General features: G+C 35.1%; 1 long non-coding RNA gene across 1 annotated transcript; it reads left to right on the top strand.

The window, feature by feature from the left end:
- Positions 1-258513: 258513 nt before the first annotated feature.
- On the top strand, positions 258514-573377 carry LOC138700308 (uncharacterized). Its single transcript, XR_011332325.1, has 3 exons — positions 258514-259817; positions 334748-335858; positions 572781-573377. It is a non-coding gene; the product is annotated as an uncharacterized lncRNA (long non-coding RNA).
- Positions 573378-576716: the final 3339 nt, after the last annotated feature.

Genomic DNA, 576716 nt, shown 5'->3' with positions numbered 1-576716 from the left:
TACCCGTGCGCTCCGCTGCACCTATTAGAAATAAATATAAAGTAATTACATAATTAAAATAGGACGTTTGAACCAGGGAACATCCGTGTTTGAATGAAGGATAAATCGTTTAATATGTTACTTAATTTTAATTGTATTTAAATAATTAAAATGCGGTCATTTTGGTCCAGAGAGCACTCATTTGGTGCAATGACAATTCCTTTAACATGTTTCTTAATTGTTACTACATGCAATCATAGTTTAATGAAGATTGACATATCACTTAGTTTTAATGTGTATACTTTATATTACTTGCTAATGTTTCAGAAGTTACTTTAATAACATTGTGGAATTATGTCTGTCTAGAGAAACTACACTTTCCAATGGTGAAATAATAATTAAACAATTAATTAGCTTCCGATATTACTTCATACAAACACAGAAACTTTCTCTTAGGCTATGTTTCATAGCTTTCGATTGTTGCTGTCCAAGGCCCTTTATAGACGAAGTCATTTGTTTTTATTTCAGTACAGCGCCTTAGATGGCGTTGTTATTGTAATTTTAAAACTAATTTATCTCATTAATTATCAGTCCTAACAAAATGTTGTGTAGAATACAACTTGTGGAAAAACAGTTTTAAAGAAACTTTTGTTATGTAATATTTTTCATGAAAATCAATAATAAGCGAGATATTTCGATTTATTTAATTCAGGCCCCCTTATAACCCCCCTTTTAAATAATGTATTTTGAATGCCATATAGCCTAAAATCTAAGTTAAAAGGAACTTAATTCACATTCCAATTTTCATATAAATCGATTGAGTCATTATCGCGTGAAAAGGTAACAAACATCCAGACAGACAGACAGACATGCAAACAAAAACTTCAAAAAAGCGATTTTCGGTTTCAGGATGGTTAATTATACATGTTAACACCAATTATTTTTGGAAAATCGAAAATTACCAGAAAAATTTTGGCTACAGATTTATTATTAGTGTAGATATTATATTATATTATATTATATTATATTATATTATATTATATTATATTATATTATATTATATTATATTATATTATATTATATTATATTATATCATGTCATATTATATTACTTACTTACAAATGGCTTTTAAAGAACCCGGAGGTTCATTGCCACCCTCACATAAGCCCGCCATCGGTCCCTATCCTGAGCAAGATTAATCCAGTCTCTATTATCATATCTCACCTCCCTTAAATCCATTTTAATATTATCTTCCCATCTACGTCTAGGCCTCCCCAAAGGTCTTTTTCCCTCCGTCCTTTCAACTATCACTCTATATGCACTCTGGATTCGCCCATACGTGCTACATGTCCTGCCCATATCAAACGTCTGGGTTTAATGTTCCTAATTATGTCAGGTGCGGTTCTTCGTTGTGTAACTTTCTCCATTCTCCTTTAACTTCATCCCTCTTAGCCTCAAATATTTTCTTAAGCACCTTATTCTCAAATACTCTTAACCTATGTTCCTCTCTCAAAGTGAGAGTCCAAGTTTCACAACCATACAGAACAACCGGTAATATAACTGTTTTATAAATTCTAACTTTCAGATTTTTTGACAGCAGACTGGATGATAAAAGCTTCTCAACCGAATAACAGGCATTTCCCATATTTATTCTGCGTTTAATTTCCTCCCGAGTATAATTTATATTTGTTACTGTTGCTCCAAGATGTTTGAAGTTTTCCACCTCCTCGAAGAATAAATCTCCAATTATATAATATTATTATTATTATTATTATTATTATTATTATTATTATCATCATCATCATCATCATCATCATTATTAAACATTATCTTGTTGGTTGTGTTGACTGTTTCTTGTTTCGATCATCTTTCTCTTTTGTTTTCTTTGCTAACAAAATGTAATCACTCTACCTGTGAGTTACCTCTCACCTCGATTCCCCTTTACCTGCAAGGGACAGAACGTGCTCGGGAGCATCTCATCGTAACATTAGGATCCTGGAAATGTTTAATTTTGCAGTAGTGTAGAAGAAACTCTTCCTTTGTTGTAAAAGGAAAGACGTACGAGCTTGGAGCAATCTATCTTCTTGTAGACAGGTAAAATGGTATCGATTATCAGGAATCGATAACTCAACTTGCAGTATCGATAGTCGATACACCCCTATACCCGATTGATCACTTCCAGAATTCAGCCAATAACAACAAACCTTATCACCTACACACAACCTTAACTGAATTGTTCTCTACTTTGTACGACAGAACGAGTTTCCCTTACATGTATCATGCGTCAGCCACCGAGCAAGTCGTTATCGCTTAATTTAATAAAGTTACGCATCGCCTGGTGTGGCGGGATGAGCTCAGTGCCTGATCACAAGTCTCCGGTTCAAACCTGACCTTTCCTCTGACATGAAAAAAGACTTGGGTTTATCCATTTTGAATCTTGCGTACACTACTTTTAACACTTGAATATAATTAATTGCTTAACTAGTGGAATTACTAGTGTTATTTATGTAAGATTTGTCCGGCTTACAGCTGTTTCAGTGCTTCACGCACCATCCTCAGGGCCTACTAGATCTCGGCGTCATCTCGAACTTCTCTGCCTGTTATGTGGGTGTGTTTGATTGTTTAAAGGTGTTGAAGAGTGGAGTCAAATAGTGTGTGTGTACTGAAATTGATCTGTGTGTTGAGAATTTGATCGGGGTGTGTTCTAGTGTGTTTCTGTATTTCGTATTGTTCTAGTGTGTTGAGTTTTTGGTTCTTGGGTTGTATGTGTAGGATTTCCATGTCCGTATTTATGTTATTGTGTGTATGGTTAGCATTGGTTATGTGATCGGCGTAAGTAGATGTATTGTGTCCTCTGGTCATTGCTTTAATGTGTTCTTTGTAGCGTGTTTGGAATGATCTGACTGTCTGTCCTATGTAGAACTTATCGCAACTATTACATGTGAGTTTGTATACACCTGTGTGGTCGTATTTATTTGTTTGTGTTTTTTTATGAGTTGAGATGTCTTTGTAGTGTGTTTTCTGTTCTGTATGTTATGTTGTATTTCTGTTTTCTGAATGAGGATGCGATCTTGTGTGTGCATTTGTTTTCATATGTTAGTGTGATGTATTTCTTGTGTTCTTGTGTTTGTGTTGTGTTTTGCGTGTTTTTGTGTTAAATTTTTGTTTTGTCTTTCTTATGATGTTGTCTATTATGTTTGGATTGTATCCGTTTTCTTGTGCTATGTATTTGATTGTGTTCACTTCTTCATTGTAGTGTTGTTGGCTCATGGTTATGTTGAGTAATCTGTGTACCATTGTCCTGAATGCAGCATGTTTGTGTTGTATGGGGTGGTTAGATGTGTTGTGTCTGTGTGTGATGGTGGTGGTTGGTTTTCTGTATATTTTGTAGGTGTGTTTGTTGTAGATATCACCATAACAAAAATCGACAACAAACACGTTTCATTCAAATTTAGACAGAATTTAAGATCATAAAGCTTTTGATTCAAATTTAGACGGAATTTAAGATTGTGACGCGTTTAATTCAAATTTAGTCGGAATTTAAGATTATAACACTTTTAATTCAAATGTGGACGGAATTTAAGATCATAACACTTTTAATTCAAATTTAGATGGAATTTAAGATCATAACATCACTTTTAATTGAAATTTAGATGGAATTAGATCATAATACTTTTAATTCAAATGGAGACGGAATTTAGGATCATAATACTTTTAATTCAAATGTAGACGGAATTTAAGATCATAATACTTTTAATTCAAATTAGACGGAATTTAAGATCATAATACTTTTAATTCAAATGTAGACGGAATTTAAGATCATAACATTCTTAATCTAGTTCCGAGACAATCGGAAGCTTTGTAACGTATTTTAAGATTGTGACACGTATAATTCAAATGTAGACGGAATTTAAGATCATAACACTTTTAATTCAAATTTAGACGCAATTTAAGATTGTGACACGTATAATTCAAATTTAGACGGAATGTAAGATCATAACAATTTTAATTCAAATTTAGACGGAATTTAAGATCATAACACTTTTAATTCAAATTTAGATGGAATTTAAGATCATAACATCACTTTTAATTGAAATTTCGACGGAATTAGATCATAATACTTTTAATTCAAAAGTAGACGGAATTTAGGATCATAATACTTTTAATTCAAATGTAGATGGAATTTAAGATCATAATACTTTTAATTCAAATTAGACGGAATTTAATAGCATAACCCTTTTAATTCAAATGTGGATGGATTTTAAGATCATAACACTTTTAATTCAAATTTAGATGGAATTTAAGATGTAGACGGAATTTAAGATCATAATACTTTTAATTCAAATGTAGACGGAATTTAAGATCATAATACTTTTAATTCAAATGTAGATGGAATTTAAGATCATAATACTTTTAATTCAAATGTAGACGGAATTTAAGATCATAATACTTTTAATTCAAATGCAGACGGAATTTAAGATCATAATACGTTTAATTCAAATGTAGACGGAATTTAAGATCATAACTTTCTTAATCTAGTTCCGAGACAATTGGAACCTTTTAACAGTCTTGTAGAAGTTTCCAGAGTCTTCACAATAATGCTATAATTCTATTTGTATTATCCTGTTTCCGACATAAATCTTCAGACGCAGATGCCATCTTTTTGTCGAAACAAGAAACTAGGAAGAGATGACCTGCGTTAATTTGGTCTGGAACACTCTCTAACCTCTGGTACGTTAGGTTGAGGATAAAATCTAAATATAGAGTTAGATCGATGTCTATTTCTGGCTAAAGGAATGAAAAAGGAAGAAAGAAATAAATACGGAAAGAAATAAATAAAGAAGAAAGAAACTGCTCGAAACAATCAGTTTCTTAACGATGCAAAGGAAGGTAATTAGTTAGGTACGTAAGATATTTATAGTCCTTCGGAAACTTTAGTCTTCAATCCCCATTCTCCACGACACAGAGAGAGACAGAGGAAACTTAGAAAACTTTTCACAGAAGTCCTTGTTACATGTTCCCTTTCATTTCACGTTCTAGGACATGCACACATCCGAAAGTTCGTGATTGTGAGCGGGATAGGCAAGGACTTCCAATACCTCATTTACTTTTGCGTCTAAACAGACAGTATCGACTTTGTTCTGGATTAACCATAGGAAAAATTTCAAACGTAAACCAAAACACAATTTGGACGCCTCCGTTTGTCAGACTAACTAATTAAATAATTTATAGATACTTAGCAGGTGTGATTTAGGTTCGTGTCCCGAATTGCAGTGGAGGCATGTCTGTTTCTATATCGATAAATATTTTCTTTTACATAAATTAGTGTAGGTACATTGAATGCATTTCGGAAGTTTATATAATTAAAACGTACAAACGACGAAGTAAATAGCATCCATAGCAAATGGAAATAATAAAAAAAATCATGCGTTTTTGGCGGGAAAACGGCTCAGACTTTATCGAAAGCGGCGGATAAAAATAATTCACGTAACTTTCGTCGGAAGAGAAATATTCTTTCCCCAAACGAGATAGCTTTCTATTTGTCGCCTACGTCAGAATAGATTTCTGCTAATTCCCATCTATATTTCTACCACAGTTATAATGAATTCCGTTTTATAAACAGTTCAATCTAAAAAAAAAATAATTCTTCATATTGACAGGCCATGTTAACAAACCTGTTATTGAACCGAGTAATCTTACTTACTTAGGGGAGAGATGGGTAGTATCGGACATCGGGTAATATCGGACAGTGAATTTCTTTCATCTACCACTAGATAATAATACCTGAATGACATGGTTACGATTCTGAGATGTCGCATGCAGAAACGTAACCATGTCATTCAGGTACTATCATCTGATGGTATATGAAAGAAACGCACTGTCCGATATTACCCGATGTCCGATACTACCCAACTCTCCCCTACTTACTTACAAATGACTTTTAAGGAACCCGAAAGTTCATTGCCGCCCTCACATAAGCCCGCAGTCGGTCTCTATCCTGTGCAAGATTAATCCACTCTCTATCGTCATATCCCATCTCCCTCAAATCCATTTTAATATTATCCTCCCATCTACGTCTCGGCCTCTCAAAGGTCTTTTTCCCTCCGGCTTCCCAACTAACACTTTATATGCATTTCTGGATTCGCCCATACGTGCTACATGCCCTGCCCATCTCAAACGTCTGGATTTAATGTTCCTAATTATTAATTACTCGACCGAGTAATCTACTGCCAATAAACAAACGCATATTTAAATGGATAATAGATTCTAAAATTTGTCGATTTTATGACGCTTGATAAGTTTCACAGTAGTACAAAGTAGGTTAACTGTTTCGAAAACAAGGAGACTTCTTTTCGTATGAAAGCAAGTGTTACTGTAGGTTCGAAGGGCACCACGAACTCTATCAGCTGTAACGAGACTTTTCTATTTTTAGTTTTTATGCCGGTTATTTAATGATAAAATAAATCAATTAATTGCTAGTGAGCATAAATGAGGCTAGCAATTAAGCGAACTTCTTAGGCACCGTGAATTTAAAACCTGGTGCGCATAGCTTCAGAAAGGAAAAAGAGTTGTATTGTTTGAAGAAGTACCTGCAGCCAACTCGTGAATCGTCAAGCATGAAGTATTATCAAGTTCTGAGTGAAGAGAAATGCTAAAATGATTGCAATGGTGGCACCAGTACGTTCTGTCCCTGGTCGCTCTACAGGCACAACCCACTGTAGGCACTGCAGTGAGTATGAAACTTTATCACATGTGCTTGGGAGTTGCCCACAGGGAGAAGTACTCAGAATGAAACGTCACAACACCATACGTTCTATGATTGCAGATGCAAAAATCTAGACGTTCACGAAGAAGTTCATTGTATTGCTGATGGTGGGAGCAATCATAGGATCGATATCATAGTTATAAATAGGAATAAACAGACAGCCGAAATAATTGATCCTACGATCAGATTTGATATATCGTCACTCAACCGTCTGAAGTAAACGAAGAGAAAAATAAAATCTACGATCCCACGATTCAGTACCTATCAGCGAAATACAACATTGAAAAAATCACAGTTAGCGGTCTCTTCTTCGGAGCGAGAGGCACCATTCCGAAAACCTTTATAAAGTGAAAGGAAAAATATAAGCTAAAGAGAGATCTTCACGATGCTATTGTCACCACCTTAATAGAATTTTCTTTAGCGATATTTCGTCAGCATCTATATGGTGTACACTCAATTTAAATTGTACTAGGTTCTATTTTTGTCTTATGTCTTAATCTCTTTAATATAAAAATTGGAAATTTATCTTTTGAAGAGGTGGAGAAGTTCAAATATCTTGGAGCAACAGTAACAAATATAAATGACACTCGGGAGGAAGTTAAACACAGAATAAATACGGGAAATGCCTGTTATTATTCGGTTGAGAAGCTTTTATCATCTAGTCTGCTGTCAAAAAATCTGAAAGTTAGAATTTATAAAACAGTTATATTACCGGTTGTTCTGTATGGTTGTGAAACTTTGACTCTCACTTTGAGAGAGGAATACAGGTTAAAGCTGTTTCAGAATAAGGTGCTTAGGAAAATATTTGGGGCTAAGAGGGATGAAGTTACAGGAGAATGGAGAAAATTACACAACACAGAACTGCGCGCATTGTATTCTTCACCTGACATAATTACGAACATTAAATCCAGACGTTTGAGATGGGCAGGGCATGTAGCACGTATGGGTGAATCCAGAAATGCATATAGAGTGTTAGTTGGGAGGCCGGAAGGAAAAAGACCTTTAGGGAGGCCGAGATGTAGATGGGAGGATAATATTAAAATGGATTTGAGGGAGGTGGAATATGATGATAGAGAATGGATTAATCTTGCTCAGGATAGGAACCAATGGCGGGCTTATGTGAGGGCGGCAATGAACCTCCGGGTTCCTTAAAAGCCAGTGAGTAAGTAAGTACGTATGTAAGTAAGTCTTAACCTCTTTTGTTTGAAACATGCTTATAAAATTTTTCATTTAAATTTTATTGTGAGCTATTTTGTGTCGCAAGGCAAACCCAAACTATTGTGTCAGTCTAATAAGTTAAACAACTTATTTTCCTGGACATAAGAAAAGCATTTGATACAGTGAAACATGACATCTTAATTGAGAAATTAGACTTATTAGGAATGAAAGGTAATGCTTTAAACTTATAAAAATCGTATCTTAACGACAGATTTCAGATAACGAAAATTGACAATTATTCAAGTAAACCTTTAATTATTAATATAGGTGTTCCCCAAGGCACAGTTCTAGGCCCTATTCTATTTTTAATATATATTAATGACTTATTAAAAATTGACTTACAACAATACAATGGTGTTCACTATTCTTATGCAGATGACACAGTTTTACTTTTTGGTGGAAAAAGCTGGTATGACGCATATAATAATTCAAATAATGGACTTAAATTAATAAAAAAATGGTTTGACATAAATTATCTTTCTATCAACGAAAATAAAATCATAATTAATCCATTCTCATTATCTGAAAAATGTAACAAACCTCCTACATCTATATTAAGTATTAAATTGCATACTTCTGATTGTTGTCTTATACAGTGTAAATGTCCGATTATTAAAGAGTCCTCTGAAGTTAAGTATTTAGGCATAATTTTCGATAATCATTTAAAATGGGAGCAACACATTAATTACCTTTGTAATAAATTACGTAAAATAGTATATTATTTTGTTTTATTGAGGAATTACTTGTCAATAAGTTTATTACGCACAATATATTTAAGTTTATTTCAATCGGTAATTATGTATGGAATTACAGGATGGGGTAGCTCATTTAAATCCAATTTTAATCCACTTTATTTATTACAAAAGAAAATAATTAAAATATGTCTTCATAAACCTATTGATTTTCCATCTCAAAATTTGTTTCTAGACTTTAATGTACTTAACGTAAGACAAATTTATTATATTGTATTAATAAAATTCATACATAAAAATCGAAATAATTTTGAATTGTATTCGCATAGTTATGGAACAAAAGGTATGAATTCTTTAAGATTGTTTGAACCAAAACGCAACACTGTTACAGTATTTAATCATAGTAGTAATTTAGGCCCAAAATATGTAACAAATTTATATTTAAATATCCTAATCTTGTCAATTCCAATAGTTCTAGTATTAAATTTAAAAAGTTACGTATGGATTTTATAAAAATTAAAAATTTGTAAATTTAAATTTATACACTATAATTGCAAATTGTATTGTATAATTATTAATTATAATTGTATTTTATAATTATTAATTTCAATTCTGGAATCCGCCCCTGAGCACGAGTTCTGCTCTTTCAGGAGCGAGCTAAAGTTTCTCTGTATATTTTATATTTTATGTTACAATTATTAGCAAAGTAATAAATAAATAAATAAATAGATAAATAAATAAATAAATAAATAAAATAAGTAAATAAATAAGTAAATAAAAATGAAGATGAACGAATGAATGATTGAATAAATCAATAAGTAAATTTCCGATTGAATAAATTACTAAATAAGTAAATTTCCGTATCTTAATGTATCTAAGCTCTTGAAGCTAGCGACCGCAAGGAGGCAAGTGTCTCCAGCTTAACAATAGTTGAAAGTGATAGCCTCGTTTCAGGCGTGTGTCTTGGATGTTAACTATTTTGCTTCAATGATGTTAGAGTTCTGAATTTCTCAAGTAGAATATTATATACTGTGCCTTAATAAATTTACTTTTACGAAAAAAGTTTTTTTTTTTAATTATTTATCACGTTTAAATAACTAAACACGCCATGTTTACAATTTCATTAACGTATTAAGTAACGAGCCGCCACTGAATAACCAGTCTGAGCGAAAATGTTAATGAGTACATCTCCTTTCGACTGAAGTTAGCAACTCAAACTTGGAACAAGAGATATTTCTCTTTCTTGTGCTGGCCCAGTGCCACCTGTATCAAAAATATTTTACTTCTCCGCCTTCTTTTTTTTATTATTATTTCTGTGATCACGGAGCATAACAGATTCTGATCTTACACGTCGAAAATTTACGATCTTGGAACTGACGAAGTTAGAGGAGAGGGAGAGAAGATGAAACTAATTTTAACAGAAAGTCACTGCATAACCCAAGCGACTAATAAAACAAAATAGAAATACGTGAAACGAACGGCCAATTAGATACAATATCCACGATTAGAAATATGAAATGTGGCAGCGCTGCCATCTCTCCTAGCCGAAGTAGAATGTCTTTGAACTGCTAGACAAAACAGTTTATTGCAATAAAATTAACTTCATAGCCTTTTCCAAAGCGTGTCTTAAAACTCGATTTGACATTTTGTTAAAATAAAACTGTAAGACGCATAGTCTGACAGATTTAAAATTTCGCGTGACATTTTTACAACGCAATGTTTCAACAGCACTTCAAGATGAGAGTTGAAGTTTCCATGGATAAGTTATTAAGTTTTCTTGGAATCCGTATCGTGTTATGGGAAATGTTCCCCACGTTTTTGAACTCCTTACAGATTCAGTCCCAACTGTCTAAAAGTAATTTCTTTAGTAGTGTAACTAAAAATCCTTGTAAGATATGAATCAATGAATTAAACACCTAACATGGCTGCGTTAAGGAGTGGGACTCAGATAAAAAGATAAGATGTACTACTCAAACAGCCTGTAGCTTTTGAGAAATGAAAGAATTATTAACACCACAGATCTAGACTGAGTTCTTGTTGAATTTTATGCATCACGATATTACTGTGTGGCATAGAATCTTAGACTCTTATGGTGTTTAACAGAAAAGAATAAGAGGTTAGAATGTGGTCATACGACAGCTGATTTAAAAATCGTTGGGCCGAAAGAATCACACATTTACTTATCTATTTATTTATATATTTACTTATTTACTTTATTTATTTATTTACTTATTTATTGTTTATTTATTTACTTATTTATTTATTTACTTATTTATTTATTTACTTATTTATTTATTTACTTATTTATTTACTTACATATTTATTTATTTATTTATTTATTTACTTAGTTACTTATTTATTTACTTTTTTATTTATTTACTTAGTTATTTACTTATTTATTTATTTAATTATTTATTTATTTACTTACTTAATTACTTATTTATTTACTTACTAATTAGTTACTTATTTATTTACTTATTAATGTACTTATTTATTTACTTACTTATATACTTACTTCTTTACTTATTTATTTACTTATTTATTTATTTATTCATTTATTTATTCATTTATTCATTTATTTATTCATTTATTTATTTATTCATTCATTTTTTCATTTATTTATTCATTCATTTATTTATTATTTATTTATTTATTTATTTATTCATTCATTTATTCATTCATCCATTTATTCATTTATTTATTTATTTATTTATTTATTCATTCAGTCACTCCATTCATTCATCCACGACATGGTGCAGCATAGATCCGTTCCGGTGACACAAGATTATCCCAGTCCCATGTTATTCTTATCCAAGTACAGATTCACAATTTATATTCAGTCTTCTTGTAATAATTTTCGCATAAATTTTATATGATACTGGTTGGATGTGCAGTATTTCCATGTCTGTGTTGATGTCTCTGTGGGTGTGGTTAGCATTTGTGATGTGTTCTGCATATGTAAAGGTGTTTTTTAATTTTGTTATGGCTGTGATGTGTTCTTTGTAACGTGTTTGAAAAGATCTGCCTGTCCGTCCTAAGTAGAAGTTGTTGCCGGTGTTACTTGACAGAAACTAAACACACTAGAACAATATGAAATATACAGACACACGAAAACACACCCCAACGAAATTCTCAACACACAACTCAATTTCAGAACACACACACTCTTTGACTCTACATTATACCACACGAACACACCCTCACAGGAAACAAAACAAGAGGCGCCAAGACCAAAACGACAAGTTCTGAGGATGACCCATAAATGGTCGAGACATGTAAACAAGGTACGTTAGAATTTATCATACATATTCCGAAGTGATACAGTGTTAAAAGTTGTGTAATCAAGATGTATAAGAATTATAGCATGAAACTAAGCTTACATGCAATCGCAAGGTATTTCTTTATCCGTAACTCAGCACCACTAAAATAAAATCTGGTACTAGTGGATTTAGTATGTTCTATTCCTCCCACACAACTAGTTGAGGTCGAAGAATACTCTAAATCAATTGGAAAGAACTAATAAAATCTATCTTGAATGTACTCCTAGACACATGGCGTCGCAGATAACGAAACGTCTGTTATTTCATCTAAAAAGAGGGCTTCACCTACCACCAGAGTCCTTTATCTGCCTTCTCAGAAGTGCTGGATTCCGGGTTCTGTAAAGAAGCGGTCTTAAGAGTTTAAGAAGGGCTTGAATTAAGGGCGAAACTATGAGAGGTTAAACTACTCACAGAGGACTGGCTGTCTGATTCTAGTAACTTCTTCTGTTATTAAATAGAAGGGTTTTTAAATGTGACGAATAGATGTTGACAGTTTACTGTCACATGAAGTGACACATACAAGTGGTGGCTGTAATACGAACTGACTTATAAATGATGTGGGATAGAAGAAGAAACTTCCTTACATATCATAACTTATTCTCCTGACTTGAATTCTGTCACTTGTAAAAACTCTCAGAATTCTTGTTTGGCGCTTGGGGATTTAAAGGCGTCACACCAATCAATGTATCAAAGTAAGTAGATCTAAATAGTTCAGACCATTTTAATTTCAATACTTTTTTATACATCTTGATTACATAACTTTTAACACTGTATCACTTCGGAATATGTATGATAAGAACTTTCTTCTGTTAAATTTTAACGTACCTTGTTAACATGTGTCGACCTATTTTCGGTCATCTTCGGAACTGGTCGTTGTTGGTCTTGGCGCCGCTTGTTTCCTGTGTGGGTGCGTTCGTGTGGTATAGTGTAGAGTCAAAGAGTGTGTGTGTTCTGAAATTGACTTGTGTGTTGAGAATTTCGTTGGGGTGTGTTTTCGTGTGTCTGTATATTTCATATTGTTCTAGTGTGTTGAGTTTCTGGCTTTTTGGTTGGTTGTGCAGTATTTCCATGTCTGTGTTGATGTCTCTGTAGGTGTGGTTGGCATTTGTGATGTGTTCTGCATATGTGGAGGTGTTTTGTAATTTTGTTATGGTTGTGATGTGTTCTTTGTAACGTGTTTGAAATGATCTGCCTGACTGTCCTATGTGGATGTTGTTGCAGGTGTTACATTTGAGTTTGTATACGCCTGTGTGATTGTATTTGTTTGTTTGTGTTGTTTGTGTGTTCAGATGTTTTTGTAGAGTGTTATTTGTTCTGTATGCGGTATTGTAGTTTAATTTCTTGAATGAGGTTGCAATTTTATGTGTTTTTTTGTTTTCGTATATTAGTGTGATGTATTTTTTGTGTTCTTGTGTTTGTGTTGTATTCTTCTGTTTTTTTTTGTGGTTTTGTTTTGTCTTACGTGTTATGTTGTCTATTACGTTAGGGTTGTATCCGTTTTCTTGTGCTATGTATTTGATTGTGTTTAGTTCTTCGTTTTTATATTTAATAAATTATATTTGAATTTCTATTGGATTCGTTGGTAGCATTTGTACGAATAAATAATATAGGATTTTGATTATTAGACCTACCTCCCTCATTTTCAGGTTATGCCGAATCGCTCGGAAAACTTTTCAGCGTAAATGAAAATGTATTTAGATGATTTGTTACGTAAACCAAAGACTTAATACTAACAATACGGATATTTTGCGGTATCTCGCACGATATAACAGGGAGACATCTTGCATGTGGCGCTGCTAGCGGCTTGACCTTTCAAATGAGGCCGGAATTCAAACTCTTCATTAAATATACGGGACTGGATGAGGAAATTAAAGAGATTGCAAGATGCATATTTTGTACAGATGTACAGGTGAGAGATGTAAATACAGATATTATAATCTTTCTTTGTATATGTGTCCACACCTGTGGAGTAACGGTCAGCGCGTCTGGCCGCGAAACCAGGTGGCCCGGGTTCGAATCCCGGTCGGGGCAAGTTACCTGGTTGAGGTTTTTTCCGGGGTTTTCCCTCAACCCAATACGAGCAAATGCTGGGTAACTTTTGGTGCTGGACCCCGGACTCATTTCACCGGCATTATCACCTTCATATCATTCAGACGCTAAATAACCTAGATGTTGAATAATTTCGAGAAAAAATTGTTCCGGGGCCAGGCGTCGAACTCGGGACCTTTGGTTTCACGTACCAACGCTCTACCAACTGAGCTACCCGGGAACTCTACCAGACACCGATCTAATTTTCCCTCTATATCCACAGACCTCAAAGTGGGCTGACAACTGTCAAGCAACCAACGTTGAGTGCACACTAACTCTGTGTGACTTAAATTGTGGCCCACTTTGAGGTCTGTGAATATAGAGGGAAAATTGGATCGGTGTCTGGTAGAGTTCCCGGGTAGCTCAGTTGGTAGAGCGTTGGTACTTTAAACCAAAGGTCCCGGGTCCGATGCCTGGCCCCGGAACAATTTTTCCTCGAAATTATTCAAATCAACTTTACAGGGAGTTATACCTGAAAGTTTGATTTGCAACCTAGATGTTGATACAGCGTCGTAAAATAACCCAATAAAAAAATTGTAGCCTATGTGTGAGCAGGTTTTTCATTTTATTGCATTTTCCAACTTTTAAATAAGCGGGAAAATAACAGTAGGCTATATTGAACTTTTTGTTCATTTTTTATTACAGGGAAGATCTAAATTAGCAGAAAATGTAAAATAAATGGGGAAGTTACTAATAATGGTTTAGTTTAACTGGCAGAGTTAAGGCCATTCGGCCTTCTCTTCCACTCAACCAGTATGATAGAAAATTACTACATTGCTATGAATATAACATAATTAATACAATACAATACAAAGCAATACATTACTACAATACAATATAATACGTAATTAATATAATACAATGACAGATTACAGAGTTACAGGGAAACTAAGGGGCTAAATATAAATGTTATGAAAATAGTAACTGAGAAATTTTGTTCTTTATTAAGAAATATAATGTTTAAAAAGTTGTGGCAATTTATACTTTCAAAATGATTCAAGTAGCCCCATTCTATTGTACTTTGAAGTCAGAAGTCATACTTAATTATCTCAATAACTGTGCAATGCTTAAAGCAACTGTAGATTGAAATAATCTCACACATATTTAATCCTTGCACTGTAGGGAGTAGCATTTGACAGTGTAAGTGATTTGTGAATTAGAGTTTTCTACTTTTCCGTGTAATTTTCTTTGAAGAATAACATTCATCCGATTAGAAAGCCTTCCAAGACTTAAGTGCATTATATATTAATGTCATGTCCAGCAATAAATGCGACTCTTTTTTTTTCTTTTTTAATATTTTGGACCTGATACAACGCAAATAAAAAAACATTAAGTATTTCTATTTCTGCCTTGGCATATTGCACGATATAAACACCTTATCTCTGACAGGCAACATGCCCAAGTGACCACTATATCTTATCAATTAAAAACGTTGAAAATCTACCTAATTAAATGGATTGATGAGAAACGTCTCTGATGTTTAGTGCCTTAGCAACCGTCCACCAGACATGAGTAATGATTTGCTTTAGGGAATAAGCGGAATAAGGTGCTTAAAGAAGTTTTTTTTTTCTTTTTTAGCTTTAATGAGAATATTATTTAAGAAAAGTGGTCATAATAATAATAATAATAATAATAATAATAATAATAATAATAATAATTTATTTAACCTGGTAGAGTTAAGGCCATACGGCCTTCTCTAACACTCAACCAGGAGTAAAATTGCGTTACAAAACACACCACAAATTTACAAAGTACACTACAATTTTACACACAAAACTGAATAAGATAATAATAATAAAATGTAAACAACAAGTAAGTAGAAATCAGACATTATAACATACAGAAAGAAAGAAAAAAGCATAATAAAATGTGAACAGCAGGTCAAAATAAATGAGACATACGGAGTATAAAAATAAGACAATTATTGATAATAATAATAATAATAATAATAATAATAATAATAAATAAGAATAGTAATAATAATATAATAATAATAATAATAATAATAATAGTAATAAAATAGTGCAGTACAAAGCATACAATGAATACAATATTTTTAACTACACACAGTAAGGAAAATTATGATTATATATAGCTAGCTCAACTTATCACATTATAGATATACCATTATCGGAAAATATGAAAATAAAAATACGAAATAAGTTAAATATCACTAGAACATAAAAAATGTGAATACGTGGAAACATGGAATACAACACTTGTCATAATAGTAAGTTAGTTTGGCAACTCGTCATAAGATAATTTTATAACTTGGATTTGAAAGATTTCAATGTTCGGCAGCCCTTGACTTCAGGCGGCAGAGAGTTCCAGTGTCGAGAGGTAGCAACAGTGAAAGATGAGTAATACGGAGATGATGTGTGGAGTGGAATTTCTAGCGTGTTATCGCGTTGTGATCGAGCATTAATATTATGATAGTGAGAGAGAGTATGAAAACGAGCGAATAAATAATAGAGGGATGAAGTGTGCATAATTCGATATAAGAGAGAAAGTGAGTGCAGATTTCTCCTCTCATGTAACCTAAGCCATGATAACTTCTCGAAAGAAGGTGAGATATGATCATAGTATCGAACATTACAAATGAAGCGGACGCACGCGTTTTGAACACGCTGTAGTTTCTGAGCGGAATCAATCCTGAGATCACTGAACAAAACGTCGGAATAATCGAAGTGAGGTAGAATGAGTGTCTGTACCAGCGTCTGTTTTAATTTAAATGGATAATGATACAATCTTTTTAGTGTATGGAGAATAAAGAATGCCTTCTTACATGTTTATTTAATGTCTCAGTGGTGAAGTTATAGCCTCGAATACCTTGATATACAACAGATTCAAACACTAGCAAGCGCAAATGGTTTCTGAACGAAGTAAAGTCACGAGCATGGCTTCTTTCGGTAAAGAAATAAGGCCCGTGTCGTCGAGTTACGCCACGAAAGATTTAGCAGTCCACTATTTTGTAATAACGACTAGTATGGTTAACCGTGAAACTAGCGGGCTTGAGTTCAAATTGTGGTTGGGAAAAATTTACTTGCTTGGGGTTTTTTCCAAAGTTTTCATTAAATCTCGGTGATTGACCCTGGACTCATTTCGCTGGCATTATCACCTTCATCTCATTCAGGCGCAAATCACAGAAACCTGCAGAATAGTATATTCTATTATCCATGTGCTAAAAAGGATAAATGTTCATCTCCCCTCTTGCTTAAAAAAGTCCCTTGTGCAGACACTTGCATTTCCCTATTTCGACTATGCGGACATTTTACTGACTGACCTCTCCAGCGACAACAAAATGAAACTTCAACGTGCTCATAATTTGTGTGTACGTTTTCTAAGCAATGTTCGTAAATATGATCATATTACCCCATCCCTGGAAGCAATAGGTTGGCTTAAACTAGATAAGAAAAGAAATTTACATTCACTTCTCTTTCTCTTCGAAATCTTGAACTCTTCTATTCCTTCGTACCTGTCGTCTCGCTTCACTTACCTTTCTTCCCACCATAATCTGAACACACGCTCTCGTCATGAAACAATACTAACAATACCATCCCATCGCACCTCCTCATACTCATCTTCTTTCACAATAGCCCTGCCAAGACTCTGGAATTCGCTACCTGCTAGCATCAGGGACTGTCGAAATAAAATTGAATTCAAACGAAAACTTACTAGGCACTTGGTCAGCAATTGATTACTTGTAAATAGTTTCTTTAATCTATCACAAAATATTTCAATATTCAGTAATTTCATCACTATAAAATTTTGTTATTCTAGATTTAATTTGTAATTCAGTAAATATAAAATATTCGTTGTTTCTCTATGATAAATTATCTAGCTTTAATTATTCAGGTAATCTTTTCGTACTTTGATTTTAGTCTAATTGTAAATTTAATACTAATTGTAATGTTATTTGTAATTGTAATTGTAAATCTAATACTAATTGTAATTTTATTGTTGATATTGTAGTTGGAATCTCCTGGTAGAGGGGCAAAGAAGGCCTGACGGCCTTATCTCTACCAGGTTAAATAAATAAATAAATACTACTAAAATACTACTAAATAACCATTGCTGTTGATGAAGCGTCGTAAAATAACTCAATTAAAAAAAACAATATTTCATATTGTTTGTGGATTATTTCTATAGCTAACTTCTGTTTATTTTTGTTTTGTTACTTTGTATTTTTATTCACGTAATAATAACATGAAGTCGTGGACACTTCAACCATAGTTAACATCATTACTATTTAATACGAGAAAAATTCGTACCGGCACCGGGACTCGAACCCAGGACCTCTCAGCTCTGCGCGCTGAGCGCTCTTTCCAACTGAGCTATGCCGGGACACGATCCACGGCGCTGGCCGAACCCCTCTCGTAATGCTTTTACGGCCTTACTACCTGCATTTGAGACGATACAAGTCATATATGCAGGAACACATATTTTAAATGACTTTGTGGCCATATTCAACATCAGTTTGTGACAACTGCTAATAGTTAATACATCACATATTCGGCCGGCGCCGTGGATCGTGTCCCGGCATAGCTCAGTTGGAAAGAGCGCTCAGCGCGCAGAGCTGAGAGGTCCTGGGTTCGATTTCCGGTGCCGGTACGAATTTTTCTCGTATTAAATAGTAATAATACATATTGGCTACTTCATAGTAGCCGTGTAGTATTCAATGAGGTGGGCGAGATCTCATACAAAATGAATATGTGATGTATAGTTAACATCCATTACGAAATCAGACACTGTACAAAATGTATGGCGACTTCAGTACAGATGTTGATATCCTGTGCTGACATCTGTAATTTTCTAGATAGTGCTCGTAGTTACTAAAATAGACACCACTGCTCATGTCACTGACGTCAAACTTCATTTGTTTCATTGTGTACTTAGCAGTGGTTTATTAACGTTTCTGGTTACGGATTATGACACCATGATTATGATTGCCTGGATATTCTTGCCGAAAGATTTTGCACACGTTCCCAGAAATGCCGAAGACAGTAAACACTAGGCTCTTAGTATGTGGTGAGATTGTGCTTGTAACATGAATGGTACCAAATTCAAGGTCAGATAAACTTTATTTCAATCTCTGCAGGAATATTTCAGAATTAAGCCTCAAAATAAACCCAATATTTTTTCTGTAATCTCTTTCAAAACAAGAAATTCGGAATATATATATAATGTCATCTTCTAAGCGTATCATAACAGATTGTTGACAACTGCCAATTGATACAGCTACATAGGGTGCAAACTTGACTATACCTTACATATTTCCTCTGTTCAGTTTTCCACGAGTTTTATGTATGTATGTGTGTATGTATTTTTAGTTATTTAACGACACTTTATCAACTACTAGGTTATTTAGCGTCGATGAGATTGATGATAGCGATATGATATTTGGCGAGATGAGGCCGAGGATTCGCCATAGATTACCTTGTATTCACATTACGGTTAGGGAAAACCTCGGAAAAAATCCAACCAGGTAATCAGCCCAAGCGGGAATCGAACCCGCGCCCAAACGCAACTTCAGACCGGCAGGCAAGCGCCTTAACTGACTGAGCCACGCCGTATGTATGTATGTATGTATGTATTTTTTATAATTACAGCATGCCCCATTACGTAAGTAATACTACATGCTTTCACTTTCTATGTAGTACAAATATATATATATATCTATACTAATAATAAATCTGTAGCCGAAATTTTTCTGGTAATTTTAGATTTTCCAAAAATAATTGGTCCTAACATATATAATTAATCACCCTGAAACCGAAAATCGCTTTTTTGAAATTTTCGTATGTCTGTCTGTCTGTCTGTCTGTATGTTTGTTACTTTTTCACGCGATAATGGCTGAACGGATTTCGATGAAAATTGGAATATAAATTAAGTTCGCTGTAACTTAGATTTTAGGCTATATGGCATTCAAAATACATTATTTAAAATGGGGGTTATAAGGGGACCTGAATTAAATAAATCGAAATATCTCGCTTATTATTGATTTTTGTGAAAAATATTACATAACAAAAGTTTCTTTAAAAATAATTTCAGATGAGTTTTATTCCTTGAAAAATTTTATAGGACTGATATTTAATTATATAAATGAGTTTTAAAATTAAAATAACTGCCATCTAAGGCCGTGTAATGAATTAAAAAACAAATGACTTCGTCTATAAGGGGACTTGGACAGCAACAATCGAAAGCTATGAAAGATAGCCTACAGATAATGTTTCTGTGTTTGTAAGAAGTAATATCGGAAGCTAAATTAACCGATTTGTATAATTAATTATTAATTCACCATTGGAAAGTGTAGTTTCTCTAGATGGACATAATGCTATAATGTTATTACAGTACCTTCTGAGTGAATTGAGAACAGGTAAGATTAAAATAGCTTCTTATGCACAGAAAACTTGATAGGCTATTCTGTACATTCGTTTCCTGTATTTCCTAAAATAATTTTTATGACCAAATGAATGGTCTCTGGATTAAAATGATCGCATTTTAATTATGCATATACAATTTAAAATAAGTAACATAATAAACGATTTTTCCTTATATCACACACGAATGTTCCCTGGATCAAATATCCTATTTTAATTATGTAATTACTTTATATTTATTTCTAACGGGTGCAGCGGAGCGCACGGGTACGGCTAGTATACAATATGTACAATGTTTTGGTAGTCTTAATTTACTTAAAATATCTATGTATGTATGGTCCTTATGTTGTAACACACATTTTTAACACTGTAGTAGTGCCTGTTTGTCACAAAATTTCTGAACTCACTTTTAGTTGCTGTTTTATCACACATTTTTGTTTTACACTATATTAGTTGCAAAACAAAAATGTGTGATAAAACAGTAACTAAAAGTGAGTTTAGAAATTTTGTGATGCATGTATGTATGTATGCATGCATGCATGTATGCATCCATTGCCTATCCACTTCACTTTATGTGATTCGGGTTCCACATATTCCGGATAGATGGCAGAACTGTGACCCATTTTTCTAGTTGCACACCACTTCGGCGGGCCACGCTATAATGATGGTATTTGTGGAGAGTTATGTCGTGTAGTAGGGTAGGTGTATGTGTAAATGTAGTGTATCGAATGAATGATGATGAGGAAGGGAGAAGAGGAAACCCGGTGCCGCCACGTAGCCTACTCCTGTCGAATAGCACCAAGGGGGCCGCCAGGCTTAACGTCCCCTTTCGACGGACGAATCGCTATCAACAGTGACATATGCCTTCTCTTCGTATGCACTGCGGAGAGATTTGGGATTTAACCAGGCATATTGGTGCACAATCTAGTGATTAGAAGTTGTGCACCGCCATCTCTGCTACATGAAAATTTCTGACCCCGTCGGCGATCGAACCCGGGGCGACAAATCTGGAGGCAGATATGCTACCACAGAGCTAACTCGACGGACGAATTTTATTTATTTATTAATTTATTCGTGTATTTATTTACTTATTCATTTATTCATTCTTCCATGCATTTTTTATTTATTCATTTATTCGTGTATTTATTCAATCAATCATTCATTCATTCATTCATTCATTCATGTATTAGTCTATTTATTCATTTATTCGTATATTTATTTATTCATTCATTCACGTATTTGTTTATTTATTCATTTATTCATGTATTTATTTATTCCTTCATTCATGTATTTGTTTATTTATTCATTTATTCGTGTATTTATTTATTCATTCATTCACGTATTTGTATATTTATTCATTTATTCATGTATTTATTTATTTATTCCTTCATTCATGTATTAGTCTATTTATTCATTTATTCGTATATTTATTTATTCATTCATTCATTCACGTATTTGTTTATTTATTCATTTATTCATGTATTTATTTATTTATTCCTTCATTCATGTATTTGTTTATTTATTCATTTATTCGTGTATTTATTTACTTATTCATTTATCCATTCATTCATACATTTTTTATTTCTTCCTTTATTCGTGTATTTATTTATATATTTATTCATTCATGTATTAGTTTATTTATTCATTTATTCGTATATGTATTCATTCATTCACGTATTTGTTTATTTATTCATTTATTCGTGTATTTATTTATTATTCATTTATTCATTCATTTTTTGTTTATTTATTCAATTATTCGTGTATTTATTTATTTATTCATTCATTCATGTATTTTTTTATTTATTCTTTTATTCGTGTATTTATTTATTATACATTTATTCATTCATTTATTCATGTATTTATTTATTATTCATTTATTCACTCATTTATTCGTGTATTTATTTATGTATTCATTCATTCATGTATTTTTTTATTTATTCATTTATTCGTGTATTTATTTATTATACATTTATTCATTCATTTATTCATGTATTTATTTATTATTCATTTATTCACTCATTTATTCGTGTATTTATTTATTTATTCATTCATCATGTATTTTTTATTTATTCATTTATTCGTGTATTTATTTATTATACATTTATTCATTCATTTATTCATGTATTTATTTATTATACATTTATTCATTCATTTATTCATGTATTTATTATTCATTTATTCACTCATTTATTCGTGTATTTATTTATTTATTTATTGAATCATTGATGTATTTTTTTATTTATTCATTTATTCGTGTATTTATTTATTATTCATTTATTCATTCATTTATTCGTGTATTTATTTATTATTAATTTATTCATTCATTTATTCGTGTATTTATTTATTATTAATTTATTCATTCATTTATTCGTGTATTTATTTATTCTTCATATATTCATTCATTTATTCGTGTATTTATTTATTTACTTATTTATTTAATAGTCTCTCTTTCCGGCCTTTATTTAAAAGGGTTAATTTATTATATCTAGGAAGTTTATTTTTTGGAATCTTTGCAACTTCGACTCTGGATCATTTATGTTCAGGTATGAACCGAGGTAGTTAAGCATGTGCAGTTGTTCTAAGATTTTGTCTTCAATTAATACTAGCTTAGCTGTAAGATCTTGTTTGCCTTTGGTTTTATTTATGGGTATTTTTAGATTGCAATCTGTAGCTATTTGATACAGTGACCTTACTGTCTTTTGTAAATTAACTTCTGTGTTCGAAATAACTACTTGGTCATTTGCAAAGAGGAGTGTATTTGGAGATGTATGCTTAAGTCTGCATATATTTGTGTGTCAGTTGTTCTTCTTATATATGATTTAATTATAATAAATACTGGAGGTTATAATGGGCATCTTTATCGCACTCCTTGTGAAATTATTCCATGGACTTCACTAGCTACGTCACCATTTCTGATCTTTATTTTATTATTTTTATTAAAATGACAATAGTCCACACCTGTGGAGTAACGGTCAGCGCGTCTGGCCGCGAAACCAGGTGGCCCGGGTTCAAATCCCGGTCGGGGCAAGTTATCTGGTTGAGGTTTTTTCCGGGGTTTTCCCTCAACCCAATACGAACAAATGCTGGGTAACTTTCGGTGCTGGACCCCGGACTCATTTCACCGGCATTTTCACCTTCATTTCATTTAGATGCTAAATAAGCTAGATGTTGATACAGCGTCGTGAAATAACCAAATAAAATAAAAAATAAATAAAAATGACAATAATAGTTCCGGCATATGGTTCGAGTACCTAAATCTGCATCATAAAGCAGATTGGTTACAAAACTATGAAGTGTTTTTATTTGTACCGACATTAGAAAAGTATCCTTTGTTGTTTTTCACAATCTCTAAATACTGTAAATAGCTTCTGTAATGTAAATGAACGCTTTATCAAGAGTTGAAACTAATTAAAGTTACAATTCCCATTCATTGTTTAGGCATTATAATATTCAATCAGTCGTTTGTGCCAATATTGAACAAGTCTTTGTTTCAAATTTACGCTTTGTTGTCCACGTCGAAAAGGACACAAGGAAGAATCACAACAACGCCTTCACTAGTGTCATATTATATAGCACATCTGCGCCAAGAGCATAACTCTGTAAAGCAATATAAGATCTTCGAAAATAAAAGAAGATTCCTTAGGCCAGACTTCCAACACTGAATACCTTACGTCTTTTGTAGTGTCTTGTCTTTGTCAAACTTTTCGCTTCTGTTTGAAGAGAGAACATTGTGTGGAGTTGGAGACTCAATCGGACTGCTCAAAGCACACATATCTCTGTATCTCAAGTTAACACTCTGTGAAAGACAGAAGAAACCTTGTAAGAGGGTACCATGCTATTGAAGGCTGTATCTGTTAGAGCCATGGATTCAAAGCTTTCTATTTGTTAATCTGTCCGTCCCTTTTGCTGTCAAAGTGGTCACTGATCCGTATACTAATCAGAAGCTTCCTGATACGGAAGCATCATCATCACACCAATGTTAGTCGTCGTTGTCGCTGATAGAAGCTCTAATGTCAACTTAATTTGTTTCTGAATTCCTATAGAAAGAATATTGCTCATTATACAGGGCCCTCTATATATGACACACAGGTACCGCGAAATCGGCCTCTGTTTTTTTGTTACTTACTCACAAATGCCTTTAAGGAACCCGGAAGTTCATTGGCGCCCTCACATAACCCACCATCGGTTCCTATCCTGAGCAAGATTAATCGAGTCTCTGCCATCATATCCCACCTCCCTGAAATCATTTTAATATTATCCTCCCAAATACGTCTTCGCCTCCCCAAAGATGTTTTTCCCTCAGGTCTTCCAACTATGAATGAATGAATGAATGAATGACGTGCATTTATTGATACACAATTAGGCCTATACACACTCATGTACGGTCATTCGTGCTATAAGTGTGCACAGTTTGAATTTTCAAAGGAAAGAAAAATAATACTACTACTAATAAAATAATAAAACAACAGTTATTATTATTACCATCGTTATCATTAAGGTAAATGTACACCCACAAAACGCAAAAAATTATGAAAAATTAGAATTTAAAAAATATAACTATTTTAACAGAGAATTTTCTCCTCTTCAATTTGATATAAGAATTTTCGATTTATGCCTAATGGTTTTTCAGGTAAGTCCCATTTTCCAAAATGCTGGGTCATCAGCCACGGTCACTTACTTTTGGAGTACATTACTTTTGGAGTGATCTTCGTAGCAGTCAATCCCCTCGTCCAGCATTGCTTGTAAAATTAACTTCTTTCTAGTCCCAAAATAGATGCATAGATATCTGGGCATGATCATTACATTGAAAAAACGCTTTTACATAATGAAGTAATTTATAATCTTTTACTGTTAGCCATAAAACTGTAAATTTGAGTGTCAGTGATGTTGTACGTCATTTTAATAAGAGTCCAAAAGTAGAGATTACAATTCTGAAGAGGATGGGCATAAACCCTGGGACAAACACCATCGCAGGATTTCTTGCATCAATGGAAATAGGGACAAAAATGCCAAAAAAAACATTCAACACCTTGAGTTAAAACAAGGCAGAAAGAAGCTGAAACTGTACCGACATGAAGCTGCTTAAGGGGTGACATATGATGATGGAGTCTTCTAGGCTCTGAAAGTTTGTGGCTCATTTCCTGTAAATAGTAATTTTAGAATATTTAATTTTTTCAAACCTCATATCTCAGTCAAATATCTTGATACCAAGAGGATATTTGTGTCATTTTGAAGCTTGAAATGTCCCCCCGTGCGTGACAATGAGTAAAATAAAATTAATATAATTAATAATTATCTATGGATTTTTTACATGATTTATGCAACATAAAATAAGGTACAAGAGCCATATTCCGACACTCTAAGCTTTGAAAATTTATATTTATTTGTTCATTCAACTTGAAAACTTTATAATTTGTATACGTTTAGTATATCTACACAAATACTGAGAAAAAAATATTTCAGGTGTATACGTACAGTGAAATTCAAACAGTAGAACGAATTTGAAAAGTTTACAAAGTGTCGGAATTGCGACCCTGTGGTCCTAATTCCGACACATGATGTACCTTAATTCCGACACATAAACAAATTTAACAATAACCTTATGAAACATTAAGGCAGCCTTACATAAGTGAAATTAATTACTTCTAAACCATTTTCATTATATTTATTACTATAATTAGCAAGTTAAATAAAGCTAAACACATTCAATATGGTGACACAATACAAGCAGGATGATTTGAGAGAAAAAAAAAAACAAGGTAGAAAATTTCAACACATATTCTTGATTGAAACTTTGGTACATAGAAAATGGATAGAAAAATCCTTTGACTGGAGAAATACATTATCAGTCTTCTTCACAATCAGGACAAACGAAGGATCCTCGAAAATCAGCACTCATGTCAGCACATTCTTCATGCACATACTTCTTACACTTGCAGCACAATCGCATATCGGCGACTCTGTCCACCATACATATTGTGCAAAACCAGCTTCCTTTTCTCTTTGAAGGCATTCCACTTGGTCCTGATTGTTGATAATCCTAAGTTTGGGTGAAGTCAAAATTTCTGTGAAGCTTGTTGACAGCCTTTCGTCATTCACAGCAGCTCCACTATCATTAGCACATTCAGTGACTGATGAGTTGCAAAGCTCACTGTTACCGTCACTCTCCTCGTCGGATTCTAACCCCTCTCTATCTTTTTTGGATGGTTGCAAAAAATATAAATCAGAGGGAGCGAATGCACTATCTGGTATTACCTCAAGGTTAAATGAACAGATCCCAGTGGCCCTAAACCCAGACATGATATTGTTAGGTGTCATGGACTTCAACCAAACGTCGGAAAAATTCTCCCAAATCTTGCTTTCGTAATGGTTCTTTCGCCATGATTGCTCCAGTACCGCAAAACTGCCGGATCCCAGTATTGTTCGAAGGGTCCGAAAACTGTCTTGTCTAGAGGCTGCAACTCGTGTGTGCAATCACTCGGCAAGCAAAACAATATTATGCCATGCTCATCTGCTACATCAACGATATTGGCATCAAGATGAGATTTTGCACCATCGAAAATGAGCAAAGATTTGCCGACAGATTTAAATTTAGCAAAATGAGCTAGCCATTTAATAAAGACCTGACACGTCATTGAGCCCTTTTCTGTCATTTCAATAGCTGTGCCTGGGGGGCATGTCATCATCCCATTCCGGTCGTCTCCTTTTTCCTTTGAAGAGAATCATGGGAGGAATTGCTTGACCTACTGCGTTGCAACAAGCTACAATTGTTATATTTTCTCCATTTTCTGGTGCAATCAAATGTAAGGGTTTAGTGCCTTTAGTAGCAAAAACTTCCTGTGTGTGATGAAGAGTCAATCGACACCCCTTCTCATCGATATTGTAAATATTCTCAGGTTTTCCCATAAATCCATGTTCGACCATTATGGCTTCCAGTTTATCAAAATAGTCTTTCACAATTACACGATTTAGTTTCATTACCCTGCCCTGGTTCAAAGTTTGCGCTTTCCTTTTTGACACATCTTGATGCCGCTTTAGAAATAATTTCATCCACTTCCTACCAGCTAACCCTAAGTTTTTATTAAAATTATTCTTTATGCCGTTTATTTCACAAAATGTGAAAACAGTTCTTTTCACAAGTTTACTAGTCAACGGCATCCCTACATCTGCAAGTCGGAAAAGTCGCTACACAAATTCTCTTTCTTGCGCGAAGCTTAAAAGTGCAGGACGACCAATATCTTTCTTTTCAGCCCCGGCATTGACATGATACCTAAGGATGTTCCTAGCTATACCGTAGCGTGTAGCAGCTGTGTTAAGAGCATACCATTCTTCACAGCTGCAACAGCCCGTACCATTACATCCTCAGAAATTTTCGCTATGGCTTACCCATGATCTAAAATAAAGGAGAAGTATTAAAGATAACTATTTTTGCACCTAATGTCTGAGCTAAGCATGCAGTGATTTTGGTAAAATGCATTAATACTGCTAAGTATGCCGTTCCAACGCTAAAGAGCATTAAATAACTCGAATTTATATTGGGATGCTTTATCATAAATCTTGTAGTAGGCATAACTGAAGTCAGTGCAACAGGGTTCATAATTCCGACATGTGTCGGATTTAAGAGCACCTCGTTTGCTGTTACTAATCGCGCTATTACGCAATCCATATCGATAGATTCTGAAATTAATGAACGTCATATTAAACTACAATACTTTACACTGTGAATGATGTCCAATGTGAATTACATACCTTTGTCAAAAGCAGAATACTCAGAAAAATATGCTTCCTTCAGACAATACTTCTATCACACAAAATGTCTACTCACGCTCTGACCGGCAGACAAACGCTTCTGCAAACTTGTTTATCACGGAACTGATATTGCTCTAAGACTTCTTCAAGAAATTGCAGTCTTCTGTCGGTTTAGACCACAAGTTTTTTCAGCAGAGCCCACTGTCGTAATTAAGACCATGTCGGAAAATAGCTCACCTACCTTATTATTGTAAGTTACATATATGGTAATATTTAATTAATGTAAATAAAAATAAAAAATAGCTCTATGTCAGGCACTAAAGAATAGTTTTAGCTATAAAACAGTGAAAAAACTGTGGCTCTATCTTAAAAACTGCATGAGCTATCATTTTTCAAGTTGCACGTCAAAATTATAAACAAAATTTTTAAAAACAATTTAGACATAATTTCAAGGGATCTGTTCACTTCATTCTCTTTCTGGTACCATTCTCAATTGTATAAAAATTTTATAGAGCAAAATTATACAAAACAATTTTTTTTTGTATGTAATCGTGTACATATACCTTAATTATCACAATTACAACTATCTAACTTCATACCAAATTTCACAAAAAAAAAAATAATAAAAATAAAATAAATGTAAGATATGAAAGAAGACAAAACACAGTGAAACATATATGTATATAAACACATCAATTTAATTCCTTATTGAAACTGCAATAAATAATCCAAGTAATAAATATAAAGATAGTACATAAAAAACATATACACACGCAGTTAAAAAAACACACAATAAATACAAAAAGAACATTATCCCCTAATTACCTCATACGTCAAGTGTTGATACTACTCATTACAACACTAATAAATAACTCTTCCCCTTATTTCCTCGGCCCCCTCCCCTTCAGCCAGTTCCACCCTCAGCTGTCGAACTTTTGACATAAATTTTCCCACACTTTCACAGAATTTAGCGTTATTTAATATATCGTATGTTGTCCCCTGTTAGATGTAATGAAGGACTCTGGCAGGAATCGTTTCCTCAGAGCTTCTGTGGCTTCACACTCCGATAAAATATGGCGTGATATCTCGCCTCTACCGCAAAGAGGACATATTCTCGCCCCCTCTTCGTTGACGATTTTAAGTGCCCTCCTAGCTCCTAGACGAAAACAGGTTAAGCCCAGTCTGCCTTCTCTGCTTCCTCCATACAGGTATAACTCGGTTCCCCAATTTGTTTTGATCATCGATTGGATCTCCAGAGCAACTTTATCCCCTTCTGTTACACTCTATATACATTTCTGGATTCACTCATACGTGCTACATTCCCTGCCCAACTGTAGTCTGCGTAAGTTGTAAGTTCTGGTATGTAGTTGCAACCACCTAGAACTGTTCGTGCACACAACCGATAGTCAATCGGTGCAAACACATCTTGTTTATATGACAGAACTGTTTCTACTGTAGATCTTCATTACTGAAGGACTGTAATAAAATTGAAATGAATTAGATGAGAGAAGTGGTAGACGTCGCTCGGAGTCATACTTCATAAAGAAGTGTCTGTGTAAAGTGCGTTTGTACGAAGGAAATCTAATCTGTGTGATGGCTGTGTCGTCTGTCACTGAGATGATCCAGGATTCGACATCCGATTAGGCATGGGATTTTTCATTTTAAAATATCATGGTGACACTTTTGGCGAACAAAGTCGCACTTGGGAGTTATTCTCCAGTTTCCCAGTTGTAAGTGTTTTAATAATAATCCAGCCGATATCCATTCCATTATGGATTACTGGCTGGTAAAATGCGAAAGGCGCGGTCTGGGAAAACGTGGGGATTCCTGATAAGCAGCGGACCTTGTCACATCTACTGGTTCTGACGAGAATGCGCCTAGCCACGGGTTAGCGTAGCAGTAGCAGCACTATGGGTCACACTCCTGCTACAGGTTAATAATGAACCAGATCTACACTGCAGATTATGCAAAAGAGAACTGGAAACAGGCCAACATATTACATGTGAATGTGATATAATTCATGGCAGACGTTACAAATGCTGACGTAGAACTGAAACGGATTAGCAGCTTGCCAATCAAACCGTCTTGTACGAAGATACATGGATTTTTAATGGCTTATCTGAAATAAAGTAGTTGAGAGGAAATGGATCTTTTAAATGTGAGTACAGTGTGTTCCAGATTGAAGTTCTATGTTTAACATTAGAACACTAACCTTTTTTCAGACAATTTTAAAACATAAACTTTCGTAATGTTTACGACTACTTTCTAAATGTTATGAATTATGTTCGCTTTGAAAATTCAGTTTAATACTTACTAGAAAGTTCAAATGAAGCATTACCATCATACACTGTAATAATTTATAACTATTGAGGAGTTTGCCGGAAAAAGGGCGTATACGTCAATATGGTGAATTGAGATACAAGCAATCTAAGATTTTAAAACGCACCTGAATAAAATGTTATACAGAGTGTGAACAAAATTATACATAAAATAAAAAATCTTAGCGAGTATAAATGTTTTGTAGCATTTAGACAATTTATATTATTAAATTTCCTTATATTTGTACCATATAAAACTTCGGTCTATACGCCCTTTATCCATATAATGATTTGCTTAGGGGATTTAATGTAGATTTCAGATTTAAATTTCACACGCACTTGAAACAAAGATACTTTTTATGACATTTATTATCTACTTCTAAAGGAATTTACATTATTTCAGTTATACTAAGTAGACATAAAGTACGCAAAGCAAAATCTCTGAATATAACAGAAAAAGAGAATCTCCATTTTGTGTGAACATAAATAAGCTTAAATAAAATTTATATTTTGTATAATCCTGATAACAATAAGTCCAAAAAATCTGAATATTGTAACAAGCAGAATATAAAATATTTCCGTCTGAATCTATGAGTTTCATAAGTTTGTTTACTCTTAAAGCAAGGACAATAATGAACATAAAAAGCAGTCAAAGGAGACAAATCGACTGACTAAATTGAACTATGAATGACTCTCTTCAATTTGACATTCAAACCATTCTCGACTTTCTTGGTCCAAAAAACGGGAACAAATCTCTCACGTGACTTTCCTTTCGAGGATTCAAGGGCAGACGCTGAACAGACTTCGGTGTTATAGAAATATTGAAAAATCTCCCTCTGCCGAGACGTACTTACTCTTTCGAAGCACTTCTGACTGCAACAACTTTCAATTACGTCATTTTTCTTACCGGTACAAATTTTCCACTTCAAGAAACGTGCGGTTCTCCCTTAATCTTACGCCTTTTTGATGTGTCTTTCTTTCTGTTCGTCTTGTCCATCCTCAGCCGCTTCCGTCCCGTCATATAGCTTAGTCTCTACCAAGAGAAAACACACACAGTACAGTATGCGTAACGCGTAGCTCTACTGGGTGTTCATTTCAAAGTGTGTCATGACGTCACTGTTGTTGGGTCACCGATTTGAAGCGAGTTTCAGCTGATATGTTAGAGAAGTTGCCTATTATTTAAGGCGTTCTTCAATCTGAACTTGAGAACGTGTACGGTATAACTTGAACGTCGTAGCAACAGATAGCGGTCTGTACGGTCTGTGTGCTACCATAACCTCTTTCGAACTGTGTTTTGCGCCGGCAAGTCGTTCGCAGGGTATTTGTTATCATCCTTTGCGTACGGTAACATTCCACAACACAAATCAAATGCTCCGTGTCCATGTTGACCGTCGAAGTTAATGTAAACAAATACGTAAATAATCGTCTTACCCTCTCCCCATATCCCGACAGTACGTATTTCCAAACAGTTCACATTCCTGCCACTACTGGCGTTACCGTACGTATCGGCACGTACTCTTCAGAATGAACGCCGTACTTGCTAGCCAACTTGTCTGCCTCTTAGATTATACACCTGAGCTGCGGAAGTGTAGGAAGATTGAATTCTCTAGGCTCATCAGCTAGCCACATGAAGGCATACAGCGAGCCAAGACACATTTTGAACTGAACACCCAGTAGTTGTAGACTGACTAAATCGCACGCAGCCCTGTCCTGCAGGTATGTACAGTACAATCAAAACAAAATTTCGCTACTTCACTACATTTTAAACCGTTTTCCCGAAGAAGGGCGTATAGGTCTATCGGGCTTTCTTCCGGCAAACCCCTCAATTATTGCCCAATTTTGCACTGTGTTCTTAGCAGAAAGCCTTGCTGTAAATAGTACCGTCATAAGCACAGCTGTCATATGCTAAGTTCCCTTCTGAAGATTTCGGTTGATTCTGTAAGACCTTTGGTCAGTGATGTCAAAGCAAGCGCATTTTTCTGACCTTGACGTCGTGCGCGGGCATCAAGCGCTAAGTATGGAAAGAGGAAGGGTTGTATGTATGAATAAGCAACCTGTTGGATTAAGAAAACAGTGGTGCACAAACTTCAAACGGAACGTGAAATTTTATGTCGTTATTTTTATATGGCTACCTTCTGTTTGATATTATTTATATTGTCTGTAAAACAAAAGTACTAACACTGATTTCTTAATATTGCACTTGTGTTTTAAATGTTAATAACATGATAAAGAGTTTAAGAAGGAATATTCACATAAATTCCATAGTAGTACAACTATACTGTACTAACTGAATGAAACACATCATTCATAAAGAAAGTGATATCCCAAAGAAAGAAATTGATAATGACATGATAAGTTGGAATTGATATTGATGGTATCTTTAGCCTTATAAAAGTAATCAATAAACTAATCAAAACAACATTACAGTACATAGCAAAGTTATTTAGGTACCGTATCTGTTTTAAGTGTAACTAATATTACATAACAAAACTCTTATCGCATTATGCTTTTAAGGTGAAATTGGTGAGCAACTTCCTATCATCAGAATATTAAATTATTTTCTCGAAATGTGCTGAAGCTATAGAGCTGACATTTTTACAACACATGGGCACGTATCTTTTGCTTATGATGTAACAGTAGTTGCTTTGTTAATTCATTTCATTACAAACAATTCCATGCGAATATTTTCAGAATTCCCATACACTATCTTCAGTAATACTTATATACGGTATATTAGATTTACGAAAACATTCTGTAAGGCTACTAAATAAATAGGACTATATCTGAAAATTTCACTCTTCTATAAAAGAAAGTTGAGAAAATATTTCTTTTGAATAAAAAGTTCAAACTTGTGAAAAATGAGCATTAAAATTAAAACTTACATTCTTATAATGCACTTATACTTCTCAGGCAAATCTAAAAATTAACATGGATACAATTTTAATAAGTTCTCTTCCCTTTATCTATTGAATCAGTGCTGGCCATCCCTGTATATAGCTCGACCAAGCGGCATCTTACTACCTCTTTCGTCTGTCTCTTTCCTTTCCGCTGTAAAGCGCTCAGGCTCCCCTGAGCTCTAAAGCGCGCGCTTGCTCCTCTGGGCATCAAGTGACATGACTGCCTTAGGTTTACACATGAAGAGATGTATTATACATGACTCCGCACTATTTTTCCTTTGTTTTGTTTGTTGATTTTTATGTCTGTTTATAGGTTAAGTGTTATGTATAAGGAAGATATATTCAAATAATAAATTAGGTACAAAATAAACATCCTTTCCCTAGTCGTATGAACCAGACACTGCCCGCTGCCACAGGTTATTATTATTATTATTATTATTATTATTATTATTATTATATTGAAATAAATAAACTTAAACATAAACTTCTGTAGAACAACAGAGAAAAGGGGTAATTTTTCATGTAATGCCAATTAAAGAATATGATTTCTGAGAAAACCTGATGTGATAGAAATTTTCTGAGTTCGGATCTGAGTTCATGCGAGTAATTTCTTCTTACAATTGTTACAACATTCCATGAAATGAAATCAATGTTGCCCAGTGTTAGGTTCCTTATTCTTCTGCTGGAAATCAAATTCCGGCCGGCGAAATTTATAGTCGAATTGGATGTAATTTAAGAGGAGAAAATACGTTGATTTGATAATTATAACATAACCTGTTCACGTATTTAAAATGTTTCTGAAAGCTCTGGTCTATAGCAACAAAGTTGGTAGCAGTGTTCTATATTAGAGCGACAGAATCCAATCAGCTTTTGCAGAGAGCCGTGGTAATATTTGGAAACTTGTCCAATCACGACTCCACATTGGAAACACGCCGAGCGGTAGGCTGCTATCCCCACCACTACGTACTCCACCCCCTGTGTACCACCCACCTTGTGAGATGTCTGACGATTCACAACCAGCTCTGAGTTTCACAGATTCTTCTAACACACCTTCAACTGTCGACGTAGAAGAAATTTCTCTCTCGCCTCTTCTTCTCCTCTCTTCTCTCTCTCTCTCTCTCTCCCTTGCTCTCTCTCTCTCTCTCTCCTGCACTACTTCTTACACACATACATACACAAGAAAGAGAGAGTGAAGAAATGTAATGGTGTCTCACTTCTGATAGCAATTAAGTTATGCGCGTTTCTTACTGCACACGAGTTAAGTTTTACTTTACCTACAGAGGTGTGAAAATTATTAGAATAATCTTAATTTTAAAGGCTTTTTAAGAGTTCCTTCACAAATATTAATTGAATTGATGAATATTGGTATATATTACTACACTGATGTAGGATATATTTACTACTAACAATGCCGGAAAGCATTGTTGTACATTGGTATTTTTCTTATTTTACAATTGTTATGGGAATTCAGAAATTATTATATTATGTTGGCGGAATTGGAAACATAAAAAATTAAATGCACAAAACAGATGTATAGGTTCATTTGAACCTTCACAATAATGTAAACGCAAAGAACAATTTGTTTAAAGCATTTCTTAATTAATTTTTTATGTTTCCAATTCCGCCAACATAATATAATAATTTCTGAATTCCCATAACAATTGTAAAATAAGAAAAATACCAATGTACAACAATGCTTTCCGGCATTGTTAGTAGTAAATATATCCTACATCAGTATAGTAACATTATATACCAATATTCATCAATTCAATGAATATTTGTGAAGGAACTATTAAAAAACCTTTAAAATTAAGATTATTCTAATAATTTTCACACCTCTGTACTTATGAACACCATTTTTATGTTGTGCGATAACTTACGTCGAATGACTTGCAGAACAGTTGGCTGCTGTGTTCGACTCCCAACAATGACCATACTCAAACTTATCAGTATTTCTAACACCACCATTATAATGTCCTATAATGGAAAAAGGCTGATTTGATTTCGTTTCCACGTATCTTAAATTTTACGTGTTTAACAAATTTCACGTATTATACTTAATTTAGCTAATATCACTTGTTTTATTTATTATGTTAGTTTTAATCAAGATATATAGGAAATCTGCTTGGTTTCTTAATTCATATTAAAGATTAAATTAATTACAAACAAAACAATAGGCCTGCTTGATTTTTATTAAATTTACCAATGCCTTTTGCTGTGGAGTCCACATGGTTACTGACGCTAATTGGCTATTTCCGCGAACGACGTAGTTTGCGCATGCGATGTACAATCCCGCCATGCAAAACACAGGGAACATTTTGAGTTACCCTACCCGTAGAAGCAAACCGAGTGTATATATCAACAATACCTTTCAAGTAATAAAATAATGAAATGTTATACGTTTAAGCCGGACCTTGTGTATATAAAATACTGGGATACCGTTACCAACCACAGCAATTGTAAAGAAAATGAGAATCTTTCTGCTAAGACGAATCCTCCGGACAAGGCTGTGGACTAAACTTTTGCTATAAGGAATAACTTCTGTGAAGGTATTGTTGTCACATTTTAAAGTAAGCCTTAATGTTTATTTGCGTTAATGTTACGTATATTTTTGTGGTGAAGTAAACATAATCATTTTCATAAATGAAGCCCACTTTTGTGTAAAAGTGATTCACACCGGCATGAAATAAATCTTAAACAAAATGGACAACAATCATTAACCAGACATTACTCATAACTAGACTTCGTTGAATTGCCACACGCAGCATGCAATCAGGTTGCCGATGTACGGTAGTATAGAGGAGGTGGGCGACCGCCCGGTCTGGTAGTATAAGCAGTTCATGTTAAGAGTTGTGATCGGTTCAAATAGATAGAGCAGCTACAGCTAATGTATACCTATGTAAGCACTTGTTTTTGCATTACTGTGGTTGGAATAGCCAAAGCTTAACATTTGTTCAGTGCAGACAAGAATTCAATCAAACATACTACAATGAGAGTGTTGCTAAACAATTGCCCCTGGAATACCCTTACCCCCGCAGCCAGTCTTGACCCGTTGGAAACGTGGTTGGATGCAGTTAATTATTATACAAAATATTACGGCAAAATAGTGGAGGTAATTGATGCATTGGCTATCACAGACAGTTCCGCTGTTGCAACTGTAAAATTATTGCCTTCTGAACAGCTATTGAAAAATATTCTGTTCATTGGTTCTAATTTTAAAATCGTGTCCAAAAGCATCACCCTGTTAGAATCGTCTAAACTACAACTCTCAGAAGCCCTTAACCCTTTCTAACCCAAATTAAATTTACAAGCAATCCATGTTGAAACAAATAGCTGTATTAGGACCAAGTTACGGGAGTGGCAACATTTGAAACAAAACTATATTGATGAAAATGTATTGAAATAGAAGTTATCCAGCAAAATTTACCTTCATATGTAACACACAAGTATATAAATGCTATAAAGTTAATTATTGCCATATGGTATCTATAGGTAAGAAAGGGCTAATTGAGTGGATAAAGTATCACAAACCGTTATCCAAAATAACAATTAGCTGATTTCAGAAAACGTGAAGTGGGTAAGTTGAGGAACATTATTGCTAAAAATTCTGCCTATTCACAACTTCGTATTATAAATGATGTACTATCAGGTCACGACAAGACGTCTGAAGTTGGTGTACTAAAAAGTAGTGACTTTCCGTTCTTCAGATATGCACCTATTACATCGTTTGATGTTGAACGTACATTTTCCCAATATAAAAACTGTTTAAGTGACCATCGGAGGAGGTTACTTTGCAGTCGCTCAAAATGTACGTAATTCTTCACTGCAATGCACATATTCAAGGATGATGAGAGTATATTACATTACATTTTAAGAGTTCATATATCTCACTACTAAATAATTGTGTATTTACATGTTCAGACGTTTCCTACTTCAATGATCATTCATTATATTTCTTGAATGCAAGATACAGGTTTTATTGTAACCGCAGTATACTGCTCAGTGTTTACATCAGAGGCATACTCCATCCGTTGCACGTCCGCTTCTCATACAGTCTATACCGCGTGCGTAGTAAACCTTGCGATTCTCGTGGCAATCCCACGAAGTCTACTCATTACCATAAGATTTCATAATAATCGACCCAGGCGAAGAGGATATAAAGGCATTACTTATCCAGCTAAATTAAAGCGGACGCTTGTACAGACTCTTATTATGCCTCATTTCGATTATTGTGACGCATTATTCAGTGATCTCAGGGTGGATTTATCCCAGAAACTGCAACGTGTTCATAATGCGTGTGTTCGTTTCATTTGTAATGTCCGCTACTACGATCACATTTCGCCTTCTTTCGATAAATTATTGTGGCTCAGGTTAAATGAGAGGAGAAAGTTACATTCCCTTTCTCTCTTATACCGAATTTTGCACACCTCTACTCCCTCTTACTTATCTGTCCGATTCCACAGTCTTTCTCGCTATCATAACTTAAATACTCGGTCACAATATGATAACACGCTAGAAATACCACTCCACACATCATCTCTTATTCTTCATCTTTCACTGTTGCTACTTCTCGTCACTGGAATTCTCTGCCGCCTGAAATCAAAGGCTGCCGAACTTTAATTTCCTTTAAATGTAAATTAGAAAAATGTCTTATGATGAGTTGCCAGACCTAACGCGTTGCAAATATTTAATGGAATGTGTTCCACTGTATTTATTTTTATTTATTTTTTTTTTCTTATTGTTATTGTGTAATCATTAGAGCGGTGCAGACAGAATGGCATCATAGCAAGGGTTCCGACGTTACTCGGCGTGTTCCCTGTGTACAAGCGACGGTCCTGTACACGATGTGTTGACGTACAGACGACACAATAGAAATGACACAGTTCCCTAACGTTTCTGCAATTAATTTTCTACAGATACTTTAGTAGGATTTCAAAATTACAAAACTAATTAACCATTTCATCCTAAACAAATAATATACTGTATACATGTATGATTTCATACAGAACGCAAACAAAATCACTGTTTATTTGTAACGGGTTCATGTTATTCTATTCGCAAAAGCACTTGAAAAATTGTTTTTTGTTTTTCCTTTTCTTTACAATGAGTGTGATTTATTAATGCACATGTGATACGTTATCAGATTTCTTGCAAATATTGTTACAATGCATAACAAGTGACATTTGTACGTTATTAACAGAAAACGATTATCGTCTATCTGATGACATGTCTTTATATGTGGAGAAGCTTCTTTCTACGTCTGTTGAGACAACTGGGGCATACGTAAAATCCTATAAAACATTTTTTTCAACTTCTGTTAGTTCTTCAAAGGAATCCTTATCTCCAGAAATACTGTCACTAATCTTTCAGAGTTTATAATATCCACCATTTTTTTCAACTTATTTGTTATTTTCGCAGATATTATTTTACCAATTTTATCGTCTACTTGAGTCACTTTCTTCCAGATATTTCGCAGTAGGGAAATCTGATCAACCAGTTTTGTGCCAGACTTTTCTAAAGCTGTTATACAATCAGGAATAAACCCATAATTCGATTCAATGCATTCCAATTGTTTTATGCTTGAATCAATTAACAAAAATATCACCATATTCGGAATTAAGTCTCTTAAACTTTGCCGAACGAATTTGCTCCGTCTTAGGCATCGTAACACTAGAACCGAACTGTTCTTATGTTTCTTCAGTATTCACGTTTGCTTTACTACGCTGTACCTACTGCTTGCAGCTATCCTGTGTACTGCAGAGTCAGTCCTCTGCAGGTAAACAAGGTGAATTTACAACCCTTGCCCTGTTACCGGTGTGTCGAACAACTGCTCCCTTTACACTGCTCTAGTAATCATGTAAATCGTGTTTATTTATCACTTAACGCCAATATGTATCCCACTGTGTTGTTTTTTAATTATTAATCTATTGTTTGTGTACATTTTATTCAATTGTCGGTTTCTTGTTTAATTATGTAAATCCTACTTCATTGTAATCTAATACTAATATGTATACTAATGTGTTTATTTTTATTTTTACTGTCTACATCTTTTTTTATTGAATTATCGGCTTCTGTTTTTATGTGATTCGTATTTGATTTTATATGTATTCCACTATGTTTATTTTTATTTTATGAGATAAATTTTTATGTAATTACCTCTTTTGAATTCATTATGTACCTAAATTGTATCAGTATGTAATTACTTAATTGCGATGCAGTTTCATGTTCAACTATGTAAGCAAGTTTTAATCCTGGCTGAGTGTAAGAGAAGGCCTTACGGCCTTAACTCTGCCAGATTAAATAAAGCCATTATTATTATTATTATTATTATTATTATTATTATTATTATTATTATTATTATTAGCTACTTGTGAGACAACATTGTGGTTCATAGTCTGTTGGAAATTTGGATTTCAAAATCTAGCTAATAAAACTGAATGTTACAACAAAGTACTCGAACACCCACCCACCTTCAGTAATATAGTTCCGTACACGTGCATACTAGTAACACAGGCCTGCCAACTTGTGACGTCTAAATAGACTTAGTCAGAGTTTCTTATTAAAGATAGAAAGACTCCTTTGAGAACCTGAGCAGGCCCCACGCGGTATAGTCGGTCTGCACCCATGATTTACGAGCCACTATTTTAGAACCTCCAGAATGTGGCCTCAGATAGCTCACCTGTCACTGTGATTTAGAGCGCTGACCCGTACTCTTGGTTTGGTAGTTTGACAGACTTAAACCGCTAGCATTGCATTTATTATTAAAACTCAAGGTGCGTTAAACGTTTTCACTTTATTTTATGTGCATATAAATATCTAAATTTTATTGACTCAAATTCAAGACCATTATTCCTTAATTCAAGATTATTATTATTATTATTATTATTATTATTATTATTATTATTATTATTATTATTATTACTTACTTACTTACTTACTTACTTACAAATGGCTTTTAAGGAACCCGAAGGTTCATTGCCGCCCTCACATAAGCCCGCCAGCGGTCCCTATCCTGTGCAAGATTAATCCAGTCTCTATCATCATACCCCACCTCCCTCAAATCCATTTTAATATTATCCTCCCATCTACGTCTCGGCCTCCCTAGAGGTCTTTTTCCCTCCGGTCTCCCAACTAACACTCTGTATGCATTTCTGGATTCGCCCATACGTGCTACATGCCCTGCCCATCTCAAACGTCTGGATTTTAAGTTCCTAATTATGTTAGGTGAAGAATACAATGCGTGCAGTTCTGTGTTGTGTAACTTTCTCCATTCTCCTGTAACTTCATCCCGCTTAACCCCAAATATTTTCCTAAGCACTATATTCTCAAACACCCTTAACCTATGTTCCTCTCTCAGAGTGAGAGTCCAAGTTTCACAGCCATACAGAAGAACCGGTAATATAACTGTTTTATAAATTCTAACTTTCAGATTTTTGGACAGCAGACTGGATGATAAGAGCTTCTCAACCGAATAATAACACGCATTTCCCATATTTATTCCTCCCGAGTGTCATTTATATTTGTTACTGTTGCTCCAAGATATTTGAATTTTTCCACCTCTTCGAAGGATAAATCTCCAATTTTTATATTTCTATTTCGTACAATATTCTGGTCACGAGACATAATGATATACTTCGTCTTTTCGGGATTTACTTCCAAACCGATCGCTTTACTTGCTTCAAGTAAAATTTCCGTGTTTTCCCTAATCATTTGTGTATTTTCTCCTAACATATTCACGTCATGTGCATAGACAAGAAGCTGATGTAACCCGTTCAATTCCAAACCCTCTCTGTTATCCTGAACTTTCCTAATGGCATATTCTACAGCGAAGTTAAAAAGTAAAGGTGATAGTGCATCTCTCTGCTTTAGCCCGCAGTGAATTGGAAAAGCATCAGATAGAAACTGACCTATACGGACTCTGCTGTATGTTTCACTGAGACACATTTTAATTAATCGAACTAGTTTCTTGGGAATACCAAATTCAATAAGAATATCATATATACTTCCCTCTTAACCGAGTCATATTATTATTATTATTATTATTATTATTATTATTATTATTATTATTATTATTATCATTATTATTATTATTACTTACTCACTTACTCACTCACTTACTTACTTACTTGCTTGCTTATTTAGTATTTATTTATTTAACCTGGTAGAGATAAGGCCGTCAGGCCTTCTCTGCCCCTCTACCAGGGGATTACGACTATAACATGAGCAATAAAATTACAATTAATATTAAATTTACAATTAAAATTACAATAAAAATTAAAGTACGACAAGAATACCTGATTAATGAAAGCTAGACATACTCACTTACTTACTTATGGCTTTTAGAGAACACAGAGGTTCATTGCACGTAAGCCCGCCATCTGTCACTATTCTGAGAAAGATTAATCCAGTCTCTTCATCATATCCTTCCTCCCTCAAATCCATTTTAACATTATCCTCCTATCTACGTCTTGACCTCTCCAAAGGTGTTTTTCCCTTCGGCCTCCCAACTAACACTCTATATGCATTTCTGAATTCACCCATATGCGCTACATGCCCTGCCCATCTCAAACGTCTGGATTTAATGTTCCTAATTATGTCAGGTGAAGAATACAATGCGTTCAGTTCTGCGTTGTGTAACTTTCTCCATTCTTCTGTAATTTTCATCCCTATTAGACCCAAATATTTTTCTAAGCGTCTTATTCTCAAACACTCTTAACCTCTGTTCCTCTCTCAAAGTGAAAATCCAAGTTTTGCAACCATACAGAACAACCGGTAGACCTGATATAAGTGTTTTATAAATTTTTAACTTTCAACTTTTTTTTTAGAGCAGAGTGGTTGACATATGACCGAATCATATGCCTTTTTCAAATCTGTGAATAACTTGTGTACTGTATTATTATTATTATTATTATTATTATTATTATTATTATTATTATTATTATCATCATGATCATAGAACGCGATGCGATAATGGTTATCATTCCGAACCTTGTATTCGGAAAGTCCGTGGCTCCTTGAGTTCTTAATAATTTTTCAAGTCCCTCTAGACAAATACTGGATTTCTACCAATTTGAAAGGCTATGACACCACTTCTTCCCAATCTTAGCTTATTAACCTTTCACCTTCTCTCATCATCTATCATCTCCTTCGATAGGCCTGCCACCTATCCGTCGAAATATCATTCTCGTCATATGTGCTCTCTACTTATTATTATTATTATTATTATTATTATTATTATTACTATTATTATTATTATTATCATTATTATTATTGCCTTTGATTGCAAAAAATATGTCTTGAGGCTTCTAAAACTAATAGGCCTACAGAAGTAACATAAAATAATATTGGACCATATGATTAGCATAGTGTAATACCATAGTTTAAAATAACTTAAAACAAACAACAAAAACACTCTCAGCCTCTCTGGATAATCCCATTATTTACCTTATAAATTAGTTCATATGCATTTATGTCAAAAGTTCATTGAATACCAGAAAACTATGGGGACTACTGAATACATGGACAGTCAAACATTTTAGACCAATAATCGGTTAATGACATTGTCAGTATTTGATTATATAAAATTATTTAAATATAATTAGCCTATTTATAGCATCTAAACACATATCCTTTTGCACGAAATGATGAAATTCCCGACGTTAAATTCTTGTTCTCCCGGTTAGAGAGTAGTTCGTGCGCGATGTATATCTGATCACCTTTTCGCGTGGTAAGCTATATCATAAAGTGCATTTCACTTTTCTCTTAGGAAGCCACGTAGTCAGAAAGCAATATCTTTCAGACACAGTGCAAAAAAAAAAAAAAACACCGGGCTCTTATAAAGCCCGAGATTTATCCGTTTAAGGACATGATCGGTTGAAGATTTTATTGGCGACTCAGTCGTAGCTTTGTCAGTTGACGGATCTTCTCTCAGGGGTACAGTATTCGTATCCAGGGAAATTATAATGAAGAAACTTATGAGATTTGTATTGATAAGATTTTCTTCTGGTACTGAGTTTTCCTTGCCGATCTGATTTCATCGTAGCTCCAACATCATCATGTTATCCCTTGTGGTTGAAAGATGATGTTAACTAACAGTTATGGTCCCGAGTTCGAATACTGCTTCCGCTGAAGATTCATTATTTAAACCACAAAAATTAAAACTTCTGTAAATGTGCTTCGGTCAATTTACACGGATCTAATCGTCACCGTTTGGACACAATCCAAATTGGTGTAGATAACGACAGATTGTGGTCTTAGAAATACAAATATCTTGCTGACAATAATTGAAGGGTTCAGAGCCATAGTGGGCCATGCACCATTTATTAAAAACGGAGAAAGCAAGGGTTAAAGCTAAGTGAATACCATAGTTTAATGAAGATTGACATATCATTTAGTTTTAATATGTATACTTTATATTACTTGCTATATGTTTCAATTGAATTATGGTAACTATTTCGTTTACATGACGTCATTCCATTTTCGACCAATGAAGTGTAATGAAATTTTGAATTCCAACCAATCACAGTCAGACTTTGCGATAATTTCTGCAGCTAGATTTATCGCTATCAATTTATCGCATGGTCGTTCTTTTGTTTAGTCGTTGTCGCCAACTGTTTCCCCGTAAATTGGTGATCATGAATACATTAAGATGCAACTACACGGTTAAACTTTTCTTTCAACTTTAAAGCAATGAATGCAAGATTGATATTTAATATTAATTAATATATTTACGCAGTGAAGACCACGTTCAAAACGGCGCAGCATGTAGATACAAAATCTTTATGAATCCTAATTGAACGTACCTTTTAAACTTGATTCTATTCTTCCCAGATTGCACGCATACGCGATTGGAATATTGAACTGTGTAGATGCAGCTTTAGTTCCGTTACACACTACAGCGAGAATGCGTTTGTCGAGCTATAAAAAATGCATTCGTGTAGCACTCATTGTAAGTAACGGTCGAAACAAGGCACAGCTGACATTGGTCCTGCTTCCACAGGTAACGTAACCTATAAAATTGTAGCCTATAACATTTGTATTGAAATTAAACAATTAATAGACATTCACATTTATGTAACATAATCGCATATCAAACTCAAAGACCTTGCATAGTAATAATGTCTTTGATCAAACTGCCTTTCGTATGGCGTAATAGAATTCGTGTTTTAATTAGGCCTATCTATACAGAGATGGCTTCACTGTATAGCAACATGTCTCGCTGTGAATACATAAGCATTGGTATATAGCTGTCCCCACTGTTACTGTTAAATTAAATTATGATTTCAGCAGATAATAAAAATGTATTTGTTATAATAATAAGAGAAAAATGCAGTACATGTAATTAACATTGTTAAATTAGTATTTCACTTTTCGCAATTGGCATTACTGAATAATAACATCGAATTTCTTTATTTCAGTAATCGATATTCATCTACGAGTATTTCAACTTCACAATGTCTGAATGTCGTAAATATACAATTATTAACATTTTGTGATCGAATTTTAGGGCTATATTATTTACATTTTTATTTTATTCACGAAATAGTCCTAACAAATGTCACTCGAGGTCTGAGATTTCCCAGATAAATTCACTCGTGAACCTCTCGTGACATTACTACAGATAACTTCATTGTAACCCTTGTTTTCTACGGTTTTAGTAAATGGCGCTTGGCCCACTCTGGTTCTGAAGCCTTCAATTAACAGGTACCGTCGAGTATCTATTATTCCCGTTTGATGGATATAGCCTCATTCTCTAGAATAGACGGTCTCTCCTGCGTGCAGGGAATTATTCCCATTCGCTGATCTACCTCAGGGAAGTTTGTCTTCAAGGCTTAGGTTTCTTCATCGAATAGCCTAAAGCACTTTGACGCCGTCCTATTACGGACCACTCCTTCACCTTCTACTGTACTTCACATAAGTTATTTCTTCAGCTGCTTATGCCCATGCCTTCCCCTAAAACAGGCCTGCACAAGGTTTGCGCTCTCCGAGCCGGCTCACAGCTCATGAGCGGAATCCAGATATTAGCACGCTCTGTATAAGGGTGGACTGGAAGAAGGGTGATCTCGTACAAAATAAACACAAAAGGAAGTACTATTACGAGTGCTTATGAAATGAATTCCCGTTCAGTGTTTGCAAAACTATCTTGGACTGTTATTAATAAATAAATAAATATTTATTTTACAGAAGTAATATAAATTCTATAGCTACTTAAATGTACAATATAATTTTGTTATATTTTTATTTATCAGTACATCAAAACAAAGTTTTATGCTGTTGACAGCTGAAAGGAACAGTAGCTTACTGATCGTAATGAAACATCAGTTACAGATGTTCGATGTCTGCTTTTATTAAAGTTGATTATAGAAAACAGTTGCTCACAAATATAAATGTTGAGCAAAACAGCAATCATTTTCACAGCCAGCCTGTGTAGTCGTGGATATTATTGCTAATGTTTAGTCTTGTAAAACTCAACCAGGCTAGTAGTATTATTCAAACGATCTTTAGCTCTTAGGTCACATTGAAGATCAATAAGGTCGAGCTGTAAATCGTTAAATGTTAAATGTTATGTTCCGTCTTTTAGATTCCTCCATACTGTACTGTAGCAGTAGGTAAGCAACGTGAAACAGTTACTGAGAATAGGCCTGCACACTGCACTCCACTAGATAGCTGAGTGGTCGTTTCCCTCTCCTCTACCTAAAGCAAGTCGATGTCATTCTGATGTATCTGACGTAGCGTTAATTGTAAATAATATTCAAATAAATTCAATTTGTCATCTCGTTTTTCAATGTCGAATTCAATAATCAAGGTTATAATAGTATAATATTATCAAGTTTAACGGGACTACGTCAAGGTCAATGACATTATTGTTCCTCGGAAAAAAAAATAAATACTTTCGCGTCTGCGCACATCTCACAATTCACGACCTAGAACAAGGTCACTTCCGATCTTGTCAGTTACAAATAAAATGTATACATCTGAATACCGGTAATTTCAAGTTAGAAATATGGTCGAGCATAAAAAGTCGTATGATACTCGCCTATAATAGTAATTAAGAAGCTCGTATGAAAATTATGAAACTAGCTTGCGCTCGTTTCATAAATATCCATACTCGATTCTTAATTACTATCATTATAGGCTCGTTGCATAATGTACTATTATACAAGATGGTGCACCTTGCCACACTGCTAGGACAGGCAAAATGTTTCTGGCTTCCAAAAACATTCCACTTTTGCCATGGCCAGGAAACTCACCGGACTTGAATCCCATTGAGAACGTCTGGGACTTCGTAAAAAGGGAGATGGCAAAACATTTTATTACTACCAGAGTTCGACTTATTGAAAGGCTGATACATGTTTGGAATCACAATGAGAGGATCCAGGAAATAATACAGAAGTGTATTGTAAGCATGCCAAAGAGAATTGAAGCTGTAATTAAGCTGTAATTAAAGCAAAAGGAGGTTGTACGAAATACTGAAATTTGTGTAAAAATTGAGGTGTGGTTGGTTATTCAATGTTTCTTGAATTAACATTGTTATACAGTAGCGTGCAAATTAATCCAAACAACGTAATTACTGATACAAAAACACTCAAACGGGAGAAAAAAAAAGGATCTAAGACATACCTCAGTAATCTATGTGCCCTCCCTTGTTCCTAATAACAGCTCTGAGACGATTTGGCATGGATTGCAGTAATTTCCCACAAATATTCTTCATTTCTTCATCGCGAAACCATACACCAATGAGGGCAGAAATCATCTTCTCCTTTGTAGAACAATCCATTTTTTACATTCTTCTTTTGCAAATTGACCACAAGTTCTCAATGGGGTTGATGTCGGGTGAGTTGCCTGGCCAAGGGAGTACCTGAATATTCTTCTCGTTGAAGAATTCTGTAGTTTTTCGAGACGTATGGCATGGTGCCAGGTCTTGTTGGAACACACCTCTGCCATCCGGAAATGATTTTTGCAACTAGGGTACGATTCTGGTTTCCAATAAGTGAATATATTCGTCAGAATTCATCATTCCCTTGATAGGTATTAATGCTCCAGGCCCTTCATGTGTAAAACAACCCCAAAAAATTACTTTAGGGGGGTATTTGGGTGCTTGTTGGAGATGAGCTGCTGTTACTTTTTCGGATCCTTTCCGTACGTAAGAAACACGGTGGCCGTGGACCTCGAAATGAGACTTATCGGAAAAAAGTACATTCTTCCAGTCATTCACTGTCCAGTGTTGATGTAATTTTGCCCACATTAAGCGTTTTTTGCGCATAACAGGGGTTAGCAGTTGCTTCTTAATAGGCTTACGAGCCCTTCATCCAGCTTCCAAAAGCCTACGCCGCACTGTTGTGACGTGAATATTCGCCCCAGTGGTAGCCATTAACTCGCGGGTTAAGTCGAGAGTAGTTAGTCTAGGATTTAATTTGCTTTTCCTGACAATTAAACGATCATCTGCAGGTGAAGTCTTCCTTTTCCGGCCACAGTTTCCTTTTTTTCTGGGGTGTGATGGATCCAGTCTCCCTGTATCGTTTTATGATCGAATTAACAGTAGCCAAACCGATGTGACATTCTGCAGCAATTTGCCTCTGTGTCATAGAAGAATGCTCTGCTAATGTTATAATTTTAGACCGTTTTCGTGGAGTTGTATCCATTTGTGAAGACGACAGAATGTACACAGGATTGCAGTATTAAGTCTTCAACAAAACTGAAATGCTTATAAGTACAAAGCGACAGGCAAAATGCCACATATTATAAAAAATAATAACGACAGACCTTCAACAATGGAATTACACGTACTACAGATGTCAATTAAAGCGGTATGAGCAGCTGTGAGGCCAACAATGACAGAAAATGTAAAAATATGTCGTGTTCGTATTAATTTGCACGCTACTGTAATTGTAATTTTACTTAATATTGTTTAAAGATTAAATATGTAATGTGAATTCTGCTTAGGAAAGGAAACCAGAATTCAAATGAGGAAGTAATATGTAAAGTATAGTAAAAATGTGAGTGATTATAATAATGTGGGCAGGTACTGTACTCTCTCTGCCTTTGATATTCTGGACCTTCGGCACGATCTAGAATGCTTCGCAGTGTGTTTTGGACGTGATGTTGTCGTCACCGCGTGATATCCGTAGCTTCAGAAGCAGCAGCAGCGTACAGAAATAGTTATTTGTTTATTTCCACACGTCAGGCGTGTTGGGATGTGTAAAAAAGCTTTCTGGCTGGAGATGCAAAGAAGCTTCCGTCCCAACCCTGCGATCGGCAGCTCATGTCACTTCTGACACTAAACCACAGAGCAGGAAGTTCCATTACTCCGCCGGAAGTTCCATAACGACGTTAACATGTCTGTCTGTCTAGCGCCTGGAAATAAGTCACATATCTGCTTTCCACTAACAAACCCTCAATTTGAATTACGCTCAATGTCGTAGCTTAGTCACATGGGTTTCCACTCAAAGGGACCTTGCTTCGATTCTTGATAGATTATGTGATACATGTAAAGGATAGAACGACTGTGAAGAATGTATTGTTCCGAATACCTCGGCATATCATTTTTCTTCCATTGCTTCATTATTGCCGCGGGACTAATGTGATTAAAATACTTTCACATTTTACTTCTGTAAACGTAAGAGGACTAAAAGGTAAATTATTACAAAATTAAAAAAAAATACATATTAGCTATGGATGCAATGCACAAATTTCGACATAGTAGATAGAGAAAAGATAAGGAGATTGAGTGTATGTATATTTAAGAAGTGGTAATAAAGAAGAAGAAGGTAGTGACATCTAGTAACTAATATATTAACTTCTTGAGTAATAGTTGAATGGAAAAGTATACGTGTGTGCCCGGGTACTAGGAAAATACTAATGAACTGTGAGATAAAGTTCAGACTGTGAGGTAAAGTCTTTATCTCACTAGTGGAATAAAGTAATGTTGAATAAAAGCCTACTTTACAAACGCAAAAGTATTTAGTAAAGGCATGTTTTTCGTTGTGGTCATGGATAAACGCATATTATTCCTCTTAAAAGAATATATAGGCCATATAATTAATATTTCTGACATTGAGGAATAACAATGTATATTCAAGAAAAGAACGTGCCACCAAAATTTTCACTTTCCTCGAAAACACAATAATGATAAACGTTTCAACAATCATATCATATCATATCATATCATATCATATCATATCATATCATATCATATCATATCATATCATATCATATCATATCATATCATATCATATCATATCATATCATATATAATATCATATCATATATCATTATCATATCATATATCATATCATATATCACATCATATCATAATATCATATCATATCATATATAATATCATATCATATATAATATCATATCATATATCATATCATGTAATATATCATATCATATATCATATCATATATTATATCATATCATATATCATATCATATCATATCATATCATATCATATCATATCATATCATATCATATCATATCATATCATATCATATCATAAAGTATTTCTCTTTCTCCTCTAGCAAAGTAATTCTGTCTGATATAGTGAACACCCTGTGCATGTAGCATGTAGAGTATGTTATAAAATACGAAGTCTTACCTCTATAATGTCCTCAATGTATTTTCTTTCTTTCTCCTACGACAGCAACTTACCGAATATACTGAAAGATCTTCAGAACGGTGTTCGTATCTAATAACACAGCTTACTGCCGTAGCGTTCTCCACACGTGTCCGTGCACAAAATAAGAGCAGTGCAATTCGTTGGCCCACGCTGGCACTGAGGTAATGACAATGGAACTGCAAACTATTGAGATCACTGCTGTATGCAAATGCTTAGGAAACCTATTGTTATAAATGACACGTAGCCATAGTGATGACTGTGGTAATCGGAAATATATGTATTACTGCCGTGCATCAGTAGAGGGGATATTACGTCATTGTGATGTAAATTGAGGATTTCTAGAAGAATATGTACACAACGTTCAAGAAATCATATTCTGTTGTCTCTGAAATGATTAATATAATTTCAATTTATTTTTGGTTGTTTATGTGAGTATTCCATGCGTATTTTAAAGTATTATACATAGGGAATTAACATTATCATATGAAATTATGCATAAAAAATTGAAAATGGAATTTCATGTAGCTGGCCACGTGTAATAAATTAGTAGGCCTTGTACTGGGTGTTCATTTCAAAGTGTATCATGACGTCACTGTTGGTGAGTCAGCGATTTGAAGCGAGTTTCAGCTTTTATGTCAGAGAAGTTGCCTATTAATCAAGGCGTTCAATCTGAACTTATGAACGTGTACGGTATAACTTGAACGTCGTAGCAACAGATGGCAGTCTGTACGGTCTGTGTGCTACCGTAACCTCTTTCGAACTGTGTTTTGCGCGGGCAAGTCGTACGCAGGGTATTTGTTATCATCGGTTGCGTACGGCAACATTCCACAATACAAATCAAATGCTCCGTGTCCATGTTGACCGTCGAAGTTAATGTCAACAAATACGTAAGTAATCGTCTTAACCCTCTCCCCATATCCCGACAGTAAGAAAAAAACTCACCTCAGTACGTGTTTCCAAACAGTTCACATTCCTGCCCCTGCAGGCGTTACCGTACGTATCGGTAAGTACTCTTCAGAATGAACGCCGTACTTGGTAGGCAACTTCTCTTGCATATAGGTATTACACCTTTGCGGAGATGTAGGAAGATCGAATTCTCTAGGCCCATCGGCTAGCCACATGACGACATACAGCGAGCCATGACACACTTTGAACTGAACACACAGTAGAACAGAAGACTATCTACTGATTATTGCCAACAAAAATTTCTTTAATCTTGAAACAATGAATTATTAGAATACAGAAAAAAAAGATTGTGTTTATTAAACAGTAAGAAAACAGTTATTTGAGAAAGGTAAGAAACCTATCTTATGTAATCACTTTACGATACAGCCACCCTAATGACAAAAAATTAAATACATAACTGAAATTAAAATAGTAATAACACAGTCTAGTATATACAGTCACGAAGCTTGAGTTGTTGAGAGTACTAGGAACAGTAGACTGTGCCGGTACTATTTCGCGTTGTCTGTCATGACGCGATAGTAGTGATCCTAGTGGTTAGCAACTATCTATGGATGCATATTTACTACGTATTGTGTTTCGTGACTGTATAATCTAGACCAGGCCTGGACAAGGTTTGCGCTCTCCGAGCCGGCTCACAGCTCATGAGCGGAATGCAGATATTAGCTGCGCTCTGTATAAGGGTGGACTGGAAGAAGGGGTGATTTCGTACAAAATATACACAAAAGGAAGTACTATTACGAGTGCTTATGAAATGAATTCCCTTTCAGTGTTTGCAAAACTATCTTGGACTATTATTAAATAATAAAGAAATGTTTATTTTACAGAAGTAATAGAAATTCTATAGCTACTTAAATGTACAATATCATTTTGTTATATTTTTATTTATCAGTACATCAAAACAAGGTTTTATGCTGTTGGCAGCTGAAAGGAACAGTAGCCTGCTAATCGTAATGAAACATCAGTTACAGATGTTCGATGTCTGCCTTTATTAAAGTTGATTATAGAAAATAGTTGCTCACAAATATAAATGTTGAGCCAAACATAGCAATCATTTTCACAGCCAGCCTGTGTAGTCGTGGATATTATTGCTAATGTTTAGTCTTGTAAAACTCAACCAGGCTAGTAGTATTATTCAAACGATCTTTAGCCCTTAGGTCACATTGAAGATCAATAAGTTCGAGCTGTAAATCGTTAAATGTTAAATGTTATGTTCCGTCTTTTAGATTCCTCCATACTGTACTGTAGCAGTAGGTAAGCAACGTGAAACAGTTACTGAGAATAGGCCTACACACTGCACTCCACTAGATAACTGAGTGGTCGTTTCCCTCTCCTCTACCTAAAGCAAGTCTATGTCATTCTGACGTATCTTCCTCTCCGTTTCGAAGGAGCGCGCGCGCTCGTTGAGCGCTGTGTGTGCAGGCCTGATCTAGACTGTGGTAAGACCATGATATAATTTTATTATTTTGAATCACCTAACCTAAAACTGATAATATGTTATCAAAGAATCATGTATGATAAGTTGGCAATAATCAGTAGATAGTCTTCTTTTCTACAAGACCTACTAATTTATTACACATGGCCAGCTACATGAAACTCCACTTTCAGTTTTTTATACATGGATTTATTATGGAAATATTAATTCCCCGTGTACTATAGTTTTAAATGTACACGGATATAGATCATTTTAATGTTAAAAAGAGGCAGATCAATAATACTGAAAGCTTCACATTTTACCAATTGAAAATTAAAAGAAAAAGAAAACAAAAGAGAGCGAAAGAGAAATGGAAGAAGTAGAAGAATGTAGGAAATAGTTGTAAAAGGAAGGAACAGAAGAAAGAAACAAACAAATGAAGATGACTAAGAAAATGAGAAGTAAATAATAATAATAATAATAATAATAATAATAATAATAATAATTTATTTTAGCTGGCAGAGTTAAGGCCGTAAGGCCTTCTCTTCCACTCACCCGGCAAAAAATATACATACATATGTATGAACTTACAAAGAATTCAACAATTTGTTTTAGATATGAGCTACATGTATATGTAGCAGAATTAATTTAAAATACATAGAATGTTAATATATTTCAAATAATGTTAGGTAATAGAAAGAGATTATTATGAGACAGTTTTGAAAATACAGCACTATCAGGATGCATGTCTAAAGGAAGGAGTAACAATGTAGACAGTGATAGTTTAAGTCAGTATGATTGGAGTGAATTACTAAGAAGGTTATCTTTTAAGCTGTTTTTAAAAGTGTTTATTGTCTTGCAGCCCTTAATACTTTGTGACAGGGAATTCCATTGTCGCGAGATGGATACTGTAAAAGATGATGAATAACGATATGTTCTATGAAGAGGTATACTTAGCGTGCCATAGATAAGTGATCTGGTATTTACGTCGTGGTTAGAGTATAGATAAGAGAAAGGAGACGAAAGGTAAATTGTGTTGAGGTGTGCAGAATTCGAAAGAGTAAAGACAAAGAGTGTAAAGTTCTGCGTTCTTTAAGTCGGAGCCACGAAAGACTTGCGAAGGACGGTGATATGTGATCATATCGTCGGAAGAAGAAAAATAATTAAAATAGAAAAGAATAAGGAAATTGGATCAAGATGAAAGAGAGAAAGACAAGTAGAAAAGAGGAGAATTGAGAAAGGATGAAGTAGAAGAAGAAGGCGACGAAGAATAAGAAAAAGAAAGGTGAAAAAAACAGTAGATAAGAAAGAGAAACGTAACCCACAGAGGAAAACGGAGAGAAGAGAGAAAAAAAAAGAATAAAAGCACGGCCAAAAGGAGAAGACAAAATAGGGAAAAGGCGATGTCGAGAAAGAACTTGAAGTGGAGAAGATTTTTTATAGGTGTTCAGTTACAATAAAATTATTAATCAACTCCTGACTTCAAGTAAAGTGTTTCTTCGGGTCGTATTCATAGACGAGACTTTGGATCAAAGTTGACCTTGGAAAGTGCAAAGTCACCATTTTCCTATTCACAGTCGACACTTTGAGGAAAGTAAACTTCAATCGTGACTTTACTTCGAATTCGCCGAAAATCTAGACTTTGACTTTGACTTTCGTTCGTGGACAAAAGGAAAATGGCTGATATTTGGGAAATTGTTTAATTTGCCTAGAATATTGAAGATATCTAGGAGATTATTAAAGCTGCTCATGCCCCTTAGCGTATTATTGTTATTATAGATTATACATTCAAATCAAGGTACAGATTTGATAGACAGTATTAAATATCCTCGTCTTGTTTCAACTTTCAGTGATGAATAATTAATCAAAGAGGATTATCTGTTCCACCAATAAATAATACAACTTATTTCATCGCGATTTTAAGCTATACGTAAGGATTAGTAGCTTAATATTGATTCTTACTATTTAATTCTATAGGTTATACAGCTGGAAATGCAGTTAATTTATAATCCTTGCGGTCGTCATAATAATGTTTTCTGCATATTGATTCCAGATAATTTTTAAGTAGTTTCTGCAGACATGTACGGTCTTACTAATAAAAACTCTATATACAGACGTTTAACTGTGTTATACTTATACAATGAGTAGCTCGTTTATAAGTCGTGTGTAAATTCCTTACTAATAATCACTACATACGTCGTGTATAACAGTACAACTGTTACACAGCTACGTCATAGTTTCGTCATTACTTCGTTACGAAAGGTAATAGAATATCTGAGGTTTTCTGTTGCATCCGGTAGAGCGCTCTAGTGTAGCGTGTTAAATATCGATAGTACAACTGGCTCTAATCGATTACCACACCACATTTTGGTCAAAGAATACAAGCTACAGCAATATTATTCTAATAATTCTATGATCTTTGGTTTGTTCTTCTGTGGTTACAAGGTAAGCATCATCATAAAATGACAGTCGATACGAACAGCTGTTAGAGGGGCGGCCATTTTTTCTCTATATACAACGATTAAACAAGGGGTTTCGTGTATATAACTACTGCAAAGCAATTCCCATTGTATAGTTACAGCCTGTTTATACGTCCATAGCTTATTCACGGTTTATTAGTAACGTTTCCTGTCTCAACTCTGCATAAGTCTCGTATAAAAACTATACACGGTTTATTAGTAAGACTGGTAGGGAATAACTCTGCCAACTGTCAGCAGGGTAATATGTCTCTTACATAGTCTATCATTGGTGGATTCTTATGTTCCATATCTTCACAACAAAATTATTTTACAATGGAATAATTTCAGGGCTTAATCTGAAACTAACGTAACTACTATTCACAACAAAATTCTTAACGGGCAATACTATTTCAGATAAACTATACCATTATGTTTTGTAGTTATGAACTGTGTTATATACAAGACTGTTCGAACTGAGTTACGATTTTTTCTGCCCAGGTAGAGGAACAAATTATTATCGATTGGTGTAAAGACCTAAAAATGTCAATTTTTGTACTTACGTTAGTTTCACAATAAGCCTCAAATAATATTATTCTTGTAAAGCTGCAAGAACGGTTAACAATTGCTTAACATGTACCGATGTTCAATTGTTTCATTGATTTGTGACTCAAAAGATGGCTTTGATTGTGGCAACGCCTACTCTAAATGAACTATCTATTAATTTAATTCATTTAGAAGGCAGTGATTGTGATTGCCAACATTAGAACAAGATCGTCAAATCTCGACTTACCAAAGTCAAAGTCAAAGTCTCAGAAGTATTGTCTATGAATAGGACTTTAACAAAGTTAAACTTTACTACGAAAGTCGACTTTGGGAAGTCCTCATCCAAAGTCTCGTTTATAAATACGGCCCTTAGTTGTTAAGTTGCGCTTGTCATCTTGTTAAAATGTGCGAGCACCACAAGTTCTCATGAGACTGTCTTCCCCGATATAACCTTCGGTATATCTGCCTGCATTGATTTCGAGACATGCCGACATAGTAATAAGAATTTTACACAAAAGAATGCATGAGAAAATTCAATATTACTCCAATGTAATAAAAACGTCACAAAATATTTAATATAGAATAGCGATAACCTTCCTCCTATCTGTGACTCCAGGCGCCTCTGGGATATTCTGCTCTCTGTGCTGCACATGTCCTACCCTACCCTCTCTAAATTCTGCAGGAATGTCGCTCTTTTGTCTTATACTTGTCTGCAGTCTATGTAGGTACTGTACTGCAGCGAATTTTACAGTAGATGAGGGCTTATTTCAAGCCATTAAAAATTATATATCTGAATAAACGTTCCTCATAAGTTATCACTGGTAACACATAAACAGTTTTTTGCTTTGAAATAAAATTAGGCCATTCTTAATCGTTTTTGTGCTAAAAATTCCAAATTTTAATCGAAACTACCACACCACTTATAATTTTTCAGAAAAATCAGATTCTGAAATAAGACTTTTTCTTCTCAAATTCACGACACCAAAATGAAATATTAAAATGAAAAGCATGTTCAGAACACGCATATGATATCACAAAAGAATTCTGTTAAGACATTTTTACTTCGTCGGGCTTAGTTGCCTGACCTAAGAAAAAATTCAAATAAATCCGTTTTCTTTGCTGAATGTTGTTAGAATATGAATTCTGAACATACAATAATTTTTTTCAAAAATTTTTTATTCTTTTTATATTACTTATTTATTTTTTTTATTTTAAAAAAGGTCGTATTTCTAAGTACAGTACTGTCAGTATCCTTGATGGATTTTATTTATCAGGTTGGACGTAATTTCTGGCGGTTTGTTATTCTTCCAGGTCTTCCAATAAGCAAAATAAATTACGGTACTTTCAAGTACCATCAGGCAACTAAGGGTTATAGCATTATTATAGTTATCTGCTCTAAAATTTGCAAAGAAGTGACGGCCTGGGTAGCGTAATTGGTATAGCGTTGGCTTTTTGTGCTCGAGGTTGCGTGTTCGATCCCGGCCCAGGTCGATGGCATTTAAGTGTGCTTAAATGCGACAGGCTCATGTCAGTAGATTTACTGGCATGTAAAACAACTTCTACGAGATAAAATTCCGGCACACCGGCGACGCTGATATAACCTCGGCAGTTGCGAGCGTCGTTAAATAAATCATAATTTAATTTCAAATTTTTTGCAAAGAAGTTTGAGCACACATTTTTTAGTGTAAGTCACGCCACTGTTTTGGTAATATTATTCTCGAAAAAGCGATTTTATTTGACTGCGCGGAATTGAATATTAATGAAAATGCCCTGTTAACACTAGAAAGACAATTTTGACACCTTTTCCATATTTGTGAGCACATTATTCCTATGCTGCATGTCATATCCAATTGTGGCTCAATGACGTTTCTTAATTTTACTTACTTACTTACTTACTTACTTATTTACTTGCTTACTTATTTACTTGCTTACTTATTTACTTACTTACTTATTTACTTACTTATTTACTTACTTACTTATTTACTTACTTACTTATTTACTTACTTACTTACTTACTTACTTACTGGCTTTTAAGGTTCATTGCCGTCCTCACATAAGTTCGCCATTGGTCCCTATCCTGAGCAACATTAATCCAGTCTCTATCATCATATCCCACCTCCCTCAAATCCATTTTAATATTATCTTCCCATCTACGTCTCGACCTCCCCAAAGGTCTTTTTCCCTCCGGCCTCCTATCTAACACTCTATATGCATTTCTGGATTCGCCCATACGTGCTACATGCCCTGCCCATCTCAAACGTCTGGATTTAATGTTTCTAATTATGTCAGGTGAAGAATACAATGCGTGCAGTTCTGTGTTGTGTAACTTTCTCCATTCTCCTGTAACTTCATCCCTCTTAGCCCTAAATATTTTGCTAAGCACCTTATTCTCAAACACCCTTAACCTACGTTCCTCTCTCAGAGTGAGAGCCCAAGTTTCACAACCATACAGAACAACCGGTAATATAACTGTATTATAAATTCTAACTTTCAGATATTTTGATAGCAGACTGGATCATAAAAGCTTCTCAACCGAATAATAACACGCATTTCCCATATTTATTCTGTGTTTAATTTCCTCCCGAGTATCATTTATATTTGTTACTGTTGCTCCAAGATATTTGAACTTCTCCACCTCTTCAAAAGATAAATTTCCAGTTTTTATATTTCCATTTCGTACAATATCCTAGTCACGAGACATAATCATATACTTTGTCTTTTCGGGATTTACTTCCAAACCTATCTCTTTACTTGCTTCAAGTAAAATTCCCGTCTTTTCCCTAAACGTTTGTGGATTTTCTCCTAACATATTCACGTCATCCACATAGACAAGCAGCTGATGTAAATCGTTAATTTTAATTTTACCAAGATATTGTTCACCTGAAATCTGGACGTTGAAATTTTTGTACAAGTGGAGATATTAAAAGGAATACCTAAAAAAGACTGAGGGGGCAAATTGATACCCGTCGATATTATCAGTATGTATGGTGAAGGTTGGTAATAGTGTGGTAGTTCTTTTTGAGAATTTATTAAGCTACACTTTTACTGAGTGAGAACAGGACCGGTTTTGTGCAGAAACTTGTCCACGAGCATTCCCTTAATAGGTTGATGCAAAAAACTGATCTTCCTCTCGCTCATTAAAAGTATAGCTTAATAAATTCTCAAAAAGAACTATCACAATATTACTTTATCACAGTATTGCAAACCTTTATCCTATGTAAAATCGGCAGCCCGAAGACAGGTCTGAACCTCACAAGTGACACCAATAAGGCATCACCCATGAGGCAACTAAGCCAGGAGATAATGGGGTAGGTTAGCCAGCTCTTTTCTCCCTTCTTTGCATAGCCTACATGGCTGACTAGATATATATATATATAATACACTAATCAGACTTGTGGTATAATTATCAGTAATGAAGTATAATATTATTATTCAATTAGTGACAGTTTTGGACTCAATTTTATGCTTTTAAAACAAAACATCCCGTCAGTGGAAGTGATAAGAAGTGACTTGTATAGTGTGATAAGTGTATAAATATATAAGTTGATAAAAGAATGTTCCAAAGCAAATTAAAATTCCTAAATACTGTTATTTTTTTAGTGATTATACCGGTACTTCAGTGGTTGAGAATATTTCTTACAACTGTTGGAAAAAAATATGATTAACGAAAATATTACTTACTAAAAAAACACAATAACTTCAATTCATAACACTATAGAATCTTCCTGTTTTGTGCTATCTATTGCATTTTTATACTGACTGTACTTCTCTTGTGAAGAGCCATCATTATGACGCTTACAAATATATTGCTACCGCATTACAATACATATTACACAACCAAATCATCTTTCCGTCCATATTAAGACAATATAAAATAAGGGGTCAAAATGATTCCCTCAGTCTTTCTAGATATGTCACGATATCCAGTCTTCCTAGTGTTAAATATTGAAATTCACTCCAATTTTTATACTTCAACAACATTTTTCCTTTTTTAGCCTCACTTGAATGGTGATAGGTGAATTTTGTGAGGATCTAGAAAATAATGAACTGTGGATGATATTTTATGGAGTTTTAACAGTAACAATGCATTATTATTATTATTATTATTATTATTATTATTATTATTATTATTATTATTATTATTATTATTATTTTACAAAACTCAGTTTTTCGAAGAATTGTATTCAGTTGGGCAGACATGAAATATGTTTAATTAAGGCGGATCCCTTTTACCTATATAAGATATATAATATTTTTTTTCTAACAGTTGTAAGGTAGATGGTAACCTCTGCACCGAAATGAAACTGGTAATAGATCATGAAGAGAGATTTTAAAAATCCAATTGAGTTTTTTCTTTTACATTCACCGTTATAGAGGAAATCGTTATGTTTCTATGAAGCATTTGGCAACATCACTTTGCTGCAATAACTCTAATCAAGCGCGACCAGTACTCCTTACCTTCCGCTTCCCCTCTGCTGTACTCATTCGGTAACACGCTGGTGGGGTTTTCCCTCAACCCAATACGAGCAAATACTTGATAACTTACGGTGTTGGACCCCGGACTCATTTCACCGGCATTATCACCATCTCATTCAGAAGCTAAATAACCAAAGCTGTTGATAAAGCGTCGTAAAATAACCTACAAAAAAACACGCTGCTGTGCTGCGTTGCAAGATTTATTTCAACGATTTTCGCTATTATTAAATTTAAATTCATGGTTTAACGGTTTACGTTGGAAAAAAATTCAAGATATTAACTATTCAGATTATTTTCATCTATCTGCTTTTATAGCAACCAGTCATTTCCCTAGGACCATTACCGCAATAGAGTGCTACAAACATTGGGTAAATACTATTATTTTTCTGCTTAACGGTGCTTCATGGAAGGAAAAATGTAATAAAAGTTTTGTTATATTTAACAAGTAGAATCACCTCTTACATTTTGGTGCAGAGATTGCCATCCACTCTGTATATACAGCACATATATTTCAAAGAATAAATTAAAAAAATGAATAAATACGCAGTAATCCCATAATTCGCAAATATCCTATACTTTCATTCCATTAACAAAAGAGAAATAATCCCTTTCCTTGGAAAAGTTGTTACCATGGAAACGTGGTTAGCTGACTGTTTATTTCTGAGAACCATCTCAACTGTTTTGTCCCAGGAAGGTTTAGCCCGAAGAAGTAAAACAAGATGATGTCGCGTGGTTGGATTTTACGTTCCTGGACAGAAGAAAATAGCATAGCAACAAGAAGTCTTATGGAAAAGAAGTGAATAGGAACAAGGAAAGGAGTAAAAATAGGTCGATTTTCCCATCACCACCCTGGCAAGAGTTAACGAGGGGAAGAAGTTTAAAGGGGATGAGGGTAAAGGGTTTGCTGAGGTCCCTGTGGGTCACCCTCACCCTTCTAAACCCCCAGTAAGAAGAGAGATTCTTTTTTTTTTCTCACCCTCAACATTGACTGCGTCTTTTTATTATTGGTGGAAAATTGGAAAGTTTTTTATATTTTCTCTTTCTTTTTTTCTCATGTTGGAGTCAGGCACATCTCGAGATAGCACTACACAAGAGTAAAATGAAACGAAATGAGGAGGAGGGTAAGATTGGTAGGGGGAGGCTAGGTAAGGGTGGCGAAACAGGAAAATAAAATAGAAATCACATTTTCAGCAAAGAAATCATCATCCGATGCTTGGAGACGAACACTGGGACCTAGTATAGGGTGTCTCATAACCGACTTATTTTCTGCGATGTATGGAAGGTAGAAGAGAATGCTGCCATAAGAATGTTCGTCTTTTTATGTGAAATAAATGTGAAATTTGAGCAGAAGAAAGGGGCGTACAGTGAAGATATCTAAAACTTCATCTTCGAATATCAACGGAATATCGTATCTGCTGTGACATGAGAGCAAAAGTGCACTACAGTGCAGATCTTGAAGTAAATATAGATAAACATACTTGTAATTTCATATGTGAGGTATACGAAATACAAGATCCATTTTGAATCTTGCGTACACTACTTTTAACACTTGAATATAATTAATTCATTAACTAGCAGACTTATTCGTGTTAATTATGTAAGTTTGTGCGGCTTACAGCTGTTTCGGTACTTTCTCACACCATCCTCAGAGCCTACTAGATCTCGGCGTAATCTCGAACTTCTCTGCCTGTTATGTGGGTGCGTTTAATTTTTGAAAGGTGTTGAAAAGTGGAGTCAATTAGTGTGTGGTCTGAAATTCATCTGTGTGTTGAGAATTTGATCGGGGTGTGTTTTAGTGTGTTTGTATATTTCGTATTGTTCTAGTGTGTTGAGTTTTTGGTTCTTGGGTTGTATGTGTAGGATTTCCATGTCCGCATTTATGTTATTGTATGTATGGTTAGCATTGGTTATGTGATCGGAGTATGTTTTATTTTTAGTAGATTATTTTACGACGCTTTATCAACATCTTTGGTTATTTAGCGTCTGAATGAGATGAAGGTGATAATGCCGGTGAAATGAATCCGGGGTCCAGCACCGAAAGTTACTCAGCATTTGCTCATATTGGGTTGAGGGAAAACCCCGGAAAAAACCTCAACCAGATAACTTGCCCCGACCGGGAATCGAACCCGGGCCACCTGGTTTCGCGGTCAGACATGCTGACCGTTACTCCACAGGTGTGGACGATCGGAGTATGTAGATGTATTGTGTCGTCTGGTTATAATAGACAACATCATAAGGAAGACAAAACAAAATATTAACAAACATAAAAACACGCAAAACACAACACAAACACAAGAAATACATCACACTAACATATGAAAACAAAAGCACACATAAGATCGCATCTTCATTCAGAAAGCAGAAATACAACATAACATACAGAACAGAAAACACACTACAAAGACATCTCAACACACAAAAAACACAAACAAATAAATACGACCACACAGGTGTATACAAACTCACATGTAATAGTTGCGACAAGTTCTACATAGGACAGACAGGCAGATCATTCCAAACACGCTACAAAGAACACATTAAAGCAATAACCAGAGGACACAATACATCTACATACGCCGATCACATAACCAATGCTAACCATACATACAATAACATAAATACAGGCATGGAAATCCTACACATACAACCCAAGAACCAAAAACTCAACACACTAGAAGAATATGAAATATACAGACACGCTAAAACACATCCTGATCAAATTCTCAACACACAGATCAATTTCAGTACACACACTATTTGACTCTACTTTTCAACACCTTTTAACAATCAAACACACCCACATAACAGGCAGAGAAGTCGAGATGACGCCGAGATCTAGTAGGCTCTGAGGATGGTTTGATGAAGCACCGAAACAGCTGTAAGCCGCACAAACTTACATAATTAACACAAGTAAGTCCGCTAGTTAATAAATTAATGAAATACAAGACAAATGGAATAACAGGCAAGAGTGAGAAAGGAGAAAATTAGCAACGAAAAAGCATGGTAAAGGCGAGAGATGAGAATTAAAATAAATAAAACAATAAAGAAAAGTCAAATCAATAAACGGAATGTTGATGAAAGAAAAGGAAGGATTGAGTTAAGATATCGTGATGAAACAAAAAATACATAAATCGAAGAGGAGAAACAAAGAAACAAAACAACAAATATAACGAATGAGGACGAGAGAGAAGGAAATATCCAGAGTAAGAATAAAATTAAAACAGAAGAGGAAAGAACAATAAAATTGACGAGACAGAAAGAACAAAAGGCGATGAAAGACAAAATAAATAGACGAAGAAACGGCTGAAAAATATACTACATAAATAAGGTGGGTGCTCCTGTTATGGCCATGTTCCCGATATGGCCACCCCCCCCCCTCTATTGTGAGTTAACCAAAAAATCCGCTGAATTCCAGCAGGATCCAGTGAAAGGGCATCCTGGTATGACACTTGACCGTTTTCCATCCAGTCAGGTTGAGCAATATGGCGCCAGTTGCCTGTTTTGCGGTTTTCATGTGACCTCTTCTTATTTTTCTCTGGTAAGTCTCCTTTGTTTTATGCATGTTTTTCAAAGACTTGTTTCATGAAAACCATCGTACTCCATTCAGTTTTTAATGTTCTGTTGATTGGTGTTGTCGTTGATGGCGTATCTTTTACGAGTTGTTCATAATCAAAGGATTTTCGTGAAAGCTTACCTGCTCCTGATACGGCCATATCAAATGCACCATGGCCATATCAAGTTCATTTCACTTTTATTTTTTTTCCTGACAAATTTACATGCCTTATAGCTGGAATTACGCAAAAAGTTTGTATTTTAAGAAAAACAACTTAATTTTTTATGGAAAAACCTGTTTTGACTACACTTTTGAATTATATAAAAGATTATTAAGTGTCATTTTTATTCATTTTACACGAAAATTATTTAATTTTAACACAAATGCGCTATCAAACTGAAAACAATCACGATTTCTAGAACATGGAATAAGGGTGGCCATGTCATGTACACATGTTCCTGATATGGCCAGTAGGTAGACTTTTGGAATTTGGGACTTTTTGAACAATTAAAGCTATTTTCATGGGGAAAGGAAATTGTTTTAAGAAAGTACATTAGATTGAGAACGAGTAAGAAAAAAGTGGTTTACATTTTTTTTCCAAAATGGCGGCTAGAAAAATTCTCAAACCTTAGCATGGCCATATCAGGGACACCTACCTCAAATGAATAGCTTAGGGGAAACTCGGCTAATTCCGCAGTACGGGTAATTCCGCAGTAGTGCATATATGATTTTACTGCGGCTTTACAATACCGTGAACGTAAGTTTTGAGAGGCTGTCAACAGGAGGCGTGTCCTCTGCAGTGCTATAGAAAAAAAATCAAGGATATTGGTCGACACCTCTGTCGGCAATACAGTGAAACATCGAAAGTTGGCTGTTTTTCGTGTTTTGCTACACAGCTGTGAAGAAAGTGAGCATTGTTACATATAAATTGTTCCTTTTATATTACTTTCATAATGTATTTCATAATTATTTACTACTGCGGAATTAGTCAAGTACTATTGCGGATTTATCCTCACTGTTGCGGAATTACCCGAGTTGTTTTTAAACTGTAATGTATGTACAGCTAAATATATTTGCATTTTAATAGGTCTCTTTATCTCATTTGGTAATGAAAGGTTTCGTCCATGTCTATATGATATGTCCATGTCTCCTGGTGTTGTGGAAGAGAAGGCCTGATGGCCTTAACTACACCAGAATAAATAAATAAATAAATAAATAAATAAATAAATAAATAAATAAATAAATAAATACCTTGATAATATTTTTCAATAAACATTTTGAAAACATATTATAGATTTACTTCTTGCTCTTATCATCCAGTCTGCTATCCAAAAATCTGAAAGTTAGAATTTATAAAACAGTTATATTACCGGTTCTTCTGTATGGTTGTGAAACTTGGACTCTCACTCTGAGAGAGGAAAATAGGTTAAGGGTGTTTGAGAATAAGGTGCTTAGGAAAATATTTGGGGCTAAGCGGGATGAAGTTACAGGAGAATGGAGAAAGTTACACAACACAGAACTCCACGCATTGTATTCTTCACCTGACATAATTAGGAACTTAAAATCCAGACGTTTGAGATGGGCAAGGCATGTAGCACGTATGGGCGAATCCAGAAATGCATATAGAGTGTTAGTTGGGAGACCGCAGGGAAAAAGACCTTTAGGGAGGCCGAGACGTAGATGGGAGGATAATATTAAAATGGATTTGAGGGAGGTGGGGTATGATGATAGAGACTGGATTAATCTTGCACAGGATAGGGACCGATGGCGGGCTTATGTGAGGGCGGCAATGAACCTTCGGGTTCCTTAAAAGCCATTTGTAAGTAAGAAAGTAAGATTTACTTCTTAATATTGCGGAATTAGCCGAGTCTCTCCTATAATAAATGTGATATATGTAAATAAAGAAGTAAACATATTGATTGGTTCATTGATTAGTAATGTAATATATTTTATACCGTGTGATTTTGTGACTTTTTTGTAGTCTTTAAGATGTGAATAATGTGAATAATTTTCACATGTCTGGAAACGTTCCGTTATATGCCTTATTGTGTGTAATTGGTATAGCCAATTAGCATCGAACTAGAGGCCATATTTGTGAATTTTGGTTAAACACTCTCTGTCCCTGAAAATATAGATGAATTATTATAAACATGTTATGGTCTAGTTGGCACGTAAATTATATTTTTACTGATAAAGCCTTGCAGCTTTACTTCCATTTCCATTTTTCCTTCCATAAATAAGGAGCAAACACTGAAAACCTCAGATATTCATTTTCAGAAAATAAACTTCACATGTCAAAACTTATAAATCTGCAATGAACAAAATATTTTACATGGTGAAATGTAATATATTCTTATCAAATTTCATCATAGAAAAAAAGTCGTTTATTACATATATTTACACATATTTGTAGCATTTTCTAAAACTGGAGCTGTCGGGTTTTGAAAGTTTGCATATCAGCAACTTTTCTGAATTTGAATCGTCCAATGAGAACAAGGAACTAAAGAAATCAAAATTATTGAGTGTACGTAATGGGGAACGGAATTGGATTTTGAACGAACATTTTTATTCATTTTATATTTTTCCAATTTATTACCTGTACCTATTTGGTTTTCCCTCTAAATTGGTATGTCACATATCACTATACCAAAATTGTGTCCATTTTAATTTTTCGATTTTCTGAGGAAGAATGTAGAAGCTTTAATTTTAAACCTCATTTTCCAAAAATTTGCGGGTTTCGAGCGGAAAATGAAATTGTTTATTTTTCCAGTTTATTGTTTGAATTTTCCTCTTTAAAATGGTATGTCACATATGATAATACTAAAATTATATACCTGTTAATCTTTCGTTTTTTCGAGGTGTGCTTGTAATATATCTAGGTATATAAGACCTATGTATTATTTTAACTCTCATTTTCCGTAAGTTTAGTTTTTTAAAGCGAGGAACCTTTTCTCAGTTACTATTTAATGTATAAAACTGAAATTTTCAGGAATTGTTTGTTTGGGTATTTATTATACATGTACTGAAACAATGTGTTTGAAATTTGTTAAATTTTGGAGATGTTACAGGGAGCAATATACTGAAAATTGTTGAAAATGTATACGAATGGGGTAAAATAATTTCTCAGTAAGAAAATGTAATGGAAAATTATCCAAAAAAGACGAGAATTTAATCTTCCAACGTATATGCTTTTCATCGACTACGAGAAAGCTTCTGATAAAGTGTCACTAAAGAAATTATGGGAAATAATGTTTAAAAGAGAATTTCCAGACCACCTAATAAAATTAATCACATTCATAGTCTATACTTCGGAACACAGATAAAAATAAGAAGAGACTACACCAGTAATAAACAAATAAAAACTAACCAAGGAATTAAATAGGGCTGTCCACTGTCCCCTGCGCTGTTTAGAATATATATTGACAATGTCATTGAAGAAGAAGAAGAAAAAGAAGAACTACTGTTTCAGCATAAAGTCAAGTTATGTGTTCATAAGGTGTAAAAGATCATCTATATAGCTTCAACAGTTTCTGAGAAAAAGTTCCCTACGTAAGACATAATTTAATATGTCAAGATAGGCAATTCCGTATCCCTTTAACCAAAATAAGACCAATGCCATACAAGAAGGACAAATACACATACAATAGAGTGAGGTTTCAGCGCTTTGGCAATGATGCCAGATGGCTATTTTAATGTACGCTGTAAACAAGACTCTATGCCTACTCACCTGAACTTTCTAGTATTTTTTATTGGGTTATTTTACGACGCTGTATCAACATCTAGGTTATTTAGCGTCTGAATGAAATGAAGGTGATAATGCCGGTGAAATGAGTCCGGGGTCCAGCACCGAAAGTTATCCAGCATTTGCTCGTATTGGGTTGAGGGAAAACCCCGGAAAAAGCCTCAACCAGGTAACTTGCCCCGACCGGGATTCGAACCCGGGCCACCTGGTTTCGCGGCCAGACGCGCTGACCGTTACTCCACAGGTGTGGACACTTTCTAATACTATGTACAAAAATCGCCAGAGCAACATCGTGGTGTACACTGAAGAAAACAAAAGATTTATTTCATTTCTTCTCATATTATGTCTAAAATGTATGGCAAATCCTGAAATGTTTCTTGAGGATCGTAAAGCTCATATTAAATGCACATTTTCTTCCATTTCTGTCACCAAGTTTCTACCTTGCTATTGAGTGCGAATTTGATTGTTGTGTTATACTATATTGATTCAAGTCGTATTTGACAGACAGCATTTGAATGGATGACGATTCGGTAATTAAAATCCCGTCCCGTGGCCTCTACGCTCGCCAGACTTTAATCGCTTCGGGACGTGTTAAGAGCCTCGTGTAGGCCACACCTGTCGATAGAGCTAATGACCTTTCACGAATTGTTGAAGCCCATAACACCATTGGTAATACACCTGTCATTTCTGAAAGAGTGCAGCTGTCAATGCGGTGACACTATTATATAGGACAGGGATGGAGTCAATATGAACATCTTTAATGCAGAGCACTGGAAATGGGCTAGTGACAACCTACACCTAGCAGCAGACATTATTTACGACTGTTGTGTCGTAACGAGACGGAAGTGGACACATATTTTTTAATAAAAGTGATTCTTTTAGATCCCTCTATATATCATATTCTTTTGTAACATATGAATCACCCTGTATATATTATCATTTTTGACTGATCCTGTAGTGTGCACAATATTAATATCTTTCAGCTATACAGGGTTAGTTAAAAGTCCCGCACCACCTAAATAACTTTTGAAGCATGTGGTTCAGTGACATGAAACTTGGTATGTTGGGATAACCATATACTAAGAACTCAATAATGTTATTACCGAGTTCTTTCTACTTCCGGTTTATCCGGAAGTAACTCCAACTCTCTTATTTTAAATGGAACACCCAATATATATTTGTATTTTTGAATAAAGCTCATTAAGAGCTTTCCAAAAAGTACCCACACTTGATACTTCTGTACAAACTCAGTGTTGCTAAATAAAATGGAAGTGGTGCAAGATATTCCTAAAGCCTGGTTAAATCATTCCTTAAATGGTTTCTATGATCGAGTGACACATTGTAAAGCAGCTGAGGGCTACCAATTTGAACACATAATTTAGAAGGTGAGCTAGCTTTGTTTTGTTTTTGTTAACGAAGGACCATTTTATTATTTTAATATTCGATACACTTTTCTGTTTTCTTGACTTAGCAACACCGAATTTGTACAGAAGTATTGAGCGTGAGTACTTTTTGGAAAGCTCTTAATGAGCACTATTCAAACATAAAAAAAATATATTGAGTGTTCCATTTGAAATAAGAGAAGTAGGAAAAACTCGGTAATACCATTATTGAGTTCTTAGCATATGGTTATCCTCAATACCAAGTTTCATGTCACTGAACCGTATGCTTCAAAAGTTATTTAGGTGGTGCGGGACTTTTAACTAACCCTGTATAACAATTTGTCTGCATATTAAAAGTTGTGTCGCTATGTACCTAGTATTGTAATCTTTGGCAGCTCTTGCTTTGGAAATATTGAATAGTATCTTGCAAACAGGACTCCATTTCTCTTCATAAATAAGGACGCGGCACAAGATTTGGCCTCCAGGGGAATGGCGTCTCGTTCCTCAGACACGTATCAGCGGTCTGGATGCGAGTTAAAAGATTGGATTCTGAGCGTGTGTCAAAATGTAGAACATCCTGCATTGAAAGAGAGTATAGATGCATTGGCTGTCTTGTCTCTACTCACAATGTACGAAGTAAAAGTCTTCTTCTTCTTTTCTTCTTCTTCTTCTTCTTCTTCTTCTTCTTCTTCATGGTAGGCCATCAGCCCGTTCCGATCTCAGAATTCGTCTTCCCATCGTCTTCTAGGACGTCCCACATCTCTGTCACCTTGTTGCTGGTACCGTATAATAATGCTTGTTTATTAGGTTAGAAGAATCCATTCTTAAAATATGTTCGTCATTTTTGTTTGTAACTTTGTATTTTATCATTTAAATTGAAAATTTTGAGTTCTTGTCTTATTGTTTCACTAGGAATATAGAGTACACCCTGCAACGTATCTGACGGACTTCATCTCTGATGTTTCTAATAATCTTCTATCTACGTGGTACATTCATTAAGTTCTGAGACTGAGGGCGTAGTGGCGGTGTGGTGCACTATAGCGCATAGGTGGCGCCATGGTATGATACCTTGTCAGTTAGTCTCTCGACCCGACAAGAGACAGTTGAGTGCATGCACTGTAAGCAGAACTACGGTCTTTGTTGTGACGGTGATTTGAATGCGCGCGTCGGAACTCGAGTATGTTGCAGTTTGAGCAACGGGCAAACGTCACGTTCTGTCAGAAAATAGGCGAAACTGCTATAACCGATCATAACTGGAGACGAAACATGGTGTTTCCTTTACGATCCGCAACTGAAGCGACAATCCGCCACCTGGAAAACGCCATTATTTCCACGACAGAAAAATCCGCAACAAGACAGGTCAAAAGGCAAGGTGATGCTTTAACAGTTTTTTTTTTTATTCAAATGGAATTGTTCACATAGAATTCATCCCACAAGGTGCAACTGTAGACAAGATCCTCTACAAAGAGATTCTTGGCCGTTTAAGCAATTCAATTCGTCGTAAGCGTCCTGAGCTTTGGCATAGGAAGAATTGGCTGTTGCTACACGACAACGCCCCTGCACATCGCTCCATCCTTGTCCAAGAGGAACTTGCAAGGCAACAGGTCGCTGTTTTGCCACACCCTCCGTACTCACCTGATCTCGCACCATGCGATTTTTTTTGTGGGCGTAATTTTTATGCGGCCTAAAAGGTCATGACTGCCACAAGAGAAGCCGTACGGCATCTTCCTGCCAACATCTTTCAGCAGTGCTTCCAGCAGCTACACCAACGTTGGCAGACGTGCATAGCGGCCAACGGCGACTATATTGAGGGAGGATCGATCTGTTTAAGTGTACGCCGTATCACGCGGCATCTTCTGAGACATCCAGATTCTTGTGGGTGCGTACCCTTCAGGCGTCAGTGTCAGAATTTAATGACTGTACCACGTATAACAGAATATAACGGAATATAAATGATAACTTGAATATCATTCATGTCGCTAAAGAACGATAACAGAATATAATTGGTAACTTTAATATTATTTACATCGCTAAAGAACGATAGCAGATTAAAAATGATCACTTGAATATTATTTATATCGATGAAGAACGATAGCAGAGTACAAAATAATAATTCAATAATCAAAAGTAGCTACTGTTACATATGGTGCTGAAATATTTAAATTTAATAAAAAGTTAGCATCAAAACTCATGACAGTGGAAATGGTTTTTTTAAGAAGATCAGCGAGACTTTCGAAATTATAAAAAATTAGAAATAGGCTACAGTTTTACGAGATGGAATGAACATTCAACATTCTGTTTTGCATTATGTGAGATAGAAGCAGTTGACCTGGTATGGGCATGTGAGAAGAATGCCAGAAGAAAGGTTACCTAAAATTGTGCTTGAAAGTGTCCGCCTGGGAGAAGAAGGAAAGGGAGACCTCGAAATTCATGGTTACAAGAAATCAAAACAAGGATGCTGACTGAACGACATGGATTGGATGGACAGAAGAGCGTAGATCAAGAACAAGACTTTACACTTTAGACACAGAAAGATGTGTAAACATTATAAATCTGTATATAAATAAATTATTATTATTATTATTATTATTATTATTATTATTATTATTATTACTATTATTATTATTATTATTTACTTACTTGCTTACTTACTGGCTTTTAACCCTTTCTAACCCAAATTAAAATCACAATTAATCCATGTTGAAACAAATAGCTGTATTAGGACCAATTCAATCACCAAGTTACGGGAGTGGCAACATTTCAAACAAAACTATATTGATGAAAATGTATTGAAATAGCAAAATTTACCTTCATACGTAACACAAAAGTATATAAATGCTATAAAGTTAATTATTTCCATATGGTATCTATAGGTAACAAAGGGTTAAGGAACCTGGAGGTTCATTGCCGCCCTCACATAAGCCCGCCATTGGTCCCTATCCTGAGCAAGATTAATCCAGTCTCTGTCATCATATCCCACCTCCCTCAAATCCATTTCAATATTACCTTCCCATATACGTCTCGGCCTCTCCAAAGGTCTTTTTCCCTCCGGCCACCCAACTAACACTCTATTACTATTATTATTATTATTATTATTATTATTATTATTACTTACTTACTTACTTACTTACTTACTTACTTACTTACTTACTTACTGGCTTTTAAGGAACCCGGAGGTTCATTGCCGCCCTCACATAAGACCGCCATTGGTCCCTATCCTGAGAAAGATTAATCCAGTCTCCATCATCATATCCCACCTCCCTCAAATCCATTTTAATATTATCTTCCCAGCTACGTCTCGGCCTCCCCAAAGGTCTTTTTCCCTCCGGCCACCAACTAATACACTATTACTATTATTAATATGATGATTATTATTATTAATACTTACTTACTTACTTACTTACTGGCTTTTAAGGAACCCGGAGGTTCATTGCCGCCCTCACATAAGACCGCCATTGGTCCCTATCCAGCAAGATTAATCCATTATCTATCATATCCCACCTCCCTCAAATCCATTTCAATATTACCTTCCCATATACGTCTCGGCCTCTCCAAAGGTCTTTTTCCCTCCGGCCACCCAACTAACACTCTATTACTATTACTATTATTATTATTATTATTATTATTATTATTATTATTATTATTATTATTATTATTATTATTTATTTCACAGTCATCTAACGAGTATGCTTGCACTGTGCACCTTGTAGATTTTGAAAACTTGTCATCTGTATTGTCTATGTAATTTTTTGCACCACTTTTGTTACTAGATATTTATTATTAGCTTCTTATAGTTACATGTACAGCAGAAGTGAAAGTAAAAATGTCAATATACATCCAAGCACACAGCAAAGGGAAAAGCCTGTAGAGGTGACGGTATGCTGTTATGTACCAATCCATAGCCATTGTCATAGAATCTTTTCAAGAAGGAACTTGCAACCTCATTACCTTAAGCACAAATTAAGACCTTGGAAGGCTGAGACAGCTTTCCGCTTGTGTAATTATAAATTGACATTTGAAGCGCTCGGCATATCAGGAGGTGGAGGTCTGTAAGAGTTTAGTAGAATTTGCAAAGAAAGAACGAGCGCTGGCAGAGGCAATGAAAAGAGTCGTCAAATAAAAAAGACAACGTCCTCCCTCTACACCAAAGAAAATCCCTTTTAGCATCACTAGGTGTCAGGGGTTGGCCTTGATAACACCAATTTTCAATTATGTAGTATCCATTTACCCCCTTCGTTTGCAATGCCGTCTCTCTGTCTACAATCTTTTAATTCCATTGTCTTCATCTCGCTTTCTCTTCTTTCCTCCTGTTTCCTTTTTCGAACTTAGCGAAAGTAGAGTTCGTTCCTTGTTTTCTCTCTCTCGCGCGCAACCCCTTCCCTCTTTATTCACCACTGACGCCGCCACCCTCTTTTTCTTCATTACTTCGAATGAAAATACTGTGAAAATGGAAAATGCTCTAGGCTTTTCAATAACATCTTCACTTTACGTCCTCCCCTTCCAATCCTCCACCCTACTTCAAACAACTTAGCTTCTACAGTACAGACCTAATCAAACTAATAGCTGAATCCTGCTCCCCGACGCCTCGAACCCAATGACCACACGGGTGGAGTAGTATGGGATTATATGGAAGTTCTCCAGACCCTCATCCCCCTCCCCACGCAAATGTGTCTGTTGCAACTGAAGCTGTACGTCCATCTTACCTCCGTCTGCTCCTATGACGAGTTCAGTCCCCCCCTGCCTCACTCACTCAATGAGTTTTGATGACAACTTGTAATGGTAAGCGCAACTTTGGAACAGACTTGTCAAAGCTACCAAATACGTACTTGAACTTGATTTCAATTAATGAAGCCGTTTGTTAAGAAAGAACTAATTACATTAATGCATTTATTTCTGTTGCCATTTTAGTCTGGCTTCCTCATTTTCCACCTCGTCCTCATTCTACTTTAACGCTATTTACGTTCTCCGTCACCAGTCCACTTCCATTTCCTACTTCACTTCGTTCACCACAATTTTCTTCTTTTTACACATCTCCAAGTCAAAGTTATTATATTATGCTTTTTCACCTCCTTATGCCCCTCTTCCTACTTCATACATTCCATTCCCACGTCCTCCATTTCCCCCTATACTCCACCAACTCACTATTCTCCCCAACTTCCCACTTATAATCCCCCACCTCCTTGTAATACTTTTCCATCAGTTGTTTTTATTTCCGCCCACTTTTTTATTTACAGTCATCTCTTTCTGATGCTCTTCCAGCCCACACCTGTGGAGTAACGGCTATCGCGTCTGGCCGCGAAACCAGGTGACCCGGTTTCGATTTCCGGTAGGGGCAAGTTACTAGGTTCAGGTTTTTTCCGGGGTTTTCCCTCAAGCCAACATGATCAAATGCTGGGTAACTTTCGGTGCTGGACCCCGTACTCATTTCACCGGCATTATCACCTTCATCTCATTCATACGCTAAATAACCTAGATGTTGATAAAGCGTCGTAAAATAACCTACTAAAAAAAAGATACTTTTCCATCACTTCCCAATCCTTCATATTCTTCTTACTATTTAACTTATAGGAAGGCGGCCGGGTAGCTCAGTTGGTAGAGCAGCTGGCTACGGACTGGAAGGTCCGGGGTTCGATCCCAGGTGGTGACAGGATTTTTTCTCGTTGCCAAACTTTCAGAACGGCCCCGAGGTTCACTCAGCCTCCTATAAAATTGAGTACCGGGTCTTTCCCGGGGGTAAAAGGCGGTCAGAGCGTGGTGCCGACCACACCACCTCATTCTAGTGCCGAGGTCATGGAAAGCATGGGGCTCTACCTCCATGCCCCCCAAGTGCCTTCATGGCATGTTACGGGGATACCTTTACCTTTACCTTTACCTTTATTTAACTTATAGGATGAATTTTGGCCAATAACGTTTCAGAACCGCCTTAAAATCAACCAATCACACTTGTGTTTATTGTTAAGATCACAGTCTAGTATATACAGTCACGAAGCTTGAGTTGATGAGGGTGCTAGGAACAATAGACTGTTTCACATTGTATGTGATGAGGCGATAGCAGCGATCCTAATGGTTAGCAACTATCTGTGGATGCATATTCCCTACGTATTGAGCTTCGTGGAACGTGTGTTCGATTTCTGGTTCCTCCTGTGAGATTCATACTGAATAATGTTGTTGCGACCAATTGATCTTGGTTCCTTCGTAAAGAAGGATCTTCGTGAAAGTGTCCAGTATGGAAATAAGGTAGGTGTCCCTGATATGGCCATGCTAAGTTTTGGTAATTTTTCTAGCCGCCATTTTGAAAAAAAATGTAAACCACTTTTCTCTTACTTGTTCTCAGTCTAATGGACTTTCTTAAAACAATTTCCTTTCCCCATAAAAATAGCTTTAATTGTCCAAAAAGCCCCAAATTCCAAATGTCTACCTAGTGGCCATATCAGGAACATGGTCATAACAGGAGCACCCACCTTAGTAATCATTTGCACTCATAGCTGCGTTAAATGAAAAGCAGTAATCACCCAATTATCGCAGAAACCTGTCATGAATCTTGCTGAATATTTGCCCGGGTAGCCGTTGGCTTATGCAGTTACTTAATTAAAAGGTTGTTGTGGTCTCGCCGCGTATCTTTGATGTGGGTGGGACAGTTCTGGTGCTGCCAGCTGGCCGCCCGTCAAATTAGTAGAGAACCGACAGTTGCTCTTCTGTCCGCAAATTCTAATGAAAACCATCTCATTAGTTCATGCAAGCTAGATTATTACTTCTGGTTTTGCAATAATGCAGAAAATGTACCGTTACTACCTCAGGCTTGCACCTTAGATAAAAATTGTGACTAAAAATAATAGGTCTACCCTGAAACCACAGAATAATGACATGGTCATTGTAACAAGTAGGGACTGTATTTTGTGCCAGGAGGATGCAAGGTTAAGTCACAGTCTACTATATACAGTCACGAAGCTTGAGTTTTGAGGGTGCTAGAAACAATAGACTGTGACGGTACTATTTTGCATTGCCTGTAATGAGGCGATATTAGCGATCCTAGTCGTGAGCAACTATCTAATGTTTGCATATTTACTACGTATTGAGCTTCGCGATTGTATATACTAGACTGTGGTTAAGTATTACTTACTTACTTGCTTTTAAGGAACCCGGAGGTTCATTGCCGCCCTCACATAAGCCCGCCATCGGTCCCTATCCTGAGCAAGATTAATCCAGTTCCTACCATCATGTCCCACCTCCCTCAAATCTATTTTAATACTATCTCCCCATCTACGTCTCGGCCTCCCCAAAGGTCTTTTTCCCTCCGACGTCCCAAATAACACTCTATATGCATTTCTGGATTCGCCCATACCTGCTACATGCCCTGCCCATCTCAAACGTCTGGAATTAATGTTCCTAATTATGTCAGGTGAAGAATACAATGGAGTAGGAATCAAGAGAAAGAAAAATCCGAAAACGGAAATATTGAAATAATACACCTGAGGGAAATTGTCCATAAGCAATTTGACTATTATATTTAAAAATGATTGTGTAACGTAAATAATGAGAAAATAAATTCAATAATATACATTTTGTATAACTAAAATGTAAACATTTCTTTAAATCTTGTAGCAATACATTTGTAGTACTTTTAATATTATTTTCTTGGCTTGAATTTCCATTATAACTGCTTCAAAATGTATAATATCAACGCAACTTGAAGTAATGTGAAATTAATTTACATTACGGAAGTTTATAGCTACTGCTGTGTGTTCAGACGTTTATATCAAGTACAGAAGACATTTGAATGGTCTGTCATTAGTACTAGTAAATAGTAGTTGTCTGGGATATAGAATATTATCTCTTACCACCATCAAAGAAATAAACATATATTAATACTTGAATTTAGTAATTTTGAACAGTAAAACGCGGTACTTCTCTGCATTAAAATACCAGCTATTCTGTCTGTTGGAACATGCGCGCATCCAAGTGGAAGAATCCCGTTAATTCGAAGTCAGAGAATTCCATTGCTGTTATGTTCTTGTCTCACAAACACGGAATGCAGCCATACATTGTAATAAATTATTCGTTTCATCTAAAGAATTCCTTGTGGCCGTCCCTAAAATTGAGTTGGAATAAATTAATTTTTTCCAACCCCATTTTGTAAGTTGACCTCATGTTAAGCTATATTGTCGCTAACTGGGCATGTATACAGGCACAGAGTTTTTGCTCCGTGAATTCCTTATTACATTCAAAATCCTTTGAAGTGAGTTTTCTCTGAAAGACTTTAGGAGACAAGGGAATAGCTAAATGTAATTATATACTTTTAGACCTATGCAGTATTTAACGTTGTTTGGTTTACTTGATTAAAAATTTAAAATGTATTCAAGAAAAGTACAAAACGAAATTAGAAATAAAAGAGAGCGTTTGTTTTTTGTTATTTTTATTGTAGACTCTTCGCTTTTCTACGTAAATAAATAATTGTAGCTAGACATTGTCGCTTCAGAATTTAGACGAAAATAAAACATAACTCAGGGGATTCAAAGAAAACCAGACACAAAACAACATCATAAAAATAGTCTTGTATCAGCGGGAAGAAGTACGAATTAATGACCCTACATGCAGCAGACAGTCCCCCACTCTTTCTGTCTTCCCTCGTATTCGATATTCGTTCTTCTCTCAGAAGCTTCTTATTTCCGTTCCTTCTTAGTTGTTTACTCTTTACCATAACCCTTTCTACAAATTGTACTTCTTTTGAGTTCTTTCTTAAGTCCAGCTTTCTATTTCTCTATCCTTTGTACATTTCAAGTTATTTTTTTCTCATCTTCATTTTTCAATCTAAATTTCTCCCCTACTATTTTCTCCTCTTCTCTTCTTTCCTCAATTCGGCTCACTCTCTTCTCTATTGTCTGGATTTTCATTTATCACTTAATTTAGAAATTCTCTCTCCTCTCCTCTCCTCTCCTCTCCTCTCCTCTCCTCTCCTCTCCTCTCCTCTCCTCTCCTCTCCTCTCCTCTCCTCTCCTCTCCTCTCCTCTCCTCTCCTCTCCTCTCCTCTCCTCTCTCCTTCCCCTTTTCTCTTTTCCCTTGTTCCTTTTCCTTACTTCCTTATCCATTGTCTCATATATTTTCCATTTTTTCATCCCTTTTTTCCTTTTATCTATTCCCTTTTCCTTTCTCTCTTTTCTCACTCTTCTCTCTGCTCTGCTCGCTCTTTTCTCTGCTCTTCTTTCTTTTTTCTCTACTATTCTCTCTTTTTCTCTGCTCTTATCTCATTTTTCTCTGCTCTTCTCTCTTTTTTCTCTGCTAGTCTCTCTTTTCTCTCTCCTAGTCTCTCTTTTTTCTCTGCTTTTCTCTCTTTTTTCTCTCCTCTTATCTCGTTTTTCTCTGCTCTTCTCTATTTTCTGTCTGCCAGGATCTCTTTTTTCTCTGCTCTTATCTCGTTTTTCTCTGCTCTTTTCTATTTTCTCTCTGCTAGTCTCTCTTTTTTCTCTGCTTTTCTCTCTTTTTTCCTCTGCTCTTCTCTATTTTCTCTCTGCTAGTCTCTCTTTTTTCTCTACTAGTCTCTCTTTTCTCTCTGCTAGTCTATCTTTTTTCTCTGCTTTTCTCTCTTCTTTCGTCTGCTCTTTTCTCTTTTTTCTCTACTCCTCTCTTTTTCTCTACTCTTCTCTCTTTTTTCTCTGCTCTTATCTCGTTTTTCTCTGCTCTTCTCTCTTTTCTCTCTGCTAGTCTCTCTTTTTTCTCTGCTCTTATCTCGTTTTTCTCTGCTCTTCTCTCTTTTCTCTCTGCCAGTCTCTCTTTTTTCTCTGCTCTTATCTCGTTTTTCTCTGCTCTTCTCTCCTTTTTCTCTGCTAGTCTCTCTTTTTTCTCTACTCTTCTCTCTTTTTTTCTCTCTGCTCTTATCTCGTTTTTCTCTGCTCTTCTCTCCTTTTTCTCTGCTAGTCTCTCTTTTTTCTCTACTCTTCTCTCTTTTTTCTTTACTCTTCTCTCGTTTTTCTCTGCTCTTATCTCTTTTTTCTCTGCTCTTCTCTCCTTTTCTTCTGCTCTTATCTCTTTTTCCTCTACTCTTCTGTCTTTTCTCTCTGCTAGTCTCTCTTTTTTCTCTGCTCTTCTCTCCTCTCCTTCTGCTCTTATCTCTTTTTTCTCTGCCCTTATCTCTTTTTACTCTGCTCTTATCTCTTTTTTCTCTGCCCTTATCTCTTTTTACTCTGCTCTTATCTCTTTTTTCTCTGCTCTTATGTCATTTTCTCTGCTCTTCTCGCCTTTTTCTGCTCTTCTCTCCTTTCCTTCTGCTCGTATTTCTTTTTTCTCTGCTCTTCTCTCTTTTTTCTCTACTCCTCTCTTTTTCTCTGCTCTTCTGTTTTCACTGCTCTTTTCTCTCTTTTTTCTCTGCTTTTACCCCTTTCTCTCCGCTCTTCTCCCTTTTCTCTGTTCTCTGTGCTCTTCTCTCTTTTCTTTCTGTCCTTCTCCCTTTTCTCTCTTCTCTCTTTTGTATCTGGTCTTCTCTCTTCTCTTCTTTGTTTTCTCTTCTCTTTTCTCTCTGTTCTTCTTTCTCTTTTCAGACTTCTCTCTTTCCTCTCTTCTGTTTTCCTCTCTATCCTTTTTTCTGTGCTCTTCTCCTCCCCCTCTCCCGGGATTTTTCATCTCTTTAGCCTATCTATTATTGACATTCTCTCCTGTCACTGCAATGAGATATTCACAGAATTTAAGCCCATAATGTAATAAGAAAGCTCACTAGCAACTGAACTGGCAACAATGAGTTGCTAACGGGGCTGATGCTTCGTGACTATCCAACACAAGATTTAATTTTCAGATAGTGGCTCCGAACGTCATTCCTTGACATGAAATAATTACACTTGTCAGTGTTTGAAGCCCTGATCCATAAGGTATGACTGGGTTAAGTATGGGACATTACCTTCACATAATCCCAGGTTAATGGAAGGCCATTGATTGCCACGTTAATACGCGGGATTACGTTGCCTGATGCATAACAAACGTGCTACCTGCTGCGCGTGTACCGATTCACCGCAGGCACGTACTGGCAGGCGAGGCGCACGAGGGCATTCCTAAACGTTCAGATTCACGGCCCGTGTCGGACTGGATTACATATTTAAGCAGCTGCTGTAGCCACCGTCTTATCACATGTAGTTTATGAAGTGGTGCACCCTCTGGTAAACCGCTCTGTAGTTTTCATCAGAAATGCGAAGGCTAGCGTCCACACCTATGGAGTAACGGTCAGCGCTTCTGGCCGCGAAACCAGGTGGCCAGGGTTCGAATCCCGATCGGGGCAAGTTACGTGGTTGAGGTTTTTCCGGGGTTTTCCCTCAACCCAATACGAGCAAATGCTGGGTAACTTTCGGTGCTGGACCCCGGACTCATTTCACTGGCATTATCACCTTCATTTCATTCAGACGCTAAATAACCTAGATGTTGATACAGCGTCGTAAAATAACCCAATAAAATAAAATAAAATAAACGAAGGCTAGCGCCGTACTAGACGCAAATTACGCTGCGTAAATTACGCGACGTTTTTACAACTTTTACGTTTACATCAGAGGTCTGCATCGGACGTTTTCGCTCGAGCGCCAAGTAGTTCATAGCATAATCCGATAGGTAGCGCACATGCATGATGGGTAAAATTGTCACGAGCGATAAATCCTCGAACGGTATAAGCGAAGCGTTAGACATTCGTTCTTGTTACAGTGATGAACTGTGTAGTAACATCATAGATGTTTATCATTTCAAAACTTTGCAGTGTTTAACTAACCTCTCCATAGTACAACTACAAAACTTCCTTTAAAATGTAATATACATGTTGTAGATAAATGCTTTATTTATTTATTTATTTATTTTATTTTTTTTCCACACAGGAGTGATTTTGTTTTTGCCACATCTGATAGATGTTATTGGATGTAAATGTAATTATTATGAACGGAGAACACAATCACGATAATGCAAGAACTGTATCAAGTTTTCTAGTAATAATAATAATAATAATAATAATAATAATAATCTATAATAATTAGTGTATCAATCTTTGGGTCTGTAACAGTTGTGCTGCATGATTATTCGTTTTATTACATTTTCTGCGACGTTATCTCTGTCCCATTCCGAGGCTTATTTGAAGGATTCGTAACAAGCTGTTTTTTACGGTGATGGGTTGTTAGCCCTTCGCCCAACCCCCCCGCTGGAGGACCACCCCTTATCGGCTGTCCACGACTGCTTATTCAATATACTCGCAGCTACCCTCCATATCTGAATTTATAAAACAGTTATATTACCGGTTGTTATGTATGGTTGTGAAACTTGGACTCTCACTTTGAGAGAGGAACAGAGCTTAAGGGTGTTTGAGAATAAGGTTCTTAGGAAAATATTTGGAGCTAAGAGGGATGAAGTTACAGGAGAATGGAGAAAGTTACACAACACAGAACTGCACGCATTGTATTTTTCACCTGACCTAATTAGGAACATTAAATCCAGACGTTTGAGATGGGCAGGGCATGTAGCACGTATGGGCGAATCCAGAAATGCATATAGAGTGTTAGTTTGGAGGCCGGAGGGAAAACGACCTTTGGGGAGACCGAGACGTAGATGGGAGGATAATATTAAAATGGATTTGAGGGAGGTGGGATATGATGTTAGAGACTGAATTAATCTTGTTCAGGATAGGGACCAATGGCGGGCTTATGTGAGGGCGGTAATGAACCTCCGGGTTCCCTAAAAGCCAGTAAGTAAGTAAGTAGTAAGTTATATCTGTACTAATATTGTTATTAATCTACTGCTATATCAATAGTATTTTGTAAAACGTTTCTACATTGTCGCGGTATATAGGCGGAACACTATGTATGGACCTATCATATTATATATGTGGTAAATCAAATATTGAATAATTATTAATTAGCAATAATAACTGTATATCGAAGTTTTTCATACTATTTTATTTATAACTTCATGTTCCTGTTTTGGTACATTCCACTGATCGTTCCATTAAACGTTTGTCATAAACGCAGAAAATAAAGCCTTATTTTTACCGTGTGAGCAAAACATATGTGTATCTTATCTGTCGCCTTCCATACAAGATAAGACATGTCGGTGAAATGACCTTGTACTGTGCTTCTATTTATTACGAGCGTATCACGACCGATCTTATCTCACTCGAGGGTGCGACACTCGACCGAGTTCAAGCGAGCGATTTAACTCCAATGCAGAACTCCGGTTTACACACAATAAAATACCTTGGCGCCACACTTGAGCTGAAGTTACATTAGTGCGCCGGGATGCTGCTTCTAGCGTAAATGTAAGCGCAAGCGTGCGGCGATTTACGAGTCGATGTCGATTGGTAGCAACGTTATCACGTGTTCTAAATTGAAAAGATGCCAGACTGCAGCTGAATTTCTGCTTGCGGGTTTGTACAAGCAGACTCTCTGAAAAATGACGTTGTTTGATATCGCAATAGTAATATGCGTTACAAGAGCGGTATGTTGAAGTTTTCATGTTCGAGGAAAAGTTTGAAAAAGCGAAACGTAGTTGAGCTTTTTTAATTTCCGAGAACATGAAAACAAACATACCGCTCGTGTATTGTACATTATTTTGTGCGAAGATCGTTTATTACATACCTGAAAGAGGAATTTCTAATTAGTTGCAATGAAATCTCCATCTTGGTTTCTGTTCAATGACGGAAAATTTGCAAAACAAAAATATCTATCTTCAACATTGTTGCTTTAAAATGTTTTCTGTGTTTACTATACTCCAGCAGGCCGTGATATACGTCTGTCTTTTTTCCCCCCAGTCTGTGATGAGTCTGGAATCTTGTTGATTTTTTCACGGTTTCCTTAATGTTACTTGCATCACGAATGCAGTAACTTTAGTGGAGTTGTAGAGTTTACTTAATTTTTGCACATATTTAAAAACAATAATTAACAGTGCAATTTAGGTGAAATTGCAGTGGTAAGTTTCCAATTTATAATTATTACTATATTGAAGGTCTCTAAAAAATAATATGTTAAAAGCCTAAAGCAGTAAAATCAATATGTTACTTAAGCGGTAAGAAGAGGGAAATTGTTATATGTGTTAGGTTGGGAATACTGAATGTGGAATTTCAGACTTTCCGCGGATTGGTTTTGTGCGGAAAGCAAGCAAATACGCACGATCTCGCATAAAATTAATTATCGAGGTTCAAAATCGAGTTTGTTTGTGGAGTACAATCAGTTCATTCATTCATTCATTCATTCATAGTGTTCTGCCCATGGGCAAACCTTTCTTTGCAAACCCAGCATTCTCTAGTATTTCCTATTTTCTGCCTTCCTCTTTGTTTCCGTATATAATCCATATAGTATCTTAATTGTCGTCTGTCATCTGATATCTTCTTCTGGCCCGAACTCTCCTCACGTTCACCATTCCTTTCAGTGCATCCTTCACAAGGCAGTTTCTTCTCAGCCAGTGACCCAGCCAATTCCTTTTTCTCTTCCTGATCAGTTTCAGCATCATTCTTTCTTCACCCACTCTTTCCAACACAGCTTCGTTTCTTATTCTGTCTGTCCCATTTCACACTCTCCATCCTTCTCCATATCCACATTTCAAATGCTTCTAGTCGCTTCTTTTCACTTCATCGTAATGTCCATGTTTCTGCTCCATACAATGCCACATTCCACACAAAGCACTTCACTAGTCTCTTCCTCAGTTATTTTTCGAGTGGTCCGCAGAAGATGCTCCTTTTTCTATTAAAAGTTTCTTTTGCCATTGCTATTCTCCTTTTGACTTCTTGGCAGCAGCTCATGTTACTGCTTACAGTACACACCAAGTACTGCCCGTGTCTCACTTCTGGAGCTGTTTCTTTGCGGGGCGAGACGCAGAGAGAGAGAGTGGGAGGTCCTGGGTACCGCATGTATCTAATATCGTACGTTCAATACATCGGCCTTTTCAGGATTGCCTTCGTCAGCTATGGAGCAAGATCAGCCATGGACGAGCGAATGTATAGGCTATTCTCTCACAAAACAAATTGTCCTACTTATCAATTCCTGTAACTAAAGACTAATACCAGTGATAAACTACAGTTTCTACTCGAGATTATCGACCTAATAGCGATTAGGTTGTCATGACCACAGTCTACTATATACAGTCGCGAAGCTTGAGGTGATTTTTTGTAAATCTCGTGATAAAGCGCTCCAAGCGGTTAGCAACTAGAAACAATAGACTGTCCACGGTCTACTTTGGACTGTGTCGTATTTCCATCGAGTGCTAGCTCGTTGCGTATTTCACATTGATGCTTGTGAAATGTTCGTTATTGGTTGTAATGAAAATGTTAATGGCTAAAATACAATAATTGGAATAATAATATTTTACTAGAGACGTAGAAAAATTAAGTTTGTTTTAATGAAATTTATTGATCACGTTTTATTTTCAATTCTGGTGGGATTATTATTGCTTAGGCCTACTTTTTTATGTTTTTAATTATAGCTGTTAATTTTGTTGTTATATTTATTTGTTACTTTATTAGAGACGTAGTCTGTTACAATAAAATTTATTGATCACGTGTTATTTCCAATTCTGGTGTTATTATTATTGCTTAACCTCATCCCACTTTGTTAACTACGTAAGCCTACACTACAAGTACCGGTACACGTAAGTTACTCCATTAATTCATATTTCCATTATTATTGTTGTAAAGGGAAATGCAAATTAATATTTATTGGTTTCATAGTTAATTATCGCTATAATCTTGAATGAGTGAAGCGATTATAGTAAATTTCAGTTTAATATTTCAATAAGGGAAGGAAGGTGTTAATTTTTCCAAAAGAACACAACGAAAGTGTAACATATTTTGTCGTCTACTAGGAGAGATCTGCGATGATGAGGCGATAGTAGCGATCCTAGTGGTGGGCAACTACCCATGTTTGCATTTTTACTACATATTGAGCTTCGCGACTGTATATAGTAGACTGTGGTCATGACTGTGTACACATCCGTAAACTCTTTCCTCTATGGCAATGTTTCTCAAACTTTTTCCACCGCGAAAACCCTTTTAATCTAGAGTGTAACTGCCGAATCCTTGTAATATTTTATGAGTATTTAATAATTAACAGACAAGTGAAAGCTAGTATCTCAATAATTGAGGCGCTGACATGGGAAAGGTAGTAACTGCCAGAAACAAAATTTTTCAGGGGAAGCAAAAAACAAATTTATGAACACTTTCTCACTTACATTATTGCAGAAGCTGCTTTAAATGAAAGGCATACACTCATGTTTGTGTTACATATGAAATTTGAAAAGTCTGGCACAGATTTATCTGTGAAATCCTATTTTATGAAAATACAACATTGAAATCACTCCTTAGCCAAACTGAGAATTAACGTTATTTATACATTATGCACAAATTTTGGGGTAAAATGCATGATACTTTTCATCGAGGAAGTCTAACATAGATAACAAGTCTCTCTTTTTGGCATCAGGGACGACTGGTCTTCTTTCAAGGCGTTGCAAGCACTGCAAGTTAGTGATTGACGTTAATGACTGGCCTTTCTTAAAAATCCTGTGCTCTGTCCACATTTCAAGGTCGTTAAATGACTGTCTTGTTTTTATCAGAGGAAAATCAGCTCTTGAGAGTCTAATCCAGTTGAGGGTGCTGATTTTAATAGGGGTTGTATTCAAAAACTTGTCACATTCTGCAGAAAAATCGAAGAAATCCTCATCCTTCATCATTATTACATTATTAGGCCTTACCTCTTCTGGAACCATGGTCATGCATCTTTTCTTTTCTTTTCTCTATGATGCCAAATTCCCTATCACATGGCATGCAGGAATGTTCTGAAACCAGGAATTTCAAGTCCACTGAATCAAAATGTTTCTTGGCAATAATGTAAATCAGGACCATTAGAATCACTCGATTCTTATTCTGCCCTGCACAGTTATCAGCCCATATTTGTCTAGACACACTCTGATGTTGTAAAAGAGTTACTACCTTCTCCGCGCCAACAGCTGTGCACATACAACTTACAACATCTAGGGACTACGTTTCCAACTTCGTTTCATTACATACGGACATACTACCTTCTCTGTGCCATTGGCATGGCCATTTACTACCTTCTCAATGAAAAACCTAAAAATTCGAATTTTTGGTAGTTACGACCTATCCCATGTCAATGCCTCAATTCTGCTCAGTGAGACGAATGTATTTGATTTTTAAGCCTGCAATCTGGTTTTATGGCGGAAAGTTGTGGTCTCATTTCTACTGTACTGTACTTCTACTGTACTGTACTTGTCTTTTCGGTATTTTTTTTAGTGGACACGTACGCAGAGAATCCAGTGATGAAAGTGATAAGTATTATGGGTATTTTCCGTTTTAGATGTTCATTAAACATATTATTATTATTATTATTATTATTATTATTATTATTATTACGGTATTAGATTAATATTAAAATAATATTATGTTAATGCATTAAAAGGTAATAAAGTAAAAAAAAAAGTAATTGAAATAAACAATTAAAAAAATGAAGATGGAGGGGATAAAAAAAATTTCTGAAAACCACAATGACAAGATGAAAATGGAAACAACAACACCGACGATCATATTGTTAATAATGAAGAAAATTAAGATTATAATGAAGATACGACAACGAAAAAACATTTATGCTCGACCATGCCGAAATGTAGTAATTATACACCTGTTAGCAGACCTTTAATGTATGTCATTAAAGTACACCTACTCATTAAAGGTCAGGTCTTTCAGCCAATGACGACTCAGGTTACAACTGTTCAGCAAATGACAGGTCAGCTTTCTACCGTTATAAAACCGCAAGTATCGATTATTCTCGGATATGCAATCGAAAGAGAATTAGCGAAAAGTCACGGAGGCTGGAAATCCAATACTGTCGCAGAAGGTTATGTTCTGTTACTATAATAATTAGCGTTAATTGTAAATAATATTCAAATAAATTCAATTTGTCATCTCGTTTTTCAATGTCTAATTTAATTTTAATGTTATCTCTGTAGGTTCTTATGGCCTAGCAAGGTCAATGTGAACATCTGTTCCTCGGAAAAAATCAATACTTTCGCGTCTGCGCACATCTCACAACATACGGGACATTGGTCAAGGTCAGATACAAAGAAAATTAATAACATCAAGTTAGAAATATGGTCGAGCATAAAAAGTCGCATGAAACTCGCCTGTAATGGTAATTAAGATGCTCGTATGAAAATTATGAAACTCGCTTGCGCTCGTTTCATAAATATCCAAACTCGCTTCTTAATTACCTTCATTATAGGCTCGTTGCATAATGTACTATTATATTTCACAAATCTAACATTAAAGAAAGTAATTCCTTTGGTTAAAATAGAGAATTAAGCCGACAGAAACATCGATCAGATAATGCGAATAGGCTTAATGTGCACTGTTTTGAGAGTTAGCACACAGCATCCAGTGTCGCCATAGTGACCTGGTGATGAATTGTTACATTTTCTTGGTACTGGTAGCGGCAGAGAGATTGGAACCTGGTCGTGCACGCATGGGCGACATCTCGGTGTCACGACGAGGTCAGGCGTTTTAATTTCCGCCCGTCCACGTGATGTAGCGCACAGAGAAATGAAACCTCCCCCAACCCCACCCTTTTCCCTTATCTCCGTTGTGAGTCTGCATATGTGGAATATACAAGGTAACTTTTATTCCGCACTTACTTTTCTTCTTCCTTTGTTATGCTTTCGCTGACTTTTATATTATATTATAATAGGCGTGGGAATAAAAAGAACTTTCGGTTGTCAGGCATCAAGATAAATTGCGTCTAAATGTTGGTTTGTGTCGTAATGTCTGTCACTGAAAGAATAAAAACTTTATTCCATTAAAATCTGTTCTTATTTTAACTCCAGAATAGTAGTGGCTATACGAGTATTGTTCGGTTTTACATCAGGATTGTCTCCGCTCACAGGCAACTGAATTTAATTTCTTCAGATAGGTAACAGGTTGTGTGTAGGGGAGAAATGGGTACAGTCAGACAGGGAGAACAGTAAGACATTTTTTATTAGATGGTAAATTTTCATATTGAGATGCTGATAATAGTAGAGTTGTATGTTGCATGAGTAAAGTAAGAGTATTTTCATACTCGATTTGATTCTAGTTATAAAGGTGAGTGATGAATAAATAATTCTTAATTTTTCACTCTAGAAGTAAAATTTTGGCTTGTGTTTAATGAAGGTTATATTTGATATGCAAATGAGATATAAATATGAATGTTTTGTTACCTAATACTATGGTATTTGAGATTATGCTTGGCAAAGTTTCGTCTTTCTTGTTTTAATTTTGAAGTGATGCTGTCAAAAAATCTGAAAGTTAGAATTTATAAAACAGTTATATTACCGGTTGTTCTGTATGGTTCTGAAACTTGGACTCACTTTGAGAGAGGAACAGAGATTAAGGGTGTTTGAGAATAAGGTTCTTAGGAAAATATTTGGGACTAAGACGAATGAAGTTACAGGAGAATGGAGAAAGTTACACAACGCAGAGCTGCACGCATTGTATTCTTCACCTGGCATAATTAGGAAGATAAAATCCAGACGTTTGAGACGGGCAAGACATGTAGCACGTATGGGCGAATCCAGAAATGCATATAGATTGTTAGTTGGGAGGCCGGAGGGAAAAAGACCTTTGGGAAGGCCGAGACGTAGGTGGGAAGATAATATTAAAATGGATTTGAGGGAGGTGGGATATGATGGTAGAGACTGGATTAATTTTGCTCAGGATAGGGACCAATGGCGGGCTTATGTGAGGCGGCAATGAACCTCCGGGTTCCTTAAAAGCCAGTAAGTAAGTAAGTAAGTTTCATTGTATTACTTAAATTTTACTGTTTCTTTTGTTAGTGTTTTTTTAAATGTATTTATAGCCTATATTTTTTCAATATATTCTGACGAAGCCTAAAACTGTATGTCTAATGGCCAAATAAATTGAATTGAAATGAATAAAATATTTGTATAAGTTACATATATGGTAATATTTAATTAATGTAAATGAAAATAAAAAATAGCTATATGTCAGGCACTAAAGAACAATTTTAGCTATGGGACAGTGAAGAAACTGTGGCTCTATCTTAAAAACTGCATGAGCTATCATGTTTCAAGTTGCATGTCAAAATTGTGAACAAAATAATTTTTATAAACAATTTAGACATAATATCTGTTCACTTCATTCTCTTTCTGGTACCATTCTCAATTGAGGCATTGACATGGGAAAGATCGTAACTGCCAAAAATTCGAAATTTTAGGTTTTTCATTGAGAAGGTAGTAAATGACCATGCCAATGGCACAGAAAAGGTAGTATGTCCGTATGTAATGAAACGAAGTTGGAAACGTAGTCACTAGATGTTGTAAGTTGTATGTGCACAGCTGTTGGCACGGAGAAGGTAGTACCTCCTTTTACAACATCAGAGTGTGTCTAGACAAATATGGGCTGATAACTGTGCAGGGCAGAATAAGAATCGAGTGATTCTAATGGTCCTGATTTACATTATTGCCAAGAAACACTTTGATTCAGTGGACTTGAAATTCCTGGTTTCAGAACATTCCTACATGCCATGTAATAAGGAATTTGGCATCATAGAGAAAAGAAAAGAAAAGATGCAAGACCATGGTTCCAGAAGAGGTAAGGCCTAATAATGTAATAATGATGAAAGATGAGGATTTCTTCGACTTTTCTGCAGAATGTTACAAGTTTTTGAATACAACTCCTATCAAAATCAGCACCCTCAACTGGATTAGACTCTCAAGAGCTGATTTTCCTCTAATAAAAACAAGACAGTCATTTAATGACCTTGAAATGTGGACAGAACACAGCATTTTTAAGAAAGGACAGTCATTAACGTCAATCACTAACTTGCAGTGCTTGCAACGCCTTGAAAGAAGACCAGTCGTCCCTGATGCCAAAAAGAGAGACTTGTTATCTATGTTAGACTTCCTCGATGAAAAGTATCATGCATTTTACCGAAAAATTTGTACATAATGTATAAATAACGTTAATTCTTAGTTTGGCTAAGGAGTGATTTCAATGTTGAATTTTCATAAAATATGATTCCACAGATAAATCTGTGCCAGACTTTTCAAATTTCATATGTAACACAAACATGAGTGTATACCTTTCATTTAAAGCAGTTTCTGTAATAATGTAAGTGAGAAAGTAATCATAAATTTGTTTTTTGCTTCCCCTGAAAAATTTTGTTTCTGGCAGTTACTACCTTTCACATGTCAGCGCCTCAATTATATAAAAATTTTACAGAGCAAAATTATGCAAAACAAATTTTTTTGTATGTAGAGATGTACATATACCTTAAGAACCTGTTTCTTATGCTTTCTTTCCAAAAATGTTTGTAAGTATATTATTTTCAATAGATACATGGTAATGAAGCCTACACAGCATATTTTCGGTGCTTTATGTTACGATGCACATCTCACGCCTGGCTGAAATATGTACCGTGTTAATTTGGATCTCCACTACGGAAAGACAAGTACTGTACGCTGGTCCAGGCTGATTGCCTGGTAGGTCTAATAACCGGAGACCGCAGGTGTACGATGCCCTGCTGCGATATTATAATCTCTCATCATACTGGGACTAATCAGAGAGCTGCAGACAGACGAGATCTGCCATGATTATCATCATCTTTGCAAGGGACCTCATCATATCGGTTATGTTTTGGACACGCATTTCCCCCTATCTTCCGTACCGTTGTTTTCATTTTCGTGCTACTTGTAGTGTAAAGTTTCAATACAGTGAAACAGCACGTTCAACTGTTTCTCTGCACTCTACAGGATAACAGCATAGTCTGTGCCGTATTAAAATGAAACGCTTTTTGTCTGGTTTATGGCTTTGCTTACCATCATTCGACTGAACCGTGACTCATTGAGCCAACTGACGCCTTTTCACCAGCCGGGGCTGAAGTTCGATCCCGCTCATTACTATGACTAAAAGACAGACATTTTCCCTACCATTCTAATGCCACAATTGCAACTTTATCACTGGAGCCCGGAATTTTATGCTTTTAAATATATTTTTCGCTTCATTGAACATAGCTGAAATTTCGTATGACGGTGTTACGCACCTCCAAGGCCCAATTGGCGAAGATTTATTTCACATAAAAATTCATATTTTGTATGTTAGTGCATAAAACGAAATATTTTGAAATAAATACATAAATCTCACATATTTCCTGGATTTCTTTGTCTTTACGTCACGTATTGTCAATGAAAATTCATAAAAACAAAATATTTTGAGATAAACACATAAAACTAACATATTTTCGGGATATATTTTTCTTTAAGTCACATAGGATTGTTAATGAAATTTAATAAAAAAAAAACAAATATTTCAAATAAATACATAAAACTCACATATTTTCGTGATTCCATTGTCTTTAAATCACATAGCTTATTGTTAATGAAATTTCATAAAAAACCAAATATTTAGAAGTAAATACATATAAATATACTTAATATATTAAAATCACCACACAAAGTGTAATATAACAAACAGAACAAATTGCTAGGTCAGAATTTACATCCGAACCTCTCTCTTTACTTGCTTCAAGTAAAATTCCCGTGTTTTCCCTAATCGTTTGTGGATTTTGTCCTAACATATTCACGTCATCCGGATAGACAAGTAGCTGATGTAACCCGTTCAATTCCAAACCCTCTCTGTTTTCCTGGACTTTTCTAATGGCACACTCTAGAGCAAAGTTAAAAAGTAAAGGTGATAGTGCATCTCTTTGCTTTATCCCACTGAGACACATTTTAATTAATCGAACTAGTTTCTTGGGAATACCAAATTCAATAAGAATATCATACAAAACTTCTCTCTTAACCGAGTCATATGCCTTTTTGAAGTCTATGAATAACTGATGCACTGTACCCTAATACTCCCATTTTTTCTCCATTATCTGTCGCATACAAAATATGTGGTCAATAGTTGATCTATTACGCCTAAAACCACACTGATGATCCCTAATAATTTCATCTACATATGAAATTAATCTTCTCGAAAGAATATTGGACAAAATTTTGTACGACGTCAACAAAAGTGTTATTCCTCGTCTATAATTACAACATTGAGATTTTCTTCAGTTAGAATAGATTTATGCGCGTTATTGTTTTATTTATAACGACCCAGTTTCTGTCACTTTTTCACAAAATTTTGGGTTGTTAACTCTGAAGGTTGTTGAACGCAAATAGTCTGTATTTCCGTACAAATACAGCACAACACATTTTGTTCGATTTCTTCGTAATATACATATCATAAATGAAGATTCTTACTTCATTACCACGAACTAAAATGAAAAGTACTGAATGGAAGTCAGCTGTATTCTACGCAACACAAAACCTTCCCACGATAGATCCAGTGAAAATGTACACACTATTTCCTCGACATTTGCGTTGGATTTATAGTACTAATGGTACGGTGGCATTTATCTGGGCAAAGTCTGTTTCCTGATTATCTTTCTGTACCGTTTTGTGATAAAATTGATTATAGACCTAAGTGGTTTCTATTTGTTTATAATATTTGTTATACATCTTGATTACACAACGTTTAACATTGTATCACTTCGGAATATGTATGGTAATACTTTCCTGTGTTGTCCACACCTGTGGAGTAACGGTCAGCGCGTCTGGCTGCGAAACCAGGTGGCCCGGGTTCGAATCCCGGTCGGGGCAAGTTACCTGGTTGAGGTTTTTTCCGGGGATTTCCCTCAACCCAATACGAGAAAATGCTGGGTAACTTTCGGTGCTGGACCCCGGACTCATTTCACCGGCATTATCACCTTCATTTCACTCAGACGCTAAATAACCTAGATGTTGATACAGCGTCGTAAAATAACCCAATAAAAAAAAGACTTTCCAGTGTTAAATTTCAACGTACCTCGTTAACATGTTTAGACCTATTTATGGGTCATCTTCAGAACTGGTCGTTGTTGGTCTTGGCGCTACTTATAAAGAATTAAATTAAATTACAACATCGCATACAGAAAAAATAACACTCTACAAAAACATCTCAACACACAAACAACACAAACAAACAAATACAACCACACAGGCGTATAAAAACTCAAATGTAACTTTTTTTTTATTTTATTGGGTTATTTTACGACGCTGTATCAACATCTAGGTTATTTAGCGTCTGAGTGAAATGAAGGTGACAATGCCGGTGAAATGAGTCCGGGGTCCAGCACCGAAAGTTACCCAGCATTTGCTCGTACTGGGTTGAGGGAAAACCCCGGAAAAAACCTCAACCAGGTAACTTGCCCCGACCGGGATTCGAACCCGGGCCACCTGGTTTCGCAGCCAGACGCGCTGACCGTTACTCCACAGGTGTGTACTGAAATGTAACACCTGCAACAGCTTCTAAATAGGACAGACAGGCAGATCATTTCAAACACGTTACAAAGAACACATCACAGCCATAACAAAATTACAAAACACCTCCACATATGCAGAACACATCACAAATGCTAACCACACCCACAGAGACATCAACACAGACATGGAAATACTACACATCCAACCAAAAAGCCAGAAACTCAACACACTAGAACAATATGAAATATACAGACACACGAAAACACACCCCAACGATATTCTCAACACACAACTCAACTTCAAAACACACACACTCTTTGACTCTACACTATACCACAGGAACACACCCTCACAGGAAACAGAACAAGTGGCCCCAAGACCAACAACGACCAGTTCTGAAGATGACGCATAAATAGGTCGAAACATGTAAACGAGGTACGTTGAAATTTAACACAGGAAAGTCTTACCATACATATTCCGAAACATTTTGTTTGTGAACGCAATCTTCGTACTTCTGATAATGGAGTAAGATGAATAGAAATAGATTTAGAAAGGAAGAAAAAGATATAAAACACAGAGATGCGTGAAAGAAGTCGGGTGGGCAGTATTAGGGAGACTAAAGTGCCAATCAAGCAGCTAGATCCCATCACATCTTCTGGCTCTCATTAACACTGCTGAAATGTGTGCACCAAGCGGGTTCGTAATTTAGTGAATCTCATCTCGTGTAATCCCTTGAACTTAATCGTCTCTAAGAGCCGGAGGGGCGGTGGAAGGGGGTATGTGTGTGTTAAAGTTTGACTTAATTGGGTTAATTACTAGAAACAGAAAGCGATGGAAAAGGGAAGACAATCTTGAAGAAAGAAATTTACAATTCATTTTATATATCAATATGCCTGGTAAATTATTAAATAAGTATATAATAAATTTCAATCTTAAGACATATCAACTTGCAAATGTTTATTTGCTATTTAATAACAACATATGAACGTTTTCGCCGTTTAGGGCATCTTCAGATATAACAAAAAACATGTAATCTGGACCTATAATAGTAAATTATGCAAATGACAAGGAGTAGAGAACAATAGTTCTCTTAAAACCACCAACACACCAACACCAGCACACACAAATAACATCTTCATTTACATATTTCAATAAACCTGATGACACGTAATAGGATGTCATCAAATTAGAGTAGTCACTGTCGTCAAATAACATCCATTTCAAAAGCCAACGACCTCTTTAATGAATGACTAAAATTCATTACGAAATCTTCGTACATTCCACTACATTCATACTCAACGAGCAAATATCTCAACAAATCTAATTACACCTAATAGCAATTCTTTAACATAAATAACATTAGTTCATTAATGAACGTTTTTTAATGAAACAATTACAAAACACACGAACATCAGCTACGCAAACTATCTTGTAACTTACGACAATTCTCAGCTATGATTACTCTAAAACATTTTATTACCAACATTATAAATTTTAAATTTTAACATCATTGACAAATTTTAATCATTGTATATTTAATTGTAACATGACCTATATGTAAAAATGTTCGTCCAGTTTAATTTTAAAATCCAAAGACCATCTCAATATTCATCCTGTATTATGTCATAATTTACATAAAGCTCATGAATCTCATGTATTACATATATTGTTCTCTACTCCTTGTCATTTGCATAATTTACTATTATAGGTCCAGATTACATGCTTTTTGTTATATCTGAAGATGCCCTAAACGGCGAAAACGTTCATTTGTTGTTATTAAATAGCAAATAAACATTCGCAAGTTGATATGTCTTAAGATTGAAATTTATTATATACTTATTTAATTGAAGAAAGAAGTTGTCATGCATTTTTAGCAGAATTACTGATTGACTCCACATTATTATCCAATGATCAGATTGTATTCAATAGTTTTTCTAACGTAACTATTCATCAGAAGTGTATTTTTAACTACCCAAAAGTATTGAGAAAATGCTACGGCAATTATGCGCCGATAGTGCAAATGTAATGACAAAGGAAATTGGAATGCTTGAAGACAAGGCATATAAACAACGGACGTGGCAAAATTTTCCTTTGTTAACCGCACAATAGTAGACTGGAACAGCTTACCTGCTGTAATCTTTCAGGGTGGTCCTATCAAAATCAATACATTTAAGGAAAGGTTGAGAAGATTAGACTGAAAATGTAATTGTATGTGCAGTGTAAATATCTAAGTTGTGTCATGTAATTAATTGAGTTAATATATAATTAATTAAGATGATATGTAATTAAGTTGATATGTAAATAAATTAAGGTGATATGTAATTACGAGGCGTGTTCTTAAAGTAAGTTCCAAAAGGGTGTGGAAAGTAAACGGGAAAATATTTACAAACCATTTTTGTAGCATTGTATTCCCCACACTTCAATTACGTCTCACCATAATCTCCACCATTATTGAGGCATTTATCGAGTCGTGGCACAAGTCTTTCTATCCCCTCATTGTAGAATTCACCCACCTGCGAACCACTCCGCAACATTTGTGGAAAATTCAAGGAAAGCGAAGAAATTGTGAACCTCCTGTCCTCATGAATTTTTTCATCGACAGCACGCACCAAATCGTCATTGATCAAAGATGGCCGACCGGTATGCTGCTCGTCATGCTCAGAGATGCGGCCCTCGTTGAACTTTCTAACCCATCTCCTGACCATTCCATCACTAATGGTATCATCACCATACACCTCACAAAGTTGACGATGAATGTCAGCTGGTTTGATGTTTCTCGCATTCAAAAAACGGATAACAGACCGCATCTCACAGTCGGCGGGGTGCCTGATCACTTTAAACATTTCAACTGATCACAACTAACCACACACACGGACTGAAGCTCTGAAACTGCATGCACAGCTTGCCTGAGGACTGAAGAAGAAAACACGCATGCGCAAAATAACGATTGCAGCGATGCGACGACTATAATTGAAAATGGAACTTACTTTAAGAACACGCCTCGTAATTAATATGATGTGTAATTTAGTTGATATGTAAATAAATTAAAGTGATATGTAATTAATTAAGATGATATGTACATAAGTTGATATGTAATTAATTAAGATGATATGTAATTAAGTTGGTTTGTAATTAATTAAGATGATGTGTAATTTAGTTGATATGTAAATAAATTAAAGTGATATGTAATTAATTAAGATGATATGTATATAATTTGATATGTAATTAATTAAGATGATGTGTAATTTAGTTGATATGTAATTAATTAAAGTGATATGTAATTAATTAAGGTGATATGTAATTAAGTTGATATGTAATTAATTAAGATGATATGTATTTACTTAAATTCGTAATAGTTGGGTGAAATAGAAGTACTTACAAGTTAGGTTTACTTTTGCTCATTGTATGCGTTATTATAGCATAGTTTTTATTTATAGTCGTAGGTGTTTTGCATCTATTTATTTATAGTTGGAAGTAAATTTACGTTTATTTTATTTTTTTTTTATTTCTGTAATTATTGTAATGGTATTATTGTCATTGCTACCGAGTGTATACCCAATTGTATTATTAATAGGTACATATAACATACATTACATACATACATACATACATACATACATACATACATACATACATACATACATACATACATACATACATACATACATACATACATACATACATACATACATACATACATACATACATACAGCCACCGGCGTGGCTCAGTCGGTTAAGGCGCTTGCCTGCCGGTCTGAAGTTGCGTTCGGGCGCGGGTTCGATCCCCGCTTGGGCTGATTACCTGGTTGGGTTTTTTTCCGAGGTTTTCCCCAACCGTAATGTGAATGCAAGGTAATCTATGGCGAATCTTCGGCCTCATCTCGCCAAATATCATCTCGCTATCACCAATCTCATCGACGCTAAATAACCTAGCAGTTGATACAGCGTCGTTAAATAACCAACTAAAATAAAAAAATACATACATACATACATGCATGCATGCATGCATGCATACACCAGGTTTTTATAAGAAACAGATGAAACCTATGATAAGCGAAAATGTATGCGAGTATTGTATTACGTAACAACTCATAGTAGGACATTAAATTTCTTTTTGGGATGAAATTAGTAACAGAATTTCAAGCCATGAAAGAAGAAAAACAACATTGATTTTCTGCGAGTTGGTGACGGTCTCCTTTACCTCACGTTAGCGTTATCCTCTGTAGTCTTGCTTGCAGTTAGAGTCGAGGTCGCGAGTTTAAATCCCGCCGAGGGCTATATATTTTTAAGGCTTTAAAAGCATTATAAAGGATGGGAAGTGAAATTGGGGGAACTGTGGCGACAGATTTACGGCACGTAAAAGGGCACTGCTCCTAAATTAGAGTGTTCCAGGCAGAATTTAGAGGCCATTTCTCGCCCATGTAAAACTTCAACTTCTCCAACTAGCAGAGTCTGGGAGGTTCTGAAGTGACCGTAGTGAAACTTGGGTTGTCAACAAAACCTTTTATAGGTCTCTCAGTTTGATTGTTTCCAGTACCTACTGAAATATAATTTTCACAATATAAATTACAGGTTGCACTTATTAATTGGTCTGGAACATGATCTTCTTTCTGAATTTCAAATAACTTTTTTCTATTAACTTTATCAAAAGCCTTTTTAAAATCGATAAAAGCCAAATGTGTCTCTTTATTAAACTCCCATTGTTTTTCTATTATCGTTTTTATAATAAAGTACCATCAGTACGTGATCTATCTTTCCGAAATCCATTTTGTTCTTCTATTAATTTGGTTTCATAAAATGTATATAATGTTTGTTTTAAAGTTATGTGTAAATTTTACATCCTGAATTTAGAAGACTAATACCTCGTAATTTTCACAGTCATACCTATCTCCCTTTTAAAAATTGGTATTACTAGAGCCTTATGCCAAATATCCGGGAGCTTTCTCCATCTAAAATTCTGTTATACAATGTTAATAGTCGTGCTTTGAATTCACTGCTGACGTACTAGTAAAGTTCCATATTAATATTGTCACATCCTGGTATAATAATAATAATAATAATAATAATAATAATAATAATAATAATAATACTTACTTACTTACTGGCTTTTAAGGAACCCGGAGGTTCATTGCCGCCCTCACATAAGCCCACCATTGGTCCCTATCCATTCTCTATCATCATATCCCACCTCCCTCAAATACATTTTAATATTATCTTCCCATCTACGTCTCGGCCTCCCTAAAGGTCATTTTCCCTCCGGCCTCCCAACTAACACTCTACATGCATTTCTGGATTCGCCCATACGTGCTACATGCCCTGCCCATCTCAAACGTCTGGATTTAATGTTCCTAATTATGTCAGGTGAAGAATACAATGCGTACAGTTCTGTGTTGTGTAACTTTCTCCATTCTCCTGTAACTTCATCCCTCTTAGCCCCAAATATTTTCCTAAGCATCTTATTCTCAAACACCCTTAACCTATGTTCCTCTCTCAACTTGAGAGTCCAAGTTTCACAACCATAAAGAACAACCGGTAATATAACTGTTTTATAAATTCTAACATTCAGATTTTTTGAAAGCAGACTGGATGATAAAAGCTTCTCAACCGAATAATAACACGCATTCCCCATATTTATTCTGTGTTTAATTTCCTCCCGAATATCATTTATATTTGTTACTGTTGCTCCAAGATATTTGAACTTCTCCACCTCTTCAAAGGATAAATTTCCAATTTTTACATTTCCATTTCGTACAATATTCTCGTCACGAGACATAGTCTAATCATAAACTTTGTATTTTCGGGATTTACTTCCAAACCTATCTCTTTACTTGCTTCCAGTAAAATTCCCATGTTTTCCCTAATCGTTTGTGGATTTTCTCCTAACATATTCACGTCATCCGCATAGACAAGCAGCTGATGTAACCCGTTCAATTCCAAACCCTCTCTGTTATCCTGAACTTTCCTAATGGCATACTTTAGTGCAAAGTTAAAAAGTAAAGGCGATAGTGCATCTCCTTGCATTAGCCCACAGTGAATTGGAAACGCATCTGGCAAGAAATGATTTATACGGACTCTGCTGTACGTTTCACTGAGACACATTTTAATTAATCGAACTAGTTTCTTGGGAATACCAAATTCAATAAGTATATTATATAAAACGTTTCTCTTAACCGAAACATATGCCTTTTTGAAATCTATGAATAACAGATGCACTGTACCCCTATACTCCCATTTTTTCTCCATTATCTGTCGAATACAAAATATCTGGTCAATAGATGATCTATTACGCCTAAAACCACACTGATGATCCCCAATAATTTCATCTACATATGGAGTTAATCTTCTCAAAAGAATATTGGACAAAATTTTGTACGACGTCAACAAAAGTGATATTCCTCGAAAGTTACTACAGTTAGTCTTGTCCCCTTTCTTAAAGATAGGTACGATTATGGACTCCTTCCATTCTTCTGGTACAATTTCCTTTTCCCAAATAGCAAGTACAAGCTTATAAATTTCGTTAGATAATGCACTTCCACCCTCTTGTATTAATTCTGCTTGAATTTGATCGAAACCTGGAGACTTATAATTTTTCAGATTTTCTATCGGAATTTCGACTTCAGAAAGTGTGGATTCGGGTATAAATGGCTCAGCAGTTTGTATTTGAATTTCGTCCCGATCATTTATATTTGGCCTATTTATATTTAGGAGTTGTCCAAAATAGTTGTTCCATCTGTTCAGGATTGAATGAGCGTCTGCAAGCAAGTCACCATTCTCATCCTTGATCACGTTTACCCTTGCCTGATATCCATTCTTGAATTCCTTTATGCCCTTATATAAATCTCTAATGTTTTTAATTTTACTATTTGTTTCTACCTCATTCAGTTCTTCCTTCAAGTAATCTCTCTTTTATTCCTAGGCGTACGATTTGCTTCCCGTCTTCTATTAAAATCATTATCTCTATTCGCCTCAACTGGATCCTGTAAGAATTTCAATTTTGCCTGTTTCCTTCTTTCTACTACCATGCAACAATCTTCATCAAACCATGGTTTGTTTTTCTTAGTTTCATAATAACCTATGCTCTGTTCAGCTGCAATTTTGATATTATCTCGGTTATTTTCCCACATGATATTAACATCTAACTCTTCCTCAACTTCGTCGGAACTTGCTAATACAAAATACGTACACTAGATAATAATGATGATAATAATAATAATAATAATAATAATAATAATAATAATAATAATAATAATAATAATAATAAAATGAAAGAGATAAAGCAAAATTTAAGGTTGATAATAAAGAAAATAATGTAATAAATAAATATGTATATAATTATTATAACAAAATTAACCACAAAATTAATTATCATTATCATTATTGTTGTAGGCCTACGCATACGCTCGTTGTAGGCTATCCTTGTGACCGGCCCGTCATCGCGTGCATTATGCAGAAGCATTTAAAAGCAATTTTCCGTGAGGGACCCATACAATAATGGGACTGATGTTTGATCGGGCGATGTTAACCCGCTTGAAATGTGTCCCAGCAGACGATGAGAGGTCGTATGGTCAGACGAGACGGCATTGCCATACCTGTGTCCACATGCATGTATAGGAACTGTGATCAGTCCTTGGGGACGGCGCATTTGTGAGCTTACATGTAGCTTTAATTGGAGCACCATGTTCTTGCTTAATACACCATTGGGTTCACAATTTCCAATTCTGTTTTTTATTATTATTATTTCACACTTCTCTCTCTCAGACCGTCCCAAAATAGAAACTGCATTTGTTTTATATAGTTTGGATGGGAGGGCCGATGCGTTTTATTTTACAGGCGTGTATAGCGGCAGACAGCCGTGTAGAATGTTACATGATAATGAATAGAGAGACAGAGAGAGAGAGAGAGAGAGCGGAATGATAGGCTTCTACTCTTTCGCAAATGTGAGACGGAGAAGGAGCGAACACACGGAGTAAAGGGCAGCTTTCCAGTGTCACGTCTCTCGCCTTAATAGTTAGACTGTAACGCATAACAAAACGAGAGTTCCCTGTACTAACAGAATTAGCAAATATGTTCGCATGAACAGACCCTTCCAGATTAGACACTTTACAGAGATTTGGCAGTTCTGGAATCCTGTTATCTTTTACGAGAAATTAATAAAGCTGGTGGCTCGAGGCTATATTATCATCTGTAATAATTGAACGACTACCTTCAATGTATTATTTAGTAGCTTATTTTACGACGCTTTATCAACATCTTATGTTATTTAGCGTCTGAATGAGATGAAGGTGATAATGCCGGTGAAATGAGTCCGGGATCCAACACCGAAAGTTACCCAGCATTTGCTCATATTGGGTTGAGGGAAAACCCCGGAAAAAACCTCAACCAGGTAACTTGCCCCGACCGGGAATCGAACCCGGGCCACCTGGTTTCGCGGCCAGACGCGCTGACCGTTACTCAACAGGTGTGGACTATTATTATTATTATTATTATTATTATTATTATTATTATTATTACTATTACTTCCCTTCATAGTTTTCTGCCCAAGGGCAGGTCTTTCACTGCAAACATAGAATTCTCAAATATTCCTTATTTCATGCCTTCCTCTTAGTCTCCTCGTGTGATCCATATATCTTAATATCGTCTATCATCTGATATATTCTTCTACAGAGAACTTTTCTCTCGTTTACCATTCCTTCGAGTGCATCCTTCAGTAGGCAATTTCTTCTCAGTGACCCAACCAAATCCTTTTTCTCTATTATTATTATTATTATTATTATTATTATTATTATTATTATTAGTTTTTGGCCCAAGAGCAGGTCTTTCACTGCAAACCCAGCATTCTCCTATCTTTCCTATATTCTGCCTTCCACTTAGTTTTCCCGTGTCATCTATTAACTGATACCTTCTTCTCACCATTTCTTCCAGCGTATCCTTCAGTAGGCAGTTTCTTCTCAGCCATTGACCTGATCGGTTTCAGCATTACTCTTTCTTCACTCACTCTTTCCAACACAGCTCCATTTCTTATTCTAGCTGTGCAGTTCACACTCCATTCTTCTCCATATCCACATTTCAAATGCTTCTAGTCGCTTCTCTTTACTTCGTCATAATATTCATGTTTCTGCGCCGTAAACTCCACACAAAGCACTTCACTAGTCTCTTTCTTAGTTCATTTTCCAGATATCCGCTGAAGATGCTCCATTAAATCTTCCTTTGCCATTGCTATTCTCCTTTTGACTTCTTGACAGCAGCTCATGTTACTGCTTATAGTACACCCCAAATATTTGAAGCTGTCCACTTGCTCTACTGCCTCATTTAGAATTCGCAAGTTTACCTTATTTATTTTTCTTCCGGTAACCAATGGTTTTCGTCTTGTTTGCATTAAATTTATCTTCATCCCATACTGCTCACAGCTGTCATTTAGCTCCAGTAGCATATCCCTTAGTACCGTCTCATCTTCTACTAACAACGTCATATCATCAGCAAATCTTATACATTTTATTCTTCTTCCTCCTACTATTACACCTTTCATCTTCTGTAAACAATTCATCTTTACTCAGTTGGGAATGTTGAGTTACTAATGTTTTTAAACTTGTTATTTTAACGACGCTATATCAAATGCTATATTATCTAGCGTGGAAGGAATTTAGCGAGTTGATATTTTGACGGTATGAGTCCGAGGATTCACAATGGATTACCTCACATTCGTTTTACGGTTGGGATAAATCTGAATAAATCCCCATATAAGCTGAATTTGAACCCAAGTCCAAGCGCAATTTGAGTCAGAAGATCAGCTCCTTACCCTTAAGCTACATGGATGGTTTTTATTAAATGTTTTCAAAGCAAGCTAACGCTTCTTAAATTGTTGCATTTTAATGAAGAAATATTAACTCAGCGGTTTATGTTAAAACTCTTCATGTGGTATCCAACAGGAAACTTTTATTTCAATAAATATTGACTTCATATACAGTATAATCACTGTTTGAGTCGCTTGAGAAACTTCTTGCCCCAGCAATTAAAACTTACCCTAGTACAAACCTTAGTAATGCCGCACTTCGATTATTGTGACGTTTTGTTAAGTGACCTAAGTTCTGAACTCTCAGTCAAGTTACAGCGAGCTCAGAATATGTGCGTCAGATACGTGTGCAACATCCGACGATATGATCACATATCACCTTGATTTTTATTAAATATTTTCAAAGCAAGCTAACGCTTCTTAAATTGTTGCATTTTAATGAAGAAATATTAACTCAGCGGTTTATGTTAAAACTCTTCATGTGGTATCCAATAGGAAACTTTTATTTCAATAAATATTGACTTCATATACAGTATAATCACTGTTTGAGTCGCTTGAGAAACTTCTTGCCCCAGCAATTAAAACTTACCCTAGTACAAACCTTAGTAATGCCACACTTCGATTATTGTCACGTTTTGTTAAGTGACCTAAGTTCTGAACTCTCAGTCAAGTTACAGCGAGCTCAGAATATGTGCGTCAGATACGTGTGCAACATCCGACGATATGATCACATATCACCTTCCTTCGCAAGTCTTAAAGAACGTAGAACTTTACACTCTTTGTCTTTACTCTTTCGAATTCTGCACACCTCAACACCAAATTACCTTTCGTCTCGTTTCTCTTATCTATACTCTAACCACGACATAAATACCAGATCACTTATCTGTGGCACGCTAAGTATACCTCTTCATAGAACATCTTGTTATTCATCATCTTTTACAGTATCCACCTCGCGTCAATGGAATTCCTTGTCACAAAGTATTAGGGGCTGCAAGACCATAAACACCTTTAAGAACAGCTTAAAAGATAACCTTATTAGCATTTCACTCCAATCATACTGATTTAAACGATCACTGACTACATTGTTACTTCTTTCTTTTAGACATCATCCTGATTGTGCTGTAATTTCAAAATTGTCTCATAATAATCTCTTTCTATTATCTAATATTATTTGAAATATATTAACAACATTCTATGTATTTTAGCTTAATTCTGCTACACAGTTTATTTCAGTGTTTAATTAATAGTTCATAGTATTTTGTTGTTTAATTCGTAAATAACTCTTGTACACATGTAACTCTAATCTAAATCAAATTGTTGAATTCTTTGTAAGTTCATGCATATGTATATACTATTTTTTCTGGTTGAGTGGAAGAGAAGGCCTTACGGCCTTAACTATGCCAGCTAAAATAAATTATTATTATTATTATTATTATTATTATTATTATTATTATTATTATTATTATTATTATTATTATTATTATCATGGAATTAGAATGCTGACTCTAGTGCGGTCCTCAAATTATTTTCTTCTATTATTTATTCGTGTTTAATACTTCACTTTGGACCAGTCAGATCGACAATGAAGTTGTACTGTACCTGTAGTTTGATATGTCATTGCAACGAATAACTCTGCACAAATAGAAAGTATAAATCTTAAATTAATGTCAATATATTCGTGGTTAGTTCTAAGCAATGACTTCAGTCATGGTTGTCAAGTAACACAGCCTTTACATTTACGGCAATATTCAGTGATCTCCTTCTTTTTAAAGTTTTAGAGATAGATATTAACGTACCCAATTAAAGGCATGAGAGGTAATTTATGTACGCCAATTTTAGAAACTTATTTTCTCAGTAGGCTATCTCAATATTTATACATGTGTATAAATATATAATTTATTTGTTAAGGCTGCAGAATATTTAATCAGTAATTTAACGACACCGTGTAAGTTGCGCTGTTATCCAGCGTCGATGAAATTTGCCCTTCTGGTTGGGAGAACCGAAAAAAAGCACTCAGCCCCAGCGAGGTTTGAACCCACAGCCTGAAGAGTGATCTACATTTCCCGCTCGCTACTTATAGATCATGAAAGTGACCCCAAAAGTAATTTTAAATACAGAAAATAAATAAATTCTTTAGTCATGAAAGACATTTCTGTTGTATGTACTATAACCCAGAAATAAATTATACTAGTGGCTTGTGCAGAAAATGCTGCAAATTAAGTTCATTAGACGTTCAAATAAAAAGTTTTCAGGTTTATTTTCAATGAAAAATACCAGACATTTTGAAACTTATTTGCTTCCATAATAATGAAACATACTCCCTCTGAATGGTTTTTATGCCAAATACTTTATCTTGAACCTATGTATCCTATGTATCTTGAGTTTCAACGCGAAAACGCAAGTAACAATGTCAGGACGATCAGTGGGTTTTTCATGTGGGTGTAAAGCAATAGCTATTTCAGGTCATTGTGGATTGTAAAAGTCAGCTTTGCTATGCTTTCGAAGAATAGACGTAGCATTTTGCTATAGCTGCTGCATGTAGAGCTTGAAATGTAGAGAGTAAAATCATTTTATCCTGCTAAGAGATCTTGCTGAAATGATCGAAAGACTACAAAATTTTGTAGGCCTCTTATTTTATCAGTAAGTAATACCGTCTTTCCTCAGGAACTGTAATTTTTGGGCTCTCTCGAGCCAATACTGAAGAGAATGACGCATATAAATATCTACATCACACCGTCATTAAGTATATGAAAAAGACCAAACCCCACTTGACTAATAACTATAAAAGTATTTGAATTTTAATAACAATATTATTATCTTACGTAAGTTTTGTAGTTTTATATATATAATAGCTGCCACTCAGTAAATTATAGAAATGAAGATCTAATATAACACATTCTCTCTATCTACTTATATAACCCCAAAAGTTTCATTTTCATATCATCAGTATGGCATTAATATGTATAATTAATGCAAAATAGTCACATCATGGCATTAACTGTAATGAAATTTCATTTCTAGTGGTAATAATGTCAACAAATCGTATATCAAGTTTTGTAGATTTCAATATCCAATTCACAGCCATACTCAGAAAAATGGCACACCGCAGATTCTGAACTGTAAATTATTTTCAGCAAGTCTTGAAGATTTTAATATCCAATTGAATTTGAACTGTAAATATGTCAGCAATCCTGCAGGTCATGGCCTTCGTGTAATAGCTGTTGTTTATTGTAGTGTGTGTTTTGTTTTATTCTGAAATCACGGCCGTGCTGAAATGCAATTAGTTCTCAAAACTGAAGGAAGATGGATTTTGGAAAATAGGAAAATAATGTAGGAAAATTGATATTTTACTGAAAACTACTATTTTTCTGAAAAACCTTGGGTTCCAAGCTTCCTAATGAGGGGTTATTTATTGAAATCCGTTCAGCCGTTTTCCCGTAATTTCCATTACCAGTTTAAATTCTATATATATATACTAGTGGCTTGTGCAGGAAATGCTGCAAACTAAGTTCATTAGACGTTCAAATAAACATTTTTCAGATTTATTTTCAATGAAGAATACCAGACATTCGGAAAGTTATTTGCTTCCATAACAATGAAAGATACTCTCTCTCGAGCCAATACTGAAGAGAACCACGCAAATAAATATCTACACAACACCGCCATTAAATATATGAAAAAGACCCAACCCCACTTGATTAATAAGGTCAATGTTACTTATGTCCCGCCCACTATAGAGACATAGGCCAATTTTACACATAACTTGTTGCTTCTTTGGCAGGTTAGGTTTGGTTAGTTTAGGTTTTTGTTATAGCCTACCTTGCATATACGATTATAGCGCAACATTGGCAGTGATAAAAGTGAAATATTCGTTCAGTGGGCTTTGGATACTCTACATTCACCATTAATAATTATAAAAATATTTGATTTTTAATAATATTATTATCTTACGTAAGTTTTATAGCTTTCAGTAACATATACTCTATATATACTATATAGCCGCCACTCAGTAAAATATAGAAATCAAAATCTAATTTAAGTTGTTCTCTACATCTACTTATATAACCCCAAAACGTTTCACTTTCATATCATCAATACATCATTAATACGTATAACTAATGAAAAATAGTCACATCATGGCATTAACTACAATAATATTTCATTTCTAATGGTAATAATGTTATCAAACCACCTCAAGTTTTGTAGTTTTTAATATCCAATACAGAGCTGTACCCAGAAAATTACACACCACAGAATCGAACCTGTAAATTATTTTTAGTAAGTTAAGTTTTTAATAACCAATTGAATTTGAGCTCTAAATATATCAGCATTCTTGCCTTCGTTTAATAATGTTTACTGTAGTATGAGTTTTGTTTTATTCTGAAATGCAACACGGCCGACTTGATGCTCGCTTCGCTTCTCCTTTGCAAAAAAGCGAAGGGAATATCAAGTCGGCCGTGAATGCTATTAGCTAGTTCTCAAAACTGACGACAGATGGATTTTTGAAAATAGGAAAATTATGTTTAAAAATTGACATTTCACTGAAAACTACTATTTTTCCGAAAAACTTTGGGTCCCAAGCTTCAAAATGAGGGAACATTTATTAAAATCCGTTCGGCCGTTTTCCCGTAATTTCCATTACCAGTTCAAATTATATATATATATATATATATATATATATATATATATATATATATATATATATATATAAAGAGTGAGTAACTTAAAATTGGCCCAGTACACCCAGCCACATACGGAAGATAAGTGAAAATCATTGAAGTGTATTAAAACACGAAGTGTTCGATTGCCAGCCGAGAATAGAAACAACAAGTAGCACTGTAATGCTACAGCGTTTGACTGCCAACCGATAATACAATAATCGATAGCAGCGCAGCATAGGCTGGCTAGGTGGCCAGTATTCACACAGCTAGCCGAGGCGGGCCATCTTTTGGCTTTTCCTCTTTAATATTTTACTGTTTCTTCATTGGAACGATAACATACGGAGTGATCTATAGCGAATCCTCGATCTCACTTCATCTTGCCAAGAGCTTGTAGGCCTATATATAACTCATGACGTTTACACATCTTAAGTGTTATAGAATACATTAAATTAAATGAAATAAAAAAAATACGAAGGAACAATATCTATTTGTAAAATTAGTCATCAAGCAACAGTGCTGCTCTCATAAGCCAATGGACTGTATACTCATCATTAAGCTGCGGATTTTTAGGTACTAAAACAGTTGAATTAGCAGGCAAAATAGGCATTCAAAATTCTAAAATAGGCATTTAAAAAGGCACTAACAAATTTCTAATTCTTAATGGCTAATACGACCATAGCGTAGCATTATACACGAGTTTCTATAGTGATGTCATTATGGCAATGAATAACTGAATATTCGTTCAAATGTTGTAATGAGAACTGATGCCTGTTGTCTGTAAGAATGTTTTTAAATTGGGAGAAACTTCTCTCCACTTCACATGAAGTGATGGGGCAATACTTCAGGGATCCAATCTCAGCTGGGGACCAAACCAGTGGGAACGCAGTAATGTCCATGTCATTTCCAATCAGCAATAACACTTGATCCCAACCAGGATTTCTTTTCACAATTTTCAAATACGGTACCTATTTCTCATTGTTTCTCTCACACTGCTTGGTATTTCTTTAAGAATAGTTTCTGCTTTCTTCATAACTTGCACAGCAATGTGGAGTGGAATACTCCTCGTTTCCAGTTTCGTTATGTAAGTAGGCAGCTTTTCAAAGTTTGCTTTGATGAAAGCAAGATCAGATGTTAGCTTCGGGTTTGCCAGGATAATATTTGCTGCTGGATAAAAAAACAAACAAATTACAGATTAAAAATAATATCGATAGAATAGTCAATAAATTCAAATATAATATATAATACGGATATTTAGGCAGCTTTTAGGCATTTATAAGCAAATAGGCATTTACCAGTGAAATAGGCAATTATAGGCACTATAGAATTCGCATATAATGCTCACAGTGTCTTAAAATGGATATGTAACCTAAAAGCTTGCGTCTTCAGGTTAAGGATTAAAATAGGCATATACGCATAAATCCACAGCTTACTCATCATACACAAAACGAAGCTTCAACATTTTTGTCCTCATAGGTCGTTGCTTAGAGTACAGTAGACAAGAGGACGGACACTGGAAAGTTTTCTTTTCTCAATCGTACTATCAGGGACTGGAATGCTTTACCTGCAGACTTACTAAAGGCTTTACCAACAACCAAAATTGTATTTAAAATAGGCTTAAGGACTTTACTAATAGACGATAATTATACACAGTATTTAAAGGGTGTAATTGATATTATGTTATTGAAGTGTTCTATCAGTGAAGACATATTGTTTCAGTGAAGAGTGTTGAGTAAGTGAAACGTGTTCCTGTCAGTGAAGCTTTATAGTTTATAGTGGCAGTGCAAAGTATTTGAACAGTGAAATGTTTTTGAAGTGTTAGTGAAATCAGGATAGAATCAGTGAAATGTGTCGTAGTTCCAGTGCAGTGAGTGAGTTGACAGCGAAATGAGTGTGGTGTTGAAAGGTACTTGTGCAGATATGAACATATCATACTCGTGGGTTTTAGTTCGAACATAGGTTTAAGGTACAAATTAGATTTACTTTAAATGTTATTTTAACCGATCGTACTTCATTTAATTTAGGATGTTCCCTGTTGTTGTTATTATTATTATTATTTATTATTATTAGTATTATTATTAATTGTGTTTATTATTGTCTTATTGAGTGTAATTAGTTACCACTGCCACCGGGTATATACCCATTGCAGTGTAAATAAATACATACACACATGAGGTTTCTACTTTCACCAGAATGATAGTGATTATTATTATTATTATTATTATTATTATTATTATTATTATTATTATTATTAATGTAAAAATGATGGAATACCGGCAGGGGAAACATATTTATCTGTATTAATGTCACGAGAGGTCTGAGATTTATCTGGGAAATCTCAGACCTCGAGTGACATTTATTAGGACTTTTTCGTGAATAAATTAAAAATGAAAAAAATATATATCCCTAAAATTCGATCACAAAATCTTAATAATTGTATATTAACGAATACTTAACCTATGCAGACATTGTGAAGTTGAAATACTCGTAGATGAATATCGATTACTGCAATAAAGAAATTCGATGTTATTATTCAGTAATGCCAATTGCGAAAAGCGAAATACAGGTTTAACAATGTTAATTACATGTACCGCACTTTTCTCTTATTATTATAACATAAATACATTTTCATTATCTGCTGAAATCATAATTTATTTTAACAGTAGACTAAAGTGGGGACAACTATATAGCAATGCTTATGTATTCACAGCGAGACATGTTGCTACACAGTGAAGCCATCTCTGTATAGATAGGCATATTTAAAACACGAATTTTATTACGCCATACGGAAGGCAGTTTGATCAAAGACCTTGTATATATTACTACGCATGTTCTTTGGTTTGATATGCGATGATGTTACATATATTTTAACATCTGACTTTCTATTAATTGTTTAATCTCATTCACAAAATACAAATTTTATAGACTATAATTATTATCGGTAAAGTTACCTGTGGAAGCAGGACCAATGTCAGCTGTGCCTTATTTCGACCGTTACAATCAGTGCTACACGAAAGCATTTTTTATAGCTCGACAAACGCATTCTCGCTGTAGTGTGTAACGGAACTAAAGCTGCATCTACACAGTTCAATATTCCAATCGCGAATGCGTGCAATCTGGGAAGAATATTGAAAGAATCAAATTTAAAAGGTACGTTCACTTAAGATGCATGAAGATTTTGTGTCTACATGGTGCTCCGTTTTGAACGTCGTCTTCACTGCGTAAATATATTAATTAAATATCAATCTTGCATTCATTGCTTTAAAGTTGAAAAAAAATTTCACCGTGTAGTTGCATCTTAATGTATTCATAATGATCAATTTATGGGGCAACAGTTGGCGACAACGACTAAACAAAAGAAGGACCATGTGATAAATTGATAGCGATGAATCCAGCTGCAAAAATTATCGCAAAGTGTTACTGTGATTGGTTGGAATTCAAAATTTCATTACACTTCATTGGTCGAAAATGGAATGACATCATATAAACGAAATAGTTTCCTAAAATCCACTCTAAACATAGTGTTTGTGCACTACAAATTATCCTTAGACCTTAGGTATTTGCACCAGTGGTGTTTCGATCAAAGCAGACCGAAGCTGCAGCTGTTCAGTTAACTGTATTTTTAAAGGTATGTTTAATAAAGATTTATAAATGCTTGAGTTGGTTAGTTAGAATATTAGATGTGAGCTGAGCACAATAGCAGGTCCAGCCTGTTGACCCCAACAAGCCGTAATCCTAGACTGCACAATTCCATCGTTTTGACTAATTGGCTACAGTAATCCGTGCGACGCTGTTATTATTCACTCTGATTCACTGTACTACTCGCTTCTCCGCCATGATTTTAAAGGGACCACAGAAGTGAAAATTACTCGACCGTGATGTATGCCATAGCAGTGGAATCCACAGTCCTAGGTTCTAGTCCCGCAAATTCTTAAAGATTCCCTGCAGATTATACAATTTCATTAATTTTAAGTAAAATCTTTTATTTATCAACAGTAATCTCCACTAGAGGCTTTGATTTATCTAGAGAAAATCAAAACTCGAGTGGGATTTAATTGACTATTACACGATTATAAGTAAGTATATAAAGTTTAGAAGTAACAAAGTACTCCAATACAATAAAATATTGATTGGCTTACGAAAATACAACTGTCTTCAAATGTATCATTGTACCATTCAACATTACGCTAGATGGCAGTAGTGTTTTATGATTATGTTTTCTTGTTATTAGTCCCTGTTATTTGTCTATGTTATCAGTTGTGCCAACTATGGAATCTTCATTGAACTCTGTGGACGGTTACTAGTCAATAAGACTTTGTTGACTCAGTTTCATTTTTACTAAAACATTTGCATTCCACTTCAGTCATCCGGATCCCAGTAATCAACGTCACTTGACAGATGATTTTCAATAAATCTTAGTATTAAACAATCTCTGATACGTGACTATCCATAATATCATATAGCAGAAGCTATAACAAACATAATCGAAATAATATAAACAAGTGTTAGAAAAGTTTTAATCAGGGATGACGAAATAAACAAGAAACGTTTTAATTAACGATGAAATAAAAATAAACATGAATAATTTTAAAAGAAACAATTATTGAAAGTACAATTTTCAAATTTGAATGTTTTAGTGGTTGGTTGTTCAGTTGATGTTATATTGGATGTCTGCGTAACAGAAGTGAACTCGTTGATGTACATGGTGTATCCCTCAACTTATTCAGGATTTCCGAATGGTGCTCTTCATATATGACCAGTGATCTTTATTAATTCTTGTTCTTGAATGCCAATGCGAGTCATATTTGAAAGTGCTGTGCATCGACTGGAGTGGTTTGTAATTTTCTGTTTTTTGACGTCCAGACCAGTGCAGTTTGAAATGTTGGCAAACAAAGAAACAAATACTAGGGTAGTGATAAAAATAAACAAATGCTAGGGACGCGATAAAATTAAACAAATGCTAGGGACGCGATAAAATTGTGCGCTAAGGAGCCATGATTGGTTGAAAGACGTCCTTCCGTCCCGTTTTATTGGTCAAAAGTAGTGTGACGTAGTAAAAGTGTAATAGTCAGTATAATATTAAAGTCAACTTCTTACGTTTTATTTTATAATTCATAATCAGTGGTGTATGTATGTATTTATTCACACTGCAATGGGTATATACCCGGTGGCAGTGGTAACTATTTACACTCAATAAAGACAATAATAAACACAATTAATAAAAATACAATTAATAATAATGCTAATAAATAATACTAACAATAATTAATAATAATAATAATAACAACAACAACAACAACAACAACAACAACAACAGGGAAGATCCTAAATTAAATGAAGCACGATCGGGTAAAATAACATTTAAAGCAAATCTAAATTGTACCTTAAACCTATGTTCGAACTAAAACCCACGAGTATGATATGTTCATATCTGCACAAGTACCTTTCAACACTACACTCATTTCGCTGTCAACTCACTCACTGCACTGGAACTACGACACATTTCACTGATTCTATCCTGATTTCACTAACACTTCAAAAACATTTCACTGTTCAAATACTTTGCACTGCCACTATAAACTATAAAGCTTCACTGACAGGAACACGTTTCACTTACACAACACACTTCACTGACACAACACACTTCACTGACACAACCTAATTCTTCACTGATAGAACACTTCAATAAAAAAAAAATATCAATTACACCCTTTAAATACTGTGTATAATTATCGTCTATTAGTAAAGTCCTTAAGCCTATTTTTAAATACATTTTTGGTTGTTGGCAAAGCCTTTAGTAAGTCTGTAGGTAAAGCATTCCAGTCCCTGATAGTACGATTGAGAAAAGAAAACTTTCCAGTATCCGTCCTCTGTCTTCTTTCCCTCAATTTATATGAGTGGTCGTTCCTTGAAGAGTAATTTGGCGGCTGCAACCTATTTTTTATTTCTGTCCAGGCAGGCTCACCTTTGTATGTTTTGAACAGTGCGCATAATCGAATTCGCGTTCTCCTGTCCGTGAGTGTGTCCCATTTTAATTGTGAATTTTTCCGAAAATACTTGAGAGCCCGTTTTTGAATCTTTTCTAGTGTCTTAATATGTTCTAATCTGTAGGGATCCCAACATGCAGCACCATATTCCATTTCTGGACGTACTAGTGATTTATATGCAATCTCTTTGGATTTATCAGAGCCTTAATTATTCCGTTTTATTTTTATAACAATACTCATATTTAATTAATTATATTTTTATTTTCTGTTAATTTCCGGATCCTCGTGGTCATCCTTAATTAAGTCCGGACGATGTATTTCTCTCTCTCTCTTTTTATATTTCTTTATTTTTTTTCTTTTCCTTATTTTTTTCATGAATCGTGACGTTTTGATCATGTGATGAATATGGAGGACGTAAAACATGGAGTTTGAGATACATGCACAGTAACTATTTCCAACTTTAATTAAATACTTAAAAGGTCAAAATACAACAGTGTTCATAAGTGAAGATTGACAATAATGGAGATAATTACTACAGTTGTCTGAACACTATTTATTGATAAAATAAATAAAATAATAAAAGTGGTTAGAAACCATACATGTTTCGGGGGCTATGCTCCCCCATCTTCAGTGGTTGTACCACGACTACGGTGTAGATGTTCTACCGCGTTTCGTATCTTAAAGAGGACTGTGATGTTCACATATTTGGGTTTTAAATCCTCTTTAAGACATGTTTTGTTAAACCAAATTTTCTTGTTTAACAATTCTATCTGAAGGCGCATATCGTGGTACTGGTTGACCAGGTTTTCTTCTTCACTAGTAACCATGATTAAATACTTAAAAGGTCAAAATACAACAGTGTTCATAAGTGAAGATTGACAATAATGGAGATAATTACTACAGTTGTCTGAACACTATTTATTGATAAAATAAATAAAATAATAAAAGTGGTTAGAAACCATACATGTTTCGGGGGCTATGCTCCCCCATCTTCAGTGGTTGTACTGAGGACTGAGTCCTCTTTAAGATACGAAACGCGGTAGAACATCTACACCGTAGTCGTGGTACAACCACTGAAGATGGGGGAGAACAGCCCCCGAAACATGTATGGTTTCTAACCACTTTTATTATTTTATTTATTTTATCAATAAATAGTGTTCAGACAACTGTAGTAATTATCTCCATTATTGTCAATATTTCCAACCTCTTGAAAACTGTGCTAGATTTTGACATTATATAGCCATAAAAGCACTGAATATTCCTTCAGTCATTACTGGCTAGAATTGTTTCAGCTCTCTAGTTATGGGTGACGTTTCGGAGTCTCTGAGGAAAACTTCGCGCGAGGTTGTGTCGCAGATTTAATTAAGTTACGGTGCAGTCCGTCACACGTCAGGGTGGTGGGGGAGGGGAGGACTGGTCTTGCTTAACAAATTCGGTGCTTGATCCCCCCGACGCGACCCCGTGTTCTGTCTGCGATCCCCAGGGACAGACCTGCCGCCGGTAAACTCCCCGTGGAAGGCAGGGAATGACCGATAACAAGACCGATGATGGGGGAGAAACTGTAAGAGCGGGGAGGGAGAAGGGAGAGGAAAGGAAACAAATAGGAACTACGGATCAGTTCCGAGTCCCATACAAGAGAAGAAGTCAACTGCACCGAAGTTCAGTGCGAGACGCAAAGAAACGTAATGTAACACCAGAATCTTTGCGTTTTTCAGACTAAGTAATCATGAAAATACGAAATAATATTCTGCAGCAACATATTTATATATACTGGGTGTTCAGTTCAAACTGTGTCATGGCTCACTGTATGCCGTCATGTGGCTAGTCGATGAGCCTAGAGAATTCAATCTTCCTACACTTCCGCAGAGGCGTATTAACTATGTGCCAGACAAGTTGCCTAGAAAGTACGGCGTTCATTCTGAAGAGTACTTACCGATACGTACGGTAACGCCAGTAGTGGCAGGAATATAAACTGTCTGGAAACACGTACTGAGGTGCTCTCTCTAAGTGAGAGAAATGTAGTACAAATTACGTTCAGACATCGGAACTGCGGTGATCCAGAAATAATTTTAAATTGTTGTTGTTTTCTAATGCCAGGCGTTTGGCAATAAAGTCATTTGACCTCTTGCACTCCAATATTTTTCAAAGATATTATCATGGTCAGCCACTGAAGCACAGATTTTGAGATTTTCCGAATCCATTTCTTGGTTTGAGTTGCACAATGGGCAGTTAGGGGATTGATATATTTCAATTCTATGCAGGTGTTGGGCCAAACAGTCATGGCCTGTTGCCAATCTAAATGCAGCTACAGACGATTTTCGTGGTAAATCGGGAATTAACTGTGGATTATGATGCAGAGAGTTCCATTTTTTCCCTTGAGATTGTGCTATCAAATTTTGTTTGTTGAAGTCTAAGTATGTAGATTTAATAAATCTTTTCACAGAGTAATACGTAGATTTAGTAACAGGTCTGTAAGTAGCAGTGCTGCCCTTCTTTGCTAAAGCATCCGCATTCTCGTTTCCCAGGATTCCAAAATGGGATGGTATCCATTGGAATACAATTCTTTTATTGGGTGATATTAATTGCGAGAGCATTTTAGTTATTTCTGCTGTTTGAGATGAAGGTGTGTGTTTAGAGACTATTGATAGAATAGCTGCTTTGGAGTCTGACAATATAACTACATTCTTAAATTTATTGATGTGGCATAGAAGATTCCTGACACTTTCACTTATTGCAATGTTTTCTCCATCAAAACTTGTTGTGCCATATCCAAGAGATCTATAAAGTGAGAAGAGACAGCACGTAACACCTGCACCGGCACCTTGTTCTCTGGAGATCAAGGATCCGTCGGTGTATAAAGGCTATACCAACAACCAAAAACGTATTTAAAAATAGGCTTAAGGACTTTACTAATAGGCGATAATTATACACAGTATGTAAAGGATGTAAATGATATTTTGTTATTGAAGTGTTGTATCAGTGAAGAATTATGTTGTGTCAGTGAAGTGTGTTGTGTCAGTGAAGTGTGTTGTGTAAGTGAAACGTGTTCCTGTCAGGGAAGCTTTATAGTTTATAGTGACAGTGCAAAGTATTTGAACAGTGAAATGTTTTTGAAGTGTTAGTGAAATCAGGATAGAATCAGTGAAGTGTGTCGTAGTTCCAGTGCAGTGACTGAGTTGACAGCGAAATGAGTGTAATGTGGAAAGGTACTTGTGCAGATATGAACATATCATACTCGTGGGTTTTAGTTCGATCTTAGATTTAAAATACAAATTAGATTTATTTTAAATGTTATTTTAAGTGATCGTGCTTCATTTAATTTAGGATATTCCCTATTATTATTATTATTATTATTATTATTATTATTATTATTGTTATTATTATTATTAATTAATTGTGTTAATTATTAGTATTATTATTATTAAGTGTATTTTAATTAAAAAGTTTATTATTGTCATTATTGATTGTAATTAGTTACCACTGCCACCGGGTATATACCCATTGCAGTGTGAATAAATACATACACACATACATACATAAATGAAGCCAGTTTTGTGGAAGGTATCTAATATTAATCGTCTCTAAAGACAATTGTTTCATTATTTCAGTGCTTAGTTCTGATTTCAGTATTTCTTCTGTTAAATTTAGATTATATTCTATATTTAATAGAGTTAAAGGGTTTGGTCCAATGGACCCGTTGACCAACAGCAGGTGTGGTCCTCCAGACATTCTGGGGGTTGTGTGTGAATGAAGTAGCCACCAAAACGTTAAAATATGGTGTTCACTTAAATCGGCTACAGATTGCCATTTTCACTCCAATATGAAATGAGTACCATTAAGGTAAAATTATCCGGAGGTAAAATAGTCCCCCAATCGGATCTCCGGGCGGGGACTACTTTAATGGTACAGAATCAACTAAATAGTAATATACGTTACAAGAGCGGTATGTTGATGTTTTCATGGTCGAGGAAAAGACTGAAAAAGCGAAACGTAGTTGAGCTTTTTTAATTTCCGAGAACATGAAAACAAACATACCGCTAGTGTATCGTGCATTATTTTGTACGAAGATCGTTTATTACATACCTGAAAGACGAATTTCTAATTAGTTGCACTGAAATCTCCATGTTGGTTTCTGTTTAATGATGCCAACTTCGGAACACCAAGATATCTTTCTTCAACATTGTTGCTGTAAAATGTTTTCTGTGTTTACTATACTCCAGCAGGCCGTGATATACGTCTGTCTTTTTTTTCCCCCAGTCTATAAATGCGAACTTAAAACAAACGGTAAGGTTATGTAATGATTTATTTTTCATTTTAATATTTTAACAATATTATTTATATAACATATTGCAGTAATAACATCGGCATCTGGAATCTCGTTGATTTTTTTTCACGGCTTCCTTAATGTTACTTGTATGCAATAAGTTTCGTGGAGTAGTAGACTTTACTTAATTTTTGCAAATATTTAAAAACAATAATTAACATTGCAATTTAGGTGAAATTGCAGTGGTAAGTTTCCAATTTATAATTATTACTATGTTAAACGTCTCTAAAAATAATATTTTAAAAGCCTAAAGCAGTAAAATGAATGTCGCGCTTAAGCGGTAAGAAGAGGGAAATTGTTATGTGTGTTACGTTGGGAATACTGAACGTGGTATTTCACACTTACCGCGTATTGCTTCTGTGCGGAAAACAAGCAAATACGCACGATCTCGCACAAATTGATTTTAAATTATGGTATGGTAAAACAAAAGGAAAATGTGAAAATATAGGACGATCTCTTGAGGACGGAATAGACTATGCCTGGAAGTCGAAGGAAAACAAAAGTTGCAGTTACATGAATTTCGTTCAGAGGTCTAGTGGACTGGCTGGTCGGTTACACTATTTCTCCGCTTGGACACGAGCCGAGCCCACGCTACTGCTGCGTAGGAACGCACAGCTTCGTACACGCACTCACGCACTTCCTGCGAGGGGAAGATAAGGCTGTTTTATGAGGCGCATTCACACCAGGGCCCCATCTAAAACAATAGAAAAAAACATGTGCGAATCGCAGACGATGGTATCAGCGACCCCTGTGTTTACATTTGAGTGCAGGCAGAGTGATGAAGAGATAGTGGCGAACCCCAGATTGAGAAACTTCTTGCAGAACTGAGCTGGGAGGGAGATTTATACGGAATGGAAGGGGAATAGTTGTCCATAGCTGGAGAGGTCATTCCATATGGTAGAAAAATATTCTAGTAACTTATATTTTTAAAGCTAATTTCTTCACAATAAAATATTTTATGCCGAAATTTAGTAATTATACATCCTTGAGCAGACCTTTAATGCATGTCATTAAAGTACACCTACTCATTAAAGGTCAGGTCTTTCAGCCAATGACGACTCAGGTTACAACTGTTCAGCCAATGACAGGTCAGCTTTCTACCGTTATAAAACCGCAAGTATCGATTATTCTCGGATATGCAATCGAAAGAGAATTAGCGAAAAGTCACGGAGGCTGGAAATCCAATACTGTCGCAGAAGGTTATGTTCTGTTACTATAATAATTAGCGTTAATTATAATAATATTCAAATAAATTCAATTTGTCATCTCGTTTTTCAATGTCTAATTTTATTTCAATGTTATCTCTGTAGGTTCTTATGGCCTAGCAAGGTCAATGTACACAACTGTTCCTCGGAAAAAAATCAATACTTTCGCGTCTGCGCACATCTCTCAACATACGGGACATTGCTCCAGGTCAGATACAATAAAATTAATAATATCAAGTTAGAAATATGGTCGAGCATAAAAAGCCGTAAGAAACTCGCCTATAATGGTAATTAAGAAGCTCGTATGAAAATTATGAAACTCGCTTGCGCTCGTTTCATAAATATCCATACTCACTTCATTATAGGCTCGTTGCATAATGTACTATTGTAACTTATACATTGAGGCGCTGTTACTTTAATAGTATATTATGCAACGAGCCAATAATGGTAGTAATGAAGACGCAAGTATGATTGTTTATGAAAACTCGCTTGCGCTCGTTTCATAATTTTCTTACGAGCGTCTTATTTACCATTATAGGCCAGTTTCATACGATTTTTTATGCTCGACCATATTTCTAACTTGAAAGTATTCAAAATTATGGTTATGTGCGAACTGACCTGAATTGTGAGATGTGCGCAGACGCGAAAGTATTGATTTTTTCGGAGGCCGAATTTCATTGACCTTGGCACAGAATAGGATGAACGTTACTCTGGTATAACCTGGAAATTGATTTAGAATTGAAAAACGAGATGACAAATTCAATTTATTTGAATATTATTTACATTTAACTCTAATAATTATAGTAACAGAACATAACCTTCTGCGACAGTATTGGATTTCCAGCCTCCGTGACTTTTCGCTAATTCTCTTTCGATTGCATATCCGAGAATAATCGATACGTGCGGTTTTATAACGGTACAAAGCTGACTTGTCATTGGCTGAACACCTGTACTTTAATGAGTAGGTGTACTTTAATGACATGCATTAAAGGACTGCTACCAGGTGTATAATTACTACATTTCGGCATGGTCGAGCATAAAGCAACAAAACGGATTTTACGGCTATTAATAATTTAGAATAAACTGATTACATTTTACTTAACAGCTTTTCTTTAAAGCTAATGCTATCGTTAGGCTTCGAAGTTTAAATTGGTAAGATATCTAACATCATTAATGGTTTGATTCTCCCTAAGCCTTTTGATTTTGTTCAAATTTATGATAACGTCCTGAGATATTTGTTGTTTTATTCTTGAAGTTCAATATAATTCTGCACTTCAAAAAAAGTCACTGACATGAGAAAAATGTTAAAAAAATTCTGCAGGTTACAGTTAGGGCACAAATGCAGGTATATTATACTGTACTTCGGTTCTCTGCACATACATCATACATCAAAATCATGCATGAAGTATAGTATACTATACTCTCAGGGCTCAGGAGGACAGCCGCTCATTGCTGCTTGGATTCTCCCTGTACCGTTTTTTCCCAACACTTTGTGTTAAGCTTTGTAGCAGCTCATTAGTATACTGAGCCTCTCTATGTTTTTATTAAAAATGTCAAGCTCTGAAACATCTCATTGTTACTTTGACCCTCTATGTACACTATATGTTTGTCAAAATTTTATGTTCAGTTTTGTAACGGATCATTAATACTTCGCGCTTCTTCGTATGTTTTGTTAAATAGTTATGTTGAACTCTATAGCAACTCATTGCTATTTTGAGTCTCTATGAATGTTTTCGTTAAAAACTTATGTTAAGCTCTATAGCAACTCATTGCTATTTTGAATCTCTATGTATGTTTTCATTAAAAAGTTATGTTAAGCTCTATAGCAACTCATTACTATTTTGGGTATCTATGTATGCTTTCGTTAAAAAGTTATGTTAAGCTCTATAGCAACTCATTACTATTTTGAGTCTCTATGTATGTTTTCGTTAAAAAGTTATGTTAAACTCTATAGCAACTCATTGCTACTTTAAGCCTCTATGTATGTTTCTTGTTAAAAAGTTATGTTAAACTGTATAGCAACTCATTGCTACTTTGAGCCTCTATGTATGTTTTTCGTTAAAAGGTTTTGTTAAGTTCTATAGCACCTCATTACAATTTTGAGTCTCTATGTACTTTTGTTGTTAAAAGTTTATGTTAAGCTCTGTAGCAGCTTATTGCTATTTTTAGTCTGTATGTATGTTTTTTTTTTTTTAAGAAAACTATGTTAAGCTCTATAGTAACTCATTCCTATTTTGAGTCTGTATGTATGTTTTTTGTTAAAAAGTTATGTTAAGCTCTATAGAAACTCATTGCTATTTTGAGTCTCTATATATGTTTTTTGTTAAAAAGTTATGTTAAGCTCTATAGCAACTCATTGCTATTTTGAGTCTCTATAGTCTATATGTTTTTTTTGTTAAAAAGTTATGTTAAGCTCTATAGCAACTCATTGCTATTTTGAGTCTCTATATATGTTTTTTTTTGTTAAAAAGTTATGTTAAGCTCTATAGTAACTCATTGTTATTTTGAGTCTCTATATATGTTTCTTTGTTAAAAAGTTATGTTAAGCTCCATAGCAACTCATTGCTATTTTGAGTCTCTATATATGTTTTTTTTGTTAAAAAGTTATGTTAACCTCTGTAGTAACTCATTGCTATTTTGAGTCTCTATATATGTTTTTTTGTTAAAAAGTTATGTTAAGCTCTATAGTAACTCATTGCTATTTTGAGTCTCTATATATGTTTTTTTTGTTAAAAAGTTATGTTAACCTCTGTAGTAACTCATTGCTATTTTGAGTCTCTATATATGTTTTTTTGTTAAAAAGTTATGTTAAGCTCTATAGTAACTCATTGCTATTTTGAGTCTCTATATATGTTTTTTTGTTAAAAAGTTATGTTAAGCTCTATAGTAACTCATTGCTATTTTGAGTCTCTATATATGTTTTTTTGTTAAAAAGTTATGTTAAGCTCTATAGTAACTCATTGCTATTTTGAGTCTCTATATATGTTTTTTTGTTAAAAAGTTATGTTAAGCTCTATAGTAACTCATTGCTATTTTGAGTCTCTATATATGTTTTTTTGTTAAAAAGTTGTGTTAAGCCCTATAGCAACTTATTGCTATTTTGAGCCTCTATGTATGTTTTTCGTTAAAAAGTTATGTTAAGCTCTATAGCAACTCATTGCTATTTTGAGCCTCTATGTATGTTTTTCGTTAAAAAGTTATGTTAAGCTCTATAGCAAGTCATTGCTATTTTGAGCCTCTATGTATGTTTTTCGTTAAAAAGTTATGTTAAGCTCTATAGCAACTCATTGCTACTTTGAGTCTCTGTGTGTATAATTTCGTTAAAGGTAATGCTGTTAAATAACACATCATTGGTAAGTGGCACGTCCAGAAAGTAAGTTTCCCTTGGGCCGTTTGGAGAAAAAAAACACAGTTTCATGGAAAGATTTATTGGAACAGATACAGCACTTGTTGAGCTATTTTTTACTATATTCTCCACCAAAACTGAGATATTTGTCATACCATAGGATCAACTTCTGTATCCTTGTGTCGTAGAAGTCTGCCGTCTGATATCAGAACCAGTTTGTGACAGCCGTCTGCACTTCTCTGTCCCTGTAAAAATGCTGACCAGACAGAAATTTCTTGAGGTATAAGAAAGGATAGACCCTGGACTCATTTCACCTGCATTAGCCTATCAACTTCATCTCACTCAGATGCTAAATAACCATAGGAGTGGATAAAGCGTCGTAAAATTAAATAACTTCTATCTTATCTCATTTTTTATATTTCGTTTTCTCTATTCATTTTTATTTTATTCGTCGTACTCCTGCGGTGGTTGAGTGACCAGTCCGTCAGTCTCTCACTCAGGCGGTCCGGGATCGAATCCCGATAAAGTCTGGGATTTTTCATTGAAAAATACATAGTGACACTTGTGGAGGAGAAGATCGCAGTTAGAATTTTTCTCGGGGTTCTCCTATTTCCCCATTCTCCCCTATACGTCATTCTATCAACATTTGTTCATTTAGTCATCATTCCATAGCATTCCCCGAGCTTCGGTTGACGACGCACAGAGGGGGCTGACTTATGGACACCTGAGTAAGCAGCGAACCTTGGTGTAGTCAGGTTTTGGGAATGCGTCTAGCTTGAGGGTTAGCGCAATAGATCTTCAAAAGTCGTAGTGGTGGTCGTAGTACCCTCCTCCCGTAATTCCATTTCATCCATTCATCTTTCTTCGACATTCTTGTCAAATTGTCGTCTCCTTCCTAATATTATTGTTATTATAGGCCATCATTATCTCGTGGAACCTATCTGCACGTCAGAGGAAGAAAAAAGTCGACTGAGACGCTTCCCTCTCGTCCACGCTTCTACTTGTAGCTAGCGAGCTCACTTACCTCCCCCACCATAAGGTTCTTACTATATACTGCAGCGCATATAAGGATATTTCTTTCCAGGAGAGAACGACTGACCTATACTTATAATAAAATTTTAAAGATCCTGGTTTCATTTCCAAGAAGTGTTCTTATGTGAATTTCCACTACAGATAGCAGGGAAAATTTGTTTCATGACGGTTAAGGAGAGAGGATGGTATTTTTGGTGACAAATGAGTAATTTTTATATAAAAAAAATTCTTTAAAATACTCTGTGATATGTGTGGAATGCATAGCATAACATTTTGAAGGTATTTGTGCCCTTATCGAATGTTGAGTCGCCATTTTTAAACTCCTTGCGTTATGGATTTTTAAATCACTCGCCCACTTTTATTGCTGTTTCCGGTCAATTAAATTGTCAAAAAACATTTTTTTTCTTTAAAATACTCTTGATATGTGTGGAATCCATTGCATAACATTTTGTGGGTATTTGCGCCCTTATCGGATGTTGAGACGTCATTTTTAAACTTCCTGCGTTATGGATTTTTAAATCGCTCGCCCACTTTTATTATTGTTTCCGGTAAATTAAATTGTCAGAAAACAATTTTTTTCCTTTAAAATACTCTTCGATATGTGTGGAATGCATTGCATAACATTTTGTGGGTATTTGTGCCCTTATCGGATGTTGACACGTCATTTTTAAACTTCCTGCGCTATGGATTTTTAAATCACACGCCCGCTTTTATCGGTTTCCAGTAACTTCATTTTTTTTGCTACATTGCCGGACAAAAATTGATATAATTTCTGAACTATTAAAGATACATGCATGAAATTTAGAACACACATTCTTTAGACTATTAGGAAACTTTTCTCTGTAACAGAATGTTGTTGATTGATTTAATTTTTAAAATACGTCCGTTTGTTTCCAAGAAAGGAAATCAGAAAATTGTTATTAAATTTTAATTGTTTATTTTACAAACGTAGGGACTAATATCAAAATTCCGATACAGACAGTTTGTAGAACATGCTTTTGCAAATACATTGCAAAAAACTGTTTGAATCTATCTTTAAAAACGGTTTAGATATATCGGTTTTAGTACAATCCTGCATTGGGTATTTTTTTTTTCAAATTTGGACCCCAATTTTTTTTTTTCAAAAATGTTTATTTGGTTGAGTTGCCACAGCTATAAGCTCTCTACATACAAAAAATTAATATTTTACACCAAATAAGGAAAAAAGTTTAAAAATACCATCCTCTCCCCTTAATATACGAATCTATCGACACGTAAGTTCATCTCAGACTAAAACCTATCTTCCTTCTCTATAACCATTGGTGATATAGCCACGGTACATGATGAGTTCACAGAACAGATCTTGTCTCCTCTACTGTACATGTCTAGGAAAATGACACAAACGGAATTATTTGAACCTATAGTCGCGACGCTGTTATTCCTGGCGTGACTCCTCCTCTTTGCTTACGTCTTAGAAAGTAAAGGCACTATAAAGTCTAGGTAGGTAGTATCGTTCGCCATTTTTGTTCTTTTGTTGCCGAGCTACCGGACGAGGGATCTATTTGCCACACCGTTAAACATTATCATGTCGTAGCTTCTATGATATCAAACGCACTGTAATTCAGCAAATAATTGAGCGGCAAATAACGTCCTTGTGTGCTTTCTGCGAACGCCAACGAAAGAGCCAAAATGGCGGGCGATTATATTAAGTATCTATCGAGCTTTCTTTATCTTCATCAGCGAATCACAAGACGCACATGTTTAAATGTAGCCGACCTGCAACGTGATTGGCTGCCGGAAATAAGAGCGACGGAACAATAGTACACTGCTGCGTCTGCGCAGTATACAGGGTGTTTAAAAAAATACGGGGCATAATTTCAGGTATGTATTTCCCACATGCAGACAATCAAAATAGTTCATTACAACATGTGTCCGGAAATGCTTCATTTCCGAGTTATGGCCTTCACAACATTGAAATTCACCGGAACGTTTTTCTTTCCGCAGGTCGTTGCCGTTAAAGGAGACATTAAGAGGGCACTCTGACAGTTCATTCCGAGGCGAAGGTTACATTCAGTGTTGTGTAGGCGTTAGACTGTGCGACATGCATTCAAATCTAGAGCTGGCAGAGATACACTTCATGTACGGTAAAGCGGAGGGCAATGCTGCGCTGGCTCGTCGTTTGTACCAGGAGAGGTACCCACAGCGACAGTGTCCAGATCGCAAGACATTTTTACGTCTCCATTACCGTCTGTGCGAGTATGGAAAATTTAACTCTCCTGGTTTGGGAAGGGGACGACCAAGATCTACAACTCCAGAAGTACAGGAGGAGATTCTGAGGCTGTGAACATGACTCCTTCTATCAGCACACGAAGGGTAGCGTTGCAAGTCAATGTTCCTCATACGACTGTCTGGAGACAGTTGTATCCTTATCATTTGCAACGTGTACAGGCCCTGTCACCAGCAGATTACCCTGCACGAGTTAGGTTCTGTCAGTGGTTCTTGCAGCAGTGTGGTGTAAATCCGAACTTTCCTGCCTTAGTATTATTTACAGATGAAGCACAGTTCACACGAGATGGCATAACAAATTTCCACAATCAGCATGTATGGGCGTATGAAAACCCACGTGCAACTGTTCCATCTCATCACCAGGTGCGGTTCTCCCTCAACATGTGGGCCGGTATCATTGGTGATCGATTAGTTGGAGCCCATGTACTTGTAAACAGACTTACGGGGCAGGCGTACACAAACTTCCTGGAAAACACCATACCTCATGTTTTAGAAGACACTCCACTGATCGATCAATCGTCAACACATTCACTTCTTGCATGATGGCGCTCCTGCACACTTCAGTCGTACGGCTCGCCGGTACTTGGATCGAAGGTTTCCTGATCGATGGATAGGTAGAGGTAGCCCAATTGCTTGGCCTCTACGCTCACCTGATCTGAACCCTCTCGATTTCTACTTGTGGGGCCATTTAAAATCATTGGTTTATTCGTCTCCGGTGCCTGATTTGGAATCCCTTCGGAATCGAATTGTGGCATGTTCTGAGGACATACGCAATACTCCTGGAGTTTGGGATCGTGTTCGCAGGTCAATGAGACATCGATGTGAGATCTGTATTCAAGCAGGAGGTGGACATTTTGAACATCTTCTGTAATGACAACGACCTGCGGAAAGAAAAACGTTCCGGTGAATTTCAATGTTGTGAAGGCCATAACTCGGAAATGAAGCATTTCCGGACACATGTTGTAATGAACTATTTTGATTGTCTACATGTGGAAAATACATACCTGAAATTATGCCCCGTATTTTTTAAACACCCTGTATTGTAGACCCATATGAAGCAAGCACAGGAATTCAGTGCCCTTTCCGACTTTATATTTACACTACTTCTATTAATCTTAAATATCTTTCGTAGTTCTGAACCAGTATTTTGTTTGGACTTTTTATTTAGAATTCGTATGCATGAACTATCAGTCAGGTCAGGAACGACTCCAATACTCAGACTAACCGTGCCTCCCGACTGCTTCATCCCTTGTTTTTCAACCCCGCCGTAATATAAACAGAATAATCCCTTGTATCTCATCGGTACCACGGGCTTAATTAACTTGGTTGCATGGAAGACTCATTAAACAATACATAAAATTCGCTGGTACTGCGGATGGCCGACTGTGTATTGGAGCAGAGTGTATACACAAGAGTGGACAATATTGAGCTGAAAAGCCGAGGGAGAAGCTGATCGGTTGCATCTAGCAGTATATTGAGTTGGGAGGAGGGAGGGGTGCGTAGGAAATTGAAACACTAGGAATTGATCGCCGAGAGAAGAGGAATGGCTGGCCGCTGGGATGGCGACATTGCCAGACCTACACAACCCGCGTGTTTATACTGGTGGCAAAAAACAAAAGACGGCCGCATTTTAACAAAATATGGCATTGTTGCAGTGTTGTTTCTTTACTCTGTGACTTGACGTAAACGTTAACGCTACATATAATCTACACTCCCTCAAAGGTTCATGGTAATCCCCATATCTAAATTAGAAGCTAAAGATATTGTAGTGCAACAGATGATAATTTTGATTTGTTTGGTATCAGAAATATTTTCTGAGTGAATTTTTCTGAAAGAAGTAAAGCACCATCTAAATACTTCAGTCCATCTCTTCTGAGAGTAATGCGATTCATAAATAATCCGCAAGAGCTACCTGTGTTGTCCCAGGTGGAGACTTGGCGTCCTGCTGATCATATGTCAGGTGATCCGCCATCTAATAACCGATAAAAACTACAAAAATTAGATTAAGAGATTATGACGACTAGGTTTATAAAAAAAATCCCACAGACTGCATTGTTGTGAGCAAGTACAAATAAAAATAGTGAATTTCTGCGAACACAGAGGAATGAAATGTTGCAAATACTCGAGGAAACCTGTAAATTGTAAAAATTTAGACGATAAGAAATATACATGATATTGTTAACAAATTAGGCGTTAAGAAATGTACTAGATGTCGTTATTAAATTAGGCGATAAGAAATGTACGAGATATTGTTAACAAATTAGGCGTTAAGAAATGTACAAAATATCGTTATTAAATTAGGCGATAAAAATGTATGAGATATTATTAACAAATTAGGCGTTAAGAAATGTACAATATATCGTTAACAAATTAGGCGATAAGAAATGTACGAGATATTGTTAACAAATTAGGCGTTAAGAAATGTACAATATATCGTTATTAAATTCGGTGATAAGAAATGTACGAGACATTGTTAACAAATTAGGCGGTAAGAAATGTACAAGATATCGTTATTAAATTAGGCGATGAGAAATGTACGAGATATTGTTAACAAATTAGGCGTTAAGAAATGTACAAGATATCGTTATTAAATTAGGCGATAAGAAATGTACTAGATATTGTTAACAAATTAGGCGTTAAGAAATGTACAAGATATCGTTATTAAATTAGGCGATAAGAAATGTACGAGACATTGTTAACAAATTAGGCGTTAAGAAATGTACAATATATCGTTTACAAATTAGGCGATAAGAAATGTACGAGATATTGTTAACAAATTAGGCGTTAAGAAATGTACAAGATATCGTTATTAAATTAGGCGATAAGAAATGTACGAGATATTGTTAACAAATTAGGCGATAAGAAATGTACAATATATCGTTATTAAATTCGGTGATAAGAAATGTACGAGACATTGTTAACAAATTAGGCGGTAAGAAATGTACAAGATATCGTTATTAAATTAGGTGATAAGAAATGTACAAGATATTGTTATTAAATTAGGCGATAAGAAATGTACGAGGTATTGTTAACAAATTAGGCGTTAAGAAATGTACAAGATATCACTATTAAATTACGTGATAAGAAATGTATGAGATATTGTTAACAAATTAGGCGTTAAGAAATGTACAAGATATCGTTATTAAATTAGGTGATAAGAAATATACAAGATATTGTTACAAAATTAGGCGATGGGAAATATACAAGATATCGTTATTAAATTCGGTGATAAGAAATGTACGAGACATTGTTAACAAATTAGGCGGTAAGAAATGTACAAGATATCGTTATTAAATTAGGTGATAAGAAATGTACAATATATTGTTATTAAATTAGCGATAAGAAATGTACGAGGTATTGTTAACAAATTAGGCGATGGGAAATATACAAGATATCGTTAACAAATTAGACGATATGAAATTTATATACAAGATATTGTTAAAAAATTAGGCGATGGGAAATATACAATATATCGTTAACAAATTAGACGATATGAAATTTATTTACAAGATATCGTTAAAAAATTAGGCGATGGGAAATATACAAGATATCGTTAACAAATTAGACGATATGAAATTTATATACAAGATATCGCTAAAAAATTACGCGATATGAAATTTATATACAAGATATTGTTAAAAAATTAGGCGATGGGAAATATACAAGATATCGTTAACAAATTAGACGATATGAAATTTATTTACAAGATATCGTTAAAAAATTAGGCGATGGGAAATATACAAGATATCGTTAACAAATTAGACGATATGAAATTTATATACAAGATATCGCTAAAAAATTACGCGATATGAAATTTATATACAAGATATTGTTAAAAAATTAGGCGATGGGAAATATACAAGATATCGTTAACAAATTAGACGATATGAAATTTATATACAAGATATCGTTAAAAAATTAGACGATATGAAATTTATATACAAGATATTGTTAAAAAATTAGACGATGGGAAATATACAATATATTGTCAACAGATTAGACGATAACAATATACAAGATATCGTTAAGAAATGAGGCAATAAAAATATACAAGATAGCGTTAACAAGTTAGGTTATATGAAATTAACATAGAAGATAGTCTATCGTTAATAAATGAGGCGATAAGAAATATACAATATATTGTTAACAAATTAGACGATAAAATTAGCCTATACAAGATATCATTAAAAATTAGGGGATAAGAATCTCACAATGTATCATTAAAAGTATAACGAAGATGTTGCTCGTATGGGCTGTGCCGAGCAACAGGCTGGTTAAGGTTGTGAAGAAAAATTGTCCTGCTAACCACACGTTGCCACCAAATTGCTTGAATGATCGTTTACGTCTACTGAAAGTGAAGCCAACAATCGGTTAGTCGGCCTTAGCTCTCCATGGGCTGCCGTGCCACTGATTCCCTTTTTAAATTTTGAAACCTCTTAATAATAATAATAATAATAATAATAATAATAATAATAAAGCAAATATACAATATATATTGACAAATTAGACGATAAAAATATACAAGATACCGTTAAGAAGTTACTTGAAGCAAGTAAAGCGATCGGTTTGGAAGTAAATCCCGAAAAGACAAAGTATATGATTATGTCTCGTGACCAGAATATTGTACGAAATTGAAATATAAAAATTGGAGATTTATCCTTCGAAGAGGTGGAAAAATTAAAATATCTTGGAGCAACAGTAACAAATATAAATGACACTCGGGAGGAAATTAAACGCAGAATAAATATGGGAAATGCGTGTTATTATTCGGTTGAGAAGCTCTTATCATCCAGTCTGCTGTCCAAAAATCTGAAAGTTAGAATTTATAAAAAAGTTATATTACCGGTTGTTCTGTATGGTTCTGAAACTTGGACTCTCACTCTGAGAGAGGAACATAGGTTAAGGGTGTTTGAGAATAAGGTGCTTAGGAAAATATTTGGGGCTAAGCGGGATGAAGTTACAGGAGAATGGAGAAAGTCACACAACACAGAACTGCACGCATTGTATTCTTCACCTGACATAATTAGGAACTTAAAATCTAGACGTTTGAGATGGGCAGGGCATGTAGCACGTATGGGCGAATCCAGAAATGCATATAGTGTTAGTTGGGAGACCGGTGGGAAAAAGACCTTTAGTGACGCCGAGACGTAGATGGGAGGATAATATTAAAATGGATTTGAGGGAGGTGGGGTATGATGATAGAGACTGGATTAATCTTGCACAGGATAGGGACCGATGGCGGGCTTATGTGAGGGCGGCAATGAACCTTCGGGTTCCTTAAAGGCCATTTGTAAGTAAGTAATAATAATAATAATAATAATAATAATAATAATAATAATAATAATAATAGAAAGGTATTAGAGTATTTCATAATTTCAAAGAATTATAAGATGCCTCCTGCCCAACTGGAAATTATTTATTAATATTATTATTATTATTATTATTATTATTATTATTATTATTATTATTATTATTATTGTTCAGCAGTATGCGATGAAGATAAATGCAAACTAGACGAAGACCATGGTTATCGGAACAAAAATAAAGAAAGTAAACGTGCGAATTCGAGATGTCGCAGTAGAAAAAACGGATAGTTTCAAATACTTGGGGATGTACTTTTAATAGTAACATGCGCTGCTGCCGGGAAGTCAAAAGGTGGATAGGAATGGCAAGGAAGAGACTAGTGAAGTGCTTCGTGTGGAGTGTGGGACAGAAACATGGACATTATGACGATGTGACGAGAAACGACTGAAAACACTTGAAATGTATACAGCATATGAACCTTGGCTTTGCTCCGTCATGGTCAAAATTTGAACTCGCGTCCGCGGTCATTCCAAGTCAGCGCTACGTCAAATGAGCCACCAACACGACTTTTTCGGTGGGCGTCATTCCTGTAACATGTACTGTATGTATTTGCTTCAGTGGAAAACGGAGAATTCTGAATTGATAATACAGTTAAAAGCTTTCAGATGTGCCGAAAACTTTGAAAGTCAATATTGTACTTCTCATCTTAGTCCAGTATTCTGTAATGATTATTACCTTCATATTAGAGAACTAATATAAGTTAATCCTCTTTTACGTTCCGAGCACATAATCCGCCTTCCTATTTTGTGAGCTCCTACATGTTACAAGAGTCGTTACGTACTCAAAACTATGGCTGCCTTTTTATTTTAATTTGCTAGTTCACTCTGCAGTCCGTATGTACGCAAGAGTTATGCAATACAATATGCTTTATTTTGTGTACTTGTTGAAAACTTTGCTCACTATGAACATCTATGATAAAATAATTTTGTTCTGACATTTCGTTTTCTATTCTTTTTTCAGGTAAGAGGACTACATAATTTCCATCTACCTGGTTTCGTAAGTACACAAACGTCACAATTTTATATTCGTTCCAACTCCGTTGATAATACAGTAGAATCCCTAGGGATATTACCTACTTTCTTTATTGTAATATAATTATCTGATACATTGGACTATTTGAAGCTACCATATTCAGTTCCACATTTACTTCCCTCCACAAGCGGTTCGATATGAAGTTGCTCGATTCAGGAGTTCATTTATCAAAAAAGTAGAAGTAAATGGGTAGGGTAGGGCTATCCATTTATGTAGAAAATCATGTACAATTTCAACGTAATTTAGGAAAGTCAAACTCCAAGCTGTAATAAAATTGTTGAGGTAGCCATAATTTTCTCACAAAACTTTCTAAACTGTAGGCTAATTCATAATTATGAAAATAGTAAAACATAGAATAGAAGACGGTGAATAATTTTATCTTATTTTCGTATAAACTGGTTACAATTTATAGTGTAAAAATGTTGGTAATGAGCGTCTCCAAGTAACGGTTTCCAACTACAGTTTGTAATTTCTGATAGTCACAGAATAGGAAGGTACATTCACACAGAAAATTATGCTCACTTTCGTATTTATTTAGGGTTTACTGGCTTAAAATTATTCTAATGACAGAGACATGTGTTTCTTAGAGACGATACCGTGTGAAGATCCTCTAACACAGTTTTTAGCACTTACACAATGCAAGTGAAGATGATATAATGATCTAAGCATAATCATGAAACAAAGAACTTCGCTTTCACCCGTTAGAAATAAATATAAAGTAATTACATAATTAAAATAGGACATTTGATCCAGGGAACATTCGTGTTTGATAGAAGGATAAATTGTTTATTATGTTACTTAATTTAAATTGTATTGAAAAAATTAAAATGCGATCATTTTGATCCAGGGACCACTCATTTGGTCATAAAAATTATTTTAGGAAATACAGGAAACGAATTCCTATCAAGTTTTCTGTGCATAAGAAGCTATTTTAATCTTACCTGTCCTCGATTAACTCAGAAGTTACTGTAATAACATTATAGCATTATGTCCATCTAGAGAAACTACACTTTCCAATGGTGAATTAATAATTAATTATACAAATCGGTTAATTTAGCTTCCGATATTACTTCATACAAACACAGAAACATTCTCTGTAGGCTATGTTTCATAGCTTTCGATTGTTGTTGTCCAAGGCCCCTTATAGACGAAGTCATTTGTTTTTTATTTCATTGCACCGCCATGGCGTTGTTATTGTAATTTTGAAACTCATTTATCTCATTAAATATCAGTCCTATCAAAATTTTGCATGGAATAAAACTTATCGGAAATTATTTTTAAAGAAACGTTTGTTATGTAATATTTTTCATGAAAATTAATAATAAGGGAATTATTTCGATTTATTTAATTCAAGCCCCCTTATAACCTCTCTTTTAAATAAAATATTTTAAATCCCATATAGCCTAAATTCTAAGTTACAACGAACTTAATTTATATTCCAATTTTCATCGAAATCCGTTCAGCCATTATCGCGTGAAAAGGTAACAAACATCCAGACAGACAGACAGACAGACATACAAACAAAAATTTCAAAAAAGCGATTTACGGTTTCAGGGTGGTTAATTATATATGTTAGGACGAATTATTTTTGGAAAATCAAAATTACCAGAAAAATTTCGGCTACAGATTTATTATTAGTATAGATAGATAATGAAATACTACGGTTTGCATAGTCTGCTGTCGCTAAGGAGAAAAGAAGTGTTGCGGGTTGCACCGGCTCTCTCGCGCTAAAGAGCAAGATGCCTGTAGGACTGTAGAGTTTTACAGAATAATGGTAACGGACCATTTTTCTCGAATAGATGCCCACTTAGACGTCCCACATTAGGAGAAAATCCATTATTGTGTACGTTCAGATAATGAAATAAACTTTTCCTTTTTTGTATTTAATACAAAGGAATATTTTTATAATCCCTAGAAGCTATATCCGACCTCCCCTACAGATTAAATTAATGTATTAATACTTTTGCAAAGCTCCACACAAAAAAAAGTTTATTATATTCGCTAAAAATAAAATTTTAATATTTTGAAATCCGTCATTTATTCTCGGAAATACGAAGTGGAATTAGACTTTTATTATTTTTTACACTTTTCAAATAAAAATCCATTAATTTTAATGAAGGGGGCATGTTTCTGCCTTGAATTGATTGATAGGGTCGGCCTGGGTAGCGTAGTCGGTATAGCGCTGGCCTTCTGTGCTCGAGGTTGTGGGTTCCATTCCCGCCTGATCTGATTACCAGGTTGGTTTTTTCCGAACTGGTAGGCGAATGTCAGGTAATCTATGACAAATCCCTGGCCTTATCTTGCTACTAGCAATTCCATCGACGCTAAATAACACAGTAGTTGATACAGCTTCGTTAAATAATTAACCAAAAATGGAGTAATGATAGCGTAAAGAAGAGTAGACATAAAGGAAACAAAGATAAAGGGGATGAATGGACAGTAACAAAGAAAAAAGACTCAAAGATGAAGAGAAGAAAGAGGGATAAAAATGGTAATGAATTAAAAAAAATAAATAAAACGAAGGTTGAAAGAAATATAGGAAAATCGAATTAATTGTTACAAAAAATAAAACAGAAACGATAAAACTAGATGATATGGAAAAAAGAAAAGGATATTTTTAAGAAAAGTAGATGCAAAGAAAGGGACATAATTTATTAAAACTATAGAAAGAAAGCTTGAAAGAAGAAGTGACAGAAAGAAATAAGACCAATCATTTTAAAAAGAGATCAGAAATAAAGATGTACAGAAAGTTAAATAGAAGATCGCGAGAAAAGGAAATAAAGACAAAAGAAAATGTGAATTAAAAAATAATTCAAATGCAAACAATTTCAGTAAACGCCAAAATAGTAACAATATCCAAATTCGTTAGAAGTTAACCAGCCGTGCTTTTCAAAACGTAAAAGGACGTGTGCTTGCTTACATAATATGAAATCCTGTTTTTCATCTGGAAATGGTTTCAAGTTTTTTATATTAAACGGCGAACGTAAAAATATAATTTATCGTTATGAAATAACCTTTCTGTGGAGAGCACAATGCATGCGGCAAAGAATTGGTCGTTTGTACTCCACGTTTTTTTTTAAGTTGGTTGCTGGGCCATATTCATACTTAGTTATTTTCGTATAGGCCAGTTTATTAAAACATGCCGTGGTTATATGCTAACTTTTATTATACCTGTGTGACGCAGGTAGCCCATATATGTACCCGTTGCGTAGCAACCATTAACATTTCTCACTTGATGGTGGAATGAACTTTTAACTTCACGATGGTCTCACTATATGCTCCGATAAATCTACAAAATTTGTAGTTTTATACTGAATTAACTCCTAGTATTTTATGCTTACTGTATTCTTCCATAATTTTATTCTAAGTATGTTGAATAATGTATACAATTTTAATGCGAAATAGTACATTATGCAATGAGCCTATAATGGTAGTAATTAAGACGCGAGTATGTTTATGAAACGAGCGCAAGCGAGTTTCATAATTTTCATACGAGCGTCTTAATTACCATTATAGGCAAGTTTCATACGACTTTTTATGCTCGACCATATTTCTAACTTGAAATTATTCATAAGTATTCATATTATTCTTATCTGACTGGGGAGCGGAACTGACCTTGTGCAATATCTCGTAAATTGTGAGATGTGCGCAGACGCGAAAGTATTGATTTTTTCCGAGAAACAAATGTCATTGACCTTGATATAATCTAGAGCAGGCCTGCACAAGATTTGCGCTCTCCGAGCCGGCTCACAGATCATGAGCGGAATGCAGGTATTAGCTGCGCTCTGTATAAGAGTGGACTGGAAGAAGGGGTGATCTAGTACAAAGTGTTCATGAAATGAATTCCCGTTCAGTATTTACAAAACTATCTTGGACTATTATTAATTAAGAAAGAAATATTTATTTTACAGAAATAATAGTAATTCTATAACTACTTAAATGTACAATATCATTTTGTTATATTTTTATTTATTAGTACATCAAAACGAGGTTTTATGCTGTTTGCAGCTGAAAGGAACAGTAGCCTACTGATCGTAATGAAACATCAGTTACAGATGTTCGATGCCTGCCTTTATTAAAGTTGATTATAGAAAACAGTTGCTCACAAATATAAATGTTGAGCCAAACATAGCAATCATTTTCACAGCCAGCCTATGTAGTCGTGGATATTATTGCTAATGTTTAGTCTTGTAAAACTCAACCAGGCTAGCAGTATTATTCAAACGATCTTTAGCCCTTAGGTCACATTGAAGATCAATAAGTTCGAGCTGTAAATCGTTAAATGTTATGTTCGTGTTTTAGATTCCTCCATACTGTACTGTAGCAGTAGGTAAGCAACGTGAAACAGTTACTGAGAATAGGCCTACACACTGCACTCCACTAGATAAATGAGTGGTCGTTTCCCTCCCCTCTACCTAAGGCAAGTCTATGTCATTCTGACGTATCTTCCTCTCCGAAGGAGCGCGCGCGCTCGTTGAGCGCTGTTTGTGCAGGCCTGATCTAGAGAGTTTAATAAACATTAATCTTGATATAACCTTGAAATTGACTTAGACATTGAAAAACGAGATGACAATTTGAATATTATTTACAATTAACGCTAAATATTATAGTAACAGAACTTAACCTTTTGCGACAGTATTGGATTTCCGACCTCCGTGACGTTTCGCTAGTTGTCTTTCGATTGCATATCCGAGAATAATCGATACTTGCGCTTTCATATTGCTACAATGGTGTTTACTGATTGGTGGAACACCTGAACTTTAATGAATAGGTGTACTTTAATGAGGTCCATTAAAGGGCTGCTACCAGGTGTATAATTACTACATTTCGGCATGGCCCAGCATAAAAAAGTTATAGAATTTCTATGAAGCCCTACTTCTTCTGCCATTGTAGGTTAGATTTAATAACTTAAAGCCTTCTTAACGTATCTATAAGTTTTGCTTATTTCTTTAGTCTTTCTTATTCCCTTTTTTTTCTTTATAATTTATAAAGTTCTTTTGTTTTTTATTTTCTCGCTTTTTAATATTCTTCCCTTTTTTCTAAAATTCTGCCTGACTTTCTGTTTGTTACTTAGCTTTGTAAGGTGTATCGTTCTAATAAATCCATTTTAATTCTATGTTACTTTCACTTTATGTACTTCACTTTTTTTTCTGCCTGTCCTATCTTGAATGAACGAATTGAAATTGGTCGGGTCCTTTCGGTCCCTTGCACGTTGGCCACTTGAGAGTCTTTTTAGTTATTTAACGACGTTCTGTCAACTACTAGATTATTTAGCGTCGGCGAGATTGGTGATAGCGAGATGGTATTTGGCGAGATGAGGCCGAGGATTCGCCTTACGGTTGGGGAAAAGCCTTAGAAAAAAGCCAACCAGTTAATCAGCCAAGACGGAAATCGAACCAACGCCCGAGCGAAACTCCTGATCCGCAGGCAAGTGCCTCTGCCGACTGAACTACGCCGTTGGCCACATAAGTGGTCCCATTGTGCCCCATATAACTGGAAAGTTTACCCATGTCCCAAAGGCCAGGATTGCTCTGGGATTTGCATTCATTTTATCCTATCCTACCCTATCCTACTTCTGTCAGTTAGAAACAATAGGAATCTTCACCCCATTGCTTTGGATATAAGGTCTGAATTTAAAAATCACAATAATCACATATGCCTATCCTGGGTTAGAGGACACACAGGTATTGTAGGCAATGAACGACCAGACGAACTTGCGAAAGAAGCTGCTTCCGCAGACATACCCTATTCATACATAAAGTGCCCAATCTCATATATCAAATGTAAAATGAAAGAACATATAACTTCTAATTGGAATTCACACTGGTCTGCAAGTGATAAAGGTTCAGTCACCAAAAACCTATTTTTTCCTCAGGTATATGATCGACTGAAATGCAAAATTTACTCTCCAAACTTTATTAGTACACAATTTATATCAGGTCATGGTAAATTTGGAGCTTATTTTGAACGATTCAAAATTAAGACTGGAGAAGAATCGATGTGCTCGTGTGGAGATATTCAGTCGGTTGAACATCAACTGTTTGAATGTCCTATATTTTACATGCAAGGACAATACCTTACTGTCCATGCTCTAAACTGTAAAATAACCTATGAGCAACCAATATGCACTGTTTTTCAAAAGCACTGTTGCTACAAACGTTTCGTCAAATTCATGCATCTTATATATTCAAGGTTATAATTTCATCTTTATCATCATGATAATCCAAAACATGTATTAGACTAGATGGTCTGTTAAGGTCTCACGTCAGTCCAACTCTTAGCAGGGCGACCAACAAATTTTCTTTCACGAGGAGCGTACTGCAGGATTTGTTTCGGTATCAGTGTTCTATCCAGCCTTTTGAAATGATTAACATATTGTAATATTGATTCGACTTTGAGTTATTTCAGGATATCATTATTTCTTTCGTGGTTCCATTTTGTGTCTCATGAAGTCCATCTCGGCAGCGATTAAAACTGTCGGGCAAGAGTTCTTTTTTAACTGCGATTCGTGTATAACTCTAAATAAATGATGGTTTTAAAATTGTATTTATTATGCATTATGTTTTTATAAATTTGGTAAATTTATTTTGTATATCAAAGTCATGTGTAAGTGATAATGAATGTCCAAGGTATTTAATATTGTTCATCCTTTCCAGTTATCTGTTACTGACGTATATCTTGCTGTGTATATATATATATATATATATATATATATATATATATATAATATATATATATATATGTATCTGTGTGTGAGTGTATGTATGTATGTATGTATGTATGCATGTGTATATTTATAAATATATGTCTACATGTTGTTATATTATGTCTACAAATGTACATATTTTAGCGAAATGTCTTAATATGATCTACAAGTTCAACATGTCTATTCATGTTAAATTCTCTAGGTATTTCGATTATAATTTCAAGCCTTCAATCAAATTAATGTTTATTCACCGTATGTATATATATGTTATGTCTCTACATACGTAAGTATGCATGTATGTATGTATGTATGTATGTATGTACGTGTGTATGTGTGTATATTAGCTAAGTGTCATAATATTATCTATAAGTGCAACATGCTATTCATGTTAAATTCTCTATGTTTTTCGACTGTAATTTCAAGACATTAATCTAATTAATTTATATATGTTACACTCTTACAAGTGTATATTTATTGTATGGTAGTCTGTAAGTTTCAATTTGTTATGATTAGTTTAAAATATAACCCTAATATACTATATGTAAAATAGGGTTTATAAATATGGAATAAATACTACTACTACTACCCTATCCTACCCTATCCTATGTCACTCTGGCCTATCCTATCCGTAGCCTCATCTATCCAATCTTAACCTATGCTGTCATATCTTACCGTATCTTATCTTTTCTTATGTTAATCTAATATAACGTGCCTACTTACCCACCTACCGGTATATTGTGCATCCGCATTTCTACCTGCCTTCTGTTTGTCTACCTGCCTCTGTTTCCATCCATCCATCCATCCATCCATCCATCCATCCATCCATCCATCCATCCATCCATTTCATCCAATATTACTTTATTATGTTTCTTTTTTCTGTCTTAGATCGAATAAACATATTTATATTTATTCATTTGTGAATCGTGTTTTAATTTCCTTCCTTTCTTTTTTTCTGTTCCTGTTTATTTATTATTCATTCGTTCATTCTGCATTACGTTTTCTCTCCTCTTTCTTACAAACTTCTTATTTGTACTCTTCCTTGTTCTTCCTATTATATATCGACTTTCTTTTTTTTTTTTTACTTAGTTACTCACCCATTTTCTTTCTTTAATGTATACATCGACTCTAGAAATGTCAGATTTCTTAAAAAATTTTGGTAAATAATGTTTTTGCCTCATCTGGTAGCTCATTTCTTCTAGTTTTAAAAAATATGTAACTACTACACATTATCTCAATAATTTCATAATTATTTGGGCATTGATAATACACTCACACTATACTTTCTATACCTTACACCATCTTCATTCAGTGCATGTTTTCTATTTTTTCACATTTTCCCACATTTATTATCCTTCCGACGGGCAAAAAGTGAACTTCAAATTGGACAAAAGACTTCATTGCTTAATGCTTAAAATGTGGTTATGTTGTATACTGAAATTATTGCTTTCAATCGATAATAATTTTTTATTCCAAAAATACACATATTTTTTTCAAAGTGCTTATATAATGTGGAATATGTTTTTAATGGTTCAAGATAAATAAATAATTTTGGTTTGTAACATTCTCCGTATATAAGGAATCATTTTGGCGAAAGAAGTTTTACCCTAGGTCAATTTGTAATGGAGTTAGGTGGGTCCAAAATTTTATTAATTTCTTTCCCAAAAAAAAATGTTTCTTTGGGCCCCCAATTTCGATTTTCACGTTTGAATTGTACAAATTTAGTTCACTCCCAAGAATCACGTCACCAAAGTTTCAAAGAAATTAAGGAAAGAATGTGGATTGTTATCCTAAGAGTCGATGTCTTTCTGCCTTCGTTTTTGTTTCTTATTCACTCTTGCGTTCCTTTTCTCTGATGGTTTTTTTATATTCCACATATTTTATATTTCTCTCTTCTTCTTCCTACGTTTCTTTCCTGCTTTCTAGCAATCCAATCTCTCTGTTCTTTTGTCACACTTTATTCTCTAGTAAACAAACCCCAATACGCATTTTTTGGGACGCCTTTCAGTCTGTACTGGAAGTTGTTATGGAAGGAGAGTCCTTTATTCCTATCTGCTTACAAAGCCTCTATTTCAAACTCACTCTACCGACTGAGCTATGTCAAATTGTTACTTTAATTTATGTTAAAATTCTGTCTCTCCTTTTATTTTGAGCGATGGCCTTTAAAACATGCATTTCTGAATTTCACATTTTTAAACTCACGAGTGCTCGTCTGAACGTAATTTCTTTTAAACAACGGTCGCTCACGAATAATGCCTGGCTGCACTAGATGCGTCTTTGTTTCGCAGAATAATTTCCACATCTACGTCCGGAGTTCCTTTTGCTTGATGGAATTACCAAATCTCCAATTTAATACTAAAATGTTAGCAGTGTAGGGCTCTCCCGCATTCCGCTCTCCGATGCTCCGAATCGTAGTACGCAAGAGGGAATCCGATTAAAGTCCTTGCTGGTGGACAAAGCCACAGAGATGCTAAGCGAATTGTAATATTACGGCTGTATCGAGATATAGACCGCATGGAATTTCAGCAAGGCTGGATGAACCACAAAAAGACGACGGCCACTGTTTGAGGTCTCGGCAGATACAGTGACATCGCTCGTCTGTCCATATGTATTAATAACCAATTGCACCAATTCCAGTTAAGGTCTGTGATAATTGAATTCCTGGTGTGTATTTGTATTCGTGGTGTTGTGGAAGAGAAGGCCTGATGGCCTTAACTACACCAGAATAAATAGATAGATAGATAGATAGATAGATAGATAGATAGATAGATAGATAGATAGATAGATAGATAGGTAGGTAGGTAGGTAGGTAGGTAGGTAGGTAGGTAGGTAGGTAGGTAGGTAGGTAGGTAGGTAGGTAGGTAGGTAGGTAGGTAGGTAGGTAGGTAGGTAGGTAGATAGATAGATAGATAGATAGATAGATAGATAGATAGATAGATAGATAGATAGATAGATAGATAGATAGATAGATAGATAGATAGATAGATAGATAGATAGATAGATAGATAGATAGATAGATAGATAGATAGATAGATAGATAGATAGATAGATAGATAGATAGATAGATAGATTAGATAATTCAATGCTTTCGTCAATTTGTGACCTTGCCACATTATTATGCTGTATAGAAGAAAGTAAAAAAAAAACACTACACGCCGAAACTGTACACCACACTGTTGTGGCTCGCCAGAAATTTTAATTTGCATTACAATAGGATTATTGTGGTGGTGATCATGATGATGATGATGATTAATGGAGAAATAGTGAAATGTCGGTAGGATATACAGCAAGGGTAAACGAAAAACCTCTAGAAACACGATCTTTTTCCATCACGAATCTTATTTGGACTCTCTAGGATTCGAATGTGTATTTCTAGCGTGGAAAGTAGACTCTATAGGGCGCTGGTATTGTTGAATTCGGTTTTGTCTTAGTAATATTATATCTAGTCATTACACACGAAACATAAAGGGAAAATAACGTAATGCGAAAAATCGATTTTTCAGTATTTCTGATACTCAAATGGACGCTTAGTATTACCACAGTCTAGTATATACAGTCACGAACCTCAATACGTAGGGAAAATGCATCCATAGATAGTTGCTAACCACTAGGATCGCTACTATCGCCTCATCACAGACAATGCGAAATAGTACCGGCATAGTCTATTGTTCCTAGCACCATCAACAACTCAAGCTTCATCAGAAGGTGTTTTCCCAACAGTAATACTGAATCCAGATCAATCGTCTCTCACGTCTTTTCTCGAACTTATTTTATGGCTTCTTGCATCCCCTTTTCATTCTACTGCTTTCTAAGTTTGTTGGAAGGTGAGGTTTTCCCTCCACCTACAGGTGCCAACACTAGTAATGAAACAGAGATATGAAGATGGAATAGTAATAATAGGCCTACTAGTATTTATTATTTGTGAGACACTATTGTTTTTGTTTTAATTATGCTTTCTCTCTCTTTCTTTGACAAGTCCTATGGTTTTAACTCTTTTATGGACAAATAAAAATGAAATGAAATGAAAAAATAAAATGAAATGAAGTGAAATGATGTAAGTCATAACCTCAAAATATATTATCATAATTTAAAAACGAAATCAATTAAAAATACATTGCTATAAACGTAGATTATTTATATCATTAATATTTCTAACATTGAGGAATAACAATATATATTCAAGAAAAGAACTTAGCGACAAAATTTTCACTTTCCTCTAAAAAGCAATAATGATAAACGTTTCAACAGTTCAGTTTCTAACTTCAAACTAACACATTCCCGCGAAAAAGAGTGTCAGTGCGTAATGATTTGGAAGGCTTCCGCTACAATACAACACGTCTCAGGTCGTATATCACACTATTTTATATTTGTAACGCTTCCTGTAATAGTTAATATTCTCGGAATCTATGCACATTAATTGTAATAAAGGGGAAAAAGAGATGTGGATAGACCGATGGAAAGGTAGACGGAACATCTTATCTGAAGGCGGAACAAACCAATTTTAACTAATGATTGTATTGTAGCCTATTGTATTGTATTATATTTATTAACATTCCATTGTATTCATACATTGCTTCACAGCTAGAATATGGAACAAGTAAAAAATCTTAATACTATTATAAAGTCTTAATTTATAGCCACAGTATAGATGAAATATATACAGAAGAGGTTTACAATATAGTCTACTAGTACAACACAGAGTTTTACTATCAATTTCATGAAGCGTTGTTGAATGTCATGAATTCACCTACAGAATAGAAGGCGTGAGAAATTAGGTACTTCTTTAATTTGGCCCTAAATAATCTTATGTTTTCAGTTTCATTTTATATATCGATGGGAGGCTATTAAAAATTTTTACTGCCATATAACGCACTCCTTTTTGATAGCATGATAGACTTGCCGATGGAGTATGAAAGTCATTTTTTGACGTGTATTTATGCTATGAACTGTTGAATTAGTTACAAAGTTTTCACGATTACATACGAGGAAGATTATTAATGAAAAGATATACTGACAAGCCATGGGCATTATTTGCAGTTTTTTGAAAATAGTGCTACAAGATTCCCTAGATTTGGCACCTACTATTATTCTAATTACTCTTTTTTGTAATAGAAATATACTGTTACTATCTGTGGAATTTCCCTAGAATATTATTCCAAAACTCATTACCGAGTGGAGGTATGCAATAGTAATATACGTTACAAGAGCGGTATGTTGACGTTTTCATGTTCGAGGAAAAGATTGAAAAATCGAAACGTAGTTGAGCTTTTTTAATTTCCGAGATCATGAAAACAAAAATACCGCTCGTGTATCGTACATTATTTTGTGCGAAGATAATTTATTACATACCTGAAAGACGAATTTCTAATTAGTTGCAATGAAATCTCTATCTTGGTTTCTGTTTAATGACGGCAACTTTGGAAAACAAATATATCTATCTTCAACATTGTTCCTATAAAATGTTTTCTGTGTTTACTATACTCCAGCAGGCCGTGATATACGTTTTTCTCCCCCCTCCCAGTCTATAAATGCGAACTTAAAACAAACGGCTTCCTTAATGTTACATGCATCACGAAATGCAGTAATTTTAGTGGAGTTGTATAGTTTACTTAATTTTTGCAAATATTTAAAAACAATAATTAACAGTGCAATTTAGGTGAAATTGCAGTGGTAAGTTTCCAATTTATAATTATTACTATATTGAACGTCTTTAAAAATAATATGTTAAAAGCCTAAAGCAGTAAAATGAATATGACGCTTAAGCGGTAAGAATAGGGAAATTGTTATGTGTGTTACGTTGGGAATACTGAATGTGGTATTTCACACTTACCGCGTATTGGTTCTGTGCGGAAAACAAGCAAATACGCACGATCTCGCACAAAGTATATTGTTTTTAAGGTATTGATATTTACTGTCTTCTGCATAGCCTAGATCTAATAGTAAAACATGCTGAATTAGTTTGGGGGTAATTTCTTTAATATGATTTTTCCAATTTAACTCATTATCGATTTTTAAGCCAAGAAATTTGGTGATGATGATGGTGACGGTGATGATAATTATGATGACTACTACATTGTCGAACAGACGAACCTGTGACATTCCGAAAACTAGAAAAACATATGTATTTTAGTTAAAATCTTGAAATGAATATTTCATCGTGATATTAATAATTTTTCTATAATTCGTATACAATAATCACAAAATAAGTGCAAGGTCAAAATCTATATCGAAAGGCACGCATTTCCACATATTACATTTGAGCACTCTAGAATTCCATGTCATGAATTCTGTGTTGTAATGCAGCCATTCTCAAGGAGTGGAATTACAGTTTTGATTGCGGGTGGACGGGACGCATCGACGTGACTTATCCATTAGCGATTTCCATAATTCACCAAGTCAGCATGGATAGTGATCTGGGATTGTGTCCATTGAGTAGACGCAGTGAATGCATGTCGATATTTCTCTTGTTACACCGACGATCTGGTTCTCCTATGCCATTGTCGTTGGTCATATATGTGGTCACTGATAATACTGGATCTGTATTCAAATGCTGTTAATGTTAGGCCAGCATTATTCACGTTTAGCATAGGAAACAAGTGAAACAATTTAATTTATTACTGCGTGGAATCATGCAAGTGCTCTGGACTTGAAACATCGGGATGTAATTGATCGGACAATAGGCTTCCAATTTTTGTAGTGGGCTGCATACAAATTCAAATTCGAATACATACACTTAAAGGGTTCACATCTTTCATATTTAATTAATGATAAGAACAACATTTTTCTCAGGCTTTTCTTTTTCGACAGCTTTTCTAATTTTATATTCTTGTATAGCTCCTAAAGAGGAGCAAAAGTACGTCTTGTTACTTGTCTTCATACTTTTCTCCCATACTTGTCGTCCTCATCAATTTTTTATTTCTCTTTTCAGCATCTTCCTCCCTTTCCTTATAATACGACCTCTTCCTCTCTCTCTTACTGGCTTTTAAGGAACCCGGAGGTTCATTGCCGCCCTCACATAAGCCCGCCATCGGTCCCTATCCTGAGCAAGATTAATTCAGTCTCTATCATCATATCCCACCTCCCTCAAATCCATTTTAATATTATCCTCCCATCTACGTCTCGGCCTCACCAAAGGTCTTTGTCCCTCAGGCCTCCCAACTAACACTCTATATGCATTTCTGGATTCGCCCATACATGCTACATGCCCTGCCCATCTCAAACGTCTGGATTTAATGCTCCTAATTATGTCAGGTGAAGAATACAATGCGTGCAGTTCTGTGTTGTGTAACTTTCTCCATTCTCCTGTAACTTCATCCCTCTTAGCCCCAAATATTTTTCTAAGAACTTTATTCTCAAACACCCTTAACCTATGTTCCTCTCTCAAAGTGAGAGTCCAAGATTCACAACCATAAAAAACAACCGGTAATATAACTGTTTTATAAATTCCAACTTTCAGATTTTTTGACAGCAGACTGGATGATAAAAGCTTCTCAACCGAATAATAACAGGCATTTCCCATATTTATTCTGCGTTTAATTTCCTCCCGAGTGTCATTTATATTTGTTACTGTTGCTCAGTAATAATAATAATAATAATAATAATAATAATAATAATAATAATAATAATAATGACAATAATACAATAATGACAAAAACAATAACAATACAAGCGAAGAAAAAACATAAAAAATGTTAGCTCTCCTTTGTGTATTTTTCTGTACTGAAGCCAGAAATAACATAAAAAATGGCACATGGCACACTATTTTTACAAAAAACTATATTTTATGTTTTATATTATTAATATACTAGTATTTTTGCTGCATCCATAACCCATTATTCTAAAGTAAAATTTTATACTAATGAGTTGATGGGGATCAGAATCATAATCTAGAAGGCTCTTGTTACTGCTTAGAGTACACCCCAAGTGTTTGAAACTGTCCACTTGTTCATTTAGAATTCGCAGTTTATCTTCTTTATTTTTCTTGTCTCGGCTAGCTCCCGTCTCACAGTCAGCTGGTTAGTTCACGCGCGTACTATTTATTTTCTTTATTTGATATTTTCAATACTTTCTTATCAACATACCATAGTAAAAATATGTGTTTATTTTTACTTTCAATGCGGAATCTAACTATATACTCTTCAAGGAACGACCATACTTTTCAAGGAATGACCACTCATATAAATTGAGGGAAAGAAGGCAGAGGACGGACACTGGAAAGTTTTCTTTTCTCAATCGTACTATCAGGGACTGGAATGCTTTACCTGCAGACTTACTAAAGGCTTTACCAGCAACCAGAAATGTATTTAAAAATAGGCTTAAAAACTTTACTAATAGACGGTAATTATACACAGTATTTATAGGGTGTAAATGATATGTTGTTATTGAAGTGTTGTATCAGTGAAGAATTATGTTGTCAGTGAAGTGTGTTGTGTCAGTGAAGTGTGTTCTGTAAGTGAAACGTGTTCCTGTCAGTGAAGCTTTATAGTTTATAGTGGCAGTGCAAAATATTTGAACAGTGAAATGTTTTTGAAGTGTTAGTGAAATCAGGATAGAATCAGTGAAATGTGTCGTAGTTCCAGTGCAGTGAGTGAGTTGACAGCGAAATGAGTGTAATGTTGAAAGGTACTTGTGCAGATATGAACATATTATACTCGTGGGTTTTAGTTCGAACTTAGGTTTAAGATACAAATTAGATTTATTTCAAATGTTATTTTAAGTGATCGTGCTTCATTTAATTTAAGATATTCCCTGCTGTTATTATTATTATTATTATTATTATTAGTATTATTATTATGATTATTATTATTATAAATTATTGTTAGAATTAATTATTAGTATTATTATTAATTATATTTTTAATTTTAAGTGTAGTAATGTCATTATTGGGTGTAATTAGTTACCACTGCCACCGGGTATATACCCATTGCAGTGTGAATAAATACATACATACATATATTTTTAAAATATTTTTTCTTAGGCAATGAGGAAAAATCTAAATTTCTCCATTTCCATAGAAAGTAAGAAAATCTGTTTATATGTCAATATAAACTTTAGTTTCTCAGCATCAAAATAAACCATGATTTTGAGCATTGAGTGAAAGGGTTTCGGAGCTACGACAGTTTAAAATTGCTAATTTTATGAAAATACGATGAATTTCAATATTTTTAATTTAAACACTATGAAGTTCTGATGCCTCAAACTTTGCACAAAGCATTGTATCACAGTTCTCTAAGTACAAAAAAAGGTTCATTGTATTTATAAATTGTAAGGTCAATTTTCTCTATATTTCGGTCGATTTGAGATGGAATAGCTCGTATGTATGTATGTAATGTATGTATGTATGTATTATTATTATTATTAGTATTATTATTATTATTATCATTATTATTTGTTGTTTGTATTTTTTTTTGCTTTTTTTTGTTTTATTTCTATGATGTCGCACCATCTACCCTTAAGTACTAAATATGATAACCTGTCACTGATAAATTCGACCTTTTTTTACTGCTGATTTTATTCTTTTATGAACAAAGAATCCTGTTCCTAATTGGTGATTATTGTTTCCTTCCCCATAATACAAGTAATCTCCTATTTGTGATATGCCATTCCCATCTAACCTAACCTCTTGTACTCCCACAAAGTCTATTCTATATCTAGCTAGTTCTTTTGCTACTAATGTTACCCCTCCTGTTCTATAAAGACTAGTTACGTTCCAAGTGCCAAATCTCAAAACCTTATTCCTTTGCTGTGGTCGTGCCAGAGAATCAGTCCTATTCCGAGACTTATTGTAGGGATTCGTAACACGCTGTTTTTTTACGGTGATGAGTTGTTAGCCCTTCGCCCAACCCCCAAGCTGGAGGACCACCCCTCATCGGCTGTCCGCGACTGCTTATTCAATATATTCGCAGCTACCCTCCATATCTGGAGGCCGTCTCCTCTATCCGCAACCTGAGGACGCGCCATAGATGGGAAGATAATATTAAAATGGATTTGAGGGAGGTGGGATATGATGATAGAGACTGGATTGGTCTTGCACAGGATAGGGACCGATGACGGGCTTATGTGAGGGCGACAATGAACTTTCTGGTTCCTTAAAAGCCATTTGTAAGTAAGTAAGTATTATTATTATTATTATTATTATTATTATTATTATTATTATTATTATTATTATTATTATTATTATATGTTGTGGTGATGATAACACCAGTAGTAGTAGGTAGTTCCCAATCAAATTTGTCACTTTCGGAGTCGACAATCGCGCACGAAACATAAATAATTAATGACACAGATGGCATATTGTCCTCGCTGGAGGGGAAGCACAGGTGTCCAGGATCCTAGACGTTAACACCGGGCTGTGCTGCACTCGGCTGTCGCGCTGTGCATTGTGGGCATTCGTCCGTTTGAAAGATTGCGTCCCGACTTTAATCTACTTAAACTGCAAGTGCTCTTCTCCTGTGCATTATAATGATATATGTGCATGTCTCCCCACATCCCTTGTCCCGTGTTCCCTTGCCGCAAATTGGATTACTGTTTATGATGAATGTTTGCGGGAAACCCTCCCCCCTCCAACTACCCCAGTGTACTACCTTCAGCATTATTGACGCATGATGATGGATTGTGAACGATGAAAGCGAGTCACTTGGTAAAAAGAGAGCGTGTCTTTGTTTACTGAAGAATACAATTATGCAGAATTTCGATAGAAAGAATGTATTGTGAATATACTCGTGTTTGAATTGCAGTTTTTCTTATGATAAGATATTTTAGGAATTTCTTTTGTCTTCCTTTCTGATTTTGTCAACAGTACTCTCACTAGAGGTTTTGATTTATATACAGAAAATCAAAACTCGAGTGGGATTTAATTGACTATTACACGCTTAGAAGAAAGTACTGGATGTTCAGTTCGAAGTGTGTCATGGCTCGCTGTATGTCGTCATGTGGCTAGCTGATGAGCCTAGAGAATTCAATCTTCCTACACTTCCGCAGAGGTGTATAACCTATGAGGTAGAGAAGTTGCCTAGCAAGTACGGCGTTCATTCTGAAGAGTACGTACCGATACGTACGGTAACGCCTGTAGTGGCAGGAATGTGAACTGTTTGGAAATACGTACTGTCGGGATATGGGGAGAGGGTTAAGACGATTACTTACGTATTTGTTGACATTAACTTCGACGGTCAACATGGACACGGAGCATTTGATTTGTGTTGTGGAATGTTACCGTACGCAACCGATGATAACAAATACTCTGCGTAACGACTTGCCGGCGCAAAACACAGTTCGAAAGAGGTTATGGTAGCACACAGACCGTACAGACCGCCATCTGTTGCTACGACGTTCAAGTTATACCGTACACGTTCTCAAGTTCAGAATGAAGAACGCCTTAAATAATTGGCAACTTCTCTAACATATAAGCTGAAACTCGCTTCAAATCGGTGACCCAACAACAGTGACGTCATGACACACTTTGAAATGAACACCCAGTATATCGATAGTCCAGTTCAAAATTGCGACAACTCAAAAATTGCCATATTTTAGTTATTTATACTACTGAAAGCCCTTTTCGGAGCTCTTTCCGATTCAGTATTGAGATAAGTCATATTTACAACCATAAAAAAACTAAATAAACTGCTTTAGAAGTAATTATAACTATGGACTTTACTGATTCATTATTAGTACATTTCGAAATGTATTAATAATGAACTGGAAGATTGTGATATGCTCGTCCTGAATACTGACTCATTTATAATTGTCGTAGTTATGAACCAGAACTCTGTTCCTTTCTAAGTAATTTATTTGAAGCTTTCATCTGAAGATATCTCAAAACTTGTTTTTTTGAGTTGTCGCACTTTTGAACTAGACGATCGATATGAAGATTGGAAGTAACGAAGTACTCCAATACAATAAAATATTAATTGACTTACGAAAATACAACTGTTTTCAAATGTATTATTTTACCATCTCAACATTACAAATATTAACTTACGCTAGATGGCAGTAGTGTGTTATGATTAGCTGTTTTCTTGTTATCAGTTGTGCCAACTATGGAATCTTCATTGAACTTTGTGGACGTTTACTAGTCAAGAAGGCTTTGTTGATTCTGTTGCATTTTTATTAAAACAGTTGCATTCCACTTCAATTACCCCGATCCCAGTAATCAACGTCACTTGACAGATGATTTTCAGTAAATCTTAGTATTAAACAATCTCTGATACGTGACTATCCATAATATCATATAGCAGAATAACATAACTTAAATAATATAAATAAGGGTTAGAAAAGTTTGAATTAGGGATGGTGAAATAAACAAGAAAAGTTTTAATTAACGATGATGAAATAAAAAATAAAGATGAATAATTTTAAAAGGAACAATTATTGAAAGTACAATTTTCAAATTTGAATGTTTTAGTGGTTGGTGGTTCAGTTGATGTTATATTGGACGTGTGCGTAAAGGAAGTGAACTCGTTGATGTACATGGTGTATTCCTAAACTTATTCAGGATTTTCGAATGGTGCTCTTCATATATGACCAGTGATCTTTATTAATTCTTGTTCTTGAATGCCAATGCGAGTCATATTTGAAAGTGCTGTGCATCGACTGGAGTGGTTTGTAATTTTCTGTTTTTTGACGTCCAGACCAGTGCAGTTTGAAATGTTGACAAACAAAGAAACAAATGCTAGGGTAGTGATAAAAATAAACAAATGCTAGGGACGCGATAAAATTAAACAAATGCTAGGGACGCGATAAAATTGTGCGATAAGCAGCCATGATTGGTTGAAAACGTCCTTTCGTACCTTTTTATTGGTCAAAATATTGAAATTTGAAAATTCTACTTTCAATAATTGTTTCTTTTAAAATTATTCCTGTTTATTTTTTATTTCATCATCGTTAATTGAAACGTTTCTTGTTTATTTCATCATCCCTAATTAAAAGTTTTCTAACACTCGTTTATATTATTTAGGTTATGTTATAGCTTCTGCTATATGTTATTATGGATAGTCACTTATCAGAGATTGTTTAATACTAAGATTTATTGAAAATCATGTGTCAAGTGACGTTGATTACTGGGATCCGGATGATTGAAGTGGAATGCAAATGTTTTAATAAAAATGAAACTTGACTAGTAACCGTCCACAGAGTTCAATCAAGATTCCATCGTTGGCACAACTGATAACAAGAAAACAGCTAATCATCACACACTACTGCTATCTAGCGTAATGTTGAGATGGTACAATAATACAATTATTGTCAATTAATATTTTATTGTATTGGAGTACTTCGTTACTTCTAATCTTTATATACTTTCTTTTAATCGTGTAATAGTCAATTAAATCCCACTCGAGTTTTGATTTTCTCTAGATAAATCAAAACCTTTATTGAGATTACTGTTGATAATAATTAATAATAGTGTCTTTTTTACCTTTTTATGGAAACTGCCGTAATGTTAAGCGAGAAACAAATAAATGAGCTGCTCGTCATGGAAGAAGGACGTTGGCTAAATAGAAAAGTTAGTTGCTGGCCATTCAGTGTAACTGCGTTAAGTTGTCTAATGCCAACATTTCATTGTTCTCACCTTCATGAAAAGGCGCCCACGTATGCAGAGCAGACGAAGTTAATCCAATTTCATCCTTTGTTGACCATTATCAGGCTGTCCTCCGGCTGGACACAAGTTCGCTTTAATTATATAAAGCCTTATGAAACTCAATTTGTCTTCAATGGATGTAGAAAAAGGAAAGTTTTCCCCTATATTAAAAAACTTTGTGTACTGTCACCTATCTTCAGTCACACGTCCCGTTCTAAAGCAAAGTGTTATGCAGTTATGTTTGGGTCAGTCCCAATGAAAACATTAGCGATGAATCTCTTAACAAATTCGGAGCTGAGAGACGAATTGCCTACAAGTAAACTGAGGAAAAAATGGTACAACTTAAACTATTACGTAACTATTCATAAACTCAAAGCAGCTAACCGCAATCAGTAATCATAATGTGTACAAATATACAGAGTGTAACTAAGATATAGAATAACTCTTCTCGGGTTCTCAGCCACGTGAGTTGGAGATTAGCTTCCAAGCTTTCGACGGCTAGCTCTGCCATCTTCTTCAGGGACGAAGTGATGTGGGACCACGTCTAGCCGGTATATATGCAAAAGTAGGGCTTCCCTTCTGAGGGCCAAGCCGATTTCCCTGTTGCCGAAGTTGTTCTGTAGGAACGTCTTACGTAGGTGACAGATCTCAGAAGGGAGACTCTCTTTGTCCGAAGTCCCTTCGGCAACAGGGAAATCGGCTTGGCCCTCAGAAGGGCCTTTTCGGACAAACCACCTGCCGAGGAACAAGAAGAGACAAAGGGCATGGCATATATCCCGTTCTACGGCCCCATCTCGGGCAAAATTAGCAGAATGCTAAGAAAACACGGGATTAAAACCATCCATAAGCCGCCCACAAAGATCCAGAACTTGCTGAGACCAGTTAAGGACGACCTTGGTCTCAGGACACCTGGTGTCTACAGAATACCTTGTGTGTGTGGGAAATGCTACATCGGGCAGACGGGACGAACTATTATGGAACGCTGCAAGGAACATCAACGCAGCATAAGACTATATTATCCTGATAAGTCTGCAGTAGCCCAACACAGCCTAGAGACTGGCCACAAGATAGATTTCAGCGCCACCACCATCTTGGACAAGACATCAGGTTATTGGGACTTAGTTATCAAGGAAGCCATCGAAATCCAGCTAGATGGCAATAATCTCAACAGAGACGGGGGTCTACAGCTGAGTACGGCATGGAAACCTGCCATCAATACGCTTAGACCACCAGCACACGGCAGACAGTCGGGACCAGCAAGTGGCTCCTGATTGGCTGACGTGTCCACCAACCAGAATGCGCCTGGCGATCGGGACTAGGAACTAGCTCCTGATTGGCCCGCAGCGGGAAGCCCTACTTTTGCATATATACCGGCTAGACGTGGTCCCACATCACTTCGTCCCTGAAGAAGATGGCAGAGCTAGCCGTCGAAAGCTTGGAAGCTAATCTCCAACTCACCTGGCTGAGAACCCGAGAAGAGTTATTCTACATCAAACGCCGGGAAAGCCTCAAGTCATACATTGTAACTAAGATGTATATCAAAACTTTAGGGGCATATTCCTCTGATATAGAGGAGAAGTGGGTACAGTAACACAGGGGGAACAGTGAGACATTTTTTATTATATGGTAAATTTTGATTTTGAGATGTTGGTAGCAAAGCAATTATATGTTGTATGAGTAAAGTAACAGTATTTTCATACTCGATTTGATTTTACTTATAAAGGTGAGTGATGAAAAAATAATTCGTAACTTTTCACTCTAGAAGTAAAATTTTGGCTTGTGTTTAATAAAGGTTATATTGGATATGCAAATGAAATAGAAATATGAGTGTTTTGTTACCTAATACTATTTGAGGTTATGTTTAGCAAAGTTTCGTCTTTCTTGTTTTACATCACATATTCATTGTATATGAGGTCTCGCCTGCCTCACTGAATATTACACGACTACTATGAAGTAGCCAATGTGTATTATCACCATTTAATTCGAGAAAATTCGTTCCGGCACCGAGAATCGAACCCGGGACCTCTCAGCTCTACGCGCTGAGTGCTCTTTCCGGCTGAGCTATGCCGGGACAAGATCCACGGTACCGGCTGAACTCCTCTCGTAATGTTTTACGGCCTCTACCTGCACTTTAGACAATGTAAGTCATATATGCAGGAGCGCATATTTAAATGACTTTATGGCCATATTCAACATCAGTTTGTGAAACTGCTAACAGTTAATACATCACATATTCATTGTATATGAGGTCTCGTCTACCTCTTGTTTTAATTTTCAAGCGATAGCGTCATTTTTAAACGAACTATGCGTAAAGGGAACAGTGAGACATGCCATTGAAGGGTACACTGAGACGTCTCACTGTTCCCATGTACCAATGATTTGCAACAAAAAAAAAACTGTAATTATATTACATTTACCAATAACTGACATTAAAAATGAACATAATAGTAACCAATTTAGGAACTGTAGCTTAAAATAATGGATACATTACATTTTAATGGTTTCACAAATGACAAATTATTCACAAAATTTGAGAAAATGTTAAAAAATAATGAAGAATTAAATTAAATTCTTATAATTATAAGCTTTGTAGTCACCAAAAATTCATTTCATTTTTTTCGCAAAAGTTTTAAATGTCATGGAAAATTCACTTTTCCAAATGTTCCAGATGTTTCAATGGTTTCGAAGTCAGACATCAAAATGATTCTAAATAAGCCTACAGAACATGTCAAGATAAAGAGACAGCAAGTTTTTATTTTCTTTTGAAATAAATGTAAATAATTTCAATGTCCGTTAATAGACACTGTAGTGTCTCACTGTACCCTCCTGAATGGGAACATTGAGACATTTGCATTTTTTTGACAAACACGTATTGTATATTATGTCTTTTATCTATTAAAATTTTTGTTTATGTATTATTGTACTCCATGTTTTAAAGTCTATTTCTATTGCACTTGATTTTAAAAATACTTGAATTATCACTTGCATACATATGTCTTAATATTTTGTGTCTCACTGTACCCACTACTCCCCTAAAGGATGTACAACTATTATATGAACATTAGTCCAGAAACACTTTATTTCCTTGTTACAGCCCTTTTCTTACAACCCTAGTTACATTGTATGATGCGGTACAGTATGTAATGTAATAAAAATAGCATACCACATGGAAATCCGTCTTACAGGAAGTGTTCAAGATGGTCCCCGTTAGCTTGAATACATGCATCAACCATCGTCGCATTGAATCTCGTATATGCTGATGTATCACTGTCTAGTGAGTTTAAGTCTGGAGAGCGCAGGGGTCAAGGTATTGGTCCGTCTCTACCAATCCTTCTGCCACAAAACCTTTGATTTAGAACTCGACGAACATTGACACCGAAGTGAACAGAAGCTCCATCGTACATGAAGTACGTGTTTCTTCGTATTGCCAACGGCACATGGTGTAACTGAACAGGTAAGTGTACTCTACGAACTGTTTATATTTTATAGTTTAAATAATCAAATAAAGGCAAAAAAACATTTATTTTATGAATTAGGCATTTATATTAAAAAGGGCAGAAAATAGCAATATAAAACTGTGACGTTTCAATCACAAAGGTATAATTCGTACAGATTTACTTTCAAAATGAAGATAGATTTAACGGATTTAAAAAGACATTCTGCCAAAGTTCCGGTCTCTGGTTATAAACAAGTATTGATAACCAGAGTCCGTTTACCATCGAACAAACATTAGTGACAGCGGTTTGCCTTCATGTAAGGCGTCATACCGGCGAGAAACCAGGTGGCCCGGGTTCGATTCCCGGTCGGGGCAAGTTACCTGGTTGAGGTTTTTTCCGGGGTTTTCCCTGAACCCAATATGAGCAAATGCTGGGTAACTTTCGGTGCTGGACCCCGGACTCAATTCACCGGCATTATCACCTTCATTTCATTCAGACGCTAAATAACCTAAGCTGTTGATAAAGCGTCGTAAAATAACCTATTGAAATAAAAAAAAGTCATACCGGCGACACTGTGGAAACAGTGAATATTAAATTCGTGAACTTTTTGATGTGCGCCGAATCTGAATACGACCTTTCCTAACCGGTGGATTGGAAGAGGATCTGCAGATGATCAAGCTCCTTTTGCCTGGCCTTCACGAAGTCCCAATCTCACAACACTTGATAATACATCTTGATTACACAACTTTTAACACTATGTCACTTCGGAATACGTATTATATGTCTTTCTCGTGTTAAATATTACTGTACCTGGTTAACATGTTTCGGTCTGTTATTGACCTTCTTCAGAACTGGTTGTTGCTCGTCTTGGCTCCTTTTGTTTTGTTTCCTGTGGGGGTGTGTTTCTGTAGTGTAATGTGGAGTCAAAGAGAAGAGTGTGTGTGTTCTGAAATTGAGTTGTGTTGAGAATTTCATTTGTATGTGTTTTTGTGTGTCTGTATATTTCGTATTGTTCTAGTGTGTTTAGTTTCTGGCTTTTTAGTTGGATGTGTAGCATTTCCATGTCTGTTATGATGTCTCTGTGGGTGTGGTTAGCATTTGTGATGTGTTCTGCATATGTGGAAGTGTTTTGTAATTTTGTAATGGCTGTGATGTGTTTTATGTAACGTGTTTGAAATGATCTGCCTGTCTGGCCTATGTAGAAGTTATAATACTCTACAAAAACATCTCAACACACAAACAACACAAACAAACAAATACAACCACACAGGCGTATACAAACTCAAATGTAACACCTGCAATAACCTCTACACAGGACAGACAGGCAGATCATTTCAAACACGTTACAAAGAACACATCACAGCCATAACAAGATTACAAAACACTTCCACATATGCTAACCACACCTACAGAGACATCAACACAGACATGGAAATTCCACACATCCAACCAAAAAGCCAGAAACTAAACACACTAGAACAATACGAAATATACAGATATACAAAAACACATCCAAATGAAATTCTCAACACACAACTCTATTTCAGAATACACACACTCTTTGACTCCACATTACACTACACAAACACACCCCCATAGGAAACAAAACAAAAGGCGCCAAGAGCAGCAACAACCAGTTCTGAAGATGGTCAATAACAGACCGAAACGTGTTATCCAGGTACAGTAATATTAATACGAGAAAGACATGTAATACAAATTCCGACTTGATAATGCTCTCTGGGAGTTCATCAAGGAGAAAGTACGAAATCACCGCTATAATACAACGGCACAAATACGAACAACTGTGCAATATGTCTTCAACGAAGTGATTCTTGATTATTTCCGCAAAACATCTGCCAGGGCATGGCGCAGAATTCAGCTGTGCTATGAAAATGAAGGTCTTCAAACCGATGTCTTGGACCGTTAAACTATCAGGTACATGTCCATATCAATCGATCAACCATATCCATTGTAAACTATACACACTAGAACAATACGAAATATACAGATATACAAAAACACATCCTCTCTGTAGGTCTATATTTCGGAAAAAAGAATGTGTGCGGTGTATTCGACAAAATACGGTATGTACAGGGATATCATTTTATTTTTACTTCAATTTTTATTGTACCTGAGTTTTTTAATGTACTTCACTCCCGCCCCTTCTACTAATGAAGTTCAACCGTCCTCCACACAGATCCAAGACCGCATATACAGTCATAGTAGCCTTACGGTCATAGTAAACAGTACGTTCCAAAAATATGTGCGCGTTTTCCAGTGACGAAAGAGCTTTCAATATTGCATCATGTTCCATTTGCCTACGTCCCATCCCGGTTTCTTCCACCTGTTTCTATTCGCCTCTCTGTAAATGCTTGTGGCTGGGCTGTCTTAGCTCTTTTCTGAGAACATTAATTTCTGTTAGGAATTGGACGTCTACGTAATAGTATACCCATACAATTGTTTAAAACAACTGCCACTAAAAGGGCCTCGTTAAGTAATTAACTGTCACGTGATTTCCTCCCTTTCTACGACGCTGCGACGTAACCACTTGGACGGACAGTAGATAGCATGTCTGAGTAATTTTATCTTTTCGGATTGGGCAGAAGTGAAAATTAAATTTACAGTACGTAAGGTCTCTTTTATAAAGTAGGTACAGAATTATTTCAACATAAGTTACTGATACGAAGTACGAACCTGGTAATTGGAATTAGGTACAGTAGTCTATAGTGCGATAATATGCACATTAGAACTGAAGTCTGTATCGAAATGAACGGCCACCATTTTCAAAAATGTGTTTAAATATCCATATTATGGTTATTTCTCAATTTAACTTCATTCTCTATAGTGTACGCTCATGTGCTGTAGAGAGTATAATAATACGTCCGCATGGATAGCTCAGTTTGTGAGTCACTCATTGTTAATACTGTACTGTATTTAGATTGAACAAAAACCTAATGAAAATTATCAAACTCAAAATCGCGATATTTCCTAGATTACGTAAATGGATGAACTACTTTTCTTCCCGCCTATACATAGTAAAATGATTTGCTTGTACAGGGACATCACTTTATTTTTACCAACATTTTTAACATTAACCTGGCTATACTCGGAAACACTGTTATCCCCCTTGCATTACAGGAGTTTGGAGTTGCTAGTGCAATATGTAAACAAATCATTTTACTAGCTATAGGAGGAGAGAAACGTAGTGTATCCATTTATGTTGCAGGGAAATACAGTATTACGATTTTCAGTTTGGTCATTACTTTTACTCTATTTTATAAAAAAACAGTAGAATAGTAACAATTTTTTTTTCACAAACTCAACTCTTCAGGTGGTTATATTCATTATGTAATGTCTACTTTATTCAGCATATTACTGACCTAATTTATTCCTGAGAATTTTCTGAGCACTTCCGTAAGAAACCCCAATTTCTACAGCTAATTTTTTGACCGACTTATTAGGACTTCGCTGCAACCTTACTCTAGCATCTTCTACAGCATCTTCTGTCACCTTTGTTGGCCATCTTGCACTTTTCTTCCTTTCTATACACTCTGTTGCTCTAAATTTATCTACCAGATTAATGACAGTTCTACGAAAATATTCCGTAATGATATAATCAGGAAATTGTGAAAAAAAAGAAAAACTGTTGTTCACATTCGGTTATATTGTAATTCCAGTTTCCATCATCGTCCTTCATACAAACAGTAAAACAATGCTCTTGTTTAAATAATGCTGTTAAGTACCGTACCATATTATAGGGTGCCGTACTTTCGGTAACTCTAATCTTCACTTGTGCTCAGTCCACACAGATAAATTCAATTATGCTACACACCATACCTGTGTGAAAATAAACTTCAATAATATAAGCTCTTTCTTCTATAGAAAATGCAACATATTTCTGAAACACACTGTACTCTGTACTGTTTACTGCTAGCAACAGCGGCCGTAAGTTTGTGTGACTGACGTTAGCAAGGACAATAGTGAAAGGGATGGGAGTCAAGTACATTTAGAAAGGCAGGTGCAATAAAAATTGAAGTAAAAATAAAATGATGTCTCTGTATATTACGCCAGTATCATCGAACTCTAGTTGTGGAAGGGGATAGCAAACAGTTTTTCCGGTTCTTAATCGTTCATCCAAAGGTACGGCCAGGTTAATATTTGAAATGTTAGTAAAAATAAAATGATATCCCTGTATAAGGGGAAGGAAAAGGAGAAAAAGCAATGGAGACAGAAGAAGGAGGAGAAAGGGAAAGTGATGCAAGGAGAAATAAAAGAATGACTGAAGGAGAAGAGTAAATAAGATGTATGAGATAAAGAAAACAGGGAAAGGATGAAAGAATAAACACGAGAAGATAAACAAAATAATAAAATATGATCAGCAAGAACGTGGTTGTATTTCGTTGTCTTGTTCTTCAGTATAAAAACTTTGCTGTATCGGAGAGGGGCAGGTTGTTGCGGAAAGAAGCACACAGTGGTATGACTTGATGACCAGACGGACAGACGGACGGACAGACAAGAGGGACCCATTCGATATCATACACGGGAGGGGAAGGAAACGCAGTGATGGATTGGTTGCTACACGTTGTGGGGTCTGATGGACATTTTGTCTGTCCCCTTATCGTACGTCCATGCATAGAAATGAACCTAGCGAGTGTGCCCGAAGATACAACAACAATCATTAACACGTCATCACAGCGTGCATCCAGATGTTTGCTGGGTGCCCTCTCGTCTTCTAAGTGACGTTTCTAGAGAGGATCGAAAAATATATTCGAAGAAGGCGTTCAGTGAAGTTAATACGAGAGTTAAAAACTTTAATTCGTTTTTTTGTAGTAATGTCACTAGAGGTCTGAGTGACATTTATTAGGATTATTTCGTGAATAAAACAAAAATGTAAATAATACATCCCTAAACGTCGATCACAAAATGTTAATAATTGTATATTAACGAGTACTTAACCCATTCAGACATTGTGAAGTTGAAATACTCGTAGATGAATATCGATAACTGCAATAAAGAAATTCGATGTTATTCAGTAATGCCAATTGCGAAAAGCGAAATACAGGTTTAACAATGTTAATTACATGCACTGCACTTTTCTCTTATTATTATAACATAAATACATTTTCATTATCTGCTGAAATCATAATTTAATTTAACAGTAACAGTGGGGACAGCTATATACCAATGCTTATGTATTCACAGCGAGACATGTTGCTACACAGTGAAGCCATCTCTGTATGGATAGGCCTAATTAAAACACGAATTTTATTACGCCATACGAAAGGCAGTTTGGTCAAGGACCTTTTTATTACTATGCAAGGTCTTTGGGTTTGATATGCGATGATGTTACATAAATTTGAACATGTTACTTTCTATTAATTGTTTAATTCCATTCAAAAATATAAATTTTATAGGCTACAATTATAGGTTAAGTTACCAGTGGGAGCAGAACCAATGTCAGCTGTGCCTTATTTCGACCGTTACTTACAATCAGTGCTACACAAAAGCATTTTTTATAGCTCGACAAACGCATTCTCGCTGTAGTGTGTAACGGAACTAAAACTGCATCCACACAGTTCATTATTCCAATCGCGTATGCGTGCAATCTGGGAAGAATATTGAAAGAATCAAGTTTAAAAGGTACGTTCAATTAAGATGCATTAAGATTTTGTGTCTACATGGTGCGCCATTTTGAACGTCGTCTTCACTGCGTAAATATATTAATTAATATTAAATATCAATCTTGCATTCATTGCTTTAAAGTTGAAAGAAAAGTTTAACCGTGTAGTTGCATCTTAATGTATTCATGATCATCAATTTACGGGGGAACAGTTGGCGACAACGACTAAACAAAAGAACGACCATGCGATAAATTGATAGCGATAAATCTAGCTGCAAAAATTATCGCAAAGTGTGACTGTGATTGGTTGGAATTCAAAATTTCATTACACTTCATTGGTCGAAAATGGAATGACGTCAAATGAACGAAATAGTCATCATAATTTTCCACCAATAACAGTCACCAGAATGATATGAAAATTGTATTTTAATTCTTCTGCTATATGCCATCCAGGAATATGAGTTTGAGAAAGAGAGGGTTCTCATCATTTTTTAATCTCGACACCGGAAGGGAGTGAAGGAGTAGTAATAAGTTGTCAGGTGACACATACTGTCTCTTTGTTTATTCCGAACAGTTTAGTCTCTCATGTTACTAATTATACTCCTGCCTACATTACATAACCACATTCTTACAGCTTCTACCAGAAGTTGAATGACACTCCTTCCAAAGATATGTTTCACTCCTGCCCTTATACTTATGGGAAATCCCCTGATGTTTATACAGGGACCAAATTCTTTGAAAAATGAAGTTTTTTTCTGCAAACCTAATCTCTTTATTTTTCAAAGTGTGGATTATATAATAATTTTTTGTTATGAAAACTTACTGAAAAATTACTTTTTTGAAGTAAAAAATTCGGAATATGTATGATAAGACTTTCCTGTGTTAAATTTCAACGTACCTCGTTTACATGTTTCGACCTATTTATGGGTCATCTTCAGAACTGGTCGTTATTGGTCTTGGCGCCACTTGTTCTGTTTCCTGTGAGGGTGCGTTCGTGTGGTGTAGTGTAGAGTCAAAGAGTGTGTGTTTTGAAATTGAGTTGTGTGTTGAGAATATCGTTGGGGTGTGTTTTCGTGTGTCTATATATTTCGTATTGTTCTAGTGTGTTTAGTTTCTGGCTTTTTGGTTGGAAGTGTAGTATTTCCATGTCTGTGTTGATGTCTCTGTGGGTGTGGTTAGCATTTTTGATGTGTTCTGCATATGTGGAGGTGTTTTGTAATTTTGTTATGGCTGTGATGTGTTCTTTGTAACGTGTTTGAAATCATCTGCCTGTCTATCCTATGTAGAAGTTGTTGCAGGTGTTACATTTGAGTTTGTATACTCCTATGTGGTTGTTTTTGTTTGTGGGTGTTGTTTGTGTGTTGAGATGTTTTTGTAGAGTGTTATTTTTTTCTGTATGCGATGTTGTAATTTAATTTCTTGAATGAGGTTGCTGGTAAAATTCATGTTCTGGGAATAATAAGTTAATTAAGTAGTAGAATTTCGCTGCAATCGAAAAGTATTGGGAATAAATTTGAATAAGGAACAAAAATACGTTTCCTTCACAGGCAGGATTCGAACCACGAAAGTCTTAGTTACCAGTCTATCGTGCTCCGAGTGAACAAGGCTCTGAAATCAGCTACAAGGTTCGGTCCGGTTTTTTTTTTTGCCACTACTGTACACAGAACAGCAGCTCGCCTAGGTTAGAATGGAAAACGACCCAACTTATACTTTAGGTCAGCCGTGGCGAAAAGGCCATGGTGCGCCGAGCCACTGTGTAAGCTGCAACGTGCATAGCACCTATGGAGGCAGGCGGACAACCGAAGGGGAAGTTAATGTTTAGGACGTGTAACGAAGAAAGAAATGAATAAGAAAACATAGGACCCATTATCACAACCTAAATTTAACTGTCTTCAGAATGTCTCTGCGACAAAGTTTCAAAATCAGGAATTATGTCACTTACTGCCAGTCGTAGTTGATCACGAAGGTATTTGTCTGTCAGTCGTGATCTAAATTTGATTTTTACTATTTTCATTGTTGAAAATAATTTTTCACAAACGTAAGTTACAGCGAACATTGTTTCAACAGAGCAAGCGAAAGAACGAAGCTTCAAATATTTATTTTTTTTCCAAAGATTTCAAAAGTTCAATATCTGTCAAGTCCTTACATCTAGCTTTCATTTAACGTCACATTGTAAATCTGTGAGTTTAAATTGAAAATCTAACCGCATTATTCGTACATCTGCTGTAAAAGAATCGACGTACAGAGATGATAATGATAATAATAATAATAATAATAATAATAATAATAATAATAATAATAATAATAATAATAACACTTAACCTTTTAATGTTTCATCAGTAACATGTAGTAACTTATAATGCCGTTTTATGTTATACAACCGTTTTCCTAGTAATATTTGTGAACAAATCATACACTTAATATTTTCATCATATTGTAAGCAAAAGAATTCGTCCTCCCATCCCACTTGAAACTTTCGTTTTTTATAGAGGTACATGGTTTCGAGAGAGACATTGCGACGATACGCAGGTCAGAGACAAATACAAATAGAACGGAGTTTGACTCCAGTTAGTGAGAGGGTGGGGGTTGTAGGTAGGAAGCGAGAGAAAAGCACTGCGAGCCACAATGTGCTCGTGAGTCGCATTTTCGCCGCGGCTGCTTTAGGGGCAAGTAACCGTTGTCGTCACATCAATTTCATGTCCTCAACAGTAATTAAATAATTTTATTTCTGACATAATGTTTGTATTTCTTGAAAATTATTATTATTTTCATCAGAGAGAAATTTTGAAATTATACGATAAATCTAGAAAAACAAGGAAAGATATTATTAGTCAATATGCACTTAAATATGCAAAATAAAAATATACTTTTATGCATTTAAAATGTAAAAAAAAAAACCCCTCGAAAAATGCATTTGTGCAAAATAAAGTTGGCTTCATTCGTATGTATAAACCATGATCGGCTAAGATCCACTTTTAGTTTTTCAATGTGCCAAATCAATAAAGACATGTAATTTCATTATTATTATTATTATTATTATTATTATTATTATTATTATTATTATCATCGTCATCCTACACGAATTAGCCCTCTGTAGACCTGTTTCGGCCCCATCTAGCAGTCTTCTAAAAGGTCTTCCTGGTCGACGATGTCCTCTAGGTTTATACTACAGCATAATTTTTATGATTCTTGAATTTTCCGTTCTTCTTACATGATCTAGCCAATTGAATTTGTATCTGCTGATTTTTCCTTCTACTGATTCTACTTCTAATTGTTCTAAAATTTCTTCATTCCTTTTTCGGTCTAAAAGAGTATATCCTGCTGTCCTCCTCAAAAATTTCATTTCCGTTGCTTTGATTCTGTTCATGTCTTTTTTCTTTAATGTCCAAATCTCGCTTCTGTATAAAAGGGAGGGTAATGCTAGTGTGTTATATATGTTTATTGTTGTAGATTTTTGTACTAATTTAGCTTTTAATGTATTGTTTATTATTCCTAGAATTTGTATAAATTTCTTGTTCACATCTTTTTCATTTTGATAAGATATTTGACAACCCAGATAATTGAAATTTTGCACTTGTTCGAGGCATTGGTTATTGTGTATTATCTTACTTCTGACTGAGTCTTGTCCTAAAAATGCCATTACTTTTATTATTATTATTATTATTATTATTATTATTATTATTATTATTATTATTAACTTTTATCATCCAGTCTGCTGTCGAAAAATCTGAAAGTTAGAATTTATAAAACAGTTATATTACCGGTTGTTCTGTAGGGTTGTGAAACGTGGACTCTCACTTTGAGAGAGGAACATAGGTTAAGGGTGTTTGAGAATAAGGTGCTTAGGAAAATATTTGGGGCTAAGAGGGATGAAGTTACAGGAGAATGGAGAAAGTTACACAACACAGTCCTGCACGCATTGTATTCTTCACCTGACATAATTACGGACATTAAATCCAGACTTTTGATATGGGCAGGGCATGTAGCAGTATGGGCGAATCCAGAAATTCATGTAGAGTGTTAGTTGGGAAGCCGGAGGGAAAAAGACCTTTAGGGAGGCCGAGACGTAGATGGGAAGATAATATTAAAATGGATTTGAGGGCTGTGGGATATGATGGTAAGAGACTGGATTGGTCTTGCTCAGGATAGGGGCCTATGGCAGGCTTGTGTGAGGGCGGCAATGAACCTCCGGGTTCCTTAAAAGCCAGTAAGTAAATATTATTATTATTATTATTATTATTATTATTATTATTATTATTATTATTATTATTATTATTATTATTATTATTTGTTGTTGTTATTGTTGACTTTAAATTCAAGCAATAGTTAGGAAGGTCTATTAAAAGAAGGAATGAGAGAGAAACTAGAACTTAATAGCTAGCCTAGATACCAGAAAGAAAAAAGTGTAATTTAATGTTTACCCTCCATTTCGTTTTATTGCAAAGTTAATCTGTGGTTCGCAATGTTGTAGTGAATGCAGTCTTGTACTGCAAGTGAAGGACTATTTCCTTGGCCGGGCGTACAATTGATCGCCCGTTAAATTTTCCTCGCAGATTATTACAAATTCTGCGGTACGAGGCCACTCTGGCCGTGTAACATAGCGAGTAAGCCGAAAGTCATGTCCGCATAGTTGTTAGGGTATGTTTGAACCGTGACGGCGCTCAAACTTTCATCAAATCATCGCCCCCGTCCGCACACATCTCTGTGAAATTATAGTGCCCATTCGAACAATGGATTAGCTCCTAGTTGGCGCTAGTGTCGGCTGAAACCGCACTACTACCGAGTAGCACTGAAGGGTACATTCCCGTCAAAATTTCGAGCAGTGTACAGTACAGTTGGAATGCTTGATTCTGCTCTCCTCTTTAATTTTAGCTATATTCGGCTATGGTGACGTCATATACAACAATGAGACAATTGTATAACGGAATTGACGTAAGAAACCTAAATCCACCTAATATCCTCTTTATAAACCTAATCTCTAAGACACAAACTTCTGTATTGTACATTTTACGCATCAATTTAAATCATACCTACAAGAAATAAAGGATTTTAAAATTGTTAACGGTCACATTTTATGGATTCCTTCTTCTTGCAAAGTCAAAAGATAGCAGTGTCATATTGTTACTTAGAATGTCTATATAATTGACTTACTTACTTACTTACTTACTTACTTACAAATGACTTTTAAGGAACCCGAAGGTTCATCGCCGCCCTCACATAAGCCCGCCATCGGTCCCTATCCTGAGCAAGATTAATCCAGTCTCTATCATCATATCCCACCTCCCTCAAATCCATTTTAATATTATCCTCCCATCTACGTCTCGGCCTCCCTAAAGGTCTTTTTCCTTAAATGTATTGATTTTGAGATGACCACCGTGAAAGATTTCCGCAGGTAAGCTGTTCCAGTCTACTATTGTGCGGTTAACAAAGGAAAATTTTGCCACGTCCGTTCTTTGTTTTCGGCTTTTATACTTCCTAATATGATCAGCCTAACATTAATGTTAAGTGAGAGAAAAGAGGAATTATTGGATGCAGAAAGTGAATAAAAATAAACAGGAGAAATTAGAGGAAAATTACTGAAATACAAAAATAGTTTAAGGGAGTACAGGATACGATCTCGTGATCTCTAGAAAAACAGATAAAGAATTAACGTCCACAATGGTATCTACTCTCTCGTACACAAATTGAGAGACATATAACAGATCTTAATAAATAATAATTAAACAGCAATTAGTAAGACATTAGTAACCTTGGATTGATAGCATTGTGATGGTTATCTGCACAACTCAATTATAAGACAATTAGTTCTGTATAACAGCCTGGCGGAGTGTATGAATACGACATCACAAAACAATTACCCTTATGTATGTGTAATTAGTGCAAATTGCACTTCCAAATATTGCATCGGGTGTCTCTGTCCTGCTCTCTCTCTCTCCCTCGGGTCTTCATGCATGTTTTGGACCACATCCTAACACTAGATAACAAACGGTGGGATTCTTGTATCGTCGGTCAGACAATTCAGGTCACTGCATTTACACAAGAAATGTTTCCATAACCTAGGCTGGGTTCGAACCAATAACCATGACATTCAGATGACGTCATAACACCACCTTATTCGTCGCATACACCAATGAGCATCGACTTTGTATAACTGGAAATAGTGTATTAAGCAACGAGTCTGTAATGGTAATAATTAACACGCGAGTATGTTTATGAAACCAGATTAAGCGAATTTCATAATTTTCATACGATCATCTTAGTTACCATTATAGGCAAGATGCATACGACTGTTTTTGTTTCACCATAATTAAATGTCTAAGTTTTGAGATTTTACAAATATTTATTTTTATTTTTATTTTTATTTATTTAATACTTTACACTTGAGCTACATGCGTGCAGTTCTGTGTTGTGTAACTTTCTCCATTCTCCTGTAACTTCATCCCTCTTAGCCCCAAATATTTTCCTAAGCACCTTATTCTCAAACACCCTTAACCTATGTTCCTATCTCGAAGTGACAGTCCAAGTTTCACAACCATACAGAACAACCGGTAATATACATAACTGTTTTATAAATTCTAACTTTCAGATTTTTTGACAGCAGACTAGATGATAAAAGCTTCTCAACCGAATAATAACTCGCATTTCCCATATTTATTCTGCGTTTAATTTCCTCCCGAGTGTCATTTATATTTGAAAGAAAATTGTAAAGTACATAAATATTAGAGTATCAATTTTTAACTCAATTAGCTTAAACAATTAAATAATTAATCTGATTTGTTTCTTAAATCTATGTGTGTTAAGTATACTTAGCTCAGGGTAAGCTGTAATTAATTCATTATACAATTTGGATCCAAAATTTCTGCTGTGTTAATTACCTTGTTACTTTAGTAATAATGAAATGGTGAACATGCGTGTATTGTCAGTGCGTTCTCGACTATTGCAACAGATGGCACGAGTATGAGTGTCTTTTCACCGTGTTCCCGAATAGTACAACAGATGGCGGGCATGTACGCTGTATTTATTGATTTTTTGCAGGGCTTGGTTTGGATATTTTAACCTCAAAGCAACACACATTGAAACACATTAAATTACGTAAATGTATTAGAATATTAAAATTAACATGAACAGAATTTTTTTAAATACATGTTGATTGTGCAGTTTGTGAAATTTATCTGGGGAATGTTTGAATTTAGGTTAATATTTATTTGAATGATTCGATCAATGTTACTTTCAAAACTCGCGCCTGCCATTTTGGATTGGTGGTCTCAAGGATTGCGGGATGTTGCATGTACCCTAGATCATATATATCCAGATTGCTCTGCGTTATAGGCTTTCACGGTAACAACTTTTGTCAGGTTTACTATGCTGCCATCTGTCATAACTCCCATTTGAATTGCATTAGCGACTGTACTGCCATCTCGTGTTCGTTTACGGTGGACGAGTGGCGATCCTGGCGGTTGTTCTCTTCAAAGTGCAACCGATTTTAACATAGGAATAAGCAATCTATATGTGATCTGGGCGTGTACTATATTATTCAATATCGCATATACTTAATTGAAAATCGATATTTGCAATAACATAACGAATAATGGTCGAGCTAAAAAATATTTTTAAAGGCATAGACGTGATCCTAATTTAGATACATCATGACTTTTTTTTTTTTTTTTTTTTTTTTTAGAAATATTACTGAAGTTCAAACCCGGCTCCTCTTACGAGATTTGTAGTGGGGCAGATTTTCTTCGAGCAGCTGAGTCTCCTCTGCTATTTTTATTCCACCATTTTTCTGTTATGCCGAAGGGGAGAAGTGGGTACAGTAAGACAGGGGGAACAGTGAGACATTTTTTATTAGATAGTAAATTTTTATGTTGAGATGTTGGTAACAGTGCAATTATATGTTTTATGAGTAAAGTAACAGTATTTTCATACTCGATTTGATTTTAGTTATAAAGGTGAGTGATGAAAAAATAATTCGTAACTTTTCACTCTTGAAGTAAAATTTTGGCTTGTGTTTAATAAAGGTTATATTGGATATATAAATGAAATAGAAATATGAGTGTTTTGTTACCTAATACTATGGTATTTGAGGTTATGTTTGGCAAAGTTTCGTCTTTCGTGTTTTAATTTTGAAGTGATGGCGTCATTTTTAAACGAACTATGCGTAAAAGGAACAGTGAGACATGCCATTGAAGGGTAGACTGAGACGTCTCACTGTTCCCATGTACCAATGATTTGCAAAAGAAACTGTAATTATATTACATTTACCAGTAACTAACATTAAAAATGAAGATACTAGTAACCAATTTAGGAACTATAGCTTAAAATAATGGATGCATTACATTTTAATGGTTTCATGAATAAATTATTCACAAAATTTGAGAAAATGTTAAAAAATAATAAAGAATTAAATTAAATTCTTATAATTATAAGCTTTGTTGTCATCAGAAATTCATTTCATTTTTTCGCAAAAATGTAAATGTCATGGAAAATTCACTTTTCCAAATGTTCCAGATGTTTCAATGGTTTCGAAGTCAGACATCAAAATGATTCTAAATAAGTCTACAGAACATGTCAAGATAAAGAGACAGCAAGCTTTTCCTTCTTTTTAAATAAATGTAAATCATTTCGATTTCCGTTAATAGACACTGTGGTGTCTCACTGTACCCTCCTGAATGGGAACAGTGAGACATTTGCATTTTTTTGACAAACACGTGTTGTATATTATGTCCTTTATCTATTAACATTTTTCTTTATGTATTATTGTACTCCATGTTTTAATGTCTATTTCTATTGCACTTGATTTTAAAAACACTTGAATTATCACTTGCATACATACCGTAGAAGTGGATAAAGGCAATTAGTGGGTGTAAAATCGATCATTTGCGATTTTTATTGAAAATTATATATTTTCTGAGTTACTTGTTAAAATTTTGTTATGCTGACGTCATTGCCTGACATTGCAAATGTAAGCGAGAGGGACAACAAAAAGCCTGCTCATGCAAACAATGGGAACACTGTGTAATTACCGTTGAAGTGAAAATTGTTATTCTCAACTTTTTATCTTAAATGAAAACAAAGTCTTACAAAGTCTAAATTATTGTCAGCAGTGAAAGGAGACAGGAAGTATACGTAAGTACTTTTCGTTGAGATTGTATTCTGGAATAATAGTTTTGCAGTTCGTAAAAGTTAGTATTGAAACTTATTATTTTAAGTAAACTTGTACCTTTGTAGTGTTAATTCGATCATGCCATTGACCTACTCTAAACAGATAGGAACAGCAGGAAGAATAAATTGTTCACCGAAATACATCCAACTGACACTTACTGTATAAACAGAAAAGTGTCATAGTATAGCTTATATTGATGGGATAGTGGGGAAAGAGGAAGACGAAATTATGGTGAATTTCTTGCGTAAGAGAAGAACTGCCAATGGAAAGTATTTTATACACCCCTCTGTACCTGACTATGGGAACAACGTAGTTTCTAAACTGACATGAGGAGGGGAAGATTTCAAATAACATCTGATATAAACCTAAGCAATGTTGAATTGCATTTAGATTATAATTGAAGGGTGGTATTTCAATGTAAATTTTGAATTCTTAAATCTTTCTTTGTTGGTATGTTTTATAAGTTGGCAATCATAGTCACGATTGTACAGGGGAGACTTGTAGGCCTAATTGTATCCAATAGTATGATCACAGTAACAAAATATACACTATATAATGCTATAGGCATATATTGAAGATTATTATTGTTTTTACACCCCTTATAACAAATAAAATATATGTAATACACAGTGATCTACTTTACTCCGCAATATTTTAAAATCTATCTTAAACTAAAAATTCAATGCTGATCGACTTTACCCTTTTAAGCAGGTAACTTCGATCACAAGTCAAATAAAAAAAACAGTTTTTTTATAGATTGTAATTCAATTCTTGTAACATGTCTTCATAAGTGAAGGATATGACGACAAAATGCTATTTTCTGAGGAACTTCGCTCCATTGCATAACCTTAATATCATTAAAAAATTGCAAAATTTTGATCGACTTTACCCTCTTCTATGGTATGTCTTAATATTTAATGTCTCACTGTATCCACTACTCCCCTACCATCATCTCGTCATCCTCTTTATATTGTCAGACATCACATTGACAAAACACAAACATTCATGTCCGAGACGGGATTGGAACCCACACGACTTCAAAGATATACGTTAACATACGAGTGTATGTATAAACAGAAGTTTCTTGCAGGCTCACGTTTGTTCTTGCCTCGCATTTCTGTCTATGCCTTCGATACATCCGAACTGTCTTGTTTCATACTGTATTTCAGTACCTGTCATTCTTTCTGCAAGGAATTCGCAGCTGTCTCTGTAATAATTTTATTTTCTGTGAGTGGATTTACTCCAAGTTTTGTCGAATTTCTTTATTTTTTAATCTGTCTAGTCCCTTGAGGCACTTTATTTATCGTAAAAGCGGATCTCTGCTGCTTCTATTCTATTTTCATCTCTACTCGTCATATCCTAAATGTTCTGTAAATAGTGAACGAATACATTGACATCATTTAATTTTTACTAACATTATTAATATTAACCTGTCTATATCTTTGGATTAAAGGTCTAGAACCGGAAACACCGCTTACTCCCCCTTCCAAGACTGGAGTTCGATGATACTGGCGTAAAATACAAATCACTTTACTAGGTATAGGAGGGAAGAAAAGTAGTCCATTTATGTAAACTAGGAAATATCGCAATTTTGAGTTTGATAATTTTCATTAGCTTTTTGTTTAATCAAAATACAGGGACATCATTTTATTTTTACTTCAATTTTTATTGTACCTGAGTTTTTGAATGTACTTCATTCCCACCCCTTCTACTAATGAAGTTCAACCGTCCTCCACAGAGATCCAAGACCGCATATACAGTCATAGTAGCTTTACGTTCAGAGTAAACAGTACGTTCCAAAAATATGTTCGCGTTTTCCAGTAACGAAAGAGCTTTCAATATTGATCCATTTTCGCACAGGTACGTCGTCAATTTCCCTACGTCGCATCCCGGTTTTCCCCACCTGCTTCTATTCGCCTTTCTGTAAAGGCTGGGCTGTCTTAGCTCTTTTCTGAGATAATTAATTTATTTTAGGAATTGGACGTCTACGTAATGTTATACCCATACAATTGTTGAAAATAACTTAAATAAAAGGGCCTCGTTAAGTAATTAATTGTCACGTAATTTCCTCCCTTTCTACAACCCTGCGACAAAACCACTTGGACGGACAGTAGATAGCATATCTGAGTAATTTTATCTTTTCGGATCGGGCAGAAGTGAAGATTGAATTTACAGTACGTAAGATACTCTTTTATAGAGTAGGTACAGAATTATTTCAACATGAGTTACTAGTTACGAAGGACGAAACTGGTAATTGGGATTAGGTACAATATTCTATAGTGCGATAATATGCACATTAGGACTGAAGTCTGTATCGAAATGACGACCACCATTTTAAAAAATGTGTTTAAATATCCATATTATGATTATTTTTCAATTTAACTTCATTCTCTATAGTGTACGCTAATGTGCTGTAGACAGTATAACATACACTGCATAATGAATACGTCCACATGGACAGCTCAGTTCGTGAGTAAAAACACTCATTGTTTATACTGTACTGTAATTTGATTGAACAAAAACCTAATGAAAATTATCAAACTCAAAATCCCGATAGGTATTTTCTAGTTTACGTAAATGGATGAACTACTTTTCTTCCCTCCTATACCTAGTAGGCTAAAGTGATTTGTTTGTATATTACGCCAGTATCATCGAACTCCATTCGCGGAAGGGGGTAGCAAACGCCGTTGATACAGAGGTATAGGCAAGTTAATATTAAAAATGTTAGTAAAAATAAAATGATGTCCCTGTACAATACTGTATTAACAATAAGTGTTTTTACTCACGAACTGAGCTATCCATTCGGACGTATTCATTATGCAGTGTATATTATACTGTCTACAGCACATTAGAGTACAATATAGAGAATGAAGTTAAACCGAAAAAATATCATAATATAGATATTTAAACACATTTTTGAAAATGGTGGCCGTTCATTTCGATACAGGCTTCAGTTCTTTTGTCCATATTATCGCACTATAGACTATTGTACCTAATTCCAATTACCAGTTTCGTACGAGTAACTCATGTTGAAATAATTCTGTACCTACTCTATAAAAGAGTACTTTACGTACTGTAAATTCAATCTTCACTTCTGCCCGATCCGAAAAGATAAAATTACTCAGACATGCTATCTACTGTCCGTTCAAATGGTTTTGTCGTAGGGTCGTAGAAAGGGGGGGGAATCACGTGACAGTTAATTACTTAACGAGGCCCTTTTATTTAAGTTATTTTAAACAGATGTATAATATTACGTAGACGTCCAATTCCTAACAGAAATTAATGTTCTCAGAAAAGAGCTAAGACAGCCCAGCTGCTAGACTTTACAGAGGGGCGAACAGAAGCAGGTGGGGGAAACCGGGATGCGACGTAGGCAAACGGACGACAGTACCTGTGCGAAAATATGATTCAATATTGAAAGCTCTTTCGTCACTGGAAAACGCGAACATATTTCTGGACCGTACTATACTCACTAACTCAGTACTGCATACGCGGCCTCGGTTCTGTGTGGAGAACGGTTGTAAGTTTACTAGTAGAGGGGGTGGGAGTGAAGTACATTAAAAAACTCAGGTACAATAAAGATTGAAGTAAAAATAAAATGATGTCCTTGTATAAACACAGCTGGGTGTCTTGCTTTAACTTTTTTTTTCACTGGTCTGCTAATTCTGTTTAGGATATGTTTAATTTTTATAATCCGTTATTTACATCACTAGCTTTGTCACAAGCTGCATCTCATCAGAACTATTGGAACTGTATATTTGAATGATTTTGTTGTTGGTTACAATTTTTAATTTGATTACATACTTTCCATAGAACAATATTTTATTTTACTTGTATTGACATCATGGAGATGTGTACAGTGGAAGTCCACAAATAGACACAGCAATGGTCCGTGTGCGAGACGAGGTACGAACTCTGTCTTTCTACGGAGTACTGCGGACATTGGTAAACATAAGGGCTGTACAATGTTTTATGGCGTGCGGACCGAAACATAAATAATTAAGGTACATACCTTTAAATAATATATTGTAGTATATGCAAAATATATAACAAAAGAAATCCGTGATTAAGTAGGCCTATAATATACACGTGATACATCTGAAACATAAAACAAACTTATAGAGGAAAAACTCTCTAAATATATCTACCTACAGAGCTTTCATTTCAAAACTTCCCATTCTAAATAACTAGTTAATTAATTGAATTCAATTTAAACAAAAAACACGTAAATTTAGATATCAAGGGGGAAGTCTTAAACAAGGCTTAATTGCATTTTAGTTTTCACCTCCCACCCCCAGCCACTCCCATTTTGAAATTTCAAATGGCACCCCTAAATTTTTATACTTGAATATGAAAGAGCATTTAATTGTTTATTCACTACGTTCATTTGTTTTCGCATCTTTTCTTTTCTATCGTCGCCTGGTAACCTGCATTTTTGTTGTTGTTGATTAGAGCCGAAGAGAATAAAGCTACAAAATCTTATTGAGCATTTCTTGTAATAGTTGTGTTTGATTATTAAATTATTTTAAAATGGTGTATATCCTTCAAGAGAGAACATAAATCATCCCTAATGATTAAATTTAGGAAATACACAAAATAAGCTGTGTTTTCATCCTACAATCAACTGATAATATAAGAGCTTCTTATAATCACTACAGAATGCCTCGTATTTAGATGAATTTTGTTTTATCCTATGCACTGTTCTGATCGAAATGTCAAATTCTTGAGGGATGGCTCTGATTGATTCACCTTTTTTAACCGTCCAATATTTGTAACTTCTGCTTCAACATAAGTACACATTTTTGTTCCCTGCCTTGCTGCCAACGTGTACAGTATCTGCACACTACTGCACTGGTTCAACCGGTTAGCCCTGTGCAGCACGGGACAGGATGCGTTGACTTACCTTGTATCGTGAAGTATACGAGAGCGAGCGTCTATTTGTGGAGTTGCACTGTATTCCTTATTTAGCCTTTTGTCGTCACCAGAGGTTACAATTATGTCTTCCAGCAAAGATACAAATACTTTTAATAAATATCGTCCGATGTTAACTACTGTACGAACTGTCTTTTCTCATTTTCTGACTACATCTCACAAGCACAAATACAGGGACATCACTTTATTTTTACTTGCATTTTTATTGTACCTGGGTTTCTGAATGTACTTGACTCCCACCCCTTTCACTAACGTCCTTGCTAACGTCAGTCACACAAACTTACGGCCGCTGTTGCTAGCAGTGAAGTAAACACTACAGAGTACAGTGTGTTTCAGAAATATGTTGCATTTTCTATAGAAGAAAGTGCTTATATTATTGAAGTTTATTTTCACACAGGTATGGTGTGTAGCATAACTGAATTTATCTGTGTGGACTGAGCACAAGTGAAGATTAGAGTTACCGAAAGTACGGCACCCTATAATATGGTACGGTACTTAACAGCATTATTTAAACAAGAGTTTTGTTTTACTGTTTGTAGCTATGAAGGACGATGATGGAAACTGGAATTGTGATATAACCCAATGTGAACAATAGTTTTTTTTCCTGATTATATCATTACGGAATATTTTCGTAGAAATGTTATTAATCTGGTAGATAAATTTAGAGCAACAGTGTGTACAGAAAGGTGTAAAATGGCCAACAAAGATGACAGAAGATGCTAGAGAAAGTATGCAGCGAAGTCCTATTAAGTGGGTCAAGAAGTTAGCTGTAGAAATTGGGGTTTCTTACGGAAGTGCTCACAAAATTCTCAGGAATAAATTAGGTCAGTAATATGCTAAATAAAGTAGACATTATATAATGAATATAACCGCCTGAAGAGTTGAGTCTGTGAAAAAAAAATTGTTACTACTCCACTGTTTTTTGATAAAATACCGTAAAAGTAATGATTAAACTGAAAATCGTTACAGGCTACTGTATTTCCCTGTAACATAAATGGATACACTACTTTTCTCTTCTCCTGTAGCTAGTAAAATGATTGGTGTTACTAGTGCAATATGTAAACAAAACTCCTGTAATGGAAGGGGGTAACAGTGTTTTCGAGTATAGCCAGGTTAATGTTAAAAATGTTGGTAAAAATAAAGTGATGTCCCTGTATATTGAAGTCTGTGAAACATTACAGCCCGGCTTTTGCTTCAATCTGTGTTCTTTTTTTTGTCAAGGTATGAAGTCAGAAACGTAACAATCCTCCATGGAAAACAGAATGCCTGACAGTGATTAAATACTGAGTAGGCTGATAAATTTTGCTTCCCTTATTTCTTTCTATATTGCAGATGTTTGTCGCCTTTTCATCATCATTTTTTTTTTTGTGACAAGTAAATGATGACCACTCATTTTCACTCCCAAACAGAATAAAGGTAAAAAGATATAACTTATTTGTATCAGAGCATCTTGTTAGCCAGGGATATTACATAAGTCATTTAGTGTTCTGCCCAAGGGCAGGTCTTTCACTGCAAACCCAGCTTTCTCCAGTTTTTCCTATTTTCTGCCTTCCTCTTCGTTTCCTCATATGATTCATGCATCTTAATATCGTCCATCATCTGATACCTTCTTCTACCCCGAACTCTTCTTCCGTTCACCATTCCTTCCAGTACATCTTTCAGTACTCAGTTTCTCCTCAGCCAGTGACCCAACCAATTCCTTTTCCTCTTCCTGATCAGTTTCAGCATCATTCTTTCTTCACCCACTCTTTCCAAGACAGCTTCATTTCTGATTCTGTCTGTTCATTTCTCACGTTGCATTCTTCTCCATATCCACATTTCAAATGTTTCTATTCGTTTCTCTTCACTTCGTCGTAATGTCCATATTTCTGTCCCATACAATGCTACACTCCACACAAAGCACTTCACTAGTCTCTTTCTTAGTTCTTTCTCCAGAGGTCCGCAGAATATGCTCCTTTTTCTATTAAAAGCTTCCTTTGCCATTGCTATCCTCCTTTTGACTTCCTGGCAGCAGCTCATGTTACTGCTTATAGTACACCCCAAGTATTTGAAGCTGTCCACTTGCTCTACTGCCTCATTTAGGATTCGCAAGTTTATCTTCTGTATTTTTCTTCCTATGACCATGGTCTTCGTCTTATTTGAATTTATCTTGATCTCATACTGATCACAGCTGTCATTTAGCTCCAGTAGCATATCCTTTAGTATCATTTCCTCTTCTGCTAACGACGGATATTTCTTATACCATGAAAATTGAAAATTTCTATTTTGTCTTCTTCCATCTGCTATTTTAATCTGTAAATGTGCTGTCGATTTCCTATCTTTGTAAGCACATTTTGTTTCATACGTCCAACTTGAAAACTGCTTCTTTTTTAAATCTACAAATAATGACCTCAGTGTTCTCTCAATATGAGCCAATTTACACGAAATTAATAGCCTATATAAAACACATGCATGCAGTTTTGATTAAAACTAAACTCAACAACGCAGCGCTTTCAGAGAACACGAGTCCGTGTGTTATTTTGGAGTAACCCAGGTCTTTGCTATAAATTGTGAAGTAACTGTACCCAAGAAAAAAATGAAAGGTAAAGAACTCCGACTTTCCTTCCGTCCTTCAGTACTTCGGGCAGTGTTTATATCAAGGGCGGTTCTTATTTTGGACAGAATATAGTTGCAAATTATCGTTGAAGAGTAATAATTACATCTAATTTCGGAGGATTGTCGTACTTGTAGCTGAAAGTTTCACTCGTGTGTAAGGAAATATTTTGTGTACCGGTAGGTAATTAAATTGGAAATATAAAAATTGGAGATTTATCCTTCGGAGGGGTGGAAAAATTCAAATATCTTGGAGGAAATTAAACGCAGAATAAATATGGGAAATGCATGTTATTATTCGGTTGAGAAGCTTTTATCATCTAGTCTGCTGTCAAAAAATCTGAAAGTTAGAATTTATAAAACAGTTATATTACCGGTTGTTCTGTATGGTTGTGAAACTTGGACTCTCACTCTGAGAGAGGAACATAAGTTAAGGGTGTTTGAGAATAAGGTGCTTAGGAAAATATTTGGGGCTAAGAGGGATGAAGTTACAGGAGAATGGAGAAAGTTACACAACGCAGAACTGCACGCATTGTATTCTTCACCTGACATAATTAGGAACATAAAATCCAGACGTTTGAGATGGGCAGGGCATGTAGCACTTATGGGCGAATCCAGGAATGTATATAGAGTGTTAGTTGGGAGACAGGAGGGAAAGAGACCTTTGGGGAGGCCGAGACGTAGATGGGAGGATAATATTAAAATGGATTTGAGGGAGGTGGGATATGATGATAGGGGCTGGATTAATCTAGCACAGGATAGGGACCGATGGCGGGCTTATGTGAGGGCGGCGATGAACCTTCGGGTTCCTTAAAAGCCATTTGTAAGTTTGTAAGTAAGTAAGGTAATTAAATTAGTGTCGCTCTTCTCTTTGTGGAGCGTAGTGTACACCTGCACAACTGTCACTGTGAATCCGGTGTGTCGTTAACAATTGAAGATAAGCGAGCTCTATCTCGTGGGCTTTCGTTTGAATTCCCGGGAGTGTGACGTGGTTGTTACCAATCACAAAATGTGGGTTTGTATTTACCGGGAGGAGGACGGGGTGGTGGGGGGGGATGTGTGAAGATGAGCAGAGTCAGCGAGACTCCCGCGTACAGTCCGCGAAACAATCAGTGTTGCAAACTCAGCACAAAAATAAACTGGGCGAATATAATTTATAAATGTGGAGTTCAGAGTGAATATCAGTTATTCGTATCCTGGCCAAGCGTTGGCATTGGCGGTCTAGTGTTTACCGTAGTTTCTTTTATTTATTTATTTTATTGGGTTATTTTACGACGCTGTATCAACATCTAGGTTATTTAGCGTCTGAATGATATGAAGGTGATAATGTATGTATGTATTTATTTACACTGCAAGTGGGCAAGCACCCGGTGGCAGTGGTATACACAATATAAACAATACAAAATAAAATTACAATACAATACACAATAAAATTTACAATACACAATACAATTTTACAACACATATACAATTTTATACACAATACAATAAGAATACACAATACAATTTAACACAATAATAATAAAACATAAATAAAATACCTACTTTTACAATACAACCTACATAATTATGTATAGGTCCTACATAAGTTTCAATAGTCTTTCATTTTACTCTCATCTCATTCCCTGTAGTGGCACTATGACGCATTTCACTGACACTTTAGCACACATTTCACTGACACCCTGTAACACATTTCACTGACACTATAGAACACATTTTATTGACGCTATAAATTATCACTGATCGGAACTATTCACTGCACTGTAAAACCATAACTTCACTGACTCACCTCGCTTCACTGATACAACAGTTCAAATAAGTCAAATAATTACATCCTTATGCATACTTATAAACAGAACTACATTTAAACTAAACATTTCTAGTCTAAGGCCCTCTTACACTCTATTTTTAAATAATTTACAATTCAAACCAAGGAAGTAAACTCGTCAGGCTAGATAAATACACGTCACCTTAAAAAATTAAATGTTGAATGTCACCTTAATTTTAATTTACACTTTATACACAGCTTTTTAAGTTATTCTTGAATCTCCTTAAGGAAGGACAGCCCTCAAAGACCGCTGCAGGTAGGTCATTCCAATCATGTATAGTTCTATTTAAAAATGAGAATTTACCTACATCCGTTTTCTGTTTCCTACATTTGATTTTAAAATCATGATCGTTCCTACCATAGTACGTTGGCTTTTCTAACCGAGCCGTTATGTCTACCCATGCTTTCTGACCTAGATGTGCTCTATACAATGATGTTATTCTAGTTTTCCTACGTCTGTTTTCCAACGTTTCCCATTTAAGTTCTTTTATCGTATCGTTTCCATCTTCTCTTTTACCTTTAACAAATTTGGCTGCCCTATACTGGATTCTTTCTAAGGAATTTATCTGATATATTCTATAGGGATCCCAACATGTAGTTCCGTATTCCATTAACGGTCGCACTAACGTTAGATATGCTATTTCCCTCGATTTGGGGCTAGCCTTTCTCAAGATTCTCATAATAAAGTGAAGTGGCTTCCATGCTTTACCCGTAACATTATCAACATGCTCTCCCCAAGAAAGTTTGGAGCTTAAATACACTGCCGGTCAAATGAGTTACCCGGCATTTGCTCGTATTGGGTTGAGGGAAAACCCCGGAAAAAACCTCAACCAGGTAACTTGCCCCGACCGGGATTTGAACCCGGGCCACCTGGTTTCGCGGCCAGACGCGCTGACCGTTACTCCACAGGTGTGGACCCGTAGGGTCTTGTGCGCCTAACTTCGCACATAGTCCCGTTCAAAGTTGATGAATTTTTAGGCATAAGAATTAAAAGTAGAACAGATTATTATTATTAGTGACCGTACTATGTCCCAGGACGCTACAAGATAAAGTATTGCTGGAGTTTTTAAGTGAACGATGTGCTTCCATCTAGCAAGAGAAGTACTTAACTGACGACTTACGCTACTCTTTTTTCGTCAAATGGGGCAGAATAAAACATGGACCACTTTAGCAATTGCACTAATATTTAAAATTTAAATTGTTTAAACTATGTAGTACACTAGAATACGCTATTTTTACTATAATAATGAATGTAGGTCTGCATTGATCGAGCATTATTTGCAATATTCAGTTTACGCAAAGTATTGTGAACTGTAATGCACGGTACTTTATTTCATAATACTGTAACTTTTATACTTTTTGGTTGGATGTGTAGTATTTCCATGTCTGTGTTGATGTCTCTGTAGGTATATGCAGAACACATGAACACATCACAAATGCTAACCACACCCACAGAGACATCAACACAGACATGGAAATACTACACATCCAACCAAAAAGCCAGAAACTAAACACACTAGAACAATATGAAATATACAGACACACGAAAACACACCCCAACGAAATTCTCAACACACAACTCAATTTCAGAACACACACAATCTTTGACTCTAAATTACACCACACGAACACACCCTCACAGGAAACAAAACAAGAGGCGCCAAGACCAACAACGAACAGTTCTGAGGATGACCCATAAATAGGCCGAAACATGTAAACAAGGTACGTTAGAACTTAACACAAGAAAGTCTTACCATACATATTCCGAACTGTTAATCAAATGCGTATATCACTTTTATTATCATATTAAGAATAATTTAAAAGAAATGCAAAAATTGTGTATGGATGAGTTACGTACATGAAATAGTACATTATGCAACCAGCCTATAATGATAGTAATTAAGAAGCGAGTATTTTCATACGAGCTTCTTAATTACCATTATAGGCGAGTTTCATACGACTTTTTATGCTCGACCATATTTCTAACTTGAAATTATTCAAGTGTATACATTTTATTTATAACTGACAAGATCGGAAGTGACCTTGTTCTAGGTCGTGAATTGTGAGATGTGCTCAGACGCGAAAGTATTGATTTTTTCCGAGGAACAATAATGTAATTGACCTTGATGTAATCCCGTTAAACTGGATATAACCTTGATTATTAAATTCGACATTGAAAAACGAGATGACAAATTGAATTTATTTGAATATTATTTACAATTAACGCTAATTATTATAGTAACAGAACATAACCTTCTGCGACAGTATTGGATTTCCGGCCTCCTTGACTTTTCGCTAATTCTCTTTCGATTGCAAATCCGAGAATAATCGATACTTGCGGTTTTATAACGGTACAAAGCTGACTTGTCATTGGCTGAACACCTGTAAGCTGAGTTGTCATTGGCTGAAAACACCTGTACTTTAATGAGTAGGTGTACTTTAATGACATGCATTAAAGGACTGCTACCAGGTGTATAATTACTACATTTCGGCATGATCGAGCATAAAAATAGTTACCGACTACTATTTAAATGTGTTAGAATTATTAAAAATGCATATTTTTACATTAATGAAGTAAGACTAAATTACAACAATTACAAAGTCATTTAATTGAACTACGATATGTAGACGAGAAGTTGTTCAAGTGTGTTCATTATGTTATTATATATTACGAATCATTTAATAAATCATAAATTTTGTATTTAAATATATTATATAATTCAAAAGATGTAGTTATCAGTTGTGTTTTGTTGTATTATACTAAAGGCAAGGTTTCAAATTAAACCTAATAAATTTTTATACATAGGTTACTTTTTTTTAAATGTAATGTTATGTTGGCAGGACATGTAGCACGTATGGACAAATCCAGAAATGCATATAGAGGGTCAGTTGGGAAGCCGGAGGGAATAAGATCTTTGGGGAGGCAGAGACGTAGATGGGAGGATAATATTAAAATGGATTTGAGGAAAGTGGAATATGATGATAGAGACTGGGTTAATCTTGCTGAGGATAATAGATAACTTGTTCAGTATTATATTAAAAAGCAATCAGTTTACGTTTATGGTTTAAAAATACTGTAGGAATGTCAGGCAATCGTCAATGAGATATTTTGAGGAAGCCCAACATCTCTCCAGTCCGCATACCTGGCCACAAGAATGCAGTCCACAGTCAAGAGGTCAATCGAATATTAACAGAGTACTCAAGCAGCAAACTGTTTCAATTTGCGGTCAAATCGAGTTACCCACAAGAGTCTAGAGGGAGACAAGCTCTGATCCCTCTTCCTTTTACCTGGTCGTTATGGAGACTGCGGCTCATACAGAAACATGCTGCGAACTTGAGCAAAACTTTTAATTCACTTAACATGCTTTTAATTCCTCCGCTCCTACTCGAGCGGTAGTGTTCAGGATGACACACCAGCTGACTCGGGTTCTTTTCCCGACAAGAAAGTAGAGATTTTTCTCTCTACTTTAGGAAATGAATGTACGTTTCTTGTCTTATGTTTGCCTGTATAGTCTTGCGTGATTTTAATACGATTATGACGGATTCCCGCTATTTGTGAATGCCAGACCTTCAATACAATTCGAATCTAATATTTTCGTTAGCAAAAAAAGTTTTAATGATTATGTCTCGTGACCAGAATATTGTACGAAGAGGTGGAAAAATTCAAATATCTTGGAGCAACAGTAACAAATATAAATGACACTCGGCAGGAAATTAAACGCAGAATAAATATGGGAAATGCCTGTTATTATTCGGTTGAGAAACTTTTGTCATCTACTTTGCTGTCAAAAATTTGAAAGTTAGAATTTATAAAACAGTTATATTACCGTTTCTTCTATATGGTTGTGAAACTTGGACTCTCACTTTGAGAGAGGAACAGAGATTGAGGGTTTTTGAGAATATGGTTCTTGGGAAAATATTTCGGGCTAAGAGGGATGAAGTTACAGAAGAATGGAGAAAGTTACACAACACAGAACTGCACGCATTGTATTATTCACCTGACATAATTATGAACATTAAATCCAGACGTTTGAGATAGGCAGGGCATGTAGCACGTATAGGCGAATCCAGAAATGCATATAGAATGTTAGTTGGGAGGCCGGAGGGAAAAGACCTTTGGGGAGTCCGAAACGTAGATGTGAGGATAATATTAAGATGGATTTGAGGGAGATGGGATATGATGATAGGAACTGGATTAATGTTACTCAGGATAGGGACCAATGTCGGGCTTATGTGAGGGCGGCAATGAACCTCCGGGTTCCTTAAAAGCCAGTAAGTAAGTATAGTTTTAATGGCTTGTAAATAATAATAATAATAATAATAATAATAATAATAATAATAATAATAATAATAATAATTACAGAAAGGAAGTTCATACATTTGTATATATTTCTCCATAGAATGTAAATAATTGTTGATTAATTATCTTCACGAATCATCAAAACAAATTTAAGTTGCATATAGGGTAAATGTTGGTAACACTGTAATATGAATAATATTGTAATGATTCTTTAAGAGAATTTATTACAGTCTTGCTGAGCGAGAGGAAGATCGGTTTTTGCGTCAACGAATTAAGGGAATGTTCGTGGACAAGTTTCTGCACAAAAGCGGTCCTTTTCTCTCTCAGTAAAATTGTAGTAAATTCTCTTAAAGAATTATCACAATATTATCCATATACAGTATTACCAACCTTTACTCTATTTGCAGTCCACACCTGTGAAGTAACGGTTAGCACGTCTGGCCGCGAAACCAGGTGGCCCGGGTTCGATTCCCGGTCGGGGTAAGTTACCTGGTTGAGGTTTTTTCCGGGGTTTTCCCTCAACCCAATATGAGCAAATGCTGGGTAACTTTCGGTGCTGGACCCCGGACTCATTTCACCGGCATTATCACCTTCATCTCATTCAGACGCTAAATAACCTAAGCTGTTGATAAAGCGTCGTAAAATAACCTACTGAAATAAATACTCTATTTGCATATTTTCGCAATATTTCATGATATTCATATTATTGTGGCATATTTTCGCATTTAATCTCATTAAACCAGATTTTATGAGCCATGAAAATGCAGTTTTGATTTATAAAATAGAAGCATCGTATTCTAAAATCCCAAACCAGAGTCCAGTTATTCAGATCTTTGTCACCTGATGTTCCACTTCCCTCCAACATGACATGTTAACACGATGGGGAACATGGCTTCAATCGGTTCTTTACAGTGCATGATAGCTACAGTCAATCAATGAGGTGATTAAATTCTTGGACCCCAGTTATGCTGTCTCTATTGAAACTGCTCAGAACATACCGTCTAATTATGGATTAAAAGCTAATCTTGTTTTTATGTCAGCTCACTTTTGCGAGTTACCCAAAGGAATAACGTCCTTGGAAAAGGTAGGCATATCTTTAAATGTGGTGTTGCAAGTGTTTGAAGAAACAGTGTCCAGCCTAAATGCCATCCCTAGTAGTGTAGGGGAAAAGCTTAAGGATATACAGTAAAACCCCGATTATCCGTCACCCTATTAACCGATTGGTGGATTATCAGACTGTCTTTCTCGCTCGCAGAAAAAAATATGAAGTACTGTACATTACAGACGTGGACAAATTATTAGAGTAAATTAATTATATGTGCAACGAAGCTCTATTTATCGGTAGAAATAATGAACAAAAATGTATTTTGCACAGAAATAATGAACAGAAAATTGAGTCTGAAGGTTACTAATATTTTGTGAACATTCCTTTATCCTTTATTAACACGTTGATTTTGTCAGGGATGCTGGAAACCAAAGTTTGACACTTTCTTTGATGTCAGCATCATTTAGCCAGATATCAGACAGTGCTTAAATGAGTCCATGTTTTGTTGTAAGCCTCTTTTTGTTCACTTTCTTCTTCAGTATAGATCACAGATTTTCAATTTCGTTCATGTCCGGTCTTCTTGCAGGCCATGGGAGAATATCTTCTGCAGTATGTAATTAAAACACCAGTAGTACCAACGTAGCCAGAGAAAAATATACTTAACCGTTGGAAAAATATGCCAGAAGGTGTAAACAGTCGTATTTACAACAATAGAGACTCTGTGAATTATACTGATACTTGATATGACGAATTATATTACGTTTCCAAGAAAAACGTCTTAGTCTAATCATTTGTCCACGTTTGTATGTTAGTACGAATTTTTTCTACTGAGTGTTTTTATAAACCTTTACCCTTACGCATTATGGCCTACTCTTCGAGTGGCCGTACTGTTTAACTTCTAGGCAAAATGTCTTCTACAAGTGTCAAAAGAAAACATGTTGTACTACGGAAAAAAAGCGCAAGTAATTGAGTGGTTTGGGAAAAGAGAAAATGTGGTTCATCTCACATCACAATACGAGTTATGAATTACAACTTTAAGCGATTTAGGCTAATGAAAAACAAAATATAAACGGTATAAAATTTGTAAATCTATAACATGAGACCTCTACTATTTCTTTCTTTCCACAGACAGTCGTCATAAGGAGTTTTCTTGGCCATTAAAACCCGTCGTTGAAAACTAGACATGAGTACAATAAATAATGTTTTAATAACTGACTTATCGGGAAATCAAATATGAATTGTAAATAAAAAACAGACTTAAATTATTACACTTCTGATCCACTGCCTAGCGTATTAAAAGAAAAGATCGTGGAGTAAAATTACGAAAACACTATTTATTTAGTTTATGGAAATTTTTTATGGTGCGGATTATTCTATTTTTTCGATTAACCGTTCACTACACCCTCTTCATTACCACGGATAATAGAGGTTCTACTGTAATAAGTTACATGGTATCAAAAAAAAAAAATCCTGGATACGAACAAATGTGCAAAATTAGAGATATTTTAAACAGAAATCCTCCATTAATCCCAGTGAATTATTTTTTACTTTGGAATAGTTGGCAGCATTTAAGTATGCCCCAGTAACTTCTTGCGACGTTGAGAGAAGCTTATCAAGACACAAATCTATCTTCAGAGATAATAGACACTCTATCTCTAGTGAAAACCTACGCCATATAATTATCGTGAACAGTAACCCATCGCTTTTTTTTTTTGTACAGCGTTTCACATGCTACAACTTCTCAGCAATAAATGTAAGTTTAATCTATCTAGTTTGACCTGTAATATTATTACATTTATTGTACATTATTATTAGTATTATTATTATTATTATTATTATTATTATTATTATTTATTAATGGTGTATCAAAAATACAGAATTTTATTAATGCACATATATAGGCATATTTTAATAGTACATTATGCAACGAGCCTATAATGAAGGTAATTAAGAAGCGAGTAGGGATATTTATGAAACGAGCGCAAGCGAGTTTCATATTTTTCATACGAGCTTCTTAATTACCATTATAGGTGAGTTTCATACGACTTTTTATGCTCGAGCATATTTCTAACTTGATATTATTAATTTTCTTTGTATCTGACCTTGACCAATGTCCCGTATGTTGTGAGATGTGCGCAGACGCGAAAGTATTGATTTTTTCCGAGAAACAGATGTTCACATTGACCTTGCTAGGCCATAAGAACCTACAGAGATAACATTGAAATTAAATTAGACATTGAAAAACGAGATGACAAATTGAATTTATTTCAATATTATTTACAATTAACGCTAATTATTATAGTAACAGAACATAACCTTCTGCGACAGTATTGGATTTCCAGCCTCCGTGACTTTTCGCTAATTCTCTTTCGATTGCATATCCGAGAATAATCGATACTTGCGGTTTTATAACGGTAGAAAGCTGACCTATCATTGGCTGAACAGTTGTAACCTGAGTCGTCATTGGCTGAAAGACCTGACCTTTAATGAGTTGGTGTACTTTAATGACATGCATTAAAGGTCTGCTACCAGGTGTATAATTACTACATTTCGGCGTGGTCGAGCATTAAAAGTTTTTAAAGGCAGAAGTTTTAACACAACCCGTTGTCGCTATCCCGGCTGCAACGAGACGGAAACTCTTGGTCACGTGTTGGGGTTCTGTCGAAAAACGGAGCTGCTGTGCAACAATCGACACCATAAGGCCAGGACCGGTATTGCTGATGTCCTCTAGCGTCGTGGATGGGAAGTACACGAGGAGATCCACTGCGTTTGATCCTTAGATTCGAACAGAAGAGCAGATATTGTAGCCATCCACAGGACTCAATCTAAGGGAATAGTCCTTGATCCTACAATCCGGTTTGAGAGGGATGCCTTGCAGGCACAACACGTTGATGAGGAGAAGAAATCCATTTATGAGTCGTGCATCCCGTACCTAAGTGAGAAATATAACATTCCCACTAGTCAGTGGAGTGTTTCTGGTCTTTTGTTTGGTGCACGTGGCACACTTCCTAAATTCACATGTGGTATTTTAAAAGCACTCGGTCTCCGATTTTTTGAAATTCAAAAAAATTGTTGAATATTCTTAAGGATTCAATCCAAATATTACATTACCATTTATATTTTGGCCATTGATGAGTCTGTTGGGTTTGCATTTCTCTGAATTTTTTACTAAACAATTTCTGTCTTTCTAAATTATTCTGTAGTGCTTTTATTCTGGATCTTTATGGTCACCCTCATTGAGGGCAGATTATTTTCTTTAAATATTTATATATAATAGTAGGTTTTTAAGGCATGAACTTCCTGACCCAAATAATAATAATAATAATAATAATAATAATAATAATAATAATAATAATACTAACACGGAGCACAGAAGTATTTATAAAAGAAATGTAAAATTCTGGGATTCATTTCGTCAAAATACTGCCTGGCTATCACAAAGGTCAGATAGCCATGCAATTGGTACAGTGTCGTTGAATAACCGATAAAATATTACTATTTGAAAAAGACAGCGAGAAATAATTACCAATTGAGGTCATTTCGGAACTAAGAACTTTTAATTACAAAATCTTGAATTTCAAATACAGAGCATCAAACATTTTAGATCTAGTATAACAGCATTACGCAGAACGAAACTCAATTGCTTCTAGAAGGTGTGTGTTTGTTGGAGGCAAATAATATGTCAAGAGGGATATGCGTTATTAAGAATTCTATATATGCTGGAAACGGAAAAACGATGTAAAATACGTTAAGTTGTTATTCCAAGGCACTCCTCAATTACAGTTCATTGAAATTTAAAACCTGACGTGAAAAGTCTTTGTACTCGACATTTTACAAATGAAATTTCGTGAAGTTTCTTTGTGGTGAATGCGTTTACAGTAAGTGTAATATTTTCTAAAAATCGTTTTTAAAGTTTTATAACTTTCTTTTTACCAAAATAATGTAACGGTTTTAGATGTTACATTATATTTTTTGTTCTTAACTTCTTTGATAAAATATCTAGCTTTCATTAATCAGGTAATCTTATCGTACTTTAATTTTTACTGTAATTGTAATTGTAAATTTAATATTAATTGTAACTTTATTGTTCATATTTTAGTTGTAATTTCCTGGTAGAGGGGCAGGGAAGGCCTGACGGCCTTATCTCTACCAGGTTAAATAAATACTAATAGGCTACTAAATACTAATGTAAGTATCTATGATTCAAATATCTGCGTTTTATGTCTTAAGGGTGTAATGTAATACAGTTACAAGTGAATTCAACCCTAAGGAACTAAAGAATAACTAGGCGGTATTGAAATAAAATCGTATCCTGTTGAAAGGAGAATAACGCAACTGTCCACACACAAGATGAAGTCTAAACCATATCCGTACCGATAGGTATAAAAAGACCCCAGGATGATTTTGATACGTCTCTTTATATTTTTTGCTGTAACCCCCAATCTCACCACCCACCCCTCTTACCACCTCTTGTAGGCTAGCGATTCTCTTCCCCTCGATACCTAAAAGGCATAGGAACCAAGTTTCGCTGACCTATGAAGATTCTTCTCCCCTTTCCTCTTTTCCACTCTCTTTTTTTTCGCGTTCTTTTGTTCTATATGTGTGTCTAGATCTTCAAAAATCCTTTCCCCACTTTCTATTGCTGTCGCGAGGTAAAGTCTTTGGAGAAATATCCTTTCTATCGTCCGATGATATCAACTATTCCTTTTTGCCAAGGCGGAAAAGGAAACTTGTTTTTCTCTCGTGTATAGACTGCCTTGTACAGGCAAACATCAGGAGGTATATATTCAAGGACCCTATCATGAGAATTTAGAATTGTAAATGGGTGTATTCCATACACTAAAAACCATTAAGCTTCATCCATCGCATAAAAATAATAGGGAACGTATATTATTCTCTTCGAAATAAAATTCTGCTATCTAGCAGGATACTCCCTTCTTTTCTCAAGGGATACAAAGTCGCTTCGCCTGACAGCTATGCAATCCTGCATCGCAGCTGCGTCAAATAAGTTGCCTTTAAATGGATGAGAGCCAAAGGAGGTCTAAAATGGAAGAATCGCCTGTTATACTAGGTAGGGAGGGCTACGTGCTTTGTACCAAGGTTTCTTAAATAGAATCTTACTGGACTTAACAGGTTGTTTACAAAGTAGATGTTTCTTGTGCGTTTTCTAATACCTAATTAGGGGACTTTGCAAAACAAGTTGTATTTTTTAATTTCTCAAAAATATTCTGTTACTTATTATTCTTAATTTTCTTATATATCCATTTGAATCTGTTATAATAATAATAATAATAATAATAATAATAATAATAATAATAATAATAATAATAATAATAATAATAATAATAATAATGGCTTTATTTAACCTGGCAGATTTAAGGCCGTAAGGCCTTCTCTTACACTCAACCAGGATTAGAACTTGCTTACATAGTTGAACATACAACTGGATCGGAATTAATTAATTACATATTGATAAATTTAGGTACATAATGAGATCAAAAGATGTAGTTATATAAAATTTACCTCATAAAATAAAAATAAACATAATGGAATGGCTACATATTAATGTTGTTAGAATCAAATACGAATCACATAAAAACAGAAGCCGATAATTCAATTAAAAATGTATACAGCAAAAATAAATATAAATACATTGATATACATATTAGTATTAGATTACAATTAAGTATGATTCACACAATTAAACCAGAAACCGACAATTGAATAAAATGTACACAAAAATAGATTAATAATAAAAAAACAACACAGTGGGATACATATCGGCGTTAAGTGATAAATAAACACGATTTACATGATTACACAATGAAAATAAAAAAAAAATAAATACAGTGGAACACATTGCATTAAATATTTGCAACGCGCTAGGTCTGGCAACTCATCATAAGATATTTTTAAATTTACATTTAAAGGAAATTAAAGTTCGGCAGCCCTTGACTTCAGCCGGCAGAGAATTCCAGTGACGAGAAGTAGCAACAGTGAAAGATGAAGAATAAAGAGATGATGTGTGCAGTGGTATTTCTAGCGTGTTATCATATTGTGACCGAGTATTTAAGTTATGATACCGAGAAAGACTGTGGAATCGGACAGATATATCCGTTTGAATCTGTTAATAATAATAATAATAATAATAATAATAATAATAATAATAATAATCCGTGGCGCTACAGCCCATGAAGGGCCCAGACCGACCAGCCGGCTGCTGGCTTCACGCCCACATGCCGAAGCAGAGGTGAACGATCATCCAACCAGAATGGAGGTATCGTGTGGTTGACACGATGATCCCCCCAGCCGGTTTGAATCTGTTACGATTCTAAAATTATACTTGTATTAATTTAATATGATTTGTAAATCATTACAAAATAATTTAAGGATTCCAAGTTAAATTAGTTATTTTTAAATGTGCTAATTTACAAGAAAATTATTATAATGAAGTCCTATGTGAAACAAATTAAATCTGGTGTTCTTTAACTTTGGGCTTATATGTACAGATAGGCTATTGATTTTAGGACACTAGAACTAAATTTTTGTCCAAAATAGTAGAAATAAATATTTTTGTTCCCTCTATGTAAATATGAGTAGCTTACCTTACACACTTTTTTAACATTTGTCCTATATACTGTGTATCATTCGCCCGCCATTTTGAGAATTCTGGCGGAAATTTTTAAAATGCTACGCGCAGCTCTCTTAAACCTGGCACAGTCACTACAAATTGCGTTTTCTCAAAACTACGTTTTTGATCAATAAAAAGGTCCCCAACGGCTTGTATTTGCTCCGATTTGAATGAAACTTTGCAAGATTACTCGGCGTAGACTACTCCAATACATACACCTGTGCATGGAATAAGATCTTCGCTGAAAACGTTTCATGATATGAATTTTTATCTTTAAAAAATGAAGTAAAATAATCTAGCGAAAGTTAGAATTTCTAGAAAAAATTTATCTCATTAACCAATGCTTGAATTTAGAAAGCTATGTGTAGTTTTCTTAATCATGAAATTTTAGTCCTTCACAGAAAATGTTAATCCGAAATAACAATTCTGAAGCCTGTATGACTTGAGGCTTTCCCGGAGTTTGATATAAAATAAGTCTTCTCGGGTTCTCAGCCAGGTGAGTTTTAGATTAGTTTCCAAACTTTCGACGGCTAGCTCTGCCATCTTCTTCAGGGATGAAGTGATGTTGGACCACGTCTAGCCGGTATATATGCAAACGTAGCCCTACTTTTGCATATATACCGGCTAGATGTGGTCCCACATCACTTCATCCCTGAAGAAGATGGCAGAGCTAGCCGTCGAAAGCTTGGAAACTAATCTCCAACTCACGTGGCTGAGAACCCGAGAAGAGTTATTCTAATTCTGAAACCGTCAGGGATATTTTAAGTGCATGCATAATTTAATATCATTAAAGTGAGTGAAAATTAATATTTAATGAAATGTGAAATTTGATTAAATTTGGTACTATTATTTAAATGTACAAATGCAACAAACCCACCGAATTTGAAAGTAATTGATCGAAAAATTTAGAAGCTTAGAACTCAGTCCCAGTGACCTTTAAAATTTGGAGAGAGTCTTGATGGTAGTCCACCTGTATGTAGGCAACATTTCGCATGACTGACTGTAAGTAGCATATATACAGGGGTTCTTGTTTACTGCGCATGCGCAGTGTGTTGCAAGCGAAACTTATACAACAAGGGAGTTCCAAATATTTTTCCCATATCTGTACTTCCTTTTTTTACTGTATGTTTTGTTAATTTCTGTGACTTTCTCCAACTTTTAGTTTAAGTAATGTACAAGATGTCTCCTAAAATATTATGCCGATTTTTTTATGTATTTCAACATAAAAAGGGGAAGGGTAATCATACAAACATTTATAAAAAAAATCGTAAATGAATGTAGGTTATAACTGAATGCTGGTAAAGTTCCTTGACTGTGAATTCAACTTGATTTCTTATATTCTTGAGAACAATATTTTCTTGTCAGTACAATACTTCGCACTTTTCCTGCATGTATTGCTGCATATAAAGTCTTACTTGTTTTTCTATTCATAAGTACAAAAAATTACACAAACACAAAAGTTACTAACAGATTTACCTTCCATGCTGTGATGATCTCAGTCATAAATATAATACTCAAGATTGGAATGTCATTGGACTTATGTTTGGTGTGCGAGGAACAATTCCCAAATTTACATTGGAGATTCTCAGAAAATTAAAGGTTCCTGAGAAGACTTTTCAGACAATTGCATCAACCATTTTAAAATCTTCATGTAATCTTCATAATATTCAGTGTAGGCCTATATTATTTATTTTCAATAATTTTTTATCGTTTTAATAGTTACCACATCTTGTAGCAGAATTTTATTTTTTTTTTAAATCATTATGTATTTTTTAACATTAATTTACATTTTCTTTTTTGTTCATTTGAATTGATTAGGATTTCGATATTTTAAATCCAAGATTTGGACGGCTATCATTTCGATATTGTAATTTGAATACAAAACAATTATGTAATTTTATTCTCACAACAATAATTACTTTCTACAATTTAATTTAAACACTCCCGTCAACAGTGGGATTTTCACTCCACACAGCAACACAGTATTCGTTATTGCACTCCACAGACGACAATGACAATTCACTTGGATTATTGCGAACAACAATGTAATCCTAATCTCAACTAATGTTCACAAAGCACTATTTACAACACACAACTGTCAGTTCTCAGTTCACAGTTTTTTTGCCTTGGCTAGTTCTTCTAGCTCAGTCACTCAAGTTCACAGTATCTCGAACCCAAGACCTTCAGAAACGGTCCACTGAACTTCGAACTCAGATCCCCCAACTGCGGTCCACCACTCGAACTCAGGACTTCCGGCGCCAGTCCACTGGCCAGGACGCTCCCACAGCTGCGGACACACTAAAGTCGAACTCCGGTCTCGAAGCTGGCTTCACTGCTACACAAGACTGACTGGCTTGCTGTCCAAAAACAAGCAACGACTGCTTGCAGCTCACTTGCGTCTCCTATTTGTAACTAAACCATAGTTTCGACAGAGTACGATGCTCGAAATTTCTCTGATGCCGAGAAGATGGCGCCTATCTAGACTTCTCTGGATTTCTCCTCTCAGTCATAACTGCTTTACTTCCCCCTCTCCCTTCGACACGTCCGCGCCGCCTCGCGCCTCCTCTCTTCTGCCGGACGCGCACGAAGTTCCCCGAAGCGTCGAGAATATTCGGCCTGCTGTCACAATATACTTTCTAATATAACTGGATTTATCAGCGTCTCAGAGAGGATAGCTTTGAATCTATTATGTGGTCTTCACCCTGACAAGATCTTAATCTATCTCTGGTCTTTTTGGAAGGAATATTTGAAGTGTTTAGTTTAGATTAATCTATATTACTGCACTTTTGACGTAAACTTATGATAGGATAGTGTATGTTCAACATTTTGGAATGCCCTGCTGTCGAAGACATTTCATAATGTCTATCTTTTCAAATGATCCACATTGTACGCAGATTCACTCAACGCCGTGTCACTGCCGATTGAGTAGCCCCAAGTGAGAGTGTTTGAACATGCATAAGCAGTAAAGTCCCCTTTGACTGGTTACAAAGTTATATCAAGGTTTTTGGATGAGTTCTTAGGATACTCAAAATGACTACGTATTTATCTGATGCATGTAACCTATAAGATAAAACATTGTAATAAATATAAATAGATCATTTTCTTAATTAATAACAGTGTATATCTCCAATAAATGATTTCTTAGCATCGCCACAGATACACTTGATTGTACTTGTCACTATCTCTTGTCACTAGAGAGTTCTTGAAATTTATATTTTCCCCGCCATTCATAAAATATTTTGATATGATACCTCTTGCACAAAAGGGGAGATCTATAACTGAAACTCGATTAATATATTTCAGTATTATTTGTATTTATCCTGGTAATAATGAACAGTTTGACTCGTAGACATTTTGTTTTTGCAGCATTAACTTCTCATGATTGTACGAGAAGATTCGAAGAGAACGGCAGTTACGTAGACTTTCGGCTCCCGCCTACTACCAATAATGCATAACACAATGTCAATACGGCGGTTGCTGTCGTCTGCGATACAACGAACTTTTCTGTTGATTTTCGAGTTCGTCATTTTTTTCCGGTTATTTATATGCTTATTTAAGTTGTGTCAACTCTCGCTAGTGGTTTTATATTTTATTTTATCCGTCTTAGTATTTATTTTATTATTGTAAATATTTTTGTTTTATCACATTATTATTATTATTATTATTATTATTATTATTATTATTATTGTTATTATTATTATAAATGAATTATTTTGTATTACTATCTTTGTATCATCTCCGTCACGATTATTCTATTATTATTATTATTATTATTATTATTATTATTATTATTATTATTATTATTATTATTGTTACTATTATTTCTATCATCTGCATTATTATTTGAACCCTGTAAAATTTATGTAGACTACTGTACTGTACCCGAGCACGAGCATATGCTCATTTCGGGTATCTATTCATATGTATTCATTTCAAATGTAAATTGTAAATAAATTTGAATTTGCATTTGAAAAAAATTTAGACAGCCTTCTTAAGGGGAGACTCCACTGAAAATCATGAAAATTTTCCAAAACATTTTTTGTTGGCTCTTTCACTTCTTTAGACTATATATTTTCATACCCCAAATGGATTTAGATCAATTCAGATTACAAGTATGTTTAAAATGTTTTTTAATTAAGACTATAATGGGGCGTGGCATTTAAAGAGCTGTGAAAATTATTTTTTGATCAAAGAATTCCTTTTTACAAAGTTTTGATTACAGATGTAGCAACGTTTTGTCCTAAAGTTGGTTCCCTGAAGTTACTAGATGAATGTAGCAAAAGAGAATTTTAATAGGTATGCGTTACATAAATATTCTTTTTATTTTCAAATCCATTTTTTCGTAAGCTTATTTTTCTTGATTCAGCACCAACTTTTATATGGCAAATATTAATCAGTCTGGATGAAATTTTTACTGCAAGTATTTATGAGGTAGCTGCATGTTTCTGTGCATTTATTTTGGGAGAAATGCTTCTATAGTAATTTATTTTATTAATATTTTCTAAATAAATAATAGAAAAAATAACATATTCAAATCTTCAAAAAATGTTTGGAAGTGAATAAATGAGATATTTCATAAAATGAATGCATAGAAATGTTTCTCTATGTCTTGTGAATGTAACAAAAAAAACTTAAAAATTGAGATTTCCTACTAAAAACTTGATTTTGAAAATTTTTCTAAAAAATAGAAAAATAAAAAATGAAACTCCAAAAACATATGGGAGTTTAAAATTTGGATTTTGTTAGTCCTTTACATAGTAAACATGCTCTCAAAATTTGGTTGAAAAACAATGATTAGGAAAAGTTGTCATTTTTTGTGTGAAGAGCCTCCTTAAGTTTCTGAAGACGAAAGTAATACGTAAGTCCTTAAAATTGCACACTTTTCATTTCATAACACATAACTTAGTGAATTTACTGTACATTACATTCCAACAGCCGAAGGCAAAGAATAGCTGTTAAAATAATAGTTTTTAATCTCAAAATGTGAAATAATTCACACGTAAGCAAGGAAATTAAATTCTTACAAAACTATGGAAAAGATCTGTGTAGTACATCCTGAGCTGAGATGCCAGGCATGCGCTGAAGAAAAAGAGAAACTGATGTAATTCTATAATGTTATAAAATTCCTTGACATTATAAAACGGAGAAAAGGAAAACAGATAAGGTGCTGAACTTTGAAAAGAATTCTCCTTCTCGACGTTACAGCGTAGTTTTATATTCAGTCCAGATAAACAGCGCCAAGCTGCCATGAAAACATAAACCTTTATCTGCAATACAAAATAAAGCAACAATTCAACTAAGCAATAAAACCACTGAGCATGCTACATCCGGGGTAGGACCCTCCATCTTATTGCCTTCTCGAATATTCAACTGAATGGTTTAGCGGGAAGCGAAAGAAGGATATTAATTCTAGTGCATTCCACATTCTAATTCCTTCCTGGTGCTTTCAGTTTCTACAGTCAAATTCAAAACATAAGTTCATAAATGTACTTATTATCGTTACAATTTATTGCATTATATGTATCGTTAAATTTAATCATGAATTATATCAAAATAATAAATAATTATATCTGGACAAACAGAGTAACGTTATTGCATGTAATACTTGAGAATAAAACAAACCTTAATAGCAAGATAATGGAAACTAGACTCTGTTAAAAGTGATCTGTTATTGCGTCAGATAATAATAATAATAATAATAATAATAATAATAATAATAATAATAATAATAATAATACTTACTTACTGGCTTTTAAGTCAGGTTCATTGCCGCCCCCACATAAGCCCGCCATCGGTCCCCATCCTGAGAAAGATTAATCCAGTTTCTATCATCATATCCCACGTCCCTCAAATCCATTTTAATATTATCTTCCCATCTACGTCTCGGCCTCCACAAAGGTCTTTTTCCCTCCGGCCTTCCAACTAACACTCTATATAAATTTCTGGATTCGCCCATACGTGCTACATGCCCTGCCCATCTCAAACGTCTGGGTTTAATGTTCCTAATTATGTCAGGTGAAGAATACAATGCGTGCAGTTCTGCGTTGTGTAACTTTCTCCATTCTCCTGTAACTTCATCCCTCTTAGACCCAAATATTTTCCTAAGCACCTTATTCTCAAACACCCTTGACCTATGTTCCTCTCTCAAAGTGAGAGTCCAAGTTTCACGACCATAAAGTATAACCGGTAATATAACTGTTTTATAAATTCTAACTTTCAGATTTTTTGACAGCAAACTAGATGACAAAATCTTCTCAACCAAATAATAACAGGCATTTCCCATATTTATTCTCGTTTAATTTCCTCCCGAGTGTCAATTATATTTGTTACTGTTGATCCAATATATTTTAATTTTTCCACCTTATGTGAGGGCGGCAATGAACCTCCGGGTTCCTTAAAAGCCAGCAAGTAAGTAAGCAGCTAAATAAGTAAGTAAGTACATCTGAACAAATTTGATCTGAACAAATGTAACTTTTTGTTCTGCAAAAGGTTGCGTGACTCTCTGGTCACCTTGTAATATGTAGTGTATTTTATTAATGTTTTACTGGCATGATTCAAAATGTTCAGTTTGAATAGCAGTTTGCTACTAGTATTCAAATATATATTATATTATATTATATTATATTATATTATATTATATTATATTATATTATATTATATTATATTATATTATATTATATTCCAATCTCTTTTGGAACCACCAGGTATTAGTCGCGCAGATGGTAAACGACCCGATGGTCTTACCTTAATTCCATGGTCTAGAGGAAAATCTTTAATTTGGGACTCCACTTGCGTTGACACTCTAGCTCCATCTCACTTGCCGAATACCTCCAGACGCGTAGCATCTGCTGCTGAATTAGCCGTGAAGAAGAAGGTCAATAAATATGCTCATCTTTTAGACAATTATATCTTTGTCCTCTTTACTGTGGAGACCTTCGGTCCTTGGAGTCATGACGCTAAAGTTTTGGTATCTCAAATCGGCCAAATTTTGATCTCCATTACTGGTGATCGCCGTTGCACTACTTATTTGCGTCAACGCTTAAGTATTGCTGTTCAACGCGGAAATGCAATGAGCGTTTTAAGTATTCTTCCCGAATGCAGCCCTTTGGATGAACTCTTTCTCTTGTAAAATACTTTGAGACTGCCTCCGTGGTCAGTTGGTCAGCATGCTGGCTTCCAGATCTGGAGGCCCCGGTTTTGATTCCCGGGCTCGGCTATCGGTGAATTTTTCTTGAAGGAGAAGAATTCCCTGGGTGTCTAGAGTCTGGAAATTTGTATGAATGTGAGTGTGCCGGGTTAATATTGTACATTTTTATACTGAACAACAATGTAATTTTATTATCTCAACAATAACTCTTCACTTTCTACAATTTAATTTCACTCCCGTCAACAATGGGATTTACTCTCCGCGCAGCAACACAGCGTTCGTTATTGCACTCCACAGACGACAATGACAATTTACTTGGACTATTACGAACAACAATGAACTGTTAATCTTAACTAATATTCACAAAGCACTATTTACAACACAGAACACTGCACTCGAACTCCGGGCCTCAGGCTCCACAATTACGGACACAACTCAAGTCGCGCTCTGGTCTTGAAGCTGGCTTCACTGCTACACTAGACTAACTCGTTTACTGTCCAAATCTGCCTGTAACAACACTGGCTTACTGACTGACTGACCGACTGACTGACTGACTGACTGACTGACTGAATCGCGTTCTCTTGCGCGTTGTATTTATAGCTAAGCCATAGTTTCTGGAGAGTTCGCGGTCGGTCGACAGATACCTAGAAGATAACGGATGTCAGGATGGCATTCTCGAATAATCTCGCACGCTGCTGCTCCCCTCCTTCACTGCGCGTAGCACACGCCCGAGGAAGTAGATGCGCGCGCAACCTGCCCGTCAGGATGGCCGACTTAGCCCTACCGTGTCACGTGGCTGTCACAATATTAATTAACCAATCATAACAAATATAAAAATACATCAGGACTGTCGCTGGGCAGTAACCTGAACACACGTTTCAGCGTCACATTGTTGACAAGTAACTCCATCTGTTAGCACAACCTAAAGCATCTAATAGATGCTATAGTTACCAACAACGAAAAAAAAAATATTTGGTATTCCGTATGTAAATATTTTTATTTAGTTTTATATACTGTATGAAATTATTTAAATAATTTTTCTTTTTAATTTTATAACTACATATTATTTAATATTTTTTAGACAGTCACAAATCTCTCAGAATTTTTATTGTCTGCCAATGTTATTGGTGTGATGTTTTTTCTAATAAATAAATAAATTATCAGTCTTAGCAATGCGTATTACATTGTACTGATTTCAAGCTATCACGTCACCTCACCTTGTCTCATACATAGAAGCTTGTTAATGCATTCTTGTTATAACATGTCGACATGTTCTGCCGAATAAGCTACCCTTCCTAGGTATCGAGTAACCTGTGACGTGCTAAGTCCAATTGTCAGACTATCACAACCAAGAGGGAAGACTACTCTTTCCTAAGTGACTATCGATTTCTACATACGCGTCATGGTTCTGTTACTTACGTCGAGTTTCCAGGACTATTACGGCGTGACGTAATCAACAGAGAGGACTGTCCTTCCCACGTGACTGCTGACGTTTGCAACATATGCAATATTTCTCTATTACTATCTCCAACTGTCAGGGCTATCTAAATCTAACGGAAGACCGTTTTCAAGTGACTAATTATGGCCCAGAATATATGACGTGATTCTCTTACACGTGTAATTTATCTAAAGCAAATAACCAGTTAGTGGTTCCAAAACATTAGCAACTTTAAATTTCTTTACGCTATTAAAATAGCCATGACCTTTAACATTTGTGACGTTCTTGTTATATTATATCTGACTTGAAAGAACTTCAGAACCCCAGCTCCAATATTTTGGAAACAATTCTCAGGTAGAACTTAAAAGGTAACATTCCAGACTCCCTTGTTTGCCAGGAATAACGGATCCTTTAGGTAGTACCATTCTGCTCTACAGGCGTAATCCGTCTGCAGATCCAAAATGTCGGTATAATACACAAAAGTTTACTTCTGAACATAGTCATAGCGAAAGCCTAAAATCTGGGCGTTTATGTCTTGTGGGGACACTCCATTAAAAATGACAACTTTTTTCCTAATCATTTTTTAAACCAAATTTTGAGAGCTTGTTTACTATGTAAAGTATTAAAAAAAAATAAAAATTTTGAACTCCCGAATGTTTTTGGCTTCAGATTTTTTCTTTCCAAATCCAATTTTTTTTGTGGAAGATTTCAATTTTTAATCTTTCTTTTTTGTTACATTCACAAGACATGGAGACACATTTCTAAGCATTCATTTTATGGAATATCTCATGGTAGGAACGATCATGATTTTAAAATCAAATGTAGGAAACATAAAAAAACCTTTGTAGGTAAATTCTCCTTTTTAAGCAGAACTATAAAAGATTGGAATGACCTACCTGCAGCGGTCTTTGAGGGCTGTCCTCCCTTAAGGAGATTCAAGAGTAACTTAAAACGTTGTGTATAAAGTGTAAATTAAAATTAAGGTGACATTTATTTTTTAAGGTGACATGTATTTATTTAGCCTGACGTGTTACTCCCTTGGTTTGAATTGTAACTTATTTAAAATAGCTGGTAAGAAGGTCTTAGACTAGAAATGTTTAGTTTAAATATAGTTCTGTTTATAAGTATGATGAATAAGGGTGTAATTTGTTTATCTTATTTGAGCTGTTATATCAGTGAAGCGAGGTGAGTCAGTGAAGTTATGGTTTTACAGTGCAGTGAATAGTTCCGATCAGTGATAATTTATAGTGGCAATGAAATGTGTTCTATAGTGTCAACGAAATGTGTCCTAAAGTGTCAGTGATATGTGTTATATAGTGTCAGTGAAATGTGTCCTAAAGTGTCAGTGAAATGCGTCATAGTGCCACTACAGTGAGTGAGATGAGAGTAAAGTGAAATACTATTGAAACTTATGTAGGGCCTATACATATGTAGGTTGTATTGTAAAATTAGGTTCTCTTATAAATTAGGTTATCTTATGTATCATTATTAATTGTAATTATATACAATTATTGTATTGTGTATATTTACTTATTGTGTATCTAATTGTATTGTGTATGATATAATTCTATTGTGAATTATAATTTTTGTGTAATGTTTATATTGTGTATACCACTGCCACCGGGTGCTTGCCCACTTGCAGTGTAAATAAATACATATAATCTGTATTTATTTACTTTGAAAAATATTATTTGACATTTTTAAAGTGTTATTTTTTCTATGATTCTTAAAAAAATATTAATAAAACAAACTAACAGCATTTCTTATAAAAAATGCATGGATACATGCAGCTACCTCATAAATACTTGCAGAAAAATTTTCATGCAGATTTATTAATATTTGGCATAAAAAAAGTTGGTGTGGAATCAAGAAAAATAAACTTACGGAAAAATGGATTTGAAAGTAAAATGAATATTTATGTAACACACACCTTTTAAAATTCTCCTCCTCTACATTGATCTGGTAACTTCAGGGGGCCAACTTAAAAACAAAAAGTTACTAGATTTGTAATCAGATATTTGTAAAAAGGAATTCTTTCATGGAAAAAATTTTTGATAGTTGTTTAAATGCCACGTTTCCTTCTAGGCTTAATTAAACAAAAATTAAACATATTTGTAATCAGATTTGAACTAAATCCATTTGGGTTATGAAAATATACGTTTTAAAGAAGTGAAATAACCAATAACAGTTTTTGGAAAATGTTAATGATTTTCAGTAGAGTCTCCCCTTAAAGGAAAACAATATTGTATTACGTGTGAAACTTTGTTAAAATTGATATCTCCTTTATGAATATCTGATTTATTACGAAATTAGCCATTTGAATATCTCGCTATGATTTGGTGATTCCGTGCAATAAATATGACAGGAAAACCTTGCAGTGTAAAGTACGTGCAGATTTTTTGGGCTACTAGATAATATCCCTGTAACAGGCAAGAATCAAGTCGTGTCAGAGCATTTCCCTAGGGCTGGAAGGAAATAGATTGCTTAAAAGCTACTCCTTACATCAGCACATGTATGAAATTTTAACTAAGTTTCGTCCCAATATGGCCTTTGGACAGGAAGACGGGAAATTGTTTTAATTCCAATCTCAGTGCCGGTTGGCTCCACAAAGTTTTAATACGTTGCCCTTGTGTGTCTAAAGTTTTAATTCGTTTTCGCTATTTTACCGGATAAAACCTCTTCCTACGATGGTTACAGGGAATGCGATTTAGTCAGGAAACAGCTCGGCGAAAAAAAGTTGGAAAATTCAAAACACAAGCAACGAAAAGTCAATTCTATAAAACACTGACTGAAACGTGAGACTTGCTCGTCGAACTTTAGTCTGCGAGAAGGTGTGACGAGTTCAACAGTGATAGGGTGTTGATTTAGACTGCACATTAGGGCTGGGGACAGAGCGGTTCGGTTCGGCGCAGTTACTGTGACGTCATTACTCGGTTGAACCGAGTACAAATTTGTGGCGGCAGATTTAAAATTTAGATAGATTGAGTCGAATTTAGAACGTACTTTGGAAGTAAAACCAGGCGTGTTTTAAAAGCGTTGTAATAAAGCGCTTTCGCTTTGCCAATTGACGAGAAAAAAGTGCTTCTCTTCATTGCAAAATGGCGGTTGCAAATTTCATTTGCGTGATTAGAACTATTTGCGGAGTTATTTTGTATGAAAGGCCTATTTAACTTTCAGTGTTGTTATAATATATTATATGACAAACCAAATAAAATTGATAAAATAATTTATAATACTAACAGCTAATAAATTGAGGTAAACGTTAAACGCTGCAGCTAATTAAAAAAGAAGATAGAAAGAAACGGGCTCCATGAAGCGCTGCCTAAAACACTTAAAAATAACACAGAGAATTATTTACTATTACGGAAAGTGGATAAAATAATCAATAAAACGTGGAATCTTAAACTGAAGAACATAATGTTTATTTATTTTATAACATTACTAGCCTTCAATACAACCATATTCTCTTTGGTGAAGAGTAATATTATTGATAAATTAAAGTAATTAGGTAACATAATTCGTAGAAATAAATACAAATAAAATGATGACTGATGAGGTAACACAAATCCAATAAACACAAATAGAAGAAAAATATAATGCACTTCTTTTTTAACATATTTTAATATTAATCAAACACTCTAATATGATGATGGTAATAATAATAATAGTAATAATATTATTATATTATAATATATTATTATTATTACTATTATTATTACTATTATTATTACTATTATTATTATTATTATTATTATTATTATTATTATTATTATTATTAGTATGTATAGTAATATGTTCAGACTGCCAATGTTCATTAGGCCCACTTGACAGGTCATATATGCGACGGGTTTTACCCGGTGGCACGTGTTGGTTGCGCCAATTTCGACGGTTGCCCTCTTCTTGTTCTGCCGCGTCGCCGGCAGAGGAGGAGTCGATGGACGGATGCTGGAAGATCTTGTCCCCCGGTAGAGGAAATCTCTTCTCAGGGACCTTGTGGTTTTGTGGGCGTAGGATATAATGTGATGTTCGTCGTTCTCACGAAAATAAACCAAGGAGTATAGTTCCACTAAGTGTATTTATTCGGCTCACGTCCCTTGCTTGAGTCCAAGCGACGGAATACTGGCTGTTGTCTTCCGTGTGATTTCGGCTTCTCGTCTAACGCCAGTTTAAAATCGCTGCTGTCACTTTTTGAGTAAATCACAAAGCTAAAAAGTGCGAAGTCTACACTTTATCACTTCGATCTGCTGGAAAACTGAGAATGATAAGCAGGGAAAGGATTTATATGTAAATACATATTTACTTATAAAGCTAATATAATTTATATTTTGCATTATCTTTATGTTTCACAATGTGTAGGGTTGAAAAATCCTACTTTTATTTTCCATATTTTTCCATATTTTAGAGTTTAGTACATATTTTCGTTAATTTCCATATATTTTCCATATTTCATATAAAACAGTCCATATTATATTAGGTTTAACAATAAAACAAAACAAAATTCCATTAACTTTTAAAAATACATTTCAACAATAGAGATTTAAACACATGTTCAGTAATCCCTTTAACATCAGAGTTATTTGAAAATTAGCAGTCCTATCAACAATGGGAAAGTAAGTTACAAAACTGTATTAATTTAATTTAAAATTTTTAACTGACTTCAGTTGTGCAGCTCAACAGTTAAATGCCAGTCAGAGTACACATAGGTTCAGTTTTGTAAATCATACTATAAAGACGGTAAATATGCCAAAAGTACGTCATTCAGTCAATTTAAAATCAAAACTAACAAGTTACATTTCAGAATTTAAAGAAGATGGTTTATCAACTGACAATAAAATATTATTTTGTAATTTGTGTCAGTGTGCAGTATCATCTACACAAAAGTTCCTGGTGCAACAACACATTACAACTAGTAAACATCAGGCCAACAAACAACTAAATTCCAAGCAGAGACAATTGTTTTTAACACAACCAACAACATCGAATGTAAGATCTGAGTTTAACATCGACCTGTGCCGTTCTCTCATCTCTGCTGATATTCCTCTCTACAAACTAAAGAATAAGGTCTTCAGGGAATTCCTTGAAAAATATACTCAACATACAATCCCGGATGAGTCAACACTTAGGAAGACGTATGCTCCATCCATCTACGATGAGACAATACAGAAGATAAGAGATGAAATTAAAGATAGTTCAATTTGGGTTTCCATTGATGAGACTCCCGACAAAGAAGGTAGACTTGTTGGTAATGTAGTTATCGGTTTGTTAAGTGAACAATATTCTGAACGAATTCTTTTACATTGTGATGTTCTAGAAAAGTGCAATAACAAAACTATAGTTAAACTGTTCAACGAAGCTATGGGTATCCTGTGGCCAAAGGGTATTATGTACGATAATGTGTTATTCTTTATTAGCGATGCTGCCCCTTATATGGTCAAAGCTGGACAAGCATTATCTGTTATATATCCTAAATTGACTCATTTTACTTGTGTGGCGCATGCATTTCATCGTGTGGCAGAAGTGGTCAGAGACAATTTCCCTAAAGTAGATTTGTTGATTTCATCAGTGAAAAAAGTATTTCTCAAAGCTCCCAGTAGAGTTAACGTGTTGAAAGAAATGTACCCTGAAATTCCATTGCCACCAAAGCCAATTTTAACTAGATGGGGTACATGGCTAGAAGCAGTTGAATATTATGCCGAACATATAGACTCTATTAACAATGTTCTCCTTGCATTGGACTCTGAAGATGCAGTCTCAATTGATACTGCGAAAACAGTTACCTGTGACATAAGTGTGAAGAATGACTTAGCTCACATTCAGCATACATTTTCATGCATCATAAAAACGCTCAAAAGTCTCCAAAATAGGCACCTTTCACTATCTGAAAGTTTTGAAATTATAAATAGTACTGTGGAACAACTGAATCGTGGTAGAGGTAAAGTTGCAGATGCAGTAAGAGCTAAGGTGGACACTGTACTTTCAAAAAACCCTGGATATGAAGAACTACAAAAGGTTGTTGCTGTGATGAGTGGTGAATCAACAGTGAAGATTAACTTGGACTTATCCCCAGCAGACATTGTGAAATTGAATTATGTACCAGTTACTTCTTGTGACGTCGAACGCTCTTTTAGTCAGTATAAATCTATCCTCAGAGACAATAGAAGAAGATTCACTTTTCAGCACTTGAAAGAAATGTTTGTAACCTATTGTTATGGTAACAGACAATAAAAATTGTGTTTTGTTGAAACTACATTGGAAGATAAGGTACGTCCATTATATTTTTTGTTTAGTTTGATTAAAATGTACCAATATTTAACGTACATAGTCATTTTTTTATAATTTTAAGTCCATATTTAATTCCATATTTTGGTAAAAATCCATATTTAATTCCATATTTTGGTAAAAATAACTACATATATATTTACATATTTCATATATTTTTAGTCCATATAAATCCGTTCCCTGATGATAAGATATGCACGATCGGAACAAGTGCCGGAAATATTATTAATACTCACGCGATCGGCTCACAGGCCGTAGACTATATTAGTGAGTAAACACGCCACTGGCCGGCAGTCTTCTGACCAAACACACGATCGGCTCACTGGCCGGTAATATTCTGAGAAAATACACGCTCGGCTCACAGGCCGGTAATCGTCTGGGGGGCACACGCTCGGCTCACGTCCTTTTAAATACTCACTAAGGTGACGCGCTCACCAGACGCTACTATTGTTTGCCAGATTCAAACAACGCTACCAGCGCGTTCCTAGACAGGAAAAACCCCTTTATGCTATACTAAAGTTCAGTAACCTACCTCGCGTCTACTGGTTTTCAATGCGTTAGGCGCCTGTCAGACTGAGTGAATAAAGAGCCTATTACGCGCTTCGCTGATCCCCGTGGCGTAGGTTAAACAAACATCTCAAAGAAATATAGAAATATCTAAAATGAAACTATACTATAACTTATATAGGAGAAAAAATATCTTACTATCGCTGGACCACCCGACTACAGCTTCATATAATAGGATGAAGTCCTCTTCAATACTAGAGGCGTTTCAGCCCGCTTTGGGAATAAGGAAATAATTTGTCCTGCAGCAGAAAATATTTAAATACATCAGTGCCTACGTTGTTGTCCGCTAGAATTAAGTAAAACACGAGAACTCTGTTTGAACTGGCCGGTAACGGCTACGGTTAACCGAGGAACTTCGGTGCTCCGCTGCCAAGCACATAAACCGATAGAACCGAGCAACTCAACAGTTCTACTCGCTCCGTCCCCAGCTCTGCTGCACATACATTCCCAAGGCGAAAGAGTTCGAAAAGCATCTTCTTTACAATAATACTGCTAGGAGTGCTGCATGGTCATTGCCTCGAGTCCCAGCAGGTGTTATCATTCGGCTTTGCTTTGAGTGGAATTCGCCATCATTTAGGCTCACTGATTTTCCGATAACGGGGCTGGGTGGACCCCGAGCCAGTCTCTGGAGCATTGAAAACTTTTTGGGTATAGTTTATTTTATTGGGTTATTTTACGACGCTGTATCAACATCAAGGTTATTTAGCATCTGAATGAAATGAAGGTAATAATGCCGGTGAAATGAGCCCGGGGTCCAGCACCGAAAGTTACCCAGCATTTGCTCGTATTGGGTTGAGGGAAAACCCCGGAAAAAACCTCAACCAGGTAACTTGCCCCGACCGGGATTCGAACCCGGGCCACCTGGTTTCGCGGCCAGACGCGCTGACCGTTACTCCACAGGTGTGGACTTTTGGATATAGTCGGGATTCGAATCAGGGAACTTATGATTCGCAGTAAGGAAAGTTACTTACTTACTGGCTTTTAAGGAACCCGGAGGTTCATTGCCGCCCTCACATAAGCCCGTCATTGGTCCCTATCCTGAGCAAGATTAATCCATTCTCTACCATCATATCCCATCTCCCTCAAATCCATTTTAATATTATCCTCCCATCTACGTCTCGGCCTCCCAAAAGGTCTTTTCCCCTCTGGCCTCCCAACTAACACTCTATATGCATTTCTGGATTCGCCCATACGTGCTACATGCCCTGCCCATCTCAAACGTCTGGATTTAATGTTCCTAATTATGTCAGGTGAAGAATACAATGCGTGCAGTTCTGTGTTGTGTAACTTTCTCCATTCTCTTGTAACTTCATCCCTCTTAGCCCCAAATATTTTCCTAAGAACCTTATTCTCAAAACCCTCAATCTCTGTTCCTCTCTCAAAGTGAGAGTCCAAGTTTCACAGCCATACAGTACAACCGGTAATATAACTGTTTTATAAATTCTAACTTTCAGATTTTTTGACAGCAGACTAGATGACAAAAGCTTCTCAACCGAATAATAACAGGCATTTCCCATATTTATTCTGCGTTTAATTTCCTCCCGAATGTCATTTATATTTGTTACTGTTGCTCCAAGATGCTTCAATTTTTTCACCTCTTCGAAGAATAAATCTCCAACTCTTATAGTTCCATTTCGTACAATATTCTGATCACGAGACATAATCATATACATAGTTTTTTCGGGATTTACTTCCAACTCTATCTCTTTACTTGCTTCAAGTAGAATTTCCGTGTTTTCCCTAATCGTTTGTGGATTTTCTCCTAAAGTAAGGCAAGTTAACTTCTATAATTCTGTACATTGATATTATCCTTAATCCTCCTCTGGACACGCTGGGAAAGTTATTTAGATGACACGTGGGGTCTTTAAGAACCACTCCATTTTTACAGGAAATTGTGCAGTTACTTACTTACTCACTTATGCCTTTTAGAGAACCCGGAGGTTCATTGCCGCCCTCACATAAGCCCGCCATCGGTCCATATTAGCTTTTATTACAGCGTTTGATCAATACTGCTGCTAATGTTACTGGCCCCTAGTAACTAGTTACTACTATCTTAAAAGTATTTATTTCAGTCACTGACTTCACAGCATATTTTTAAGGTGCTACACCTTTACATTACATATTTAAAAGACGTATGAACGTTTTCGTTGGTCTACGCCAACATCATCAGATACGAAGTACATTTAAGCAATATCAGTGCTCTCTACATAATATCTACAAATACAAAACATATTTAGTGGCATGCAAAATGAGACATATTAAAAACCAACATTGCTGTGATACACATTGACATTCTATATGACTGCCTTGATTGTCACTTACTTAAAATACACGTATAGATTACAAAAAATATTGATTTACATATATATACTTACTTACTTACTTACAAATGGCTTTTAAGGAACCCGAAGGTTCATTGCCGCCCTCACATAAGCCCGCCAGCGGTCCCTATCCTGTGCAAGATTAATCCAGTCTCTATCATCATACCCCACCTCCCTCAAATCCATTTTAATATTATCCTCCCATCTACGTCTCGGCCTCCCTAAAGGTCTTTTTCCCTCCGGTCTCCCAACTAACACTCTATATGCATTCCTGGATTCGCCCATACGTGCTACATGCCCTGCCCATCTCAAACGTCTGGATTTAATGTTCCTAATTATGTCAGGTGAAGAATACAATGCGTGCAGTTCTGTGTTGTGTAACTTTCTCCATTCTCCTGTAACTTCATCCCGCTTAGCCCCAAATATTTTCCTTAGCACCTTATTCTCAAACACCCTGAACCTATGTTCCTCTCTCAGAGTGAGAGTTCAAGTTTCACAGCCATACAGAACAACCGGTAATATAACTGTTTTATAAATTCTAACTTTCAGATTTTTGGACAGCAGACTGGATGATAAGAGCTTCTCAACCGAATAATAACACGCATTTCCCATATTTATTCTGCGTTTAATTTCCTCCCGAGTGTCATTTATATTTGTTACTGTTGCTCCAAGATATTTGAATTTTTCCACCTCTTCGAAGGATAAATCTCCAATTTTTATATTTCCATTTCGTACAATATTCTGGTCACGAGACATAATCATATACTTTGTCTTTTCGGGATTTACTTCCAAACCGATCGCTGTACTTGCTTCAAGTAAAATTTCCGTGTTTTCCCTAATCGTTTGTGTATTTTCTCCTTATATATATATATATATATATAAATGCAAGTCTTTACGTATGAGATAATAAAATGACATGATTTAAAAGTGATAAAAATAATAAAATATAAAACTAAGATGAAAAGTATTATGAATGTGAAGAGTTGCAAAATTACAGTAATTACATTTATTATATTCTTATTTCTGTTTCACAATATATATATATATATATATATATATATTTCCACCATTCAGGAACATATGTATCATGGTTTGTGTCACGTAATTATTTGAATAGTTTTCAATTTCATATGGTTTTATTATAAATGCCAATGTATTATACGTTGGATTGTTTGATGTTGATTAATGATGTAATGTAAAGGTGTAGCACCTTAAACATACGCTGTGAAGTCAGTGACTGAAATAAATACTTTTAAGATACAATATAGACTTCTCTGGAAATTAAAAATGAATTGCAAGATAGTTACTGCTAGTTAATGAGTGTCACTGAACTCGAAGTTTGCGGGTTCAAATCCTGTCGACGACGATAGATTTTGTCATGTAAATGTGTCTTTATATTCTTTACGGTAGATCGCCAACTGTCCTGTAACGATGTCTAAAATAAGTGTTACATTAGAATTGTTTGTAACTTTCTGACAAATAAACATAGCGAAATGAAAATTGTACCACCGTGTAGATGAAGGTATTACGTAATCTCAAACGTCCGCATGTAACCGGTCGCACCTTCATAGCCAGAGACGGGTAGGGCAAAACATGCCTCGAAAACTGCGTTCCAACGGCAATTTTACGCGCATAGCACCGTGAGATCTTAAGCGATCCGGATTTTTGAGGTGTCGATCGATCGAGCGCGACGACATCGACTAAATAAACGCAAAACAAATGACCCGGAATAAATTGGATTTAAGTCAGATGTGATACCCATTAAGTCAGTCAATAAAAGTACACTAAATCAATCACAGAGTTATGTCTATCAGTTAGCACCCTATTCAGAGTTTGGCTAGAAGGAACTCTCTCACTTCCATTCTGCTTGTTCACAGTAAGGAAGATGAAAGTTTGGAAATTTGGAAAGTCCATTTCACTCTTCATTTCCCCTACGTAAACGGGAAGACGTGTCTAGCACAAAACGGAACTACCGGGTAGTGGTGGTAAATATATTACTTTCCTATCGGTATCCGCCACTGAAGAATGGCAGTAGCGTGGCAACACACAATTTTCTGCTGTCAGTCTGGTGTGGAGTTTGTAAAGAACCCGAGGAAGCAGGAGGAAAGTAAAAAGGCAATGATTTGAAACTTGCAACTCCCTGACTTCTATACATAAAAAGAAAAACCCACAACGCAGTAGTGTCTGATAAGTTGCCTAGAGACGCAGGGGTTGTGGATTCTTCTTCTTTCTCGTTACCAGTGGCGCAGCTGCATTTTCCCCGTCTCGTAACATAGTCACGTGGTACAGTCCCTTTGCATGAAACATGGATCGTTCTGTCTTCATTGTTTTGAATTTCGTTTTCGTGAAATTAAATGCTTTGAAAATCTCGTCACTGTGTATAGTTCCGATTTATTTTATTTTATAATTACATTTTCGACATTACATGAGGTAAAATGGAATTAAATACAGTTGTTAGCTGTATTTGTTAATGTGGACAATAAAGAGCTATTCAGAAGTTACGGAAGAGTTTAAAGTTCTCTAACTTCGTTAAAAGTAAGTTCATAGAGAAATATAATAACAGGCCTACAGTTGTCTTTTTTTCATAGAAGAATCGGGTTTATTCAGGTTTAAACTAGTGCTGTTGATCGATCAAAATATTTGATCGGTTAACTATTTGAATTTATCGATTAATATTTTAATATACTTTAATGCACAATTATTGTTAAATTTAACCCTCAACTAGTATCGCTTTTTAAGTGTACATTACGATATCAAGCAGTATAGGTCTATATTGACCCATAGATACCAGTTGAGGGTTAAGTTGTGTTCCGTGATAAGCATAAGTATTAAATTAATGTAGTAAATCTGTGTATATTGTATCGTTATATTTCAAAGTAAATGTTTGAATTCGGTTTTTACTTTTTTATTGTATATTATCTTTAGTTGTTGATTTAGGTCCGATTTTTGTTTCGTGATCTTACTAACATATTTATTATGGGGCTTATAATTTATTGTGTCAATTTCTCCGGGAATTTTTAACACAAACATAAATAACAAAAAGTATGAAGACTCACCTAGTTAATACTGCTTCATCCATGATTTTAAACATGTGAGTGCATTCACATGCTCCGAATTAAGTGCCGCTCTACGTTTAGTAATAATGTTTCCTGCATCACTAAACACGAAAAAAAAACTTTTTTTTTCTGTCAAGCACTTCATCACGATCGTTCAATTTAAATCCAAACGTTTCACCTAGTTTACCTCTCAAATTCTTATATGACATAATGGAGTATGCACTTTTCACAAACACAGAAAACAGACTTCTTTTTCTTTATCAAACTAAACACACAACCTTCATATACAAACTCAGTACAGAAACTGCAACTGCAAAACTACAGCCGTCGAAACAGAAGACTGGTCCCTATTGTAATCGAATTACCAGATTTCAGAAAGAGAAGAAGGTAGTTACGCTCTCACTTGCACACAGTGTAGACATGGCTATTTTATAAGGAATGGGGGGAACGAATCCCAGAAAACTATGTATTTCATATGCTAAGAACATGAGCTGACAACAAGGTGGAAGTTTTCTTGAAAAATCATAAAACTTAATAAGGGTTTCGCATTGTCTTTCAACTTTCAATAGAGGTAGGCTAGGTCACTGTTATGATATTTCCATTTCTTTCTGAAGTGTTTGTGCAAAGATTTTCCCTACTCTACCTGGTTTACAGTTAGAAAGTAACAGTACTCTTGTACTTTTAAGTAAGCAATTTCCAAGAGAGAATTATTGTCGGAATTTTTAGTGTGAGTTTGTATTAACAAAATAATAATTAATATCAACTACAACCGATTAATTTTAATCGGCTCGATTATTTGTTTAAATATTTTTCATCGATTAATCTTACAACAGAAATTGATCGATTAATCGATTAAATTCCACAACATTAGTTTAAACCAATTTCAAAACAAGACCATCGCAACATTCACATCGTTTTCCACGAATGTTGACCTACCACAACGCTTTTTATCTGCCACGGAACTGGTATATTATTATTTTTTATTTTTACAAATTTAAACAGTGACAAATTGCAGTCCCATTTAGACTTCAGAATCTTCTCAGCGCGCCGGAAAAATCATCTATTGGGTCATTTGCAGAATTTGTATAAAAAATGACGTCCATCAATTCATAGCATTCCCGTTATTTCATTTATAACGATAGAGTTATACATTCCTAACAGTGAGTAGTTCAATACTAATGTAGTAAACGTCACAAGAATTATTTCCTTCATGTGAAATGTTTCACGAGAATAGTAACAGCTAAAATGCCGTGCCCATACTAGTTAAGCATTTAAAATGTAGTATGCTTATGTCCAGATAAAGGTTTGTTTAATAATGTAATTGAGAAAAATATTAAAGAAACATTTGCTATTATCAAAACATCTTCATTTATGTCTGACTTTATATTATATGATTTCATTTATTACTCTAGTCCAGTAATTCAGTCAGGTCTGTTACCCCATTCTGTTACTATGGATACACAGTTGAAAAAGAAATCTCACAGATGTCAGCACAAGCCAGGATGATGCACAAAGAGTCATTTTGATTGTACTGCTATGTTCACCCATCTTGATTTGGCGAGTTTGTGTGTCAAAGTCTTGCATTATGTTTAGTCTAAGCGTGCATTTTTACTCTGTCAGATCTGTTTGTGTTGTGTTTTCCACAAATAACAACATATAAAGTCAAGATCAAGAGGACATTATAGTACACGTGTCCAGTAGTTAAGTTGCTATTTTGAAGATTTTTAAGCAAAAAATTTTAGGTTAGCTTATGTTTACTTTGTCATGTCTGTTACCTCTCAGATCTGTTACTCCATGTCATGTCTGTTACATCATAAAAACAGTGTCCTAATTTTTTTTAATTCATGAATTCGTGATATTGAGAAATTAGTATTATTGTTACTGCTACAGCTCTTTACATCCATACTAATAATAAATCTGTAACCGAAATTTTTCTGGTAATTTTCGCTTTTCCAAAAATAATTGGTGTTAACATGTGTAATTAATCATACTGAAACCGAAAATCGCTTTTTTGACATTTTTATTTGTATGTCTGTCTCTCTGTCTCTCTGTCTGTCTGTCTGTCTGTCTGTCTGTCTGGACGTTTGTTACCTTTTAACGCGATAATGGCTGAACGGATTTCGATGAAAATTGGAATATAAATTAAGTTCGTTGTAACTTAGATTTTAGGTTATATTAAATCTAAAATATTTTTTACAGGGGGAGTTATAAGGGGGCCTGAATTAAATAAATCGAAATATCTCGCTTATTATTGATTCTTGTGAAAAATATTACATAACAAAACTTTCTTTAAAACTGATTTCCGATCAATTTTATTCCAAGAAAGATTTTGATAGGACTGATATTTAAGGATATACAAGAGTTTTAAAATAACAATACAATACATTTTCACCGCCGCCTCAGATTATAGCGTCGTTGTTCCGTAACTCCTATGTGCAAAATATAAAATTTTTCAGTAGGAAGAAAAAAGAGGTTTATTCATTCTATGGCAGTGGTACGTAGGAGATCGTGAAATCTTACATTTTCGAAAGAAAGGACAATAATTACATATAGGAGATTGTATTATTTGCTGTATACTATTTAAGTTATTTAATCGAGCAAAAATCTGAAAATCCATATGTCACATAGGAGTTATTGCAGGAACGACGTCGATGGCTATAATGAGATAAAAACAAATGACTCCGTCTATTTAAGGCGGCCTTGACGTTTATCAATATTAATATACAGAGAATATTAAATTTGTCTGTTTAGATGAAGTAACCTCAGAAGCTAATTTGGATAATCCTTTCACTATTTGAAATTTGTAGTTTCTCTAGATGGATGTAATACTACATATAAGGAATGAGGTACGATGAAAATAGATCTTTACGCACAGAAAAATTATCTTCGTACACAATCCACTCTATTAATTTGGAGTGATTTATTAAAGATGCATTCAAGACTAATTTAGAAAAATGTTAAACGGATTATCATTGACCAAAAACGGATGTTCTCTGAACCAAATGATCATGTTTTAATTATTTGCATGTAATAACAAATAAAAAACATGTTAAAGGAATTGTCATTGCACCAAATGATTGCTCTCTGGACCAAAATGATCGCATTTTAATTATTTAAATACAATTTAAATTAAGTAACATATTAAACTATTTATCCTTCTATCAAACACGAATGTTCCCTGAGGCAGATGTCGTATTTTAATTATATAATTACTTTATATTTATTTCTAACAAGTGCAGCGGAGCGCACGGGTACGGCTAGTTAATAATAATACTGCTATTGCTTTCTGCTCACCGTTAGACGAATGTTACTGCTAATATTGCTGCTATTTATTACTACTAACTCTGCTGCTACTGCTACTATTATTAATACCGCTTATAATGGGTGTTTAAATCTTAAAAAGTTTTGATTCGAGACAGTTTAAAGAATCTTCTTCTCCTGGCACAAAAAATACTGTGAGACCCAACAAAACGCCAATCGCCCAACAACTTTAAACCAGAATGTCATATTTGGAGCAAACATCTATCCCCTAAGCGAGATTCGAAATCAAAACTTTGCTTCCAGACAGCGTGAAAGCTGCACCTTCGTGTCCAGAAACGTTTTCGTTAAAGCGATAGAATCGGAGTGCTCTGCGAATTCTGTCCAGTCCATTTTTTGTTTGCGATGCTTGTCAAATGAACCGGCGTGTTTTGGCGTAGTGTCTGTTACATGCGGTTCCACCATTGTCTTCTGTATGACAATAATACATATGAAAGTTCCATATTTTTGCTTTCAGAACAGAGAGATCCAATTGCACGATGCCATTTGCAGGCCAGGACAGTGTTCTGTCGTCCGTAGGTATGGAAATTGACATGTTAACTCCACGTATTTCAAGTACAGGATTAATTTTTTTGTGGAGAGAGAAAAACATCCTGCTACTATTTTCAGAGATGTCTTAACCAGCTTCCACACTAACGTCTGTTTTTATCCACTATTGTAAATGTGTGGAAACGTGTAATTGCTTCAGATATCTGTTCTTCTCTTTTTGGATAAAAGTCTCACCTATTACTGATTTATATTTTATATGAGTATAACTTTTTTATGTGTTTATATCAGGTTATAAATTGAAATTCATACCCTTTCGCGTTAATTTTAAAAACATCCTGGTATAATAGTTATTTATGGTACTTGTGAGGTAAGTGCAATAAAGATCACGCTCACAAGTACCATACGTAATTTTATCCATGACCATAACGAAAAATTATGTTTTATAAAAGAAAATATGTTGAAAATAAGTCCTCATGTAATCACATACCATGGCATGGATTTTAGAATCAATACGTGTACTAGGTAGGTCATGATGTAGGAGGCCATGATTAGTAAAGAATGGTATCTAAGGCGTTTGATAAATAACAAATTATAATTAATTATATAATTTTAATACATATTTTTTCATTCTAAACGTGCATTTTCGTCTTTTTGAAGTTTCAGGGATTATTTAGAAGTTTTCACGGGACTAATGTGATTAAAATAATTTCACATTTTACTTCTGTCAACTTAAGAGGAATATTAAAACTTAATTAATGGTCGTTTCTGTTTAGCTCAGTTGGCTAACGCGTGTTGTTTTAAAATCCTACAAACCCAACTTCGCAGGTTCAAGTCTCCTCGCATCCCAAAAGGTAAATTATTACAAAATTTTAAAAAGATGCATATTAGATATGGATGTAATGTACAAATTACGACGTAGCAGATAGAGAAAAGAGAAGGAGATTGAGTGTATGTATATTTAAGAAATGGTAATAAAGAAGTAGAGGTAGTGACATCTAGTAACTAATATATTAACTTCTTGAGTAATAGTTGAATGGAAAAGTATACGTGTGTACCCGGGTACTAGGAAAATACTAATGAACTGTGAGATAAAGTTCAAACTGTGAGGTAAAGTCTTTATCTCACTAGTGGAATAAAGTAATGTTGAATAAAAGCCTACTTTACACACGCAAAAGTACTTAGTAAAGGCATGTTTTTCGTTATGGTCATGGATAAATTTAATTATAGAGAGCTAATCTGTGCACTCAAAGATAGGGGTAGTATCGGACATCGGGTAATATCGGACAGTGAGTTTCTTTCATCTACCACCATATGGTAGTACCTGAATGACATGGTTACGTTTCTCTATGCGACATCACAGAAACGTAACCATGTCAATCAGGTACTATCATCGTGTGGTAGATGAAAGAAACTCACTGTCCGATATTACCCGATATCCGATACTACCCGACTCTCCCCTAATATGAATAACTAAAGTTACAATCTTTTCAGTATTGTGTGTAATATAGGTTATAATAACACATACATCCATTGTATGTGTGGATATGTATTATGTATTTATGTATGTAGGCCCTATATATGTATAGACGTATGTATGTGTAGGTCCATCGCTGAGAAGTAACTGTTAACACGTCGATGCCCAATAGGAATCTACGGGCTATCTTATCTTATATGAGAAAAAATACGCGTGAGGGACGCTACGAATCGATAATGACGCAGTCTACACCGTCCATGTTGGCATATCTGATGCGTATGTTCCCGATTGGGAGGGAGCTGCTTGCCCTGTAGTGTGTGGTGGTGCTGATAGCAGTAGCAGTGGTACTACCAGTTGTTTAGTCAACTGTCCGAACACAGGTCTGAACTTCACAAGTGATACCAAGAAGGCACCACTTATGAGGCAACTAGATCAGGAGATAATAGGGTAGGATGGCCGGTTCCTCTCCCCCTTCATTGCATACATCGCCCACTAGCTACATATTACACTAATCAGACTTCAGATGCATACAAACAATTGTTCTTCCTCTGACACATCGTCAAGTGAGATGTACTGCCTGATAATAGATGTACATATCAGCCAGAACCTCAATCAGAGCGTAGTAGTAGTAGTAACAGTAGTAGTAGTAGTAGTAGTAGTTACAGTTTTAATTGTGTTCTTGTAGTTGTTGTAGTAGTGGTAGCAGCAATAGTTGTAGTAGTTTAACTTTTTTAGGACTTGTAGTTATTATAGCAGTTGTAGTTGCTACAGTAGTTTTAGTTGTTATTGTAACTGTTGTTATTGTTGTAGTTGTTATTGCAGTATTTGTAGTTATTGCAGTACTTGTAGCAGTTGTAGTAATAGTAGTAGTAAGTTTCAGTTGTAGTAGTAGTAGTAGTAATTTGTCGTTGTTATTGTAGTAGTTATAGTAGATATTGTAGTAGTTACAGTTTATTGTAAATGATTTCCTACGTTTTCTTATCTTAATGTTTTTTTTTTCCTTTCCAAATGTCACAAAATTGTTTTGTTTATTTATTATTCTTTATGAATTGATTAGTAGGCCGATCTATCGAACCCTTATTTAGGGCGGCTTTTGTTTATAAATTATTTATTTTTAGTAGTTGTAGTTGTAGTAATAGTAATATTAAGTTATAGTAGTAGTTGTAGTTGTTATTGTAGTATTTGTAGTTATAGTAATAGTAGTAAGTTGTAGTTTTCATTGTAGTAATTGTAGTTGATATTGTAGTAGTTATTGTAGTGGTTGTAGTTGCTATTGTAGTTATAGTAATAGTAGTGAGTTTTAGTTTTCATTGTAGTAGTTTTAGTTGATATTGTTGTAGTTGTTATTGTAGTGGTTGTAGTTGATATTGTTGTAGTTATTGTAGTAGTTGTAGTTGCTATTGTAGTTATAAGTAATAGTAGTGAGTTTTAGTTTTCATTGTAGTAGTTGTAGTTGATATTGTTGTAGCTATTGTAGTAGTTGTAGTTGCTATTGTAGTTATAGTAATAGTATTGAGTTGTAGTTTTCATTGTAGTATTTGTAGTTGATATTGTTGTAGTTATTGTAGTAGTTGTAGCTGCTATTGTAGTTATAGTAATAGTAGTGAGTTGTAATTTTCATTGTAGTAGTTGTAGTTGATATTGTTGTAGTTGGTATTGTATTAGTTGTAGTTGCTATTGTAGTTATAGTAATAGTAGTAAGTTGTAGTTTTCATTGTAGTAGTTGTAGTTGATATTGTTATAGTTGTTATTGTAGTGGTTGTAGTTGATATTGTTGTAGTTGTTATTGTAGTAGTTGTAGTTGCTATTGTAGTTATAGTAATAGTAGTGAGTTGTAGTTTTCATTGTAGTAGTTGTAGTTGATATTGTTGTAGTTGTTATTGTAGTGGTTGTAGTTGATATTGTTGTAGTTGTTATTGTAGTAGTTGTAGTTGCTATTGTAGTTATAGTAATAGTAGTGAGTTGTAGTTTTCATTGTAGTAGTTGTAGTTGATATTGTTGTAGTTGGTATTGTAGTAGTTGTAGTTGCTATTGTAGTTATAGTAATAGTATTGAGTTGTAGTTTTCATTGTAGTATTTGTAGTTGATATTGTTGTAGTTGTTATTGTAGTAGTTGTAGTTGCTATTGTAGTTATAGTAATAGTAGTGAGTTGTAGTTTTCATTGTAGTATTTGTAGTTGATATTGTTGTAGTTGTTATTGTAGTAGTTGTAGTTGCTATTGTAGTTATAGTAATAGTAGTGAGTTGTAGTTTTCTTTGTAGTAGTTGTAGTTGCTGTTGTAATGGTTGTAGTTGTAATAAGTTGTAGTAGTAGTAGTAGTAATTATAGTTAGTGTAGTAGTAGTTGTAGTGGTAATTGTAGCAGTTATTGTTGTAGTGCTAGTTGTAGTTGCAGTAGTGGTGGTGGTAGTGGTGATGGTGATGGTGGCGGTAGGTGTAGATGTAGATGTAGGTGTAGGTGTTGATGTTCTTTCTGGATAATACTGATGAAAGTTGTACAATATGAAAGCAATTATCTAGAGCAGGCGTATGTGTTATGGAACAGATATTGTAATATGTCTTAAAATAAACTTGGCTATACACAGACAGGTGCAGAATTAGCCTGGAGGATGAGAAATAATTAGACATCGTTACAGTTTCCTTGTTGAACAGGTAGCATTCTCCAGTTCTTTATCTTACACATTTTGTGTCCTGAGTCCCCTCAAGGCCTAAATAAAGGCTTCTTTACGCTCTTTTTGCTGATGAAGGGAAAAGCTTTTGTACAACGTAAATCCAGCTCTGAAATATGAGTATCGCATTCTTGTCGAAAAGAACGCACAGGTGGGGGTGGAGGGGGGGAGCCGAGCTGGAACCTGATATTCCTCGTGCGCGTCCCGACGCTAATGGAGGAGACAAGGCGCTAAATGATCCAAGCTAGTCCGCAGGTGGCAACACTGACTTGCCGCCAGGTGGTGCCTGTATCACTGCTGAAGTCTGGTAAATTATATTAAGCGGTTGAAGTGAATAATAGTACATTATGCAACGAGCCTATAATGATAGTAATTAAGAAGCGAGTATGGATGTTTATGAAACTCGCTTGCGCTCGTTTCATAATTTTCATACGAGCTTCTTAATTACCATTATAGGCTAGTTTCATACGACTTTTTATGCTCGACCATATTTCTAACTTGAAATTACCGGTATTAAGATGTATACATTTTATTTGTATCTGACAAGATCGGAAGTGACCTTGTTCTAGGTCGTGAATTGTGAGATGTGCGCAGACGCGAAAGTATTGATTTTTTCCGAGGAACAATAATGTCATTGACCTTGATGTAATCCCGTTAAACTTGATAATATTATAAAATTATAACCTTGATTATTGAATTCGACATTGAGAAACGAGATGACAAATTTAATTTATTTGAATATTATTTACAATTAACGCTAATTATTATAGTAACAGAACATAACCTTCTGCGACAGTATTGGATTTCCAGCCTCCGTGACTTTCCGCTAATTCTCTTTCGATTGCATATCCGAGAATAATCGATACTTGCGGTTTTATAACGGTACAAAGCTGACTTGTCATTGGCTGAACACATGTAAGCTCAGTTATCATTGGCTGAAGACCTGTACTTTAATGAGTTGGTGTACTTTAATGACATGCATTAAAGGACTGCTACCAGGTGTATAATTACTACATTTCGGCATGGTCGAGCGTAAATAAATATAATAAACAGCAAAATCATCATCACATTCTGTTCTTATATCGATGTCGTAAAAATAACGCATCCTGCTACATTTATAAATTTATGCTCGACCATGCCGAAATGTAGTAATTATACACCTGGTAGCAGTCCTTTAATGCATGTCATTAAAGTACACCTACTCATTAAAGTACAGGTCTTCAGCCAATGACAAGTCAGCTTTGTACCGTTATAAAACCGCAAGTATCGATTATTCTCGGATATGCAATCGAAAGACAATTAGCGAAAAGTCACGGAGGCCGGAAATCCAATACTGCCGCAGAAGTTTATGTTCTGTTACTATAATAATTAGCGTTAATTGTAAATAATATTCAAATAAATTCAATTTGTCATCTCGTTTTTCAATTCTAAATCAATTTCCAGATTATATCAAGACTAATGTTCATTTTATTCTCTAGATTATATCAAGGTCAATGACATTCGTTCCTCGAAAAAAACATCAATACTTTCGCGTCTGCGCACATCTCACAATTCAGGTCAGTTCCGCTCTTCACTTACATAACCATAACATGAACACTTATGAATAATTTCAATTTAGAAATGTGGTCGAGCATAAAAAATCGTATGAAACTTGCCTATAACTTAATGGTAATTAGGACGCTCGTATGAAAATTATGACACTCGCTTGCGCTCGTTTCATAAACAAACATACTCGCCTCTTAATTACTATCATTATAGGCTCGTTGCATAATGTACTATTAAGGACCCACTGAAATGAGGCTATTATTGTGAACAGAACTGTTGTCCTAAATAAGAAATCAAGATGTGTCTCTCTTAAACCTTCCAAAGAGAAAAGCTTAAAATGCATGCAAAAAATGTAAGGAAATATGTGTTCGAAACTTGCTTCTAACATTACCCGGGTCCTTGGTTCTACGTACCAAGTGCTCTAATCACTGAGCTACGCCCAAGTTCAATCCACAGCACCGGATCGAATCATCCTCCTCTAGAACCGGCGCCGGAGCGAATTTTTATCGTCTAATAACGATTGTTATCATAACAGATATATTTTGTAGGATCAAAAAATTAATCTTTCTTTAGACTCAAATTATCGTCAATACAAAAGATGGAATTTGGATGAGTTACGTGGCTCAGGAGTCAGTAGTGAATGGAGTTGTGTTAAATATTGGTGATGCAATTCTACAGAAGAGAGTGAACTTGACACAGAAAAACTTTGGCACATATCTTCGGTTCATACCCATTTGGCGAAACTCTTCGTAACAACAGACATCTGTAATCGCAACATCAGGTATGTAATTGCAACATGCCTTAAGTCCAATGGCTACACTACCTATGAAGAAGTCCATGGAATAGCGGATACTGGAAGTCATCGGCGTATTGATATTATAACATTTAAACCTGGAGAGACAAAAGGTTATATTCTGGATCCGACCATCAGATTTGAGACGTATCAGAATCAACTTTAGGAGGTTAATCTAGAGAAAAGGACAATTTATGAACCAACTATCCCTTATTAGAAAACATCATAGTTATAAACTCAGGGATAATAGAAGTCATCGGATTAATGGTGGGCGCTAGAGGGACCAAAACAAAACAATTTTTGTCATCCTGTCATAAATTTGGAGTCCCAACAACAACAATTAAGGAAATTTCTATTATAGCTTTGAAGGGCTCTGTGCAGATTTTACGGAGAAATTTGTATTTCAATTCAAATTACAGTTGAATTTTCTCAATCTATTTTTTATCTGTATTTTTTATACATTTTCATTATGTGAAATATTATCTGCTGCAAATTTTAGTTACTTGTAAACAAATTTCTTGTAAGACATTTTAATGTCATTTCAAAAGTTACTGTTTAACATTCTTTGTCTTTGGCAACCTCACCAAGTTGAGGAAGATTGAATTATTAAATATTATAATAGATGTCCGATCATTATCTGATACCGATTGCTAATGTAAGTAATGTTAACCTCATGGCTGTAGAATTATTAGTTATAATAATCGTAATTTTACAGTGACTATAGTTTATTTTGTCTGTGGACCGTTTTAATGATGCAGTACTTGTACCTTGCTACATGACATTCCAGAGTACCGACGTCCTGCATTTTTGTTTCAATCACAGCCGTCGCTTGCGGAGGTATATATTTTTTTGACATCAGCATTAAAAATACAATGAACAGACTTCAGTGGTCTATATAAATTAACTCTATATGTTATATGTATGTATTTATTCACACTGCAATGGGTATATACCCGGTGGCAGTGGTAAATAATTACACTCAGTAATGACTATAATAAACACAATTAATAAAAAATACAATCAATAATACTAATAATTAATAGTAACAATAATTTATAATAATAATAATAATAATAATAATAATAATAATAATAATAATAATAATAATAATAATAATGGAACATCCTAAATTAAATGAAGCACGATCACTTAAAATAACATTTAAAGTAAATCTAATTCGTATCTTAAACCTAAGTTCGAACTAAAACCCACGACTATGATATGTTCATATCTGCACAAGTACCTTTCAACATTACACTCATTTCGCTGTCAACTCACTCACTGCACTGGAACTACGACACATTTCACTGATTCTATCCTGATTTCACTAACACTTCAAAAACATTTCACTGTTCAAATACTTTGCACTGTCACTATAAACTATAAAGCTTCACTGACAGGAACACGTTTTACTTACACAACACACTTCACTGACACCACATAATTCTTCACTGATACAACACTTCAATAACAAAATATCATTTACACCCTTTAAATACTTTGTATAATTACCGTCTGTTAGTAAAGTTCTTAAGCCTATTTTAAATACATTTTTGGTTGTTGGTAAAGCCTTTAGTAAGTCTGCAGGTAAAGCATTCCAGTCCCTGATAGTACGATTGAGAAAAGAAAACTTTCCAGTGTCCGTCCTCTGTCTTCTTTCCCTCCATTTATATGAGTGGTCGTTCCTAGAAGAGTAATTTCCTTGAAGAGAATATAATAAAAAATCAACAACATTGTCTCTAGAATTCAATTTGAGTAAGCCGAAGCCGGTATGAGTGCTTGAAATATTCTCATTTTTCTATTGAGGTAGGCTACTAGTAGCTTGTGCAGCAAATGCTGCAAACCAAGTCCATTAGACGTTCAAATAAAAATTTTTCATATTTATTTTCAATGAAGAATACCAGACATTTTGAAAGTTATTTGCTTCCATAATAATGCAACATACTCCCTCTGAATGTTTTTTATGCCAAATACTTTTTCTTGAACCTATCCACCTTCAGTTTTTGACTTTCAATACGAAAACGCAAGTAACAATGTCAGGACGATCAGTGGGATTTTCATGTGGAAGTAAAGCAATAGCTATTTCAGGTCATTGTGGATTGTTGGTGAAAGTTAAAAAAGTCAGGTTTGCTATGATTTCGAACAATGGACATAGCATCTTGGTATAGCTGCTGCATATAGAGCTTGAAATGTAGAGGGTAAAATTATTTTATCCTACTAAGAGATCTTGTTGAAATGATCGGGAGACTACAAAATTCTGTAGGCCTCTTATTTTATCAGTAAGTAATACCTTTTGGTCTTTCCTTAGGAACTGTAATTTTTGTGCTCTCTGGAACGCATATAAATATCTACACCACACTGCCATTAAGTATATGAAAAAGACCCAACCCCACTTGGTTAATAACTATAGGTAAAAATATTTGATTTTTAATAACAGTATTATTATCTTACGTAAGTTTTGTAGTTATATATCTGCAGTGCTTGGGAAAAGTGACTTAAGTCAGTTTCCACAAACCTTTTTTTGATAATTTATTGACAACTTACACTGGTTTATGTCGATTTGATTTTTTTCTGTATGAATAATTGTAATGAGAGAAAAACTTATGTATTTTTTTTCAAGCGAGCAGATGTTCCGTAAGTTGTCAGTAAATTATCAAAAAAGGTTTGTGGAAACTGACTTATGTCACTTTTCCCGAAGCATTGCAGATATAATAGCCGCCACTCAGTAAATTATATAAATTAAGATCTAATGTAAGATATTCTCTACAGCTATTTATATAATCCCCTAATGTTTCACTTTCATATCATCAATATAACATTAATTATAGGCCCTAATAATATTTCATTTTTCTAATGGTAATAATGTCATCAAACCATCTCAAGTTTTGTAGATTTCAATATCCAATACACAGCTGTACTCAAAAAATTACACACCGCAGAATCAGACCTGTAATTTATTTTTAGTAAGTCTCGAAGTTTTTAATCATCATCATCATCATCATCATCATTGGCATTACGGCCATTATAGTTCAGCCTTAGCCTCCCTCAGAACATCCGACCAATCACTCCTGTCTAATGCTCGTGTTCTCCATCTTCTAATTCCAACTTTTGTTAGGTCAGCCTGAACGTCATCCAGCCATCTCAATTTAGGTCGTCCGACTTTCCTTCTTCCTACTGGCAATGCATCTAGTAGAGCTTTGGGTGTGCGATTATTCTCCATTCTGGCTACGTGTCCCAGCCACTCTAACCCTCTGAGTTTTATGTCAACAACAATGTTGTTATCTTTATATAATTCATATAACTCAGTATTTGTTTTAATTCGCCAAAACCCTTGCTCATAAGTAGGCCCAAAGATTTTCCGTAATACTTTCCGTTCCCAGGCATTTAAGATCTTAATTGCCCTTTCAGACAGAGTCCAGGTTTCACTTCCATATACTACTATTGGTTTAATAATAGTTTTATATATTCTTATTTTAGCTTTTCTTGAGATACACCTAGACTTCATAGTTTTATTCAATGCCCAAAGACCTCGATTCCCAGCTGCAATCTTCTCTTTTATATCAGTCATAACATCATTATTGTCTTTCACCATGGAACCCAGATACTTAAAACAGGAACCTCTATCAAAATCAGTATCATTTAAGTTAATCTTATTAGAATTGTCATTATTCATATTATACATGTATTTAGTTTTATCATTGTTAATTTCCAGACCGGCTTTGATTGCTTCAGCTTCTATTTGTTTGAGTATTTCATCCATTGTACTTACATTACGTGATAAGATAACAATATCGTCTGCATATGCCATATATTGTGCCGTTCTATTGATGATTGTACCTCCTGGGTTTATGGTTATCTTTTGAACAATTCTATGCAATCCATCATTAAACAACATAGTTGATAAGGCATCACCTTGCCTAATGCCATTAAAAGTTATAAAGCTTTCAGAGAGTTTATTCTGAATTTTAACTTTATTTTGAGTTTGTGTTAAAGTTATTTTAGTTAAATTGATCAGTTTATTGGGAACTCCAATTTCGCCTAAAGTTTCTAGAATATAATCTCTGCTAATGCAGTCAAAAGCTTTTTTAAAATCAATATATAATTGGTGCAAAGGTAAATTAAATTCACAAAACTTCTCTAAAATTAGGCGTAAAGAAAATATTTGATCTGTTGTTGATCGACCCTTACGGAAACCGCACTGGTATTCTCCAAGAGCTGCTTCTATGTACGAAGTTTTTAATAATCAATTGAATTTGAACTCTAAATATGTCAGCAATCCTACAGGTCATGGCCTTCGTGTAATAGCCTATTGTTTATTGTAGTATGTTTTGTTTTATTCTGAAATGCAATTAGTTCTCAAAACTGACGATTTTGGAAAATTTGAAAGTTATGCAGGAAAACTAACGCTTCACTGAAAGTTTTCTGAAAATCCTTGGATACCAAGCTTCAAAATGACGGGTCGTTCATTAAAATTCGTTCAGTCGTTTTCCCGTAATTTCCATTACCAGTTCAAATATATATATAGATGAGTGTAATTAAATAAAAATGTAGGTTACGCCTTCTCTGTGACCTACCGATGTTGCACTGTATGTGATGTGCATATGTCAGCCGTGTCCTTGATAGTGGAATCAGTAAGGAATTACCAAAAGTTGGAAACTTTCCAACCCTCCAAACGGTTTCAACTCTGTAAAAGGAATACGACTTTTAAATGTTCATATAACCAAGATGTTGAAGTTCCACACGTCGCACAATATGCAAGATTTAAGTTGTGTAGACTGCTAACAATTCACTATTATTATAGTGCAGAACGTTTGGATAGAAAGCTTGACTTCTCGAAGATCGTGATTGTTTTGTTTCTCATAGAGATAATAACGAGAATAACCATCTCGAAGCTGCATCTGTTGCTTCAAACTGTATTTCAGAATGCTGTATTGAATAATTTTGGCTGTGTTCCCAACTCGGCCTGGCGTTGGCTTTGGTACCCCGTTAATATCCCGAAGAAATAATTTACAGAGTTGGCGAGATGCATACAAAGTGCAGTGACTGTGTTAAGTGCAGTTTTGTACCCTAATTTTATTAACTCACGTGAATGTGCAAATAGCTGCGTTATACATTGTATATAGCAACATATTCATGTGTGTGTGTGTGTGTGTGTATCTAATGCTCTGGATTTAACAATGAAGTCATCATCCTTCTTGCTTTCCAATATTTTGATGGAAGGTCCACAAATGTCCTAAGAGTTTCACAATTAGCCCTTTTAACCTATGAAAAATTAAGAAGGCTTCCAAATTGGGATAAATGGAGTAAATACAAAGATTCTAAATTTACATTAAGGACTAAAAATGGATACATACAAGAGATAGAAAAGCTTAAGCAAATTCTAGAAATACCAAGTGAAAAGGAAAACTTGATGTCTCGATATAATCCACTTAATAACTTCAAAGTAGACTGCTGCCTTGATCTTGATGAAGTCTTCAACAAAAAAGATATAAATCCAGAAATAGCAAAAGCCATTGCCCTACAAACAATTAATACAAAATATCCACAAAAGGACTGGTTGTACATTTACACTGATGGATCAAAATGAAGGAGCTGGAGCAGGAGCTACTTGCCAATACTTTTCTCTTTATAAAAATGTTGGCAAGTACACAACAAATTTTGATGGCGAAGTTGAGGCCATTTATACATCACTTCAAAATGTATTTGTTTGGCTAAACCAGTGCAAAAACATAGTCATCCTGTCTGACTCCAAAGCTGCAATCCAGTCCATCAGCTCAACTACATCCCCTAAAATGGAAAAAGTAAAAGAAATTCATTGCATGGTAAAACAAATTCAAATGCTAAATAAAAAAGTGGTCTTCCAATGGATCCCGGCCCACTGCGGACTGAACTGTAACGAGAAAGCAGATGTGTTAGCAAAGAAAGGAACTTATATCAACTTAAAAACAAATTTCAAGTTCCCATATGAATCAATAAAAAGAATAAGTTACAGCGAACAGGCAAAACATCAAAATTCAAAATGGAAAGACTCATTCAAAGATCCAAAACTAATTCCTGATCTACCTCGAAAATCTGCCGTGGCCATGTTTAGATTGATTACTGGTCATGATTGTCTCAGTAAACACCTCCATCGTATTGGAGTACTAAATTCACCTAAATGCTTACTGTGTACCAGAGAAGAGGACATGGAGACGGAGCAACATATTCATAGATAAGATTATTTTAGTAGTCTGAATCAGTTTTATAATTCAAGTCATCCCGACAAAAATCGGATACATACATAAGTGTTCTGTCCTTGGGTCTTTAACTGCAATCCCATCATTCTTCAATCTTTCGTATATTCTGTCTTCCTCTTAGTCTTCGCATATGATCCACATCATGACTCAGCTGTGCGAAAATAACATTATTTCCACGAATATATGCTTTTACGCCCTGACACAGATCTCCTGTGACCAACAGTTCATGGCTAACTAAATGGCAATAATAGTTGTTTTGTTTCGGCAAAACAATTGATTGGAGAATCCATTATTAACCGTATGATTATCAATAACATAAAATGTACTATTTCCCGGGGCCCACCTTGAATAAATAAATAAAATTATGTATATATTATACCATTTGAACGAGTCTGCATGTGAACATTTATAAATATTTTTCGCCTTTTTCGAATAGTACACTGGTGGCCATAATTCTGGAAACTTTTTGTTTTTGTACTGAATTATTATAACGTCTGTATTTATTCACAGATTTATACAATTTAAAATATTTCTAATGACTGATTCGTCAATTATGGAGTTATAATAAAGGTATTATATTATATATTATATTAAATTCTTAATATTTTAACAATAAATAGTCATTATGTGGGAAATTATATTCTTATCGTTTGAGATCTAAATATTAATTTCAGATTTCATTCTAATTTCCCATTATTTACTGCAATAAAAAATGGTCCACTGTTCTTTTTAAGGTTATTTTTTATCATTAGGAGCATTGTTGAGCATTGTTAGCATAAAATATGGGCATTATTAGTGTTTTTCTATCATTAGTCTGACAAGATTTCGTTCGATTAACACGTGTTTGCTTTACCACAAACTTTATTCGTAATTTTATCACAATGGCTCCATGAAAGAATTGGACACTTTCTAAACGAAGTAGGGCAGTCACAATTCGAGAAGAAGGCTATACATTCAAGGAAATTGCAAGGAAGCTTGGTAATGGTGCTACAGTGTCTGGCGTCCAGAAGAAATGGCAGAGGTTCAAATCCACAAAATCTTGTAAAACAGCACCTGGGGTGGTAGAAAACCTAAAGTAAGTCCGTGAGATGTGAGGCAGATTTGTCGATTAGCATTGAAAGATCGAAGAAAATATTCTAAAGAGATACAGGAAGTTCTACTCAGCAGTGGACATAATATTTCTGCGAGAACTCTTCGAAGGAAGTTATTTCACAATGAACTGAAAGCAAGAGCACTCAGAAAAAATCCATTTCTCAACAGAAGACAATCAGAAAATCGTGTAAATTGGTGCAAAAATCATCAATAATGGACCAGTGGTGACTGCACGGAAGTGATATGAAAGGATGAAACAAGAATTTTTATATTTGGAAGTGTCGGAATCAAATATGTACGTGGAAGAAATGGAGAAGCTTTGAATCCTGAGTGCCTCATCGCAACCATGAAACATCCTGTTGCTTTCATGATCTGGGGATGCATGTCCAGGAATGGAGTAGGAAGACTTCAGATTTTTTAAGGGAACTTGAACGCGGAAAAATACAAAAAAAATATTCTGGAAGTGAAATTGATACTATCCATTGCCAACTTACACCCAAATTGTGATGACTTTATATTTCAACAGGATGCTGCTCCATGCCACACTGCCAAGAGTGTTTTGCAATGGTTTCAACAGAAAACCATCACGGTGTTAAAGTGGCCTGGAAATAGTCCTGACCTTAATCCATTTGAAAACTTGCGGTCAAGGTTAAAACATTTGGTGTCTAAAAAAGAAATTCCAGCAGCAAAACTCAATTAATTAATGCCATTATCCACGGCTGGTTTCGGATCACCAGCAAGGAAGAACTGCAATGTCTAGTGGACTCAATGCCCCGCAGAATTGATGCTGTCATTAAAAATAAATGTTATCCCACAAAGTATTAACTGTTTACAGAGTGAACGAGAAAATAACACGAGAGTGTTTCTTAGTGTTAATGTATAAATAAATGTTTCTCATACACAGTATGATAATGTATTTTCTATAAAAATAGAATAGACAATGTTTGTTTGATGCTTTTAGTCACGAGTAACATTTTAAATTGTATTAATGTGTGAATAAAAACAGATGTTATGACAATTCAATACAAACACAAAAAGTTTCCAAAATTATGCCCACCAGTGTATATTTGTAAACGTTTAATTAGTTTCAACCAATAGACCTAATATAATTTTACACTTAAATCGTTAAATCAATAACTCCAATATAGGCCTACCTACATATGAAATAGGGCGTTATATTTGTTTATTTAATAAAAATGAATAACCATAGAACTGATGGCAAAGGAAGCTTTCAACAGAAAAAGGAGCATCTTCCTCAGATCTCTGGCAAAAGAACTGAGGAAGAGAGTAGTGAAGTGCTTTGTGTTGAGTGTGGCATTGTATGAGGGCGGAAACATAGACATTACGACGAAATGAAGAGAAACGAATATTTATTTATTTATTTATTTAATCTGACAGGATTAAGGCCATAAGACCTTCTCTTCCATCCTACGAGATAGCACATATAAATACAAAAAAGAAATACAAACACTGATGAAAATAAAGACCTATAGAGGGTCAAAAGGGTCAAAAGAACACTATAGAGCTCTCATCGAGCTAATACAAGAAAAAAAGAAAGAAAACAGAGATAGCAATGATGATAGTGATAACTGATAATAGTAATAATAATAATAACAATAATAAATTATTAATTAGAGCTTACCCTGAGCTAAGTACACTGAACACACATAGATTTAAGAAACAAATCAGATTAATTACTTAATTGTTTAAGCTGATTGAGTTAAAAATTGATACTCTAATATTCATGTACTTCTGTATTTTCTATTTGTATATAGACCTTATTATTACATGCTGTATTATTTTACCATTTATTAATGTTATTGTGCTCAATGAACTCTCTTAATTTTGTGATTTTTTATAACTGATCTGAACTGCGCCCGAGCACGAGCTTCTGCTCTTTCGGGCTGCAATGCCTAATGTAGCTCAAGTGTATAGTATTAAATAAATGAAATGAATGAAAAATACATTACATACAAATTGTCAATTTTACAACAGCATAATTACAATATTTACTATATGTCATGGGTTAAGCAGAAGTTGCGCAACCTGACAGGTATTCAACAAGCAATTCCATGAACTAGAATGTGATTTTTTAATTTAAATTTGAATTTTGATATTGTCCGACAGTCTCTGACATGGTCAGGGAGAGAGTTCCAGAGGCGTGGAATAGATATGCTGAAAGATGATAAGAAGAAGGATGTTCTGTGCAGAGAAATAGAATAGAAACAGACAGGATAAGAAATGAAGTTGTGTTGGAAAGAGTGGGTGAAGAAAGAATGATGCTGAAACTGATCAGAAAGAGAAAAAGAAATTAGTTGGGTCACTGGGTGAGAAGAAACTGCCTACTGAAGGATGCACTGGAAGGAATGGTGAACGGGGGAAGAGTTCGGGGCAGAAGAAGATATCAGATCATAGACGACATTAAGATAAGTGGATCATATGAGGAGACAAAGAGGAAGGCAAAAAAAGGATAGATTGGAGAATGCTGGGTTTGCAGTGAAAGACCTGCCCTTGGGTAGAACACTATGAATGATTGAGCCTTAACTTAACCTATTGGTCTACTGCATTCGATTGTAAATTATTTCGTTTTTTGCCGATTCTGTGAATTTTCTATGAACACACTGTCTGCAAGATTGATTTTGAGTACTTAGAATTTCCCTTCCCTTCTCACAGCGTCGTTACTCATCACTGCCTACCCTCACCCCGTCGTCTCTGAATAGTCTCTGTAGAGATGTTGCATGAATAATTATAATAGCCGTTCCATGTTCAGGTAACTTCCAGAGGTAAGTGATCGTTTAAATCTTGTAAAGCTAAATGGACTATAGAGTAAACTTCTCTAATTTTGATGTTACGAGTGCCCTCTCCACCTGTCGAAATTTATTCTTCCTGCTGGATGATATGATTATATATGGAAATTCTGAATGATCCATTCATTGTATGTGGCCCTTCTAGCGGCGTAGTAATTAACTAATTCCTGTTTCTCTTCCCGAATCCTAGGCCACCCGCGTAGCGAGTTCGATTCATGATCTGAAAATGCGGTCGGACTTACGATCCAACCCTCATTTGTTTCCTGAGATTCTACACAGCTGCAAGGCGAATAATAATAATAATAATAATAATAATAATAATAATAATAATAATAATAATAATAATAATAATAATAATAATTAGGAAAGTCCAGGATAACAGAGAGGGTTTGAAATTGAACGGGTTACATCAGCTGCTTGTCTATGCGGATGACGTGAATATGTTAGGAGAAAATCCACAAACGATTAGGGAAAACACGGGAATTTTACTTGAAGCAAGTAAATAGATAAGTTTGGAAGTAAATCCCGAAAAGACTAAGTATATGATTATGTCTCGTGACCGGAATATTGTACGAAATGGAAATGTAAAAATTGGAAATTTATATTTTGAAGAGGTGGAGAAGTTCAAATATCTGGGAGCAGCAGTAACAAATATAAATGACACTCGGAAGGAAATTAAACACAGAATAAATATGGGAAATGCCTGTTATTATTCGGTTGAGAAGCTTCTAACATCCAGTCTGCTGTCAAAAAATCTGAAAGTTAGAATTTATAAAACAGTTATATTACCGGTTGTTCTTTATGGTTGTGAAACTTGAACTCTCACTTTGAGAGAGGAACATAGGTTAAGGGTGTTTCAGAATAAGGTGCTTAGGAAAATATTTGGGGTTAAGAGGGATGAAGTTACAGGAGAATGGAGAAAGTTACACAACACAGAACTGCACGGATTGTATTCTTCACCTGACATAATTAAGAACATTAAATCCAGACGTTTGAGATGGGCAGGGCATGTAGCACGTATGGGCGAATCCAGAAATGTATATAGAGTGTTAGTTGGGAGGCCGGAGGGAAAAAGACCTTTAGGGAGGCTGAGACGTAGATGGGAAGATAATATTAAAATGGATATGATGATAGAGAATGGATTAATCTTGCTCAGGATAGGGACCAATGGCGGACTTATGTGAGGGTGGCAATGAACCTCCGGGTTCCTTAAAAGCCAGTAAGTATATTTAGTTTCCATTATTGCATTTTTGTGTCCCCTACCGGCTTCGAGTACAAAATACTGTGACATCAGGTCTTGTGAATCAGTGAATGTATCTTTGTCGTAAAAGCAATCCAACATTACCTTTTGAAATGAATAGAGTCCGGGTCATTTATGACCGAGGAATCTACCAAAATCCCCATCAGATTGGCCGACCTTGGGATTTGAACCTGGGAACTCCCGGATGTGAATATAGTGTTTACTATAGAGCCACTTCGCTGGGTTGTTTCTTTTGTTACATTAACACATTTATTCTGTCTGCATTCTACCTTTAACCTTTTCCTTTGGAATCCATACTTCACTGCTGAGCAAATATCCAATGAATTTCATAGTTTTAATTTTAATTTAAATATTTAATTATGTACGCATATGTAGCTATGGCGCAATGAAGCGATATGCTTTGCTTAACAATTCGGTGGTATTTATCATTTTAAATATCACATTCCGAAACTGGTCGATAATTTAGATAAAAGAATAAAGTAAATATATATTTATGTACGTATATATAACGAAATATGGGAACAGACTGGCAAACAGACAGACGGACATGTATATGACAATGAATGATCATGCTTGTTGGGGAAATTCGCGTTCTAAACAATTGATACAAAATTAATTGTATTTTACCTGGGCCGGTTTTTGACGTGTTTGTTTGGTTGCCAGGGAGACGCGGAGTTTAGAGCACATTCATTGTCATCAATCACACATTCCCCGCACACAGAGCAAACAAATGTTCCCACCGGAGAGCGAGCGAGAGAGAATGACTGATTGGTTGGTTCAACGTCACAGTCTTGTGTTATGAATTGCAGATTTTTAGGACGAGGCTTCGTTTTTAATTAGTTTTAGTGTATTATCTCCCTATACAGTAGGAATATTCCTTTGCACAATGCAGACGAATAGCCAAACGGTTAGACTTGATTTTTTACGCTGGAAGCCAAAGTCAAAATATTAGCAAATCCAACATAACGTTTTAGTAGAGAAAGTGATAGCCAGTTTACCCGGGGGGCTTCCCTTACCTCTGCTATCACTTCGGTCTCTCTAGGGATGGGCAAAAATAACCGGTTATTTTGATAACCGGTTATTTTCATATGGTTAACCGATTAATTACCGGTTACTTTTGCTTGCCGGTTTAACCTAACATCCGGTTATTTTCCTCAATAACCGGACAACCGGTTACTTTCTAAAATATCAATCGAATCAATAGTAATATGCGTTACAAGAGCGGTATGTTAAGTTTTTATGTTCGAGGAAAAGTTTGAAAAAGCGAAACGTAGTTGAACTTTTTTAATTTCCGAGAATTGAAAGAAAACATACCGCTCGTGTATCGTACATTATTTTGTGCGAAGATAGTTTATTACATACCTGAAAGAGGAATTTCTAATTAGTTGCAATGAAATCTCCATCTTGGTTTCTGTTCAATGACTGCAATTTTGGAAAACAAAAATATCTATCTTCAACATTGTTGCTTTAAAATGTTTTCTGTGTTTACTATACTCCAGCAGGCCGTGATATACGTCTGTCTTTTTTCCCCCAGTCTATAAATGCGAACTTAAAACAAACAGCTTCCTTAATGTTGCATGCATCACGAAATGCAGTAACTTTAGTGGAGTTGTAGAGTTTACTTAATTTTTGCAAATATTTAAAAACAATAATTAACAGTGCAATTTAGGTGAAATTGTAGTGGTAAGTTTCCAATTTATAATTATTACTATATTGAAGGTCTCTAAAAATAATATGTTAAAAGCCTAAAGCAGTAAAATCAATATGTCACTTAAAGCAGTAAGAAGAGGGAAATTGTTATGTGTGTTAGGTTGGGAATACTGAATGTGGAATTTTAGACTTTCCGCGGATTGGTTTTGTGCGGAAACCAAGCAAATACGCACGATCTCGCACAAATGTATTTTAAGTCTATCTCAAATTTAATATCAGTCTAACGTTTACTTTTATTATTTTGTACTCTATGCAATTAATTCTGTACACAAATTGTATCGTAGGCCATTCCTAGACCGGTATGGGTTACTACTTTACTTACTTCATCTGTCCATAAATGGAAAAATGAAATGAGATTTCGATGTAATATCAATAATCTACACCTATCTTAATCGCCGACTTTCTTTGATTGACTTATAATATATCTGCAGGTATTGAAGCATTTCAAACAGCGAGAAATTTTGACGTCAATATTTATTGGTTATAGGAGAATAAATTGCCAGTCAAAATGCTTCTTAATCGAGATTATTGTAAAAATTATGCAGTTTTGTTATTTATCTTACTATGACTCTAATGTGAGTAAAGTAATTAACTAAATTCAATTTCATAACCTCTTATTATTTGTACTCGTATTTAGATCAGGGACGTCATTGATGATCTTCAGCATGTAATGATGTTCTTTCACCTATCTTCTTTGCAGTTGATTCGTAATTGTTATTTGATTTCTATTGTAAATAATGTCTGAATTTGTTTTCCTGATTAATTTGCTAACTTTAAACCTTCAAAGAATAATAATTGGAAAATAACCGGTTATTTTTTATCGGCTAACCTTCTTCAGGTTAAATTAATTTTAAAATAACCTGTTAACCGACAACCGGTTATTTTCGAATAACCTCCCACCTCTGGTTCTCTCTCCATAATAAATTATCCATTCTACTCACTTGAAGCAATAACACGGAAAGGCTCCATTTTGTACCATTCTTAGGAGACAAAATTCATTTGAATTTCTAAGTCCAATGTCCAAATGTTGGGATCATTATTTTCATTTAGTTCTAATGCCTGATTTTTTTAGGTTCGGTACAATTGAATCACAATATTGAAAAACCCCACATGTTCATTTTTTTACGAAATTGATTTATGTATGATTTCGTATTCTAAACATGTAGACTCATGATTAGAGCCTGGATGTTTAGGTATTGATAACAGTTAAAGTAGGCAGGCAAAAACAGGCAATAAGAACGTAAAAAGAGGCACAATAAATTTTGAGAAAGGCATTATAAAATTTAAAAAGACATAATACATTTCAGCAATAAAATTAAATTATATCAACATAACACATTTTTACTTCGTAGTTGACATCTGATGACTTATAAAATACTTTCTTTTTTTCGTGGTTAACCGTCTTTTCACAAATCTTACACAACAAAACTGTTCCAACGGTTGAAAACACATGGGCACCAAATTCACTAACGTAAGCATGAAGTTTACTTTTCAATGGTTTACTGAATTTAGGCATTCTAGCTAAGCGATCTTATACCTTCTGTCACCCGACAATAACTGACTGTTCCTCACTCAAATTTCTCTCTCCTACAATAATAAACACGTGTAGCACAAAATTGTAACAGTAAGATTTGAAAATATGAAACCGAACAATTGAAAATGTTACATGACAACTTCTATGAGAACGAGCTTCATATTGTGACAGCGACGTGAGATTCGAACTCACGACCAGCGTCCCGCAAGAAAGCAGATCGCACAGGCTCCACGGAACATTGAGTGACGTCGCGCGGTGGAGAGAAGAGAGAGGGTGTATTACGTCAACGCGACGAGGCTGCGCGCGCAGCTGCTACTTAACGCAGTGAATGTGGAACGACCTTCCCGACTATTCCAGAAGTCCGTCGAAGTGGAAGACTCGCGAATTTTCGAGGCTACGTCGCTGTAGTTATAAATTACGGTCGCGAAGGAACGACAGCAGTTTCTGAGTTTTCAGTTATTCAGTCAGTGAGAAAGCCAGAGCAAGGAAGCCAGTCTTGTGTACCGGAGTTCAACTCGAGTGTGCGTCCGCAACTGCGTCAGCATCCGAAGGCCTGAGTTCGAGTGCAGTGGACCGCAGTTGGAGGGACCTGAGTTCGAGTGCAGTGGACCGCAGTTGGAGGGACCCGAGTTCGAGTACAGTGAACTGTCTCTGAAGGTCTGTGGTTCGAGATACCGTGAACTCGAGTGACTGAGATAGAAGAACTGTGAACTGAGAACTGGTAGTTCTGATTTGTAAATAGTGCTTTGTAAATATTAGTTAAGATTAACAGTTCATTGTTGTGCGTAATAGTCCAAGTAAATTGTCATTGTCGTCGGTGGAGTGCAATAACGAATACTGTGTGAGTGAAGGTCCAATTGTTGACGAGAGCGTTTAGGGCGAATTGTAGAAAGGAATTATTGTTGTGGCGAATAAATTACATTGTTGTTACTAATAAAAGTCACAATATTTAAAATTATAAAACTGATTGTTGGTATCGTGAAGACATGGCATATTAGTAACTGTGAATTGTCGATCATTATTCATATTACACCAATAGTATTAAAGCACGATTATTAGCAATTTAAGCACTGAAATAAATTACTTTTATCTACTATTTTTAGTAAGGTGAGTCATTGTCTCATATATTTAAATTTCATAGATATTATATTATATAGGCCAGCTTCTGTCTGATGTTTTTCCAATTTACTGTGGGCTAAAGCATGGAGATGCACTATCACCTTTACTTTTTTAACTTCGCTCTAGAATATGCCATTAGGAAACTTCAGGATAACACAGAGGGTTTGGAATTGAACGGGTTACATCAGCTTCTTGTCTATGCGGATGACGTGAATATGTTAGGAGAAAATCCACAAACGATTAGAGAAAACATGGAAATTTTACTTGAAGCAAGTGAAGCCATAGGTTTGGAAGTAAACCCTGAAAAGACGAAGTATATGATTATGTCTCGTGACCAGAATATTGTACGAAATGGAAATACAGCAATTGGAGATTTATCTTTCGAAGAGGTGGAAAAATTCAAATATTTTGGAGCAACAGTAACAAATATAAATGACACTCGGGAGGAAATTAAACACAGAATAAATATGGGACATGTCTGTTATTATTCGGTTGAGAAGCTTTTATCATCCAGTCAGCTGTCAAAAAATCTGAAAGTTAGAATTTATGAAACAGTTATATTACCGGTTGTTCTGTATGGTTGTGAAACTTGGACCCTTACTTTGAGAGAGGAACCGAGATTAAGAGTGTTTGAGAATAAGGTTCTTAGGAAAATATTTAGGGCTAAGAGGGATGAATTTACAGGAGAATGGAGAAAGTTACAGAACGCAGAACTGCATGCATTTTATTCTTCACCTGACATAATTATGAACATTAAATCGAGACGTTTGAGATGGGCAGGGCATGTAGCACGTGTGGGTGAATCCAGGAATGCATATAGATTGTTAGTTGGGAGGCCGGAGGGAAAAAGACCTTTAGGGAGGCCGAGACGTAGGTGGGAAGATAATATTGAAATGGATTTGAGGGAGGTGGGATATGATGATAGAGACTGGATTAATTTTGCACAGGATTGGGACCGATAGCAGGCTTATGTGAGGGCGGCAATGAACCTCCGGGTTCCTTAAAAGCCATTTGTAAGTAAGTACACATTATATTATAATTAATTAGGAAATTGCAAATAAACAAAAAATATTGCTTTAAAATGACAAAAAGGCATTTATTATTGGATTAGTAAGAAACACCTTAAAAGACCAAATAAAAATTGATCCTATCACTTTGATTTATCCGAAATGATATTTATATCTATGAAAATAATGATTTATTTCCACCCAGTAAAAAGAAGGCATTTTGCCAAACATCCGGGTACTCATGATATTATGAAGAGAAACTCCACATATTCCCATCAACATTCATTTTTACTAAAGTGTTAAGAAAAGAATAGTTTGGGCACAAATGTAAGGCCAGAGATGTTTTTTGTATCTCCTGACAAGTTTAGTTTTCTATACATTTGGGGTTTCTCAATATTCCGTTTCATTTACACACTTCCAACTTAATTTGCGTACAGTATACTTTACAGAGGGTAGCTGCGAATATATTGAATAAGCAGTCGTGGACAGCCGATAAGGGGTGGTCCTCCAGCTTCGGGGTTGAGCGAAGGGCTAACAACCCATCACCGTAAAAAACAGCTTGTTACGAAACCTAACAATAAGCCTCGGAATGGGACTGATTCTCCGGCGAAATGGAACTATAAAAGTTGGAGATTTATCCTTCGAAAAGGTGAAAAAATTCAAATATCTTGGAGCAACAGTAACAAATATAAATGACACTCGGGAGGAAATGAAACGCAGAATAAATATGGGAAATGCGTGTTATTATTCGGTTGAGAAGCTTTTGTCATCTAGTCTGCTGTCAAAAAATCTGAAAGTTAGAATTTATAAAACAGTCATATTACCGGTTGTTCTGTATGGCTGTGAAACTTGGACTCTCACTTTGAGAGAGGAACAGAGATTGAGGGTTTTTGAGAATAAGGTTCTTAGGACAATATTTGGGGCTAAGAGGGATGAAGTTACAGGAGAATGGAGAAAGTTACACAACGCAGAGCTGCAGGCATTGTATCCTTCACCTGACATAATTAGGAACATTAAATCCAGACGTTTGAGATGGGCAGGGCATGTAGCACATATGGGCGAATCCAGAAATGCATATAGAGTGTTAGTTGGGAGGCCAGAGGGGAAAAGACCTTTGGGGAGGCCGAGACGTAGATGGGAAGATAATATTAAGATGGATTTGAGGGAGGTCGGATATGATGGTAGGGACTGGGTTGATCTTGCTCAGGATAGGGACCAATGGCAGGCTTATGTGAGGGCGGCAGTGAACCTCCGGGTTCTTTAAAAGCCAGTAAGTAAGTACAGTATACTTTATAGAACATTCTTGATAATATTTTGTTAATGTTTTATACTTTTACGTGTTATCAGATCGTGAAATGTTCCAAAATTTTGGTCACAAATTTTTTTTTGTTCTGTGTAGAAGCGATGTAAATATTTCCCGAAGAAAGTAAAATTCTCCTCAACTAACATGTTTCGTTGGCAGCAGCGGACAGGTAAGTATATCAGTGTTGCCAAGTCAGCGGTTTTGTAGCTAAATCTGGTGTTTTCAGGACTGTTGTCAGCTACAGAAATTTATCATCAGCGGCTAGCTATTTATTTGGCTTTTTTGATGATCCCGGCAGAGGGAGACGATATTTTCAATGTTTTATCTGTAAAGATGTTATAATTGTTTTTATATGTACTTGTCGACAACAATATTACTTAATCAAAGACCAGAGATTAATATGGTATTATCACAATTTTTCATTGTGCGAATATAAAATATCCATGTTTTATGTTAACTCGATTTGGTACAACCATGTCCATTTCCTGCCTCATCCATTGTTGTTGTGCAAATAAGGTATGCCACATTCGTTAAACTGTAGGCATTGTTTTTGTAAATAAATTGATCTGTTTAATCATGAAGAGTAGATAATGAACTGAATTATTATTTTAATTTGTGATAACTTATATTATGATTCATTCATTCATAGTGTTCTGCTCATGGGCAGGTTTTTCACTGCAAACCCAGCATTCTCCAGTCTTTAATACTTTCTGCCTTCCTCTTTGTCTACTCATAATTATAATCCATATATATTAATGTCGTCTTATATTATATATTATTATATAATTTATCATTCCGGATTATAGTTTATGTAACACAGACATACTTAAAACTTAAAACCAGACTCATTGTTAGCAGTCACGTCTCCAGCTCAGTGTGAAATCAGATTTCGAACGGACTGGTGTGATTGTGAATGTGATTATTTCCGAAGTGTCCAGTGTATTATTCTTGATCTACTTCATTCAATTTTGAAGAAATATTCCGCATAAAGCTCCATACGTACAAAAGTTTAGAAATGTGTGAAAAAAAACATAATGTGTTGAAAGATTGGGTGGAAGAAGTTGCTGATGATAGTTGGGAAGCTCGGCCTAAATGGTGTAAGGTGATATATTGAATGCATAATATTCAGATTTAATTGTCCATACGATTTTGCATAGACCATAGACTCTGCGAAGTGATACACACTTTGCATAATTTAGTCTACATTTTTATAACATTCTCCAGTTCCTAAAACTATATAGTTTGTATTTCAAATTTAGAAGTGCTGTATTAAGAAAAATCTGGAGTTTTTCAACTATAGTTTAGCGGCTTTTTAAGCTTGTGCAGCGGTAAATGGGATTTTGAGTTGGCCACACTGATAAGTATATATAGCATGACTGTTTGCAGACGTGAGCGGAATCATAGTTGGTTATGACGTCATTAGAATGACGCTAGGAATATTGAGGAAGGTTACAACAGTTCTCATTGTGACACAGCGATGTCTTCATCTCATGTGAAGGTCGCATTTTAGCAACTACTACTGCAAGCATAGTCCATGTCTATCATGTCGCTTACTATTGTGTGTTAAAACTGAATGGAAATGTTACGTCCAAACTACTAATTGACATTCCGAAAAGTAAGTTCTAAATTATTTAACTGAAGGAAGCTCTGGATTACGTCAGAGATTGGGTGAATGAAGGGATATTATTCTTGCACTCATTGCTATTTCAGCGCTGAGATGTTTTTTTCACTTTATATGTGCATTAAGTTAATCACATTGCATTTTTGATATCGTATTATTCCTGCTTTGAGTTTTTAATAAATAAAGCGCTTTCGGGTAGAAAAGGACCTTGAGAAAAGATATACCGAGATGAAAGAAATACGAATAGAATTGCAGTCTATAGTTTTTGTACGAGACTTATGCAAAGTTGAGACAGAAAACCTTACTAATAAGCCATGCATAAGCGGTGGATGTATAAACAGCCTGTAACTATACAATGGGAATTGCTTTGCAGTAGTTATATACACGAAACTACTTGTTTAAGAAATGTATAGAGAGAAAAAAATGGCCGCCCCTCTAACAGCTGTTCGTATCGACTGTCATTTTATAATGATGGTTGCCTTATAGCCACAGAAGAACAAACCAAAGAGCACAGAATAATTAGAATAATATTGCTGTAGCTGTACTCTTTGACCAAAATATGGCGTGCTAATCGATCAGGCCCAGTTGTACTATCGATACTTAGCGCGGCACACTAGTGCGCACTATCGGATGCAATAGAGAACGTCAGTTATTCTATTACCTTTCGTAATAAAGTAATGACGAAACTATGACGTAGCTATGTAACAGTTATACTGTTGTACATGATGTATGTAGGTATGTAAGGAATTTACACACGACTTATAAACGAGCTATTCATTGTGTATGTATAAGACAGTTAATCGTCTGTACAAGAGTTTTTATTAGTAAGACAGTGAATTTATAAATTGATTCCGTTTTGAGTACATCATTATCATTACAGATATTAATTTCTTACTAATTCTTCCTGACATCTTTCTTTTGTTTTGTTTCGTTTGTTGCCAACAAGTTTATGTCTGTGTGTACGTATGTATGTATTTATGTACAATATGTATGTATGCACAGTATATATGTATGTATGTAGGGCTATGTACAATATGTATGTAATGTATGTATGTATGTATGTATTTTTAAGTAGGTTATTTTACGAGGCTTTATCAACAACTTGGTTATTTAGCGTCTGAATGAGGTGAAGGTGATAATGCCGGTGAAATGAGTCCAGGGACCAGCACCGAAAGTTACCCAGCATTTGCACATATTGGGTTGAGGGAAAACCCTGGAAAAAACCTCAACCAGGTACCTTGCCCTGACCGGGAATCGAACCCGGGCCACCTGGCTTCGCGGCCAGACGCGCTAGCCGTTACTCCACAGGTGTGGACTGTATGTATGTATGTATGTATGTATGTATGTATGTATGTATGTATGTATGTATGTATGTATGTGTGTGTATGTATGTAAGTATGTGTGTATGTAATGTATGTATTTATGTATGTAATGCATATATCTTTGTTTTATTTGAAATTTGACATTTTTGTACTTGTAAAATATTACGATTTGTATTCCCTTGGTACTTACATATCGTCAGTCGACCTGGTTGGCGAGTTGATATAGCGCTGGCCTCCTATGCCCAAGGTTGCGGGTTCGATCCCGGGCCAGGTCGATGGCATTTAAGTGTGCTTAAATGCGACAGGCTCATGTCAGTAGATTTACCGGCATGTAAAAGAACTCCTGCGGGACAAAATTCCGGCACATCCGGCGACGCTGATATAACCTCTGCAGTTGCGAGCGTCGTTAAATAAAACATAACATTTAACATTTACATATCGTCGTTGTTCCTGCAATAACTCCTTGACATATTTATCGATTTTCAGATTTTTGCTCTATTAAATAACTTAAATAGTGATACAGCAAATAATAAAATCTCCTAGCCTATATGTAATTATATTTCTTCGTTTCGAAAATGTAAGAATTCACAGTCTCCTCGTACGGCTGTCATAGAATGAAAGATTTTTTATTTTGCACTTATTGCAGGAACAACGACGATGTTTTAGTGTATTTAATGCGACTTTTCTTACCCGAAGTATTAGGCAATATTTTTTGTAAAATTTATCGAAAATCAAGTCTTGTCAATATGAAGCCAGTATGAGCCAATTTTGTCATGTTAACAGACAGACAGACAAACCGACTATAATACGCTTTTTTTTTTGTATATGCACGAATGCACCTTAATATACCGTTGGGGTTGTGGGGGTGAGTAAAGACAATAATATGGAAATTTGAATTGGGGCCGCTGATGTGTGTTAATTAATCCCTTTTCCTTTGAGGCCGTTTTATTTCCGGGTTGAAATTCATGGAAATATCGACTCATCGCACACGCCATCACAGCGTCACGCTTCATTCCTTGCTTCTCTTTTTTATTTTTAATCCATCGTATTGCCCATATCATACCGATCACCGCCTCATAATCCTGTCAAACTTCCGTGACTTAAAGTTATTCATACGATTGTCGGCTATACAGCATCACATTTCAAGCTGCATGCGATCCCGTGTTCGATTACGCATAATGTCTGACTGCTGACCCATTTTTATGCCGAAGCATTGATGTGTGAGTTCTACAGAAAACTGAAATATTGACTTTCAATTAAAGCTCCTTAAATAATAAAATGTGCCAATTGTTTGGTGCTAACTTATTGGGCTTCACATCGCTGCAGCAGATGCAACAAAATTTGATAATCTCCATAAGGAATGCTAGTCTCCCTTATAGTTGTGTACTCGTACCCAAAATTACTGGAAATGTTCTTTTTCACGAGCTCGGGCCAAGCCAGTCTCGGATCTAAATTCGCTTATGCTCGGGCCTTAAAAACCTTAAATTATTTTTTCCGCGAATTATACAGAGTGTGCCGTCGTTTTCACAGTATTCGGGAACGTTCTGCAGGCTCAAAAAATATTCATACAACATAGAGTCAAAACTTTATAGTTTTTCCAGAAAGAAAAATATTTTTTTCCTTATTTTGTTTGCGTTATGCTCAGGCTTCGAGACTTTGGACCCGATACAATAAGTTTACAGTTCATGCACTATAGGTTGTTGACTCGCTGCAGGTAGATAGAGATGTGTTGAGGTAACAACGTTGCTATTTAGAGTAGAGTACGGTAGTATGGTGAAACACACATAATTATGTACATTCTGAAAGTAAATATACATTACACAATGACAATGTCAAAAGAATGTGAAAAATCATTTATTCTCCTGTATTTTATAAGTATTTATATTTAATTATAGCCTACACAGTGTTTATAGTGGAAATAAGCATGTAGCAATTTTAATTTTTTCATTTATCCTATTGGTCGTCTTTAGGAAGTGCAGTTACAGTACCGAATTGCAATGTACCTACTACAAGATACATTCTCAGTGTCTCAAACGTAAATCTTTTTCGGTTATCTGCCAAAGTTTGTACTGTAGAAAGCTGCGCTCTACGTTGCATGACGTCATAGGAGCAAAACGAAAAAACCTAACGTCATTGCAGTCTCTAAGAGAAGTATTTCATTCTCGAGTGACTCTATGTCCACTAATTTGCTGTTTATGTTACACAATGTTCCATATCCGTTATTTTTACATAAAATTGATTTCCACTTCTGTTTCTCACGTTCAGTAACCGGTGTACTTGATGTCTCATTAATTCTCTGCATCATTTTCTAAATTAATTTGAGGTCTTCCAGCATCTCTTGTGTTGGTAAATCAATTAGGGCATTATTGGCAATTTTAAATGAAGGGTGTCTAGTTCGTATGGGTTTATTAATTAATTTATTTGTCGTAGTGGTCCTTAATATTAAGATTATTAATTACAACCCAAATTGAATTATTAATTTTAGAATCAGCAGTAGCCATTATTCAGTCTGGCTTTTCTAACCGCGTAATAGTTTCAGACACAGTTTGTATGAAAACCAAATTATTCGTCAGAACCTTCAAATCCAGAGCATTTTCCTTTGCGTATTTGTTGGCATTCATTCTATAGTACCCCCACCCACTGTACGCTTTACCACTTTACTCAGTACGCCGTTATGCGGATTTCCCACTGAACTGCTCTATTGGGTCCGAAGTCTCGAAGCCTGGTTATGCTGCTTATATCGTTAATAAAATTACGAACTGGCTACGGACTGGAAGATTCTTTCGTTGCTACATTTTCAGAACTGCCACAGGGTCTATTCCACCTCCTGTCAAATTGAATATCGGGACTTGACTGGTGGTGAAAACGAGGTTAGACAACAATTCTCATGTCCTGAAAACATGGAATGTCTCCCACACCCCTGGGAAGAAGAGCCGGCAATGACTATCTTTCTGCGAATTCGAACGGGTCTGAAGTTGTTATTGATAGCATTTTAATGCCGGCCTCTGTGCTCTACGAGAGTCGAATTGCGGACTGGGAGTTCCCAGAAAATGAGCGGATGTTGGCGTCGTGTTGCACGTCCCATTGTGTGTCACAGCCGGGGCTCTGGCCTGATTATCGACAACAAGTAAACAGAAACCCGCTATGAATCGTTGTTATCGCCATGTCTCGTCGGTGATTAGTCGTGTCGCTCGCGTTACGTAACAGTCTCAAGATATCGCCAGAGGCAAGTCATGGTCAAGGCGGTCACTGAGAAATGACGCGGGAACTGCACCAGAACAGGGGCACAGTCCTAAATTGTTCAACGCCTCTTTCATCTGTGGGTGGCGACGAGATAACAAGACAAAGCTGCAATTTACTTTTTTATTTGATGATCTAGTGCAGCGGTGACGAAAATGTAATCGTGCGCCGAGCCACTGTGTAACCTGCAACGTGCATAGCACCTATGGAGGGAGGCGGGAAGTGAAGTAACTGTCTGACCTATTAACGGATTTTCATTTTCCTTAGTCAAGCACTTAAATATAATTTTATACAGTACAAGGCTACAAACTAATGTTTAGTACGTGTAACGAAGAAAGAAATGAACAATAAATGAACAGTATCACAACCTAAAATTAACTGTCTTCAGAATGACTCTACGACAAAGTTTCAAAATCAGGAATTATGTCACTTACTGCCAGTCGTAGTTGATCACGAAGGTATTTGTCTGTCAGTCGTGATTTAAATTTAGTTTTTACTGTTTTCATTGTTGAAAATAATTTTTCACAAACGTAAGCTGTAGCGAACATGGCTTCAACAGAGCAAGCGAAAGAACGAAGCTTCGGATATTTATTTTTTGGCAAGGATTTCAAAGTTCAACATTTGTCAGATCCTTACATCTAGCGTTCATTTGACATCACATAGTAAATCAGTGAGTTCAAATTGAAGAGCTAACCGCATTTTTCGTACATCTGCTGAAAAAGGGTCGACGTACAAAGATGATGATGATGATGATGATGATGATGATGATGATATGATGATGATAACAACAATAACACTTAATCTTTTAGGGCCATATTCATAGAAATTCTTAGCGCGGGCTTCCGGTGGATGATCAGCGAACTAACGTGTTTTGTATTCATAAACCAGTGTTAGCGATATGATATGATATGATATGAATCCTGTACAAATAATCAGTCGATAGCCGGGGCTAGTTTAGCACGCTCGTAGCGCGGGCTAGCGAAATGTCTGTGAATAGCACTCCAAATGTTTCATCAGTAGCATGTAGTATAATGCCGTTTTATGTTACACAACCGTTTTCCTCGTAATACTTGTGAACAAATCATACATTTAATATTCTCATCATATTGACAGCAAAAAAATCCGTCCTCCCATCCTACTTGGAACTTTCATACATGGTTTCGAGAGAGACATATGCCACTCGCAGGTCAGAGACAAATACAAATGGAACGGAGTTTGACTCCAGTGAGTGAGAGGGTGGGGGTTGGCTGAGGTTAGAACCAAGTGAAATGCACAGCTATCACTGTGAGCCACAATGTCTCGCGAGTCACGTTCTCGCCACGGCTGATCTAGTGCGTTCAAAACTTTGATAGACTAATAGACAAACTTGTTCTACTTCAAGAAACATTCCTACTAAGTAGAGATGGTTAAAAATAGCTGGAACAGTTTTTTTGAAACTGTTTCACAATTGAAACTGTCTCAGTACGAAACAGTTTCGTGAAATAACCTGTTCCAACTGTTCCAAAGAGTGTTACAATGCTCCAGTTGTCATTTCAACATTCCACGTGGTTCCAAGAGATAAACAGTTCAATTTCTGAACAGTTTCCTTCCTCTTTGCTGTCTACAAAGGCCACTGTATAGCGCTATCTTCAGCTTCCAATTGGAAGTAGATATAATCCAGATTTTCCACACGTCCTTCGTGCAAAAGTAAGATCTCTCCACCTCCATGAAACTGTCGCGAGTCTTTCGTGTATGTAGTACAGCGCAATTTGTTTCTACGAATCAAATTCCCTAATAAATCTGATATTAATAATTATTAGCTGCCCATCGATAGAGAATATGTTTATGGTGCCCTGACATGGTGTTAATTAATATACCGTATCGCAAAAAGTATTATCGTCTAATGTCTTATAGTTATTAAAATCTCCTAGGGTTATATGCGTTGTTTTTACTAAAATCGATCATATTGTGGTTATTTACTGTACTCTTTAACAGTAACCTACGAAAAAGGACCTTCGTCCTTTGACACTGAACAGCTGATCTAAGACGATTCAAGGGCTTTGAAACATTTTCCTGAAGAAAATGATAATTTGAAACAGTTGTCTCTTGAATCTTTTTATACAAATTAAACCGTTTAGCCATGAATTTAAATTCAATAATTACGAAAATTAACATAAATCTTGCAACACAGCGCACTTCCGCACGTCTCCGACTGAGTACAGCAGAGGGGGAGGGGAAGGTAAGAGATGAGTGCTCGTGCTGGCTAGAGTTATTGCAGTAGCTGTGATGTTGCCAAATGTTTAATAGAAACATAACGATTTCCTCTAAAACGGCGAATGTTACAAGAAAACTTATTTAGATTTTTCGAACCTCTTGTCATATTGATGCAGTGGTTACCTTCCACCCTGTATTATTTTAAGGTACAAGTTTTATACTTTTTTTTTAAACATAATGAAAACTATGATTTTTGACCCCTAATCACTACCCAGTCCCCTTAAAACGGGATTTTGGTTAGGGGAAGTAAAAAGTCGATGATACAGGCACCGTCCGCATAGGCCTATCATAATGGCATGAATGTGGGTCACGTGGTTAGTCGGTAGAGATAAGAAAGCACAAATGAATAAGGAAACATGCACTAACTTAATATACTGTATGTTATAGCCTAGATCATATATGTAACAGATAACTCCTCGCTACGGTACGTTAAAATCCACTCAGAATATGTGCGTCAGATACGTGTGCAACATCCGACGGTATGATCACATATCACCGTCCTTCGCAAGTCTCTCGTGGCTCCGACTTAAAGAACGTAGAACTTTACACTCTTTGTCTTTACTCTTTCGAATTCTGCACACTTCAACACCAAATTACCTTTCGTCTCGTTTCTCTTATCTATACTCTAACCACGACGTAAATACCAGATCACTTATCTGTGGCACGCTAAGTATACCTCTTCATAGAACATCTTGTTATTCATCATCTTTTACAATATCCACCTCGCGTCAATGGAATTCCTTGTCACAAAGTATTAGGGGCTGCAAGACAATAAACACCTTTAAGAACAGCTTAAAAGATAACCTTATTAGCATTTCACTCCAATCATACTGATTTAAACTATCACTGACTACATTGTTACTTTTTTCTTTAGACATCATCCTGATTGTGCTGTATTTTAATTGTCTCGTAATAATCTCTTTCTATTACCTAATATTATTTGAAATATATTAACATTCTATGTATTTTAGTTTAATTCTGCTACACAGTTTATTTCAGTGTTTAATTAATAGTTCATAGTATTTTGTTGTTTAATTTGTAAATAACTTTTGTATACATGTAACTCTCATCTAAATCAAATTGTTGGATTCTTTGTAAGTTCATGCATATGTATATACACTTTTTGCTGGTTGAGTGGAAGAGAAGGCCTTACGGCCTTAACTCTGCCAGCTAAAATAAATCATTATTATTATTATTATTATTATTATTATTATTATTATTATTATTATTATTATTAAAATCGGCAGCACTTTGAAGAAAACAACCGCCAGGATCGCCACCCGTCCGCCGTAAACGAACACGAGATAGCAGCACAGTCGTTAATGCAATTCAAATGGGAATTATGACGTGACTCCTTATGTAATAACTAGATGGCAGCGTAGTAAACCTGACAAAAGTTGTTAACCTCAAAGCCTATAAGCCCGATATCTGTTACATATATGATCTAGGGTTGTAGTAGCGTCTGCAATGCATGGTGCAATGAGTCAACGACTTTAATCAATACATTATAGGTAAATCTCAAGAGAAAGAGGCCGCTAGCTATTTGGTTTCTACCCCTTACTCACCCCACCGACCGTACCTCATCTTGTAGGAACACAACTGGGACGCGAGCATTGCGGCAGTGTTGCCAACCCGATTCTTAAAAACGCGCCATAAAACAAAGCAGAAGTCGCTAAATTGTTGTATTGTTAATGTAAAATAAGATTACTTTGTAGTCGTGAGTGTTTAAAAAAATTCACTAAATCTCTGCATCAGTAACACAACATTTCATAAATTTTATCCGCTAGACCAGCGGTGGCGAAAATGTAATCGTGCGCCGAGCCACTGTGTAACCTGCAACGTGCATAGCACCTATGGAGGGAGGCGGACACCCGAAGGGGAAGTGAAGCAACTCTCTGACTTATTAACGGATTTTCATTTTCCTTACATCAAGCACTTAAATATAATTTTATACAATACAAGGCTACAAAGTAATGTTTAGTACGTGTAAGGAACAAAGAAATGAACAATAAATGAACAATATCACAACCTAAAACTAACTGTCTTCAGAATGTCTCTGCGACAAAGTTTCAAAATCAGGAATTATGTCACTTACTGCCAGTCGTAGTTGATCACGAAGATATTTGTCTGTCAGTCGTGATCTAAATTTTGTTTTTACTATTTTAATTGTTGAAAGTAATTTTTCACAAACGTAAGTTGTAGCGAACATGGCTTCAACAGAGTAAGCCAAAGATCGAAGCTTCGGATATTTATTTTTTGGCAAAGATTTGAAAGTTCAACATTTGTCAAGTCCTTACATCTAGCTTTCATTTGACATCACATTGTAAATCTGTGAGTCAAAATTGAAGAGCTAACCGCATTATTCGTACATCTGCTGAAAAAGGGTCGACGTACAGAGATGATGATGATGATGATGATGATGATGATGATGATGATGATGATGATGATGATGATGAAGATGATGAAGATGATGATTATGATGATGATGCTGATGATGGTGATGGTGTTGACGATAATAACAATAACAATAACACTTAACCTTTTAATGTTTCATCAGTAACATGTAGTATAATGCCGTTTTATGTTATACAACCGTTTTCCTCGTAATACTTGTGAACAAATCATACATTTAATATTCTCATCATATTGACAGCAAAAAAATGCGTCCTCCCATCCTACTTGGAACTTTCGTACATGGTTCCGAGAGAGACATATGCCACTCGCAGGTCAGAGACAAATACAAATGGAACGGAGTTTGACTCCAGTGAGTGAGAGGGTGGGGGTTGGCGGAGGTTAGAAGCAAAAGAAATGCACAGCTATCACTGCGAGCCACAATGTCTCGCGAGTCAAGTTCTCGCCACGGCTGCGCTAGACGAACACAGTAAAACACCAGATCTAGCGAGAAAACCCTTGAATCGGCTACAGTGGATGTGGAAATACAACTCGGCACACTTGAGTTCATCCCTCAACTATCTGGATCTTAGCCAATATATCATTATTATCACACAAGATGGGAATTATATTCTTGTACGCAGTTTGAGGGGAGATTTCAACGTGAGCTCATTGCACATCTCTTGTTATATTATTCGTTGCACGGGCTTCCTATGTAATTCATTCTAACTTAACGTGCTTTATCTCTAGCATTACATGTTTAAATTTCAATATTTCTCTTATTGCAATGCTTCAACGTTTTTTAGTACTGTGATAGGTTGAGACGTACCAGAAGTACCTTTAGGCATCCGAGAAGGAAAACTCAGTGCGCAGAAACCAGCGGGCGTGACTGTCTCGCGCAGATGACGTATGCTCCCGTTCCCAGCATGCTCTCAAGCCTACTGCCGGAGGGTAAGAGAGGTATAGCATGCGCGCCGCCAGGAGTCCGAGCTGAGTTTTGCTTGTAGAATACCTATACTTCGGTAGTTCCTATCCCTATTTATTTCCTGGTAAAAATGTTTTTCGCATGAACTGGACCTACCGTACTGCCTTTATCTGGAGAAAATCAAAAGTCGAGTAGGATTTAATTGACTGTTACACGATTAGAAAAAACTATATAAAGATTAGAAGAAATAAAGTATTCTAATACAATAAAATATGGTCCACACCTGTGGAGTAACGGTCAGCGCGTCTGGCCGCGAAACCAGGTGGCCCGGGTTCGAATCCCGGTCGGGGCAAGTTACCTGGTTGAGGTTTTTTCCGGGATTTTCCCTCAACCCAATACGAGCAAATGCTGGGTAACTTTCGATGTTGGACTCCGGACTCATTTTCACCGGCATTATCACCCTCATCTCATTCAGACGCTAAATAACCTAGATGTTGATACAGCGTCGTAAAAAAATAACCCAATAAAATATTAATTGACTTACTGAAATTCTATTTCACTAATGTTAGCTTCACCAAAACGTTTGAACGGAGCCGCCATTTTCAGTCGACTGTCTATGCTGTAAACAAATGACGATCGCAAAGCATGTTTTATAATACCGTAAAGAATTTGTAGTTTGAGATGTTGGCAAACGTGGATAGAGGGTGGCTAGATATATTAAGAGAAGGGCACATTATGTTATTTAACTATACTTTCAGTTACATAAACTATTTAAATTGATTGAGATGGTTGAAGACTCTACATTTAGGTTTAGAAACGGCTGTAAAATTTGTCCAGAATAATTTCTTTCAACTATTTAAGTTGATTGAGATGGTTGAAGACTCTACATTTAGGTTGAGAAACGGCTGTAAAATTTGTCCAGAATAATTTCTTTCAACTATTTAAGTTGATTGAGATGGTTGAAGACTCTACATTTAGGTTGAGAAACGGCTGTAAAATTTGTCCAGAATAATTTCTTTCAACTATTTAAGTTGATTGAGATGGTTGAAGACTCTACATTTAGGTTGAGAAAGGCTGTAAAATTTGTCCAGCATAATTTCTTTCAGAGATTGTACTGCTTTACGCACCACAAATGTAGGACACTGGATCCGAAACTTTATGTCCTTACCAAACGAATGTATGCTAAGGAGTTCTATAATCCTTAAAAATCCATTGCCCTCATTCGGGTTTGAAACAGGGAATCTAGGATCTAATGAAAGCATGACACTCACTGCACTAATGACAACGACATATGTTTTCATGGGGTTTACAGTAAGTTTTTCTTAATGTCCAATTTTTTCTTAGAACGCCCGCAAAGAGAGAAAAAAAAATGTACTTTGCCGTAGACGACGACGGGGAAGCTGATGTGTGTGTGTGGTAGGGTGGAGATGAGAGAGGAGAGATAAAAAGAGAGAGCGTATAACGGTGTAGACAAGGAGAACTAGATACCTACGAAAAAATTATTGGAATACATTGCTGGTGCAATTATGAAGCAGCTTGCTAGAGTTAGTCTCCTATCTACATTTGCCATGTACACTGGCGAATAACAGCAGGGACTGCAACAATGTTAAGTGGTAGCTGTGATATGTTGAACATGTGATTTTGTGCAAGCTGCAGCGAGACAAGTGGAAAGCAAGTGTTTGCAAGCAGTGGTTTATGGGTACGCCATGTCGAGAGTGCACCACAGTGACCACAACTTTACTCTGACCATAACCAACATACACGCCATCTCAAATGTTTGCCATGCATCAGCATGTTTATCCGTTTTGAGAAAGTACGAGTATTTAGTGATCCAAATCAGTGCCTTTTACAGATAGAGTGAAGTAGTAGTGGTAGATATATGTTGAGATATGGATCTTTGCATCGTTTTGAGAAAGTATTTAGTGATCCAAATCAGCGCCTTTTACAGATAAAGTGAAGTAGTAGCGGTAGATATATGTTGAGATGGATCTTTGCATCGTTTTGAGAAAGTATTTAGTGATCCAAATCAGCGCCTTTTACAGATAAAGTGAAGTAGTAGCGGTAGATATATGTTGAGATATGGATCTTTGCATCGTTTTGAGAAAGTAGTTAGTGATCCAAATCAGCGCTTTTACAGATAAAGTCATTTCCCATATTTATTCTGCGTTTAATTTCTTCTCGAGTGTCATTTTTATTTGTTACTGTTGCTCCAAGATATTTGAATTTTTCCACCTCCTCAAAGGATAAATTTCCAATTTTCATATTTCCTTTTCATAGGCTAACAATATTCTGGTCACGAGACATTTAATTTAATTTAATTTAATTCATTTATTTAATACTTTACACTTGAGCTACATTAGGCATTGCAGCCCGAAAGAGCAGAAGCTCGTGCTCGAGCACAGTTCAGATCAGTTATACAAAATATATCACAAAATTAAGAGAGTTCATTGAGCACAATAACATTAATAAATGGTAAAATACATACAGCATGTAGTATATACAAATAGAAAGTACAAAAGAATATAAATATTAGAGTATCAATTTTTAACTCAATTAGCTTAAACAATTAAATAATTAATCTGATTTGTTTCTGAAATCTGTGTGTGTTAAGTGTACTTAGATCAGGGTAAGCTCTAATTAATGCATTATATATTTTGGGTTCAAAATTTCTGCTGTGTTTTAATGCAGCAGTTGTGTGGCATTTGGGAGTATTTAGAAAGAAACTGTAGTTTTGTCTCGTATGGTATTCGTGAGGATCAAATTTTAATTTATTGTGGTTTAATCATATACTTTGTCTTTTCAGAGTTTACTTCCAAACCTATCGCTTTACTTGCTTCCAGTAAAATTCCCGTGTTTTCACTAATAGTTTATGGATTTTCTCCTAACATATTCACGCCATCCGCATAGACAAGCAGCTGATGCAATCTATTTAATTCCAAACCGTGTCTGTTATCTGTACTTTCGTAATGGCATACTCTAGAGCGAAGTTAAAAAGTAAAGGTGATAGTGCACATTCTTGCTTTAGCCCGCAGTGAATTGGAAAAGCATTCAGGTAGAAACTGTTCTATAAAGACCCTGCTGTACGTTTCACTGAGACACATTTTAATTAATATAAATAGCTTCCGTGCAAGGAATAAATAGGAAAATAGAAGAAGGAGGAGGAGCATTTCGTCCTGAAGAGTAACTCGGTATATCGTGGGGAGCGACAGTACTTGAGGAAAATTTCTCCGCAATCTAAACTGTCACACTTTTCCAAATAAACATATCTGGTTGGTTGTGTGACGCTGCCAACGATCAATTCTGAGGCTGTCATGACCAGGATTTCCCTTTGGACAAAAATTATTTCAACCCCTCCAAAGAAAGGAAAGTATTGTGTGTTATACCCCATATATCTCCAAGATTTATATTAGTCTAAGTGTTGGTCATTTCCGCTCTTGTATTCAGATTTACCCTCCGGAGATACATGTCTGAATTCAATAGTAAGGGGAGAGCGCAGTTTTCATTTTTCCACAAGTTAACTCAGAAGGTTAGGAAAGAAGGATTTATGTTCAGTTTCATATTTGCAAATATGATAGATATTTATGTAATTTACATAATTATTTATTTTTTGTTAATTGCATTGCCTCAAGCGGTTATTTTATGCAATGCCAACAATATAAAGAGTCATGTCATTTCTTGTAATATGGGTACAGATTGTCCAGGGTATCATAAGGCCCAGTACTTATAAGATATTATGGTACTATTTGACTTAACTTTCTTTGGGGGTTATTTTACGACGCTGTATCAACATCTGGGTTATTTAGCGTCTGAATGATATGAAAGTGATAATGCCGGTGAAATGAGTCCGGGGTCCAGCACCGAAAGTTACCCAGCATTTGCTCGTATTGACTTAACTACCCTGTTTTAAAATATATTATGATACTCTTTGATGATAGTGATGATGAATATGATATATTGGGGGGGCTGTCACAACAAAATGTGATGGTAGTGATGATTATGATATCAAGAGGGGCTGTCGCAACAAAATGTGATGATAGTGATGATGATTATGATATTAAGAGGGGCTGTCACAACAAAATGTGATGATAGTGATGATTATGATATTAAGAGGGGCTGTCACAACAAAATGTGATGATAGTGATGATTATGATATTAAGAGGGGCTATCACAACAAAATGTGATGATAGTGATGATTATGATATTAAGGGGGGCTGTCACAACAAAATGTGATGATAGTGATAATGATTATGATATTAAGAGGGGCTGTCACAACAAAATGTGATGATAGTGATGATGATTATGATATTAAGAGAGGCTGTCACAACGAAATGTGATGATAGTGATGATGATTATGATATTAAGAGAGGCTGTCACAACGAAATGTGATGATAGTGATGATGATTATGATATTAAGAGAGGCTGTCACAACAAAATGTGATGATAGTGATGATGATTATGATATTAAGAGAGGCTGTCACAACGAAATGTGATGATAGTGATGATGATTATGATATTAAGAGAGGCTGTCACAACGAAATGTGATGATAGTGATGATGATTATGATATTAAGGGGGGCTGTCACAACAAAATGTGATGATAGTGATGATGATTATGATATTAAGGGGTAATGTCACAACAAAATGTGATGATAGTGATGATGATTGTGATATTAAGGTGGGCTGTCACAAAATGTGATGATAGTGATGATGATTATGATATTAAGTGGTAATGTCACAACAAAATGTGATGATAGTGATGATGATTATGATATTAAGGGGGGCTGTCACAACAAAATGTGATGATAGTGATGATTATTATGATATTAAGGGGTAATGTCACAACAAAATGTGATTATAGTATGATGATTGTGATATTAAGGGGGCCTGACACAACGAAATGTGATGATTATGATATTAAGGGGTGCTGTCAGAACGAAATGTGATGATAGTGATGATGAATATGATATTTAGGGGGGCTGTCACAACAGAATGTGATGATAGTGATGATTATGATATTAAGGGGGCTGTCACAACTAAATGTGATGATTATGATATTAAGGGAGACTGTCACAACGAAATGTGATGATAGTGATGATGAATATGATATTTAGGGGGGCTGTCACAACAAAATGTGATGATAGTGATAATGATTATGATATTAAGGGGGGTTGTCACAACAAAATGTGATGATAGTGATGATGATTATGATATTAAGGTGGGCTGCCAAAATGTGATGATAGTGATGATGATTATGATATTAAGGGGGCTGTCACAACAAAATGTGATGATAGTGATGATGAATATGATATTTAGGGAGACTGTCACAACGAAATGTGATGATAGTGATGATGATTATGATATTAAGAGGGTTGTCACAACAAAATGTGATGATAGTGATGATTATATATTAAGGGGGCTGACACAACAAAAAGTGATGATAGTGATGATGATTATGATATTAAGAGGGTTGTCACAACAAAATATGATGATGATGATGCTGATATTGATGATGATATATGTCTTTAATCACACTGCAAATTGGTGATGATGACATGACAGACGAAGGGGTACTACTTACAGAAAACATGCCTAGCACACTATTTGCCAACATACATTTCGTTTCCGCTAACCGGGATATGAACCCGGAACGCTCTCGTGGAAATCCGACGCTTAACGTTCATTGTTGATATGCAGGAGGTCATAGCAAGACTCTCACGTAGGGAAAGAATCAGGCTTCAACAAATCTGCCCCTCGTCTGCTGCTACCACCCCCTTGCGGCGGGGTGGTTGGTGGTACGAACCAGACCGAACAGTTCCGAGGTGCGCGAGGAGAGGGGTTGAATTTTACCGGGGAAATGTGTGCGACGCCGTCCGTCGTTGCGTCGATTCGTAGCGTCGCTCTGTTTGGTACCTCAGCCAAGCAGTTCGCTAGTCGCTCTCCCGCGGTGAGAACTCAGGCCAGTCGGGTGTTGGGTCGCGAGCGAAGAGGTCGTACCGTGCCCGAGAGCTTCCGGTTACCAACTCTGGTCCGTCAGCCCTTGGAATTGTGTCGAGTGGCGTCAAGATCCGTTGCGAATCAGGAAGTGATCATCTCTTCGTGTCCGTGTGTGTCAGAAGAAGGATCTACCGTGTTTCGTCACAGTATTACATCCAGTATTCCGATCGTATGGTTCTCTTACACTTCAAAAAAATCAAGAAAAACTTTATGTCAACTATCATACAGCTGACGTGACGCTTTCTCGCTACTAAAAGCGTTCCAAAAAATGACTGAATATTTGGATCGACAGTACTATAGCCACAGTAACCAAGATGTTGTTTACATCTCCAATGGTTTAGTATATTCTCATACTGTAGACTTATAAGTGCAGAAAGGAGGAAAAAAACTGTCTGTGATTCTTGTTTGTTTTCTCTTGTAAACTGTCAGTTTGTGTTTTGTCATATTTAGGAAGAGGAAGTACTACCTTCACCGCTAGTTTTAAATGTGGCAATTTCTTAAAAACGTGCTTCTTACATAACAAAACAGAGATTTTTTCTAAAAGAAAAGTCTTTTTTCTGAACTTGTTTGTGTGTGTGTGTCTTTGAAACCAATTAGGGACCTGTTTGTTGCGATATTACGTTTGTGGCAGTTTTTTGTGTCTGTGTGTGTTGGCTGAAACAACTGCTTTTGTCTGATATTTTGTATTTTTTTAACTTTTTGCGCTGGTAAGAAGAATTTTTTCTTTACTCTCTCTCTCCTCTTGTGTCCTCGTCTGGTACACGTGACTATTAATCGGCACCTTTTATTTGTGACTGTCAAAGACTCTCACCTTCTCTGTTTGACTAATACATTTCGTCGTCTTTTGTAAATAGGCTTGCCGCCTGCAGGTCATATTCTTCCAGCCTTGTAGTAAAGTTACGAGTTGATACTTGTTTTATAGCTACATACGTGCAAACAAACAAGAAGTGGAAGCCACAGAAGAAAAAACCTTTATGGACACTGGATGAACTGTAGCTAACCTTACAAAAATCACGCAGATCAAATCGTGTGGGAAATAGAAGTTTCAAAGCGATATAGTGGTTCAGAATATCAACTGTTAACGGTTTTTATTCAAGAAGGAAGTCCGGAGTAGTGAGTGTATTACAAGCAGTGTCTTCTACTTCAAGCAACCCTCAAGCTGTAGAAGATCTGCTCCTCCACCTCTTAAATATCTACTCAGCGAGCATCGAAACCAATTCCTCGGGGTAATTAATTTAAAAAGTTTGTAATATAGAAAGTTGTACAGTGTACGCGCATACAAAAACGTTTGAGAGGGGGTAAGGGGGGTGTCCATATACTGGAATCACCCTAGTCAGTCAGTCCGTAGAGAGGCGGCAAAGTGCCAGCATCGAGGCCTGGCTGTGAAGTTGTTTAGGGGTGCCGGCTAGTTTCTGTCTCGTGGGGATGCATAGCTACAAGTGTAACCTTCAAATTACAAAGTTAAGGGTCAGCTAGTCCTATGCAACTTTGCGTCAAAATAGCACAAAGTAATTCTAAACTTATTGTTGTGATAGGAAAGTTTGCTTTATATTTGAATACATGCTGAATGCTAATGAACAGTTTGCGAAAAAAACTAATATTGAAATGCGCATACATACGCCATAAACTAAAATGCACTAAAATCATCACATTTTTTTAACGCTTTATGACAAATTATTTTCTCTATTTCGACATTCTATCTTTAACGTAATATCTCATTTCTTACACGAAGTTCAAATGTTTTTTTTTTATTTGTCTCCGAAATTACTACTTTCAACCAAGATTATCTATCTAGAAGAACCTACGATTCTCACTTTTTGATAATATGAAATTAAATTCTACTTTCTCTATGCCGTAGTTTTTATTCGTTACATTATTGTCATGTTTTTAATTCTCGGCTGACTTCGGGAAGTTCAGTTGTATGTCCCTTTTTTACTTTCTCAAACTTCCAACACAAGTACATAGAGGTTTAAATTCCTTACAATTTAGTATTTACAATATTTGCACTAGTGAACAATATACCAGAAAAGATACAGTTTACTAAAATTTGCAAAACCATGAAAATACTAGCACTTCCAAATTTACTCAGCATCAAGTAATAATAAATTGTGGAAATTGTCGCCAAGAGTCTATTATCATATAAAAGTGTCATATTATAATATAAATGTTAGCTTCAAGAGGCCACATACAAGACTGATTTCTTGTTTCCGTGTTAGAAATGGGAAAATATTCATACAAACATTTTTCAAGCAATATATCATACTGTAGGTATTTTTTTGCACGATTATGCTTTTTTCCCTACTTATCACTGTTGTTTACATGCTTCATAAGTTGAAATACTGCACGTTCTGGTTGCTATGCAAACAAAAGAAATCACAATGCGGTAAGCAAAAACAAATGCCTACATACTGCCTTAGCAACGATTTTCTTAACTTTCTTATAAGAAAGATTTTTATTTATTAAACAAATTTATGCAGTATTCAAAATTAAAGACATATTTATTTAAATTGATCGTCCAAAAAATAATGTGCGATACACATTTTGCTTCCCATCGTTTTTTTAAACTGTTTCCTCGATTCTGTTATAATGAACTTGCCAACTTCTATCGCAATGTTCTAAATTGTAAAGAGTTACATGTAAAATCATCGACCAGTACATCATTTTCGAACGATATTTATTTTGTATAACTCAGTGTTGTGACTTATGCAAGCATAAATCCGAGTCGTTCGTACGAACAGGAATTAGCTATTTATTGTGTGTTTTGTACATATTTGAAGAGTTTTCCTTTGCAATATTTTGCCTGTACGCAATGGCAGCTCCCTTTAAAATGAACGTTCATTAAATGAATAACGAAACACCGAAATCTCGCGACATAATGTTTAATTTTAAAATTTTCACCCAGGTGTCATACCCGTAAAGCTCTTGCTTCAGACTGATTTTATATTTTTAGCCGTGACATATTTGAGTCTAATTAAAATGTGATAAATTTTGAAAACTAGTATCTCAGTTCTGAATTTGTATTTTATAATATGAGTGTCTTTTCAGATTTCTAACTGATTAAAATTTTATTGAGGTGAAAGGGAAAGAGTTATGTTCTGAGTATAAAAACAGTCAGGAGTAGAAAAAAGTAAATTTCATGTTAAATATGTGCGCTGAAAGAGACTAATTCCTGATATTTTTTAAGGATATATTGAATACCATTCGGTTGTGAAGTTTTGGTAGGAAAAATAATGAACCTTGGTCTACATATATTTATCGTGATGTTCGTAAATAATATGTAGTTAGTATAGGCTAAATTAGTTACAGTACATATGTATGAATATTGTTTTGATATATTTTTACAGTATACGTATATGAACAGATTTATTTATGTAAGAACACATCTCACCTCGTTCATTTAATAATTTTGGTGCTTTTACTATGTGAGTGATGACGGACTATACTTTGATACGATAAATATTGTTTACTTGTCAAAATACTGCACTTTTCCAGTCAATTTCACATAATTATTACTATATTCTTGCGTGAGTAATCCATAGTTAGTCCTTTTTTGTGAATGAACGTTAGAGATGCAGATTTTTGCATTACTTCATCTTCAAAATTATTTCAAATATATAAGCATAGGCCCTATACGGAGACTTTTACATTGTCGAATTGTAGTTGTGAAATTATAATAAAATTGTAACCCTTAAAGCAACAAAGAACTTGATGGTTACAAAAATACACTTCAGCGTGATAAAATTACCTTAAGGTGCGTAACTAAGTTACTTCTTTGCCAGTACAAACAGTTGAACTCGTCGAACTATGTTGTATCTTTGTCGGTGAGAAAAAGGATACCTTTTTGAAGTGTTACATGAAGTTCTGCTTTAATTTCAATTAACAGAGGAAAGTGCTGAGACTGCAAGTTCTAAATTCGTACTAAGTTCTAGATTAACGTAGTACATACGTTTATAATTAATTTTAGACGGTGTGAGCAACTAAATATATAAAATGACACGTTTCCAATATTTTATCTTCGTATCAGATGTGCAAACCATATTGTACTAGCCTAATAATTTAATAATAATTTATTTATTTAATCTGGCAGAGCTAAGGCCAGTAGGCCTTCTCTTCCGCCCAGCCAGACTCTAATTCTAATTGAATACAATTGCTTACATAGTTATTACATTAATATCTAGACCATAAAACAACATGAAAGTAAATAATGAAAGTTGGATAAGTAATGTTAGTGTGACAATAACAAACATTGGTAAGAAATAATAATAATAATAATAATAGTAATAATTAGATAATTTAAATATTTAATATTTATTAACAAGAATTGTTAGAAAAATATTTCCTCAGTCTACATAGTTGTTTGATTTTCATCGTGCGTATTTGACAGATTTACTTCTAGCTCAAAATATGTCGCCTTATTTGAATTAAGTGTTAAGACGTTATAGTTGTTCCTTCAGATTGGAAGTTTTTTATTATATTAACTTGAATTTGAACCAGAGTTTAAGCTAGAGAATACAGTAATTGTCGCAATAAATGCACAAATGAAAAATTATATTTGTGCAAATTGCGAAAAGCTTGTGCAATATTATTAATAATTGTACAGAAAGATAACATTAATAAGGTTTGCAGAAACAAAAAGCTATGTAATTTGTTTCTTGGAGTTTTATTACTTTCAATCCATCTTATCACAGTCTAGATATACTTATGTAAGTAAATCATTAGACGTAGGTATGTTTAGAATTAATTACTGCTGAATTTACAACACATTAAAATAAGTTATTTTATGGACACTCTAAACATTGAAATTCTTTACTAGTAGGTCCTTCAAGATTTATTGTTAACAGAGTGCTAATTCTTCTTAATGAAAGGAGGTTTCTAATTCCAGTTTTTACAAGATTCATGCATCTAAATCCTCGCTCACAATTTGCAGTATGCGATGGAATTATATAAATCAATTAGAAGAAATTGTTCACTTAACTTACATGAAGTGCACCAACTCTCTGAAATCCATTCGTGAACATCTATTGCTCAATACCTTTTTGAACATTGCCCATGCCATAGCATTTCATTTAAATTCAGATTAATTCAAACACATCTCTGATTTCATTTTTCTCCGTTAACATCTTCGTTTCTGAAGTATAATATTTCGATATATTACTTTGAGCAATTTCTACTTAGCTACCTTCATAAGAATGAGATGTAGGACCAGTATTTAGTGCAGGTACCACGTTATGCTGACTCCCCTTCATAGTAGTCCCACAATGTGCATTTAACGAATGTTGAAGAACATAAATGGTTAAGGTTATGGATCAGTGAAAATAACGAAAAAATAAACATTAAAAATGGAAATTTTGTTTTTAACTCAAAAAAATAAAATAATGTTTCAGTTTTCTAAATCTGTGCTTATTTTGGCCCTATGACAATGTAAAGCCCTCAGGACGAATTTAAAGGGACCAGTGCGTGCGTGGAGCTGTAGCCCTTTAAACTGACACTCAGCTGCCATTCTGGCAGACTTTGTTCTTCAGTCCAACTAATTTTACTTTTTATTCAACTCATTTTTAAGTAGGTTATTTTACGTCGCTTTATCAACATCTCAGGTTATTTAGCGTCTGAATGAAATGAAGGTGATAATGCCGGTGAAATGAGTCCGGGGTCCAGCACCGAAAGTTACCCAGCATTTGCTCATATTGGGTTGAGGAAAAACCACGGGAAAAACCTCAACGAGGTTACTTGCCCCGACCGGGATTGGAACCCGAACCACCTGGTTTCGCGGCCAGACGCGCTAACTGTTACTTCACAGGTGTGGACTTCATTCAATTCATATTTCGCGCTGTTATGTAGGACAAAAATGTGTGTGGTAGACCTGCATAGGAAGGAAGAATATCCATAGTGTATCTTATACACGCTGTACTTCGATCATCGTTTTCTTGATTTTTCCAATTTTCAAAATTTTGTAAGACTCAGAATGCTCTAATGAATGCAATTTTTCTCTAATCTCAGTAAAATTCTGCACAGAAGTTCACAAAAGCTTGTGAAGTAAACTGACATACGTGTTTTCTTCTGCTATTGAAAGTATTCAAATTACCATGTGTTGAAGAGTGGCCAGTTTAAAAAAATAAAAAATAAAAATTAACAACTAAAAGGTTAAATATTTTTTTTCTCAAAACGTAATTGGAAGAATATGAAAAGCATGTGTCATAATTTACATATATCTATCAGAAATAAATTAAATATAAATTTAAAGAAAATTATGTAAATTTTGAAAATTGGGACAATTATAATTCAGTATTTGAAAAAAAGAAAATATGTGGTAAAAGTTTCAGATTAATTAGTGTAAAAATGTAGACGTTAGAAATTTCACAGTTCCATAGTCTTAACATAAACTATGGTAGCAGAAACGTAACCATGTCATTCAGGTACTATCATCTGGTGGTAGATGAAAGAAACTCACTGTTGGATATTACCCGATGTCCGATACTACCCAACTCTCCCCTAGCCTATATATTAAACAATCTCTGATGCGTGACTATCCATATCATACTACAGAAGTTATAACATAACCTAAATAATATAAACAAGATAAATGATAGAAAATTTTAATTAAGGATGATGAAATAAACATGAATCATTTTGAAAGATACAATTATTGAAAATACAATGTTCGCAAACAAAGAAACAAATGCTGGGAGGTGATAAAATCAAACAAGTGTTAGGAAGGTGATAAAACAAATGCTAGTGAGGTAATAAAAATTGTAGGATAGGCAGCTATGACTGGTTGAAATATGTCATTCCGTACCGTTTTGTTGGTCAAAAGTAGTATGACGTAGTAAACGTGTAATAGTCAATGTAAACAAGTGAAGTGTAACGTGGCATTAAATAATTTGTTCTTATTTTTTTTTACATCTAAGCTTACAGTACTAATATACAGGGACATCATTTTATTTTTACTTCAATTTTTATTGTACCTGCGTTTCTAAATGTACTTGACTCCCACCCCCTTCACTAATGTCCTTGCTAACGTCAGTCACACAAACTTACGGCCGCTGTTGCTAGCAGTGAAATAAACAGTACAGAGTACAGTGTGTTTCAGAAATATGTTGCATTTCTATAGAAGAAAAAGCTTATATTATTGAAGTTTATTTTCACACAGGTATGGTGTGTAGCATAACTGAATTTATCTGTGTGGACTGAGCACAAGTGAAGATTAGAGTTACCGAAAGTACGGGACCCTATAAAATGGTACGGTACTTAACAGCATTATTTAAACAAGAGTTTTATTTTACTGTTTGTAGGTATCAAAGACGATGATGGAAACTGGAATTACAATATAACCGAATGTGAACAACAGTTTTTCTTTTTCTTTTTCTTTTTTTTTTTTTTTTACAATTCCTGATTATATCATTACGGAATATTTTCGTAGAAATGTAATTAATCTGGTAGATAAATTTAGAGCAACAGAGTGTACAGAAAGGAAGAAAAGTGTAAGATGGCCAACAAAGGTGACAGAAGATGCTAGAGAAAGGATGCAGCGAGGCCCTAATAAGTCGGTCAAGAAGTTAGCTGTAAAAATTGGGGTTTCTTACGGAAGTGCTCACAAAATTCTCAGGAATAAATTAGGTTAGTAATATGCTGAATAAAGTAGACATTACGTAATATATATATATATATATATATATATATATATATATAACCACCTGAAGACTTGAGTTTGTGAAAAAAAATTGTTACTATTCTACTGTTTTTTAATAAAATACTGTAAAGTAATGACCAGGTTTAGAGACTTAGACCCGATAGATGAAAACAGTGTGATTTCAAGTTGGATAGCTGGACTGTAGTGGGTGGGGGCAGTGATGGTAGCGACCTACCTGTCGTCCCATGTGCTTTATTTACTCAGTCATACTCATAAGGCAGGGAGAGGAGGTACTGTTCTGACAATAAAAACAGTCCCGTGCACCTAGTTCACTTTAACAGAGGGAATGACAGGAGATAGCTAGTAGTCTAGTTTTGATCTGTACATGTGGTTATCTATGTGATTAGTCTAAGAATATATGCGATATTCTGTGACATAAAAGACATGCTAGCAGGGAAGAAGTCTACGGACACTGCTGGGGTAGCGAAGATAGATTTCAATGACTTATTGTTTTTTCGTTTTGCATTCGTTACGTCATTCACACCTGTGGAATAACGGTTACCGCGTCTGGCCGCGAAACCAGGTGGCCCGGGTTCGATTCCCGGTCGGGGCAAGTTACCTGGTTGAGTTTTTTTCCGGACTTTTCCCCCTCAATCCAATATGAACAAATGCAGGATAGCTTTCGGTGCTGGACCCCGGACTCATTTCACTGGCATTTCATCTTCATCTCATTCACACGCTCAATGACGTAAGATGTTGATAAAGCGTCGTAAAATAATCTACTAAAATAAATCCATTACATCATGTAGAGCGGAGCTTCTCCCAATATAAACTTTGTCTTGCCGACTACCGAAGAAAGTTTAGTTTTGAGACCTTCAGAATGTGTGTTGTAGTAGGCTACATTGTAACAGTACATCATAAGTTGTGTATGCTGTGCAGAATTATTATGTATGTTGAGTAAGTATTGCACTTGTGCTTATGACAGAAGCCGAAAGGAAATGCATATTAATTAATTTTGAAAATTTCGCATGATAGGTTTTTTATTTTAATCGATGTAAAGATTAATTTTTTTGTCCTATAGAATTTTTCTCCTCTAACAATCATTTTATTTTGATGTTTGATAAATTAGTTGCCTTTTTTTGGAACGTCACTGTACAGTACCAGCAGACTGGACTGAACTTGGTTTCATGTACACATGTCTCTTCTTCTGCCGACTCCAACACAATGAAAATGCTGCCTATAGTACGGACGTAGTAAACTTATTCTATCGGGTCCAAAATCTCGATGTCTGGTAATGACCAAACTGAAAATGGTAATACTATATTTCCCTGTAACATAAATGGATACACTACTTTTCTCTCCTCCTATAGCTAGTAAAAGATTTGTTTTCATATTGCACTAGCAACTCCAAACTCCTGCAATGAAGGGGGTAACAGTGTTTCCGAGTATAGCCAGGTTAATGTTAAAAATGTTGGTAAAAATAAAGTGATGTCCCTTTATTAATCTTTGTAAGTGTATCGGTATATTAACTTTTCAGATTATTTTGTAAAAACATATTTAGTTGGAAAACATTTTTTTCGGAGAACGTGTTGTGTATTATTATTTATTACATTATTAGATACGTAATCTTGGTATGACAATAAAGTGTTACACTAGGCCTACTTTTTACAAGGTCAGTGACTTTCCTATGATCATTTTTGTGCATCCATTAGCTAAACAGCAACCTAATGTAATAAACCGAAGGCGTAGGGTTGCGAAGTGTTTTTTCTTATTTTTCACGCAGGAAAGCTGTTACGAGGCGCTAGAAGTTTTTTGCATGTGTGTACGTTAGTGGCATGTGCTTAGGAACGACCTTTAAAACACTTTATACGCAAAACATCGTAAGTTTGTACTTTGAAGGTTACATAGCATGCTTGTAATATTATCTTAGTATTAAGTATTGAATTGCTTTCAAGAATGCCAATCGATATATTGTATGAAAGTTATGTGCGATGGTATGTAAAGGAAGTATGCTTATCTAAATATAGGTTTACTTGAGCTGTAGTTTATCGAAGCAAAAGGCCTTGTATGCCCTGTAAGCCAAGATTGCAATTCTGTGAGTCGAGAATTGTGTATAATGTCATACTTAGAGAATCGGTGTTATAAATTCGAGTGCACTTCATTTGCGTTTAGTAGAATAAGCATTAAGTATAAGGGTACAATGCATCAGTTATTCATAGATTTCAAAAAGGCATATGACTCGATTAAGAGAGAAGTTTTATATGATATTCTTATTGAATTTGGTATTCCTAAGGAAAGTAGTTCGATTAAGTAAAATGTGTCTCAGTGAAACATACAGCAGAGTTCGTATAGGTCAGTTTCTGTCAGATGAGTTTCCAATTCACTGTGGGCTAAACCAAGGAGATGCACTATCATCTTTACTTTTTAACTTTGCTCTAGAGTATGCCATTAGGAAAGTTCAGGATAACAGAGAGGGTTTGGAATTGAACGGGTTACATCAGCTGCTTGTATATGCGGGTGATGTGAATATGTTAGGAGAAAATCCACAAACGGTTAGGGAAAACACGGGAATTTTACTGGAAGCAAGTAAAGAGATAGGTTTGGAAGTATATCCCGAAAATACAAAGTATGTGATTATGTCTCGTGACGAGAATATTGTACGAAATGGAAATATAAAAATTGGAAATTTATCTTTTGAAGAGGTGGAGAAGTTCAAATATCTTGGAGCAACAGTAAGAAATATAAATGATACTCGGGAGGAAATTAAACACAATAAATATGGGAAATGCCTGTTATTATTCGGTTGAGAAGCTTTTATCGTCCAGTCTGCTGTCAAAAAATCTGAAAGTTATAATTTATAAAACAGTTATATTACCGGTAGTTCTTTATGGTTGTGAAACTTGGACTCTCACTTTGAGAGAGGAACATAGGTTAAGAGTGTTTGAGAATAAGGTGCTTAGGAAAATATTTGGGAATAAGAGGGATGAAGTTACAGGAGAATGGAGAAAGTTACATTACAAAGAACTGCACGCATTGTATTCTTCACCTGACATAATCAGGAACATTAAATCCAGACGTTTGAGATGGGCAGGGCATGTAGCACGTATGGGCGAATCCAGAAATGCATATAGAGTGTTAGTTGGGAGGCCGGAGGGAAAAAGACCTTGAGGGAGGCCGAGACGTAGATGGGAAGATAATATTAAAATGGATTTGAGGGAGGTGGGATATGATGGTAGGGTCTGGTTTAATCTTGCTCAGGATAGGGACCGATGGCGGGCTTATGTGAGGGCGGCAATGAACCTGCGGGTTCCTTAAAAGCCAGTAAGTAAGTACGTATTTGATAATGTGATATAATGATATTAGGTCCGTAACTTAGAAACAACAAATTGAAGTCATAACTAATGTACAGATAGGCTACTGCTATTGCACAATGAGTTTAAAATTCACTGCTAATTTCTATTAAATTGTGTTGTATTCTATCGAGATGTTCTCTCTAATGTCTGCGATAAATTTCCCTTTCTTCTGCACTTATATACATACTGTATATTTATGAATATTGAAATAAGTAATTTATTATAGTGAACGTTTTCAAATAAGCACTTTTATTTATGCAAACTTCATTTTCAACTATCGGCGAAAGTATAATGGGAAAGTTTCTGTTTTTTCCTATTTCAATTCGAGAATTGTGTAACTTGGTGTTTAAATTCAATGATGATGATGATAATTTGATGATTATAATATTATGCTGTTGTTTAGTAAACTGTCCGAAGATAGGTCTGAACGTCACAAGTGATAGCAATAAGACACCACTTATGAGGCAACTAGGCTAGAAGATAATGTGGTAGGAATGCCAGTCCTTTCCCTCTCCATTGTATACATTGCCGACTACTGTACTCCAACTCCAACCAGAAGAAAGTCTCAGGGGAATGAGACGCAGCGGGGTAATGCTATGAATGAATGTTGATGTCATAAGGTTACACAGTGGGTAGACGCATCTCCATTGGCTAAGTCTCAAAGCACAAACGATAACACTGATACTCACATGTTTATACTATCCTAGTTACAAAATTAGATCACGGTTAATTTCCTGGCATTTTAATCTCTCCATACAGGAAATAACATACGCAGGAGAGCGCATGTTTTTTAAACTGACGTTATAACGGTAATATTATCTATCTGCTTCGCTCCAATAGATGACGCAATAGTAAGTACATTTATTTCACGGTTAATCTCCTGGTTGGAGAACAGTAGCTACATATTACACTAATCAGACTTCAGATGCATACAAACAATTGTTCTTCCTCTGCCACATATCGTCAAGTGAGATGTACTGCCTGATAATAGATGTACATATCAGCCAGAACCTCAATCATAGGCAATAAATTGATAATACTAATAATAATAATAATAATAATAATAATAATAATAATAATAATAATAATGTTCGAAATATAATTGAATTTTTATTGATACGAGGCGTGTTCTTAAAGTAAGTTCCAAAAGGTTGTAGAAAGTAAACGGGAAAATATTTACAAACCATTTTTGTAGCATTGTATTCCCCACACTTCAATTACTTCTCACCATAATCTCCACCATTATTGAGGCATTTATCGAGTCGTGGCACAAGTCTTTCTATCCCCTCATTGTAGAATTCACCCGCCTGCGAACCACTCCGCAACATTTGTGGAAAATTCAAGGAAAGCGAAGAAATTGTGAACCTCCTGTCCTCATGAATTTTTTCATCGACAGCACGCACCAAATCGTCATTGATCAAAGATGGCCGACCGGTATGCTGCTCGTCATACACAGAGATGCGGCCCTCGTTGAACTTTCTAACCCATCTCCTGGCCATTCCATCACTAATGGCATCATCACCATACACCTCACAAAGTTGATTATGAATGTCAGCTGGTTTGATGTTTCTCACATTCAAGAAACGAATAACAGACCGCATCTCACAGTCGGCGGGGTGCTCGATCACTTTAATCATTTCAACTGATCACAACTAACCACACACACACGGACTGAAGCTCTGAAACTGCATGCACAGCTTGCCTGAGGACTGAAGAAGAAAACACGCATGCGCAAAATAACGATTGCAGCGATGCGACGGCTATAATTGAAAATGGAACTTACTTTAAGAACACGCCTCGTATTTCTACAAATCAACAGAGTTTTGTTCTGTTCCCGGATAGAATAGTCGAAATGTATCATATCATTCCAACTGGAGTGTGTATTTTCTTCCTGGTTGTCTATTCTGTCTTAAACGGTGATATTTCTCCACAATTTCCCCTTTCATTATCTCCGTGGTCCACATCTGTGGAGTAACGGCTAGCGCGTCTGGCCGCGAAACCAGGTGGTCCGGGTTCGATTCCTGGTTGGGGAAAGTTACCTGGTTGAGGTTTTTTCCGGGGTTTTCCCTCAACCCAATATGAGCAAATGCTGGGTAACTTTCGGTGCTGGACCGCGGACTCATTCCCCCGGCATTATCACTTTCATCTCATTCAGACGCTAATTAACCTAGATGTTGATAAAGCGTCGTAAAATAACCTACTACTCATCTCCGTCTCGAAAAATAGGTTACCACTTGTGTTTTCGTGACGCTGAATCGATCGACTGTCATGGTGGATGTTTCTCACGTTTTGTCCAAAGATCGGTAGATGGCAGAGATAGTGGGTTCTAGACGACTCATAGCACTGGCGTTCTTTCTCTCTCTCCTTCTCTCTCTCAGGTTTTTGCTTTCCTGACCGGAACATGACGACTCTTGTAGATCTATGAGATACGGCAGACGGTATGGTATAAGGATTTGAAGACTGGAGAGGAATGCGTAGTGGAGCGGTTTGTGGAACCGGCTTGGTCGGGCAGCACAATCGGCACGCAACTCATTCCATTACGGGTGCACAAAAAAAAACCGTATTTCGGTTGAAGTGCTTAGAGATGCTTCATGTCCCATCCGATAAGCATTATCTCTAGGCTATACGACCTGTAAACGGTGATATTGCGCTGTGCTCACCACATGGCAAAGGAGTCCTATTATTAATTAATTATTTGCTTAGTTTAGCTAAATGTGCATAACAGAATGAAACGGCCCAGAGATTCCAGTCCTTAAAATACAATGACATTGTTTGGCGTTTGTGATGATGGTTGTGGACGGTGGGTTGCGAAAATACGATGTACTGAGAGCAGGGTTACGTGACGCTAGAAACTTTGCAAACTGGGCTACTGTTGCAGTAAAAGTGTGTTTACATGTAGGGTATGAAACGCAAACTAATTGTGTGTATATGGTTGTGTTAAATTTAGTTTCAGTTTTCATCAAATCTAAATTCGCCGCAAATGAAGTCCGAAATCAGTGACTGGGTTAGTCAGTGTGAATTGGATTGTGTTTAAATGATTTCTATTACATCTCGCACTGTGTAAACGAACGAGATTGAGGTAATACATGAAGTGGGGCAATGTGAACGCACTGTGTAGTTTGATTATATTCGTCGTCATAATAATCGCCATCATGACCAATAAATAATATACTAGCCCAGTCTACCACTATCACAATGCATGGAATTGTTGAATTACTACTGTAAAATTAACGCAAGCCTTACTTTTTGCTTCATTCTGTACAGATCGGGTATAAAAATTTATTTTTCTTGTGGTTTTTGAAGTTAAAGACAGCCTTTCTAACATTCAGCCATGAGTAAAGAAAATTTAAATAGCTTGTCGATCCCTCCCTAACAATATCTACTTTTGTTGATCGATGAAACTATCATAGAGCCAATGGGCTAGTTTATATCCATCGATTCATAGAGTCATTCAACCTAAGAGCCAACTGGCTAGTCTCTGATATTGATACAACTCATCCTGCCTAAGATTTTTCCGTGGTTTTCCTAAGGCGCTAAGAAAAAATGTCGGGATGAGCCCTAAAATAAATGGGCCACGGACCTGCACTCATATCCCCATGAATCTCCCTAATTACTCTAAATTAATTAATAATTACATCTCTCCCCTCTCTTCGTAATTGAGCCACCATATAGCCAAATGGCTGGTCTCTAAATTGAGACGATTCAACAAGGCTCATGACAACAATCACCTCCTACATAATAGCCAAATTGCCTAGTCTCTTATATATGAGACAACTCATCCTGCCTAAGGTATTCCGTGGCTTTCCTAAGGCGTAAGACAAATGTCGGGATGAGCCCTATAAGAAATGGGCCACGGACCTATATGCCCTTCCCCATATATATTCCCCCTTTCTTGTAAACGACGTATGCCCTAGTTCAGAACCTCTAAATTGTCTATTAAATGTACGATGTCACTCAATTAGTCGCAATTTGAAAGGACAGGGACCTCTCAAATTGCACATTTAGATTTCACGGCGCTTCTTCCGACGGCCTTCGCATGCCTTGTCATCGAACAACAGATGACAGCGTCTTGCCATCCTAACGACAAACACCAGCCATCTCCTCCCCGCCCCGTTCCGTGATCACTCGATCAAATCTCAGTCCCCCTCGCGTATGTGGTACCTAAGAGGTTACGTCCAATTTCGGCTTCCCCTTCAAAATTTTCTAGAGCTCCTTCAGTGGAGCAGCGTAACCCGGAGTGAGACTAGTGGCCAACAGGCTTGGAGCTCATATATTTAGTTGTGTACAGCCCCCAACCCCTTGCAAGGACGCGTTTTGCGTACCTTTTAAATTTGTCCTCCCAATTTTCTTTCGATTTTTCGATTTTCGATAGTGAATTGTAAGTATGGACACTTCGCATCGGTACCTTTGATGTAGCAGGACTGATTTCAATTGTCTTCAAACCAGCTTGAGCGTGAGATTCTCCTTTTTCCCTAGAGTTGGCGCTGACATCACACCAGCTAGCAGTCGACATAGCGGAAATAAAACAATACAATTTTATTAATACATCTAGGTACATTATGTACTGAAATGAAATAAAATAAATTGGACTGATTAAATAATAAATCCGTCATCTGTAATGTCTAGACTCTACGGTAGAGTTACTTTATAATGAAAGTTGACCCCATCAACATTTAAAATTATGTAATGATTTGATACCATTGACAATGGAAAAAACAAAACTCCTATAAGAAGTAATACCATACGCCTATATATTGTAAACAAATATTAAACGAATTTTATACATAATTTTGTAATGTATTATATTATTTTGTAATAATAATAATAATAATAATAATAATAATAATAATAATAATTCTTTATTTATACTGGCAGAGTTAAGGCCATAGGGCCTTCTCTTACACTCTACCAGGTCACAAAGTATACAAACAGTTAAAATTTAACAAAAAGTTAAAGAACAGAATATTAACATATTACAAAAAAAATAATAGTATAACAAAATCGACACTAAACAACATGAAAATAATACCATAACAGGAAAAAAAAAGAAAGTAAAATGCAATGGAATATATTGAAAGCAAATCATTTAGTAAAAATGGTTAATATGGAAAACATAAGGAAGAATATATCAAAATGGAATGTAATAAAATAATAATAAAAAAGAAAATAAATACGAATATTAAATAAAATTCACGATAAAAAGGCTATGATAATAAATTCATCGGCTGATGAAGAGAACAAAAAGGGGAAAGGAAGGAAAAAGAAATATATAGTCTATATTTTTACAAAACTATGGCAGAGAAAAGGGCTTATAACTGAAAGGAATCTAATTCAAAAAGTGCAATTTTAATTTATTTTTGAAACTAGACAATGTCCGACATCTCTGACATGTTGTGGTAGAGAGTTCCAGAGATGAGCTGCAGAGACCGTGAAAGATGAAGAGTAGAAGGAATATAATTCATTATATATAAAACATAATTATTATTAGTTAGTTTATCACTGAGAAATAAGGAAAAGCTGTTAACTTGAATTTATTTGAAGCAAAGCGTTACTGGATTATGCAACAATGTAGGCGATGTTTGGATCCTGTGTCTCAACCACTGCCTGCTGGATCACACCCTATGACTGTTTACACTGCCTGCCCAATCAACGGTTATGCGCGAGTAGCTACTAGGTGGCAGGTAGTGACTTTGCATATATTGATAATGTTAATAGCTGTGGGTACTGCCTGCCACCTAGCGGCAAAATAACTTTGATTGAACAGGCAGTTTACGCAGCTTTAGGAAGCGATCTAGCAGGCAGTGAACTCAACTTTTGTATTCAATTATTAGGTTTGTTCGTACAGAAAGTTTGTGATGGTTTGCGAACTGTTTGTAAACTGTTGCCTCGGAATTATATGGTTTCTTCTAGAAGACCTGCCATGAATTTCAGCACTATTCAAGAATTCCGTACTGTCTGTATTGTCTTGTTACATGTTGTTGCGATGTCAGCAGCTAAAGAGGAGCACTTTTTGTAGGTTTCTTTTGGACTAAACGTATGATGGCTCTTTTCTCTCGATATAAGAGTTTTCATGGGCGACTAGATCTTTGCTTGTTTCGTATGGATCCTTGTTCTCGAGTTTATGCATTATAGATCTTACAGTAGAGAAGCTTATTGAATTCTATTGAGTACTTGAAGCAAGTAAAGAGATAGGTTTGGAAGTAAATCCCGAAAAGACAAAGTATATGATTATTTCTCGTGACCAGAATATTGTACGAAATGGAAATATAAAAATTGGAAATTTATCCTTTGAAGAGGTGGAAAAATTCAAATACCTGGGAGCAACATCAACAAATATAAATGACACTCCGGAGGAAATTAAACACAGAATAAATATGGCAAATGCCTGTTATTATTCGGTTGATAAGCTTTTATCATCCAGTCTGTTGTAAAAAAAATCTGAAAGTTAGAATTTATAAAACAGTTATATTACCAGTTGTTTTTTATGGTTTTGAAACTTTGACTCTCACTTTGAGAGAGGAACATACATAGGTTAAGGGTGTTTGAAAATAAGGTGCTTAGAAAAATATTTGGGGTCAAGAGGAATGAAGTTACAGGAGAATGGAGAAAGTTACATAACACAGAACTGCACGCATTGTATTCTTCACCTGACATAATTAGGAACATTAAATCCAGACGTTTGAGATGGGCAGGGCATGTAGCACGTATGGGCGAATCCAGAAATGCACATAGAGTGTTAGTTGGGAGGACTGAGGGAAAAATACTTTTGGGGAGGCCGAGACGTAGATGGGAAGATAATATTAAAATGGATTTGAGGGACGTGGGATATGATGATAGAGAATGGATTAATCTTGCTCAGGATAGGGACCAATGGCGGGCTTATGCGAGGGCGGCAATGAACCTCCGGGTTCCTTAAAAGCCAGTAAGTAAGTATTTGTGGAAATATCTTGGAAGGGAAAGTGCCAAACGCAGCCCATCTAATAAGGAAGAGTTTAAGATGATTCTTGATGTGTGATCTGAAATTTCACCTGAAGCGACGAGAAATTTTGTTCATTCAATGCCGATACGTCTGTAAGCTCTCATCCATGCTAATGGCTTGCATTCAGGATACCGAAAATACATTACAGAGACCTATTATATGCATTAGTATAATGTGCCAATACTTTTTTTGAAATCAGAAAATATATTTTCTTTTGTAAATAATTATTTTGTGTTATTGTTTTGTTTTCTGTGAAAGATTTTTACTTTTACATTATATTAAAGAATAAACATTTTATTTTCTTAAACTTTCTCTTTATACAGATCTTAAAGGGAAAATATTGATGTGCCAATACTTTTTGGTGCCAGTGCAATCCCACTGCTACTCCCTCTACCTCCAGCTTAGTCCACTTCACTTCATTGTCAGAGAAAATCAAGAAATGCCAACAAAATTTAACTTCGAATATTGCGTTTTCAATAATTATAACTTCAGGTAATAAGTAAATGTCTGTAAAAATCTTTCGTGTTTTTATTTTCTTAATGTAACATTTCAGCGTATCTTACTTTTGAGGTTAAGTATTGTTCTTTCGTATTTCCGCTCTGGGTAGTTGGCAATAGTATCAAGTATGCCGTGATAGATAGCAGTTTGTTTTTGAACTTCATTAAAAAGAAACATAATAATGTCTTATTGCTGTGTTTTATATTATTGTTATAATTTACGTAAGTAATTCGGTTTTGCAAGGTATTTAATTTTATTCGTTAAGTAATTTTATTAAATTGCACTCGTGGTTTCATCTCATTGGCATAATTTCACTCGTTCTTCGGGTTCGTCAAATTATCAATAAGATGAAACAGCGCTCGTGCAGTTACTACCAGTGTTGCCACCTCAGAATTCCATTTACCGCTGCACAAGCTTAAAAACCCCGCTAAAATGTAGTTCAAAAACTCCAGATTTTTCTTAACACATTTCCAAATTTGAAATACAAACTATATAGTTTTAGGAACTGGAGAATTTTAGGTTTCAAATTTAAAAAAATTCTAATATTTATAATACTCTGGAAATTGAAATAACACTCATCTCTATCCAGAAGCTTGTTGTGAATGGCAATATTATGTTGTCGAACAACAGAAAAACACTCGATACTCTTTCTGTGTGTATAATTATCAGCATGGGTAATTAAATCTGAATATTTTGCTTTTAATATCACCTTACACCATTTACACCGAGCTTTCGAACTATCACCGGTAACTTTTTCCACTCAATCTTTCAACACATTTCTTTTTTTCACTCATCTCTAAACTTTTGTACGTATGGAGTTTTACGCGGCATATTTCTTCAAAATTGAATGAAGTAGATCAAGAATATACTGGACACTTTGGAAATAATCACATTCACAATCACACCAGTCGGTTCGAAATCTGATTTCATACTGAGCTGGAGACGTGCCTGATAACAATGAGTCTGGTTTTAAGTTTTTAAGTTTTAAATATATCTATGTATGTTACATAAACTATAATGGGGAATGATAAATTAAATAATATATCATATATCATAAAATTGAAAATAATAATACTGAGTTCATTATCTATTCTTTATGATTAAATACATCAATTCGTTTACAAAAACAATGCATACATTAGATTAAGAGGTTAACGAATAACCTTATTTGTACAACAATGGTTGAAGCAGGAAATGGACGTGGTTGCACCAAATCGAGTTTACATAAAACGTTGATATTGTACACTCGCACAATGAAAAAGTGTGTTAATACCATAATGAATTCTGGTTTATGATTGACTAACATTGTCCTCAAGTATATATAAAAAATTATAACATCTTTACAGAAAAAAAAACTTAAAATATCATCTCTCTGCCTGGAATCATAAAAAGCCAAATAAATAGCTAGCCGCTGACTGTAAAATTCTGTAGCTGACCATAGCCCTGAAAACACCAGATTTAGCTACAAAACCGCTGACTTGGCAACACTGGTTACTACAGAGAATTATTAGTCATTCGTTCAGGAGATAAGTTGATTACTCCGTTACTTAGTCTGTTAGTCAGCCAGTCAATTCAGATCGACCAATCACATTGGGAGTTAGTCTGCCGTTGGGTCGATAAGTTACCCACTTGACCATTCTGTTAATCTGTACGTAGATTTTGTGGAAATATTGCGTTCTGTACGGCGTTGTTATTTTTAACCGTAATGCACACACGTGAATGTATCGCTCCTTCAATTACTCTCCATTTGTTTCTTCACACCTGCACGGTGTATGAATTAATTGTGCCATAAAGGTAGCGAATTAATTTTTACTGCACTCTTGTTTTTACACAAACGACAACTACCAATCGGCCCCCCTTGTAATCGGCATCGTTTGGGAGCCATCGATCTAGGCGCGGGTTACACTTCTCATTGTCAATACTGCTGTAGGTTTAACTGATTTCGTGGAGTACAGTCGCCGTTAAAATAAAATGTACAGCTGTAAATAAAACATTATTACTAGAGAGTAAGTGCAAAAGTTCATGCCATCACGTCTCATTAGTCGAACCTAGAAACTCCAAGTGCAAATTGTAATGGCAAATGGTCGCGACAGGCTTGGTGTGGGCAATAAGCATTTCTGTCGCTAGAATTTCACGTGTTTTCGTTCACAACAGTGTTGCCAACACAGAATTCCATTTGCCGCTGCACAAGCTTAAAAAAAACCACTAAAGTCTAGTTTAAAAACTCCATATTTTTCTTAACACATCATTTCCAAATTTGAAATACAAACTATATAGTTTTAGGAACTGGAGAATTTTAGGTTTCAAATTAAAAAAAAAATTCTAATATTTATAATACTTTGGAAATTGAAATAACACTCACCTATGCCCAGAAGCTTCTTGTGAATGGCAATATTATGTTGTCGAACAACAGAAAAACACTTGCTACTCTTTTTGTGTGTATAATTATCAGCATGGGTAATTAAATCCGAATATTTTGCATTTAATATCACCTTACACCATTTACACCGAGCTTTCGAACTATTACCGGTAACTTCTTCCACCCAATCTTTCAACACATTGTTTTTTTTAACACATCTCTAAACTTTTGTACGTATGTAGTTTTATGCGGCATATTTCTTCAAAATTGAATGAAGTAGATCAAGAATATACTGGACATTTCGGAAATAATCAGATCCACAATCACACCAGTCGGTCCGAAATCTGATTTCACACCGAGCTGGAGACGTGTCTGCTAACAATGAGTCTGGTTTTAAGTTATATGTATATCTGTGTTACATAAACTATAATGCAGAATGATAAATTAAATAATAACCTATATCATAAATGAAAAATAATAATAAATCAGTTCATTATCTATTCTTTATGATTTAATACATCAATTCGTGTACAAAAATAATGCATACATGAGATCAAGAGGTTAACGAATGCGGAATACCTATTTGTACAACAATTGATGAGGAATGAAATGGACGTGGTTGCACCAAATCGAGTTAACATAAAACGTTGATATTGTATACTCGCAAAATGAAAAAGTGTGATAATACCATACTAAACTCTGGTTTATGGTTAACTAACATTGTCTGCAAGTACATATAAAAAATTATAACATCTTTACAGAAAAAAAAACTTAAAAATATCATCTCTCTCTGCATCAAAAAAACGCCAAATAAATAGCTAGCCGCTGACGGTAAAATTCTGTAGCTGACCATAGTCCTTAAAACACCAGATTTAACTACAAAACCGCTGACTTGGCAACACTGGTTCACAATACATAACATGTAATGACAATGTGATGTGCCCACGGTTGTGACGATTGATGGTAGACGCAACAATTACCCTGGCCAACAATGTTTTTGTTGCATTTATATCTACAGATGCTATTTATTAATTTGTGGGCGCTGATTTCAGATCTGAGGTCAGTTTTTTCTGAAAGCTCTGGTTTTTTTGCAATCGACATATGTATGTATGTATGTATTTATTAACACTACAATTGGGTATACACCCGGTGGCAGTGATATATAATATACAATAATACCATTATAGTTATACAATAATTACAGCAATAAAAGAAAAAAAATGAAATACAATAAACCTAAATTTATTTCTAACTATAAATAAATAGATGCAATAAACCTAGGACTATAAATAAAAAAGTATTCTATAATAACGCCTAACAATAAGCAAAAGTAAACCTAACTTATAAGTACTTCTATTTCACCAAACTATTACCAATTTAAGTTGATTTGTAATTACATATCTTAATTAATTACAAATCAACTTAATTACGTATCATCTTAATTAATTACATGTCACCTTAATTTATTTACATATCAACTAAATTACATTTCATCTTAATTACAAATCAACTTAATTACATATCATCTTAATTAATTACATATCACCTTAATTTATTTACATATCAACTAAATTACATTTCATCTTAATTACAAATCAACTTAATTACATATCATCTTAATTAATTACATATCACCTTAATTTATTTACATATCAACTAAATTACATTTCATCTTAATTACAAATCAACTTAATTACATATCATCATCTAAATTAATTACATATCGCCTTAATTTATTTACATATCATCTAAATTACATATAATCTTAATTAATTACATTTCACCTTAATTTATTTACATATCTTAATTAATTACATATCAACTTAATTAATTACATGACACAACTTAGATATTTACACTGCACCTACAATTACATTTTCAGTCTAATCTTCTCAACCTTTCCTTAAATGTATTGATTTTAAGAGGACCACCCTGAAAGATTGCCGCAGGTAAGCTGTTCCAGTCTACTGTTGTGCGGTTAACAAAGGAAAATTTTGCCACGTCCGTTCTTTGTTTTCTACATTTAAACTTCCTAATATGATCTGCCCTGCCTAAGTATGATGGTGTTGCTAATCTAGCATTGATATCGGTCCATGCTTTGTGTCCCATTTGTGCCTTAAACAATCCGGTGAGTCTGGTTTTTCGTCGCCTTGATTTGAGAGATTCCCACCCTAAGTCTTTTACTATCTCTTCACCATGTCACTTCCCCATTTTGACATATTTTGCTGCCTTGCGTTGGACCTTTTCTATTCAATCGATTTGGTTTTGTATGTAAGGATCCCAAAATACTGCTCCATATTCCATAACTAGGCGAACAAGGGTCAAAATTTTCGTTTTTTCTCATTTGCCTCATAGAGTATGTGGAGAGATATTTGATTAAACTGTCTTAAAATTAGCTGGGAAATAAACAAATGAGTTATTTGTGTCAATATTTAGTAAAATAGAAAACAATACAGGGATTCGTGCTGTTTAAACCTTTGAATTAAATATAATCTACCTGATCTATAATCTTGTAGATAGACTGCAGAGAGGAAGCAAATAATTCTGAAAACCTTCTGCTGGTCAAGTTCAGCCTTGAGCCTTGGTAGTAAAAATGGAGGGGATGCACTTGTAGCATGACTCACATGTCCGTCACGATATCTCTTCCGCAGACACAAAGGTCGAGGCGGCAAACACTCTTCGCATGAGAACGCAATTTTGTAACTCTGCCACCTAACAAATTGTAAATTGCTAATTATGATATTTTATCATGTACATACGTACGTGATATTAAGTAGGTTATGTGTACGAGCTATTCCATCTCAAATCTTCCGAAATATAGAGAAAATTGACCTTACAATTCCTAAATACAATGAAACTTTTTTTGTACGTAGAGAACTGTGATACAATGCTTTGTGCAAAGTTTGAGGCATCAGAACTTCATAGCGTTTAAATTAAAAATATTTAAATTTATCGTATTTTCATAAAATTAGCAACTTTAAACTGTTGTAGCTCCGAAACCCTTTCACCCAGTGATCAAAATCATGGTTTATTTTGATGCTGAGAAATTAAAGTTTATATTGACATATAAACAGATTTTCTTACTTTTTATGGAAAAGGAGAAATTTAGATTTTTCCTCATTAAGACGCCTTTGGCTAGGAAAAGATATTTTAAAAATATATAGTCAGATTCCGCATTGAAAATACAAATAAACACATATTTTTTACTGATGGTATGTTGATAAGAAAGTATTGAAAATATCAAATAAAGAAAATAAATAGTACGCGCGTTAACTAACCAGCTGACTGTGAGGCGGGATCTAGCCGAGACAAGCAAGGCCAGGAGACAAACACGTGATGTGTCGTCTAGCAGTCACGGCTGTGCTAGCTTTATCACAGGTTTTCATAAACACTGGAGTAAAATGACTCCCAACGCTCGCTTATCTTCAGCTCCCGGCCAGTGTGTGCGGTACTGCGCCGTTCAAGTCTAGGCGTGTGAAAATAATCTATTTAATACCCTCGAAACTTATTGCCGTACCACTAAGCAAACAATGCCGAATACCTCTTAATAATGCAAGGTTTTTTCTCAATATTTTTTTTTACATTTTTACAAATGATCAAAAAGCCTAAAAGCAAGTAAAATCAGATTATCTGTCTCTCTGTGTAGAATAAAAATATTGGATTAGGCCTACTTCTTAACATAACCTACCAAATGTCAGCTTCAAAATAAGCTCTTCTTTAATGTTCTACAGTAAATGGTTCCAGAGTTCTGAGCGCTGAAAGAGGCTTGTTTTTCTAAAATACGCTAAATTTGTCGCTCAATAGTACGAAAACCATTTGACTTTCGATAGTAGCTATATTTTTTAAAATGCACTCCCCTCAGCAACTTGTATAAGTAGGGAAAAAATTAGAGTATAAAAGAATGCGAGGTTTTTTACTGATCGATTTCATATGGAATAGCCCGTACGTACACTCAGGGGCGTATTTAGGCCTAGGCTGCTAAAGTACTAGCGCATTGATATTCTATCCAGGCGGCCTGGGTTCGATCCCAAGCAGGTCGTGGTGGAATTTGTAGTGGTCAAAGCAGACGTTGCAAATGATTTTTCTCGGGATACTCTCATTTCCCTCTGTCATTCCACCAACACACTCCACTTCCACATTTCTTCTATGATCTGCAGTAAGAAAATAGACTGGGGTGAAGTCTTCGGGATAATGCGGCTTTCTGATATAGGAAGAACTTGGGGCTCTGGATTCCCGGGCCTTATGAAACTACTCCTGTACGGATGAGACCTGACTATCAGGGGCTGAGGCAGGATGCCTACCTGTCAGCTAATGATGACAGGAAATGCTGGGAGCTTCGGGGCTGGCTCTATTACATAGATGGGCATCGTGCCTCACTGGAGAAATAATCCCTCACTGACCTTCACAGAGCTTATCGCTCTGAGTGACATCACCTTCACAGTCCCCGTTCCTCCCTCACGCAGCTCCTAGACGTGTGCAGGTTCTATATCAGTTTCATAAGCAATATTAGTGGTGGCATAATGGCATTATCAAAGCAGTGTGTACGCGTTAGAAAACGATTATTTCATGAGAAATGGAGGAAGAGTTTTTTTGCTGTTTAGAAGGGGAGAACATACGATGTATGTTATGCTCTAAAATCCTATTAGGCATTAATAAACTGAATATACAACGACATTACTCCTTATGTCATAAAGAACATGCTGAATTAGAAGGTAAGACAAATTAAATTGTATTTTTTGTACTATTCCGAAGAAAATTTACGATCTTAACATCTGCATAGTATACTAAATAGGACATTATACCTTAAACACGCTGCATTAAAAGGTACGAGGAATTAAATGTTGTTTGTACGTATTATTTCCAAAAGGAATTTATAAAAAAAAATATCGAATGTGCGTAGAAAACGAAATATGATTTTGTGAAATTATTTTAGGTCGAGAACGTGCAAATCTATTAAGTAATCTTGATAAACGCCAGAATATTCAAGAAAATAAACGTAGACAACGTGATGGAATATTATTGGCTAGTTACGCAATTTCTCGCCTGTGATTTAAATCAATTCAATGATGGAGAAATAGTGAAGAGGTTTATGATTAAAGCTGCCGAATTAATTTGCCTAATTGAATAAAAGTTTTCGAGAGTCTCACGTTAACCAAGCGCTTTCCTAATAATTCGCCACTGACCGCCATAGCGATTACGATAAGGTGACGCAGGTCACAGCAGTTTATATTTCCCATCCTACTCTGCAGTCTCCTCTCCTAGTCAACAAACTATTTCAAATCTAGTGCCTCACGTAACCGAAAATTGTGCCCATGTATGCCCTATTAGAAGCTGAGGCAGGATGACCCATCTGCCAGCATCGCATTCACGAATGCCACCCAGACCACTTGTTGTTTTTACAGTCGTCGCATATTTAGCGCGGACAAAGGTACCTCAGTGTATGTACCCGAGCCAAGCCAGTGGCCTTGCTTTGCAGTCTAGAGTCGTAACATCTTAAGGTCCATTCACAATGAAAATTAAACATAACCGTTTGCAAACTCCAAAGTTTCATGCTTATGCTTACGTGATTTGCAAACAGAACACAATCGTGGAGCGCTGAAGTATACGACAGAATATGAGGAAATGGCGTCGTTGTTATGTTTCCATGGTTACCAAGTATGTTTGCGGTTATGTTTATGTTCCCATCGTGAATGATGGCATGACTTCTTGATTTTACCGTAACGTTTATATTCTTAAGTTAACGCTTACGGTATGTTTAATTTTCATTGTGAATGAGCCTTTATTGTCCCCGCGGTAGTTGCATCGCTAAATCACCGGCATCGCGCAGGCGGTTCTGGTTTGAAACCCGGTCAGATCTAAAATTTATTAATTGAATCGCTTATTTCAGAAACCAGTCAAACGTCAAAACAAGAAAGAATGAGTTAATGCCGCCATAATGTTCTATGAGGGTATGCGTATATTTTTGTGCTGAAAACAGTCAAATTCCGTCCTCCTGTAATGGCCAGGCATTTGTTCTCTGTTAAGAATTCGGATGGTCTTTGGCTAGGTTACAGGTACGGCGCCAAATGTGCAGGAAAATATGGCGAAAAATCCCACGTTCATAGTGCTTTAAATCCCTCTTTTCTTACTGAGAATAGAGTGGGAAGTCGATAGACGGGTAGGGTAATAAATCTCATAAAATGTCAGTACTGGGAGAAAAAGTGAAATGCGATTGCCATGTGTCATTTCCAAACTCTTGAGATTTTTAAATAGTGTGATACGCAATTCGTTTGAATTTTATTTTTACCTTCTGTCTTTTTTGAAGGACCACAGGTGGTCTGCGGACCGTAGTTTGAGAAACGCTGATCTAAGCTGTTGATAAAGCGTCGTAAAATAACCTACTAAAAAAATCCAACCGACGCGAGGCTATATAACGTCGTAGTTTATATCTATCCGTGGCGCTACAGCCCGTGAAGGGCCTAGACCGACCAGCCGGCTGCTGGCCTCACGCCCACATGCCGAAGCAGAGGTAGACGATCATCCAACCAGAATGGAGGTATCGTGTGGTTAGCACGATGATCCCTCCAGCCGTTATAGCTGGTATTCGCAACCGGATTTCGCTACCTATCGTAGCTCCCCAAGTGCATCACGATGCTGGGTGGGCACCGGTCCCATACACTGGCCGAAATTTCATAAGAAAATTTCTTCCCCCATGAGGACTCGAACCAGCGCGCATTCCGTAACGCGAGTCCTAGGCAGGATGCCTTAGACCGCAACGCTACGGCGCGGGATGTAGTTTATATAGCGTCGTTAAATAATCGATTAGAAATTCTATCGCTTCTGTGAATTACCTGACAATTTGGCATCATTGCTTTTGGTTCAGTCTGGAGCCAAGAATAATCAGTTCCCTCGGATTGAGAATTTATTTATGTCTTCTAAATCGTCATTTTATGTTAAAATAACCCAGAGTACAAGCATTTTCTTTCCCAAACATAACCTTTAATACCGAAGCCACGATTTCCGCTCTTGAATCATGTAAACACTCCATTCACTTCATTCTAACAGCGCGTTACGTGACGTCACAGTCTCTCAGAACTTCTTCCCAGACGGCATGCTTGTATGACAGTTGCAACTCACAGTTCATTTGTCAGACAGTTATTTGAGAACTGCCGTGCGAGGGCTGGTATTTCATGTGAACTCTGAACATGAAGAGGAGTTGCAGAAAAGGAGCATTTTCAATCTCTGCTATGCGCAGGCTTCAGTTTTCTTAAACTCTTTAGACGTGAACAGACTATGTGTATATCTTATACTGTATTATGACTTATGAGGGAAGTAGATTCCGCAATCTGGCTCAAGTGATAACATACCAGTCTAGTGTACATGAGTTCGATTCTGGACACTGTTTGTGTGTCCATTGTCTCGGATCATTGTTGATAGGGCTAAGAAGAAACATTTTCATGGGAGCAGATAAAGTTATTTTTTTCTTCCACCATGTTAACAATGCCAAAACAAGTCCTTATACATATTTTGGCTACTCGAACGCAATTACGAGGACTGTAAAAAATAAGTTTCTCCTGGTGCCGTTTACAGAAAGAAAACAAAATTTCAAGGAAATCTAATATGAGAAAATTGTTCTTATTGCTGAGTGGAAGTCACAGTGTTAGGTTCAAATTCCGTCTAGGACACTGACGGTTGTACCAGTGTTGGCAACCAAAGAAACAAATGCTAGAAAGTGATAAAAAAAAAACAAATGCTAGGAGGTGATAAAAATTGTAGGATAAACAGCCATGATTTGTTGAAACACGTCGTTCTGTACGGTTTTATTGGTCAAAAGTAGTATGACGTAGTAAAAGTGTGGGCGTAATAGTCATTTAAAAATAACAGTATTTTTTATCGGAAAGAGATATAAAATGAGTAACTATTTAATAATGTAAAAGTAAATTTCTGGAAATGAACAGACAGTTTGGAGATGAGAATGTCGTAGAGAAAAGAAATGATGATGACTTAATGCTTCTGAATGTTTTCCATTTATATTCTAGGACATTTTTTTAATCGGGGGTAACTCCATCACTTCCGTAGTCATCAGTAGCCTATTTTCTCGTCTTTAGCTTTTACAAAGTTTCTTTCGCAAGTCCGTGGTATTCATTCGCGAAAAATGTTCTCTTCATTTTTCATTTTCCCGAATTTTGTGAACTATCTTTTCACCACCACCACCATCTTCATCATCATCATCATCATCATCATCATCATCGTCATCATCATCACACCACCTTCATCCTTTTTTGATATGTTGGGTATTGTTTGTAGCTATTGCTCGGAAATGTTCAGTTGATTTGTGTAATCATCATCATCATCATCATCATCACCACCACCACCACCATCATCATCACCACCATCATCATCACACCACCTTCATCCTTTTTTGATATGTTGGATATTGTCTGTAGCTATTGCTCGGAAATGTTCAGTTGATTTATGTGTATATAATTTGATTTGTATTCCTTCTCAGTTCTGTTTTGAGTCTTAAATCATCTTAAGGTAAATATATAAGAATCCTTTCACGTATTTTTGGTATGTTGAATCATCGCCTCATATATTTGGTTATGAACCATTATTCATTCATGATGGGTACTTTAGATGTTAAGCTCTTGTCCAGAATCACATTTCGCGTTTCAGCAAGTGGGCTGTAACTCGCTCTTAGTCTTAAAAGTTTCACTTCAGCGACGTTTGTTATTTTGTTGGAGTGTTTGTTTTTGATCCATAAATTAATATTCATCCGCCACTGGGATAGCGTATGCACTTCCTAATCATGTGATCCGAGGTTCGATTGCAAATGGAAGAAATTTGTTTCGTCCACGGGACTGGGTGTTCATCCGTTGTTGTCCTGTGTTGTCTCTGCGTCATGCCATGACCAGGGAGTCCCGCATTTGTGACCTGTGCAGTGTAGGATCAGGTGAATCTCCTCCCGAATCAGCAGTGGTGTGTAAGTCAGACTAAAAAGGAGAGACTACGCAGATTAAGGACCGATTTTACAAACATATTTAAAATTCAGTTGTCACTTAAAATCATTTTAATTGACACTTAAAGAGACAATACATTTCACCAACACAAATTGGGTTTTAAGCTCTTATTAAAATACATTTAAGTGTGTGTGTGTGTGTGTGTCAAATGCACTTGCGCTGTCTTGCGTGATTCGGGTTCCGCATACTGCGGATAGATGGCAGGACTGTGACCCATTTTCAAGTTGCACACCACTTCGGCGAGCCACTAATTGGCCAATATTTGGCCATTTAAATAATTAATCCTGCATTAACGACAATAATTTTCACCATGGCGAAGACAATGATATTTACTTAGTTACTTACTTACTTACTTACTTACTGGCTTTTAAGGAACCTGGAGGTTCATTGCCGCCCTCACATAAGCCCGCTACGAGTCCCTATCCTGAGCAAGATTAATCCATTCTCTATCATCATATCCCACCTCCCTCAAATCCATTTTAATATTATCTTCCCATCTACGTCTCGGCCTCCCTAAAGGTCTTTCTTCCTTTTTGGGGGTTGGGCGAAGGGCTAACAACCCATCACCGTAAATAAAAAACAGCTTGTTACGAATCTTTCAAATAAGCCTCGGAATGGGACTGATTCTCTGGCACGACCACAGCAAAGGAATAAGGTTTTGAGATTTGGTACTTGGAACAGAGATTAAGGGTGTTTGAGAATAAGGTGCTTAGGAAAATATTTGGGGCTAAGAGGGATGAAGTTACAGGAGAATGGAGAAAGTTACACAACACAGAACTGCATGCATTGTATTCTTCACCTGACATAATTAGGGACATTAAATCCAGACGTTTGAGATGGGCAGGGCATGTAGCACGTATGGGCGAATCCAGAAATGCATATAGAGTGGCGAAGACAATGATAGACTTGATATTTGCAAATGATGATTTATTACCAAGAGGGTCGAGGATAATTTCCGAAAGAGAAGATTACTTTAATATAATGGACGAAAAGAATTTGAAAATGCGGTTTAGGCTAAACAAGACATAAGCATTGTATATTTTGAATAGTACAGAGGATTATTTAGAATTTCCAACTGAAAATTAAGTACTTCATAATGTTATTTAAATGATACATTTTTTTAGGAAACCTTTAATCAATCTTTGGTATCTTAAAAAACGGCAACTACAGTAATATGAATGACAAATTTATCATACATATAACTCTAATATTTCATTTGAAGGCACTAGAATAGCGTAAATCCATTAAGTTTTTCTCTTTTGCTTGTTGCATGGTATTTCCTTGCATCTACTTTCATATTATCCCATTTTGTCTTCAATATCGCTGAAGACATTGGGATGAGGTTTTTTTGTTGCATTGTAAGCTCTTTCTATATTTCCAATCTAGCTTTCTTCTTTTCTTCTAAATTCTGCACAGTCTTCTTTTTGTTTTCGATAGTTTTAATATGTTTTGAGGTTACTTCTGTTCATGATGACATTTTATTGTCGTAATATAACAAATGAACTCACTATAAAGGTCACAGCTTACATTAACAAGGCACATGGCCTTCGGAATTACGATTTTACTACGATTCCGAAGGCCGTGCTGACTTAATTGGGAATTGAATGAATTCTCTTTATTTTAAATGTGTATTAGTTTGGTGAAATTAAATATGATTTAACTTTCGTTTTAAGTTAAATGTGTAGAATTGTGAATAGTTTGAAGGATATTGTTACTATTTTAGGTTCTGAACAAAGTGAGCTATTCTATTATTATTATTATTATTATTATTATTATTATTATTATTATTATTATTATTATTATTATTGTGTTCTTTACGTAGTGTGAATATTATGCATTATTCCAAAAAAGATAACTCATCTGTTATTAAATAATTATGCAAACAGCAGTGTGTAACACGTTTATATTTTTTCCCGGATTATTCTTCGTTAAATGTTGACATCTGGTGCTGCTATGCATTCGATTGCAGTTACAGTCCAAGTTCAACATCGGAATTATGATACGAACTTCCTAGCTGTCAGTACAATAGAAACAAACATTTTCTTGAAAACAATACCGATATGGGTTTAATATTCCCGCATACGAGATACACTATTTTAGATTACAAAGTAGTTGTTGACCTGATGGTAGTAAGAAATACTGTATCATCATATTTCAGATTTGCTCCAGTAACGTCTTGTGACGTAGAACGAATATTTTCAGAGTACAAATATTGTTTTTCTTTTCCTGAACCTAAAAGGAATATTTCTTTTGATAAAAGGAAAATGTTGATTTTAATTTGTTATAAAGAGGCTAGAATCATAATTGTATACTTTGTATGTTATTTTTATATGTGTGGGTAAACTAATTTAGATTGGGAATTACGAACTTTATAATTACAAATTGTTTTTTTTATATTATTTTCTTGTTCTAAGGCTGTAGACGATTAGAGCACATGTTTGGTTATCATCCGGCTGTACATGTTAGTCGTTCTGCTTCACTGACATCGAGAGACGCTCTATTACTTTTCATTCGGTAGAGATATAGTCCAAGCTCACACAACTTAACAGTTTTGGTACCAACTTCCTAGCTCTACTAATCACATGCCCAAGGAGATCCGCATTTGTGTGTAAGTCGGAAAAGGGGAGGTTAAATCATCAAAGAAAGAATAGTACATTCTGCAACGAGCCTATAATGGTAGTAATTAAGACGTGAGGATGTTTATGAAACGAGCGCAAGCGAGTTTTATAATTTTCATACGAGCGTCTTAATTACCATTATAGGCAAGTTTCATACGACTTTTTATGCTCGACCATATTTCTAACTTGAAATTATTCATAAGTATTCATGTTATTCTTATCTGACTGGGGAGCGGAACTGACCTTGTGCAATATCTCGTAAATTGTGAGATGTGCGCAGACGCGAAAGTATTGATTTTTTCCGAGGAACAAATGTCATTGACCTTGATATAATCTAGAGAGTAAAATAAACATTAATCGTGATATAACCTTGAAATTGATTTAGACATTGAAAAACGAGATGACAAATTGAATTTATTTGAATATTATTTACAATTAACGCTAATTATTATAGTAACAGAACATAACCTTCTGCGACAGTATTGGATTTCCAGTCTGCGTGACGTTTCGCTAGTTGTCTTTCGATTGTATATCCGAGAGTAATCGATACTTGGGCTTTCATATTGCTACAATGGTGTTTTCTGATTGGTGAAACACCTCAACTTTAATTACTTTAATTAGGTCCATTAAAGGGCTGCTACCAGGTGTATAATTACTACATTTCGGCATGGTCGAGCATAAAGATATTAAACATCCAGCCTGTGGTGCAGAAAGTCCATAGACTTGTGACAGACACTTCGCAGTTACGGGTTTTGTCTCATTTCTCCCGTTTCCTTATGTTGTGCATTAACGTCATTTCGATCCATCTCCACTCCATTACATGCATAGTATTTGTCCTACCACTGATTGGCGATGTGCAGAGAAACTATGGGGATGCTTGAATGAAGTCTGAATGCAAAGCAGCCCTTCTCACAGTCAACTTCTAAAAGAGCTATTCCATCTCAAATGGACCGAAATATAGAGAAAATTGACCTTACAATTTCTAAATACAATGAAACTTTTTTTACGTAGGGAACTGTGATACAATTCTTTGTGCAAAGTTTGAGGCATCAGAACTTCATAGTGTTTAAATTAAAACTATTTAAATTTATCGTATTTTCATAAAATTAGCAACTTTAAACTATTGTACCTCCGAAACCCTTTCACCCAATATCAAAATCATGGTTTATTTTGATGCTGAGAAATTAAAGTTTGTATTGACATATAAACATATTTTCCTACTTTTTATGGAAATGGAGAAATTTAGATTTTTCCTCATTAAGACGGCTTTGCCACCGAAAAAATATTTTTAAAATATCTGTGGTGTTTGGGTAAAGGGAGATAAGTCATAAAAATGAGTTTGAAGATAATTGAAAATTAAACTTCGAACCATTATTGCAAATAATTTTCTACACAAATAAAGCACAACAACTGCTTGTATTCTTTGATTTTTGCACACTCATTTGTATAATTTAACTTGTGTGTTCATCTGGGGAACAAAATTCCACCTGCACAAAAAAATGACTTAGGCTATCCCCCTTTACCCGAACACCACAAATATATAGTTAGATTCCGCATTGAAAGTACAAATAAACACATATCTTTACTGATGGTATGTTGATAAGAAAGTATTGAAAATATCAAATAAAGAAAATAAATAGTACTCGCGTGAACTAACCAGCTGACTGTGAGGCGGGAGCTAGCCGAGACAAGCAAGGCCAGGAGACAAACACGTGATTTGTCGTCTAGCAGTCATGGCTGTGCTAGCTTTATCACAGGTTTTCATAAACACAGGAGTAAAATGACGCCCAACGCTCGCTTATCTTCAGCTCTCGGCCAGTGCGAGCGGTACTGCGCCGTTCAAGTCTAGGCGTGTGAAAATAATCTATTTAATACCCTCGAAAATTATTGCCGTACCACTAAGCAAACAATGCCGAATCCCTCTTAATAATACAAAGTTTTTTTCTCTATTTTTTTTTTTTTACATTTTTACAAATGATCAAAAAGCCTAAAGACAAGTAAAATCAGATTATCTGTCTCTCTGTGCACAATAAAAATAAGGATTACTTCTTAACATAACCTACCAAATGTCAGCTTCAAAATAAGCTCTCGTTCAATGTTCTGCAGTAAATGGTTCCAGAGTTCTGAACGCTGAAAGAGGCTTGTTTTTCTAAGATACGCTAAATGGTGGCGTTGCTGTCTCTCTTTTGACTTGTGTATGTAGGCACGCCGAGGGGGGAGAGGTGCGAGCCGATGGAAGTACTGTCTCTTCCAAGAAGATGGATAAATGAAGACATCGTTGTGGAAATAAATAACGTAGCAAGAGAAAAATTCGAAGCTAATTAAACGCGCAACATATGTTTGCGAATGAAATAATAATACCGTGCGATACAAGACACGTATTCACATGCAATGGAACAAACTAAAGTCGTAATGTAACTATCACAACGCAAGACCAGTGTTGCCAACACATAAATTGTATCCCCGTCAGTCTAACATCCTGAAATCCGTCAGAATCCGTCAAAATTAAAAAAAAAAGAAAAGAAAATAAGACCCATTCAATATATCTATATACAAATAAAAGCAAACCTTTTTTACCAATCTTGATTAAAATAATAATAATTCATCCGCATCACCTACCTCTAATTCTGCAATTGAGGAGTTTTTTTTTTGGTCTACGCTCCCCCACAAATTAAGCAATTAAAAATGACCAGCTAAAAAGTCAAAATACAATGTAAACCGTAATTCCCGCCAGAAAATCCGTCACCCGTCAAGGCCATTCTTTTCCCGTCCGCTACATTAAAATTCCGTCACTTTTGACGGAATTTCCGTCCAGTTGGCAACACTGCGCAAGACTGATTCTATCGATGTCATTTTCTCTTCCGACTGTACTCTTGAATATCATTCAAGTTATCTCGTGATCTTTCCTCTCGCCCGCTCTTCCTTATCGCAGTGTTTGATTCGCAGTCCTTCCGTCGGTATTCCGTCCTTGAGAGACCTGTAGCGCATAGCTGGGCTAGCTTTATCACAAGTTTTCATAAACACGTGAACAGGAACATAAACTTTTAAGTTCATTATGATGGACGTAGTGCTGAGAGCTTTCCCTTACCTTTGGGGATGATAATAGGCTTAATTAAACTGATTCACTTACTCTATTTTAGTATCATTACATCAAAATGTGTCATAAGAATAAATGTGAGCTCTTAGACTAGTGCTGTAACAAGCTAGAAAAAAATGAAACTTTAATTTACGTATAAATCCGTTGTGTGCCCATTTGCTTCAAGAGGAAAGGATTAAAGAATACATCTGTCTGCGGCCGCTCCTTGTATTGGATAATTATACGTGTCTTGGGGAATCCCCGGGTTGTGGTCGCAGATGAATGGGGCTCGAAGCTCTCTGCAATCTGAGGGAATTTATCAGTTACCCTCGAGATAAGAGAGAAATGGGGCAGGCGGAATTGATCGGTGGCCCCCCAAGACCCAACATACATTCAGCTGAAGGAATGTTACATGCAATGCAGACCACCGATTTGTATTGGAAACCTGTTATTTGCTGCGCCTTGCAAATTAAGAGCTTATTGGAGTGACGACGTTCCGTGGTCGGGGGTGCAGTTGTATATCTCTGCGTGAATGTAGGACTGCTGTTAGGGGAATTACGCGTAATGATTCAACGAAAAAGAAGCACATAAATATCCTTTTCTAAAACGATGCTCAGAGTTGATGATTAACCCTTAGAGTGCTAATCACGATTACGTCGTGGTTTTATAATTTTGCTATAAATGCCAGTCACGACCTAATCGTGATATAGTTTCCATTTTGCTGCTATTCTCCAGACGGGAGAGGCCACTGTTGTGTTGCTCTAACAGCATAGAGGAAGATTCAGTGGAGCGGTTCACTTGTGTAAATTTACTTGGAATTTTTCACATAATACTACGCAAAGAGGGTCTGCACTAAGAGGGTTAAGAAAAATATGAGTATGATAATGAAGATGATGATAATAACGATGGTAAAAATGAAGACTAGTATTGTGACGATCATGAGGATAAGGCCTGTATTACACTATCAAATTTCTGTGTCACAGAATATGTTAAAATTTTTGATCAAATATATATGATCAAATGTAAGATTTTGAATATATTAAACTATGTGAAAGCTTTCATCATATCACTCATCACAGTTCTAATAATGGATCCACAACAGTTCTATGTTTGTTATAACTGTAAATGCAGTAAAGGTTATCACATTACTAGGCCTACTAAAGAAATGAGAGAAAAAATGTATTTCATCGGCTTGGAGTGTAAATCTGCTTTAAAAAAATAGGGAAATTTTACAGGAGAAACAAAAAACTGAGTATAAATGAACTCTGAAGCTTTAGGATCAAATCCAAAGTACAGGCGGTGAAGTTTCAGAGTTAATTTATACTCAGTTTTTGTTTCCCCTGTAAAATTTCATTTTTGTTAGTTAGCAGGTTTATACACTCCAACTCGACGTTTTGCGTTAGAGATTGGGGAGGGAGAAAAGATACAAAAGGAATCCATCAAACTCTACTGAGAGAACTTCAGTGTAAAGATGTGAAATCCTATGTATACTAAGTATTTAATAATGGATGGTGAAACATTTCATATGACTCATAATACAATGTTAAAAATTTTGTGATTTTCACAGACCATGTGTACTTAATGTCCGCCATTTTCTTTCTTCCCAGTAACAGATTTTATCAAAGGTATGATGATGACCATAACTTTTATCACAGAACTATGTCACAGATAGATGTGATCAAAGATGATATATTACACTGTAAAAGATTTTATCATATATATTTTATCAAACTTCTGTGAGACAGAAATGTGATAGTGTAATATAAGCCTAAAGGTAATAATAATCGTAAATGTGGACTATAGATGATTATGAGGAGAATAACTACACATACACACACTGTGGCGCTACAGTTCTTGTAGAACTATTATGTCCTTTGCAGGCACTTCTGTCCTCTACTTGTCTTCTCCATCTCTTTACTCCCATCCTTTCCAGATCACTATCCACCCGATCAGTTCATCTTGCACGTGGCCTGAAGAAAATAATTTCAGTCATGAAAAAAAGGATAATGATGACCCCGGTTATGAAGATATTGATTGTTGTCAGGAGAGTAATTATGATCGTGAAGAGAAGGATGACATTGATCGTAAATACGAGGATATAGATGATCATGAAGACAATTATGGTGATGAGAATGAGGAAAATGATCGTGAATATGAGCATATTGATCATTCTGATTGTAATTATAGGACTTAAAATAAAACTAACGTAACTACATTCGATATTTTATGCACAACAAAATTCTTAACGGACAGTACGCTTATTGTACACGAACTATACCGCCATGTTTTGTAGTTACGAATTGTATTATATGCAAGCCTGTTCGGAACTGAGTTACGACTTTTTGTGACCAAATACAAGTACGAATTTGCTATCGATTGGCGTAAAAACCTAAAAATGTAAATTTTTGTAGTTACATTAGTTTCACACTAAGCCCTCGAATTATGGTTACGTAGATGATGATCGTGAATATAAGAATATTGATCTTCCTGAGGAGGAGAATATTATGGTCGCGAAGATGAGGATAATGGTGATCGTGTATTGTATGAAGATATTGATGATTCCAAGAGGGATAATTCTGTAGTGCTCGGGAAAAGTGGCACAAGTCAAAAATGTTAATTTTACAGGAGAAGGAAAAACTGTCTTCACACTGGTTTATATCGATTTGATTTTCTTCTGTATGAATTATTGTAATGGGAGAAATACTTATGTCTCTTTTCCCAAGCGAGCAGATGTTCCGTAAGTTGTCAATAAACTAATAAAATTTTTTTGTGGAAATTGACTTATGCCACTTTTTCCAAGCACTGCAGAATTTTGGTCATGAGAATAAGGCAAACGATGGTGAATGAGGATATTGATGTTACTGAGGAAAATAATTTTAGTTATGACGATGAGGATAATGATGATCGTGAATGATATTGATGACCACGAGGATGATGATTACAGTCATGAAGATGAGGGTGATATTGAGAGCGTGAATGTGAAGATAGCCTATAGGTAATCATGAGGAAGATAGTTATGATCACGAAGATGAAAATATTTATCGTGAATATGAGGTATATAGATTATTGTGAGGAGAATAATTATGATCGTAAAAATGAGAACATTTATATTTCTGAGGAAGATAATTATGGTCACGAAGATGAGGAAAATTATGATGGTGAACATGAAGATATTGATGATTATGATGAGGATAATTACGCGCATGAACTTGAAGATAATAATGACCATGAATATTAGGGTATTCATAATATTAATGGGGATAGTTATGGCTAAGAAGATGAGAATAAATTATGGTGTAAATATTAGATTACGGATGATCATGGAGATCATAGTTATGATCATGAAGTTGAGGGTAACATTGATCGTAAATATGAGGAATACTGTATTAATTATCACGAGGAGAATAATTATGGCGAAGAAAATGAGGGTAACGATAATATGGACGGAGTTATGCAACTGTTGACCAACCGACAATATGTCAGAATTGAGATATTTGGACAGATCTGTTTTTGGCTGGGTTATTTAACTCAGGAAAAATCAAGAATGCGATATCTACATTCTGCAGCCATTTATATACAAACTTCGTTTATTGCATAAACTCATTTATTTATATACTTATTTATTTATTTATTTACTTATTTATTATTTACTTATTTATTTATCTACTTATTTATTTACTTACTTATTTACTTATTTATTTACTTAGTTATTTACCTATTTATTTATTTATATACTATTTATTTATTTTGATTTACAATATTAAATCAAATGCTGGTATGTTATTTAAAATCGGTTAGCCTTTGTTTTATTATTTTTATATCAGTATGGATATTATAAAACTTCTTGCATAAAATGTTTAATAAACAACTGGATGATCAATATTTCGAAAACAGGTTTCTCTTGGTTGGTCTTTTATTGCGTCCATATGAAGACACATAAAGTGATTTTGATTATGCTGGTCATGATGAATTATGTCATGAAGAGGAAGCAGTGATGGTAATAAAGACTAGAGTAATGTTGGTAATGGATGCTAGGGTAGTGGAAATGTAAGGTATGAATATGAGAATTATTTTAAATAGGAATATAACCATGATGGAAACACTTCGTTGACGACAACATTAAATTTAAGATGAGGGCAGTGATCGTGATGATGAGGGTAATTATGATTATGTTGATCTTGACGAAGAAGATTATTATGATCGTGAAGAGAAGGATAATGATTAGGGCTAGGATTTTGATGAAACTGCATCTTTTTTCTAGTAAGCCAGAAACATAACTGCTTTAGTATTTATATGTTATGTGATAAACGAAGTGTTTTAAGACATATTTGTTAGGTCATTTTTTCTTGCATTTTTTGCTTGTTTGAACTCCTAAGAGCATTTTTTGTTTTATTCGGTCATTTTTGAGGCATTTTCATTTAATTTTGGCCATAAATCCCCATTATTAATGTAAAATAATGTTTATTTCATTTGATATTTTCTCTACATATATTTGTCCATTAATACCCATTATTTTGTATAATATTTTAATCGTTTTTCTACACAAATATTGCCATTTTAACGTAGTACACCCCACGTGTAATGGATCAGTCCAACCACCCCTTCAATACAGACTCCTATATACCTGCTAGTTCCGGATAAGAGTGGCCTTCTGGTGGACTACATGGTACTACATCAGGTAAAATAATTAATTAAAGTGTACTACTTAGAAAAAATACGTACAATTAAATAAACTTAAATTTTGGTACTAGAATTTAATTTAATTACTTGTCTAAATATTAATATTCCTATAAGCCAATTATGTAAGATCAATTTTTAGGGCATTTTAAGGGCATTTTTGAAAGATTTTTTAGGTCATAAATGCATTGTTTTTAGGACATTTTTTCATGATTTATAGGTCATGAAAGTCCTAGCCCTAATAATGATAATCATGACGAAAGTGAAGATAAAACTGATGATCATGATGATGGCGGAAACTACTGCATGACAATGGACATAGTCATTGCTTAATAAGCGATGTGTTTTCAGCAGTACAACTTAAGAGATCTTATAAGATTTGGGCAATATTGTTTAGTACTTCATACACTTAACGTCGGTAATATAAAAAGTGGGTTATAAACTGAAATAGAATTTATAGCGCTGTAGTTAATATTTTTAGGTATTGAAATCGAGTATTTGTTGTATAGCGTTGTCCTACGTCAACACAACTTGTAGTATATGTTTTATGTCATTGGTTAGTTTCAGTTAATACGGAATAAAGTAAATTAGGTCAGTGGTAATTAGTAATATGCATCCATTTGATCCTTCTGCACACACTGTTTTAGCCCGTATAACATTTTAATCTTCTCCATATATATTATGTTTAACGCTTAGTTTGCAGTGTGCATGGAAACCCACAGCCGGATGCCCCATTTGCAGTTCGAAATCATAACTCCACGCACAATTTCTAGTCTTTGTCATTTACGCAGTTCTGGGTTCAATAAAACAATATCGGCGTTCAGAGTTGTGTTTCGAATTTCAGCGTTTATTGGTTAGACTCCGATTAAAATACTGCAAACTCAAAACAGTAACGTAGATTGCTCTCGGTGGTCGAGTGGATATCACATCTGGCATTTAGGTGTGAGATTGAAATCCTATCAAGGGCCATAAAAAGCCTGAGGAGTCCTTTCTCCTTAAGGGAAATAAAACTGGATATTTTATTGTCTTCAGCTGACGATCCTGTATGTCAGAGCTTCTTGAAAAATTTATTAGACACAGCCTTAGCTCAGTCTGTTGCGCTCGGACGCGGGTTCGATCCCAACTTGGCTGATTAGCTGGTTGGGTTTTATCTAAGGTTTTGTACAATCGTAAAGCGAATTTCAGGCAATCTATGGCGAATCCTCGGCCTCATCGCACTAAATACCATCTCGTTATCATCAATACCATCGACCCTAAATAAGCTAATACAACCCAGTTGATGCAGCATTGTTAAATAACTAAACAAATTATTTACCGTCTCTCTCATATTACTGTCGTCATTTATCGTATTGCATTATCCCACTAACACTGAATATGAAAGTCACATTTAAGTCTATTCCGATTCTACATAATTTCAGGTGTGAGTGCTCATAACGTCTTACAAGAGGATCTCTTAGATTCTATTATCTTCAGGTTCGTTCACAAACAATAATAATAATAATAATAATAATAATAATAATAATAAATTAAAATAAAACCCTATAAATTGTAGACTGCAAGTTTTATTCGGCCTAAAAGGAGAAAGGAATCGAAGAACAAGATCCATCCTAATATTGAAGGCAGAAAATATTGGTTGAACCACAGTTTATGGAGAAAGAAACTCCAATCTCTCAGTGCGGTTTTCGGTACTTGAAGTCGATCAGATATACAGGGTGTTTCCGGGCTGGTGTTACAAACTTTCAGGGATGATGGGGAAGGGCACATGTATCAATTTGAGATAAGGAACCATGGTCCGGAAATGACTTGAGTCGAAAGTTATAAGCAAAAATAGTTCTGTGGAAATAAAATTGTAATTTCGCACCACGTGCCTTCCTTCCTTAACTTTTGGAACAGTCGTGGAAAGAAGGTATGGGCCGGATGTCTCCTACGTGGGTACTTGTCCCGATACAATCTGTGAGCTTGTCTACTGTTCCCATTGGCTCATCCGTATTCGAAAATCAGGTCTGCATATTCCGCTCTCGTGTACTTCTCCATTTCACTAGGACTGATCGACTGGACACTGCAACTTGTACACATACACTGCTGTCTACAGACGTGCATATCAGGACCGACCATGTCCGTTACACATTACGCTATCTGCATTGCTTTAGTGTAGTTTCCTGTCCCCACCCCTCAGACAGCGCACTGAATGGAATACTGTAAGTAGACAACGTAAACAACGTCAGATGAATACAGTATGTGTAAGATGTACAGATAAATACGCATAAATAAGGTGTAGAGAGGAATAAAATTATTTCATTTCCACACAACTATTTTTGCTTGTAATTTTCGACTCGGTCATTTACGGACCAGAGTTCCTTATCTCAAATTGATACATGTGCCCTTCGCCATCATCCCTGAAAGTTTGTAACACCAGCCCGGAAACATCCTGTATTTGGAGTCTCTTCTATTAGCTAATATAACTATAGGCCTACGGACTTGTTAGACTGTAGTACACTCTTGGAGGCGGTGATAAATGAATATTGACTACTTTTTTATATTCTAGTGATATTTATTTTATTTTATCTGTTTTTCTTTCATCATATTTCCCGATAATGGTATGTCTATCATGTGATAACTTGAGCTACTTACATTCATAATTTTTGTTGCTGTGTGTACCTAATAAATATTGTGTTCATTGTATGCTTTGTACTTTACTATTTATTATTATTATTATTATTATTATTATTATTATTATTATTATTATTATTATATGAATGGTGATTGAGAAAAATTGTGGAAGAAATTGACAAGAGATCCGAAATACTCGGAGAAATCCTGCCCGAGAGCCACTTCGTCCACCACAAATTTCACTGTCGCTACCAGTGATCGAACCTTGATCACTCTGTTATTTGTTGAGGATACTAGTTTGTATAATAGATATATCCAACGTCTATACATGTGCATGTATATTTACATACACAGTAGAAATAAAACCACTAGACTAGACATTCTGTTTTATAATAAAAGGAAGAAAAAGTTATTCTAATTGAAATCGCTATGCCTTTGAGTCATAATATTCAGTCAATAACAACACAAAAAATCAGAAAAAATATGAAGAACTCGGGGAACATATTACAACAATTTGAACAGAGGACGCATATATGACGTAATCATTTTAACCGCAGCCATCATTCAAAACTCAGCCATTTTGTTATTAAAAACTATTGGTTTTAAAATACGTGACTCCAGTTATTCAAAGATCAGAATTACTTTATCTCTGTGACATTGATACCATATAATTACAGTTAATAATAATAATAATAATAATAATAATAATAATAATAATAATAATAATAATAATAATAATAATAATAATATTAAATTCGTCAGCTAAGAATGAAAACCTCGTAATCTATTTTTTTTTCAGAAATGCTTTTTTGGTTTAATCGGAAGATAATCTCGTAACTAATTCTTAAAAAGTGTAAAAACAACATTTAAAAAGATATTTTTTTATACACTCGGTTAATATTTTGAGACATAGTACTCCTAAGTCACAATGAAAGCTTAAAATCTTGTCAGAGGAATAAGTGAAGAATTGAAAAGTATAGTTATATTGGTAAAGGTAAAAAAAGGTAAAGGTGTCCCCGTAACATACCATGAAGGCACTTGGGGGGCATGGAGGTAGATCCCCATGCTTTCCATGACCTCGGCACTAGAATGAGGTGGTGTGGTCGGCACCACGCTCTGACCGCCTTTTACCCCCGGGAAAGACCCGGTACTCAATTTTATAGGAGGCTGAGTGAACCTCGGGGCCGTTCTGAAAGTTTGGCAACGAGAAAAAATCCTGTTACCACCTGGGATCGAACCCCGGACCTTCCAGTCTACCAGCTCTACCAACTGAGCTACCCGTTCGCCATAGTGATATTGGTACCTGCAAAAATAGTACATTATTTTCGAGGTGCGGTAAAAGTTAACTATTGTAATTTTGGGGAGGAATTACTTTTTCCGAGAGAAAGCACACTCCCTGGCGAACTTAGTGAATATAAATTCATCACATCTTCATTTCCGTGCCTGGTTTTAAACCCGGTTCCATTATGTATCGTTAAACACTACCACTTGAGTTTAGTTTAGGCCAGCGGTGGCGAAAATGTAATCGTGCGCCGAGCCACTGTGTAACCTGCAACGTGCATATCACCTATTGAGGGAGGCGGACACCCGAAGGGGAAGTGAAGCAACTGTCTGACTTATTAACGGATTTTCATTTTCCTTACGTCAAGCACTTAAATATAATTTCATACAGTACAAGGCTACGAACTAATGTTTAGTACGTGTAACGAAGAAAGAAATGAACAATATCACAACCTAAAATTAACTGTCTTCAAAATGTCTCTGCGACAAAATTTCAAAATCAGGAATTATGTCACTTACTGCCAATCGTTGTTGATCACGAAGGTATTTGTCTGTCAGTCGTGATCTAAATTTGGTTTTTACTATTTTAATTGTTGAAAATAATTTTTCACAAACGTAAGTTGTAGCGAACATGGCTTCAACAGAGCAAGCGAAAGAACGAAGCTTCGGATATTTATTTTTTGGCAAAGATTTGAAAGTTCAACATTTGTCACGTCCTCACATCTATCTTTCTTTTGACATCACATAGTAAATCAGTACCACATTATTCGTACATCTGCTGAAAAAGGGTCGACGTACAGAGATGATGATGATGATGATGATGATGATGATGATAACAACAACACTTAACCTTTTAATGTTTCATCAGTAACATGTATAATACCGTTTTATGTTATACAACCGTTTTCCTCGTAATACTTGTGAACGAATCATACATTTAATATTCTCATCATATTGACTGCAAAGAAATGCGTCCTCCAATCCTACTTGGAACTTTCGTACATGGTTTCGAGAGAGACATATGCCACTCGCAGGTCAGAGACAAATACAAAAGGAACGGAGTTTGACTCCAGTGAGTGAGAGGGTTGGAATTGGCGGAGGTTAGAAGCAAGAGAAATGCACAGCTATCACTGCGAGCCAAAAGTCTCGCGAGTCATGTTCTCGCCACGGCTGATAGGTTAAGTTGCTATGCATTATCCATGTGATCCAAAAGTGGTGTAATTTCACGAAGTGTGCCAATATTTCTTCTTCTTAGTTTCTAAATTGATGAACGCAAGTATTAAACACTTGACGGAGAAGGGAGGGACGCAGGGACGCTGTGTTGAAGGGTGTGAGAGATAAATGAAACATAATATAGAGGTGGTGGGCGCATGTAAGTAGTGTGGTTCCTACCCCCACTCCACACGCGGCTGGGTTGGCTGGGACCGCTCTATTTTATGGCCAACTTGTATATAATAGGAGCGCTGCGTTCTGCCGAAAACGTCAGCACAAAATTTTCCCCGCTTATAACCGGTCACGCGTTCCCTCTTGCTTTTTAGAAGACTGCAAACACTCGGCGATGATTCCACTCTAATCGAGGTTCACGGTTAAAATCGAGTTGCGTCAGCAGTTCCAAGGTGCACGCTAGTCTCTCCAAACAGTTCCAGATGCATTTCAACCACTCACCAGTTGACTTTGCATTATGTATGTAAATACCGATGACATCCCTTTTGCAAGACACTTCCTCTATTTTTTTTACATGAATTGTCACACAATATGTCGAGACATCGATCAGTCCCTACTAGAGATGAACAACGATCGAGAAAGCAAGACTAACAGCGCCCCCAAAGTCGAAAACCCACACGACAAAGTTGTATACCTTGACGTAAACATTGCTTGTGAGTGTTTCGAGACGTCGAGATTGATCACTCCGGAAGCCCCGACCGTCAAGCAGCCTTGAATCGCTACAGTTTTTTTTATACCTGACCTAACTTTTATGTACTTTGGCAAGTTATAATAATAATAATAATAATAATAATAATAATAATAATAATAATAATAATAGCTTTATTTAACCTGGCAGAGTTAAGGCCGTAAGGCCTTCTCTTACACTCAACCAGGATTAAAACTTGCTTACACAGGTGAACATAAAACTAGATCAGAATTAAGTAATTACATACTGATACATAAATGGATGAAAAGAGGTAGTTACATAAAATTTACCTCATAAAATAAAAATAAACATAGTGAAATACATATTAATTTGTTAGAATCAAATACGAATTACATAAAAACAGAAGCCGATAATTCAATAAAAAAAAGAAAAATGTACACAGTAAAAATGAAAATAAGCACATTAGTATACATATTAGTATTAGATTACAATTAAGTAGGATTTACATAATTAAACCAGAAACCGACAATTTTATAAAATGTACACAAAAAATAGATTAATAATAAAAAACAACAACATAGTGGGATACATATTGGCGTTAAGTGATAAAGAAACACGATTTAGATAATAAAAATAAGAAACAAAAAAAATAAAAACAAATAAAAATAAATACAGTGGAACACATTTGCAACACGTTAGGTCTGGCAACTCATCATAAGATATTTTTCTAATTTACATTTAAAGGAAATTAAAGTTCGGCAGCTCTTGACTTCAGGCGGCAGAGAATTCCAGTGACGAGAAGTAGCAACAGTGAAAGATGAAGAATAAAGAGATGATGTGTGCAGTGGTATTTCTAGCGTGTTATCATATTGTGAAGGAGTATTTAAGTTATGATACCGAGAAATGTATATGTACAAGTAGCCTATTTGAAACATCATCTCTACCTTTCAGTGTATAATAATCCGTTCCCCATTCTTTATTTAATTACTAGGCCCTTATTAAAAGGCTAGGAATTTTCTTTTCATATGTTTGAGATCAAGTGTGCGATCTCAAGTAAAAGGATATTAACGTTATGTTTTATATTTCTTAGAAATGCAAATTTATTTGAGAATTGTTTTTTTTTTCTATTTATATAACCACAGGTAATATCATATAATATAACCAGAACATTTTGGTAACTAAGATACTGTTCTCTTTTGTCTTTTTGTCTCATTTAAACATTCATAATGCTATTTATTTCAATGATGTATGTTATTCAAAGTTACGAAATCTTTCCACGCCGACCAAATGCTATTTCGAGAATGATGAGCGAGACTCGAAGCGCACGAGAATGACGAGACGAGACTGGAAAGACAAATGCAGCGAACACAGCGAGCGAAAGCGGCAGTTAGTTTTGTTCATTTCTAGTCCCTACATACCTTAACCCTTCTGTTACCAAGGTTTTTGCAACTTACTCTTACCATCATCAAAATCATGGTACCAATCTTTGTTAAACACTTGGAATATTAACATTGCATTTATTATTGACTGTGGACCTATACAAAATGTAAAATATAAAATAATTTTCCACTCGTAAAAATACAGGGCGATTCAAAACTCTCGTTCCATTTTGTTGAAAACGTGTTCCAAAATTAATTAACTTGTTATTGGTGACACTATGAGAAAACATGTCAGTAAAGTTAAACTTGCCTACCTTCCATTTCGAGGCAAACTCCTCAACGCTATATTGTTTTGACAGGGTCGAAAACACAGCTACAAGCAATGGAAGTCACAGTGTTATAAAAAAAAACTATAAATCATTTCGGTTATATATGCATGTAATATTTATTTGTGTGTATGTGTACGTAAGTTATGTACATGAATGTATGTTTTCATGCCTGTACGTATGTGTATCTAATAGAAACGAATCTATAACCTATAATCTATAATAATAATAATAATAATAATAATAATAATAATAATAATAATAATAATAATAATAATAAATCTGTAGCCGAACTTTTTCTGGTAATTTTCGATTTTCCAAAAATAATTGGTCCTAACACATATAATTAACCGTCCTGAAACCGAAAATCGCTTTTTTGACATTTTTGTTTGTATGTCTGTCTGTCTGGATATTTGTTACCTTCTCACGCGATAATGGCTGAACCGATTTATATGAAAATAGGAATAGAAATTAAGTTTATTGTATCTTGGAATTTAGGCTATATGACATTCAAAATATTTTATTTAAAAGGGGGTTATAAGGAGGCTTGAATTAAATAAATCGAAATATCTCCCTTATTATTAATTTTCACGAAAAATATTACATAACAAAAGTTTCTTTAACACTCATTTCCGATAAGTTTTATTCAATGCAATATTTTGATAGGACTCATATTTAATGAGATAAATGAGTTTCAAAATTGCAATAACAACGCCATCTAAGGCGGTGTAATGAAATAAAAAACAAATGACTTCGTCTATAAGGGGCCTTGGACAACAACAATCGAAAGCTATGAAACATAGCCTACAGAGAATGTTTCTGTGTTTGTATGAAGTAATATCGGAAGCTAAATTGACCGATTTGTATAATTAATTATTAATTCACCATTGGAAAGTGTAGTTTCTCTAGATGGACATAATGCTATAATATTATTACAGTAACGTCTGAGTGAATGCAGGACAGGTAAGATTAAAATAGCTTCTTATGCACAGAAAACTTGATAGGCTATTCTGTACATTCGTTTCCTGTATTTCCTAAAATAATTTTTATGATCAAATGAGTGGCCTCTGGATCAAAATGATCGCATCTTAATTTTTTTAATACAATTTAAATTAAGTAACATACTAAACGATTTATCCTTCTATCAAACACGAATGTTCCCTGGATCAAATGTCCTATTTTAATTATGTAATTACTTCATATTTATCTCTAACGGGTGCAGCGGAGCGCACGGGTACGGCTAGTACAGGTATAATTTTGTACCCTTTTTACACCCCATAAAGGCGAATGAGAGGATTCTTTCATCACCTAGACAGTATAGTGAGGGAAATCACCACGCTACGATCACCCTTTACGTCCGGGAGAGATCCGGTAAGCTTACTCAGTTTGTCAGGAGGCTGAGTGAACTCCGGCGTACTTCTTAAAGCCTTGGAAGGAGGAAAATCTCGCCGCCAACACCTGGGATTAAGTCCAGTGCATTCCAGTCAATTGCTGTAGTAGTTCCACAGTCATTAAATTCCCTGCAGTTGATACAGTCACAGTCTAGTATGTACAGTCACGAAGCTTCATACTTACTAAATATGCAAACAGAGACAGTTGAAATATGCATCCATAGATAGTTGCTCACCACCAGGATCGCTACTATCGCCTCATCACAGACTCTTTCCCTAGCAGACCATAAAATGTATTGTACTTTCGATATCGTGTTCTTTTGAAAAAATTAACACCTTCCTTCCACTATTGAAATACGAAATACATAAGATTTATATATTATTTTCATAAACCATATATTATATTCTATAAACTCACCTTCCTGGATCTTCGAAAGAAGGATAACTCTAACCTATTTTTCTTACAATTTATAGTACTACAAATGTCTCCTTGTCCCATATTATTATTCACATTATTGTATTTTGGTCATTTACGTTTATTACAACCGATAACGAACATTTCACAGTTTACATAGCTTTTCACAAAAATGCGAAATACGGCACAGTCAATGCTTTTTCGATCTAGACCAGGCCGTAATGTTTGTTCGAGTTTTCTATTTCAGTGTATGGAGCTCAGTGAATTATTATATTATAACTTTATTGCGTATCATTGCTAAGTTTTATTTAGTGTAATGTGTCCATAAGTTCCGTTTATTTCTTGTTGCATAATATGCTGCAGAAATAATTACAAAACTGTGTTATTTTAATGTGAAGAGAATTTTACATGCTAACATTATCTGTTCGCGTTAACATTTCAAGTTTAGAATGGAAGCTATTTTGAAAAAGAATTTATATTGTGATTTCAATTTAGCCCATCTACCTTCCTTAATTTTAGACAAAACATTTACCATATCACTCCTATGAAATGAGTGTACGTGCAATTGTGTTACTTCGTCTCTTAAGTAGTAGATAAATACAGTAATTCAGTACTCAATTGTAGTATTAAAATACAGACAAATTGAACGTCCGGGGTATCATACATGACATTATGCTTAATTATAATGTATAATTGCGAATTTAGGAATATAAGTTAAATATAGTAAACATAATTCATATGAATGGCAACGTAGTGGAGACTACTAAATTTAGACAGAAAGGGGAAACTGGTACAGTAAACATAACCTATAATTTCAACATATCTAAATATCCGTGCGGTGCAACTGAAAATTATTGAATCGTGCATAAATGAATTTACAAGAATTTCGCAATATTTAATCGAAATAAAGGCAGGTATTACACATACGAACAACGTAATTTTCACACCATAAATAATATTACACCTTAACTCGCAAGTGAATTATGTCTGAAATGTCTCATAATCATTGTTTTAAAATTTATTAATGCAATTACACTACATTTTAGAGAAATATAAGTTACTGTTTATGCATTCCAACTAATTTATATGGTTGAAACGCCGCCCTTTATGATCGGGTTAAGCGAGTTACATGGTCTGCCTTACGGCCTGTATTAGATCACGATGGCAGTGGCACGGTTTATTGTTCCTAGTACTCACAGCGCTCCAAGCGGCTAGCAACTATCGCGAGATTTGCAAAAAATTATACTAAGCTTCATGACTGTATATAGTAGACTGTGATACAGTATTGTTAAATATCATATTAAAAACAATATTATATCAAATACGACGATGTAATTGTAGCAGAAGATGGTTACAGAAAAAAATTATCTTGCAAATTAAGCTTTCAGGAATAACTCTCTGTAAAGTTAATTTGAATAATTTCGAGGGAAAAATTGTTCCGGGGCCGGGTATCGAACCCGGGACCTTTGGTTAAACGTACCAACGCTCTCCCACTGAGCTACCCGGGAACTCTACCCGACGCCGATCCAAATGGTTGGTTGCTTACTTGACGGTTGTCAGCCCACTTTGAGGTCTGTGGATATGGAGGGAAAAATTGGATCGGTGTCGGGTAGAGTTCCCGGGTAGCTCAGTGGGAGAGCGTTGGTACGTTTAACCAAAGGTCCCGGGTTCGATACCCGGCCCCGGAACGATTTTTCCCTCGAAATTAGTCAGAAATTATCTTCATCTTCGCATTAACTGAACCCACACGGACAGTTATCGTACGGAAACAGAAAGAAGCAGTTGGGAAGATCTGTGAGTCGGTTACAAATGAGGCGTGCTGTATGTGCATAGTATTAGTGGGAATATAAGACGGGCAGCTCCTCGCTTAGCACTATTATGCTGTCACAGTTCCTGGCCGTCACTCCGCGGAGCTGCAACAGCGAGGCCCATGCTGTATAATGTGAAGCGCATTCAAGATCAATATTGATCTCAAGGTGTAAATTCTTTCCAAGGCAGAAAAGAGGCAACAAAGGGATTTTCGTAACCCTTGTGTGAGGCGTTGGTTTTCTAAAGGAACGTGCTCGCACTCTCCAAGTCCAGCTACAAGGTGCACAGAAATTTCAGTCCCAATCAAAGTTACTGCGCAGATTGTTGTCCTTTTCTGTGCACCGACTTCTTTGTTTGTAAGTGACGAACTATTTTGATTGCTGTCGTCAAATTAGGACACTGCGGTGGCCGTGTGGTCTAGTACCAGTCCGGGTTCAAGTCTCGGTTAGACCTAGAGTTTTTCGTGAAAAAATTCATAGTGACATAGCGGACAAGGCTGCATTTGCAGTTTTGTAGGGGTTCTACCCGTTTCCCACGGTAGGCATCAGTGGAGTTCTCTCCGATGTCTATTCTATTATATAATTCCATAGCATTTTTCGATTACCAGCTGGCGACGCTTGGAGGGAGCTTGGCTATAGTCAGACGAGTGGGTACTCAGCAAACCTTAGTGTAGTCATCTGGTATGAGTTGGGAATCTCCGTAAAACTTCTTTCTGATGGACATGGTCTAGGACTCTAGGAAAGTCTTGTCAAGGTCACTGCCCTCTACGAGAGGGTTTTGGCTCGCGTGGCAAATGTAGCAACCGTCACCTATGAAAATCTATTATGAACTACAACCTTGGGATACTTATGTATATGTTACAACGTTCTGACGTTAAATTTTTAAGTGTGCGATATTGCACGTAAAATGCGGAACTCCCTGTACAATATGTTCGTATTGAAATAGATTCATACAATCGGTTTACTCCGAAACTGTAATATTAAAGATGTTTAATTTAAAATATGTAATTATTTATACATACTATATTATTTCCCCTTCTCACGTGATGAATAATTCATTCTAAACTATTGAAATTTTTAATATTTTGAAGTAGTATGGAAAATAGGTTTATAAACATTCGATTTTTGAAATCATTGAAATTTTATTATCTCATAGTTTAAATTATTGCACAAAAAATACCTACTTTGTTCGCAAGTATTTTACAACACGTAATAAATTGTAGTTGAAAACTAGAAGAAAAAATAAAATAAAAAGCTTTCGGTATTCGCAAATTATCAAGGTTGTATTTTTTTGTTTCCACTAGAAAACTATATTATAATGTTGCAATAATGATACACTTTAAAAAAGTAAACTCAATCAATAGTAAAAGAAAAACAAGACTTTTTATATCTTCTGAAACAGACTACAACCAACAATGAACCAACATGATTACAAAGAAGAGCTAAACACAATCAAATACACAGCACAAGAAAACGGATACAACCCTAACATAATAGACAACATAATACGAAAGACAAAACATAATCACAAAAAACATAAGAATACAACACAAACATAAGAACACAAAAAATACATCACACTGACATACGAAAACAAAAACACACAAGATTGCAACCTCATTCAAGAAATTAACATCACATTGCATACAGAACAAATAACACTGTACTCAACACACTAACAACACAAACAAACAAGTACAACCACACAGGCGTATATAAACTCAAATGTAACACCTGCAACAAATTCTACATAGGACAGACAGGCAGATCATTTCAAACATGTTACAAAGAACACATCACAGCCATAAAAAAAAATTACAAAACACTTGCACATATGCAGAACACATCACAGACATGGAAATTCTACACACAACTCAGTTTCAGAACACACACACTCTTTGACTCCACATTACACTACACAAACGCACCCTCACAGGAAACAAAACAAAGGAGGTCCTTTGTATTTTGTAGAAGACGTTATATAAATTAATTTCAATTGATTTACTGCTGATGATTATTATTGTAAATGACGTATCTCTGACACTTATCACATAAATTGTGTCATCTGTATGATTATCATTTCCCTATAACTACAATCCCTTACTTACTGTAACACTTTCTACATCCCTGCCTGAACACTGAGTTGTCGTACAGATATATGCTGCTTTTAAGGCAGAGCGCGCGGCGAAACGAATATCTTCAAAATCATGTTGTCTTGCTAATTTTCTGGCACACTGCTGTAGTGGAAGGTCATTTCGAACACAACACAGACCAATCCAATGATCAGAACACACAGCAAGTCGTTGTAGAAAGAGAGAAATCTGAACTTCCCTGCCGCGATAATCGAACCTGAGTCGTCTAGATTTGTAACCGGAAAATGTAACATTTGAATGCTTGGAGTTTAGAGCAACTTGTTCACTAATGAGTTGCAGCAGATAGATGTGGGACGCAAGAAATTTATGACTGTCTCGGCGAATTAATAGCAAGCGCTAACCTCCCGATGTCTAAACTTTGGTTGCGCCGGCTGGAAAAGGAAATTATATCGGCCTCACCACTTTAAAACATATTTAAGTAAGCTGAGGTCATCAGCCTCTCGCAACCTCCTCCTCCGAACCTCTAACATCTATAATTTTTAACTGCTGACAGTCGAGACTGCAAATTGCCTTAATAAGTCTGACTCTAATTTAATTAAGTCATAAATTCATGGAACTGTAATGCTTCAACAGTCTTGGTAGAAACTGACGGAAATAATCAAATAGCGATGTACTGCGAGCTGCACGAATTGAGTTAAATCATGAGTCAGTCTGAACCGCGACTCCAGATCGTTTTCCTCATTGCTTCATGGCGTAACATTGTATAGCACATTTGCATCTTTGACTGTGATTGTAGCTTATGATTAGGGACCGGATTTTTATGTAATATCAAGGTGTGAAATATGTACATATTTATGTAAGAGAAATAAGCTCGCTCAAGATAGGGACCTATGGCGGGCTTACGTGAGGGCGGCAATGAACCTCCGGGCAGTGTTGCCATACCTACTGATTTAGCAGGAGAGTTCCTATATATTATTTTAATGTACCGAAGTACATATGATATTTCTTTGCAGATATTCTGCGTCATCATACGATTAAAGAGTAATGGAACGGAGAAAAATTCTCTCCGGCGCCGGGATTTGAACCCGGGTTTTCAGCTCTACGTGCTGATGCTTTATCCACTAAGCCACACCGGATACCCACCCCGGCGTCGGGCAGAATCGTCTCAGATTAAGTTCCAACTGATATGCGTAAATCACTTCCTGATTTAAGACGGCGCTTATTCCGTCGGATCCCGGCCAACTAGTCACTCATAATGAGTGCACCTCAGCACATGTGTGGACTTCGGTCCTACGTTCATAGACATCTATGACGTAGTGCAGAGGGCGGCCACTAGAGGGAACCCAAGAGTTGGAACTTAATCTGAGACGATTCTGCCCGACGCCGGGGTGGGTATCCGGTGTGGCTTAGTGGATAAAGCATCAGCACGTAGAGCTGAAAACCCGGGTTCAAATCCCGGCGCCGGAGAGAATTTTTCTCCGTTCCATTACTCTTTAATCGTAGGAGAGTTCCTGTTTTTCCATGGACTGTACTGCTCTACTGATTTCTTTGTCAAAAGTCCGAATTTCTCCCGCCTTTTGGGCATGCTAAAGTCACCATGGTACTATGCTCGGATTTTCAATACGCTCGCAACTACACAAACACACACACACACACACACACACACACACACTCTCTCTCTCTCTCTCTCTCTGTCTCTCTCTGCACTCCTTACCTTCCGCTACTATTAAGATTATTTTTACGTATCTACTTGTATAGCAATCAATCATTTCTCCCAGGCCGTTACTGCAATAGAGTGCTGTAAACATTGGTTTAATTTGTAAAAAAAGAATCAATACCGTACAGTACTATTAAGATTATTTTTACGTATCTACTTGTATAGCAAGCAGTCATTTCTCCAAGGCCGTTACTGCAATAGAGTGCTGTAAACATTGGTTTAATTTGTAAAAAAAGGAACCAATACCGTACAGTACTATTAAGATTATTTTTACGTATCTACTTGTATAGCAATCAATCATTTCTCCCAGGCCGTTACTGCAATAGAGTGCTGTAAACATTGGGCAAAGACTATTTTTTTCCTGCTTAAAGCTGCTTCATCGAGGGAAAATTGTATTAGAAGATTTGAGGTATATATATAACATGTAGAATCACTTAAATTTTGGTTCATCGGTTCTCTCCCACACGTAAGAGGAAAAACAAGTTTGGAAATGCATGCGGAAACACAAAGCATTTGAAAAGATCAGACACTTAGGACAAAAAACAATCGGGTTTTACGAGTGATTTTACAAAAATAAACACTCAGGCGAGAGAAGCAGAAGTGAGACCAATCTGTTTTTGTAGCAGAACATAATTTGTTGATCAATACAGTGGAACCTCTATTATCCGTGTTAATGAAGGGGGTAGACTGAACGGTTAATCGAAAAAAATCGAATAATCCATACTATAAAATATTTCGTAAATTTAATGAATAATACTTACACTTTCGTAATTTCCTGTATGGTCCTGTATTCAACACGCTAGTGGTAGTGGATCAGAATTTCGCTGATTTAAGTCTGGTTGTTAACAACGGGTTTTTAAGGGGCAAGGAAACTCCTTGTAATGGCTGTCTGTGGAAAGATAGGAACAGTGGACGTCTCGTGTTATAGATTTACATAATTTATACACGTTATCCTTATTTTTATTAAATTGCACACAGTTGTGACTCCAATCTCGTATTCTGAGAGGAGCCACAGTTTCTCGTTCCCCAAACCACTCAGCTATTTGCACTTTTTATACCTAGAATAACACGATTTCTTTTGATACCCCTGAAAGAATTTTATATAGAAGTTATACAGTACGACAACTAAAACAGTAGACCGTACTATGTAAGAATACAGTCTTGTAATAACCCTCTCTAAAAAAATAACGTGCTAATATAATGTACAGTCCTTCATACATTACTGTAGGCCTAGCAAAAAAAAAAAAACGCGAGAGAAACACAGTCGGATAATCCGCCAATCGGTTAATAGAGAAACGGATAATCGGGGTTCTACTGTATTATGGAGCACTTTTGTGTATTGTTGCACGTGTTGATGGACTTAGTTACATAAATTGACTAGAGATGGCTGTAGTTACATTAGCAAAATTGTTCATTTCAGTGGTGGGGATGTATTGTGTAATAATACAACAGTATCACCTTTTTATAGTATACATTGTTTTGTAATTAATATAAAAGAATGATGAAATTAATCGTTAATTGATCTACTGTTATCTCCTGTTTTTTTCCATGATTTTTTTCCTGATTTTCGTGAGTAGGTCGCGGCACTGAACCTCCGGGTTCCTTAAAAGTCAGTAAGTATAGCAGGACAGTGTTTTACTTATACCAATTTTTATTATTGTACAGGGACATCATTTTATTTTTCCTAACATTTTTAATATTAACCTGGCTATTCCTTTGGATCAAGATTGAGAACCGTAAACACCGTTTGCTACCCCCTTCCACGACTGGAGTTCGATGATACTGGCGTAAAATACAAACATATCACTTTACTAGCTAGATATAGGAGGGAAGAAAAGTAGTTCATCCATTTACGTAAACTAGGAAATATCACGCTATTGATTTTGATAATTTTCATTAGGTTTTCTTTAATCAAAATGCAGTACACTATTAACAATAAGTGTTTTTACTCACGAATTGAGTTATCCATTTGGACGTATTCATTATGCAGTGTATATTATACTATCTACAGCACATTAGCGTACAATATAGAGAACGAAGTCAAATTGAAAAATAATCATAATATGGATATTTAAATACATTTTTTAAAATGGTGGCCGTTCATTTCGATAAAGGCTTCAGTTCTAATGTGCATATTATCGCAATATAGACTATTGTGCCTAATTCTAATTACCACGTTCGTACTTTGTATCAGTAACTCATGTTGAAATAATTCTGTACCTACTCTATAAAAGAGTACCTTAGGTACTGTAAATTCAATCTTCACTTCTGCCCGATCCGAAAGGATAAAATTACTCAGACATGCTATCTACTGTCCGTCCAAGTGGTTTTGTCACAGGGTCGTAGAAAGGGGGGAAATCACGTGACAATTACTTAACGAGGCCCTTTTATTTAATTTATTTTAAACAGTTGTATAATATTACGTAGACGTCCAATTCCTAACAGAAATTAATGTTCCCAGAAAAGAGCTAAGACAGCCCAGCCACTAGTCTTTACAGAAAGTCGAATAGAAGCAGGTGGGGGAAACCGGATGCGACGTAGGCAAATGGACGACAGTACCTGTGCGAAAATGATTCAATATTGAAAGCTCTTTCGTCACAGGAAAACGGGAACATATTTTTGGAACGTACTGTTTTCTCTGAACGTAAAGCTACTATGACTGTATATGCGGTCTTGGATCTGTGTGGAGGACGGTTGAACTTCATTAGTAGAAGGGGTGGGAGTGAAGTACATTCAAAAACTCAGGTACAATAAAAATTGAAGTAAAAATAAAATGATAATAATAATAATAATAATTTATTTAATCTGACAGGATTAAGGCCATAAGGCCTTCTCTTCCATCCTACCAGATAGCACATATAAATACAAAAAAGAAATACAAACACTGATGAAAATAATACAAATTAAGTTAAAGCCCTATAGAGGGTCAACAGAGTCAAAAGTACATTATAGTGCTCTCATCGAACTAATACAACAAAAAGAAAGAAAACAGATAGCAATGATGATATTGATAACTGACAATAATAATAATAATAATAATAATAATAATAATAATAATAATAAATACATTACATATTAATTTTCAATTTTACAACAGCATAGTTACAATATTTACTATATGTCATGGGTTAAGGTGAAGTTGCGCAACCTGACATGTGTTCAACAAACAATTCCACGAACTAGAATATGATTTTTTAATTTAAATTTGAATTTTGATATTGTCCGACAGTCTCTGACGTGGTCAGGGAGAGAATTCCAGAGGCGTGGAATAGATATGCTGAAAGATGATGAGTAGAAGGATGTTCTGTGCAGAGGAATAGAGAGAAGGTACATGTTCCGGGTTCGAGGTAGTGAAAGGTAAACAAAACGAGATGCTAGGTAAGAGGGTGTGGAGGTGTGGATGATTTTAAATAGTAATAAGAGAGAGTTGAAGAATCTTCTTTCTTTAAGTGGACTCCAAGACAACAATTCTAGTGACGGTGTTACATGATCGAATTTTCTAATGTTACAAACGAAACGAACGATGTCCCTGTACAAGACACAGTAATGGAGGAAAAAAATGTTGAATATTTCCAACCCCTTAAACATAACTCTGTTAACCTTTGTAGTGGAAAGAAACAATGATAAGTTGATAAATAATAATAATAATAATAATAATAATAATAATAATAATAATAATAATAATAATAGTAAAGCCTGTTTGGTTTATTCGCTGTGTTTAGCCTACACTTTAAATGTGACCAGTTCGCAGTCAGAAGCTGATTCCAAGCAAGTGTAGGGGTAGGCCTGCTGGTCATTTATTTCTCATGAGGGCTGCTTCTTTTTCCAGCGTACACACGCACCACGCCTTCCATTTTACGATCACCGTCTCACGTTTTGCGTGTTTTGCGGTTATGTAATTACGCCTATAGCATGTTACGCTATCTACAGGAGTACTCAAAAACACGTTCACTTAAAGCATGTTTTCTTTCTGTCGTTATTTAACTCTATAACGTTTTTATTTTGTATGAATTGTATGAAAGATATAATGAGATGGTAACAAATTCCTGAATGTAGAAGACCTCACAAAACAGAGTTCCTTTTAGATTCATAAAAGGAATTTTCTCTGCAACTAAATAGCCTATCTTATCTTATCTTATCTTATTCATTTGTTGACACTATGCGAGGTAAGTAAGTTCTAGATTGTTGGCATGTTTTCTCTTTGAACGAATATTAAAAGAGAGTTTCACCACAGTCTACTATATACAGTCGCGAAGCTCAATATGTAGTAAAAATGCAAACATGGGTAGTAGCCCACCACTAAGATCGCTACTATCGCCTCATCATCGCAGATCTCTCTCCTAGTAGACGACAAAATATGTTACACTTTCGTTGTGTTCTTTTGGAAAAATTAAAACCTTCTTTCCATTATTGAACTATTAAATGCATAAATTTAATTTATTATCTTAATGAAGTATATTAAATTCCACCATAAACTCGAAGATACCTGCAAGAAATAGGTTAATATTATTTTTGTTTGTGCAAAACGAACTGAAATTTACTATAATAGCTTCATTCATTCAAGATTATAGCGATAATTAACTATGAAACCAATAAATATTAATTTGCATTTCCCTTTACAACAATAATAATGGAAATATGAATTGATGGAGTAACTTACGTGTACCGGTACTTGTAGTGTAGGCTTACGTAGTTAACAAAGTGGGATGAGGTTAAGCAATAATAATCACACCAGAATTGGAAATAAAACGTGATCAATAAATTTTATTGTAACAGACTTTTTCTACGTCTCTAGTAAAGTAACAAATAAAAATAACAACAAAATTAACAGTTATAATTAAAAACATATCCTTTGAAAAAAAAGTAGGCCTAAGCAATAATAATCCCACCAGAATTGAAAATAAAACGTGATCAATAAATTTCATTAAAACAAACTTAATTTTTCTACGTCTCTAGTAAAATATTATTATTCCAATTATTGTATTTTGGCCATTAACATTTTCATTACAACCAATAACGAACATTTCACAAGCATCAATGTGAAATACGCAACGAGCTAGCACTCGATGGAAATACGACACAGTCCAAAGTCGACCGTGGGCAGTCTATTGTTTCTAGTTGCTAACCGCTTGGAGCGCTTTATCACGAGATTCGCAAAAAATCACCTCAAGCTTCGCGACTGTATATAGTAGACTTTGGTTTCACTTTAAATCATACATGGGCACAATTTTCCGTTACGTGAGGCACTCGATTTGAAATAGTTTGTTTACTAGGAGAGGAGACTGCAGAGTAGGATGGGAAATATAAACTGCTGTGACCTGCGTCACCTTATCGTAATCGCTAAGGCGGTCAGTGGCGAATTATTAGGAAAGCGTTTGGTTAACTTGAGACTCTCGAAAACTTTTATTCAATTGGGCAAATTAATTCGGCAGCTTTAATCGTACACCTCTTTACTATTTCTCCATCATTGAATTGATTTAAATCACAGGCGAGAAATTGCGTAACTAGCCAATAATATTCCATCACGTTGTCTACGTTTATTTTCTTAAATATTCTGGCGTTTATCAAGATTACTTAATAGATTTTCACGTTCTCGACCTAAAATAATTTCACAAAATCATATTTCGTTTTCTACGCACATTCGATATTTTTTTTTTTATAAATTTCTTTTGGAAATAATACGTACAAACAACATTTAATTCCTCGCACCTTTTAATGAAGCGTGTTTAAGATATAATGTCGTATTTAGTATACTATGCATATGTTAAGATCGTAAATTTTCTTCGGAATAGTACGAAAAAATAACATTTAATTTGTCTTACCTTCTAATTCAGCATGTTCTTTATGACATAAGGAGTAATGTGGTTGTATATTCAATTTATTAATGCCTAATAGGATTTTCCAGCATAACATACATCGTATGTTCTCCCCTTCTAAACAGCAAAAAAGCTCTTCCTCCCAGTTCTCATGAAATAATCGTTTTCTAACGCGTACACACTGCTTTGATAATGCCATTATGCCACCATTGATATTGCTTATGAAACTGATATAGAACCTGCCCACGCCTAGGAGCTACGTGAGGGAGGAACGGGGACTGTGAAGATGATGTCACTCAGAGCGATAAGCTCTGTGAAGGTCAGTGAGGGACTAATTCTCAAGTGAGGCACGATGCCCATGTATGCTTTAAATTAACAGTAGATTTTAAATTAAGTTCTTTAACTATAGCAATTTTCTGACTTTTCAAAATACCATCTCATTAGCACTACATGAATGACCAAGCAGTTGATAAGCGATTCAGCGTCGTGAAATAGCGAATTAAAAATACAAGATATACTCCGTTCTATCCACTCGTTCATTTGTTACAATACAGACTTCATTACTTCCGTTTCTAGAGGATGTTGCCCGACTGTCATATTGTAACCATGGTAACGGTCACACGGAATCTGGGCAAGTCGACTGTGTTTTGTCCAGACCTGTACTGCTCAATGCGGTAAACACACACCTACGTATCACATACCTTAGCTGAACAGGCAGATAAGAGCGCTGTGAGAAACAAATGAAGACTGTTACGCGAGATGATAAAAGCTTTCGGATCAGACTTAAAAACTTCCAGAATGGGATGCAGTCTTTGTTCTAACATTGCATTCGCCGAATAGGGTGAGGGCTGTGTTGATTCGAGGGTTTCTTTTCCTTTCTCAAGCATTTTTACTCTGGTGACAGACCATATTTCTCATGTAGTAAATTCCAGCTAACTAGACACGCAGGGGGATGCACGACATGTGGGGTGTTCATAGCTGCCCCCATTATTTCAAACAATGTTTCTTTTGAAACTGCGGATCCTTCGATGTTTATTATTTCATCTTCTACAGTTTAATGTCCCAGAACTGTAGTTATTGTACCGACAGTCATTAACCGTGGTGCACCGCGGGAGGGGCATGATGCAGTGTAATGGTAATAATGAGTAACGAAGAAATTATCGAACACTAGCAGAGAAAACGGAAATACATAGAAAGAAGTGACATTAAGGTATATGTACACATTTTGTTTTGCATAATTTTGCTCTGTAAAATTTTTATACAATTGAGAATGTTACCAGAAAGAGAATGAAGTGAACAGATCCCTTCAAATTATGTCTAAATTGTTTATAAAAATTATTTTGTTTATACTTCTGGCATAGTTTTTAAGATAAAGCCACATTTTTTCGCTGTTTTATAGCTAAAACTATTCTTTAGTGCCTGATATAGAGCTATTTTTTTATTTTCATTTACATTAATTAAATATTACCATATATGTAACTTATACTAATATTTTATGTTGCATATATCATGTAAAAAATCCATACATAATTATTAACTACATTAATGTTATTTTACTCATTGTCAGGCACTAGGGGACATTTGAAGCTTAAAAATAACTCCAATATCTACTTGGTATCACCATATTTGACTGAGATATCATGTTTAAAAGAATTAAATATTCTAAAATTACTATTTACAGGAAATGAACCACAAACTTTCAGAGCTAGAAGACTCCATCATATGTCACCCATTAAGCAGCTTCATGTCGGTTCAGTTTCAGCTTCTTTCTGCCTCTCAAATACCTCCGCCTTGTTTTAACTTAAAGTGTTGAATGGTTTTTGGCATTTTTGTCCTTATTTTCTATTGATGCAACAAATACTGCGATGGTGTTTGTCCCAGGGTTTATGCTCATCCTCCTCAGAATTTTAATTTCTCCTTTTGGACTCTTATTAAAATGACGTACAACATCACTGACACACAAATTTACAGTTTTATGACTAACAGTGAAAGAATATAAATTACTTCTTTGTGTAGAAACGTATTTTCAATCTAATGATCATGCCTTGATATCTATGCATCTATTTTGGGACTAGAAAGAAGTTTATTTTACAAGCAATGCTGGACGAGGGGATTGACTGCTACGAGGATCACTCCAAAAGTAATCCACAATATTTATTTAAAAATTAAATTTTTAGCCTACAGCTTTGCAATTTTCATAGAATGTAGGTACATCCTGTAGGAACAATACGTCACTTTTCTACATAATCCCCGCACCTTTCAACTGCCACCTTGGAATGAGGGCCTGTATACCTGCACGATAAAAGTCTGAACCAACACGTCTGAGCTACTCTCTGGCGCCACTCACGGGAACGACTTAAATTAAATCTGAATACAAGGGGGAAGGATGTATCTATGACCTCCAAAAATTGCAAAGGTTTAGAATAAAAATTAAATTTAAAAAAATGTTGTGCATTACTTTTGGAGTGATCTTCGTAGAAGTGACCGTGGCTGATGACGCAGAATTTTGGAAAATGGGACTTATCTGAAAAACCATAAGGCATAAATCGAAAATTCTTATATCAAATTAAAGGGGAGAAAATTCTCTATTAAAATAGTTATATTTTGAAAATTCTAATTTTTTCATAATTTTTTGTCTTTTGTGGGTGTACATATAACTTAAGTCCTACTGACATATTTCTCTTTATTTTCAATAGCATTTTTCTTTTCATACCTGATTTTTTGCCAGTCTCATTTTGTCTCATTGAATACTCTTTCATATTTAAGTATAAAAAATATAGGGTGCCATTTTAAATTTCAAAGTGGGGGGGGGTGGCTTGGGCGGGGGGCAAAATCTAAAATGCAGTTAAGACTGGTTTTAGACTTCCCCCTCAGTATTTAAATTGACATGTTTTTTGTTTAAATTGAATTCAATTTAAATACGATGAAAGAGTAATTGAACGGAGAAAAATTCTCTCCGGCACCGGGATTTGAACCCGAGTTTTCAGCTCTACCTGCTGATGCTTTATCCACTAAGCCACACCGGATATCCGGATCAGCACGTAGAGCTGAAAACTCGGGTTCAAATCCCGGTGCCGGAGAGAATTTTTCTTCGTTCCATTGCTCTTTCATCGTATGATGACGCAGAATATCTGCATGGAAATATCATATGTACTTCGGTAGATTAAAATATATATGATTAAAATATTTATTCGTGATTTAAGACGGCGCTTATTCCGTCGGATCCCGGCCAACTAGTCACTCATATCGAGTGCACCTCAGCACATGTGTGGACTTCAGTCCTACGTTCATAGACATCTATGACGTAGTGCAGAGGGCGGCCACTAGAGGGAACCCAAGAGTTGGAACTAAACTGAGACGATTCTGTCCGACGCCGGGGTGGTATCCAGTGTGGCTTAGTGGATAAAGCATCAGGACGTAGAGCTGAAAACCTGGGTTCAAATCCCGGCGCCGGAGAGAATTTTTCTCCGTTCCATTACTCTTTCATCGTATGATGACGCAGAATATCTGCATTGAAATATCTTGTGTAGTTCGGTACATTAAAATATGTATCAATTTAAATAGTTATTTAAACTGGAAAGATTTGATGTGAAAGCCCTGTATATATATTTGTGTCTTTGTTACGAGATTGTCCATGAAATTTAATGGGAAAAAAATTTAACATTTTTAATTTCTTTTCACAACGGAAGTTAGATTTGTTCGGATCATATTTCTACGCATTTAAACGATAAAACTAATATTCTTTCAATAATTTATTATCATAATACATTTCTCTTTTAAATTGACTGAGCGTATTGGGAATGAAATTAATGTCTTTCCCAAAACACTCCAGAATGTTTCAAATAAAACCATTTTTATCTGGAAAAGGAAGGAAAAGCGAGAAAAATTGTATTAAACTTTTTTGTTTGAAATATCTCAAAGAATAATCCCCTGAAATGAAAGACATTCTTATGGTTCACCCTGTATCATTTCCTAATCATAAAATAATTGTTTTCGATTCGATTCAGATTATTGTAAGCCTAAGTTTCTATGATAATGTTACATGGAGTTTTATGTCATTATTTCATTAGTTACATTGATTATTTATATGAGTTAATTCCTGCAGAAGCTATTTGTATTGAATGCATTTTCATTAAAGTAATGTTCATTGAAACAGAACACAAAACGGCGATTTGTTGTATAATTGGAAATTACAAAAATAAAAGGTACACGTACCAAATAACGCCACCTTAACACTTCAGTCACTTTTGCTCTGGAAATAAGTTATGTACAAACACGAAAATTATGAAATAGAAACTGTAATCTTATCTTTAAAAAATAGCACAATGAAAATGGATATATTATATACCGAACAAGAATTAGAACTCAAATAGGAAAACTTTGTAAACTGGCGTTATTAGGAACAGGTTGTCCAATTAATGCCACCTATTTTTAGTATCCTATACACTTAAAATTGTTAATGCATTATTTTTCCTAAGCAACACAAATTGAACTAAGCGATTAAATTTGAGTTTCTGTTAATAAAAGGTACAAAATCACTCATTACTAATGAAAGATTCTTGATCTGAAACTGAAACACCAGATGGATTAGGAAAATATGTTTTCCAGTGACTCCTTACTTAAAAAAAAGAGACAATGTTACACAGTAGAAAGTTATTAAACGCAAAAGCATTTACCTTAGCTTAATATGAATGTTTTCCAATAAGTAAAACAAAAAAAAATGAAGTTATATAAAATAAAAAAAAAAATAAGAGTTCGATAAGCAATTGAACCAATATCATCGCTGCACATTCTGAACATTTGTAAGTTGAAAGCTTAGTGATTTTCCTGATGTTTTCACACTGATGCTATACTGTCAGCCTTAGTACTAACATAACCTAAAATTTTGTCTGCAGACCTTCAACGCCACATGACGTTAAAGCGCTACTGAGTACTTGATAACATGACATGCCTGTTTCTCTAATATTTTCAAATTTTATAGATAGCAAATACTTTCTATACATAAAAGAATGTTTAAGGATCACGAAAATATATAGTTTAATATAGTTATTATTTGCTCAACACACAAAATAAAACATTGCCTCATACCTTGATATAAGAACAGCCATTCACTATCAACACACAACAGGAAAATGATGGAATATAATGTCACTCGTAAATGTCAGCGGACAGCTAGTAACTCATTTCATCACTAGATTGCAAGCCAATGCAGGCTACAGTAGTGCACTACCGAAAACTTGTGTCGTTAACAAATTTTAATAGGGTGCGTTAAAGGTATACATGGCGTTATTTGGCTCAGGGACCTTATATTAAATTTGAAGAGTGCTTCAAATATCATTCAATACCGTATTTTTGTTTTTTAATTGCTTAGCAACTTTTGTTTTGTTTTTTTTTTTATTCACTACACTTAGTAACTGCACAGCTCTTTGAAAGGAACAAATCGCATTTGCATTGAAACAGAAACATTTATTTATTTATATGCTTTTAAAAGTTGGAGTATTAAAAAAAAGAAATGCAGCTCTATTTGTGCATAAAACAAGCCTTTGTCTTATTTGAATAGACCTAAGCAGTCATACTTTACTACAAACAGAATTGCTCTCTTTCATTTGCATCGTTAGATCGTTCTGTGATGAAGAGTCTTTGTATAGTTATTATTAATCTTTGATGAAAGAGTGTTTTAACCTGCAGCCATTATTTTGAACTGTTTCGTTGAATGCTTTTCATAACAAGAGTACCAACTTCACAACTCACTCGTTCTGCGGAAGCCACTCACTGTGAAAGCTACGACAGAATTCAGGGAATCGATTTATTCCACACACTTTTTACATTTATAGTTATCCAACTAATGTTTTACTTCTTCACCATTATCTACATTTTCACCTGCGGAATTATTTATAGTTTTACATCGTAATACATTTCTATTACCAAGTCAATTCGTAGAGTTAAAGTCATCTACGGAGAATATCCTCATACATTATTCCGAAGGCCATGTTCCATTATCGCCCGGTTGGAAGGAGATCATTAGGTCGTCCAAAGAACAGATGAAAACAAAATTCTCTGCTGTGATTGTATTAATCTGAAGGCTTGTAGTAAATATCTTACTATAATAATATCGGACAGCTAGCAGTTTTGCGTGAGAACGACGCTGGTGCTGCTACCTACCTGCCGATATGGAGATACTCGCGAAACAAGCTGTAATCAACTGCAATGTATATTGTTGCTGGGCTAGTTAATAGTTTTATTAATTAGTGTTGTGTTAAAATGTCAGGGTATATGTGTGCTGTTTGTAAGTGCTACAAAATTGCAGCATTACAAATTGCTCCAAATCGTACTTTCGATTTCTGACAGTTCATAAAACGTGAGTCAACAAAATTCGTTATTAGGCCTAATGCCTTTGTCTCTGTGTTGATAGAACAATAAAAATTAGCTTTTTTATTTAGGCCTAATAAATGAATTGAAGTTAAAATATATTGGAAATTTTAAGGTTTTAGCAAATTAAGTTTTATTGTTGTCTACATGTCTTTACTAATTATACTACCAATTTTATTTTTGCAGTTGTCAGCAATGAGTATATAAAGCATTATTGTAAATTCATTCTTAATTGATTTTGTCTCACTAAACCAAAGAAAAAATACGTAACAATTAATAATTACGGAAAGTAATATGAAGTATGCAATATTCTCATAATATGCAGCTCTGATATAAGGTAATAATTTTACATTAAGTACTATTCAACATTTCTTAAGTGTTTCATATATAATTCCAAATTAACAACTCACGTTTTAAACAATAGTCTGAATCCCGCTGTGTTAATATTTGTACAGGGACATCATTTTATTTTTACTTGCATTTTTATTGTACCTGCATTTCTGAATGTACTTCACTCCTACTCCTTCACTAACGTCCTTGCTCCCGTCAGACACACAAACTTACAGTCGCTGTTGCATTCGAAGTCTTCAAGCACTGAAGTAAACACTGCAGTGTATATTGTGTTTCATAAATATGGTTGCGTTTTCTATAGAAGAAAGAACCTATATTAATAATATCGTACTAAAAAATTATATTCAAGAAACAATAAATTCAAAATGTTTTTAATAATATGCATAAAAGAATTGAAGCCTGCATTGTAATGAACGGCAACCATTTCAGCAACTTGTTTAAAAATTCAGATTTGCTTATTTTGAATTGAGGTGGCTAGAAGCAAAGGAATGCTAGTGACATTTGTAATAACATGAGTTAAGTGCATCCAGTGTAAGCTAAAGTATCTAAAATTTTAGTGGCAAAGGGATATTTTAATCGCATCATACATTAAAATTTAAATAAAGATTTCACTGATTTTACGAAAACTTAAATATTTAAACCCCATTTTCTCAAAAGTAACTTAAGTGCACTTACAGCCCTTTACTTATGACCCCCTCAATTTAAATGCACTCTCTATATTGTATGTTAACATCAATAATTAATTATGCTAAATAAAGTAGACATTACATAACGAACATAGCCGCCTGGAAAGTTGAGTTTAAAAAAAAAATGTTTCTACGCTACTGTATTTTGATAAATTCCGTAAAAGTGATAATCAAACTGAAAATCGTAATATCGTATTTCCCTACAACATAAATGGATACACTACTTTTCTCTCCTCCTATACTTAGTAAAATGATTTGTTTACATATTGCACTAGTAACATCAAACTCCTGTAATGGAAGGGGGTAACAGTGTTTCCGAGTATAGCCAGGTTAATGTTAAAAATGTTGGTAAAAATAAAGTGATGTCCCTGTATATGTGGACGTAATTCCATCCTTCTCCGCTTGATGTCAGGTCCGCGATATTTCGCACTCACGCCAATGCTGCTAGTATACAGCTGTCCGGTATTATTATAGTAAGGTATTTGCTTGTAGACTACTCGAAAGGATGATGATGATGATGATGCATTTCTGTTTTTAAACTTACATAATTTTTCTTCCATTGAATTTTGTATTTTTAGTTTCCCTCACTTTTATTGCCATTTTTTCTTATATTCTACATTCTCTATTTATTTCACCTTCATCTGTTTTCTTCATTTCCTTATACTTTTCACATTTTTATGTCTGAACTTGTTCATATAATTCATGTTCCAATGGTTTCTTTGATATTTCTTTTTAATTTTTATGTTTGTACTGTTTTTTGTTTCCTATCTCTACAGTATTTTGTTTTCTGCTCATTAATTCGCTGATATTTGCTTCTTCTGTGGTGTACATACGTGTTTCTTTTTCTTTGCTTACCTACCGTTGTAATTTGTATGTATATTCAGTTCACCTTCTTCTGTTTCTCTTCATCTCACGCTTGTGTAGCTTTCCGCCACGCATGCTCCGGCCATGCATATGAATGTGATGTCAGTTCCTCGGAGATTTCCTGCGACTGTCTTGACGAATGAAGTCCACTTCAGGAGTTACACAGAAGTAAAACAAAACGTTATACAGCTAGACGCAAACTTTTAGTCCTTAGCAATCATATTCCTTTTACAGTTGATGTGAAAGAAAATATTTCTCATGTCCGTTCATCTGTAGATTGTTCCCGCTATCTTTTTTTTTTTTTTTCTTTTATCGAGAGTTGAGTTTAATGTAGTGCCTTTCTAGCGGTTTTTCTATGTACCATTATTTGACTATTTCACGGAAAGGCTTCTTTTTAGTATCATTAATATCGAAAACACTTCTGATTGAGGTTCTGGCTGATATGTGCATCTATTTATCAGGCAGTACATCTCACTTGACGGTATGTGCCAGATGAAGAACAATTGTTCGTATGCATCTGAAGTCTGATTAATGGAATATGTAGCTAGTCGGCGATGTATGTATTGGAGGGGGAAAGGAACTGACCACTCTACCCCATATCTCCTGGCCTAGTAGTAGTATTTATTCCATATTTATAAACCCAATTTTACATATAGTATATTAAGGTCATAATTTGAAGTAATCATAACAAATTGAAACTTATAGATTAATGATGACAATAAATATACACTTGTAGACATGTCATAACATATAGACACATAATATGTACGTTAATTAGATTAAAGCCTTGAAATTATAATCGAAAAACATAGAGAATTTAACATAAATAGACATATTGCATTTATAGATCATATTGTGAATTTTATTTCAACTCAACAATAATTCCTTTCTACAATTCACCTTAAACGCTGTCGTCAACAATAGAATTTTCACTCAACACAGTATTCGTTATAGCACTCCACTGACGGCAATGACAATTTACTTGGACTACTACGAACAACAATGAACTGTTAATCTTAACTAATATTTACAAAGCACTATTTACAAATCAGAACTATCAGTTCTCAGTTCACAGTTCTTCTAGCTCAGTCACTCGAGTTCACAGTATCTCGAACCACAGACCTTCAGAGACAGTTCACTGTACTCGAACTCAGGTCCCTCCAACTGCGGTCCACTGCACTCGAACTCAGGTCCCTCCACTGCACTCGAACTCAGGTCCTCGGATGCTGACAACAGTTGCGGACGCACACTCGAGTCGAACTCCGGTACACAAGACTGGCTTGCTTGCTCTGGCTTAGTCACTGACTGGCTGATTAATCAACTGAAAACTACTGTCGTTCCTTCGCGACCGTAATTTATAACCACAGCGACGTAGCCTCGAAAGTTCGAATTCGCGAGTCTTCCACTTCGACGGATTTCTCGGCCTCTCTAGGCAAGCAGAAGATGCGCGCGCAAACTCCCTCGCCACGTAGGGCCTTTCCCCTTACTTCTCTCCGCCGCGCGCCATCCCAAAGTGCTCCGTGAAGCCCGCGTCGGCTCACGCGCGGTCTGCTCTCTTGCGGGACGCTGGTCGTGAGTTCGAATCTCCCGTCGCTGTCACAATATTAAGGCATTTCGCTAATATATATATATATATATATATATATATACATACATACATATACGTATATATACACACATTTGTACACATATCATAACATATAGACGCACACACACACACACACACACACACATATATATATATATATATATATATATATATATATATATATATATACACACACATTTGTACACATATCATAACATATAGACGCACACACACACACACACACACACACACATATATATATATATATATATATATATATATATATATATATATATATATCCAACAAAATGTGCCTCAGTAACATTTTATTAGAAAGAGTGAACAATATACTTTTCCTCGAATGTCTAATCTGTTTGTTTACTATGTTTAGGCCTGTTATATGCATGCTATTATCTTTCCTGTACTTAATTTTCCCTTTTGTTCGTTTCCCTCCTTTCTCTTTTGTGGTCTGTTTTTGTTTTCACTCAATATGTTTATTATGCTTTGTCCGATGAGGCAATCCCGTCATTGGGAAAGCTGAAAGAGTGTCTTTCAATGTGTCTACCTTGGATATTATACAAATCTGACTTTCAGGTAGTAGCTACATATTGGTTTTTCATAGGTTATTTTACAATTTACAGCATGGGCAGTAAGGTATTGTGCCCAGGTAAGGAATTGAATAGAAATAACATTCTAAATTCAATTTTCTAAGTTTTTCAGTTAAATATTAGTTTTAGAATAAAATTATATCTTCCATAGGATTATCCTGATTCTGGGTTGTGAGTTTCAGAAATGGACACTTGATCTTCGTTTGTTTTTTAAAAAAAGGACAAAAGTCAATCTTAATTTCAAAAATGAAGAATGCCATTTTTAGGCATGTTTTAAAGTGTTTTGAACTAATATTTTAAAGTGGAGACCTGAATTATTTTGTTAATAAAGTTACCAATATCACACACAAACTTTTTCATACGTTATATTAGAAGTTAACATAATGAAGCAAAAAATATGGCTCTACTGACAAATAATAAAAATGGCTCTTGTCCGTCTTTGATACTAGACTCCTCAAATATCTCCTCCAGTCCTTTGAATACGCTCCTTATTTGATTTTAAAATAGTAATATACGTTACAAGAGCGGTATGTTGACGTTTTCATGGTCGAGGAAAAGATTGAAGAAGCGAAACGTAGTTGAGCGTTTTTAATTTCCGAGAACATGAAAACAAACATACCGCTCGTGTATCGTACATTATTTTGTGCGAAGATCGTTTATTACATACCTGAAAGACGAATTTCTAATTAGTTGCAATGAAATCTCCATGTTGGTTTCTGTTTAATGACGGCAACTTCGGAAAACCAAAATATCTTTCTTCAACATTGTTGCTTTAAAACGTTTTTTGTGTTTACTATACTCCAGCAGGCCGTGATATAAGTCTGTCTTCCCCCCCCCCCAGTCAATAAATGCGAACTTAAAATAAACGGTAAGGTTATTTAATGATTTATTTTTCATTTTAATATTTTAACAATATTATTTATATAACATATTGCAGTAATAACATCCGCATCTGGAATCTTGTTGATTTTTTCACGGCTTCCTTAATGTTACTTGTATCAGGAATGCAATAAGTTTCGTGGAGTAGTAGACTTTACTTAATTTTTGCAAATATTTAAAAACAATAATTAACATTGCAATTTAGGTGAAATTGCAGTGGTAAGTTTCCAATTTATAATTATTACTATGTTAAACGTCTCTAAAAATAATATGTTAAAAGCCTAAAGCAGTAAAATGAATGTCGCGCTTAAGCGGTAAGAAGAGGGAAAATGTTATGTGTGTTGCGATGGGAATACTGAATGTGGTATTTCACACTTACCGCGTATTGGTTCTGTGCGGAAAACAAGCAAATACGCACGATCTCGCACAAAAAAATCTTGTATCTTACAGTGAACTGTATTTGTGTATCATGCTAACTGTAGTAGTTTAATCTTGTGTTTGAAGAGAGTATGAAGTAACGATAAGATTACAATTGAGTAAAAGGAGAGTGGGAGTGGTAGAAATATCGGAGGAAACCTTAACCGCTTCCCTGCGTAACCGCTTAACCGTCACAACTCTAACAGAATAATATTCAAGATGGAATTATTGGAAGAAACTTTACATTTCTAGTTGATTTACTTGTAACAGTTGCATTGTAAATTTCTTTTTTCTTGATATGTTTGGTTAAATTTATAACCGTCACGTTTTGTTACGTACTGTTTGTTGTTTTAAGTGCCGGCGTCATATATTTTGCGTATACATTAATTGCGATCCACCGATACCCGTTAAATCTCGCCAATATATAATACGAAATTATTTTGATACACGATGATATCTGTGTTCGTTGCCCGGCTGTAACTCGTATCTTTTATCTTGGTTAAATATCACTCATACATTCGCATTTCCATGGCATCCATATAGCCTATCAAAATTTGTTAGAGTTATGGTACGTCTAAAATATCGACAAACATGGTGGCATTAAAGGGAAAACACCAGCGGAATTAAAATAATGTCATGCAAATACTATTTTAGGACACGTTAAAAATTTCGTATACGTAACCTACGTACGCTCAATTGTTCACTTGATTCTACTGAGCATGCCTCTGATGTTATGTCTTCCCATCTTTTCAAGTACTTTCCTATTCTGTTTATTAAGGAAAATGTTTTATGTCTGATAATATAACTAATTAATTTCGTTAATTTCTCTAATTTTTCATGAATGTTCTGCTTTCATTTATCCTCTTTGAAACTTCAAACTTTGACACTTTATCTCTGGAGTTTGATCAGTGCCATTTCCACATTTCCATGGCGTCTGAACGATTATTGTTTTGGTTTCCAATATCACAAGTTTCGCTTCTATGTAATAATAATTTAGATAATATTTTTAAAAATGTTTTCCTTGGTTGGATGTTTATCTGGGTGTGGGTAAATAATTATCTTTTTTAATGAAGGTTTTGTTCAGCTGAATCGTTTCTTTTCATTTGGACTGTGTTTTCTTTATTATTTATAAAACTGCCGAGGTAGCAACTAATTAACTTATTCTGTTTTAACATTTTCAGTTTTGATCTTGGCAGGAAACTTGGGTGTTTCGTTCGCCATATGTTGTCGTTGTTATTGTTGTTGTTTTCTAATATCAGGCGTTTGACAATAAAGTCATTTGACCTCTTGCACTCCAATATTTTTCAAAGATATTGTCATGGTCAGCCACTGACGCACAGATTTTGAGGTGTTCCGAATCCATTTCTTGGTTTGAGTTGCACAATGGGCAGTTAGGAGACTGATATATTCCAATTCTATGCAGGTGTTTGGCCAAACAATCATGGCCTGATGCCAATCTAAATGCGGCTACAGACGATTTTCGTGGTAAATCGGTAATTAACTGTGGATTATGATGAAGAGAGTTCCATTTTTTCCCTTGAGATTGTGTTATCAAATTTTGTTTGTTGACTATGAAGTATTCATATACATTCTTAGCGCGGGCTTCCGCTGGATGATCAGCGAACTAACGTCTTTCGTATTCATAAACCAGTGTTAGCGACATGATATGTAATGAATCCTGTACAAGTAATCAGTCGATAGCCGGGGCTAGTTTAGCACGCTCGTAGCATGGGCTAGCGAAATTTCTATGCATAGCAACTTAAGTATGTACATTTAATAAATCTTTTCACAGAGTAATATGTAGAGATAGTAACAGGTCTGTAAGTAGCAGTGCTGCCATATTCGTATACATGTATTGGTTCCCTGATGAGAGCATAAAGTTTTAAAAAGATTTAGAATAGAAAATGACGAAACTGTCGATATATGGAAATCTTTGACAAATGTAAACAAAGTTTCTGTAAAATGATAAGTAGCTTGCGGGCTAAAGCAGGGAGATGCACTATCACCTTTACTTTTTAACTTCGCTCTAGAATATGCCATTAGGAAAGTTCAGGATAGTAGACAGGGTTTGGAGTTTAATGGGTTACATCAGCTTTTTGTCTATGCGGATGACGTGAATATGTTAGGAGAAAATCCACAAACGATTAGGGAAAACGCGGAAATTCTAGTTGAAGCAAGTAAAGCGATAGGGTTGGAAGTAAAACCCGAAAAGACTAAGTATATGATTATGTCTCGTGACCAGAATATTGTACGAAATGGAACTATAAAAATTGGAGATTTATCTTTCGAAGAGGTGGAAAAATTCAAATATCTTGGAGCAACAGTAACAAATATAAATGACACTCGGGAGGAACTTAAACGCAGAATAAATATGGGAAATGCCTGTTATTATTCGGTTGAGAAGCTTTTGTCATCTAGTCTTCTGTCAAAAAAATCTGAAAGTTAGAATTTATAAAACAGTTATATTACCGGTTGTTCTGTATGGTTGTGAAACTTGGACTCTCACTTTGAGAGAGGAACAGAGATTAAGGATGTTTGAGAATAAGGTTCTTAGGAAAATATTTGGGGCTAAGCAGGATGAAGTTACAGGAGAATGGAGAAAGTTACACAACGCAGAGCTGCACGCATTGTATTCTTCACCTGACATAATTATGAACATAAAATCCAGACGTTTGAGATGGGCAGGACATGTAGCACGTATGGGCGAATCCATAAATGCATATAGAGTGTTAGTTGGGAGGCCGGAGGGAAAAAGACCTTTGGGGAGGCCGAGACGTAGGTGGGAAGATAATATTAAAATGGATTTGAGGGACGTAGAGACTGGATTAATCTTGCTCAGGATAGGGACCAATGGCGGGCTTATGTGAGGGCGGCAATGAACCTCCGGGTTCCTTAAAAGCCAGTAAGTATGTAAGTAAGTAAGCCTATGTCTTATAGCGTTATGTTAGACCGAAACCTTGAAAGGAATACTTTCAGGTATTAGTCTAAGTTATTTATTGATTACCATTCGTGGTGTTATTAATCCGAGAGCGTTTAGTCTAAAAATAGTTTTAAAACTTCTTAGCATGTTTTTTTCTGAAGAAGAACAATGTAGCGGGGCCTAGTATGGTAGAAATACTACGCTGAGAATAACCTCCACTCGTTATTAAGAGAGCTTTTTGCAAAATTTACCTGCGAGTCTCTGATAAAATGTATAATTTAGTGTCCCGTGAGGTCGCAGAGGTCATCGGTACACAAAGCAGGAAAGAAATTTTAAAATATTAGGACAGTGAAAAGCGAAAATCACATGAAAGTTTCGGAAATGGTAAATATTCTTAAAGTGTCGATGTAAAAAACAATTAATTGTAATGATTGTTATTATTTTTGCCACCTAACTAAAATATATCGATTGGCATCTGTAATGTATTATGTATCTACTCTCTTTATCAGTATTTCCTTCCTTCTCTCCTCGAACGCCCCTTGTTTCTGCAATACAACAGTTCCATCTGTTTTCTTTCAGATATGGAACAATAGATAAGCTAGTCTGTATGCTGACTAACAAGTTACCAATGTATGAACTTCTGGGAGAAACATAAACCAACAAATTGGTGTGACATTTTTAACCGCGTGTGATTATATATTATACACTTTTTTCTTCTCGCTGAGATGACTGATATTCCAGAGAGTGTATTTAACTAGGTGTGTCAAGAAAAGTGATAAAACGTTATTACATAGACTGATAAAAACATTATCTCTCACTTGTCCAAGCTGTTATCTACTCAGTCGACACAACCTCAGTTCAGATGCGAACGCGTTGCTTGCAACTACATTTTACCGAGTGAACACTTAATCGTGTGAAATAATACATTAAAAACAAATCACGCAAGCATAGTAGCATTTCACTAAGCAGTAGTGATTTTTTGTATGTGTAACTGTGAAAGAAGAATGATACATTTATTGAAATCTCAAAGCTTGCAAGTTTTCAGCAGATTTTAAAAGAGTTATAGCACAATCAAGCCAGCTTTTTAACTGTGTTTCCTTGCTGCGAGTTTTGTAGTGTCGTAAAATATAGTTACGGATCTTATTCGTTGTCAACAAAACAAAGAAGTGAACAATCGAGAACGTTAAAAAAAATCTCCCTCTCTTTCTACATCATTGTTTTTACTGGCTGCGTAGAGTACTATACGAAAGCCGTGTAATATTTTACAAAAAAGTGAAGATCGAGTATTATACCAGTCAACAAACAAAAAGGATTTGTGTCTTTAAGATTTTAAACGTTTTGTGAAGTGTTTTATACCTAAAATTTTGTATCTGTGACAGTGGAACGTCTTAACTTAGCCGATATATTTAAATATCAGTTATATTTAAAACTATTAACTCAATAAAAAACAATCGGAATCCGTTCATATGGAAATGCTACATAGTCTGAACGCGCTGGCAGGCAAGATTTCGCCTCAGAGTGGCACTGATAGTAACGCCAACAAAGTGAGCGTCCCTGGAGGGCATCACCATCATCATCATCACAATAATAACAACAACACACATCCTCACCCCTACAGCAAGCCACCACCACCATCCCCGGCCCCTTATGAAGAGAAACAGACCAATGGGACACGAGGAAGCCCAGAAATGTGAGTGTGACATTGTGAAATTCAGTATTCCTACAGTACAGTTGTTTAATATTTTTATTTATAAGTATAGCATGAGCATGATAGAGTTGGAATAATTTTAATTAGAGTGAATGCACCATTTTGTGACTACATTATTCAAAGTAAATATATATAACAGTTTATACTGATCCAGCGTACTCATTTTGACATGATTTGATTGTAGTCTGTATTTTAATTGTCGTCTCATTCCAGTTTATGAGACTTAAATACAGGGACATCATTTTATTTTTACTTAAATTTTTATCGTACCTGAGTTTTTGAATGTACTTCACTCCCACCCCTTCTACAAATGAAGTTCCAACTATCTTCCAGACAGAAGCAAGGCCGCATATAGTAAACAGCACTGAGTTAGTGAGTATAGTACGTTCCAGAAATATGTTCGCGTTTTCCAGTGACGAAAGAGCTTTCAATATTGAATCATATTTTCTCACAGGTACTGTCCGTTTACCTACGTCGCATCCCGATTTCCCCCACCTGCTTCTGCTCGCCCCTCTGTAAAAGCTGGGCTGTCTTAGCTCTTTTCTGAAAACATTAATTTCTGTTAGGAATTGGACGTTTACGTAATATTATACAACTGTTTAAAATAATTTAAATAAGAGGGCCACGTTAAGTAACTGTCACGAGATTTCCCCCCTTTCTACGATCCTGCGGCATAACCACTTGGACGGACAGTAGATAGCATGTCTGAGTAAATTTGTCTGTGAGGGTAGGGCAGAAGTGAAGATTGAATTTACAGTATGTAAGGTACTCTTTTATAGAGTAGGTACAGAATTATTTCAACATAAGTTACTAGTACGAAGGACGAAACTGGTAATTGGAATTAGATGCAATAGTCTATAGTGCGGTAATATGCACAAAAGAACTGAAGCCTGTATCGAAATGAACGGCCACCATTTTCAAATATATATTTAAATATCCATGTTATGTTTATTTCTCAATTTAACTTCATTCTCTAAATTGTACGCTAATGTGCTGTAGACAGTATAATATAGCCTACACTGCATAATGAATACGTTTGCATGGATATCTCAGTTCGTGAGTAAAAACACTTATTGTTAATACAGTACTACTTTTTGATTAAACAAAAACCTAATGAAAATTATCGAACTCAAAATCGCGATATTTCCTAGTTTACGTAAACGGATGAAGTACTTTTCTTCCCTCCCATACCTATAAAGTGATTTGTTTGTGTTTTACGCCAGTATCATCGAACTCCAGCAGTGGAAGTGAGTAGCGAACGGTGTTTCCGGTTCTCTAAAGGTATAGCCAGATTAATATTAAAAATGTTAGTAAAAATAAAATGATGTCCCTGTATAAGATAAAACATTACTGAGCAATATACTGTACCTTATGAATTTTCATATAAAAATATTCCACATTTAGCGTGAGTGAATAACATCAGCATATAACAATTGCAGGATTAAAAAAAGTAACCATAGTCCAAAAAATATACATTTGAGATATTAAGCATATGCTCTATTCCATATGAAATCGATCATTAAAAAATCTCGCATTTTTTTTATATTCTAATTTTTTCCCTATTTATACAAGGTGTTGAGGAGAGTGCATTTTCAAAAATATACTATCGAAAGTCAAACGGTTTTCGTATTGTTGAGCGACAAATTTAGCTATTTTATAAAAACAAGCCTCTTTCAGCGCTCAGAACTCTGGAACCATTTACTGCAGAACATTGAACGAGAGCTCATTTTGAAGCTGACATTTGGTAGGTTATGTTAATAAGTAATCCTTATTTTTATTATACACAGAGAGACAGATAATCTGATTTTACTTACTTTTAGGCTTTGTAAAAATGTAAAAAAAAAAAAATATTGAGAAAAAGCCTTGCATTATTAAGAGGAATTCGGCATTGTTTGGTTCGTGGTGCGGCAATAAGTTTCGAGGGTATTAAATAGATTATTTTTACACGCCAAGACTTGAACGGTGCAGTACCGCACGCACTGGCCGAGAGCTGAAGATAAGCGAGCGTTGGGCGTCATTTCACTCCTGTGTTTATGAAAACCTGTGATAAAGCTAGCCAGCCATGACTGCTAGACGACACATTACATGTTTGTCTCCTGGCCTTGCTTGTCTCGACTACCTCCCGCCTCACAGTCAGCTGGTTAGTTCACGCGCGTACTATTTATTTTCTTTATTTGATATTTTCAATACTTTCTTATCAACATACCATCAGTAAATAATATGTGTTTATTTGTACTTTCAATGCGGAATCTAACTATACATTTTTTAAATATTTTTCCCTTGGCAAAGGCGTCTTAATGAAGAAAAATCTAAATTTCTCCATTTCCATAAAAAGTAAGAAAATCTGTTTATATGTCAATATAAACTTTAATTTCTCAGCATCAAAATAAACCATGATTTTGATATTTGGGTGAGAGGGTTTCGGAGCTACAACAGTTTAAAGTTGCAAATTTTATGAAAATACGATAAATTTAAATATTTTTAATTTAAACACTATGAAGTTCTGATGTCTCAAACTTTGCACAAAGCATTGTATCACAGTTCTCTACGTACAAAAAAAGTTTTATTGTATTTAGGAATTGTAAGGTCAATTTTCTCTATATTTCGGTCGATTTGAGATGGAATAGCTCATGTGATGAAGGTATTGTAGCGGCTATCTCCTCAATTATTTGTTAGGGGAAAAACACCATAGGCTTATGTTGTAGGAGTATAAATTTTCAGTGGTTTTCATAAAACAACCATAGACCAAAGACTTTTTTTTTCGTGAAAAAGCCATTTTCCAGCAAGAACGATGGTAGTATTTACAAACATCCCATTCATATAGTCTTGAAACATTTATCCATACAATTTTAAACTGTAGTAGATTGGCAGTACTCCTTCTTATGTACGCGGCAAAAGTCACCTCAGAGGAAAATACTTTAACACGTTAATTGTATTAGTTATGAAGCCATCTTTAGGGCAGAAGAAACCCTATGGAAGAAGCAACGAAAGGAAATGAAGGATATAATAAATAAAAAGAAGATTAAACGAGAGGCACACTTCAACCACAGAGTATTTTTTCTTAAGACAAGAATTGAGCACAGTTACCTACATTTATACATGTGTTTCTATGAGATTTAAATTTTATTTTACTTTATTTTATTTTCTTTTATTTTAAAGCCACCACCAACAGAAGCAAGCTTTCAATTATAGGTGACTTAAATGGATACATATACAAAATACATAATAAGAAAAAAAGAAAACAAACACAAACGAAAGAAAGAAAATACATACTGGTAATAGATACCAGAATATAATATTGCAGTTAATATAGTGCCAAATGTCAATATAATAATGTAATAATACATTATGCAACGAGCCTATAATGGTAGTAATTAAGATGCGAGTACGTTTATGAAACGAGCACAAGCGAGTTTCATAATTTTCATACGAGCGTCTTAATTACCATTATAGGCAAGTTTCATACGACTTTTTATGCTCGACCATATTTCTAACTTGAAATTATTCAGAAGTATTCATTTTATTCGCATCTCACTGAAGAACAGTAGTGACCTTGTGGAAGCTCGTAAAATGTGAGTTGTGCGCAGACGCGAAAGTATTGATTTTTTTCCGAGGAACAATAATGTCATTGATCTTGATATAATTTAGAGAATAACATGAACTAATTTTGATATAATCTGGAAATTGTTTTAGAATTGAAAAACGAGATGACAAATTGAATTTATTTGAATATTATTTACAATTAACGCTAATTATTATAGTAACAGAACATAACCTTCTGCGACAATATTGGATTTCCAGCTTCCGTGACGTTTCTCTCGTCTTTCGATTGCATATCCGAGAATACTCGAAAAACCTGAACTTTAATGAATAGGTGTACTTTAATGACATGCATTAAAGGACTGCTACCAGGTGTATAATTACTACATTTCGGCATGGTCGAGCATAAAATTATTAAAAAACCTAGAGTAATAAACATAATAATACACTTCTTCATAATTTAAATATCTAAGGAAATACAATTATTTTTAATATTGTATGAAATTTTTCAACTGTTAAACAGAAATCTAATTGAGAATCACAGTTACAGATGTACTTGAGATTTTCCAGGTTTCTACAACATGATTAATTTCATACTTGAATGTCAACAACACCCATGTCAGACAGTTGTTTGTTTCTCCTGAAAATTTATGTTTTTTTGGACTGTGGTTGTTTTTCCAAAAAAAAAAAACCTTAAAGAAGTTGATGAATAGATAAAAAATACCCTGACCTTGAGTCGAACTGATGTTATGATCGAAATAGACTACGTTCATTAGGAAAGAGGTGACAATAGTGACCATGAAAATAATTGATCCGTTCCCTAGAGTAACAACTTAACATACGTTACGTCGTTTTTCCGTTTCCAGCTTGAATTGTTAATAACACTCCTCCCTCCTGACAAAATATTAAGGCCCATTCACAATGAAAATTAAACATAGCCGTAACATAAACACAGAAGTTTGCGCCCAGGCTACCAAATGGGATCATTCACAATGATTCACATAAGCATTGACATAAACATTACCGTAAGACGTTAACATGAAAGTTTGCAAACTCCAAACTTTCATGCTTATGCTTACGTGATTTGCAAAGAGAACACAATCGTGGAGCGCTGAAGTATACGACAGAATATGAGGAAATGGCGTCGTTGTTATGTTTCCATGGTTACCAAGTATGTTTGCTGTTATGTTTATGTTCCCAACGTGAATGATGGTATGACTTTTTTGATTTTACTGTAACGTTAAGTTAACGCTTACGTTATGTTTAATTTTCATTGTGAATGAGCATTTATTCTCCTCCAACAAACACAGCGCCTTCTAGAAACATTTTAATGTCGTCCTGCTCATTGCAGTTATACCAGATCTAAAGTGTTTCATGCTCTCTGTATCTCAAATCCAATAATTTGGAGTTCACTTCTTGTTCCAGAGAACGCCTCAACTGCACACTGATGCATATAAAACTAACACATTTCTTTCCTTATTTATTTCAACAGGAATGATGCTAGCCACAATTAGTTATACCTCAAATGTAGAGTGTCTTTGGGAGATTACTAACCTATATAGAAAATGCTAAAAATGACGTCCCATATGCTCAAGGTACAACTCAACACGTCTTTCTATGTTACTGGGTGCTCATTGGAGGAATCTGACATGTTAAGTTGTGCCTTAAGCAGAAGGGGGGACATTTTCAGCGTTTTATATAGAGGTCAGTAACATCCTAAAGATACTCTACATTTAAGGTAGGCTTATAACTAGGGAAAGGGATTTGGAGTATTATAAAGAATGGTGAAACGTAGTATAGATATTCGTAGATCAGTGACTGTCTAGCGAGCTGCGTCACAGAGCATGGACGAGTACAGTTCACTTCATACAAACTTACACGCAACGTGCTGTAAACGTATTTCAGAATAAACATATGGAATAGTTTAATGACATACTCGTATAGTGGCCTACATACATAATCTGCATTTCACTTTGAACTACATGTGTTTTTCTTGGCAACGCACAAGACATCAATAAACAACATTACAAACATACATAATTAAATGTCAATCTCTGCGTCCTCGCGTGTCAGGGGAAATATTGATGGCTGATAGACAGTTGTCTTCTGTATTGAACTCGACTCTGAATATGTGTGTTTTTCTGTCAGGAGCGTGCTAAATTAAAACCTTTTTTTACAATATCATGAAATATGATAATATGTACACAACGTACACTACAGTATTTAGAATATATATATATATATATATATATATATATATATATATATATATGTATAATATATATGTAATACTACAATATTTACAACATAGCCTAATAGAGTATCATTAAATGTTGAACAATATGTAGAGCCAAACGAAATGGTATTTTCAATTAATGCTATGTTTTGGTGATGAAACAATTATTCTTGCTGTGCCTTGTTATAATAAATTGTAAATATCATTTTCAAATTTTCTAAACACAACTTTGCTCTTTTGCAAAGAAGGAAATTTTTTTAACATGGAAAAACTCCGCTCTACATCTGCAGAGACAATTGGAGAGTACTTGAAACAAAATACGTCAGTTAAATTCACATGTTGAATGACGTCATTGGGACACGTGTTTGTTACTGCATCTGAAATCCGACTGAGAATACTGTACTTATCATTTTTAATCAAAACTCTGTTCATTTTTTCACCAACACGTTTTCATACTTCACCTTCTACTGCACTCAGTTTATTTACAATAGTACTCATAATATTTATTTGCTCAACTAGTTCTACTCCTGACTGTTCTAATCGAATAATGACATCCGGTAAATATAAAAAAATTTGACTTAATATCCATGATTTTTTTTTATTATTCTATGCAGTTCCTGGCATATTTGAATCGCAGTCGAAAGACTGGACCACTTTCTTCACAGATTGGAGGTGATGTGCGTAATAATAATTATTGCAAGCTTCTAACCATGACCCCCATCTCTTAAGAACTGGACATGGGGGAAGCGATAATTTAGGGAATTGTTTCCTAAATTCTGATACTCGATCTTAGCTTTTACAAATATAGTCTTTCAATTTTGTATTGTTAGTTGGTTTCACTTTCGGCATTGTACCTGCACTTCACTACGCTGAACTGCAAACCTGCATGTTGAAGTTCTTATGCGACACCTGTCCCGTTCACCTGTTGTTGACGTGCAGAGATCTGCGAGTATGTCATGGAGGGGAGGACTTGGTATAAAGGGTTGTAAACAAATGACTGTGTAGATGCCAATACTAGCATTTACTACTCCAAATTCCGTTCCCTACTTGTAACAAATTGTGGTTAATATAATTCTTCTTGAAGTAAATAAAGAAAGAAATGTGCTGGTTTTAAATATACAGCATGGAATTAAAATAATTCTGCAGATTGGAAGGGACGATAGAGTACACTTAAATGAATAGAAAACCTATATTACGTTTTATGATTAAATGCACTGTTAATTAGAAAATTAGGTTGGAAATTTCAGCTGTCTGGCAACCGACGCTGTAAAACACCTTGACATTTCCCCCGTTAAAGTAAGTACAGTGCATATCCCTTTCAGTTCTTCAGTAAAAAATCTTGGCATTCACATGGATAATAATCTCAACTGGGACCTGCGAATCACAGAAACCTGCAGAAAAGTATATTATATTACCCATGTGCTAAAAAGGATAAATGTTCATCTTCCCTCTTGCTTAAAAAAGTCCCTTGTGCAGACGCTTGTATTCCCCTATTTTGACTATGCTGACTTTTACTGACTGACCTCTCGAGCGACAACAAAACGATACTTCAACGTGCTCATAATTTGTGTGTACGTTTTGTAAGCAATGTTCGTAAATATGATCATATTACGCCATCCCTAGAAGCAATACGTTGGCTTAAACTAGATAAGAAAAGAAATTTACATTCACTTCTCCTTCTCTTCGAAATCTTGAACTCTTCTATTCCTTCGTACCTGTCGTCTCGCTTCACTTACCTTTCTTCCCACCATAATCTGAACACACGCTCTCGCCATGAAACAATACTAACAATACCATCCCATCGCACCTCCTCATACTCATCCTCTTTCACAATAGCCCTGCCAAGACTCTGGAATTCGTTACCTGCTAGCATCAGGGACTGTCGAAATAAAATTCAATTCAAACGCAAACTTACTAGGCACTTGGTCAGTAATTGATTTCTTGTAAATAGTTTCCTTAATCTATCACAAAATATTTCAATATCCAATAATTTCATCACTATACAATTTTGTTATTCTAGGTTTAATTTGTAATTCAGTAAATATAAAATATTCTTTGTTTTTCTATGATAAATTATCTATCTTTAATTAGTCAGGTAATCTTTTCGTACTTTGATTTTTATTGTAATTGTAAATTTAATACTAATTGTAATTTTACTTGTAATTGTAATTGTAAATTTAATATTAATTGTAATTTTATTCTTCATATTATAGTTGTAATCCCCTGGTAGAGGGGCAGAGAAGGCCTGACGGCCTTATCTCTGCCAGGTTAAATAAATAAATACTAAATACTACTACTAACATCGCCGCTAACAACTCCTATCTCTTCTCTGATACAGATGTAAGAGGTCAATGAACTCAGGTCCGTTTCACTAGGTGAACTAATCCCACCTCCTTCTCTGGCTACAATGTTGCAATCAGCTCGCATCGTTCATTGGCTTTATTTTTTTTACCTTGGGGATTTAGTGAAGTGAATTTTTAATGGCAGGCAGAGTAACTATCTCATGCCCCCATGTTTTAGATTGCTACCAGTGCACTTCATTAGAGCCAGGTACCCAGCTTCGAAGCCGTTAGCCCTGTGAACTTACAATATATTTATATTCCCCTATTATCATAATTCAGGGTTGGTATCTAAGAAATTAGCAAGTTCTTTTTGATAGTAGAAGAGAAAGAGTGGGGGAAGGGAAGTGGTCCGTGGCCCATTTCTTTTAGGGCTCATCCCGACATTTGTCTTATTGCTCAAGGGAAACCACGGAAAAACCTAGAGCAAGATGAGATGTCGTGCTGACGACAAGCCAATTGGCTATAGTGTGGTCGGAATATGTTCAGGTGGGAGGTTTTGATTTAATCATTATTCAATATACAAATACATTTAAGGTCCATAAAAATAGTGTTTACAATTAGAACAATGCATCTATGCTGCCAATAACGTGATGACCCTGAAACAGAGAAATAACATTATTACTGCATTAATAGCCTTGTCTGTGTGTAGAGTCAAGTGGTTATTTAGTGTTCAAGTTGGTATTCGTCTTGTACGTTGTCGTTCCAAGCTAGAGGGTGGAGTACGCTCTTAGGTCTTTTATGTTTGTCTAATGCAGGGTTGTAATTTCCTAGTGAAGAAATTAGTGGGTTTGTCTGCTGTACGACTTGGTGTACGTGCAGAAGGCTTGATTTGAAATAAATTCTTGAATTGTCGGAATTTCTAGTTCTTCATGAATCAATCTAACAGGAGTTACTCTAGGAAGTCCTGTGATGAATCTTAAAATTTTGTTTTGGAAAACTTGTAATTTTTTAAGAACTGTAATAGGTGCATGTCCCCAAGCAGGACAAGCATATACATTACTGACCTAATTAATGTTTTATACAAAGTTAGAGCTGTGTGTATGTTTAGATGTTAGTTGGATAAAGCTCCACCAATCTAGCATTGGAAAGTCTGAGTTTTTGTAGTACGTGTTCGGAGAAATTGAGCCGTCTGTCTAGTGTTACTCCGAGATATTTTACTGAAGATTTCCACTCCATTTGTGATCCATTTATGGCTAATTTTGTGTGATTTATGCCCGGTCTATTGATTTTATTTCTCCTGCTAAATAATATGGCTTGTGTTTTTGATATATTTAATTTAATTCAAATTAGTGGTTTTTAAGTTACATTTACACGAAAAACGTCCACGCTATTGAAATACGCCGTAGGGATAAATGATTCTTTAATATAATCCGTAAATCTTTGAGAAATAAGATGTTTCTATTAAAGATATAAGAAACCACAATTATTATTTGAAATATAATTATATTTCCCTGGTCTCCAGATGCTTTAAAACCGATACAGTAGCAATAAATATATTTTAAAATTATAAATTCATAATTTCCGTAATTATAATATAATTATTTACAATGCATACTTACACCTCTTTCGTCTTCACTCGTTCCTATCCATCCAGTTCTCTTCCTCTCATTTTTATTCTGGCCTCTTGCATCCATGAGTTTCGAGGCCTAACCTCTGTTTTACTCTCAGATAGCCTAGATCATATACGTAACAGATAGGTCGGCCTTATAAGCTTTGACGTTAACAACTTTTGTCAGGTTTACTACGCTACCATCTAGTTGTTACATAAGTAGTCACGTCATAATTCCCATTTGAATTGCATTAGCGACTGTACTGCCATCTCGTGTTCGTTTGCGGCGGACGGGTGGCGATCCTGGCGGTTGTTCTCTTTAACGTGCTGCCGATTTTAACATAGCGATGAGTTATCTGTTATTTATATATGATCTAGGCAGATAGATACCATTGCAACACCTTTGTGGATGAAATATCTACAGTAAAATTCCTAATATTTACCACTTTATTATGACTAGGAGGATACCTCCATTCTTAGGATTCTTACCAAAATGAATTATCATTCAACACATAATTATTAGCGAAATAAACTTCATTATTTAGTTAATAGTAATTATACAGGGACATCACTTTATTTTTTACGAACATTTTTAACATTAACCTGGCTATACTCGGAAACACTGTTACCCCCCTTCCATTACAGGAGTTTGGAGTTGCTAGTGCAATATGTAAACATATCATTTTACTACTTATAGGAGGAGAGAAAATTACTGTATCCATTTATGTTACAGGGAAATATAATATTACGATTTTCAGTTTGGTCATTACTTTACAGTATTTTATCAAAAAACAGTAGGATAGTAACAATTTTTTTTTTCACAAACTCAAGTCTTCAGGCGGTTATATACATTATGTAATGTCTACTTTATTCAGCATATTACTAACCTAATTTATTCCTGAGAATTTTGTGAGCACTTCCGTAAGAAACTCCAATTTCTACAGCTAACTTCTTGACCGACTTATTACGACCTCGCTGTATCCTTTCTCTAGCATCTTCTACAGCATCTTCTGTCACCTTTGTTGGCCATCTTACACTTTTCTTCCTTTCTGTACACTCTGTTGCTCTAAATTTATCTACCAGATTAATGACATTTCTACGAAAATATTCCGTAATGATATAATCAGAAAATTGTGAAAAAAAAATAAAAACTGTTGTTCAAATTCCGTTATATTGTAATTCCAGTTTCCATCATCGTCCTTCATACCTACAAACAGTAAAACAAAGCTCTTGTTTAAATAATGCTGTTAAGTACCGTACCATATTATAGGGTATCGTACTTTCGGTAACTCTAATCTTCACTTGTGGTCAGTCCACACAGATAAATTCAGTTATGCTACACACCATACTTGTGTAAAAATAAACTTCAATAATATAAGCTTTTTCTTCTATAGAAAATGCAACATATTTCTGAAACACACTGTACTCTGTACTGTTTATTTCACTGCTAGCAACACTGACGTTAGCAAGGACATTGGTGAAAGGGGTGGGAGTCAAGTACAGGGACATCATTTTATTTTAGTAGCATTTTTAATATTAACCTGGCTATACATTTAGAGAACCGGAAACACAGTTCGCTAACCCCTCCCACGGCTGCAGTTCGATGATACTGGCGTAAAACACAAACAAATCACTTTACAAGGTATAGGAGGAAAGAAAAGTACTTCATCCATTTACGTAAACTAGGAAATATCGCGATTTTGAGTTCGATAATTTTCATTAGGTTTTTGTTTAATCAAAATGCAGTACAGTATTAACTATGAGTGTTTTTACTCACGAACTGAGTTATCCATGCGGACGTATTCATTATGCAGTGTATATTATACTGTCTACAGCACATTACAGTACAATTTAGAGAATGGAGTTAAATTGAAAAATAATCATAATATGGATATTTAAACACATTTTTGAAAATGTTGGCCGCTCATTTCGATACAGGCTTCAGTTCTAATGCGCATATTATCGCACTGTAGACTATTGCATCTAATTCCGATTGCCTGTTTCGTCCTTCGTACTAGTAACTCATGTTGAAATAATTCTGTACTTACTCTATAAAAGAGTACCTTACGTACTGTAAGTTCAATCTTCACCTCTGCCCGACCCGCACAGATAAAATTACTCAGACGTGCTATCTACTGTCCGTCCAAGTGGTTATGCCGCAGGATGGTAGAAAGAGGGGAAATCACGTGACAATTACTTAACGAGGCCCTTTTATTTAAGTTATTTTTAAAACAGTTGTATAATATTACGTAAACGTCAAATTCCCATCAGATATTAATGTTTTCAGAAAAGAGATAAGAGAGCCCAGCTTTTACAGAGGGGCGTGCAGAAGCAAATGGGGGAAATCTGGATGCGACGTAGGCAAACGGACAGTACCTGTGCGAAAATATGATTCAATATTGAAAGCTCTTTCGTCACTGGAAAACGCGAACATATTTCTGGAACGTACTATACTCACTAACTCAGTGCTGTTTACTATATGCGGCCTTGATTCTGTCTGGAGGACAGTTGGAACTTAAATGATGTCCCTGTATCACTAATAACATTGTATTACTATTTCTTTACTCTTGAATTCTTCTCATATGTCCCTGTATTATGAGCCGTGTTTAAACCCTCGACTTGCAAAAGGATACAAGGGACTTTCTTCTCTTCCGTCCATAATCGTACTGTGTCTTAGTTGTTGCATACCCGATGCGCGACATTTTTGTAGAGCTGTCTGTACCTGCATATCTTAATCTCTACGCCCACACAACGCTGCATAGAGAGTCCTGTAGCGACAGGCAGGAAACCTGATTCTGTTTACTATGTTGCCATTTTATTCGCTGCAAAATCTGTACATTATCTCTTTCATTAACCAGCTTTGTTTCCTCGAAACGAATTTGGTCGAATGCAATTTCAGAATACGACGTACATTCGCACAATTTAGCTGCCATACGACGTCTTCAGATGAGTTCATATCTGTTCATACTTGTTTTTATTGTTTTCTTCATTATTTTCTTCATCGTTATCACATCTCAATTATTTTCATCTTTTTATTTCGTTTTTCACAATACATTATGGGGGTACTGGATGAATATGACAGGTTCACTGTTGGCAGAAGACGATGAACATACTCTGGTAACATGGCACAAGATAACATAGGACGGTATCTCTTCTCCATGGAATGATTTAACCCTTATAACTCGTAATTGTGGGATTTATGATAGTTTAAGGGTATATGTACGTGAACGACCACAAATATTATCAGAAAATGCATGCTCTAAATTTCTAAACTTTTATAAGAAAATGAACTCACAATTGCACAAAAATCACAAGGTGCCACAACAAGACGTATTAGAGCTTAAATATCTCATAAAAGTACAAAAAAAGGTTGCTAATAATATTTTACAAATCAGTTTTATCAGAGTATGGAAGAAAGAAAAATTCTGCAGTTACATCATTTGCTAACCATAACACTGTTAGGGTCTCTCTGACATCTTTAATATTTTTCCTGCATGTAATAAACACTTATTTCTGAAAAGTAGACTACTCTCAGACATGTAGATTTGTTTATATTAATTAATTTTTTATTTGTCCTATATAAAATATATTAAAATTTACATAATGTTTTGTGACCTAATTGTTCTATTTTCAAAGAAATAGGCAATAATGTAGTCTACATTTTGCATAAATTCATGTTAAAAATCAGTGTACAAAATTTCAGAAATCTATCTCTAATGGTTGTGGAGTTATTAAATAATACGTGTGAAAATTTTCAAATTTTGGAAAATTTAACTTAAAGTAAAAAGTGAATTCTAAAAAATATTATTAGTAACCTTTTTATATTTTTAACAGAAATTTAAGTTCTAATAAGTCTTGTTGTGGTACCTTGTAATTTTTGTCCAGTTGAGAGTTAATTTCCTTATAAAATTGTAGAAATTTAGAGCCTGCATTTTCTGATAATATTTGTGATCGTTCACGTACGTATACCCTTAAGTCGACGGTGGGAAAGATCTTCTGAGCACCGCGATTTTCTATTATCTGCATCATATCAGAGCTGTATTTAATCATCTCTTTTCTGAAGTTAGGTACCACTTAAAGCTGGACGTGAAATAAATAATTGATGTGAAAACCTGCAAGCGTATATTCCTGATCTTTGATATTTCAAGTGTTGTTAATTAATTATCTTATTTAATAAGTGTAATTGATAAGGTGCATTAAATATTACGTGGGTATGAAACCTTATCTCAAGGTTGAAAAGTACAGTACAGTAAGGCAGCAATGTGTCGGAGCGATTCATATTGACTCTTGTCTTGGTGTTAAGTTAATAAATTGCATCTAGTCTTTCCCCTGTTGTTATAACAACATTCAATGGAAAGCAAAAGTGGAGGAAATGTCATCAGAAGTATTGTCTTACTGATAGCCTCTTAAGAAAGGTTGCTAGATGTGATTTAGAAACTTTCTACATGTTTTAATGGTAGGTATACTTACTTTGAATAGCCCATTGTACTAGCTGTTAAATTTGCATAAATAATCTTCTCTCTTTGACTTTCTCGCTTGATAAATAAAGATTGTTTCTATGTCAGGCTATGGGCTTTTCAAACAACCCTCGTACAGTATTTTTATGCCCAGTCTTCAGTTATAAGCTAATGTCGCGTTTCGGGTCAGGTTGGGGTCCGGTTCAGATGGAGCCGGGCTTAGAAATTTCAGCTCCTGCAGACCCCTACATCATATAGCTACAAGGACAACAAGGGGAATTCAAGAGGACAAGGAAAATGCAGGGAGAACACAGGAGAGGGGGTAATTGTAATTTAGCACCACGTGCCCTCCTTCACTTAACTTTCGAAACAGTCGTGGAAAAATGATATGGGCCGAATGTCTCCTACGTGGGTACTTGTTCCGATACAATCTGTGAGCTTGTCTACTGTTCCCATTGGCTCATCCGTATTCTAAAATCAGGTCTGCTTATTCCGCTCTCGTGTACTCCTCCATTTCACTAGGACTGATCGACTGGACACTGCAACTTGTACACATACACTGCTGTGCATATCAGGACCGACCATGTCCGTTACACATTACGCTATCTGCATTGCTTTAGTGTAGTTTCCTGTCCCCACCCCTCAGACAGCGCACTGAATGGAATACTGTAAGTAGACAACGTAAACAACGTCAGATGAATACAGTATGTGTAAGATGTACAGATAAATACACATAAATAAGGTGTACAGAGGAATAAAATTATTTCATTTCCACACAACTATTTTAGCTTGTAACTTTCGACTCAGTCATTTCCGGACCAGAGTTCCTTATCTCAAATTGATACATGTGCCCTTCGCCATCATCCCTGAAAGTTTGTATATTTTGAGCAACATACCTAGGGCCTTCTTACTGATAAGCTAGTTCTTGAAGCTCTCCTTTGAAGAACATCTTACTACTCTGGTAATCTTAGGTCGGCGTTTTGCTTATTTCTGGAAACCAATAAAAGTCACAACTAGGGAATGAATTTCTAGGTGCTAAAAATTGAGATTTATGACTTTATGGGTATAAAATACAATTTAGGATTTTTAGGGGTTTATATAAAAGTAAATATTCAATTTTTAGGTATGTACAAAGAACTGGTGCTGACAGTGAGTTGTACTGAACTGAAGACACAGATTATGTCTGTGAAAGAGACTGATTGCTGATTGATCAGTTTCATTTCGCACAACTGGGTACACTGACGCGAAAACTAATTTGTAAGCAACAAGTTTCGCTCCCTGTTGATTAAGAAGCAACAACGCGTACTTAAAGTAGTTTTCATCTTCGTGAGCGCCCACTCGGTCACGTGACATGCGAGATAAGCCGTGTATTCTATCCGCTTCGCCGACTGAACGGAGCTGAAAGGCTATTCAATTTCTCAATAATATTTTATTCCAGCTTTAATTTCTCAACGTTACAGTTAGTATGGACAGCTGATTTGTTTGTATTTGTACAAGTTTTAAAAGAGATTTCCACACGATCTCATTAACTGTTTCCTATTTAGTACAGCCATTGTCAAAGGACCTTGTAAGATAATGATGTTTCCTTAGGTGTCAGTGCCATGATTAAATCGAGTCATTACTTTCTCGACTTATTTCGTTTAGTTTATTTAACGACGCTGTACCAACTATTCTGCCCCGACATACACTCTACAACCGATATCATATATCAAGAAACAAATACGACAACAGACTCATCAAAACTGGAATACTAGATGGACGACAAGCACAACCGGATCACTAACAAGAGACACCTACTTCCCAACAATCCACGACCGACTCAAAAGCCATCACTTCAAACCTACTTTCGTAACAACGCAGTTTCTTTCTGGACATGGGAAATTTGGAACTTCGACAGATTCAACATTCCAGCAGACATCGACCCTACATACTCCTGCCGCGAAGACCTTCACAGTGTGAAACAGCTTCTGTTTGACTGTCCTGTTATTGAAGCAAAGAGATTTCAAATAAAGACACATCTTCTGGACTGCGACACCGAATACAGGACTCCACTATGTGAAGTGATCAAAAAACCTTGTTGCTACAGACAATTTATAGACTTGCTAAACTTTATCTTTAAAAGACTGTAGATACATATTTCACCATTATCTGTGTAGAAATAAGTAGTATAGATAAGTAGTATACCGTATAACAAAAACTAAAACCCTAGCATACCGCTTGGTGAATTAGGGTTATTTTCCACGGATATTTAATAATAATATTTAATAATAGTAACTACTCTGAATAAGTTCAAGGGAAAAATTGTTCCGGGGCCGGGTATCGATCTCGGGACCTCTGGTTGAACGTACCAGCGCTCTGCCAACTGAGCTACCCGGGAACTCTACCCGACACCGTCTCAACTTTTCCCTTTATATCCGCACAACTTGCGTGGGCTGACGAAACGCCAGAGACCCACATCGAGTGCACACAATCTGTGTGACTTGGAATTGTGTTTTTCTGTTAACCTACACAGTGACGTAATATACACCGTGTTCCGCTTATAAGTATAACAAAAGAAATAGCTATAACTTCTGAATTAATACAAGTATATAGTTGAAACCAACTGCTACAAAGAATGAAAACTGGGAATTTTTGTTACCTTATGTTCCATAAACCTCAACATGGCTTCCATTGGTGGCACGGGAAATATCTAACCGGTATTCAACCTCGACCCAAGTGTTATGAAGCATCTGTGGTGTAACATTGTTGACAGCAGCATAAATTCTTTCTTGTAAGTCTGCCAAATCACGTACTGGCGTCCTGTAGACCTGGTCCTTAACAAACCCCCACAGGAAAAAATCAGGTGGTGTTAGATCTGGTGATCTGGCAGGCCATGTGATGTACGGTGATCCTCTTCCGATCCATCTTGCAGGGAATTGTTCGTCTAAGAATGTGCGAACCATGTTGGCAAAGTGTGGTGGAGCCCCATCTTGCTGGAAAATTGCTCCATCTGGGAGTTGTGGCACAGCATACAGTTGCAACATATCCAGGTACGTGTTTGCAGTGACTGTCTTTTCAGCAAAGAAATAGGGACCAATGATTCTGTCACGCATGATCCCACACCAAACATTCCATTTAGGGGAATCCCGTTGGTGTTCAATTACGACACTTGGATTTTCCGACCCCCAGATGCGACAATTGTGTCGGTTTACTTTTCCACTGACGTGGAAGGTTGCCTCGTCTGAGAAACAGACTCGAGTTACAAATGTGTCGTCATCGTCCACTTTATCCAACATTGTTTCTGCAAAGCGTTTTCGTTCCAGTTTATCATTCGGCGTAATCATCTGATGAAGTTGCAGCTTGTACGCTCGCAAACGCAATCTTTTATGGAGCACTGTATGCACTGTTGTTGGTGGGATGTTCAACTGCACACTAGCCTGTCGAATGGATTTCCGCGGGCTTCTCTGAAATGCGAATGCGTTCGACATTTTCGTCAGACACTTTACGCTTGGAATGTTTACCTGCATTAGACAACAAACTTCCTGTTTCTCTGAGCTGCCTATCCCATTTCATTATTGAGACGTACGTCGGTACAGCTTCCCTCGGTCTAAGATTGTACTGACGGCGAAACAAGCGCTGTACACGAATTATGGATCTATGTTCTGCTAATGACAGCACACAAAAGGCTTTCTGCTGTGGCGTCCACATGCTGACTGACTAAAGATACGATACGAATTCTCTTATTTAATGATCTGCGCATGCGTGAGTCTTCTAAAAATAAGTAACAACAATGGATTAAAACTTCCCAATTTCCTCTTTACAATGGTACCAATCTTAACCCATTTGCATGCATTGTTATGAAATTATAACTATTTCTTTTATTATACTTATAAGCGGAACACGGTGTATTATTCAAATCTAGTCTTTCAGGTAAAGCCCACGCGAGTTGTGTGGATATAAAGGGAAAAGTTGAGTCGGTGTCGCGTAGAGTTCCCGGGTAGCTCAGTTGGCAGAGCGCTGGTACGTTCAACCAGAGGTCCCGAGATCGATACCCGGTCCCGGAACAATTTTTCCCTTGAATTTATTCAAATCTACTTTACAGGAAGCTTTACCTGAAAGACTAGATTTGCATAGTAACTACTCTGTTATTCATCGTTGGTGGAATCGGTAATGGAGAGGGAGACCGAGAATTTGCCTTGACGTTGGGGGAAAACCTCGGAAAAAAAACCCAAGTAGATAATCAACCCTAGCGGGAATCAAACCCACGCCCGAGCGCAACTCCGGATCGCCAGCAAACGCCTCAGCCGACTGAACTACGCCGGTAGCTTTCGTTTTTTTCAGTCTCTACATCCCTTACTTGTACTTTGACGACTGTCGATGTACAGTCTTTGAAAAAAGTTTTGTCGCATTGATAGTCCCGAAAAGGAGGCAGTGCGCATGATCAGACAATGTGCGACCTGGTTCACAAGAAAAGGACTTGTTGAGGTACCCTAATAAAATTAGTTTTGTTTCGTTGTATGTCTGGTTATGCGCACTACCTTCTTTCTGGAACTGATAAAGCATCTGTGCGTCAAAACTTTTCTATAAGATTGTACATAGAAAAGTGTTATTTCCTCATACGACAGAAACATCGCCATGATCTGGTTAGAACTCTCAATATTTTGGTCCAGGTGCAAATTTCCCCCGTAAAGTAAGTACAGTGCATATCCCTTTCAGTTCTTCAGTAAAAAATCTTGGCATTCACATGGATAATAATCTCAACTGGGACATGCAAATCACAGAAACCTGCAGAAAAGTATATTCTATTATCCATGTGCTAAAAAGGATAAACGTTCATCTCCCCTCTTGCTTAAAAAAGTCCCTTGTGCAGACACTTGTACTTCCCTATTTTGACTATGCTGACATTTTACTGACTGACCTTTCCAGCGATAACAAAACGAAACTTCAACGTGCTCATGATTTGTGTGTACGTTTTGTAAGCAATGTTCGTAAATATGATCACATTACCCCATCCCTGGAAGCAATAGGTTGGCTTAAACTAGATAAGAAAAGAAATTTACTTTCACTTCTCTTTCTCTTCGAAATCTTGAACTCTTCTATTCCTTCGTACCTGTCGTCTCGCTTCACTTATATTTCTTCCCACCATAATCTGAACACACGCTCTCGCCATGAAACAATACTAATAATACCATCCCATCGCACCTCCTCATACTCATCCTCTTTCACAATAGCCCTGCCAAGACTCTGGAATTCGCTACCTGCTAGCATCAGGGACTGTCGAAATAAAATGGAATTCAAACGCAAACTTACTAGGCACTTGGTCAGTAATTGATTTCTTGTAAATAGTTTCCTTAATCTATCACAAAATATTTCAATATTCAGTAATTTAATCGCTATACAATTTTGTTATTCTAGGTTTAATTTGTAATTCAGTAAATATAAAATATTCTTTGTTTTTCTATGATAAATTATCTAGCTTTAATTAGTCAGGTAATCTTTTCGTACTTTGATTTTTTTTTTTGTAATTGTAATTGTAAATCTAATACTAATTGTAATTTTATTTGTAATTATAAATTTAATACTAATTGTAATTTTATTCTTCATATTATAGTTGTAATCCCCTGGTAGAGGGGCAGAGAAGGCCTGACGGCCTTATCTCTACCAGGTTAAAGAAATAAATACTAATATTGACGACTGTTAAGAAATTGAAAAGGCTTCTTCCTATTTTTGTATCGTCCAGAAGACTTAATTGGTCTTCCCAAAAGTGCTGGACTTCGAACACTGAGAGAATGTATGGTTACTGCATATGGAAGACTATGATTCAGGCTCCAACTGTGAGACAGGCTAATATCTCATCTCGGGCACAAATTATCCTGACTTGAAATAAATGCAGTAGTAACTTAATAGAAGAGCACGAATATATTAGGACAGAGGTACAGATCAATGTGGCCTGAAGAAACGCCGGGGATCAGGAGTTATGGGAATCAGCAGTGAGTTCATATCCTAATTTGGATTTAAAACGGATTAAGCGAGCCAATATATTGAAGTTTAAACTTGGCTTTGTGTTCCCTTTAATCCCAACGAATGGGTGCATTGGGCAAATTAATAGGCGTAAGTACTTCAAGATGAAATTAGTGGAAGAAAAACAAGAACAAGAAGATTTAGTACCTACGTTCTGCAAGCGCTCCAAATACAATGCGTCTCAGTAGTCTTAACTCTGAAGCATGTATGTTGGTGCTGTTATTGTGACTAGCTTATGAGAAGGTATGACTTTGTACGAGTTTACTTAAGTTAGCTTTCCACAATTTTGAAGCAAAAAATGGTTAGTCTAAAGAAATAAATACATAAATAAATAAGTAAATAAATAAATAGGTAAACAAATAAATAAGTGAATCAATAAGTGGATAAATAAATAAGTACATCAAGAAGTAAATAAATCAAATAAATATGTAAATAAAATAAATAAATAAATAAATAAATAAATAAGTAAATAAACAAATGGATAGATAAATAAATAAATACATTAGTAAATAAATAAATAAGTAAATAAATAGATAAATAAATAAGTGAATAAATAAAGAGGTAAACAAATAAGTGAATCAATAAGTGGATAAATAAGTACATCAATAAGTAAATAAATCAAATAAATAAACAAGTAAATCAATAAGTAATGAAATAAATAAGAAAATAAATAAATAAATAATTAATTAAATAAATAAGAAAATAAATAAATAAATGGATAAATAAATAAGTAAATAAATAAATATGTAAACAAATAAGTGAATCAGTAAGTAGATAAATAAATACATCAATAGTTAAATAAATAAATCAATAAGTGGATAAATGAATACATCAATAAGTAAATAAATAAATCAATAAGTAAATAAATAAATAAATTATAAATAAATGAATAAGAAAATAAATAAATTAATAAATAAATAAGTAAATAAATAAATATATGAACAAATAAGTAAATCAATAAGTGGATAAATAAATATATCAATAAGTAAATAAATAAATTAATAAGTAAATAAATAAATATGTAAACAAATAAGTGAATCAGTAAGTGGATAAATAAATACATCAATAAGTAAATAAATAAATCAACAAGTGGATAAATAAATATATCAATAAGTAAATAAATAAATCAACAAGTGGATAAATAAATATATCAATAAGTAAATAAATAAATCAACAAGTGCATAAATAAATGCATCAATAAGTAAATAAGTAATTGAATAAGTAATTAAATAAATAAATAAGAAAATAAATAAATGAATAAATGGATAAATAAATAAGTAAATAAATAAATATGTAAACAAATAAGTGAATCAGTAAGTGGATAAATAAATACATCAATAAGTAAATAAATAAATCAACAAGTGGATAAATAAATATATCAATAAGTAAATAAATAAATCAACAAGTGGATAAGTAAATACATCAATAAGTAAATAAATAAATCAACAAGTGCATAAATAAATGCATCAATAAGTAAATAAGTAATTGAATAAGTAATTAAATAAATAAATAAGAAAATAAATAAATGAATAAATGGATAAATAAATAAGTAAATAAATAAATATGTAAACAAATAAGTGAATCAGTAAGTGGATAAATAAATACATCAATAAGTAAATAAATCAATAAGTGGATAAATAAATATATCAATAAGTAAATAAATAAATCAACAAGTGGATAAATAAATGCATCAATAAGTAAATAAATAATTCAATAAGTAATTAAATAAATAAATAAATAAGTAAATGAATAAATATATGAACAAATAAGTAAATCAATAAGTGGATAAATAAATACATCAATAAGTAAATAAATAAATTAATAAGTAAATAAATAAATAAATGGATAAATAAATAAGTAAATAAATAAATATGTAAACAAATAAGTAAATCAATGAGTGGATAAATAAATACATCAATAAGTAAATAAATCAATAAGTGGATAAATAAATACGTAAAAAGATAAGTAAATTAATAAATAAATGAATAAATGAGTAAATAAATAAATAAGTGAACGGACAGACAGACATTTTGACCGACCGAATGAAAGAAATCACAATCAAAACTATGAACGATGTATCTAAGAAATAGAGGAAATTAGGGAAGTTCAATGAGGAGAAAAACACTTAGTGAGAATTGAACGTATAAAATATTATAAGACTTCTTACTTGGTTGCGTTTTTTCCGAGGTTTTCCCCAACCGTAAGGCTAATGTCAGGTAATCTATGATGAATCCTCAACCTTATCTCGCTATCACGAATTTTCCATCGACGCTAAAGAACGCAGCAGTTAATTAAATAACCAACAAAGAAAAAAACATAATGATCATAATAATAATGATGATGTACATAATACTATAAGTATAGTTTTGTAGAATTTTCAGTAATTACACATGTAGTTTTAATGATACACAGAGAGAAAAGTTTCTGCAGCCTTGTTTACCATATACAGCTGCAATTAAAAGAGAAACAGGAAAACAGAAGCAGACACAATATAGGCTAGGTCCAATTCTGAACTTTTACCTGGTTCCTGAGTGTTAAAATAGGACGTTTTATGCGCTTTATCAAAAAGCATTTTCTAGTGTGTAGGGTGCTCTGGATCACGACAGAAAAGTTTCAGCCACCGGAATACGAAGCGCTCTCTCTCTCTCTCTCTGTCTCTCCTTTTTACCAGTATACCCCCAACACCATTCAATTTTAATTCACAAAGAGGATGTGGTCTGAATTTGTTTTGGTGTTTGGAAACTCTGATGTTTTTTGTTGCCATAGATACACGCCCCAGCCCCGGTATCTGTGTGTGTGTTTGTTGATGGTATCTGCAGAGATGCCTGGTTTCTATTTCCATCGCTCTTCCGCCCCCTCTTGTATCACATGTTGCCTATAAAGAGGGGTTTGGTTATTATCTCGTAATGTATACAGCATGTCTCAAACGTTCTCTTTAATTAGTATGGTTATAATAATCATGAGCATTTCGTTGTGAATCAAGCGCATCGTTTCTACCTACAACTCCAGAGGGCCCAGATCCGATTCACGACGGGAAACATTCATTTTTGTCCCTTAAGGGCTAGACGCACTGTACATCGCTTCTCTAGTGTTTACTTCAGTTGTTAATAAGCGTTAGTCTTACGCAGGCCAACCACTCGACCAGAGAGTACGATACTTTAGTATAATACTGGTCTAGAATGCGCGCAACAATGAATTTGCAAACGACGAGAGGGTCCAGACCCTAAATTTACTTATGTATTTATTTATTTGGCTTATTCATATATTTACTCATTTATTTATTCATCGATTAATTAATTAATTCGTTGTTTTTTCACTCCTTCATTCATATATTTTTGTGTAACTTTTACTTTGTTTATAGTGGTTTTTTTCCTTTTTATTTCTGTTATTGTATTTGTATTTCTGGCGGTGTGGAAGAGAAAGTCTGATGGCCTTAATTACACCAGAATAAATAAATAAATAAATAAATAAATAAATAAATAAATAAATAAATAAATAAATAAATAAATAAATAAATAAATAAATAAATAAATTCATTCATTCATTCATTCGCCACCGGCGTGGCTCAGTCGGTTAAGGCGCTAGCCTGACGGTCTGAAGTTGCGTTCGGGCGCGGGTTCGATCCCCGCTTGGGCTGATTACCTGGTTGGGTTTTTTCCGAGGTTTTCTCCAACCGTAATGTGAATGCAAGGTAATCTATGGCGAATCCTCGGCCTCATCTCGCCAAATATCATCTCGCTATCACCAATCTCATCGACGCTAAATAACCTAGTAGTTGATACAGCGTCGTTAAATAACCAACTAAAATAAAATAAATTCATTCAATCATTCATTTAGTTACTTATTGAGTTAATATTGTATTTTATAGCTAGATCTATTCTAGCAAATAACATTAATTTGGTCCACATCTGTGGAGTAACGGTCAGCGCGTCTGGCTGCGAAACCAGGTGGCCCGGGTTCGAATCCCGGTCCGGTCAAGATTCCTGGTTGAGGTTTTTTCCGGGGTTTTCCCTCAATCCAATACGAGCAAATGCTGGGTAACTTTCGGTGCTGGACCCCGGACTCATTTCACCGGCATTATCACCTTCATTTCATTCAGACGCTAAATAACCTAGATGTTGATACAGCGTCGTAAAATAACCCAACAAAAAAATAAAAAAAACATTAATTTGTATTCACGTTGTATCTGATTCACTTTCCATAATTAATTAACAACTCTTAAATACTCATTCTCGTATGATTGATATTTTTCTGCCCAAAATATTCCTCGACTTTAATGTTCTACCTGTCTCGCGCCGTGGCGTCGTGGTCTAAGTTATCCTGTCTAGGACTCGCGTTACATAATGCGCGCTGGTACGAGTCCACATTGAGGAAGAAATTTTCTCATGAACCGGTGCCCACCCAGCATCGTGATGCACTTGGGGAGCTATGAATAGGTAACGAAATCCGGTTGCGAAAGCCAGCTATAACTGCTGGGGGGGGGGTCATCGTGCTAACCACACGATACCTCCATTCTGGTTGGATGATCGTCCACCTCTGCTTCGGCATGTGAACGTGAGGCCAGCAGCCGGCTGGTCGGTCTAGGCCCTACACGGGCTGTAGCGTCACGGATTATTATTATATCATTATATCCAACTCACTCAAATCCATTTTAATATTATTCTCCCATCTACATCTCGGCCTCCCCAAAGGTCTTTTTCCTTCCGGTCTCCCACCTAACACACTGTATGCATTTCTGGAGTCGCCCATACGTGCTACATGCCCTGCCAATCTCAAACGTCTGGATTTAATGTTCCTAATTATGTCAGGTGAAGAATACAATGCGTGCAGTTCTGTGTTGTGTAACTTTCTCCATTCTCCTGTAACTTCATCCCTCTTAGCTTCAAATATTTTCCTAAGAACCTAATTCTCAGGCACCCTTAATCTCTGTCTCTCTCTCAAAGTGAGAGTCCAAGTTTCACAACCATACAGAACACCCGGTAATTTAACTGTTTAACTGTTTTATAAATTCTAACTTTCAGATGTTTTGACAGCAGACTAGATGACAAAAGCTTTTCAACCGAACAGGCATTTCCCATACTTATTCTGCGTTTAATTTCCTCCCGAGTGTCATTTATATTTGTTACTGTTGCTCCAAGATATTTGAATCTTTCAACCTCTTCGAAGGATAAATCTCAAATTTTTATGTTTCTATTTCATACAATATTCTGGTCACGATACATAATAATAATAATAATAATAATAATAATAATAATAATAATAATAATAATAATAGTAATAATAATAATAATAATAATAATAATAATAATAATAATAATGGTTTATTTTAACTGGCGGAGTTAAGGCCATTCGACCTTCTCTTCCACTCAAGCAGTATGCTACAAAATTAGTTTTTTTAGTATGTTATTTTACGACGCTTTATCAACAGCTCAGGTTATTTAGCGTCTGAATGAAATGAAGGTGATAATGCCGGTGAAATGAGTCCGGGGTCCAACACCGTAAGTTACCCAGAATTTACTCATATTGGGTTGAGGGGAAAACCCCGGAAAAAACCTCAACCAGGTAACTTGTCCCGACCGGGAATCGAACCCGGGCCACCTGGTTTTGCGGCTAGACGTGCTAACCGTTACTCCACAGGCGTGGACACAAAATTAGTACACTGCTATAAATAAAACATAACATAATGCAATAAGATATAATAATATAATATCATAACAATTCCTTTTATCTTCCCAACACACCGATAAAATAATTACCTAATAATAATAGTCATACCTACATATAATTAAATTATTAAACTCGATCATGTTTATAATTATAACTTCAATTTGACTGCGTCCGTGTCTGTTTTCAAGCTGATAACGTATTATTGAACTGAGAACTCGTTAAGCACTGTAGATATCTATTGTACATAGGCATTTGATTAATAGGAAAGGATATGAAGACAAGTTAGTCCTGGTAGAGATTAAATTTTTCCGAAAAAAAAAAAAAAAGAATCTTGTTGGACCATAATTATTGAATGATATTTTCGTACTGGAGCTTTCAGTTTGAGAAAAAATGATAAATAGAAATAATCAGGTTTCAGTAGCCTACATTACACGGATGAAGTAAAATTCCTTCGTAAAATTAATAGTATGAACGAGAAATGACATGGATAATTTTGGCAGACCTCTGAAAAGACTGCCAATGATATTCACTTACAACCTTACACTTAGACCTAATTAATAATTAATAATAATAATAATAATAATAATAATAATAATAATAACTTGAATAAACATAGAAAAGATCCACACCTGTGGAGTAACGGTCAGCGCGTCTGGCCGCGAAACCAGGTGGCTCGGGTTCGATTTCCGGTCGGGGCACATTACCTGGTTGAGTTTTTTTCCGGGATTTTCTCTCAACCCAGTATGAGCAAATGCTGGGTAACTTTCGGTGCTGGACGCCGGACTCATTTCACCGGCATTATCACCTTCATCTCATTCAGAGGCTAAATAACCTAAGATGTTGATAAAGCATCGTAAAATAACCCCCTAAAAAAACATAGAGAATTGTCGATTTCCTGTCACCTCAGTAATGGAGGCAAAGCGATATATGAAATAGACTTGGTGTGCATTCGCAAATATTGGTTAACTGAATAAAAATTGCACCTCGATTTCATTTTGATGAGGTTACCCAAATGATTACATGATATAAATAGCACTTTTAATTAATGTTACGGCCCGTATTTTTGTTCATGATATAGAACAATTTAATATTCATATTGACATTACATCAGTGTGGTGTATACGTCAGCTTGATTAGTAAGCACGATATGTTTACACAATTACAGGGTGTTACAAATTGGTCCTACCTTGGGACTCCACAAAGTATGAGAGATTAGATGCATCTTTTGGCTGTTATTGCACATATATTCTAACCAACAGTATTGCCACCATTACTGTGTAACACACGCACAAATTGGTATGTTGTGATCACCTGAATTCAGTCATGTAAGATGGGGTTCCTGATATGGCCACTCCCCTATTGTGAGTTAGTTAACCAAAAAATCCGCTAAATTGCAGCAGCATCCAGTGAAAGGGCATCCTGGTATTTCACTTGATCGTTTTCCATCCAGTCAGGTTGAGCAATATGGCGTCATTTGCCTGTTTTGCGGTTTTCATGTGTACTCTTCTTATTTTTCTCTGGTAAGTCTCCTTCGTTTTATGCATGTTTTTTAAATACTTGTCTCATGAAAACCATCGGACTCCATTCAGTTTTTAATGTTCTGTTGATTGGTGTTGTCGTTGATGGCGTATCTTTTACGAGTTGTTCATAATCAAACGATTTTCGTGAAAGCTTACCTGCTCCTGATATGGACATGTTAAATGCACCATGGCCATATCAAGTTCATTTCACTTTCATTTTTTCACCTGACAAACTTACATGCCTTATAGCTGGGATTACGCAAAAATTTTGTATTTTAAGAAAAACAACGTACTTTTTTTTATGGAAAAACCTGTTTTGACTACACTTTTGAATTATAAAAAAGATTATTAAGTGCCATATTTATTCATTTTACATCAAAATTATTTAATTTTAGCACAACTGCGCTATCAAACTGAAAACAATCACGATTTGTAGAACATGGAACAAGGGTGGCCATATCATGTGCACATGTTCCTGATATGGCCACTAGGTAGACTTTTGGAATTTGGGACTTTTTGGACAATTAAAGCTATTTTTATGGGGAAAGGAAATTGTTTTAAGAAAGTCCATTAGACTGAGAACGAGTAAGAAAAAAGTGGTTTACATTTTTTTTCAAAATGGCGGCTAGAAAAATTCTCAAACCTTAGCATGGTCATATCAGGGACACCTACCTTATGTACATTTTATTTCCACCCTGTTGCATGACGTAATTATAGACGATTTCTCAACTGTCTGTAAGAAACAGTTATTGCTCGTTTATTTTTCAAATGCCGGTAACGATCTAGGAACCAAGTACGACGTCATTTGATTAATTGACTTTAGGTGCGTGCTGGCAGTGCGTGGTAGAACTAAAACGAAGCACCTGCTCTTTTCTCAAGTTTTTTTTTTAGTAGGTCCTTAAGTCTGTAGTAATATATGTGCTCATATCTGAAACACCTTCTATCTTTATGAATATGTAATGCAACTCATTTTCGACTATGGACTTCTTTTTCATATGAATAAGAAAGAGCACAGACTACGTAAATTGAGTAAGTGCTATAGATTTTGCTCGTCAAGATTGGCAATTTCGTATGTCTATTTATGCTCGACCATGCCGAAATGTAGTAATTATGCACCTGGTAGCAGCCCTTTAATGGACCTCATTAAAATACACCTATTCGTTAAAGTTCAGGTGTTCCATCAATCAGAAAACACCATTGTAGCAAGTATCGATTATTCTCGGATATGCAATCGAAAGACAACTAGCGAAACGTCACGGAGGCTGAAAATCCAATACGTCGCAGAAGGTTATGTTCTGTTACTATAATAATTAGCGTTAATTGTAAATGATATTCAGATAAACTGAATTTATCATCTCGTTTTTCAATGTCTAAATCAATTTCAAGGTTATATCAAGATTAATGTTCATTTTACTCTCTAGATTATATCAAGGTCAATGACATTTGTTCCTCGGAAAAAATCAATACTTTCGCGTCTGCGCACATCTCACAATTTGCGAGATATTGCACAAGGTTAGTTCCGCTCTCCAGTCAGATAAGAATAACATGAATACTTATGAGTAATTTCAAGTTAGAAATATGATCGAGCATAAAAAGTTGTATGAAACTTGCCTCGTTTCATAAACATACTCGCGTCTTAATTATTACCATTATATGCTCGTTGCATAATGTACTATAAACATTCGGGAAAGTTTTATAAAGTTTGTAGAAGTACGAGCTAACTTGATTATAATGTCGTATATAGGTTTCCTAAAAGAAATTTCGACTTGATAAGTGATTATTTTAGAAATGTCAATTGATAAGTGATAGAAATCTCGGGTTTGATAAGCGATTATTTTAGAAATGTCAGTTGATAAGTGATAGAAATGTCGACTTGATAAGTGATTATTTTAGAAATATCGAATTGATAAGTGATTATTAAGGTTCCGGATAAAGTAGCTATATCAGGATAGATATAGCTCGCGCAAGGAACGATTACCGAAAAGAAATGGTGGCGTTGCTGTCTAGTTTGACGTGTGTATGTAGGTACGCCGAGGGAGCGAGAGGTACGGGCCGATGGAAGTACTGTCTCTTCCAAGAAGATGAACAGATGAGGACATCGCTGTGGAAGTAAAGAACGTAGCAAGAGAAAAATTCGAAGCTAATTAAACGCGCAACATATGTTTGCGAATGAAATAATAATACCGTGCGAGTGGTGGCAACCACTGATATACAGGGTGAACTGTATTTACTGTCATTAATTTCAAATGGTTATTTCAATCAAAAAAGTGTAATACAATTTTGTATGTATGTATGTAAGTATTTAATCACACTGAAAATGGGTATATACCCGGTGGCAGTGGTAACTAATTACACTCAATAACGACAATTAATAATAAACACAACGAATAAAAACAATAATTAATGATAATAATAATAATAATAATAATAATAATAAGGAGCAACCTAAATTAAATGAAGCATGGTCACTTAAAATAACATTTAAAGTAAATCTAATTTGTATCTTAACCCTAAGTTCGAACTAAGACCCACGAGTGTGACAGGTTCATACCTGCACAAGTACCTTTCGGCACTACACTTATTTCGCTGTGAACTCACTCACTGCACTGATTCTACCTGATTTCACTAACACTTCTAAACATTTCACTGTTCAGATACTTTGCACAGACACTTCACTGATACCAACTCACTTCACTTACACAATAGACTTCACTGACACTACACACTTCCTCACTGATAGAAAACTTCAAATAACAAGTTATCAATTACACCCTTGAAGTAGTGTGTATAATATACTACCGTCTATTAGTAAAGTCCTTAAGCCTATTTTTAAATACATTTTTGGTTATTGGTAAAGCCTTTAGTAAGTCTGCAGGTAAAGCATTCCAGTCCCTGATAGTACGATTGAGAAAAGAAAACTTTCCAGTGTCCGTCCTCTGTCTTCTTTCCCTCAATATATATGAGTGGTCGTTCCTTGAAGAGTAATTTGGCGGCTGCAACCTATTTTTTATTTCTCTCCAGGCAGGCTCACCTCTGTATGTTTTGAACATTGCGCATAATCGAATTCGCGTTCTCCGGTCCGTGAGTGTGTCCCATTTTAATGGTGAATTATTACGACAATACTTGAGAGCCCGTTTTTTAATCTTGTCCAGTGTCTTCATATGTTCTAATCTGTAAGGATCAATTTTGCTCGTTTTTGCTTCCGTTTCGAAACAAAAATTTCATAGCGCGTTTGGGAAAGTCATAGATTTAAAAGTTTATCGAGTTTTCCAAATTTGAAATGCAAGTCATCTAGTAAAACCCCAGTGTTGTACTGTACTGCAACCACGAGAAAGTCTTTGGGGACTGAGACGAAGCGGGGTAATTCTGTCAATGAATGTTGATGTCATAAGATGTCATAAGGTCACACACGTTGGTACTCGTATCTGAATTGGCTAGCTCTCACAGCACAAACAATAACATTGATACACACATATTGATACTACCCTGTTACAAAATTAGATTACTGTTAATCTCCTGGTCTTTTAATCTCTCCATACAGGAAATAACATATGCAGGAGAGCGCATGGTTTTTAAACTGACGTTATAACGGTAATAATATCTATCTACTTCGATCCAATAGATGACGCAATAGTAAACACATTCCTTTCACAGTTGATCTCCTGGTTGGATAACAGGTAGTACATTGCATCGTATTATAAAGCTCTCAGTTAAAATAGCAAAAGGACCAGTTATCTCTGACCTGAGAGGATAAAAAGAAAGGAGGGAGTAATCCAGGCAAACATGCTTGAAATCGGTGCGACGGATATGACGTCAAACTACACCTTTTACGCCCCATAATCCACCGCGAAATACCGCCAATTGCTAAATTGCTACTATCGGTTTCGGTAATACGTAAACGGTTTAGAATGGATGTGGAGGTAACAGGACTACCAGCTTATTATTATATCAATGTATATTCCACTGTATCAATTATACTAATAATAAATCTGTAGCCGACATTTTTCTGGTAATTTTCGATTTTCCAAAAATAATTGGTGATTAAATTAATCACCCTGAAACCGAAAATCGTTTTTTTTTTTTAATTTTTGTTTGTATGTCTGTCTGTCTGTCTGTATGTTTGTTACCTTTTCACGCGATAATGGTTGAACGGATTTCGATGAAAATTGGAATATAAATTAAGTTCGTTGTAACGTAGATTTTATGCTATATGGCATTCAAAATACATTATTTAAAAGGGGGTTATAAGGGGGCCTGAATTAAATAAATCGAAATATCTCGCGTATTATTGATTTTTGTGAAAAATGTTACATAACAAAAGTTTCTTTAAAAATGATTTCTGATAAGTTTTTTTGTTCTTTGCAAAATTTTGATACGATTGATATTTAATGAGATAAGTGAGTTTTAAAGTTAAAATAACTGCCATCTAAGGCCGTGTATTGAAATAAAAAAACAAATGGCTTCGTCTATAAGGGGCTTTGGACGCAACAATCGAAAGCTATGAAAGATAGCCTACAGACAATGTTTCTGTGTTTTATGAAGTAATATCGGAAGCTAAATTAACCGATTTGTATAATTAATTATTATTTCATAATTGGAAAGTGTAGTTTCTCTGGATGGACATAATGCTATAATGTTATTACAGTAACTTGTGAGTGAATTGAGGACAGGTAAGATTAAAATAGCTTCTTATGCACAGAAAACTTGATAGGTTATTCTGTATATTCATTTCCTGTATTTCTTAAAATAATGTTTATGAACATATTTATTTTTATCTCAGAGAATTAACGAACAACGAGAGTGTATTGATTTAGTATGCGGTAATAGTACGTTATGTTAGCAATCCATTATTTTATCATTCAAATTTTAACTATGCTCAATTGAATCGTGTTAAAATACATAAAATATATATGCAATAAATGCAATGCAAAAAAATTGGGTAATGAGCCAAGCAGATTATGTTGCGCTGTTGTAAAAGCTGTTCCTCCTGAGATTCAAGAGCCTCCACAACAAATTAAAAACTTTCTAATTCGAGTACATCCATTATCAACACACTTTTTACATAATAATGAATCTGTAGCCAAAAGTTTTATGTTAATTTTCGCTTTTCCAAAAATAATTGGTAATAACAATTAAGAAACATGTTAAAGGAATTGCCATTGCATCAAATGAGTGGTCTCTGGATCAAAACGATCGCATTTTAATATTTTAAATACAATTTAAATTAAGTAACATATTAAACGATTTATCCTTCTATCAAACACGAATGTTCCCTGGATCAAATGTCCTATTTTAATTATGTAATTACTTTATGTTTATTTCTAACGGGTGCAGCGGAGCGCACGGGTACGGCTAGTATTTAATAAAAGTGTTATGGTTGTGACATGGACTAAACACTTCGTTTCCACATTCTTTCTTTTATCAAGAAGGATGTTGGACTCCTTCATATGTCAAAGCATAGGGAGACATATCAACGGTCATATTCTACAGTTGAGCCGAACAGAATATTAGCTTATTTATAAAAAAAAAAAAATAACTCCTGCTGAACTTGACTTACTTACTTACAAATGGCTTTTAAGGAACCCGAAGGTTCATTGCCGCCCTCACATAAGCCCGCCAGCGGTCCCTATCCTGTGCAAGATTAATCCAGTCTCTATCATCATACCCCACCTCTCTCAATCCATATTAATATTATCCTCCCATCTACGTCTCGGCCTCCCTAAAGGTCTTTTTCCCTCCGGTCTCCCAACTAACACTCTATATGCATTTCTGGATTCGCCCATACGTGCTACATGCCCTGCCCATCTCAAACGTCTGGATTTTATGTTCCTAATTATGTCAGGTGAAGAATACAATGCGTGCAGTTCTGTGTTGTGTAACCTTTCTCCATTCTCCTGTAACTTCATCCCGCTTAGCCCCAAATATTTTCCTTAGCACCTTATTCTCAAACACCCTGAACCTATGTTCCTCTCTCAGAGTGAGAGTCCAAGTTTCACAACCATACAGAAGAACCGGTAATATAACTGTTTTATAAATTCTAACTTTCAGATTTTTCGACAGCAGACTGGATGATAAGAGCTTCTCAACCGAATAATAACACGCATTTCCCATATTTATTCTTGACTACACTTTTGAAATATTCACAACAACACGAAACAATTTGTAATCGTAATAATATGAACAAAACAGCTGATAAACACACCGGAAAAGAGATGCACTATGGGTAATTTGACGGCCATACTAGTACACCTTTTTGGTTGCACCGTTTCAAGCTTATGGCCCGGGGTTGTCTCTGACAAACCGTAATTTTTTTTGACTCAATTCAAATACTCCCTGAATGGCCGATAGAGGCAACAGCAGGTTTTTCTAAGCTGATATGCAAAGACTGGAATGAAATTTCGGGGTATTCCTGTACCACTGTTCATATGTCCTCGTGGGCATGTAACTCCGCCCCCCCTCTCTCTCTCTCTCTCTCTCTCTCTCTCTCTCTCCATATTAACTGTGGCGCTCACTTGAGTTGACAAAAGACCACGGATCCCATTATAAAAGGACGATAAAGAAGATGACGTCGGCGGCGGCGACGACTAAAATTGAATAGATAATACCAACGTTTAACCCGCGACAAGAGAATTTAACGAGGTTTTTTTTGCGCGCTTCTTTACCGGTGTGTTTTGTGACATTAGCAGACCGCTGTAATGAAGACATTTGCTATTTCTGGAATACCGCCACGACACCGGCTCTTTTGCGGACATCTGCAAGAAAAATAAGCCACGTCAGCGCTTCATAAATGTTGTCTGCTACCTTTAAGAGTTTCTTGTATCGTACCCAGAGATGTGATGGATAAAATTCGCTATGTATGGAAAAAAAAAAAAACCATTCTGGTGTTGACGTATAACTTTTATATTTATAGACATATATCAGCGAAAGTGTACAACTTTTTTGTGCTAAAATATGCACTTACATTACAATATTAATATAATTACAGCATGATAGACATTTTGCCTGTTGTGTTGTGTCTTGATGTGTAATAAAAATTGAACATATCGTTTGACAAAACTTGTACATTTGTCACTGACTATTACACTCTTACTACGTCATACTACTTTTGACCAATAAAACGGTACGACAGAACGTATTTCAACCAATCATGGCTGCTTATCGCACAATTTTATCGCGTCCCTAGCATTTGTTTAATTTTATCGCGTCCCTAGCATTTGTTTCTTTGTTTGCCAACATTTGAAACTGCGCTGGTCTGGACGTCAAAAAAATATATATATATACATATATAAAATTACAAACCACTCCAATCGATACACAGCAGTTTCAAATATGACTCGCATTGGCATTCAAGAACAAGAATTAATACAAATCACTGATCACACCTATGCATCTTCTGAAATCCGATTTACAAATAAATGAAGAGCACCATTCGGAAATCCTGAATAAGTTGAATACACCATGTAGGCCTAAATCAACGAGTTCCACTTCTATTACGCACACGTCCAATATAACATCAATTGAACCACCAACCACATTCAAATTTTAAAATTGTACATTCAATAATTATTCCTTTTAAAATCATTCATTCGGAAATTCTGAATAAGTTGAATACACCATGTAGGCCTAAATCAACGAGTTCCACTTCTATTACGCACACGTCCAATATAACATCAATTGAACCACCAACCACATTCAAATTTGAAAATTGTACATCCAATAATTATTCCTTTTAAAATTCTTCATTCGGAAATCCTGAATAAGTTGAATACACCATGTAGGCCTAAATCAACGAGTTCCACTTCTATTACGCACACGTCCAATATAACATCAATTGAACCACCAACCACATTCAAATTTGAAAATTGTACATTCAATAATTATTCCTTTTAAAATTATTCATGTTTATTTTTTATGTCATCGTCGTTAATTCAAACTTTTCTAACACTTCTGTACAGTATATTAGTTAGGTTATGTTATAGCTTCTGCTATATGATATTATGGATAGTCACGTATCAGAGATTGTTTAATATTAAGATTTATTGAAAATCATCTGTTAAGTGACGTTGATTACTGGGATTCGGATAATTGAAGTGGAATGTTGCATTTTAATAAAAATGAAACTGAATCAACAAAGCCTTCTTCACTAGTAACATTGCCATCGCGTATAATAGATCGAGAACTTCTCGACGAGAAGGCATTGCTCACTACTGCCATCTAGCATGCATCTAGCGTAATATTTGTAATGTTGAGATGGTACAATAATACATTTGAAGACAGTTGTATTTTCGTAAGTCAATATTTTATTGTATTGGAGTACTTCGTTATTTCTAATTTTTATATACATTCTTCTAATCGTGTAATAGTCAATTAAATCCCACTCGAGTTTTGATTTTCTCTAGATAAATCAAAACGTCTAGTGAGATTACTGTTGATAAATGCAATGACAATGCTATGTCATAAGACATCAGGCTGCTGAAGTAAATATCATAATAATGTTTGTACTTTGTGCTTATGTGAAAGTGTAAAGGTTTGCTGCGAACGGATCGGGTTTAAAAATAAATTTTATGTCGAAATTAACTACACGAAACAGTTTTCTCAGGCAATCTTAGACCACATTCAGATCAACGTAGAAGTTCGTATTGAGCTATGAAAGGCGCAGAAGGAGGCAGTCCACAGACATGAAGAAGACGAAATCCACACCTGTGGAGTAACGATTAGCGCGTCTAGCCGCGAAACCAGGTGGCCCGGGTTCAAATCCCGGTTGGGGGAAGTTACCTGGTTGAGGAAGTGCATTACATCATCCCTTCCTACACTTAAGAGCGAGGGAGACGAATACTATAGGGGATTTTACGTTAAGAAAAAAGCATTGAGCATATGGGGCTATTCCATCAAATGACCAGTTGCCGTAGAAACGCCTACCTACCTCATAGCTTGTGCAATGTACTAGACGAGGCCCATAAAACCAATGCTTTTTTCTTAACGTGGAATTCTCTTGCTTTTGTTTATGCCTACTACGGGTCCATTTCGCCACACTGCATGCCGCGTTTGCTAGAGATATTGCAATAGCCGTGATGTTTGCCAAATGTTATATAGACACATAACGATTTCCTTTAAAACGCTGAATGTTAGAAAAAAAAAAAAACTTAATTAGATTTTTCAAATCTCTCCTCATAATCTATTACCAGTGTATATTTGGTGCAGTTGTTACCTTACATTCTGTACACTGTAATATGTTTTGTGCGAGATCGTGCGTATTTGCTTGTTTTCCGCACAGAACCAATACGCGGTAAGTGTGAAATACCACATTCAGTATTCCCAACGTAACACACATAACAATTTCCCTCTTCTTACCGCTTAAGCGCGACATTCATTTTACTGCTTTAGGCTTTTAACATATTATTTTTAGAGACGTTTAACATAGTAATAATTATAAATTGGAAACTTACCACTGCAATTTCACCTAAATTGCACTGTTAATTATTGTTTTTAAATATTTACAAAAATTAAGTAAAGTCTACTACTCCACGAAACTTATTGCATTCCTGATACAAGTAACATTAAGGAAGCAGTGAAAAAATCAACAAGATTCCAGATGCCGATTTTATTACTGCAATATGTTATATAAATAATATTGTTAAAATATTAAAATGAAAAATAAATCATTACATAACCTTACCGTTTGTTTTAAGTTCGCATTTATAGACTGGGGGGGGGGGGAAGACAGACGTATATCACGGCCTGCTGGAGTATAGTAAACACAGCAAACATTTTATAGCAACAATGTTGAAGAAAGATATTTTGGTTTTCCGAAGTTGCCGTCATTAAACAGAAACCAAGATGAAGATTTCATTGCAACTAATTAGAAATTCGTCTTTCAGGTATGTAATAAACGATCTTCGCACAAAATAATGTACGATACACGAGTGGTATGTTTGTTTTCATGTTCTCGGAAATTAAAAAAGCTCAACTACGTTTCGCTTTTTCAATCTTTTCCTCGACCATGAAAACGTCAACATACCGCTCTTGTAACGTATATTATTATTTCAGATAACTTCGTCATAAATGAGTTAAGATTGAGATTTTGAACTTTGATGTTAAGATATTCTCCAACTTACGGAACTGCTCATGTTTTTCCATCTCCGAATACTGTCGCTAGAGACCTGGCATTGTCCCCTGTTTTTTCGGGTCCTTTTTTGTCTGAATGCTTCAAGTAGTGGATTTTTTATTTAATATTACTTTAACTGCAGTAATCATTTGTATTACTGTTCGACGGCTGAGAAATGAAATCTTACAAATGGTAAGAAAAAAAGACATTTTTATCGCATATTTCTTAAATTAGTGACTTCTATTCACCAGACATGCCTTAGAGGTTGGGAACTGTGGTGTAGTCTGCAAACAAGAGAGCCCATATATAATTTTTATGGTTTGTAGTTCCCATATGGCTTGGATTCGTTGTTTACTTTGCCCACTGATTTACAGACCGTTGTTTGTTGCAGATTCCTGTTTTAACATTCTTAGGTGTTAATTCCCAGAGGAGGAGTGCAAACACAGATGTTCGATACGTTTTTATTCGTGTTTCGCTAATAGAATTAATGAGGAGTAAAGAATTACTTTGCTACGGGGCAAGGAAAGAAATAAATTTGCGTGAATTGAGTGAGGAAAGGCAAACATAGACATTTTCCAATTTAGTAAGAGAGGAAGACATCTATTTAGGTATTTGGCCCTCTTATTCTATGACAAATGCTGAGACATCTGACGTTAGTGGTCCAGTTCCGGACGCTAGTTGTCCTTGGTGGTCTGTCACCATGCTGGCCATTTGGTTCAAACCCTCTCGATGGCAATGGATCTTAAGTGGTTATAAAATCATTAGCATGAGAATAATAGTCGTAGCTAAGGGTTCTATACGATGAAAGAGTAATGGATCGGAGAAAAATTCTCTCCGGCGCCGGGATTTGAACCCGGGTTTTCAGCTCTACGTGCTGATGCTTTATCCACTAAGCCACACCGCCCTCTGCACTACGTCATAGATGTCTATGAACGCAGGACCGAAGTCCACACATGTGCTGAGGTGCACTCGATATGAGTGACTAGTTGACCGGGATCCGACGGAATGAGCGCCGTCTTAAATCACGAAGTGATTTACGCATATCATATATATTATTTTAATGTACCGAAGTACATATGATATTTCCATGCAGATATTCTGCGCCATCATACGATGACTAGAGGGAACCCAAGAGTTGGAGCTTAATCTGAGACGATTCTAACCGGCGTCGGAGTTTTATCCGGTGTGGCTTAGTGGATAAAGCATCAGCACGTAGAGCTGAAAACCCGGGTTCAAATCCCGGCGCCGGAGAGAATTTTTCTCCGTTCCATTACTCTTTCATCGTATGATGACGCAGAATATCTGCATGGAAATATCATATGTACTTCGGTACGTTAAAATAATACATAAGGGTTCTATGTTCTTTTTACGGTATGTGTAAGAACCTTTACATCATTTAGGGCTCCAGGCAAAATTTGTCGTCCATTTCTAGCCCGCGTTGAATTTCGGCGCAGAATGCCCACTGGATTTTGAACGCGTCCCTAAATAAAATAAGAGTAGTATCTATGCTCCAGGTGAAAATGTCTCATCTTAAGGGGTTAGGTACAACTTACAGCAGTAAAATGTTTGGAAATATTCAACATTTTTCCCCTCCATTACTGTGTCTTGTACAATAATGAAAATTTGTATGTGTAAAAATACTGTTATTATACTATATGAAAAAACTATTTTTACGATTTAAAAAAATTTCTTTATATATTTTTTTTTTTTTAAATTCGAAATGGTCGCAGTTCACTGTGCAGCGGTGAAGCGTTCCCCTCATAACTCATAAACTTCAACTTTTTATTGCTGAAACTCATGTTTACAATATCATGCTCTTTCAACTACATTTCTTAATAAATAATATATATATTTTTTATTTTGTGTTAGAAGAAAATACTGATATCTGACCATTTTTAAAATGAATTTATTTCTTATCAATTTATCAAAGAGTAGGGAAGTTATCTTGAATCATATTGTAGATACGACATGCATAAATACATACAAAATATTTCATCACAGAATGTTGAAAAAAAAAAAAAAAAAGAGAAAGAAAAAAAAAGGTATATAATTTTTTTTAATCGTAGAAATATTTTTTTCATATAGCAGAAGGACTGTGTTTTACACATATTAATTTTCATTATTGTACAATATACAGTAATGGAGAAAGAAAATGTTGAATTTTTCCAAAATTTTACTGTTGTAAGCTGTAGGCCCATCTAATGGAGAAAGAAAATGTTGAATTTTTCCAAAATTTTACTGTTGTAAGCTGTAGGCCCATCTAACCCCTTAAAGAGACCATGATTCGATTCCAGTCACATTAAGCGATGTGTGTGGTGAACAAAGTGAGATGAAGATAGATACGCAAATCCGTCTTTTTCCGCTGTCATCATTCGTCATTTTTCCTTATCATTGCATTGTCTGATCCCTTCCTGCGTAATTCTGAGAAAAATGTAAGAATTGAAAGAGAAATGTAAAGGTGATGAAAAATGAACAAATAAATTATGAGAAAGTGAAAAGAAAGAAGACTGAAAAGTGTTGGGGATAGTTCTTCTTCTTCTTCTTATCATTATTATTATTATTATTATTATTATTATTACTATTACTACTACTACTACTACTACTGCTACTACTATTACTACTATTACTGCTACTACTACTACTACTACTACTACTACTACTACTACTACTACTTACTGCTTTCTGCTTTTAAAGAACCAGGAGGTTCATTGCTGCCCTGACATAAAGCTCGCCATCGGTCCCTATTCTTTGAAGATTAATTCAGTCAATATTTAGCCATGTACGATGGAGAGTAAAAAAAATACCCTTAATAATTGTTTTATTAATTGAATATATACAATAAGACTACAAACACTTCATCATTTTTCAACACACTCCCAACTATGTTCAATGCAAGTGTTCCTGTTATACTATGTTAAAAGTGATGAAGTGTTTGTAGTCTTATTGTACATATTCAAGAAATAAAACAATTATTAAGGTTACTTTTTGACTCTCCCTCCTATCATTGATAAAATAGCTAATTTTGAAAAGTGAATTTGAATTTTAGTTTATAAATTATTCATATCGAAAATAGCGTTTTCCGAAACAGAGTATGTTCTTCTCGACCTGACTGGTTAATGCCACTCTAAGCCACGAACTTCATGCGCTCTCTCGATCGAAGTTCAACAAAATAATATCGTCTCTTATCTCTTCTGTGATAACAGTCACCGCACAACTCCCACAGTCTGCAGTCTACACGCTGCTGCAACAGCTCTGAGCGCGCTGGATACATGCAGTACAGCACCAGCCAATACACACACAACTATGATAATATGTCACATGTTAGTCATTTGGTAGGACTTGGGACTTTTGGTGTAATTAAAAATGTTTACGTTTCTATTTATACATATACATCATTTTATTTTTACTAACATTTTTAATATTAACCTGGCTATACCTTTAGAGAACTGGAAACACAGTTTGCTATCCCCTTCGATGATACTGGCGTAAAACACAAATTAATCACTACTAGGTATAGGAGGGAAGAAAAGTAGTTCATCAATTTACGTAAACTAGGAAATATCGCGATTTTGAGTTCCATAATTTTAATTAGGTTTTTGTTTAATCAAAATACAGTACTGTATTAAGAATAAGTGTTTTTACTCACGAACTGAGTTATCCATGGGAACGTATTCATTATGCAGTGTATATTATACTGTCTACAGCACATTAGCGTACAATATAGAGACGTGCACACCTGTGGAGTAACGGTCAGCGCATCTGGCTGCGAAAGCAGGTGGCCCGGGTTCGAATCCCGGTTGGGGCAAGTTATCTGGTTGAGGTTTTTTCCGGGGTTTTCCCTCAACCCAACATGAGCAAATGCTGGGTAACTTTCGGTGCTGGACCCCGGAATCATTTCACCGGCATTATCACCTTCATTTCATTCAGACGCTAAATAACCTAAGATGTTGATACAGCGTCGTAAAATAACCCAATAAAATAAATAAAAAAACAATATAGAGACGGAAGTTAAATTGAAAAATAATCATAATATGAATATTTCAACACAGTTTTGAAAATGGTGGCCGTTCATTTCGATACAGGCTTCAGTTCTTTTGTGCATATTATCGCACTATAGATTATTGCACCTAATTCCAATTACCACTAGTAACTCATGTTGAAATAATTCTGTACCTACTCTATAAAAGAGTACCTTACGTACTGTAAATTCAATCTTCACTTCTGTCCGACACAGATAAAATTACTCAGACATGCTATCTACTGTCCGTCCAAGTGGTTATGCCGGAGGATCGTAGAAAGAGGGGAAATCACGTGACAGTTAATTACTTAACGACGCCCTTTTATTTAAGTTATTTTAAACAGTTCTATAATATTACGTAAACGTCCAATTCCTAACATAAATTAATGTTTTCAGAAAAGAGCTAAGACAGCCCAGCTTTTACAGAGGGGGGGGTGAGCAGAAGCAGGTGGGGGAAATTGGGATGCGACGTAGGTAAACGGACGACAGTACCTGTGCGAAAATATAATTCAATATTGAAAGCTCTTTCGTCACTGGAAAACGCGAACATATTTCTGGAACGTACTATACTCACTAACTCAGTGCTGTTTACTATATGCGGTCTTGATTCTGTCTGGAGGACGGTTGAACTTCATTAGTAGAAGGGGTGGGAGTGAAGTACATTCAAAAACTCAGGTGCAATAAAAATTGAAGTAAAAATAAAATGATGTTCCTGTACATGTAACGTCTTTTCTGTCCTGACCGCGTTTGTAGATCAGGTGTTAGTATAGTTCGCTGCGCTGGTCTTTCATCCAGGCGGTCCTGATGAAATTTGTAGTGGATAAAGCAGACGTTGCAAAGGGGTTTTTATCGGGTACTCCCGTCTCTTAATCTTCCACCAGATGCTTCAGACAATTGTACTTGCCACCCGAGAGCTGTTTGGGGAAGAAATGTTTTATCTGCAACAAGATGGCATCCCAGCCTACTGACATAGAGATATCAGGGCGTACCTGAATGAAACTCCCGGACGATGGATAGGTCGAAGAGGTGATGTCGAGTGTCCAGCATTGTCTCCAGACTTAACACCTCTAAATTTATACCTGTGGGGGACCCAAAAGGAAGTTGTTATCGGTTAAAAGCAGCTACACTGGATGCACTACGAGAACAAATCGAAATTTGTCATGTGCAGCAACACACTGGACATGTTACAGAAATTAGTTCTTGGAACAGTTCGGCGGCATTGACAGTGTTTGGATGCTGATGGTGGCCACTTCGAACACCTACATTAAGCTACAACTTCTCCAAAAACGATAATTTTATCTCAATTAGCGGCAAAGTTATTGGGGAAGTAACAGTGTATACATTTTTGTGGGCTAGTCTGTATATGGCGAGATGGATGAGGAAGAGGAGATGCAAATCGTAATGGGAAGAATGAGACATAGGCCTACGAAGAAGAATTTAAGATAACGAGGAGAAAAGTATAAAAGGCACATGAGAGATTGTGATGACGATGTGAGGAGTGGGGGAGAAAGAGCACAATAAGGTAGGAATATGAGAAAGAGTAGAAAAGAAAGAAGGCGTTGATGTTGCTGATGGTGATTTTGTTAAGAAGAGGAAATTGCGAGAGAAGTCGAAGAAAAATAGCATTATAATAACACGGGGAAAGGAGAATAGTAGTTGGTGGGTTGCAGAATTACATGTAAAACCTACTTATAATGCTTTACTTTATAATTATTTTCAAGCACAGATATGACATGATAAGATAATATATATGATATGATATTACGTGGCAATAATATAGCAAGAACAGACTGATAATCGTGGGACAAATTTAGCTCATGGAGAAAATCGGGACTCTAAACTATTCTGCACAACTCTAACATCACAGGACCTACCAAGAATAGAACCGCTGCTTCTTTGTTACAAAGCGTCAGCGCAATCAAGATCGACTCTTATCTTCTCCTCTGTCTTTACAAATAAGTGTGCAATACAATATCATCACCATCACCACCATCACCATAACTCTCAGGGATTGGACTCTTTCGTACCTTCAAGTTTTTGTTAATATGTATTTAAATAAGGGCTCTAAATTCAAAGGTCCACACTTGTTGAGTAACGGTTAGCGCGTCTAGCCGCGAAAGCAAGTGGCCTGGGTCCGATTCCCGGTAGGGGCAAGTTACCTGGTTGAGCAAATACTGGATAACTTTCGGTGTTGGACCCCGGACTCATTTCACCGGCATTATCACCTTCATCTCATTCAGACGCTAAATAACCTGAGATGTTGATAAAGCGTCGTAAAATAACCTACTAAAATAAAATAAATAAATTCAAAGAAGCGGGATTTCGTAGCCATGTGGTCAGTGTTTTGCAAGACCGCCGTATCACAGAACATAACACGAACACAAACCAGTGGCGAAGCTCATAAAAGGCTTTTGAGGCTTGGCCTACCCAAGAAATTTGAGTTATTCATACTAATAGTAGGCCTCTAAGTTTGTAATAACGATATTTATATCGTAACACTTGGATGCACTCCGATCCTTCCATATATTAAGTTCACTGTTGGCAGTCATTCCAGTATGGAGAGTTCAGTACGAGGCTTAAGGCAAAAAGCCTCTGAAGGATGGCTACGATCTTGACTCGTAAGCTTGACGAGGGGACCGGGGAGTGGGTATCTCCGTACGGGACGAGACTAGCCTTCCGTCACAATATTACATCGCATTATATTTGTGTTCTCTGAATGCGCTGCGTTGTTGAGTTTAATTGAATCAGAACTGCATGTTTGTGTGGTTACATATTAATTTTGTGTAAAATGAGAGAACATTGAGGTCATTATTTGTAGAATTAAAAGAGAAACAGTTTTCAAATTGAACGCATGAAACAAAATGTGCTTACAAAGATAGGAGATCGACACTACAATTACATATTAAAATAGGGGATGGAGGAAGACAAAATATCAATTTCTATGATAACTTTGAAGGTTTCTCTGCAGATTTTATGGCGACACTTGTATTTCAGTTCAAATTACAGTTGAATTTTCTCATTCTAATTTTTATCTGTATTTTTTATTTTACTGCAAGTTTTCATTATGTGAAATATTATCTACTGCAAATTTTAGTTTATTATAAACAAATTTCTTGTAAGACATTTTTAATGTCATCTTAAATGTTACTATTTAACATTCTTTGTCTTTGGGAACCTCACCAAGTTGAGAAAAATTAAATTAAATTGAAATTTTCAGTTTTCATGGTACAGTGCAACTTCCCTTAACGGACACTTCCCAATAGCGGACTCCTCTCAATAGCGGACATTTTAAAATTCCCCTGCAAAATAACATTGGCCCTTATGATAACATTCTTCCAAATAGCGGACATTCTCAATAACGGACGCGGACACTGAAATGTATCTCCCAACAACAATTAAAACTTCCAAATAACGGACACCGTGAAAGAAAAAAAATACGTTTGTATATTAAACGGAACTCTGACGGAATTCTTTGCAACAATCATTATCGTGCGTTTGAACGTTCTTGTACTTTATTGAAGGTAAGCAGCACAGTTGTTAGTTGTGATACTGTGCGTGAGCAGTCCGTACTTTCTTAGTTTGTCAAGTTGAGTGTTCGGAAGTACAGTCACATTAAAAATGTCACAAAAACGTAAACGTTTGTCACTAAAAGAGAAAGTGGATATTGTAAAGCATAGTGAGAAGGAGAAATTAAGTGTTCGTGGGCTGACCACAAAGTTTAATGTGGGAAAAACTCAGATTAGTGAAATTTTGAAAAACAAGGATGTTATTTTAAAATCATACACTGAGAATGCAATTCTAGATTCCTTTGTGTAAGGTGAAGTGGTACAGTGACAGATGTTTATTCATTTACAAAACATTTACTGGTACGATTTCTCTCTGGATGAATACTATAAACAATCTCACTGTCTACTGTACTGTACTGTAAAATATTGTGACAGCTACACCGGGGTTCGAACGCGTGTCCGTTGGTCGCTTAGGTGTGGCGGCGAGAGGAGCGTCTGGATGCTGAGAGGGTAGAGGGGCGGTGTACTACTGCGACGCGCGAAGGGAGGTTGCGCGCGCATCTGGTGCTTGCCGAGAATAAACTGCTATGTGCGGACTGAAGGGGGGGGGGGGACGGACCCTCTCGAATCTTCCAGAAGTCCGTCGAAGTGGAAATCCAGATTATTCGAGAGTGGAATCTTTGGCGAACTCTCCAGAAACTGTAGTTTGGTTATAAAAGAGAAGACGCAAGTGACCGTCAGTCAATTAGTCAGTAAGCCAGTGTTGTGTAGCAGTGAAGCCAGCTTCGAGACCAGAGCGCGACTTGAGTTGTGTCCGTAACTGTGGAGCCTGAAGCCCGGAGTTCGAGTGCAGTGGACCGCAGTTGGGGGACCTGAGTTCGAAGTTCAGCGGATCGTCTCTGAAGGTCTGGGGTTCGAGATTCTGTGAACGCGAGTGACTGAGCTAGAAGAACTAGCCAAGACAAACGAGCTGTGAACTGAGAACTGGCATTTCTGTGTTGTAAATAGTGCTTTGTGAATATTAGTTAAGATTAACAGTTCATTGTTGTTCGTAATAGTCCAAGTAAATTGTCCTTGTCGTCAGTGGAGTGCACTAACGAATACTGTGTTACTGTGTGGAGAGCAAATCCCATTGTTGCCGGGAGTGAAATTAAATTCTAGAAAGTGAAGAGTTATTGTTGAGATAATAAAATGACATTGGTGTCTAGTATAAAACGTTACAATATAGTGTTGAATATGTGTGAGAAATTTTAATGTACTGTATACATACTAACGATTTTATAAATAGTGGACACTTCTCAATAACGGACATTTAATTTTTCCCTAGAGGTGTCCGCTATTGAGAAGTTTCACTGTATAAAAATATCCTTGGCTAACATAGTGCTTTGAGACAAATAAGTTATACTGCTATGCTTGTATTCTGTTTGGGGGTGAAAATGAGTGTTCATCTCCTTATGGGGTCGTGATAGAAAATCCGATAAACATCTGTTCTATGAAAAGATACTAGATAATAGTTATTTATGGTACTTGTGAGGTAAGTGCATCTTTATTGCACGAGTGGAAAGATTTAAATTACACTAGTGCAATAAAGATCACGCTCACAAGTACCATACGTAATTTTATTCACGACCATAACGAAAAATTATGTTTTATAAAAGAAAATATGTTGAAAATAAGTCCTCATGTAATCACATACCATGGCATGGATTTTAGAATCAATACGTATACTAGGTAGGTCATGATGTAGGAGGCCATGATTAGTAAAGAATGGTATCTAAGGCGTTGGATAAATAACAAATTATAATTAATTATATAATTTTAATATATATTTTTTCACTTTAAACGTGTATTTTCGTCTTTTTGAAGTTTCAGGGATTATTTAGAAGTGTTCACGGAACTAATGTGATTAAAATAATTTCACATTTTACTTCTGTAAACTTAAGAGGAATATTAAAACTTAATTAATCATCGTGTCTGTTTAGCTCAGTTGGCTAACGCGTGTTGGTTTAAAATCCTATAAACCCAACTTCGTAGGTTCAAGTGTCCTCGCATCCCAAAAGGTAAATTATTACAAAATTTAAAAAAGATGCATATTAGATATGGATGTAATGTACAAATTACGACGTAGCAGATAGAGAAAAGAGAAGGAGATTGAGTGTATGTATATTTAAGAAATGGTAATAAAGAAGTAGAGGTAGTGACATCTAGTAACTAATATATTAACTTCTTGAGTAACAGTTCAATGGAAAAGTATACGTGTGTACCCGGGTACTAGGAAAATACTAATGAACTGTGAGATAAAGTTCAAACTGTGAGGTAAAGTCTTTATCTCACTAGTGGAATAAAGTAATGTTGAATAAAAGCCTACTTTACAAACGCAAAAGTATTTAGTAAAGGCATGTTTTTCGTTATGGTCATGGATAAACGTATTTTTCAGCCTACCCAGTGTTCACACCTTAGCTTCGCCACTGACACAACACAAATATATAGTGACACGCATCCTTCCTCTGTGGAAGACATGAATCTCCACTTGCCCACGTAGCATCGAACCCGTGTATGTTACTAATTGCATTAGCTCAGCTGAGAACTCCACAATACAATCATATACACAGGCCTACAGTGTCTCTACCGAACACTGTGCTGGAGTCATGCGAAGGTCCAAAGTGATGAAATCCGGATATAAAAACAAGTTCATTTATCGACTCTCGGGTCATATTTCGTTCTTGAGAGCCTGGCCACTTGATAGTGGTGACGTTTGTAAGGGGGCACTCTGACATCTCAAGTTTAAAGTTAGTTGTCGGTGGAGACGATGAAGTTTGTATAATTTGTACGCACTGGCTTGTTTATCTTGTGCGGATTATGGCTCATCCTAGTCTGGCAAGAGGAGAGAAAGCTATGAACTTCCACAGACTCGTCCGCAACTCAAGAACTGGGTCTGCGAGGTTTACAGTTATGGTTGGCAACTATTTTTGAAGAAAATACGGGAGACTAAGCGACCTACATTATTTCACATAGAAAATTCACAAACTATACAATTGAAGACTTCGGGTGTAAATAATGATAACCCATATTTTGAATTTGCATACATTTTATTTTTTACTGCAAGCACAAGAGGATTGTCATATTTTTGAAGCAGTATAATCCAATAATTTTTAACATATTTACATAACTAGCTGTACCTGTGCGCTCCGCTGCACTTGTTAGAACTAAATATAAAGTAATTACATCTGGTCCAGGGAACATTCGTGTTTGATAGAACGATAAATCGCTTAATATGTCACTTAATTTAAATTGTATTTAAATAATTAAAATGCGATCATTTTGGTCTAGAGACCACTCATTTAGTGCAATGATAATTCCTTTAACATATTTCTTAATTGTTATTGGATGCAAATAATTAAAATATGATCATTTGGTTCAGAGAACATCCGTTTTTGGTGCAATTTCGTCCCATCAAAATTTTGCATAGAATAAAACTTATCGGAAATCACCTTTAAAAAACTTTTGTTATGTAACATTTTTCATGAAAGTTAATAATAAGGGAGATATTTCGATTTATTTAATTCAAGCCCCCTTATCACCCCCCGTATAAATAACGTATTTTGAATGTCATATAGCCTAAAATCTATGTTACAACGAACTTGATTTATATTTCAATTTTCATTTAAATCGGTTCAGCTTTTAAGAAACCCGGAGGTTCATTGTCGCCCTCACATAAGCCCGCCATTGGTCCCTATCCTGAGCAAGATTAATCCAGTCTCTACCATCATATCCCACCTCCCTCAGATCCATTTTAATATTATCTTCCCACCTACGTCTCGGCTTCCCCAAAGGTCTTTTTTCCTCCGGCCTCCCAACTAACACTCTATATGCATTTCTGGATTCGCCCATACGTGCTACATGTCCTGCCCATCTGAAACGTCTGGATTTTATGTTCCTAATTATGTCAGGTGAAGGATACAATGCGTGCAGCTCTGCGTTGTGTAACTTTCTCCATTCTCCTGTAACTTCATCCCTCTTAGCCCCAAATATTTTCCTAAGAACCTTATTCTCAAACACCCTTAATCTCTGTTCCTCTCTCAGAGTGAGAGTCCAAGTTTCATAACCATACAGAACAACCGGTAATATAACTGTTTTATAAATTCTAACTTTTAGATTTTTTGACAGCAGACTAGTTGACAAAAGCTTCTCAACCTAATAATAACAGGCATTTCCCATATTTTTTCTGCGTTTAATTTCCTCCCGAGTGTCATTTATATTTGTTACTGTTGCTCCAAGATATTTGAATTTTTCCACCTCTTCGAAGGATAAATCTCCAATTTTTATAGTTCCATTTCGTACAATATTCTGGTCACGAGACATAATCATATACTTAGTCTTTTCGGGATTTACTTCCAAACCTATCTCTTTACTTCAAGTAAAATTCCCGTGTTTTCCCTAATCGTTTGTGGATTGTCTCCTTACATATTCACGTCATCCGCATAGACAAGCAGCTGATGTAACCCGTTCAATTCCAAACCCTCTGTGTTATCCTGAACTTTCCTAATGGCATATTCTAGAGCGAATTTAAAAAATAAAGGTGATAGTGCATCTCCTTGCTTTAGCCCACAGTGAATTGAAAAAGCATCAGATAGAAACTGGCCTATACGTACCCTGCTGAAAGTTTCACTAAGACACATTTTAATTAAGGTGTAGAGCATTATTATTATTATTATTATTATTATTATTATTATTATTATTATTATTATTACTACTATTATTATAGTCAACTTAATATGAATGTGTATCACTGAAACAGTTTACAGACAGTGCAATATAGGCCTACATTATCAGAAACTACTCGAATAAAATATTACATTTAAAAAGAAGATTGGATTGCTCTGCTTTGGAAGAGTTTACTAACACATAACAAATAATATTCATTACTTCTAAGCACAATCCCACCCCCAAAATACGAAGGTAACGGGTCATCTCTCGTTCGTTCTTGGTAGTAATAACTTCTTTCAATTTGCTTAAAATGCAGACGTGATTGTGCACAGTATTTACAGTAGTTGTCAGTGTGATGTCTTCGTGCAGCGCTGGCGGCAATGATCCCGCTATGTGTACATATATCTAAAAAATGAGTGCCAGGTGATGATATATCCTATCCTGTCCCAGGTATGGACTTATGCCAAAGCTTTCCGAGGGCTGTGGATTATATTTGGGGTGAGGAGTAAGCCGCCGTGTACGTCTGCATGTTGGTTGTTTGTGCAACTCAGCGCTGTGATCGTTAAGCCGAGGGAAATTGGCCTTTTTCGGGAAATTTGAGCAATTATTCCACAGAAAAAGGAAAACATGTAATATTTTAATTTGCTTAAAACTCGGAGTATTTATTGGCTTGGGAATATTTCAATAAATTTGTAAAATTTAAATAAAAACAAGTGATATGCTCAAATATGTTAACCTTCAACAGTGAATACCAATGACTTTAAATATTATATTGTACCAAATGAACGTAGTTTCATCTTTGGTCATTCCGTCAGTTACTCTGTTTATAGTCTTACCTGTATGCTGATACCAATGAAACAATTATATATTAAGTACCTGCTTATAATATTAAAAATCCTCTGGATTTACTACAAAAGAGAATAATCGAGATTTCTCTTAAAAAGTCCACTGATTACCCGACTAAACTTATTTATTTGGATTGTAATGTTTTCAAATTGGAGCATATATAAATGTACATTATTAATTTTCTTTCATAACAACAAGAAACATTTCAACACATATTGGCATAATTATAACACGAGAAGAGACGGTGTCGGGTGGAGTTCCCGGGTAGCTCAGTTGGGAGAGCGCTGGTACGTTCAACCAGAGGTCTCGGGATCGATACCCGGCCCAGAACAATTTTTCCCTTGAAATTATTCAAATCTGCTTTACAGGAAGCTTCACCTGAGAGACTAGATTTGCATTATATTATATCATTTTACAGAATCCATAAGTTCAACGGCTGCTGGTATGAAACATGGCTACAAACATGGCTTAAAACTGTACAACAAATTAATTTCTCAGTACCCTGTTTTAGCTAACATAAGCATGATTAAATTTAAACTGAAAATTAAACAAATTATTAAGGGAACTTAACATAAGGTTGGATAATAATTAATTCATAAATATTAGTCTTATATACTTGTGAATATAGGTTATAAACTTTTTCTATTGTGATTGTGCTTTATCATATAGGCTCTTGTTTTTGTAATCTGTGCTATTTTATTGGTTACATTAATTTGTTTATTTTGTCTTCTTCTTTCTGCTTATCTACAGAGCTGTTTTGAACTCCCGACCACGAACGTAAAATTCTTTAATTTATACTTCTGTTTTCATTTAAGGTATTTAGCATGTTCATTCTTGTTTTCTTTTTCTCTCCGGCCTCCCAACTAACACTCTATATGCATTTCTGGATTCGCCCATACGTGCTACATGCCCTGCCCATCTCAAACGTCTGGATTTAATGTTCCTAATTATGTCAGGTGAAGAATACAATGCGTGCAGTTTTGCGTTGTGTAACTTTCTCCATTCTCCTGTCACTTCATCCTACTTAGCAACAAATATTTTCCTAAGCACCTTCTTCTCAAACACCCTTAACCTCTGTTCCTCTCTGAAAGTAAGATTCTTTCACAGCCATACAGAACAACCGGTAATATAACTGTTTTATAAATTCTAACTTTCAATTCTTTTGAGAGCAGACTGGATGACAAAATCATTTGCCATATTTACAGTATTTTGCGTTTAATTTCCTGTCAGTGTCATTTATATTTGTTACTGTTGCTCCAAGATATTTGAATTTTTCCACCTTTTCGAAGGATAAATTTTCAATTTTTATATTTTCTGTTTTGTACAATATTCTGGTCAGGAGACATACTGTAGGTAATCCTCGAACTCATCTAGCAAAAATGCAGTCTCACTGTTATCATTTCCATCTACGCTGTAAAACCTCGTAGTTGATACAGCTTCATTAAATATTCGGTTTAAATAAGTTTATCCGAAGAGAGGGGTTAAAACCCTGACATGTATTGGCATAGGTACGAGTACTTTCTTATTACTTGCATGAGCGATGTCAGTGAAGAAATGATTGTATTGTATTGTATTTATTAACATTCCATGGTTTTCATACATTGTTTTACAGCTAGAATATGGAACAAGTCAAAAAACTTAATACTATTATGAAGTCTTAATTTATATTCACAGTCTATATGAAATATATATAGACGAGATTTACAATATAGTCTACTAGCACAACACAAAGTTTTAGTATCAATTTCATGAATCGTTGTTGAATGTCATGAATTTACCTACAGAATAGAAGGCGTGAGAAATTAGGTACTTCTTTAATTTGGCCCTAAATAATCTTATGTTTTGAGTTTCATTTTTTATATCGATAGGGAGGCTATTAAAAATTTTTACTGCCATATACCGCACTCCTTTTTGATAGCGCGATAGACTTGCCGATGGAGTATGAAAGTCATTTTTTGACGTGTATTTATGCTATGTACTGTTGAATTAGTTACAAAGTTTTCACGATTACATACGAGGAAGATTATTAATGAAAAAATATACTGACAAGCCATGGGCATTATTTGTAGTTTTTTTAAATAGATCTACACGATTCCCTAGATTTGGCACCTACTATTATTCTAATTACTCTTTTTTGTAATAGGAATATACTGTTAATATCTGTGGAATTTCCCCAGAATATTATTGCAAAACTCATTATCGAGTGGAAGTATGCAAAGTTTATTGTTTTTAAGGTATTGATATTTCTTATCTTTTGCATAGATCTAATAGCAAAACAAGCTGAATTTAGTCTGGGGGGGGTAATTTATTTAATATCATTTTTCCAATTGAACGCATTATCGGTTTCTAAGCCAAGAAATTTGATTGTAGTAGGGATCTATTATTAATTATTGCGCTAGAAATTTGCGACGTTGAATTTGGACAGGATTTAAATTGAATTATGTTAGTTTTGTTACAATTTAATACTAATGTATTGACTGAGAACCAGTCACATATTTTGAAGACAATTTCCTCTGTTGAAGATTGGAATGTGTTGGAGTTATTGGCTGTAATTACTATACTTGTGTCATCTGCAAATAATATGGGATGATCTACATCTTGTACATGAATGGCAGGAAAGCTGAACAACTTTGTTGACCATAAATGTAACAGGACATTTTAGCATTATTCTGTCTCCTCTATATGACTGAGCCATGTTTGTTCCTGTGTAGATGAAACATTACTACACTTTAAAGACTTGTTAGTTGAAGAAGACTGTCCAGCAAGTAGAAGACGGGAAGCGGAGCAGCATTATCTGGTGCGGTAAATACGAACAGGCCCGCTTGCACATTCCAGACTCACGGGGGACCGTACAGTAGCTGCTTCATGCCGCGCTTATCCAGTCCAGACATTTCGTAACTTTCTTGCAGTGGATTTCTGTTACTCTACAGCAGTGATGTCAAAGCAAGCGCATTTTTCTGACCTTTACATCGTGCGTGGGCATCAAGCGCTAAGTATGGAAAGAGGAAGGGCTGTGTATATGAATAAGCAGCCTGTTGGATTAAGAAAACAGTGGTGCACAAACTTCAAACGGAACGTGAAATTTTATGTCGTTATTTTTATATGGCTTCTTTCTGTTTAATATTATCTATATTGTCTGTAAAACAAAATTACTAATACCAATTTCTTAATATTCAGGGTTGAGAAAAACCCGGGTATTTAAAAAAAGACCCAACCCAGTGGGTTTTACTGGGTTTTTATGGGTTTCTTTGAGTTTTATTGGGGTTTTCTCTAATGGGTATTAAATAGTTCAATTTCGTGACTAAGTGATTCAGAACACCAACATATTCTAAGAACTACTTTCATGAGCAAAAACTGGTAAATTAAATAAGCAAAGATTGGTAAATTATTATTAAATATTCTTAAGTTGGCAGCCTGCCCTTCCACTATCTTGCTAATATGTTAGATCCACGATTCAGAGGGGCAAGATTAACTGCAGAACAAGAGGAAAGTGCAGAAAATTGGCTCACAGAGATTCATCCAGAGTGGGTGACAAGTGTTATGTCTTTTAGGATTGCTGATTCTGATTATTTTCCTGCTACTATGTTTTCTGACGCAGTTGTACAACAGTTCAGTCCAAAAAATGGTGGAAAATAATGGAATTGAAAACAACAAAAAAGGGGAACTTGCCAACAGGATTTATTAGCTTTGTGAAAAGTTTAATTTCTTGCCCTGCCAGCACTGCATCCATTGAGAGAATCTTCTCCACCTATGGGCTTGTTTGGTCAAAGTTAAGAAATAAGTTAGGAGAGGAAAAAGCTGAGAAATTAGTGAAGATCTACAGATTTCTGCATGTTAAGAAGGACTGAATTGTGATGTAGTTAATATTAATAACATTCTACAATAAAACACCGTGTTGATGAAAGTAATTTTTTCTTTATAATGAAACATTGCCTAATTAATAACTTCTGCTGACAAATTGTTATAATAAATAAATATGATGCACCTTTTTGTAATATTTTGTATGTTGATTAAATTACGAGAAATAAATATATGGTTTTTTTTTGGGGTTCGGGTTTTATTGAAGGAGGTTTTTTTTAAAAAAACCCATATGGTTTTTTTGGGTCGGGTTAAATTACAACAACCCTGTTAATATTGCACTTGTGTTTTAAATATTAATAACATAATAGAGAGTTAAGAAGGAATATTCACTTAAATTTCGTAGTAGTACAACTATACTGTACTAAATGGATGAAACACATCATTTATAAAGAAAGTGATATCCCCTCCCCCCCCAAAAAAAGAGATTGAGTATGACATGATAAGTTGGAATTGATATTCATGGTACCTTTAGCCCTATAAAAATAAGCAATAAAAGTAATCAAAACAATATTACAGTACAAAGCAAAGTTACCTAGGTGCTGTATATGTTTTAAGTGTAACTAATATTACATAACAAAACTCTTATCGCAACTTCCTACCATCAGAATATTAAATTCTTTCCTCGAAACCTGCTGAAGCTATAGAGCTGACATTTTTACAACACATGGGCACGTATCTTTTGTTTATGATGTAACAGCAGTTGCTTTGTTAATTCATTTCCTTACAAACAATTTGCATGTGAATATTTTCAAAATTTTCAATACACTATCTTCAGTAATACCTATTTACGGTATATTAGATATACGGAAAGATTCTGTAAGGCTACTAAATAAATAGGCCTATATCTGAAAATTTCATTTTTCTATTAAAAAAGTTGAAAAAGTATTTCCTTTGAACAAAAATTCAAACTTGTGAAAAATGAGCATTAAAATTAAAACTTACATTCTTATATTGCACTTATAAAGAGTGGTTTATATAGAACTGACACATTTCTTTCATTAATTGTTTCAAAACGAATTGTGCTAGCGACAACTTATTATACCTAAACTGTAGAGGAATTTTGGGAGATTATTTACCTCTATAGCAAATGTTGAAAATGTCCTCCATCCTGCATAAGGCACAACTCAACACGTCGTTCCATGTTACTGGCCACTTGTTGGAGGACTCTGTTGTTAGCTTGAATCTCCTGTGTGATGTTGTGCTTCAGATCGTCCAGTGTCTGGGGACGTGTGGCGTAAACCCTGTCTTTTAAGTAACCCCATAGAAAAAAGTCCGGCGTTGTCAAATCCGGAGATCTCGGTGGCCACAGGTTCCTGGAAATTATTCGGTCGTCACATAACCTCATAAATGGAACCATGCTTCATCTGTGAACCATGTGATGGACAATATGGCAGGATTTTGCACAATGAACGTCTGAAACCAACGACAATAATTCAATCTTTTATCCTTATCTGGTTCCTGTAGCTGATGAACAAACATAACCCTATATGGCTTTAGGCTCTCTGACACATTGAGTAGGTGTACCCTGTCTCCTGCGACAAACGTCTTAATGATTTTTTGGGTCACTGCTCCAGTCATGCTCTTACGTCAACAACAACCGTGGGAAGCCTAGATAAACGATGCTTGCCCTTTTCACTCACCAGAGATCCAGTTGTTTCCAATTTGTTTACCAGTCCCAGTATTGTGTCTCTTTTGGGAGGATTGCGAACATCAAATTCTCTCTGGTATGCCCTTTGAGTAGCTGTGGCCACCGAGATCTCCGGATTTGACAACGCCGGACTTCTTTCTATGGGGTTACTTAAAAGACAGGGTTTACGCCACACGTCCCCAGACATTGGACGATCTGAAGCACAACATCACACAGGAGATTCAAGCTAACAACAGAGTCCTCCAACGAGTGGCCAGTAACATGGAACGACGTGTTGAGTTGTGCCTTATGCAGGATGGAGGACATTTTCAACATTTGCTATAGAGGTAAATAATCTCCCAAAATTCCTCTACATTTTAGGTATAATAAGTTGTCGCTAACACAATTAGTTTTGAAACAATTAATGAAAGAAATATGTCAGTTCTATATAAATCACTCTGTACTTCTGAGGCAAATCTAAAAATTAACATGGATACAGTTTTATTAAGTTCTCTTCCCTTTATCTATTGAATGAGTGCTGGTCATCCCTGAATATAGCTCGACCAAGCGGCATATACTACCTCTTTCGTCTGTCTCTTTCCTTTCCGCTGTAAAGCGCTCAGGCTCTCCTGAGCTCTAAAGCGCGCGCTTGCTCCTATGGGCATCAATTGGCATGACAGCTATAGAGTCTTAGTGTTACCTAAAAATTATAATGGGAAATCCCGAAGAATACAAAGGAAAAACAAAACACTATTCCCATGAAGGTCATGCTATCATCTAATTCAGTATAATTCTGCAGAATTTTGACGTTTTTCTCATCAAAACTGGCAAGAGAATTATCACCATGGATACAGCCATCCTTTCCTACATTTTCATTAGGAACAGCAATAAATTTTGCAGTAATATACTGAATTAGAAGATGACATCACCCTTAAGAAAAATGTGACTTTGAAATTTTTTCTTCTGTACTCTTCTATCAACCCTAAAATATGAGCGACAAATTTTTTCAATGAGTTTCAGTTATATTAACAACCCAAAAATATAAATAATGTGGATTACAAATGTACGTACGTACGAATGCATAGGATGGGATGGATGCATGTACAGGGACATCATCTTATTTTTACTCACATTTTTAATATTAACCTCTCTATACCTTTAGAGAACCGGAAACACCGCTTGCTCCCCCCTCCAAGACTGGAGTTCGATGATACTGGCGTAAAACACAAATCACACTACTAGGTATAGGAAGGAAGAAAAGTAGTTCATCCATTTACGTAAACTAGGAAATATCGCGATTTTGAGTTTGATAATTTTCATTAGGTTTTTCTTTAATCAAAGTACAGTACTGTATTAAGAATAATTGTTCTTACTCACGAAGTGAGTTATCCATGCGAACGTATTCATTATGCAGTGTAAATTATACTGTCTACAGCACATTAGCGTACAATATAGCGAAAGAAGTTAAATTGAAAAATAATCATAATATGGATATTTAAACACAATTTTGAAAATGATGGCCGTTCATTTCGATACAGGCTTCAGTTCTTTTGTGCATATTATCGCACTATAGACTATTGCATCTAATTCCAATTGCCAGTTTCGTCCTTCGTACTAGTAACTCATGTTGAAATAATTCTGTACCTACTCTACGTACTGTAAATTCAATCTTCACTTCTACCCGACCCGAAAATATAAAATTACTCAGACATGCTATCTACTGTCCGTCCAAGTGGTTATGCCGCAGGAAATCACGTGACAGTTAATTAATTAACGAGGCCCTTTTATTTAAGTTAAATTAAACAGCTGTATAATATTACGTAAACTTCCAATTCCTAAGAGAAATTAATGTTTTCAGGAAAGAGCTAAGACAGCCCAGCTATTACAGAGGGGCGAGCAGAAGCAGGTGGGGGAAATCGGGATGCGACGTAGGCAAACGGACAGTACCTGTGCGAAAATATGATTCAATATTGAAAGCTCTTTCGTCACTGGAAAACGCGAACATATTTCTGGAACGTACTATACTCAGTAACTCAGTACTGCTTACTATCTGCGGTCTTGGTTCTGTGTGGAGTTGGAACTTCCTTAGTAGAAGGGGTGGGAGTGAAGGACATTAAAAAACTCCGGTACAGTAAAAATTGAAGTAAAAATAAAATGATGTCCGTGTATTTATCTTTTATAAATTAATTTTTGACCTTACATGAAGGGTTCAGAGCCATAGTGGGCCAAGCGCCATTTATTAAAAACGGAGAAAGCAAGGGTTAAAGTTAAGTGAATATCATAGTTTAATGAAGATTGACATATCATTTAGTTTTAATGTGTATACTTTATACAGGGACATCATTTTATTTTTACTTGCATTTTTATTGTACCTGCATTTCTGAATATACTTCACTCCTACCCCTTAACTAATGTCCTTGCTCCCGTCAGACACACAAACTTACGGCCGCTGTTGCATTCGAAGTCTTCAAGCAGTGAAGTAAACACTGCAGTGTATAGTGTGTTTCAGAAATATGGTTGCGTTTTCTATAGAAGAAAGAATCTATATTAATAATATCGTACTAAAAATTATATTCAAGAAACGATAAATTCAATTTCAGAGAATATGCTTCAAAATGTTTTTAATAATATGCGTAAAGAATTGAAGAATGCATTGTAATGAACGGCAACCATTTTCAGCAACTTGTTTAAAAATTCAGATTAGCTTATTTTGAATTGAGGTGGCTAGAAGCAAAGGAATGCTAGTGACATTTGTAATAACATGAGTTAAGTGCATCCAGTGTAAGAAAAAGTATCTAAAATTTTAGTGGCAAAGGGATATTTTAATTGCATCACACATTAAAATATAAATAAAAATTTCACCGATTTTACGAAAGCTTAAATATGTAAACCCCATTTTCTCAAAAGTAACTTAAGTGCACTACAGCCTTTTACTTATGAGCCCCTCAGTTTAAATGCACTCTCTATATTGTATGTTAACACCAATAATTAATTATGCTAAATAAAGTAGACAATACATAACGAACATAGCCGCCTGAAAAGTTGAATTTAAAAAAAAATGCTACTACTCTACTGTATTTTGATAAATTCCGTAAAAGTGATGATCAAACTGAAAATCGTAATATCGTATTTCCCTACAACATAAACGGATACGCTACTTTTCTCTCCTCCTATACCTAGTGGAATGATTTGTTTACATCTTGCACTAGTAACATCAAACTCCTGTAATGGAAGGGGGCAACAGTGTTTCCGAGTATAGCCAGGTTAATGTTAAAAATGTTGGTAAAAATAAAGTGATGTCCCTGTATTATTTGCTATATGTTTCCATTGAATTATGGTACTAACTTCATTTTAACCCTTGCTTTCTACGGTTTTAGTAAATGGCGCTTCGCCCACTATTGTTCTGAACCCTTCATATTTTCTTAAATTTCCATTCGTACTTCCTTCAAGTGAGTACAAAATAAAATGTAAGTTATTTATGCTTATTTATAAAAAAAATAGGCCTATTTATTGTCAATTCTTCTAACCAAAACTTTTCCTGATTTTCGATTTTTCACAGTGATAATAAATCTACTGGCATATTCTGTATCTAGTCGAGACTTAAACCTGTGAGGGCGTCTTTGAAACGAAATGTAAATGTAATTACAATTCTTCAACTTGGAAACAATTTTGTTAGTTCAGAGCTGGAATACTTAATAATTTAACAGCTTAAGAGAAAATCATGTTAGAGCCGCTTTAAATCGCAAAATAGTATTCTGAATATTATAACTGTAACACAACCACGTTGAAGTGAAATACGATTAAAGATATCACGTTGATATCTGGAAACGAGCCTGCTAATAAACAAAGGAATCTGTCATATTTTCATCACAAATCTTGGCTCTCACAAAAGAAGTGAATTTGGATCCAGGCTGATTCAGACAAAGATATAAATTCAAGCTGTCTGAATGAAACTGAGGGAGTCGGTATGTAAATATTGCTGATGTATTCGTAAGGAAGGAACATTTCGTTCTCTCCGCGGTACGGGCTGCCTAGGGAACGCCGACATCTACTTTATTCCTTCCATAAAATATAGCATTACTTAAGAAAGGGATCCGGGAACCTAACTTCGAGAGCTGTCGACAAGTCCAACTTCAATAACAGCTGAAATATACACAGAGCTTTGTTTTTATGATCCGAAATGTATTTTTTAAATGGTAAAACATTGTATATAATCCCTTTTATTAGACAAATGAAATGTGAAGTAGGTTCACTTTAGACACTTCTTCTTCTTCTGCCTGACAAGTGTTAGGCCACAAGGCCTGTTACGGTCTCACATAAACTTTTCACGTCATCTCTTAGCAGACGCCCCACAGATCTTTGGCCATGTGGTACATAATCATAAATTGCCTTTGGGAGTCTACTACAGACTTGGACAAGTTATTAACAAAATTGACGATTTTTATGATAATTCTATTCACAAAATTTGACTTTTCAATTTAGACTACAGTTGACAATTTTGCATATTTCTATCATTACAGTAGATAGAAATAGGCCTATGCAAAAATGTCAACTGTATTCTAAATTGAAGAGTCAAATTTTGAAAAAATATATCATGAAAATATTCAATGTTACTAATAATTTGTAAATGTGCAAAAATGTCAACTGCAGTCTAAATTGAAGAATCGAATTTTGTAAAAGTATGTAATAAAAATCTTCAATTTTGCTAATAACTTGTAAATATGCAAAAATTCCAGTGCAGTCTAAATTGAAGTGTCAAATTTAGTAAAAAATATATTATAAAAATCTTCAGTTTCGCTAATAATTTTGAAACATCCGAAATATCAACTGTAGCCCAAATTGAAGAGTCAAATTTTGAAAATATACAATACAAATCTTCAATTCTTTAATGTGTAAATACGCAAAAATGTCAACTGTATTCTGAATTGAAGAGTGATATTTTGTAAAAATATATACTAATAAAAATCTTCAATTTTGCTAATAATTTGTCCACGTCTGTATTACTCATTCTTTCCAAATGATGTTTGCTATTAGACTGATATTGGACAGTGTAGTCTAAAACTGGTTGAGTTTTTAGTTCCTTTAAAATTTCACAATTTCTTTTCAGATCCCATTTAGTATAGCCCGCTGTTCTTCGCATGAATCGCATTTCACAAGCCGTTATTCTGCTTTTATCTGCTTTCCTCAGTGTCCATGCTTCGCTGCCATAGCTGAGCATCGGTCGTGCCAATGTGCTGTAGAGACGTATGCGGGTGTGTTTCTGAGGTCAAAGATATTAAAAAATAAAATAAACTCTAAGTGTTAAACTAATGGTTCTAGGTAGATTTGTTCACAATTACAATACAGCTACACGCAAAATTTCACTTGTATATCTTAAAAACCGTTTGAGTAATCAGAGACACTATTTTAATTAGGCTATCACAAGTTATGGGTGCCATTTTGTATTGATAGTAAATCTGAAAATAGTGTATGTTGAGGATATGAGATTTCAAGATTATATAATTATTCATTTACTTACTTACTTACAAATGGCTTTTAAGGAACCCGAAGGTTCATTGCCGCCCTCACATAAGCCCGCCAGCGGTCCCTATCCTGTGCAAGATTAATCCAGTCTCTATCATCATACCCCACCTCCCTCAAATCCATTTTAATATTATCCTCCCATCTACGTCTCGGCCTCCCTAAAGGTCTTTTTCCCTCCGGTCTCCCAACTAACACTCTATATGCATTTCTGGATTCGCCCATACGTGCTACATGCCCTGCCCATCTCAAACGTCTGGATTTAATGTTCCTAATTATGTCAGGTGAAGAATACAATGCGTGCAGTTCTGTGTTGTGTAACTTTCTCCATTCTCCTGTAACTTCATCCCGCTTAGCCCCAAATATTTTGCTTAGCACCTTATTCTCAAACACCCTGAACCTATGTTCCTCTCTCAGAGTGAGAGTCCAAGTTTCACAACCATACAGAAGAACCGGTAATATAACTGTTCTATAAATTCTAACTTTCAGATTTTTCGACAGCAGACTGGATGATAAGAGCTTCTCAACCGAATAATAACACGCATTTCCCATATTTATTATGCGTTTAATTTCCTCCCGAGTGTCATTTATATTTGTTACTGTTGCTCCAAGATATTTGAATTTTTCCACCTCTTCGAAGGATAAATCTCCAATTTTTATATTTCCATTTCGTACAATATTCTGGTCACGAGACATAATCATATACTTTGTCTTTTCGGGATTTACTTCCAAACCGATCGCTCTACTTGCTTCAAGTAAAATTCCCGTGTTTTCCCTAATCGTTTGTGTATTTTCTCCTAACATATTCACGTCATCCGCATAGACAAGAAGCTGATGTAACCCGTTCAATTCCAAACCCTGCCTGTTATCCTGAACTTTCCTAATGGCATATTCTAGAGCGAAGTTAAAAAGTAAAGGTGATAGATATAATTATTCATTACTGAGAAAAAATATTGAAGTTCATCAGTTTTTCATTACTCAAAGTGTATCTTCCCTCTCAATCTATATTTTTTTATTCTATAATTTTTTAAACATTAATTCGTGTAATATCATTATTCTTTGGTCCAATAAAATGAAAGAAACATGTGATCCAAGTATATTCTTTTCTGCTCCAGATTTTTGTTGTACTGTATATCATTGAGTTCAGATATCAAAGAGATTTTTTCATATTGTATGTCGACAATATTGCACTACTTAAAATAAACGCTCTTCACGTAAGATACTGAACTTACGATGGCTTGGTTTTAGTAATAAAACACGATGACATTCATTAAACGATTACAAATATAAGATGAATTAAAACCAAATATTTATTTTGCTGTGTGTGCCCAACATCGGACCCGGGTATCATGTAAATAATTATATGTAGTCCATAAAAATGTAACCATAGTTACATAAATATTATTTTGTATCGGTTATTTTAATTGACTGCTCTTTTTTCAGTCGTATTATTTTTTGGGGATAGGGGTTGCTATGGTAATGGTGGGGGTAGAAAATAGCTGATAATGGATAAATTGTCCCACAGCATCCTCCACCCCTTCCTATCGCTGTCACCCTCCCATAACACCAGTAAACAATCCTTTGTTGTATTATTTATCAAAATGTTAAAATCGCATTCCATGCGCTCAATTAGCAAGCCTTGTACTGAAACACAATTTTTCGTTCATTAACTGAACTCTCGATGTTTCCAAAATAATTAAACCGTTTTATTACCGTCAGCTAGATGTTTACACGGTAAACAGTTTGTTAACTGGATATTATCATTCCCAGGCACCACACGAAGCATCACATCCGTTCACTCACTCTGTGATTCTGTATATCCACAGTTAGTGACGTGTTCAAAAACTCCCAGAACTTGTCTGGGTACTGGTTATGAACTTCACCAACACGTGGTTTAAGAAGTGGGTGATGATGATGGAGAAAAAAGTAGATGAAGTGGTGAGGAAATGAGTAGGTGATAAGTATTAGTATTAGTATTTATTTATTTAACCTGGTAGAGATAAGGCCGTCAGGCCTTCTATGCCCTTTACCAGGGGATTACAACTATAATAGGAACAATAAAATTACAATTAATATTAAATTTACAATTACAAATACAATAAAAATTAAAGTACGACAAGATTACCAGATTAATGAAAGCTAGACATTTTATCATAGAAGTTAAGAACAAAGAATATTTTTGTATTTACTGAATTACAAATTAAACCTACAATAACAAAATTCTATAGTGATGAAATTACCGGATATTGAAATATTTTGTGATAGATTAAGAGAACTATTTACAAGAAACCATGTCTGAACGAGTCTCAATTACTGACCAAGTGCCTAGTAAGTTTGCGTTTGAATTCAGTTTTATTTCGACAGTCCCTGATGCTAGCAGGTAGCGAATTCCAGAGTCTTGGCAGGGCTATTGTGAAAGAGGATGAGTATGAGGAGGTGCGATGGGATGGTATTGTTAGTATTGTTTCATGGCGAGAGCGTGTGTTCAGATTGTGGTGGGAAGAAAGGTAAGTGAAGCGAGACGACAGATACGAAGGAATAGAAGAGTTCAAGATTTCGAAGACAAGGAGAAGTGAATGTAAATTTCTTTTCTTACCTAGTTTAAGCCAACCTATTGCTTCCAGGAATGGAGTAATATGATCATATTTACGAACATTGCTTACAAAACGTACACACAAATTATGAGCACGTTGAAGTTTTGTTTTGTTGTCGCTGGAAAGGTCAGTAAGTAAAATGTCGGCATAGTCAAAATAGGGAAATACAAGTGTCTGCACAAGGGACTTTTTTAAGCAAGAGGGGAGATGAACATTTATTCTTCTTAGCACATGGATAATAGAATATACTTTTCTTATAAGATGATGATGAAGAAAGAAGCAAATTGTGATGGGGAAATAGCCCAAGTAGACGATGTGGAAAATGTAGGTAATGAGATGATAATGAAGAAAGGTGATGATTTTTATTAAGCTAATGTAACATAGCTACACATTCATTAAATTTATTAGGAGAAATTAGATTATTAAATAGTTTAGTAGGCTGATCTTAACATAGTTTTGTAGATTGATCATGATTGACTACAATTAATATTTGAGGATAAAACTTCGCCCCGGCGCCGGGGATCGAACCCGGGTCCTTGGTTCTACGTACCAAGCGCTCTGACCACTGAGCTACGGCGAATTCAATCCACAGCACCGGATCGACCCGAACCTTTCTCCTTCGATGTATCCCTTTGTGGCCTGACTCCAGTTAGGCATATATATGTTGAAACATCGAAGGAGGAAGTTTCGGTACGGTGCTTGGGGATTGAATTCGGCGTAGCTCAGTGGTCAGAGCGCTTGGTACGTAGCACCAAGGACCTGGGTTCGATCCCTGGGGCCAGGGCGAAGTTTTCTCCTCAAATATTAATTGTCAATATTACAGATATTATTCTGTAGGACAAATTAATAAATCTATAATATGATTAACTACATATAATAATAATAATAATAATAATAATAATAATAATAATAATAATTTATTTATTTATTTATTTAATCTGGCAGAGCTGAGGCCAGTAGGCCTTCTCTTCCGCCCAGCCAGACTCTAAATCTAATTGAATACAATTGCTTACATAGTTATTACATTAATATCTAGACCATAAAACAACATGAAAGTAAATAATGAAAGTTGGATAAGTAATGTTAGTGTGACAATAATAAACATTGGTAAGAAATAGTTATAATAATAATAATAATAATAATAATAATAATAATAATAATGAGATCATTTAGATATTTATCTGTGATATATATAACCATTAAACATTGAGAAACCTGAAACAGCTATTATTGTTAATAAGAATTGTTAGAAAAATATTTCGTTAGCCTATTCTTAAATTGGTTTGATGTCTGACAGTCCCTGACATTACTCGGTAGGGAATTCCAAAGTCGAGGAACAGCCACAGTAAAAGAAGATGAATATGAGGATGTTCGGTGGGAGGGAATGGATAATATTGAGGAGTGTTGTGATCGCGTGTCTAGGTTATGATGGGTGGTTAAATTTTGAAAACGAGACGCAAGATAGACAGGAATGGAGAAATGCAATATGTGAAAGAGAAGGGAAAGACAGTGGATTTTCATACGATCTTCTAGACGGAGCTAGGACAACATTTCGAGGGATGGCGTTACGTGATCAGCCCGGCTAATATTGCAGACGAAACGGACGCACATATTATGAACACGTTGTAGTCTCTGCACCGAAGTAACGCTTAGGTCAGTAAGCAGAATATCACAGTAATCGAAGTGGGGTATCACGAGCGTTTGCACTAACATTTTTTTCATGGAAAAGGGTAGAAAATTCTTCAATCGCCTAAACGAGTGGATTAATGAGAATACTTTTTTGCAGGTTTCTGCAACGTGAATGTTCCAGTTTAAACTTTTATCCATATAAATACCTGGATTCTTTAGTGATTCACTGAACGGAATTTCGGTGCCGTATATTTTCATTATGTAAATTATTCTTTTATATTTTTGTGATGATGATAATGATGATGATGGTGGTGGTGTTGGTGAAATAAGTAACTGATGATGGAGAAAGAAGTAGTTGATGATGCTGAGAAAAGAATGAGGTGACAAGATGGTTATGATGAAGAAGGAGTTTGGTGATGAAAAAAGAGGTGATGATGAGAAAAGAAGTAGGGGTTGATGATAAGAGTTTTTCTTGTGGTAGGTTCTACATAAACTAGATTGAAGCTTAATTAATATTCAGTGTCAGCCTACTTGTTGTAGACTCAGTATTGTTCATCCTATGTATGGTTTTGTAATTAGTGACCAGAAACTAATATTTATATTATATTATCAGATGCTTGTTTATGCGGATGACGTGAATATGTTAGGAGAAAATCCACAAACTATTAGGGAAACATGGGAATTTTACTTGAAGCTATTAAAGAGATAGGTTTGGAAGTTTCCGAAGAATCAACGTATATGATTATGTCTTGTGACCAGATCATAGTACGAAATGAAACTTAAAAATTGGACATTTATCCTTTGAAAAATTGAAAAAATTAAAATATCTTTGAGTAACAGTAACAAATATAAATGATGCTAGAGAGGAAATTAAACTCAGAATAAATATGGCAAATGCCTGTTATTATTCGGTTGAGAAGCTTTTGTCTTCCAGCTTGCTCTCAAAACAACTGAAAGTCAGAATTTATAAAACAGTTATATTAAAAAAAAAAACAAAAATGAATTTTTGAAACACTCGCCAGGGTAATGATATCCTTGAACTTGAATGTTACTCAGAATTTGAGTCATGTCCAAGGACAAGTCGCTTATAGCTAAACGTAAATAGACCTGCAGATGTGAATTAGTTGAATCGTCATTGCGCTTTGTTCTTTAGGTATTTCGTAAGTGAGAAAGTTTTTTTTTCTCATATATAGGTTGTCTCGAACATAGGCAGACATTTGAGAGAAGCACTCCGCAGTATTTGGAGCCTTTTTGTATTTTCTGTCGTCTGCTCCCCAAATTCTATGATTGCTCCTTTTAAAACAAATATATATATATATATATATATATATATATATATATTAATTCGAGCTCCTCACGTGCAGTCTTATTATTCTCTTGAATAATCTTGATTTCTCTCTTTAAGTCCACACTGAATTGTAAAGGATTATACACTAAGAAATATGAGAAGCTCTATCGGGTCTGTAATATATTATAATGGATGGAGAGGAACACTTTTGTTACGGATCATACATAAAAAATAAATTAAAGACATAACTATTGTATTATTAAGATGTTGTTTGTACAACACAGTTTGAATTAAATAAAAGAACATCAGGAGCGTTCGTGCTCGCGATCACTTTTTTACTTGCATGACGAGAACACCAGATGTCATTAAAAGAGCACTATGGTGCTCGCGAGCACCAGGTTGAGAACACCTGCCATTGGAAAAACATCAGTAGGGAGCGGATTTTTATGTGCTAAAAAGTTAAATATATTTATTTTTTATGTGCTAAAAAGTACGAAAATATTTGCTAAAAAAATATTTTCTTTTAAATATGACAAAAATACCTTACTTAGCTTGAAAAAAAATGTTACTAGGTACACACCAACCACACTTGAGTGCTAGTAGTTGGCCGAGAATTGCAGTGAACAACAAAGGCCATCTCCAAATTCTCCATCACAAATGCATGCCGATTATCTCTTAATAACGACTTATACTGCGAAAACGATCTTTCCACATCACAGGACGTCAGACGTGCATATTTAAAGAGAGAAATGTCACAAACACAAACACCGTCAATTTCACCTACAGGCACATCCTCCAATACTTGAGCAACTTTACACACTTTTTTATATCCAGTGTTTTTCCAAACACATTCTGGAATTTGTCCCTTAGTAATTGTGCTTCTGAACCTGGTAGACAGTCTAGTTTAATTTCCACTGCACGCACCTCCCTGTTTCAGACAACAGGATTTTGGATGTTTCGAGTTATTTTTATGGTGTCACACAAAAAGCTTAGATTAGCTAATAGGAAAGCCAAATCGTTTTTTAAACAACCATCTTTCAGTATATCTTGAAGGATATCGATTGACGAAGTCCGATAACAGGGAATCACAACAAGATGTAGGTCTATTGCCTTACTTGATAGGCATGAGCGAGAGACGAGAGATTTGTTTAAATTAAATAATGTTCATACCGAGCTCTTATCTGTTGTGTTTCACAAACAAAGCGTGGAATGAAATCATCTTCAGCAACAATAAACATTCCTAATTATGTGTTGCAAGATCTCTCCTCCTTGTCCATGTTAATTTAGTCTCTAATAATAACATTGATATGCTGTCTAGCAGTTCTCAGAACTTGAGGCGATACTATTACAAAAATGGATACACCACACAGCGCTTAGAAACACGAAGCAACCAACAATTCTTAAAAGAAAAAGATAACGTACTTCTGAGTGATATAATTGATTTAGTTTTAAAAATTTAAAAGTTCTTGTAAAAAAAATTATTTAAGTAAAATTATCTCCAAGATTTATGTGTTTATAATGGATTTCCTGAAAATATGTATTTACATAATTCTTTTTGTGAAAATATGTTTTTTTTTTATGTGAAATAAAATTCGGGTTTTAAACTTGAAACTTCATGTTCGGAATGTTTAACTTTGTTAATTGTGTTTTATCACACTCAAAATAGTACATTATGCAACGAGCCTATAATGATAGTAATTAAGAAGCGAGTATGGATGTTTATGAAACGAGCGCAAGCGAGTTTCATAATTTTCATACGATCTTCTTAATTACCATTATAGGCGAGTTTCATACGAGTTTTTATGGTCGACCATATTTCTAACTTGAAATTATTCATTTTATTTGTATCTAACTGACCTTGAGCAATACCTCGTAAATTGTGAGATGTGCGAGACGCGAAAGTATTGATTTTTCCCGAGGAACAGGTGTCCACATTGACCTTGATAGCCTATAAAAACCTACAGAGTAAACTAACTATTAACTTTAATATAACTTTGAAATTAAATTAGACATTGAAAAACGAGATGACAAATTGAATTTATTTGCATATTATTTACAATTAACGCTAATTATTATAGTAACAGAACATAACCTTCTGCGACAGTATTGGATTTCCAGCCTCCGTGATTTTTCGCTAATTCTCTTTCGATTGCATATCCGAGAATAATCGATACTTGCGGTTTTATAACGGTACAAAGCTGACTTTTCATTGGCTGAACACCTGTACTTTAATGACATGCATTAAAGGACTGCTACCAGGTGTATAATTACTACATTTCGGAATGGTCGAGCATAAAGAATATTTAATTGCATAAGAATCCGCTCCTTCAACATCAGCTGTTGGAGATCCGAATCAAGGACGTAATCATTCACATCCACTGTCTCTGCTGGATGTAAAACTTCTAAACAGGAAAATAGATATTAGAAGTTTCCTTAAAAATTCTTGCATCGATTGACGATTAATCATCATCAGGTCACTATGCATCCAAGTCACCTGGATGGTGTCACCAGTAATGACATAAAATAGTGCATCGGTGAACAGTGCCCCGTCCTATTCATCATCATTTATTCAGTGCATTAACTCTGCTCGGAGTGAAAATGATAAATGACGTTGATACACGTTGTCAGCTGATGTATGGGGCAGGACTAAGTGATCCAAATACATTAACATGAAAAAGATGATTTCTCCATTGGGGAAATTCCATTTCGATCGTCCAATGAGCTTACATTACCATAGTACGCCGCCATTCGACATCAGACTAATGAGAAATTGATTGTATGTTCGATTAGACAGTATTTTGTATAAACATTCCAACAGTGTTGTTGCCTTGAAATATCTTATTTGTCACAGTCAGAGAAGTCGAATTATATGTCATTGGATTAAAGGATGTCTTGAAGCGAATTTGAGCGTATTTGTGTGGACACTAGCAATAAATATCAGGCTAACTACAGGGAAAACTTGACTTAATTTTTCATTGTCATACTCATTCAGTTTGAAATAGGTCTATAAGAGACTGAATCTAGGGATGTTTCTGGGAAATTTTATCCAAAAGCGGCCCCACGCACAATATTTTGTTTGTAATAATGAATTAGTAGTTGGTAGTTTATGGATGAAAGACTGAATTAAAGAATCAGTAGCTTAACGGATGAATATGTGAATGAATAAGGGACAAAATGAATTCATAAATTGGTGGAGAACGGAAATAATGAATTGTTGTTAAATGGCTGGATTATTTGTCATAAAATGAATTAGTGAATGAATTAATAAACTACGTAACACATGAATGAGCTTAATCAAGGAGATGCACTATCACATTTATTTTTTAACTTTGCTCTAGAGTATGCCATTAGGAAAGTCCAGGATAACAGAGAGGGTTTGGAATTGAACGGGTTACATCAGCTGCTTGTCTATGCGGATGACGTGAATATGTTAGGAGACAATCCACAAACGATTAGAGAAAACACGGGAATTTTACTTGAAGCAAGTAAAGAGATAGGTTTGGAAGTAAATCCCGAAAAGACAAAGTATATGATTATGTCTCGTGACCAGAATTTTGTACGAATTGGAAATATAAAAATTGGAAATTTATCTTTTGAAGAGGTGGAGAAGTTCAAATAACTGGGAGCAACAGTAACAAATATAAATGATACTCGGGAGAAAATTAAACACAGAATAAATATGGGAAATGCCTGTTATTATTCGGTTGAGAAGCTTTTATCATCAAATCTGCTGTCAAAAAATCTTAAAGTTAGAATTTATAAAACAGTTATATTACCGGTTATTGTTTATGGTTGTGAAACTTGGACTCTTACTTTGAGAGAAGAAGACAGGTTAAGGGTGTTTGGAAATAATGTGCTTAGGAAAATATTTGGGGCTAAGAGGGATGAAGTTACAGGAGAATGGAGAGAGTTACACAACACAGAACTGCACGCATTGTATTCTTCACCTGACATAATTAGGAACATAAAATCCAGACGTTTGAGATGGGCAGGGCATGTAGCATATATGGACGAATCCAGAAATGCATATAGAGTGTTAGTTGAGAGGCCGGAGGGAAAAAGACCTTTGGGGAGGCCGAGACGTAGATGGGAAGATAATATTAAAATTGATTTGAGGGAGGTGGGATATGATGATAGAGACTGGATTAATCTTGCTCAGGATAGGGACCAATGTCGGGCTTATGTGAGGGCGGCAATGAACCTCCGGGTTCCTTAAAAGCCAGTAAGTAAGTAAGTAAGTATGAATGAGCTTAATTAGTTTATCAACCACAAGTGAACGAGTCCATAAAACACAGAATGAATGAATAAAAAAAGTGAAGAAGTAAATAGATGAATGAATGAATGAAGTAATACAATGAATAAAGCAAGGATTAATGTGTTGGAGTCCCATCTAGTGAATAGTAAAGTTGTGCTGATCCTATAAATGGGGCGTAAGGTTTAAATTTTCTGAAAGGACAAGAGGCCAGTCAAAAGATGAAAATAATTAACCTCCCTTTAGCCTGTTGTCCTCCATGGTGTATTATAGTTACCTTAATCTTTTTAACGGTGGAAATAATATAGCTTAGCCTATGTCTTAAGGGTACACGCTACTGAATGTTGACGAAAAATGTCAATTTTGTGTGATTAAAAATTTTTCCGCTAAAATATAAACGAATATATGAGAAATTCCACAGTTCAATGTATATTTTGATATTCCAGTAATAAATGCTTCTATTTCACTAGATTTTTTAAGCCTGCAAGTATGGAATTTAAATTGTGGCGTGGCAACTGAAATGTGTCACTATCGACAGTTTCCTTTCATATTTTAGGAACGAATCGACATAATTCTGTTTAATTTTCTTATGGAAATTTTGACGCATGTAATTCTCATACAGTTTATGCAAACAACCAGGATAGCCAACAGATTTTTAGCTTATTCGAAGCAGATGAAAGTTTTTATAATGCGACAATTTGTGTATAATATAGCTTTTTAAAAATAGTAATTATTATATAGAAAGAAAACATTAGGGCTAGAAAAATCAAGATTTTCAGGTATAACTCCCTGTAAAGTTGATTTGAATAATTTCGAGGGAAAAATTGTTCCGGAGCCGGGTATCGAACCCGGGACCTTTGGTTTAACGTACCAACGCTCTACGTTAAACCAAAGGTCCCGGGTTCGATACCCGGCTCCGGAACAATTTTTCCCTCGAAATTATTCAAATCAACTTTACAGGGAGTTATACCTGAAAATCTTGATTTGCATAATACACGTCACTGTTCGTTAACAGAAAACCACAATTTAAGTCACACAGAGTTAGTGTGCACTCAATGTTGGTTGCTTGATGGTTGTAGCCCACTTTGAGGTCTGTGGATACAGAGGGAAAAATTGGATCGGTGTCCGGTAGAGTTCCTGGGTAGCTCAGTTGGTAGAGGATTGGTAGTTTAACCAAAGGTCCCGGGTTCAATGCCCGGCCCCGGAACAATTTTTCCCTCGAAATTATTCAAATCAACTTTACAGGGAGTTATACCTGAAAATCTTGATTTGCATAATACACGTCACTGTTCGTTAACAGAAAACCACAATTTAAGTCACACGGAGTTAGTGTGCACTCGAAGTTGGTTGCTTGACAGTTGTCAGCCCACTTTGAGGTCTGTGGATATAGAGGGAAAAATTGGATCGGTGTCCGGTAGAGTTCCTGGGTAGCTCAGTTGGTAGAGGATTGGTAGTTTAACCAAAGGTCCCGGGTTCGATACCCGGCCCCGGAACAATTTTTCCCTCGAAATTATTCAAATCAACTTTACAGGGAGTTATATCTGAGAGCTTGATTTGCATAATACACGTCACTGTTCGTTAACAGAAAACCACAATTTAAGTCACACGGAGTTAGTGTGCACTCGAAGTTGGTTGCTTGACGGTTGTCAGCCCACTTTGAGGTCTGTGGATATAGAGGGAAAAATTGGATCGGTGTCGGTTAGAGTTCCCGAGTAGCTCAGTGGTAGAGCGTTGGTACGTTAAACCAAAGGTCCCGGGTTCGATACCCGGCTCCGGAACAATTTTTCCCTCGAAATTATTCAAATCAACTTTACAGGGAGTTATACCTGAAAATCTTGATTTGCATAATACACGTCACTGTTCGTTAACAGAAAACCACAATTTAAGTCACACAGAGTTAGTGTGCACTCAATGTTGGTTGCTTGATGGTTGTAGCCCACTTTGAGGTCTGTGGATATAGAGGGAAAAATTGGATCGGTGTCGATTAGAGTTCCCGAGTAACTCAGTGGTAGAGCGTTGGTACGTTAAACCAAAGGTCCCGGGTTCGATACCCGGCTCCGGAACAATTTTTCCCTCGAAATTATTATGGCTAGAAATAAAATAAGTACCATTCGAGGAAATAAAGCTTGCTAAATTGAAAAATAAATGTAATTGAGCCACAATGTAGATAACAGATGAATAAAACATGTTCTGCTACTTTAAGTCTAGAAGTAGGATCATTAGAATAAAGTTATACTAATAATTGTGATCAAAAAACTTTGATTTCACTCAACCGCTAATCAAATTTTCAACATTTTCATATCTTGTAAATCATTTTCTTCTAAATCATTTGACATTAGAGTAATGCAATATTTTACACTGCTTCAGAACATGTGTAAAGACGAAATTGTGAATTATCGTTACTGTAAACTTAAAGAAATTGAGGTTATATTTTTTTAAACATATGTTAGAAACTTAATTATTTTTTACACTTCAACCATTAATAATTCAATAAAACCAATGCACAATTCAGTACAGGCTAAGCTTTAGAAAACAACATTAATTTTATTTCTCTGTCACTAATATGATTGCTACTGAATTTATCATTTTATTTTCAATTATATATATTTCCTGAGTAAGATTTACTCTAGATCATTGAAACATGGTACACATATAGAATGCAATGCAGGCAATATGTGGTAAATAATATTCTGATATTTAGGTAATCGTAGAAGATAAAAAATACAACCTTAATACCAACATGCCAAACCATACTAATAAAATTAGTTCTTACGTATATTTTAAGGCTATATATACGTGAACAACCACAAATATTACTAGAAAATGCAGGCTCTAAATTTCTAAAATTTTATAAGAAAATGAACTTACAATTGGACAAAAATTACAAGGTACCATCCACAACAAGACTTATTAGAACTTAAATATCTGATAAAAATATTGAAAAGTTTAATAATAATATTTTTCAAACCAATTTTATCAAAGTATGAAAAAAAATTCTGCAGTTACATCATTTGGTAACCATAACATTCTTATGGTCTCTCTGGCATCTTCAATATTTTTCCTGCGTCTAATAAACACTTATTTCTGAAAAGTAGATTACTCTCAGACATGTAGAGTTGTTTATTTTAATACAGTTAATTTTTATTTGTCCTATATAAAATATATTAAAATTTATATAATGTTTGTGACCTAATTTTTCTATTTTCAAAGAAATGGGCATTATTGTAGTCTAGCTTTTGCATAAATGCTTATAACATTATTGTACAAAATTTGAGAATTCTATCTCTAATTGTTGAGTTACGAAATAATATGTGTGAAAATTTAAAAATTTTGGAAAATTTAATTTGAAGTAAAAAGTGAATTCTAAAAAGATATTTGTGCGAGATCGTGCGTATTTGCGTGGTTTCCGCACAAAACCAATCCGCGGAAAGTCTAAAATTCCACAATTCAGTATTCCCAACCTAACACACATAACAATTTCCCTCTTCTTACCGCTTAAGTGACATATTGATTTTACTGCTTTAGGCTTTTAACATATTATTTTTAGAGACGTTCAATATAGTAATAATTATAAATTGGAAACTTACTACTGCAATTTCACCTAAATTGCACTGTTAATTATTGTTTTTAAATATTTGCAAAAATTAAGTAAACTCTACAACTCCACTAAAGTTACTGCATTCGTGATGCAAGTAACATTAAGGAAGCCGTGAAAAAATCAACAAGATTCAAGACTCATCATAGACTGGGGGAAGAAAAAGACAGACGTATATCACGGCCTGCTGGAGTATAGTAAACACAGAAAACATTTTAAAGCAACATTGTTGAAGATAGATATTTTTGTTTTGCAAATTTGCCGTCATTGAACAGGAACCAAGAAGGAGATTTCATTGCAACTAATTAGAAATTCCTCTTTCAGGTATGTAATAAACGATCTTCGCACAAAATAATGTACAATACACGAGCGGTATGTTTTCTTTCAATTCTCGGAAATTAAAAAAGCTCAACTACGTTTCGCTTTTTCAAACTTTTCCTCGAACATGAAAACTTCAACATACCGCTCTTGTAACGCATATTGCTATATTAGTAACCTTTTTTATAATTTTATCAGATATTTAAGTTCTAATAAGTCTTGTTGTGGTACCTTGAAATTTTTGTCCAATTGTGAGTTCATTTCCTTATAAAGTTTTAGAAATTTAGAGCCTGCATTTTCTGATAATATTTGTGGTCGTTCACGTATGTATACCCTTAAACCGGATCGAGTGCACCTGCACTCTTGTTCTCTCAGAGGACTGTGATCTCGAAGTCTTGTCTTCCCGTAAATGGCTCATAACATTAGTGTGTCTTGCACTTATGTTTACTTATTTCTGTGTATATAAGGGAAGGAATAAACAGTAGCCTCTTCTTTTGATGTGTGACTCTTGGTACATAAATCATTGTTCATCTGTCAGTGTAGAGAGTAAATCTACGAGATGAAATGTCAAACTGGGCGGTGCCTGTGATCTTCCGTTAGCCGGCTGCTGGACTTCTGGCGTGTCGGACGATTAATAGCTTAACGTGTGCTCTAACTGTTGCCCATTTATGTAGCTTGAAGCTTCCCATCTGCGGCGTATCCATTACACTGTGGGCCTCTGTGCTTCTTGAAAAAGATTGAAGGCTAGAGATCGGACACCGCAATGCGTTGCTTAATTCTATTGAGCTGCAGAAGGCTTAGGCCCGGTTTCATCAACATCATCTTACACAGTTTTAACTCGGGGCTGAAAACAAATTGGCTGTTGTAACTAATACAAGTATTACTTTTCAGGAGCTCCCTGCTGACTTGAATAATTTCAAGGTAATAGTAATATACGTTACAAGAGCGGTATGTTGACGTTTTCATGTTCGAGGAAAAGATTGAAAAAGCGAAACGTAGTTGAGCTTTTTTAATTTCCGAGAACATGAAAACAAACATACCGCTCGTGTATCGTACATTATTTTGTGCGAAGATCGTTTATTACATACCTGAAAGACGAATTTCTAATTAGTTGCAATGAAATCTCCATGTTGGTTTGTGTTTAATGACGGCAACTTCGGAAAACCAAAATATCTTTCTTCAACATTGTTGCTATAAAATGTTTGATGTGTTTACTATACTCCAGCAGGCCGTGATATACGTCTGTCTTTTTTCCCCCAGTCTATAAATGCGAACTTAAAACAAACGGTAAGGTAATGTAATGATTTATTTTACATTTTAATATTTTAACAATATTATTTATATAACATATTGCAGTAATAACATTCGCATCTGGAATCTTGTTGATTTTTTCACGGCTTCCTTAATGTTACTTGTATAAGGAATGCAATAAATTTCGTAGTGTAGTAGACTTTACTTAATTTTTGCAAGTATTTAAAAAGAATAATTAACATTGCAATTTAGTTGAAATTGCAGTGGTAAGTTTTCAATTTATAATTATTACTATGTTAAACGTCTCTAAAAATAATATGTTAAAAGCCTAAAGCAGTAAAATGAAGCGGTAAGAAGAGGGAAACTGTAATGTGTGTTACGTAGGGAATACTGAATGTGGTATTTCACACTTACCGCGTATTGGTTCTGTGCGAAAAACAAGCAAATACGCACGATCTTGCACAAAAATTGTTCAGGGGCCGGGTATCGAACTTCGGACCTTTGGGTAAGCGCACCAACACTCTACTGACTCAGCTACCCAAAAAACTCTACCAGATCCCGGATCAATTATTCCCTTTCATAGCCACATACCTCAAGTGGGTTGACAAAAACCCAACATTGAGTGCACACTTTTTCTGTGTGACTTAAATTGTGGTTTTCTGTTAACGAATAGTGACTTGTATTATACAAATCTTACTTTTGAGAAATAGCTCCTGTAAAGCTGACTTTAGTAATTTCAAGGTAAAAATTGTTATGGGGCCGGATATCGAACCAGTCACACACTGTGCATCATTTCAGGCGACCAGCGAGAGCCGAAAGCTACGATTCATGCCTTAACAATCCGTCACTGAACAATGCTTGCCTTAAAGTTTACTCTTCTTGGTCTAAAAACTGTCTCTGCCGAGAAATGTGAAGAGGGGAGTTAAGGGGTAGTCCACAGAACCTCAATTAACCTATGAACGCTAAGACCTGGGGCCGGTTTCCCAATCCTTACAAATTAACAATTTAAAAATAACAAGTAAAAGTTTACAATTGCTTGTAAATTGTGTTTCACAATGCTATTTTATTAGTTTGTAAAGTCTGACGAACTTTACAAAATCAGCTAAAGAAATTTACAAATACGCATTATTGATTACACAATATCGCCAACGACAGTTTACAAAAATCGCTAAGGAGCAGAGCTAAAGTCTCTGTATTTTTACTACTATCGATACATATGTTTATATTTCGTACTAAAATAGATTATTCTGAGCTTGCTGATTCATATTTCACTAACAGAATATATAAAGTATTGTTAAAAAAATTAAAAGTATTTAGATTTTTATATATTGGCGACAATGGAGTTTCATGTGATGTGATTGGTCGAGTATACCAATACGCCTGTTACTCAAATGACCAAAGTTAGCACAAAATTCAGACAAATAAGTAAATAACAGATTTAGTCCACGTACAGATATGCAATTTATAAAATAATTACGATGTCTAAACACAAAATCAGGTTAATTTTTTGTGTTGATCCATCAGTATTCATTAATGTTGCATTCCTAACCTCTCAAACATTAGTGATCCCATCAGCAGAATAAAAATTCTGTGCTATAGTAAATAATTCATTCATTCATTCATTCATTCATTCATTCATTCATTCATTCATTCATTCATTCATTCATTCATTCATTTATTTTATTCCATAGATCTTACATGAGCAATGAAGCTTTAAGATGTGGAACATGTCAACATTTTACAATATTACAATTACAATTTTTACAAATTTTTATAGTTTTACAATTTAGTAATTTTCTACAATTTTTACAATTTTGTACAATTTTTTTTACATTTTTTTTACATTTTGGCGAGATGTAGTGAGATGAGATGAGGTCCGAGGATTCGCCAAAATATTACCCGGCATTTGCCTTTTCGGTGGGGGAAACCTCGGAAAAACCCAACCAGGTAATCAAATCAAAGGGGTTGATGCCAAGGACTCGCCATAGACCATCCGGCTTCAGTCCCACGGCTGGGGAAAACCTCCGAAGAAACCAAAGTCCAAAGGGGGATCCAACCCAAGCCCGAACGCAGCTCCGGATCAGCAGCCCAGCGAGTCTGCCGACTGAGCTACATCGATGGCTCTACTAAAAGTATACAATACATAGCCAATCAGATTATTAAATTTACGAACTCAAACGATCATTCATAAGTTGAGCTATATTATAATACAAAACAATTTAATTAAATTTAAGGCATAAACAATTCAACCAGTTGTGATATACAGAAATTGATAATACATATGCAAACTACTTCAAATTACAAACACAAACAATTTATCAGTAGAGCTATATAGATTACTATTCAATTTAAAGCATATACAATTCATCGGCCAAAACTATACAAATATATACAATACAAAGTAGCATACTTTCATTAAGCTATACAAATTTGTGCAATTAATATCAAGTAGATTAATTCAATTTATAATCATAAACAATTCATCAGTTGAGCTATACATATTACCATTCAATTTACAGTAGGTCTATATACAATTCATCAGTAGAGCTACACAGACTAGTAATCATTTTAAGAACATATACAATTCATCAGCCAAACTATACAAACATATACAATCAAATTAGTTCAATTTACAAACTTATTTTCGTTAAGCTATACAATTCATATGAGGTAGATTTATTCAATTTATAAGCTTAAACAATTCATCAGTTGACGTATACAGTATACTATTCAATTTACAGTACATACAATTCATCAGTTATGCTAAACAAAAAATACAATACATAGTAAACAGATTAAGTCAATAAAAAACATATTTTAGTTGAGCTATATAAAATTGTACATGTCATTTAAGTAGAATAATTCAATTCACAAGCATAAACAATTCATCAATTGTGTAGAAGGTATGAGTATGTAGAAATTTGGTTAACATTTTGGTGATCAAAAACCTGCCCCGAATTTAACTCTTTTAACAACATCAACTACCCTGTGGGCACTTTTGCACACTGATATCTTAGAAATTCCATGCTTATCTGCTAACCCACGGAACTGACAGCATCCAATGCAAAACAATACAGTTCTCGCTTTGAGGTTAGGGCATCACTTTTCTCTTTTGGATGTTGGATATGATGTCCCATATCTTGTAGGAGAGATTCCAGCGAAACGGGACTCGAAACGACTTCAGAATACCGCGTAAGTGTGTCGCTATTGCATTGAATTATTTATTTTTGGTGCAGGGAACTTCTTTATTAAGTGCGAGTATTTATTAAATACAGTCTTCGTATATAAATACTTACGCGGTATTCTGAAGTATAGCGCGGGACTCATTCCAAACCTTTCATTAAATTTATACAATGATACGAACGTGTTATTAATTCTTGACCGGAGAATTTTACGTATACTTCTTCGTTTGATTAGGCCTAAATTCAATATCTTCGTCTGAGTCATTAGAACTCTTTAATAACATCAAAACTGCTTTAGTTTAATTCTTAATATTATCCAGTTACTCAAAAATTAATTTAATAAGTATTTCTTTATTGCATTTATTCATAATTTGTTGCAATATCAAACTTTACACATCTCAGAGGTATTCTAGAAAATGTGCTAATTTTACAAGTAAAATTTACACGTTTGTAAAATTACTCTTCATTGTGAAACAGAATACTTGTAAAGTGAGCAAAATTTAATTTGTAAAGATTTGATTTCCTTTGTAAAGTTCAACATTACAAACAAAGATTGTGAAACAGAAATTTACAATTTACAAGCAAAGTTTACAATTTACAAAGATTGTAAACATTGTGAAACAGGCTCCGGCCGTACAGTAACATTGTTTCTTTCTTAGTATCAATCGCGGTCTCGCAGATGGAATGGGTTGCAGGTGAAGTGTGGTGTTATGAGTGCTGCATAAAAACCAGGCGTGGGGCAGAGGGTGGGTTGTGTATCAGGTGGCGGCTGATGTATGTGGGCCACGAAGGAGTTTACAAATGTCTCATTCTGCACGAGGTAATCTGCGGCCCCGCCGTAATAAGGCCGTATAATTCTCTTACACATGGTCGCTGATTGGGGCTGCGTTTTAATGTAGCGTCTTGCGCCGCTGTCTCCATTTGCTACCACTCCAATATGTTAAACTGTTTGCGTTCATCGTCTTCATTGACTGTAGCATCTTAAAGGCATTAGATACATAAAAGCTCGTCAGTTGGGTTTACTCAGTTCATCGTCCAAAACCGACTAGTACCGACAGTAATATGATTTTGATGTACCGTGTGTAGACATGTCGATGACTGCGGAAAAATTGCGTTGACTATGACCATAACTATTATTTCCAATGAAACCACAACTGCGACAATTTGACTTTAACTGTATTTATTCTGTACAGTTACAGTACCTTTATCCTATTTATTCTAATATTTATTTATTTATTCATTTATTTATTCTCCTATTTATTCTCTACTATTCTATTATCATTATTATTATTATTATTTATTCATTTATTCTCCTATTTATTCTCTATTATTCTATTATTATTACTATTTATTCATTTATTCTCCTATTTATTCCCCTATTTATTTATTTATTTATTTATTTATTTATTTATTTATTTATTTATTTATTCACCTATTTATTCTCTATTATTCTATTAATCTTTATTTATTCTCCCATTTATTTATTTATTCTCATATAGTCTATTATTATTATTATTATTATTATTATTATTTATTTATTTATTTATTTATTTATTTATTCTTCTATTTATTCTTTATTCTGTTATTATTATTATTTATTATTTTATTTAATCTCCTATTTATTGATTTATTTATTCTCTGTTATTCTATTATTATTTATTTATTTATTTATTTATTCTCCTGTTTATTTGTTTATTTATTTTCCTGTTTATTTATGTATTCTCCTATTTATCCTCTATTATTCTATTGGTATTATTTATTTATTCTCCTATTTATATATTTATTCTCCTACTTATTTATTCTCTATAATTGTATTATTATTATTATTATTATTATTATTATTATTATTATTATTATTATTATTATTTATTAATTCTCCTATTCATTCTCCTATAGTGATCGCTATTAGAGTCATGCACAACTTTGTATCCCTGTATCGTAGAAGTCTGCCGTCTGGGATCGGAACCAGTGTGTGACAGCCGTCTGCACCTCTCTGTTCATCCCACGGTATGACAAATGTCTCAATTCCGGTGGGGAATATGTTGAAAAATAGCTCAACAATTGCTGTATTTGTTGCAATAAATATTTCCATGAAATTGTGTTTCCTTTCTGTAAACGGTCCCAGGGAAACTTACTTTCTGACGGTCCTCGTAATTGCGCTGGAGTAGCCAAAATTTGTATAACACTTGTTTTGGAATTATTAACATGGTGGAAGAAAAAAAATATAACTTTTTTTATCTGCTCCTTACCCTCCGACCCGTCACAGTATGACCATGCCATATAATGCGATTACAAGTTACATTTTAATTATCACATCTCTGTGACTAATCATGACTGTAACCTTGACTGTGACTTAAAATGTGACGATGACTGATGTGACTGGTAAATGAATAATATCTGGTACTACTACTACTACTACTACTACTACTACTACTACTACTACTACTACTACTACTACTAATAATAATAATAATAATAATAATAATAATAATAATAATAATAATAATCTACACTAATAATAAATCTGTAGCCGATATTTTTCTGGTAGTTTTCGATTTTCCAAAAATAATTGGTCCTAACATATATAATTAACTACCCTGAAACCAAAAATCGCTTTTTTGACATTTTTGTTTGTATTTCTGTCTGTATGTATGTTTGTTACCGTTTCACTCGATAATGGCTGAACCGAATTTCGATTAAAATTGGAATATAAATTAAGTTCGTTGTAACTTAGATTTTAGGCTATATGGCATTCAAAATACATTATTTAAAAGGGGTGTTATAAGGGGGCCTGAATTAAATAAATCGAAATATCTCGCTTATTATTAATTTTTGTGAAAAATGTTACATAGCAAAATGTTTCTTTAAAATGATTTCCGATAAGTTTTATTCTTTACAAAATGTTGATAGGACTGATATTTAATGAGATAAATGAGTTTTAAAATTAAAATAACTGCCATCTGAGGCGATGTAATGAAATAAAGAAATGAATTCGTCTATAAGGGGCCTTGGTCAACAACAATCGAAAGCTATGAATCATAGCCTACAGAGAATGTTTCTGTGTTTATATGAAGTAATATCGGAAGCTAAATTAACCGATTTGTGTAATTAATTATTATTTCACCATTGGAAAGTGTAGTTTCTCTATATGGACATAATGCTATAATGTTATTACAGTAACTTCGGAATGAATTGAGGACAGGTAAGATTAAAATAACTTGTTATGCACAAACAACTTGATAGGCTATTCTGTGTATTCGTTTCCTGTATTTCTTAAAATAATGTTTATCTCAGAGAATTAACGACCAACGAGAGTGTATTGATTTAGTATGCAGTAATAATATGTTAGCTTAGCATTCCATTATTTTATAATCCAAATTTTAACTCTGCTCAATTGAATCGTGTTAAAATACATAAAATAAATATGCATTAAATGCAATGCAAAAAAAAAATGGGTAATGAGCCAAGCAGGTTATGTTGCGCTGTTGTAAAATAAAAATTAGTTCCTCCTGAGATTCAAGAGCCCCTATAACAAATTAAAAACTTACTTATCGGTGTACATCCGTTATCAACACATTTGTTATATAATATAATATAATATAATATAATATAATATAATATAATATAATATAATATAATATAATATAATATAATATAATATAATATAATATAATATAATATAATATAATTTAAGTTATTTAAGTTATTTGAAGGGTTCAGAACCATATTGGCCCAAGCGCCATTTACTGAATACGTAGAAAACAAGGGTTAAAATTAAGTTATTATCATAATTCAATGGAAACCTATAACAAGTAAAATAAAGTATACACATTAAATCTAAATGATATGTCAGTTTTCATTAAACTATGGTTGCATGTAATAAAAATTAAGAAACAAGTTAAAGGAATTGTCATTGCACCAAATGAGTGGTCTCTGGACCAAAATGATTGCATTTTAATTATTTAAATACAATTTAAGTTAAGTAACATGTTAAACGATTTATCCTTGTATCAAACACGAATGTTGCCTGGATCAAATGTCCTATTTTAATTATGTAATTACTTTATATTTATTTATAATGGGTGCAGCGGAGCGCACGGATACTGCTAGTAATAATAATAAAATATATCTACTATTATGCCTACTGGTACCATGGTTAGAATTCTGTGACATTTTCGATATTTGTATGAAGGGTTCGATAACAAATTTTATACTGTCCACGTTTTTAATTTGTACATCAGCATTGTTAGTGTGTAACAGGTTGTAAAATTATATCTCCGAACTCTGATATATTCATACTATCACAAGACCAGCCGGTTGGTCGGCCTAGCGGGGAATCACAGCCCCTGTATGGGGATTAATACTGACACGCAATACACAGCTGTATGTTGGAGATTATGGAAACCCGTGATAATTTACTTGATAATAATCGTGTATGAGTACCTGTCAGCCATCACGACACAAACTAAATAAAATTTACAGTTCGCGAGCTGAGAGGTTAATAGAGGGGGGGAGGTACACTTTTTGGTAACTCCTGATAACGTCAAATTTCGTTTCAGCGCTTGGTTCCGTGTTGTAATCGATTACTCATCAAACACATCTCTATTCATGAAAAGTTTGACCTGTTCATCGTAAACATGGATCGGTAAGCTTTAAATTACACGTAATTTCGCAGTCATCCCCGGCCGTGGTCGGTTTCCACCTTTCATCACATTGGCAACCCATGAATACTGCGGGGATTCATACTGCAGATAAGTAATTCCAAGTTCAGTTTCTCTTTTATTGTCATCTCACCCTGTGAAATAACATATACTTTCCATTGTACATATATATTTGTATATTTCATGTCAGCAATTACATTCATATAACATGAACCTCACAGTTTTGCATACGGTGCCACAATTACTGTACATTTATTACATAAACACTTTCTTGTGGAACGCACTATTACACCTAAAGTTCATATCTACTATTTTATTCCCTCTTATTACCCCAATGTCACATTCATGCTTCCTCTACTGCCCTGGAAAAATTTGGTTCTTATACCTAGTCACTGCTTTATATCAATCATGAACTTATCTCCTATTTCTCTCCTACTACTCATCATCTTTCAGCATATCTATTCCACGCCTCTGGAACTCTCTCCCTGACCATGTCAGAGACTGTCGGACAATATCAAAATTCAAATTCAAATTAAAAAATCGCATTCTAGTTCATGGAATTGCTTGTTGAACACCTGTCAGGTTGCGCAACTTCGGCTTAACCCCATGACCAAAGTTCGGAACTTGGGGACTTGTGTGTCGTGTGCATAAGTAAGGTTACAGGTACAACGTATACAAAGCTCACGCTGTAAGCTCTCAAGGACAGTCGTGTGTACTAAGAAAGTGGTCACATCTACGCACGAGGAAACTGTGTCATGTTGAAGCCAATGGCAATCAGAGAATTACAAATAAACGGTCTGTTAGAGGAATTAGAAAATACGTGTTATTCGAATGGGTATTATAGAAGTTTGAAAATACATTTTTTAAATTTTAGGTACAGAATTTCGTGGAGAAATTCGGAGGAGATGCATTATTTTCTACGAATGGAGAGTTTATATTTTGTAAGTTGTGCCACACACAAACTAAACTCTGGAAACGGCATTCATTGAAAGACATTGCAGTCCCTTAAATTGGTGGAAAATTTGTCCATAGTCATGGATCAAGTCATAGAGGGATCTGCCTTAGTAGTGACACACAAATTGAAAACTATTTTCGAGAAACATTTAGGATATACTTATCTTTCTCAGATAAGAGATCAGCTAGCAACTGCTGAAAATCGAACAAAACAGTGACAGTTAAAACATTTATTTTAAGTTTGCTCCCGTCATTTCAAGTGACGTGGAAATAAGTTTTTCTCGTTTCAAATCATGTTTAACTCACTGACGAAGAAGTTATGGGTTCGAAAATCTTCGAATGTAAGTAGTCATACACTGTAATATAATGTACAGAGCAGAGCAGTAAATTTGATATATTGCTGATGTTTATTTTTCTTATATATATGCTATAAAATTACATGTTTCAACCTACCACAATACTATCCATATGTTGCTTCAGCCAGAAACCACTTTTATAGCAGACCTGACAGTACCTCCGTGCTGGAAGAGGTAGGCCCAATTGTATAAAACTCCCTGACTAAAGATCAACTTTGATCGAAGATCGAAGAGTAAACCGAGTTCAGACACTTCTTCTATTGTATAAAACTTTTCTGCGATCAAATTACCTTGGTTCAAATGCAATCTAAGTTCACGTGAAAAGGATTTGGCAACATCGCATAAACAGGTGAAATACGTGATGCGCGGACCATGTTATACAGGTTTGTTCAGTGTTGCCAATCTAGCGATTTTAACTCTTTTTCAACAACAATTTCTTTTAACTTTTATATTGCTTAAATAGGGATTTAGTGACCTTTTTAGCACCCCATAGTGACAAAATTTAATCTTTCTTTGTTGATAATGAGAAATATAGCGACTTTACAACTACTTTTTCGCGACTTTCTGTATTACACTCTGTTGGAGACACTTTTTTTTTTGCAATGTAAATAATGGCGGGCAATAAGAAGAAGGTTGACTGTTCTCCAAGTTGTTATCATGTTATGGTGTTTGATACTGCTAAACATAATAAAGCTTTATAAAACGACAATTTTCGTTTAGTAATACAGTTAATTGAACATTTATGAATGTACCTATCATATCCATTAATAATTAATGGTTGTTATAAACATAATATAATTATAGGTTATGTTATTTGATACTGCTGAACACGATAGAGCCTTATAAAATATAAGAATGTTTGTGTATTAAGGCAAGAAATTGAAAGAAATATATATAAATGTACCTAACATATCTATTAATATTAATAATAATGGATATTTTATTTGCACAATCTGTCACTCGTATATTTCAAACAGAAAAGAAATAACTGAACCTGGATCATCTAACTTAATCGGAGAAATTTCTTCAGTCAAAGTTGACTTTAGTTTGAGACAAATTAATCTCAGATTAGACTTTATACAACACAAAATTCCAAGTTCGGCTGAAACAAGGATCAATTTAACCTCTGATCTAAGATTAAATGGTTTATACAATCGAGCCGGAGTTTGTTGACATTGAAGTCCGTCGCTTAGCCACGTGCAAAGACACAAGTCCCCAAGTTCCGAGCTGTGGTCATGACATGTAGTAAATATTGTAACTATGCTGTTGTAAAATTGACAATTAATATGTAATGTATTTATTATTATTATTATTATTATTATTATTATTATTATCATTATTATTATTATTATTATTATTAATATTATCATCATTGCTATCTCTGTTTTTCTTTTTTTTTTTCTTGTATTAGCTCGATGAGAGCTCTATAGTGTTCTTTTGACCCTGTTGACCCTCTATAGGGCTTTAATTTAATTTGTATTATTTTCACCGGCGTCTGTATTTGTTTTTTGTATTTATATGTGCTATCTGGTGGGATGGAACACAAGGCCTTATGGCCTTAATCCTGTCAGATTAAATAAATAAATAATTAAATAAATAATAAATAATACAGTATTTATTTTCCAATTATTATATTTGTCATTATCATCTTACTATTTACTTATAAATGGCTTTTAGAGAACCCGAGGTTCATTGACGCCGTCATATAAGTAAGTAATATACAGTTCGTAGTAATAAACTTACCCGAAAGTTTGTCTATTACATAATTCTTAATATGGGCTATTTTGAAATGTCGTTCAATATTGAAATGACGAGTAGAAATAAATTGGATGGAGCACAGTAAACAAACAATTCTTTCATATTCTTCAACAACAAAATAATCATATTCCCATTTCCTTGGACGTAGTATTTCTTGACGGGTTTAGATTTTACCATATTCTAGTTCTCTTCAAACAGCAGTAGGCCTACGCGTTTTGTGTACCTGCCGCCGCGAGAATGAAAGTTATTATAGCAGAGCGCTATGACCACACTGCTGGTCGAAAAGGTGGGTGGGATAGAAGGGGTACGAAGGCAGTCGCTCTGAGGAGCTACAGTTCTGCAGGTCTGGTAGAGACACTTGTGACGGAGAAGATCGCATTTAGGATGTTTTTTGTTTTTCTCCCGCTTTCGTATAATAAGCAAGAGCATAATTTTGGTCGATCTTGTCTCTTTTGTCATATTCTTAGTATTCCTCCGATCGCTGATTGGCGACGTGCTGAGGAACTGGTCTGAATAAGCAACAGACCAAATCACTTTTGTCACCACTATATTTTTTCACCAATTTAACTTCCTCATCACTAGACTTCGTGGAATTGCCACGAGAATCGCAAGGTTTACTGCGCATGCGGTATAGACTGTATGAGAAGGGGGCGTGCAAAGGCTGGAGTATGCCTCTAATGTAAACACTGAGCAGTATACTGCGGTTACAATAAAACCTGTATCCTGCATTGAAGAAATATAATGAATGATCACTAAAGTAGGAAATATCTAAACATGCAAATACACAATTATTTTATAGTGAGATATTTTAACTCTTAAGATTTAATGTAAGATACATCATCCTTGAATATGTGCATTGCAGTGAAAAGTTACGTACATTTTGAGCGACTGCAAAGTATTTTGGGAAAATGTACGTTCAACATCACACGATGTAATACGTACATATTTGAAGAACGGAAAGTCGCTACTCTTTAGTCACCAACTTCAGATGTCTTGTCGTGACGTGATGGTACATCATTTATAATATGAAGTTGTGAATAGGCAGAATTTTTAGCAATAATATTTCTCAACTTACATTTCACTTTTTCTGAAATTAGTGAATTGTTATTTTGGATAACAGTTTGTGATACTTCATCCACTATATTAAAGACTTCTGAGAGTTGCAGTTTAGACGATTCTAACACGATATGTTTTGGACACGATTTTCAAATTAGAATCAATGAACAGAATATCTTCCAATAGCTGTTCAGAAGGCAATGATTTTACAGCTGCAACAGCGGAACTGTCTGTGCTATCCAATGCATGAATTACGTCCATTATTTTGCTGTAATGTTCTGCATAATAATTAACAGCATCCAACCACGTTCCCCAACGGGTCAAGACTGGCTGCGGGGGTAAGAGTATTCCAGGGGTAATTGTTTGGAACAGCAACACTCTCATGGTAGTATGTTTGATTGAATTCTTGTCTGCACTGAACAAATGTTAAGCTTTGACTATTCCAACCACAGTAATGCAAAAACAAGTGCTTACATAGGTATACATTAGCTGTAGCTGCTCTATCTATTTGGGCCGGTCACAACTCTTAACATGAACTGCTTATACTACGAGACCGGGCGGTCGCTCACCTCCTCTATACTACCGTACATCGGCAACCTGATGGCATGCTGAGTGTGGCAATTCAACGAAGTCTACTCATCACTATTCACCACCACAGTTTTTCCTCCTTCGTGTCGCTTTTCTGGATGATACTTATAAAAAATGATACGTATTCAAATAAGAGGGACTATCAGGAGAATATCTTGAAGAAGAAAACACCGAACTAAGAAGCCAGTTTCATTCCTGGTTGCATTGGCCTTTGTACCAGAGAATGATATTCTACACGAAAACCCCAGTCTTCGATTACTTTGAGGGTAATTATGTCATTGGTCGTAGACGTGGCAGAGGTAGGCAGCAGCCCATGTTCCCTCAAAATACATGGAATTGTTACATTCGTACCAGGGAAAACCTGCCCAGAACAACAAATACTTGCTAAGCGTGGCGTAGACGTCCCAATACTTCAATGGGCAAAGCACATCCCTGCTTTTAGCATGTCCTTCAGTTGCTACAGGAGGAGACTGCAAGGATACATCAGGACATTGAGAAATTAAAAGCAGGTCAGTCTCCACCCAGAAAAAAGAAGAAATACACGTCCTTAGATAACAGAATTGCACGAATTGTCGATAGATATGAAGCCTATAGAACAGAAGATAACATCCTTGGTTACCTACGTGCCGTAGGTCACAACTTTGGTTGAAACTGCATAAAAACATCCATGATAGTACAGAGCATTAAAATACGTGGGGTGTAACTTTAATAGTGGCAACATTGCTGTAAAAGCGAAACGAGACAGAGTTAATTGTTGTCACTTTCAGCACATGTTAGTCTGTGTCTGCCCTCCTCCCCCTTAAAAGGACTCTTCCGTCCGACTCACAGCGGATGCGCTGTGGAGAGTTGAAGTTAGTCTCCTGTTAGTTACAGCTCTAAGCGGTTGTGATTCGCCATGTTTACAAAGGAGGAACAGCGATCTTGGCTGAAAATTCAATCTGCCCGTAGTCGTACAGCACGACAATGTCATGACCGTCTTGTTGAGGCATGTGGAGAGACGACAAATGCTGGGTAACTTTCGGTGCTGGATCCCGGACCCATTTCACCGGCATTATCACATTCTCCTTCAGACGCTAAATAACCTAAAATGATGATAAAGCGTCGTAAAATAACGTACTAAAATAAAAATCCACCACATTCACCGGACATAAGTTTCTGTGATTATGACTTAATCCCAAAGATGAAGGAACCACTTCGTGACGTTCGATTCCGGACTGTTCCCGATATTCTGCAGGCAGTAGGGCGGTCCATCAGAAACATCAACAGAACAGGAGCTGCTACAGGGATGCTACGACTTCCACATCGCTGGCAACGAGTTGTAGACAATGCCGGTTACTATATTGAAGGACTGTAGTAGTTTCACAGATGTATCACTTGTATAGTCGTAATAAATAAATAGTTGCCATTATTAAAGTTATAACCTGTGTAATTATACAGTGATGGTTTTGGACTCATAATAAAAACAGCATAAATGTAATTTTCTTTATAATCTTGGTGACGAAATCCCCTCAGTATAAAAATGATGACGAAATATCTTCGGTGAAAAAATCTGTGACAAAAGACATGATATTTTGCAATTCATTTTTAATTTTCAGAGAAGTCTATATTGTATCTTAAAAGTATTTATTTCAGTCACTGACTTCACAGCATATTTAAAAGACGTATGAACGTTTTCGTTGGTCTACGCCAACATCATCAGATACGAAGTATATTTCAGCAATATCAGTGCTCTCTACATAATATCTACAAATACAAAACATATTTAGTGGCATGCAAAATGAGACATATTAAGATACAACATTGCTGTGATACACATTGACATTCAATATGACTGCCTTGATTGTCACTTACTTAATTTTGTAATCTATACGTGTATTTTAAGTAAGTGACAATCAAGGCAGTCATATTGAATGTCAATGTGTATCACAGCAATGTTGGTTTTTAATATGTCTCATTTTGCATGCCACTAAATACGTTTTGTATTTGTAGATATTATGTAGAGAGCACTGATATTGCTGAAATGTACTTCGTATCTGATGATGTTGGCGTAGACCAACGAAAACGTTCATACGTCTTTTAAATATGTAATGTAAAGGTGTAGCACCTTAAACATATGCTGTGAAGTCAGTAACAGAAATAAATACTTTTAAGATAAAAGACATGATGACAAAATGTATTTGGTGATCAAAAAACTAATGACGAAAAATAGGTGACAAACTATAACGGAGACGAAATTTCCGGTTACGCAATGCCCTAGATGCAGTTCCTTCTGTTCCATGGAATCGAAGCTACGACCGTAATTTCTGTGCGGCATGTAACTGCGCCTAAGCCATTGCACACGCCTCAGGAGGCAACAAAGTAATTTGTAGGGTTTATGTTCGATATGGCAGCATTGCACGTTGGTAGCTTTTATGACGTTCCATATATTAGCTTGTAGACATTTATTTTAACTCATTTCCTGAAATGATAATTGAATTGACTGAAATGTGTAAGAAATTGTACTTATGTAAACAAACTATAAACATTGCTTCATACTGTATTTCTTGTAAGTCAAGTCTGATATTTTGTTTTCTTCTTTCTTCATGACTAGCGAACGCCATGAAAGGAAGTAACACGAGTAGAAGTTAAACAGAGTTTTAGTAAATTTATAAACTAATGGACCTTCAGTCTATGTACCAAATGCATGTTGCATTTACGCCTTACTAAGACTTATATATTTACTAAGACTTATATATAAGCTATTCCATCTCAAATCGACCGAAATATAGAAAAAATTGACCTTACAATTTCTAAATACAATGAAAATTTTTTTGTACGTAGAGAACTGTGATACAATGCTTTGTGCAAAGTTTGAGGCGTCAGAACTTCATAGTGTTTAAGTTAAAAATATTTAAATTTATCGTATTTTCATAAAATTAGCAACTTTAAACTGTTGTAGCTCCGAAACCCTTTCACCCAATGATCAAAATCATGGTTTATTTTGATGCTGAGGAATTCAAGTTTATATTGACATATAAACAGATTTTCTTACTTTTTATGGAAATGGAGAAATTTAGATTTTTCCTCATTAAGACGCCTTTGGCTAGGAAAAAAATATTTTAAAAATATATAGTTAGATTCCGCATTGAAAGTACAAGTAAACACATATATTTTACTGGTGTACCGTTGATAAGAAAGTATTGAAAATATCAAATAAAGAAAATAAATAGTACGCGCGTGAACTAACCAGCTGACTGTGAGACGGGAGCTAGCCGAGACAAGCAAGGCCAGGAGACAAACACGTTATGTGTCGTCTAGCAGTCATGGCTGTGCTGGCTTTATCACAGGTTTTCATAAACACAGGAGTAAAATGACGCCCAACGCTCGCTTATCTTCAGCTCTTGGTCAGTGCGTGCGGTACTGCGCCGTTCAAGTCTAGGCATGTGAAAATAATCTATTTAATATCCTCGAAATTTATTGCCTTACCACTGAGCAAACAATGCCGAATCCCTCTTAATAATGCAAGATTTTTTCTCAATACTTTTTTACATTTTTACAAATTGGCAAAAAGCCTAAAAGCAAGTAAAATCAGATTATCTGTCTCTCTGTGTACAATAAAAATAAGTTTACTTCTTAACATAACCTACCAAATGTCAGCTTCAAAATAAGCTCTCGTTCAATGTTCTGCAGTAAATGGTTGCAGAGTTCTGAGCGCTGAAAGAAGCTTGTTTTTATAAAATACGCTAAATTTGTCGCTCAACAATACGAAAACCGTTTGACTTTCGATAGTATATTTTTGAAAATGCACTGTCCTCAGCACCTTGTATAAGTAGGGAAAAAATTAGAGTATTAAAAAATGCGAGGTTTTTTACTGTTCGGTTTCATATGGCATAGCCCATATACACATTATTTTGTATTTCTTTTGGAAATATTTTTCAGTCATATTTTTGTTTTTCTATACGAAACTGCACATATATGTATTAATATAATTTTTGTATTTAAAAAATCAGGTTCGAGATGAAAGCGAAATAATAATAATAACAACAACAAATTCTAATAATAAGTGTACTTGATTCGTATGACATTTTGTCTACTCTACTTCAGTAATTTTTGTAATGCCTATATACCATATTTACGTTCTTCGTGTGTTCATGTTCCTACTGATATTGCTGTGTATGTTTCTTGCATACTTACTCCAGTTAAAATGGTTTACCTTATGATATTCGAAACATTTATATCCAGTTATTTTATTATTTATGTTTTGGAACTGAAGAATGTACAATACACAATCCACAGCACTTCCACGTATTCTTCGTCTCTTACTATAGACACTATCCTTTCTTGGAATTTATTACCAACAGATGTTAGGGGTTGCTCGACAATAAACGCTTTTAAGTCCAAAGTGAAACATCTTATTTTAGAATGCACAGTGTCCCGGGGTACATGATAGAATTCACAATTGTACCTAGTTTATAAAGTAGGTTAATCATTTAATTTAATTTGTCATCTAGTTTAAGTAAGTATTTAAGTTCGCTAAACCTCTGGCTTATTTATTTATTTATTTATTTATATATTTATTTATTTATTTACGTACTTATTTACGTCTATAACAGGGCAAAGCCCCAATTACAATAGACAGTACAGATTTGTTTAAAAAAACACAGAATTGCATATAACATGAAAAAAAGAGATAAAACAGAAACAAATGCAAGATACAAGTGAAATTAAAAAAACGAACAAACAAACAAATAGATACTACCTAAATAAAATACACAGATATAGATATAAATGAAAAATACCAAATAAAAATAAATTAAAAAGAGTTAAGTACAGATATCGTAGCCAAAAATGTAAAAAAAAAATTAAATGTAAAGCATATTTTTTTGTTTCAATTGTGTCTTAGGTAGATCTATAACATTCTTTTGTATTAACATTATATTTATGATCATGTATTTTCTTGTTATTCTCTGGTTGGATGGAAGAGAAGGCCTCATAGCCTTATCTCGGTCAGAAGAATTAAAACATTATTATTATTATTATTATTATTATTATTATTATTATTATTATTATTATCATTATTAAGAAAAGATTGTATTAGAGACCTCGGTGTTTAATTGACAATAAATTATATTTTCACAACCACATTGATTATATTTACAACCATACAATAAGAATGTTAGGAATAATTCGGTCAATAACTTATTCTTTTTCAACACCTGACTCTCTTTTAATACTATACTATACATTAGTGAGATCGAAACTCGAATATGCATCTGTAGTTTGGAACTCTATTACTAGTTCTGATTCGGCAAAACTTGAGAATATTCAAAGGAAATTTATTTCATTATGTTCTTACCGATTCCTGCCTAATAACTCTGGGTATAACTATGATCAAAAATGCGAGCACTTTAAATGTCGAAGCCTGTATGCCAGACGTCATGATGTCGATTACTTATTCTTATGTAAGGTCCTTAAAGATGACATTAATTGTCAATCTTTCTTAAACAGTGTCAGTCTTCGTATTCCTATGAAGGACATGAGACATCACAAACTCTTCTATATTAGAAATTCTAAATCTTCCTCTCCGGTCTCCAGATGTATTAAACATGCTAACTTACATGTAGGCGATTTCGATCCATTCAGTGTATAGAAGTATTAGAATATGGTAATGTTTTTGCTAATATTATTTGCATAATCTTTATACACATATTGGTAGTAAGAATCAACTCCTTCTCCTAATATTTTATAGTATTGATTCTTGTAAATTAATTATTGTAATCTATGTTCTTTATTTTGTTGTTAATTCAAGTATTTAATTTGTATCATAGTTGTTCATTTTAATGTATTAATTGTATCACTATCCTGGTATTTTATTGGCCAATGGTTGTTGTCCACCACAAAAATATCAATAAATAATTAAATAAATAAATTACACCATAGACATGCAGCTTGCTTATAGAATTTTCCAATAAATTCTATTTTCTTTTTTCGTTTTTTATGTTCCATATTCCAAACTTAACACAAACTCTCAAACGGCCAGCTGTTTGTGTTTTCAGAAATCCCCATGCTGCTACTAAGGACATCATAATGAGAATTCCTAAGAGGAATTTTTAACCATTACTTGTGTTTCACTTAACATTAAGTTGTTCCACTAGGAAATGAAGAAAGAATCAAATAAATCACTCGTTGAAACATTTAATATTTACATATCTTTATGAGGAATGTTTCAATTACTTACCAATATTTGCCGCACTTCTGTTTAACTGCGATATTTACATGACAAAGAATGTTTTGTCGTTAGTTGCATATTATGTGTTTTGTCTGTAATTGAGGGGCGTTTTCACAAAACTCGTTATCTACAAAATCTTGCTTTTTTTCTAAAATACACAACTGTAGATACCGAGTTTTGAAAAATCTCTTTTATTTCAAGATCAATTTACTGATATACTTACCAAGTTTAGCTTAATTCTGATAGCACCATTGGATTCTCTTGACCCAAAAACATAAGGATACGCTAAAACTTCAAAATCTAAAAAAATGTAGATAACGAGTTTTGTGAAAACGCCCCTCAATTGTTTGTAAATAATTTATACAGAAGTTTAATTTGTTTCCTTTTTTATTTTTTCAGGTGAGTAAACACATCAGTAATAATATTCTCTTCATCTGTTGATGATTACGGCTGATGTAATAGTCCGTCGTCATGGTGATTGTCGCGTCCCATTTTGTTGGGTAATGTACATTTCAAATTAACATTCATATAAGTTTTAGTACATAATTTCGCCACTGCGATGTGGGATTGTTCATAGGGTTTATGTGATGAAGTAGTTATTATGTAATCAATAATGAATGAATGGGTATATAAATGTTGTTAAAATAGTGCTTGCATGTAAACAGACAGTAACTAAAGCAGTTAATAATTCAATATCTCGAGGAATTCATGAACTTATAAATAAGAGATTAGAGAACTGTATGAAATCACTTTCTAAATGTTCAAGAATTATATATTTGTAAAAATAAAATAGCAAAAGAAAAATAGGGCCTTCTCTGACACGTTTCAATAACAGCGTTTATGTGACAGTTATTGGGTTAATATATTTATGTGAAATAATTTACAATTTGGTTATTTTAGCGTGCTCAAACCGTGATATGAAATAACAATTTCCGAAGTTTCACATATTGAAAGTATAAAATGGCGGTTTAAATGTGTAGTTAATTAATGCACAAAATAATAGCATGTCCAAAATAAACAGACGAGAGTTCAAAGTCAAAAATTGGGAAAGAATAAACGGAAATTATTAGCCAGAGAAAGAGGGGAAAAATGAGAAGAAAAACGTACACACCGAAAAACATAATTTGGGCCATACCACAGATTGCGCATGTACAGTAAACAAGGACGCCTAAATGAAAGCTACTTGTAGAATTTTTTTTAATTCCGTATCTGTACAAAAGGGGAAGAAAGAGGCGAGAAATAAAAGAAGACGAAAAAACTGAAAAGTGAATCGAGCAGGTGAATAGAAAGGTAAGATAAATGAATAGGGTGATAAAAGGAGAGAAAATATAAAAAATAAAGGGTAAATGCGAAAGAGGGAGAAGTAGAAAAAATAAAATAACAGTTACAAAAGGAAATTAAGAATGGAAACGAGGGGAAATTGAGGAGGATGAAGGAATGGACGAATAGTATAAGATAAAATGTAGGAGGAGAGAGAAAGTGAAAAGCAGAAAACAAAGGACGGGAAAATGAAAATAAATGAAGGAGGAAGGAGAATGAAGAAAGGAACTGTAGAATATAGGGATGAAGTAAAAACATAGAAATAAAAAAACCAAGAACGAAATTGAGTGTAAGTGTATGTATTTATTCACACTGCAATACCCGGTGACAGTGGTAACTAATTACACTCAATAATGATAATAATAAACTTATTAATTAAAAATACAATTAGTAAAAAAAAAGGTAAAGGTATCCCCGTAACATGCCATGAAGGCATTTGAGGGGCATGGAGGTAGAGCCCCATGCTTTCCATGACCTCGGCACTAGAATGAGGTGGTGTGGTCGACACTACGCTCTGACCGCCTTTTACCCCCGGGAAAGACCCGGTACTCAATTTTATAGGAGGCTGAGTGAACCTCGGGGCCGTTCTGAAAGTTTGGCAACGAGAAAAAATCCTGTCACCACCTGGGATCGAACCCCGGACCTTCCAGTCCGTAGCCAGCTGCTCTAGCAACTGAGCTAATACAATTAGTAATAATACTAATAATTAATACTAACAATAATTTATAATAATTACAATAATAATATTAACAATAACAGAGAACATCCTAAATTAAATGAAGCACGATCACTTAAAATAACATTTAAAATAAATTAATTTGTACTTAAACCTAAGTTCGAGCTAAAACCCACGAGTAGGATATTTTCATACCTGCACAAGTACCTTTCAACACTACACTCATTTCGCTGTCAACTCACTCACTGCACTGGAACTACGACACATTTCAATGATTCTATCCTGATTTCACTAACACTTCGAAAACATTTCACTGTTCAAATACTTTGCACTGCCACTATAAACTATAAAGCTTCACTGACAGGAACACGTTTCACTTACACAACACACTTCACTGACACGACATACTTCTTCACTGATACAACACTTCAATAACAAAATATCATTTACACCCTTTAAATACTGTGTATCATTACCGTCTATCAGTAAGGTCCTTAAGCCTATTTTTAAATACATTTTTGGTTGTTGGTAAAGCCTTTAGTAAGTCTGCAGGTAAAGCATTCCAGTCCCTGATAGTACGATTGAGAAAAGAAAACTTTCCAGTGTCCGTCCTCTGTCTTCTTTCCATAAATTTATATTAGTGGGCGTTCATTGAAGAGTAATTTAGCGGCTGCAACCTATTTTTTAGAAAAGAAAAAAGATTATACTAGTAAAAGGGAAGAACCGGAAAGGATAGATGGAGAAATAAGGAAATAAGTAGGAGGAAGAGAAGAAGAAGAGAATACAGATTTTGCTGTCTAGCATTGTAAAGTTGTTAGTGTTGAGTTTCAACGCACCAGCAACTACACAGTCATCGCTTTATATGTCAAAGGAATGGTTATCATCTCGGCTTAGCAGTAAAGTAAATGAGCCATCCGAAGAATAGATTTCGAAAGTAGAAATCCTGCACAGATAAGTGTTTTTCTTAATGGAATTATGAACAGCGCTTCGGAAAATCCAATCTTTTGGCACAATGTAATTAAATTGGTTTCGTTTGAAGTACCTACACACAAGAGGGTGATGGAAGCGGGAGGGGTGGGTACTTTTATCACTTGAAATGTCGGTGTCTTGGATGAGATTAAGTCAAGGGCCTTTGCGAGGTATAGCCCAAAATCAAATTCGCTCTGCACTTCTCGCTTTTTTATTATCCATTTTAGTATACAAGTAAATGTGCTTATAGTTTCTCAAAGTCTGTGCCCCCCTCTCCCATAGCGGTTTCGTTTTGAGCTACGCCAATATACATCTCATCTATCTCGCGTCTCTCTTTAGCTGTATTGAGTTAACTCTGCGTGACAGAGTTCTCGGCTCTTTCTAATAGCATTATGTGTCTGAAGAAACACATGTGCCGTATCGTGCGAAATATTATTATGCATCTAAAAACTGGATACAAAACATTATCCAGACGACCGTGGCTTCTACTGCGGAGACTGGATGAACGTTCGGCGAGTCCAAGTAAAATTGAGTAATCAGGTTTTGGTCCTTATGCAAATTGTATGGTTTTCCAAAAAACCACAGAAAAATTTTTTGTAAGGCATATTTTGATAATCTATGTGTCTCAGTGAAACGTACACCAGAGTTCGTATAGGTCATTTTCTGTCATATGCGTTTCCAATTCACTGCGGGCTAAAGCAAGGAGATGCACTATCACCTTTACTTTTTAATATATATTATTTTAATGTACCGAAGTACATATGATATTTCCATGCAGATATTCTGCGTCATCATACGATGAAAGAGTAATGGAACGGAGAAAAATTCTCTCCGGCGCCGGGATTTGAACCCGGGTTTTCAGCTCTACGTGCTGATGCTTTATCCACTAAGCCACACCGGATACAACTCCGACGCCGGTCAGAATCGTCTCAGATTAAGCTCCAACTCTTGGGTTCCCTCTAGTGGCCGCCCTCTGCACTACGTCATAGATGTCTATGAACGCAGGACCGAAGTCCACACATGTGCTGAGGTGCACTCGTGATGAGTGACTAGTTGGCCGGGATCCGACGGAATAAGCGCCGTCTTAAATCACGAAGTGATTTACGCCTATCATATACATTATTTTAATCTACCGAAGTACATATGATATTTCCATGCAGATATTCTGCGTCATCATACGATGAAAGAGTAATGGAACGGAGAAAAATTATCTCCGGCGCCGGGATTTGAACCCGGGTTTTCAGCTCTACGTGCTGATGCTTTATCCACTAAGCCACACCGGATACAACTCCGACGCCGCGCCGGTCAGAATCGTCTCAGATTAAGCTCCAACTCTTGGGTTCCCTCTAGTGGCCGCCCTCTGCACTACGTCATAGATGTCTATGAACGCAGGACCGAAGTCCACACATGTGCTGAGGTGCACTCGATATGAGTGACTAGTTGGCCGGGATCCGACGGAATAAGCGCCGTCTTAAATCACGAAGTGATTTACGCCTATCATATATATTCTTTTAATGTACCGAAGTACATATGATATTTCCATGCAGATATTCTGCGTCATCTTACGATGAAAGAGTAATGGAACGTAGAAAAATTCTCTCTACTTTTTAACTTTGCTCTAGAGTATGCCATTAGGAAAGTCAAGGATAACAGAGAGGGTTTGGAATTGAACTGGTTACATCAGCTGCTTGTCTATGTGGATGACGTGAATATGTTAGGAGAAAATACACAAACGATTAGGGAAAATGGGAATTTTACTGGAAGCAAGTAAAGAGATAGGTTTGGAAGTAAATCCCGAAAAGACAAAGTATATGATTATGTCTCGTGACGAGAATATTGTACGAAATGGAAATATAAAAATTGGAAATTTATTTTTTGAAGAGGTGGAGAAGTTCAAATATCTTGGAGCAACAGTAACAAATATAAATGATATTCGGGAGGAAATAAAACGTAGAATAAATATGGGAAATGCCTGTTATTATTCGGTTGAGAAGCTTTTGTCGTCCAGTCTGCTGTCAAAAAAGGTGAAAGAATTTATAAAACAGTTATATTACCGGTTGTTCTTTATGGTTGTGAAACTTGGACTCTCACTCTGAGAGAGGAACATAGGTTAAGGGTGTTTGAGAATAAGGTGCTTAGGAAAATATTTGGGGCTAAGCGGGATGAAGTTACAGGAGAATGGAGAAAGTTACACAATACAGAACTGCACGTATTGTATTCTTCACCTGACATAATTAGGAACATTAAATCCAGACGTTTGAGATGGGCAGGGCATGTAGCACATATGGGCGAATCCAGAAATGCATATAGAGTGTCAGTTGGGAGACCGGAGGGAAAAAGACCTTTTAGGGAGGCCGAGACGTAGATGAGAAGATAATATTAAAATGGATTTGAGGGAGGTGGAATATGATGATAGAGACTGGATTAATCTCGCTCAGGATAGGGACCAATGGCGGGCTTATGTGAGGGCGGCAATGAACCCCCGGGTTCATTGAAAGCCAGTAAGTAAGTAAGTAAGTAAGTAAGTAAGTAAGATTATAAGTAAGTATCTACTATGATTCCTTCCTTGTCTACTATTATATCTTATCTACTTTAGTTATTTGCTTGTATATCGGTCTCACTTCACTACTTTCAATAGCTTCTCTCCTTGTCACCGTCTCTGTGCTTATTCTTTCACTTTCTTCACCCCTCACTTGTTTTTACTCACTTTTCCTCACTTTCCTTCATCGCTGCTTCCACAGCACTAAGTATTTTGTTGTCAGTATTCTCACACCTTTTCATTGCCCGTCACCAGCACTTATAATTCTGGTCTTAATATGTGCTTTGTTAAGAATACATGAATCATTATGTTATTGCAGAAAATGTACAATTTATAACATTAACAATAACTACCGATACACCTCACATTCACACCACTGGGTGAGATTTCAGTCCACGAATTTTACTTGTGATAAAAAGAGTTGAGAAGTGGAAGTTATTACGAAATTCAATTACCCCAACAAAAGCGTGTAATCGCCGAGTGTCGTGAGAAGGAATCACTGCACACTCGTAGCCCGAGTGATTGATTCTTGTCACGCCTCCCTGTTATATGAAACTACCCAGACATGGCGGCGAGCTGAGCTCTGCTAACTGCAAAACCGCCCACTCCCACGGTCTATTCTTTTTAACTTTCTTTCTCATTATGAAAAGTACAGAGAATGTATGACAATGTTGTCACACTATTATCTACAGCATACATGGGCACAATTTTCGGTTACGTGAGGCACTCGATTTGAAATAGTTTCTTTACTAGGAGAGGAGACTGCAGAGTAGGATGGGAAATATAAACTGCTGTGACCTACGTCACCTTATCGTAATCGCTAAGGCGGTCAGTGGCGAATTATTAGGAAAGCGCTTGGTTAACGTGAGAGACTCGATAACTTTTATTCTATTTGACAAATTAATTCGGCAGCTTTAATCATAAACCTCTTTACTATTTCTCCATCATTGAATTGATTTAAATCACAGGCGAGAAATTGCGTAACTAGCCAATAATATTCCATCACGTTGTCTACGTTTATTTTCTTGAATATTCTGGCCTTTCTCAAGATTACTTAATAGATTTGCAAGTTCTCGACTTAAAATAATTTCAGAAAATCATATTTCGTTTTCTACGCACAATTGATTTTTTTTTTATAAATTTCTTTTGGAAATAATATGTACAAACAACATTTAATTCCTCGTAGGCTACCTTTTAATGCAGCGTGTTTAAGGTATAATGTCGTATTTAGTATACTATGCAAATGTTAAGATCATAAATTTTCTTCGGAATAGTACGAAAAGAATAACATTTAATTTGTCTTACCTTCTAATTCAGCATGATCTTTATGACATAAGGAGTAATGTCGTTGTAAATTAAATTTATAATGCCTAATAGGATTTTCGAGCATAACATAAATCGTATGTTCTCCCTTTCTAAACAGCAAAAAAACTCTTCCTCCCATTTCTCATAAAATAATCGTTTTCTAACGCGTACACACTGCTTTGATAATGCCATTATGCCACCACTGATATTGCTTATGAAACTGATATAGAACCTGCCCACGCTTAGGAGCTACGTGAGGGAGGAACGGGGACTGTGAAGATGATGTCACTCCGAGCGATAAGCTCTGTGAAGGTCAGTGAGGCATTATTTCTCAAGTGAGGCACGATGCCCATCTCTGATCTACAGTAATCTCACTAGAGGTTTTGATTTATCTAGAGAAAATCAAAACTCGAGAGGGATTTAATTGACTACTACACGATTAGAAGAAAGTATATAAAGATTAGAAGAAATAAAGTACTCTAATACAATAAAATATTAAAATATTAATTGACTTACTAAAACAAGTACTAAACTGCCGTGAAAATGTATAGTTGTACTACCATCTCATCATTACAAATATTCCGCTTGATGGCACTATTATCATGAGCTGTTCTCTTGTTACCAACCAACAATACAATCATCATTAAACTCTAGGGAGGATTACTAGTCAAGAAGGCTTTGTTGATTCAGTTTCATTTTTATTAAAACAGTTGCATTCCATTTCAATTATCAATATATATATATTAAACAATCTCTGATACGTGACTATCCATAATTTTATACAGCAGAAGCTGTGGCATAATCTAAATAATATAAACAAGATAAAAGATGTAAAAGTTTTAATTAAGGATGATGAAATAAACATTAATAATTTTAAAGAGGTACAATTTTATTGTTGAAAGTACAATGTTGTCAAACAAAGAAACAAATGCTAAGAAAGTGATAAAAACAAACAAATGCTACGGAGATGATAGAAAAAATGCTAGGGAGGTGATAAAATTGTAGGATAAGCAGCCATGATTGGTTTAAACACGTCGTTCCGAACCGTGTTATTGGTGAAAAGTAGTATTATGTAGTAAAAATATAATAGTCTTTAAAATATTAAATTACAAATTACAAATTACAAATAAACAAGTTTAAAATTAGTTTATTTGTATTCCAAATAACGGAATAAATGGAATGAATACATTTACTTCTGTTATATTACCGTACGTTAGAAAATGCGTAAATTAGTTTATTTTATTTCTATTTATTTATTTAACTAGCTAGCTAGTGAGTAGAAATTACATTTATAAAACGAAAATGTTTCTAGACACTACCGTAAGAGCCAGGCTCGTGTACGGTGTGATCTTAGTCAATAATATAACATAAAATTTACAAGGACAGTTTACTAAACAGAGTAACTAAATTCAAACCAATAAATAACACACAGGAGCAAAAAAAAATTAGAGAAAAATACAGTTTTAATATAAATTGACAACCAGACAGAAGCCAGTGATATTTAATAAAAACATGGATATAGTCGACAGAAGTAAAAGGTAAAAAATACATTTGTTAATATTATATGTCATGAATAATTTTATAAATTTCTTTTTTAAAAGTTTCAATTGTAAAATATTTGAATTTAAAAATTGTTTGTAATTTTATTATAAAGGCTTGGGCCGAAACTAGCGCCATGTTTAAGAGCTGCTCTTGTATGACATTTAGGCTCAATTAATGGGAAAGTAGACTTTTATCTTCGAGTACGATATTCATGTCGATTAGATTTAAGTTTTATTTGATTTCTGTGGTGGTAAGTTAGTAAACTATATTTATAAATATCTTCAATAGTTAATACATTAAAATCTGTATAAATTAAATTTGTTGGGTAATCCAAATTTTTGTATAAACAAATTTTTATTAATCTTCTGTGTAATAAAATTAATGGATTAAGTACAGATGATGCTACTCCGCCCCCAATTTATTATACCATATTGTATTAATGATTGTATCGAAGGAAAAAATATTAATCTCAATTCCTCCTTTGTGATAAAATTTCGAAGTATTAAATTATTAATTAATAGCCGTACCCGTGCGCTCCGCTGCACCCGTTAGAAATAAATATAAAGTAATTATATAATTAAAATAGGACATTTGATCCAGGGTACATTCGAAGGATAAATCGTTTAATATGTTACTTAATTTAAATTGTATTTAAAATTTTTTAATGCCATCATTTTGATCCAGAGACCACTCATTTGGTGCAATGACAATTCCTTTAACATGTTTCTTAATTGTTATTGCACGCAATCATAGTTTAATGGAGATTGACATATCTTTTAGTTTTAATGTGTATACTTTATATTACTTGCTATATGTTTCCATTGAATTATGGTAATAACTTAATTTTAACTCTTGTTTTCTACGTCTTCAGTAAATGGCGCTTGGCCCACTATGGTTCTGAACCCTTCAAATAACTTAAATAGTGATACAGCATATATAGTGATATGTAATTATATTTCTTTCTTTCAAAAATGTAAGAATTCACTATCTCCTATTTACCATTGACATGGAATGAATAAATGTGTTTTTTCTTCCTACTCAAATATTTTATATTTTGCACATAGGAGATACTGTAGGAACAATAACGCTATAATATGAGTCGGCGGTGAAAATGTATTGTATTGTTATTTTAAAAGTCTTGTATATCCTTAAATGTCAGTCCTATCAAAATTTTGCATACCATAAAACTTATCGGCAATTATTTTTAAAGAAACTTTTGTTATCTAACATTTTCCACAAATAGCAATAATAAGCGAGATATTTCGATTTATTTAATTCAAGCCCCCTTATAACTTCCCTTTTAAATAAAGTATTTTGAATGCCATAAGCCTAAAATCTAAGTTACAACGAACTTAATTTATAGTCTAATTTTCATATAAATCGGTTAAACCATTATCGCGTGAAAAGGTAACAAACATCCAGACAGACAGACAGAATACAAACAAAAATTTCAAAAGAGCGATTTTAGGTTTCAGGATGGTTAATTATACATGTTAACACCAATTATTTTTGGAAAATCGAAAATTTCCAGAAAAATTTTGGCTACAGATTTATTATTAGTAGGGGAGACTGTTGTACCTTTAAACACTTTCCACATTTTATTTTTTTTAGTTTTGGGAAATTAAATTTTTTAAATGAAAAAATGCTTGAAATAATTATTGAAGATTCCTTTACAACTTCCTGTATGTATTTTCCTGTTTTACAGATCTATTAAGGATGGAAAAAATAAAATGAAGGGATATGTAATGTGTTCAAAGGTACAACAGGATCATGTACCTTGGAACATACCCTCTTGTAAGTTGGAACACATGGAATATACAGGGAATATAGCTGTAAAAACTGACAATCATATTTAAAATGTATTTCAATCATAAACCAGAGCAGGCTTCTCTGATTGAGATTTTATTTCCTGGAGGAATAATAGCTGCTTCAACAGCTTTCTTCAAGACATCCGAATCAATTGGGGACCTCTTTAATTCCAGACTTACTTCGTGACATGACCTTAAAATAAGGGAAAAGACAAAAACCCATAGCATCGTGTAATTTGGAACATGTTCCCTGGTACAAGATGTTTTGTGTTCAAAGGTACAAGAGGGTGCACGTTTAAACAAATATGACTCGGAAAACTAGAGAGTCAAATAAATCATGGAAATTAAAATACGTTATTACTCACCAGATGATAGGGAACACACCGTACTTGAAAGATATTAACAAATACAATCTGGTTTTGTGTTAGAAAACATACATCAATGAACGAAATGTTTACTTTTGGTACTAAAAAAGTTATTTTGTCCACGGAACTCACACTTTGCAATAAATCAAACTGAAACTACGACCAGAGCTACTTAGTGGCTTTCTCTACAATTTACTTCATTTTGAGTCCTCTAGGTAGCAGCAAAAATTAGAAAACAAAAAATGTTCAAAGGTACACTATGCTAAAGGTACAACAGTCTCCCCTATACATTAAAAAGAGGGCGGCCCGCTAAGAAAACGCCAATATACACATTTCACAATAATAATATTTTCTGAACTCCGAACGCTCTGTAAAAAAAAAAAAAAAAAAAAAAAAAAAAAAACATAGTAGCGTTTATGATTTAAGTGAAGAATAAGAATTATTAATGCTTATTTCGTTTAAAACTTATCAATATCCAGAAGTAATAAAATTTCTAAGTCCGCCTCTCTATCCACTATTACATGGAGCAGTACCCTTGAGCAGTGTCAAATTTTAATTATGATGATGGATCAGTTCTCCAGGACCGTCTATGTGCAATAAAAAGCACAAATATTTGATGCGCGTGTGGCATAGTGTTGCAACTAGTCGCGAACCGTGAATGAATGGACAGTTCGTACCTATTCCAGCTCTCTCAGCGCCCTAATTTAATCCAATTGCGTTGATAATGAATGAGCCCGGAGTGTGCTGCAAAGTGGGCGAGTCAATTCAAAATACTTGTTTTACTCATTTCCAATACCGGACGCTATTGTTCGTCGAGATCAATGAGTTAATACTCTTTACTCACTTCATAATTAATTAGATTTCGAAATCCACCGGTGTAGAGCTTCCCTTTCCGTCTCTAGTTTACGTAATACAATTTAAAGTTTAGATGGTGTGCGCTAATCCAGGAGAGTAAAGATTTTTAAGCATCAGTATCAAAGAATGGTGAAACGCTGCAGTTGTTTCAGATTCATTTATCGTGTTAAACACTGAATAATAATAATTGAAATCCGGAGGTTCATTGCCGCCCTCACATAAGCCCGCCATTGGTCCCTATCCTGAGCAAAATTAATCCATTCTCTATCATATCCCACCTACCTCAAATCCATTTTAATATTATCTTCCCATCTACGTCTCGGCCTCCCCAAAGGTCTTTTTCCCTCCGGCCTCCCAACTAACACTCTATATGCATTTCTGGATTCGCCCATACGTGCTACATGCCCTGCCCATCTCAAACGTCTGGATTTAATGTTCCTAATTATGTCAGGTGAAGAATACAATGCGTGCAGTTCTGTGTTGTGTAACTTTCTCCATTCTTCTGTAACTTCATCCCTCTTAGCCCCAAATATTTCCTAAGCACCTTATTCTCAAACACCCTTAACCTCTGTTCCTATCTCAAAGTGAGAGCCCAAGTTTCGAAACCATATAGAACAACCGGTAATATAACTGTTTTATAAATTCTAACTTTCAGATTTTTTGACAGCACTCTGGATGATAGAAGCTTCTCAACCGAATAATAACAGGCATGTCACATATTTATTCTGTGTTTAATTTACTCCCGAGTATAATAATAATAATAATAATAATAATAATAATAATAATAATAATAATAATAATAATCTCGTTACGAATACAACCCAGAAGACAGTTTCGAATTCACTATAGTTATACAAAAGCTTCTTCGAGAGATCTTTTCCTTGTCGGTGGATAATTGAGGAGCAGACATGGAAAACGGTTTAAGTGCCTCCTAGGTCAAATTTTGTTTTTGTCATGGAATATCATATATATATATATATATATATAGCAACGCCAATGTCATAGTAATGGATATAATATGTGCTAAACATCCTTCCATATAATCAAATGAGTGCATTCTAGATGGCACTTGTTATAAGTCCCGTAGTATAGTCCTGATGAACGATGTAAGTGCCATCTGGTGTGTGTTCTGTGGAGGGTTACTCGCTGTGTTGATCTGCAGTGAATGTAGCGGTTTTGTAGCATTTATCATGGATAATAACAAACCAGAATTTAAAAAAACATTCAAAGTGATTTCAATGAAATCTGAAGATTCTTGGATGTGGCTTCAGATGCTGATAGGGCTCTAAATACGTTAACATTGCGTATTACTCAAGTATCATGGATTCGAGTTGCTTGTGATCATGCAACAGTGGTCCTTACCAGAAATAACTTGAGTGATTCTGAAAAGTGGAAGACATGTCAGGTTCTAAGAAGAGGACGAACACTGCAGTCTATTACAAATCTGGAAATGACGGAAATTTGTTGATGTTATAGGGAAACCGAAACTCCCGGAGAAATTCCTGTATTGCCTGGACCACAAGTTTGCCCAACATAAGCGGAGATCGAACCCTGGTCCACTGGATTATCAGTCCAGTGGTGTGTTGTCTGCGCAGTTCGAACTGGGTGATCAAAGTCACGTACAAACCACGCACAAGTCACTGAACTGAAAACTGTTAACTGGTAATCCCGGCTGTCCCAGCTGACTTTAGTTGAGAATGATCCAGGATTGGGGTAAACACACGTGGCAAATGCAGTCCATTGCTTGACCTTGTGCCTTCAGTTTTAAATGCACAGATAATAGCTACTAGAGTACGGTGTGGCTCATTTTGAAACGAAACTTTATTTAATTATGAAAGAAATTTATCTTCCGTCCACGAGACTGGGTATTTGTCCGCTGTCTTGTGATTGCCCTGTGTTGTTTCTGCGGTGGTCCTGTGCCATGCTAATAACATGATCAGCATGGTCCACACTTGTGATATCTAATGTTCGATTCAGTGATTCTCCCTCCATAACCGCAGTGTCGTGTAAGACGGAAAAGGGAAAGGTTAAACCGACAAAGAAAAAAAAGAAAACTTTGTTTAATTGATGTCGACATAGTGATACATTTTTATTGATTTTTTTATTTTATTGGGTTATTTTACGACGCTGTGTCAACATCTAGGTTATTTAGCGTCTGAATGATATGAAGGCGATAATGCCGGTGAAATGAGTCCGGGGTCCAGCACCGAAAGTTACCCAGCATTTGCTCGTATTGGGTTGAGGGAAAATCCCGGAAAAAAACCTCAACCAGGTAACTTGCCCCGACCAGGATTCGAACCCGGGCCACCTGGTTTCGCGGCCAGACGCGTTGATCGTTACTCCACAGGTATGGACGATAAATTTTATTTTAGTTTTCGTGATAATATAGCCAGAAGTACAAAAAATGTCATCAAATCTGTATACTGTAATACACGATATTGTCCACACCTGTAGAGTAACGGCTAGCGCGTCTGGCACGAAATCAGGTGGCCCGGGTTCTATTCCCGGTTGGGACAAGTTACCTGGGTTGAGGTTTTTTCCGGGGTTTTCCCTCAACCCAATATGAGCAAATGCTGGGTAACTTTCGGTGCTGGACCCCGGACTCATTTCACCGGCATTATCACTTTCATTTCATTCAGATGCTAAATAACCTAAGATGTTGATAAAGCGTCGTAAAATAACCAATTAAAATAAGAAAAATACAAGATATTAAAGGTTTCGTTTATGGTTTAAATTTTGTACAGAAATAAGGTTTTTATCATTAGTAATGAGAACCTACACTCTCCCGGTGTAAAGGATATATATTGCCTTATTTGAAATTGCTTGGCAGAGTTAAGTGGTTTGAATCTTTGGACCTTATTGGGTAAAATAATTAATGAAGGCTCTTTCTCGGTCTGTTAGAAATGTTTTTCAATTACGGGCAGGGTGAATGACGCGTCAAGTTGTGATTGCCAAGAGTCGGTTCTATTTCTAAACGCATAGTTTCGAGTCTGTACAAGAAACAGTTGAGGGTGTGAGAGCGCTGGCAAGGCTCTACCGCGGACTAGTAACGTACAAGAAGCGTTGTTTGTTTTCTACTTTTTTCTTTTCCTCTCTCCAATCAACCACGTTTGAAAGCTCCTTGGATATTACTGCACCATATTATTGATCTCTTGTTATTATTAATGCCCGATTATACAACCAATAATTAAAAGTTTCCAGATAGAAGCAACTTTTTATTTTATTGCATCATTAGTCCTTTGCTATGCACCCTTAACCTTTGTTGCTCTCTAAAAGTAGAAGTCCAAGTTTCACAACCATACAAAATAACCGGTAATACAGGGTGCGTCAGAAAGAACGGATGGATTTCACATGGCAAGAAAATTGTAAAGATTCATCAAATCAAAAATTTATTGTTATCAACATATTCACCAATACATACAGTTTATTTATGGGAAACAACATTATCCATGTGATGTCCTTGGCTTTCAATACAGGCATCGAGGCGTTTTCTGATGTTCGCCGTCACTTTCACAGTCATAGCTGGTGCAATTGCCACGATTTCTTCACGAATCGCTGTCTTCAGTTCGTCCAGTGTATGTGATCGATGTTTACAAACTTACGCCTTCAAATGGTCCCAAAGAAAGAAGTCGCAGGGCGCGAGATCTTACCGTAGCCTCGGACAATCTCAGTGCAATAGAATTTCGTCCAGGTGATTTCTTCTTTAATGTTGAACCTGTGATACGAAATGAAGCCACCCACCGCAAAATTGTATTCCGAGTTGGAATCCTAGCGTGACATCCGATGTCGAAATGAGTCCTGAGTGGCGATCACAGACTCTTCATTTTTCAAAAATGTCTCTACGATGAAAGCACGTTGTACACCAGACCAACACCATATTCTCAACTGAAACTGCATTCTATGGCTGACCCAACAGTCGTGGTCCCCCTCACTATATCTCTCTCCTCGTTGCATATCGATAGTTTGAAATCCATCCGTTCTTTCTGACGCACCCTTTATAACTGTTTTATAAATTCTATCTTTCAGTCTCTTTGAAAGCAGACTGGATGACAAAAGCTTGTCAACCGAATAATAACAGGCATTTCTCATATTTATTCTGCGTTTAAATTCCTCTCGAGTACTATTTATATTTGTTATTGTTGCTCCAAGATATTTGAATTTTTGCTCCTTTTCAAAGGATAAAAACGTCCACACCTATGGAGTAACGGTCAGCGCGTCTGGCCGCGAAACCAGGTGGCCCGGGTTCGAATCCCGGTCGGGGCAAGTTACCTGGTTGAGGTTTTTTCCGGGGTTTTCCCTCAACCCAATACGAGCAAATGCTGGGTAACTTTCGGTGCTGGACCCTGGACTCATTTCACCGGCATTGTCACCTTCATTCCATTCAGACGCTAAATAACCTAGATGTTGATACAGCGTCGTAAAAATAACCCAATAAACTCAAAGGAGAAATTTTCAATTTTTATATTTCTATATTGTACCATGTTGCGGTCAGGAGACATCCAGTTTGTATTTTCGGGATTTACTTCCTAGCCTATCTCATTACTTCAAATAACATTACCGTGTTTTTCATATAGCTTATTTGTTTATTTATTTATTTATTTATTTATTATTTTGCTAATAATTATAACATAAAATATAATATATATAGAAAAAACTTTAGTTCGCCCCTGAAATAGGACAACTCGTGCTCAGGGGCGGATTCCTGAATTGAAACTAAGAAGTATGCAATACAATTTGTCTTATGTCTACTATGCAATTATAATATATAAATTTAAATTTACAGTTTTTCAGTTTTTATAAAACCCATACATAACTTTTTAAATTTAATACTAGAACTATTAGTTAGTACCCATTATGAAGTAAAATATAATTGTGTGCTTGCTATTTTTAATTAATGTGGCAGGTTGCAGCTCGAAATTGCCGCAGACTTTGCCGTGCACCGCTCGCCACTCTGCATGCACTTTATGGGCCCAGACCCGTGCCGGACACTCTGTAGATGAGCATTTCAAAATTCCCACCGATCGAATGATCAACGGCGAACACCACAAAGAAGCTATCTATGAGATATACCCGTAGACTTTGTTCGTGGAACTCAGGAATGAAACACAAACATACGCAAGATATATTCCATGAAAAGCTCCTATTCAGTATGACTGTTTATACTGGAAAGCTGAACCAAACACTATAGGAAAAGGAATTGAAACAGCTTTGTTTATTTTAAGCTAATTTGAGAGCTTTCCTCGGAGATGTTACATAAGTTTGAGAACACTTGAATAGATTCAAAATACGTTAGGAGACTTCCAGTCAGTTATGAGTTTCAGGAATACTAGAATGGCTTCTCAGAATTGAACTATGGAAAGCGAGTAGCCAGGAATCTTTAGTGCATCCAGAGCGGAAAGGCAGGCGGTTCCAAGAGTGGAAATAAGTAATATGTTGTACGAAATTATGTGGAATCAGTCGCTAGTGTTTTCGTTGAATTGAGGGATGTGAAACGTCAGTAGTGCTTTTTTTTTAAATCCCACGTTGTCATGGATACTGTAATGGACTAAACACTGGAGGCAATTAGACGATATTTGGTTCCCGTGCAAATAAATGAAATCAATTGTAGTCTAAATTTGGCTGAACGAGATCCGGTACTTGGTTCCGAATCAGAGGGCATTGCAAACAAGCTATCGTAGCTGGAAACTAGGGGAAGTATACTGTAGTACAAAACATAAGATAGGCAGACAATTGAGATATTGAGTAGCTTAAGTGTGCTATGCCAACTTCATGTTATTCCCTTCTTCCTGTTTGTTATATTGTCCATCATTCCTTTTTCCCTTTTTGTGTTAGTCGTATTCTTCAAACCTTCTTCACTTCATTTCAAGCTTGACTCCACGTCATTCTGGTATTCTCTTTCTTCTTTTTCTCCTATATCATCTCCTTCTTAATATCATTCTTGTCTTCTAATATTCTATTTCCACGTTCTCTCTATTTAATAGATCTACTATTTTTCTCCTAATTTTATTGTTATACTTACTGGCTTTTAAGGAACCCGAAGGTTCATTGCCGCCCTCACATAAGCCCGCCATCGGTCCCTATCCTGAGCAAGATTAATCCAGTCTCTATCATCATACCCCACCTCCCTCAAATCCATTTTAATATTATCCTCCCATCTACGTCTCGGCCTCCCTAAAGGTCTTTTTCCCTCCGGTCTCCCAACTAACAGTCTATATGCATTTCTGGATTCGCCCATACGTGCTACATGCCCTGCCCATCTCAAACGTCTGGATTTAATGTCCCTAATTATGTCAGGTGAAGAATACAATGCGTGCAGTTCTGCGTTGTGTAACTTTCTCCATTCTCCTGTAACTTCATCCCGCTTAGCCCCAAATATTTTCCTAAGCACCTTATTCTCAAACACCCTTAATCTATGTTCCTCTCTCAGAGTGAGAGTCCAAGTTATTATTATTATTATTATTATTATTATTATTATTATTATTATTATCGCTTTGGTAAATATTTAAAATCATTTTACTTCGATTGCCGTCGCAAGCCACAAGACATTTTAAAATATGAGAAGAAATAGTCTATTCCTAATAGTAGATGAACATTTGTAAATCTTGCAGCAAAATATAACGATGATAAAAGAAATGTAACCTACACAGTAGAGAATGTCTGGGCGAGGAGAGAGTATTACCAGTGTCATTTTGGTGCAGAAGTTACCACCCATCCTGCGTAGGGGTGGAGATAGAGGTGAGGAGTAAACAGACGGACAGAGGCAGGCAGGCACAGAGACAGATAGGCAGAGAGAATAGGATAACACGTACATAAGAAAGAACTGCATCTTTTTATGTCATGGAAATTGCAATTTCTTTACGTTTCGTAGTAATAACACAAGGCAAGAATTGGAACTACGACATGAAATACGGGGTTAATTATAAACCAGGATGACAGGTGAATTGGATCCTTGTATTGTCAACATAAAGCCCTGGGGCTTACGTGTCTAGATATACTTTAGCTACATCCACCGTCCGAGCAAATGGGAAGAGGACGCTACGCTGCTCCGAGGCATGTTTTCCCATACCAAGGGGGCGTGCCTTCCAAGGGTGGCCCCTAAAAAATGTCTCCAGGGGATAAGGGAATATCGAAATGTAATTAACAATCTTCAGACGAGAAAAAATACGTATAAAAGCTAACAACCCCCCTTAGAGTAGGTTTATTAAGCTACGAAATTAGTTCTGGGGGAAAATCTTTCCCCTTCAATAGTTATTCTCACAAAATATTGTTTGTGTATAACAACGTACTGTTTGCAATAGACTGTGTGCGGTGAACACTGCTTCAAGGTTCACATCCATAACAGTAATGCTTCATTGGATACTCCACGTGAGTACAAATGTAAAATGAATTAATTCACATGTAATTTAAGAAAATGTTAATTCCTATCCATGTTAAGAATATAGGGCACAACATTTACAATTTTTTTAATGTTTCGTCCTAAAATTTAGTTATAAATGAAACGAGAATAAGTCCATGTCATTTTCAAAAAGGCATATGACTCGGTTAAGAGAGAAGTTTTATATGATATTCTTATTGAATTTGGTATTCCCAAGAAACTAGTTCGATTAATTAAAATGTGTCTCAGTGAAACGTATATCAGAGTTCGTATAGCTCAATTTCTGTCAGATGCGTTTCCAATTCACTGTGGGCTAAAGCAAGGAGATGCACTATCACCTTTACTTTTTAACTTTGCTCTAGAGTATGCCATTAGGAAAGTTCAGGATAACAGAGAGGGTTTGGAATTGAACGGGTTATATCAGCTGCTTGTCTATGCGGATGACGTGAATATGTTAGGAGAAGATCCACAAACGATTAGGGAAAACACGAGGATTTTACTGGAAGCAAGTAAAGAGATAGGTTTAAAAGTAAATCCTGAAAAGACAAAGTATATGATTATGTCTCGTGACGGAAATATTGTGCGAAATGGAAATATACAAATTGGAGATTTATCTTTCGCAGAGGAGGATTTTTAACACCTAAAATAGACTCCTGCTCCTCACTAGACGGTTTGTATTTTATTAATGTACTGTGGTACCACAAGACTGTGAGCCATAAATTGAATAATGAAGTGCCGTGTATCCAAACAGATGCTTGATCGTGAAGGACCAGTTCTCAGGTGTCATGACTTGAACCTTGTAGAATCCTACATACGGCATTACTTGAACTCTCTCGTGTAAGCATTCAGCTGATTTCGATCGTACGTACGGCAAAATTATTCGAAGTAAGTTGAATGATCTCAGTGACGTCATTATATTGCTGAAACGATGACAGCAACAGACTATGCGTCGGAAGTTCAAGAACGTCATATTAAATCTTTATTACGAACATTGATTTTAAAAAAAAAAAAAAAAGGCTACACAGGCAACTCAATATACCAATGAACCAACAAGATTATAACGAAGAGCTAAACACAATCAAATACATAACACAAGAAAACGGATACAACCCTAACATAATAGACAACATAAGACGTAAGACAAAACATAATCACAAAAAACATAAGAATACAACAGAAACACAAGAACACAAAAAATACATCACACTAACATACGAAAACAAAAACACACACAAAATTGCAACCTCATTTAAGAAATTAAATTACGACATCGCATACAGAACAAATAACACTCTACAAAAACATCTCAACACACAAACAACACAAACAAATACAACCACACACGCGTATACAAACTCAAATGTAACACCTGCAACAACTTCTACATAGGACAGACAGGCAGATAGTTTCAAACACGTTACAAAGAACACATCATAGCCATAACAAAATTACAAAACACCTCCACATATGCAGAACACATCACAAATGCTAACCACACCCACAGAGACATCAACACAGACATGGAAATACTGCATATCCAACCAAAAAGCCAGGAACTAAACACACTAGAACAATATGAAATATACAGACACACAAAAACACACCCCAACGAAATTCTCAACACACAACTCAACTTCAAAACACAGGCACTCTTTGACTCTACACTATACCACAGGAACACACCCTCACAGGAAACAGAACAAGTGGCGCCAAGACCAACAACGACCAGTTCTGAAGATGACCCATAAATAGGTCGAAACATGTAAACCAGGTACAGTAGAACCCCTATTATCCGCGGTAATGAAGGGGGTTGACTGAACGGTTAATCGAAAAATCGGATAATCCGTACCATAAGATATTTTCGTAAATTCAGTGAATAACACTGGTTATTTTCTCCGTGGTCTTGTGTTTAATACGCTAGGTAGTGAATCAGAAGTTCATTAATTTAAGTTCGCTTGTCAAAGACGTGTTTTTAAGAGGTAAAAGAAACTCCTTTTAATGGCTGTCAGCGGAAAGATAGGAATAGTGAAGGTCTCATGTTGTAGATTTACATACTGTATACCATTTTTATCCTTGATTTTTATTAAATCGCTCATAGCTGTAACATCAGTCTCGTATCGTGATGCGAGGTGACTCACAAGTTCTCTTTCCCCAACCACTTAATTATTTGGATTTTATTCGACACTTAGCACAACACTTTTTTTTTTAAACTCATGGAAAACATTTTAAATAGAGGTAATAGAGTACAGCAACTCGAACAGTACACCAAAACTGTGTAGGCCTAAGTGTAAATGTTTGTAATAACACTCTAGAAAAAAATACGTATACTAATATAGCGTACAACAGTATCAACTTCATACGTTTCTGTAGCGAAAAAAGAAAAAACGAGCGAGAGAAAGATAATCGGATAATCTGCCAATCGGTTAATAGGGTGGCGGATAAATGGGGTTCTACTGTACGTTGAAATTTAACACAGGAAAGTCTTACCATACATATTCCGAAAAAAAAAAATTGTAATATCATTTTCTACTCTGTATTACAACCAAACTTCTTCTTGTAAGTATGTATAATGATGACGACAATGATGATAGTGAAGTAGTTGAAATATAAGCTCTCCTTTGCTGTAATTTCCGGAATCCCGTGTATTTTTTTGTTTTTAAGTCTTAAATATTTTCTGCCCTAAATTCTACCGTCCATTTGATGGAACACAAAGTATATGCTCTGCAAAGAAGTAAAGGAATCTGTTCTGTGAGTCACGAGGCGGGCATGAAGGCACGTGGCACGGGCTTCGTAAGACATGGGACATATAACATTAAACAATCCTGAAGCCAAGCATTTCGGAGTGATTCATTTCACTCGGAAGTTATCCAAATCCCAGGGTTCTTCCTTCTAATCTTTGCAGTCAAGCGCTGATTACAATTATAAGCAACAAGCAAATGTAGTCCGTATCCACAGACGACGGGTCATACATCATAATTCTGGGTTGTGAACGCTCCAGGATCGTTTTAAACGTTTCAATGCAGACGTTAACTAAGTAAGTAAATACAGTGAATTCCGTGTAATAGGTCACACGGTTAGCAGGACCAGCTGCACATTGGGACCAAGCTTGGGGGGACAAATACCGTACACGTCAATAAATGTATAACATCTATATATATATATATATATATATATATATAATTTTTCTCCGTTCCATTACTCTTTCATCGTATGATGACGCAGAATATCTGCATGGAAATATCATATGTACTTCGGTACATTAAAATAATATATATATATATATATATATATATATATATATATATATATGATATGCGTAAATCACTTCGTGATTTAAGACGGCGCTTATTCTGTCGGATCCCGGCCAACTAGTCACTCATAACGAGTGCACCTCAGCACATGTGTGGACTTCGATCCTACGTTCATAGACATCTATGACGTAGTGCAGAGGGCGGCCACTAGAGGGAACCCAAGAGTTGGAGCTTAATCTGAGACGATTCTGTCCGACGCCGGGGTGGTATCCGGTGTGGCTTAGTGGATAAAGCATCAGAACGTAGAGCTGAAAACCCGGGTTCAAATCCCGGTGCCGGAGAGAATTTTTCTCCGTTCCATTACTCTTAAATCGTATGATGACGCAGAACTTCTGCATGGAAATATATGTACTTTGGTACATTAAAATAATATATATATGGTATGCGTAAATCACTTCGTGATTTAAGACGGCGCTTATTCCGTCGGATCCCGGCCAACTAGTCACTCATAACGAGTGCACCTCAGCACATGTGTGGACTTCGGTCCTACGTTCATAGACATCTATGACATAGTGCAGAGGGCGGCCACTAGAGGGAACCCAAGAGTTGGAGCTTAATCTGAGACGATTCTGTCCGACGCCGGGGTGGTATCCGGTGTGGCTTAGTGGATAAAGCATCAGAACGTAGAGCTGAAAACTCGGGTTCAAATCCCGGCGCCGGAGATAATTTTTCTCCGTTCCATTACTCTTAAATCGTATGATGACGCAGAACATCTGCATGGAAATATCATATGTACTTCGGTACATTAAAATTATATATATATATATATATATATATATATATATATATATATATGATATGCGCAAATCACTTCGTGATTTAAGACGGCGCTTATTCTGTCGGATCCCGGCCAACTAGTCACTCATAACGAGTGCACCTCAGCACATGTGTGGACTTCGATCCTACGTTCATAGACATCTATGACGTAGTGCAGAGGGCGGCCACTAGAGGGAACCCAAGAGTTGGAGCTTAATCTGAGACGATCCTGTCCGACGCCGGGGTGGTATCCAGTGTGGCTTAGTGGATAAAGCATCAGCACGTAGAGCTGAAAACCCGGGTTCAAATCCCGGCGCCGGAGAGAATTTTTCTCCGTTCCATTACTCTTACATCTATATATATAATTTGAACTGGTAATGGAAATTACGGGAAAACGACTGAACGGATTTTAATAAATGGCCCCTCATTTTGAAGTTTGGAACCCAAAGTTTTTCGGAAAAGTAGTAGTTTTCAATGAAATGTCAATTTTTCAACATAATTTTCCTATTTTCCAAAATCCATCTGTCGTCAGTTTTGAGAACTAGCTAATTGCCTTTTCAGAATAAAACAAAACACACACTACAGTAAACAATATTACACGAAGGCCATGATCTGCAAGAATGCTGACATATTTAGAGCTCAAATTAAATTGGTTATTAAAAACTTAACTTACTAAAACTAATTTACAGGTTCGATTCTGTGGTGTATAATTTTCTGGGTACAGCTGTGTATTGGATATTAAAAACTACAAAACTTGAGATGGTTTGATGACATTATTTCCATTAGAAATGAAATATTATTGTAGTTAATGCCATGATGTGACTATTTTTCATTAATTATACATATTAATGCTATATTGATGATATGAAAGTGAAACGTTTTGGGGTTATATAAGTAGATGTAGAGAATATTATCTTAAATTTGATCTTGATTTCTATAATTTACTTAGTGGCGGCTATATAGTATATGTTACTGAAAACTATAAAACTTACGTAAGATAATAATATTGTTATTAAAAATCAAATATTTTTATAGTTGTTAATCACGTGAGGTTGGGTCCTTTTCATATACTTAATGGCGGGTAGTGTAGATATTTATATGCGTGATTCTTTTCAGCATTGGCTCGAGAGAGCTAAAAAATTAGAGTTCCTAAGAGGGAAAGACCAAAAGGTATTAATTACTGATAAAATATGAGGCGTACAAGATTTTGTAGTCTCCCGATCATTTCAGGAAGATCTCTTAGCAGAATAAAATGATTTTACTCTCTACATTTCAAGGTAGTTTACGAATCATGCAACAGCTATACCAAGATGCTATGTCTATTGTTCGAAAGCATAGCAAACCTGACATTTTTTTTAACTTTCACCTACAATCAACAATGACCTGAAATAGCTATTGGTTTACTCCCACATAAAAAACCCACTGATCGTCCTGACATTGTTACTTGCTTTTTCGCTTTCAAACTAAAAAACTGAAGTTCTATAGGTTGAAGAAAAAGTATTTGGCATAAAAAACCATTCAGAGGGAGTATGTTTCATTATTATGGAAGCAAATAACTTTCATAATGTCTGGTATTCATTGAAAATAAATGTGCAAAATTTTTATTTGAACGTCTAATGAACTTAGTTTGCAGCATTTGCTGCACACCCACTAGTATATATTCTAATTCCGGTGAAGAGGGCTAGCCGCATTATTGGACCAAACCGCATGGTCTATTAAGCGGAATTCACTGTACATCTAAATTAAGAATAGTTGATAATTTGTATAATTTTTAGGACTGAGGTTTTTGGCCTAAATGACAAATATTTTTGTTCTTTTTATGTAAATAGTTACAGTACTTTATACATTTATTTCACATTTGTCCTATATTTATCCACCGCCCGCCATTTTGAGAGAAGGCGGCAATTTTTAAAATAGGCACGCAACTTTTTAAATCTAACACACGCACTAAAATGTGCGTTTTCTCAAAACTACGTTTTTGATCAATTGAAAGGTCCCCAGCCTCTTACATTTGCTCTAATTTAAATGAAACTTTGCAAGAATATTCAGCATACTTCAATATACAAAGCTGTACACGAAATCACCTGTACATTGGAAGCTTTTCATGATATGAATTTTTAACTTTTAAAAGTTACGGAAAATTACCAAGAAAAAATTAGGATTTACATTTAAAAAATTCATCTTATTAACCAATGCTCGAATTTAAAAATCTATGCGCAGTTTTCTTAATCATGAGATGCAAGTCCTTCACACAAAATTTTAATACACAAGAACAATTATGAATTTACGTATAATTACGTATAACTTAACATCATTAAAATAAATGAAAACTAGTATCTAAGGAACTAATGCATGCAATTTGATACTGTTATTTAAATGTACAGACACAACAAATCCAGCGAATCTGAAAGCAATTGATGAAAAAACACTTTAGAAGTTTCAAAACTCAGTCCCGATGTCCCTTAAAACCCAATGTTCTATTAAAATATATACTAATAAGTTATTGTATGTTACACTGTTTGACCAGAATATTCTACACAATGGAAATATAAAAATTGGAGATTTGTCCTTCGAAGAGGTGAAAAAATTCAAATATCTAGGAGCAACAGTAACAAATATAAATGCATCTTGATTAGACAACTTTTAACACTGTATCACTTCGGAATATGTATGATAAGAACTTTCTTGTGCTAAATATTAACGTACCTTGTTAACATGTTTCGACCTATTTTCGGTCATCTTCGGAACTGGTCGTTGTTGGTCTTGGCAGCTCTTGTTTCCTGTGTGGGTGCGTTCGTAGTGTAGAGTCAAAGAGTTTATATGTTTTGAAATTGAGTTGTGTGTTGAGAATATCGTTGGGGTGTGTTTTTGTGTGTCTGTATATTTCATATTGTTCTAGTGTGTTGAGTTTCTGGATTTTTGGTTGGATGTGCAGTATTTCCATGTCTGTGTTGATGTCTCTGTAGGTGTGGTTAGCATTTGTGATGTGTTCTGCATATGTGGAGGTGTTTTGTAATTTTGTTATGGCTGTGATGTGTTCTTTGTAACGTGTTTGAAATGATCTGCCTGTCTGTCCTATGTAGAAGTTGTTGCAAGTGTTACATTTGTATACGCCTGTGTGGTTGTATTTGTTTGTTTGTGTTGTTTGTGTGTTGAGATGTTTTTGTAGAGTGTTATTTGTTCTGTGTGCGATGTTGTAGTTTAATTTCTTGAATGAGGTTGCAATGTTATGTGTGTTTTTGTTTTCGTATGTTAATGTGATGTCTCGTGACCAGAATATTGTACGAAATGGAAATATAAAAATTGGAGATTTATCCTTCGAAGAGGTGGAAAAATTCAAATATCTTGGAGCAACAGTAACAAATATAAATGACACTCGGGAGGAAATTAAACGCAGAATAAATATGGGAAATGCGTGTTATTATTCGGTTGAGAAGCTCTTATCATCCAGTCTGTTGTCCAAAAATCTGAAAGTTAGAATTTATAAAACAGTTATATTACCGGTTGTTCTGTATGGTTGTGAAACTTGGACTCTCACTTTGAGAGAGGAACATAGGTTCAGGGTGTTTGAGAATAAGGTGCTTAGGAAAATATTTGGGGCTAAGCGGGATGAAGTTACAGGAGAATGGAGAAAGTTACACAACACAGAACTGCACGCATTGTATTCTTCACCTGACATAATTAGGAACATTAAATCCAGACGTTTGAGATGGGCAGGGCATGTAGCACGTATGGGCGAATCCAGAAATGCATATAGAGTGTTAGTTGGGAGACCGGAGGGAAAAAGACCTTTAGGGAGGCCGAGACGTAGATGGGAGGATAATATTAAAATGGATTTGAGGGAGGTGGGGTATGATGATAGAGACTGGATTAATCTTGCACAGGATAGGGACCGCTGGCGGGCTTATGTGAGGGCGGCAATGAACTTTCGGGTTCCTTAAAAGCTATTTGTAAGTAAGTAAGTAAGTAATGTGATGTATTTTTTGTGTTCTTGTGTTTGTGTTGTATTCTTCTGTTTTTTGTGGTTTTGTTTTGTCTTACCTTATTATACATATTCCGAAATATAAATGACACTAGGGAGGAAATTAAACGCAGAATAAAAATGGGAAATGCGTGTTATTATTCGGTTGAGAAGCTTTTATCATCTAGTCTGAACAAAAATATAAGTTGATCCATAACTCATAAATAGCAAATGTTCACAAAATGTGATAACACTATTGAAAACTTTAATTTCATTAAAATAATATTAGCGTTAAAAATCGTTACAGTTTGCTACAGATATTTCGTTTAGTCTATATAGTTTCCATAGTAACGAATGGAAACTCTGTTCATCTGAAATGGGTTATATTGTGGAGCACTCTATAGAGACCAGAATAATATGAAGAACGGGTGTGACAGACAGACTTGTTACAAATGAGATTTCACGCTTGAGGTACTGGAACTTCTGCGAAGTAACATCAATTGCCTATCTTACAGGATACGAGACGTGTGTGACAATTCTATTTCCTTTTAAGTGAGATTCGAACTTGTACCGAGCTATCTAACAAGAACGCGTCAAAGTCTGTGAAATTTTTTACTCGTCAGTGTCGGAGGATTGGTATCCGGGTAACTATCGAACCGTAGTCAGAAAATGTCACTTGTTTTTCCTTGAGTAACGATCCGTTTTAGATAAAACTGAAATTATCAGTACTGAAACTTTTTCTGCATATCAAGTAACGATTTTCTTATCTCAGTAGAATTACATATAATAATATCATCGATAAGTGCCGCGCCGTAGTGTCGTGGTCTGAGTGTCAAGCCTTCGAATAACGCTACAGAATGAGCAATGTTTCGAGTGTCCATGGTGGAAGAAATTTTCGGCCAGAGTATGGGACCGATGCCGACCTCGTATCGCGATAGATTTGGAGAGCTGCAGTAGGTAGCGAAATCTGGTTCCATGAGCCAGCTATAACGGCTGGTAGTGGATGTTAGCCCAGTACTGGCTGTCACGGACGTGATTATTTATTATTATTATCGTTAAATTTAAAACACTGATAATCAGCAAAGTACCAAAGAGTAGAGAATTAGAAATTTAAGGAACAGTTAATGAAAGAAATAATATGTCCCAAACCAAAGAAAAATAAGAATGGCGACAGAAACAAACCAAACTTTCAACATTTCAACGATATTTTTTTGCATAAAAATGTCTGACATGGTAGTAAAATTTTGCACATATAAAAACGTAGAAACAAATAGTGAAACAGAATATCGACGGCTATGAAATGATAATTCGTATCTATTTATATAAATTTGTAAGTGATTCAAACAACTGTTTTAAAAATTAATTTTTCTCTAACTAGACAATATTTTTATTATCTTTTCGCTTTGCAAGATCTTCTACTCGACAACAAAATATTAGATAACTGTCCATTTTTGTGACCAAATATTAATTTACTTAATCTAATATAAAGTAGATAATTGCTACAAACTTCACTTCGTGAACGGTTTCCAAATGGACAAAGTGTTATAATAAACAATTAAACTTGGTTTACAAACTAAAATATAAGATTTAGAGTGTTTTAATTATTATACATATCACAATTTTGAATCATTTCTTGAATAAAAAACATTAATTATTAATATATATCTTGACTACATAACTTTTAACAATATATCTCTAGGAATACAATATATGGTTATTACTTTCACGTGTTAATTTGAATTAAGTTTATAAATCCTCAACGTATGTATATATTTATTTACTCACACAGAAAATGGATATATACCCTGTGGCAGTGGTAACTAATTGCACTCAATAATGACAATTAATAATAAACACAATTAATAAAAAATGCAATTAATGATAATAATATTAATAATACAGGGATCATCCTAAATTAAATGAAGCACGATCACTTAAATAACATTTAAACTAAATCTAATTTGTATCTTAACCCTGAGTTCGAACTAAAACCCACGAGTATGATATGTTCATACCTGCACAAGTACCTTTCCACATTACACTCATTTCGCTGTCAACTCACTTACTGCACTGGAACTACGACACATTTCGCTGATTCTATCCTGATTTCACTAACACTTCAAAAACATTCCACTGTTCAATTACTTTGCACTGCCACTATAAACTATAAAACTTTACTGATAGAAACACACTTCACTGACACAACACACTTCACACTTCACTGACACAACACACTTCTTCACTGATACAACAGTCCAAATAACAAAATATCAATTACACCTTTAAATAGTATTTATAATATAAGCTACTATCGTCTATTAGTAAAGTCCTTAAGCCTATTTTAAATACATTTTTGGTTATTGGTAAAGCCTTTAGTAAGTCTGCAGATAAAGCATTCCAGTCCCTGATAGTACGATTGAGAAAAGAAAACTTTCCAGTGTCCGTCCTCTGTCTTCTTTCCCTCATTTTATATGAGTGGTCGTTTCTTGAAGAGTAATTTGGCGGCTGCAATATATTTTTTTATTTCTATGTGCTCTAGAATATCTTTTCTTACTTTTATTTCCTTAAAAAGAAACAATTTCATCTTCTTTAACATTATTTCATTAACTTTCCAGTGTTTGTCATTTCGGAACAATTAAGTTTTGGGGTGAAGATCGTCATTTGCGACATCTGTTGGTTAATATGGTAAGTATCATGGAACATTATGCGGGGATTGCGGAAGAACATGATTATCATAATAGGGAAATAAATTATTTATTATTAAAGAAGTAAATTGAAATAAACAACATTCTAGGGTTACGAAATTCATAGAATGTACGAATTTTTGCTGTATAATCTGCCGTAAAATACATTGCTATTAAAGAAACAATCATAACCTAATTCGATAAATGAAATACAAAGATAACCATCTGCTTCTTGTTATGACGTAGTATGTTTATTGATATGACGTCACTAGTAGCGATTCATTGGTAATGTACAACACATTTTAATTCTTTCGTGGAACAGAAAGATACAACTCCATACTTTACAACAACTTTCACCAGTAATTTGTAATGTACAACATCGTACCTTTGTGGAATAGACTTCATATAACGTACACTTCTGCTTGTCAATTTTGTACCGTCTTTAATTGCAGAATCTGAAGGAACGACACGAAAATTAATGAGGTTAAAAACTCTTATATTCGTTAGTACATCAGTATAAATATTTTGGATCAAGTTCAAAACGTTAGAGTTCACTACTGCAGCTGGTAAAATATATAACGATCCCAAATAACGGCACTTAAATTGTTTCTAGTGACGACCGATCACAGATAAATGACTTGACATTTATTGAATTTCTTGTGCCAAAATTTCTTTTACTGGCTTTGTCGATTAATGGCTTGTCAAGCGACTTACATACAGTTCTTTAAAACCAACTAAATCCTGCAGAGTTTGATGTTATCAAATTCTCGCATGTGAGATATGTGATGTTTTCCGTCTGGTGTTAGTTATTTCTAGCGTTGGTGTCCTCAGTGATAAAATTGTTGACGTGCGCATCGTCAGATGTTTGAGATGATGATTTTAAGAGCGATAAAATCGTTAACATGGTTTCCTTCAGAGGAGTAGTGAAGTTGAGTGGCACATGTTATAGGTTTATAAATGAGAAGGTTTCGGAAAAAATAATATTCTCTGGCAGTCGTTTCCCTTTACGAATTTCCTACCTGACTTTAGATAGGAAATGACGAATTCGAAATAATAGTTCAGGTCGGTAGGTTTAAGGAAAGAGAAGACAGATAAGACAAAAGCAACAGTAGATAGAGGTTCACAAAATATGTATTACCATGGCTGGTAAACGAAGTTGCTGCTGATAGAGAATTTAATTTATTATTACATCTTTAATAACAAAAAATTGTCGAAAATTTACGCTCTACATGGAAGTTCTTCTGGTCTAGACATCGAGAAAAACAAAGTAAACTCGAAAAAGAATGGATAAATCTGAATTTTACGGTCAGTGATTTTAACAACAGTAGATTTAATGTGGTGTGTCTGACTAAAAGGTTAACGCACTATAAGTCACCGGGGTGGCAAAGTCGGTTAAGGCGCTTGCCTGCCGGTCTGAAGTTGTGCTGGGCGCGGGTTCGATCCCCGCTTGGGCTGATTACCTGGTTAAGTTTTTTCCGACGTTTACCCCAACCTTAAGGTGAATGCCAGGTAATCTATGGCGAATCCTCGGCCTCATCTCGCCAAATACCATATCGCTATCACCAATCTCATCGACGCTAAATAACCTAGTAGTTGGTACAGCGTCGTTAAATAACCAACTAAAAAAACGTACTATAATTATTATCCAAGTGGAACAATCTCCATGTGAAGTATTATGATATACTTGGTGAAAACTATGGCTTCGCACTTTTCAGCACTGATTTGAAGTCTTTAGTACAGAAACCATCATTCAGGAAAATTGATTTGTCTTTGAAAGACAGGTATTGCTGCATTGGAATTGAATTTTACCCATATACAATCAATTATGGTGTCATCGACGTACATAGATGCTGTTTGAAGAGTTGTTTTTATATCTGAGGTATAGATGCAGTATAGGACCAAACATTGGTCCTTGTGGAACTCCATTAGTCTGAGAGAAAATCTTCAACTTTGACACGATGAGTCTGATGATGAAGTAGTTTATAAAGCAGACAAGTGTACAACAGAGGATAAAAGACATTGATAACATCTAACAGAAAAACCTTGGTATAAAATTTATCCGGTCCCTCTTTGGAACTTATTGCCGCTTATGATAATTAACGATTCGTTTGTAGTATTGGTTTGTATGTAAATAAACTTCGGTTTTCGTTTTCATCAGAAAAAACGCTGAAGAATTTACTAATACAAAAGTGACAGGTCTTTAAATTATTTGTTTATTTATAATAATTCCGGATTTTTTCTGAGGTAGGGGTAACTATACGGAATGATTTATTACCGGAATATAAGAGGAGAATGGTGAATATAGACGTATAATTTGAGGTAAACGAGGAATAGCTAATAAATTTTACCTCAGCACCATTTCATTTAGGAATATGGATCGTTTATAAGCCTTTAGCAGTCGATCACTTTCGCCCCACTTTAAGCCCTCGAATTTCATATCTAGTAGCAAGCTTTGTAGCAACTTGATCCCCTAGAACGATAGCATTCAAAAGCTGGAAATAACAGACACTTGGGGCTATCCATAATTAGTTGTTTGTTTTACTTTGTGATTTTCTAATGCCATTTCAAATAATGGGATCGAAATGAACACTGCTAAAACTGTACCTACAATAACTTACGGCGACTCGGGAGGTTTTTGTTTTTTTTTTTTTTTTGCGGGTTTACTGCTCACAGGAACATACTAATTAGCATAGAATTTTATAATTTAATTAATTCATTCATTATGGCGCATATTCATGACTTTTCTTTTGTCTTCAACAAAACATACACAATAACATTTTCCTTCCGACAGTATGTTGTTGCAAGTTGTTTTGAACAAATCAGTAAAATTTTATTTTCTTATTTGGCAACACTGTGTTAAGTACGGGGCTCTCTAGATTAATGAAATTTGTGATCGGATTATATTTTGACGGGATGATTTATATTATTCTTTTCTCTTGATTACTGGATTTTCAACTTGCATTTGGTGAAACCTTGAAAAACCAAGTAAATCAACCCAAGTTGGATTGGAACCCACGCCCATGTGTAGCATCGGAGCATGAGTCCCGCTCATTTCCTCGAGACTACTCCAGTGACCGTCTGTGAATAGGATAAAGGTTGGTAATATTGTGATAGTTCTTTTTGAAAATGTATTACAAATTTACTAAGCGAGAGGAAGATCGATTTTCTGCAACGTATTAAGGGTGTGTTCGTGGAAAGTTTCTGCACAAAACCGGTCCTTCTCTCGTTCATAAAAATTGTAATAAATTGTCAAAAACAACTATCACAATATTACTCGTATCACAGTATTAATAACCTTTACCCTGTACAGGAACCCACAAATGTCACATATACTTTTCTCTGAAAATTACATTCACGAAGACTTGACAAAATATCAGTTTCGCTCATTAATTTAAGTATTGCTTCTAAGGAACCCGAAGGTTCATTGCCGTCCTCACATAAGCTCGCCATTGGTCCCTATCCTGAGCAAGATTAATCCAGTCTCTATCATCATATCCCACCTCCCTCAAATCCATTTTAATATTTTCTTCCCATCTACCGGTAATATAACTGTTTTATAAATTTCAACTTTCAGATTTTTTGAGAGCAGACTGGATGATAAAAGCTTCTCAACCGAATAATAACAGGCACTTCCCATATTTATTCTGTGTTTAATTTCCTCCCGAGTAGAATTTATATTTGTTACTATTGCTCCAAGGTATTTGAATTTTTCCACCTCTTCAAAGGATAAATTTCCAATTTTTATATTTCCATTTCGTACAATATTCTGGTCACGAGACATACTTATATATATTGTCTTTTCGGGATTTACTTCCAAACCTATCTCTTTACTTGCTTCCAGGAAAATCCTCGTGTTTTCCCTAATCGTTTGTGGATTTTCTCCTAACATATTCACGTTATCCGCATAGACAAGCAGCTGATGTAACCCGTTCAATTACAAACTCTATTAAAGTCTTTAACTCTGGGGAACGCTTCTGATTCAAAATATAAGTTTTAACCCTTAAATTCGCAAAGTTTTCTACAGGATACAACAGGTTAATAGGCTATATGCTATAATTTTAATAGAACAATAGAAAAAATTGGTAGGAAAATTAAAATTTCACAATGCTATAATATTGTACAAGATATAAAATATGGACATTACGATAGATGTTTTCTTTACAGTCCGACACGGTTTAATAAACTAGTGTGAGAAATAAAGTTTTGCCAGTTTAAGGGTTAATGGATCTTCAAAGGTTAATTTGACTTTTTGAGAACCTGATATATTTCACTCAAATGACATGTTTTTATTTGGCTTGTGCTGATTTTACTCTCACAGGAAATAACGTGTTTTATTACTCTCTGCAGAATTTAGCTTTGAAAATTTCCAAGTGAACAGACATAAATAAGATTTAAATTGATGTTTTTTGTCACGTTAGAAACAAGAAAGAAAATAAATTGAAAAGACGTTTAAATGAACTTAGTTATATGTCGTCGGTTTTTTTCCTCCCATACAACACATTTGGACGCCACCCTTGTACTACAATTTTTTTGTAATCATTATTTTCTCCTCTGTGTCATGCAGTGGCTGTTGCTGTCGCGGGGTTTGGCACTGTCTGTCCTTTTGTGTTTGTGCAACAATGTCTCACATGCCCTTAATTCTTTTCTCACTTTGACAAGAAACAGCTAGCATGGAGATACTGCTTATCACGGATTAGTCTTTGTTTTGTATGTATGTATGTGTGTATGTATGTATGTATGTATGTATGTATTTATTTATTTACACTGCAAGTGGGCAAGCATCCAGTGGCAGTGGTATACACAATATAAACAATACATAATAAAATGATAAGCAATACACAATAAAATTTACAATACACAATACAATTTTACAACACATATACAATTTTATACACAATACAACAAGAATACACAATACAATTTAACACAATAATAATAAAACATAAATAAAATACCTAATTTTACAATACAACCTACATAATTATGTATAGGTCCTACATAAGTTTCAATAGTCTTTCACTTTACTCTCATCTCATTCCCTGTAGTGGCACTATGACGCATTTCACTGACACTTTAGCACACATTTCACTGACACTCCGTAACACATTTCACTGACACTATAGAACACATTTCATTGACGCTGTAAATTATAACTGATCGGAACTGTTCACTGCACTGTAAAGCCATAACTTCACTGACTCACCTCGCTTCACTGATACAACAGTTCAAATAAGTCAAATAATTACACCCTTATGCATACTTATAAACAGAACTACATTTAAACTAAACATTTCTAGTCTAAGTCCCTCTTACACGCTATTTTTTTAATAATTTACAATTCAAACCAAGGAAGTAAACTCGTCAGGCTAGATAAATACATGTCACCTTAAAAAATTAAATGTTGAATGTCACCTTAATTTTAATTTGCACTTTATACACAACTTTTTAAGTTATTCTTGAATCTCTTTAAAGAAGGACAGCCCTCAAAGACCGCTGCAGGTAGGTCATTCCAATCATTTATAGTTCTATTTAAAAATGAGAATTTACCTACATCCGTTTTCTGTTTCCTACATTTGATTTTAAAATCATGATCGTTCCTACCATAGTACTTTGACTTTTCTAACCGAGCCGTTATGTCTACCCATGCTTTCTGACCTAGATGTGCTCTATACAATGATGCTATTCTAGTTTTCCTACGTCTGTTTTCCAAAGTTTCCCATTTGTTCTTTTATCGTATCGTTTCCAAACACTTCAAACATGTTTCAATTGAATATATATCAACTTACGTAGACATACCTCATAAAGGAACAAAATATGTCTCGAGTTAAATATGTTACGACGTATATGCTTTGAAGTGTCTTCTTTCAGTCTGTAAAATTCCAATGGCGAAAAAGAATTCCTTATGTCTCTGAAAATTTAATGACGTTGAAACATTACTGCATGAGAAGATATTTTCATTATTTAATATTTAGAAAATGGATAAAAGTTCCTTGAAGTTCTTACAGTTGCGTTATGCAGGGTGATATTTGGTTGATCTTGACAGTTTCAATAATTCCACTCAATATGAGTAGGTTGCAACCTTTGGGAAAAATGTACGACTGTCGTATGTATGTATTTATTAACCCTTTCTTACCTATAGATACCATATGGCAATAATTAACTTTATAGCATTTATATACTTTTGTGTTACATATGAAGGTAAATTTTGCTATTTCAATACATTTTCATCAATATAATTTTGTTTCAAATGTTGCCACTCCCGTAACTTTGTCACTGAATTGGTCCTAATACAGCTATTTGTTTCAACATGGATTGCTTGTAATTTTTTTATTGGGTTATTTTGCGACGCTGTATCAACATCTAGGTTATTTAGCGTCTGAATGATATGAAGGTGATAATGCCGGTGAAATGAAGCCGGGGTCCAACACCGAAAGTTACCCAGCATTTGCTCGTATTGGGTTGAGGGAAAACCCCGGAAAAAACCTCAACCAGATAACTTGCCCCGACCGGGATTCGAACCCGGGCCACCTGGTTTCGCGGCCAAACGTGCTGACCGTTACTCCACAGGTGTGGACTATGGATTGCTTGTAAATTTAATTTGGGTTAGATAGGGTTAACACTACAATTGGGTATACACCCGGTGGCAGTGATATATAATATACAATAGTACCACATATAAATCTACAATAATTACAACAATAAAAGAAAAGAAAAAAAACCTAAATTTATTTCTAACTATAAATAAATAGATGCAATAAACCTAGGACTATAAATAAAAACTATTCTATAATAACGCCTACAATAAGCAAAAGTAAACCTAACTTATAAGTACTTCTATTTCACCCAACTAGTACCAATTTAAGTAATTACATATCACCTTAATTAATTACAAATCAACTTAATTAAATATCACCTTAATTACATATCACCTTAATTTATTTTCATATCAACTAAATTACATATCATCTTAATTAATTACATATTACTTTAATTTGTTTACATATCAACTTAATTACATATCACCTTAATTTATTTACATATCAACTAAATTACATATCATCTTAATTAATTACATATTACTTTAATTTGTTTACATATCATCTTAATTACATATCACCTTAATTAACTACAAATCAACTTAATTAAATATCATCTTAATTACATATCACCTTAATTTATTTACATATCAACTAAATTACATATCATCTTAATTAATTACATATTACTTTAATTTGTTTACATATCAACTTAATTACATATCACCTTAATTTATTTACATATCAACTAAATTACATATCATCTTAATTAATTACATATTACTTTAATTTGTTTACATATCTTAATTACATATCACCTTAATTTATTTACATATCAACTAAATTACATATCATCTTAATTAATTACATATTACTTTAATTTGTTTACATATCATCTTAATTACATATCACCTTAATTAACTACAAATCAACTTAATTAAATATCATCTTAATTACATATCACCTTAATTTATTTACATATCAACTAAATTACATATCATCTTAATTAATTACATATTACTTTAATTTGTTTACATATCAACTTAATTACATATCACCTTAATTTATTTACATATCAACTAAATTACATATCATCTTAATCAATTACATATTACTTTAATTTGTTTACATATCATCCTAATTACATATCACCTTAATTAACTACAAATCAACTTAATTAAATATCATCTTAATTACATATCACCTTAATTTATTTACATATCAACTAAATTACATATCATCTTAATTAATTACATATTACTTTAATTTGTTTACATATCAACTTAATTACATATCACCTTAATTTATTTACATATCAACTAAATTACATATCATCTTAATCAATTACATATTACTTTAATTTGTTTACATATCAACTTAATTACATATCACCTTAGTTTATTTACATATCAACTAAATTACATATCATCTTAATTAATTACATATTACTTTAATTTGTTTACATATCAACTTAATTACATATCACCTTAATTTATTTACATATCAACTAAATTACATATAATCTTAATTAATTACATATTACTTTAATTTGTTTACATATCAACTTAATTACATATCACCTTAATTTATTTACATATCAACTAAATTACATATCATCTTAATTAATTACATATTACTTTAATTTGTTTACATATCAACTTAATTACATATCACCTTAATTTATTTACATATCAACTAAATTACATATCATCTTAATTAATTACATATTACTTTAATTTGTTTTCATATCAACTTAATTACATATCACCTTAATTTATTTACATATCAACTAAATTACATATCATATTAATTAATTACATATTACTTTAATTTGTTACATATCATCTTAATTACATATCACCTTAATTTATTTACATATCAACTTAATTACATATCATCTTAATTAATTACATATCAACTTAATTACATATAATCTTAATTAATTACATATCAACTTAATTAATTACATGACACTGCACCAATAATTACATTTTCGCGTTAGATCTATCGTAGACTTTTATTTGCTTATTATTAGGGCTGGGAAGTTGTTGAAATATCATATTTTTTCTGAAACATCACAGATAATACAGGATGCAATACAAACTCGTTCCACTTCAGCATGAAGTAATATAGACTACCGGTACTTTTATTTAGCATTTTTCGGTCTTTCATTGTCTGTTGCTAATTTTTTAGGAAATGTTCTACTTTTTGTTATATTTTTGTCATTTCTGCTTATGAACGGACTTTTTTCACTGTGTAGTCGCAGTCTGCACTATTTCAGATTTCTTACTCAATTCGATTGTCTTGCAAGAATTTTTCTTATGATTGCATCAGCTTTCACTCCTGATCACGTGGGTTACGTGCTTCCCCCCATTCAACGCAACGAAACAAATACTGAGCCGTAGTGCCCGCAGTCAGCATTTTGTATCTCAGAAGTGAAGACGTAAAAGTATCGAAAGTGAAACAAAACAAATTTTTCTTTTTTTTTCCACATTTCGTGATTCCGCTTGGCGACAATGTATTTCCACGGATGGAAGTATACTGTAAGCCTCCCTACACGATCTTACAGACCTATTATCATGTTTATTTTATTTAAGGAATGTATCATACAAGTACAATACCTTGGATTTTCTTTTTTTTATTTGGCGTATATTTATCATTTAATCTTGTGCCCAAGGGCAAGCCTTTCACTGCAAACTCAGCATTATCCAGTCTTTCCTGTTTTGTCTTCCTCTTTGTCTTCGCATATGATCCATATGTCGTCTATCATCTTATATCTTCTTCTGCCCCGAACTCTTCACCATTCCTTCAGCAGAGTTTCTTCTCAGCTAGTGACGCAACCAATTATTTAAGTGTATCTCTGTTAAATGATGGAAGGCTTGTGAATATATTGATTCAACAGTTCATAGCATAAATACGCGTCAAAAATGACTTTTATACTCCATCGGCAAGTCTGTCGTGCTATTAAAAAGCAGTGCGTTATGTGGCAGTAAAAATTTTAATAGCCTCCCTATGGATATAAAAAAATCAAACTCAAAACATAAGATTATTTAGGGTCAAATTAAAGAAGTATCTAATTTCTTACGCCTTCTATTCTGTAGGTGAATTCATGACATTCAACAACTCTTCATGAATATTTCTGTGTTATATTAGGTATTGATACTAAAACTTTGTTGTACTACTAGACTATACGCTATTGTGAAAAATCTTCTGTATACAGGTTAGTTAAAACTCCCGCACCACCTAAATAACTTTTGAAGCATACGGTTCAGTGACATGAAACTTGGTATGTGAGGATAACCATATGCTATGAACTCAATAATGGTATTACCGAGTTTTTTCGACTTCCGGTTTAACCGGAAGTAACTCCAACGCTCTTATTTTAAATGGAACATCCGATATATTATTTTATTTTGAATAGTGCTGATTAAGAGCTTTTAAAAAATTACCCACACTTGATACTTCTGTACAAATTCAGTGTTGCTAAGTCAAGAAAACAGAAAAGTGTATCAAATATTAAAATAATAAAATACTCCTTCCTTAACAAAAACAAAACAAAGCTAGCTCACCTTATAAATTATGTGTTCAAATTGGTAGCCCTCAGCTGCTATAAAATGTGTCACTCGATCATAGAAACCATTTAAGGAATGATTTAACCAGGCTTTAGGAATATCTTGCACCACTTCCATTTTTATTTAGCAACACTGAATTTGTACAGAATTATCAAGTGTGGGTACTTTTTGAAACGCTCTTAATGAGCTTTATTCAAAAATAAAAAAAATATATATTGGGTGTTCCATTTAAAATAAGAGAGTTGGAGTTACTTCCGGCTAAACCGGAAGTCGAAAGAACTCGGTAATACCATTATTGAGTTCTTAGCATATGGTTATCCTCACATACCAAGTTTCATGACACTGAACCACATGCTTCAAAATTTATATAGGTGGTGCGCGACTTTTAATTAACCCTGTATATTTCAACTAGACTGTGACTATAATTAAGACTTTATAATACTATTACATTTTTTTTTTCGTTTGACATGTTCCATATTCTAGCTGTGAAGCGATGTACGAATACCATGGAATGTAAATAAATACAATAGAATACAATACAATTAGGAAAGTTCAGGATAACAGGCAGGGTTTGGAATTGAACGGGTTACATCAGCTTCTTGTCTATGCAGATGACGTGAATATGTTAGGAGAAAATACACAAACGATTAGGGAAAACACGGAAATTTTACTTGAAGCAAGTAGAGCGATCGGTTTGGAAGTAAATCCCGAAAAGACAAAGTATATGATTATGTCTCGTGACCAGAATATTGTACGAAATGGAAATATAAAAATTGGAGATTTATCCTTCGAAGAGGTGGAAAAATTCAAATATCTTGGAGCAACAGTAACAAATATAAATGACACTCGGGAGGAAATTAAACGCAGAATAAATATGGGAAATGCGTGTTATTATTCGGTTGAGAAGCACTTATCATCCAGTCTCCTGTCGAAAAATCTGAAAGTTAGAATTTATAAAACAGTTATATTACCGGTTCTTCTGTATGGTTGTGAAACTTGGACTCTCACTCTGAGAGAGGAACATAGGTTCAGGGTGTTTGAGAATAAGGTGCTAAGGAAAATATTTGGGGCTAAGCGGGATGAAGTTACAGGAGAATGGAGAAAGTTACACAACACAGAACTGCACGCATTGTATTCTTCATCTGACATAATTAGGAACATTAAATCCTGACGTTTGAGATGGGCAGGGCATGTAGCACGTATGGGCGAATCCAGAAATGCATATAGAGTGTTAGTTGGGATACCGGAGGGAAAAAGACCTTTAGGGAGGCCGAGACGTAGATGGGAGGGTAATATTAAAATGGATTTGAGGGAGGTGGGGTATGATGATAGAGACTGGATTAATCTTGCGCAGAATAGGGACCGCTGGCGGGCTTATGTGAGGGCGGCAATGAACCTTCGGGTTCCTTAAAAGCCATTTGTAAGTAAGTAAGTAAGAATACAATACAAAGAAGACGTCTGTTAAACCTAGATTTTGCACTATTCATTTTACGAAAGTTTACGTAAAATGTGTCAGTAACTGTGTACGATGTGTCACTTACATGGCACCGATTTATCTTTATGCGATTGAATACCTATCTTACTTGGAACTTAGATTTTGAAATTCACAGAAGATTATAAACAGACCATTCAGAGGTACATACCATCTTCATGTCAAGAGATATATTGTGATGTCGTATTTAGTGTTATTTTATTCCAACATAATGTGAACGAAGTTAGTAAGATGTGTAGCCTAGTTGTCCTACATTCTTATTAGAGGTAAAGTATGACAGCAACTTGAAACACATTTACTTTCGGCATCCTGTCACCCATTCATGGAAGTGTAAATTGGGAAGACTTTGGCACTATTAAGTAGTGATATTTTAGAATCCTTATAAAAGGCCGTTCCTAGAAACGATGAAAGAGTAATGGAACGGAGAAAAATTCTCTCCGGCGCCGGGATTTGAACCCGGGTTTTCAGCTCTACGTGCTGATGCTTTATCCACTAAGCCACACCGGATACCACCCCGGCGTCTCAGTTTAAGCTCCAACTCTTGGGTTCCCTCTAGTGGCCGCCCTCTGCACTACGTCATAGATGTCTATGAACGTAGGACTGAAGTCCACACATGTGCTGAGGTGCACTCGTTATGAGTGACTAGTTGGCCGATATCCGACGGAATAAGCGCCGTCTTAAATCACGAAGTGATTTACGCATATCATATGTATTATTTTAATGTACTGAAGTACATATGATATTTCCATGGAGATATTCCGCGTCATCATACGATGAAACAGTAATGGAACGGAGAAAAATTCTCTCCGGCGCCGGGATTTGAACCTGGGTTTTCAGCTCAACCCAAGAGTTGGAACATAAACTGAGACGATTCTGTCCGACGCCGGGGTGGGTATCCGGTGTGGCTTAGTGGATAAAGCATCAGCACGTAGAGCTTAAAACCCGGGTTGAAATCCCGGCGCCGGAGAGAATTTTTCTCCGTTCCATCACTCTTTCATCGTATGATGACGCAGATTATCTGCGTAGGAATATCATATGTACTTCGGTACATTAATAGTACATTATGCAACGAGCCTATAATGATAGTAATTAAAAAGCGAGTATGGATGTTTATGAAACGAGCGCAAGCGAGTTTCATAATTCTCATACGAGCTTCTTAATTACCATTATAGGCGAGTTTCATACAACGTTTTATGCTTGACCATATTTCTAACTTGAAATTATTCAGATGTATACATTTTATTTGTATCTGACAAGATGGGAAGTGACGTTGTTGTAGGTCGTGAATTGTGAGATGTGCGCGGACGCGAAAGTATTGATTTTTTCCGAGGAACAATAATGTCATTGACCTTGATGTAATCCCGTTAAACTTGATATAACCTTGATTATTGAGTTCGACATTGAAAAACGAGATGACAAATTGAATTTATTTGAATATTATTTACAAGTAACACTAATTATTATAGTAACAGAACATAACCTTCTGCGACAGTATTGGATTTCCAGCCTCCGTGACTTTTCGCTAATTCTCTTTCGATTGCATATCCGAGAATAATCGATACTTGCGATTTTATAACGGTACAAAGCTGACTTGTCATTGGCTGAACACCTGTAAGCTGAGTTGTCATTGGCTGAACACCTGTACTTTAATGAGTAGGTGTACTTTAATGACATGCATTAAAGGACTGCTACCAGGTGTATAATTACTACACATCGGCATGGTCGAGCATAAAATAATATATATATATATAAAATAATATAATAATATATATATATATATATATATATATATATATATATATATATATATATAATATACGTTCCTAGAAAGATTCGATGTTTCTGACTACTGGCGCGTTTGCAGTATCTTTTTGGCTCATTTTAGCCTCAGGACGTCTGTTCTTTCGCCTGCCTGTGTGTCTGCACTTGGTTGTCATTACTTTAATTAGCCTCTATATTGCGAAGTTTTCTTATGTAACTGTACGTTTCAATTCAGATAAAACATTTTAACGAGCACTGTGCTCTGGAGATTAAAATAGTTTTTAACGTACAGGTACATGACACCGAACATCCCTTGAGGTTTGATTAAAAGTGCAGATATCTGAGCCACTTCCAGCTTTTCAAAACCATGCTCTCTAATGCGTTTAGTCATGTTACGCCAACATTTTTCATTCCGGAAGACAGAAGCTTATCACAAATGAATGTCCAATGGATTAGCCGTGCACAAGTCCGAAATACGGTGTATCATAATAACCATTTTTATTGCTGCCTTGGTAGCTCAGTTAGTAGGGCAGTGGGATCGGGTTTCGAACCCAAACTATGGCGGAATAATCTTTGTAGTTGGAAAAAACTAAGACGCCTGAAGGTTTTTCTTCAATTTCCCACCGTCATTACACGTTCACTTTCCAGTTAAATAATATTCATCCAAAATGCTGCGGCGTGGTGCATTGGCGTGCAGATGGCACCAGTCTGAAGACGCATAGTACACTATCCAGGAGGCAAAAGGGCATTCACTCGAAGTACAGTGGAACTTCCGAATAGCGGACACCGCCGGGGAAAAATTAAATGTCCGTTATTGAGAAGTGTCCGCTATTTAGAAAATCGTTAGTATGTATACAGTACATTAAAATTTCTCATACATATTCAACACTATATTTTACAGTACAGTAGACAGTGAGATTGTTTACAGTATTCATCCAGAGAGAAATCGTACCAGTAAATGTTTTGTAAATGAAATAAACATCAGTCACTGTACCACTTCACCTTACACAAAGAAATCTAGAATTGCATTCTCAGTGTATCATTTTAATAGTAATATGCGTTACAAGAGCGGTATGTTGAAGTTTTCATGATCGAGGAAAAAGCGAAACGTATTTGAGCTTTTTTAATTTCCGAGAACATGAAAACAAACATACCGCTCGTATATCGTACATTATTTTGTGCGAAGATCGTTTATTACATACCTGAAAGACGAATTTCTAATTAGTTGCAATGAAATCTCCATGTTGGTTTCTGTTTAATGACGGCAACTTCGGAAAACCAAAATATCTTTCTTCAACATTGTTGCTATAAAATGTTTTCTGTGTTCACTATACTCCAGCAGGCCGTGATATACGTCTGTATTTTTGTTCCCCCAGTCTATAAATGCGAACTTAAAACAAACGGTAAGGCTATGTAATGATTTATTTTTCATTTTAATATTTGAACAATATTATTTATATAACATATTGCAGTAATAACATTCGCATCTGGAATCTTGTTGATTTTTTCACGGCTTCCTTAATGTTACTTGTATCAGGAATGCAATAAGTTTCGTGGAGTAGTAGACTTTACTTAATTTTTGCAAATATTTAAAAACAATAATTAACAGAGCAATTTAGGTGAAATTGCAGTGGTAAGTTTCCAATTTATAATTATTACTATGTTAAACGTCTCTAAAAATAATATGTTAAAAGCCTAAAGCAGTAAAATGAATGTCGCGCTTAAGCGGTAAGAAGAGGGAATTTGTTATGTGTGTTACGTTGGGAATACTGAATGTGGTATTTCACACTTACCACGTATTGGTTCTGTGCGGAAAACAAGCAAATACGCACGATCTCGCACAAAATAACATCCTTGTTTTTCAAAATTTCACTAACCTGAGTTTTCCCACATTAAACTTTGTGGCCAGCTCACGAACACTTAATTTCTCCTTCTCACTATGCTTTACAATATCCACTTTCTCTTTTAGTGACAAACGTTTACGTTTTTGTAACATTTTTAATGTGACTGTACTTCCGAACACTCAACTTGACAAACTAAGAAAGTACGGACTGCTCACGTACAGTATCACAACTAACAACTGTGCTGCTTACCTTCAATAAAGTACAAGAACGTTCAAATGCACGATAATGATTGTTGCAAAGAATTCCGTTAGAATTCCGTTTAATTTGCAACCGTCTTCTTCTTTTTTTTCTGTTACACTGTCCGTTATTTGGAAGTTTTAATTGTTGTTGGAGATACATTTCAGTGTCCGCGTCCGTTATTGAGAATGTCCGCTATTTGGAAGAATTTTATCATAAGAGCCAATGTTATTTTGCAAGGGAATTTTAAAATGCCCGCTATTGAGAGGAGTCCGCTATTGGGAAGTGTCCGTTAAGGGAAGTTGCACTGTATTAAGGGCTTTAGGGTTACTGCGAAGGTCACTCTCCACCCCGTAAAAAGAAGAAAGTGGAGGATTTACACGGAAGGATTAATAGGATCACAGAACGATACCGTGATTATAAAGAAGATGGTGATTTTCTTACGTATCTCAGAGCTATCGGACACAATTTGGGTGGCAATTTTGAAACATTAATCACATAACATTTTATACAGTAAGTTACCTATGGATATTTTATTTTACTTTTCAAAATAAATTATTATTAATAAGAAAATGTGTACTACGAAAACGCGGTATTGTACCACGAACCCAAATAAATATAAAAGAAAGAAAAGAAAGCCTAAAATAAAAAAAAAATATATAGAATTAATATCACTACCTAAAAATAATACAAAATAATATTCTCATAAACAAAATACTAGCATATTCAGCCAATATTTGGGTGACCCAAATATCAGGTGACCAGAAATTCGAAGTGACCAAAATACCAGTGATAAAATTGCAGTGACTAGGTGGTACAATGACGAGAGTTTTGGTGATAAGAATTCCGCTTCCCAAGCTCACTTACCCCCAGCATAAGGTTGTTACTCTGTGCTACGAAGCACGCATGCATTTGGCTTCACGAGGTCACGAATAAACCCTACACATTCTTCACAAATAGCACTAACACATTTTCTTGTATTTTTTTTTTTAAGTTTATAATAGAAATGTAAAATTTAATTATATAAAATTATTTATTACAATGCAATATTACTATCATAGTTTTTATTTTAGTTTATTTTATTTTAATGCACCACCAACAGAAGTAAGCTTCCAATTACAGGTGGCTTACATTCATACATATACAAAATACGTAATAAGAAAAAAACAACACAAACGAAAGAAAGAAAATACATACCGGTAATAGATGCCAGAATATAATATTGCAGTTAATATAGTGCCAAATGCCAATATAATAATGCAAAATTATTTAAAAACTAGAGTAAAAAACTTTATAATACGCTTATTCATAATTTAAATATCTAAGGAAATACAATTCTTTTTTTATATTGTATGACATTTTTTAACTGTCAAACTGAAATCTAATTGAGAATCACAGAGTTGTAAGTATTACAAATAACAAACAATGGAGAGTTCTTGAAGAAAACAGTTCTAGGAATGGGAATAACAAAAGGTTGCCTATGACGTAATTCTATTCTTTTTACATTGAACTGAAGGAATTTAAGAAAATCACAGTTATTCAATATATCATTAACAGTCTTATAGAGTAAAATTTGGCTATTTATTAATCGTCTAGATTTTAAAGTTTTATAGTTAAATTAGAAAAAGTAACTGATTATATGAAATTTGCTTTTCATAAGACGACACGTGATGTTTTTAAGATATAAATAACGTAAAAATCTTTTCTGTGTCCTTTTTATTTGCATCTGATGGGACTGGAACTGAGGTGACCATATTACAGATGCATACTCTTCCTTACTCCTAACTAGAGTTTTATATAGAATATCAATAATATTTATATTTTCTAAATTCTTTTGTATTCCTGATTATAAATCCTAATTTTTATATGGATCAATTAACACGTGATTTAAGTGAAGTTTGAAACATAAGTTGTGTGTAAAATAAATACCCATATCCTTAAATGATTCTACTCTAAGTAACTTCACACCATTAATTTCATACGGATTTTGAGCAATTGTCTTATTTTTAGAATACGTCATAAAGCAACATTTATTAGGATTTAACAGAAGAAAATTATCGATACTCCATCTATATAGTCTGTCCAAATCATGCTGTAGATAAAAAACGTCTTGTTGTTTGTCAACGACTTTATACAATTTCACATCAACAGCATACAGTAAACATTTAGTGTGCAAAATCTGTTTAGGTAAGTCATTGATATAAAGTAAAAAGAACAAGGGACCAAGATTGGATCCTTGGGGTACACCTGAAATTACTGTGAATGGTTTTGGTTTTACTTGATTGAATGTAACATACTGCTGCCTGTTTGTAAGATATGATGTTATTAGCTGTAAGTATGAAAAAGATAATCCGAAACTTGAAAGTTTATTAATTAAAATTGTATGATCAATTTTATCAAACCCTTTGGAAAAGCCAAGGTATATCACGTCTAAATTTCTAAGATTATGTATTGTATTAAATGCCCTTTATGTAAAGTTAATTAGGTTTGTTGTGGTAGATCTATGGGTGTAAAATCCATGCATTATAAACATGTTGAAAAATTTGTGTATATAGAATCTGCTCAAATACCTTGGATGGGGCACAAACTATTGCAATAGGTCTGTAATTTTACTATTATCACCAGATTTAAACACAGGGCAAACCTTTGTTAATTTCCACATTTTTGAAAAAATGTTTGTTTTTTAATTAAATTATGCAGCAAATATAAAGGATAAATAAGTACTTCGAAACAAGCTTTCAATACATAAGGAGGTAAATCATCTGGGCCAGAAGAATTTTTAGGCTTTAATTTTTTTTATAGTTATGGTATCATGCATGTTTCTTAATTTGATATTTAGGAAATATGAAAATATGCAATATTATTTACATGTTATGCCAAGGTATTTAATGTACGATATTTTTCTTCATAAAGACTTATATGTATGTATTTATTTACACTGCAAGTGGGCAAGCATCCGGTGGCAGTGGTATATACAATATTAACAATACACAGTTAAAATGATAAGCAATACACAATAAAATTTACAATACATAATACAATTTACAACACATATACAATTTTATACACAATACAATTTAACACAATAATAATAAAACATAAAATAAAACACCTAATTTTACAACACAACCTACATAATTATGTATAGGTCCTACATAAGTTTCAATAGTCTTTCACTTTACTCTCATCTCATTCGCTGTAGTGGCACTATGACGCATTTCACTGACACTTTAGCACACATTTCACTGACACTCTGTAACACATTTCACTGACACTATAGAACACATTTCATTGACGTTATAAATTATCACTGATCGGAACTGTTCACTGCACTGTAAAACCATAACTTCACTGACTCACCTCGCTTCACTGATACAACAGTTCAAATAAGTCAAATAGTTGCATTCTTATGCATACTAATAAACAGAACTACATTTAAACTAAACATTTCTAGTCTAAGGCCCTCTTACACGCTATTTCTAAATAATTTACAATTCAAACCAAGGAAGTAAACTCGTCAGGCTAGATAAATACATGTCACCTTAAAAAATTAAATGTTGAATGTCACCTTAATTTTAATTTTCACTTTATACACAACTCTTTAAATTATTCTTGAATCTCCTTAAGGAAGGACAGCCCTCAAAGACCGCTGCAGGTAGGTCATTCCAATCATTTATAGTTCTATTTAAAAATGAGAATTTACCTACATCCGTTTTCTGTTTCCTACATTTGATTTTAAAATCATGATCGTTCCTACCATAGTACGTTGGCTTTTCTAACCGAGCCGTTATGTCTACCCATGCTTTCTGACCTAGATGTGCTCTATACAATGATGTTATTCTAGTTTTCCTACGTCTGTTTTCCAAAGTTTCCCATTTAAGTTCTTTTATCGTATCGTTCCCATCTTCTCTTTTACCTTTAACAAATTTAGCTGCCCTATACTGGATTCTTTTTAAGGAATTTATCTGATATATTCGATAGGGATCCCAACACGTAGTTCCGTATTCCATTAACGGTCGCATTAACTTGTATAAGTTAATACGATATTTTTAAGGTTCGTACGATATTCTAACTTAACTCATCTGAAACCTCTTCTCTGCCGCTCGCACACCTGCACTGTGTGTACTGAATGTTGACTTGTGTCGCCTTCTGGACTCACTTTTTCACTTTTATTTTTGCAATGACAACTTTTACTATTTCATCTTCTCCCGGCACACTGGTTGAAAATGGCTGGTCTAGATGATGCAGATGAAGGCAATATAGTTTAAAACACTTCCAGTTCTGTAAGCTCTCCCTTTAAGTGAAGTGAGACAGAAAGTCTGAATTGGTTGCAGTGCATTGTGATTTCAATTTATACTCTCCAAACATCATGAGATTTGAAAATTGCAGTGCACATTGTTTGAAACACATTGATCAAAGGTGATAGTGTATGACCCACCATGTAGTAACTCCGTAATTAATTTGGGAATTTAGTCACATTGTAGATTTGCTCAATTCCCTCCTCCTCCCAAATCATTTTATTCTACTGGACAGTACTAACGCATTTTAAAACATCAACGACATATGATGGATTACAATACAAAACGCGTTATGCCCAGGAACATAGCCCTCGTCAACATATATACAGTGTAGGGAAAGTTCAGTGACAGCCTTTTTAAGGAACGAATCCTTAGCAGAGTCTCAATTAAAAAATCCTCTCCTATTTTCTTCCTTTCCCAGAAATTATTAAGTATTTTACGTGATAACTTTTGGGCCCATTATCTTTTAAACACATTTATAAGTACCCGGTACAGACTTTTATAGTTATTTATTACATTATACTACAAGGAAAGCCTGGAAAGCACTACATTTCTCTATGCATATTCTTAAGAAAGCTAACCGAAGGTCAAAAGAATTACCGTGCAAAACCTTTTTTTTTTTATTTTTATTCAGTATGCTCCATTGCAGTAATGCAATACTACACAAAAACCCTTGTTCGCCCAATTATGGAATATGGATCAGGAGGTTGGGATCCGTACCAAATCGATTCAATAGAAAAAGACCAACGCAGGGCAGCAAAATATGTCAAAATGGGGAAGGGACATGGTGAAGAGATAGTAAAAGACTTAGTGTGGGAATCTCTCAAATCAAGGCGACGAAAAACCAGACTGACCGTATTGTTTAAGGCACAAATGGGACACAAAGCATGGACTGACATCAATGACAGATTAGTGACACCATCATACTTAGGCAGGGCAGATCATATTAGGAAGATTAAATGTAGAAAACAAAGAACGGACGTGGCAAAATTTTCATTTCTTAACCGCACAATAGTAGACTGGAACAGCTTACCTGCGGCAATCTTTCAGGGTGGTCCTCTCCAATACGTTTAAGAAAGGTTAAGAAGATTAGACTGAAAATTTAATTATAGGTGCAGTGTAATCATCTAAGTTGTGTCATGTAATAAAATCGACATGTAATAAATTAAATTGATATGTAATTAATTAAAGTGACTTGTAATTAAATTAAATTGATATTTAATTAATTAAAGTGACTTGTAATTAAATTAAATTGATATGTAGTTAACTAAGGTGACTTGTAATTAAATTAAATTGATATGTAACTAATTAAAGTGACTTCTAACTAAATTAAATTGATATGTAATTAATTAAGGTGACTTGTAATTAAATTAAATTGATATGTAATTGATTAAGGTGACTTGTAATTAAATTAAATTTATATTTAATTAATTAAAGTGACTTGTAATTAAATTAAATTGATATGTAATTAATTAAGGTGACTTGTAATTAAATTAAATTGATATGTAATTGATTAAGGTGACTTGTAATTAAATTAAATTTATATGTAATTAATTAAAGTGACTTGTAATTAAATTAAATTGATATGTAATTAATTAAAGTGACTTGTAATTAAATTAAATTGATATGTAATTAATTAAGGTGACTTGCAATTACTTAAATTTGTAACAGTTAGGTTCAATAGAAGTACTTATACGTTAGCTTTACTATTGCATAGTTTTTATTTATAGTCCTAGGTTTATTGCATTTATGTATTATTTATTTATAGTTAGAATTAAATTTACGTTTATTTCATTTTTTATTGCTGTAATTATTGTAATGTTATTATTGTATATTATATATCAATCCCACCTGGTGTATACCCATTTGTAGTGTTAATAAATACACTCACTCACTCACTCACTCACTCACTCACTCACTCACTCACTCACTCACTCACTTCTCAGTTTAAACAAAAATGTACGTAATGTTTTCATCATGTTTACGGTTTAAAAGTAGGTCTATTTTAATATTTTAATTATTAATAAATCACATTAGAAAATGTTTGGCAACGCTCTTACAAAAATGTTAACGCTTACTTCACCCAAAGGCCTGATTACCGCAGAGGTAAGTGTGCAACAGAAAAGTTTGATTATGTATTTTCCCCCACTGTTACGGTGAAGAGGTGCTTTCATGCACTGCAACTTGCAAGTACTGCTGAATGTACTGCTATGCTGCATTTATTTCTAGAAACAAATGGAATGAAATAACCTAGAATGGAAAAGAAAAGTTCTATTCCTTTTGTCTTAATGATTTAGTATTTGACATTAGTGTATTTAAATAATAATTGAATTTTTGTTACGTGGTTATTATTTGCTATCAACTACGAATACTATCTGTGAAGACCTTCCAGTACTCTCTTATCTGTCAGCGTTGAGAATTTCTTACCAAAAATAGATAAGAATCACCTCAGGATAATAGGACAATAAGCGAGGACGATAATTATAAAAAAAAATGTGGACCAGAAAGTGCTTATTCATCTTAACATAAAATCTTTCGCATTGGGACGGAATTCATTTATGGATCAGTAAATCACGATAAAGACCTCCCAGTTTATTTTCCCCCCAAAAGAATGTACGCTACATACTTTTATTATTCTTGAGTTTTAAGGGTAAAAGAATATTACAGATAAAGAATGAACTATTCAGGAGTATCATTTCTTTAATTAGCTAGTGTTCTGAAGCTAGAAATGTGTTGTGAATTCCATAGTTGCTTCGTACAGATTTACACTAATTTGAAATTGTTTGTAAAATGCCATTATTCTTGAGTTTAAAGGGTAAAAGAATATTACAGATAAGGAATGAACTATTCAGGAGTATCATTTCTTTAATTAGCTAGTATTCTGAAGCTAGACATGTGTTGTAAATTCCATAGTTGCTTCGTACAGAATTTTTTTTAAACTACAAAATTACATTTTCTTACGCATTTATCACAACAATTGTTACAAATTACGCCACTCTTGTAAATTCTTTAAGGCTCTACGTTAGAATGCAAAATTAAACTGTAAAGAATCAGGTTCCTAAAGTCGTATGATTTGTAACAATTTTTTTGATAAGTGAGTAAGAATGATGTCATTTTTAGTTAAAAATTGAAAAATAAAATCTGTGCAAAACAAATATTATTAACACACCTTTTTTAGCTTCAGAACACTAGCCAAATAAAGAAATGACACTGCTGAATAGTTCATTCTCTATTTGTAATAATTTTTTTACCCTTAAAACTAAAGAAATGTATTTTACTAACAACTTCAAATTGATGTAACTTTAAAAATATTGAGATTAGGACAAATGTTTATGACATTTTTTGTTCAGAATGTCTACTGAATAAGCTCCGTAAGGGACAGTAAATTCTTATGAATCACCCTGTATAATTGAATATACGAGCAGTTCTCAACCAGGCGGTCTGTGATTCGATTCCCGGGTTGGGCGGAGATTTTATTTCTATCCTACGGGACTGGGTGTCTAGACTTCTCTCTTGTCCTTGTCATGTGACGTCTCCGTGGTGACCACACGGTCAAAGAGGCCTGCATTGTGAGACAGTCTACTAGTGTATTCCCAGACTACCAAGAAAGGATATATAATTGAGATCCTACCATAAGGATTGAAACGTGGAGTAGACAGCCGGAGGGTGTCAATCAAGGAAAGATCAACATTTATCTGCCAACAGTTGATTACTTCAAAGCAAAATACCAGCTTGAAAACATTGAATGTGATTGGTCTTCTTATTGGAGCTCGTGGTGTGATTTCCAAGTTCTTTGAAAGCTTCAGGAAGACTTTTGAACTACCACAGACACTTACTGCTGACATCATAACTTCAGTTTTGAAACGCTCTTGCTAAATTCTGAGTCATCATTTTCACTCTGTTTAATTTTTTTTTTCTTTTCTTCACTTTATAATTCATATATGTTTATTTTAATTTTCTTTCTACAAAATTTATGTAAACATTTAATATTGTAAAATTCATGTAGGAGAGTATACTGAGTCCTTGCTACCTCCAATGCGAGGCAGTTATATATATATATATATATATATATATATATATATATATATATATAAAACTATATATATATACACACATACATACATACATACACACACAAGTATACAGAGTGTTTAAAAAATACGGGGCATAATCGAATTGTGGCAAGTTCTGAGGACATACGCAATACTCCTGGAGTTTGGGATCGTGTTGTCAGGTCAATGAGACATCGATGTGAGGTCTGTATTTAAGCAGGAGGTGGACTTTTGAACATCTTCTGTAATGACAACGACCTGCGGAAAGAAAAACGTTCCGGTGAATTTCAATGTTGTGAAGGCTATAACTCGGAAATGAAGCATTTCCGGACACATGTTGTAATGAACTATTTTGATTGTCTACATGTGGGAAATACATACCTGAAATTATGCCCCGTATTTTTAAACACCCTGTATACTGCATTGGACTGCTATGTTGGTAAAAGAGGAGGAGGTTAAACCCAGGAAAGAAAGAAAGAAATATGAAAGAACGGAAGAATGAGCCCTGATAATTATAATATTTATGGGGATAAACTACCCTTCGATTTCAAGGGTTGAATAGATTATGTTGTCACAAGTTGAGAAGATATACAGTCATCAAAGAAAATAACCTTCATGTTCACGTTTATGAAAATAATCAAACATCATATTCAGACACTGAGTGCCGTATTCATAGACATTTTTAGCGCGGGCTTCCGATGGATGATCAGCGAACTAACGTTTTTCGTATTCATAAACCAGTGTTAGCGATAGGATATGATTTGAATTCTGTACAAGTAACCAGTCGATAGCCGGGGCTAGTTTAGCACGCTCGTAGCGCGGGCTAGCGAAATGTCTATGAATAGCACCCTGAGTTTTTAAAGAGTTAGTAGGTCTAGGGTTTTCTTTGCATCAGTAACTTAAAAGAATCAGTATTTTTAAAATTAAACAAATGTGCATATACAAAAGACGTCTTTTAGCCACAAAAAGAAGTCACACGGCTGCAGTTGTCTCTGAGAGTAAAAGAGGTGTTAACAAATTTAACTCATGTCTGAAATCAATTGTAGAATACAAATTTACGAGAACCAGAGATTATAAGCGTCGTCTCAAACCGGTCAACTGTCCCGGCCTTTATCTTGGCACAGGAGTCAAGCTCCACTGTTGTCCTCATGACTGTTTGGACGCAGTTTCTCTTTCCGTCAGGGAACATTTGACGACTTTCCACAAGTGAAATCTCGCGACCTGCCTGGCAGGAGTTTAAGCGCCATTTCCCAGCATGCTCTCGCTTCGATCGCCCCCACTCCTCCATATCGCATGACGACTGCGAGGAGCGCCGCCCGACGGCCGGTTCAGATAATGCGGAATGAACTTAACCAACAATTTCACTGCCAAGTCGTTTGGAGGAAGGCATAACAAGGAGTTGTAGACGTACCTTTTTTATACTTTAAGCTTTGGCTTCGGATTTCTAAAGAAAAGTTCCTTTTCGAATCAATTTATTAACACCAGGTTGTGAAAATACTGTAATTAATTAGTTACTCAAGAAAAGGAGAAGGTTTGTTAAATATTAAGCACGTCTGCAAGCGCATAGGTAAAATGTAAAGGCGGAAGAAATGGTAATGAAGTATATAATAAAATCTGTTCATATAATACGAATATTTATTTTCAGTCAATGACTTTACTATTAATATACAGTGAATGCAAAAAGTGTTCGTACTCTTAGAAAATTCAGATTATAATACACTTTAAGGAGAATCGCAGGATCCGAGAATGCAATAATGCACTAATTATGAATAGTGAGTTCTAACGCTCACAGATATGCTATCTATAAAAACAACAAAAGTAGTATAATATTTGGAAAATTAAATAAAGCTCAATAATGATACAGAAGTCGGCACAACAAGTGATCGTACAGCTGAAGTAATCATACTAAAAGAAGAGTTGGAGGGGTGGTGTTGCCAGTACTCGTTTGTGTGGCTCTGTGTGTGCAGCAGTGACGGGGAGAGAGCTGCGTCATCAGTGGATGAAGAGCTGGAACGTCAAAATGGGCAGCAACCGTAAAGAAACAAGTGAGGAGACAAGAAAAGTTATTATTAAACTGCATAACCAGTGCAAATCGTTACGGGAAATGTCAGAACTTGTTGGGAGATCTCGGCCTACCATCCAGTCAATTTATGATAGGTTCTCCGCATCAAAGACTGTGAAAAACAGCCAAGAACTGGAAGACCTGAAGGTTTAAGCGAACATGATGAGCGCTTGATTATTTGGGAAATTAAAAAAGATCCAAATATTAGTGCAGTAAAGGTTGTCGTAGATTTGTAAAGACGTATGAAAGTTTCAGCCAACACAGCCTTGGTTATCATGGTCGCATAGCCCGGAAAAAAGTATTGAGTGAGTAAGAAAAATCGCACAAATGATTTAATTTCGCAAAAAAAAAAACGAGATAAAGGAATGGAGTATTGGAAAAAAGTAATTATTTCGGACGAAAGCAAATTTAATGTTTTTGGTTCGGATGGGAGAAGTATGGTGTGGCGACAAAAGAATACAGAGATGGATCCCCAACACCTTGTGCCTACAGTAAAACATAGAAGCGGGTCAGTGGTAGTTTGGAGGTGTATGAGTGCCTCGGGCGTGGGTAGACTGCATTTTATCGAGAGTGTGATGGACCGCAAAAGGTATGTCAAAATTTTAAAGCAGAATCTTCATGCTAGTGCTGAAAAGTTGGGTCTTCAAAGTATTTTCGTTTTCCAGCAAGATAATGACTCCAAACATACTGCGGGAAGCACTCGATTGTGGCTGCTCTACAATACTCCAAACAACTCGCACACCTACTTCAGTCACCTGACACAAACATCATCGAGCATCTTTGCGCTATTCTAGACAAAAACATAAGAAAGTATTATTTCTCAAATAAAGAAAGTCTTGAGCAAGCTCTTCAAAAAGAATGGGACTTCATTGATTCCACAATTACAGAAAAATTAGCAGAATCAATGCCACAAAGACTGGAGGCAATAATCGCTGCAAAGGGCAGTCCTACAAGGTACTGAAGTGCGGTATAGGTTTATAAAGAATTCCTGATAGCAGGTGTACGATAACTTATTGTGTGTATGAAAATAGGAGTGATTTAATTTTTGTTAAATATATTATAGAAATTATTAGATTTTTTTACTCTTTTGCTACACTCAATAAAATATATAGAGTTTTCAGTCACAATATTGTTATTTGTAAACATTTCAGACGTTTCATTTGTCCTCAGAAACTATTTTTACTCACGTTTTGTAGATGTACGAACACTTTGTGCAGTCACTGTATGTAAGGTACAAGTCGTTACATTACATGATTTAATATTGTATGAACGTTTTCGTCGGTTTCATAGCAACATCATCAGATACAACAATCTATACCGTATAGCAATATCATCACTAACAGGTACATATGTCTCTACAAACCAAAATACAATATATATTAATAAGCATTCAAAGTTGTTATGGATATCATTTGTATCCGACGATATATTTCAATATTAGGTTGTCTTATGATGTTGGATAATTAGACTCAAGGCACAACCTCAGTCTATATATTATGACATACATACATACATTTAGAAGGTGAAAAGACGTGCAGTGATGATAAAACAAGAATGCGGGCACGAAAAAATCAGTTAACATAGTTCGAAGACTGTAATGCATCTCTTCACACAATATAGTATACAGATTTCATTTTATATTTTATTATTTTATCAGTGAATAAGTATTGTAATCACGCGTGTGCTTTTTAATCATTTGACAGTAGGGTGTAGTCACATAAGAAAGACACATTTATGTCCTAATGATGTTGGTTTTTATCATGTTTTTATCATATTGTATGCTTATTAATATATATTGTATTTTGGTTTGCTTTCGGTGTTGGACCCCGGGCTCATTTCACCGGCATTATCACCTTATCTCATTCAGACGCTAAATAACCTAGATGTTGATAAAGCGTCGTAAAATAACCTACTAAAAATATATTTTGGTTTGTAGAGACATATGCACCTGTTAGTGATGATATTGCTATATAGAATGTTGTATCTGATGATGTTGGTATGAAACCGACGAAAACGTTCATACAATATTAAATCATGTAATGTAAGGACTCGCACCTTACATATATTAATAGTAAAGTCATTGACTGAAAATAAATGTTCGTATTATATATCATAGACTTTTCTGAAAATTAATCAAAATGAATTGCAAAAATTTGTTCAGTTAAGAAATGAATAATTGATGACAAGCGGAAATGTAATTAAGATGAAGCTACTTGCTGAGTTATAAAAAACCTGTTATGACATTCACATAACTAATTATAGTCGAATTCAGTTTATAATAAGAAAGTAAGGACATTAATAAATGGTCTGTGTGAATGACATACTATATAACTAATCAGTAATGTTGCACTTTATTGCATAACTGAACTAGCGAATTGTCTCATATTTACGAACTAAGTGAAGTAGGCCTACAACATTGCAAACGTTTCCCTTATGCAATTGTTTATAATAAATTATAACAACGTTATAAAATAATTTATAAAGGGGCAAGAAATATAATATGGAATCTGCAATGGGTTAGGCCTACTTTGAAATCACGGTGTGCGACACTTGAAATATCTTGACGTCATTGTTTCATAGGAGATGAGCTCGGGAAAGTGGATGAGATCATGGCGTTTTTACCAACCAAAATTGTAGAAGCAGACAGAGCAGAAGTATTTTTATTGATTCCGAGTAAATCGGCAGACACTTTACGAGAAAGAGAATGTGAATTTGTTTATGAACCGAAAGTAAAAAGATGAACGATGTTTGTGAAACGGTCTATCGTGCCTATCAGAGTAGGATAGTCTGAACAACTTTGTAAGGAAAATAATATAACAATAATAAATTGATATTGAAAAAGGAAGGAGGAAAGTGATTAATATGGGACAAAATGTAAATGGACAGTGAAACTGTGATAGGAAAGTAAATGGAAGGGAAGGAAAATGATAACGTAAGAGAAAAAATGTGATAGAATAATAGATATACAAAGACAGAAGACAGAAAGAGGAAGGATGATACAGATATGCAAAGACAGAAGACAGAAAGAGGAAGGATGATACAGATATGCAAAGACAGGAGACAGAAAGAGGAAGGATGATACAGATATGCAAAGACAGGAGACAGAAAGAGGAAGGATGATACAGATATGCAAAGACAGGAGACAGAAAGAGGAAGGATGATAAAGATATGCAAAGACAGGAGACAGAAAGAGGAAGGATGATACAGATATGCAAAGACAGGAGACAGAAAGAGGAAGGATGATACAGATATGCAAAGACAGGAGACAGAAAGAGGAAGGATGATACAGATATGCAAAGACAGGAGACAGAAAGAGGAAGGATGATACAGATATGCAAAGACAGGAGACAGAAAGAGGAAGGATGATAAAGATATGCAAAGACAGGAGACAGAAAGAGGAAGGATGATAAAGATATGCAAAGACAGGAGACAGAAAGAGGAAGGATGATAAAGATATGCAAAGAATGGAGACAGAAAGAGGAAGGATGATACAGATATGCAAAGACAGGAGACAGAAAGAGGAAGGATGATACAGATATGCAAAGACAGGAGACAGAAAGAGGAAGGATGATAAAGATATGGAAAGACAGGAGACAGAAAGAGGAAGGATGATAAAGATATGCAAAGACAGGAGACAGAAAGAGGAAGGATGATAAAGATATGCAAAGACAGGAGACAGAAAGAGGAAGGATGATAAAGATATGCAAAGACAGGAGACAGAAAGAGGAAGGATGATACAGATATGCAAAGACAGGAGACAGAAAGAGGAAGGATGATACAGATATGCAAAGACAGGAGACAGAAAGAGGAAGGATGATACAGATATGCAAAGACAGGAGACAGAAAGAGGAAGGATGATACAGATATGCAAAGACAGGAGACAGAAAGAGGAAGGATGATACAGATATGCAAAGACAGGAGACAGAAAGAGGAAGGATGATACAGATATGCAAAGACAGGAGACAGAAAGAGGAAGGATGATACAGATATGCAAAGACAGGAGACAGAAAGAGGAAGGATGATACAGATATGCAAAGACAGGAGACAGAAAGAGGAAGGATGATACAGATATGCAAAGACAGGAGACAGAAAGAGGAAGGATGATACAGATATGCAAAGACAGGAGACAGAAAGAAGAAGGATGATAAAAATATGCAAAGACAGGAGACAGAAAGAGGAAGGATGATAAAGATATGCAAAGACAGGAGACAGAAAGAGGAAGGATGATAAAAATATGCAAAGACAGGAGACAGAAAGAGGAAGGATGATACAGATATGCAAAGACAGGAGACAGAAAGAGGAAGGATGATACAGATATGCAAAGACAGGAGACAGAAAGAGGAAGGATGATACAGATATGCAAAGACAGGAGACAGAAAGAGGAAGGATGATACAGATATGCAAAGACAGGAGACAGAAAGAGGAAGGATGATACAGATATGCAAAGATAGGAGACAGAAAGAGGAAGGATGATAAAGATATGCAAAGACAGGAGACAGAAAGAGGAAGGAAGATAAAGATATGCAAAGACAGGAGACAGAAAGAGGAAGGATGATAAAGATATGCAAAGACAGGAGACAGAAAGAGGAAGGATGATAAAAATATGCAAAGACAGGAGACAGAAAGAGGAAGGATGATACAGATATGCAAAGACAGGAGACAGAAAGAGGAAGGATGATAAAGATATGCAAAGACAGGAGACAGAAAGAGGAAGGATGATACAGATATGCAAAGACAGGAGACAGAAAGAGGAAGGATGATACAGATATGCAAAGACAGGAGACAGAAAGAGGAAGGATGATACAGATATGCAAAGACAGGAGACAGAAAGTGGAAGGATGATACAGATATGCAAAGACAGAAGACAGAAAGAGGAAGGATGATACAGATGTGCAAAGACAGGAGACAGAAAGAGGAAGGATGATACAGATATGCAAAGACAGGAGACAGAAAGAGGAAAGATGATACAGATATGCAAAGACAGGAGACAGAAAGAGGAAGGATGATAAAGATATGCAAAGACAGGAGACAGAAAGAGGAAGGATGATAAAGGTATGCAAAGACAGGAGACAGAAAGAGGAAGGATGATACAGATATGCAAAGACAGGAGACAGAAAGAGGAAGGATGATACAGATACGCAAAGACAGGAGACAGAAAGAGGAAGGATGATAAAGGTATGCAAAGACAGGAGACAGGAAGAGGAAGGATGATACAGATATGCAAAGACAGGAGACAGAAAGAGGAAGGATGATAAAAATATGCAAAGACAGGAGACAGAAAGAGGAAGGATGATACAGATATGCAAAGACAGGAGACAGAAAGAGGAAGGATGATACAGATATGCAAAGACAGGAGACAGAAAGAGGAAGGATGATACAGATATGCAAAGACAGGAGACAGGAAGAGGAAGGATGATACAGATATGCAAAGACAGGAGACAGAAAGAGGAAGGATGATACAGATATGCAAAGACAGGAGACAGAAAGAGGAAGGATGATAAAGATATGCAAAGACAGGAGACAGAAAGAGGAAGGATGATACAGATATGCAAAGACAGGAGACAGAAAGAGGTAGGATGATAAATATATGCAAAGACAGGAGACAGAAAGAGGAAGGATGATACAGATATGCAAAGACAGGAGACAGAAAGAGGAAGGATGATACAGATATGCAAAGACAGGAGACAGAAAGAGGAAGGATGATACAGATATGCAAAGATAGGAGACAGAAAGAGGAAGGATGATAAAGATATGCAAAGACAGGAGACAGAAAGAGGAAGGATGATAAAGGTATGCAAAGACAGGAGACAGAAAGAGGAAGGATGATAAAGTTATGCAAAGACAGGAGACAGAAAGAGGAAGGATGATACAGATATGCAAAGACAGGAGACAGAAAGAGGAAGGATGATAAAGATATGCAAAGACAGGAGACAGAAAGAGGAAGGATGATACAGATATGCAAAGACAGGAGACAGAAAGAGGAAGGATGATACAGATATGCAAAGACAGGAGACAGAAAGAGGAAGGATGATACAGATATGCAAAGACAGGAGACAGAAAGAGGAAGGATGATACAGATATGCAAAGACAGGAGACAGAAAGAGGAAGGATGATACAGATATGCAAAGACAGGAGACAGAAAGAGGAAGGATGATACAGATATGCAAAGACAGGAGACAGAAAGAGGAAGGATGATAAAGGTATGCAAAGACAGGAGACAGAAAGAGGAAGGATGATACAGATATGCAAAGACAGGAGACAGAAAGAGGAAGGATGATAAAGGTATGCAAAGACAGGAGACAAAAAGAGGAAGGATGATACAGATATGCAAAGACAGGAGACAGAAAGAGGAAGGATGATACAGATATGCAAAGACAGGAGACAGAAAGAGGAAGGATGATACAGATATGCAAAGACAGGAGACAGAAAGAGGAAGGATGATACAGATATGCAAAGACAGGAGACAGAAAGAGGAAGGATGATACAGATATGCAAAGACAGGAGACAGAAAGAGGAAGGATGATACAGATATGCAAAGACAGGAGACAGAAAGAGGAAGGATGATACAGATATGCAAAGACAGGAGACAGAAAGAGGAAGGATGATCCAGATATGCAAAGACAGGAGACAGAAAGAGGAAGGATGATACAGATATGCAAAGACAGGAGACAGAAAGAGGTAGGATGATAAATATATGCAAAGACAGGAGACAGAAAGAGGAAGGATGATACAGATATGCAAAGACAGGAGACAGAAAGAGGAAGGATGATACAGATATGCAAAGACAGGAGACAGAAAGAGGAAGGATGATACAGATATGCAAAGATAGGAGACAGAAAGAGGAAGGATGATAAAGATATGCAAAGACAGGAGACAGAAAGAGGAAGGATGATAAAGGTATGCAAAGACAGGAGACAGAAAGAGGAAGGATGATAAAGTTATGCAAAGACAGGAGACAGAAAGAGGAAGGATGATACAGATATGCAAAGACAGGAGACAGAAAGAGGAAGGATGATAAAGATATGCAAAGACAGGAGACAGAAAGAGGAAGGATGATACAGATATGCAAAGACAGGAGACAGAAAGAGGAAGGATGATACAGATATGCAAAGACAGGAGACAGAAAGAGGAAGGATGATAAAGGTATGCAAAGACAGGAGACAGAAAGAGGAAGGATGATACAGATATGCAAAGACAGGAGACAGAAAGAGGAAGGATGATACAGATATGCAAAGACAGGAGACAGAAAGAGGAAGGATGATACAGATATGCAAAGACAGGAGACAGAAAGAGGAAGGATGATACAGATATGCAAAGACAGGAGACAGAAAGAGGAAGGATGATAAAGTATGCAAAGACAGGAGACAGAAAGAGGAAGGATGATAAAGATATGCAAAGACAGGAGACAGAAAGAGGAACGATGATACAGATATGCAAAGACAGGAGACAGAAAGAGGAAGGATGATAAATATATGCAAAGACAGGAGACAGAAAGAGGAAGGATGATACAGATATGCAAAGACAGGAGACAGAAAGAGGAAGGATGATCCAGATATGCAAAGACAGGAGACAGAAAGAGGAAGGATGATACAGATATGCAAAGACAGGAGACAGAAAGAGGTAGGATGATAAATATATGCAAAGACAGGAGACAGAAAGAGGAAGGATGATACAGATATGCAAAGACAGGAGACAGAAAGAGGAAGGATGATACAGATATGCAAAGACAGGAGACAGAAAGAGGAAGGATGATACAGATATGCAAAGATAGGAGACAGAAAGAGGAAGGATGATAAAGATATGCAAAGACAGGAGACAGAAAGAGGAAGGATGATAAAGGTATGCAAAGACAGGAGACAGAAAGAGGAAGGATGATAAAGTTATGCAAAGACAGGAGACAGAAAGAGGAAGGATGATACAGATATGCAAAGACAGGAGACAGAAAGAGGAAGGATGATAAAGATATGCAAAGACAGGAGACAGAAAGAGGAAGGATGATACAGATATGCAAAGACAGGAGACAGAAAGAGGAAGGATGATACAGATATGCAAAGACAGGAGACAGAAAGAGGAAGGATGATACAGATATGCAAAGACAGGAGACAGAAAGAGGAAGGATGATACAGATATGCAAAGACAGGAGACAGAAAGAGGAAGGATGATACAGATATGCAAAGACAGGAGACAGAAAGAGGAAGGATGATACAGATATGCAAAGACAGGAGACAGAAAGAGGAAGGATGATAAAGGTATGCAAAGACAGGAGACAGAAAGAGGAAGGATGATACAGATATGCAAAGACAGGAGACAGAAAGAGGAAGGATGATAAAGGTATGCAAAGACAGGAGACAGAAAGAGGAAGGATGATACAGATATGCAAAGACAGGAGACAGAAAGAGGAAGGATGATACAGATATGCAAAGACAGGAGACAGAAAGAGGAAGGATGATACAGATATGCAAAGACAGGAGACAGAAAGAGGAAGGATGATACAGATATGCAAAGACAGGAGACAGAAAGAGGAAGGATGATACAGATATGCAAAGACAGGAGACAGAAAGAGGAAGGATGATACAGATATGCAAAGACAGGAGACAGAAAGAGGAAGGATGATACAGATATGCAAAGACAGGAGACAGAAAGAGGAAGGATGATACAGATATGCAAAGACAGGAGACAGAAAGAGGAAGGATGATAAAGATATGCAAAGACAGGAGACAGAAAGAGGAAGGATGATACAGATATGCAAAGACAGGAGACAGAAAGAGGAAGGATGATAAAGATATCAAAGACAGGAGACAGAAAGAGGAAGGATGATACAGATATGCAAAGACAGGAGACAGAAAGAGGAAGGATGATACAGATATGCAAAGACAGGAGACAGAAAGAGGAAGGATGATACAGATATGCAAAGACAGGAGACAGAAAGAGGAAGGATGATACAGATATGCAAAGACAGGAGACAGAAAGAGGAAGGATGATAAAGTATGCAAAGACAGGAGACAGAAAGAGGAAGGATGATAAAGATATGCAAAGACAGGAGACAGAAAGAGGAACGATGATACAGATATGCAAAGACAGGAGACAGAAAGAGGAAGGATGATAAATATATGCAAAGACAGGAGACAGAAAGAGGAAGGATGATACAGATATGCAAAGACAGGAGACAGAAAGAGGAAGGATGATCCAGATATTCAAAGACAGGAGACAGAAAGAGAAGGGGTAATGTAGATATGGAAAGTAGAAGATAACGAGGTGGGATGATAAGTGTAAAGAAAGAAATTGAAGGGAAAAATAAAAAGAAAATATAGATAATAACGAGGATGCAGAAGGAGACAATACGAAGCAAAAGAGTAAAGGAAAGGAGATAATGTAGCCGAAAAGGTTGAAAGAAAGGAAACCACATAGAAAAAGAAGATTCAGAGGAAAGGATAGGAATTATGTCTAAAAAGTATTTAGATGATAAAATAGGGCTGAGAAAAATTAAAAAAAGCAGGGGTCGATAGACAAAAGAAAGAAGAAATGAAATTATAGGTAATGAAGAAAAACGGTAGAAAGAAACAAAACGTGAGGAGGAAACATAATGTAGAACATAATAACGGTTGAGTAAATGTTGGATGAATGGTACACGAATAATGGAAGAATGACGGCAAGAAACTAAAAATGGACGCAAGTAAGAAAGAAAGAAATGGAGAAAGAAAGAAAGCTGGAGAAAAGAATGTTTTTAGGACAGTAAAAACTAAAAAGCGTAAAGTTGAGTGCTTATTAACACAACAAAGAATAAGATGTAGCGAATTACGAGTTAAACACTTAAAACTGATTGCAACGAATACGCTGCACTTGACGGACGGAATTGTAAAGGCCACAAACTCCAGTCTTTGAAGATAGGCAACGGGGATTATTATTATTATTATTATTATTATTATTATTATTATTATTATTATTATTATTATTATTATTATTATTTTATTATTATTATTATTATTATTATTATTATTATTATTATTATTATTATTATTATTATTATTATTATTATTATTATTATTATTATTATTATTATTATTATTATAGTTTTCTTAGAGCGATTAGTTTCCGAATAATGATAAAGATCACTGCATGACGAGTTTGCTCGATGAAACAAGCACATGGAGTATGTTCCACTTAGTCGTCCGCTCGAAATCTTTCTTCAGTCTCCGGTGTTTTTGCACAGCAAGCAAGAACCAAAACCGTCAAACGGAGAAGCAAAATAAACATCCGGTAATTGACTCCTGAAGTTAGTTCAGCGCTCTGATTACATTAAATTGATGCAGGAGATGAAACTTCTTAACGTGGGTACAGTCTTGGAGCCAAATTTATGGAGGAAAACACTGTAAGAGAGACGTCTTGAATCTTCAGGGAAATATCCCGTTGTAGGGGATTTCAAGTTTGTGTACCGTTCTTATTCAACCTAGTTCTTAATAAAGAGCGGAAGGTATTTTCAGATTGGTTTTCGGGAAGGCTGCAGATCTCTTGAAAGTTAGTTATGTTTTTATAATCTAATAGAATATTGGTATTGAAAAGAAGAAACAGTCTGAAATTATTTTTGAAGCGAAATGGAAGAGGAAGACGAAGTAAATAAGAAGAATGAAGATTAAGATCAGAATAATGGAAATAAGAAGGGGCAGAAGAAGACAGGAAGAAAAATATAAAAGACCACCATCATGACTATGGTAAATATATTCTCTCCGATATGCAAACAGCAACGTTAATCCGTAAATTGTGCGTTATGAGTTTATAACGTTTTAACCTCTTTTATAATATGATACATTTATTTTAAATGCTCAATCAACATGATTTATCTATTTGCTAATTTTATTATTTGCTATTACATCTTAAATAGATATGAACGTTTTCGCCTATTAAAAAAATAAAAATTTAAAAAGAATAGTTGCGTTGTTATTCAGGATTGTTTATTTCCAGACGAATCAGATCACAGAAACTTTAAAGATTTGAAACTACAAGCTTATTGTGTTCCTAATATTCAGAATGTTGTCAAGTTTCGTATAGAAATACGGAACTTACTGAAAAAAATATGAAGCCATTTAATGGCTTAAAAATCGATAATGTGTTAAATTGGAAAAATCATATTAAAGAGATTACCCTCAAACTAAATTCGGCATGGTTTGCTATTAGATCATTAGATCTATGCAAAAGATAGTAAATATCGGTACCTTAAAAACAATATACTTTGCATACTTCCACTCGGTAATGAGTTTTGGAATAATATTCTGGGAAAATTTCACAGATAGTAACAGTATATTCCTGCTACAAAAAAGAGTAATTAGAATAATAGTAGGTGCGAAATCTAAGGAATCGTGTAGGACTTACTTATTTACTTACAAATGGCTTTTAAGGAACCCGGAGGTTCATTGCCGCCCTCACGTAAGCCCGCCATCGGTCCCTATCCTGTGCAAGATTAATCCAGTCTCTATCATCATATCCCACCTCCCTCAAATCCATTTTAATATTATCCTCCCATCTACGTCTCGGCCTCCCCAAAGGTCATTTCCCCTCCGGTCTCCCAACTAACACTCTATATGCATTTCTGGATTCGCTCATACGTGCTACATGCCCTGCCCATCTCAAACGTCTGCATTTAATGTTCCTAATTATGTCAGGTGAAGAATACAATGCGTGCAGTTCTGCGTTGTGTAACTTTCTCCATTCTTCTGTAACTTCATCCCGCTTAGCCCCAAATATTTTCCTAAGCACCTTATTCTCAAACACCCTTAACCTATGTTCCTCTCTCAGAGTGAGAGTCCAAGTTTCACAACCATACAGAACAACCGGTAATATAGCTGTTTTGTAAATTCTAACTTTCAGATGTTTTGACAGCAGACTAGATGATAAAAGCTTCTCAACCGAATAATAACAGGCATTTCCCATATTTATTCTGCGTTCAATTTCCTCCCGAGTGTCATTTATATTTGTTACTGTTGCTCCAAGATATTTGAATTTTTCCACCCGTTCGAAGGATAAATCTCCAATTTTTATATTTCCATTTCGTACAATATTCTGGTCACGAGACATAATCATATACTTTGTCTTTTCGGGATTTACTTCCAAACCGATCGCTTTACTTGCTTCCAGTAAAATTCCCATGTTTTCCCTAATCGTTTGTGGATTTTCTCCTAACATATTCACGTCATCCGCATAGACAAGAAGCTGATGTAACCCGTTCAATTCCAAACCCTGCCTGTTATCCTGAACTTTCCTAATGGCATATTCTAAAGCGAAGTTAAAGAGTAAAGGTGATAATGCATCTCCCTGCTTTAGCCCGCAGTCAATTGGAAAAGCATCAGATAGAAACTGACCTATACGAACTCTGCTGTATGTTTCACTGAGACACATTTTAAATAATCGAACTAGTGTCTTGGGAATACCAAATTCAATAAGAATATCATATAATACTTCCCTCTTAACCGAGTCATATGCCTTTTTGAAATCTATGAATAACTGATGTACTGTACCCTTATACTCCCATTTTTTCTCCATTATCTGTCGAATACAAAAAATCTGATCAATAGTCGATCTATTACGCCTAAAACCGCACTGATGATCCCCAATAATTTCATCTACGTACGGAGCTAATCTTCTCAAAAGAATATTGGACAAAATTTTGTACGACGTCAACAAAAGTGATATTCCTCGAAAGTTACCACAGTTGGTTTTGTCCCCCTTCTTAAAAATAGGTACAATTATGGACTCCTTCCATTGTTCTGGTACAATTTCCCTTTCCCAAATAGCAAGTACAAGTTTATAAATTTCGCTTCCACCCTCTTGTATTAATTCTGCTGTAATTTGATCGATACGTGGAGACTTGTACTTTTTCAGATTTTCTATCGCAATTTCGACTATAAATGGAATCGTGTAGGACTATTTTCAAAAACCTACATATAATGCCCATGGCTTTGTCATTATATTTTTTTTCACCAATATACTTCCTCGTATGTAATCGTGATAACTTTGTAAGTAATTCAGCAGTTCATAGCATAAATACTAGTCAAATATGACTTTCATACTCCATCGGCAAGTCTATCGTGCTATAAGAAAAGGAATGGGTTAGGCCTATATGGCAGTAAAAATTTTAATAGCCTCCCAATCGATATAAAAAATGAAACTCAAAACATAAGATTATTTAGGGCCAAATTAAAGAAGTAGCCTACCTAATTTCTCACGCCTTCTATTCTGTAGGCGAATTCATAACATTCAACAACGCTTCATGAAATTGATACTAAAACTTTGTGTTGTACTAGTAGACTATATTGTAAACCTCTTCTGTATCTATTTCAATTAGACTGTGACTATAAATTAAGACTTTATAATAATATTAAGTTTTTTGACTTGTTCCATATTCTAGCTGTGAAGCAATGTATGAATATCATGAAATGTTAATAAATACAGTACAATACAATGAAGTAGAATTTAAGAAGTAGTAATAGCAGCTGAGGAAGTATGGACTAATTTAGTAGATATGTTTAAATCTTTAAGTCGTTAGCGAAACTCAAAAGAAAAAATAAAATCACTAGCTTATTTTTCTCTTGCCCTGGACGAAGAAACATTTTCAAAATTGAACTATGTCAACATGTTAAGTGACATTCACTTTTTTTTTTCTTCCGAGACTGTGCACGTCTTTTGAAACACATATTGATGAAATGGTTAAACGTACATAATGCCATAAAAGTCCACTCAAGAAAGTTAAGCTAGATTAAAAACAGGCAAAATTGTATGTGGACTATTATTGTTTCTTCATAAATCAAGAATCATATTGCAACCCTCAGATTCGCTACTGAAAAAAAGGAATTAGTGGAGAAGTTTTTAAACATAAAACATTCTCTTGCACTGAGTAGGAGGAGGTAAATCCACCCTCCCATCTTTTTTTTTTTATTTTCTTGGGTTATTTTACGACGCTGTATCAACATCTAGGTTATTTAGCGTCTGAATGAAATGAAGGTGATAATGCCGGTGAAATGACTCCGGGGTCCAGCACCGAAAGTTACCCAGCATTTGCTCGTATTGGGTTGAGGGAAAACCCCGGAAAAAACCTCAACCAGATAACTTGCCCCAACCGGGATTTGAACCCGGGCCACCTGGTTTCGCAGCCAGACGCGCTGACCGTTACTCCATAGGTGTGGACCCCTTCCATCTTCTGACAATGGTTAGGCACCCGTGGAATAGAAGGCTCCGGGTTCTATTTGAGGCGATAGCGGGATTTTTCTCTTTACCAAAATTTCCAGAACGATTTCGGATTTACTCAGTCTCTCTTCAAATTGAGTAGTCTACTGGGTCTTTCCTGGCGGTAAAAGGCGGTCGGAACGTGGTACCGACCACAACCACCTCATTCTAATGCCGGGATAGAAGCTATAACCTCATCCTCCCATGTGTCTTTATGGTGTTTAAAGGGGATACTTTTACATATTAATTCAAAGGAGAGGGTAAAAGAGGGGAAATAGTTATTTTAAAATCTGGTGCATACACCACGTGGCTCACTCTCTTAAGCACCGTTCATGGCACTGTTACCTTGCTTAGAAGCTAGAAGCTATAACCTCATCCCCCCATGTGTCTTTATGGTGTTTAAAGGGGATACTTTTACATATTAATTCAAAGGAGAGGGTAAAAGAGGGGAAATAGTTATTTTAAAATCTGGTGCATACACCACGTGGCTCACTCTCTTAAGCACCGTTCATGGCACTGTTACCTTGCTTAGCACAGGGACTGTGTATAATGCATATTCATTGCAAGCTCTGAGGATAAAATTAATTTTCTTCACCTTGTAACTGACTCCGAACACGACGTAAGATTCATTGGAGCACTGCCTCTAGCTGCAGCATGTTATTACACCCCCAGTACAGCGACAGCTCGTTCTACCCTCGCTTGTTTTTCACGTTGCTCAGTCATTTGACACTGTAGGCTGCAGCACGCTGGTGCTAAGGTGGGCGAATTTGGAAGGAGGCGGCGGTAAGCAGTTGTGGCGCACACTAATCGTTTGCAAGAGATTTAAAGATGGACTACCGGCCTTCGATCCCCGATAGGTTTCATAGGGGAAAGGAATTTCATGGTATTATAACAGTTACTTACTTACTTACTGGCTTTTAAGAAACCCGGAGATTCATTGCCGCCCTCACATAAGCCCGCCATTGGTCCCTATCCTGAGCAAGATTAATCCATTCTCTATCATCATATCCCACCTCCCTCAAATCCTTTTTAATATTATCTTCCCATCTACGTCTCGCCCTCCCCAAAGGTCTTTTCCCTTCCGCCTCCCAACTAATACTCTATATACATTTCTGGATTCACCCATACGTGCTACATGTCCTGCCCATCTCAAACGCCAGGATTTAATGTTCCTAATTATGTCAGGTGAAGAATACAATGCGTGCAGTTCTGTGTTGTGTAACTTTCTCCATTCTCCTCTAACTTCATCCCTCTTAGCCCCAAATATTTTCCTAAGAACCTTATTCTCAAACATCTTTAACGTATGTTCCTCTCTCTTAGTGAGAGTCCAAGTTTCACAACCATATAGATTTATAGAACAACTGGTAATATAAGTGTTTTATAAATTCTAACTTTCAGAATTTTTGACGGCAGACTGGATGATAAAAGCTTCTCAACCGAATAATAACAGGCATTTCCCACATTTATTCTGTGTTTAATTTCCTCCCGAGTATCATTTATATTTGTTACTGTTGCTCCAAGATATTTGAACTTCTCCACCTCTTCAAAAGATAAATTTCCAATTTTTATATTTCCATTTCGTACAATATTCTGGTCACGAGACATAATCATATACTTTGTCTTTTCGGGATTTACTTCCAAACCTATCTCTTTACTTGCTTCAATTATAATTTCCGCGTTTTCCCTAATCGTTTGTGGATTTTCTCCTAACATATTCACGTCATCCACATAGACAAGTAGCTGATGTAACCCGTTCGATTCCAAACCCTCTCTGATATTCTGGACTTTCCTTAAAAGCCAGTAAGTAAGTATTATATTCGCATCTATTCCGATCTTTATGTTCTATAAATTTATCACATTTCACAGTCATGCAATTCTTCAGAAATTATTTTCTCAGGAAACAATGTCCTGACCAAATTATGCTGGAAGTTCCTGACAATTTTAATTACCTCTAAGGGGAACAGCGGGCATTTAGACGGACTCTCAGTGACTCAGCACGCCGGTCACGTTTGCCAAGTCTTGAAAGCGAGCATTCATTCAGCTGGCAGACTCTCAGAAAGAAACCCGACACCTGCCGCGGGCCGTCAAGATCAATGTTACACAGACTGACCGCTTAATTGCCAAGCAATGAGAGTACTACAATCCCGTATCAACAGCGCGTGTCCGAACTTTTACATCAGTTTCCGACCTTTGATGAATTCAAGTAATAATATACTGTATCAGGGTTGCCATACGTACGACTATAGTCGTAAGCATACGACTATTTTGACTAATTGTACGAGGTGCGACCGCACTCCATGTCGTACGCAATTTTGTATGACTATTTCGCTGAAGATACAAAATTATTACGAGTTACAGCTCGCAAGGCCACCGGCCGCAATTATTATCAAATTTAACTCTTATCTAAGCAAGAAATGAAGAAAGCTGAAAGCTCACGCAAGCAAATTGTTTTGGAACTTATAATATTGGTATATAATTAAAATAAAATTAATGTTTAATTCGTCCTTTTCAGACAAGCCTCACTAATGCTTCACTAATGCAAAAGGAACATATCTTAAGAGTGGGGAAAATACTTTGAAAATCGATATGGTGACTACGCTTGTCATTCAAGTCATAATTTGCCATCTCGCGCTCTAGGTTTCATGTACAGACGTGGACAAATTATTAACAAAATGGACGATTTTTATGATAATTCTGTTTACAAAATTTGACTTTTCAATTTAGACTACATTTGACAATTTTGGATATTTCCATCATTACAGTAGACAGAAATATGCAAAAATGTCAACTGTAGTTTAAAAAGAAGAGTCAAGTTTTGTAAAAATATATAATAAAAGACTTCAATTTTCGTAATAATTTGTAAATTAGCAAAATTGTCAACTGCATTGAAGAGTCAAATTTTGTAAAAATATAAAACAAAAATCTTCAGTTTTGCTAATAATTTCGAAATATCCAAAATGTCAACTGTAGTACAAATTGAAGAATCGAATTTTGTAAAAATATAAAACAAAAACCTTCAGTTTTGCTAATAATTTGTAAATATGCAAAAAATATCAACTGTAGTCCAAATTGAGTTAAATTTTGAAAAATATACAATACAAATCTTCAATTTTGCTAATAATTTTTAAATACACAAAAATGTCAACTGTAGTCTAAATTGAAGAATCATATTTTGTAAAAATATATAATAAAAATCTTAAATTTTGCTAATAATTTGTCCACGTCTGTATACCAAAGTAATACCAGTTTAAATTAACTTCCCTTGTATGTTCGATAAAGGAAGTATTTTATGAATGAAATAGTACCGCAATAGGATTAAGAAGTCTAAACGCGCGACATTATAGCAGTGTCGGTTTTGAGTCGACTGTAGTGTGAATTAATTTTATATAATTTATCATCTGTCATATTGATTGATACTAAATAACAAAGATCAAATTTCTTCTGATTAAAATATAACAATGTTGTTTATGAAGAACGTCATCGTGCACGCTTTACGGCGATGACATTTTTGATGATGAAATTGGTGGTGATTTGTTTGAATGTCGAATGTCATTATCAAAGCTCGGAACTTGGGGACTTGTGTATCGTGCGCATGGGTAGGCCTAAGTTACAGGTATGACGTACACAAAGCTCACACTGCAAGTGCTCAGGGACAGTCGTATATACGCAGAAAGTTGTCACGTCGAACGACAAGACGGATGACGAAACTGTGTCATGTCGACATTCAGAGAATTACAGGTAAACGGTCTGTTTGAGAAATTAGAAAATACGTGTTATTCAAATGACTATTATAGGCTATAAGTTTGAAAATATATTTCTTAAATTTTAGGTGCAGAATTTCGTGGAGAAATTCGAAGGAGATACATTATTTTCTTCGAATGGAGAATTTATATTTTGTAAGTTGTACCACACACAAACTAGAGGCTGGAAACGGGCATTCATTGAAAGACATAGCAGTACCTTAAATTGGTGGAAGATTTGTCCTTAGTCATGGATCAAGTCATAGAGGGCCTGGTTTAGTAGTGACACACAAATTGAAAACTATTTTCCAGAAAAAAAAATGGATATACTTAGCTACTTGTCTCAGATACGAGATCAGCTAGCAACTGCTGAAAATCTAACAGAAAATAGTAACAGTGAAAACATTCAGCATTTTAAGTTTGTTCTCGTCACTTCATGTGACGCGAAAATAAGTTTTCTTTTTTTCGTTTCAAATCACGTTTAACTAACAGGCGAAGAAGTTATGAGCTTGAAAATCTTCGAATGTAAGTAGTCATACACTGCAATGAAAATGTACAGAGCAGAACAGTAAATTTGACATATTGCTCATGTTTATTTTTATTATATATAATATCTGCTATAAAATTAGGTGTTTCAACCTATCATAATGCTATCAATATGTTGTTCAGCCAGAAACCACTTTTCTAGCAGACCTGGCAGTACCGCCGTGCTGGAAGCGGGGATTTGTTGACATTGAAGTCCGGTCGCTTAGCCACGTGCAAAGACACAAGTCCCCAAGTTCCGAGCTTTGGTCATTATGGATGTGAACAATATATAATTATTAGTAGTATTCTTAACTGAGACTGAAATTTTTCGGTAGAATTATATGATTTTACGACGCTTATCAACTGCAATACTTATCTAGCGTCTGATTGAGATTAAGATGGTAAAGCCAGCGAAATAAATCCATGGTCCAGCGCCGAAGTTGCTCCGCATTTTCACTTAATGGTTGAGAGAAAATCCCATAAAATACTTTAACCAGTTAACTTGTCCCAATCAGGATTTGAACCCAGGTTAACTAATAATCTACAGCGAAGTGAGAGATGTACGACAATTTTATGTTGAAGTACGACAATTTTCATGAGTTGGTAAGACGATTTTGTTTCCTTTATCTGGCAACCCTGTACTGTATTAAGCATTCACAATAGTATTTCCGTTTTGAGGACAGGGCTCTACTACCCAGGGTTGCCTTACGTACGAATATAGAAGTAAACATACGACTATTTTTTAAGGTTGTAAGACGTACGATCCTACGTTGAGTCATACACATACACGCTTTCGTTATTTTCATATTTCTTGCAATAAAAGAAATACAGGGACATCATTTTATTTTTACTTCAACTTTTATTTTACCTGAGTTTTTGAATGTACTTCACTCCCACCCCTTCTACTAATGAAATTCCAACTGTCCTCCACACAGAGCCAAGGCCTCATATAGTAAGCAGTACTGAGTTAGTGAGTATAGTATGTTTCAGAAATATGTTCGCGTTTTCCAGTCACAAAAACTTCCAATATTGAATCATATTTTCGCACAGGTACTGTCATCCGTTTGCCTACGTCGCATCCCGATTTCCCCCACCTGCTTCTGCTCGCCCCTCTGTAAAGACTAGTGGCTGGGCTTTCTTAGCTCTTTTCTGAAAATATTAATTTCTGTTAGGAATTGGACGTCTACCTAATATTATACAACTGTTTAAAATAACATAAATAAAAGAACCTCGTTAAGTAATTAACTGTCACGTGATTTTCCCCCTTTCTACGTTCCTGCGGCATAACTTGGACGGACAGTAGATAGCATGTCTGAATAATTTTATCTTTTCGGATCGGGCAGAAGTGAAGATTGAATTTACAGTACGTAAGGTACTCTTTTATAGAGTTGATACAGAATTATTTCAACATGAGTTACTAGTACTAAGGACGAAACTGGTAATTAGAATTAGATGCAATAGAGTATAGTGCGATAATATGCACAAAAGAACTGAAGCCTGTATCGAAATGAACGGCCACCATTTTCAAAAATGCGTTTAAATATCCATTATTATGATTATTTTTCAATTTAACTTCATTCTCTGATCGCTAATGTGTTGTAGACAGTATAATATACACTGCATAATGAATACTTCCACATGGATAACTCATTTCGTGAGTAAAAACACTCATTGTTAACACTGTACATTATTTTGATTAAACAAAACCTAATGAAAATAATCAAACTCGAAATTGCGATATTTCCTAGTTTACGTAAATGGATGAACTTATTTTCTTCCCTCCTATACCTAGTAACGTGATTTGTTTGTATTTTACGCCAATATCATCGAACTCCAGTCCTGGAAGGGGGTAGCAAACGGTGTTTCCGGGTCTCAACCGTTAATCCAAAGGTATAGCCAGATTAATATTAAAAATGTTAGTAAAAATAAAATTATGTCCCTATACTATGGAGAAAGCCCGTACATAAATTTACATTTTTACAGACATGGCATTAACTACAGTACCGGTAGGACCTAGTATACGGAGTGATTCACGAGGAGTTATTGTCACATACGGAGCTTATTTTCGAAGTCTTTTTGAGCAAGAAATGTCAAATAAACATGAGTCCTATTCTCAATATTTTCAGAGATACACTAACTTGAAGTTGTTTATAAAATACCTTCTCTCTTGAGTTTTAAAGGTAAAAGAATATTGCAAATAGAGAATGAACTGTTCAGAAATATCATTTCTTTAAGTAGTATTGTGAAGCTAAAAACGTGTTGTTACTTCCTTAGTTGCTTTGTACAGAATATTTTTTCCAAGTTTTAACGAAAAATTCTTGGGCGCTTATCACAACATTTATTACATAGCGACTTGATTCTTTAAAGTTCAATTTTGCATCGTAATGTACAGTCTTCAAGAGTTTACAATAATGGCGTGATTTGTAACAATTGTGATAAGTGCGTAAGAATGATGTAATTTTGTAATTATAAATTTGAAAAAAATGTACGAAGCAAATATGCAATTCACAACGAATTTTTAAATTCAGAATACTAGCCAATTAAAGAAATGATACGAGTAGTTCTGAATAGTTCATTCTCTATTATTTGTAATATTCTTTTACGCTTACAACTAAAGAAAAACGTATTTCACAAACAACTTCAAATAAGTGTATCTCAGAAAATATTGAAGGAAGAACCCATGTTTATATAACATTTTGTGCTCTAAATTTCTTCGGAAATATGCTCCGTAACTGGCGGTAACTCCTCGTGAATTACCCTGTATACTAGAATTATAAGATAACAGACCATATGATGATGATGATGATGATAATGATATACAGAATTAGTACTATAATTCGTAGTTTTAAGTTTATACCTCCTCTGGCCAGACGTATAAGCAGACACTGAAGAGATCCTTTCTTTTCACAAAAGCCTTAAGTGAAATTTGGAGGAAATTATAAGTGCTTAAAAAATGTTGAATTTGCTTATAATTCCATTCATATAAATTTTAACATTTATCCAAATTTCAAATTTAGGCAATAAAAATTATTAGTAATATACGTGCACTTACTTTAGACCTGTGTGCTATTGTGAAAAGTTATACGCATACATACATTTAAACTGTAAAATTTATATCTTTAAATTATACACTACATATGCTTTAATCGAAAAATTATAACAGAAATCAAATGTCCGTCTTTTGGGATAAAGAACGCCACTTGCATGTAATCGGGAAAGAGAAAGGGTATCACCGTTTCTTCCTGCTATAAACTTAATATATTATTTCACTTTGTATGCGTTTGGATCAAGAAATTATACTACAAATATGAATATGAATAACAATTGCAACATAATAAAAGAAAAACGCGTAAAACATGTCGTCTTCGTTAAAATCATTCTTTCTACAGGTCGTAATATGTGGCATTCTATAGACTACAAATCACACAACCATGACTGCTAAGAATATAGAAATTACGATCCAATTTAATGCCAGTCAAAATGTCTGGCATTCTGTACAAATCATACAGATCTAACTGCTAACGGAAGTGCAAATTACGTTTCAATTTAGTGCTAGTCAAAATGTCTGGCATTCTATACAAATCATACAGATCTAACTGCTAAAGGAAGTGCAAATTTCTATCCAATTTAGTGCCAGTCAAAATGTCTGGCATTCTATACAAATCATACAGATGTAACTGCTAAAGGAAGGACAAATTACGATCCAATTTAATGCCAGTCAAAATGTTTGGCATTCTATACAAATCATACAGATGTAACTGCTAAAGGAAGGACAAATTACGATCCAATTTAATGCCAGTCAAAATGTTTGGCATTCTATACAAATCATATAGATGTAACTGCTAAAATAACTACAAACTACGATCCAATTTAGTACCAGTCAGAATGTCTGGCATTCTATACAAATCATATAGATCTAACTGCTGAAATAAGTACAAATTACGATCCAATTTAATGCCAGTCAAAATGTCTGGCATTCTATAGAAATCGTATAGATCTAACTGCTAAAATAAGTACAAATTACGATTCAATTTAATGCCAGTCAAAATGTTTGGCATTCTATACAAATCATATAGATGTAATTGCTAAAGGAATGACAAATTACGATCCAATTTAATGCCAGTCAAAATGTTTGGCATTCTATACAAGTCATATAGATGTAACTGCTAAAGGAAGTGCAAATTACGATCCAATTTAATTCCAGTAAGAATGCCTGGCATTCTATACAAATTATATAGATATAACTGCTAAAATAAGTACAAATTACAATCAAATTTAATGCCAGTCAAAATGTCTGGCATTCTATACAAATCATATAGATCTAACTGCTAAAGGAAGTGCAAATTACGATCCAATTTAATGCTAGTCGGAATGTCTGGCATTCTGCAGAAGTCATATAGATGTAACCGCTAAAATAAGTACAAATTACGATCCAATTTAAAGCCAGTCAGAATTGTCTGGCATTCTATACAAATCATATAGGTCTAACTGCTAAGATAAGTACAAATTACGATCCAATTTAATGCCAGTCAGAATGTCTGGCATTCTATACAAGTCATATAGATCTAACAGCTAAAATAAGTACAAATTACGATCCAATTTAATGCCAGTCAGAATGTCTGGCATTCTATACAAGTCATATAGATGTAACTGCTAAAATAAGTACAAATTACGATCTAATTTAGTGCCAGTCAAAATGTCTGGCATTCTATACAAATCATATAGATGTAACTGCTAAGATAAGTACAAATTACGATCCAATTTAATGCCAGTCAGAATGTCTGGCATTCTATACAAATCATACAGATGTAACTGCTAAAGGAAGTGCAAATTACGATCCAATTTAGTTCCAGTCTGCATCATAACTGAATAGTTTACAATATAAATTGCACGTAATATTCTTTAATGAACAAATTTTCCACTCGAATGAAAGTTGTTTGATTATCGGAGAGTTACTAATGTGAAACTTGTTTACAAGACGAGATCCCCCGCAAAGGATCCTGGGAGGTGAGCTCATTCTTTGCGCCGCCGATATCTTTAATGAGTCACGAACGAGACGTTGTCTGTTATTGAAGAACAAGTTGGTAATTGAGTATTTTGGGTTCTTGCAAGGGAAAACTTTTATTGCAGTATTTAAAACTTTGGGTCAGAGTGTGTAACAAAGTTTCATATAAGATTTGCATAGAAACTCCTTTGTTTGTTATCTCATTCCAAGTTCTGGAAAGAAGTTTCATATAGAGAGTCCTTATGCTCTCCGGTTAGCTTCAATGCTCTCACAAATTCTGCAACTAGGCAAATAGAAGAGACGTGATGACTGCAGAACGGGGGAATTTCAGAGAGTTCAGGGAATCATGTTACTTTCTGAAGCGAAGCTAACCCACAGCATACAAATTTAAAATAACAAGGACTTCAAGACATCGCCAGACAATTGTTTATCGACTCCTAACAGCCATATCAAGTGTATCTCCTATTCCTTCGCTTCCATCACTATCTTTTATTTCTGTTTTTTCATTTTTATTGGTTTTATAAGTTTATATGATTGTTTAAGTCGCCTTCCTTTCCTTGTCTTTTTTACTTCTGTAATTCTTCTTCCAAAATCTTATTAAGTCTTCTTTCTTTTAATTCTAATTTCGTTTAATTTCATGCAATTTCTTATTCCTTAACGTAATTTTACAGTATTTATGTTTACTAGTAGTAATGGCGTGAATATGTTAGGAGAAAATCCACAAACGATTAGGGAAAACACGGGAATTTTACTGGAAGCAAGTAAATAGATAGGTTTGGAAATAAATCCTGAAAAGACAAAATATATGATTATGTGTCGTGACCAGAATATTGTACGAAATGGAAATATAAAAAATTGGAAATTTATCTTTTGAAGAGGTGGAGAAGTTCAAATATCTTGGAGCAACAGTAACAAATATAAATGACACTCGGGAGGAAATTAAACACAGAATAAATATGGGAAATGCCTGTTATTATTCGGTTGAGAAGCTTTTATCATCCAGTCTGCCGTCAAAAATTCTGAAAGTTAGAATTTATAAAACACTTATATTACCAGTTGTTCTATAAATCTATATGGTTGTGAAACTTGGACTCTCACTAAGAGAGAGGAACATACGTTAAAGGTGTTTGAGAATAAGGTTCTTAGGAAAATATTTGGGGCTAAGAGGGATGAAGTTACAGGAGAATGGAGAAAGTTACACAACACAGAACTGCACGCATTGTATTCTTCACCTGACATAATTAGGAACATTAAATCCAGGCGTTTGAGATGGGCAGGACATGTAGCACGTATTGGTGAATCCAGAAATGTATATAGAGTATTAGTTGGGAGGCGGTAGGGAAAAAGACCTTTGGGGAGGGCGAGACGTAGATGGGAAGATAATATTAAAAAGGATTTGAGGGAGGTGGGATATGATGATAGAGAATGGATTAATCTTGCTCAGGATAGGGACCAATGGCGGGCTTATGTGAGGGCGGCAATGAATCTCCGGGTTCCTTATAAGCCAGTAAGTAAGTAAGTAGTAATGGCAGTAGTAGGCCTACTGTATTTTATTTAACCATTTATTCAACTACTGAAGCTGTTAAGTGTCGAGAAATGGTCGACCAATTTTGTGTGGAATCCTCTATCAGATGAGTACTTTTACGAGCCCAAAATCTACGAAACGGGGTCCACGGGCTTTATTTTTTTTTCTGGAGAAAGCCAAGCTAACAATTATATCACTCTTTAAAATTCATCGCCCTGGAGACGTATGAACCATATCCAAACATAGTAAGAAGCACCAAATTACGAAGAACGAATTTTATTGTTTTTGATTTGCTTACTGAATTTCTTGTTCTATTCTTTGTCATAATACTTCTTCCCTGTTGGGAGGCCAGAGAGAAAGAGACCTTTGGGGAGGCCGAGACGTAGATGGGAAGATAATATTAAAATGGATTTGAGGGAGGTGGAATATGGTGATGGAGACTGGATTAATCTTGCACAGGATAGGGAACGATGGCTGGCTTATGTGAGGGCGGCAATGAACCTCCAGGTTCCTTAAAAGCCATAAGTAAGTAAGTAAGTAATCCTTCATCCATCATTTCTTTTCACACGATCTTATCTTATCTTTTCTGTCTCTCTAACTTATCCTACCGTTTTCTTCTACAATTGATTTTATTTTTTCACCCATTTCTTTCATATTTCTTTGTTTCCGGAAGACTTTTTCTTGCTTCCGTAACTAATAATGAAAGTCATAGATCATACCTGCACAAACAGCGCTCAACGAGCGCGCGCGCTCCTTCGGAGCGGGAGAGCTGTATTTACCGCTCGCCGAATCGGAGAGGAAGATACGTCAGAATGACATGGACTGGCTATAGGTAGAGGAGAGGGAAACGACCACTCAGCTATCTAGTGGAGTGCAGTGTGTATTCTCAGTAACTGTTTCACGTTACTTACCTACTGCTACAGTACAGTATGAAGGAATCTAAAAGACGGAAAAGTGGTAATCAGGCAAATTCTTTCAATGTTGCATGGGAAAATGCTTATTTTTTCATAGCTGCTGGAGTAAATACTCAGTGCTTTATCTGCCACAACATTTTGAAAGGTAGAAAGAAACATAACATAATGCGTCATTACGAGCCCAGACATAAAGATACTAAAGATATTAATCTTCAACAATTTAAATATCTTTCTTCAGGGAAAGGCCAGCTCAGAGTTGATATGTTGAATAAATTACGAGATTTCAGTCATAAACTTACTCTTTTCGTAAGCCAGTTTCGGGAAGGTAATATGGCTTACTTTCGAACGATAGAAACTGCTCGTGATGAAGCCATGTTAAACGATTATGTGCAAATATTAATTGAAATTCAAAATTAATTTAATTCTAGGTTCCAAGATCTTGTCTTAAGGTCCACACCTGTGGAGTAACGATTAGCGCGTCTAGCCGCGAAACCAGGTGGCCAAGGTTCGATTCCCGGTCGGGGCAAATTACCTGGTTGAGGTTTTTCCGAGGTTTTCCCTCAACCCAGTATGAGCAAACGCTGAGTAACTTTCGGTGTTGGACCCCGGACTCATTTCACCGGCATTATCACCTTCTTCTCATTCAGACGCTAAATAACATAAGCTGTTGATAAAGCGTCGTAAAATAACCTACTAAAAATCTTGTCTTAATTGGAAAGACGTTTAAAGTTATCATAATAATTTCTTCAACACCAGTTGAAACAATGTCATATAAGTTACAGGTAGGCCTGGTTGGCGCAGTTGGTATAGGGCTGGCCTTCTATTCCCGAGGTTGCGGGTTCGATTCCGGGCCAGGTCGATTGCATTTAAGTGTGCTCATATAACCTCAGCAGTTGCGAGCGTCGTTAAATAAAACATGACATTTAACGATTTACAGCTCGGACTTATTGATCTTCAATGTGACCTAAGGGCTAAAGATCGTTTGAATAATACTACTAGCCTGGTTGAGTTTTACAAGACTAAACATTAGCAATAATATCCACGACTACACAGGCTGGCTGTGAAAATGATTGCTATGTTTGGCTCAACATTTATATTTGTGAGCAACTGTTTTCTATAATTAACTTTAATAAATGCAGACATCGAACATCTGTAACTGATGTTTCATTACGATCAGTAGGCTACTGTTCCTTTCAGCTGCCAACAGCATAAAACCCCGTTTTGATGTACTGATAAATAAAAATATAACAAAATAATATTGCATATTTAAGTAGGTATAAAATTTCTATTATTTCTTTATTAATTAATGATAGTCCAAGATAGTTTTGCAAACACTGAACGGGAATTCATTTCATAAACACTCGTAAAAGTACTTCCTTTTGTTTATATTTTGTACGAGATGCACCCCTTCTTCCAGTCCACCCAGCTAATACCTGCATTCCGCTCATGAGCTGTGAGCCGGCTCGGAGAGCGCAATCCTTGTGCAGGCCTGTCATAGATCGTAGGTTCGATGACATTCCTACCATTAAAGAGAATACGACAAGGGAACTAAACAGTCTCCAGGAAAGTGACTTTGAAATGTGGCATGGGGGTTGGCAGACCTGTATTACATCAGGGGGAGAGTACTGTAATTTGAAGGAGATAAGCACTAGTTATCCTGTAAGTATCTCCATTGTTTTTATATTGAAACTGTCTTGAAACTTTTTGATCAGACCTCGTATCTGAATGGTCAAAAGAATGTAATACCTTAAAATACAGTCGAAAAGAATGCATTAAGAAGAGAGATAAAAGAATAGAATTAAATGAAGTAGCGTGGGCCAGAATAGAGCTAAGTACAGTATCGTAAAATCTAACGGTACAATTGATGTAAGTAGAAGAAAACAATAAAATGACAAAAGTTGTAAACATTTGGAGTTGCTCAATTAATAGGACATTAACTTCTCATTTTTCGTTGTACGTTATATAGACAGTTCCTTCTTCACGTGTATCGTAACTGTGAATTTTCCACGGATATTAGAGGTAGAGAAATATTTCAGTGTTTCAAATCATTAACACATTAATTACAGCCAGGGTTTTGTACAAGATTTTTCAGAAAGGAAAAGGAGCTTTAATATAAAAGTTTTTATACTCAATTAATGCTAATTGGGCATGAAAGAAAGGCGATTTTAACTACAAATAGGTTATTAGAGAAAAAGGAGGACTCAAGTAAGTTATCCATAAGTCTACAAGTTTCTTTGCCATCGTTTTTATATTATAAACTGTAGACAACAATTTCATGGTTGGATGTGTAATATTCTACAGATTACTTTAAGGACTTTTAATTAAAATTAATATCTTGAGAATAGATCTATCGCCGTAATTAACGAAGTTTTTTTTAATAGTTGGTATGAATGGCTGTATAACTCTTATGAAAACAAAATTGTTCATTAGGGAATTTACTCTTGTAGACTGATTAAAAAGCGGGAGCTGAGTTTGTAGAGTTCTCTTTGTAGAGGAAGGGTGGGGAGAGGTAATTTGGGAACCGACCGACGCAAAAATGTGGTCTTTTTTTTTCCTCCCTCCCCCTGTCTCCCTTTTCTCCTCTCCAAAGCTTATGACTCGCTGGGCAGTAGGCTACAAATCAAAAGACCAGACAGAAGAGGGGAGTGTAGTAAAAGGAGGGAAAGAGAGAGCTGACGTAGTATAAAAAGAGAAGAGAATGAAAACAGATGAAGTGGGGTACAGGGAGGAAGGACCTAGTTAGCGACACTAGAACGTAGTAAAAGGAATTTTTGGTGTATGTATGTGTCTAGCCTTCAGTTATTTTTTAAATACTCTCCAGTTTTTTTTACTCTTTTTCTCGTTTCCACTTCATCTCTGACTAGCAAAAATTTTGGGGTCATCTTTCTTCCCCCGCGGACGTATCCAAGTTCAGGGTTATCCACACCATTTGGTTCACAAAGAGGAGTGTTGGTTTATGAGTACTTTCTTCTTTTTCCCCCTCTTTTATTTTTCATTTGGTCGTTTCGAATGCTTTGCCGTCTGATGTATTAATTTTAAATGTGTTGGAATAATCGGTGAGTAGAGGAGATTTTTTTGTTTTACCAACCCAAACGGTAGTGGCGTGGAACTCACTCAGAACTCTTTCAGTCAAGTCCCATTGATTCATATCAAGCAAGTACTGCGTGTTCAGTTCAAAGTGTGTCATGGCTCGCTGTATGTCGTCATGTGGCTAGCCGATGAGCCTAGAGAATTCAATCTTCCTACACTTCCGCAGAGGCGTATTACCTAAATGCGAGAGAAGTTGCCTAGCAAGTAGGGCGTTCATTCTGAAGTACGCAGAGTCCGTTGATACCCACGGACTCTGGAAGTACGTACCGATACGTGCGGTAACGCCGGTAGTGGCAGGAATGTGAACTGTTTGGAAACACGTACTGAGGTGAGTTTTTTTTCTTACTGTCGGGATATGGCGAGAGGGTTAAGACGATTACTTACGTATTTGTTGACATTAACTTCGACGGTCAACATGGACACGGAGGATTTGATTTGTGTTGTGGAATGTTACCGTACGCAACCGATGATAACAAATACCTTGCGTACGACTTGCCCGCGCAAAACACAGTTCGAAAGAGATTATGGTAGCACACAGACCGTACAGACCGCCATCTGTTGCTACGACGTTCAAGTTATACCGTACACGTTCTCAAGTTCAGATTGAAGAACGCCTTGAATAATAGGCAACTTCTCTGACATATAAGCTGAAACTCGCTTCAATTCGGTGACTCAACAACAGTGACGTCATGACACACTTTGAAATGAATATCCAGTAGTTTTGCGGAACATGACTAGCTCCGTCAGCTGATATTTTATAGGCAAAAAAGGCGGAAATAAAATGTTGGCACATTCTGTAAAATTTGTGAAGAAAGTAATTACAGAGAAAGCTCCCAAACCATTAGGCCAGTGATGTCAAAGAAAGCGCATTTTTCTGACCTTGACGTCGTGCGCGGGCATCAAGCGCTTGGTATGGAAGAAGGAATAAGCAGCCTGTTGGATTAAAAATACAGTGGAGTACAAACTTCTAACGGAACGTGAAATTTTATTTTTATATGGCTTCTTTCTGTTTAATATTATCTATATTGTCTGTAAAACAGCAGTACTAACACCAATTTCTTAATATTGCAGTGATGTTTTAAACGTTAATAACATAATACAGAGTTAAGAAGGAATATTCACATTAATTCCATAGCAGTACAACTATACTGTACTAAATGGATGAAACACATCATTCATAAAGACAGTGATATCCCAAAAGAAAGAGATTGAGTATGACATGATAAGTTGGAGTTGATATTGATGCTATCTTTAGCCTTATAAAAGTAGACAATAAACTAACCACAACAATATTACAGTACAAAGCAAAGTTACATAAATGTATGTTTTAAGTGTAACTAATATTACATAACAAAACTCTTATCGCATTATGCTTTTAAGGTGATATTGGTGCTCAAATTCCTATCATCAGAATATTAAAATATTTTCTCGAAACCTGCTGAAGCTATATATCTGACATTTTTACAACACCTGGGCACGATGTAACAGTAGTTGCTTTGCTAATTCATTTTCTTACAAACATTATTATATCATTCAAATATTTTCAAAATTTGTAATATACTATCTTTAGTAATACGTATTTACGGTATATTAGATTGACGAAAACATTGTTTCAGTACCTGTAAATCTACTAAATAAATAGGCCTGTATCTTAAAATTTCACTTTTCTATAAAAGAAAGTTGAGAAAATATTCCTTTTGAATAAAGAAACAAACTTGTGAAAAATGTGCATTAAAATTAAAACTTACATTCTTATAATACACTTATACTTCTCAGGCAAATCTAAAAATTAACTTGGATACAGTTCTAATAAGTTCTCTTCCCTTTATCTATTGAATCCCTGAATATAGCTCGACCAAGCGGCATATACCACCTCTTTCGTCTGTCTCTTTCCTTTCCGCTGTAAAGCGCTCAGGCTCTCCTGGGCTCTAAAGCGCGCTTGCGCCTATGGGCATCAGTTGACATAACTGCATTAGGCTATCAATCTTCGCTTCTATAGTTTTTGTTGTTTAAAGTGACTTTGGAAAGTTTTAGGTTACTTTATGAGTACGGTATTCAGGCAAAATAGTCACTCCACTGTTTGTCATTGATGTCTGTTAGTTTTCTCCCGAGCAGTTCTTTGCGCGCTTTCAATCGGAGACCTCCAACTTTACTATGGACAAGACAGCAGGTTGTATATACAGTATGTGCTGTGGCGCAGAGTACAGTATTGGGGGGGGGGGAAACCGGACCGACCCTTGTGGCTGATTTCAGAGCCTTGTTCACTCCAGAACACGATAGACTGGTAACTAAGGCTTTCATGGTTCGAATCCTGCCTGGGAAGGAAACTTTTTTTTTTGTTCCTTATTCAAATTTATTCCCAATACTTTTCGATTGCTGGTAAAATTCGTGTTCTGGGAATAATAAGTTAATTAAGTAGAAAAATATGGCTGCATGAAATGAAATATGAACTGATATATGAATTAAATATCCACTACAGAATTTTAAACGTCAAGATCAAGTAATAATGACCAGATTGCGAGTTGGCCACACCAAAATTACACATTCTTATCTTCTAGACAGAACTCGTCCCCCAACATGCACCAATTGCCACAGTAGGATCTCCGTACGCCATTTAATTTCTGAATGTCCACTGTTAGAGATGGGAACGATATATCGGTTTTTTACGAAATACCGATATTTTCGTTTCGATATAGCGATATATCGATATCGAAATTTTGATTCAATATATCGTATAATATATCGGTTTCTCATAAATTTACCAATTTTTTGTGGAATTATTAGCATTAGCAACAACAACAAAATCCACACTAGAAAACTCTGATAATTCCCGAGAGATGGCGCTACTGAAGGTGGACAGTTACATAATTGTGCAACCTCACTCAATACCTTGTTCTAATTGGCTGGATTGGAATTCGAATTGAAACTGTTTAATATGCAGCACCAAATTCAAAATGCAGTGGGTGCTAACGTGAGACATTGTTTTAATATTGTTATTAATGTTCTTCAAGGCAGGAGCAACTCCCACCCTGAAAGAGGACCATTTGACCTCAAAATGGGTATCAAAACTTTTATTTATACTGTATATTCTGAAATGGAGAGAGAAACAAAGATTTAATACAGACGTGACATTTGTTTACGTCTGTGATTTCTATGCACAACCCAGTGCTGACATTCTGTTTTCTTATTATATCTTTTAGTGCATAAAAATTCTATCCCTATAATCATCACCATAGTTGTTTGGAATGTTGGAGTGTAACAATAACTTGCAATGGGAACTTACTATAGAAGGATTGTATCAAATCAACTGTGAAGTTTGTTAAAACTTGTAATATTCTAAGTACGGTTTACTTGCATTCAAAAATGATTACGTTGTTAGGTAGAAAAGAACATTATATTTGAGTCCTATATAACATTAGAATAATTGAATCGTGTTGCAATATCAAATACTCAACCATGTAGAGTTCACGTAACTCTTTCCCACTCTATCATTTAAGCTCCCTTGCCTCCACCATAATTTTGAATTAGGTTAGGATCTACATCATATGGTATCGAAAATGCATAGTTTATTGTTACAATTTTACATTTATGCTTTTGACAGTTATGATGTTAATTTCAATGGTAAAAAGAAATATTAACATTTAAGTAATTTTATTGTAATACAGTAGGGGAGAGTCGGGTAGTATCGGACATCGGGTAATATCGGACAGTGCGTTTCTTTCATCTACCATCAAATGGTAGTACCTGAATGACATGGTTACGTTTCTCTATGCGACATCACAGAAACGTAACCATGTCAATCAGGTACTATCATCGTGTGGTAGATGAAAGAAACTCACTGTCCGATATTACCCGATGTCCGATACTAGCCGACTCTCCCCTAAATGTACGCTTGAAAATGCAATTTGCTTACGGAATAGCGATATATCGATAATCGTTCGATATATCGATATATTTTCTGCAATATATATCGTTTATCGGATTTAGGTTTGCAATATATTGCAATATCAATATGTCGGTATTTAATTTATTTCCTCCATCACTACCCACTATATCACCTTCATCGAGATCAATTCCATATACCAACAGACTTATCAACAGTTCTAAACAACCCATCATTCAGTTCGAACTTAATTAAATTTCTGAAAGCTATCAATATTTACTAATGCATCTAAAATTATTATTGTAATACAGTAAACTCTATGTAAACTGTAAGTATTGTTTATTATTGTCGCGATATGACTTCCTGAGTTAAAGCGACATAAAATAAATAAAAAATAAAATAAAATAAATGTAGGGAGTTTCTCTGAATTTTAGGGGGAATTTTAATTTGATATACGGGATTTCTTGTTTCTTGGTTAGCAACACTGTATTTTGGCGCACACGTATTATACTGTCACGGAAGTGTACAAATATCTCTATTGTTCAGAGACTTAGGCCTGTATTGCAAATATTTTAATGGCTACCGGTATTTAAAATTGTCGCAATTGATGAAACAGTAGCGAGATGAAATAACATGTGACATGATTTTTAGTCGTCACTCTATGCAGCATGTGCCTGATTGGTTCACAGGCTTATCTTTCTATCACAATACTGTATAACACCGATATCCGTTGAATGCTTCGTTTTATCCCTGACCGGTCCGCCGTCTCTATGGTAATGAAAATTGTATTTGTAACTAATCGCATTTGGGCGTACCCAATCCATGTCGCTTATAATTAAAATTTTACCCGCTGGATCAGCTGACATTATTAATACAGGGTATAATTATTAATCCTCCTTCCCTACAACGAGCTTTAATGAAACTTTCAAATGCCCGAAACAAAAATTATCACCTCCATCTTGTACAAACAGACTAGTGTCTGTTTTCACACTCGAAAACCGAGGTTCGAACCTAGAACATAAAGGAATGGAATCTTTAATCTTCATAGACCAGGCATGTCAATTGATGCCCACAGGAGCAAGCGCGCGCTTTAGAACCCAGGAGATCCTGAGAGCTTTACAGCGGAAAGGAAAGAGACAGACGAAAGAGGTGGTATATGCCGTTTGGTCGCGCTATATTCAGGGATGGCCAGCACTGATTCAACAGATAAAGGGAAGAGAACTTATTAAAACTGTATCCATGTTAATTTTTAGATATGCCTGAGAAGTATAAGTGCATTATAAGAATGTAAGTTTTAATTTTAATGCTCATTTTTTACAAGTTTGATTTTTTTATTCAAAATAAATATTTTCACAAATTTTTTTAATAGGTATAAGCCTATTTATTTAGTAGCCTTACAGAATGTTTTCCTAACTCTAATATACCGTAAATACGTATTACTGAAGATAGTGTATTGAAATTTTTGAAAATATTCGCATGGAAATTGTTTGTAAGGAATTGAATTAACAAAGCAACTACTGTTACATCATAAGCAAAAGATACGTGCCCATGTGTTGTAAAAATGTCAGCTCTATAGCTTCAGCAGATTTCGAGAAAATAATTTAATATTCTGATGATAGGAAGTTGCTCACAAATATCATCTTAAAAGGATAATGCGATAAGAGTTTTGTTATGTAATATTAGTTACACTTAAAACAGATACAGTACCTAGGTAACTTTGCTTTGTACTGTAATATTGTTTTGATTAGTTTATTGATTACTTTTGTAAGGCTAAAGATACCATCAATATAAATTCCAACTTATCATGTCATACTCAATCTCTTTTTTTGGGATATCACTTTCTTTATGAATGATGTGTTTCATCCACTTAATACAGTATAATATTATACTACTATGGAATTTAAGTGAATATTCCTTCTTAACTCTCTATTATGTTATTAAGATTTAAAACACAAGTGCAATATTAAGAAATCAGTGTTAGTACTTTTGTTTTACAGACAATATAAATAATATCAAACAGAAAGAAGCCATATAAAAATAACGACATAAAATTTCACGTTCCGTTTGAAGTTTGTGCACCACTGTTTTCTTAATCCAACAGGCTGCTTATTCATATACACAAGCCTTCCTCGTTTCATACCGAGCGCTTGCTGCCCGCGCACGACGTCAAGGCCAGAAAAATGCGCTTGCTTTGACATCACTGTCATAGACGATGAATAGTTACTTTTTGGGGTAGTTATATTCGCTTGACATCATTCTGTAGTTAACAGTTCACTGTTTTGCAGTCTGTTGGTGCCGGAAGCGACGAGAAACTCTTCCATATCGGCTACTTAACATCGCCGTATCTGGCGACGGTGGAATTTGTGATAGCGAGATAATATTTGCGAGGCGAGTTGGAGTGTTCAGCATAGGGTTGCTTAACATTTGTCACGCACACAGGGGGAACTGAAGTAAGAATCAAACCAGATAACAACCCCAAGCTGAATTTGAACCCATGTCCAAATCCTGCTGTCGCTAACACTGATATAGATGATTATAGAGTCTGTTTGTTGTACGTAGTTTGTCAAGAGTTATTCATTTTTTGCGATGTTTAAGATCACTGGTGTATAATAAACATCATCTTGAAAATGCTAATTTCGTCTTTTTCAATTCTGCTATGACTTATGGTATAACAATTTGGGGTAATGGAACTGGAATTTCTAACATTTAAAATTACAAAAAAGTGCTTTTAGAATATTAACTAATTTACCGTATGACTTCCATTGTAAATCTTTGTCTATAAGGAAAGGTATTTTGACTATATATGCACAAAATTATCAAGAGTTATATATTTATTAAAGAACTTAGTGACTTGTGTTTCTCAAAATTATTTAAGATGTGCCTACTTTTCGTTCTGTCAGTCTATAATTAGGTATGCCTTAATTTTCTGGGCAAATGGTAGCAAAATTGGGAGTGTCTTGATTTTGCAAAAGAAAGCCACTAGAATTCTATGTCAATCAAACTATCTTGAACATTGTCGACCTCTTTTCAAACAATCACAGACATTAACTGTCATAAATTTATATATATAGTCCTTTACACTCGACAAAATATAGACAATTACTCATTAATAGCCAATATACATGATCATTAAATTAGAAATAGTGAACAAATTAATATCCCATACTGTAGATTACATAAAACTAGTACAAATATTTCTGTCATGGGAATGAAATTATATAATAAGCTTCCCAGTCAATATTATAAGTTACCAACCAATAGTTTCAAAGCTAAATTTTATAATTGGCTTTTAATTAATCCTTTCTACTCTGTAGATGAATTTCTTAACATAAATTCATACGAAATTGTTTTTAATAAATAAAGTTGTTTACATTTAGTTACAATTATTACATTAAGACTGAAGTGTTTTAATTAATTTTAGAGTTTCAAAATGATTTGTGTTTTTATCCTAATTACTGTTTTCAATTATATGTGTATTTTCAAATGTATGTTTTTTTTTGTGACGAAGCGTATGACTATATGTTTAATGGCTTAATAAATTGAAATGAATGTTTATATTCATTCATTCATAGTGTTCTGTCCAAGGGCAGGTCTTTCACTGCAAACTTAGTTTTCTCCAATTTTTACTATTTTCTGCCTTCCTTTTTGTCTTCATATATGATCCATATATCATAATGTCGTCCATCATCTGGTATCTTCTTCTATCCCACACTCTTCTCCCGTTTACCATTCCTTCCAGTGCATCCTTCAGTAGGCAGTTTCTTCTCAGCCACTGATCCAGCCATTTTCAGCTTCTCTTTCTGATCAGTTTCAGCATCATTCTTTCTTCACTCACTCTTTCCAACACAGCTTCATTTCTTATTCTGTCTGTCCATTTTTCTCCATGTCCACATTTCAAATGTTCACTTCACTTCGTCGTAATGTCCATGTTTCTGTCCCATACAATGCCACAGTCCACACAAGGCACTTCACTAATCTCTTTCTTAGTTCTTTCTCCAAAAGCCAGCAGAAAATGCTCCTTTTTCTATTAAAAACTTCCTTGGCCATTGCTATCCTCCTCTTGACTTCTTGGCAGCAACTCATGTTACTGCTTATAGTACACCCCAAGTATTTGAAGCTGTCCACTTGCTCTACTTCCTCATTTATAATTCGCAAGTTTACCTTCTTTGTTTTTCTTTATATATTTATTACCTTTTTTTATTATCCAATTTAATAAACCCTATTTCACCCTGAGGTATATTAGGGTTATAGTTGGCATCAAAATACATATTTTATCTGGCCGCGAAACCAGGTGGCCCGGGTTCGAATCCCGGTCGGGGCAAGTTACCTGGTTGAGGTTTTTTCCGGGGTTTTCCCTCAACCCAATACGAGCAATGCTGGGTAACTTTCGGTGCTGGATCCCGGACTCGTTTCACCGGCATTATCACCTTCATATCATTCAGACGCTAAATAACCTAGATGTTGATACAGCGTCGTAAAATAACCCAATAAAAAAATACATATTTTATAACCAATAAACAATAGTAAAGTTATAATATAAAATAGTGATCACAGTTACAATTCACATGAATTATGTAGAAGAATGCACCTTAATGAAAAATGGATCCTGTTAAAGATTAATGAGTTGTTTGAGGAATAATCAATGCGAAAGATATACAAGAATGTCTAACCGTTTCAGAGTAAATCACGACCTAAAAAGATAATCAATATTAGATTAATATAACAAAGTTTCACTTTCACTTTCAAATTAATACTTAATTCATGAATAATGAAACAGTTGAGAGTAATAAAGGGATATTACAAGCAATGATTTACGGTTACAAGTTACATACGGTTCAGGAACAATTACAATAATTAAAATATAACACAAGTAATGACTTATAACTAACGAATAACGAAATTCTTGAAGGGCAATATATAATGGTAGGGGCAATACAAAAGATTTAAAAACAAATGTAAACAGTTAAGGAATAGTAGAAAAAATGACTTAAGATTACAAATTAAACACATTCTTTTTAAAGCAATAGGTAACAACAAAGAGATACTAATAACAATACAATGACTGTAGTTACAGATTAAACACATTATTTTAAAAACAAACACGCAAAGGATCAATAGCTATTTTCAGGCATCATTCAAAGGGACCATGACTGTAATTCACATCTTCTGGACGTTACTTCGTATATTATTTTGTGTTTCAATCTATTTCAATTTGTTATTTTTCACTGTAACAACAAAATATGTTTCATAAAGCCTCAAGGCATTTCTCTATATTTATTGTATCACGGTACTCTTTGTCAATGGCAACCTGTAATGGTTATAGGAAGAAATATATATAAATAAAAATAAAATAGTTATTAAACACATTACCTTGTTGAGCCTATTTTAAGATTGGACAATTTAAAAAAAGATGTTTATTTCTGTTGTAATTTCTGTGTTCAACAGATTACTGCAGGAGGTCTGTAATATGACATTTGTTCAATTTAGAATGATATTACATAAATGGCATTTTCGTAATCCTCTTTGCTCTACTCATGAATATTTTCAGCTGCATCAGACTAATTTGTTCTGGTGGTCGATTATTGTTTGTATATTTATTATCTATATTTTATTATCGTAGCTAATTTTATGTTTTATTGTTCTTTTGATCCTGTATATTGTTGCAAACATGCTGATGATGTCAAGTATGAATAATAATAATAATAATAATAATAATAATAATAATAATAATAATAATAATATAATAATAATAATAATAATAATAATAATAATACAAAAACATAGGGGAAACTTTTACTTAATTTTTATTTCAACGAAATAAATTTCATTTCATTATTACATTCAAACGCAGGCAATGCCTATAGATATAGCCAGTTTCTCTTGTAGACTCATTGGGCCATATTCATAGACATTCTTACCGCGGGCTTCCGGTGGATGATCAGCGAACTAACGTTTTTCGTATTCATAAACCAGTGTTAGCGATATGATATGATATGAATCCTGTACAAGTAATCAGTCGATAGCCGGGGCTAGTTTAGCATGCTCGTAGCGTGGACTAGAGAAATGTCTATGAATAGCACTCAAAAAGTCTGTCGAAGTTCTGAAACAAATTTATTTTCTAACCTATTTTTGTGTTATGAAATAATGAAGCAAACTATTGTTAATGTGACAAATCAGTTTGAAGGTGTTATCGGAATTTCATTTTACCTCTTCTGATACCGATGAAGTGATTTTGCTATGTGTTTTCTTTTATATCCTGTTTATTATGTACGAATCAGTAATTCTAAATTCATGGAAATGAAAATATATAGACCTAATAATTTTGAATTAAAAATTATATTTTACGAAAAAGAAAAACGAAACACAAAATAGATACATGTTAAAAATTGAGTCGGTGTATTTATTTATTTATTTATTTATTTATTTATGTGTTCATTTATTTATTAGTCTTTATTGTGCAAGTGTTAGAGCTGCTCTGTCTTAGCATATTTGAGAATTTGAAGAAGTTTAAGATGATGAATTATTATTATTATTATTATTATTATTATTATTATTATTATTATTATTATTATCATCGTCGTATGTTTTTTGTTATATCACACATGTATAATTTGAACTATTGCTGTTACATTTTATCCTGCAGTAAATTTAACACACCTTTCCCACTACGGAATCTATTGTTATGCGATGAGAATACTACATGGTGGTAATAGAACAATGCTGAATTATTGGCAGGTCAGGGATTAACGGACGTTCTCTGTGAAAAGTTTTTCCAGTCTTATGTCCATAATCGCTGCAAACATATTTTGACATTTTAGATTTGTTTCCTTTCTGATACAGTAGACTAACGTTCTAGTTATTAGTACGTCTCACGTATTTGGAAATCTACTTTATTAAAAGTTATATACATTAGTCTAGGATTATGACATATTTAAGAAGGGATTTCTCATGGATGGGCAACTCGTGCTCACAAAGTGCTAAAAAACCTTGAAAGAGAGAAAGACAGACGGAGCCAGCCGCAGTTGTTCGTAGTTTCGCTGCAAAAGCAGTTCATTGCCACGATGTGCTCTGGCGGCTCATGCAGGTGGTCGTGATATCTACTCCATGATTTGATTTTCAGAATGACGCATGGTACAATAATTATAGTAATTTTAGACAGGCTGTACCTGAACACATAACAAAATTATATTATTTCCTAGCTTTGTAAATTAGTTTAGTACTGGAAACACAAACTGAATACAACCTTTTCAAGATGCAACAAATATAGCTACAACACTTATTTATTATTACACTATTTGTTAATATTTTTATTATATTGTCTTATTTGAAACATAGAACGCGAGAATTTACAAGTCTTTATAGATTAAAAAGTATTCGCAAACAATAGCAAATTCAAGGAAGTATTTTTCACATGTCACGGCAGATGAAACAAACTTACTTCTGAGCTCTTTCTGTACATTCAGAGCTTTTACATTTCTTTCTTGTATTAAACTCTGACTCAAGCATATACAGTATACTCGTATATGGAAGCAAAGAGTATATATAGAAATTCTGACTTAGGCAGCATTACGAACAGTTCGATTCCTGTTTTCGCTGGAATCTGAGTGACGTACTGTTCTATAGATTTATCAATTTAAGCTATAAACTTTCAGGATCTTCTATCGGCTGCTAAGCCAAAACGATTTCAGAAAAATCTCAATTCCTTGTCAATTGTCACTGTTTCTCCAAACTTACCAGTGAATTCTGTTGTAGGTCTTGCAGTAGGGTCTTATATTTGATAAGAAGTTTTTCTTATCACTCTTCCAGATAGTTTATAGTCAAGGAAAATGAAGTTGTCTATGTTCTACAAGATACTGTCACATTTCAAATTTATCCATAAATGTTCTTAGCTAGTTGATTATATGTCGTGCAATCCTGTAACTCGCACGCACAACGTGCTAACGATATTCGATATCAGTCTCACCTTGTTGATATCTCATTTTTACCTTTAGCTATTCTAAAGCAGATCTAGACAGTATTTCTTTACTAAAACCTTCACTGTGTTTATTTGTAACATAAAATGTCGTGCGTAAGAAAGTGTAATGCAACATAATATAAGCTTTACCTCCCTTTTTAATAAAAAGAATCTTTCTCTTTCGACTCATCACTAAAGGGAAATGATCTGGGAATTATATTGTTTTTCACTTAAAACGAGCCGCCACTTACTGTAGACGCGAGCAAACTTGCTTCTTGTAAGAACAGCATACAGATATAGAGTCCGTTCTACCTGCACTGAGGTTGTGTTCACACTTTGAGAGCACGAGTTGCCCACCCAAGATATTTCTTATTCCAGACCAAATTTGTGTCGTTAAGATATCTTGTATAATATTTACGTTACGACGAAGTGAAGAGAAGCGGCTGGAAGCATTTGAAATGTGAATATAAAGAGGAATGGAGCGTGTGAAATGGACAGACAGAATAAGAAATGAAGCTGTGCTGAAAACAGTGGGTAAAGAAAGATTAGTGCTGAAGGAATTGGCTGGGCCACTGACTGAGAAGATATTGCCTAGTAAAGAATGCACTGGAAGGAATGGTGAACGGGAAAATGTTCGGAGCAAAAGAAAATATCAGATGATAGACAACATTAAGATATAAGTTATAGGACTAACAGGAAGACAGAAAACAGGGATGATTGGATAGTGCTGGATTTGCAGTGGAAGACCTGCCCTTGGGCTGAGAACTGTGAATGAAATTAATGTGTGATATTTCTTCTGAAGATAAAAGTGTTTAAATAGGGGAATTGCACATTTACGGCAGATAGTAGTCATGAGTTCGAGTTTTGAACTTCCATTAGTACGGAGAAGTAAAATATTCATGCCCACGTCATCAACCACCGGTTAAATTGCCACATAATCCCTTGTTAAACGTTTTTACTGTGCATCGCTCTCGGTTAGGACTTATATAGGAGGCCATATTCAAGCGGTTAAAGGAGATAATCAGTGATTAGTAGGCCAAGTAAAACAAAATGGCGGTCAGATCCAAAGGTTATTATTTCGAAGACTATTATTATTATTGTACAGTATTTGAATTACTTGGATAGAGATTATTGTGAGCGTGAAGTTTCTTTAGTGGAAAGAAAGAATTCTTACGAGGAATTAGGGGACAGAAAATGTCAGGAGGGATTTCGTTTATCAAAATCTACAGTGCCATTTCTGCTGCAACAAATGGGTCGCTTAAAATAACACAAAAACAGTCATATTTTTCCTATGGATCGGCCGCTTATATTACAATTCTATGCAACTGTTATTTTCTGTATTATAAGAGGGAACACTCGAGTGTCTCTTTCTCTAAGCCACTGGCTGAACGAAGAGAGGTTATGGCTGGATCTTAGGATAATGCACAGTTCCCTGGTATGATTGGGGTCCTGGATCGTACACACATTCATATTAATCTTCTTCATTCTTTTCTCTTATGGATATTCCATCTTTTTCATATATAATATATTTAAATATAGTAATTAATTCTATCAATACTTCAAACTCATTTGGGATATATTCATTTTTGCGTTTAATTTTCAATCTTGTACGATTTTAACCTAACAGCACTCAAAACAAACAAATGCAACTCGCAAACATAACAGCGCCCAAAGGCAAACAAATGCAACGCGAAAATACGAGTATAGGACACGTTCATTTCCATGTAGAACGGAGTAAGCGCAGTCGTTTTCAGACGTTGACTATTATCTTTGGAGAGGAGTAGATGCTTTCCTTTAGTTATTTTGCCGAAACAATGTATCATCATAGACTTTACTCTGGTTAAATGAGGTGTCAACTAACCATGTTTAAGTAATCGGTGATTATGAATGGTGCACAGAAATTACATTTTAACCGCCGTTTTGTAACGTATGCGTTTTTAACCGATGTTGATGCATTTCGCCATAAAAGTATACTTTATGGTGGCAAAACCAACGCTAGTCGATGGTGATGCTTGGACTGTCTAAGAGAAGGATGGGGGAGAATAATAGTCAGTGAAATAAGATTCGTGCGTAAAAACAGATTACTTTATCAATTCTCAGTAAAATAATGGTATTACTAAAGAATATAAAGAAACTGTTGTCTTCAAGGAATAAAGGAATGAAAAAACATATCAACAGAACATCTTATTTCAGGTGACTTGATAAAGTGACATAGGTCTGCTATAGAATGCAGTATTAGGAATACGAGACAGTCTTTGAAACGATGTCACGAATGCCTTTATATTGTTACTGTGGTATATATTATACATTTATGTAAAGTGTTTTAAAAACCTTTTTTGTTCCCATGCAGTGCACAGCAATTAAATACTCTGTCTCTTTTTTATACTAACAAAGTTATTGAGATAGTATCATCCGTTGCGACTGAATGGTTGAGTATTCAAAAGATAGATGGGTTGGCTTGCGTTATATTGGTCCAATATAAACAAATTTAGCCACCCACTGTAAGCACAACTCGCAACGTTATGCTTTAATGTTTGCAGCACTAACAGTAGTTAATGAATCTAATTGATATACTGTTATAAAACGCAAGCTGGACTACAGATTGCAAAAAATAGCAAATAGTCGTTTATTCTGTTGAAGTACAATAGAGAAACAACTTTGAAATAACATGAAGCAATCTTGCAAACAACATTTAAACTTACTACGTTTTGTTTTTACCTTAGAATTTCTGGCTACAAAATAAAGAGAAATTGGTATTACAGGTATTGTCACCAGATGATATGAAAATAAAAAAAAATAAAGAAAATTCAAATTTAGACATTGGTCCAAAATGAACGGTGTTCCTTTATTAACAAATGACAAGACGAGCGGAAAGAATATGACCTTTTTTAATGTGGCTGCTAATTATGACAAACATCACTCAAACATCCCAGTGGCCAACTTCTTATTCATGCTGAAATCTATGGCAACTGTTAGTTATATTAAGCATACGGAAATTAATGTATGATAGTTTCATTAATTTTATTGTTGCAATTATAAATCTTCATTTTAATCATTCAAAACCTTTAGTACTTATTTTATTCCCTATTTCTGAAAGTATGTTTTCTTTCTTTGTATTTCATGTTTAATTCTCTCGTGTGTGTGTGTGTGTGTATGTATGTATGTATGTATGTATGTATGTATGTATGTATGTATGTATGTATGTATGTATGTATGTATTCCTTTTTTGAGCAGCATGTTCCATTACAAATGGAAAGTAATACTACATGCCTAGGTTTACCTTCAAGTACATAATCCATTTACATTATATATTATTATGTTGCCATTCTAGATTAAATATGGACTAGTGTAGTTCATCTACTATGTGTAACTGCCAAGATAATATTGGTCCTTCTTAATCTAACTTATTTTCCTATTCCTAACCTATGAAGTACAAGAATCTATTTACATATTCTAGCATTAAAATATTTACAGTATTTACATATTTACTATCTCTTGATCAGCCTATTTTCAGATAAATTATACCCTCTAATATTGTAGCTTATTTACAGAATGTAAGTAACCTATTTTTGACCCTTATCACTTAATTCTGACTTTTAATCTCTTTATCTTCCCAAATAACTTATCCTTATATACTAGCCAGCCTACTGTAGTTGTTCAAAGTCTATACTATTTGCAAACTTTATAAAATATTTTACATAACTTTTCACTAATTTTGTCTTGTCCGCAGGCCACTTTCCACCACATTTATGTATAGACTGGATTAGTGTTCTTCTTTCCTTTCCTAATTTCGTACAGTCATAAATGATATGATGTATGTATGTATGTATGTATGTATGTATGTATGTATGTATGTATGTATGTATGTATGTATGTATGTACCTTTTTGAGCAGCATGTTCCATTACAAATGAGAAGTAATACTACATGCCTAGGTTTACCTTCAAGTACATAATTTATTCATTTACATTTAGATTAAATATGGATTAGTGTAGTTCATCTACTATGTGTAACTGCCAAGATAATATTGTTACTTCTTAGTCGAACTTATTTTCCTATTCCTAACCTATGAAGTACAAGAATCTATTTACATATTCTAGCATTTAAATATTTACAGCATTTACATTTATTTATTTATTATTTTCCTAATAATTGTAACATAAAATATAATATATACAGAAAAACTTTAGCTCACCCCTGAAAGAGCAGACCTCGTACTTATTATTATTTACTATCTTTTTGATGAGCCTATTTTCAGATAAATTATATCCTCTAATATTCTAACTTATTTACGGAATATAAGTACGGTAACCTATTTTGGACCCTTATCACTTAATTATGACTTTTAACCTCTTTAGCTTCCCAAATAACTTATCGTTATATACTATCCAGATGTATGTATGTATGCATGCATGCATGTATGTATGTATGTATGCATACGTAACATTTCTCACTGTTGTATAGTTATACGTAATTTATTACTGAATTTGTAGTTCTGAATTTGTAATATTGTATACTTCAGTTGACTTACCCTTGTGTAACTTCTAACCCTCATATTATTTTGTAATTATTATTTAGTAAGTTTACATTATTTTACTCCCCTTTTGATTGTATAACTATATCAATCTTTGAATATTCTTTAAATATTAATCTGTAATTACTTACTTGTATCATTGCAAATTGTATAAGTTTTTTTTTTGTTTCTGACTGAGTGGAAGAGAAGGCCTGATGGCCGTAAATTCGCGAGAATAAATAAATAGACCCATTATTATACTGTATTAATATATATTAGGGCAGTCGAAAAGTAAAACCAACTTAGTTACTGTTTCACACTAAATTTATTTAAGTTATTTTTGACATTACATACTTCAAATAGTCTCTTGAAAGACAGCGGACTCCATCTGCAGCAGCATTTCTGGATATCTCTCTCACTGATCAACCTAAAGCTCTTCGGATGTCAACTCTTGATTGAAAGCGAATGCCTCGCTTCCACCCAACTTGCAATAGTTCACTATGTAGGACTTCTCTCCCACAGGCTTCTGGTAATTCCCCTAAAGCACTGAGTTGCATGTTTTTCTCTTGCAACTTGGATTTTTATGAAGCACCTTTGTTCGTACTTTAGGGCTGTATTGTTTACTACAAATCAAAAACAGCCACTGTATTTACAAACTATGGCTACTTCGAGACTTTCAATATTGCAAATTTATTAAACAGTCGCTGCTCTATTACGTAGTACAAGATTCCAATAGTCACCGCTAGGAGCGCTGTTTTACAGCATTGTTGCCATTATTTATTGTAGTAGTAATTATTTTAATAAAGTACGCCTAGCTATTGGTAATTCCTTAATCTATTTATGAATTATATTTAATAACTTAACTTTTCACTTCCTAAACACAAGAGTCATGACCAGCAAGTGATGAAATTTGCATGTTTATTAACTAATATTAACTGTACCCGTGCGCTCCGCTGCACTTATTATAAATAAATATAAAGTAATTACATAATTAAAACAGAACATTTGGTCCAGGGAACATTCGTGTTTGATAGAAGAATAAATCGTTTAATATGCTACTTAATTTAAATTGTATTTAAATAATTAAAATGCTATCATTTTGGCCCATAGAACACTCATTTGGTGCAAAGATAATTCGTTTAACATTTTTCTAAATTAGTCTTGAATGCACCCTTTAATAAATCACTCCAAATTAATAGAGTTGATTGTGTACGAAGATCATTTTTATATTAACCTTACTGTGCATCTTTTTGGTATATCAGCAGGCCGTTTTTACTCTTGTTGAGTTCCTGTTTCTATTGTGTGTTGTAGGTTGCTTGTGTTCATGTAACTGATTATAGACTTTGATTAATGTTTTTGGTATTGGTAATTGAGGGGGTGATGAATAATGGCATGTATCTTTTCAATCCGGCATTTGCCTTTATGACTAAGGGAAATCATAAAAAACCCCAGTCAGATTGGTCGGCCACGGGGTTTGAACCCGGGACCCCCGAATGCGTGTCCTAGGAACATTTTGCCTGCGATAAAACTTATCGGTAATCATTTTTAAAGAAACTTTTGTTATGTAACATTTTTCACAAAAATCAATAAGCGAGATATTTCGGTTTATTTAATTCAGGCCCCCTTATAACCCCCCTTTTAAATAAAGTATTTTGAATGCCATATAGCCTAAAATCTAAGTTACAACGAACTTAATTCATGTTCCAGTTTTCATCGAAATCCGTTCAGCCATTATCGCATCCAGACAGACAGACATACAAACAAAAATTTCAAAAAAGCTATTTTGGGTTTCAGTATGATTAATTATACATGTTAACACCAATTATTTTTGGAAAATCGAAAATTACCAGGAAAATTTCGTTTACAGATTTATTGTCAGTATAGATTATTGATATTGCGTCATATATTGTAAGTATTCGTATCATTAAAATATTTCCCCCTGCCGTTTCATCCCGCGCTCTTTATCTATTGCCTAACAATAGATTATCATAAGGAGCGATAGCAAATCATTAATAATAAATAAAAACACAAATGACACAATCTGTCCAGAACCGAACTCCAGCCCCCATAGCGAGAATCAGTCAGCTGACGGAAGTACGGTTGGACTTGTAAACGATTGCATGCCGTTGAAAGTGTGTGTACAGCCATTAGCAGATTAACCAGTTGTGAGCCTGCTAACTTTGTAGGTTGTTGATAATAACTTCGGTGACATCACTGCAGTGGTAGTTTTAGCTAATTGCTTTCCTAGCTGAAGTTTAATGACTACCCAAGAAGTACAGATGTGGCGTAATCTTGGAATTATTGTAGCGCAGAATGGGACCGTTGCTCCTTCTGCTTGTGTGAACGGAACTCTGAATATTATGACGTAGATTGTGATTTGATGTGGTGCGGTACCATAGTTATTGATTAAATTGTTTGAGCATTCTTTTGAACCGATTTAATGTGTTACTACTTGGAGGATTTATTGAAGAACTGTTAGATATCAGGTGAAAGACACATTGGGTCGTATGCAGAGACGAAGAGTAAGTTAAGGCGGAAAAGAGGGAAGATTGGAGAATGCTGGGTTTGCAGTGAAAGATCTGCTCTTGGATTGAAAACTAGGAATGAATTAATGAATATATATGAAACCTTTAAGTCAATTATTTGTAGGGCTATTATGTACAGTTTGTATCAAAAGTTTAAGGACGCCCATTCAAAATAGATATTTCACTCGTGTCCTTATACTTATGTAAACCCCCTGATTTTTATACAGGGACCAAATGCCAGTGAAATATGAAGTTTTTTTTTACTGCAAACCCTATCCCTCTATCTTTCAAACTGTGGATTATATAATAAATTTTTGTAGCAAAAAAAGTAATTACTCCAGAATGGATGTACTGTACTCCAATCACGAGAAAGTCTCTGGGGAATGAGACGCAGCGGGCTAATGCTGTGAATGAATGTTGATGTCATAAGATTTCATAAGGTCACACACGTGGGTACTCGTATCTCTATTGGCTAGCTCTCACAGCACAAACGACAACACTGATACAAACATATTTATACTACCCTAGTTACAAAATTAGATCACTGTTAATCTCCTGGTCTTTTAATCCCTCCATACAGAAAATAACATATGGAGGAGAGCGCAAGGTTTTTAAACTGATGTTATAACGGTAATATTATCTATCCACTTCGCTCCAATAGATGACACAATAGTAAGCACATTCCTTTCGCGGTTGATCTCCTGGTTGGGGAACAGTACTTATATCAATGAATTTTGGATAGAGTTAGATATTGTCTCAAGTCATTCTTCCACGTTACAATAATCTGTCACTTCATGTCTATACTCACTGAATTTTGACCCATTTTCACGTTTTTTGAATGAATACATCTAACCTTCTACACTTGAAACAAACTCCACAACTGTTTACTAAAAATAGAGGGAATAAGCTGATTGACAAGTTATTACCAATTCCCAGTGTTATTATGTAAATGGCAGTGGCGGTCCCTGATGAATTGCAGTGAATTTAAAACTCAAGAGAATTTTAGAAACTGGCAATTTTTTCTAAAGAAAATAAAGAAAAAATCTTGATTACAATGCGTGAACAAGCTGTCACAATTTTTTTTAAATAAAACGTGATAATTGCATAAGAAATATTTCAGATAAGTCTAACTCAATCTCAAAATTCATTCTTCATTCTGGAGTTATTACCTTTTTTCCTACAAAAAATGTAATTTTTAGATAAGTTTTCATAACAGAAAAATTGTTAGAAAATCTACAGTTTGAGAGAGAGAGATTGGGTTTAAAGTTAAAACTTCATTTTTCACAGACATTTTTGTTCTCTGTATAAGATTACGGGGTTTTACTTAAGTATAAAGTCAGGAGTGAAACATCACTTTTGGTAGAACCTGTATTTTTTTTTTCTAGGGTTTAAGAATAATTTTTGTGTTGCGTACGATACCTTCGGATAGATATTTTGAAATATGTGTAGCTAAGTTAAGTATTTAGTTAGTATATTTTTTGTGTTCTGTTGTATGGTTTTGTGTGTTTTAGTTTGAATAGTTTGACTCCGTGTATAGTGGTATAGTTCATGTATTTAGTTAGTATAATTTTTGTGTTCAATTGTATCGTTTTTGTGCGTTTAGTTTAGATAGTTTGTGTGTTTAGGCTGTACAAAATTTATGTGTGCAATTGGTAGAGGTTTTTGTGTATTTAGTTTGTGTGTCAGTTAAGAATATGTATGTGTTCAGTTTGTGTAATTTTTTTCTTTTTTGTTTTTATCGTATGTTTAGTGTGGACAGTTGTGTTCAGATTATAATTTATGTGTTCAGTTTGCATATTTTTTGTGGATGTTTAGTTTGCGTAATTTATGTGTTTAGTCTGTATTGTTTTTCGTGTTCAGTTAGTATAATTTGTTCATGTGTTTAGTTTGTAAGTGTATAGTGTAGGCTCTCTTGGACTGGCTCCCAAGTGTAGTAGACCTTCAGCTCACTCTACACTCTCCTGTAGGATGTCGTTGCCCTTATGGGATTTCAGACTTTTCGTATTTCGTATTTCGTAAGTTAAGTATTGCTCTTCTCACAAGAATTTCTCTTCAGTCATAACTCACTGTTTCACTGTTCGAAGTGTAGAATACTCCTGATATGGAGTACGCATGATGTCGAGCTTTCGCATGGAACAACGCAGGATAAAGATATGAATTTTTAGGTTACTGGATGAATGACCGATGACTTTTGTCTGAGGCTTCTTATTCAAATGCGTGCCGATGAGCTATGAAACAGAGTTACGGTGTATCATTTTATTACAAGGATTGATATACTAACGATTTCTATAGTTCTGTTATGGATTTTAACCTGGATATCTAAAACTTTTCTTGATAATTATTTCTATAATAGCTGATCATTTTTTTCGTATATAATTTTGTACAAAGTGCATTCCGACGCACGTATCGCTTGTACTTTTGTCTTACTTCTCTTACCTGCCACATAATCACTTTCATTTAATTAGCTTCGAACGTTATCGGGGATATAATTTGCTTGTATACTTGTTACTCCGTGGAAGGAACGTTAACATCCCCTGGCTATGTAATTTACGATACATTCTTCCGGTCTAGCCATAGAACAACACAAAGTAATCTGATCAACGCACTACACGATCGTTACCCGTGGTAGAATGTCGTGCAGCGCTATGAAAGACGCAACACCTTTCCCTTGTACATGTTCGACTACATCTTGTAATGAAAAGAAAAACATGCTTTTAGTTTAAATCATACTACCTTTGTTACGATGTTCTCCTGGTCCAATCGTAGCTTGGTCATTTCGATGTGCTTCTGTGAAATTTACTTATTCACTTGCTGATTAATTTGGTAGACATTCAATTCAAAACGCACTGTACTGTTATCCTTACGTCCACTTTATTAATAAAATTATCTTCATCATTAATCCATTCAGTAACTCATTCATTCATAAATCCGTTCTTTCACGCATGATTTACTCCATGCATTCATTCAGTAATCCATTCACGTATTCGTTTATTTACTAACTCATTCACTTTCTCTATTAACTTATTCACTTGTTCACGCAGTTTTGTCTTCACTTATTAAACATTAATATCTTCTCATATTAACTCTTAACTCTTCTTCTCATACTAACTCATTTGCTTATTCTTTTTAACTAACAAGTAAGTCATTGACTTAATTACTCTTTCATTCTTTCTGTTATAAATTCATTACCTTGTTAACTCATTTATTTACTCTATTAACTTATTCACTTGTTCACGCAGTTTTGTCTTCACTTATTAAACATTAACATCTTCTCATACTAATTCTAATTCTTCTTCACGTACTGATTATACTTTTCAACTGACAAGTAAGTCATTGACTTAATTACTGCTTAATTTTTCTATTATAAAGTCATTACCTTGTTAAATCATTTATTTACTCTATTAACTTATTCACTTGTTCACACAGTTGTGTCTTCATTTATTAAACATTAACATATTCTCATATTAACTCTAATTCTTCTTCACGTACTGATTATACTTTTCAACTGACAAGTAAGTCATTGACTTAATTACTCCTTAATTTTTTCTATTATAAAGTCATTACCTTGTTAAATCATTTATTTACTCTATTAACTTATTCACTTGTTCACGCAGTTTTGTCTTCACTTATTAAACATTAATATCTTCTCATATTAACTCTTAACTCTTCTTCTCATACTAACTCATTTGCTTATTCTTTTTAACTAACAAGTAAGTCATTGACTTAATTACTCTTTCATTCTTTCTGTTATAAAGTCATTACCTTGTTAACTCATTTATTTACTCTATTAACTTATTCACTTGTTCACGCAGTTTTGTCTTCATTTATTAAACATTAACATCTTCTCATACTAACTCTAATTCTTCTTCACGTACTGCTTATACTTTTCAACTAACAAGTAAGCCATTGACTTAATTACTCTTTCATTCTTTCTGTTATGAAGCCATTATCTTGTTAACTCTTTTTTTACTCTATTAACTTTTTCACTTTTTCACGCAGTTTTGTCTTCACTTATTAAACATTAACATCTTCTCATACTAACTCTAATTCTTTAATTCACGTACTGCTTATACTTTTCAACTAAAAAGTAAGCCATTGACTTAATCCTTCATTCTTTCTGTTATAAAGTCATCACCGATTTAAACCATATTTCTTCATTTAACTCATTTATTTACTCTAGTAACTTATTCACTTGTTCACGCAGTTTTGCCTTCAGTTATTAAACAATATCTTCTCACACTAACTCTTAGCTCTTCTTCTCATACTAACTCATTTCCTTAAACTTCTTAACTAAGAAGTTAGTCATTGACTTAATTACTCCTTCATTCTTTCTGTTATAGAGTCATTACCTTGTTAACTCATTTATTTACTCTATTAACTTATTCACTTGCTCACGCAGTTGTGTCTTCACTTATTAAACATTAACATCTCGTCATGCTAACTCTTAACTCTTCTTCACATCCTAACTCATTTGCTTATTCATTTTAACTAACAATAAGCCATTGACTTAATTAATCATTAATTATTTCTGTTACTTAGTCGTTATCCTATTAAATCGACATTTGTTGACTTATTAACTCATTTTATCATCTAGCATTTCACTCAATTTCTTATTTATTCACATAGTCTTCCTTTTATAACTCATGTAACACTGTCAGCGTAGTCAAGGATAGCTATCGCGAAACGTAATGCGCGGTTCTCGAAGTGAGTTCGAATCCTGCTTTAAGGAGAATGTCAGGTAAACCCACGGAAATGTCTCGAACTCATTTGACCTTCACCAATTCTACTGATGCTAATGAAACTCGCAGTTTATACACCGTTCTTTATAACTTACTTGTATAGGCCTATTTCTTCACTTACCTACTTCATATATTGTTAATTTATTAATTCTTTTGCTTATGGAAGTCACTTGTTACATCATTTATATCACTTAGTGTCTCTTTCACTGCTGCAATTTCTAACTCATTCACTTAGTAACTCATTTACGTTTCACTTATTAGTTCTTCACCTCGTATCTTTTTAATTGCTCACTTGGTCACGTATTAATTGTTCACCTCAACACTCTTTAATTTCGGAATATGTATGGTAAGACTTTCCTGCGTTAAATTTCAACGTACCTCGTTTACATGTTTCGACCTATTTATGGGTCATCTTCAGAACTGGTCGTTGTTGGTCTTGCCGCCACTTGTTCTGTTTCCTGTGAGGTTGTGTTCCTATAAAAACATCTCAACACACAAAGAACACAAACAAACAAATACTACCACACAAGCGTATACAAACTCAAATGTAACACCTGGAACAACTTCTGCATAGGACAGACAGGCAGATCGTTTCAAACACGTTACAAACAACACATCACAGCCATAACAAAATTACAAAACACCTCCACATATGCAGAACACATCACAAATGCTAACCACAGCCACAGAGACATCAACACAGATATGGAAATACTACACATCCAACCAAAAAGCCAGAAACTAAACACACTAGAACAATATGAAATATACAGACACACGAAAACACACCCCAACGCAATTCTCAACACATAAATCAACTTCAAAACACACACACTCGTTGACTCTACACTATACCACAGGAACACACCCACACAGGAAACAGAATAAGTGGCGCCAAGATCAACAACGACCAGTTCTGAAGGTGACCCATAAATAGGTCGAAACATGTAAACGAGGTTCGTTGAAATTTAACACAGGAAAGTCTTACCATACATATTCCGAAGTGATACAGTGTTAAAAGTTGTGTAATCAAGATGTATACTCATTAATTCTTCTCTTTCACTTACTCTTTTATTAATTCGTTCATTAACTTATTTATTTATTTACTGTCCTATTAATTCGTTGCTTAGCACATTCACTTGTCAAGTAAATCTAAATCCATATTAGACTTAATTTTCCTTTTCTGACCATTCACTTATATCTGCATTCATTGATGTCGAAATGTTTGAAGACCATTGCGTTATTGAATATTCTTTACTACTGTGGACACCCGTACCAATACTATTATAAGAACAGGAAATATTCACACATTAGCGAGCCATTACTGCCTTTCATCTACGGATTACAGTAATGTAGGCTTATACAAAGCTAAACTTATTCACTTGGTCGCCGAATAATTGCTGCCACAGACTGACTGATCGTCCTTTGAACTTGTTTTGTAATTTGTTATTTCTGTCTGTCTTGCATTTCATCGCCATGATTACAGACCCTTTAATTGTGGTCGTTATCTTTAGGGCAGTTGGTGAACGATGTTCGTGCTCGGTCTGTAATTTGGCACCACTTTACCCTTATTTTATTGATTTTAAATCTTTTGACCTCCAAAAGAAACATTTAATTTTTATTCTATCCACTCTCTAAATGTTTTTTGGTTGTTCAATGGCTAAGTCCTATAATTTTATTCTTTTTGTTGAATAGCCGCCGGCCTTCAGAAGATTGTGCTTACTCAGCTGGCGAAACGAGTTGGATGCAAAAAGTCATCTCGCATGTTACTCCACAGCTTGAACATTCACGGAGGATGGAAATTAAACCACCCTTTCCAAATGTTTTTTTTTTAGTCAACTGTCAGAAGACAAGTCTGAACCTCACAAATGATACGAAATATGAAATCAATTATGAGGCAACTAGGCCATGAGATAATAGAGTAGGGTGTCCAATTCCTCTCCCCCTCCATTGCATACATCGCCGACTAGCTACATATTACACTAGCCAGACTTCAAATGCATACAAACAGTTGCTTTTCCTCTGACACATATCGTCAAGTGAGATGTACTGCCTGATGATGATGATGATATATATATATATATATATATATATATATATATCAGCCAGAACCTCAATCAGAGTGTTCTCTCCAAATAAGCGTCGTTATTTCTTAAGAATCGGGATGTACACTACAGAATGATCGAGAAGTAGGCATGCTCTTCCTTGAACGACTAATGTGGTTTTAATATTTCCGTCTTGACTTATTTATAATGTCAACCCAAAAATATTTTTGTTAACACATTTTAATTATTTTGTGAACGTTTTCGCCTTGTATTGTCTGAAGATGCCCACACAGGGCGAAAACGTTCACAAAATAATCATCCCGTTTAGCTCTACCGTAAAAAATCTCGGAGTGCATTTCGAATCTAATCTCAGTTGGGATACGCATATTGAATATACATGTAAGAAGGCATTCTCTATTCTCCATTCACTAAAAAGATTGTATCATTGTCCATCTAAGTTAAAACAGACGTTGGTACAGACACTCATTCTACCTCACTTCGATTATTGCGACATTTTGTTCAGTAATCTCAGGATTGATTCCGCTCAGAAACTACAGCGTGTTCATAACGCGTGCGTCCGCTTCATTTGTAATGTTAGATACTATGATCATATCTCACCTTCTTTCGAGAAGTTATCATGGCTTAGGTTACATGAGAGGAGAAATCTGCACTCACTTTCTCTCCTATATCGAATTATGCACACTTCATCCCCCTATTATTTATTCGCTCGTTTTCATACTCTCTCTCGCTATCATAATATTAATACTCGATCACAACGCGATAACACGCTAGAAATTCCACTTCACACATCGTCTCTGTATTCCTCATCTTTCACTGTTGCTACCTCTCGCCACTGGAACTCTCTGCCGCCTGAAGTCAAGGACTGCCGAACATTGAAATCTTTCAAATCCAAGTTAGAAAATTATCTTATGACGAGTTACTAACTTACTATTGTGATAAGTGTTATATTGCGTATTCACATTTTTTTTAAATTTTCTAGTGATATTTAACTTATTTTATATTTTTGTTTTCATATTTTCCGATAACGGTATATCTATAATGTGATAAGTTGAGCTGTATATAATCATTATTTTCCTTACTGTGTGTACTTAAAAATATTGTATTCATTGTATGCTTTGTACTGCACTATTTTATTACTACTATTAGTATTATTATTACTATTAGGCCTGTAATTATTATTGGTATTATTATTATCATTATTATTATTACTATTCTTATTTATTATTATTATTATCAATAATTGTCTTTTTTTATACTTTGTATGCCTCATTTATTTTTGACCTGCTGTTCACATTTTATTATGCTTTTTTCTTTCTTTCTGTATGTTATATATTATGTCTGATTTCTTCTTACTTGTTGTTTACATTTTATTATTATTATCTTGTTCAGTTTTGTGTGTAAAATTGTAGTGTACTTTGTAAATTTGTAGTGTTTTTGTAACGCACTTTTACTCCTGGTTGAGTGTTAGAGAAGGCCGTATGGCCTTAACTCTGTCAGGTTAAATAAATTATTATTATTATTAAATAATTAAAATGTGCTAACAGAAATATTTTTCGGGTTGACATAAATAAGTCAAGACGGAAGCATTAAGACCACATTACTCGTTCATCATAATACGATTTATTGAATAATCTACAAAGATGAATTCAAAATTCAAATTTATACTTTTCCTTATTTCCCGAAGATTTCTGTTTGCATGTTGATAACCTTTGTAACCATGCAGCGGAAGTAATAACCGGTATCGCACAAGGAAGAGTTACGAGCACCTGTGGAAGAAGCCTTCACGTACGCACGTGACTCCCAGATTAACTCTGAAAGACATATGCCAAAAAATGACGCGGAATTCAGTTCTGGTACGACAACCATGGTCTCCATACCCATGTTTTTTATTGGTTTATTTTACGGCGCTTTATCAACTGCTATGATTATTTAGCGTCTGAGTGAAATGAAGGTGATAATGCCAGCGAAATGAGTCCAGGGTCCAGGGCCGAAAGTTACCCAGCATTTGCTCTTCATCCATTCCCATGTTCTGGATCCTTAAACCATCGTAAATGTCCATATAAAGTATTCAGTCATAGACATCTTAATGTTGCCCACTTCGTACGATTAATGGCCGGTTTTTCCAAGTATTGTTAGAAAATTTAACGACTGTTAAACTCTAAACAGTTTGTTAATTAATAAAATTGTATTTTTCAACACCAGTTTGGTTTAACAGATTGTTAACAGTTTGTTAATTTTAAATGTAGGATTTCCGCCAGTTAACTCGTTTAACAGATAGTTAAATATGGCCGATGTCTCCACAGCTGTTCGAACAGAAGTTGCGAAATTAATATTTTGTGTCTCTCTGTAGGGAATGTTTAGCATATGACTGGTAATATAACATTTAAAAAATACTTTGGACTGTTTAAATACATCAGTGTTATTTTATTTCTTTCGTATTTCGTATCCATAATAGCAATGAGGAAATGTAACCTTACTTTGTAATTATTATTCAGCACGTCACCTACAACTTTCATCTGTCAACTGTTTGTTTATGGAGCGTGGCCTACTATAACAGGTTGTCATTTTATGCAAGTTTCATGACTCACTCTATAATATAGAATTTAAAGATTAATTTTAGCCAATCAAAAATTGCCTTACATGTGTAGAATCATTACCAACTGCTGTTGAGTAGTTAAAATAGTGCTAACAGACGTTATAGTTAAGTGTTGGTTATCTTAAACAAAATTATGTTGAACAAATGGAAAATAAATTAACAAAGCGTTAAAAATAAACAGGCTGTTAATTTAACATTCGTTAAGCAAAATTAAACATTACTTGGACAAACTGGCCATAAATGTGTTAACATTAAGTTCCATATAGCCATTGAACCAAAGTAACATGGGTAACGTTCATGGTCGGGTAATATTACATCTACACCTGTGGAGAAACGGTTAGCGCTTCTGACCGCGAAACCAAGTGGTCCGGGTTCGATTCCCGGTCGGGGCAAGTTACCAGGTTGAGGTTTTTTCTGGGGTTTTCCCTCAACCCAATGTGAGCAAATGCTGGGTAACTTTCGGTGTTGGACCCCGGACTCATTTCACTGGCATTATCACCTTCATCTCATTCAGACGCTAAATAACCTAAGATGTTGATAAAGCGTCGTAAAATAACCTACTAAAAATATGTATATTACATCTGGACCCCTACAGTGGCTGAGTGGTCATACCTCCGGCCTGTCACCCAGGTAGCCCGGGTTCGAGTCCCGGTCAGGTCATTGAAAAATTCATAGTGACTCTCGTGTCGGAGAAGGTCGCTGTTAAGATTTTCTCGCGGTTCTCCCATTTCCCTCATGTTACCATTTATCCATTTCTGGTGACGCACGGAGGAGACTGGCCTGCTCGAAACCTGGGTTCGGAGCGAACCTTAGTGTAGTCAGCCGGGGTGGGTTTGGGAATGCGTCTAGCTTGAAGGTTAACGCAATAGATCGTAACAGGTCGCAGTGCTGGGCCATTCCATTCTATATTACTGTTATGGATCATCGGCAGAGGACACATCACTGTGACAGCATGAATTTATTAGACTGAATATTTTATATGGGAGGGAAAACTGGATCATCTAGAAGAATTCCCTCTCCATCCAAAAATAACCTTCTGCCACTACAACATCAACTAGTACTCGCCGGAATTTTAACCCAGGTCGCTCACGTTTAGAGCCGAACTTGTCGTTGCATATGAAACTTCTGTTTAAAGAATTTTTAATGAACATTTTATGCATGGCGGAATTCTGTTTAATGAAAATCTCTGCCTCTTCCCATCGTCGCGTGCGGTCTCCAGTCACGCAGCAAAGCAGACTTAAATCAAAGTGCGACCAGGGGTCAGCCCGGATCTGTTAATTAATGCCTTGGTGTGACCATCATGGCGTCTGCGAGAAGCGGTCACGTGACCTGCGGACTGTCGTCAAAGGAAGACGGTCGCAAAGATGCTTGCGTGAATAGCTTTCTCGTATTTGAGACGTTTCTGTTACCGTCAAATGTTTAAACGTCTGACTCATACAGGTTGCTATGGAAACCTCATTTTTTCATTCTCTGGCCATTTCATGCGATGAAAGTGATGGTTGATCATTACAGCATTGTGCATCAAAAGAGTTTTATAACGCATGTAGATCTAATGAGAAAGAACTACCATTGTCTTTGGCACTTATAGCCTTTTTTATGTCATGTTTTTAATTATACAAGAACTTAGACTTAAACATGGTTAAATAAATAGCTGAAATGAGTTTCTAACCTATAACTAATCTAACTTAATGATGAGAATAATAAAAGAAAAATAAAAGACAGTGTTGGTATCTTCCGAATGGAAATAGCTCGTGCTCGGAGGTATGGTAGGAAAGAAATCTAAGAACAAAGTACGTTTATTATAAAAACTTGAGGAAAAGTAAAGGAAGAGAATTGTTGTACCCTACTATTTAAGACTTAGTCAGATATCATGCTGGTTGGAACACGTGTTCTGTAGTGGTGAATTTCTTAAATAAATAAATTAAGCCTATTAGTCCTACTATATAATACTGTATACTGAATTTATTAACATAGTGTTATATTTACTCTGTAATTTGCTACATTTTACATTTTTGGTTATGATATCTATACTTAACTCTTTTTAATTTATTTTTATTTGGTATTTTTCATTTATATCTATATCTGTGTCTTTAATTTAGATAGTATCTATTTGTTTTTTTTTTCATTTTTAATTTTTAATTTGTAATTACACTTGTATCTTGCATTTGTTTCTGTTTTATCTCTTTTTTCATGTTATATGCAATTCTGTGTTGTTTTAAAACAAATCTGTACTGTCTATTGTAATCGGGGCTTTGCCCTGTTATAGAAATAAATAAATAAATAAATAACTAAGTAATTAACTAACTAAATAAATAAATAAATATATATATATAAACTTAAAAGGGTGTTAGAAACAAATTTCTGTTGGGTTGGTCCGAAAGTTGAACTTTATATTTCTGTTAAAATAATTAATTTCGCATTACCAAGATGAGGGAATTTTTGTATGATTTTCTCGTAATGTCTTGGTCCTAAATTTGCACTATGTTTTATTTCTCTAGTTACTAGTAGTTTCACACCTTGGTTATTTCAACGTTTTTTGTCATTCCGCTTAGTGCTATAATTGTCAGAACATGTTACAAGATTCTTCCTGTTTTTATTAAAGTAAGTTAATAACATTAATTTATGTAGTTGTTTCATACGTAATATTATAAATTCTGTGAACATCAAATTGGTTCGATGAAATAAATATTTATTTAAGGGGTTAGGTACAGCTTACAGCAGTAAAATTTTGGAAATATTCAAATTTTTTTTCCTCCAATACTGCATTTTGTACAATAATAAAAATTAGTATGTGTAAAACACTGTTCTTCCGATATATGAAAAAATATTTTTACGATTTAAAACAAATTATATATATATATATATATATATATATTTTTTTTTTTTCAAAATTCAATTCACTGTGCAATGATGAAGCGTTTCCCACATAACTCAAAAAAATATCCAACATTCTGTGATGAAATTTTTTATATGTATCTATGCATGTCATATCTACAGTATGATGCAAGATTACTCTCTACCTTTGATAGATTATCTGATAAAAAATAAATTCATTTAAAAATGGTCAAATATCAGTATTTTTTCTAACACAAAATAAAAAAATGTACTATTTATTGAGGAATGTAGTTGAAAGAGTATGATATTGTAAGCGTGAGTTTCAGGAATAAAATAAAAGAGAGAGAACATGAAAAAGTTAACAAGTTTATGAGTTATGAGGGAAACGCTTCATCACTGCACAGTGAACTGCCATCATTTTGAATTTAAAAATATATAAATCATTTTTTTAAGATCGTAAAAATAATATTTTCATATAGCAGAAGGACAGTGTTTGACACATACCAATTTTCATTATTGTACAAGGTACAATAATGGAGGGAAAAAAATGTTGAATATTTCCAAAAATTTTACTGCTGTAAGCTGTACCTAACACCTTGAACAAATTCTTATAATTCGTTTCTGAAACAAAATTATTGGGTTAAGAGCTTGGTTTTCAAAATTACTTCCCACCCTAACACACCATATTGTTACACTGCTCGCTGGCTGAACAAAGGATATGCATACTGGACGTAACACCAGTGTAACTGGCATAAACCAAGTATCATACATTTATAAATAATTTTCCCCAGTCTGTTGCATACGTTGCTATGGTTATTTAGCGTCTGAATGATATGAAAGTGATAATGCCAGCGAAATGAGTCCAGGGTCCAGCGCCGAAAGTTACCCAGCATTTGCTCTTAATAGATTGAAGGGAAAACCCCGAAAAAAAAAAAACCTTAACCAGATAACCTGTCCCAATCAGGATTTGAAACTAGACCCGCTCGTTTCACGATCATGCATGCTGATCGTTACTCCACAGCGGTGGACGAATACGTAATTTATATGTTTGTCGGAATGTGATCTTTCTATGTTCTCCTTTAAGAAAATTTCAACCTGACATATGATATAATGGCGGGACTCTGGTGACGTGTGTTAGCTGATGTCACGTTGTACAGCAATCAAAATAAGATATCATAGTGACAAAGGAATATTTCTACCTGAATCTGGCTTCGAATCAATTACCGAAGCGTTCTAATGAAACGTAAATTCTATCTTAACTAGTGGCTTGTGCAGCAACTGCTGCAAACTAAGTCCATTAGACATTCAAATAAACATTTTTCGGATTTATTTTCAACCGTAATGTCACTACACGTTTTGATTTATCTAGAGAAAATCAAAACTCGAGTGGGATTTAATTGACTATTACACGATTAGAAGAAAGTATATAAAGATTAGAAGTAACGAAGTACTCCAATACAATAAAATATTAATTGACTTACGAAAATACAACTGTCTTCAAATGTATTATTGTACCCTCTCAACATTACAAATATTACGCTAGATGCATGCTAGATATCAGTAGTGTCTTTATACAGACACTGTAATGATTACTATTCAATAAATCTTAATATTAAACAATCTCTGATACGTGACTATCCATAATATCATATAGCAGAAGCTATAACATAACCTAACTAATATACACAAGTGTTAGAAAAGTTTTAATTAACGACGATGACATAAAAAATAAACATGAATAATTTTAAAAGGAATAATTATTGAATGTACAATTTTCAAATTTGAATGTGGTTGGTGGTTCAATTGATGTCACTGTATATTGGACGTGTGCGTAATAGAAGTGGAACTCGTTGATTTAGGCCTACATGGTCTATTCAACTTATTCAGGATTTCCGAATGAATAATTTTAAAAGGAATAATTATTGAATGTACAATTTTCAAATTTGAATGTGGTTGGTGGTTCAATTGATGCTATATTGGACGTGTGCGTAATAGAAGTGGAACTCGTTGATTTAGGCCTACATGGTGTATTCAACTTATTCAGGATTTCCGAATGGTGCTCTTCATTTATTTGTAAATCGGATTTCAGAAGATGCATAGGTATGATCAGTGATTTTTATTAATTCTTGTTCTTGAATGCCAATGCGAGTCATATTTGAAACTGCTGTGCATCGACTGGAGTGGTTTGTAATTTTATATATATTTTTGACGTCCAGACCAGCGCAGTTTCAAATGTTGGCAAACAAAGAAACAAATGCTAGGGACGCGATAAAATTAAACAAATGCTAGGGACGCGATAAAATTGTGCGATAAGCAGCCATGATTGGTTGAAATACGTCCTTTCGTACCGTTTTATTGGTCAAAAGTAGTATGACGTAGTAAGAGTGTAATAGTCAATGAAAAATACCAGATGTTGTGAAAGTTATTTGCTTCCATAATAATGAAACATACTCCCTCTGAATGGTTTTTTATCCCAAATACATTTTCTTGAACCTATACATGTTCAGTTTTTGAGTTTGAACGCGAAAACACAAGTACCAATGTCAGGACGATGAGTGAGTTAATCATGTGGGAGTAAAGCAATAGCTATTTCAGGTCATTGTGGATTGTAGTGAAAGTTAAAAAAAAAATGTCAGGTTTGCCATGCTTTCGAACAATAGACATAGCATCTTGGTATGGCTGCTGCATATTTCGTGAACTACTTTGAAATGAAAGGATAAAATCATTTTATTCTGCTAAGAAATCTTGCTGAAATGATCGGGAGACTACAATACTTTGTAGGCCTCTTATTTTACCTTAGGAACTGTTATTTTTGCGCTCTCTCGAGTCAATACTGAAGAGAACCACGCATATAAATATCTACACCACACCACCATTAAGTATATGAAAAAGACCCAACCCCACTTGATTAATTAATAACTATAAAAATATTTTATATTTAATAATATTATTATCTTACGTAAGCTTTGTAGTTTTTAGTAACCTATACTATATATACTGTATAGCCGCCACTCAGTAAATTATAGAAATGAATATCTAACTTAAGATATTCCCTACATCCACTTATATAACCCGAAAACGTTTCACTTTCATATCATCTATATAGCATTAATAATATGTAATATAATTAAAGAAAAATAGTCTCATCATGGCATAATAATATTTCATTTCTAATGGTAATAATGTCATCAAACCACCTCAAGTTTTGTAGTTTTTAATATCCAATACATAGCTGCACCCAGAAAATTACATGCTACAGAATCAGGCCTCTAAGTTATTTTAGTAGGCCTCGAAGTTTTTAATAACCAATTTAATTTGAGCTCTAAATATGTCAGCAATCCTGCAGGTCATGGCCTTCGTGTAATGTTGTTTATTGCAGGCCTAGTGTGAGTTTTGTTTTATTCTGAATTCTCAAAACTGACGACAGATGGATTTTGGAAAATAGGAAAATGGTATAGGAAAATTAACATTTCACTGAAAACTACTATTTTTCTCAAAAAACGTTGGTTTCCAAGCTTCAAAATAAGGGTTCATTTATTAAAATCCGTTCAGCCGTTTTCCCGTAATTTCCATTACAAGTTCAAATTATACAGGGACATAATTTTATTTTTACTTCAATTTTTATTGTACCTGAGTTTTTGAATGTACTTCACTCCCACCCCTTCTACTAAGGAAGTTCCAACTCCACACAGAACCAAGACCGCAGATAGTAAGCAGTACTTAGTTACTGAGTATAGTACGTTCCAGAAATATGTTCGCGTTTTCCAGTGACGAAAGAGCTTTCAATATTGAATCATATTTTCGCACAGGTACTGTCCGTTTGCCTACGTCGCATCCCGATTTCCCCCACCTGTTTCTGCTCGCCCCTCTGTAATAGCTGGGCTGTCTTAGCTCTTTTCTGAAAACATTAATTTCTCTTAGGAATTGGACGTTTACGTAATATTATACAGCTGTTTAATTTAACTTAAATAAAAGGGCCTCGTTAAGTAATTAACTGTCACGTGATTTCCTCCCTTTCTACAATCCTGCGGCATAACCACTTGGACGGACAGTAGATAGCATGTCTGAGTAATTTTATATTTTCGGGTCGGGCAGAAGTGAAGATTGAATTTACAGTACGTAGAGTAGGTACATAATTATTTCAACATGAGTTACTAGTACGAAGGACGAAACTGGCAATTGGAATTAGATGCAATAGTCTATAGTGCGATAATATGCACAAAAGAACTGAAGCCTGTATCGAAATGAACGGCCACCATTTTCAAAATTGTGTTTAAATATTCATATTATGATTATTTTTCAATTTAACTTCCTTCTCTATATTGTACGCTAATGTGCTGTAGACAGTATAATATACACTGCATAATGAATATGTTCGCATGGATAACTCACTTCGTGGGTAAAAACACTTATTCTTAATACAGTACTGTACTTTGATTAAAGAAAAACCTAATGAAAATTATCAAACTCAAAATCGCGATATTTCCTAGTTTACGTAAATGGATTAACTACTTTTCTTCCTTCCTATACCTAGTAGAGTGATTTGTGTTTTACGCCAGTATCATCGAACTCCAGTCTTGGAGGGGGGAGCAAGCGGTGTTTCCGGTTCTCTAAAGGTTAATATTAAAAATGTTAGTAAAAATAAAATGTTGTCCCTGTATATATAGATGTACACTGCGATGGAATTTCTTAAGTTAAGCACTTATTTGAAAATATTAGAAGAGCGATAGTCGAATTAGCTCGGGGCAATTAATGTGGAAGCTCTGCAGCGGGCAGTCCTCCAAGCTGGTGACAGATTTCGTACATGCTACCCGGTCGGTCCGTCAGGGCGTTGACAGCGGATCTGACGTTGCCAGCCAGTACAAACCAATCCATCAAACCCAAGACGTACAACAAACAGATGCCGCCGCCATCTCGTTGCCACGTTACCATTATAATGATGTCGACACTATTGTTAAGTACCACGTGCCGAGATGGGCTCATTGTGCAGCTCAAGATTGTGTCAAAGTCGTTGTGTACTGGTTATCGTAATCGCTTCTGGATCCTTGAAGGTGAGAGAGTTTATAATCTTTCAGGTGTAATAGATCCAAAGTATGACTACCACGAGTGAGAAAATAAAGCTGTTCCAAAGAACCAGGATGTACGTTGCCTTCAGTTGGGGATAAGTTAAGAGGAAATATTATACATCCGAAGACTTTTCCATTGGATCACCCATTTCCAGCATATTAGCAGAACTATTCATACACAATATAGAACAGTGATACATACTAGGCCTAAACAAAAACAAACACGCAGACAACATCATATATATGCACAGATACAGATGACATAATAACTCTATACCGCATAAAGGAAGCAAGAGACAGATTCAAAACCTGCCTACTTACTTAATTACTTACTTACTTACTTACTGGCTTTTAAGGAACCCGGAGGCTCATTGCCGCCCTCACATAAGCCAGCCATTGGTCCCTATCCTGAGCAAGATTAATCCAGTCTCTACCATCATATCCTACCTCCCTCAAATCCATTTTAATATTATCTTCCCATCTACGTCTCGGCCTCCCCAAAGGTCTTTTGCCCTCCGGCCTCCCAACTAATACTCTATATGCATTTCTGGATTCACCCATACGTGCTACATGTCCTGCCCATCTCAAACGTCTGGATTTTATGGTCCTAATTATGTCAGGTGAAGTATACAATGCTTCGAGTTCTGTGTTCTGTAACTTTCTCCATTCTCCTGTAACTTCATCCCTCTTAGCCCCAAATATTTTCCTAATAACCTTATTCTCAAACACCCTTAACCTATGTTCCTCTCTCAAAGTGAGAGTCCAAGTTTCACAACCATAAAGAACAACCGGTAATATAACTGTTTTATAAATTCTAACTTTCAGATTTTTTGACAGCAGACTAGATGACAAAAGCTTTTCAACCGAATAATAACAGGCATTTCGCATATTTATTCTACGTTTAATTTCCTCCCGAGTGGCCGTTTATATTTGTCACTGTTGCTCCAAGATATTTGAATTTTTCCGCCTCTTCGAAGATAAATCTCCAATTTTTATAGTTCCATTTCGTACAATATTCTGGTCACGAGACATAACATATTACTTAGTCTTTACACTACTGGACGATTTTCCTAATGGAAAGTAATAATGTAACATACTGTATCTAAGAGTTGACTCTCGAGGTGTCGAGCTATGACATGGGATCAGAACAACACTTTGCGTAACATTGAAAATAAAATCCATTCGAACTTAAACACAACAAAACTTTAAAGCTTCACTTCAGCTACACAGTAACCGACGTTGGTTTCACTATCTCCATTACTTTTATGGCATTGTCGTCTTCTATTCTTTAAACTCAAAAATTTGATTCAGGTTTTATGAACGTACCGCGTTTCCATTTCACACCTCCCCTTGTGAGGAACATGGAGACCCCTGTGCAGATGAGCGTGATTCCGTTTTGTACGTAGCAGCTATTTTCTGGAGCTCATGGCGACGCGTGTTTTCACTTCGGTCCGGACCCGATTACGAGTGTCTCCCCGGGGTTCCTGCAGGCGACGACCGCCTCCTATAGCGAGTCGATCGTAGCTTGTAATCCTTTGCAGTACCTTCCGAAAGCGATTTTTCTACCGTCCTATATTATTAATACGACGGAAATTTAAGCGAACGTGATTAATTTATCTATCGTATTAAAAAATCTACAACTAATTCCACGACTGTGGAAATCGAGTGGCTTGGCTTCTGTCAAATTCAGTCTTTATTTTATGAAACATAGGAGGTGTTATTCTCGTGGTATAGATTTCATTCAGTAATATTAAGTTGAAATGCGCACACACCGTGCACGGGGTAAGAAACATTACTTGTCTTTACTATAAGCTGCGATGGATTTCTGTCTCTTCTTACACTTGATAAATGATATCTGTCACATAGTTCTGAGCATAAAACACACACACACTTATCATTTGGTTCGTGGTAAGTCTTGTTGCCGCACACCTTGTGGTGGAAGCCATGGGTTGCCAATCTTGTCGTCACGTGTCTCATTTCATGATTAGCTTCCGTCCATGTCCTATCTTGCATCGCACACGTTGCGTAGAATTCCTCCGGTATGCTGGTTTTCTTCTCGTGCAGATCTTGTAGGAGCCGTTTGTAGGCTTCGTTCGCTGGGAGCATTATTTCGCACCTTAGGTCCTCTATCAAAAATGCCTCTCTGGTTAGTTCGTACACTAGTCTCGATCTTGCGTTCTGTGGTAGTCCTAGAGCTCTCTTCAAATACCTAGCTTTCACCCGCTCTAGTTCTTCCATCTGTTTGTATGTGAGGTATTCTCCCACTGATTTCATTCAATATCAACGGGAAAATGGCAGGAGAAACATTTAAAAAGTGCGCGAAAACGCGTCCTTGCAAGGGAATTTGGGGCTGAGAATATGTGAGCTCCAAGGCAGTTGGCTACTTCTCTCACTCCGATTTTCGCCGTTCCACTGGAAGAACTTTAGAGAATTTTGAAGAGGAAAAGTATTAGTTAAGGTCTTGAAACTTAAAGAATTTGGTGGTATTTTAGTTTTTTTTTTAAGGAATCTGTCCAGTTATTTTTATCTTAAAGATTATTTAGTTTATTATTCGTTCGCAGTAATAAGTTTTATAAATTTATGGGAATTTGATTTTGTAATTTTGATTTATTATTGGTAAAATTTGTGCTGCTGTCTAAAATATTATGGAGTAAAGACATGGCGATTTTATTTCATGTCGCCACAAAGCATACACGAATAGAAAAATACAAGCGGAAAAAGTATTGCCTCGACTTTTCAGTGGGTTTGCTATTGGAAAGTCGTCTTTTGTTGAAACGAGTACAAAGCTTACAACACAGGTCGACAACCTAAGCGAGAGACTGGAAAAATAATCTAATTTTTGTAACCACAACAAAATTTTCAGTAATCGATTGCTAGTTTAACATTATGGCAGTGGCGGCTGATTGACTGAGGCAAGTGAGGCCGGGCCTCAGTCACTTGGCTTAACTGAAATCAAATTTTGTGTTTTCATATAATGTATTAGTTATTTGAAAGAAAGCATATATCGCTGTAGAAGCATTTGAATACTTTGATGTATATAGACCTGTTTTTCAGTAAAAATTTGTTCCTGAGGCCGGGATCGCAAGTGTCGGGTCTGGCTTGTGATGTATATAGACCTGATTTGCAGTAAAATTTGTTCCTGAGGCCAGAATCGTTCGTGCCGGGTCTGGCTTAATGCATTTCATGTCCTTTCGCGGGCTTTGAGTTTACGCTTAAAACGTTGTAGCTGAGGCACAATTCGGCTGGCCTGGTCAGGTTTCACTCGTCCCATCCATGGGCCGGCCTCAAGGGTAGAGTGGGGTGGGAATAGCAGTGGTGACTTGTCTTCCTAACTAGGCCATAAATAACAAAATTCCAGCTCTTTGGCAGGCAGAGACCCACTCGATTCTCTCCACTTATGTCTCAGTTTATGACATATAAGCGAGGGTGTAGTACAGTAGTGAATGTGGGCCAATGTTGTTATGTATTTCGGGAAAATATAAACAGAAACAAATGAGAGAAGTAATGCTGGTGCAGTTAATTCATTGTTAGAGTGTCCTTTTTTGAGAAGAAATAATACTGAAAGAAAGGAAGTTTTAAATAAAGAGAGAGACTACCGAGATACCTACGACATCGCTGATAATTTTTCTCACACATAATCTTAAAACGCGAGTTTCTATTGCATCCTGGTATGGGCAACATAAATGGTTAAGTGGTAATGTGATGCAAAATAAACTTCTCTTGGCCTTGTTTGTTGCTGTCAAAGAAAAAAAAAAAAAAGAAGAAAGAAAGGGGAATTTCAACACATAATATGGGTTGCTTCATCACACTGAAAAAATCACTGAAACTCACAGCATAACAGCTTATTTGGTGAGTGAAATTATTATTTTTCATTAATAGTAATAAGAATAGACTAATAATAATAATAATAATAATAATAATAATAATAATAATAATAATAATAATAATAATAATAATACAATAATAATGACATTACAGTAATAATGATATTAATAATATAATAACAATAATAATTAATATCATAAACAAACATTTCCTATCGGAGGCAAACTAGTTGCATCTGGCCTCACCGAGGATTTTGATCACCGGCCGCTACTGCATTATGGGAGAACTTTGTGGGACTGTGCAATGACTTGTAGAATACTTTATGTGCAGGCCTATTAATGGAAGTATTAAGTTAGTAGAATATTTAAAATTCTTTATTATGCTTTAAACATACAGTATATAATTTAATTTTAATCTTTTTTAACTTAATTTATCTGTTTAACTTGTCTCAAATTTTTACTGATATTTTGTTAGTAATGTAATATACAGTAGGCTATACAATTATTGTGTTCAATATGTTTTCATAAAAACAATAGTAAAAAAAATGGAGTTGAATTAGCATAGATAAAGATTCTAAAGTTATTTACGTGGCTCAACAGAAGAGCTAGGAACATGTGCACAACACGGACATCTAGAAAAATTAAAGATTATTCGGTTGAGAAGCTTTTATCATCCAGTCTCCTGTCAAAAAATCTGAAAGTTAGAATTTATAAAACAGTTATATTACCGGTTGTTCTGTATGGTTGTTAAACTTGGACTCTCACTTTGAGAGAGGAACATAGGTTAAGGATGTTCGAGAATAAGGTGCTTAGGAAAATATTTGGGGCTAAGAGGGATGAGATTACAGGAGAATGAAGAAAGTTACACAACACAGAACTGCACGCATTGTATTCTTCACCTGACATAATTAGGAACATTAAATCCAGACGTTTGAGATGGGCAGGACATGTAGCACGTATGGGCGAATCCGAAATGCATATGGAGTGTTAGTTATAATAATAATAATAATAATAATAATAATAATAATAATAATAATAATAATAATAATAATGGTTTATTTTAACTGGCATAGTTAAGGCCATTCAGCTTTCTCTTCCACTCAACCAGTATGATAGAAAATTACTACATTGCTATGAATATAACATAATACAATACAATACAGAACAATACAATACAATTCAAAGCAATACAATTCTACAATACAAGACAATGTAATACATAATTAATATAATACAATGGCAATACTTTTTATCTTCACAACACCAATAAAATAATTATGTAATAATAAAAATAATAATAATAATAATAATAATAATAATAATAATAATAATAATAATAGTAATAGGTGGGAGGCCGGAGGGAAAAGACCTTTGGGGAGGCCGAGACGTAGATGGGAGGATAATATTGAGATGGATTTGAGGGAGATGGGATATGATGATAGAGAGTGGATTAATCTTGCACAGGATAGGGACCGATGGCGGGCTTATGTGAGAGCGGCAATGAACCTCCGGGTTCTCTAAAAGCCATTTGTAAGTTTAATCACTAGTAAGTAGCAATGAGTATCGTTGTTTGCTGATCCATATTTAATCGATTGTGCATTGCCCTAGTCGATTGCTCATGCGATTCCATCAAGATCAAATTAGCGCTCTTTGTTACTAGAGGATGAAAAGTATTCGTTTGTGTTAGAATTCTTTAAAATCTTCAGTACTTTATTCGGCACTCCGATCAGATTTGAAGTTTCTTGTAGATATGAATGTGAATAGTTTATACGGGATGTTAAAAGTCAAACACCCTCTAGGAGTAAGAGAATTTTATGACCGTGATTATTGTTCCGTTTTAACGTTCTTTCACACCCAGCAGCGGGGCTGTAGATATGTTTACACAGGTCAGCATTATGGAAGAAGTTTTGTGGCGGTCAGATGACTTTTTCTTTCCGGGTAATGAATTTGTTTAAAACTTTTAAACATCTAGTGCTGTTTCGAAAACAACGGAGTCCCATTGTTTCCTGTTACGTACTCTAACCCACATAACTTTTCTGTTCCTTCTTTCTATTACAACATAAAAGTTGTCATGCCTTGTAGTCTCGGAATTTGAAACATAATTCCGACTTGTCCTCAGTTGTCGTTAACCTCCTGAGTCCTCAGATATTTTTTGTTTTATTTTTAAAGTTCAATATAATTCTACACTTAAAAAAGAAAAGTCACTGACATGAGAAAAAATACTGAAAAAATTCTGCAGGTTACAGTTAGGGCACAAATGCAGGTATATTACACTATACTTCGGATCTCTGTACTTAGGGGAGAAGTGGGTACAGTACGACAGGGAGAACAGTGAGACATTTTTTATTAGATGGTAAATTTTTATGTTGAGATGTTGGTAACGGTGGAGTAGTATGTTGCATGAGTAAGGAAACAGTATTTTCATACTCGATTTGATTCTAGTTATAATGGTGAGTGGTGAAAAAATAATTCGTAATTTTTCACTCAAGAAGTAAAATTTTGGCTTGTATTTAATGAAGGTTATATTGGATATGCAAATGAGATATAAATATGAATGTTTTGTTACCTAATACTATGGTATTTGAGATTATGTTTGGCAAAGTTTCGTCTTTCGTGTTTTAATTTTGAAGTGATGACGTTATTTTTAAACGAACTATGCGTAAAGGGAACAGTGAGACATACCATTGAAGGGTACACTGAGACGTCTCACTGTTCCCATGTACCAATGATTTGCAAAACCAAACTGTAATTATATTACATTTACCAGTAACTAACATTAAAAATGAACATACTAGTAATCAATTTAGGAATTGTAGCTTAAAATAATGAATACATTACATTTTAATGGTTTCATAAATAAAAAATTATGCACAAAATTTAAGAAAATGTTAAAAAATGATAAAGAATTACATTAAATTCTTATAATCATAAGCTTTGTTATCACCAAAAATTAATTTCATTTTTCAACAAAAGTTTTAAATGTCATGGAAAATTCACTTTTCCAAATGTTCCAGATGTTTCAATGGTTTCGAAGTCAGACATCAAAATGATTCTAAATAAGCCTACAGAACATGTCAAGATAAAGAGGCAGCAAGTTTTTGTTTTCTTTTGAAATAAATGTAAATTATTTCAATGTCCGTTAATAGACACTGTGGTGTCTCACTGTACCCTCCTGAATGGGAACAGTGAGACATTTGCATTTTTTTGACAAACACGTATTGTGTATTATGTCCTTCATCTATTAACATTTTTGTGTATGTATTATTATACTCCATGTTTTAATGTCTATTTCTATTGCGCTCGATTATAAAAATACTTCAATTATCACTTGCATACATATGTCTTAATATTTTGTGTCTCACTGTACCCACTACACCCCTACATCTTATATTATAATCATGTATGAAATATGGTATAGTATAATGTATTCTCAGGACTCAGGAGGTTGTAGAAACTTTTCCTTCAAACCTAGAAAAAAATGCCGGAGCTCATTTCCAGAGTAACTGGATCTATATCCCTTTTCTATGTTCGTGTTGTGCATCACCCCCAACATCTGTGTATTGTATAATAAGGTTAACTTTGACCCTGAGAATAAATACCAAACGCTGATAATAAATAAACTGCTTTAGAAGAAATGAGCGAAAGAGAGGGAGAGAGATAGAGAGAGAGAATAAGAGAAAGAAAGAAAGAACGGAAGATAATGTAGATTTATTGAAGTTCTTAGTGAAGATAATAATTTATTAAAAGCAGTTAGATTAATTTTCAATCATTATTTATAAGTTTCTGCAAACAATAAAATTGTGAATTATAAGAGAGCGAATTTTTATGTATTGAAGATAAGAATTTATCGCCGAGTATTTCTGGATCGGTGTGATCCAAATTAGAACCGTTATGAGACCTCATTCACAACATTCTGAAATGTAGAAAAGGAGAGCCTAGTCACAAAGTCAGGAGAATGCATCTAGTGAACCGTGCTCGCTAATCTGTAACGCACGATTCAAACCATTATAATAAACTTGCGTTTGAAAAGCGGGCACCACTCATTGAAACCACCTCCACGGAAATTCTGACCTACGATATAGTGAATGGCGCGAACTTGGTGAATTACACAGCAAATACGGAATTGTTAGAAGAGGTGAAGAATCTTCACTAGAACCTACCATTACCCGAAATTATTTCTAATGCCGGGGTCACAATTACAAGATATAAACATCCTTATTTAAATTAAATTAACTGCCTCCCATTGGAGGTAGCCCAGAAGGACTCAGTATACTCTCCTACATGAATTTTACAATATTAAATGTTTACATAAATTTGTTGACAGAAAATTAAAATAAACATATATGAATTGAGGGGTTTGCCGGTAGAAAGGCGGATGGACCTCTACGCCCTTCTTCGGGAAAACGGTTTAAAATGTAGCGAATAATTATAGTAGCGAAATTTTGTTTTGATTGTACTGTACATACCTGCAGGACAGGGCGCGTGATTTAGTCAGTCAGTCTACAAGCAGAGCTAGTGCTGAGCGTTACGCATACTGTACTGTGTGTGTTTTCTCTGGTAGAGACTAAGCAAATATATATAGTTCAATTTAGTCAGTCCAGTTGTTTCCTTTGACTGCTTTTTATCTTCATTATTGTCCTTGCTTTAAGAGTAAACAAACTTATGAAACTCGTAGATTCAGACGGAAATATTTTATGTTCTATAAAGAGATTTGTTACAATATTCAGATTTTTGGGCTTATTGTTATCAGCATTATACAAAGAGTACATTTTATTTATTTATGTTCACACAAAATGGAGATTTTCTTTTTCTGTTATATTCAGAGATTTTGCTTTGCGTACTTAATGTCTACTCAGTATATCTGAAATAATGTAAATTACTTTAGAAGTAGGCCTAGATAATAAATGTCATAACATGTATCTTTGTTTCAGTTCCGTGTGGAATTTAAATCTGAAATCTATATTAAATCCCATTAAGCAAATCATTATATGGATAAATGGCGTATAGACGGAAGTTTTATATGGTACAAATATAAGGAAATTTAATAATATAAATTGCCTAAATGCTACAAAACATTTATACTCGCTAAGATTTTTAATTTAATGTATAATTTTGTTCACTATCTGTATAACATTTTATTCAGGTGCGTTTTAAAATCTTAGATTGCCTGTATCTCAATTCACCATATTGACGTATACTCCCTTTTTCCGGCAAACCCCTCAATTATATAGTAAAGAAAAATAAATTAAACAGAGTGAATATGATGACTCAGAATTTAGCAAGAGCGTTTCAAAACTGAAGTTATGATGTCAGCAGTAATTGTCAGTGGTAGTTCAAAAGTCTTTCTGAAGCTTTCAAAGAACTTGGGAATCGCACCACGAGCTCCAATAAGAAGACCAATCACCTCAATGTCTTCAAGCTGGTATTTTGCTTTGAAGTAATCAACTGTTGGCAGATAAATGTTGATCTTTTCTTGATTGACATCCTCCGGCTGGCTACTCCCCGTTTCAATCCTTATAGTAGGATCAATTATACAGGGATATCATTTTATTTTTACTAACATTTAATATTAACCTGTCTATACCTTTACTAACATTTAATATTAACCTGTCTATACCTTTAGAGAACCGGAAACACCGCTTGCTCCCCCCTCCAAGACTGGAGTTCGATGATACTGGCATAAAACACAAATCACTCTACTAGGTATAGGAAGGAAGAAATGTAGTTCATCCATTTACGTAAACTAGGAAATATCGCGATTTGGAGATTGATAATTTTCATTAGGTTTTTCTTTAATCAAAGTACAGTACTGTATAAAGAATAAGTGTTTTTACCCATGAAGTGAGTTATCCATGCGAACGTATTCATTATGCAGTGTATATTATACTGTCTACAGCACATTAGCGTACAATATAGAGAAAGAAGTTAAATTGAAAAATAATCATAATATGAATATTTAAACACAATTTTGAAAATGGTGGCCGTTCATTTCGATACAGGCTTCAGTTCTTTTGTGCATATTATCGCACTATAGACTATTGCATCTAATTCCAATTGCCAGTTTCGTCCTTCGTACTAGTAACGCATGTTGAAATAATTCTGTACCTACTCTACGTACTGTAAATTCAATCTTCACTTCTGCCCGACCCGAAAATATAAAATTACTCAGACATGCTATCTACTGTCCGTCCAAGTGGTTATGCCGCAGGATTGTAGAAAGGGAGGAAATCACGTGACAGTTAATTACTTAACGAGGCCCTTTTATTTAAGTTAAATTAAACAGCTGTATAATATTACGTAAACGTCCAATTCCTAAGAGAAATTAATGTTTTCAGAAAAGAGCTAAGACAGCCCAGCTTTTACAGAGGGGCGAGCAGAAGCAGGTGGGGGAAATCGGGATGGGACGTAGGCAAACGGACAGTACCTGTGCGAAAATATGATTCAATATTGATAGCTCTTTCGTCACTGGAAAACGCGAACATATTTCTGGAACGTACTGTACTCAGTAACTCAGTACTGCTTACTATCTGCGGTCTTGGTTCTGTGTGGAGTTGGAACTTCCTTAGTAGAAGGGGTGGGAGTGAAGTACATGCAAAAACTCAGGTACAATAAAAATTGAAGTAAAAATAAAATGATGTCCCTGTATAACCTTTCTTGGTAGCCTGGGAATACGCTATGATATCAATACGTCTAGAGCCATTAGTAGCAAGGCAAAAGACTTCCTTTTCTACTGTCGAAGACTTTTTTTTTTTCAAAACAGTTGCAATTAAGGATCGAACATGATGGTGTCTGGCATTTCGGAGGAGTAAACCTCTGTTACACTGACCTTTGACGTGAGCAAGGGTTTCAGTCTCCGGGCATCCATGTCTGCACCGGGATCCGTCCAAAGAGCGACCAGGTACTCCTCTAACTGCTGCTAAATTGGCATTCATTTTGAGGCAGCTTACCCATTCAGATGTAGATAGTCCAGACTTATTAAAAATCCAGGCGTTGGCTTTAAGTACTTGGCTGTACAATTCTACACCTCTGCCTCTTCCAGGCATTACTTTCCAAGATTCAAATTCTGTATTTCTTAATTCCTCTCTTAATTTCTTAGCTCGGTTGTTTGTTTCTGCAGGGACATCATTTTATTTTTACTTCAATTTTTATTGTACCTGAGTTTTTGAATGTACTTCACTCCCACCCCTTCTACTAATGAAGTTCAACCGTCCTCCACACAGATCCAAGACCGCATATACAGTCATAGCAGCCTTACGGTCATAGTAAACAGTACGTTCCAAAAATATGTTCGCGTTTTCCAGTGACGAAAGAGCTTTCAATATTGCATCATTTTCCATTTGCCTACGTCGCATCCCGGTTTCCCCCACCTGCTTCTATTCGCCTTTCTGTAAAAGCTAGTAGCTGGGCTGTCTTAGCTGTTTTCTGAAAACATTAATTTCTGTTAGGAATTGGACGTCTACGTAATGTTATACAACAGTTTAAAATAACTTAAATAAAAGGGCCTCGTTAAGCAATTAAATGTCACGTGATTTCCCTCCCCCTTTCTACGACTCTGCGACAAAACCACTTGAACGGACAGTAGATAGCATATCTAAGTAGAAGTGAAGATTAAATTTACAGTATGTAAGAGACGAATATAAGCAGGTGGGGAAAACCGGGATGCGACGTAGGCAAACGGACGACAGTACCTGTGCGAAAATATGATTCAAGATTGAAAGCTCTTTCGTCACTAAAAACGCGAACATATTTTGGAACGTACTATACTCACTAACTCAGTACTGCATACGCGGCCTCGGTTCTGTGTGGAGAACGGTTGGAAGTTTACTAGTAGAGGGGGTGGGAGTGAAGTACATTCAAAAACTCAGGTACAATAAAAATTGAAGCAAAAATAAAATGATGTCCCTGTATAATCAACCATTCGTTCGTTATAGAATGCATTGGTTCTAATCTAAATAAAGTTATATTATTAATAGTAAAACAGAGCTCTTTGACAGTAGATTCTTTGTAAGTAAAGAAAGAATCGGATATGATTTTGACATAACAATCGATATGGAGCAGGAAAGTTCCAACACAGGTGCAGAAAGGGTAAATAATGCATGTAAATAAAACATCCTGTTTGCCAGGATTTGTTACGTGAGGGAGTATTACACAAACAGAAGCGAGAGTTTGTCAGTTCCTAGATACAAGATAACATGGCGTGGAACACAAAATAGAGGTTCAAGGCAAATCATTAACGTGCGTGCGAAACGTAAAGTTGTGTTGTGTGTTTTCCTTTCTCAACTCCTCCTCCCTCCCTATTTGTGTCAACTTTTCCCTACTTGGACTTAAAAAAAAGAGGTTGACTTTACAACTCCCCTGGGGTGCAATTAGTGGTTCCCTGCAGACGTTGTCCGCCCTCACAAGCGACCACGGGCGAGGTCATACCAGCAGCGCAGTATTAATGATATGCAACTGGTTGTACAGCACTGCACATCGGGTTGCCTTCATCTTAACTTGCGGAATCACGAGCATTACAATTCATGCAACTCTTTGCATTTTATTGCCAGCATTTTACCAGATTCGTTATCTGGATTGGAGAATTATTGTAGTGAAGGTATGCAGCTTTTAGAACAGGTCCAATATCGAGTTGCCTTCATTTCGGTCTATTCCCTTGGACATTTATGGTTCTTCTTCTTCTTTTTCTACTTCAAGTGCCTGACCATAACAATCGTATGGCGATTCGGCAGCTGTTAGGCTGTACTATGGAAATAGGTGATAGATACGGAGGTTCATTGCCGCCCTCACATAAGCCCGCCATTGGTCCCTATCCTGAGCAAGATCAATCCATTCTGTCATCATATCCCACCTCCCTCAAATCCATTTTAATATTATCTTCCCATCTACGTCTCGGCCTCCCTAAAGGTCTTTTTCCCTCCGGTCTCACAGCTAACACTCTATATGCATTTCTGGATTCGTCCATACGTGCTACATGTCCTGCCCATCTCAAACGTCTGGATTTTATGTTCCTAATTATGTCAGGTGAAGAATACAATGCGTGCAGTTCTGTGTTGTGTAACTTTCTCCATTCTCCTGTAACTCCATCCCTCTTAGCCCCAAATATTTTCCTAAGCACCTTATTCTCAAACACCCTTAATCTCTGTTCCTCTCTCAAAGTGAGAGTTGAAGTTTCACAACCATAAAGAACAACCGGTAATATAACTGTTTTATAAATTCTAACTTTCAGATTTTTAGACAGCAGACTGGATGATAAAAGTTTCTCAACCGAATAATAACAGGCATTTCCCATATTTATTCTGTGTTTAATTTTAATTTATTACTATTATTATTAATATTATTATTATCAGTTATCACTATCATCATTTCTATCTCTGTTTTTCTTTCCTTTTTTTTTTCCTTGTATTAGCTCGATGAGAGTTCTATAGTGTTCTTTTGACCCTCTAGAGGGCTTTAATTTAATTTGTATTATTTTCATGAGCGTCTGCATTTCTTTTTTTGGTATTTATATGTGCTATCTGGTAGGATGGAAGAGAAGGCCTTATGGCCTTAATCCTCTCAGATTAAATAAATTAAATTTAAAAAAATGGGGGGCCTTCCCGGATGAGGGATGAGCTCAATGACAGGGCCACTTCCGTTCCGGTACAACACAAATATTTAAGACATTACACAGCATTCACTCACACATATGAAAGGATTAAGGGAAGAAGCCCCGTCCGTGGCCGGACTTTTAAGAGGTACAATCCCGGCATTTGCCTGGAAATAACTGAAGAAACCCTCAAAAACCTCTGTTAGGATTGCCGGCCCCTGGGATCGAGCCCCGGACCTCCCGAATTCAAGGTTAGTTCTCTATCATTCCGCTAGCCCGCTCGGTACCTTTATTAACTAAAAATTAGGAACTATAAATAAATATGGAAGGCTAAAAGTCATTGAGGATTGTACTTGTAATTATGAAAGAGTGATAATATATTTAGCATTAATATTGGAGGCATACAGTCTGCCTGATATATCGTCTTTGTTGCCATAGAAACACCCTTGTGTGTGTTAAATCGCTGTCACACGTTCTGTGTTATTTAATGACTGTATTAGTCAGTCGAGAAAGAATGATGTATTACCATGTACTTTCATAAGAATCGTTAATATTTAATTAACTCCAACCTCAAGTTAAGAACGTAGTTCAGAGGATAAACTAAGTTTATTGGAGATTGTAACGTGTGTCTCCAATTATTATCCTTTCTTTTGTTTTATTGGTATCTAGACGCTATTTTCATTATCATTATCTATGCATGTCGGTGGAATACAGACGTTTTTAAAGTTGATATTTTTCAGTTATGCAGAAAAAGCAACTAAAAAGCGTTGTTACGGTAAAAAAGAGGTACGCTAATGCAGTATACACAAGAAGATTTATAAACAATCATAAAAGTGGGCAGTTCTTAGACCCTATAAAAGTGTAAATGTTCGTCTAAGGCAGTGATGTCAAAGCAAGCGCATTTTTCTGACCTTGACGTCGTGCGCGGGCAGCAAGCGCTAAGTATGGAAAGAGGAAGGGTTGTGTATATAAATAAGCAACCTGTTGGATTAAGAAAACAGTGGTGCACAAACTTCAAACGGAACGTGAAATTTTATGTCGTTATTTTTATATGGCTTCTTTCTGTTTAATATTATCTATATTGTCTGTAAAACAAAAGTACTAACAATGATTTCTTAATATTGCACTTGTGTTTTAAATCTTAATAACATAATAGAGAGTTAAGAAGGAATATTCATTTAAATTCCATAGTAGTATAATATTATACTGTATTAAGTGGATGAAACACATCATTCATAAAGAAAGTGATATTCCAAAGAAAGAGATTGAGTATGACATGATAAGTTGGAATTGATATTGATGGTATCTTTAGCCTTACAAAAGTAATCAATAAACTAATCAAAACAATATTACAGTACAAAGCAAAGTTACATAGGTACTGTAGGCTATGTGTTTTAAGTGTAACTAATATTACATAACAAAACTCTTATTGCATTATGCTTTTAAGGTGATATTTGTGAGCAACTTCCTATCCTGAGAATATTAAATTATTTTCTCGAAATCTGCGGAAGCTATAGAGCTGACATTTTTACAACACATGGGCACGTATCTTTTGCTTATGATGTAACAGTAGTTGCTTTGTTAATTCATTTCCTTACAAACAATTTCCATGCGAATATTTTCAAAATTTTCAATACACTATCTTCAGTAATACGTATTTACGGTATATTAGAGTTAGGAAAACATTCTGTAAGGCTACTAAATAAATAGGCTTATACCTATTAAAAAAAGTTGAGAAAATATTTATTTTGAATAAAAAAATCAAACTTGTAAAAAATGAGCATTAAAATTAAAACTTACATTCTTATAATGCACTTATACTTCTCAGGCATATCTAAAAATTAACACGGATACAGTTTTAATAAGTTCTCTTCCCTTTATCTATTGAAACAGTGCTGGCCATCCCTGAATATAGCTCGACCAAGGGACATATACCATCTCTTCCATCTGTCTCTTTCCTTTCCGCTGTAAAGCGTTCAGGCTCTCCTGGGCTCTAAAGCGCGCGCGCGCTTGCTCCTGTGGGCATCAATTGACATGCCTGGTCTAAGGTAACGTTGGACATTTTGTACGTTGATTAAAAAACCAGGAATGTTCAGGTATTAAAACTTGTTTTTCTCTTTAATGATGTGTCGTGACAATCTCTGTTTTCTCCCGACACCTTTAAGACGTTGCAAGTCCCGGATTTTCTCCTGGCAGATCTGGAGAGCAGGTTGGCCACATTGCACACACTATGTGACATTTTTATTTTGAACTTACATTTCCTATGAATGGGGAATTTTGGGAAATTCTGTAAATAATCCTTTTATTGTACGTGTATGTATTACTTTCTACTATTGTACAGCCTGTTGTATTATTGTGTGTTCTTGCATTATAGTACATTGTGTCATGGTATACTTCATTAAGTTTTATTACTGTTATTTTCCATTCCGATATTTGTTTCGTTTGTTTCTGTTATGTGTACACATCTCGTTTTGACCCATGTTGTTTTCTGTGTCGTATTCCTGTTTGATATATTCATCTCCGTTCTTGTTGTATTATATTCCGCTGTATTTTATTACCTTGTATTGTTTGTTTTGTATATTACTTTTTGTTATTTAATTTTCTTTTGTCATAGAAAAAATCCAATTTTTGTTGTTTTATAATTTCGCCGTATTATGACATTCTCATTTTATTTCCGCTGGTTCATTCGTGTCCGTGCTGGCAGCTGGGTCTGAGTTCGCAGCTCTAAATCCGATAGAAGGCGATAGATTTTAAAGGACGCTAATATCACCGACAGGGCTTCCTTCAGCAGGGATGTAAAACTTGGATACCTTGTTGTAGTTTTACAGTCCGTGTCCCTGTTAGAGACTTCATACAAGTTTTTTGGCCAGTTTTCGTCCACATTGAATAATCTCTGTAGTTGAAACCGTCGTTAAATAATGTACTGCTGCTACTACTACCAATATTTCTACTCTTACTACCACCACTGTTGCTACTACTACTATTACTATTGCCACTAATCTAGTACTATTATTATTATTATTATTATTATTATTATTATTATTATTATTATTATTATTATTATTACTACTACCACTACTAGCAATGTTACTATTAGCATTATTACTACTAATGCCACTACTACTACTACTAATACTACTACTACTACTACTACTACTACTACTACTATTACTACTACAACCACCACAAGTAATGTGTTATTACTACTACAGTAGTACCTTTGCTATTACTACTAATGCTAATGCCACTACTACTACTACTACTGCTGCTACTACTACTACTACTACTACTACTACTACTACTATTACTACTACAACCACCACAAGTAATGTGTTATTACTACTACAGTAGTACCTTTGCTATTACTACTAATGCTAATGCCACTACTACTACTACTACTGCTGCTACTACTACTACTACTACTACTACTACTACTACTATTACTACTACAACCACCACAAGTAATGTGTTATTACTACTACAGTAGTACCTTTGCTATTACTACTAATGCTAATGCCACTACTACTACTACTACTACTGCTGCTACTACTACTACTACTACTATTACCACCACAAGTAATCTGTTATTACTACTACCAACACAACTAATCTAGTGCTGTTACTACCATTACTACTAATAGTACTAACACCCTACTAATATTATACTATTCTTCTACTACCACCATTATTCTAATACGTAAAATCCCAATACCAAAACAACGGCACTTTTTGCTGGGCCAAAAAAAAAAATAATCAGTCTGCCACATTAGGAAGTTCGCACGAACATTCATTTTCAGTGAAAATTTGAACCTAAAATTAGTATATTGTGTGATGTATTTTAATGAAGAAAATCCACACAGTTTTTATGTTTAGTTATGTTCGGGACGTCAGTATTGCCACATAAGGAATTTACTACGAACTTCATTTTTCAGTGAATATTCGAACATAAAATTAGTGTATTATTTGCGTTGTGTGATGTGTTTTAATAAAGAAAATCCACACAGTTTTATGTTTATTTAGTTATGTTCTGGCCGTCAGTGTTGCCACATTAAGAAGTTCACACGTACTTTAATTTTCAGTGAATATTTGAACCTGGAATTAGTGTATTAGTCTATTTGTGTTGTGTGATGTGTTTTAATAAGGAAAATCCACACAGTTTTTATGTTTATTTAGTTATGTTCTGGCCGTCAGTGTTGCCACATTAAGAAGTTCACACGTACTTTAATTTTCAGTGAATATTTGAACCTGGAATTAGTGTATCATTTGTGTTGTGTGATGTGTTTTAATAAGGAAAATCCACACAGTTTTTATGTTTATTTAGTTATGTTCTGGCCGTCAGTGTTGCCACATTAAGAAGTTCACACGTACTTTAATTTTCAGTGAATATTGGAACCTGGAATTAGTGTATTATTTGTGTTGTGTAATGTGTTTTAATAAGGAAAATCCACACAGTTTTTATATTTATTCAGTTATGAGCAAATGATGGAGAAATAAGCTTCACATGGCCGTAGTTTCAAAATTTGGCACCATGAAATACGAACTTTTTTTGTATATACCGTGTTTATTCAATTATCCGGAAAAATCTCGTATCCGGAACTAACCTGCAACCTTTGATGCTGGATAAGAGGGATTCTACTGTACTACTGTTACTATTACTGCTTCTACTAGCACTACTACTATTACAACCATGAATCTGATACTACATGCTACTGTCACCACTACTATTGCTAATGCTTTTTATGTCCTCTTACATTTCTTTTAATTTGTTTTATTTTTTGTACCTTAAACTGTTTTTGACATCTTTTCTGTTCCCATGTTCATCTTATTTCAATCATATTCTCTCCAATTTCGTTGTTTCTTTCTTATTTCCTATTATTTGTGTGTTATATTCCGTTCTTCCCTTTTCTATCGTATTGCTCAACATTTCTTTCTTTGCCGACTCACATTTCATATCAGCCCCATCATTGTCCTTGCTAGTTCTCTTCTTCTTTATTTCCTGTTCTCTTCTCTTTTCTGTTTTACTTCTATGTTTCTTTTGCCTTTTATTTTCTGTTCCGTTCTTCTCCTTCCACTTATATTCCTATCTTCCTCTGTACTGTACTTTTCTGGCCTGTTCTTTTCTTCTTCTCTTCTTTTCTTCTCTTCTACTAACGCATATCGCGCTCATGTTATACCTCCTGTTCCTTTAATCTCGCTGTCATGCTTGTACCAGTCATAACTACAGTAAATTAATAAATTGTAGCAAAGAACTAAGAGAGTGGTGCGTGTAGGGAGCTGTGAGACACGCTGTACTATAGTTTGCTTTGCAAGTAACGTTTCTAGTTGTTGGCCCCCTGCAGCTTGGTAAATCATCTCGCCACGTCGCAGCAAATTGCTAAGAAACCGTGCCGAGCTGCAGAACAATCCAACGACGAACTTCGAAATATTTGTTCACATTTACGAAAGCGATTATGAAATTACCGTCTTCTTCCTCAGCTGTAGTCCTCATTGTTTCTTCCACCATTAATTTTCTATGAGGTTTTAGTTGTTTGTCCTCGATGCATTCATCCATCCTTTCTTATTCTATGTATTTTCATTTATTCGTTTCCCTACTACAATGTTAATGTGTTTACTCCATTCATTCATTCATTCATTCATTCATTCATTCATTCATTCATTCTGCCTTTGTTTCTCGAATTTTTACTTTTTATTTTCTCTGCAACTGTTGCATCCACCTTCCTCCATTTACTAAAGTTTTCCGTTAATTATTTGTTCATTTATTGGTGGGCCTATACTTGGTCCATTTTATTTCTTACTTGTTTATTTCATTGCTTACATAGTTAGCATTCTTCTTTCCGGTTCTTTTTCTCTCTCTTTCATCTTGAACTTCAATGTCAGTCTTTTGTCCTATAATTTTTCTTTTTTCCTATTCTTCGCCATACATTCACTCCTTTTTATTTTTCTAGTAACTTACAGTTTCCTTTATTCTTTTTTTTTTCTTACGTCCTGTCTCTTTTCTCATCCTGCTTTGTTTCTCTTTATATTTCTAGTTTATTTTCTCTTGTTGTTTATAATATTTGTTTTTCCTTCAAATTATTATTTTCTCTTTTGTTTCCATTTATTATTTTTCAATGCATTATTATTCTATCTTTTTTTTCTTTATTTATTGCTTATTTTTTTTGCTATCCCTCTCCTAATTTAAATTACTCCTTTCTCTTATATTTTCTGTTACATCAAATTCAAAGCGATTGTATGCCTTATTATTATTAGTACTGCAACTATTTAGCACTTCATATGTTTTTGTGTGTTAAGGCTGATCCACAATAAACCGGGAACGAGAACGGGAAAGGAAGAACGTGAACTTGAAAATGTTTTATTCACAATAAACCGAGAACAGAAACGGCTATGCATATCGATATGTTTTTTTATTTTTTTTTCGTTGTTGGTAACTCTATAGCATCTATTAGATGCTTTATGGTTGTGCTAACAGATGGAGTTACTTGTCAACAATGTGACGCTGAAACGTGTGTTCAGGTTACTGCCCGGCGACAATCCTGATGTATTTTTATATTTGTGATGATTGGTTAATTAATATTAACCCGGCACACTCACAATCACACTCACATTCATACAATTTTCCAGACTCTAGACACCCAGGGAATTCTTCTCCTTCAAGGCTAACCAACTTCGAAATTTAAGACACGGAATATTTAAGAATTTAATTCACATTGTAGTCTGGTCACATATTTTATATACGTAACGTATATGGAAAGTGATTCTACTGAATTTCTGGGTTAGTTACAAGCAATGAATAAACAAGAAATTATGTCACGGCCTCCTTGCTACAAAATGTACGACGACCAAATAGCTTTTTGATGACAACAAAATGAATCTAGTAGGCTGTGATCGGGAACGGAGAACGGCAAAGTTAAAACTAGGTCAACTCTCACGTTCCCGTTTCCGGCACCGGCAAGCTTCTGTTTAATTGTGAATGCTTACATTTAAGTACATTTATTTTAACAATTGTTCCGTTCTCGTTCTCGTCGTTTCTATTCCTGGTTTATTGTGGACCACCCTTTAATGCGGTGTACACTTACAATGAAGGAAAGCTTGTCGCTATTTTAGTTTTTATGCTCGACCATGCCGAAATGTAGTAATTATAAACCTGATAGCAGTCCTTTAATGCATGTCAGTAAAGTACACCTACTAATTAAAGTTCAGATGTTCAGCCAATGACAAGTCAGCTTTGTAACGTTATATCGATTATTCTCGGATATGCAATCGAAAGACAATTAGCGAAAAGTCACGGAGGCTGGAAATCCAATACTGTCGCAGAAGGTTATGTTCTGTTACTATAATAATTAGCGTTAATTGTAAATAATATTCAAATAAATTCAGTTTGTCATCTCGTTTTTCAATTCTAAATCAATTTCCAGGTTATATCAGGGTAATCTTCATCTTATTCTGTGCCAAGGTCAATGACATTCGGCCTCGGAAAAAATCAATACTTTCGCGTCTGCGCACATCTCACAATTAAGGTCAGTTCGCACATAACAATAAGAAGACCTAATTTTAAATAGTTTTAAGTTAGAAATATGGTCGAGCATAAAAAGTCGTATGAAACTTGCCTATAATGGTAATTAAGACGCTCGTATGAAAATTATGAAACTCGCTTGCGCTCGTTTCATAAACAATCATACTTGCGTCTTAATTACTACCATTATAGGCTCGTTGCATAATGTACTATTACAGCATGCCTTAGGTATTACCACTACTTCTGTTACCCACATAAGTTAATTACTTTTCTTCTCTTCACAGGTGAGTATCCCGTTCATCCTACGTTATATACTATATTTCTGGATGTCAAGTCAATATCGGAGCGGTTGGTAAGTACAGCTAGCGCCTTGGTTCAATATCAATACCCCTTTGCTTGTTAAGAGATTCCATTCTTATTAAATTTTCGGTATAGCGTACACCAGAGGAGGCTGAAATTGCTGGTTCAAAGCTACGCTTGTAGGCCTCTGCTTCCTCGCCTAAGAAGTGTAAACGTTTGGGCAAACGTTTATTGCCATGTGGCTAAAGAACTACAGATTGTAGGTCCTTGTTTATATCTCGACAAGTGCGAGAGTGCAATACTTAGATAAAATAATTTATTTTTTGTTTTATTTATTTATTTCAACAAAGATTACAGAATAGAATATCAGACTACAGAATATAATTACAACAATAGAAATAGAAATAAAATGATACGATCAATACAAAAAGAGGATATAATAATATTAACAAAATTTGAGTACCGAATGAGCAGCGCTCGTGTTCGGTCGCAATTCAGATATATTATTAATATAAGAGGAATATAGAAAATAAAATAAAATACGAAGTAAAATTAAAATTACAGCTACAATGAAAATTATATAATATAATATATTATTGATATAAGATGAATATAGAAAATAAAATAAAATAGAAACTCATATCATTGATATAAGGTGAATATAGAACATAAAATAAAATAGGAACTAAAATTAAAATTACAGCTACAATGAAAATTATATAATATTATATATTATTGATATAAGATGAATATAGAAAATAAAATAAAATAGGAACTAAAATTAAAATTACAACTACAATGAAAATTGTATAATATGATATATTATTGACATAAGGTGAATATAGAAAATAATATAAAATAGGAACTAAAATTAAAATTACAGCTACAATGAAAATTATATAATATTATATATTATTGATATATGGTGAATATAGAAAATAAAATAAAATAGGAACTAAAATTAAAATTACAGCTACAATGAAAATTATATAATGTAATATATTATTGATATAAGATGAATATAGAAAATAAAATAAAATAGGAACTAAAATTAAAATTACAGCTACAATGAAAATTATATAATATAATATATTATTGATATAAGATGAATATAGAAAATAAAATAAAATAGAAACTTATATCATTGATATAAGGTGAATATAGAAAATAAAATTAAATAGGAACTAAAATTGAAATTACAGCTACAATGAAAATTATATAATATTATATATTATTGATATAAGATGAATATAGAAAATAAAATAAAATAGGAACTAAAATTAAAATTACAACTACAATGAAAATTATATAATATGATATATTATTGACATAAGGTGAATATAGAAAATAATATAAAATAGGAACTAAAATTAAAATTACAGCTACAATGAAAATTATATAATATTATATATTATTGATATATGGTGAATATAGAAAATAAAATAAAATAGGAACTAAAATTAAAATTTCAGCTACAATGAAAATTATATCATATGATATATTATTGATATAAGATGAATATAGAAAATAAAATAAAATAGGAACTAAAATTAAAATTACAGCTACAATGAAAATTATATAATGTAATATATTATTGATATAAGATGAATATAGAAAATAAAATAAAATAGGAACTAAAATTAAAATTACAGCTACAATGAAAATTATATAATATAATAAATTATTGATATAAGATGAATATAGAAAATAAAATAAAACAGGAACTAAAATTAAAATTAGAGCTACAATGAAATTATATAATATAATATTAACATAGAGAAGAATAATATCGTACGTGAATAAAGTAGGACAATTTATGAAAAAGATACCGTATATTCCGAAATTAAAGAATACAAATATAATATAGGCTGATTAATTCATACACATAGGCTATAAATGTATTTAATCAAATTGAAGATATTAACACGTTTCTGATTTTCTTGTTATATGTTAGTGGGTTACATGTTAGAAGTTCTGGATGTAATTTAGCTAAAGAATTATACAACCGAGGGCCAAAATTAATGCTATGCTTTAGGCCAGCAGATGTGAAACATTTAGGTTCTACTAATGTTGAATGATTATTTCGTCTTGTGTTAGGATTATGTGCCTGTAATATAAACTTATTACGATTTTTGTGATCAAATTTTATCAGACTATAGGCTATTTATAAATTTGTTCGATATTGAATACATTAAATTCAGAATAAATTAATATAGTTATATATCAGTTTTATCTTCACGATTATGCATTCCCAAATTGTAAAGTATATAATGTGGTGGTAAGAAGTTTTGGACTGGTTATTGAAATATGTAGAGATGAAACATACTCGTATATCGAACAAATATGAGTTTCTGAATACCTAATGGCCTTTTTTCTGTTTTAAAATATTATTATAAACATTATTTTCAAAGATTTTTTATCAAAATCTTTTACTCAGGTGAGACTTAATATAATAAATACTAATAACCCAAGTAAAACAATCAATAAAGATACCTTACGTATCAACTTTCTGTTTTGTATCTTTAGATGCGACACGGGTTTTCCTAGAATTGGAAACTGTAGGCTATAACTTCAGCTCGAATGCTTTGTGAAGAACGCTTCCTATTATTTAAAAGAGATCGCCTCTGCTTCTGCTTACTGAATGCAAGCAAGAAACCGCGTGATAATCTTTATTTGGTGATGATATCTATTTTTGCACACCCAGTTGGCACCTTCATTGTGTGGTTGATTGTTGACGAAAGCAGGAGACATCATTCGCCCGAGTAACGCCACGCTGAAGATTGCTCAAGACAAACAAGTGCTTAATTAAACATGTGCGTACAGATATGTGCTTTGCGCTTGTTGGCACAACAAGGTGCGCTCATGATAAAGAAAGCCATTCAAAGTCCACAGTGGCGTAGCCATGCTGCGTCTTTGTGCAGCTCTTGAGTTCTTGATCTTTGTCTTAGCCGAAGATGAGCCAATAAGGAAACAATTTCCAAGTATAAAAATATCGCACATGCAGCGAAGTAATTCAATACTTCGATAGGTTTCAAGATATACGTAAGAGGAGAAGAACGTTTAGCAAGAAAACGCTGATGGTGTATATAATAAATAACATTCTATATTACTAGTGGCTTGTGCAGCAAATAATGCTGCAAACTAAGTTCGTTAGACGTTCAAATAAACATTTTTCAGATTTACTTTCAATGAAGAATACTTGTCTTTTTGATAGTTATTTGCTTCCATAATAATGAAGCATACTCCCTCTGAATGGACGTTTTTAGGCCAAATACTTTTTCTTGAACCTATCCAACTTCAGTTTTTGAGTTTCAACGCTAAAACGGAAGTATCAATGTCAGGACGATAGCAGTAGCTATTTCAGGTCATTGTGGATTGTAGGCAAAAGTTTAAAAAATGTCAGGTTTGCTAAGCTTTCGAACAATAGCATTTTCGTATAGCTGCTGCATGTAGAGCTTGAAATGTAGAGCGTAAAATCATTTTATCCTACTAAGAGATCCTGCTGAAATGATCTGGAGACAACAAAATTTTCTAGGCCTCTTATTTTATCAGTAAGTAATACCTATTGATCTTTCCTTAGGAACTGTAATTTTTGCGCTCTCTCGAGCCAATACTGAAGACAATGACACAATATATCAATATCTACACTACACCGCCATTAAGTATATGAAAAAGACCCAACCCCACTGGTTTAATAAGTATAAAAATATTTGATTTTTAATAACAATATTATTATCTTACTTAAGTTTTGTAGTTATATATAGCAGCCACTCAGTAATAGAAATGAAGATCTAAATTTAGATATTCTCTACATTTACTTACATAACCACAAAACGTTTCACTTTCATGTCATCAATATAGCATCAATATTATGTACAATTAATGAAAAAAATAGATGCATCATGATATTAACTATAATA

Source organism: Periplaneta americana, chromosome 5, assembly GCF_040183065.1.
Source record: "Periplaneta americana isolate PAMFEO1 chromosome 5, P.americana_PAMFEO1_priV1, whole genome shotgun sequence".
Taxonomy (NCBI): Eukaryota; Metazoa; Arthropoda; class Insecta; order Blattodea; family Blattidae; genus Periplaneta; species Periplaneta americana.
The sequence above is the reverse complement of the archived record's forward strand: the minus strand, read 5'-3'. Positions and strand labels throughout refer to the sequence as shown.